Source organism: Phoenix dactylifera, chromosome 5 (assembly GCF_051530095.1).
Source record: "Phoenix dactylifera cultivar Ajwa chromosome 5, Ajwa_hap1_PhDact_Kaust_v1.1, whole genome shotgun sequence".
Taxonomy (NCBI): Eukaryota; Viridiplantae; Streptophyta; class Magnoliopsida; order Arecales; family Arecaceae; genus Phoenix; species Phoenix dactylifera.
In genome coordinates, this window is record NC_143194.1 from 28,326,896 (window position 1) to 28,900,278 (window position 573,383).

At 41.7% G+C, this 573,383-nt stretch overlaps 34 protein-coding genes, 4 long non-coding RNA genes and 7 pseudogenes across 91 annotated transcripts in view; 19 read left to right on the plus strand and 26 right to left on the minus strand.

Annotated features, from left to right (window-relative positions):
• The first annotated feature begins 1,052 nt into the window (after nt 1–1,052).
• Nucleotides 1,053–3,370, plus strand: LOC103699914 (dynamin-related protein 4C-like). Its single transcript, XM_039128987.3, has one exon. It carries the CDS (start codon nt 1,229–1,231, stop codon nt 3,209–3,211), a length of 1,983 nt encoding a protein of 660 aa, XP_038984915.3. The 5' UTR covers nt 1,053–1,228; the 3' UTR covers nt 3,212–3,370.
• Nucleotides 3,371–20,125: 16,755 nt separating this feature from the next.
• On the plus strand, nt 20,126–27,313 carry LOC120111585 (uncharacterized). 4 transcript variants are annotated; one of them, XR_016413271.1, is made up of 3 exons: nt 20,281–22,029; nt 22,270–22,428; nt 22,560–27,313. It is a non-coding gene; the product is annotated as an uncharacterized LOC120111585 (long non-coding RNA). The 4 variants fall into 4 exon arrangements; XR_016413272.1 differs by having other exon boundaries at nt 20,286–20,687; nt 21,961–22,428; XR_016413269.1 differs by having other exon boundaries at nt 20,126–22,428.
• A 5,020-nt stretch (nt 27,314–32,333) lies between these two features.
• On the plus strand, nt 32,334–38,077 carry LOC120111584 (dynamin-related protein 4C-like; annotated as a pseudogene).
• Nucleotides 38,078–40,190: 2,113 nt separating this feature from the next.
• On the plus strand, nt 40,191–59,155 carry LOC103696530 (uncharacterized). 3 transcript variants are annotated; one of them, XR_016413275.1, is made up of 4 exons: nt 40,191–40,666; nt 43,638–43,697; nt 44,046–44,115; nt 58,971–59,155. It is a non-coding gene; the product is annotated as an uncharacterized LOC103696530 (long non-coding RNA). The 3 variants fall into 3 exon arrangements; XR_016413274.1 differs by having other exon boundaries at nt 44,049–44,115; XR_602420.6 differs by lacking the exon at nt 58,971–59,155 and having other exon boundaries at nt 40,192–40,666; nt 44,046–44,159.
• Nucleotides 44,225–68,395, minus strand: LOC103696534 (MADS-box transcription factor 23-like). 3 transcript variants are annotated; one of them, XM_088722137.2, is made up of 9 exons: nt 68,178–68,395; nt 67,818–68,072; nt 61,627–61,702; nt 47,309–47,370; nt 45,378–45,477; nt 45,248–45,289; nt 45,132–45,173; nt 44,442–44,599; nt 44,225–44,360 (listed from the first exon to the last, which is right to left on the minus strand). In XM_088722137.2, exons 2-9 carry the CDS (start codon nt 67,997–67,999, stop codon nt 44,345–44,347), a joined length of 678 nt encoding a protein of 225 aa, XP_088578263.2. In that variant the 5' UTR covers nt 68,000–68,072; nt 68,178–68,395; the 3' UTR covers nt 44,225–44,344. The 3 variants fall into 3 exon arrangements, with proteins under 3 accessions (XP_088578263.2, XP_026656735.3, XP_088578264.2); XM_026800934.4 differs by having other exon boundaries at nt 45,090–45,173; XM_088722138.2 differs by lacking the exons at nt 67,818–68,072; nt 68,178–68,395 and adding an exon at nt 65,613–66,238 and having other exon boundaries at nt 45,090–45,173.
• Nucleotides 68,396–74,233: 5,838 nt separating this feature from the next.
• LOC148703528 (dynamin-related protein 4C pseudogene) lies at nt 74,234–76,431 on the plus strand (annotated as a pseudogene).
• Nucleotides 76,432–80,462: 4,031 nt separating this feature from the next.
• On the plus strand, nt 80,463–82,544 carry LOC149753532 (dynamin-related protein 4C pseudogene; annotated as a pseudogene).
• Nucleotides 82,545–86,801: 4,257 nt separating this feature from the next.
• Nucleotides 86,802–103,312, plus strand: LOC108511190 (uncharacterized). Of its 3 annotated transcripts, XR_001879281.5 has the most exons (5): nt 86,802–87,149; nt 90,545–90,604; nt 90,955–91,026; nt 94,702–94,852; nt 103,141–103,312. It is a non-coding gene; the product is annotated as an uncharacterized LOC108511190 (long non-coding RNA). The 3 variants fall into 3 exon arrangements; XR_005512820.3 differs by lacking the exon at nt 103,141–103,312 and having other exon boundaries at nt 94,702–99,522; XR_005512819.3 differs by lacking the exon at nt 103,141–103,312 and having other exon boundaries at nt 90,958–91,026; nt 94,702–99,522.
• LOC103704411 (MADS-box transcription factor 23-like) lies at nt 91,031–114,796 on the minus strand. 2 transcript variants are annotated; one of them, XM_089930830.1, is made up of 9 exons: nt 114,587–114,796; nt 114,227–114,481; nt 103,389–103,464; nt 94,263–94,324; nt 92,314–92,413; nt 92,185–92,226; nt 92,068–92,109; nt 91,355–91,512; nt 91,031–91,273 (listed from the first exon to the last, which is right to left on the minus strand). In XM_089930830.1, the coding sequence occupies exons 2-9, from the start codon at nt 114,406–114,408 to the stop codon at nt 91,258–91,260; spliced, it is 678 nt and encodes a 225-aa protein (XP_089786956.1). In that variant the 5' UTR covers nt 114,409–114,481; nt 114,587–114,796; the 3' UTR covers nt 91,031–91,257. The 2 variants fall into 2 exon arrangements, with proteins under 2 accessions (XP_089786956.1, XP_089786955.1); XM_089930829.1 differs by having other exon boundaries at nt 92,026–92,109; nt 114,587–114,795.
• A 16,402-nt stretch (nt 114,797–131,198) lies between these two features.
• LOC103704410 (cuscuta receptor 1-like) lies at nt 131,199–133,294 on the plus strand. Its single transcript, XM_039128989.3, has one exon. The coding sequence runs from the start codon at nt 131,305–131,307 to the stop codon at nt 132,589–132,591; it is 1,287 nt and encodes a 428-aa protein (XP_038984917.3). The 5' UTR covers nt 131,199–131,304; the 3' UTR covers nt 132,592–133,294.
• Nucleotides 133,295–140,731: 7,437 nt separating this feature from the next.
• Nucleotides 140,732–142,070, minus strand: LOC103704346 (geranylgeranyl pyrophosphate synthase 7, chloroplastic-like). The gene has a single exon (XM_008787596.6). The coding sequence runs from the start codon at nt 141,972–141,974 to the stop codon at nt 140,925–140,927; it is 1,050 nt and encodes a 349-aa protein (XP_008785818.4). The 5' UTR covers nt 141,975–142,070; the 3' UTR covers nt 140,732–140,924.
• A 3,855-nt stretch (nt 142,071–145,925) lies between these two features.
• On the minus strand, nt 145,926–161,889 carry MSH2 (MUTS homolog 2). The gene is made up of 13 exons (XM_008787595.6): nt 161,585–161,889; nt 161,431–161,480; nt 161,312–161,344; nt 158,789–159,862; nt 157,926–158,480; nt 157,731–157,841; nt 157,559–157,648; nt 157,401–157,472; nt 156,145–156,255; nt 153,394–153,520; nt 150,504–150,703; nt 148,087–148,239; nt 145,926–146,290 (listed from the first exon to the last, which is right to left on the minus strand). The coding sequence occupies exons 1-13, from the start codon at nt 161,634–161,636 to the stop codon at nt 146,090–146,092; spliced, it is 2,829 nt and encodes a 942-aa protein (XP_008785817.3). The 5' UTR covers nt 161,637–161,889; the 3' UTR covers nt 145,926–146,089.
• Nucleotides 161,890–172,012: 10,123 nt separating this feature from the next.
• On the minus strand, nt 172,013–178,312 carry LOC103704343 (uncharacterized). Its single transcript, XM_008787593.6, has 7 exons — nt 178,142–178,312; nt 177,413–177,475; nt 177,228–177,307; nt 174,651–174,759; nt 173,160–173,319; nt 172,863–173,026; nt 172,013–172,756 (listed from the first exon to the last, which is right to left on the minus strand). Exons 1-7 carry the CDS (start codon nt 178,142–178,144, stop codon nt 172,397–172,399), a joined length of 939 nt encoding a protein of 312 aa, XP_008785815.4. The 5' UTR covers nt 178,145–178,312; the 3' UTR covers nt 172,013–172,396.
• An 858-nt stretch (nt 178,313–179,170) lies between these two features.
• LOC120111587 (proteinase inhibitor PSI-1.2) lies at nt 179,171–179,783 on the minus strand. Its single transcript, XM_039128991.3, has 2 exons — nt 179,659–179,783; nt 179,171–179,541 (listed from the first exon to the last, which is right to left on the minus strand). The coding sequence occupies exons 1-2, from the start codon at nt 179,702–179,704 to the stop codon at nt 179,351–179,353; spliced, it is 237 nt and encodes a 78-aa protein (XP_038984919.1). The 5' UTR covers nt 179,705–179,783; the 3' UTR covers nt 179,171–179,350.
• A 1,625-nt stretch (nt 179,784–181,408) lies between these two features.
• LOC103704409 (pentatricopeptide repeat-containing protein DOT4, chloroplastic pseudogene) lies at nt 181,409–183,214 on the minus strand (annotated as a pseudogene). The gene has a single exon (XR_015987250.2). The product of XR_015987250.2 is annotated as a pentatricopeptide repeat-containing protein DOT4, chloroplastic pseudogene (transcript).
• A 1,795-nt stretch (nt 183,215–185,009) lies between these two features.
• On the minus strand, nt 185,010–188,538 carry RTL1 (RNAse II-like 1). The gene is made up of 3 exons (XM_008787591.6): nt 187,570–188,538; nt 185,709–185,855; nt 185,010–185,626 (listed from the first exon to the last, which is right to left on the minus strand). The coding sequence occupies exons 1-3, from the start codon at nt 187,972–187,974 to the stop codon at nt 185,339–185,341; spliced, it is 840 nt and encodes a 279-aa protein (XP_008785813.3). The 5' UTR covers nt 187,975–188,538; the 3' UTR covers nt 185,010–185,338.
• Nucleotides 188,539–202,943: 14,405 nt separating this feature from the next.
• On the plus strand, nt 202,944–218,354 carry LOC103704339 (condensin complex subunit 2-like). 3 transcript variants are annotated; one of them, XM_008787585.5, is made up of 13 exons: nt 202,944–203,374; nt 203,494–203,595; nt 203,689–203,806; nt 206,517–206,587; nt 206,662–206,722; nt 206,812–207,012; nt 207,116–207,399; nt 207,466–207,610; nt 207,695–207,948; nt 208,047–208,077; nt 211,649–211,788; nt 216,021–216,131; nt 217,937–218,354. In XM_008787585.5, the coding sequence occupies exons 1-13, from the start codon at nt 203,066–203,068 to the stop codon at nt 218,135–218,137; spliced, it is 2,028 nt and encodes a 675-aa protein (XP_008785807.3). In that variant the 5' UTR covers nt 202,944–203,065; the 3' UTR covers nt 218,138–218,354. The 3 variants fall into 3 exon arrangements, with proteins under 3 accessions (XP_008785807.3, XP_008785809.3, XP_088578265.2); XM_008787587.5 differs by lacking the exon at nt 216,021–216,131 and having other exon boundaries at nt 202,953–203,374; XM_088722139.2 differs by lacking the exons at nt 207,695–207,948; nt 208,047–208,077 and having other exon boundaries at nt 202,953–203,374.
• A 543-nt stretch (nt 218,355–218,897) lies between these two features.
• LOC103704340 (pathogen-related protein-like) lies at nt 218,898–226,038 on the minus strand. The gene is made up of 4 exons (XM_008787589.5): nt 225,840–226,038; nt 225,598–225,730; nt 219,407–219,708; nt 218,898–219,286 (listed from the first exon to the last, which is right to left on the minus strand). The coding sequence occupies exons 1-4, from the start codon at nt 225,975–225,977 to the stop codon at nt 219,149–219,151; spliced, it is 711 nt and encodes a 236-aa protein (XP_008785811.3). The 5' UTR covers nt 225,978–226,038; the 3' UTR covers nt 218,898–219,148.
• Nucleotides 226,039–228,862: 2,824 nt separating this feature from the next.
• On the minus strand, nt 228,863–233,360 carry LOC103704341 (pathogen-related protein-like). Of its 4 annotated transcripts, none has more exons than XM_089930832.1 (4): nt 232,837–233,280; nt 232,596–232,692; nt 231,612–231,913; nt 228,863–229,063 (listed from the first exon to the last, which is right to left on the minus strand). In XM_089930832.1, the coding sequence occupies exons 1-4, from the start codon at nt 232,972–232,974 to the stop codon at nt 228,878–228,880; spliced, it is 723 nt and encodes a 240-aa protein (XP_089786958.1). In that variant the 5' UTR covers nt 232,975–233,280; the 3' UTR covers nt 228,863–228,877. The 4 variants fall into 4 exon arrangements, with proteins under 4 accessions (XP_089786958.1, XP_089786957.1, XP_088578268.1 ...); XM_089930831.1 differs by having other exon boundaries at nt 232,596–232,728; nt 232,837–233,276; XM_088722142.2 differs by lacking the exon at nt 228,863–229,063 and adding an exon at nt 231,111–231,481 and having other exon boundaries at nt 232,596–232,728; nt 232,837–233,360.
• Nucleotides 233,361–238,885: 5,525 nt separating this feature from the next.
• LOC103704408 (alpha-1,3-arabinosyltransferase XAT3-like) lies at nt 238,886–244,584 on the minus strand. Its single transcript, XM_008787676.6, has 3 exons — nt 243,795–244,584; nt 243,465–243,578; nt 238,886–240,237 (listed from the first exon to the last, which is right to left on the minus strand). Exons 1-3 carry the CDS (start codon nt 243,889–243,891, stop codon nt 239,039–239,041), a joined length of 1,410 nt encoding a protein of 469 aa, XP_008785898.5. The 5' UTR covers nt 243,892–244,584; the 3' UTR covers nt 238,886–239,038.
• Nucleotides 244,585–248,077: 3,493 nt separating this feature from the next.
• Nucleotides 248,078–253,230, plus strand: LOC149753533 (uncharacterized). The gene is made up of 7 exons (XM_089923548.1): nt 248,078–248,277; nt 250,470–250,646; nt 250,727–250,971; nt 251,088–251,291; nt 251,394–251,486; nt 251,576–251,677; nt 253,144–253,230. The coding sequence occupies exons 2-7, from the start codon at nt 250,478–250,480 to the stop codon at nt 253,228–253,230; spliced, it is 900 nt and encodes a 299-aa protein (XP_089779674.1). The 5' UTR covers nt 248,078–248,277; nt 250,470–250,477.
• A 284-nt stretch (nt 253,231–253,514) lies between these two features.
• LOC120111716 (uncharacterized) lies at nt 253,515–257,971 on the minus strand. The gene is made up of 9 exons (XM_089923549.1): nt 257,961–257,971; nt 255,938–256,619; nt 255,750–255,773; nt 255,402–255,473; nt 255,252–255,296; nt 254,565–254,799; nt 254,210–254,349; nt 254,063–254,120; nt 253,515–253,833 (listed from the first exon to the last, which is right to left on the minus strand). The coding sequence occupies exons 1-9, from the start codon at nt 257,969–257,971 to the stop codon at nt 253,784–253,786; spliced, it is 1,317 nt and encodes a 438-aa protein (XP_089779675.1). The 3' UTR covers nt 253,515–253,783.
• A 6,928-nt stretch (nt 257,972–264,899) lies between these two features.
• On the minus strand, nt 264,900–266,861 carry LOC148703595 (hAT family dimerization domain-containing protein). Its single transcript, XM_089923550.1, has 3 exons — nt 266,160–266,861; nt 265,793–265,952; nt 264,900–265,570 (listed from the first exon to the last, which is right to left on the minus strand). Exons 1-3 carry the CDS (start codon nt 266,859–266,861, stop codon nt 264,906–264,908), a joined length of 1,527 nt encoding a protein of 508 aa, XP_089779676.1. The 3' UTR covers nt 264,900–264,905.
• Nucleotides 266,862–298,088: 31,227 nt separating this feature from the next.
• Nucleotides 298,089–300,308, minus strand: LOC103696953 (putative pectate lyase 2). Its single transcript, XM_008778688.5, has 4 exons — nt 299,549–300,308; nt 299,347–299,450; nt 299,046–299,184; nt 298,089–298,489 (listed from the first exon to the last, which is right to left on the minus strand). Exons 1-4 carry the CDS (start codon nt 300,254–300,256, stop codon nt 298,271–298,273), a joined length of 1,170 nt encoding a protein of 389 aa, XP_008776910.1. The 5' UTR covers nt 300,257–300,308; the 3' UTR covers nt 298,089–298,270.
• Nucleotides 300,309–309,900: 9,592 nt separating this feature from the next.
• On the minus strand, nt 309,901–312,483 carry LOC103696951 (wall-associated receptor kinase galacturonan-binding protein). The gene is made up of 3 exons (XM_039128995.3): nt 311,594–312,483; nt 310,338–310,382; nt 309,901–310,248 (listed from the first exon to the last, which is right to left on the minus strand). Exons 1-3 carry the CDS (start codon nt 312,447–312,449, stop codon nt 310,127–310,129), a joined length of 1,023 nt encoding a protein of 340 aa, XP_038984923.3. The 5' UTR covers nt 312,450–312,483; the 3' UTR covers nt 309,901–310,126.
• A 4,520-nt stretch (nt 312,484–317,003) lies between these two features.
• LOC103696952 (ABC transporter B family member 9-like) lies at nt 317,004–325,198 on the plus strand. Of its 3 annotated transcripts, XM_008778682.5 has the most exons (13): nt 317,004–317,247; nt 317,347–317,637; nt 318,334–318,388; nt 319,059–319,234; nt 319,753–319,974; nt 320,074–320,312; nt 320,454–320,979; nt 321,092–321,365; nt 321,520–322,195; nt 322,331–322,559; nt 322,662–322,928; nt 323,018–323,281; nt 324,263–325,198. In XM_008778682.5, exons 2-13 carry the CDS (start codon nt 317,413–317,415, stop codon nt 324,905–324,907), a joined length of 3,798 nt encoding a protein of 1,265 aa, XP_008776904.3. In that variant the 5' UTR covers nt 317,004–317,247; nt 317,347–317,412; the 3' UTR covers nt 324,908–325,198. The 3 variants fall into 3 exon arrangements, with proteins under 3 accessions (XP_008776904.3, XP_026656870.3, XP_088578275.2); XM_026801069.4 differs by having other exon boundaries at nt 317,008–317,247; nt 321,520–322,559; XM_088722149.2 differs by lacking the exon at nt 317,004–317,247 and having other exon boundaries at nt 317,272–317,637; nt 321,520–322,559.
• A 1,023-nt stretch (nt 325,199–326,221) lies between these two features.
• Nucleotides 326,222–331,444, plus strand: LOC103696954 (uncharacterized). Of its 5 annotated transcripts, none has more exons than XM_088722151.2 (6): nt 326,227–326,345; nt 326,689–326,755; nt 327,849–328,182; nt 328,289–328,881; nt 329,993–330,508; nt 331,164–331,444. In XM_088722151.2, exons 3-6 carry the CDS (start codon nt 327,960–327,962, stop codon nt 331,314–331,316), a joined length of 1,485 nt encoding a protein of 494 aa, XP_088578277.2. In that variant the 5' UTR covers nt 326,227–326,345; nt 326,689–326,755; nt 327,849–327,959; the 3' UTR covers nt 331,317–331,444. The 5 variants fall into 5 exon arrangements, with proteins under 5 accessions (XP_088578278.2, XP_088578277.2, XP_038984924.3 ...); XM_039128996.3 differs by having other exon boundaries at nt 326,229–326,345; nt 327,365–328,182; XM_039128997.3 differs by having other exon boundaries at nt 326,229–326,345; nt 327,924–328,182.
• Nucleotides 331,445–333,162: 1,718 nt separating this feature from the next.
• On the minus strand, nt 333,163–374,531 carry LOC103696949 (putative phosphoinositide phosphatase SAC9). 3 transcript variants are annotated; one of them, XM_039128998.3, is made up of 14 exons: nt 374,221–374,531; nt 373,324–373,435; nt 371,097–371,695; nt 370,259–370,391; nt 366,800–368,028; nt 363,095–363,202; nt 362,794–362,964; nt 348,125–348,361; nt 346,465–346,944; nt 342,326–343,153; nt 339,327–339,524; nt 337,560–338,021; nt 337,234–337,467; nt 333,163–333,607 (listed from the first exon to the last, which is right to left on the minus strand). In XM_039128998.3, the coding sequence occupies exons 2-14, from the start codon at nt 373,334–373,336 to the stop codon at nt 333,326–333,328; spliced, it is 4,974 nt and encodes a 1,657-aa protein (XP_038984926.3). In that variant the 5' UTR covers nt 373,337–373,435; nt 374,221–374,531; the 3' UTR covers nt 333,163–333,325. The 3 variants fall into 3 exon arrangements, with proteins under 3 accessions (XP_038984926.3, XP_088578270.2, XP_088578271.2); XM_088722144.2 differs by having other exon boundaries at nt 373,920–374,240; XM_088722145.2 differs by lacking the exon at nt 339,327–339,524 and having other exon boundaries at nt 374,221–374,522.
• A 5,934-nt stretch (nt 374,532–380,465) lies between these two features.
• Nucleotides 380,466–388,501, plus strand: LOC148703530 (ABC transporter B family member 9-like). Its single transcript, XM_089923551.1, has 4 exons — nt 380,466–380,527; nt 380,825–380,895; nt 385,555–385,604; nt 386,135–388,501. The coding sequence occupies exons 1-4, from the start codon at nt 380,466–380,468 to the stop codon at nt 386,777–386,779; spliced, it is 828 nt and encodes a 275-aa protein (XP_089779677.1). The 3' UTR covers nt 386,780–388,501.
• A 6,996-nt stretch (nt 388,502–395,497) lies between these two features.
• LOC149753534 (uncharacterized) lies at nt 395,498–396,836 on the minus strand (annotated as a pseudogene).
• A 4,029-nt stretch (nt 396,837–400,865) lies between these two features.
• Nucleotides 400,866–403,168, minus strand: LOC148703533 (uncharacterized). The gene is made up of 3 exons (XR_015987254.2): nt 403,030–403,168; nt 402,157–402,247; nt 400,866–401,000 (listed from the first exon to the last, which is right to left on the minus strand). It is a non-coding gene; the product is annotated as an uncharacterized LOC148703533 (long non-coding RNA).
• Nucleotides 403,169–404,505: 1,337 nt separating this feature from the next.
• On the minus strand, nt 404,506–445,901 carry LOC148703534 (putative phosphoinositide phosphatase SAC9). Of its 3 annotated transcripts, none has more exons than XM_088722146.2 (14): nt 445,591–445,901; nt 444,694–444,805; nt 442,466–443,064; nt 441,628–441,760; nt 438,123–439,351; nt 434,424–434,531; nt 434,123–434,293; nt 429,467–429,703; nt 427,805–428,284; nt 423,656–424,483; nt 420,710–420,907; nt 418,936–419,397; nt 418,610–418,843; nt 404,506–404,950 (listed from the first exon to the last, which is right to left on the minus strand). In XM_088722146.2, the coding sequence occupies exons 2-14, from the start codon at nt 444,704–444,706 to the stop codon at nt 404,669–404,671; spliced, it is 4,974 nt and encodes a 1,657-aa protein (XP_088578272.2). In that variant the 5' UTR covers nt 444,707–444,805; nt 445,591–445,901; the 3' UTR covers nt 404,506–404,668. The 3 variants fall into 3 exon arrangements, with proteins under 3 accessions (XP_088578272.2, XP_088578273.2, XP_088578274.2); XM_088722147.2 differs by having other exon boundaries at nt 445,290–445,591; XM_088722148.2 differs by lacking the exon at nt 420,710–420,907 and having other exon boundaries at nt 445,591–445,853.
• Nucleotides 445,902–451,455: 5,554 nt separating this feature from the next.
• LOC103703415 (uncharacterized) lies at nt 451,456–463,522 on the plus strand. 9 transcript variants are annotated; one of them, XM_089930833.1, is made up of 9 exons: nt 451,638–451,772; nt 451,887–451,943; nt 452,060–452,160; nt 456,225–456,290; nt 461,003–461,052; nt 461,174–461,238; nt 462,745–462,876; nt 463,004–463,075; nt 463,251–463,522. In XM_089930833.1, exons 4-9 carry the CDS (start codon nt 456,283–456,285, stop codon nt 463,287–463,289), a joined length of 366 nt encoding a protein of 121 aa, XP_089786959.1. In that variant the 5' UTR covers nt 451,638–451,772; nt 451,887–451,943; nt 452,060–452,160; nt 456,225–456,282; the 3' UTR covers nt 463,290–463,522. The 9 variants fall into 9 exon arrangements, 8 of the variants coding, with proteins under 8 accessions (XP_088578280.2, XP_088578281.2, XP_088578284.2 ...); XM_088722160.2 differs by lacking the exon at nt 452,060–452,160 and having other exon boundaries at nt 451,630–451,772; nt 462,785–462,876; XM_088722159.2 differs by lacking the exon at nt 452,060–452,160.
• Nucleotides 463,523–467,402: 3,880 nt separating this feature from the next.
• Nucleotides 467,403–469,617, minus strand: LOC103703416 (mitogen-activated protein kinase kinase kinase 18 pseudogene; annotated as a pseudogene). The gene has a single exon (XR_016413280.1). The product of XR_016413280.1 is annotated as a mitogen-activated protein kinase kinase kinase 18 pseudogene (transcript).
• A 7,214-nt stretch (nt 469,618–476,831) lies between these two features.
• Nucleotides 476,832–481,701, minus strand: LOC103703332 (uncharacterized). The gene is made up of 2 exons (XM_008786148.6): nt 481,172–481,701; nt 476,832–477,670 (listed from the first exon to the last, which is right to left on the minus strand). The coding sequence occupies exons 1-2, from the start codon at nt 481,452–481,454 to the stop codon at nt 477,288–477,290; spliced, it is 666 nt and encodes a 221-aa protein (XP_008784370.3). The 5' UTR covers nt 481,455–481,701; the 3' UTR covers nt 476,832–477,287.
• Nucleotides 481,702–483,159: 1,458 nt separating this feature from the next.
• LOC103703418 (membrane protein PM19L-like) lies at nt 483,160–484,264 on the plus strand (annotated as a pseudogene).
• A 2,227-nt stretch (nt 484,265–486,491) lies between these two features.
• Nucleotides 486,492–494,193, plus strand: LOC103703333 (uncharacterized). Its single transcript, XM_008786149.6, has 4 exons — nt 486,492–487,162; nt 487,276–487,820; nt 487,950–488,041; nt 493,775–494,193. Exons 1-4 carry the CDS (start codon nt 487,072–487,074, stop codon nt 493,779–493,781), a joined length of 735 nt encoding a protein of 244 aa, XP_008784371.4. The 5' UTR covers nt 486,492–487,071; the 3' UTR covers nt 493,782–494,193.
• Nucleotides 493,779–504,623, plus strand: LOC103703334 (bidirectional sugar transporter SWEET2a-like). 10 transcript variants are annotated; one of them, XM_088722162.2, is made up of 11 exons: nt 493,779–493,844; nt 494,369–494,508; nt 494,654–495,093; nt 495,178–495,384; nt 497,934–498,127; nt 498,387–498,423; nt 498,531–498,747; nt 498,848–499,006; nt 499,109–499,228; nt 499,388–499,517; nt 501,914–502,428. In XM_088722162.2, the coding sequence occupies exons 5-10, from the start codon at nt 498,064–498,066 to the stop codon at nt 499,499–499,501; spliced, it is 711 nt and encodes a 236-aa protein (XP_088578288.2). In that variant the 5' UTR covers nt 493,779–493,844; nt 494,369–494,508; nt 494,654–495,093; nt 495,178–495,384; nt 497,934–498,063; the 3' UTR covers nt 499,502–499,517; nt 501,914–502,428. The 10 variants fall into 10 exon arrangements, 8 of the variants coding, with proteins under 8 accessions (XP_088578288.2, XP_088578289.2, XP_088578290.2 ...); XM_088722163.2 differs by lacking the exon at nt 493,779–493,844 and having other exon boundaries at nt 494,649–495,093; XM_088722166.2 differs by lacking the exons at nt 493,779–493,844; nt 494,369–494,508 and adding an exon at nt 497,657–497,730 and having other exon boundaries at nt 494,953–495,093; nt 495,322–495,384.
• A 92-nt stretch (nt 504,624–504,715) lies between these two features.
• On the minus strand, nt 504,716–505,589 carry LOC103703419 (uncharacterized). Its single transcript, XM_088722169.2, has one exon. It carries the CDS (start codon nt 505,438–505,440, stop codon nt 504,748–504,750), a length of 693 nt encoding a protein of 230 aa, XP_088578295.2. The 5' UTR covers nt 505,441–505,589; the 3' UTR covers nt 504,716–504,747.
• A 14,470-nt stretch (nt 505,590–520,059) lies between these two features.
• LOC103703420 (S-type anion channel SLAH1-like) lies at nt 520,060–522,194 on the plus strand. Its single transcript, XM_008786259.6, has 2 exons — nt 520,060–521,030; nt 521,729–522,194. The coding sequence occupies exons 1-2, from the start codon at nt 520,167–520,169 to the stop codon at nt 521,993–521,995; spliced, it is 1,131 nt and encodes a 376-aa protein (XP_008784481.1). The 5' UTR covers nt 520,060–520,166; the 3' UTR covers nt 521,996–522,194.
• Nucleotides 522,195–526,989: 4,795 nt separating this feature from the next.
• Nucleotides 526,990–539,858, minus strand: LOC149753535 (uncharacterized). The gene is made up of 3 exons (XM_089923552.1): nt 539,478–539,858; nt 538,892–539,395; nt 526,990–527,094 (listed from the first exon to the last, which is right to left on the minus strand). Exons 1-3 carry the CDS (start codon nt 539,655–539,657, stop codon nt 526,990–526,992), a joined length of 789 nt encoding a protein of 262 aa, XP_089779678.1. The 5' UTR covers nt 539,658–539,858.
• Nucleotides 539,859–543,678: 3,820 nt separating this feature from the next.
• Nucleotides 543,679–552,581, minus strand: FAP3 (Chalcone-flavanone isomerase family protein). Of its 5 annotated transcripts, none has more exons than XM_008786157.6 (6): nt 552,291–552,581; nt 551,884–551,985; nt 550,902–551,057; nt 550,618–550,832; nt 550,320–550,490; nt 543,679–544,482 (listed from the first exon to the last, which is right to left on the minus strand). In XM_008786157.6, the coding sequence occupies exons 1-5, from the start codon at nt 552,454–552,456 to the stop codon at nt 550,332–550,334; spliced, it is 798 nt and encodes a 265-aa protein (XP_008784379.4). In that variant the 5' UTR covers nt 552,457–552,581; the 3' UTR covers nt 543,679–544,482; nt 550,320–550,331. The 5 variants fall into 5 exon arrangements, with proteins under 5 accessions (XP_008784379.4, XP_026658884.4, XP_008784378.4 ...); XM_026803083.4 differs by having other exon boundaries at nt 543,679–544,486; nt 550,618–550,787; nt 552,291–552,574; XM_008786156.6 differs by having other exon boundaries at nt 543,679–544,486; nt 552,291–552,570.
• LOC103703335 (Protein kinase superfamily protein) lies at nt 544,796–547,647 on the plus strand. 3 transcript variants are annotated; one of them, XM_088722170.2, is made up of 6 exons: nt 544,796–544,847; nt 544,956–545,157; nt 545,241–545,579; nt 545,661–545,915; nt 546,016–546,149; nt 547,315–547,647. In XM_088722170.2, exons 2-6 carry the CDS (start codon nt 545,022–545,024, stop codon nt 547,501–547,503), a joined length of 1,053 nt encoding a protein of 350 aa, XP_088578296.1. In that variant the 5' UTR covers nt 544,796–544,847; nt 544,956–545,021; the 3' UTR covers nt 547,504–547,647. The 3 variants fall into 3 exon arrangements, with proteins under 3 accessions (XP_088578296.1, XP_089786961.1, XP_089786960.1); XM_089930835.1 differs by lacking the exon at nt 544,796–544,847 and having other exon boundaries at nt 544,933–545,157; XM_089930834.1 differs by lacking the exon at nt 544,796–544,847 and having other exon boundaries at nt 544,933–545,157; nt 545,241–545,915.
• A 5,776-nt stretch (nt 552,582–558,357) lies between the features above and the next one.
• On the minus strand, nt 558,358–560,932 carry LOC103703339 (putative WRKY transcription factor 31). Its single transcript, XM_008786163.6, has 6 exons — nt 560,506–560,932; nt 560,312–560,410; nt 560,031–560,195; nt 559,574–559,942; nt 559,344–559,457; nt 558,358–559,252 (listed from the first exon to the last, which is right to left on the minus strand). Exons 1-6 carry the CDS (start codon nt 560,803–560,805, stop codon nt 558,584–558,586), a joined length of 1,716 nt encoding a protein of 571 aa, XP_008784385.3. The 5' UTR covers nt 560,806–560,932; the 3' UTR covers nt 558,358–558,583.
• Nucleotides 560,933–571,690: 10,758 nt separating this feature from the next.
• LOC103703338 (aspartic proteinase oryzasin-1-like) overlaps nt 571,691–573,383 on the minus strand; it is a 10,545-nt gene continuing 8,852 nt past the window's right edge. For all 4 annotated transcript variants that reach the window (XM_026803085.4, XM_008786162.5, XM_026803084.4 and 1 more), the window contains exons 13-14: nt 572,096–572,178; nt 571,691–572,009 (exon numbers count right to left, since the gene is read on the minus strand). In XM_026803085.4, the coding sequence (XP_026658886.1) occupies nt 571,919–572,009; nt 572,096–572,178 (174 nt within the window). In that variant the 3' untranslated portion in view covers nt 571,691–571,918. The remainder of the gene's footprint in view (nt 572,010–572,095; nt 572,179–573,383) is intronic.

The following is a 573,383-nucleotide window of genomic DNA, read 5'->3' on the forward strand; positions in this document are numbered from 1 at the left end:
GAGAAGATACATGCATCTCGTGTCTGGACCCTTTTGTGCTTCGTGGCCTCAAACTAGAGATAGAATTCAGTTTTTTTTTCAAGTTGGTTGCTTGAACCGCTTGAGCTGGGCTAGTCCATCGACAATTAAGTGGTTCCCGGTACCTTCCTGGTTGGCTTACCATTATGCTTCGTCTGCAAGTTAGCCGATTAAAGCAATGTCTAAAAAGTTTGCAGGATGGTGGGTTTCCTCACATATTCCTCCAACTCAGGTGGCCGCATACACGGCCAATCGCGGTTGCTGATTTCTGTGGTGATGCATTAAGATGCGCATTTGATAAATGAGGTTTATAGGAAACGACGGGGTCGCATGTCCCTATGTCATTGGAAGCGGACGAGTCTCCACGTCAGACCTATCACCTTCAGCCACCGGCCCTAGCTCCCGTACAGCTTCAGTTCTCTTCCTTGCCCCTCAAGTCGGCTGTCTTCTTCTTTTTGAGGAGACCTGAGTCAGCGGTCTCTTCCCTTATACACTTTTTCGGGTACGAGGGCACTGTTTCTTCCTTGCCTCCCAAGTCGGCCGTCTTGTTCTTTTTCAGGAGACTTGAGTCAGCGGTCTCTTTCTTTATACACTTTTTTTTTTTTTTTTTGGTCAAAAATAGGAGGGGAGGGGGAGGGACCAGCCCACCCGCGTAGCAGCCCCATTACTGGGCCCCCCTTCCACCAGGGAATGTTCGATGCAGGTCGCAGGTTTCGCGTGCCTTCCCCGATCCGTGGGCTCACCCCACTGGGTTCACCGCCTCACGTGTGGGTACGTCACCCCAGCGCCACCTTGGTACAAGTGGAAGGAAAGCATAACCGCCAACAAGCCAACCGGACGTGGGGCATCCGGTCCCCTAATTTAATCGACGCCCGCGCGTTTCAAACCCGGGCACTTTTTCGGGTACGAGGACATCCTTCTCTTTCGTTTTTAAAATTTCTTTCGGAAAGCATTCTCATTTATGATTCCCTCACCTTTTTTTATTTTTCTTCTCTCTTTTTAAAGTTCCCTTCCCATTGGCAGCGCCAGTCCGCTTTTTTCATCACTCTTTCACTATAACCAGGGCACGTGCAACACTCGTGCAAAATACTAGTCACTTATATATATATATATATATATATGCTACTGGTCTGCAACGGAGAGAACTTGCTTTTCCCTTCATAGTCTTGCCTACTCTCCCTCTCGTCCTGCGTTCGCTCTGTAACAAGAGATGGCCAATTGTACCAAAATAGCAGGAGATATGGTGAAAACTGAAGCCAAGAAATCGACTGCCCTCGCCTCTTCCTTCGACGACCACATCCGCCCCATCCTCGACGCCGTCGACCGCCTTCGCCAGCTCAAGGTGATGCAGGAGGGCATCGAGCTCCCGACCATCGTCGTCGTCGGCGACCAATCCAGCGGCAAATCCAGCGTCCTCGAGTCTCTCGCCGGCATCAGCCTCCCTCGTGGCCAGGGCATCTGCACCCGGGTCCCTCTCATCATGCGCCTCCAAGACGATCCTTCCCTTTCCCAGCCTCAGCTGCAGCTCGAGTACAAAGATAAGGCAATCCACACCTCGGAAGACGGCATCGCCGACGCCATCAATTCAGCCACTGACGATATTGCCGGCAGCGGCAAAGGCATATCCAACGCACCGCTCACTCTTGTCGTCAGGAAGAGAGGCGTTCCCGACCTCACTATGGTGGACTTGCCCGGAATCACCCGTGTCCCCGTCCATGGGCAGCCCGACAACATCTACGAGCAGATATCGAACATAATCATGGAGTACATCGCCCCCAAAGCAAGCATCATTCTGAATGTTTTGTCGGCCACCGTGGACTTCCCGACCTGCGAATCGATCCGGATGTCGCAGAGCGTCGACCGGACTGGCGAGCGGACCCTGGCCGTCGTCACCAAAGCTGACAAGGCCCCCGAGGGATTGCTCGAGAAGGTGACCGCCGACGATGTCAACATAGGCCTCGGGTACGTGTGCGTCCGCAACCGCATCGGTGACGAGTCCTACGAGGAGGCCCGAGCCGAGGAGAGGAACCTGTTCAAGAGGCACCCTCTCCTTTCGAGGATCGACAAGTCCATCGTGGGGATCCCTGTTCTGGCTCAGAGGCTGATGCAGATCCAGGCAGCCAGCATTGCAAAAAGCCTGCCCGACATAGTGAAGAAGATCAACGACAAGCTCAGCCAGCACATCTCGGAGCTCGATGAAATGCCCGAAAATCTCCGCAGCATAGGGGACGCCACGAGGGTTTTGCTCCACATGTTAAGCACGTCGAAGGAGTCCCTGAGAAGACTGCTCATCAGAGGGGAGTTTGATGACTTCCCCGATGATGCCAGCATGCATGCCACTGCTCGGATGGCCGAGATGCTCGCCAAATTCTTTAAGGAGCTGCCCTCCGATTGCCCGAGCGCCGACGAAAGATTTCTGATGGAAGAGATTGCTGTTCTGGAGGAGGCTAAGGGGATTAATGGACTCCCCAATTTCCTACCTCGGCACGCTTTCCTCAACCTCCTCAGGAGGAAGGTGAGGGATATATCTCACGCTCCCGGTGAGTTTGTTCGGAAGGTTTGGGCCTACATTGAGGAGGTTGTGATCAGGGTGCTGCTGCACCACTCCGAGAACTATCCCCAGATTCAACCTATGGTTCGAAGGGCAGCACAGAATCTGGCAGGGATTATGAGAAACCAGTCTTGCCATTTTATGAGTGAGGCCATCGAGATGGAAATGGTAGCCGACTACACTTCCTCTCCAGACTACATGAAAAAATGGACTCAGCTGATGGACGGTCGCGATGGCTTCATAGCAGCCATCGAGAATTACTATGGGCCAAACAGCATTGAATTGAAAGGTCTTGGAGTCGTAGAAGTTGGGCATCTGAGACAGTACGCGGCCATGGCGGAGCAGGCGTTCGACATGAGAATGAGGATCCTAGCGTATTGGAAGATCGTGGTGCTTCGGCTTGTGGATTCCCTGGCCCTGCACATCATATACAGCGTAAATTGCTTGGTGGAGAGACATATGGAGAAGGAAATTGTGGACGATCTGGTGGGGCCACGAATGACCGGCTTGGAGAGGATGCTTGAAGAATCTCCAGCAACTGCAGCGAAGCGTGAACGACTCCGGAAGAGTATTGAGCTGATGAAGGAATCCAAGGAGGTCGTGGCAGAGATCATGGATCGTGTAGTGACCACCGTTAACTGACGTTCCTTTCTCTTTTTTTTTGCTTCTGATGGTCGGTACTTGGTGGGGGCGTTTGATATTTGGAGTCACCTTTTCGTGTCTTTCCCTTGCTCTGGTATTTAATACTTGCTATGTATCTGTCAGTGATGGTTTGATAAGTAAAATATAAAATTTAGCTTACTATCGGCGTTTGATCACTGCTGAGTAGTAACTTTTCTTTTGACATATGTTTTAATGTCGCATGGTAGACATATGTTTCAAGTACTTGGTGGGAATCTAGCGGCTGCATGTGTCTCCGTTCCCTGAACAAGGATGGGCTAAGAAAGCCATGCTAATATGAATGAATATATGCAAGTAGCCAAAAAGCATATGTGAAGTCCCTCGCAAGCCAATTTCTGGATAAAAGATGCATCTTTTAAAGCCTTATTAGTGCTTCCAGCGCGTTCGCCCATAAGCTGATGAATGGAATCCAAATGTAAGCTAGCTGAAGCAAGATATCCTGTTGCATCATGCTACACCTTAGCCAACGAAAAGGTCGACTCCGCCGCCGGTTGCGCCCATGTCTCGCCGTCTTTTCTCCTGCTTACGCCGACCCGGTTTCTTGGGAGTCACTCGATGATAGCAGCAGAAAAACCATCGGAAATTAAGGGGCTAAACGGGGAGGAGTGAGAGAGAGCCGCGTCAATAGTCGTGCGGTCTTGGGGGGTTTTCCTCAAACGGGTGTTGGGTGTGGGTGATGGCCGACAGTAGGGCTAAGGAGAGGGAGATGGGGGAGCGTGGGAGGCCCGGGGGGTTGGGGCGCCAGCCCCTGGGGGCCGACTCGAAGGGTGTGTCATGGGCGGAGGTGGCTAGGGACTCGGCGAATCAAGGCCGATGGACACGCCACCAGATCTCGGAGCGGGAGCTGGGAGCCCTGAAGACTTGCTTCACGGAAGTTCTGGAGATCCCGGAGGAGAGGTTAGAGATGACCAGGAAGGAGTGGAGGAGTACCTCTGTTTTTATGCAGAGTGTGGGGCGGAAGGTTCCGGCGGAGTGGGTTGGGCGGGAGCTGAGAAGGATGGGGAACCTAGACTATAACGTCGAGGTCGTTACAATGGTCGACGACGTCCTGGCGGTCCGCTTCGCCTGTGAGGAGGATCGGGAGGCCATGCTGGTGAGGGAGCCATGTTTAGTGGCCGGCCAGCTTCTCACGATGGAACGGTGGAAGCCAAACTTCATCACTGGCTCCGGTGGTGCTGGACGGGTGGTAGCTTGGCTCCGCCTCCCACGGCTGCTGCTGGATTTCTGGGCTAAGGAGACATTGATCCAGATTGCAGCGACGGCGGGGAGACCTTTGGCTTTGGACGCAGCCACCGATCGAGGGAGGAAGAGGGGGTTTGCACAGGTTAAAGTGGAGCTTGACATAAGAGCTCCTCTGAAGCCGGGAATATTCATGAAGGGAGCTAAGGAGGGATTAGAGAGGAAGATCTGGCAGGAGTTTGTGTACGAGAACTTACCCGCCTACTGTTACAGGTGCGGCCGAATCGGTCATGGGGAGGCGGCTTGTGAGTTCTCTTCCCCGGTGACGGTTGGAATGGAGGCTGAAACTGGTAGTAATGCTCGATGTCCAGATACTGGGAAGATGTCAAGGGAAGCGGGAGATCCTCTGATCTACGGCCCTTGGCTCTCCATGAGTTGGAACGAGGGCATCGGAGCGCCGAAAGGGGGGAAAGGGAAAATGATGCAGACAGGGGCGAGCACCAGTGCGGGCTCGGCTCCGGCGATGTCTGCGGTGAGTCCGAGCGAGGGAGATGGGGGGGCGCGACTGCCCATTTCACCGCAGGATCTGGAAGGTTGGCAAAAGCCAACCAAGGTGGCCAGACGGAAGTCGCCGGAGAAGCTAGCTCAAGGCGGCTCGTCTGTGGAGATGGACGGAGGCCTGAGTCAACCAGGTGAGCAGGGTGAACCCAGCTGTGACTCGGTGAGGGGACTCGGTGGGGGGACTCGGCCGCCCTCGTTGGGCCAGGTGGATCTAGGAGGGGCTGGGCCGGGCCCAAGTCCGCTCAAAAGGGCCCGGACTCCGTCTAAGGTCCACCGGGCGCTGCCATCACGTGGGCCGAATTCGGCAGCCGGGACGCCACCTGTGACCGGCCCGTATGCTGCACCGAGACGGGATTTTTCCCCCCGGGGAGATGGGTTCCGCTCGGCCGGAGGTGGCCGCCGGCGGAGCAAGAGTTCGCCGCCACCCCTTGTGGCGGCGGACATGGTTACGATGAGGCATGCGGAGGAAGGAGGGGGCCGACGGCATGGGGAGAGCATACCTTCGCGGCAGGGGCTGGCCCGAGCGGCGTCGGTAGTGGCGGAATTGCTGGCGGCGGTGATCGGTGAGCCGGCGGGAGTGGTAGCTGGACCGTCAGTTCAGGTGGGAGCTGGGGAAGTCAGTGAACAGGAGGAGGTCACTCTTCCCGGTGTGGTACGACCCATGGCCATGGGGGTTTCAGCGGAAAGGGAGGGAGACAACTTGTGCCGTTTGGTACACCAACAAGGCGATAAGAAGGGTGCTGGGAGCTCCCTTTCCTGCGACGCCCTGGTGGGAAGCAGGGTCTGCGGCCCAAGATTGGAGGAGAAGGCATACTGCGGTGCTGGTAATGGGGAAGAATTTAACTTGATGTCGGTGGAATCCGTGTGCCAAATGGCACAGGTGCAGAGGGGGTCACACCATCAAACTGTTCAGCAGCTGCTGGCCACTGCTAAGGGTGTGATGCACAGTGACTTGGAGCAGGGAGGAGCTGTGCTGTGTAGCAAGGAAATGGAGTTGGAACCTAGAAGCGGTAGCGGCCCGGGGGAGGTGGGCTGTGCCGACGCACCAGGTGCACCATGAGAACCCTCCTTTGGAATTGTCGGGGTGCAGGTAAGCCCTCCTTTGCCCCGGATTTCCGCAGGTTGGTGCAACAGCACAAACCTGAAATTTGTGTTTTGTTCGAGACCCAGCTCTCCGGGCAAAGCCTTCAGAAGGCCCGTGCGGCGATACCGAGGTCTTGGGATTTTTATGCAGTGGAATCTCAAGGACTGTCGGGAGGCATTATAGTGACTTGGGCACATGGTGACTACCAAATTGATGTTTTCAATGTTTGTAAACAGGAGGTCATCTTAGTGATATCAGAGGATAATCGGAGCCCGTGGGTTCTAGCAGCTGTGTATGCCAATACAGATTATAGAGTGCGGAGGCGGTTGTGGGCGGAGGCGTCTCAGCTTATCACTTAGGGTTATCCCATATTGGTGGCTGGTGACTTCAACTGTATCACGGATCCCCAGGAGAAGATGGGGGGGAGGGCCTTCACTTATAAGAGGGAAATCCGAGAGTTCCAAGATTTTATAGCGTCAAATGGACTGATAGACTTGGGATTTTCGGGACCAACATTCACATGGTGCAATAATCAGCAGGGGCAGGCCCGGGTTTGGGAGAGATTGGACAGAGTCTACGCCATAGCGGGGTGGGCCCAGTGTTTTTCTGACTACCATGTCCGTCACTTGCCGAGGATTGCGTCCGACCACTGCCCCTTACTGGTTAGTACCGATGCAGCTGTCTCTTTTCATTCCCCTTTTAGGTTTGAGAAGTTCTAGACATGTTATCCTCGGTCCTGGGAGATTGTGAGGGAGGCATGGGATGTACCGGTGAGAGGGGATGCTATGTATCGTGTGTCTCGCCGGTTGGAGCTGACAAAAAGAAGGTTGAGAAGGTGGAACCGTGAGGAGGTAGGGAATATCTTCAGGAGGTTTGAGGAGTCTGAGGAGGCTATTGCTGGATTACAGGCTCAGGAGGCCTTGGGGGGGGGGAGTTTGGCAGAGGAGGAGATGGGGGAGCTTAGATCTCTACTATCCTTACATGATTCTCTCTTGAGACAGCAGGAGATCTTTTGGAGACAGAAATCGAGGGTGCAGTGGATCCAGGAGGGGGATCGGAATACTAGGTTTTTCCACCAGTCGGCAGTGATCAGGAGGCATCGGAACAGGATCAGGGTAATTAGGGATGAGGATGGGCAGTTAGTGGAGGATCCAGATTTGATTCGGAGGGTGCTGGAGGGTTTCTTCAGGGTCAGATGGTCTGAGCAGATGGGTACTGGGAGCTCAGGGAGTATCGTATCGCCAGTGGCACGGGTGGCAGAGGAGGATATGGTCGCACTGATTAGGCCGGTATCGGAGAGTGAGATTAGGGAGGTGATGTGGTCCCTTGAGGGGGACAAGGTGCCGGGTCCGGACGGCTTTCCACCGTTATTCTTCCGGAGGTACTGGATGATTGTTGGTCAGGGGGTGACGGCGGCCATACAGTAGTTTTTCAGCACAACAGTGATGTCTACAGATTGGCAGAGGACCCTAGTCACTCTGATACCGAAGCGTCAGGATGCTTCGGAGCTTAGTCACTTTCGCCCGATCAGTCTCTGTACTACCTTGTACAAAGCGACGGCGAAGTTACTAGCTGTCAGATTGAGGGACATACTTCCGAGATTGATCAGTCCGGAGCAGGGGGCTTTTGTGGGAGGACGGAGTATCACAGATAATGTTCTTATTGCCCAGGAGTTCATGTATGATCTTGGCAGGGCGTCGAGTAGGAGGAGTCTGATGGGGGTCAAGCTTGACATGGAGAGGGCATACGATAGGATGAGATCGGATTTTGTACAGCAATCCTTGCAGGGGTTTGGATTTCCCGAGGCATGGATCAGATGGGTCATGGGGTGTATCAGAGGCCCTTCCTTTGCCATTTTGGTAAATGGAACGCCATCACGATATTTTGTGTCCTCTGGTGGGCTGCGTCAGGGCTATCCCCTCTCCCCATTACTGTTTATTATATGTGCAGATGCGCTTTCTAGGACCTTGCGGCATGCAGTGACCACCCAGGAGCTGGAGGTTTATAGGCCCGTGCCGGATGCCTCACCGATTTCTCATCTACTATTTGCCGATGATTGTCTTCTGTTAGTCCGTGCGACTAGACAGGCAGCAGGGATCATTTGGACGATCTTGCGGGATTATTGTTCTATGTCTGGTCAACGGGTTAATTCATCTAAATCAGCAATTTGTTTTAGCCCGAAGACCAAACCAGATGTGAAGACCGCTATACTGGAGATTTTGGGGGTGGGAGAGCAGGAGGGCACGTTAAGGTATTTGGGAGTCCCGATCTCTGGTCAGCGTCTGCGCAGCAGTGATTGCACCTCTCTTGAGATCAGTATCCGGCACAGGCTGGAGGGGTGGCAGATACATTCTCTTTCCATGATGGGCAGGATTATACTGGTACGGTCAGTTCTTTCCTCGATCTCGATTTACCTATTATCTAACTCTCTTATACCGGTAGCGACAGTTAGGAATATTGAGCAGATCTTCAGGGATTTTATTTGGGGAAGGACTGGAGGCAGAGGGGGTATCCATCTTATGGCTTGGGAGGTTGTATGTCAGCCGACGAGATATGGTGGTTTGGGTGTGCAGTCTTTGGTGGCGAGGCGTGAGGTTCTAGCTGCACGACACGCTGCTAGAGTGGTGTTGGAGCCTGATGGCATGTGGTCTTCACTTATGAGGGCCGAGTATGGCGATCTAGTGCCGGGTGCCTGGTCGGGGCGGCGCCACTCACCGATCTGGAGGGAGATTTGTGCTAGAGCAGGGTTGGTGTTTCCGGCGATTAGATGGGCCATTGGTGATGGTCAATCTATTGATGTGTTGGAGGACCGGTGGGTGACGGAGCAGCCTATGAGTAGACTTCCGATTACAGTGGACACATCGAGGTTAGCCGGTCTCAGGGTCAGTGACTTGTTGGAGCCGGAGGGGGCCCGTTGGAGGGTGGAGCTGATTAGGGAGGCTTTCGGGGAGCAGTTGGCGGAGAGGATCCTGGCCCTACCTACTTTTGCCCAGGGAGGGGCGGATAGATTAGTCTGGATGTCGACAGGCGATCGCAGGTGCGAGCCAGGGATATCCACACATTATTGAGTCGAGAGCCAGCACGACAGATAGAGGGAGGATGGATCTGGAGGATGCGGATTCACCCGCGTGTGGCGCTCTTCATCTGGAAGGTAGCGTGGGGTTGCCTACCGACCAGGAGCTTATTGGCACGGCGAGGGGTGAGGATCACTCAGTGTTGTGATGAGTGTACGGAGACTGAGGAGACGATGGATCATGTTCTTTTGCAGTGCCCCAGAGCTAGGGGCATTTGGAGCCGATCGCCCACATTGCTACCCCATTCAGTCGAGTCGACACAGGATTTGATTCATTGGTTGAGAGTGGCTATGCGGCGGCCTAGCACGGCTGAGGCCGGGATCCGGGGGGCATATTTGGCTCATTCTATCTGGCTGGATTGGAACGCCGGCATTTTTGAGGGCAGGCGGTTGCCACTGCGGACGGTGGTGGACAGAGCCATGCGTCGTGCTAGGGAGGTTTCTACCACTGCTATTACTTTCTCTTCTGAGATGGCCAGGGACACCTGGGGTACTCTTTCTGCTGTCACAGCGCCCAGGTTCGCCCTAGTCTCTTGGGTACCCCCACCCCTTGGTAATCTCAAAGTGAATTTTGATGGTAGCAGGTCGGCAGACGGGGTGTCAGGAGGAGTTGGCTTTGTTATCAGGGACCATCTCGGCAGTTTGATAGCAGCCGGTGGCTGCCGCGCGCCGGGATTTACTGTAGTTGGTGCGGAGCTGCGGGCAGCCTGGGAGGGGATATCCTACGCGAGGCGGGTACTGCGTGCTGAGTACATTTGCCTTGAGGGAGACTCCTCTGTGGTGATAGAGTGGATTAGGGGAGTGGACAGATATGGAGATGATCATCCCCTCATCCGTGAGATTCGGAGATTGGCTCAGGAGTCGAGCGTCTTCCAGGCTTCATATGTTTTTCGGGAGGCGAACAGTGCAGCAGACTGGGTCGCCTCTTTTGCCGCTCGGCATTCTGGAGAGGTCATTTGGACATCTTTAGGAGATATTCCTTCTACGTTGCACTCTTTACTTTATTTTGATATGGCTGGATGTACTCAACTTAGAGCTATATGAATTGCCGTTTTCATTAAAAAAAAAAAAAAAAAAATTAAGGGGTTGAGAGGGAAGGTCCAGCCTCCCAGGAGATGGTTTAATCCACCATCTACTTAATTATTTTATTATTTCAATCCCTTTTTCGCCTGTGGCCAGATGGCATCAGCTGCAATTGTACTACAAAAGCTATTCGGGCTTAAAAATTCTAGGCCTGGCTCTGTCTGATAGGCCTGGCCCTATCAATAGCTTGCATTGTTACGGCACAGGTACTTTGGAAAGTGCCGACGAGCACCTGTCGGTAGATTTAAAAGAAAGTTGATGTTAATGATGTGAGCTCAAGTTCTGATCTTACCCCAATCCTATTGACGCCATGCGAGTTCAGGTGCCGTCCTCACCGAATGGTTTGGCCGGGTTTAACATGTAGTTGGTGAGCACAATACGAGCCACATGATGCATGATTTGCGGGTACCGTGATGGCGGGCTTTGTTGCTGCTGCACCACCACTCCTCGGAGAGTTTATGAGATCGACGCGTGGACCTCGCGAAGCCAAATTATGTTCGTTTGATGCTCGCATATATACGTTAAGCCATTTCATGAAGCTCTGCATCTCTACGTTTTCACGGCCAAATGCATCATTTATGCCATAATTTAACAGCTCAAAAACTCTTCTTAGTTCCCGCTGACTCTTTATTGATTCCTGTTGCTGGGGTCCAAACCGAGAACGATTGGCACAGCGGTGTGAACGGGGTTCCCTTTGAGTTGCTTTGGTTGCGCTCCGCCCTCCGCCGTGAAACCTGCAAGCAAGCCTCGCACCACCACCGGGGTAGTGGGGGCCCTCCGACGATCAAGTCAGAGGAGATCGAAGGAGAAGGAGAAGGAGAAGGTAGCAGGTGAGATGATACTCTGGAAGATATATCTTGCTTTCCCCCTTCCCCCCAGCCTCATATATATCAGGCTGGGGGGTTTTTCCGGGGATTCGTCATCGTGTGGCACGATGGGGCTGCCACTGACATGGCCGTTACAGGGCGTCGTGGGGCAGCGCTGGGTACAGCCATGGCAGGGCATAGTGGAGCTCCGCTTTGTACGGCTGTTACAGGGGATCGTGGGGCAGCGCCGGATACGGCCGTTGCAGGGAGTAGTGGAGCAGGGGGCCGCGGCGTGCCTCAGAGGAACAGTCTGTTGTTGTCGAGAGATTGCCGACTCGGGGTCGGATTGCTGGATCAAGGGGCAGCCGACTCGGGGTCGGGCTGCGGAGCCGAAGATATCCGACCCGAGGTCGGATTGCTGGATCAAGGAGCAGCCGACTCGGGGTCGGGCTGCGGAGCCGAAGATATCCGACCCGAGGTCGGATTGCTGGATCAAGGGGCAGCCGTAGTCTTCCTGGGCGCGCGTGCCGGTCACGTGGGGCATGGTGGCTAAGTTCCCCCGTAACAGTAGCCCCCCACTCCCGAGCCTGGAACCAGGAGGGGAACGGGTGAAGGGAGTGATGCTTCGAGATTGCCGCCATCCCTCGGAAAGGCGCGCGCGCTCCGAGCTTCCCGCCTTCTTTATGGCGTATGGCAGTTGTCGCTGATCTGGCGGTCTGCGGATTTCGGCGGACATCCTTCCTTAATGGCGTCGATTCGCCTTTGGGGCGCGAACAAACTTTCGGCAGCCAGGCGTCCTCTGGCGTCACCGAGGCGTCACCCGCTTTTCCGCCTATTTAACCGGGGGCCCTCCCCAATCCCCCTCTGGGAATTCTTTGTAATCACACGGACACGCCATTGTAACCAGGAATTATTGAAATGAAAAGAATTGTACATTTTTCGAACTGTCTTCCTGGCTTCGTCGTTTTACTGGTAATACGCCCGCAGGTTAGCGGAATTCCAGCTCCTCGGAATTTCTCGACCATCTAGGGCCTCCAACTGGTAGGAGCCAGGTCGGTTTACCCAGCGAACCCTATACGGGCCTTCCCAATTTGGCGCCAGCTTTCCACCTTCCGCGGGTTGAGATGCTTTGGCTCACCTTAGCACCAGATCTCCGATTCTGAAAAGTTTTGGTCGGACCTTGGAGTTATAATATCGGGCCACCCTCCGCTGATACATCGCCATCCGAACCTGCGCCATTTCTCTTGCTTCTTTCAAGAGGTCCAGGTTCCCTCGGAGTTGCTCCGAATTGGCCTCGGGTCGGTGCGCGGCCACCCGGGGCGAGGGGAGTCCGAGCTCCACGGGAACAACCGCTTCTGTGCCATAGGTTAGGCTGAAAGGTGTCTCCCCGGTAGGGGTCCGATGCGTGGTCCGATACGCCCAAAGGACATTCTCGAGTTCTTCGACCCAAGCTTGCCCCGTCCGACCGATTCGCGCCTTAATTCCTTGGAGGATTGTCCGATTTGTGACCTCGGCCTCACCGTTGGTTTGGGGATGCGACACAGATGTGAACCGATGCTCGATCCCGAACTCCTCGCAGAAATCACGGAAATGCTTGTTGTCGAACTGTCGACCATTATCCGAGATGAGGACTCGGGGTACCCCAAATCGGACAATGATGTTTTTCTTCACGAACTTCCGGACTTGCGCCTCCGTGATAGTGGCCAGCGGCTCTGCCTCCACCCACTTGGTGAAGTAGTCGATTGCAACAATCAAGAATTTCCGCTGGGCTGAAGCGACGGGGAATGGTCCGAGGATATCCATTCCCCACTGTGCGAAGGGCCAGGGTGCGGTGATTGGTGCCAAGGGGACAGAAGGGACTCTCTGGACGTTGGCGTGGCGCTGGCAGGCGTCGCATTTCCGTACATGATCCTTTGAGTCCTCCAACAAGGTAGGCCAATAATAGCCTTGCCTCATGATCTTGTGCGCCAAGGACCTAGCCCCCAAGTGCGATCCGCAAACGCCCTCGTGGACTTCGCCGAGGACGTAGGCCGCCTCCGAGGGGCGGAGGCACCTTAAGAGGGGGGCGGTAAACGAGGTCCGATACAGCCTCCCTTCATAGAGTATGTAGTGGGCGGACTTCTTGACAAGTCGCCGAGCTTGATCTTCGTCTTCAGGGAGGATCCCTTCGGCGAGGTAGGCGACGAGCGGGTCCATCCAAGACGGCTCCGGATCAATCGCCATCACCGCTCCAGCCTCGCCGATGCTCGGGGCCTCCAGGGTCTCCAGGTAGATTGCCCTCGACAAGTTGTGCGCCTCTGCGCTCACCAAGCGGGACAACCTGTCGGCCCTAGCATTTTCGCTTCTGGGGACCTGCTGGATGTCGACACTGCCGAGATCGGGAATGAGTGCTTGCACCTTCCGGACGTAGTTCTGCATGGTCGGGCTCCGGGCCTCGAACTCCCCACGGACCTGCCCGACCACCAGCTGGGAGTCGGTGAAGACCTTCAAACGCCGGATGCCGAGCTCCCTGGTGAGTTTGAGTCCCGTGACTAGGGCCTCATACTCCGCCTCGTTGTTGGTCACTGGAAATCCAAATCTCAAGGCATACTCGGCTATCACTCCATCAGGACTGGTAAGGACCAGCCCGGCTCCTCCACCCTCGGGGTTCGACGACCCATCGATGTGAAGCGTCCAGGTCGGGAGGTCGAGGCTGGGCGTTTCCGGCGGTCTAGGTTCCGCCTCCTGCACCGTGCACTCAGCGAGGAAGTCCGCGAGCACCTGGGCCTTGATGGCGGGTCGAGGCTGGTAGCGGATGTCGAACTCACCGAGTTCTATTGCCCACTTCACCAGCCGTCCCGCATTCCCGGGGTTGCTGAGGATCTGTCGTAGTGGTTGATCAGTTAAGAGGGTGACAGAATGGGCCTGAAAATAGGGGCGGAGTCTCCTGGTCGCGGTCAGCAGCGCGAAGGCGATCTTCTCAGCCTTCGTATACCGCGTCTCGGCATCCCGTAGGACCCGGCTGATGTAGTACACGGGCTTCTGGAGCTTTGCCTCTTCCCGAACCAGCACCACACTGACCGCGGTTGGGGAGACCGCCAGATAGAGGTAGAGCATCTCCCCTTCTTGCGGCTTGGACAGTAGGGGAGGAGACGCCAGGTATTCCTTGAGCTGGTCGAATGCTGCTTGACATTCGGCCGTCCAGAGAAAGTCTTTCGGGCGTTTTAACACCTTGAAGAATGGTTGGCAGCGTTCGGCCGATTTTGCCACAAAGCGTCCAAGCGCGGCGACCCTTCCAGCGAGCTCCTGAACCTCCTTTACTTTGGTCGGAGGGGACATACCTTGGATGGCCTTGATTTTGTCCGGGTTGGCTTCGATACCCCGCTGGTTGACAATGAAACCGAGGAACCTCCCGGCCGAAGCGCCGAAGGCGCACTTCGCTGGGTTCAGCTTCATGCGAAACTTCCGCAAGGTGGTGAAAGTCTCCTCCAAATCCGCGATGTGCTGGTCTGCATGGCGGCTCTTCACCAGCATATCGTCCACGTACACCTCCATGTTCCGGCCGATTTGCTCTTTGAAGATTTTGTTGACGAGGCGCTGGTAAGTGGCGCCAGCATTCTTCAGACCGAAGGGCATTACCTTGTAGCAGTACAGCCCCCGGTCTGTTATAAAGGCAGTTTTCTCCTCGTCCTGTGGGGCCATCATTATCTGGTTGTAACCGGAGAAGGCGTCCATGAAAGACAGCAGCTGATATCCGGAAGTCGCGTCGACCAGTTGGTCTATCCGCGGAAGCGGGAAGCTATCCTTAGGGCACGCCTTGTTTAGGTCGGTATAGTCGACGCACATCCTCCACTTCCCGCTCGCCTTCCGGACAAGTACAACATTTGCCAGCCACTCGGGGTAACTCACCTCCCTTATGAATCCTGCCTCCAAGAGTTTGTCTACCTCCTGGTCAACCACCCGGATCCGATCCGGGGCACAGTGTCTCTTCTTCTGCTTCACTGGCCGGTGGGTCGGGTCGACGTTGAGGGCGTGAGAAATGACCTCCGGGTCGATCCCAGGTACATCGGCCGCCGACCAGGCAAATACATCGGCATTGGCTCGGAGGAATTCCACCAACCGGGCCCGAGCTCCCGGGTCGAGATTGGTGCCGACCCAGACCACCCGGTCCCGGCGGCCTTCCTCGAGGGGAACTTCGACCACACCCTCGGCCGGCTCCCCCTGCCGCAAAGCCACCTCGTCTCTGGCATCAAGGGACTCGACGCTTAGGGCTTCTGCGGGCTTCTTCCCTTTGAGGGTCGCTAGGAAACATTGCCGTGTGGTCGGTTGGTCGCCTCGGACCTCCCCGATCCCGACCGCCGTGGGGAACCGCATGAGCAAGTGGTACGTAGAGACCACCGCGCGAAGGGCGTTCAGTCCGGGTCGTCCGAGGATAGCGTTGTAGGCCGAGGGAACACGGACGACCAAGAACCCGAGTCGCACCGTGGCTTCTGCGGGTGCGACGCCCGCAGTCACAGGCAGCTCAACGACACCTTCCGCCGGGACAGCATCACCGGTGAATTCTATGAGGGGGGGTGGATATTTTGTGCAACAATTGTCTGGACAAGCCCATCTTTTGGAAGGCCTCGTAAAACAAGATATCAGCTGAGCTTCCACTATCCACAAGAACACGCCTTACATCATAGTTTGCCATAGTGAGGGAGATCACCATGGCGTCATCGTGGGGGGTCTGAACCCCCTTTACATCCTCATCACAAAAGGTGATTACATTGCCGACCCTCTGCCTCTTTACGACGACCGTCCCTGACGCTTCCGTCGAGCCCCCTGCGTTCCTCACGGGCCGAGAGCAGCCCCCAGTGATAGTGTGGATCACGCCCGCAACGGGTCGATTCTGCTCCCGAGGCTCCGGAGGAGCCGGGTCGGTCGGACGCGGGTCTGCGGGGGGACGTCGGTCGCTCACATATCGACCGAGACGCCCCCGACGGATAAGAGCCTCGATCTCGTCCCGAAGCTGGAAGCAGTCCTCTGTGTCGTGGCCGAGGTCTCGGTGGTACTCACAGTACGCCCGGGAGGGCCTCTTTCCAGGGATCCTTCGTATCTGTCTCGGGGCCGGGAGGTCCTCCCGCCCCTTGATCTCCATAAGGATCTGGGCCCGGGGAGTCAGGAGAGGGGTGTACCGGTTGAAACGTCGGGGCGGAGAACGAGGGCGTGGGGCGCCGTGGTTCTTCGCCGGCGACGGGTTTCTGCGCCGACGCTGGGGCGTCGGGCTCCTCCTCTGGCGTGCCTCTTTCCGCCTTTTCTTCCCAAGCTTTGGAGGGATCTCGGCAGCCTCCTTGCTCCGGTGGGCGGCCGCCTCCTCGGCGTCCGCATACTGGTTCGCCCGAGACAACAGCTCTGGGAAGCTCCGCGGCAGGCGTTTGTCCAGGGAGAAAGTGAGCCTGCCCTTCCGGAAGCCACGCTTCAGGGCTGAAAGAGCTACCTCCTGACTCAGGTTCCGGACCTCTAGCGTAGCCCTGTTGAAGCGGGTAAGATAATCCCGCAGGCTTTCTCCCTCGTTTTGCCGGACGTCAAAGAGGGAGTCGGAGACCAGTCGCCGCCGGCTACTGACGGCGAAATGAGTGATGAAGAGGCGAGTGAACTGGTCGAAAGACCGGATTGAGTCAGCCTCCAGCCCGGCGAACCACGCCCTCGCCGGGCCACGGAGGGTTGCCGGGAAGGCCTTGCAGAGAAGGAGATCTGATGCTCCGTGGAGGAGCATAAGGGTCCTGAAACTCTCGACGTGATCCCGCGGGTCTGCCGCCCCGTCATAGGGCTCGATCGCCGGCATTTTGAACCCCGGGGGATTCGGGGTCCGCAGGATCCTCGAGGCAAGCGCCGGCTGGGAGGAGATCTCTAAGTCGGCGAAGGGATCTTTGGAATGGCCCTTCAGGACCTGGAGTTGTCGGTGGAGATCGTCCACCCGCCGGTCCAGGGAGCGCGACCGGTGGGTGGGAGACAAGGAGCGGCGAGTGGGGGACCGACTGGAGCGCGGGTTCCTCGAGGACTGGGGGGTCTGGGAACGCGCCCGGGCCCGCCTCTCGTACCCCGCGCAGCTCCGATGGGAAGGTCCCGGCAGAATAGACCGTGCTCGAGAATCCTCCTCGCGCCGGCGCTCCTCCCCATGGGAGAGGAAGGAGCGCGGGTTGAGGAGGACAGGCGAGCGCTCAGGGAGCAGTGGCTCCTGAGCCCGCTGCGGCGCCCGGGACATCGCGCCCTGCAGATTCTGCACCGCCTCCGCGAGGGTGCGAACCTGCTGGGTTAGCTGGTCGAACTGGGCGGCTTCGACCATCTGAATGGGCGGTGGGGCGGTGGAGTGTTGCTGAGAGCGTGTTGGAGATGTAGCGGCCTCCCGGTCAGTGGCGCGAGAGGCCCCGCGACCGGAAGCATTGGAAGCTCCACGACCACCTCGCCGTGCCATTACGATCGCTCTGAGATCCGTGCCCTTTCTCTAGCGCCAACTGTTGCTGGGGGTCCAAACCGAGAACGATTGGCACAGCGGTGTGAACGGGGTTCCCTTTGAGTTGTTTTGGTTGCGCTCCGCCCTCCGCCGTGAAACCTGCAAGCAAGCCTCGCACCACCACCGGGGTAGTGGGGGCCCTCCGACGATCAAGTCAGAGGAGATCGAAGGAGAAGGAGAAGGAGAAGGTAGCAGGTGAGATGATACTCTGGAAGATATATCTTGCTTTCCCCCTTCCCCCCCAGCCTCATATATATCAGGCTGGGCGGTTTTTCCGGGGATTCGTCATCGTGTGGCACGATGGGGCTGCCACTGACATGGCCGTTACAGGGCGTCGTGGGGCAGCGCTGGGTACAGCCATGGCAGGGCATAGTGGAGCTCCGCTTTGTACGGCTGTTACAGGGGATCGTGGGGCAGCGCCGGATACGGCCGTTGCGGGGAGTAGTGGAGCAGGGGGCCACGGCGTGCCTCAGAGGAACAGTCTGTTGTTGTCGAGAGATTGCCGACTCGGGGTCGGATTGCTGGATCAAGGGGCAGCCGACTCGGGATCGGGCTGCGGAGCCGAAGATATCCGACCCGAGGTCGGATTGCTGGATCAAGGGGCAACCGACTCGGGGTCGGGCGGCGGAGCCGAAGATATCCGACCCGAGGTCGGATTGCTGGATCAAGGGGCAGCCGTAGTCTTCCTGGGCGCGCGTGCCGGTCACGTGGGGCATGGTGGCTAAGTTCCCCCGTAACAATTCCCATCTCCTATGTTCCTCTCCTTGCCCTTGATAAGGCTCGTGGTGTGCTCGGCAGAAAAAAACAAGTCAAAATTAAAGTGGTAGGATGCTTCCACTATTTGTATACACGTAGTCCGCATGTTGTAAGGTATTAATTTACATTTAGATTCCATCGGATAAGAAATAGTGTGGTTTTGATGATTAGAGGACCAGATGTTGATACAAATAACAATGGAAAGCCGTGCTCCGAGGCTAATATTGGCTGTGGCCTTATTGAGGAGGTCCACTCCAGCCCTTAGTGAATGAATGGCTTTAAGCTGGCTCTGGTGGCCTTAATATGGGGAAGGGGACGGAGATAACAATAGCAAGGGCGAGGGCATCTGGTTGCTGTCAAGGTATTGCCTTTAAGCAGGCCGAGTTTGGTAAATGGTAATAGCAATTGGTGATCAGATTTGATGTGGGTGAACTTGTAGCCTGTCCGGCCTCTGTTGAGAGCTCTACTCTACTCTAATGTTCTGCATTGCTCAGCAAATGGGCATAAAGCTAAGGAAGAAGATAAATTAGAATTTATTTTTCTTTTTTTTTGATTGGGTAACATTAGAAATTGGTTTACCTTCAGCGGGGTGCAAATTAATGCTCAATGTTCGTTCATATTTTTTTCAACATAAAGGTTCACTTACTATATGAGAGAGAGATTTGAGCTAAAGCTGAACTTTTATAGATTTATTGTTCAAGCTTGGATTTTTTCTTCGTCGAATAAATTTGTTACCAAGTTGAGTTGATATTTTACTTAATTTTGAAGGTCAAAAGAATTTTGAGTTCCCTTTGTTTACAAGTTTGAGCCTAAAGTGATACTTGAACTCAACCCATCATTTCTTAATCAAACAATGTCGAGTTTGTCATCAAGCTCAATCTTAAGCTAAACATATTACCTGTGGGAATGGCCGAGGTCTATCCTCTAGGTAGATCGGCATTTGATATTCAATTTTTATCCTCCAACCTTTTTATTTTCAATTCTTGATTTTGACGGCCATTTAATGCTAAGTCCCATTCATGCGTATAAGTGCATTTAGGAATAGTCATTCACAAGTAACATGCATTAATTTGTACAGAATAAAAAAAAATATGAACGAAAAAGAAAAATAGGACTGGTCATGCAGGAAGACTGAATGTAAATATTAGCTGTATATAGCTTGCGATGCGAGAGAAACTTCTTGCTTTATAGGCAATCTTGTAAAACAAGGTTAGCCCGTGCTAGGTTTTTGCTTCATATTTTCCCCCGCTGTCCCTTCTCCAAAAATGTTAGGAGAACAATAAAATATGCCTCAATTTCTCCTCACCAAATTGTCGTAATGAGGACGACTTCTTTTACAAATCTCTTGATGATGTTGATGGAGAGAAACAACCGAATCTTCTAAAATATGAAGCAAGATGCCAACGCCTTAATCTCTACCATCTTAGAAATCTTTAACTAATCCACTCGACTATTACTTTGGGTGCCTGCATCTACAAATTGTAACTCAGATTCCATGCTTATTTTGCTACCACCTTTTTCCTTTTTTTTTCCCGATTTTCTTTGTCTTCTCTTAATCTTCCTGCTTTGTAATCTTCTGATTTCACCTTCTTAATGAAATCACTGGGCAGCTGTGTCATAAAAAAAAACAAAAATAATTAAAAACAGAGTGGGCTATGTATGACTCTATTAGGTTTTCTCTACCTACTGTAAAGGAAATAGTTGCGCTGGTTGGCTTGCCAACTATGCTGCAAATCATGACCGTCAGGATGTGGGATAATACTTGGGGACTAATATTTGAGAATTTAGTTTGCCGATAGGAGTAAGCTTTTTTATCTGACAATCATATTATTCTTACTTCTTATTATTCTAATTAGAGCCCATTGTAGATTGGGCTTGGCCATAAAAAAATATCAATCAAATTTTATTAAAAATAAATGTAACGTAAGCCCGAGGTCCGGCCCACGATCCTAACCCTCCGGATCCCCAATGGCCCCTATTTAACGTCAATAAATATTTTGCCGCCAGTATCTGCGCGTGGGACCTACGCTTACCCCCAAACGGATCGCTTTAAAAGAATTGAAGATTTCTTTCGATCTTCCGTCCCCGTCGTCTGCAAATCTATTCTCTTCGGACTCCTCGTTTCTTCCCCGCCCTATCATCACCCAACGGCGGTCGCGATTGCTGTCTCCGCCGATCTCCGCCGCCCGTCTCGGCCCGGGTGGGGGTTCGATGGTGGAGCTCGCCCAAAGAAACGTCGAACGGGTGCAGACGACTCCAACGTGCATCCGTACGTTCGTATATCTCGCTCTCGAGCACCGAACGGTTGATGGATAAAGAAGCGAAGGGACGGAAGGCGAAAAGAAATTGTCAGAGGAAAGAGAGAGAGAGGCAGTTACGTGCAGGTGGTTTGAGACGTGCGGATTTTGAGGTAGAGAAAGGTCTTTCCTTTGAGAACCCTAGATCCCTATTTTTCTTGAATCCTTAAATCTCGAAGATTTGGCTAAAGTTTTATCATATCTTTAAAAAAAGACTGGCCTGTTAAGATGACGACATAGTTAACTGGATCTGGTAGCAAAAGAAAGGAAATCTGATATGCCTTGATATTGTACAATGTTTGTTGTTTTTAGCTCTTAGTCTCTGTGCGACAATTTTACTCTTAGAACTGCTCACCGCGTCACAAGATTTGTAGCAGTTTAATTGAAAGAGCTTCCTTGAGTAGATACCGGAAGAATTCAGTTTTTTACTGCTGTTTAACATGTTCGATGACGTATAAAGAATAAAGATCCTGCATGCATGATAGGCGCCTTTTGTCAGTTAAAGATGTGCCAGTATAATTCAAGGCTGTTGTTAATTTAATACTCTCCATGATTTACTTGTCTTTTATCATTGGTCATTGGTGCTTCCCTGCACATGCTTCAAGGCTGCCTCACCTTTGGAGATGTGAGGGGAAATGTTTTTTTCGGTTGTTAACTGCCGGACATGTGTTCTTGTCACTCCACTGGAAGAATAAAGAAGTGCCTCTTTCATGGCTGAGAAAAACTTCTGCATTTTTCTTTTGTGTTTCCTCCAGTAGCACTTATTTCTTGTGGTTGTTACATGCATTTGTAGAATGTTTGAGTTCCCCTATCTGAGGTTTGAGTATTTCCTGATAACATCAAGGTACCCTCTTAATTTTTTTGGGTTTTTGTTCTATAAGTTCCACACTCTTAAGATTGAAGTCACTACGTTTTTCATAACAGGTTGTTTCCAGCTTAGTGGATGCAGATGTTACTACTAGGATTTCATGCATCTGAAGTGTTATATCATGTCAGATCTTAATTTTTGCAAGGATCCATATCTTTGTTTACCAATTTTTATAATGATATCTAATGGCATACTAATGTGTGTATGCATGTCTAGTTTCTCAGCTTTGACGCAAATGTTGCAAGTTATTCAATACAATCCATAGTATGTATCTGCATGTTTAGATTCTCAGCTTTGATGCAAATGTTGCAAGTTATTCAATACAATCCATAGGATAGTTGCTGAGGTTGCATTACTATCTTGGAACACAAAATATGCAACTTGATATTTGGGGGAACAAATCTGTCACATTTTTATATACCTCTTGCTGCTAGTTACTGAGCCGTAGTCAGAAGATAGTGAGTCATGCTTTGTGGATTTTCTATCCACTTCAGTTGCTGTTAACCCCTTGTAACTTTAACTTAGTAGGTGATTTTCCTGTAGCTGTCATCAGCAACTACTCGGATGCTATGAGAAGACATGTCTCCACATATGCAAGTAATGTTCTTAAACAGACATACCTGTCATATTATTATTAGTCCTAGTTGGAAGTTTGCTTTACAAAGTAACTGTTCTTTGGATCATGTCACACCACATATAAGCGACTGCTGAATATTGTTCTTTCTCTTGCTCATACATTGATGTTATTGCTGATAACAAGCCATAGAAGCCTTGGCAACTAGGCTGATGGTCTCTAAAGATGATGCATATTGATCACTTGTCATCTTCTTAATGCAGTTGAAATCTGTTGCAAGCATTGATTATGTTCAAATCAAAGTAATAAATATTGTAAAGGTTTGATATTTGAAAATAATTACCCTTGCTTGTGTCCCATCCGTTTGCTGTTGAGGTTGGCATAACTCGAGATGAATCGGTACATTTGAGTTCTCAGTCATAGTAAGCCCATATGGAAAAATTGTCTCCTTACTAGCTCCTCCATTTAACTCATTTGTTGCATGCACCTGCAATGCAAATTCCATGCATAGCATGTTATAATAATAATCCATTTTTTTTCATGGATTGAACAGGATCTTAAATGTCATTGCCCTGGGGCGTGCTGGCTAGTGGCTAGCATATTACATGCTGTGTTGATCCACATGTCATGCGCCAGAACAAAAAAATATTAAGAAAGGACTTAAAATGCTATGATCTTCTAGAAGTATATGGAGAATTGAAGCTATGATCTTGTAAGAACCTTTCTGCTCATTTGGTTTGAGTTTGTGACATGGCCGTGATTATTGGGATTCTCTTAAGATGGCTAGAGGCACTGAAATCTATAGTTTAGATTGCAAGAAATGCACTGCATCTTTTATTTTTTGAGTTGGTTATATGTCATACTTATCTTAAAAATTCCTTTGTCCTTTCTAGGGCTCTTTAATATGTGTCAATATCTCATGGCTTGGGGCCATTACAAGTTTTTCCATGGAATAGGATGCGCCACCATCCCAGTCAGTCCCAATACTTGGGATGGTGCCTCATCGGAATGTCCCGTACTAATGTATCACTGGATGGTTTGGTTACTGGACTATCCTGCATTTATTCATCCAGTCACTCTCAGATATTCTGCTAATGATCAAAGTTATTTTACTTAGCATATTATTATTAATAATTTTACTATTATGTTGACCCCTTTTTTTACTGTATTTAGATAGTTAGACACCCTTGTTTTCTCTGTTGAGTAGCTACTGATGCCTTGAGTTTGTGTTTCCTTGATTTGTTTGCATATGTTGGATTTTAAATTGTCACCTCAATTTTAATGGTTGACCTTTTATGTTGATCTTTTAATAAGATATTTGACGTGGAGTTTTTTATGAATATGTTTATGGTCTGCAGGTATTATAGATTATGATGGTACTGATATTTTTGCTTTCTTGGCAGTCAGGGAAGTTGCATTATATCAGGTTCGAGATAGATTATACATTTTCAAACAACCTGACTGATGGTAAATTAGATGATGCCATGATATTGTTGGTCAGCTGTTTCCCTACTTCACTGTGTGATTTGCTTACTCTTTTAGATGATTCTTTTTGCAATTGATGTCAGTGGATAATGTTGTTAACTCCCCCCCCCCCAAAAGAAAAAAAAAATCTGGTCTGGATTGTGGCAGCATTTGGTCTACCCACCCTTTGCATCTCTAAAATTTGCCATGATCTGTTTTCGCCCCTTTAAAAATCTGGTAGGAATCTTGTACTTAACAAGTTAGTCTGTAACCGCTCGCTCTTTGCCTCCTAAAATTTGGGATTATCAGTTATTATGTAAGATTAAATGAATTAATGGATTTCAAGGTCTATTTTTGCATTTGTTTCTTTTTTTCCTTTTCTTAACACCTAAGCAGAACCTATTTTAAATTAAGATGGAGGTACTGTTGGAAAGCTAATACCTAAATTACGGGTGCCTTATCATCTATGCTGTACTTGCTTCACGGCTAAATAATTTCTAGAAAAAGCACTAGCCAACTACACCATCTTGTATTGGAGATCCAATTTTTCATACTTTAGTGGCATGATCTGTATCCAGAAAGGAGTTTATAGAAGTAGTCTTTTTTGGACTGACAAAGATATCTTAATATATTATAACAGAAACTCTTCCATTTCGGCTCCACTTATTTCAATATTTTCTTGATACTGAGTCTCATTGTACACACTTTTTCTCGATATCATTTGACTAATATCTTAGTCTAGGTAGATATGGTTTCCTTTTTCATTGGGCACTCTCTTTCTCTTGTTAAAAAAAACACTCTTGATTGGCTGATGCCATGTGTGGTTTACCTTTCCAAAGGATTCTCTCTTTCAAAGAGGAAAAAAATTCCTTGCTTTATTTGCTAGAGGTCTTGGATTTCATCTTTACCATTGCCCTTGATCTTCACAATCACTTCTGTAGCAGGTGCAAAGGTGACTTGGGAGTTTTTTTGCCGGTTTCTGACACCTGATTAGTCTCAGTAACAATGTATGGTTTCACATACTTATGTTACTTCTCTTCGAGAGGTTATGTCTATACAAATGAACCAAATTGCTTTGAAGTAACTTTTTAGTACTCTATTCTAGTCACCCCCTCGCAATCTCTGCCACTGGGAAGTAAAGTTTTCAATTTACAGCTTTGTCTTTGGTAACTAGTTCATTTTGTTTGACTTTAGTCTCTATTACATGTAGCCTTTAAAGTTTGTAGTTCTTGAAACTTTTTCGTCGCCAAAGACCTAATTCTAGTAAAGTAGTCTATGTAATTTTGTAGTATATCTAGCTTTTATGATCCAAATCTGATGATGCTAATCGAATTTCTTTCTAGAACATGACTATTTCTGCATGTTAGGCTACTGATGACTTTGCTGCTTTGCCTTTCATATTCTTCCAAATATTAATGATGCTTGCTTGCAGGTCACAGCAAAGTTCAACCTTTAAGGAGAGTTCCTTCTTTATAATCTTAGTTGGCGATTGGAGTCTTACCATGATACTTTTTGTGTTTTAGACTCTATTTACTTTTAGCTTGGTTACTTTCTTGTAATCATGATTCATATAAATTCTAATAGGTTGAAGCAGCTAACATCTTGCTACAAGATATAGGTAATTGAAATTATTAAATATTGTACGAATCATCTAATTCATTTCATTGAAATGTAAATGACATTAATTTTTGTCTCGTAGGATACTCTAAGATGGCTAGAGAGAACTAAATGTACAACCTTTGAAAGTATTTATATGCTTGGTTCCTTTGAAGCAATTACATGCGGAACTTGTTTGGTCATTTTGTATTGGGTTTTCTAGGATGAACTTCAGGCAGACAATTAAGTTTCTTGTCCTGTGAGAATTGACCTTTTGTTTTTTTGGTTTTCGCTTGTAGTCACATGGCATTTGAATTTTCTTGCAGGGATTTCTAAAATGGATAGAGGCTCTTTAAGCTATGAGCTAATTTGCAGCACAAGTAGTTCTCATGTCTTGTGATCTTTCCTTCTAGGATATTCTCTCGCAGATATTCTTTTGATTATCTAAGTCCTTTTCACCATCATCTTGATTTGTCTTTCTTGTTTTTGGCATGATAGAAATGTTTTTTTTTCTTCTTTGTAGAGTTGCAACTGCGGTTGTTGAAAGGGGGATTTCTTATTTGAGGTCTTCATATGTTGAATTTTTATCTTGTCTTTTTTAGTAACTGATTTGTTGGAGCCAGGGTTAGCGGAACCGTCCCGAATTGGACGTTCCGGTCGTATCGAGCTGACCCAACGGCGGACTAGAACAGTTCCGGCAACGAAAACGAAACCTATTGCTGGAGGGGGAGAAGGAGAAGGAAAGAGAAGAAAAGAGAGGTTGCGGGGGAGGGAGAGGGAGGCCGATGGAGGGCCAGCTCTCGGGCAGCAGACGGAGGTTGCAGTTGTTCCCCTATTTCGTTTGCCGACTCCACTTAAAAGTTTTGAAATTTTTTAGTGGTCGGGTCCTTGTTTCAAACAAAATAGGGGAACGGTCGCGACCTCCGCATGTTTCCCGAGAGCCGGCCTTCGCTACCATGTGCCGGCCTCCCTCCCTTTTTCCGCTTCTTCCTTTTACTCTCTGCTATTCGCCCTCTCTCCCGCCTCCTTTACTGTTTCAGTATAGGCCCAACACGGCACGGCGCGAGCCCGTACCGAACCATGCCGCGGGGCAACCGGTCCGGTCCCTAGTACCCATATAGTAGACCATGATTAGAGCAATCTTTTTGCAGGGTCTCTTTTAGCAGTGTGTTTCTTTATTGATGTGTTTGAACTTATTTATTTTTTGGTCATCTTTCTTACTACATAATGGCTGATTTGTTGGAGCAAATTTTGGCAGAGCTTCTTTGGATTCTTTTGGTTCAAGTTGGGGTGGAATCTATAGATATTGTGGTAGAGAGGTATTATCTTGCTTTCTTAGCAGGGAAGTGGTTCAAATCCAATGCTCATCGGATCATCTAACAGTTTGACACAATGTGAAGTGTGATGATGTTTGATACACGTGAGCATAAAAGCTATAGACTACACTTTCACGTATCTCAAAATGTGGCCCAAGGGTCCAAGCTGCATCAGAACATCAGATGGTCCAGTGAGGGGGTTGGGCCCTGTCATGTGGTATTGAAACCTAGTTGCAGTGATTTCATTGTCTTAGGATGGTTCTGCAAGATTTGAATCTATGATCTGTTGTTGATATTCTTTTGATGATCATAGTCATTTTCACTGTCATCTTGATCTGATTTTCATTCAATACATCACATCAGAAACACAAAAAGACTTTCATTCAATATTTGATTTTTTTGCCACTCTGCAAAGTCACAGCTGATGCTCGTGAGAGGAGATTTCCTATTTGTTGTTCTCACACTTGAATTTTGATCATCTTTTCTTTTATAGTAGCTAAGCTATTGGAGCAATTTCTTGGCAGTGCTGTTTTTGCCCAGTGAAGATGGATATGGGATGTGTACATGTATTTGGCGATCTCTATGGATTATGGAGGATAGTCTCTCTTTTCTTTGCTGGCAGTTTGTATTTTTGTTTATGATATTCTTTTCGGAGACACGATTAGTGGCAGTTTTCAAATCTCATGACAAGTTTACCTCCAAGCAGAGATTATGGAGTATGATGTTATCTCTTTCACATGCCTTGCAGTTTGTTACTCTGTGATTTGTCGATATGTGATATATATGATTAAAAAAGTTGCAGAATCCCTTTCAACTTGCAAGAGTTGCATTCCATTTTCTGTATCTTGGGACAAATTTGGTTGTTGATGAAAATGAAGTTTTGCAATGCATAAGTTCTTGCAGAGAGCTTTTGCTATTGTTATTACATGTATATGCAGAATTCTGTTGTTGTTGTCTACATGTTTTCATGGGTCTTCCCTAGCCGAGCAAATCTTTTTCTTTTTGGATCCATTTACTCTGCCCATTCTACTACAAAAACTTTTAGTATACATGTTCATATGTGTTGCTATCTCAAAATTTTCATGTAGTGCTAATTGTCTCTCTACTGTTATTCGTCTATCATCATGGTTTGGCAAGGTAATTTCTCGGAGTGGTTTTGGAAGTTCTGGTCCCCGGTTCCTACCTGGTTGCCTTGCCATTATGCTTCGTCTGCAAGTTAGCAGGAACCTACGAATAAAGTGATGTCTAAAATGTTGCTGATTTCTGTGGTGGGGCATTGAGATGCACATTTGATAAATGAGTGTATAGGATTCAATAGTCGTTATTGGCCGCATTCCTCAAGTGGACATGTTTTTATTGAAGATTTAATTTTAAAAAAATATATTTTTTTTATTTTTAGTTGTTTTAAATATTTAAAAATATTTTTTTGTGAGATGTTTTATTTTTTGGAAGGGTTGTGATTTTTGGAAGAGAATATTGGTTTTTTAAAAGATATGGTATTTTTGAAATATTACATATTTTTAGAACTATTACATTCCTACGGTCTTTTATAATTCATTTCATGCCATTAGTATTCTCTCTTTCGAAATTTTTTTAACTTTTTATTTTTTATATTTTTTTATTTTTTTATTTAATGAGCATTTGAAGGAGCCGATCAAGTCAAGTCTTTTTAGTATTCGTACTCGTTAGAAGAGGATCAAACTAAGCTGGGTTGTTGTATTTTGGGGATGAGATCATTGTAAATCTGTATTATATTCTTAGGACTTTATATGTAAGTTTTTTTTAATTTTCTGAATTTATTTCACTGAATTATTTTTTTATAAAATAATAATATAGCAATTTTTAGGTAATAATTTTTTGAACGGCCTATAAACATGACAATATAGGGATGCACACAATTGATTGCATAAATAATATCACCTTACCTTCTCAAAGTGATGCTATTATGTTTTGAATGATTATAATCACAGCATTATTCTTTGGGATGTTTGGTATTTCTGATGGTCTATATCAATTGCTACTTCAGATTTCAGATGATTCATGAATGACTTTGCTTTTTAAATATCAAGAATGACATAATATTTGATCTAGCTTGCTCTGAGAATTCTTCATGCACCCATGCAGAAGTGTATTCTTGTGTGTTTGATTATCTATTGAATTACGTAAAAAGTATTTGAAATTACATAAGATTCTCTGTCATGTTAAAGTTGTATGGCTTTAATTCAATTGCATGCAACTAAATTTACTTTTAATTATATAGAATTAGAAAGCTATAATTTTTTTTCTTTCTTTTTACAAAAATCAGTTCTTTTATAATGTTATATTGCTCTAAAAAATTGATGCAAATAGATATTTTGCAACTTTAAAAACTATATAGAATTTTTTGTAGATTTAAAATATTTGTAAATATTTTCTGCAACTTTAAAGTCTGTGCAGAATTTTCTGTAGAATTCATGTAGAAAATTATTACAGATTTAAAATCCGTGCAGATTTTCTACGGCATTAAATTCTATGTAATCTATTTTCTGCCATGTTTAATTTTTGTGCAGAATTTTCTACATTTTTAAAATCGATGCAGAAAAGTCTTGTACTTTTAAAATTGTGTAGAAATTACTGTTGTTTTAAAAAATATGTATATATTCAAAATATATATTGGCTTTGAAAAATATGCAGAAATTACAAAATTACATTAGTTGTTATATTTCTTAATGTAGTTATTTAATTTTATTGGTATTATTGATCTTTATTGCATTTATTTCAAAACCTAAAATCTAACTCAAAACCTTATGAATCAAAATAATACTAACTAAAAGATGAATTAGCATATCTGGATTCGTCATAAATTCGTAAGAGATCTCAAAAAGAGTAATGTTATAGATGGGGGACAAAATGGATCATCATGCTCAAGATAGGGGACCATCTCGTTTCGGTCATGCAGGCCTCAACACCAACCAGGTTAGACCTCAGACCCACTGAGAGCTAGTCCTATCTCGAACCTGACCGAAGGCTAAGCAGATCTCGGCCAGATCTCTTTACCGTTATGACCTGTAGCAGGCGCCTCTGGAGTCTAGAACGATGATGCGCCTCGGCCAAGTTCGCGGCATCCTATACGATGACGCGCCTCGGCCCGAGCTTGAGGCGTTCTGCTGTTCAGACCTCAAAGTCAAAGAGGCTAGGCTAATCTCAGGGCCCGCCAAGCCGACCTCGTCAAACATATTATGGCTCCCAAGTCGGTCCAACCTCAACGCCTACTAAGCCGACCTCATCGAATATTTGTTGTGGCCTTCCATGTCGGCACGACCTCAGCACCCTGCCAAGCAGGCAAGGCCGACCTTGGCCCCCGCCAAAGGTCGAGCTAATCTTGCCTAGTACACACCACGACCATGCCCTGCAGCAACCTCACCGCGCTATGCTTCGCTTGACGGCCACTCCAAGACACGTCAACAAAGGACTACACTTTGCTGTCCCAGCCATGCCTGTTGACAAGGGCTATGTCCTGCAGCGCATGCTAGCCCTATACCGTGTGCAGGGACAACTCAAATCGTGTGCCTGAAGCAAGGCTTGTTCGCGCGCCATCTGGCCAACGCCATATCCTCCCATGATGAGGGCAGGCCATACCTCTACCACCTAGGCACCTCCTCGGGGATATAGCCTCCTCAAGTAATGCATAAAGGACTTTTGGCCGACAAATACTCCACGCTAACTTAAGCATCGGAGGTCTCTCACCGAAAACACCGGTAAGGCTTTATGCAGGTACGCCGACGCATGAGAGGTGGCGTCCTTTCTCCGCCTCGATCGGCAACTCCCCCAACTCCTCCGGCGTGGTCACCCTCGGGCCAAATTTGAACCACAACAGTTATTTTCTTGAAATTTGTCAAGTCTGAAAAATACTTGACAGATCATTTAACCAAAGGTTTATCTAAGAGTGAAGTTATAAATTCATCAAGGGAGATGGGGCTTAAGCCTACTATTTGGTCACCGACAATAGATACCCAATCTCTATGATTGGAGATTTCATGAAGGAGGTTCAATGTGGTAGAAATGAAGCTGATTGAGTAATCGTGTCAGAGCACATTTTTCAGAGTATATCTCCTCCAATCCCGATGATGAGTGCTCTTATCAGTGACAAAAATGTATTGGAAAGATTGAGTTATACTCTTAATAAGTCTAAGATAGAAAATTTATAGAGTATTAGGTCACAAATACCTTTAGAAGACTTACCTATGTGAGAAATGGCGTATAGGCCGTGACTCGAGGTTTCAGCTAATTCTAATAAACTTTTGTTGAAAAATCAAGGTACCAAGCGCAAGGCCTTTTAATGGTGCTAATCACATAAAGACCCAATTGATCCATACTGTGTATGTGATAAACAGAAGTCTGAATCAAAGGACTTAATTAAAGGTCTAATCTGCTATGGTTCTTTCAGATAGATGCTATCAACACTAATTGAGGTTCAAGTTCATGGGACTACTCACCTGTTGCACAGTATAAGTTGCCTAGATATTTTACTATATGATTTTCAAAAAAATTAATTCTTTTGTGGAAGATGGTTGGATTTTTAATTTAAAAAATTTAATTTCTTTTTATCCCTTGACCTTTAGTTGTTTTAAATATTTTTAAATATTCTTTTATGACATGTCTCTTTCAGAGGAGTTGTGACTCTTCGGAAGAAAATATTAGCTTTCGGAAAGATACGGTGTTTTTCAAACATTACGTGTCTTCAATACCATCGCATCTTTTCGGTCTTCTAAATAAATTCTTCCGGCATTAATTCTAATCCAATCCAATCTCTTTCTTTTTCACTGTTACTCTGTTTCTCAAGAGTTTTTCCACATGCAGAGTTATTTCTACTCTTTAACTTTTTTGTTTCTATTTTTTTCTTTTTTTTTTGGGGATATATGAAGGAGTCGATAGGATCAAATCTCCTGAGTAATCGTCCTCGTTAGAGGTGGATCAGGCTGAGCCGGATTATTGTACCTTGGGGACGAGATCACTGTAAACCCATACGTAAGGGGCAAAACATATTTTTAGGATAGTGTATATCACATTCTCGATTCGGACAAGCTCTTTTTAATTATCTAAATTTATTTTAATAAACTATTTTTTTTATAAATTAAAAATATAGTAATTTTTAGTGAATAATTTTTTCAACGACCTCTAAGTCAGACCTATCACCTTCAGCTACCGGCCCTACCTCCCGCAGAGCTTCAGCTATCTCTTCGTTGCCTCCCAAGTTGGCTGTCTTCTTCTTTCCGTGGAGACCTGAATCAGCGGTCTCTTTCTTTCTATACTTTTTCGGGTACGAGGGCATCCTTCTGTTTCGTTTTCCAAATTTCTTGCGTAAAGCAAACCCATTTACGATTCCATCCTCTACCTTTTCTTTATTTCGCTTCTCTCTTTTTAAAATACCTTTACCATGGCAACGCTAGTCTGCTTTTTTCATCGCTCTTTCACAATAACCAGGCCACGTGTAACCCTCGTGCAAAATAGTAGTCACCTACATATACATGTATATCCAACCATCGCCCATCCCCCCATTCCCCATGCAACCGGCTACTAGTCTGCATTAGAGATAACAGACTCCTGACCATGGAATGCCGTACCGGCCCGTACCGGCCGGTACGGGCCGGTACGTATCGGTCCGGCCGTGGACCGGTACCGGAACGGATAAAAAACCGGTATTTTCCGATTTTTTATCCGAACCGGCCGGTACGGATGCGTACCGGCCGGTTCGGGCCCGTACCGGCCGGTTCGGAGCCCGTACCGGCCGGTACCGGCCTCGTACCGATTTTTTTTTTTTTAAAAAACTACAGCGCTGCGCGCTGTGATTTTTGAAACCACCGCGTACCGGCCGGTACGGGACCGGTACCAGCCGGTACGTACCGGACCGGACCGGTACCGTCCGGCCACCGGTACGCCGACCGGTACCGGTATGGCGGACCTTGCTCCTGACTATTCCCTTCACAGCCTTGACTACTCTCCCTCTCGTCCTGCGTTCACTCTGAAACAGGAGATGGCCAATTCTACGAAAATAGCGGTAGATATGGTCGAAGCTGAAGCCAAGAGCTCGACTGCCCTCGCCTCCTCCTTCAACGACCACATCCGCCCCATCCTCGACGCCGTCGACCGCCTTCGCCAGCTCAATGTGATGCAGGAGGGCATAGAGCTCCCGACCATCGTCGTCGTTGGCGACCAATCCAGCGGCAAATCCAGCGTCCTCGAGTCTCTCGCCGGCATCAGCCTCCCTCGTGGCCAGGGCATCTGCACCCGGGTCCCTCTCATCATGCGCCTCCAAGACGATCCTTCCCTTTCCCAGCCTCAGCTGCAGCTCGAGTACAAAGACAAGGCCATCCCCACCTCGGAAGACGGCATCGCCGACGCCATCATTTCAGCCACCGACGATATTGCCGGCAAAGGCAAAGGCATATCCAACACGCCGCTCACTCTTGTCGTCAGGAAGAGAGGCGTGCCCGACCTCACTATGGTGGACTTGCCCGGAATCACCCGTGTCCCCGTCCATGGGCAGCCCGACAACATCTACGAGCAGATATCGAACATAATCATGGAGTACATCGCCCCCAAAGCAAGCATCATTCTGAATGTTTTGTCGGCCACCGTGGACTTCCCGACCTGCGAATCGATCCGGATGTCGCAGAGCGTCGACCGGACCGGCGAGCGGACCCTGGCCGTCGTCACCAAAGTTGACAAGGCCCCCGAGGGATTGCTCGAGAAGGTGTCCGCCGACGATGTCAACATAGGCCTTGGGTACGTGTGCGTCCGCAACCGCATCGGTGACGAGTCCTACGAGCAGGCCCGAGCCGAGGAGAGGAACCTGTTCGAGAGTCACCCTCTTCTTTCGAGGATCGACAAGTCCATCGTGGGGATCCCTGTTCTGGCTCAGAGGCTGATGCAAAGAGGCTCAGAGGCTGATGCATTGCAAAGAGCCTGCCCGACATAGTGAAGAAGATCAACGAGAAGCTCAGCCAGCACATCTCGGAGCTCGATGAAATGCCCGAGAATCTCCACAGCATAGGGGATGCCATGAGGGTTTTGCTCCACATGTTAAGCACGTCGAAGGAGTCCCTTAGGAGACTGCTCATCAGAGGGGAGTTTGATGAGTTCCCTGACGATGCCAGCATGCATGCCACTGCTCGGATGGCCGAGATGCTCGCCAAATTCTTTAAGGAGCTGCCCTCCGATTGCCCGAGCGCCGACGAAAGATTTCTGATGGAAGAGATTGCTGTTCTGGAGGAGGCTAAGGGGATTAATGGACTCCCCAATTTCCTACCTCGGCACGCTTTCCTCAACCTCCTCAGGAGGAAGGTGAGGATATATCTCACGCTCCCGGTGAGTTTGTTCGGAAGGTTTGGGCCTACATTGAGGAGGTTGTGATCAGGGTGCTGCTGCACCACTCCGAGAACTATCCCCAGATTCAACCTATGGTTCGAAGGGCAGCACAGAATCTGGTAGGGAATATGAGAAACCAGTCTTGCCATTTTATGAGTGAGGCCATCGAGATGGAAATGGTAGCCGACTACACTTCCTCTCCAGACTACATGAAAAAATGGACTGAGCTGATGGACGGTCGCGATGGCTTCATAGCAGCCATCGAGAATTACTATGGGCCAAACAGCATTGAATTGAAAGGTCTTGGAGTAGTCGAAGTTGGGCATATGAGACAGTACGCGGCCATGGCTGTAATGTCCGGGCCCACAACCTACTAGGCCCAATAAGAAATAGGCCCAGTCAGGGGTTTGGGCCCAAATTTTTACTGTGGGCAGTATTATTATAATGGCAACCAGGAAGAGGTTGCCACCTCCTGTTAAGAAACGAAAGGATAAGACCGACAGGGGAGAGGTAGCTAGGGTCACCTCACGCCCCAAGTGGTAAGCCAGGCACCATGGCAGAACATCACCTCACGCCCCAAGTGGTAAGCCAGGCACCATGGCAGAGCAGGGAGAGGCGGCTAGGGTCACCTCACGCCCCAAGTGGTGAGCCAGGCACCATGGCAGAGCAGGGGGCAGCTGTTAGTCCCGGAGCCAGAGGGTAGGGGGGATGGAACTTCACAGAAGGAAATCCCCAGCCATGCAAACCCTGGGACGGTGACCTCACCCCCTGCTGGCAGCCGATTCCGGCGCGCCTGAGACAGGGGGGCGGCTGACAGTCCCGGAGCAAGGAGGAAAGGAGAGGATGGGACCTCTTAGACCGGTTATTTAAGCCTCTGCCGGGAACCCCAAGTCACAGACCCCCTAGAACACTGAACGAGAGAGAGAGAGAGCCGAAGCCCTGGAGCCGAAGGCGAAGGAGCCCTGAAGCTCCAAGAGGAAAGAGGGACTACAAGGGGGGAGGTACTGCCCGACTGAAACCGACTAAAACCAGGTATGGACCCCTGTTAATAAAATTTTAAAGCATGGAGAAACCCTCTGTGGAGGATTCTCCCCTCTGTTTCAACCATGAAACAGAGAGGAGGAGACCGGCAGAAGGGAGAAGGGTCACGGGCCGGACCCATAGACCCCGGACCGGCCTGAGAATGGCCGCGGCCCAAGACCAGGCCCGATGACCACTCGGGCCGAGCCGCCTGCAGGGCACCGCAGCCTCGGCTGCGGCTACCCTAGGGCTCGGGGGGCAACCCGGGCCGCCAGATCTGGCCGGGATGACAACAGAGGCGACCACAGGGCCGCCAGCCCCAGCCGGACCACCACCTCTTCTCCGGCAAGGGGTGGTGGTGCCGGAAGGAAAAACAAAAAAAAAAAAATTTAGAATGAACTCACCGGACCGAAGAGGCTTCATCCTTGGACCCCGGCCTTACCTCACCGTGGTCGGAGCAGGGGGAGATCTCCCGGAGGAGATCCAGCCGCGACCCTACTCCCCGGCACTCCTCCTCTTCTCCGGCATCGCTTCGGAGAAGAGGAAGGGGGGGCCGGCCTTTCTTCCGCCGGTGCTCCGGGGGGAAGCTCCGCCTCGGTCGGTGGATCGGAGGGGAGCCTCGTCTCCCCGGTCGCCTGCGAGAGAAGAAAGGGAGGAGACGGAGGGTTCGGTGGGGACGAAAGGCCGAAAGGGCTAGGGCTTTCGGTCGGAAACGAGGAGAAAGAGAGAAAAGGAGAGGAAAAGAGTGGAAGAGAGAAAAGAAGAGGGAGTGCCCGAGAGAGAGAGGAGGCCGTAGGAGAAGAAGAGGGCCGGAGGACCGGCCGGAGGCATGGGTTCGGCGGAGACGAAGGAGAAAGAGAGGAGAGAGTGGAGAGCGGGAGATGAGGAGGCGGAAGCCTCTGGAAGGGGGGAGAAAAACCCTGATAACGGGTTTGCGGGTCGGATCCGAATCCGAACCCGCAACCCGTTAAGCCCAAAGAAAAAAGAAAAAGAAAAAGAAAAAGGAAAAGGGTTTAGCCAATTTGACTAAACCCGAGCCCAATCAAATTGGGCTAAGCCTGGACAAGCCAGACTATAAAGTTAACCAAAATTAAGCCCAAATGGAATGAGGCCCAAACCCAATTCGGCTGGGATTGGTCCTAACAAACCAAATTAGTGGAAATAAGCCCAATTCAAGCCCAATGTGACTAATTTGGGGCCAAATTGACCCCAGATTAATCCTAACTCAGGCCCAAATAAACCACGGTGACCCTAAACTCGGAATTAAACCCAATTAAGTTGGGGATTAAGCTTATTGACCAATTAGCAGGCCAATTAACCCATATGGACCCAATTAAGGTTCCAATACGGATGCATTAGACTTGGGCTATAGTTTGGGTAGGATCCAAACAAGTAAAAAGGAAATAATATGCTTACTATGATGTGATTTTAGGTGACTCAGGATCCGTCACCAGGACGTGAGAAATTTGGGAGAAAGCGAATCACTGTAAGTAACTTGTTTTAATCTTGTTGTGAATCATGTATGTAAGTGGCCTGTCCTAATCTTTTATGGATCATACATGAAATTTAACATGTTATGCATGTACTGTAGGCTAAGAACGATATGGGTATCTGACATGCTCTAGTTACACAAGATATGATGATATATGCTTTATATTCCGTTATGCCTACAAAATACTGGGATTACATTACATGCTAAGATATGAGTTATGAAATATGAACATGAGTGGTACATGTCAGTCACATAATTCATAGTTGTGCACATATTATGTTTTCATAGCTCTTGTGATACATGCAAAATGAATTGAATTCCATATTATGATTTTTATTAGCATGAGTTTAAAGAATGATAATGATTTGCTCTAGCTGCATATTGCTTGTAAAGGGGTACCTAAGAACTCCTAATGCTACGGGCCGAATGCAACTGAGCCGGCCTTGCCAGTGGCCGATAATGACTGAGCCAGCCCCGCCAGTGGCCGACTAATAACTGAGCAGGCCCCGCCAGTGACCAATAATGAATTCGCCGTAGCATCTATGAGGTACTACCTATACGAAGCATTATTTACGAACTCTTAAGAGCTACTGACCCAATGTAACTGAGCCGGCCTTGCCAGTGGCCGAGAATGACTGAGCCAGCTCCGCCAGTGGCCGCCTAATAACTGAGCCGGTCCCGCCAGTGGCCAAGAATGACTTCGCAGTAACATTTAAGAGCATGACCACGGCATGCCGGTGGCACGATTTTTCCTACATGTGCATATTACATGATTTCTTGATATTGTAGAATACTGTTTTATTTACTCAGCATGGATATTTTATTATGATGATTTATTAGATAACGTACATGTCAGCTTCTCAAACCCTGATAAGCATGGTTAGCATTTTTAGTTGATTCGACAAGATTATGCAGGATTACTTACTGAGCCGTGTAGCTCATGCCTGTTCATTTACGTTTTTTTTTTCAGATCACCACCAGTGACAGCTGCTAGAAGCATTTTTTCTTTTGCAACAGGGCTTCCTTATTTTTGGGATGATATGAATAAACTTTTGTGTATATAAACTATGTAGAAGCTCTGTACTTTATATGAACCAGTCTGTTGTAATACCTTCTTTTGATATATGCAAGTTTGACTGCTTTTGACTACCTGTTGACCATGTACGAGGCTGCGTGCTATTGTGGGCAGTAGTCGGCAATAGCACGGCCGTGTCACGAATCCGGATCCGGGGCGTGACAATGGCGGAGCAGGCGTTTGACATGAGAATGAGGATCCTAGCGTATTGGAAGATCGTGGTGCTTCGGCTTGTGGATACCCTGGCCCTGCGCATCATATACAGGGTACATTGCTTGGTGGAGAGAGAAATGGAGAAGGAAATTGTAGGCGATCTGGTGGGGCCACGAATGGCTGGCTTGGAGAGGATGCTTGACGAATCTCCAGCAACTGCAGCGAAGCGTGAACGACTCCGGAAGAGTATTGAGCTGATGAAGGAATCCAAGGAGGTCGTGACAGAGATCATGGATCGTGTGGTGACTACAGTTAACTGAGGTTCTTTTTTTTTATCTTGTTTGCTTCTGATGGACGGTACTTGGTGGGGACGTTTGATATTTGGAGTCACTTTTTCGTGTCTTTCCCTTGCTCGGGTCTTTAATACTTGCTTTGTATCTGTGTTTAATTAGTAAAATATAAAATACTTACTACATTCTTTAAACTTTCAAACCTCATAAAAAAAAAAGTGTCTATAGTTGGCCTTTTCTTTTTTTGGCCAGATTCTTCAAATTAGGTGCAACTGAGATCATGAGTAGAAGATTTGGAGCGGACATCTCGGTTAGCCTTTAATTCTTTGGCCAGATCCTTCAAATAAGGTGCGACTGAGATTGTGGATAAAAGATTTGGAGTGGACGCCTGCATCACGTTCTCTAAACAAGGACGGGCTAAGCCATGTAAATATGAATGAATAGATCAAGTAGGCAAAAAGCATATGTGAAATCCCTCGCAACCCAATTCCTCGATAAAAGATGCCATCTCTTAAAGCCTTATTACTGCGTCCAGCGCATTCGCTCATAAGCTGATGAATGGAATCCAAAGGTAAGCTAGCTGAAGCAAGATATCTTGCTGCATCATGCTTCACCTCAGCCAACGAAAAGGTCGACTCCGCCGCCTGTTGCGCCCAAGTCTCTCTCTGTCTTTTCTCCTGCTTACGCCGACCCGGTTTCTTGGGAGTCACTCGACGTTAGCAGCAGAAAAACCATCGGAAATTAAGGGGCACAGAGGGAAGGTCCCGGACATTGTTTAATCCAGCATCTACTTATTTGTTTTATTATTCCAATTATTTTTTCTCTGTGGCCAGATGGCAGCTGCTGCAAGCGTACTGCAAAAGTTACATATATTTGTTGAGCCATTTCATTTGTGACAGAAGTCGCCTTGATATTGATATAACAGAAAATAATATCCATTTTACGCTACAAACTTTGGCCTGAGGTGCACTCTATGTTTTCACGGCCATATGCATCATTTATGCCATAATTTAACAGGGTGCAGGGTGCCAATTGATGCTCAATGTTCATTCATATCTATCTCAACATAAAGGTTCAGTTATTATATGACAGAGAGATTCGAGCTAAAGCTGAACTTTTTTAAATTTATTGTCCAAGCTTGGCTCCTTTCTTGATTGAATGAACTTGTTATCAAGTTGACTTGATTTTCTATTTAATTTTGAAGGTCAAAAGAATTTTGATTTCCGCTTGTTTACAAGTTGAGCCTAAAGCGATACGGCTCATTTCCTAATCAAACAAAGTTCAGTCGAATTTGTCATCAAGTCAAGCTCAATCTTAGGCTAAACTCATTACCTGTGGGGATGGTTGAGGTCTATCCTCTAGATAGATCGACATTGATATTCAATTTGTATCGTCCAAAATTTTTATTTTCCATTCTTGATTTCGATGGCCATTTAATGCTAATTCCCATTCATGCGTATAAGTGCATTTAGGAATAGGCATTCGTATGTAACATGCATTAATTTGTACAGAATAAATAAAATTTGAAGGAAAAAGAAAAATAGGACTAGTTATGCATGAAGACCAAATGTAAAATATTACCTCTATATAGCTTGCTATGCGAGAGAAACTTCTTGCTTTATACACTGTTGCAAAACAAGGTTAGCCCATGCTAGGTTTTTGCGTTCTCTGCGACGAGTGAGAGACACAATCACATTTTCCTCAGCTGTCCCTTCTCCAAAACTGTAAGGAGAACAATAAAAAAAATGCCTCAATTTCTTCCCACCAAATTGTCGTAATGAGGACGACTGCTTTTATAAGTCTCTGGATGCTGCGGATGGAGAGAAACAACCGAATCTTCTAAAATATGAAGCAAGAAGCCCACGCCTTAATCTATGCCATCTTAGAAATCTTTAACAACTGATCCACTCGGCTATTGCTTTGGGTGTCTGCATCTACAAATTGTAACTCAGATTCCTTGCTTATTTTGCTACCACCTTTTTTTTTTTTCCTGATTTTCCTTGTTTTCTCTTAATCTTCCTACTTTGTAATCTTCTGATTTCACCTTTTAGTGAAATCACTGGGCAGCTATCCTTAAAAAACAACAATAATTAAAAATAGAACTGGATGGCTCTATTAGGGTTTCCCTACCTACTGTAAAGGAAATAGCTGTGCTGATTGGCTTGCCAACTATGCTGCAGATCATAATCATAAGGGTGTGGGATGATACCTGGGACTGATATTTGAGGATTGAGTTTGCCGATAGGAGTAGGCTTCCTTATCTCACAACCACGTTATCCTTGCTTCTTATTACCCTAACTAGAGCTGATGGTGGGTTGGGCATGGGCATAAAAAAAGATGAAATTTTGAATACGTCTGGGCCAAAATCCTTTTAGGCCCGAGGCCCGGCCCACGATCCCAACCCTCGGGAGAAAAAAGGGGGAAAAAAAGAGACATTCGGCAGTCGGCACTGCATCACTGCTACGATACCCTCCCTGTGTGCTCTTGCCGCGCTTCTTTGAGGAAGTGGTCTCGGATCCCCCATCGCCCCTATTTAAAGTCAGTAATATATTGCCGCCTTTATCTGTGCGTGGGACGTACGCTTACCCCCAAACGGCTCGCTTTAAAGAATTGAAGATTTCTCTGGATCTTTCGTCCCCGTCGTCTGGAAATCTCTCCTCCTCGGACTCCGCCGATCTCCGCCTCCCGTCGGGGTTCGCTGGCGGAGCTCGACTCCAAGAAACGTCGAACGGGTACAGACGACTCCAACGTGCACCCGTACGTTCGTATATCTCGCTCTCGGGCACCGAACGGTTGATGGATAAAGAAGCGAAGGGACGGAAGGCGAAAAGAAAATGTCACAGGAAAGAGAGAGAGAGACAGTTGCGTGCAGGTGGTTTGGGACGTGCGGATTTGAGGTAGAGAAAGGTCTTTCCTTGAGAACCCTAGAACCCTAATTTTCTTGAATCATTAATCTCGAATCTATAATTCTTTTCTCTTTCGTCATGGCTTAGTATTGTAGAAACGGAAAAATAAATAAAAAAGAAAAAGATTTGGCTAGAATTTTGTCATATCTTTAAAATAAGACCGGCCTGATAAGATGACGCGCGACAGAGTTAACTGGATCTGGTCGCAAAAGAAAGGAAATCTGATATGCCTTGATATTGTACAATGCTTGTTGTTTTTAGCTCTTAGTCTCCATGCGACAATTTTACTCTTAGAACTGCTCGCCGCGTCACAAGATTTGTGGCAGTTTAATTGAAAGTTCCATGACGTATAAAGAATAAAGATCCTGCATGCAGGATAGGCGCCTTTTGTCAGTTCAAGATGTGCCAGTATAATTCTAGGCTGTTGTTAATTTGATACTCTCGATGATTTACTTGTCTTTGGTCATTGGTGCTTCCCTGCACATGCTTCAAGGCTGCCTTGCCTTTGGAGATGTGATAGGGGAAATGTTTTTTTCGGCTGTTAACTGCCGGACATGTGTTCTTATCACTCCACTGGTTGAATAAAGAAGTGCCTCTTTCATGGCTGAGAGAAACTTCTGCATTTTTCTTTTGTGTTTACTCCAGTAGCATTTATTTCTTGTGGTTGTTACATGCATTTGTAGAATGTTTGAGTTCCCCTATCTGAGGTTTGAGTATTTCCTGATAGCATCAGGGTACCCCCTTTTTTTTGGTTCTTGTTCTATAAGTTCCACACTCTTAAGATTGAAGTCGCTACATTTTTCATAACAGGTGGTCTCCAGTTTAGTGGATACAGATGTCACTAATAGGATTTCATGCATCTGAAGTGATATATCATGTCGGATCTTAATTTATGCAAGAATCCATATCTATGTTGACCAATTTTTATAATGATATCTAATGGCATACTAATGTGTGTGTGCATGTCTACATTCTCAGATTAGACGCAAATGTTGCATGTTATTCGATACAATCCATAGTATGTAAGTATGCATGTATGTATCTGCATGTTTAGATTCTCAGCTTTGACGCAAATGTTGCAAGTTATTCAATACAATCCATAGGATAGTTGCTGAGGTTGCATTACTAGCTTGGAACACAAAATATGCAGCTTGATATTTGGGGCTCCCCTGGTTGCTTTATACCAAGTTTTCATTTTCTCTTGCTTTTTGTTGATGATGCAGCCATCGTTTCCCAACATCCATCAAATGGAGTTGCCTTATATTGTGTTTGAAGCAATATGCTTTCTGATAAATGTTTGACTTCTTATGATGGTTTCTGCAAATAGAATTCTAGTAATGAATGTTCGGTGCAGTACAAAGTGTAACTGCATATTCTGTCTTCATATATTAGTATTCTTAGCAGTACAATGTTTGAATCTTTTTAGTGATAGTCCCTGCTTCCAAATTTTCTTGAATCTGAATGTGCTTGCCTAGCTTATCAAGTTGGTAGTATTCTTGGCCGTTGGATCAAGTAACTTGGGATATAATATTGCCTTCATCAGGGTTTTGTATGGGGCAGTAATTTACTTTGTCCCATCGGATACCCGACCCAACCCAACCTGACCTGCAACGGATCTAGGATGGGTATGGACAATGATAAACCCCACCCGGATATGTATAACTCTTCACAAATCCCCTTCCCAAGGCAAAAAAAAAAATGATTTTTGTAGTTTTACCTGATCCGATCTATCCAACCCACTCTTGTCTCACTCTACTCACCTAGTCCTGCCTCACCTCGCCCCGAGGCAAGTGCAGGCTGGGTATGAGTAATGGCCTACCCAACTTATACCCGGCTTGTTGCCATCCTAAGTGTTTTAGGGGTTAGGAGTATTTTGGAGAGGGCTACCCCCATTGTGTAGCTCATTGCCTACAGGTCCTTCTATCGAAAAAAGGTTTCTTGAATCTAAATTGTTGTCCTTAAGGCATTTCAGTAGCATATTCTTTAAATGATTTAAGAATGATCCTTCATTCTTTATGTTTGAAGGAGTAAAAGAATTGGTTCATGACATCGTGGCTAAGATCAACATTAATGTTTGGCAACCTCAATCTTTCTCATGTGTTGCTTTCATTGGAATGACTTTGCATATCATGAGATCTTTATACTTCTTGATGAAAAAAGAGAAGACATTATTTTATCATTAGGAATCTATTCTGTTTAATCATCCTTACTAGCACGTAGAAGACTTGGTTTTCACCTTGAACTCTTCAAGTTATGATTGTCACCTTTGGGAATATAGGGTTCTTAACTGTTCAACATGGTGCAAAGACTTCTTCCTTGGGTTACCACATTCTAAAGATGTCATTGCACCTCGATTTGAATCTGCTGTTGGCATTTCCTTTTGATTTTTTATCCTCATTCAGTACTGGAGCTATGAGACTTCCATAAACCTTGAGGCAAGAAGATCAAGTACTTTCAGATCTAGAAGTAGATCAATATTTTTTTTAAAAAAATATTTCATTGCCTCAAGCCTGCTATTTTTAAAAATATAGGAATTCTCTCCTCATTCGATATGTTATAGCTTTTGTCTTCTCTATAGTCTGAGTTTGCAGTTAATATTCATGATTTTGTATCTTGATTCAGTCACTGTTTAATCCTATAGTCAATATATTATTCAGCATACTCTTTCAGCCATTTATCGAGGCGACAGTAACTGTTTACAAATAAAGAGAACTGCCCATAGAAGGAATTTGTATCTGTTTACTGCTATCGATTATATCTCTTGCATCTATGTGAAATGTGTATATGGAAGACCATGTCTTTTTAAGACAAATACCTGCAAGAAGGAGGTTTCAGTTTAAAGTATGTCCTATCTTTGCTCATGAATCAAATAGTCTATCAGTTCTTAAATTTGTCTTTGTAAAAGTGAATTTTCATTGCACATTTTTATTGCTTTTCCTTTACATTTCTAAAGAGAATTATGATGGATATAGGTGTGGCTGAATGGATCTGAATGCATGTTACTGACGCTTTCATGTTGCTTGAAAGATCAGGTTTGTATTTTTTATCCATTATATAGTTAATAGAATGGGATCTGCCGTGCCTCTTTGTTATTTCTTTGTAGGCAAACTTCCCTTGTCCAGTTGTGCTTGCACACAATTTATAGTGCTGCAGTGTTCCTATGTAAAACGCAAAATAGTTGCTTCATTCTAGTTTAGTAAGCTAGCTTAAGCTACATGCTGTCATTACCATTCTACAGTAGTTTTTGGGGAACAAATCTGCCACATTTTTATATACCTCTTGCTGCTAGTTACTGAGCAGTAGTCAGAAGATGGTGAGTCATGCTTTGTGCAGTTTTTTTCCACTTCAGTTGCTGTTAACCCCTTGTAACTTTAATTTAGTAGGTGAGTTTCGCGTAGCTGTCATCAGCAACTATTCAGATGCTATGAGAAGACGTCTCCACATATGCAAGTAATGTTCTCAAACCGACATACCTGTCATATTATTATTCGTCCTAGTTGGAAGTTTGCTTTACAAAGTAACAGTTCCTTGGATCATGTCACACCACATTATAAGCGATTGCTGAATATTGTTCTCTCTTGCTCATACATTGATGTTATTGCTGATAACAAGCCATAGAAGCCTTGGCAACTAGGTCGATGGTCTCTAAAGATGATGCATACTGATCACTGTCATCTTCTTAATGCAGTTGAAATCTGTTGCAAGCATTGATTATGTTCAAATCAAAGTAATAAATATTGAAAATATGTAAAGGTTTGATATTTCAAAATAATTACCCTAGCTTCAGAGCCCTTGCTTGTGTCCCATCCGTTTGCTGTTGAGGTTGGCATAACTCGAGATGAATCGATACATTTGAGTTCTCAGTCAGAGTAAGACCATATGGAATAATTGTATCCTTACTAGCTCCTCCAATTAACTCATTTGTTGCACACACCTGCAATGCAAATTCCATGCATAGCATGTTATAATAATAATCTATTGTTTTTTCAAGGACTGAACAGGATCTTAAATGTCATTGGTCTGGGGCGTGCTGGCTAGTGGCTAGCATATTACATGCTGTGTTGATCCACATGTCATGTGCCAGAACAAAAAAATATATTAAGAAAGGACTTAAAAATCAAAAACTCCTTTTCTAAACATGTCAAAACAAAAGTATTAAAAAAGGATTCAATGGGTCTTGTTTTCATGTAGTGCTAGCGTTGATGTTGGCTCGGCATGGTGACCAAACCAACATAGGCTAGCACTAAAAATCTTGTGATTGAATTAATCTAGTTTTATACCAAATCGATACATATTTTATATAGAGCATGGCATATGCGAAGCATGTGGCTGTGGAAACATGGAGATTATAAGCTTCATGAGTGCTCTACTTTGGAGTTTGGATTATAGAGCAAAGTAGATATCTTGTGTCTCAAACTCAATACCTTCTCACGTAACTCCATGTTTTCTTGATGTGTGAGGTTTACCTGCTTGTAGAGTTCAATGTTTTCATTGTGAATGAGGTGACCCTGTAACAAATTCTGGAAATTTAGGCACTTGTTAACATTAAAAATGATTTAATAACTATTATTCATTAATAAACCTTTCGGTTCAATTCTTGAATTTCATTGGTCAGAATTTGTTCCTACAACAGAGAAAAGAAACACATCAAATAGAGAATAGGTGGATAAGAATTAATGAACAACATTTTGTGAGAGAAAAGTTCTTAAAACCTTTTTCTTTCGGACAGAACGTAGACTCATTTCAAGCTGGTTCTCTAGATTTTGTAGATCTTTGACACTTAAGCGTGACAATTCTTCTCCCATCATTTGCCTGCAACCATTGATTAAAATTTTGAATATGCTATATCTTCAATTTATTTAATAGGGTAATAATCTACATTGTTGCACCCTTGTTCACCAGTATGATTTATTCTTTTTTTTTTTGTGGACTTTCAAATGGATTTCGGAATAGTGTAAGAGCTAGTTTGATGGCATTGAGCAAATGTAGGCTAAAGATCTATTATGAAAAATTATAAAAACCTGGTTTACTTGTATGGCCGTAGGACTCGTTAGTTTATGTTTATAGTAACTATAATTATGCATAGTCTAGGCACTTATTTTGTTTTTTTTTTTATGAGCTAAGGTAGAAGTTTAATGGTTTCGTGGCTATGATAATAAATGATGCTATTGTTCTAAAACATGTTTGACAGCAAGATCTGTAATATTAGTATCAGAGCATATATTGGTACCTTATTGGTACGATGTTGGTAAACACAGTGTGGGGGTTGATCCGGTGTACTAATACTCGATACGCTTTCAGTACTAAATATCAGTTCGATACAGATATAATATGATACAGTACAGGTCCAATACGAGGTAGTATTCACTTGTATGGTGAATCTTTGTTTGACCCATACATGTTTGCATGTCTTGTCACCTATTAGCATGTATAGGTCAGTTTCATGGTAGGATTGGGATTTCCCCATTTTAGTTGTTTAAAAACCATCAAAACTACTAAATTTGTTCTAGTCCAATGGCTAGCCACTGGCCACAAGATATTAAAATATACAAAACTCTCAAGCTTTGATTTCTTAGTTCTTCTTTATTCTATCATGCTTCTCTTACTCCCATCTCTTTCATGGCCATCCTGCATTGCCTTAGCAGTCTTTTCATCATCCCCTCTCTCTCTCACTTTGATTTCTTGTCGCTTCCCCCATCCTTCCCACTCTGCAACGATTTTGAGTATTGACTAACACTGGTTGGTGTGGGGCGTATATTATGAATTTTCTAACAATATTAGTACAATACAAATACTCGATATGCCCCTATACTGTTACGTGCTACAATTTTGTGCTAACTCCAATATCATATAATGTGTTGATGCATGGACGTACCATACTGATCTAACCATAACGGTAATGTTTCGATATGGGGTCCAATATCGAGACTTAAAAATGTGGTGCGAAGCTTGTGATTAATGCTATAATTGGGTCGGATTAACCCATGACTAGAGATGATCATGGGTCGGGCCTTGAGCTTAAACTATATTTATTTTTAGTCGGGCTTTGGGTCGAGCCTATTAAAATTTGACATTTTTTGTGCTTAAGCCTGACCAGGTATTAAATTGAGAGACCAAGTCTTTAGATGCACTGGCGTTAGTTTTATGTTGTCTAATTATTGACAGACTATTAGAAGTTCTGTAACCTGCTCTTTTGTCAAATGGCATCATTAATGATTTGGTCAATGCATTGCAATAAGGTAAACTGCAAAATCCTGGTTTATATGATTAATCTTAAGAAATACGTTTTACTTTCAGGATATGGGCAGCTAGGGAACTAATGATTTTATAGTTCATTTCTAATCAATTGTAGAAATTTGATGTTTTTGCTAGTTTATATATTATTTTTCTTATGGTGATCTTGACACTCTAGATTCCTGGTAAATAAGTGAATATTCGTAAAATGTTACCATGAGGGGATTTGTTATATGTGAACGGGCTTGAAATTTTTAGACATGTTGAATAACGCAAACCTTTTTTACGACAAAAATATATGGTTATTTAGTTAAATCTTCTTTGTGGTATAACATATAATGGAATATTTCCAATGGCTAGTTGGGCGTAGGAACAATCTTTAGAGGTAAACCAGGTTAAGAGATGGTACCGGTGATTTTCTTGTAAGTTCTGCAATTGTTGCCTCAAGCTTGCTGCCTCCCATTGCAAAAACTAGTAAGAACAAAGAACATAATTTAGTTCTTACGATATCTTTTTAGATAATGGTAAGTAACAATGTAGAAAAAGAGCAAAAGCTAAAATTTACAAGAAATATTCCTTCAAGCCAACATACAAATGTGGTATGAACAATGCATAATTCTTTGAAGAAAATCTCCAATGAATTTATTAATGTTTTGGAGTATAAATTAGAGTTGATGTATTATTTTTTTTTATTTTTTTGGTAAACCGGCGTCTCACTACCGAGTATGCCTCGAGCAAACAGTACAAAATGCGGGCTAGGCTCTGCGGAATGGGGGTAGTGCCCTCCCATACAAAATCTTCAGTGTGATGCGTTGCAAAGGAGGCGACCCAGTCAACCGCATTGTTCACCTCTTGAAATACATGTGTGACCCCAAAAGAGTCGAGCCCCTCTAAAAGGTGGCATACGTCATGGGCAAGAGGATGTAGATTTGGCCTGGTGCATCTACTCCTGATCCAGTCAATCAGTACAGACGAATTGCCCTCCAAAAGTATCCGTCGAGCTTCTAGGTGCACTCTAGCATGAACGAGGCCCTCCCACGCCGTGGGCAGCTCTACTACTGGGATCGACTCGTCAAATATGCGCTGCCTCCCTGCCGCAATCATCCGGAGGTCGTGATCTCTGATAACAAAGCCCACACCATGCCTACTGCCACTTGCTGAAATGCTAACGTCAAAGTTCACTTTGAGGAAGCTAGAGGGTGGAGGCTTCCAGGATACCATAGGTACCGTCGCATGCCTGGTCGTTGCAAGAGCCAAATGGGGGCTCCAGACGTCCCTGTCCTCCCTAGGTGAAGTCTCAGCAGCTACACTCGCTAGCTCAGCTGCATGTCCAAATGCTCTATTCACCACTGACCTCGGATAGAATTTTCTGCCCTCGAATATTCTTGTATTCCTGTCCAACCATATGTGGTATGCCACGTAAGCCAATACAACTGCCCTCTGTGCCCATCCAGGTCTCCGCCCTGAATCCCTCAACTGTCTCAGGAATGTCTTTGTGGAAGTGAAGGTGTGTCGGTGGGTCAGGACAAGGCTCCAAACCTGCAGCGCCCGCGGACATGTGAACAGTACATGGCTGATGGTCTCCTCTCCCGGGCAACTCTCACAATCAGTGGAGATCCAAACTTCTCTCCTAGCCAGGATCTCTCTGGTCGGTAGGATGCCCCAAACCACTCTCCACAGAAAAAGGGCCACCCATGGGTGGATCTGTAGCTGCCACATCCAACGCCTCTCCACACGGCGAGCAGGCCTCGAGTCCATTAGAGCCTGAAGTTCACTAGCTGTGACTCTAGCCCTCCCTGACATGCTCCAAATCCTCTTGCTTGCTGTCCCCACGGCTAGTAGTGATGTAGCCAGCACTCTCTCTGCTAGAGCATCATCGAAGATGCTGTGAATCTGGTCAGCATCTCATCTGCTCTCCCTTGGAGTGAGGAGATCACTCACTTTGCTCCTAGCCAGCGCTACTAGGTCAAAGAAGGTAGGTCATCTGGCTAACGACAATCCTATGAGCCATCTATCCTCCACTACATCAATGCAACGACCGTCCCCAATTGCCCGATGGATCCATGGGATCACAAGTGGGGCCCACGCACACATCTCCCTCTAGATGTAGGAACACTGTCGTCCAGGTCTGAATACATCTTTGTCGACCCGCTCCCCATACTTGGCTCTCATCAATCAGCTCCACAGTCCATCTGGCACCAAAAGGTATTTGGCCACATGCTTGGTCGCCAGTGTCTCCAGCCTGGTAACGAGGGAGTGTATACTCGGTCCTTCACTGCTCGTCGGCTGACAAAGAACCTCCGACACGAGCAAGTGGGTGCCTCCATCCCGAGCTCGCCCACCCCAAACAAAGTTCTGTATCAATTGCTCCAATGACCTCAGCATGGTAATGGGAACCATAGTATTTGAGAGCAGGTATATAGGTATGGAGCTCAGTACAGACCTGACTAGGGTGACCTGGCCCATCATGGACAAGGTGCTCGCTTGCCACCCCTCCAACCACTGTCGGAAGCTCAACTTTACCTCCATACAGTCTTCTCTGCGCAACCGCCGGCCAGTGATGGGAACCTCGAGATATCGCAAGGTTCCCTCATACTCGCCAATCCCTAAGATCGCTAAGATGGCATCTTTCGCCTACTGCTCAATCTTCGAACTGAAGCATATTGCCGATTTGGCCAGGTTCACCCACTGACCAAATGCCCTGCAATACTCCTCAATGACCCTGCAAAGTGCCTGTGTCGACCTTGTACTCGCCCTCGCCATCAGTAGACAATCACCAGCAAACAATAAATGAGAAATCTAGAATGTACCTATCATTGGCCGGCAGGGCTTCACCACCCGGGCCTCAGAGGCACTGCATAGAGCTCTGGATAGGGCGTCCGAGCCGAGGATGAACAACAGGAGCGATAGCAAGCAGCCTTGCTGCAGGCCCACTGAAGACTCGAAGAAGTGCGTGGGCATGCCATTCACTAAAATGGAAAAGGAAGGTGCCAGGATATGGCTCAACACCCATCTAATCCACTGCTGATAAAAGTCAAAGAGCTCTAAGGACTGTGTCAGGAACTGTCAATCATTCTATCATATGCTCTCTCCATATCCAACTTGATACCCATCAGACCCCGTCTACCTGGAGCACGCCTGAGATCATATATAAACTCCTGAGCTATCAATACATTATCAGAAATGCTCTGCGCTCCAATGAAAGCATCCTGCTCAGGGCTAATTAGTTCAGCCAGTACCCCTCTAACTCTCCTCACTAGAATCTTAGCAACTATCTTATAGAGGGTGGTGCACAGGCTAATTGGTTGGTAATGACTAAGCTCAGTGGCATTCTACCTCTTTGGAATTAGGGTGATGAAAGTTCGTTTCCACTCACTAGGTATCCTGGCCGACCTGAAGCACTATAGGATGGCCTTGGTCACATTTGACCTAACTATGTGCCAATACCTCCTGAAGAAGATGGGGGAGAATCCATTCAGGCCTGGAGCCTTGTTCTCAGCTAGGGACCAAAGGTTCTCCTGAATCTCTGCTACTGATACTGGCCTGATCAGCTCCATATTCTCCACATCAGTGATTCTCCTAACTGGGGTAGGCTGGGTGGGTGGCCCCCTGTCGCAAGTCTGCTCTGTCCACCTCGATCTTAAAAAACCCTCCAAAATTCCCCTAATCAATCTTGGATCATCGGTCATCTGGCTACTGCTCTCCCTGATGTTGTGGACTCTATTCCTCTGCCTGCGGATGATGGTGGCTTGGTGAAAAAATCTTGTATTGTGGTCGCCCTCTAAGATCCACTGAATTTTCGGCTTTTGTCTCCACAAGGTCTCCTATTGCCGCAGAAGGGGATGATGCATGGCAAGCTGGGCCTGAAGTTTCCCCTGCTCATCGTCAGTCAAGCCCCCTCTCAGGTTCTCTCTAGCCTGAATGGCTTCAATAGATACTTCAGTCGCTTCAATCTTCCTGAAAATGTCCCCCACCTCAACCCTGTTCCATTTCCTCAGCCGTTGTTTGGTATCTCTATCTTGCGGGTGACCCGATACATGGCATCCCTTCGCACCGGCACCTGCCAAGCCTCCCTCACCACCTTCCAAGGACGAGGGTAAGACAGCCAAAACTTCTCAAAATGAAATGGGCCACTGATCTGAATAGAGGGGGAGGTACATACTAGCATAGGGCAATGATCCGACGCAATACGTGGTAGATGGCTAATCTTGAATCCAATTCTGAACCCATCCCACCGTAGCAAAGATCCGGTCAATTCGCTCCCATACCCTAGCTTGACCCAGTCTATTGTTGCACCATATAAACCCTAGTATAGTATGACCCGGTCAATCTGCTCCCATACCCTAGCTTGGCCCAGTCTATTGTTGCCTCGATATTGGACCCATATCGAAACATTACCCCGAAAATCCCAAGTCCACCAGTCCGTTTCTCAATATAAAGTCCTGAAACTTCCTCACTTCCAGCTTGTGAGTAAATGGTTTAACCCCTCTTTTTTAGGGGGCTGTCTACGCAGTTAAAGTCACCGGCCACAACTGTAGGGTATCCTTATTGGATCAGACAATTCACCTCATCCCACAACCATCTCCTCTCTCGGAAGTTTGTACTTGCATAGACAGCTGAAAGGACCCATGGCTGCCCACTATCATCGGATATAACCATCACCATATTCTGATTGCATTCATTGAAAACATCAATTTTGTAATTGTCCAACTTCATATAACAATAATACCACCAGACAACCCCCAAGATTCGATTACATAGAATCCCCATGATCGGGGCAGCCTCCTTCTTGCTTGTTGTAAGCTCCTTCCTAAAAGTCTGGTTTCCAAGAGCACACAGATAGATGGATCGTGCAGGTGAACTAATCTCCGAAAAGCCGGGTTGAAGGATGGTTTCCCTGCGCCCCGGCAATTCCATAATAAAATCTTTATATCTGTGGAGTTGAGAGGAAGCTACCGCCCTCCCCTGGCTTGGATACCCCTGAACTTGAATCCTCTTCCCAGTCTTGGATAGCCTGTTTCAGTTTGGCCACCATGCGTTCATGGGCCTCAGCGATGGGAATTCGGCATGGCACCCCATCCTCTTCCCTTCCCGGTCTGAGAGTCACCTTGCCCCCTTCTTGCAAGCCCGCCCGTGAACCCTCTCCAGATAGCCGCCCCCCATTCTACCTAGGGCTCTGCCGCCCCCCTTCTTTCCTCATTTGGGCTCTCTAATGTCGCCGCAATAGACCTGTTGGGGCACCTGATTCCTGTCCAGCCGGATCTCTGGCACCTGGCACTTGTCCCCGTTCCTCCGCTGCCACGACCTCAGTCCCACGTCGAGCTCGGCCTGGCCTGCCGCCCGCCTTAGCTGCACTCACAATGGGGGTTGCATCCCTTGGCTTGCAACCACTAACCGCCGGTTCCCCATCTTCAGCAGCTATGACATTACGCATCGGTTTCTCATGGCCCCGTGTCACAGTTAGCTGGCTCTCGATCTCCGGTAGTGAGGAAGGGGGAGAAGAGGGAGCTCCCGGCAACTGGGTACTCACTGGGGACGACTGTGGCCTGTGACGGAGACAGCTCGGACCGCCTCCACCATTTGGGTCTCGGATGAAGAGCCACTGTCCAACGAGCTCGTGACCCCACTTTCGAGTTCCCTCCGGTCCTTCGAGCCCGTAAGCCCATTCTTCCCTCGAGCTCTCAGTGGGCTTCGGTCTCGTTTGGATGGCCCAGGCTCGCTGGAGGCCTCACCCTGGTTTAAGGAGATCTGGGATGCCTTAATTGGGCTCGTTGGGGCTTCCGAAGGCCCATCATCCTTCTCGCCGAGTTGGATCGGCCCCGATTCAGAATTGAACACCAGGTCAAAGTAGCTTACCTCACCTGGGATGCCCGAGTCGCTGCCATTGTTGGCCACCGCCGGCGCTTTCCCCCAAGCGATCTTTGTGGCCTTCCTCTATTCGCGTAGCTCCGCCGCCTGCTCGCCCACTCTCAAGCTGAACCTTGGTGAGTTGGGCCCCCGGTTGTCGACTGGTGCACCTCGGGTTAACTCAATCTCCACCTCGGCAGTCTTGTTCTTCCCCGTCACCATGCTCGCCGGCCTCGGTGTCCAGATCCGATTGATTGTCATCCAGGGGCCAAAGGCCGGCTACAGGTCTTGGTCGGGGCCTGCCGCTGCCGGCCCCAGTGGGCCTTCCTCCACCATGGCTTCCACGCTTCCGATCTTCCCCTCGGCCGGTATCTTGGGTGGGGTTTCGCACCTACCCTTGCCGTGGTCGATGCAGCCGCAGGAGTAGCAAAGCCCAGGCAGGTTTTCATCAGTGAAATCCTACCATATCTTCTCCATGGCGCCCTGAAGGTAGATTTCGGGCTGCAGGGGTTTTAGGGCATCGATCTCAATCTTTGCCCTAGCAAACCCTAGCCGTCGCATGTTGTCTGTCGTTGCGTCTAGAGCCAGATGATGTTTTATGATGAGATGCTTTCTCCATCTTTTGAATATTCTATATGTCTATTATTATGCATCATTTATATTTCTTTACTGGTCAAAAGTCTCGTGTCCTTGCATGCTTATATATTTGAATCTAATAATCATTTGTTAACAACAAATTAATAGCTCTTTTCTATAGACCAATACATTTTGATATTGGTAGTGTCCTGACACATAGCACAACTGCTATCTCGCCTCCAAAAATGTATCATGTGCCAATATAGGGATGTATTGCAATGAACTCACATATACCGCGGCAAGCTACTAGTATGGTATCCGGTGTCGAGGCTGAAATTCTTGGAGAAGTTAATTTAGATGTGATGTTATTTGCTGTTCTTCTACTTTCTTTGTTAAATTTTAGCTATCATATGTAGTATGTGGAGTATTGCATAATACAATTGATTTAGAGCCATATTTCAAATCATCAATAATGATTTTACAACTTATTGACATAAGTATTGTCATTTGATTTCAATGACTTAAGTCCATCCATATATGATTATTTAGGTAGGGACAAGTTCAATCTCATGAATCAAGCCATATGTTCAGAAGCTTGGACTTTGTAAATGTGATGTGTTGCATCAAGTATTGAGACATTTATGATCCTTTTTTGGAAATGACTGAATGGTCCTTGCTGGTAGGAACGTTCTTGACAGATTGGATCATATATGCCAATCAATAAGTGTCTTAATAAACACATGCATTCATTTCTTAAATTCAACCATCCATATTTGTTAGAAAGGTTTGGCAATTTTATTGGCTTGATCCATTTAGCATGCTGATGTATTAGAAAATGAGGAAAATGCTTGTGACTACTTTATACATAAGAAAGATTTTGCTTTTTTTATATGCATAAGCATCAACTTGCTTCAATTAATGAATGCTACTAATTCTACTTCTCTACTATGTATAAATGCTATGCCTGAAATTTATACTCCCTCTTTTTGACTAATACTTCAAAGAGACGCAATAAATGTGAAATATATTTATCAATTCACAAATATAAAATTTGATGGTGGAATGTCTAATCTAAAATATTTCATTGGCTGATGGAATGGTAACTATCCATCAAATACTCCCTGAGTCGGGCGTATAAAGTTTCTTGCTGCATTAAATAAAGATATTTTAAGGCTTGGTGCCACTTCATCCCTAATCCCAACCTATCCCACCTATGATGGAAACTAGGCTTGTGGGCATATTGAGATTGTGCTTGCAGAATTAGGACTTTTAGATAGATGGGGGCTACAATGAGCATAAATGCTGCACAGAATCGAATAAGGGTGGCAATCGGATCAGGTTGGATATGGCTCGTCTCAAATATGGATGGGTCAAAAATTCATCATCTCGAAACCGACTTATTTATTAAATAAGTCAAAAATTCGTATTTGAGCTTGATCTATTTATTAAACAGGTAACCTAATTTGATCTGCATGATTCGTTTATCAAATGTGTCAAGTCAGGATGAATGGGTTAAACAAGTTAAGTGGATTTTTTAACGGGTTAAATCGATTTAAATGGGTTAAACTAGTTAAGCAGGCCGGGTTAAACAAAATAGAAATAGGTTAAGCAAGTTTTAAATAGGCTAAATAGGTCTTAAACGGGCTAGATGGGTTAAACAGTTTACTTGATCTAACTCGATCAGAATATTAAATGGGTTAAATGGGTCAGATGTCTGAAACTTGAACCCAATTCGAATGTTGATCATGTTAAACAAGTCGGCCTATTTACGATCCGAACTTATTTAGCCCAAATCAAAACTTGCTTATGGCAGGTCGATCATGGGTTGAATTGATAAGTTGGGTCACATTTTGCCAGCCCTAGAATCGAACCCTTGATCTCTTGTCTAAGAGGTGAGAGGTGATACTATCCATGCTAACACTCGATGGTGCATTAAATAAAGATCTTATGTAAATGAATCCTAAACCCAAAATAAATTACCGATTGATTGGTTCATTGCTACCAATGTTGTACGATGGAAAGGGTCACTACATTCTCTTGTATTCATTTCTTAAAATTAGGTGCATACATCATACATGTCAATTGTCAAATGATAATTCTTGATATGTTGCATTGCTGAATCAAATTTCATGGATTAAAGATCTATTATGCTTGTGTTGTTGAGGGGCTATCATGATACCATGCTTGTTGGGTACCAGCATTGAAAGGTTCCATGTCCTTCAAAAGATCAATGAATAACATACTAAAGTGTGCTTTTTTATTTAATGCTCTTCACAGCTAACCATTTTCAATTGATTTTTGCTATTGTTCAAACAAAAGTAATAACTAATATATAATTATCTCTCATCCTTGTGCTTTGTGTTCGTTGGACACTTGTGTCTGGCTCTAGAAAATTGTGTTGGAAACGTATCTGAGTCAATACTTACCAGGCATTTGGATACTTATGAAGTTTTATGGTTACAACTTTTAAGGCTCGACAAAGAGTCGAACTCTTCCAATAATGAATTTGACCCTCCATGTTTGTGTTGGAAGTGAGCATTCTTTCTTTTCATTGATTGGCCAAGGATGTAGATATCGAAATAATTTTATAAAATGTTATCTTTCTTATATTCTTATAGGTTATTGGGAGGTTCGAATGACAAACATGTACTAAAGAATCATAACGAACAATATATTTTTAATGTTTATTTTTGATATTTAAACAAAAAATATTGGAGATATATATTTCAGTCAAATATATAATATATACTACGTATGTTTGACCTTTTTTTTTTTCTCTCTTGCCATTTTAGACACTTGGATATACATTCGAATCCAATTCTCAGATTCGTGTCCATGCATTGCTGGATTTACGTTTTTTTCAAGTAGTTTATCATACAAGCTAATGTTAGAAGCTTAGAACTAAGTACATATTAAAAATTAAGAACATAATTCATGGTGATGGTTGTGGCTGGACATAAATATTTTCATGCATTGATAATATGTTGGAAGTGTTGTATACGTACCGTTGATACTATAAGAAACTCATGTATAGATGGTGCAACTGCATGTCCATCATCCGTAGTCCATATATAATTGTTATGGATATGATGCACTATGGTGGACCCCTACCGTTACTAACAACAAATTTGGTATTCGAGTCAATGGGCTTTTGATATTGATTTTGGCTGGGACATCCCTATTCCTAGATCTTGCATCTGCATTAGTTAGAGGCCTTGATGGATCTAGCGCTTATCTTTAGGCTGGCAACCTAAATTGTCTATCACTTCCTTGCTCCCTATACTCCATTCCACTTTCCTTTGACCTAAAACAAAAAAATGACTTTTGGCTAGCATCATGATGATATACAGACACGGCATGCCAAAGCATACTGAATTGGTGATATTTCAGGGTTTGGTTTTTTTTTATCTTAATTACTTTTGGGTTTTTAGTGTTGATTAGAGGTTTGAAAACTTGGAATTGGGGTTTTATTTTTTCTTCATTTGCTATGTTTTTCAAAAATTTTGTTTTATAGTGGTCCTGAAGCACCATGAGTCATGTGCTTTGCGAAACGTTTATAAATTAAAAAATAGATAATCTATAAAATTTAGCTTGAAGTGCATATTACTAGTCCATTGTTGAGTATTTGCAGCTTGCAAACATCGAGATTTCCTTCATAATTTGGGCTGGGACTTTGACTCCAATATAAGTTATATATTAATGATCAATGTACTAGAAATTTCACATCTAGTGAGTCAGTTAAGAAGCTTGACCTGGAGATTGAAGATCTGTGAGATTAGGCCCAGAATTGGCTATTGGACTGAAGTCGGCAGGCCCAAGTGACTTCAGTTTAATGCCGAAGGAAGAATTAGAGAGAATTGCAATAGCGATCCTTTGCTTTGTCTTCTTCGGAAAGATAAGGCCGTAGAGTCATGGCCGACTCTGTGGGGAGGTAGAACGGCCGCTAGCTGTTCGATCGAGCTTCTCTTCGGAAGCCTTCCCTATAAATCTCTACTTACCTTTTCGATTGATCCTCTACTGAGCCCCCATCTCTCCTCTCTTGCCTCTAGCAACTGACACATCACCATCTTTGAGTTCTGCCGAGCCTTATCCCCTCTTTCTTATGCTTCTCCGGCGGCCGATGTGCTACCCCAACCGAACTCCACCTCTCCATGTGCCCTATTTTTTCCTTGTATCGAGTGTCATCGTTGCTAGCTACCGGATAGGCTACCTTCGGTTGAGATCCACCACCTCCATCAACACCGGTGAGCTCCCTTTCCTCTGTTAATCTATCCTTCCTTAGCCAAACCAAGCCCGATTTTTCTTTCTCTGTTTCGTGCTAAACCGAGAACGTTCTCGGTTTCTCCTCCTTGTCGGTCATCGCCTGCTATTGATGGCTAGCCATCGACCATCCAGGCCCAATTGCCGACCACCTAGGCTTGGCTGTTGTCGGGCCTTCTTCCTCAGTCTCTTCCTTCTCTTCCCTCTCTTCTTCCTCGGCATTCTTCTTCTTCTTATTTCTTCTATTTTTCTTGCCATTTTCTCCTATTGTAATTAATTAAAAAAAGAGAGAAATATTTTTCTTTACTTGACTCGTGGACCAGATATATTGATGATCCTAAATGGCCCATGCTATCGACGGATAAAATCCAGAGCCCTAACTGAACTCGAGTCAAGATTCTCTCTCCTCTCTCTTTTGTCTCTCTAGACAGACACAAGGATCCTAGTGTAAGCCCTGCTTTTTTTGTTGCTTAGATCTAAGCTGACCTAGTTTGGAGACTCTAAACTATCTTGGTACTCGGGTGGTAGACTGCCTTATTACTTCAACCCTAGTTAGATTTGGCCACTTTCGATTTTCATCGGACTTATTGAATCCTCCTTGCTCAGGCCGACCTGGGCAGTTGGGCACTGTCATTTGACCGACTTGATTTGGGGGCATGAGGCCATTCTCCAATGGTGTTTAATTTTAACTTCGTTTGACTTCTGGAATGATGATGAAATTTATAATATTTTAATTATATTAAAACGGGTGCACCTGACCTGTCTAATTGAAGTGAAATTTTTGAAGCGAGAAAATATAAGTAACCTAATGATTCAAAATATATTTTTCAAAATTTTTGGTAAAACAATAATTAGTTGATTAAATTATAATTATGATATCTGTTTTATACTTAGTTAAAGAGGTCAGGCATGTTAATGTTATGATTATTTTAAAATATATTATGGGCTATATTGTGAAATCTGAAAAATGTGACCGGATAAGTCATAAAAAATCTGTTTTATAAGTATGTATTCTCAGCACAGCTACGATCTGATCTGGCCCTGTCAGCACCATCGGTGACTAGAATAGTGGTATTTGAGACACCGTGCCACCAGTGGTTAATAATTAGTGGTTTTTGGCACTTTGTGCATTCTGATCCATGCCACTGGGTTACATGACCATAGCTCGATATTTGGTTTCTGGTATTTCTTGTGAAAACTATAGTATACTTTAAAAAGAGATATTCATTATTCGAGAAATGATTTATTTTTCAGTCAATATTTTGTACTTTTAATTAATTATTTGGTATGCTTTGATTCCACTTTGAGATATTATGTTGCTTACTGTGCTAGTGTAGCTCATCATTATGGTTTCTCTATTTTTCATATCTGAATGCATAATTGCTCAGGACTTGGGGAAGTGCGCTAGATCTTTGGAAGATACTTTCAGTCATTGGAGTTTTAGTCAGTCTACTTAAAATATTTTACTTGATTTATGTTAGTAGTTAGCAATTGTTGACTTATGTCACTTTGGAACTATTGTAAGAACTACTTGGATAAGTATTTGATTGAATAAATTTTCAGAAATTATTATTACTTTGATATGATCTGTAACCTTGCATACTTGTATGGTCTGCTATACGAATATGCGGTGTCTATTATGCTTTCTATTCGAGGTGTGACAAGATCATTCTATGCTTTATTGTAAATGTATTAGTTGGATGGCACTGTTGTTCAAGCGAGCAAGATTTTTTTTTTAATAATTTATAACTTAAGTGTAAAGGTCACCTTGAAGAAGTGTGGTGTGACATTGTGACGGTCAAATTCTTCTAGGTTAAATATGGAACTCGGAAGGATAAAATACTTATATTAATTAAGATAACACCTATTTTTGTATTGCTAGCAGACTAAAGATCACTCTTGATTTTTAGTGGGATACCAACCAAACGTGAACAAGAATATGCAAGAGAGGATGACAAGAAGCTGACTCCCTACTCCTAGTCGAGTGAAGGTTTACATCAAATTTTGCCCTCTTGAAGGGAATAAAACAGCTCAAGAATCTATAGAAAATCTGTATATTTACGAAATCATGTTGAAATCTTGTGGTAAAGAAGGCTCAAATCCAAAAGATCATGAGAGAAGGACAAGAAAGCAATCAAATGCATGAAAGCTGATGATACTGCAGTGATTGACACGAGCATATTTGAAGACGATGATATCCTATTCCACCGCAATTCACTGGGAGATGAATTTTGAAGCTAGGGGGTAGGATGTGGGTGAATGGTCTTTACATGCTACTATTCCATGCTAGAAATGAAGCTATAACCATTTTGCACACCATTATGTTTAAGTGCACAGGACAGCGAAAGGCTTGATATCACCGTCGATTCTCTTTTCTTCAGGCCAGGGATTAAACATTAAATGACCATTGAAAAATCAAGGGCCAGAAATAAAACTTTCAGTCAACAGGAACAGATTGTAAAATGACAGTACTCAAGCTTGTACTGTTTGCTTGTTCTTGAGCCAAGCTCGAACTTCCAAGCCCAATGTTGAGGCTCGGCTGTTTTATGAGTTAAGCTTTAAATGATGTTAAGCTTAGCTCATTTAGTTGAACAAGTTCCACAGAGCTTATTAGCTAGCGTAGCAAACTCGTTCATGAATAGTTGGCTTCCTCTGCGTCTACTTGTAAACCATTTTGACGTGGAGGCTATCTTTGTGATTGCGTTTGTTTTTAAAAAAGAAAACGAAAAATAGCAGTTAAAGGAGATTATCTCTTTTGGAATTCAGTATGCTACTTGAATATGAAAATTTTTGCAACAATAACCAGAATTGCAAACATTTATCACCGCATTTCTGATTGATATATGAATCATACTCACTATTGACTCTTAGAAGGATTTTGTTTTGGTGCTTCTCAAATTCCATACTCTCTCTCTCTCTCTCTCTCTCTCTCTCTCTCTCTCTCTCTCTCTCTATATATATATATATATATATATATATATATATATATATATATATATAGTTTTACTTCAGCAACCTAGCTGTCCACTATAAAGTAAATTGCCAAGATAGCTCAATCTTTAACCTGATATCACCGGTTGCACCAACCCAAAGTATTTATTGTAAATATCATAAATTCTTAAGTCTCATTCGTTTTTTTTTTTTTAACGGGTGCAATCGAGCCGAGCCAAGCTGAGTCAAGTGGCTCGAGCTCGACCCAATTCAAAATACTCGTGCTCGAGCCACAACTAGTATCTGCTGCAGTCCTAGCAAATTTTTATGATTGACAGATTTTAAGATGACCCTGATTGTTGGCCTGCCACAGTATAGCATCTACCCCTCAGCACCACTGTCGATTCCATCGTAAATACCTTTATCAAAAGTTATCTTATTTGGTTATTCACTTTCACATGAATCTTAATCCTTCAGTGTGCATTTGTAAGCCAACATAAACCATATGTAAATCCTTTCCCGCTGACTTTATTCGTTAGCCTTACTGATGTCAGTTTGGCATGCATTCACCTTCGAATCTCGTCATCAAAAAAATTTAATCAGCCAACTTTTCTCCAGCACTTCTATGATGCTATGCTTTTCCGGATGTCTAACACCGATAATCATATATTTGTAACGAGCCTACCCATTTTATTCTATTTATATTCCATCATTTATTGGTAATCCACCTTTTACCAACTATGTACTACTATACATTTTAAAGCTTTTATAGTTATGTTACTTCAACTTGAACTGGGATATGCCTGATCCATTCTTGTGCAGTTTCTTTTTTTTTTTCCCCTACTTTTCTGTTTCAGGGAATATATGCTGCAAAACAAGTGTCACAAATTATTCGCATGTTAAGGTACATAATTTAAGAGAACGTTCTACAGCATCTTGGTAATTTGCATATGTTTACAAAAAGAAGGATGTTCTTGTCCTACTCAGTAATTTGTGAATGCCATACATTTGCATTAAAAAGGTTGACTTTTACCCAAGAAGAGATGGCAAAACTTATTTAAGTTTAGTAAATTATACATCTGTATAGTAATGTTGCATAAGAAATGAACATACCTCAACTGAAGTTGCATTTAAAACCTGATGGTGCTCCTCCTTTGTCCTGTTGTAGCGCTCAATTGTTGATTTCATGCTGATATGATGAGGGACTTTATGTTAGTTTTTCTTCGTTGCACTATCAGAGTAGATGTTGATACATTTTGTGGCTTATAGGAGCAGGAATTGATAATCAAATGAGATAATGAACATGAATAAATATGAGTGCTGCCTCTCTAATACACAGCTTAAGTTTCTTGTATCCTCTTATACAAAGCGGGGACCTAAATATTTAAGTAGGCACACACATGGTCTCAATCTGGTCTTGTTATGTAGCATTTGTCCATTGCTATTCTACCATCTAACATCTAACTGGTTAAACGTCTCCCCCTGTATACCTAGAATATGAACTAGAATTGACAATGCTTCTCCCAACTGTGCGGCGTTGCTTCATGATTTCTTTATTAGTTTCGTTTCTCAGTGTAAATTTCTTCAGATTCTCTCATGACTTAGTATCAAATTGTTTAGCATTGTCAGTTGTTTACATCCAAAATATTTTTGTTTCACTTATTTGCTCGAAAGATGATGGGGTCCATGCAATCCTTGAGTGAATCTTGTCTTATCCTCTTTCGTTTCATCTTTTTGAAAAAGCTGAAATGAAAGGCATTCTCGGGTCATGGAATAGGGAGGCTATTGGCGACTTGTTTCAGCACATTATGCCGACTCAAATCTTGAGACGAGGAAAGCAAGCTAGAGTTGAACTTACTGGTAAGAGTTTGGCTCCAATATCCCACCATGTCCATCATATTCACATCGAAAGACTTGTACGAGAGCAATGCTACGGTAACTCCAAAAAATCACTTAAAAAAAGTCACTCAGGTGTCTTACACCAAGCACTTCGTTTCATTCAATGGCGCACTTCATGGTACCAATTCAGAGGGAGCGATGAGATTACACCAGACCAACTTGGCGACTTTTTGAGTGATTTATTTGAGTTGCTTAAGCATTTCTACGGGTGCTATTGGATCACGTTAGGACAAGCAACCATGCAGCCTTGACGCTATGGATCAGGCCTAAATTTTCTCCAATTCTACCTGTCCAAGAATCAGGTTAGGTAGTGTAGAGGCTGGTTTGAAATTGGAAGACTTGTTTAGGTCCATGGACTGGTCATGAGAAGCGTGCAAGCTCATAAACTGGATAGAAATGTTATGACAGAGCAGAGGGAACGAGGCAAAGAAAAGCTGATGCTAATATATGTTGGCTGCGCAAGGGACGAAGACAAGATGGTGGAAGACATTTCTTTTTTAACACTGACAAGAAATACAAAGATGGGTGAGATATGTTTTTGCTACAAGTGGACTTTGATCCAAAATCTTTTACGGATCTAATTTTGGACTAAAGTTCTCTAATCTAGGTAGAGTAGGAGTTAAAGCAAAGCTTGAGTGATAGACTTGGTGCTTCGTGTTTTTTTTCTCTTTTCTTCAGATTAAGATGGACCAGGTCCCATCCATAAAACTTACCTAGGTCTAGGACATGAACCCAAAATTTTCAGTGGATAAAATCTCTAAAAGGAATTAACCAGGATTGAAAACTTGAGGTATAACATCACTCAAGACTTGAATTCCCGATCCCCGCTTGTTGGTTGGGGGTGGGGATGGGGAGCAAAACCAATTAGGCTATTTAGATATTGGTTTAGTGGTCGGTAAGGGAGAGTTATTTGCTTAACTAGCCAAGCACCACCAAAAAAGTTGGGAATGTCTCCATCCAACCGAAGACTCAAGGTACTTACCTAAATAATTTTATTTAGGGGCCGGAGAGAAATAAAGCTAACTATCCATAGTTTTCTATCTATTTCTTCACTTTTCTATAGCTTACTACTAATCATGGAAACACCAACCAAACACCCGATAACCTTATTTGCAAGTTAGCTGGTCAGGGGCTGGATGCCCATGGTTAAATCTATTCACGGATGGTTAGATATTAGGTATCCAAAACAAAACCTTAGAAAAGTGGCAGTCCTAGTTGAACCAACTACAAGTATTTTTTCCTAAAAAAGAAAATAAATCAAACAGGATAATATATAATATAACATTCTTATCCATATTATATAAAATGACAATTTCGAAATCAAGAATTTTGATTCCGTTTATCATTTTTCATACCCAACATGCTCTCTTTCTTTTTCTATAATATATAACTTATTCCCTCTTATTAATTCTAGTTGTTAAAAAATATAAAAATATTTTGAATTACTTTTGAAATGCAATCTAATAATGATATTCTTTCAAATCAAATCAGATTTGGGTATAACTAGCTTAAAACTAACTTGGAAAAATGGTCCAACAAAAATATGACAAATTAATTCTGAATTGTTTCTGGAAATGTAATTTGATAAATAGAAAAATATATATTCAAATCATATACTACTATTAATATTTCTTTTAAATATAATAATATTTTTATTTACATATTTTTAATAATTTATAGACAATATTATTTGAAATTTTATTTTATTCTTTTCCTTAAGCATATATTACATGTGTGACTGCCAGTGTAAAAAAAAAAAAAAATAGCATCCTTGTCCTATTTACATCAACATCTAGATGGTGTACGATACAAGCGCTGCCCATTTCCAATTGCATAATTTTTGTTATACTACTTTATGAAAATGTCATAATATTCAAATTATCGATGTCATATGGCTTGAATTTAGATTTTATGGAGCAAAGCTAATCCTAGCTCATAATGAGAAACTTTATATAAGAATATGGACAGCTGATTATATGAACATGCAAGAAGTACTTTATGAAATCCTATAGTATGGAAAACATTTACATGACCAAGAAGAGAGTGCAAGAAACATTAGTTATTTATTTCCCATTAAATTTTAGCTTTTAAATTTAGAAAATACCAATAATCTATTGTAAACATCAAATCATGAAATTTTTAGATTATAGAGTTTGGCACTCAAGCAACTAAGATATAGCAAACAATTTAGTGGCCATCTATTCTAATTATATGAACAATATATGCAACATCATTAATTTAAGGTCTATATAGTATGCATCTGATTATGAAGCTTTTGTCAAGCATCCACAATTTTCTTGGAAGATAAGAATTTTGCCATGCATATTGCTTATTTAGCACATTAAATTAGTAATGCAAATTTAAGTAAATAATCAAAACCATACTTAAATAAGTGTTCAATATTATTTCCTTTATTATTTGATTTATTTTGTTAAACATCAAAAGATACCCAAGCTAGAATCTTATCAAGTGCCAACTATTGCCCTCATATAGTTATAATTGTCATCTATGGAAAACATTCATTCTTAAATTGTTTGCATTTATCTTGTACTTCCTTATCCAAATGAAGTAGATAGCAATTCACCTTTCGCTTTTTCTCCAAAAGGAGTACTCTTTCACCAAGAATTGTTGATTCCATCCTACTCAAATGACTATTTACTCATTCAGTACCTCAAACTATGCTTCTTTGCCTCCATATAAACTTTTTAGTAAGTCTTTGGACTATGAATTTTTCAGAAGCCATCCTATTTAAACAAAAGTAACCAGTACACGGCAGCAAAGATGTCCTACGACTCAAAGTCTAGAGATGTTATATAGTACAAACTCCATTCTAAGGGCTTATTTGGATAATTTTGTTTAATTCAATAGGATTAACAAGAACACAACCCAGGATAGATCCATATTCACGGTATTCAAAGGATTTTTTTCAGAGTAAGCCAACCCAAATTCCATAAGGAGAAAAAAATGAAATTACCAGGCCTTTTTTCCATCATGCAGAAATGGATTAGAAGAGATGTAATTGATATGGGTTGGGTCAAGCCTCATATTCTATAATACAAAACATAATATGTGCACATAGTTTAGAAGATATGTGCTGGCCGAACTAGGTCTGATTCTTGTAGGATTTTCATCCTAATTCTGCAGAAATATCCAAATAGACCCTAAGTATATTAGTAATTCAAAAAAAAACCTTTTCCAACCTAATGTTGTATGTTTCTTGTCCATCCATTCATCATCCTCCTTGCATGCTTTAGATACTACTTTCAAGGCTTGGAAACAAGAATCAAATGAATCACGTAAAATGTAGGAAATTATAACTACAACACAATGGGCAAGTGTGAGTTATATAAGGATAATCACATGAAAAAATGTAATCTAAACAAAATAAATCTGGTTATCTTGTAAAAATCTAGCAAGACAACTTAAAGATGGAAGACTCAAATAAGAAAGAGAAGACATATGTTGGCCATATCAACATTGATTCTCAACAACACATCTTTTATGATTGTTTTCTTTCACCAATGATGATGAAGATATAATATAATTGAACTTCATGTCTACATAAGAAGAAACATGGAAACAGTCACAGTTATTTTAAAACAATTCAAGCTTTATATATTTTTTGTTAGGAAATATCTGCACTTTAGTGTAATATATGCATATCAATGCATGAAATGTAATTCACATGTTGTTATTCAATACTCAAAATTTAGCTTGATTTCCTTTATACTTCTGCAAGTAACATCAAAGACAGCGGTATATACAGTTGCCACATGTATTTTTGCAGAACTCTCTCATTTCCTATGTAGAGCCAAACTTCTTTGTTATCATAAAAGAATAAAGATGGAGAATAATATATATATATATATATATATATATATATATATATATATATATATAAGCAATTTAAAATTCGACGTACTTGTCGGAAATTCTAATATTTCCTAGGTATGTGATGGTTTAAGAAGGTAAATATAATGAAAAGAACGTCCAATGCCATTCCTTCAACCAATTAGAACTATCAATCAAGTACTCAAGCTGGAGGAAATTCCTACAAATTAAGAAAGGATCTACTGGTAGTTCTACACCATAAATGTTGATTCAAATCATCAATTATTCAACAAGAAAACATGTCGATTCACTACGGGGTTGGGCTAGATATAAATCACAACGTACCAACGGTCATCATGTTGGAAAATAAAGGGGATGAAGTTTAAAAAATCTTGATGCACAAGATTATATGCTCACTAAACTCCTGGATGTCACAGCAATTAATAGTGGTAGCATGTGTCTGCCCTTTCTCTTGTAATTTTCATTTCAGTGAAATTATGATGATACCACTTACTAAAACATATATCCATTTAGATAATTGTGTGAAGAAGCTTTTGAAATGCTCCAAATCTGATCAAGTTCGACGAGTCGATGGTAATGGTCTTAAAATCTTCAATTATTGACTCAGCCAGTGCGAACTATATATGCTTTATTTTTTCAGGCATGCGTATATATTCTTGCATCCCTTTCTTTCTGATTCATGAGTTTGACTGATATTGATTCTTGTCAAAATCATCATCGCCACATCATAGCACTCCCATCGGCTGGTCCAAGGGAATGGAGGATAAACCAGACATTTGACTGATGAACCAAGTGTTATAGCTCTTAATCATGATTTATTTCTGATATTCAAGATAAGCTTCATTGAATCCCTTATACGGTACTCTCAGAAGCCGTCATCAACTTCAGGTTCAGAATAATCTCTTAGCCCGCTATAGCCCTACCAAAGATTATAAGAAGCCCACCTTAATTTTTCTCCCCTTTTGGAACCAAAAAAAAAAAAAAACACAAACTAACCAATCACAAAATTACTTTTCCATCCTTAGGTGTAAAATTAAAATCTACAATACAAGTCTCTCACAAGACTTCTGTCACACCTTCTTCAGAAAAAACAAGATGAAACAACGAAGGGAGCCTCCGCCAAACCTTTAATGTCGTTATTTCTTCGCAAGACTTTTCAATTAAAGAATTACTTCTGCGCCTGTGAGGGGATGTTATTCCTTATCACCACACTTGATAGAAGAAAAATCCGAGAAACCAAGCGAGGGAAGAGCATGATGGTAATTAACCCAGAAGGGGGATAAAGGGGATAAATAAAAATATCCCACTTCCTTCGTTCGCCTTCAAAATGGATTTCTACTTTAAGTAATTATTAAATGACTCGTTCAGCTTCCCTTGTTTCATTCTTCTTGTCCATACCATTAAAACTACCGAACTTGTGAGCTTCTAAGATTGCACATATATGTCATACCATGCAATAATAGAAAATTTTGCATATATAGGATGCGAAGAGAAAGCGTCTTGTAGAGAAAGAGAGAGAGGGAGGTGGAGAGAGAGAGAGAGGGGGGAGTGACCTGGAGCTGGCGAAATCATAGAGCCTGCCGGTGCTGGAGAAGATGAAAAGGGCGATCTCAGCATCGCAGAGGATGGAAAGCTCCTTGGCCTTCTTTAACAGACCGCTTCGCCGCTTGCAGAAGGTCACCTGCCGGCTGGTCGAGCTATCAATCCTTCGGATCGCGATCTTCCCTCTCCCCATCTCTCCCTTCCCCTCGCAGCAGCCGATAATTCGGTGGATCCTCTACCGATCTGATAATAGAATGCACACAAGGCTTGTGAAGGGAAATAAAACCAGATGGCGAACAAGGAAAAAAGAGGAAGAAGCCAGGATGATAGTGATCTGGGAAGGAAGGAAGGGAATAGAGTGGAATACCTACCAAACAGTGGTCGGAAATGGATCTCCGCTAAGGACACCAGTCTGTTTAGGACGCGTCTATAAGGGCAGGAGGTTTCCGGTCTGCAATGGCTGGAGGCCTTCCATTTTCTGCAAAGAACTAGATGCACCTAATTCCACAGAACACCCAATCTTGCACCCTTTCAGTGCACGCGGAATTATGTCGTCTGGACCAAGCCTAAAGATGAGAGGGTGTGGCGTAGGCTCTACAAATTTATATTTTTTTGGTCCCGACGCATTTTGTTGCATTACTGTGGGGTACGAGGATTGGGCAGTCAAGTAGACCGCTCGGCGTTGGTTTGCTCAAATCGAATCCCTTTCGGCCGTCTGTTGTATGGATCGGCAACACGTGGTGCGACAGAGTGGATTCCGTACGTCCGACGATCCCCATCGGGCCGCTGTCGGCCCCTCTCCGGGATTGATCATTTGATTGAGCTGACGGCCTCTGCCAAGTTGACCATTTTGCCCTCCTTTCCATCATCCTGCCCTATTCAAATTTAGGGCGTGGGATGGATGGACCAACCATGGCACTTGCCAGCTTGGATGCATATGGTGGTGCGAATATGTGCTACGAAAAATTTGATGATATCTCGTAAAATGTGCATTTCTTATCTGGCACACGTTAAACAAGAGTATGATCTATAAGAATTGTTTATAAAGAGCGACAATCTTTTCTCTTGGCTTTGTGATGGATAGATCAACCATCGCAAGCATGGATGCACATCATAGCGCGAATGCATGTGGTAGAAAATATGATGATCTCTCGTAAATTGTGCGCTTCTTAGCTGGCACACACTAGACAAGAACATGATACATAAAAATTGTTTATAAAGATGACAACATCAGCAGACATCTCTTTTTTCTGCTTAATGTACCATATATTTTGTTATAGCTATGATTTGTCTTTGTTTTTAACTTTTGAAGGAATAAAGATGAAGAATGGAGAGAAAAGCTAATTGTGGCATTAGTTCCACCGAGACAGTTATTATATTGCATATTTCATATTGACTAATAATCTCTAGCTGATGTATGGTCAAAATCTAGCATTATATGCTAGCTACTATGGCATAAAAAATCCTAATATAGGCTAGTTTGCATTTAAATGATTTTGATCTAGCCTAATCAATTCTAGATTTAAAATTTTCTTCAAATTATTGTTCAACATATCCTACCTCTATTTTTTTCTATATGGTATTCTTGTTGTTGCTTAATACAATAGCCTTAATGCTAGAACTTGTCAAATTTGGCTCTTAGAGAACTACATGGAGGAGGCTCCTCTTTGGTGTTGACCTTTTAAAAGACCAAGGAGTTAATATTGGAAAAGCTTCATCTCTCTCATTTTCGGAATTATTAGTGATTTTGTTATTAGATTCCTTATTTGGTGCCTACACGAATAGTAATCAAGATATCTTTAGGAAAGTAATATGTGTAACAACCATTACCAAAGGTTAATGGAGCATGATTGAATATAAGAGGCTAAAATTTGCTTGAAAAACTACTCAACCTTCAAATAATCCATAATTCATTAGTTCTACTTTACCGTATTAAGTTATTAGCATCTCTACCCATATCTCATAATAAGTCTGAAAATTGTAGATCTTTAGATCTTCTATTAGAAAATTTCCCTGAGATTGATTTTGTGAGCATGTTCTGGTTCTACCTCAAATTAGTACCACCTAAGCAATAGAAAGAAATACACACGAAAAAAATAATAGTTAAATAGTTTTTTGGAGTTTCTATGGTTGAGTATGATACGATATGATCTCCAACTAGCTATACATATACACAAAAAAGATTTAGTAAAATTATAATTTTATCATTTTAAGAAAATATTTGAAGATAGATTCACATAATCGCATTATACTTATGAGAGGATAGAGTTCTAGTTTTATTACTTTGGACTTTATTTTAAATGAATAAGTCATCCATTTAAATTCTAAAAATAAGTAGCCAATGGGGCTCAGATTAGTCAATCTGCACCTTATTCTAGATTTGAATTTAGACGATAGCGTTCCAGCCATATTTTTTAAAACAAAACTATTTAATAAAATTACTTTTTTTTTGGCCAATTAGAGAGTTTCGCACATAAGAATTAGCCCTCTTTCTTATTACAACTGGTCACAGTTGATGCTCAGGGAACTTTATTCGAGCACAAATTTTATTCGAGCACATATAATGGTGGAGTTCGATCTCTCCTCATTTCTTTTATCAAAGAAAAATAGAAAAAAAATAAGAGAAATATTGTCAAACAAATTTAAAAGGTCCAATTGTTGCATTTGAGAACTGCATGTTAAACAAACAAAAAATGATAATTACCAAAACACCCAAGTGTATCTGGTGTAATCCTTGTAAAGTGCATCTTTGTTGCCTTCCATTATATTGGTGTTCATTGGGTGGCTTAGCCTCCCCTTCAAAAGAACAGAGAGATAGAGGGAGAGAGAGATCAGAATCTACTTCAGGCCACCATACACGCCTTGTTTGGAAAGAAATGATAAGAGAGCCAAGGTTAGGGAATTATTTGACCATTAACGCTGGGAAAAGCCAACGCTTGGGATTGGCCCAACATGAGAAGCCGGGGAAATAAGTCTTTTCATTTTGTTTCTCTCTCCCCTTAGAAAAATAGTAGTGTATGGCCAAAACTCAAAAGCTTATTATTATGGATGGTGCTGGAAAGTGGTCTGCTTTCTCGATGGAACTACAAATCCTTATTGTCTCCGAAAAGAAATTGCTGTCCAAATCACCCGGGGATAGCAAGAAATTCGGGTATTTGCCCTCCGGAAGCACAACTCCTTAGAAGAAGTAAGAAATTCGGCCCTCCAAAGGTTTCCGCTCCGGCCTCAGCCTTGAGCAACGTGGATATCCCCTCCATCCGGCATTCCAGGGCAGTCCTCGCACGCGTACATCGTGCTCAACACAGTGTTATATGGTCCCATCAGACAGATGGCTCCCACTGGGGATCTTTAAAAGATCATGGCACATAAAAAAACCAGGTGAAGAGCGCTCCGTTTGTACTAATAGTCGTATCAAGTTCCCTCGAAACTTGAAGTGCTTGAGAGCTGTCCAAGTCTCTTAGAGAGAGATATTATATCCTGAGTACGATATTGGTACCATCCCACGTGGGCACGATTCCTTATGTCACTAACTAGGTTACTCGTCGCCTGAATGAGTTCCTTCTCCGACCCCTCGGGCAAAGCCAAGAGCTCGGATCTCTATTCCAATGGGCTGCTGATAAAATTATACTACATGCTTGGTGTCGCATGCACCAGACCTGGAAAAATTAAGCGTGCACTGCATGCACCAGACCCACCCGAATACGCCTCGCTCATTGGTGGCGTGCACGGCCGACGTGGTGCACGCTGTAGGCAATAATTTCTCGTGGACGTGTCATCCAAAGGGGCAGCATATCTTGGATTGTCGTCCAACGCATGGGCATGGCTTGGCAATCAAGTGTACTTCCTGCGGGTACTTCTAAATACCGATTTCGTGCGCCGTTCCCTTCCCCTCTTCCAAATGGTGCTGACATGGCATAAATATTTTGATGCAATGACTAAATGCGATGCATGAGATAAAAGCTAGGTAACGTAGGATTCTCGTACCAGAAAAAGTGACAGGGTTGTTGTGGAAGCCATGGGGTTTCATTCGTTGCCAAAACTTTCACACTAGAAAGTTGCGCGTCATCCACGTAGCTTTATCATTAGGTCAGTTATTGCAATTTTTTCTCCATAATATTTGCCTATAGCTGTCAACCAATCACATACCTACTTCTTGTAGATTGAAAGGGACTCAAGTAACACGTCCAGCTAGTGATATTTTGGGCAATGTTCGGCAACTAAAGTTCAGTTATATTGTGAAGGCCTAGTTTGGGCCCAATCCACTCGATTGATCGATCTGAGGCCTAGCCCATAGAGTGACCAAACGTGGAAGACTCCATGTGAGAGTCGTTTTCTTCTTCGACGGCTCCAATTAGGAGTTAAGAGTTCTGAAGTTGCTGGGACCCAAAGCTAGAGCATGCATAACATCTTTTACCAAGAGAAAGTCATGAATAATGCATCTTTTATGTCTCATTCTTCATCATTTTTAGACTATCAGCAAATAGATTTTAGAAATTTTTGAATGAGCCATTTTAAATCTCACTTATACTAAAATTTGAATAAGAAAAACTTATGTTCAGTTTCCAAAGGAAATTTTCTCCTCAGTTTTCAAAGGTCCATAATTCCGGGATACTAAACTTGGTGCTATTACGCAGGTGCACCACTTGATGCACTCATCGCGAGAGAATGGATGGGGACAGATTTCATTCTTTAAAAATTCCTATCTGGGGGAGAGAACGGGGAGAAATCGATAATACGAACTTTCCTTCTTCTTCTTTTTTTGTTCACAGCCTTTTGATATAATAAACTAATAAAGTTTTTTTTTTTTCATAACTTTTTATGTAATAATATATCTTGTTCATCTCTCCCCCCCCCCCCCCCCCCCCCCCCCCCCCCCCAACACAGAGATAGCTGCAGGTTGCTTGACCTCACCGAAAAATTAGATGACTGGGATTGAATTGATTGCGTCACCGTTACTATTGTCATTTTCGTTCCCATTTTTTGACTCTCCTCTTGCTTTGACTTCGTCCTCGTCATTCTAGTATTGTTTTGAAGATTTTGTTGTGATGATTGGTGTCACAACTCAAGACCTCATCCAAAATGGATAGTCAAAAAGTATTATTTGGTTTTCTTAATTCTGTACAAGTATCCAAGATATATCCAACGAATAACCGATGTGGAACTAAACATATGCCTGCATGGATCCTCACAAACTTTCTCCATTTAAGCCTTGATGTCCTCATCAGGCTAAGAGTTCAAATCCATTCAAATCTAATCACAAATACCATAATCAGCCCATGGTCAGCTCCAATGGATCTGTACTGCAGTGTTCCCTAACCCACATATGTTATGTGCCGGGCCCGTTCTGATACTATTTGTTATAATTCAGAACCTCACCTAAAATGATTAGTTAGAAACTATTATTTGGATTTCTTGATCTTGTATAAGTACTCAAGATCTATCCAGCGAATAACTGATGCGGAACTAAAAACACACTCGCATGGGTCTTCACAATTGGAGTCGTCCGATCATAGGGGAATAGCCAATTGAGTTTTCATCACAATGGCAAGTGGAGTCCCTTCTTTTGAGGCTCTGCTGCACCGCTATCGCAAATGATGGCGCCAATCTCCTGCAACCAGTCCTCCTTTTTGATGAAAATGGACGACAGGGATTGCGGCATCTTCGCGACTGTGTGATCTTTGACGTCCATTGGAAGTTCGCATATACCAAGCTCTCCTACCCCAACCTAACGCCATGAATCGATTAAACGGAGAAAACGAGTAAAAGGTGAACGGCTATTTGGATCAAAATCTATCCACATGAGAAAAAGGGACATCTGACTTTATTATGTGAAAAGCAGTTTAAAATTATTTTTTCATATCGAAAGTTTCGGAAGATGAAAAATGTCGTGTTTTATAAAAAAAACCGGGGATGCCGATTTCTCAGATTTCCCCTCCTAGACTTTGTTTTAGAATATTTTCTCTAATATAGAAAAATGTGTCACGTTGCCTGTTCCAATGGTGAGTGCGCCGTATCGTGCACTCGCGCTGATGTATTAAATTTTCATCTTAATTTCTTGTTGCATCATATCCTACGCACTTGGGAAGCTCAAAGGGATAGGGCGTTCTTATTGAATAGTGCAACAGACGAGCTTGTCACGCCGCCAGCGCATGCTTTGCCCACACATGACATCAAAATAAGATTAACCATCCCAAAGATTAATTAATGCGGGCAAAGTTAATTAGAAGCCGGACTAGATTCCAGACCCCTCAGTTTCCCCTCCAACGTCCAACTCCCTCTCATCACCCTATAAATGCAGCCGTATAACCCTTTCAGAGAGTACACCATAACCAATACGGAGTCATCTCCCTGCTCGATCCTCACTCGCCTTTCTCTCTGACTTTTCCTCGAAAAAAAAGAGAAAAGAATCCTTCCTTTGTTGACCAAAATGGGCGACAGAAAGGAAGGGATCGCGAAAGCTGAGGCTGAGAACACGACCGCCCTAGCCGCCTCCTACGACAGCCGCATCCGTCCCCTCCTCGACACCATCGACCGCCTGCGCCACCTCAAGGTGATGCAGGAGGGCATCGAGCTCCCCAGCATCGTCGTCGTCGGGGATCAGTCGAGCGGCAAATCTAGCGTCCTTGAGTCCCTCGCCGGCATCAATCTCCCCCGCGGACAGGGCATCTGCACCCGCGTCCCCCTTATTATGCGCCTCCAAGGCCACCCTTTCCTTTCCAAGCCTCAACTGCAGCTCGAGTACAAAGACAAGGTCATCCCCACATCTGAGGCCGGCATCTCTAACGCCATCAGTTCAGCCACCGACGAGATTGCCGGCAATGGCAAGGGAATCTCCAACACGCCCGTCACTCTCGTGGTCAAGAAGAGAGGTGTCCCTGACCTCACCATGGTGGACTTGCCCGGGATCACCCGTGTCCCGGTCCATGGACAGCCGGCCAACATCTACGAGCAGATATCGAAAATCATAATGGAGTATATCACTCCAAAGGACAGCATCATCGTCAACGTTTTGTCGGCAACGGTTGACTTCCCGACTTGCGAGTCGATCCGAATGTCGCAGCTAGTGGACCGGACCGGAGAGAGGACCTTGGCCGTCGTCACGGAAGCTGACAAGGCTCCCGAGGAATTGCTTGAGAAGGTGGCCACCGATGATGTCAACATAGGGCTCGGATACGTCTGCGTCCGCAACCGCGTTGGTGATGAATCCTCTGAGCAAGCCCGAGATGCGGAGAAGAGGCTCTTTGAAACGCATCCTCTTCTTTCGAGGATCGACAAGTCCATTGTGGGAATCCCTGTTCTGGCTCAGAGGCTGATGGAGATCCAGGCAGCTAGCATTGCAAAATGTCTGCCTGATATAGTGAAAAAGATCAATGAGAAGCTTAGTCGGAATGCTTTGGAGCTCAAGCAGATGCCAAGTAATCTCTCGAGCATGGCTGATGCTATGAGGGCATTCATGCACATGATAAGCATGGCGAAGGAGTCTCTGAGGAAAATACTCATTAGAGAGGAGTTTGATGATGAGTTCCGATGATATGGGCATGCATGTTACCTCTAGGATGTCGGAAATAGTGTCCAAGTACTCCAAGAAACTACGTCCTTTCGAGTGCCCGAGTGCTGATGAAAGGTTTCTGATGGAGGAGATTGCCGTTCTGGAAGAGGCTAAGGGAATTGATGGACTTCCAAATTTCCTGCCTTCCTCTGCTTTCTCCACTCTTCTCAGGAGGAAGGTGAAGGAAATTTCTCAGATTCCAAGTGAGTTTTTTGGGGAGATGTGGGCTTACATTGAAAATGTTGTGGTTAGGGTGCTGCTGCACCACTCTGAGAACTATCCCCAGCTTCAGTCTTTGACTAGAAGGGCAGCAGAGAATCTGGTTGAGAAGATGAGGAACCGATCTTTCCAGGAGATGAAAGAGATCATTGAGATGGAGATGGTCGCCGACTATACTTCGAATTCAGATTACATGGAGACATGGACTATGCTGATGAACAACCATGATGAGTTCATGAATGCCATCGAGGACCATACAAAGCCAACCAAGTTGTCACTGGAAGGTTTCGGAGAGGTGGAAGTCTGCCATCTCTGGCAGTACGGGGCCATGGCCGAGCAGGCGTTTGACATGAGGATGAGGATCACCGCATATTGGAGGAGCGTGGTGCCTCGAGTGCTGAATAACCTGGCCCTTCTTATCCTTCATATCTCATGCAGCGTGAATTGCTTGGTGAAGGTGATGGAAATGGAACTTGTTGATGAGCTGGCGGGGCCACGGATGTCCGGCTTGGAAAGGATGCTGAGGAATCTCCATCGACTGCCGGGAAGCGCGAACGACTCGGGAAAAGTATCGAGCTGCTGAAGGAAGCCAAGGAAGTTGTTGCGAAGATTATGGATCGTATAGACGCTTATGGTGATTAAGCTTTTTGGTCTTGTTTTGTTTTGACATATGCCTGTCACAGGTTGTTTTGTTCGGATTCACTGCCTTGCTTGGGCTTTCTTTTTGTGCCTGTGATCAGTCATTTAATAGTAAGAAAAAGCTTAATCTTGCTGTTGGTAACAATTTTCTTTGATGATTACTGATTAACTCTATTATTTGGACCTAATCACACTATAACATCATACAGTAAAGAGCAGTACATCCCTGGTCTGCCCGTTGAAACTCAGAAAAGGTTATGTTTCCATTAATTGTATTATATGAACCAATCGCCCTGTGGTTACTTTCCAAGCAAAAATCAGTCTACTGTCCATTGGCACTCTGCATGGGCAGTAAAGCTGGCCCGGTTCAGGATGGGAGCCAACCTAACCAGGATCCTTTGAGTGGTGTTTTGCCACAGTTTATTTGTTTGTTTTTTCTTTTGAAAAATAAAAGTTAATGGAATGAAAAAGGAGAGGGATCGATGACAGCAGCTAGGATTTTTAAGGCATTTTTTTTTCTAAATACACTTTTGGTTTATTAATTTATTTATTATTTATTTTTCTTCTTTTCGTGTGTCTGGCCTGATTCAAGTAGTTTGGATAAATTCAAGTGCAGGCTAAAACTTATCTTGGTTTAGAAGTCTAGGCCTGGCTTGGTCTGATGGGCACCAAATGAATGTGCATGAAGCAGTCCATGCACGTACGTATATTCATGTCGCACGAGTCCCATTACTACCATATAAGTTTATTGAGCTGCCTATCTTTTAGTCATGCTATAAACACAATTAGTGTTCAAGGAGTTCTCTCCTAGCTAGGTTTAAAGTTACCCTCACTTGAAAGCTTGCAGTATCTTGTAAAAAGATCAAACAAGGAATGGCTTCTAATGGGAGCTAGTGTTGCTGCCGCTAATCCTCTACTTTGTTTCTGAGCTAGGTTACAACACTACACTACAAGAAAAAAAGTTTTTCCCGACATTTTTTATAGCCTTTACTGACGCTAATTAGCGTAGGAAAAAACCCAGCTGACGCAACAGAAAGCGTCGCAAAAGCGTCGGCGATACCTGAGTGCTTTACCGACGCTTAACGAAGCGTCGACGTACGTTGTTTTGCGACGCAATAAAGCGTCGGCTTAAACTGCTATATTGGGGGTGCAGGTTGAGTTTTTACCGATGCTTAGAGAGCGTCGCCTAAAGCCTGTTTTTACCGACACTTTGAAAGCGTCGGCGATGGCGTGCCAGCCCGTGCCAAAAGGGGTTTTTAACGACGCTTTAAAGCGTCGGGAGTGGATTTTTTTTTTAAAAAAAAAGAAAAACAAATGCATATTAAGAAACATATTATAGCAATATAAACCTGCATTACATTTGCATCAAGACAAACATTCAAATCATTCAAAACATTCATATTGTCATATAAGATTAAATTTACATAATAAGTTTAGAATTACAATGTATTTTGAAAAATATAAGAAAAATCCATATAAAACTCCTTAGATAACAGTCTAAAAAATATCAAGGACCGGATCAGCCCCACCATCATCTCTACGAGCTGTTGAAGTATCAGAAATCTACAAAAAAAAAAAAACTTTAGAAGCTAGGAATATGAAAATCATTAACTCATGCAAAATAATAATTATGTAAAGTCATCAAATACATATAGTTATTTACCTGAGGAGGGAGAAATCGCTGTAATATAGATGAAATATGTTCAAGCTGAGACTGCAAAGTTTGTTGGTTCTGTTTCAGCTCCGCTAACTCTGCCTGATGGCGATCCTTCATATCTTCAATTGTTGTCCAAAGTTTACTAACTTCTGCATTGCTACTATCTTCTCCAATATTTCTTGTATACATGCCTACTGCAGACAACTGAGTGGGGGTAACTCCAACGCCATAATCCCTCACTCGACCATAACGCTTTGGGCCTAATAATTCAGCGAGCACCTGAGATTCGACATGATTGATCGCGTCGGATGATGATGATTCTCCAACGCGCTCTGAAATAAGAGTTGTTGCCCTATCCTATATCTCTCAAAAGAAAAAGTCAAATTAATGTATGCCAATAATAGAACTAATAATAATATTGTTGAAAGATTCAAAGATGAATACATACAACTATATCTCTTGACTCCTTCCGAACAAAACTGCTATCTCGGTGGGTGTGAGTTATCTTATAAAACTCCACCTTACCAGGCTCCCTTCCATTATCATCCATCTACAACAAAAAATATATTGGCAAGCTAGTTATCTTGATACATGTTATATGATAGAATAGTTTAAAATATACATTAATTAAAACATTAAAAGCAAATTATCCTGAATATGCACGTCATCCATGTCTGGACAATCAGCAGGTGACATGTGCTCAGACTGAGACTCATGCTGAGTATGGAACTCGTACTGAGAATGGAACTCATGCTACTGGGGCTCGTCGGGCTGCTAGGACCGCAGGGATTGATCAGAAGAAGATCCCACGGATGTATGCTGAAACTCAACATCTCTGAATCGTTTTCCTCGCGACATATTGTTATCTAGTATGCACAGAACGAATCAAGAATTTTCATCAAAAGAAGAATAAAGAAAAAAGATTGAAAGTCTGTTGAGCTGGCATCTGAAAAACTACACCTGGACAATATAATCAGATACAATTGGCCCAACGTATAGAGAGCGTGCAATGTGAAGCTCGGATTGCAATGTAGACAATGCTCTGAGGATGGCTAGAATTTGCAATTGAAAACTACTTTGTACTGCCCAAATCCTCTCAAAAAGTTTATTTGAATTCATTTTTTCACTAAATCACAAAAGTGTTAGATGTATGCCTTAGAAGCCAATCTGGCTGACACATTGTTAATTCTAAGACATAATTTTTTACTTGATTATTTATTATTGAATAAATAAAAGGCATCTTTTTCATTCATATTGTTTATGTGTCTATGAATTGTCCAAGAATTAATAAGATGATGATGCATATTCTTTAGAGTTAAGAATTTGAGTCATATATCATTGGTGATTAATTTCTAAATACTCTTGATCGATGGATCATCACGAGGACGGTGATCGATCCGATGAGATCAGTGCACACATTATTTTTCTTGTGGATGGACGAGACTCGAGTCCACGGTGTGGCGACATTGAAGTAATAGTGCTGGTGTTTGTTAAAGAACAAGAGTACTGAGCGTGACCAAGACAAAAAGTCACTTGGATATCTATCCACTCGTCAGTGACTTGCTTGATGTTGCAGTAGTATGACTGATCCTTTGACCTGCGGTGCTTCGGCTACTCACAGTGAGGTTATTGTAGTTTGACTGCACGTATACATAGTCTCTAGACATACGGATCCATGCAGTATAGATTGGCTGCAATAGGTTCCCTATAGGAGTAGGGTATGCACCTATATGAAATCTATCGACCTTGGTAGATAAGGAGAGATCCTATGTGATTTATAAGACTGAGTTCGTAAGGCCTCGGCCGGGGCAGTATACACAGTGGAGAAAGAGTTTTCCACTCTCGAACTTAAGTCGAATACATACGATGGGGTTTGACGAGTTGTCCATGACCTTCGTCCTGTAGGGATCTACGATAGAAGAATTGTATCATACGATAACTGCACCTAGAGGTTCATCATTCCATTCTGCTGGGTAGCCACTACATGCTGCTAGGTGTCACTGGTAGATGGTGAGACTCACAGAAAATATCTTGATGATCGATAAACCCCGATGAGTTGAGTTGGAACTATTCCAACCCATTGAAGTAAGTTTTCAATGATATTGTGATAGAGATCGCAATATATCTCACTACCAGTCAGAATAGAATCTATGGGGTCACACACACTAGAGGTATTGACCGATCCGATGGTTGAAATGTGATTATGAATCACGAGTAATCAATTCGATTGATAATCAGTTGAAGAAGGAACAATGAGAATTGATTAATTGGACTTAAAACACGAATCCTACTTGGAGTAGGATTGGAAATCCTACTTGGACTAGGAGTCCTACTTAGAGTAGGATTCCTACAATCTTTATTAGATTAGAATTTTGAATTCAATATGGATTCCTACTTAGAATAGGATTTCTAGAAGTCTTAATTAGATTAGAACTTCCGATTCAAATAAAAGTCCTAATTGGATTAGAACTAAAATTGAATAAATCCTTATTGAATTAGGATTTCTTAAGTCCTAATTAATTATTAATCTAATGAATTATGATGACTCCTAATTATCCAACCATCCCCCATGCCTCCATTCCCGATCCAACCGGCTACTGGTCTGCAACGGAGAGAACTGACTCCTTGCTATTCCCTTCACAGTCTTGACTACTCTCCCTCTCGTCCTGCGTTCGCTCTGGAACAAGAGATGACCAATTGCACCAAAATAGCAGGAGATATGGTGAAAACTGAAGCCAAGAAATCGACTGCCCTCGCCTCTTCCTTCGACGACCACATCCGCCCCATCCTCGACGCCGTTGACCGCCTTCACCAGCTCAAAGTGATGCAGGAGGGCATCGAGCTCCCGACCATCGTCGTCGTCGGCGACCAATCCAGCGGCAAATCCAGCGTCCTCGAGTCTCTCGCCGGCATCAGCCTCCCTCGTGGCCAGGGCATCTGCACCCGGGTCCCTCTCATCATGCGCCTCCAGGACGATCCTTCCCTTTCCCAGCCTCAGCTGCAGCTCGAGTACAAAGACAAGGCCATCCAAACCTCGGAAGACGGCATCGCCGACGCCATCAATTCAGCCACCGACGATATTGCCGGCAGCGGCAAAGGCATATCCAACGCACCGCTCACTCTTGTCGTCAGGAAGAGAGGCGTTCCCGACCTCACTATGGTGGACTTGCCCGGAATCACCCGTGTCCCCGTCCATGGGCAGCCCGACAACATCTACGAGCAGATATCGAACATAATCATGGAGTACATCGCCCCCAAAGCAAGCATCATTCTGAATGTTTTGTCGGCCACCGTGGACTTCCCGACCTGCGAATCGATCCGGATGTCGCAGAGCGTCGACCGGACCGGCGAGCGGACCCTGGCCGTCGTCACCAAAGCCGACAAGGCCCCCGAGGGATTGCTCGAGAAGGTGACCGCCGACGATGTCAACATAGGCCTCGGGTACGTGTGCGTCCGCAACCGCATCGGTGACGAGTCCTACGAGGAGGCCCGAGCCGAGGAGAGGAACCTGTTCGAGAGTCACCCTCTTCTTTCGAGGATCGACAAGTCCATCGTGGGGATCCCTGTTCTGGCTCAGAGGCTGATGCAAATCCAGGCGGCCATCATTGCAAAGAGCCTGCCCGACATAGTGAAGAAGATCAACGACAAGCTCAGCCAGCACATCTCGGAGCTCGATGAAATGCCCGAAAAAATCTCCGCAGCATAGGGGACGCCACGAGGGTTTTGCTCCACATGTTAAGCACGTCGAAGGAGTCCCTGAGAAGACTGCTCATCAGAGGGGAGTTTGATGACTTCCCCGATGATGCCAGCATGCATGCCACTGCTCGGATGGCCGAGATGCTCGCCAAATTCTTTAGGGAGCTGCCCTCCGATTGCCCGAGCGCCGACGAAAGATTTCTGATGGAAGAGATTGCTGTTCTGGAGGAGGCTAGGGGGATTAATGGACTCCCCAATTTCCTACCTCGGCACGCTTTCCTCAACCTCCTCAGGAGGAAGGTGAGGGATATATATCACGCTCCCGGTGAGTTTGTTCGGAAGGTTTGGGCCTACATTGAGGAGGTTGTGATCAGGGTGCTGCTGCACCACTCCGAGAACTATCCCCAGATTCAACATTTGGTTCGAAGGGCAGCACAGAATCTGGTAGGGATTATGAGAAACCAGTCTTGCCATTTTATGAGAGAGACCATCGAGGTGGAAATGGTAGCCGACTACACTTCCTCTCCGGACTACATGAAAAAATGGAGAGAGCTGATGGACGGTCGCGATGACTTCATAGTAACCATCGAGAATTACTTTGGAGCAAGCAGCATTGAATTGAAAGGTCTTGGAGTTGTAGAAGTTGGGCATCTGAGACAGTACGCGGCCATGGCGGAGCAGGCGTTCGACATGAGAATGAGGATCCTAGCGTATTGGAAGATCGTGGTGCTTCGGCTTGTGGACACCCTGGGGCTGCACATCATATACAGCGTAAATTGCTTGGTGGAGAGACAAATGGAGAAGGAAATTGTAGGCGATCTGGTGGGGCCACGAGTGACCAGCTTGGAGAGGATGCTTGAAGAATCTCCAGCAACTGCAGCGAAGCGTGAACGACTCCGGAAGAGTATTGAGCTGATGAAGGAATCCAAGGAGGTCGTGGCAGAGATCATGGATCGTGTGGTGACTACAGTTAACTAGAGGTGATCACGGGCCTTCTGGCCCGCCCAGCCCGCCCGGCCCGGCCCGAAATTTTTCGGGCTTGGGCATTGAAAAAGGGCCCGTTGGTCGGGCCTGGGCAGGAAAAGCGGCCCGACCAAAAAAATCGGGCCGGGCCTGGACACTTAAAAAAAAAGCCCGATTCGGCCCGGCCCGACTATAAAATACTGATAATATTTAAAAAAAAAGAAACCCTAAAACTAAAACTAAATCCTAAACCCTCCCCTCCCCTCGCTGAGAGCCGCCGCGACCAACCCCCCCCCCTTCCGTCGCTGAGAGCCGCCGCCGCCCCCCTTCCTTCGCTGAGAGCCGGCGCCCCCCCTTCCTTCGCCGAGAGCCGGCGCCCCCCCTTCCCTTCGCGGAGAGCCGCCGCCCCCCTTCCCTTCGCCGAGAGCCGCCGCCCCCCTTCCCTTCGTCGAGAGCCGCCGCCCCCCCTTCCCTTCGCCGAGAGCCGCCACCCCCCCTTCCCGTCGCTGAGAGCCGCCGCCCCCCCTTCCCTCGCTGAGAGCCGCCGCCCCCCTTCCTTCGCCGAGAGCCGCCGCCCCCCTTCCTTCGCTGAGAGCCGCCGCCCCCCTTCCTTCGCTGAGAGCCGCCGCCCCCCCTTCCTTCGCCGAGAGCCGGCGCCCCCCCTTCCCTTCGCTGAGAGCCGGCGCCCCCCCTTCCTTCGCCGAGAGCCGGCGCCCCCCCTTCCCTTCGCTGAGAGCCGGCGCCCCCCCTTCCTTCGCCGAGAGCCGCCGCCCCCCCTTCCCTCGCCGAGAGCCGCCCCCCCTTCCTTCGCCGAGAGCCGCCGCCCCCCCTTCCCTCGCCGAGAGCCGCCCCCCCTTCCTTCGCCGAGAGCCCGACTCGGAGAGGGAGAGGTGGGGGGGGGAGCGGGAGAGCTCGGAAGTTCCGAGTCGGAACTCGGAGAGGGAGAGGTGGGGGGGGGGAGCGGGAGAGAGGGAGGGAGGTCGGGTCGGGCCTGTCGGGTCGGGCCTATCAGGTCGGGCCTGTCGGGTCGGGCCTATCAGGTCGGGCCTGTCGGGTCGGGCCTGGGACCAGATTTATGAGGTCGGGTCGGGCCTGGACAAAAATTTAAGCCCGACAGTCGGGCCGGGTCTGGGCATAGCCATCGGGCCTAATTTCTGCTGTGGAGCCCGGCCCGAGCCCGGCCCGACCCGGGTTTTGATCACCTCTACAGTTAACTGAGGTTCCTTTCTGTTTTATCTTGTTTGCTTCTGATGGTCGGTCCTCGGTGGGGGCATTTGATATTTGGAGTCACTTTTTCGTGTCGCTCCCTTGCTCTGGTCTTTAGTACTTGCTATGTATCTGTCAGTGATGGTGTGATAAGTAAAGTATAAAATTTAGCTTTACTATAGCCGATTGATCATTGCTGAGCGAACGTTTCCTTAAACTTTCAAACCTAACAAAAAAATTATAATGTCGCATGGTAGACATACGTTTTAGGTGGCTATATAGGTCGTACTTGTTGGGAATCTAGAGGCTGTATGTGTTTCTGTTCCTTAAACAAGGACGATACTCCCTTTCTATTCAGGCAACTTTCTCATATGATATTTTTCACCTAGAAGCTTCCACCTTCGAGTTTTCCTCAAGGTCAATTTCGACGGAACCTACACTCCAAAGTGGTAGTAGCGGACGGCTGCCAGTTGTTCGACATATATCGATTTTCGAGGCAGAGTTACGAACTGCCTAGGCGGATTTTCGGCATGCGCGGCAGGTGCTGCAAGCCAGTTCGGTTATCTTGGAGAGCGATTCGGCCACGGTGATCAGGTGGATGCAGGAGGGTCCGAGGGGCGAGAGCACGGACCACCTCTTGATCCGGGATATATGGATGATGGCAAGGGATGAGGTGATCTTCTAGGCCAAGCATGCATTTAGAGAGGCTAACGGGACAGCCGACTTGGTGGCTGCCTATACGGCTTATCACTCAGGGTACATTCTGTGGTCAAAAAAGAGGAGCTGTCACGGGCACTCCGCGAACTTGTATTTTTTAATTTTATTGGATGTATTCATACAGGACAGCATAAAGCACCCGCCAAAAAAAAAAAAAAAGAAAAAGAAGAAGAAAAAGAGAACGGGCTAAGAAAGCCATGCTAATATGATGGAATAGATGCAAGTAGGCAAAAAGCACATGTGAAGTCCCTCGCAACCCAATTCCTGAATGAATGATGCCATCTCTTAAAGCCATATTAGTGCGTCCAGCGCATTCGCTCATAAGCTGATGAATGGAATCCAAAGATAAGCTAGCTGAAGCAAGATATCTTGTTGCATCATGCTTCACCTCAGCCAACGAAAAGGTCGACTCCGCCGCCTGTTGCGCCCAAGTCTCTCTCTGTCTTTTCTCCTGCTTAAGCCGACCCGGTTTCTTGGGAGTCACTCGACGTTAGCAGCCGAAAAACCATCGGAAATTAAGGGACACAGAGGGAAGGTCCAGGAGATTGTTTAATCCAGCATCTACTTATTTGTTTTATTATTCCAATTATTTTTTCCCTGTGGCCAGATGGCGGCAGCTGCAAGCGTACTGCAAAAGTTACATATATTTGTTGAGCCATTTCATTTGTGACAGAAGTCGCCTTGATATTGATATAACAGAAAATAATATCCATTTTACGCTACAAACTTTGGCCTGAGGTGCACTCTCATGAAGCTCTGCATCTCTATGTTCACGGCCATATGCATCATTTATGCCATAATTGAACAGCACAAAAACTCTTCTTAGTTCCCGCTGACTCTTTATTGACTCCCATCTCCTATGTTCCTCTCCTTGCCCTTCATAAGGCTCGTGTTGTGCTCGACAGAAAAACAAGTCAAAATTAAAGTGGTAGGATGCTTCCACTATCTGTATACACGTAGTCCGCATGTTATAAGATATTAGTTTACATATAGATTCCATCGGATGAGAAATAGTGTGGTTTTGATGATTAGAGGACCAGATGTAGATAGAAATAACAATGGAAAGCCGTGCTTCGAGGCTAATATTGGCTGTGGCCTTATTGAGGAGGTCCAATCCAGCCCTTAGTGAATGAATGACTTTAAGCTGGCTCTGGTGGCCTTAATATGGGGAAGGGGACGGAGATAACAATAGCAAGGGCGAGGGCATCTGGTTGCTGTCAAGGTATTGCCTTTAAGTTGGCCGAGTTTGGTAAATGGTAATAGCAACTGGTGATTAGATTTGATGAGGGTGAACTTGTAGCCCTTCCAGCCTTTGTTGAGAGCTCTATTCTAACGTTCTGCATTGCTCGACAAATAGGCATAAAGCTAAGAAAGAAGATAAATTAGAATTTTGTTTTCTTTTTTTCCGATTGGGTAACATTGGAAATTGGTTTACCTTCAGCAGGGTGCAAATCGATGTTCAATGTTCGTTCATATTTTTCTCAACATAAAGGTTCACTTACTATATGAGAGAGAGATCCGAGCTAAAGGTAAACTTTTTTAAATTTATTGTTCAAGCTTGGCTCCTTTCTTGATCGAATGAACTTGTTATCAAGTTGAGTTGGTATTCTACTTAATTTTGAAGGCCAAAAAAATTTTGAGTTCTGCTTGTTTACAAGTTGAGCCTAAAGTGCTACTTGAACTCGGCTCATTTCCTAATCAAACAAAGTCCAGTCAAGTTTGTCATCAAGTCAAGCTCAATCTTAAGCTAAACTCATTATCTGTGGGGATGGTTGAGGTCTATCCTCTAGATAGATCAACATTGATATTCAATTTTTATCATCCAAAATTTTTATTTTCCATTCTTGATTTCGATGGCCATTTAATGCTAATTCCCAATCATGCGTATAAGTTCATTTAGGAATAGGCTTTCGCATTTCGATGGCCAACTATGCCGGAGATTATGACCATCAGGATGTGGGATGATACCTCGGACTGATATTTGAGGATTTAGTTTGGTAGGAGTAGGCTTCCTTATCCGACAAGCCACATTATCCTGACTTCTTATCACCCCAACTAGAGTTGACCGTCGGTTGGCTTGCACACAAAAAAAGTATTAAATTTAAATAAGTCTGGGCTAAAATCATCGTCAAGATGAATGTAATATAGGCCCGGGCCCGGGCCCGGCCCATGATCCCAGCCCTCCGGGAAAGACGAAAAAAGAGACATCCGGCGCTGCATCGCCGTTATGACACCCACTTTGATACCGGATCCCCAATCGCCCCGATTTAAAGTCAGTAAATATATTACCGCCTTTATCTGTGCGTGGGACCTACGCTTACCCCCAAACGGCTCGCTTTAAAAGAACAGAAGATTTCTCTGGAACTTCCATCCCCGTCGTCTGGAAATCTCTCCTCCTCGGACTCCTCGTTTCTTCCCCGCCCCATCACCCTAAGGCGGTCGCGATTGTTGGCTCCGCCGATCTCCGCCGCCCGTCTCCGCCCGGTGTGTGTGTGTGTTGGGGGGGGGGGGGGGGGGGGGGGGTGCAGACGACTCCAACGTGCATCCGGACGTTCGTATATCTCGATCTCGAGCACCGAACGGTTGATGGAATAAGAAGCGAAGGGGACGGAAGGCGAAAAGAAAATGTCAGAGGAAAGAGAGAGAGGCAGTTGCGTGCAGGTGGTTTGGGACGTGCGGATTTTGAGGTAGAGAAAGGTCTTTCCTTGAGAACCCTAGAACCCTAATTTTCTTGAATCATTAATCTCGAATCTATTATGCTTTTCTCTTTCGTCATGGCTTAGTACTGTAGAAATACTGTAGAAAGGGAAAAATAAATAAAAAAGAAAAAGATTTGGCTAAAGTTTTGTCATATCTTTAAAATAAGACCGGCCTGATAAGATGACGAGCGAGTTAACTGGATCTGGTAGCAAAACAAAGGAAATCTGATATGCCTTGATATTGTACAATGTTTGTTGTTTTTAGCTCTTAGTCTCCGTGCGACAATTTTACTCTTAGAACTGCTAACCGCGTCACAAGATTTGTAGCAGTTTAATTGCAAGTTCCATGACGTATAAAGAATAAAGATCCTGCATGCATGATAGGCGCCTTTTGTCAGTTCAAGATGTGCTAGTATAATTCAAGGCTGTTGTTAATTTAATACTCTCGATGATTTACTTGTATTTTATCATTGATTCTTCCCTGCACATGCTTCAAGGCTGCCTCACCTTTGGAGATGTGATAGGGGAAATGTTTTTTTCGGTTGTTAACTGCGGGACATGTGTTCTTGTCACTCCACTGGATGAAACTTCTGCATTTATTGTCACTCCAGTAGCACTTATTTCTTGTGGTTGTTACATGCATTTGTAGAATGTTTGAGTTCCCCTATCTGAGGTTTGAGTATTTCCTGATAGCATCAAGGTACCCTCTTTTTTTTTTTTGGTTTTTGTTCTATAAGTTCCACACTCTTAAGATTGAAATCCCTACATTTTTCATAACAGGTTGTCTCCAGCTTAGTGGATGCAGATGTCACTACTAGGATTTCATGCATCTGAAGTGTTATATCATGTCAGATCTTAATTTATGCAAGAATCCATATCTTTGTTTACCAATTTTTATAATGATATCTAATGGCATACTAATGTGTATATGCATGCCTAGATTCTCAGCTTTGACACAAATGTTGCATGTTATTCAATGCAATCCATAGTATGTATGTATGTATCTGCATGTTTAGATTCTCAACTTTGACGCAAATGTTGCAAGTTATTCAATACAATCCATAGGATGGTTGCTGAGGTTGCATTACTATCTTGGAACACAGAATATGCAACTTGATATTGGGGCTCTCCTGGTTGCTTTATACCAAGTTTTCATTTTCTCTTGCTTTTTGTTGATAATGCAGCCATTGTTTTGGAACATCCGTCAAATGGAGTTGTTTTATATTGTGTTTGAAGCAATATGCTTTCTGATAACTTCTTATGATGGTTTCTGCAAATAGAATTCTAGTAATGAATGTCCTGTGCGGTACAAAGTGTAACTACATATTCTGTCTTCATATATTAGTAAAACCTAAATGCTTCTTTATAAGAACTGTAAATCTACTAAAAGGATTTTAAAATAATAATGAGTTTAAAAATAACGTATGCCTAATGAGAATAAACCTAAATTTGGACCATTTTATTCATAAGCTATACCTTAAACTTATGGTCACTTTTTAGCTTGCAAACCTTTGATTTTGACTACAGTCATAGAGTTGACATTTATAGATCCCAACAAAGATGCTTTCAATGAATTTAAGAGCAAAAATTTGATGTTTGGATGTTTATTTTTTAGAAAAGCCTCTGTGTGTTGGTGGTATATATAAAATTTGAACCTTTCAATTTTGTATATATGTGTGTGTGTGTGTATTAATCTGAACCTTTTGATCTAAGAATCTTGGATGCATCATATGCTAGACTTTGCAATATGAGAACAACTCGCCTTTGATTTTCTTGGAAAAAAGTTAAAAAAAAATACTTTTGCTTTCCTAAAGCATACTAGATGTGGTTTGAATTTTTTTAGTGATAGTCCGTGCTTTTTTTGAATTTGAATGTGCTTGCTTAGCTTATCAAGTTGGTAGTGTTCTTGGCCGTTGGATCAAGTAACTTGGGATGGAATACTGCCTTCATCAGGGTTTTGTATGGGACGGCAATTTACTTTGTCCAATCGAATACCCGACCCAACCCAATCTAACCTACAGCGGATCTAGAATGGGTATGGACAATGGTAAACCCCACCCGTATATATATAACTCTTCACAAATTCCCTCGTTGAGGCAAAAAAAAAAAATTGTATGCAAAAAAAAAAAATGATTTTTGTAGTTTTACCTGATCCACTCTTGTCTCACTCTACTCACCTAGTTCCGCCGCACCTCGCCCCGAGGCAAGTGTAGGGTGGGTATGGGTAATGGCCTACCCAACTCATACCCGGCTTGTTGCCATCCTAAGTATTTTGGGGGTTAGGAGTATTTTGGAGAGGGCTGCCCCCATTGTGTAGCTCATTGCCTACAGACCCTTCTATCGAAAAAAGGTTTCTTGAATCTAAATTGTTGTCCTTAAGGCATTTTCAGTAGCATACTCTTTAAATGGTTTAAGAATGATCCTTCGTTCTTTATGTTTAAAGGAGTAAAAGAATTGGTTCATGACATCGTGGCTAAGATCAAGATTAATGTTTAGCAACCTCAATGTTTCTCATGTGTTGCTTTCATTGGAACGACTTTGCATATCATGAGATCTTTATACTTCTTGATGAAAAAAGAGAAGACATTATTTTATCATCAGCAACCTATTTTGTTTAATCATCCTTACTAGCATGTAGAAGACTTGGTTTTCACCTTGAACTCTTCAAGTTATGATTGTCACCTTTGGGAATATATGGTTGTCAACTGTTCAACATGTTGCAAAGACTTCTTCCTTGGGTTACCACATTCTAAAGATGTCATTGCACCTCGATTTGAATCTGCTGTTGGCATTTCCTTTTGATTTTTTATCCTCATTCAGTACTGGAGTTATGAGACTTCCATAAACCTAGAGGCAAGAAGATCAAGTACTTTCAGATCTAGAGGTAGATCAAGATTTTTTTTAAAAAAAATATTTCATTGCCTCAAGCCTGCTACTTTTAAAAATATAGGAATTCTCTCCTCATTCGATATGTTATAGCTTTTGTCTTCTCTATAATCTGAGTTTGCAGTTAATATTCATGATTTTGTATCTTGATTCAGTCACTGTTTAATCCTATAGTCAATATATTATTCAGCATACTCTTTCAGCTGTTTATGGAAGCGACAGTAACTGTTTACAAATAAAGAGAACTGCCCATAGAAGGAATTTGTATCCGTTTACCGCTTTCGATTATATCTCTTGCATCTATGTGAACTATGTGTATACGAAAGACCATGTTTTTTTAAGACAAATACCTGCAAGAAGGAGGTTTCAGTTTAAAGTATGTCCTATCTTTGCTCATGAATCAAATAGTCTTTCAGTTCTTAAATTTGTCTTTGTAAAAGTGAATTTCGATTGCACATTTTTATTGCTTTTCCTTTACATTTCTAAAGAGAATTATGATGGTTATAGGTGTGGCTGAATGGATCTGAATGCATGTTACTGACGCTTTCATGTTGCTTGAAAGATCAGGTCCGTATTTTTATCCATTATATAGTTAATAGAATGGGATCTGCCTTGCCTCTTTGTTATTTCTTTGTAGGCAAACTTCCCTTGTCCAATTATGTGCTAGCACACAATTTATAGTGTTGCAGTGTTCCTATGTAAAACTCAAAATAGTTGGTTCATTCTAGTTTAGTAAGCTAGCTTAAGCTACATGCTGTCATTACCATTCTACAGTGGTTTTTGGGGAACAAATCTGTCACATTTTTATATATCTTTTGCTGCTAGTTACTGAGCAGTAGTCAGAAGATAGTGAGTCATGCTTTGTGCAGTTTTTTTCCCACTTCAGTTTCTGTTAACCCCTTGTAACTTTAATTTAGTAGGTGAGTTTCCTGTAGCTGTCATCCGCAACTACTCGGATGCTATGAGGAGACATGTCTCTACATATGCAAGTAATGTTCTTAAACAGACATACCTGTCATATTATTATTAGTCCTAGTTGGAAGTTTGCTTTACAAAGTAACTGTTCTTTGGATCATGTCACACCACACATAAGCGACTGCTGAATATTGTTCTCTCTCTTGCTCATACATTGATGTTATTGCTGATAACAAGCCATAGAAGCCTTGGCAACTAGGCTGATGGTCTCTAAAGATGATGCATATTGATCACTTGTCATCTTCTTAATGCAGTTGAAATCTGTTGCAAGCATTGATTATGTTCAAATCAAAGTAATCAATATTGAAAATATGTAAAGGTTTGATATTTCAAAATAATTACCCTAGCTTCAGAACCCTTGCTTGCGTCCCATCCGTTTGCTGTTGAGGTTGGCATAACTCAAGATGAATCGGTGCATTTGAGTTCTCAGTCATAGTAAGACCATATGGAATAATTGTATCCTTACTAGCTCCTCCATTTAACTCATTTGTTGCACACACCTGCGATGCAAAATCCATGCATAGCATGTTATAATAATAATCTATTATTTTTTCAAGGATTGAACAGGATCTTAAATGTCATTCGCCTGGGGCGTGCTGGCTAGTGGCTAGCATATTACATGCTTTGTTGATCCACATGTCATGTGCCAGAACAAAAAAAATATTAAGAAAGGACTTAAAAATCAAAAACTCCTTTTCTAAACATGTCAAAACAAAAGTATTGAAAAAGGATCCAATGGGTCTTGTTTTCACCTAGTGCTAGTGTTGATATTGGCTCGGTATGGTGACCAAACCAACATAGGCTAGCACTAAAAATCTTGTGATTGAATTAATCTAGTTTTATACCAAATCGATACATATTTTATATAGAGCATGGCATATGCGAAGCATGTGGCTGTGGATTTATGGAGATTATAAGTTGTGGAAACATGGAGATTATAAGTTTCATGAGTGCTCTACTTTGGAGTTTGGATTATAGAGCAAAGTAGATATCTTTTGTCTTAAACTCAATACCTTCTCACGTAACTCCATGTTTTCTTGATGTGTGAGGTTTACCTGCTTGTAGAGTTCAATGTTTTCATTGTGAATGAGGTGACCCTGTAACAAATTCTGGAAATTTAGGCACTTGTTAACATTAAAAAATGAGTTAATAACTATTATTCATTAATAAACCTTTCGGTTCAATTCTTGAATTTCATTGGTCAGAATTTGTTCCTACAACAGAGAAAAGAAACACATCAAATAGGGAAGAGTGGATAAGGATTAATGAACAACATTTGGTGAGGGAAAGGTTCTTAAAACCTTTTTCTTTCGGACAGAACGTAGACTCATTTCAAGCTGGTTCTCTAGATTTTGTAGATCTTTGACACTTAAGCCAGACAACTCTTCTCCCATCAAGTGCCTGCAACCATTGATTAAAATTTTGAATATGCTATATCTTCAATTTATTTAATAGTGTAATAATCAACATTGTTGCGCCCTTGTTCACCAGTATGATTTATTCTTTTTTTTTTTGTGGACTTTCAAATGGATTTCGAAATAGCATTGGCATTGAGCAAATGTAGGCTAAAAATCTATTTTGAAAAATTATAAAAATTTTGTTTACTTGTATGACCGCCGGACTAGTTAGTTTGTCTATAGTAACTATAATTATGCATAGTCTAGGCACTTATTTTGTTTTTTTTTTAGCTAAGGTAGAAGTTTAATGGTTTCGTGGCTAAGATAATAAATGATGCTATTGTTCTAAAACATGTTTCACACTAAGGTCTGCAATATTAGTATCAGAGCATGTACCGGTACCATGTTGGTACAATATTGGTACACACAGTATGGGTGTTGATCCGCTGTACTGATACTCGATACACTTCTAGTACTAAGCGTCAATCTGATACGGATACAATATGATACATCCAGTATGGGGTCCAGTATGGGGCAGTTTGCACTTGTATAGCAAATCTTTGTTTTACCCATACATGTATATAGGTCAGTTTCATGGTAGGATTGGGATTTCTCATTTTTAGTTGTTTAAAAACCATCAAAACTGCTAAATTTGTTCTAGTCCAATGGCTAGCCACTGGCCACATGATATTAAAATATGCAAAACCCTCAAGCTTTGATATCTTATTTCTTCTTTATTCTATCATGCTTCTCTTACTCCCATCTCTTTTATGGCCATCTTACATTCCCTTAGCAGTCTTTTCATCATCCCCTCTCTCTCTCACTTTGATTTCTTGCCGCTTCCCCCATCCTTCCCACTCTGCAACGATTTTGAGTACTGACTAACACTAGTTGGCATGGGGCGTAACGATTTTGAGTATTGACTAACACTAGTTGTGTATAGTATGAATTTCCTAACAATATTGGTATGGTTCAAATGCTTGATATGCCCCTATGTAGTTACATGGTACAATTTTGTGCTAACTCCAATATCATACAATGTGTTGATGCATGGATGTACCGTACTGATCTAACCATACCGATAATATTTTGATATGGGGTCCAGTATTGAGATTTGAAAATGTGATGCGAAGCTTGTGATTAATGCTATAATTGGGTCGGGTTAACCCGTGACTAGAGTTGATCATGGGCCGGGTCTTGAGCTTAAACTATATTCATTTTTAGTTAGGCTTTAGGCCAAGCCTATTAAAATTTCACATTTTTTCTTCCCAAGCCTGGCTAGGTATTAAAGTGAGAGACCTAGTCTTTAGATGCACTGGCGTTAGTTTTATGCTATCTAATTATTGACAGACTATTAGAAGTTCTGTAACCTGCTCTTTTGTCAAATGGCATCATTAATGATTTGGTCAATGCATTGCAATAAGGTAAACTGCAAAAACAAGGTGCTGTATCAGCAAGAAAATCCTGGTTTATATGATTAATCTTAAGAAATCTATTTTACTTTCAGGATATGGGCTGCTAGGGAACTAATGATTTTATGGCTCATTTCTAATCAATTGTAGAAATTTGATGTTTTTGCTAGTTTATATATTATTTTCCTTATAGTGATCTTGACACTCTAGATTCCTGGGAAATAAGTGAATATTCGTAAAATGTTACCATGAGGGGATTTGTTATATGTGAACGGGCTTGAAATTTTTAGACATGTTGAATAACGCAAACCTTTTTTACGACAAAAATATATGGTTATTTAGTTAAATCTTCTTTGTGGTATAACATATAATGGAATATTTCCAATGGCTAGTTGGGCGTAGGAACAATCTTTAGATGTAAACAAGGTTAAGAGATGGTACCGATGATTTTCTTGTAAGTTCTGCAATTGTTGCCTCAAGCTTGCTGCCTCCCATTGCCAAAACTAGCAAGGACAAAGAACATAATTTAGTTCATACAATATCTTTTTAGATAATGGTAAGTAACAATGTAGAAAAAGAGCAAAAGCTAAAATTTATGAGAAATATTCCTTCAAGCCAGCTTACAAATGTAGTATGAACAATGCATAGTTCTTTGAAGAAAATCTCCAATGAATTTATTAATGTTTTGGAGTATATAAATTAGAGTTGCTATTTTATGATGAGATGCTTTCTCAATCTTTTGAATATTCTACATATCTATTATTATGCATCATTTATATTTTTTTACTGGTCAAAAGTCTCGTGCCCTTGCATGCTTATATATTTGAATCTAATAATCATTTGTTAACAAAAAAATTAATAGCTCTTTTCTATGGACCAGTACATTTTGGTATTGGGTGTACTATGCTGACCCGATAAGGTACCATTACAATAATGGGGCTCGAGATGTTAGTATCCTGACACATGGTACAACTGCTATCTAGCCTCCAACAATGTATCATGTGCCGACATATACCACGGCAAGCTACTAAGTATGTTATCCGGTGCCGAGGCTGAAAATCTTGGAGAAGTTAATTTAGATGTGATGTTCTTTTCTGCTCTTCTACTTGCTTTGTTAATTTTTAGCTATCATATGTATTATGTGGAGTATTGCATAATAAAATTGATTTAGAGCCAAAATTAAAATCATCAATAATGATTTTACAACTTATTGACATAAGTATTATCATTTGATTTCAATGACTTAAGTCCATCTATATATGATTATTTAGGTAGAGACAAGTTCAATCTCATGAATCAAGCCATATGTTCACAAGCTTGGACTTTGTAAATGTGATGTGTTGCATCAAGTATTGAGACATTTATGATCCTTTTTTGGAAATGACTGAATGGTCCTTGCTGGTAGGAACGTTCTTTACAGATTGGATGATATATGCCAATCAATAAGTGTCTTAATAAACACATGCATTCATTTCTTAAATTCAACCATCCATATCTGTTAAAAAGGTTTGGCAATTTTATTGGCTTGATCCACTAAGCATGCTGATGTATTAGAAAATGAGGAAAATGCTTGTGACTACTTTATACATAAGAAAGATTTTGCTTTATTTATTTGCATAAGCATCAACTTGCTTCAATTAATGAATGCTACTAATTCTTCTTATCTACTATGTATAAATGCTATGCCTGAAATTGTCACACGTCTGCAATGCTCTATAAATCACTCCCTTTTTTGTAAATAACCTCTCTTGATTCTATCCCTCTTTTTGACTAATACTTCTAAGAGACACAATAAATGTGAAATATATTTATCAATTCACAAATATAAAATTTGATGGTAGAATGGCTAATCTAAAATATTTCATTAGCTGATGGAATGGTAACCATCCATCAAATACTCCCAAGTCTTGTGCATAAAGTTTCTTGCTGCATTAAATAAAGCTCTTTTGAGGCTTAGTGCCACCTCATCCCTAATCCCAACCATTCTCACCTATGATGAAAACTAGGCTTTTGGGCACATCGAGATTGTGCTCCTAGAATTAGGACTTTTAGATGGGGGCTACAATGACTATAAGTGCTGCTCGATGGGTGGCAAGTGGGTCAGGTTGGATATGGCTCGTGTTAGATGTGGATCAGGTAAAAAATTTATCATCATCTTGAAACTGGCTTATTTATTAAATAAATCAAAAATTTAAATTTAAACGTTCATTCATTAAATAGGTTGGGTCAAGTTAGGTTAGCATATTTGAAGACTGTGATATCCTATTCCACTGTAATTCATTAAGAGATGAATTTTGAAGCTAGGGGGTAAGATGTGGGTGAACGGTCTTTGCATGCTACTATTCCATGCTAGAATGAAGTTAGGAGAATGCTCCAATGTCCAAAAAGAGGCCCAAATGTCATAATTGAAGATAAAGATAATTTTCATGAGTCTACTTAATATTAGGTCATTTGGTTGACTACCATTTTTTGTTTAGCCCTTGCATAGTGTTATATGTTTGGTCTTGCGCACAATGTTATGCACAAACTCCTCTTTTGCATCCACCAATTTCTGTGCATGGCTATAACTATTTTGCACGCCATTATGTTTAAAGGGCCATGGATTAAACATTAAATGACCATGGAAAAATCAAGGGCTAGAAATAAAACTTTCAGTCAACAGGAACAGATTGTAAGATGACATCCTAACAAAGGACTGCTTATCAAGTACCCCAATTGTCATAGCAATACAAACCAATATTGACATGAATCATGCAAACAAGCATATGGGAGCTTTTTTGCATTCAATGTTAGGACCTGCTTTTAGGATTTTTCAGTAGTGTACTACTTTAATGACTGTAGAAACATCTCGAACTAGAAGGTTTGGGACGTATAGAATCGAACCAGAGCGGAACCAAGATGGTTCCTGCTATTGATTTGAGGCAGTAGAATTGGTCCGAACCAAATGGAGCTACCTGGTTCAGCTTGGTTCAGCTAAATTATAACCAGTACATACTGGTCCTGGGTCAAAAATTGAGTCAAAAGAGGAGAGAGCCAAGGAAGAGCCTTCCTGACTCTTTCTCCTCTTGATTGAATACAGTGAGGACATGGGAGAGGTGGGGAGTCTGGGAAAGCATTGAGAGGGGGGATTTGCAGCCATTGGCGAGTTTGTTACCTCGATCTTCCCTGAGGTAGGATGGCCAGCCTAATGTCAACAGAGGATGTGTATTTGGGTAGCTATCCAGGTTAGAGCGATTAGCGGACGTAAGTGGGGGCACAGCAACCATGTTGGAGTCAAAGTCCAAAGCCCAAATTATGAAGGAGATCTCGATGTTTGCAAGCTGTAAATACTCCAGAATGGACTAGTAATATGCATTTTCTAGCTAAATTTTATAGATTATCTATTTTTTAATTTATAAACTTTTCACAAAGCACATGACTTATCGTGCTCCAGGACCACTATAAAACAATTTTTTTTTGAAAAACATAGAAAATGAAGAAAAAATAAAACCCTAATTCCAAGTTTTCAAACCTCTAATCAACACTAAAAACAAAAAATAATGAAGATAAAAAAATAAAACTCTGAAATATCACCAATTCAGTATGCTTTTGTATGTAGTATCCGTATCATACCATACCATACCGATCTGACTTTTGACTAGTATGGCACCCAGCATCACTACAGGAAATCTTGGAGGATATCATCATGATGCTAGCCAAAAGTCATTTTTTTGTTTTAGGTCAAAGGAAAGTGGAATGGAGTATAGGGAGCATGGAAGTGATGGACAATTTAGGTTGCTAGCCTCAATCAGAAGCACTAGATCCATCAAGGCCTCTAACTAATCCAGATGCAAGATCTAGGAATAGGGATGTTCCAGCCAAAATGAATATCAAAAGCACATTGACTCGAATACCAAATTTGTTGCTAGTAACAGTAGGGGTCCACCATGGTGCATCATATCAATGACAATTATATATGGAGTACGTATGATGGACATGCAGTTGCACCATCAATACATGAGTTTCTTATATATCAATGGTACGTATACAACACTTGAAACATATTATCAATGCATGAAAATATTTATGTCCAGCCACAACCATCACCATGAATTATGATCTTAATTTTTAATATGTACTTAGTTCTAAGCTTCGAACATTAGCTTGTATGATGAACTACTTGAAAAAAAACGTAAAACGAGTGATGCATGGAAACGAATATGAGAATCGGATTCGAGCGTACATCCAAGTGTCTAAAATAGCAAGAGAGAAAAAGAAGGTGCAAAAACATACATAGTATAAATTATATATTTGACTGAAATATATATATATATCCAATATTCTTTGTTTAAATATAAAAAATAAATTTTAAAAATATATTATTTGTTAAGATCCTTTAGTACATGTTTGTCATTCGAACCTCCCAATTAACCTATAAGAATATAAGAAATATAACATTTTATAAAATTATTTCGATATCTACATCCTTGGCCAATCATTGAAAGGAAAGAATAGTCACTTCCAACACGTATATGGAGGGTCAAATTCATTACTGGAAGAGTTCAACTCTTTGTCAAGTCTTAAAAGTTGCAACCATAAAACTTCATAAGTATACAAATGCCTGATAAGTATTGACTCAGATATGTTTCCAACACAATTTTCTATAGACAGACACAAGTGTCCCGAAACACAAAGCACAATGATGAAGGATAATTATATATTAGTTATTACATTTATTTGAACAATAACAAAAATCAATCGAAAATGATTAGCTGTGAAAAGCATTTAATTAAAAAAGCACACTTTAGTATCTTTTTCATTGATCTTTTGAAGGACATGGTACCTTTCCATGCTGGTACTCAACAAGCATGGTATCATGATAACCCCTCAGCAACACAAGCATAATAGATGATGCTTTAATACATGAAATTTGATTCAGCATTGCAACATATTAAGAATTAGCATTTGACAATTGACATGTATGATGTATGCACCTAATTTTAATGAATACAAGAGAATGTAACGACCCCTTCCGGTGCGTGCATCCTATGACATTGGTAGGACTATTCAATGAACCAATCAATCGGTAATTTATTTTGGGTTTAGGATTCATTTACATGAGATCTTTATTTAATGCACCAACAGGTGGTAGCATGGATGGTATCACCTCCCACCTCCCACCTCTTAGACAAGAGATGAAGGGTTCGATTCTAGGTTGGCAAAATATGACCGAGCCTGTCAACTCATCCCATATTCGATCTGCCATAAATATATTTGGATTTAGGCTAAATAAGTTCGGGTCATAAATAGATCAATTTGTTTAACATGTTTAACATTCGAATTGGGTTCAGATTTCAGACATCTGACCCATTTAACCCATTTAATATTCTGATCGAGTTAGATCAAGTAATCTATTTAACACATCTAGCCCGTTTAAGACCTATTTAGCCTGGTTAAAACTTACTTAACCTATTTCTATTCTGTACTAACTCAGTTTTTGCAATTAGTCTATTCACACATGATGATTACTCCCAGTTCTACAAAACATGTTGGCCATGCTTTGGCGTGTATTCTTACAAATAGGCCTGCAAACAAGCCAAGTACTAAGCTGCTCAGATGCAGCTAATTTATGAAAGGCTATTGAAGCTCGAACAATCTGTACTCAAGCTTGCCCTGTTTGCTTGTTCTTGAGCCAAGCTCGAACTTCCAAGCCCAATGTTGAGGCTCGGCTTTTTTATGAGTTAAGTTTTAAATGATGTTTAAGCTTAACTCATTTAGTTGAACAAGATCCCTAGAGCTTATTAGCTAGCCTAGCAAAGTCGTTCATGAATAGTTTGCTTGCTCTGCGTCTACTTGTAAACCATTTTGACGGTTTTGGAGGCCATCTTTGTGATTGCGTTTGTTTTGAAAAGAGAAAACAAAAAATACCAGTTAAAGGAGACTATCTCTTTTGGAATTCAGTTTGCTACTTGAATACGAAAATTTTTGCAACAATAACCATAATTGCAAAAAATTAACACTGCATTTCTGATAGATTTATGAATCATACTTGCTATTGATTCTTACAAAGATTTTGTTTCGGTGCTTCTCAAATTCCATACTCTTAGTTTTACCTGAGCAACCCTAGCTATCCACTCTAAAGTAAATTGCCAAGATAGCTCAATCTTTAACCTGATACCACTGGTTGCACCAACTCAAAGTGTGAATTGTAAGTACCATAAATTCCCAACCCAAAGTATGAATGGTAAGTACCATAAATTCTTAATCTTCATTGGTTATTTTTTTACGGGTGCAATCGAGCCGAGCTGAGTCGAGTGGCTGGAGGCTCGGGCTCGACTCGATTCAAAATACTCAAGCTCAAAAGTCGACTTGAGATTAATCAAGCTTTAATGTCCTAGCCTGAACTCAATTCGATTAAAAAAAACAATACTCAAGATCGACTCAACTTGACTCGAATATCAACCGAGTTATACTCGAGTTCGAGTTCGAGCTTTAGTCATAATTAAAAAATATAGTTAAAAGCTAAGAGTTAGATAGATTAAAAAATTAAATATTATATTTAAAATATTAAATTAAGAGTATATTATAAATAAAATATAATATTATTGAAAATATATATATTCGATTAAGATTGCAATCCTTCGAGTCGAGTATTTTGCTACTCGAGCTCAATTCGAAAAACTATTCAAATTCCTCGAGCTCAACTCAAGCTCGTTAATAGTCCAATCGAGTCGAGCTCAAATATGAATTAAGCTCGAATTCGAGTCGAGCACGAGCAGCTCAAGAGCTGCTTTGCTTATTTATGTTTTTTTTTTTTTTTAATTAAGTGTAACCCACAAAGTCGAGGAAAAGAAGATGACATAAAGGTGGAGGGGCGGCGACAAAACATATCCAAAGAACCTCTCCCATATAGTGAGCAACGATGGAGGCAACCCAGTCTGCAGCTCTGTTTGCCTTCCAATACACATGAGCAATCTAAAATGAGTCACGGTCTCTCGCTGTCTGTCCTGTGGATATTTTTGAGCAGTGGGTAGACATTGCCCCTCTGCTCCTCATTCCGAATCCACTCGACCATCACCGCTGAGTCTCCTTCCAGAATCATGTCAACCCCTAGAATATACTTCATACCCTTCTAAGCTCCACCCCATTGGCTGTCATATGACATGTGTAACACCTCGTCATCTCTTTTTTTTTTGCTTAAAGCTTTTTCTTTTTTTTTTCGAATGGAGTGATTACCGTTATCTTTCTCGTGCCAGTTCGGGATGGTGATAGCAGCAATGCAGGCGACCGGTTTTGAATGCCGCCAGTGATGCCGATTGCAATGGAGAAGGGGTCGCGGACGACTGGATCCTTGCTAAGTACCTCGAGAGCTCCCCCAAAATCCTCGACCTCACCCTATCGGAGTCCCGCTTTCTGACAAGTGCCCCCGTCAAGGCCCTACTGGAGGTGGACCTGGTGGTGGTCCTTGCTGATAGGGAGGCCATGGATTTCTGGGTGCTCGCCGCCGACAGAGATCAATGCAATTCCGATTGGCGATGGCGGCGAGGTGGCGGCGGTAGGGGAAGTCCAAGAGGCGATCAAGGTCCACGATGTGGTGTTTGGGGTTTTCGGCAAGGGGAGGGAGATGGGGAGGTGGTTGGGGTGGGATCGGAGTGGACTGTTATGGGAGCCGGCAACTAATGAACCTAAGAGGACGAGAGGGTTTTTGGGACGAAGATGAGTTTCCGGATTAAAAAAAGGAACGAAAAGGGGTAATGGATGCCAACCATTTGCCTATTATTTCACTTTTAAACCCCTTGCAAACCAATGGCCACAATCTATTCTGACTTTTCTAAAATAAATTAAAAAACTATAGTAGCAAAACCTTCTTATAAATATGTGGCTACTTCCTCCAGTCAAATACTTATTAAATTCATTCTATTGACTTTGAACCGTGTTTTTAGGCCTTCTCATCCTCTTTTGGACCCATTAGTGAAAGCCGGCACTTTCTAATTGTATATTGCCCCTTTTAGTCATGGCATGTCCTTGCCATGCCAACAGAACAACAATTACTAATTGCAGCTGTATTTAGCTTCCTGTGATTGTGTCCATTTCTGACTCTCTCTGTTTTACCACGTCCCAACCTAGCATGCTTATTCTTGCAATATTCATCTCATGCGCTATGGGCTTTCTTTCTGTTTGAAACAATTCATATCATGTCTCCTCTATAACACGGCAATCGTGCAAGACCCCAGAAAGACATCCTTGTGTCATTTTCTTCTTCAAGTTTGTTCGACGTAATAGAGCTGAACTTAAGTAATCTTTTGTATCCTTTTGCCATCAACCACCAAAGCATCATCATTATTCAGCCGACAGCAGCTGCGTTCTGTCGTCTGTTTTGGTTAGATCTTTTGTTCATGCATGACCTGTGTAGCAGGAATCTTCTACTTGGGGTGCTACATCCGCTTTGCAATCTTCCTTCGCAATCTCCATGGAAACTTGTTTCTGCTCCCCTTTTTTTTTTCTCATCAAAAAAGTTTTAAGAGAAGTGCTTCCCCACACCCGCATCCGAATCTGGTCCACTCCTCTTTCTAGTAACTAGGCTTGTCACCACGACTCAAGCTTCTTCCATAATGCCAATATAGCATTTCTCCTTGTTTTCATCAGACAGTCATGATGTTTTTATTTGCAGATGATCTAGATAGTTGATTCTCCACCCAAGCAGAAAGAATCAGGACTTCTTAGCACTTGTTTGCAAGTGATGACAGACTAGGATGACCATGATTGGCCCTGCCACAACTAGTATCTGCTGCAGTCCTTCTAGCAAATGTTTTTGATCGACAAATTTTAAGATGCCCCTGATTGCTGGCCTGCCACAGTATAGCATCTACGCCTCAGCACCACTGTCGATTCCATCGTAAATACCTTTGTCAAAAATTATCTTCTTTCGCTATTCACTTTCACATGAATCTTAATCCTTCAGTGTGTATTTGTAAGCCAACATAAACCATATGTAAATGATTTCCCGCTGACTTTGTTCGTTAACCTCACTGATGTCACTTTGGCATGCATTCACCTTCGAATCTCGTCATCAAAACAATTTAATCAGCCAACTTTTCTCTAGCACTTCTATGATGCTATGCTTTTCCGGATGTCTAACACCGATAATCATATGTTTGTAACGAGTCTACCCCTTTTATTCTACATGTATTCCATCATTTATTGGTAATCCACCTTTTACCAACTATGTACTACTATACATTTTAAAGCTTTTATAGTTATGTTACTTCAAATTGAACTGGGATATGCCTGATCTATTCCTGTGCAGTTTCTAATTTTTTTCCCTACTTTTCTGGTACAGGGAATCTATGCTGGAAAAGAAGTGTCACAAATTATTCGTATGTTAAGGTACAATAAGAGTATGCAGCATCTTGGTAATTTGCATATGTTCAGCAAAAAGAAGGGTGTTCTTTTCCTACTCAGTAATTTGTGGTTACCATACGTTTGAATTAAAAAGGTTGACTTTTACCCAAGAAGAGATGGCAAAACTTATTTAAATTTAGTAAATTGTACATCTGTATGGTAATGCTGCATAAGAAATGAACATACCTTAACTGAAGTTGCATTTAAAACCTGATGATGCTCCTCCTTTGTCCTGTCGTAGCGCTCAATTATTGATTTCATGCTGATATGAGGAGGGACTTTATGTTAGTTTTTCTTCAGTGCACTATCGGAGTAGATGTTGATACATGATATGGCTTATAGGAGCAGGAATTGATAAATAAATAAGATAATGAACATGAATAAATATGAGTGCTGCCTCTCTAATAAGTAATACATAGCTTGAGTTTCTTGTATCCTCTTATACAAAGTGGCGACCTAAATATTTAAGTCGCCACGCACATGGTCTCAATCTGGTCTTGTTATGTAGCATTTGTCCATCCATTGCTATTCTACCATCTAACATCTAATTGATCAAACGTTTCCCCCCTGTTACCTAGAATATGAACTAGAATTAACAATGCTTCTCCCAACTGTGTGGCATTGCTTCATGATTTCTTTCTACTAGTTTCGTTTCTAAGTGTAAATTTCTTCAGATTCTCTCATGACTTCGTTCCAAATTGTTTAGCATCGTCAGTTGTTTCCATCCAAAATATTTTTGTTTCACTTATTTGCTCGAAAGATGATGGGGTTCAGAAAATAGTGTATTTTCTTTACTCAGAGATATTAAGCTGGATTAGCCTAAATAAAATGTTGAATATGCTTAGTGGATTCATTGCATCTCATAGCAAGGGTACTAGATATTCAAATGTACAAGGGCATAAGGACTCTCTCTAGCTCAGCTTGCATTCTAAGGCTAGCAACAATAGGTTTATAGAATACCATGCAGTAAATATAGAGCAGGAAGTTAGCAATAGTTTCTCAAAACGTTAGCAATTACTTCGCTTCTTTTCTACAGCTTTACCCTTAGTTTCTTGCTAGAAACCCATAGATTTTGTCAAAACTGAATCATCCTTGACCATGTTCTTTCATGTAAAAATGCACTCCTATCAACGCAAGGAGCATCACAAGCTTGTGTAGGGCAGGATCCAAGTAAATGAGAGGATTTTTCTTTTGTTTCTTTGTCCTTGTCTATGCTTCTCCCAGTGTAATAGCATTGCATTAATGTTGATGACGGGGAGTTTATCCCCACAAATTATCTTCTATCAAGAGCTTAAAACAATAAAGTTCTTGTCCTCATCTATACTATATTACAATTAAATCACAGCTATAAGCTGGATCAATGGCTAGGGAGGCTAGGAATTTGGGCATCCCAGGAAGATTAAATGTCCACTAGCTGTCTTGAATGATTATTCTATCATATATTAATTTAGAGAGGGCAACCATAAGCTGGATCCACAGCTTCCGTCAAAGGTGATGCCAGTTCTAGTGTTCTACTAATTTCATGCGTTCCTAATCAAGGTAGCACTATATTTCATTGGAAAAAAAAGAAAAAGAAAAAATATTGAATAGTTCCAATCTATCAAATTTACTAACCAAAATATATTACTAATGTCATTTTATTAAATACTTGAAGTAATATATTTTAGTTTTATCGTTCTGCTTGTCAGCTAGACTAATTATTTTCTCTTCAAGATGACTGATCCTCCATTAATTTCAGACTAGAACTGTTAGTGAGTTCTCCATCTCCAACCTTAACTCATCCTCTCCATTAATTTTCAAATTTTAATGTCTTGAAAATACGCTCTCCCACCACTCCATCCAGTCCATGTCTCTCAACTTCCCCGAACTTTGATTTTTCACAATCAAATTATCAATATCTTTTTTTATATTTATATTCTATTTAATAATATAATTATTGCTTTTAATGCTCTATTGTTCTAATTTTTCTATACGTGCATGCCCTAGTTCAATAAAGATGTGACAATTCTCAGCCCGGGCCCTTCAACCTTTTTATTCATTCTAAAATAAATCAGTTTGGATAAGAGATTTTAATACGTCCAGTCAGGGATTATCCTAGTGGCCATAGTCAGTGCTTCTAGGTTCCAGTCTTGCGGTGCATCTCCAATTGACCAATCCTGGGTAATTATAATGTGGGTAGTTCTTCTTTTCTTTTTCTCAAAAATAATCTAGTTGGGTATATATTATGGGAATCCAGTGCCTTAAAATGGTGGCAATAGTATATTAACCTTGAGCTAGTTTAGAATTGGTTTAGATGATAGAAAGACTTATGAGAGCCAAAAACATCAACTGTTTCTCTCACACACAGTCTCTCTCCCCTGGTCTAACTATAGGTTCTCTTTTTGGCCCTATTTTGCTTTTATTTATCAATAAATATAACTAGAAAATGAAGTTTTAATTGGACTCTTAGTTCATTATGTGTCCATGTAAAATAAATGAATTAGATATTGATCGGCCTATTATAAAATGGATCAAGTTTGCATCAACGATCCTTAGACCAGCAACTCATATTTAATCCGACCCAAACCCAAACCCAACACATTGCCACCCATAAACTAATTGTATTACAATATTTTAGTTTAAATATAGTGTCAAGGTTTCAACACCCGTAATGCAACCATATTGTAACAACCCAGGACCTCACTCAAAATAGCTAGCCGAAAGATATTTTTTTGAGTTCCTTAGTCTGTATAAGCACCCAAGTTCTCCTCGGTGAATAACCGATGTGAGACTAAACACACGTTCGCACGAGTCATTACATACTCCTCCAGTTCAAGCCCTAATGTCGTTCAAATCTATTTAAATCTGATCACAACCACCACGATCAGCTCATGGTCAGCATTCATGAACCTATGTTGCACTATCGCCTAGTTCACATAGGCTATGGGCCGAGTTCGTTCTAATACCATTTGTAACAACCCACTACCTCACCAAAAAAGGCTAGTCGAAAAGTATTTTTTGGATTTTTTAGTTCTGTATAACTATTCAAAATCTTTTCGACGAATAACGAATGTGAGACGGGTCCCACACAAGTACTTTGAATGCCTTCAGGTAACACATCAACTTGATTTTTATATATGTTTCCATACTACCTTCCTACGTTTTAAGCATTCTTAAGGGGCTCAAGACCGTTTCTAAGAGAAACATTGTTTGAGGTGTGGATTAGCTTCCTAGTAAGGGTTTTTGGGTGATTGTAATATAGACCTGAATTTAATCTTATTCTTTTTTGTTATAACCCAGCCCATTTTATTGCATAGATAAAAGTATGACAAGTATATAAAGTGAAATAATTAGAAAAAGGGAAAAACCTAAAATAGGTTTCTGATGAAGGATATGCCTATCGTTTGTTTGCCATGCCCGTCCAATGGAGGAAGAGTTAACAGTGACAAGCTTGATAGTATGTCATGGAGGCTTGGTTTGTTGACTGAAGATTCAACTGTACGTTGTTTTCTTTCAAAAGCATCCAGAAGATGATAATGGTAAAAGAGAGGGAACTTATCAGGAAGGCAAAAAATAACAGCGAACTGATGGATTCGATATTATCATGCTTAAATTGTTAGCCTAAGTGTTATAGGAATGCCATCTTTTTCATGTCTGGGAGATCCAAAGATTCTCGGACAGGCTATACCTCAAGCGATAGATTTCAATAAACCGAAATGCCAACATGGAATCACCATGTTTGCCTTAATGTGTAGTAGATCTGTCCGTGCAATCCTTGAGTGAATCTTGTCTCATCCTCTTTCGTTTCATCTTTTTGAAAAAGCTGAAATGAAAGGCATTCTCGGGTCATGGAATAGGGAGGCTATTGGCGACTTGTTTCAGTACATTATGCCGACTCAAATCTTGAGACGAGGAAAGCAAGCTAGAGTTGAACTTACTGGTAAGAGTTTGGCTCCAATATCCCACCATGTCCATCATATTCACATCGAAAGACTTGTACAAGAGCAATGCTACGGTAACTCCAAAAAATCACTTAAAAAAAGTCACTCAGGTGTCTTGCACCAATCACTTCGCTTCATTCAATGGCACACTTCATGGGACCAATTCAGAGGGAGCGATGAGATTACACCAGACCAACTTGGTGACTTTTTGAGTGATTTATTTGAGTTGCTTAAGCATTTCTACGGGTGCCATTGGATCAGGTTAGGACAAGTAACCATGCAGCCTAGACGCTATGGATCAGGCCTAAATTTTCTCCAATTCTACCTGTCCAAGAATCAGGTTAGGTAGTGTAGAGGCTGGTTTGAAAGTGGAAGACTTGTTTAAGTCCATGGACTGGTCATGAGAAGCGTGCAAGCTCATAAACTGGATAGAAATGTTATGACAGAGCAGAGGGAACGAGGAAAAGAAAAGCTGATGCTAATATATGTTGGCTGCGCAAGGGACGAAGACAAGATGGTGGAAGACATTTCTTTTTTAACACTGACAAGAAATACAAAGATGGTGAAATATGTTTTTGCTACTAGTGGACTTTGATCCAAAATCTTTTACGAATCTAATTTTGGACTAAAGTTCTCTAATCTAGGTAGCGTAGGAGTTAAAGCAAAGCTTGAATGATAGACTTGGTGCTTCGTGTTTTTTTTTTTTCTTTCTTTTCTTCAGATTAAGATGGACCAGGTCCCATCCATGAAAGTTACCTAGGTCTTGGACATGAACCCAAAATTTTCTGTGGACAAAGTCTCTAAAAGGAATTAACTAGGATTGAAAAGTTGAGGTATAACATCACTCGAGACTTGAATTCCCGATCCCCGCTTGTTGGTTGGGGGTGGGGATGGGGAGCAAAACCAATTAGGCTATTTAGATACTGGTTTAGTGGTGGGTAAGGGAGAGTTATTCGCTTCACTAGCCAAACACCACCAAAAAAGTTGTGAATGTCTCTATCCAATCGAGGACTCAAGGTACTTAACCTAAATAATTTTTTTCAGGGACCGGAGTGAAATAGAACTAACTATCCATAGCTTTCTATCTATTTTTTCACTTTTCTATAGCTTTATCCACTAATCATGGGAACGCCAACCAAACACCCAATAACCTTATTTACTAGTTGGCTGGTCAGGGGATAGATGCCCATGGTTAAATCTATTCTGGGATGGTTGGATATTAGGTATCCAAAACAAAACCTTAGAAAAGTGGCAGTCCTAGTTGATCCAACTACAAGTATTTTTTCCCAAAAAAGAAAATAAATCAAACAGGATAATGAAAGATATATCAATCTTATCCATATTATATAAAATGACAATTTCGAAATCAAGAATTTTGATTCCGTTTATCATTTTTCATATATAATATATAACTTATTCCCTCTTATTAATTCTAGTTGTTAAAAAATATAAAAATATTTTGAATTACTTTTGAAATGCAATCTAATAATGATATTCTTTCGAATCAAATCAGATTTGGGTATAACTAGCTTAAAACTAACTTGGAAAAATGGTCCAACAAAAATATGACAAATTAATTCTGAATTGCTTCTGAAAATGTAATTTGATAAATAGAAAAATATTTATTCAAATCATATTCTACTATTAATATTTCTTTTAAATATAATAATATTTTTATTTACATATTTTTAATAATTTATAGAAATATAATTTGAATTTTTTTTTATTCTTTTCCTTAAGCATATATTACACATGTGTGACTGCCAGTGTAAAAAAAAAATAGCATCCATGTCCTATTTACATCAACATCTAGATGGTGTACGATACAAGCGCTGCCCTTTTCCAATTGCATAATTTTTGTTTTACTACTTTATGAAAATGTCATAATATTCAAATTATCGATGTCATATGGCTTGAATTTAGATTTTATAGAGCAAAGTTAATCCTAACTCATAATGAGAAACTTTATATAAGAATATAGACAACTAATTATATGAACATGCACGAAGTACTTTATGAAATCCTATAGTATGCAAAACATTTACATGACCAAGAAGAGAGTGCAAGAAACATTAGTTAGTTATTTTCCATTAAATTTTAGCTTTTAAATTTAGAAAATATCAATAATCTATTGTAAACATCAAATCATGAAATTTTCAGACTATAGAGTTTGACACTCAAGCAACTAAGATATAGCAAACAATTTAGTGGCCATCTATTCTAATTATATGAACAATATATGCAACATCATTAATTTAAGGTGTATATAGTATGCATCTGATTGTGAAGCTTTTGTCAAGCATCCACAATTTTCTTGGAAGATAAGAATTTTGCCATGCATATTGCTTATTTAGCACATTAAATTAGTAATGCAAATTTAAGTAAATAATCAAAACCATACTTAAATAAGTGTTCAATATTATTTCCTTTATTATTTGATTTATTTTGTTAAACATCAAAGGATACCCAAGCCAGAATCTTATCAAGTGCCAACTATTGCCCTCATATACTTATAATTGTCATCCATGGAAAACATTCATTCTTAAGTTGTTTGCATTTATCTTATACTTCCTTATCCAAATGAAGTAGATAGGAATTCACCTTTCGCTTTCTCCAAAAGGAGTACTCTTTCACCAAGAATTGTTGATTCCATCTTGCTCAAATGACTATTTACTTATTCAGTACCTCAAACTATGCTTCTTTGCCTCCTTATAAACTTTTTAGTAAGTCTTTGGACTATGAATTTTTCAGAAGCCAGCCTATTTAAACAAAAGTAACCAGTACACGCCAGCAAAGATGTCGTACGACTCAAAGTCTAGAGATGTTATATAGTATAAACTCCATCCTAAGGGCTTATTTGGATAATTTTGTTTAATTTAACAGGATTAACAAGAACACAAGCAAGGATAGATCCATATTCACAGTATTCAAAGGATTTTTTTCAGAGTAAGCCAACCCAAATTCCATGAGGAGAAAAAAAAAAATGAAATTACCAGGCCATTTTTCCATCATGCAGAAATGGATTAGAAGAGATGTAATTGATATGGGTTGGATCAAGCCTCATATTCTATAATACTAAACATAATACTTGCACATAGTTTAGAAGATATGTGCTGGCCGGACCAGGTCTAATTCTTGTAGGATTTTCAGCCTAATTCTGCAGGAATATCCAAATAGACCTTAAGTGTATTAGTAATTCAAAAAAAAACCTTTTCCAACCTAAAGTTGTATATTTCTTGTCCATCCATTCATTATCCTCCTTGCATGCTTTAGATACTACTTTCAAGGCTTGGAAATTAGAATCACATGAATCACGTAAAATGTAGGAAATTATAACTACAACACAATGGGCAAGTGTGAGTTATATAAGGATAATCACATGAAAAAATGTAATCTAAATAAAATAAATCTGGTTATCTTGTAAAAATCTAGCAAGACAACTTAAAGACAGAAGACCCAAATAAGAAAGAGAAGACATATGTTGGACATATCAACATTGATTCTAAACAACACATCTTTTATGATTAATGTTTTCTTTCACGAAGATATAATATAACTGAACTTCATGTCCGCATAAGAAGAAACATAGAAAAAATCATAGTTATTTTAAAATAATTCAAGCTCTATATATTTTTTGTTAGAAAATATCTGCACTTCGGTGTAATATATGCATATCAATGCATGAAACATAATTCACATGTTGTCATTCAATACTCAAAATTTAGCTTGATTTCCTTTATACTTCTGCAAGTAACATCAAAGATAGCGATATATACAGTTGCCACATGTATTTTTGCGGAACTTTCTCCTTTCCTATGCAGAGCTAAACTTCTATTGAAAATTTATTTCCCATTAAATTTTGGCTTTTAAATTTACAAAATACCAATAATATATTGTAAACATCAAATCATGAAATTTCCAGATTATAGAGTTTGACACTAAAGCAACTAAGATATAGCAAACAAATTAGTGGCCATCTATTCCAATTATATGAACAATATATGCAACATCATTAATTTAAGGTGTATATAATATGCATCCGATTATGAACCTTTTGCCAAGCATCCCCAATTTTCTTGGAAGATAAGAATTTTGCCATTACATTAAAGTAGAAATGCAAATTTAAGTAAATAATCAAAACCATTCTTAAATAAGTGTTCAATATTATTTCCTTTATTATTTGACTTATTTTGTTAAACAACAATGGATACCCAAGCAAGAATCTTATCAAGTGCAAACTATTGCCTTCATATAGTTATAATTGTCATCCATGGGAAACATTCATTCTTAAGTTGTTTGTATTTATCTTGTACTTCCTTATCCAAATGAAGTAGATAGGAATTCACCTTTCACTTTTTCTCCAAAGAAGTACTCTTTCACCAAGAATTGTTGATTCCATCCTACTCAAATGACTATTTACTCATTCAGTACCTCAAACTATGCTTCTTTGCCTCCTTATAACTTTTTAGTAAGTCTCTAGACTATGAATTTTTTAGAAGCCAACCTATTTAAAGAAAAGTAACGAGTACACGCCAGCAAAGATGTCCTACGACTCAAAGTCTAGAGATGTTATATAGTATAAAGTCTTGTTTAATTCAATAGGATTAACAAGAACACAAGCCAGTATAGATCCATATTCACAATATTTAAAGGATTTTTTTCAAAGTAAGCCAACGCAAATTCCATAAGGAGAAAAAAATGAAATTATCGGGCCTTTTTTCATCCTGCAGAAATAGATTAGAAGAGATGTAATTGATATGGGTTGGGTCAAGCCTATTTCTCTGTAATACTAAACATAATTCATACACATAGTTTAGAAGATATGTACTGGCTAGGCCAGATTGTAGGATTTTCAGCCTAATCCTGCAGGGAATATCCAAATAGACCTTAAGTGTATTAGTAATTCAAAAAAATCCTTTTCCAACCTAATGTTGTATGTTTCTTGTCCATCCATTCATTATCCTCCTTGTATGCTTTAGATACTACTTTCAAGGTTTGGAAACAAGAATCACATGAATCACGTAGAATGTAGGAAATTATAACTACAATGCAATGGGCAAGTGTAAGTTATATAAGGATAATCACATGAAAATCTAGCAAGACAACTTAAAGACCGAAGGCTCAAATACTCAAATAAGAAAGAGAAGACATATGTTGGACATATCAACATTAATTGATTCTAAACAACACATCTTTTATGGTTGTTTTCTTTCACCAATGATGATGAAGATATAATATAATTGAACTTCATGTCTCCATAAGAAGAAATATGGAAACAATTACAGTTATTTAAAACAATTCAAGCTCTATATATTTTTTTGTTAGAAAATATATGCACTTCAGTGTAATATATGCATATCAATGCATGAAATGTAATTCACATATTGTCATTCAAAACTCAAAATTTAGCTTGATTTCCTTTATACTTCTGCAAGTAACATCAAAGACAGCGGTATATACAGTTGCCACATGTACTTTTGCAGAACTCTCTCCTTTCCTGTGTAGAGCCAAACTTCTTTGTTATCATAAAAGAATAAAGATGGAGAATAATATATATATATATATATATATATATATATATATATATATAAGCAATTTAAAACTCGACGTAGTTGTCGGAAATTCTAATATTTCCTAGGTATGTGAAGGTTAAAGAAGGTAAATATAATGAAAAGAACATCCAATGCCATTCCTTCAACCAATTAGAACTATCAATCATGTACTCAAGATGTAGGAAATTCCTACAAATTAAGAAAGGATCTACTGGTAGTTCTACACCATAAATGTTGATTCAAATCATCAATTATTCAACAAGAAAACATGTTGATTCACTACGGGGTTGGGCTAGATATAGATCACGACGTACCAACGGTCATCATGTTGGAAAATAAAGGGGATGAAGTTTAAAAAATCTTGATGCACAAGATTATATTCTCACTAAACTCCTGGATGTCACAGCAATTAATAGTGGTAGCATGTGTCTGCCCTTTCTCTTGTACATTTCATATCAGTGAAATTATGATGATACCACTTACTAAAACATATATCCATTTAGATAACTGTGTGAAGAAGCTTTTGAAATGCTCCAAATCTGATCAAGTTCGACGAGTCGATCGTAATGGTCTTAAAATCTTCAATTATCGACTCAGCCAGTGCGAACTATATATGCTTTATTTTTTCAGGCATGCGTATATATTCTTGCATCCCTTTCTTTCTGATTCATGAGTTTGACTGATATTGATTCTTGTCAAAATCATCATCGCCACATCATAGCACTCCCATCGGCTGGTCCCAAGGAATGGAGGATAAACCAGACATATGACTGATGAACCAAGTGTTATAGCTCTTCATCATGATTTAATTCTGATATTCAAGATAAGCTTCATTGAATCCCTTATACGTTACTCTCAGAAGCCGTCATCAACTTCAGGCTCAGAATAATCCCTTAGCCCGCTAAAGCCCTACCAAAGATTATAAGAAGCCCACCTTAATTTTTCTCCCCTTTTGGAACACAAAAAAAAAAGAAGCACAAACTAACCAATCACAAAATTACTTTTCCATCCTTAGGTGTAAAATTAAAATCTACAATACAAGTCTCTCACGAGACTTCTGTCACACCTTCTTCAGAACAAACAAGATGAAACAACGAAGGGAGCCTCCGCCAAACCTTTAATGTCGTTATTGCTTCACAAGACTTTTCAATTAAAGAATTACTTCTGCGCCTGTGAGGGGATGTTTTCCCTTATCACCACACTTGATAGAAGAAAAATCCGAGAAACCAAGCGAGGGAAGAGAATGATGGTAATTAACCCAGAAGGGGGATAAAGGGGATCAATAAAAATATCCCACTTCCTTCGTTCGCCTTCAAAATGGATTTCTTCTTTAAGTAATTTTTAAAGGACTCGTTCAGCTTCCCTTGTTTCATTCTTCTTTGTCCATACCATTAAAACTACCGAACTTGTGAGCTTCTAAGATTGCACATAAATGTTATATATACCATGCAATAATAAAAAATTTTGCATATATATATAGGATGCGAAGAGAAAGCGTCTTGTAGAGAAAGAGAGAGAGGGAGGTGGAGAGAGAGAGAGAGAGGGGAGTGACCTGGAGCTGGCGAAATCATAGAGCCTGCCGGTGCTGGAGAAGATGAAAAGGGCGATCTCAGCATCGCAGAGGATGGAGAGCTCCTTGGCCTTCTTTAACAGACCGCTTCGCCGCTTGCAGAAGGTCACCTGCCGGCTGGTCGAGCTATCAATCCTTCGGATCGCGATCTTCCCTCTCCCCATCTCTCCCTTCCCCTCGCAGCAGCCGATAATTCGGTGGATCCTCTACCGATCTGATAATAGAATGCACACAAGGCTTGTGAAGGGAAATAAAACCGGATGGAGAACAAGGAAACAAGAGGAAGAAGCTAAGATGATAGTGATCTGGGAAGGAAGGAAGGGAATAGAGTGGATGACCTACCAAACAGTGGTCGGAAATGGATCTCCGCTAAGGACACCAGTCTGTTTAGGACGCGTCTATAAGGGCAGGAGGTTTCCGGTCTGCAATGGCTGGAGGCCTTCCATTTTCTGCAAAGAACTAGATGCACCTAATTCCACAGAACACCCAATCTTGCACCCTTCAGTGCACGCGGAATTATGTCGTCTGGACCAAGCCTAAAGATGAGAGGGTGTGGCGTAGGCTCTACAAATTTATATTTTTTTGGTCCGGACGCAATTTGTTGCATTACTGTGGGGTACGAGGATTGGGCAGTCAAGTAGACCGCTCGGCGTTGGTTTACTCAAATCAAATCCCTTTCGGCCGTCTGTTGTATGGATCGCCAACACGTGGTACGACAGAGTCTGTTCCGTACATCCGACGATCCCCGTCGGACTTCCGTGAGGCGAGATATCGCTGTCGGCCCCTGTCCGGGATTGATCATTTGATTGAGCTGCCGACGGCCTATGCCAAGTTGACCATTTTGCCCTCCTTTCCATCAACCTGCCCCATTCAAATTTGGGGTGTGCAATGGATGGACCAACCATGGCACCTGCTGGTTTGGATGCACATCGTGGTGCGGATGTATGTTAAGAAAAATTTGATGATTTTTCGTAAAATGTGCATTTCTTAGCTGGCACATGCTAAACAAAAATATGATCCATAAGAATTATTTATAAAAAGCGACAATATTTTCTTTTGGCTTTGTGATGGATGGATCAACCATGGCAAGCATGGATGCACATCATGGTGCGAATGCGTGCTGTACGAAATTTGATGATCCCCCATAAATTGTGCGCTTCTTAGCTGGCACACACTAGACAAGAGCATGATCCATAAGAATTGTTTATAAATATGATAACATTGGCAGACATCTTTTTTTTTCAACTTTAGCAGTAATGTATCATATATTTTGTTATAGCAATGATTTGTCTTTGTTTTTAATTTTTGACGGAATAAAGATGAAGAATGGAGAGAACAATTAATTGTGGCATTAGTTCCAACGACACAAAGCTATCATATTGCATATTTCATATTGACTAATAATCTCTAGCTGATGTATGGGTGACATCTAGCATTATATGCTAACTACTATAGCATAAAAAACCCTAATATAGGATAGTTTGCATTTAAATGATTTTATCTAGCCCAATCATTGCTAGGTTTAAAATTTGCTTCAATTTATATTTCAACATATCCTACCTCTATTTTTTTCTATATAGTGTTCTTGTTGCTGCTTAATACAGTAGCCTTAATGTCAGAACTTGTCAAATTTGCCTCCTAGAGAACTACATGGAGGAGGCTCCTCTATGGTGTTAGGCTTTTAAAAGTCCTGCAGTTAATATTGGAAAAGCTTCATCCCTCTCATTGTTGGCATCATTAGTGATTTTGTCATTAGATTTCTTCTTTTGTGCCTACACGTATAGTAGTCGAGGTATCTTTAGGAAAGTAATATGTATAACAACCATTACCATAGGTGAATGGAGCATGTTTGAATATAAGAGGCTAAAATTTGCTTGTAAAACTACTCAACCTTCGAATAATCCATAATTCATTAGTTCTACTTTACCATATTAAGTTATTAGCATCTCTACCCAAATCTTATAATGAAGGTTTAAGTCTAAAAATTGTAGATCTTTAGATCTATTAGAGAATTTCTCTGAGATTGATTTTGTGAGCATATTCTGGTTCTACCTTAAATTAGCACCATCTAAGCAATGGAAAGAAATCCACATGAAAAAAATAATACTTACATAGTTTTTTGAAGTTTCTATGATCATTTTAAGAAAATATTTGAAGACAGATTCACATAATCGCATTATACCTATGAGAGGATAGAGTTCTAGTTTAATTAATTTGGACTTTATTTTAAATGAATAAGTCATCCATTTAAATTCTTAAAAAAACTAGCCAATGGGGCTCAAATTAGTTAATCTGCACCTTATTCAAGATTTGAACTTAGATGATGGCATTCTAGCCATATTTTTTAAACAAAACTATTTAATAAAATAATTTTTTTCTAGCCAACTAGAGAGTTTCGTACATAAGAATTAACCCTCTTCCTTATTCGAGTGTAAATTTTATTCGAGCACATGTAATGGTGGAGTTTGATCTCTCCTCCTTTCTCTTGTCAAAGAAAAATAGAAAAAAAAATAAGAGGAAAATTGTCAAACAAATTAAAAGGTCCAATTGCTGCATTTGAGAGCTGCATGTTAAACAAACAAAAGTGGTAATTACCAAAACACGCAAGTGTATTTGGTGTAATCCTTGTAAAGTGTATCTTTGCTGCCTTCCATTATATTGGTGTTCATTGGGTGGCTTAGCCTCCCCTTCAAGAGAGAGAGAGAGAGAGAGAGAGAGAGAGAGAGAGAGAGAGAGATTAGAATCTACTTCAGGCCATCATATACGCCTTGTTTAGAAAGAAATGATAAGTCATAAGAGAGCCAACGCTAGGGAATTATTTGACCATTAACGCTGGAAAAAGCCAACGCTTGGGATTGGCCCAACATGAGAAGCAGGAGAAATAAGTCTTTTCATTTTGTTTCTCTCTCCCCTTAGACAAGTAGTAGTACATGGCCAAAAGCTTATTATTATGGATGGTGCTGAAAGCGGTCTGCTTTCTCGATGGAACTACATATCCTTATTGTCTCCGAAAAGAAATTGCTGTCCAAATCACCCGGGGATAGCAAGAAATTCGGGTATTTGCCCTCAGGAAGCACAACTTCTTAGAAGCAGGAAATTCGCCCCCCCCAAAGGTTTCCTCTCCGGCCTCAGCCTTGATCCGGCATTCCAGGCCAGTCCTCGCACGCGTACATCGAGCTCAGCACAGTATTACATTGTCCCCTGAGACAGATGGCTCCCACTAGGGATGTTTAAAAGATCATGGCACATAAAAAACCAGGTGGAGAGCTCTCCATCTGTACTAATAATCGTATCAAGTTCTCTCGAAACTTGAAGTGCTTGAGAACTGTCCAAATCTCTTAAGAGAGATATTATATCCGGAGTACGATATTGGTCCCATCCCACGTGGGCACGATTCCTTATGTCACTAACTAGGTGGCTCGTCGCCTGAATGAGTTCCTTCAGACCCCTCGGGCAAAGCCAAGAGCTCGGATCTCTATTCCAAAGTGGTTGCCGATAAAATTATATATACTGCATGCTTGGTGCCCCGAATTAGGAGTTTGGCCAAGTGTCAATCATCGACGTATCATTCAACACCTCGGCCCTGGAAGAATGGTGGCCTTTGTTATATTTTTCTGGTGGGGAAAGGTGTTTTTGTTGTTAAAAAGTGACAACGCTCTGCCCACCCGCGTAGGAGACCCAAGCCTGTCGTCCACCAAAGAATGGTGCTGCAAAGGCCGGGAGCTTTTCCTCATGTGAGCCATCCAAACGGCGGACCCACCCGAATACGCCTCGCTCATTGGTGGCGTCCACGGCCGACGTGGTGCACGCTGTAGGCAATAATTTCTCGTGGACGTGACATCCAAATGGTGCTGACATGGCATACATATTTTGATGCAATTTGCATGAATAAATGTGATACATGAGAAGTAAAGCTAGGTAACGCAGGATTCCCGTACCAGAAAAAGTTACACGGTCGTCGTGGAAGCTATGGGGTTCATTCGTTGCCAAAACTTTCACACTAGAAAGTTGCACAGCATCCACTTAGCTTTATTATATTAAATTTTTATGTCAGTTTTTGCAATTTTTTGTCCATAATGTTTGACTATAGTTGTCGACCAATTACATACCGGCTTTTGTAGACAAAAAGAGACTTGAGTAATACCATCCAGCTAGTATTTTTGGATAAAATCTTAGGTTGTTAAAAATAGTATTAAAATAGATCCAATCAAAACCTAAACAAGGAGAAAATATGAGGATATTCGTGCTAAGTATGCGAAAGACTCATGTCTCAACCTTTCATACTTCTCATGTCTATCTGAAGAATAACCAAGTTGTGGACCTTCTTAAAAACTAAATGATGTGGTTCTATTTATGGCATCAAACAGACCACGCTAGCTTTAAAGGGAAAGTATTTTAGGTATCAATTTCTCACATCACCAAACCTTCCTTGGCTTTAGGAACAGCTGGAAATAGATTATATTTGGGTTGAATATTGACATGTCTATTTTTATTAGCGGCTATAAATAGAAACACAAAATAGTGCAACAATAATAAACTTTAGGTTTATATTTGCTCTAGATGAATGCTAAAAGGAAGTACATGCTAGTTATTACCATATTAGTCATAAATTTAGTCATACCCATATTTGTTTTAAAGTGGGCATGTATTATATGAAAAGGTTATTTAGCTTCATAGGTAAATTAGATATTTTGAGATATGTTCGGCAACTAAAATCCAGTGATATATAATCATGAAATATGAAGGAAAAATAAATGAACCCTCGTTTAATTATTGGAATATAGTTGGTGAAAGGTTGTGCATGAGTGCATTTAAAAATATAGGTATATGAAAATTAATACAAATAAAAAGCATAAGGATGAGAACCATTTTTTCAGCTTTGATCTTGAGTGCTAATTTAACAACACTTTGGAAAGGTCAAAAACAGTCCTGAATCTCTATTTGGAAAGCAAACGTAAACTCAGGTATTTAAATATGCATACATATATTAAATATTTATCAAAATAGCTTCACCTAAACTAGGAAAACGCAAACAAAAATATAGAGAAAAAAATTAAGGCTAAAAGATACTTGAAATTTTTTTATGAACTAAAAATTAGTTTATAGCAAAAAATTACATATCAATAAACATCTCCCAAGGACAGCATGGGATGTTTTGGTCCTAAGCATCATACCCTCTATTCAATCTTAGTTTAACAATTTATACATTCCTGCTTTTCTCTTTTTCTCAGCATAGTATTTTTTTATAGCAATATCCAAAGTTAGAATCCTTCTATCGAACAGCAAGCCCTTGGGTTTGAGATGTCACCCAACTCGAATAGCAGTTGTTGGCTTATTGTTCATTGGGTGAAAATAAAGTCTCATCTCTTTTACCAATAGCAAATTAAGGGAAAAAAAAAAAAGATGTTTAGGTGGCTCAGTTTAGGATTGATGCACGGGTGTAATGAGCATGGGGAGAGATCGATGTATCCAGTCCCAACTTACATCTTAGAGAAGGATAATAATTCAAGAAGATAAAGTTTGGTGAGAAGGATTAAACACTATCGCGGCGAGAAAACATATTAAGCCACATAGAGAGAGGGATTTTTATATCAGTTCAGAGATATCTATACGTCAAGAAAGAGGTAGCTAGAGATGGGCACGCTTGTACTCAGGGAGAGATCTGATTTTCTTTGAATTAAAATAAGGTAATTTTTAAATTTGACTGGATTATTCTTCGTCAAGTTTATTTCAACTGCATCGTTGGATATAATCAATATCATACAAACATTTATTAAATAAATTTGTACTCTTTCAATGTGGATTGTTTTGATAGTGTCAAAATTCAAAAGCCTGAGTCACTTTTTTTAATAAGTTACAGATTTACAAAGACCGGCCTAGACAGCCCAAACACTTGGGTCCAATTCTTTTACCAGAAAAACACTTGGGTCAAATGTTGATCCAAATCCAATCACTTATAAGCAATAGGGTTGGCATCGGGTTAGATCGAGGTTAAAATTCTATCAACCTAAATCTAATTTATTTATTGAATGGTAAAAAATAAAGGCCCGAACCTGACATTTTGTTATGTGGGTACCTTAACCTGCATAACCGGTGTCAAATTACGTTAAACAGGCTATGCAGGTCCTAAATAAGTTAAATTGTTTTTGAAACAAGTTAAGCAAATCTTGAACAGCTCAATTAAGTTGGTTCACTGTGAACCTTAACTATTAATTAAACAAGTCAGGTTAAATAGATCCAAACTTTAAACTTGAATCTAACCTATTTGAAAAAAAGGGTTAAACCGAGTTGATCCATTTATGACTTGTGGAATTGTTTATAACCGAATCCAGATTTGCTCAAAGGAAGCCGGCTGCAGGTTGGGGTCATAGACCTCTAATAAATACAAATTTGATGCCAACCTCACCAATGGACAACTCAAGATTGTTCGGGTAATTAGACCTACTCGAGCTAAAACCTCCATAACGGGTGTCCACGCGACCTAATAATGTGTAGTTGCTTTGAAGGTGATGCTTACGGAATCTCATCGTTTGGTTCAAGCTCCAGAGCAACTCCCGCTGCAAACCTGTATACGGAGCTTCGTGCAAGATCTTTCTTGAAGAACACCTAAAGATTTGGCTTGCTTATTCTATGTAGTCTGGTTTTGACCAAAATATTTTGGGCCTCTCTTTGCACTCCAAGGCATCGAACGTTGGCGCCATACGTTCTGCTCAAAAGGAAGAACGAGGACAGATGATCATCTAAAGACCCATCAGTATCTCTCATTTCACCTATATATTAGTTCTCTTGGATAAAGGTCTGATGAAGAACTTTGGTTACAATATATATATATATATATATATATATATATATATATATATATATATATATATATATATATATATATATATATATATATATATATATATATATATATATATATATATAATCTCACAGCATTTAACAACAATGGGAGACAAGTATCCACTGAGTCGTCATGTTTAGGTTGTTCAAGACCCGGTGCTAACGTTTTCTGAGGTTCAAGTACTCCTTTCGTTGATCATCCAACATGAAAAATAGATGTCAAAGCTAGCTTCCTTTTTGATGCTTAGAAGAATATTAGACTGAAGTTTTCCTAGACTATACTCTGTGGAATCCATATGATTGCGATGCTTAACCTCTCTTGTAGCTTTGAATACTATTTTAGGTGCAGGAGTATATCATTCTCCCATGGTTTGTCTTGAAGCTTATCGCCAGGCCATTGCACACTATCATTGTGCATGTACTCTTTAATAATTTATCATTGCTTATTTGTACTGAAAATTCTGTAGTTTCCTTAGTGGTTGAGAATAGTATGCAGTTTCATGTTTGGGTATTGAAATGAGGTAGTCCTCTATGCTTGAGGAAACATCTGAGGCTTTTTGCATTTGACACTAGCATACTGACCTATGAATTACTATGGCCCCTTCTATAGTGTTACAGGAATGCAATGTACCCTGCTTATATTTTTTTTAACTTGATAAGCAGCATAAGCATCTTATTGTGATGATCTCTTTGTCTGCATCTCGACAATGACACAACTTGTTGGCTTCTTCTTTAGGTGCTAAACTTCTAGACAATTTCTTTTTGTCGTCGACAGCTGTGTGACCCATCATGAGTTTCAAGAAGATTGGGAGAGGAAACTAGGATTCTTGGCTCTGTGTGTGTGTGTGTGTGTATGCCATTTTATATCATAGATGCATTTTTTCACATACTGGACTAATGCTCCTCACAATGGTTGATACTCGATATAGTATGCACTGTTGCACTATCCAAATTTTTTTTTTTTCTTTCAAATCAAATTCAGATATGCACCAAAACATACTGATGTACTTCGGATTTGGTGCAACTAATTATATATGTTTACTCGCACATTTAAAAATATATTCATGGTGGCATCTAAAATATGCATTAGATTCTTTGGAACATAGGCATCAGAATCTTAATTTTTTCTTTCTTCTAGTAGTTGATGAGCACCTGATTTCCTAACATGTCTGCCATCACAAAACAGAATTGCTGCTGAACATCTCTATATTTTTGTACGTAGTATTCAGAATCGTGCAGTCTTTTTCTGATTTCTGATAAACCTGACGACGTAAGCATGCTTGGAAGTTGGCAATCGAATAATACGTATGTTGTGAATAGGGAAAAACTCAATTGTTCAGTGTGGTCAGTTTCAAGGTGATATCATAGAAGGGGAAAATGAGGAATTACATCTACCATCATTGGAGAAAGAAGCCACTGAAAATGAAAAACATAATCTGAATATGAAGATCAATGCTTCACAAAAACTCTACAAAAGATTTTATTGAAAAGATTCCGGAAGAATTCCATAATTCCATTGCTGGTAACACAATTATATTGCTTTCTTCATGTTAAAAAACTATACTTTGAAAGTCATTTGATGTCATCCTTTGATTTGTTTTGCTGTTTTGTGTTTACTGTTGTTGATAGTTACGTCTCTTTATGATTCCACTTCATTTTGAATGCTCTATGCTATCACTCTACGCAAGAATTCCTTGGCAGCATCAGAATATCTGCTCTGTTGTTCCTTTGCACTTATTTATACATTTCTTTTTTGGCTTTTTAGCTTTCTGATATTTGAACTTCAAAAATTCTTAATTCCTCCATGCAATAGATTGTTATTTAGTACAACCAAAATTTTTAGTTGATGGAACATCATTTGTGCTATCACATCAATGAAATCATAACTATCGTGTCGCCGGGGCACTTCTCACATCAAAACTGGGACAGTTGCAGAGCAAGACTCCGCGGTGGAATTCAGCAGATTTTATGACCAGCTGTCAACCTGATGTCTATCTCTTAAGATCAATACTGGGCTAAAGCAACTGTAACCAAGTGAGGGTGCTGCCACAAAACTGGGGAGCAACCCTGAAAAATTCCGCCATTCTCGGAAAAAATCTGAATGAAGAGGGAAGATTACAAGTTTTAGTATAGAAATTAGATTTATCTTTTGTACCTTGAGGTACAATTTATAACCCAAACAGTTTAAATTTGGAATAGAATATAGAACAGCATGCTACATGGAGTAGATTGACTTTGCCAGCCTAAGATGCAGAATAAACACCAAACAAAAAACAGAAAAAAGATGCTAAAAGAAAAATAATTAGGAAAAAAATATATATATTTTACAAAAAAATTGAGCCACACAAAAAAAAAAGCTCTCTCTCACTCCTCACCAAAAAGGACAACTCTCACTCTCTTCCTCTCTCTTTCTTTTCTTATGCCACAATAAAGGAGACACCAAACATCCCTTAAATAGAACATGATATGGGTAGGATATTTGATTCCTACTTAAACTCAAAAACTAATACCCGCTAAAAGATAAGACTTGATAATCACTAAAAAATAAAGATAACTATTTTAGAAAGAATAATTAAATAGAATAAAACTAGGAATAAAATTCTAGCATAAGTAAAACAAGCAATGATTATCAATACTCTCCCTCATTGGGAAGTCCATGCTGACAACGTTGGACCTGTCGATGTCGTGAAATGCCACAACAGCTATTACTAATATTGCCATAGTAATAACAATATATAATAACTTGTCGAACCAATAATTAAATTGTAAAACTTCTTCATTAGCTCGAGCGATAACTCCTTTGCTAGCTCGTCCAATTTTATGCATATATCGAAATCGACGATATTCTGCAACACTTTTTCTTAGCATTGACTCTAACATCATAATATTGAGATTCCATAGAATGTCCAGCTTACATCAACGAACATCAAGTTGCCAGTTGCAATCAATGTGAGCATCGATCATCACTTCTATTTGAGCAGCTTGAAGTATCTGTATATAGTTTATTCCTACATGCAAAATCAAATCCTCAAACATAGAGTCTTCTAACAACTTAAACTTTGGAGTAGCTTCAAAATTAATTAATATACCAAAAATCTTATCGAATACCAAGGTATAACATCAATTATCTCCACCAAGCATGTTTTCTTTCTGCTTGATCTCTGAAACTACTTCAAAATTAATCAGATTTTCAACCTTATGGCTAACTAAAACTCCATAAAAAATCTCCCTAAAACTACTTCAAAATTAATTAGATTTTTAAGACCCATTTGCATTATTTGATTCCTTGGTATGGATCTCTACGGACGGATCAATTGTAACAACCTTTGACTCTTCTTGAGCAACTTTAGAATCAATTGTTTCTTCAATCATTATTTTTTTAAAACTTGATATAATATCCACTTGATCAAGCTCTGTTTGCTTTAGATTTTTTTTGGATCTAGTTGATTTTTGTACCAATCAATTTTTCTATGCCCTGAGTCTTCCAAACATGAACCAATATCTAACCGATCAAGCTTCCTCTGGTTCAACTCTTGAAGTCTGTTATGATTCACATGAGCCAGCATAGCATTCGGACTATCAAGACAACTAGAATCAATAAAGTAGTGGTGTGAGTCTAACTACTAGTTTCTTCCTCTTCCTCATACTATGAAGTAGAGCATGCCACATAAGATTATTTGAGCTTCGCCCTACAATCTTGAATTTTGTGACCAAATTTTCCACACTTATGAAAACTCCTCTTGAATTTGTAATCTTTTTTCTAATTAGAATTTTTATCCTTCTCAAATTCTCCGGCTAGCCTTTTTTCTAAATTTTTAAATTTGTTATTCCACTTCTTATTTTTATTTTTACTACCAAAAAATAAGACTTCTTCTTTTTGAGGGGATATAGTCAAACTACGCATCTAAGTATTAAGTGCTTCTTAATTAACAAGTATATTTTCTAACTCTACTAATATAGGTTGTTAAGCCCATCCAGAAATAGCCAGCATATAAGCACGATCCTTATTCAAACCACGAACTAATAGGCCACATCGTTTATTTTCATCACAATAAAAATTTGTATCAAGCATACCAAGCTCATCAAATAATTTCTTTCTCTTAAGAAAATATTAGGAGATTGCAAAATTACCTTGTTTGAGAGCACCAATCTCATTCTCTAAAAATTGAAGTAAAGCCTCATTAGACTTCGAGTGGAGAGCAGCAAAAATATCATATGCTATTTTCAGCTCCTCTATATCTTGAATGTGTTGATGATTTTTTTCATCCATATTAGTCATGAGAATATACAAACGTTTCCAGCTTTGATCTCATATTTTTCCTCACTTCTGCATTGTCAGGAGTTTCTAGTGGTTTCACCGTATCTGCCTCATTCACAATCTCCCATAAATCTTGCCTGATCAAATAAGATTTGATACAAGCCTTCCAATACGCATAATTGGTGTTGTTCAATTTTTTAATTGTAATGCTAGAGATGGTAGTAGCTTCAGACATGATTATTCCCCTCTTGAATCACCAAATTAGAGTGCACATGCTTGCCCCACTGCACAGCGAATTACTGAGAACACTTCAATCATGCCAACTACAAACACATAAACAACAGATCTCCAAGCGTATAGCTCTAATACCATGTAGAACGGAATGTTACGCGGAGTAGATCGACCGTGCCACCCAAGATCTAAGACAAACATCAAACAAAAAATAGAAAAGAGATGCTGGAAAAAAATAATTAGGAGAGAAAAATATATTTTACTATTAAAATTGAGCTACACAAAAAAAAAGGCTCTCTCTCATTCCTCACCAAGAAGGACAACTCTCACACACACACTCTCTCTTTTCTCATACCACACTAAAGGACATACCAAAGATCCTTTTAAATAGAGCATCATATGGGTGGGATGTTTGATTCGAACCCAAATTCAAAAACTAATACCGACTAAATGATAAAACTTGATAATCACTTAAAGAAAAAGAAAACTATTTTAGAAAAAATAACTTAGAATATAACTAGGAATAGAATCCTAGCATAAGTAGGACAAGCAATGATTCTCAGCAAAGAGTCCCTAGATGAAACACAAGAAATTTAGGAAAGAAAAAGTTTGAAACTTCCATACCTTCTTGTAAAAGAATCTTCTCATATTTAATTTGATATCATTTTAGCCTACAAGTGTAAGCTTCTTGAGGGTTGTATGGATCTGTTCTGTAGTCAAGACTCCTTCAATATATACACTTGGCCTCACATCAATCTTGATGCCAACAATGGTGCTCAGGTTTTCACTTGATGGTGCAATTTGATCTTGCTTTTTGCATGAAATCTTGTCTAATTCATCAAACAAGGAGTTTTTCCTTTTTTTTATGATGGGGCAAGCTCATTTGCATGTTTGAGACATATGGATCGATCAGCCTAGGATGGAATCATCTGGACAGATGTTTAGCTGGATGTGAGCGATCGATATCTTGCTAAAAGGGCTTCTAATTTAATTTTCTCCATGATAAAGAGACTTAGCTATTTAAGAAAATATGGGACAGTTCCAGTATTGACACACTATGCTCTGAAGCCTTGAGCTCTCTGCATAATTAAAGTAACAGAGACTATAAAGTTAACAGCAAATACTGTGCATAACCTGACCTAACCTGCATGAGTTGCAGCTGTTAGAAGGACTTGAACTGTAAAATAACATATTCATGTATCTGCAGATTCTTCATCAAGTTAGCATGCATGCTGGCCAGTTAAGTGTCATGTTGGCATACATTGTCTAAAATGTTGGCCCTGTGACTTTTTATATATTTTCAGCCGAGATCCACCTGTAAAAGTTCCAAAAGGTAGCACTGGGCTTACTTAGCTGGTATCTCTTATTACTAATTCAAATATAGCTTATTTTTATGATATCATTATGTTGTTAGGTTTGTTCGATATTGTAGTGGAACAAAAAGAATGAAACTGCTTCATGCTTTGTTAGTACAGGTGATTTTAGTGTATTTTGTAACGCCTAATGAAACAAAAGGTGTCGTTGTAATTTAAGAATGCCAAAGATCTTAGGTTGTGTAATAATGCACATCAACTGAAGGAATTCATTATGCTTCATCTAAGTTGATTCTTCTTCTGGTTCTGCTCAAAACAAAATTGATCTCTTGCAACCGGTTCGGGAATCTTCATTGATGTAAGCATGATAAGACAATAATTGTCCTCAGGAGCATATTTTAGAAGTTGATGTTAACTTTCTACATTTGTCTAGATTTCTGCAGAGTTCTTTCATTTATTTCTGTGATCAAATTATGTCGTAGTTTCTACTTTCTATAGTGATAATTAAATATGTTTCGCCACCCACGACGTTTTGTTAATCCACCGATTTTACTATAGGAACCCATGACTTTCGGTGGCAATGTTTCTTTCTTTCATTTAAGAAATTCTTGATTAAAATTCAGTCTTAGAGGTTGAATTATGAAATAGGAATTCAAAGTATATTGAAATTTTCAAGGACATAAGCGACGTGAAGAATCTATTTTCCTTGAGTCCATTCGGAAATTCTTCCCTGTAATTTGCCTGATAGATTCTCAAAAATTTGCGAGTGTAATTGTACTTGGGTTTTCCTTCTCCTTCATTCTGAATGCTTCTTTGGAACGAATACATATGTTATGCTGCAAAGTTTTTTTTTTCCCCTTTAAGGTTGTTTTCCATTGAACAGTAAATTCAGAAGGAAAGTGCGAGTTTCTTTCTGCTTACAACTAGTTCTTCTGCGAAGGCTAGCACAGCAAGCATGTCCTTAGAAACAAATACAATTCCTGCTTACTTGTACTTCTCAACAGACTGCACTATGACTTGCTCCTTCATCTACCATGAAAAAATAAAAGATAGGACTCACATTTTCATAATTTGACTGGTCTATGTTTACCAAGTGAAAATATTGATCCCACCACCTGTCCTAAACTAGTTTCTCTCCTATAACTATATAAATGTTCCACTATTTGTGGTAGATTTTATTATGGTTTCTTCAGGTTTTCTAATCTGTCATATAGTTGGCATTTTTGTTATTCAGGTACTTTCTTGGACCTTATTGATTTCTCTTTATTTGAACCTTCTATTCGTTTCCTTTTCTATCTTTTTAATATGGCTTAGAATTTTGATTCCATAATTTTTCTCAGAAAAACTAAATCGAGTGTGTAATATGTTGTTCCAGTTATTCGCAATCTCTGTAATTAATGAAGCTTTTTTTTTTCCATCATACACCTAACTTTTTTTTATTACAGAAATTTCTTTAACCTAGCTTTTACTTTGTCAAGATTTTAATTAACCATATCAGTAGGATCTCCTTTTTATTAAAAGAAGAAACGTTAAGGATGCGTTTGACTGATTTAGTGCAGCCGATGGCTTCAACGGTCAAAAGTGGAACTGGCGAACCGGAATTGGTCGTAAGAGCTTAGAATCACTTGGTCTCACTTTTTTCAGTGATGATGTCCAATAAGTTCGAGGGATATGGGCTGATTGAAACGGTGGCACGGACAAGGTGCCAACTGGGAGCATAAATGCGATCTCCTCAATTGGGCCAAGGGACACCGTGGATGGATGGGTGCCTTACGAATGAGTAGGGAAATCTTCTGGTCCTCCTCTATCCCTGCTCTATTAATGGAGGGCAGAAGGGATACGCGAGGGGGACATCATGACCTCCACATCATGATGAATCCTGCCTGCACCCCACATGCAGTCATGTGGGACTGCATGCATGTGATGGGAGAACCAATGGTTGTCTTCATTCACTTACTAGGGTGAAAATGAGAGCAGTGGGCCCAGTGAAACTTCATATGCTGCTGTCACATCTAAGCCCAAAATAAAAGCCCAAAAAGTTATGATGAAACCGCTCGTCACCCTCGACTTCAAACGGCCATAAAGGACATCATTTATCAGCTAACGTTCGACTGGCCTCCTCCTCCTCTGTCTCTTGCATGATGCCATGTGCTTTCCGATATGAGCGGAGAGCTGGGATTGGTCGCCTAGGTCTGCAAGCGAGGGTCAACTTAGGCTTAGGTACGTTTTGATATGAACCCAAGACGACCGACACTGCGTCTAAAATTTATGCAGGTATTCGGTGGGTCTAGGTCTATTTTTGAGCCAGTCCCAAATTTTTAGACTGATTCTTCTTGAGGTGAAATTGCTCCTGCATTACAGGTAAGATTGAGTTGCATCCAGTTCTGTGAGATTCATGCTTGACACAATAGGAATCTTAATCTCATGGACCTTTACTTCAGAACTTTGCATTACTAAGAGTCAACTCTGATCTTTCATCTTGTTTTTTTAAGTGTTTCAGCTGCTTCAGGTTCAAAGAGTTTTTCTACGTAAGAAACACTACAATTTAGCTAAGCCATAACAACCCAACCAAGGATTATTTTACAATTAGAGCTGAAATTAAATCAAATACAGATCGGATACTAACATATCCATATCTATATTTATTTTGTTTGACGAATATAGATAAGGATACGGATATTATTCGAATATAAAAATTTATATCTATATTTGTTTTAAACGAGTATAGATATAAATAGGATAATTAAACTTTATGACCATAGAGTCAAAGATATTATTAAGTGGATGATCAATCAAGCTAACAACATGCTAATGTGGTAAATTTTATTTTTCTTAAAATTTTATGAGCGCTAAATAGAGTTATAAATGAAATTGGATATTTGGATACGGATCGAATAGTTATTTGGATATCTATTTTTTTTTATGGATATAGATATAGATAAATATATTAGTCGGATGCTCTAATTTTTATCTATATTTGGATAAATTCAGATACGAAAACGGTTGCATATAGATATTATCCGATCCGCTTTCAGCTCTACTTGCAATGGTCATTTTCCCAACTTAAGCAAGCATGGGCCAATGCGAGGATTTAGAAAAATTATCATACCATTTTGTGTTAGCATCTTGTTACCCATATAAAATGTTTTGGGGTGCCCATTATATGCAGATGAATGGTTCTTCGGGTCCACAATCACCAACTTGGCAACTCCATAATCAACCAGCCCCATGGTTGGCACCCAATCCACAAGTTGCGCTAATCTCCTCTAGTTATATGTTTAGAAAATTGAGACTCCTCGCGCATAATGGGAACCACTGCATAAATTGCTCTTAGCCATAATACTCTTTTTTAAAAGCATAATTAATTGGATCTGTTTCTAAATATTCGGCAATCTGTTTACTTGTGGCTCGTCCGTGCAATCGGCAGGGTGAATTGAGGTCTTCCTAATTTATGAATGGGAGCAACGAGGGAGCCCAACTGCGAAGCTTTATCTTCTGGCGCTGGAGTGGGTGAGGACATGTGGAAGTTGACACTCTTTACGGTACGTACTACAGCCAACTCATTATACTAACAGCCAACACCTGTTTGTCTCCCAAATTTTCATTGATAAAAGAAGCTTCAGGTGGTGAAAGAGAGAAAAAAAAAATCTTTCAGGCCATTCTCGTCCACTGCACAAAGGTATTTCTATAAATGTAATAATCAAAAATCTCATCTAGAAAGATTATTTGAAAACTATTATTTAAGTATCTTAATTTAGGGTTGTTACAAATAGATCGTCACAGTAACACTTCTTAGAAGCAAAAACAACCGACTTCTCCGTTTGTAGCTATGGATGCCTTGAAAATTCCAATAACCTTCACGTGTAACATGTCCTTCCTCCTCTCCATCCCTCTCTAGCACTGTGAAACTCAGCAACCACGGAAAGTTATCTTAACTATTGCTTGTAAATATTAAATGAGAAAAAAAAAGAAGGGATTAATATTTATTCATATCCCCTCTCCTTCCTCTACCAAACACAGTACTTGTAGCCTTCTGCCGAGTCACTCTATAACTAAAACCCCAGCCCACCAACCGACCGGAAATTATCGACTCACAGATCCCCTCACCCTTCCTTGCTGCTTCCTAACTATAGTCTGTCCCACTGGTGTTTCCGCTTTCACCGCTCGCTTGTACGCACGAATGTGAAAAAGAATCAATAAATTAAGAGTTTGAAACACCACGCACGCTTTCATCCCTTCCTCTGACTTCTTTGCCAGTTAGCCCTCCCTTTGCTTCCACCGACCATAATTCCACCCTCAGGTAGTGGAAAAGAAGGAAAAGTTTCCCTCCTTCCTTCTCCTTACTCCATTATCATAATTCATACACTACATTTTAGCTATATCCATTCCATTCACTCAAATAGCAGTGAGTACTCATGGCTTCAACAACCTCCTCTCTCCTCCTCCTCCTCCTCCTCCTCCTAAGCCATCCATCCGAGCAGCAACAGACCCGTTCTCTCAGTCCCTTAGACAAGGCTGCGCTCTTTGACGTTAGAAGCGACCTCCGAGACCTCCACGGCTCCAACTTCTTCTCCACTTGGGACTTCGCCGGCGACCCCTGCGCTACCTTCGCTGGCGTCATTTGCTCCCCTGACGACAAGCAGGGCACCCAATTCCTCCGGGTCTCGGTCCTCACTCTCGGCACCGGCCTCGCCGACTCCCCCGGCCTCGCCGGCACCCTCTCTCCCTCCCTCGCCAACCTCACCGCCCTCACCGACCTCGTCGTCTATGCCGGCCGCATTTCCGGCCCGATCCCCCGGGATATCGGCATCCGCCTTCGCCGCCTCCGCCTCGTCTCCATCTCCAACAATCTCATTTCCGGTCCAATTCCGGTCTCCCTCGCCGGCCTCCCCGACCTCCACACCCTCGACCTCGGCCACAACGAGCTCCAGGGCCCAATCCCAACTCTTCTTCTCCTCCCCTCCTCTCCAAGCCTCAAAGTGCTGATCCTCGCCTCCAATGGCGGGCTTTCCGGCGAGCTCCCGAGGGGGATCTCCGCCGCCCAGCTCCTCCACCTCGACCTCCGTGGCAACTCACTCACCGGCTCCCTCCCCCGGCTCCCTTCCACACTCCGCTACTTCTCCGCCTCCGACAACGCCTTGTCCGGAAAGCTCGACGACGCCTTCGCCGCCCCACTCCCGGACCTCGCCTTCCTCGACCTCTCCATGAACGCCTTCACCAGCTCGGTCCCCCCGGCGCTCTTCGCTCTGCCCCGCCTATCCTCGCTCCTCCTCCAGCGCAACAACCTCTCCGGCCCGCTCGCCGTCCCTCCGCCAGGCGGGGAGGCGCCGCCGTCCTGGTCGGTGGTGGATCTGAGCCACAACATGTTAACTGGGGAAGTGCCGGCGGCGCTCGCGGCAGCAGGGAGCCTGTACCTGAACAACAACCGGCTGACGGGGCCGGTGCCGAAGGAGGTAGCGAGGAGCGTGTACCTGGGGAGCATGACCACCCTCTACGCCCAGCACAACTACCTCACCTCCTTCCCGGCGCCGTCCCTTCCCCTGCCGGACTCCGTCGCTCTCTGCCTCTCCTACAACTGCATGTCCCTCCCCTCCACCGCCGCCGCCGCCGGGTGCCCAACCAGCGCCGGCCCCCAGCCGTCCCGACCGCCGTACCAGTGCTCCAACAACACCGCCGCCGCGACCGACGGCCGCGACGGCTGAGAGAGGGGACCAGCAGAATCAATTCAAAACATTGATTTTAGTTTCCTCCGTTATTTGTTTGTTCAGATCCGATTTGAATTTGGGATCCTTTTTTTGTGCTTTGTTTGTTTTTTGTTTTTTTTTTTTTGTAAGCAAACGGTCGGATTGGATTGGATTGGATTGGATTGGATTGAAGGGGATTGGGTGATTGGTATATAATACAACACAGCAGGGTGGGCGGCAGAAACCAGAAAGCCTAATTCTGCCTTTCCGTGCTCATTCATGCTGCCTTATATTTTTCAGATCAATCTATTGGACTTTTTTTTCGTCTTGCGTGCCGCGAAATAATTATGATGAAGGAGTATCGTAGTCGGCAAGTACTCTCGTGGAGCCATACTCTGTTCGCCGTCTGAGAGCGTTGATGATTGGTCCGCCGGTAGCAAAACCGGAGTGAGCGACATCTTCATGCCTGCGGTGGGAAAAGCCCTCGGAAAACAATGCATGAGATCTTCTAGCTCCCAACACTCGAGCTGTTTCAACGGAGTTGTTTTCTTGTCTCGCTTTCGCCTGACATTGCCGAAGCCAGCCTTGTCGGCGTTCTCATTTTGCTGGAAACTCCCGCTGGAGAGTTGGCATTGATCACAGCGAGGCTCTTTTAAGTTGTATTTGACTGTGTAAAAAGTATAAATGTAATTCCGAAACAGATAAAAATGTGTTCTCTTTAGCATTGTAATGAAAACCTGGGGCTCCACTGCCAGGTTTGTAATGAGTTCCCAAAAATGTGATGGTAAATTTAGCAATGATGGAGAACATTGGGTGTTGGTAGTTGGAATTATCGATTTCAACAACCTTCCAGCGGCATCAGAACAAAGTTGGTCAAGATTCAAGATTATAAATAAAGTTCTCTTTTAAGTAGGAGCTCTGTATGAGTATTACCAACTTTGTCAGTTTAAATAAGGGAGAGTTTGACTCCTGAGGGCATCAACCCTCGCTTTAAGCCCTGGTTATACTAAACCCTGGTTTAACGAGTTGAGGTTGGGTTTGCCACTTTGCCCAAGAGCTGGGCTCTGATCTGGGTGAAGTATAGGACAACGGATGGGAAGTAGCCCCTGGGAGGAAGGGGGACAACATGAGTATTGGGGTCTATCACACAACTATTATAAGTGTCACATATGGAAGGCCAATCTTAGAGCCGAAACCTGAATCAGGCCCATGACAAGCCTATGTTATGTCCAAGTTTGGCTTACTCGGTCACATAGGCTCTGCCTAGACCAGCTCCCACCGATTGTATTGCCCTTTACCTGGACAAAAGATTATTCTATCCTACAAAATTGGGTAAATTTTAGCATATAAGTTGTTGCAGGGTTTCACCCCGGCAGCAGCCCACACACCAGCCGAGCAGGAAAAGCATCTGCGTCCCTCCCGAGGTATTGTCCGCTCTGGGATTGCCGCTTCGGGTCTCCGGGAGGTCACCCAGGGTCTTTGCCCAATGATAGTCCCGAGCCCTAACGGCGCGGGGGTCCGCGGAGGTACTACCCCTACCCTCACGGTTTTGTCCTACAAAAGGGCCCTCGCTAAGGAGAGGTTATTAAGCCCCCCATTTAACGCACAGACCTTTCTGCTGATTAGCCGATGTAGGACTAAACTGGGAACCCCATCCCACAACACAGCCCCCCCAGCGGGAAGGTCTGTGCGTGGCCGGGGCCCTTCCTCTAGCGCCAACTGTTGCGGGGTTTCACCCCGGCAGCAGCCCACACACCAGCCGAGCAGGAAAAGCATCTGCGTCCCTCCCGAGGTATTGTCCGCTCTGGAATTGCCGCTTCGGGTCTCCGGGAGGTCGCCTAGGGTCTTTGCCCAATGACAGTCCCGAGCCCTAACGGCGCGGGGGTCCGCCGAGGTACTACCCCTACCCTCACGGTTTTGTCCTACAAAAGGGCCCTCGGTAAGGAGAGGTTATTGAGCCCGCCATTTAAGGCACAGACCTTTCCGCTGATTAGCCGATGTGGGACTAAACTGGGAACCCCATCCCACAACATAAGTAATTGTTAAATCAACCTAAAATTTAACAAAATGATGATATCATAGTCATCATAACCAAAAAAACAAACCTCGAAATAGTAACAAATTATTAATAATTATAGTAATAGTGGTTTTATGAATATATTGAATCTTGCATGGTCTATGCCCAAACTACGAAACCACAGCCCATGGGCTGACATCACTTGCCCCAGACAGATATTAAGCTGGCTGCGCCACTTGGCTGTGAGAGAGGAAGACGGCCTATTTAATATCTCGATTTTTATCCAAAAAAAAATCAAAATCTATTCTCTTCTAATGTTCCAGCACTTCTGTGACTATTTCTTGCTCTAAAAGGTTGTAAGAAAAGGTCTAGTTCCTATCATGTTACGTACATATGACGAAAAAATTTAATTCAAAGATGAGCTACGTAACTACAGTCTGCTACCTTTTATGCATGCCTACATGTTGATGTTGAAACCACAACCATCTGAGACGCTCCACCATGATCATTTATGTGCTCTCCCAGGTACTGCTTATAATTCAAGATGATTGTTTTAATTCTAGAGAACCTCGATTCAATTTCTCGCACGAGGCAGGCATCCGGACCTGATAGTCTCAAACACGATATTCCGCATAGTTCTTTGTATGCGGATTTACGTCCGCATAGATATTATGTACGTTCATCCGTACCGTATGAGAATACCAGCATATTTCTATGCAATTTACATTCGCATAAATATTTTATGCGATAGCTGCAACGTAAACACTCGCGTCCGCATTTACTTTCTATGCGGGTTCACGTCCGCACAGAAATTCTACGCATGCGTCACACCATTTCCCGCATAGGCTTCTCTATGCGGACCTTACGTGTGGACGTCCGCGCATATTTTGTTATGCGGGTATGGAATCCGCGGGAAATTTGACGGCTTGTTCCTCGTCGAGGTTGCCGTCGGAGGTACTATGATTTTGGGGAAAGTTCTCCTCTCCCAACCCCCCCGGGTCATTAGATCGCCTTCCAAACATGGCATCCTATTTTTCGGAAGATAACTATGGTTGAAGCATATTTGATTACCTTCCTATCATGGTTGCAATTACCTTCCTATTATAATGATTTTATATTGTCATTATATGATTTTTCCATAATTGTTGTAACTTTTTCTTGTTATTGAGATTTGATTCTTTGACAACTTGCATATAAACACAGCATTTCAAATAATATGGTGAGAGATTATAGCTGAAATTTCTCTCGTATAAAATGGGGCAGCGAAACGTACATTTCGCAAATATCGACATATAGTTGTGATGGGTTTAGCCTTGCTTGCTGGATCAAATGTTCCTCTCTCTCTTTTTTTGTGATGTTTCTTTCAAAACTTGTGTTTTTCTTATCAATAGGCTACCCACACACACGATTGCTTCAAAATAAATTTGATTGGGAAATATTATTTGGAAAACAAACTATCTATTTTTTTAATCCGAGTCTTTGGTTGTTTGTGCTATCCCAATCTCCGCCTTACAATGCTCGGTTGCTCGACTTTCGTCCCCCACCCTATACTTTTCTTGGCTCTCTGTCTTTTTATCATGGATATAAATGCTAATCTCCATCTACTGGCCCTACCTACCTATCCCAGAAATTTATTTTTAAGGAAGAACACTTTCCATATCAAGCAGCCAGCGGGCAATCCAATTTTTGCGTAGTTAATAGCTTATCTTCACCGTCCATTACAGGCTTATTGGCTTTATTTCATTTATCCGATCCAACTCTATCCAATTTTCCATCTTTTTCCACCATCTTAATCCCCATCCATCCGCCCCCATCCCAACACCTGGTCTACTCCTCAACCCCATTCCAAGATGATAGAAATCGTAATTCTAATGGCAATTTCTGCAATCCCTCATTCATTCAGGACAACCGTACAGTTGGGCCATGTTGCCTAGTTGCGTGGCCCATCTATTCCTGTTAACTCAAACTTTGCCGCTGGCTTTTAATCAAGCCCAGCAACATATAACATTTGGGAACACCAATCTGCACACTGCAAAGATGCACATGTAGCCCTTTCACTCCGCCCACCAGGAAGATGGCAGATCATAACATGCCCACATTCACTATTCAAGGCTCGATCTCTCACAACAGTTATTCAATTGTGACTCGGATGGCACACTAAAGCCTCCTAGGTGCAGCATTAAACATCCTGTTGCTTTTATTGCACATGCTGGTTTGGTTGAGCCCAGTTGATATACATAGGCCCATAAAGATGCCACTTGGCGTAAAGCTATGGCTAAAGAGTATAATGCTCTAAATGCTAAAGGCATTTGGGAATTGATCCCCCTTCACTACATCGATATACAATAGGGCTCAAATGGGTTTATAAAATCAAATGCAAATCCTACGATTCGATTGATTGTTACAAGGCCTGACTTGTGGCCAAATGCTTCAGCCAACAAGAAGGTGTTGATTGCAACGAAACCTTTAGCCTATGGTAAAACCGGTCAATGTCCATACATTACTCCCTTTGCTAGTTTATGAGGGATGGTTGATTCGCTAATTGGATGTTAAGAATGCTTTCCTTCATAGATACCTTAATGAAGAAGTCTTCATGTAATAGTCCCTAGGTTTTTCCAACCCAGATCATCCGCATTATGTTTATTGTCTCCGACCTCTCCATATGGGCTTAAACATACTCCGTATGCTTGGATTCAAACTCTTTCAGAAATTTAATTCATTTTATCGATCCTCAGCTATGACCACATCATCTTCTGGCAGGGTCATAATACCGACTAATCTTATTGCAGTAAGTTGCGCATCATCTTACAGCAAAGTCTTTCAGGATTGCTGGTCTGCTAACGGTATTTCACTAATCATCTTGGACACAACTTTCAAGATAAATCATGTGCCAATATATTAGCCTCCATTGGCGAGGTCCTTAACATAGCCAAGTCAAAATTCAAATAATTCTAGATTTATATTTCAGTTTTAAAATCATGCGGTGTCAAAATCAATCAATCATATCCATAATAAGATCATATATCATCATAATATTCTAAAATAATATTTTTCGTAATAATATACTATCCATCAAATTTATGCATCATGAATAATTTTTTAATTGCTGATAAATTTAGAAAAAGTGAAACACTATTTAAGTTAAATTCAATTTTTCTAAACATTCAAATGTCGTTCATAAAATAATTTTTTTCAAATCATCAGATTCTACTCGACCGCCAAGAACTATGACCACATCTTTTTTGTGGCAGGGTCATAGCACCGACTAATTTTCTTACGGTGAGCTGCACATTAACTTGTAACAAAATCATTCAAGACCACTAGTCTGCTGGCGATATGTCACTAAACATATTGGACACAACTTTTAAGACAAATCATGTGCCAATGTATTAGCCCCATTAGCGGGGTCCTCAATATAGTCCAACTACGAGTCCAAATCTGTTTCAATTCAAAAAAAAATTTCTCAAGACATGTTTAGTATTCCAAATCGGAAAATGCGATATCGAAATCAATCAAATATAATTCATAGCACAACCAATATGTTCAATTAAGAATCATACAATATTTTAGGAAAAGGCATATAACACAATGCATCAAATTCATAAATCAATAAAAATTCGACTCAAAAAAAATTTATAATTTGTCGATAAATCTAAAAAAATGTTATATTACTTACCTTGCAAATGCAATTCAACTAATAGGTCCAATTAATCCCAAAAATCTTTCTCAAAGCCTAATATTCCAAAATTATACTTTTCATTAGAATTTCATCGTAATATTATAAAAACAAAAATTCTAAATTTCAGCACTCTCATAAGGCTGACCAAGCAGGAGTGCCCAACATCCGGGTCGTTCCAATCAAGATGATTTCATCAAATCATATTCGAACTAAAGCACATATAGTTCAACAGAGATTAGAGGTGAACAAATTTAACAGTATTTGGTAGGAACTAGGGTGGGGGCTGACATACCACTCGACAACTATGGATCAATGCCATTCATCATGGTCAATCCAAAATCACTGTAAAGTATCCCTACTAAATCCAATTACTTTAGAGAGCGTAAAGAGAGAAAGTCTAGGTGGAGAAAGAAATAAGAGAGAGAAAGAATGGAAAAGAGAGAGACTCTTAGTCCGATTTAATCAAGAGTCTAGGTTTGGTTATCAATGGCATAGGTCAACTTGGATCAATCAACATGTCTAGCATGAGTCAAGAGAGAAAAATTTTACAGAGAGAGAAACAAGAGAGAAAAAGATTGAGAAGAGAGAGGGAAGAGAAAGTTTTCTTCTCTCTCTAACCAAGGAAGGAAGAAAAGGAGTGGCTGCAAGTGATGCCTGGGGTCAGGGACCCACGGCCATCTACTGTGGACAGCGGCCGACGATGAAAAACGTTCCTAAAACAAAGGTTCGGCCCCCTTAACCCATGGAATAGAAGCATCCCAACGGCAGGGACTCCGGCCATGGCTTTCAACCACTACAAGGAACTGAAGAAGGCCCCAGCAACAAGCGCCGACGGCGGAGGCAACCGAACTCGGAAGAAAACAGGGTCGGTTTTCGAAAATATGGAAAGCAAAGCACCCCTTTTTGCCCAAAATCCGGTGATCACCAACTGGCATCAAGGCTCCAAAGAATCCAAAAGAAAGAGAGAGAAGATGGTTAAAGGGGGACCAGATCTTAACATGTTTTCCGGCGACATTGGTTGTCGCAACACTGCAAAAGGCAGCTGGGGATCAAAGAGAAAAAAGAATGGAGATTCCAGCAACAACTCCGATCGAGGAACCCAGGCTCTCTGGTGAGATCAAAGAGAGGATCGGAGGGCTCTAAATACGGTCGAGGAGTACTGGAATCCGGCCCTTGGTCGGATTCCTTCCGATGAGGTCGAAAGGAAAAAGCCTCCCATGTCGCACGTGCTGAACACATGCGGCCCCTTTTTTCCCGAGGGGGGGGATACTTCTAGGCCAGTCAGATGGACTTGACCCAATTCGGTTTCAGGCTTTAAAAAACTTGGATATTACACATAGGCATGGCATTATTGCTGTTTATTGTTAGAAAGACAATATTGCCAGAAACAAGCTTGATTGCTTTTCAAATATGGCATCCCATTTTTGGTAAATAACTATGGTTGAAACAAATTTGATTACCTTCACATCATGGCTATAATTATTTTCTTGGATTGTCATTATGTGATTCCATATTGTCATTATATGATTCCTATATATGGAAGGTAATCCCGGACATGATAGGTACGTAATTGAAGTTGTTTCAACCATAGAGATTTTCCAAGAATGGGATGCCACGATTGGAAAGTGATCAAGCTTGTTTCCCACTATATTGTCCATCTAAGAATAAATAGCAATAATGCTATGATTGCCTCCTATTACAGCTTGACAATTGCTGGGCATGTGTTGACCGCGCATTGATTACGAAAATATCACAACTAGATTAATAGATTAAATCAATATTTTATAATTTTTTATTATATTTTTATAATTATGATCTTACTTAAAAATGAAAGTACAACCACTAATAATTATTTAAATATCTTCTAAATATAATATTTTTTATTTCTTATTACATGTAAATTGAATCATGTTCTTATTATTTTATAATAATATATTTTTCTATATTAATATATATAAATAGATTAGTAATAGTTAATATGGTGACAGTATATCATAATATTAATATTAAAATTTTATTTTATTTTAAAATTAATTAGATTCTTATATCTATTGTATTATATTTTATTTTATCATCTATTTTTTTATATTTATTAGATTCTTATATCTATTGTATTGTATTATATTTTTTATTGCATTTTACGAACGGCTTGGAAAAATGAATGAGAACAGGCGCACCGCAAGCATCGCGTTTGTATACGCTAGTCAGAGTCCAACTTATGCGTTGAAGGAGCGCTGAGAAATAAATGCTGAGTTATATAAATAAACACAAAAACTAGAAAGAATATAGATATAAATGCGACAGCGGTGCAAACCAGAGGGGCAGAATTCTAATGAACTGGTCACCTGTCAAATACAAAATACCGAAGCAAAGACTATCACAAGAAGGAAATATGGATTTAATCAGATATTGCTTCTTTCTAACTGAAACGGCACAAAGAGCTCAGGAAGAATGCCGAGAAATTGTGAAGAATAGGCAACATGGATGTATAAGGCTCGGGTCATACATCTAATGAGTGCTGGGATTCGCATGAGGCCCATTTCTGGATCAGTCAGTGTATGTGTTGTATCAAAGAAAATCAAATTATATCCATACAAATTATATTCCTGGTCTTCCCCGACTACGCATAACCCATAGATTACTTCGCCAGTTAGCTTAATTCTGCCGGTAGGCGATGTAGTGCGCTAGATGGTGGAGCGGCGCCGCCCTCGCTCCGTCGAACCCCGACAGCTCCTCCTCGGCCTTTAACACCAGCGTCCGCGCGAGCTCCCGGGCCTTGTCGAGTCCCATGAGCTTAGGATACGTGGCCTTGTCGCTCGCCAGGTCCTTCCCCGCCGTCTTCCCGAGCTCGTCCGACGTCTTCGTCACGTCGAGTATATCGTCGACCACCTGGAACAGCAGCCCAACACATCTGGCATACCTCCTCACTCTCTCCACCTCGCCATCTTCTCCTCCCCCGACGATCGCTCCACACACCGCCGCCGCCTCCAGCAATCTTGCCGTCTTGTGTATGTGGATGTATTCCAGGTCGTTGAGGTCCACCGCCTGCCCCTCGCTGGCGATGTCGACGATCTGGCCGGCCACCAGCCCGTCCGACCCCACGGCCGAGCCGAGCTCGGCCAGCGCCCGGACCACCCGCTCGGCCGCCACGCCGGCGGTGCGGACCGCGACGTGCTCGAAGGCGAGGGAGAGGAGGGCGTCGCCGGCGAGGATGGCGGTGTCCTCCCCGAAGGCGCGGTGGTTGGTGGGCTGGCCGCGGCGGAGGTCGTCGTTGTCCATGCAGGGGAGGTCGTCGTGGATGAGGGACATGGTATGGATCATCTCGGTGGCGCAGGCGACGGGCATGGCGGCGGCCTCGTCGCCGCCCACGAGCTCGCAGGAGGCGAGGGCGAGGACGGGGCGGACGCGCTTGCCGCCGGCGAGGAGGGAGTAGCGCATGGACTCGTGGATCTTGACCGGGTGGCGGAGGGAGACGGCCTGGTCCAGGGCCTCGTTCACCCGCCGGGCCTTGGCGATCATGTACTCGTTCAAGTTGAACTCTACCAGTCCGAGTCCGGCGTTCTTGGACTCGAGATCTTTGAATCCGGCTGCCGCCTGGTTCATCGTGCACCTCAAGGAAGACCTGCGCGCCACCGGAATCCTTTTTCTGCCAAGTATGGGCCTTGGAAGTGGGCTTCCATGGAAGCTAACTGCAACGTAGGCCATGAGAGAGATCTAGAGAGGAGTTGGGGGAGGAGGGGGATCAGAGAACGGGTTTTGAGGGGGTTTTGAGTTTGCTGTTCTGGGCAATGGGGAGGGAGGTACGTGGACTTATAAAGAGTAACCTTTGGGGATTGGCGATAGGACAGCACATGGTAGGTCAAAGACTTAAAAAAAGGAGCAAGGTAAGATGCCGTTTCTAATGGAATTTCATGGGGCGTGTTTATTCCATTGAGGCGGCTTTTGGAGCCAAGTGGTTTGATTTCAGCGTCGCCCCATTTGGCTGGAATTTCCATTCCGTCATTAATTAGCATTACGTTGCTGTTCTGTGTCTATATCACGGTTCCTTGGCTACTTGAAATGACTACGGCAAAAAGATTTTTTTTTTTAACAAGGGACATCAGGTCAATGACACCTCCAATGGCTGTCCTGGTCATCGGCACAACAAGATTACTTAGACCAGACAAAAGATAAATAAATGTAATATGCTGGTTTCTTCAACAAAATAAGGTCATTTCTATCATAAATAAATAAATAAAAAGACGTGCTCGTGGACTAGTTGGAACACGGGGATCGGGGATACGGAGATATTTTAACAGCAAAAATATATATATATTGCACACGAGGACAATCAGGTGCACCTAAAATCTAAAATATATATATATATATATTTATAAAAAATGACTCTTACACGATACAGTAAGCCAAGTAAAAAAAATATAATAAAATGATAAAAAAAAAATCTCGGAGGCACTAGTTCAAAAAAATCAATCCTAGACTGCCCGTCACCTATGGCCCATCTGATCGTCGAGAGCACCCGCGGGGCTCTGGCATAAATCTTCCTCCATATCGGTGAATAGTGGCGCCGCGCCCTGGTGCTCTCCACCACCAAGATAGCCCCATACTTGGCTCTTACCAGTGAGGACAACATACTGTCAGACTCCAACAAAAATCTGACTGCATGTCTTGCACCAACGGCCTCCCGCAGAGCTACTAAAATCTATTTTTTTTTTAGTAAAATATTTTTTTAAAGAATAACAGACCTCTCTAGCATAAATATCAAGGAGAGGTGTTTTTATGTCCTGTTGATAAACTAATCATTCTTTTGAATCATTTTTGAAGTTGTATGATGAAATTCAAAGTGCCCCACCGAGGGAGCTCCACTTTTGGTGGCTTTAGTTCGCAGCCATAGCAGCATGCGGACGACGCCCGCGTGCAGCATGCGTAAGGCGCGCGCCATCCTTTTATGAAATCACGCATGGCCACAAGTCAAAAAGAAAGAGGTGGACATAAAGATCGGTTGGACTGAAATTGTGTCTCAAAGTATCACCCTGCTAGCCGATCTGTAGGTTGATCAGCTCCACCATATATGTGATGCTTTGAAGCAAGGAAGATGATATTTGAATTAATATGTGACTAAAAGCTAGGAACTGTATAGATTTAATGTTATATGTCATGTCTATATTGAATATGCATCAATTACTGAGATTTATCAAATATTTCTCAGATGCATGTTTAATGCTTGTATAAAGTATCATGTTTTCAAAATTAGAAAAATATTGGTTTCTCAAAAAAAACTCCAAATACTTTTCTAATATACTCAAAATACTTCCAATACTTCCAAAAAGCAAGGAACACGTTTTTTTTTAATATTAACATTTTAAAAATGAATGGTAAATTTTGTAGTTGGTAATACTATATAAAAAAAAGGGTCAGGATTTGAAGGATAACTAAATGATGAATTGGTAAAAGTTAACATTGTATTGTAAAGTACCGGCTACATTATTTTGAAAGCCCACTATACTTTGGAGATGCTTTTTTACATGTATATATACATTTGCATGAGTGCTTAATTAGAACCCTATCCTTCATGTATTCTACTTTAATCTCTTCTATATATATGAAGAAACCCTTGGAGTTGGCCACGCAGAGCCCAATGGCCCCAATTCCACGAGCGAAGTCTTCAGAAAACTAAATGACCATTATGAGGGAAGAAGAAGAAAAAAGGGGGAACAGGGGGGGGGGGGACAAAGTCTTACGAGCATACTGCCATATAGGAGTCTTGCAATAACTTTTTTTTTTTTCTTGTTACTTTTGCCCAGCTCGCCCCTACTGCACCTCGTTTTTACTATAAAAAGCACTTGAATTTTACCACTAGTAAGATGAAGTTAGGGCTTGTTCTTATGCTTTATAAAAGGTGTTTTAGTGTAAACAACTAGCATTTAACAAATGCAATGCATGTGAGAGATTTTTTGACTCAGGATATTATGGAATTTTTCATGAACAATATGCAAGAGATTAGAACACAATAACGCATAAAAATAATCTAGAAAAGATTCAGACGATATCTTTGAGAAATCAGTGATAATTGCTAGGTAGAATCCCTAGTGAAGAAGGAAACATAAGAACAGGTAGATCCTCCTCTCCTTCTCTTCATTGATGTTTGCCTCCTCAAGGGCAACCACAAATATAAAAGTAATTAATACTGGGTCTTCTGACAACTCACAATTCAACCTGTATCTTAGGAACTATCTTGGGGAATTGACGCCTAGGCATATTGCCCTATTGTTCCTGAGTACAGATGCTACCTTGGTTTGACTTTCAATGGTTGATGTGAGTTTAGCATTTTTCCCTAGACAACTTAGAAAGGATAAAAGTCTCCATAGTCTTGGTCTAACTCAGAGATCAAAAAACAAATGTATGGATATTAATTTTCTGCCTTGCGTGTAGGCTGGATGAAAAAGTTCAAACTTCAACAGCATGCTGCACTTTGACCAGGAAGAAATTTTAGCATGAAAGGCACTAAATATAATTGGTATTATGGTATAAATTAATGGCCACGTGAAGCCGCTAACTTTGAAATATCAACAGAAAGCAGGTCTGCGTTCCGTAGTATACTGGTCTGAGTCGGGACTTGCGAGCGAAGACCTGTTCATCCACCATGAATTGGGGAAGGAGCCCCGTAGGCAAGGTCAGATTTTCAAATTTTGGCAAGCATGTGGAAACTAGGAATGCTCATTTTGTCTACTTACTTGTCGTGTCTAGTCAAATCAGATCCTTATTTAACGTGAGTAGGCCTGGATTAGGCAGGTTAGGGTGAAGCGAGCGAAGCTGGAACAAAAGATTTTGTTTAGTGAAGTTGCGCTCAATCCCTGTCCGAGTGTCGGATCAAATCTATAGGTGATCCATTGGTCTTAGTTGAAGCTGGATCAATCTGACACCCTTGGCGAGGAGGCAACAAACGAACGAACAAACAAATTTTAAGGGCTGATCCCTATTAAAGAGATAGCCCCGTGGTAAGCAAGTTTATTGAATATTACTTCCATGCGAATTTGGTCAAGACGTGAAACGTGGGATTGACAAGGGTGCCGCCGGAATAATATTCTTGCCGATCGGTGAGGACATCAGCAGCAGCGGGCGGGTTACATAGGCTGTGGTAAAGGAAGGATGAGGGTTCCACCGGCCAGTAGAGAACTCACCATTCTCGCCCCTGGCCATCGGAACCACCGGAGAGGAGGCGGAAGATGGAGAGAAGGTAACGGTGTGGTGGGAGGGGCAGCCCGCGGAGAGCACATTCAGGACCGGTGCAGTCTAACCACAGCCCTAAGTTACTCAACATAATGGCTGCAATGTTTATGAAAGCAGTACTACCTCATTTGGTCTCAAGGTAACATGAATAGATTCTACTGAAAATAAATAATAATATTTATTTATTTATTTATTTATTTTTTATTATATCAAGACTTCAAGGTCAAACTCGAGTAAACTAGCAAATACTTCGACTTAACTTCGTAAAGTGGCTGTTGTATCCGGCTCCTCTCGGTCCAGTCCAGTCTAATAGATATAGGTTTTATCATCCAGATTTTTTCTCACCTCAGGATATCAGCGTCCCGAAAAGAATTAAGTCAAGCTGGTAGGTTTGCAGATTGGAATCCCTATCAAGGAGTCACAGTATCATTTAAGCAAAATTGGCTCTGGCCAGTAATAACTTGAACCTGTTGGATACTATACAATTTACATATATCATTTAAGCAATCTTTCCCCCAGAATATTTCTAGAGAAACAAAAAGGCAGAGGGAGAGAACAGCCAAGATACTAGTCGACAGGATACACAATTGATTTCAGAAAAATTGCTGGAGCCAAGGATAGCTGGCTGCATCTTTCTCCAGCTCAGACCTCAGTTTTTTAACTTGTTCCACGGCCTGTTCCAAGTCCATCTGGTCTAGCGGCAAAGCAGAAAACCCCTGCAAGAATTGATGAGCCCGAGCTGCACCTTTAGCAATGTCATCAGGACTACATGCTTGCTTGCGCTTGGATCCTACCTGTAAGGCAAGCCAGTAATAAAAATCAGTTTGAAGGTGACTCTTGGAAGATGTTTGGATTTGGATTCTTTTCTTAAAATAACTGAACAAAGGATTAGATGATCAATCCCGGTTATGCCATGTATTTCTGAAAAACTGCCTTTGTCAAGAACATGAATTTCAAAGCATATATGATAACACTGAATTAGAAACAAAAATATATAATTGATCTCTGGTGGCTCCAAGAAAAGCATTGCTTGGATACTGAAGAAAGGTGCTCCCATTTGGGTATGACAATTACATATTATGTACGTGCTTGTCCCAGGAGCATCAAAAGGCTGAAGCACTCGCACCTCGAGACAAAAGCAAGATCAGATTGCCAAGAAACAATCAATCTCCATGGACCTTCCCCCTACCATGGACAACAATATCTTCAACAATGCTCTCTACCACCATCCTAGTTGCAGCTGCCTTGGGAATGTCTTTCATTTTCCCTCCTTGATAAGCACTGAGTTTTGTGATTACAATAGGGATAGCGCTGGATAGGGAGAAAACAGGGAGATATGGAAGCATGTTGTAGGAGAGAAGAAAGAAATTGGACATTCTGTCAGCAGTAAACCTTTCCCTGGGAGAATCAAAAGGTCTGGTAGAATGGTGCAAGGTGGGGAACTCAAAATCCAGGAAGCAGGCCAAGGGTATTTCAGAAAACTTGGTCTGAAGCTAAGCTTGTTAGCTGTGACCAATAGGAACAATGGATAGTTAACTGATCCTTGGTCTCTTGCTCTTATCTCTTGTATCCTTGTGACTATTCATTTCCTTTGTGAATTTTGACCAGGCATTCCATGCCTCATCCTTCCCCGAAAAGAGAGAGAGAGAGAGAGAGAGAGAGAGAGAGAGAGAGAGAGAAGGAAAAGAAGAATACATTGGGGGAGAGTTTTCTTGATATATATATATATATATATACATATATATATATATATATATATATATATATATATATATATATACATATATATATATATACATATATATATATATATATATATACATATATACATATATACATATACATATACATATATACATATATACATATACATATATACATATACATATACATATATACATATATACATAGATACATATATACATACATATATACATATATACATACATATACATACATATACATATACATATATATACATATATATACATATACATATATATATACATATATCTATATATACATATATATATACATATATATATATATATATATGCATATATTACACTTTGTCCTTCACTACCAAATTGGGTCTTCTGACAAAAATGTTTTGAAGAGGAAGAGAGTGCCAATCCTCATCCCAGCTATCAAGGCAGCACGGTAATCATTCAACATTTGGTAGTGAAGGACAAAGTGTTATATATATATGCATATATAACGCTTTGTCCTTCACTACCAAATCGGGTCTTCTGACAAAACTGTTTTGAAGAGGAAGAGGGTGCCAATCCTCATATGTTTGACAAGATTATCAAGAGGGAAAGGCCCCAGCTATCAAGGCAGCATGGTAATCATTCAACATGGTTGCTACAAGAATGTAATCAATTTTTGAGGGCGGGACATAAAGTGGAGCCACTAGAGCAGTTTCTCCTAAGGATTTTGAGATGCAAAAAGGATTTTGAGATGCAAAATGTAAAGAAAAACACACTGAAAATTCACTATGAGCAACAATCATATAAATCACTACAACTTCATCATGTAGCAAATTAAAATCAAATATGCTGAAGTAAAGGTGAGTTTTTTTGTCATATACCTCTTCTTTCAGATCATTGTTAAAGCCAAATGTCTCAGAAAAATTTTCCAACTCCTCAGCTTTACTTCTAGCAAGAGTAACAACAGCTTCAGGAAAGTTTGCAAACTCTGCCACGTGAATACCAAAACTTTGATCACAGGCACCGGGTTCAACCTGGAAAATAAACAAATGTGATGAACAAAGGATAGAAAAAATGCATTATAGACAATGTGAAACTATTAATGCATGCAAAATAACAACCACAAGAAAGTGTAACTTGCTGACATGTCAAGACCATGATAAGCTAGTGATGCAACAGGAAAAAAAAAAAATTAACTACACCAACCATTTGAAAGTTATACAGAGTGCCACTAACACTAGTACTATGCTGATCTTTCTTTCTAATAAAATTACTGATTCTAAAAGAAAACAGTAGCAAATATGAAAAGCCAAGGTTCACAGACCTTAAATGAGAGTTTGTTCTATAGTCAATGCAATGACCACATCAGTAGTGTTCATAGTTACAACCATGCAATTCCAATATTATGTAATATGTTTGAATGGTTTTGGCATAGTTAGTGATGCGAAAGAAACAAAGGAATCCAAAAAATGGATAGACCAAGGCTGGAACCCTTATAAAAAAAAAAAAAACTTGGCCAAAATGAGCAGCAAAAGAACTTCTCTACGTTCATTTTCAATTTTCAATATATCTTGTATGTTGCTCCACAGTAACCTCCTTGTCATGGGTGGGTACAAAGTAAAGAAACAGCCTCTGCATATGGAGGTAAGGCAGTGTAAGGCAGTGTACATCTGACCCTTCCTAGATCCCCTAATGTCGGGAGCCTTGTGCATTGGGATACCCTTTTTAGTATACTTGCATGATATGAAATTGTATAGGATTCTGATATAAGACTTTTTTTGTAACTTCCAAATCCTTGAGATACATTCTATCAATGTGCAGTAAGCAATATAATTATAACTGGTGGGAACAGAGTGTTGACTAGTCCTAGTCTCTCCTTTAATGAACTTCCATAAATTTGATCATCCATGAGACCTTTATATATATGGCATCTTTAATTCTTTATTCAGAGTGGTAAAAAATCTGAACCTAGCTTTAGCATTCGGAAGGGCATCCGTTCAAGCAAGCTCGAGTAACTATTTTGAACAACAGAATTCCATACAAATTACATGATGTCCTAAACATTGTCTGATATTCAAAAACTCAAGCCTGCTCTCATGATTTTATAGCAACATGATCAGGTAAAGGTAGAAGTAAAAGATGTAGTTTACATAAAAAACTATTTTTCCTTTCTTTTGTTGAAGTATATGAACACTTTGATTTAAATGATGGTTTAATATCAAGATTCCAACACAGTAAAGCAAATACAAGGAATTATAGGATGCTGCTCAGCCATCTTATATTTAGAACAATATTTGGAGGTGCAATGCAGCGCTTTGATATTTAATAATATGAATTCTAAGGTTACCATCAACATTGGCACCAAAAAACAACATTCATGTGGAACATGTATTTAAAGACCTGTTTTAAAGAAGGATGACTGAGAAATATCCACAAAATGACATGTTGTCTATGTTAGTTTCTTTTTGAAGTACTAATCTGATTAAGTGAGCATAGGCATGATGGTCCTTGTCCACTGAATAACATCTTATTATCTTTTCATGTCCATGCGTGCCAAAGTGCTGGCACAGCAGAAAACAAGCACTATATGACCTATTGATGTGATACATCATTCATGATACTTCCAAAAATGCTAGATGGTTATTACAGAAGGAAATTGTTCGCAATTGAGATATGAGATTAAAACTTGGATATCAGCCCATGTGACTGTTGAATCAAAGCTTAACATCCGCATTTTGTATTACTGATAAGAGTCTCCAGTGATATTCAACATTTATGAAAAACAGGAAATTAGATCATGAGAGTCTGAAATGTCATCTCGATGGAAGTTTTCAAAATATATCTGGCTAACATCCATTATTTTACTGCTAAGGGAGCATAATTTCCAAAATCTCGGAAAAAAACATTGTAAATCATATGAATTCACACCGGTATAACTTTTCTTGTTTCATGGTTTTTCTTGTAAATTATAAGGTGTTTGAAAATGTCTGACATTAAATAATTTGAAGGAAAAAGGCTATGAAAATAAATATTGATATGCTCAATCTACCAAGTAAATCTAAGAAGATTCAACCCATCATTAGTTTCTCCAAATTGTTGAATGGCATGCAATATAAATCATGACCAAGGCAAACTCAAAGCACAGAACAGCTAATGAACACTGAACCAGATAGTTTACACACCCACCCACCCCCAAAATCCAGAAAGAAGATGGTCAAAATATACAAAAAGAACAGAACATTTATCAAAGGAAAACATGCATTGATTTATATCAAATTATTGCGAGCTATATGTTCACCTTATAAAGCATTGTTAATTTACGACTTGGTGGATCTATATGTGCTCCAACATGATAATTTGCCACTCCAAGATTGGGCGAACTATGGGGCTCATGACCATCAACATGAGCTAATGCAGTCAGCTCATGAAAGTGAGTTGCAAATAAAGTTGGTGCTCTGGTCACCTGCACAAGGTGCTCGCAAATAGCCCAAGCCAAACCTGGATAATGAATTGAACAAGATTAAAGCCAGAAAATAAATTCAATGGTCAAACATTTCAATTCGAGAAATTTGAGAATGGACATTTAAAGTATGAGTAAATCTTCAGTTAAAATACAAAAGACACAGCAAACATACCTAAGGGAGTACTTCCATGACAATCACAATTAATAATCAAGCCATAATAATCACAATCACCAAAAATGATGAAGATCTAAATGTGCATGGAGTGCAATAAGCAACATTTAACAAAACAACTGACCGCATCAATACACCTTTTTATTCAGCAAATATCACATATGCAAATCATACAATAATAGATGACCGATCTAAAATATGCTGACTTATATAGTGCATTAAAGTTGCACGTCCTAAAGCATCATTTTGGACACTAATTTTTCGTTGAAAGTTTTTACACACATACATTTACCATTTCGGAATATAAGTTAACGGTCATATGCATTACACATCAGGCCCTAGATATAACTTAAAACATCCATAGGTTGCACATTCATGGAAGAATCTAGCAGTTTGTGATTAGACAAATGCATATGTGAGGACCCGTGTGGATGTGTGTTTAGTCCCACATCAATTGTGAGATAGGGGCAACTAGGGTACTTAAATGGGATCACGGAACCTAAAAATACCTTCTGGTTAGTTTTTTTTTGAACGAGGTCCTGGGTCCTTACAAATGGTATGACCCATGGCTCATGTATAGACTAGAAGACATTGCAATATGGGCCCTTTTATGGCTAACCATGGGCTGGTCGTGGTATTTATGATTGGATTTGATATAATTGGATCTTTGTGATTGGACCCTAAGATTAACGAGGATGGCAGGCCTTAAAAGGAGGGAGTACATGAGGGCTAGGGAAGCCAAAAAGACCTTCAATGTAGTCTTTTTGGTAAGGTCGTGGGTCGTTATAACACGTGGAGGATTGGATTCTACTCACAATTGAGATCATGCTGACTAATTAATGGGTATGCTTGGGCATCGACTTTTCACAGCTCCAATAGTGGGAGATTTAGGCTCATTAGATGGAAATTTTTTCAGTCCATGAATGGCGGTAGCTTACCCTAACATGTGAATATGAGTTTCGGTTTGATTGGTTCAGAAACTGAGAGTTTAGACTACCTTCAAAATGGCTTGAGACACATGACTCAGCACTCCACATTTATTTGTGTATCCTTATCCTGATGGAACTAGTACTTCTGTTCCTGATATAGTCACTTTGGGCAAAAAAAAAAAAAAATGTAATGAGTGCTTATTATATGGAGCTTTCCAGGTGATTCTAAGTCATGAGTAAGAACTGGCCTTTCAACATGGAATCGTCAGCGCATGCATCCCCTATTAGGGAAAGTTATGATCAAAAAGAAAATCTCGGATATGTCTCATTGTTGTTGTCATGCTGAATGAGAAACTATCACATTTCTGTAAGTTACCTCTGCAAAATGGTTGTAAGTGATTTTATGTGTTTGATCATGTTTAGGATCAAAATGTTGCATCCGCAAACTAGCTATGGTTTGATGTTATAACATAGAACAGTCTACGGGCATAAGAGTCATGAACTGTAATTATTTTTATGCACACAACAGATATTCCCTTTGAGTCATCAAAATCCATGTAAAATCCACAAGAAAAAGGATAAGCAATGTTAAAAAGAGGGGGCACCCTGGAAATTATTTGCCAAGATTTAGGAGGGCAAGAATCAATTAGGCATGTTTATATTTAGCTGGGAAATTGAATCGAGATGTTGGTGGCTCTTAAAGAAGCGGAAAAGTCAAATTTAGAGAAAAAAAAAAAACTGAACTAAGCAAATGAAAGTTTGTTAGAGAAGAAGCTACAGTACTAACATTTTTTGTTATTCTTCACAAATGAAAGATGAATCAAAACATTTAAATTAGCCATCTTCTAATGACCCGGCATGTTTACAACGGTCAAATCCATATGAGCCAAAATGCTGCGAATATTTCTAGATTTCAACTCCTCCAGCAAATATTGTTGACCAATTCAAGTTTTGACACCAACTAAGCAAAAGTTTGCAATGATAAGAATGGTATTTAAATCTCAAAATTCAAAGATTTGATATTTAATTTTTTTCTTTAAAAAGAGACTACAAGGATATTGTCAATAGTATGTATCTTAAGAAGCATGTCTTGGAAAGCTGATACAATGCAATGAAGCCACACGAGGAAGAAGCGATATATAATAAAAGTACAATTGGATTCTGCATCTCCCGTACAAAACACGACCCTATGGTTTATTAAGAAATATTGTCGATCATATGTAATACATAACTCTAGCATTTATGGAAATATATTTTGTTGGAAGAAATGATGTTAATAATTTCTGTTCAGCTAATTCAAGTAACTAACTTCATGGGAATTCTTCAAACTCCAGTAGATGGGACTAAACTCTCATTCATCCGTTTAGTGCCAAGTTTATAGTGGTGATATCAATTCTACTAAGTTATTTAGTAATTCTTTTTGAGTATGAGAAATTTGTATGAATATATCCACAAATGTGAAGGAACAGAAAAAAAGGAAGAAAAAGAGCAAAAGGTAAAAATGACATAAATTATATTCCCTTACACGTGATAGAATGCATTTTCTCAGAGCTTTATGATATCAATAAACACTAGCTGATTTTAATTCCAAGTAATAAAAATGAAAAAAGATGATAAAACAGACCAAATCCATCATAAGTAGAAGTGCCACGGCCCAACTCATCAATAATTATCAGCGACTTCTCAGAGGCACCTTTCAAGATGGATGCAGTTTCAAGCATTTCCTGCATAAAGGTGGAAACTCCACGAAGCTGCAAAAACAGCACAGGTATATAAATTAAAACAAAGTGTAGAAAGTGATGTTTTTTTAATATTAAAAAAGAAAACACAGGTCATAAGTTCAAACATGAGATGAATACCTACAAATGCACTACCTAAAGCTAAAAGCCAGCTTCAAATCTCCGTCTGAGCTGATGGTGAATGGGAGAGTTAGGCGTGCTTTTATAACAAATACTATAGAAGGGTCTAAGAATTTTGAAGCTCGGAGGGGGCATGGAACTTTGCATGAGTGAATTTGAAGACAAAAGATGTTGAAAAAAAAAAAAAGAAAGACAAAGCTAAAATATCAGGTTACACTTAATAAGCAGGGACATGGAATAATATTTTCAGAACCTGTTCAGACTCAATCAAAGTCTTTTGGAAGTTTCCCGAAATTACCAAATTTTTAAGTTTCATATACAAAGACACCCCAAGCAATGATTTCTAGAGGCCTCTTGGCAATCAATTTCAACTAGCCTTACAAAAAGCACATATCTCTGCATACCCAAACACTGATATGCATGAGTTTTTTCTTCCAAACGATGGATGGACATGATTATTGCTAGCGAAACAACAAGAATACAGGCGACAAGCACAACCTAGCATCCTTTTTATCTAAAGGTTCGGAAATTCATTCTGGTTTTCATCTTGGATCAAATCAAATGAGTTATGATTTCAGCAGTTTCATTGAAAATTACTATAAAAAACAATAAAAAAAGACAAGGTCAATAAGAAAAACAAATTAGAAATCATTTATAAACATATTGCACTGTCAACAACTTTTAGATGTATGTTTTCAGTAGTTTCACATTGAACAATAAACAAGCTTTTTTTTTTTAAACAAAATGTTTAAAAAGTCATGTTTAGACAGCACCGTGTAATTCACAATGTAACTTATGATAACAAAAGTATTAAAAGAATTTGAGATCTTGGATTGACAAATCTGTTAAAAAACTTACTTTTCCTCCAAATCACTTTCGAATCTGACATCACAGTGCTTATGAATGCTTTCAACCCTTGCAAAATTCAAGTTTCATCTAGAGAAAACACCTTCCAGTACATTAAAAAAATGGAAGATATAAATGATTACAATAAAAAACTTATGTATACATTAAAGTTTGCCCTATGAATTAATTTCAGCAGAAACTCTGAAACAGACCCCAGTATTGGTCACGTTCTAGATGAAATTGAAAATTTCAGTTTTAATTTCAGAGTTTCAGATGAAAGTTCAAGCCAGTTTTATTATTTTTTAACATATATGATAATCTCGAAATTTAGAGGGGGGAAAGGTAAACCATATGGGTTGACCAAGGCTAGATGCAAGCTATCTCATGTCATAAAAGTATCGGCATAAATTACAGGGATTGATTAGGTCATGATGGTGATCACCCATTGGCACATGCATGGGGCTCCATACTGGCATGTATCAACTATAGATTATTTGGTCTATATTAGTGAATATAGTAACAAAGGCATTGTCCAAAAATCACCAATACTGCTCTAACAGTAGTTTTATTGGCAACTAAGGTTGCTTTGTTGCTTTAAAATGAAACTGATTGTGAAATCATCTGCTCTTTCACACAGTAAAATTTATGTTGACAATATTGTGCCGTAAATATGTTACCTCAAAGTTCTAAAACTGAAACCAAATCAATCAAATTTCTCATCAATCATCATAGAGGCTGATAGATGTCATGCTTATGAATGATTTACAAAAACATATCTATAGTTAATGTTATAAATATAAACATTTAACAAAATATGAAAGAAATAGAGAAAAATCACAAATTTTTAATTTTTATTTAATTTGGCTCAATTTATTGTACATGTCAGGCCTAACAGTTTCTTAGACAAAGTTGTCAAGGTTAAAAAGCTAGCTGTCAAAAAAAAAGTGTGAACTTGAGAAACTTGTAATATTTGTATACAAAAATTACTTACTAATGCATGGAAAATTGAATATAGCAGCAGTGATAAATATAATTCAAGTATCTATGATTAGGAAGAAGGAAAGAACCAATTAACCTATGTGAAAGACTTACTTGAAGTTAAATGTTTGAAGAACAAAACCTAAGAATTGGATTCTAAAGAAAATGTGAATCTGTTCCAAGGAGATATAGACTTTTTCTCATAAACACATTTACTGCAGAAGAAAAACGGAATATATAGATACTTCTTTCAGAAAGTGTCGCCATATGAAAGAGTCAAATTCATTAACTCTTCTACGATGGAAAAAGAATCAACGAAGAGGTGCATGTATGGTCAATAACAAAAGCAAGGTGCCCACTTGGGATACTAAATGCCTACAATATATACATCTGCTGTCATTGCATGGTTATTTATAATAGGTAAGAGGTAATAAAGCTGCTGATTTGTTAGCTAAAATTTTTCCACAATGAGATCGTTTATGGCACCTACTTATCTTCAAACTTGTGAAACAGTAGGATCTCCAAAATAGTTAATGGAGTCTACATGTTGCTAAAGAAGGGCAGTCCAATGCATGAGGCTCCCACCACTAAAGGATCTGGGAAGGGTCAAATGTACACAGCCTCACCCTCACATATGGAGAGGCTATTTCCTAAAAAAAGAAAAACAATAGTACAGTAGAGTGAATACTAACTTGGCAATCACCAGCCCCAACACGAGCAAAAATGCAATCGCGTACGCTAACACTTGCTCTATCGCATGGAACAAAGCAGCCAACTTGCGCCATTAATATGTTTACGCCAACCTGCCAACACTGATATGTAAGATAAAAAGGCATTTGATACAAATAAGGTATGTCCTGCAAAACAGTATGCAGCAATTTTGATGGAACCTTTATTTAACAGTTATGAAGGAGCATAAATATGTAAGACTGTCCCTCAACTTTTCAATTTCTGATATAGTAAAGAAATTGATGTTGGAAATTCGCAGATCTCCTCCACAACCCCCCCCCCCCCCCCTCCACTCCCACCAAAAAAAGGGGAAAACAACTTGTAAACAGATTTCCTTCTAATTAAAATTTTATACAATAACAGCTTCATCATCAATAGATTGGGGCATCATAAATAGTATAGGTTTGACCAAGATCTCAAACTAGCTGTGACTTTTTGTACAAATGACACAACAATATTGGAAAACTCAATTCATCAAGTTTTGATTTTCAAGACTAATTTTGTTAAACAGAAGGTGATAATGAACAAAAGAATACATATACTACCTTTAGACTAAATCTTGAAGCTAAAAAACTTTGCACTAATTTATCAAGCTTTATCACAATTTGTTTGCAATAAGGGCCTTAATGGTGGACTTTCTGCAATCAGACAGTCGATGTGTCTACTTGGCTTCACCTTAGCTGAATAAGCTACTATTCCCCAACTAGTGTTAAAAGAATGGTTCCACTAAGGTCTTCAAGTTAGTCTAGTGCATTGCTTCTTTTATCTGAATCATTGAATCTCTCAACCGATATTCCATTCCGTTCAATTAGCTGTTCGCTACAGAAATAGGCTCAAATAAATATTTTAATGCCAGACAAAAAAAAAAGTACTATTGATATAAAACAAGGACAAAATTCTGATGTCGGGTAATACCTAAATGCTTGCGCATCAAGTAGCCTGAATATCATAGACTGGTCTTTCTTACACACACAGCTTCCAAATGGCATATTAGTTGATGCAAATTAGTTAAGACAGATGTAGCCTCAAAAGAATTTGTTAAAACAGATGTAGCCTCAAAAGTAACTTATAATATATGGTTGCAATAATTATGAGATAATGCTTGTCTAGAAGCTCAACTAGTTTTATGTTCTAGGGTAAAATAAAAAACACAAAGATGCTCCACCTTGTTTATGGTATGAATGAGAAAAATTAATAGTATCACCAAGAGAAATCAGACCTGTCGTATAAATGTGGATTTACCACCCATGTTAGGTCCGGTAATGATCTGGAACCAACTCTTTCCACGTTCCTGTTTCGTAACATAAACCAAAGGAAACAAACCTTAGAACTATTGTCCTGGAGTTCACAGAAAAGATACTCTGCCCATATACTTACAAGAGTACAATCATTAGGTATAAAATTCACACCATCCTGAGCCTCCACACATGGATGCCGACTCCCTTCTAGTACAATATCTCCTTTATCCTATAAAAATAAATTAGAATTAGCAAAACCATCTCTTAATTAAGGAAAGCAATTCAACAAATTAATAAAAGATTTATCTTACCGAGGGTGTAAGGTCTGGTCTTACGTATGGAATTGGACAACTGGTTGCCAAGTCAGCAAAACTTAGTAAAACATCAAGCTCAGAAAGAATCACGGAAAGTGTTTCAAATACCTGGAGATCAGGTTTTAAAAAACTTAAGACTGATACTTGTTACAAAAAAATGGAAAGAGCCTTTATCATTTTGATTTTGTATACCTCAGAAAATGAAGCTGTAGCATCAACTACTTGAGCAACAATCACTTTCTGACAACTTGTATATTCACTGAGTACCTTTTGGTATTGATCTCCTAACTTTTTAAGTTTGGAGTTTGTGAATTTTACTCCATCCTTCCGAGTTTCCAGAACAATATAATGGGTACTTAGCTTTTTCCTCACTTTTTGCTCCTCTTTCTTCGTGATCCTAAAAACATGTCCAAACTGTGTCCCTTTTTCCAACTTCAATGTCTTATCAAGAGAAAGATCAAGTTCATTTGCTGTTTGTTTGTGCAAACTGTGAATTTGCCGCTCTGCTGCATTTAGTTGTTCCTTCAGTGCAGCTAAGTTTGGATTATATTTCGGCGATATCATATACTCACCATTCTCAAGTTGATCAAGGTCAATAGCAACTTCAACTAGAGCGGTAAACTTATTTAGTCGATGCTCATCCATCCAATATTCTAATGGTTCCAGATATTTCTTTCTTATCAGTGGTGAAAATTTCCCTTCATAACGCTCAAGAACATCTTTGATGTGTGGAAGTCTAATGCTTGACTGCACAATAACATAAAATACAATATAAATAAACACATCGATTAACTAAAAACAGGAAACAGCCAATTATACAAATAAATATGAATACTTGAATGTACATCCATACAAAATATGAGTAAATGGTTCAGAGGGCCAGTACAATTTTCCCTGTTCAGGAACCTACAAGCTCTTGTAGAAGTTGCAATTGTACATTTAAGTTGTACAGGTTCACAGAATCAGATCTTAGAGAGCAAACTTCTGTGAAATTCTAGTCAAATCAAATAACAAACTTTAGAAGAATAAGAAGAAGAAGGCAAGATGGATGTCACCTGATAGAGTTTTATGACTGGCTGCAAGTTAGCTGTCTTCTTCTTCACATTATGTGTCAATCTCTCAATATCTGAAATTCTTTTTAAATGTAACCTCAGTCCTTGGCGAAGTTCTGCATCCTCCACAAATGCCTGAACCAGATCCAGTCTACAACTAATTTCACCCACATCTAAGAGAGGTTGTTTGAGCCACCTGTTTAGCAACCGTTTACCCATGCCGGCAGTGCAGGTTCTATTCATTAGACCAAACAAACTAAAATTTTTGTTTAAATCTGTTTTGTTCTCTAGAACATTCAATGCTCTCATGGCAGCAGAATCTAATCTCATGTAACTATCTAGATTGTACTTTTCAATGGTATAACGCCCATAATTGCCATCATCTGCAAGTAACTCGGCATATGATATTAAAGCCCCTAGAGCACACAAAGCAAATTCAAAGTCAGAAAGTAAATCCCGAACAGGTTCAATAGAACCTCTGATGATCCTACCAAGGTCCTGTACCAGATCTCTTGACTTGAACTCAGATTTCTTTCTCTCAGTTAAAAGGACATTACATTTAGTCAGTACACCATGAAGAGCTTTCAATTCCACTGATTTCCCACATTCCATGGGTAGAAGACACTCCTTGCAACCAAGAGCGACCATAACTGCTTCAACATTTGTGAACTGGCTATCATCAAGGAACTCTGCCAAACCAAGTTTTTGCTTGGTTATATCGACAAAACTTAGTCCCACAGTGTACTGGTTTTCGCGGAAGATAGGAAACAATGAAATGGTAACTGGAGTATCCTGCATGTCATTGTTGGCAAACAAAACATCTTCAAAACTACCAATGTTACCAGGTGTTCCAGTTTTTGTCAGCCTCCAGTTTGATCCACTTCCCTCATAAAGCTCCAGGGTATGATCTGTTCTCTCCAGTAAAAGGTCACGAGCAATAGTTTCAAACATGGTTTTACTTACACTAACACTGGAAATACCATCAGGACCACTACCCAGTTGTCTCAAAGCAGTAGTAGTGTGGTAATATGTCCTTGCAATGAAAGCAGCATTATCACCATGAACAGTATAATAATCCTGGTTAAACAGAACAGCAGAAATTAATAGATAGACATAAGATAATTTTAAAAGTTCCGTAATGCAAGTTCCAGAAAAAGCTATGTAATTTGAAAAAGTACTCTAGAAAATTATTGAACCAACTATCAAAAGGTAATGGCCAATGCAGTAAAATGGAAAGAGCACCTACCTTGAGTACTGTATAGTACAATAAAGAACAAGGATTTAAGTACCGGTGCATACAAGTCATGCCAGTCATGCCTAATTGTACCTAGAACGTACGAATACTGGTACATCTCCCAAAATAGTATGAGGCCAAAACATGATTTTTCACCTCTATTCTACTGTTCCAGCATCAAGAGGCACACCATGTGTAGATACAATACCGTACTAGTAAGAAGGCATTGATATGGGTACCAATACTCGGTACTTTAATCCTCAGCGTAGAATGCCACACCATTAAAAACGTGATAATGAACGAAATTAACCAAATTACACCACCAACAACCACCACCACCCAACTCCGAAGGAAAAAGAAGAAGAAGAAGAGGAAGACAAGAAACAGGATAGATACATTAAGGTAACAATAAAACAGCATTCAGGACAAATTCTAAAGAATAAAATACAAAAATACAGCAAGTACAAGAACAAAAATTCTCTTACACACTAGCTATCCACTACTTGCACAACAACCCCTTGCATTAATCATCCCGCGCCTCTTAGCTCTGACCTTTCGTTATCTTTCCATGAGTTCCTTCATGAAAATACTCATTTTATGCTTAATATGTATTATGCATTTCATAAGACTCAAGGTTGAGGCAGTAGCCATACTGCGACCAATCAAATAATGCAACCACTCTATCTTCAATCCTTTTCAAGCATTCCTCTTTGCACTGACACCATACAGGTTATTGATGAAGGTGAGGTGCACAAAATCAGATTTCAGAACAAGTGACATCTATTAGTAACATTTTCACGTCAAAATAATAAATAACTAAAAATAATCACCTCTCTAGCCAAAACTACATATATGAGCATTTTCAGCCAGAAGAAATCAATTATGTAGTTAAAAAAAAGGGTGTGGATGAACTAGTACTCGATATAATTATGATGTATCCATTTAATAATTCACACATTTCCGGTAAATTTATCCAACAACAACTGTTAATTTGAGACACATGCATATCATTTTCTGCATTCCCACTTCTTTTTTCTCCTAATATGTGAGAAACAAAATGATAATTTGCTTGGAAAGACATGCTGTGAAGCATCAGGATATTGGGGGGAATCATTAACATTTTTTTAACTTTTTATTAACAAGTTCATAATAACGAAAAACAACATCCATTATCAATGGTTTGGACTTCAGAAAGAATACTATCGGCTAAAGATCCGGGATTTGAAACCACCGGCCTCCAAATGTACAACCATCTATGGGTAACAAATGAAAAACAAAGAAGATCAACTTACTCGGCGATCGAAGAAGCGCACAGCCCGCGGATCCTACAAAAACAAATTCAAATATTTCTTGTTCAATTTTCTTGTTAGGGTTTAAGAAATTAGATAGAGATGGAGGGCAGGAGGCTTACACGGGGGAGGGTTTTGAAGAAGGAAATAAACCCCTGGGCTTGGCGGGCATCTGAGGAAGACGAGTTGCCACAAACTAATTAATAAATAAACAAATAAAACCAACAAATGGTACAAGAAAACCCAGTAGAGGGAGTTTAATAGATTTTAGAATACCTAATTTGAGCTCGGGAAGCTTGTTGGGTTCCGGTGAATAATCTTCTCCCATTTTTGTTTTCCCCTTTTTCTCTTTTCTTCTCCCGCAAGGAGAGAGCAAGGGAGTCGGTTTGGGGGAGGAAGAGGGGTTTGAGGTTTATGGGGGTATTAGCGATAAATAATAGAATAGACGATGATGGATGGGATGTACCGGGTGGCGGGAAAGCACAGCGACGGAAAGGGGTGCGCGCGCCGACGTGCGCGGCGCGGGCGTTGGGATTCGTGACCCTGGCACTCCATCGAGCGCTCGGATTGGTATCAAACCTGCGGGCCCCAGCGGGAGACGGACCAGGATATAAACATGACCACAGTTATGGTAGGTCCACATAAACCTGAAATCTTTTCCGTAACCGATAATAATCGATTTGGTTTCCATTTCGGTTTCGGTTCCGGTTCCAGTTACAGAACAGCCGATTTCGATTCTACTTATAGACGATCCTGATTTCGATTTCGATTCTAAATGATTCCGATTTTGATTTTTCAATATAAATTATAAAATTTTAAAAAAAAATAAATTATATAATTAATTTTAAAAAAATTATAAATATAAATTGATTGTATAATTAATACAAAATGATAATTTGTACCTCATTTTATTATTTACTATCAAAATAAATTTTAATAATACAACTAGATAACATTATAAAAAAATAATAAGTTACATTAAATAAATTTAGAACTAATTTATTTTATTATTAAAAAAAAGAAAAAATTAGGCTCCAGTTCCGGTTCAGTTCCATCAAATCTGAAATCTTAAAAGAACCGTATTCCTCAAGATTCCGGTTCGGTTAAAAACTGTGACACACGGTTCCAGTTCCGGTCTAATTCTTCCCGATGCAGTTCCAGTCCGATTTCCTGGTTATAATCGGATCGTGGTCAGGTCTACCAGGATGGTCGGTCGATCCCAGTACTCCACTGAGAATCACAGTAGGAAAAAGAAAAAAAAAATGTAATTAGATCATTAGCTATAATTATGTGGAATTTGTATGAAATTTATTTAGTTATTAATCTCTGAAGAAATTTTTTTCCTAATTTTGCCCGTCTGTGGAAGCACAAGGTGGGCAGAGATCTATACAAAGGTATATTAGACGTGCAAGGTTGCAGAAATTTCAAGGTATGCTATTATGATCACATTTTTAGGATCATTGAGATAATAGTAAGATAAGCACCAAATATGTGAGTGGCAACTTGGTGTGGTTGAGTTTTCGGATACGTTGTGTTCACGCTCGCCTTTCATTAAAACGTTCTCAAATATAAAAATACCAACTCTCCATGATCTGTGTTTACAGTCTATGAATGTATAAAAATGGCCCAAGCATAACCATGGTTTCGCATGATATGGCAGTAACATCTAGTACTGAAAGTCTGGAGAATGTTTTCTTTCAGTGCTTGCCTCGGCCTTTTTAGCATGGGAAACCCACTCTTTTATATATATATATATATATATAATACACGAATAGATTACACAACTCTAATATAGATATATCCACAAGAGTAAAAAATATGTGAGGATTGTCTTGTATTTGTCCTATAAATAATCTTCAAAGTACTGGGCCACATAAAAAGCGTCCCAATCAGCTTCCTATTCACATTTTGGTACATATGGTTGATCCCGAAGGCAACACAACCCATCATCTGCTTGCAGATATCCTAATTTGTTATAAATCGTATAAGAGCAGATTTAGTCCATAATTTATGTGGACTACATGTTATCTTAGAATAGATTTTTGGGCTTGTTATTTTCTTGTGGGGCTGGATTCTGCTTCCTAGTGTGGACCCGTGGCTTTGTCGATGTCATGGGAGAGTTGTTACCCAAGGTGGCTCCAGTGTATGTGGGCTTCAGGGAGAAGGGCCTCATTTGCTCAGTTACCTACTGTGGTCGTTGTTTTAATAGCCCACAAAATTAAAAAAAAAAACAGATGACCGGATTAAAATAATTCGTCAAATTAAGCAGGACGTTCTCGGAGAGAGAGAGATATAAACCAAGCGAACATTCGTTTGCAGTAGTTTTCTCTTCTTAGTTCTATGATATGAAGATTTTTGTTGTATTAAAGAAAATGAACAATCTTTATTTGCAGGGTCAAGTCATCTACAATTTTTTAAATAATATACAACAAGCATCCAAGAATGTATTATTGATTGTTACACCATCAAAGTGGATGTTAAGTTATTTCATTATGTCATTTTATTTGCTTATGTGATTGTTCATAGGATTGGCACAAAGAATTGAAATTAAATATTATAACTTATTTTAATCACATGATGACAAATTTTGTAGAAAAATATTATTAGATTCAACATTTGCAACTTTGATAACTTTTTTGCGGTTATGAATAGGGCATTTTTTTACTATTAAATGAAAATGCCCTTGGCCCTATCGCTCTAGCTTACCCATCCATGCTTCAACCCCAAAATCTGAAAATTATATATGAGATGCATTTATGTTACATGACTATTTTGGTAAAACTATATAGTAATATTTGTTTTTCTACTTTTTTTTTTGGACATCATGGGGTCAATTTTTGCAAATTGGTACAATTCTTCAGAATAATATGATCTTCGTAATAAAACTATGTTACATCATATGCTAGCATAATAGAAGACAAGGGCTTTCCCGTATAACTGAGAAAAATACATGTTCAATGATGGAAAAAAAATACTAAAGATTAGCGCTCCATTCCCTATCATTGATGTGGTAGTCAGCAAGCAATGATGTGGTACTCCATGAGTGGCCCAATCTCAAATGAACTTATCAATCTCTCATGTATCACACTTATTCCAAATTGACACAGAGGATGGACCAAAACAAAAAATTGAAACATACATTTTTTTTCTCTTTTGCAAAAATAGTTTACTTATATTTGTTCAAAAAAGATACTAAACTTATATTCATACTCAAAGTTTGAGGAGTAGTAAATCATAACCATACATTTAGGTACCATGAAAATCTTCTCCAGTGCATTTTGTCATAAAGCAAAGTTGGCAGACTCATCAAATTTACATGAGCTTGTAAGCAAGAGAGTTTTCAAACATATGTTTTTTTTTTGTACATTATAATTAGCATTTCAGATCGAATTTAAGCTTTTTATTTTTGAACCACCGACCTTTGATGATGCAATGGGTGTAAATTCGTCCCTTTATCCTGTGTATTCTATATTCACCAACTCTGTGTTTTGCATTGGGAATTTTTGCAACCTGTTAGATAGAAAGCTTGATTTCCCTTAACAAAGGAAGAAGAAGAGTAGCCACCAAAGTGGTAGCCTAGTGGTACTGGGCAGCAATTCTAACCATAAGATTCCAAGTTCGAATCGCTGCGGCGACGATTAAATTGTGGACCGAAGCTCATTACTTTGGCCGCTGCTTGGACTTGTGGTATAGGACCGCTCTTGAACCGCTAGTAGCCGGGATGGTACCGGATGTGACGTACTCATACGTGGGACTCGAGCCAGAGCTCAGAGGAGTAGCTGAGCCGGGCCTATGGGTGGGGAGGGTATGAGTAAAACCGGTCGGGGTGCCCAACACACGGCCATTTCTGCCTGCATCGAACATTCTCCTGGCCCAGTGAGGGTTGCTACGCGTGGGTGAGCTTGTCCTTTCCTCCCCCCTACCCCTTTTTTTCAGCACAAAAAAAAAAAGAAAAAAAAAAAAGGAAGAAGAAGAGTAGACTAAACTTGATAGTTACCTTGATATATATATATATATATATATATATATATATATATATACATATATATATATATATATATACATATATATATATATATACATATATGTATATATGTATGTAGAAATTGTGAATTGGCGGTACTGAATTTTCATAAAATTTTCAACTCAATCCTACAAGATATCCAAACAAGCTCTAAACATAGTCGTTCCAATCCTGCTCACAGCACCAGAGCATGGTAATTAGTGGGTTGGCAGATGAGACTCGCTTGGAACCCACGTGTAACACTGTAACCCCCATGGCTGCCATAGAAGATTTGTTTTGTGAGCAGGGAAATGAATGGTGTTGGCAGGCAGCGCTGTACCAAAAAATCTGCTGATTCCTAAACTACAAGGAATAATTCCGTGATATTTGAGTTTGGCAGGGTGCTGTTTGTAATATGTTCATGTTGAATGAACTAATCTCGTGCAGTTTCTAGTTCAGATTTGTGATCACTTATAACGATAGCAGATATTTTTGTAATATATAAACTGTGAAAGTTGTAATTTGTAATAATAACCATACCATCTCCGAACACGGCCTGCCCTGTCGAGACTTGTTCAAGCCCTGCCGCAAGGAATTATTACATTCAGTCCCTGCAAAGTGGCACGATCACTTTCTAAACCCGATCAAATAATTGGTAGACTCCATCCGTTGGGTCCAGATCCTCTCTTTTTTTCTTTTTTTTCTTTTTTTTTTTTTTTTTTTTTTTTTTTGCTTAGAAAAAAAAGGAGGTAGGGGGGAGGGGACAAGCCCACCCCGCGTAGCAACCCCAACCGGGCCCCGCCCCCGCCAGGACTATGTTCGATTCGGGCAGAATGGCCGTTTGGTATAGGCCCAGCTCACCAGACCCCAGCCATATATTACTCATACCCTCCCCACCCGTGACCCCGGCTCGGTTACCCCTCTGGGCTCCGGCTCGGGAACCACGTGTGAGTACGTCACACCTGGCACCACCAAGGCTACCAGCCGACCAGTAGCACTTCTAGACCCCGTGTCCAGGCTAGGGGCATCCGGTCCCCACATTTAATTGACGCCCGCGCGTTTCGAACCTGGAACCACTTGGTTAGAAGCCGAGCTCCGTTCCAACTGAGCTACCGCCTTGGCGGCCCAGATCCTCTTTTGCCAATTTCCTGAAAAAATTATACCGTACACCATGTCCACCACATCAAGCAGTGCACCAGACCAATCCCATTTCGACATGTCGCGCCTTAATGCCACCTCAGCATAAATGAGAAAAAGGGACGTCGGTACCAGCCGCAACAGCATGCACGAGGCCACTCCCTCCCTCTCCAACCTCGTACACACCTTCCTCCTCCAGAGCACAGCCAACCCCACCTCTACCGCCGCTCCCAATAGCTACGCCTCCGATAAAGGTGACACTTCCGACGACGATGACACCAGCAATCGCATGGCAGTTGCCGTGGAGACTACGGGATTTACTCGACTCGCCGGTGGAGAGGGACCCATTCCGAGTTTGGCTGGTTTCCGATGTTCTTGCAGTGGTGCAGGCTTTCATCGAGGCAAGAAAAAATGGATCGGCATTCCTACGGGCGGTGATGGCATCGCTGAGAGTGGCGGGATACAATGCCGGCCGGGATCTGCAAGGTGAGGTGGGATACCTCCGGGATGGTCATCACTAGAACCTACGAGTACGTCGATGTGGTGGTGGCGATGGCGAGGGCGGAGGAGGGCAGGTGGTGGAAGACACTACCCGATGATCCCTTCGAAGCCAGGGGCTCTACTTGCTCAAAGAGGGCGAAGCTAGTGAACAAGATAAAGGAGCAGAGGGGCCCAGAACCAAAATCAGGTCCATTCGCTCGGAGGAGAGGGGTGGCAAGTAGGGGTGGCAATCGGATCGGGTCAGGCATAAACAGGTCGGGTCAAATACAGGTCGGGTCAGAAAACTATAAATCTGAATCCGACCTGTTTATTAAACGGGTCAGGAATTGCAAACCTGAACCTGACCTGTTTATTAAACAGGTAACCCGACCCGACCTGTTTAACCTGTTTAATAAACTGGTAACCTGTTTACCCAACCCGACCCGACCTGTTTAACATGTTTGCCCAACCTGACTCGTTTAACCTGTTTAGACCTGTTTAATCTGTCCAACCCAACCTGTTTAACCTGCCCAACCCGACCTGTTTAGACCTGTTTAGACCCGTTTAACCTGTTTAGACCTGTTTAACCTGTTTAACCCGTGTAACCTGTTTAACCCGTTTAACCTGTTTAGACCTGTTTAACCTGCCCAACAGTTAAACGGGTTAAACGATTTAAATGGGTCAGACATCTAAAACCCGTATCCGACCTAATTAATAAACAGGTTAAACGGGTCGACCTGTTTACGACCCGAACCTGTTTAGGCCAAATCCAAACCTGTTTATGGCGGGTCGAACACGGGTCGAGTTGGCGGGTCGGGTCATATTTTGCCACCCCTAGTGGCAAGGGTTCCATTCGCTCGGAAGAGAGAGCGGAGCGTTTTTCTTCTCCTTTTTTTTTTTTTTTTTTTTTTACGCTGAGGTGGATTAAGGCATGATGCGTCGAGATGGGATTGGTGTCGACCAACAATAGGGGAGGCGTAACATAGAGGATGATTCGCACCTACGTACCCTATTCGTTATTTCACCCACTCCAGGCACTTGGGGCGCAGGGACTCGTTCGAGCTTGAAGCTGGCAGTTCGTGCATTAAACTCCAATAAAGAAGTGGCTACATTATATTCAAGTCTTAAAACAATTTGCATAAAACATAGCTAGTATACAGGTTAATGGATTTTTATAAACGCATGTTCGACGCAGTTCACCAAGGCAATTGGATCTAATTAATTAATCATATCCGGTTGGTGTGCATGACATGTACCTATTGTCACAAGTAGGTCTGAATTCTGAATCGAGCAACTCCCTTTCCGTCTATTTTGACCGGCTTCACCTAATGAACGACAATATAGCATTGAGAATAAGTAAGCCAGAGGCATGTTATGAAGCAATAGTGGGATATCTCAATGTCATACTAATTATAATGCCAAGTGCATGCGTTTCTTGCACCTTATGTGCTCAATATTGATCATCTTCTCATGAAAGGTTGTCAATTTTCATATTGTACAAACTTGGCGCGACGCCTTGGTTCGAGTTGGATGGTGCATCTCCAACTATTCATTCACACGCAGAGAAGGTCACTTGCCCATGTAGGTCAACTAACTGTAGATCCCCATTCCAGTGCTTATGATTTTTTAGATTGCCTGATGAATCACCTTACGTTTAGATAACATTCTGCCAAATAATGAACATAGCCAGAGTAATTACTTGAGAGGGGGGAAATTAAAAATAAGGATCTCCACCATCAAATAGTGCTGTTATCTTAGTCGGCCAGACATCCCAGTCGGCACCGGCCGGGTGGTAGGTGAATTAATTCCCTTCCCTTTTCTCGACCACATGACTTCGTATCCTATAAAATCTAGCAAGCTGGCTCATGAAGTGGTTTGCCACCCAGGAACATACCTCCGAAAGTCAACGGTGCAAAGCCGACCACCGAAACGCCATCATCACTACTCCATCCCCACCATAAATTAGCATAGTCAACTCCCCCACTCATACCCGCTAGTTACAACATCTAATCCCGAGAAATTAACACACCTCAGCATCCTGCTAAGTTTTCAAACACTAATGCTAGTAACAATGATAATGATGATTGATGATCAGAAGATGTTTTGGACAATTAAGAATTCGCCGAGGTGTTTGACCACAACGCGATATCACGTTGCGCTAGTTTGCACCGAATAGCTGATCTGGGGTCCTTTCTTGTGGACCCTACTACTCGAAGTCAACAACTAGTTTAATGGGGCCATGTATTCCTCACAGCCATTATTATCATGTTAAATTCCAAATGGAGTGGTGGTGATTTGTGCCGCACCGTGCCGTCCCCGTTACTCATTTGTTAGGCTGCAAATAATGTAACGTAAAATATAAATGACAGCTGACACATTTCCCTCAGCAAGCAAGCAAGCCAATACCATATAATCACAAACCATATATATGCTTGATTAAACTTTTTTTTGGTCTCTTTTCTAAGAAAGTCTCTTTCTTTTTTTCTTTTTTTTTTAACTTCTTGCTTCTATGTTTTCTTTGAGACGTACAGACTTTGGCAAGAACAGAGGTGAATTCTACATTACTTTGATAGTACATATATGGTTCATACGACAAATACTCAGCCAAGATACGTACACACCGCAACAGATTATTGAGATGAATCGAGCTTCCTTCCAACTATAAAGAATCTGATTTAGCAAATACTTTATGAGCTGTCTCCCTGCAGCCATCTCTATCTCCCTCGCCTCCACCTTCCATGCAAAGATGATGGCTACGAGAACATTATTTAGTGGTGCAATGGATTCGGGCCCGTCGGGACTCTACGCTTCTCGACGCCATACCGTGGATCGATCTCGTCACCTTCATCGGGACTCGGTTTAACCTCTACGACGGTGGAACGCGGTGCATGCACATGTCGATGGTGGTGGTCTTGAGAACGTCTCGTGTAGTGGAATGCGGAGAAATCGAGCTTGGCTCCCAGCACCTTGCGAGGGGCCGCCGAGGGGGCGGCGGTCCGAGGCTTTAGATGGTTCCACCCGTGGAACAAGAGCAAGAGGACGAGACAGAAGAGGAGAGAAGTGAGAAGAGGTCTGCTCGAAGCCATGGAGGGGTTGAAGAAGGGTGGTGGATTGAGGGGGGAGTACTCATGTGGTGGCGAGATCTAAGAGAGAGGGTTTAGTGGTATGCCAGCTTGAGCTGAATGGTCCAACATTAGAAATATGATGGGGGGTGGAGCGGCGTGTTGAGAGGAGAGGTGGATTAGCTTACTTGCGACTCCATTTATTGGGTTTCTTTATTTGGGGTGGAGTTTTTTTGGGCCCTTTTTATGCGGAGGGAGGAGCAGAGCTCCGCATTGGACGAGCTCTTTCCAATGGGAGTTTCTTCCTTGACGTTCAAGGAAGAAGGGCGCACTCAATTGTCAAACGCTCCAGACATACTTACTAATGGGGCAATAATGATCTCTTTAGATCTTGAGGGAGACCCGGGGGTCGGTCACGATGGAGTGGAAGGATATATTAGGTTGGATAGTGTCACATGTCATTCTACCGGGGGTGGAGGTGGACCTTTTCGTGTGGGACTGGGAGATAATCACCGGGGCTGGCCGTAGCTTGATAACAAGTGCCCTACGGTTTTCTAACCAGAGAAAAAAATATTTTCTCATTAGATTTTTTTTTTTTTTTTTTTTTTTTTTGGGGAGAAAGCTGATGATGCTTGAGTATATGCAGTCTAAAAAATTAGTTTTTGCATATTTAGTTGTCCATAGAAAAATAAGGCATTACAGAATGACTTATGTTTAGTTGGGCATCTAGTTTTCTGAAAAAGTTATGAAAAATATCTGTTATACCTTTAATAAAGAAAAAGATCTTATCCTATGCTCCATAAAAGCTTAAAAATATTTTTAAAAAAATATAATTATGCCAATTTTCCACCATAAAAATATGACTTTCTTATGTCCCACGTAAGTTTTGCTTTTCGTAAAATTGAGAAACCTTATTTTTCTTTTAAAAAAAGCTACTTTTTCATCTCTCTATTTTGAAAACTCTAAAATATAAAATATTTTTTTATTTTTTTATTGGCCATACTTTCTCTCCTTCTCTTCCCACGAATCAAATAAGTTCTTAGGAAATCATTTATATATTTAAAAAGTCGACGGATGAGGATAGTTTTAATTCAAAGATCATTTTTACAAGTATACTTGATGCACCTCATGTGGATGGAGTGCAAGTAACATCAAATAAAATTTTTCATATATGGTTGATGAACTTATGCTGAAAGCTGCAACATTTTTATAATTCATGAGAAAGACTATGCGTTGCATGGAGTTGCCATAATGAATATGACTAGAACAACAAAAACAACATCGACTCAGCTGTCCGCAGTGTCGTACTCACATATTTAAGATAATCAGCCTGCGGACTGGTTTGCAAGTAAGTTAGGCAATGATGACAGTGATTTCGATCGGCGAGATATTTTTATAATCTCAGCTGTCGAATCTTATCAGTGCTGATGCTTCTCGTTACGCTTCCTTTAAATACAATTATGAGGGAATGGTCCTTAAATACAAGAAGAAGAAGAAGAGGAGGATTGACTCGTGCATGTAAAGATCGACTTGAGACAGCTGAATTTAGAGCGATTCAGCCTTGTGAGAGAGGCAAGGTGCTGCGGTAGGAACAGGACACGGCATATTTTTGCTTTATATTTTTACGCCATAATTTGGCTGGTATTGCAAGCAAAATGAGCTCAACCTGTGGAGTTTAGTTTCACCCATCATGTTTGGAGACATCGCTTATGACATCTTTGGACCCTACAATACTTGTTGACAACATCCGTACAAAACCACATTGAATTCAATTGACACCTTTGGAGTGCTGCAGCTTTGGTTCCCCAAGGAAGAAGGCTTTCAATAACCAATTAATCAGAACCAGAGAGCGCCAACCTAACATGTAATTTCTATACAAAAGCAAATAAAATCTAGGGTATCGCTTCCTCAACCACAATTGGCATACATCATCTTGCCTCCCTACTAATGACTGTTGTACTAAACTATGCAGTCTTCAGCATGCGGAGACTCTTGGCAGCAATTGTGTGCAAAAAATGAGAATAAATGAAACTCCAGATCAATGTCACCTTCCTCACCATATGCATACAAATATACAATGTTACAGTAGTCCTTACCAAAGGAACACAAATGTATTGAAGAGGATTCATGGCTACAAACTGTAAGCAATACAGTATTTCAGCATTTATGCCAGAACGAATCGTCCTTGCAAATAACTGGGAATTGCCAGAACCGATCATCCAGTATTTCAGCGTTCATGCCACCCCTTCCAACTCCAGCTCTACTTACGGACCATGCAGCTCTGCTTGAAATTGTATCAAATTCCTCAAGATGATTGTAGGACGATTGTGCAGATCAGAGCCACTGATCTCCAACCTTACTTCTTATCATGCAGCTCTGCTTGAAACTGGAATTACATGCATATAACTATTTGCATATTGAAGCCACTGATATTCCATTCTGTCCACTCACAGATCTTTGGCTCAGCTGCCATGATGATGGCTTGAACCTACCTGACAATAAAGCAGATGCAGTAGCTGCTTTTATTCTCCTCCTTTTCAACTCCAGTCCCACGCGTTTATTTCCTGATACAGAGCTTGATGACTCTGGAAAAATGGAGGAAGCCTTAATTGCTGCCCGCTTTTCCCTCCTATTTCTATCAAACTTTGAAGAGAATTTTACAGCAGCTGCATCTGCTGCATCTTCTTTGGATGGGGGAAGAAGTCGTATTCCAAGGCCAAGCTCTCTTGCATGTTCCTCCTCTTCAGCAACCTTTCTCTTCTGACTCTAAAATGGTCAAGAATAAATTATAGAAATAAGAATCCAAAAGCAGAATGCTAAATGCTAATATAATAGAAAAGAAATTTGGTAATAAATTAATCAGATAACTCACTCTGAGACGAGCACGGAGAGCTCTGTTAAGGTTATAGTCATCAGAGTGCTTGCTGTCTGAGACTCTCTGAAGGCGGACTAGCAATGGCTCAGCTTCTTTCTTCTTCCGCAGATCTTCTTCCTGATGCTCAAGACGGTAGAAGGGATCTGCAAGCTTGCCTCTTTCTGCAACATATTTTTTTCGTGAGAAACATAACCAAGATAAATTTAAAAAACAAAAAAACAGGGAAAAAACCTGCAACAGAGAAAGAGTAGGAACAGCTTATACTTTTTTTTTAAAAAAAAAAGGGTTGCAGACCTTCATCTGCTGGAAGAGCAAATGTCTCTGCATCCTCAATGTCAAAGTCCTCAGTCTTGCGCTGGGCCCCACCAATGATGACATATTCACAGTTTTTTGGATCTGTCTGAATGACTATTTCATGCCTACAGCATGCTGATTTCATGGTAAAGCTCCATATCTGATACAAACATAGATACCACATTACAAATCTAGGAGAGTTCAAACAAGAATATACAAACCAACGATTACCACACCAAATCACCATTTAAAGAACAAAATAAAATTTGAAAAACATGTGAAATAAGGTGAAAAAGGTTTCCAATACCCTCAATACTCATGACTTGCTTTTCAGAAAAACATAATCACATGCTACTTGGTAATTAGTGAATTACAATGCAGATGGTGCAGATTGGAGGAAAACCTGAAGACGCTCAGCATCTATTTAAAATTTTTAACCAATGCCAGCCCTAAGCAGATTCCTAGTGGTTCTCCTCCCATTCCTCTATGTTACATATTAATCTTAGATGAATTCTAATTATAGTTAGCTGCCCTTGACACAAAAAGAAAAAAAAAACTTCCTCATAAAAGGAGGAGTACTAAACTGACGGAAAAAAAAGAGATGATATACCCATATCAGTACAATGAGAGAACAACTTCCATGCATGCTAAAAGCTGCATATCCAAGTAAAGAAAAGATGCATATATCATCAAACAGTGAAAGCGTGATTTCCCAGACCAATGTAACAGCTATCCAAGCTATCCCAAAAAAATGAACAATTTTTATCATGTCTAGGTTAACTAAATTTCTCGATCTCATAATTATGAAAACCAAAACCATTCTATCTATTGCCATCTGCAGAATGCCTTAAGAATATGCAGATCAAACAGCAGGTCAATCATGTAGGCAAAGGATAAGAGTGCCAAACTCCAAGAACAAATTAAAAACAATAATATGAATAACATTGCCAACTATTAGTACGATATTCAAATTGCATTGTTTTAAAGTTTATCAAGTCATGGTACTCTGATTTTCCATTCTTAGTTTCCTATAAGACTATAATTGAAGATATGAACAAGTGGGCCAAGCTGCTGGACTTGAAAATGGTGAGCCAACTTGAATGAATTGTACCAGGTAAAATGCCTGGCACTGATTAAATCCTTGAGTCACACCCTGAAACTAAATCAAGATTGGAGCACCTGACTTTTACAGAACTTGTAAATAACAGTATTTCAGTATGGCATAAATATATTAGTGTAAATATAATTGTTGTGTGTTTTTCAATAAGGGATGAATAACGTGATGTTGTATAAATTGAATTATTTTATTTTGTTACATACACTAAAAACAATCTAATTAAATAATCTTTGATTGTAAAAAATGATCAACACTTGATAAGGTCTCAATTTGACATAACCAAGTACAACAACGAGACAAGGTAAGTTATCTTGTTTTGGAACTCAGCATATTTGGATGATTGATTGATATCTTAAAGTAGTTCGGCAAGGTACCTTTGTTGAATAATAGTTTCCCACTTGCTTTTTCTCAGCATTGAACCTTACACCCTTGGCAATCATTGAATTGCATCCACCGCACCAGACGTTGAATGGCATCTCAAATCTAAAAAATAAAAGATTATAGTTGAACAGATGGATATGGGCTTAGAAGATGTAGAAACTATTAAAACTGGTGCACATAAAGCAGTCAAATATTAAAGTTTAACTATGTCAAACCAGGTCAAAGTGCTCAAGACCAATTGAACTTGCATCTTCATTAATCTGTTTGCCTTTGTTCATTAAAAAGAAAAAACAATCATGACACAGAAGTTTATCCTACTTAAATTCTAAAACAGACAAGGGCAGACAGGTAAACTCAGTTACATGCGAAAATCGCATCTTTTAACACCAATACCTCATTTGAGAAAGTAAAACTTTAATAATTGATACCTTTATTTTAAATATAATATATACATCAATACATATCATTGAAAATGCTCATTTTTCATTTTTTCAGAAAATGCCGTTTTCATGGATAGAAGAATCATACAATCACCAATTTCTATAATATGCACTAATCAACTTCACAGCTAAGAATAACCAATTGACCAATCGCAAAGAAGCATTAGTGTGTGTGTGTGTGTGTATAATATGTATATATCCTAGCAAAACACATAGAAGTCCACGGTATCAGTCAACGTGACCATGAAAAGGGTGTAAATGAATATAAAGAAAATCCAAGATACAGAAAGAAGACAAAACTATATATCAGAAACAGGATCATTGATGTAAACAAGCCTTATGCTATGAACAAAAGTCAGCTAAACTGATTTTACTGCATTCAGGGTTTCTTAATCTCCTGTTCTCCAAAATGTAATGTCTCCAAATCATGTCCCCAGCCCTAATGAAAACACAAAATAGAACTTCTTCAAACCCCCTTCGCTTAATTGTTGTTACAAGTTGTCACCTGGACGCTTGGGTGATACACAGGCTTCAAGACATCCAGGCAACCCATGTCGTGATCAATTGAATATGAGTATTCATGTGTATTTCGTGTGGTCTATGTATGTATGCGGATTTGTATAGGTATTAAAAAAAAACAAAAAACTAAGGGCTGCCACGTGGGAATAACTTAAGTGTGCTGATGTGGCAACTAAGGTCTGAACACCAACTGTCATGTTTCATTTTCTCCACAAATGTGTGCCCCTTCCATGCCTCTCTTACTTGTCTTGGATCTCTTACTCAAGGCCTCTCTCTTCCACTATCATTCCTTTCCCATATCGTTCCAGCATCTAGCACCCTTTTTCCTTTATATCTTGGAGCGTCTTGCTAGTAATGAGGGGCTTAAATCAACTAAAGTTATTTAGGGCTGTATATGAAGCACATTTTTGGTTGTTTAATTGATATCAGAGGTTAAATGCCCTAATATTCATTCCTCTTCCACTCTTGCTGCTCCCTTTTCAGTTGGTGGTGTTGGATTTGAGCACACGAATATTCAAATCAACCTTTCTCTGCAAGGCACAGAAGGCTAAGCAAGAGTGAGTTTCAGCTAGCTTCTGATTGTTAACATTTCATCTCTAAACTTCCTTTTTTCTTTTTATCTTGCATCTTTCTTCCCATCTTTTACATTACTCGTAACTACATCTGTGATTTTCAGGTCTTTTCCATCTTTATGCGTCCTATACTCTTCGATTACTCCATTGTATTTGTCTTTTTCCCTTGCAATTCTTAATTATGCTCTCTTTGGCACTCCTTTCTATCCGAGAAAATATGCCTTGATGATTTGTCCTCAGTATATCTAGAGCTCTTAAATTTGAAAAATAATTAGGTCCTTTAACTAGAGGATGTAATAATGTGCTTAATATCTAAATAACTTCCCTATCATGGTTTGGATAAACCTAACCTTACTGTGAGTCAGCTGATTTGCTGCTCTGAACCTTATTTTCAGTTCCCCAAGATTATTTAGCTCTCCAAGCTTGAAATTTGACACCTCGAAATCCTATAAATCCCTTACAGAGTCAGGTCTAAGGCTTTACATACATATTGCTTCTAGTCCTCAAATATCATTCCTCTTTAGTGCAAAAAAAATACCGTTTGTCTTTTTTTGACTTTAGTCATCTCTCAGTCATTCATTGCATCAATATATAACAATTACCATAGGAAATTTTATTGCATGGAGCATCCCCTACTCTTCCCGTTCGATAACTTCATTTCTCTCGAATCTATAAAAATCAAAGAAATACTAACATCATTATTTGATTTTTTCCATTTTCATATACAAAATTACACAGCAAACTTCAACACCCTACAGACCTAACAATCTTCATCCATTAAAACGGTAGTTTTAAGCCGGTTTAGATCCAACATGGTGGAATCCTTAAGTTTGCACTGATTACCTTAAGAATGACAGTTCTGTTTTTATCTATACATGAGAGGCAGTACTATTGACCCTTGACCCTTCACCAAAATACAATTACCCAAACTTGAACATCACCAGGAAGAGTTCAACCATCGCATTAGCTCACAAAAGAAGCACCAGTCAGACATGATGCTTGAGATTTTTTTCCCTTTTGCGACTTCAAAATATCTTACCGTATAATTAGAATGCCCTGGTCTATCTTTCTTGCTCTCTCCCTCAGGGCATGTTGGCCATGAAACTTGTTCAACGAACCCTGGAAGTGACGAGGGGAAAAAAATGTTTAATAACCAATATTCCGGTAAAGATAAATAAATAAATAAATAGAGGAAAGCTATCAAATTTATAATGACGAACATACCTGTTTGGGGGTCCATTCTGGTGGATAGTAAAAATTATCTGCTCTGGCAGCTGCGAGAGAAGACTGGATAACAGAAAAGAAATATAAGTTAGGGTATATTACACGAAAAAAGAAAAAGCTCACGATATTCAAGTAGATCATGCAACCAATGACAAGTAGCTACAAAACAATTTATACTTCAGGAATACAAAATTGGAAAAAACTGTTATAGATTCTGAATCAATTTCTTTATTTGAAAAAAAAAAATCAAACGATCAAAACAATTAGCACTTTAAATCACTCACGATTCTCTCTCCCTTTTCAATTTGTTCGCCTATGTAAATAGTATCTAGGAACTCAGAGGAAAACTTTTGAACCCGGTGTTTGATTAGGAACACGATAAGAAGGCGTTATAGCATGAACATCATATTATCAAAAACCTTCCAAAAGAAACGAAATAATACCACTCTTTATAGGAAGTCAAAGAACCAATAGCCATCAAGAAACAACGAATGATTCGTCAGAGAAAACAGAATAAATCAAAGGACTGCAGGGACATACATCAAATCAGCAAAGATTCTCGAGAAAACTTTGATTAAAAAATAAATCTCTCCAAGAAACCGAAAAATTCTAATTAGATTGATGGAAACCCTAGAGCTAATCGTTCCCACAAGATTAGGGTTCTAACGCTCAAACGTTTACAAAGTCCCTAGTTTTCATCTAAAATCAGGCAAAAGGATTACTACATACCATGATTGATCACCGGATTCGGATCGGATTGGCGGCGCACGATGAGTGATTTGATCGTCGGAGCTCTCGGTGGCCTTCGAGGGGGGAAATCGAGAGAAAGGAGGGAGCACTTTTACTCTCGCGGAGAGAAATCGGTATGCTGTTTCGCGGGGCAACAACCGACACTCCTTATTCTGAAACTATGTGGTCGTTAGCACGACGGATTTGCGGACGGAGGCGTGGGAAAAGAAACCCCTATCCACCGTCCGCTGTTTTATTGACGGATGGATGGAAGGCTTTCGTCTTTTTATACTAAGTCCCGCGCTCTTGTCCAGCGGCGATCGGATGAACTAGCTTGGATCAATCTAAACCGTTCCGTAAAGGAAATCAGAGAGCGAGGATAAGATTGTTGCTCGACGACTCATTTGATTCGCAGAAAGAGGAGCAAGATCAGAGACCATTTTGGTAGATTAATTGCAGCCAGGAGCCGGCGTACCTCGAGTCTGATCGTTGTGAATATCCGATTAGGCAGTCTGAAAACCGAAGTTGAGGTGTCAACTCTATGATTACCAGACCTAGCCATCTACTGATGACTCAGTTTAGAATTTGGGCATTGGTATTGGATTAGAACCAGAAAGGAGATTTGCGGCAGCCTTGTTTGTCTCCATTATTGGCTTCAATATATTAGCATGTTCTGCTAAGATGTGTAAAACTTTCAGTTTCTTAAGTAAAAGCTCGCTCAGTAATAATTCACATGTAAAACGTATACAGTTATAATATAGTAATAGTAGACAGATAAGCATCCATAGAGCACTTCACTTACGTTTCCTAAATTGAACAAAGTGGCCAACCAGAGCCTGATCTGCACCCTGGGGTTCACTGATTGCACTGGGAAGAGGTTCCTTGTTCGAACCGGACCAAGCTTAAGTTTAAGTTAATCAAGTTTCACTGGTCCTGACTTAGAGATAACACTAAGCCCACCTGACAAACTGTTGATAAATCAATGATTTTGATGGCAATATTATGCCCAGGAGCTTTCCTAGGAAAAACTTAGAAAAGGAAGAGGAAAAGGAAAGCTTTATATAAGGCCACAAGGGGTACATAACAAAGAAACATTTCTACACCCCTAAACTGGTGTGTATTGAACGATGATCATAGCATAAGATCTGTAGTTCATCCCTTACATAAAAAAGTTGAACTGGTGTCATGCATAAGCTAGTAAAGGCCATCTCACGAGCAGTGCAATTCAGTCCCATCAGAGAGGTGAAGGGTGCAGCCCTTGGGAGCAAGGCAGCAGTTGCACTTTGAAGGCAGCTTCTTGTTGCCAGAAGATGTGCAGGTCATATAGTCAACATCAAGGCAATATTGAGGGCAGAGCACAGCTCCAATGCTGCTTTGCAGCTCCCCAAACAAGACTGTGCCTTTTAGCATCAAAAAACAACAATGAAAAGAAATAAACTGTTATAATTTCTTAGCTCAGAGTCAGTTCATGTACATCAGAATATAAGTAACCAAGATATGGGAGGAGGGATCAATACCAGTGAGTAGGAGAAGCATTACCACAGGGAGTCTAGTGCAGGCCATCTCTTCCGAACTAGTTTGTAGGACTTGAGAGATGGAGGTTTAACTAATATCTATATAGCCAGCCTTCACAAATCCACAGACTTTCTGACACAAGTGAACTCAAGCTTGTCATGTTCAGGTGTGAAACATTTGACAATTCATCATCTTAAGTTGGTAATGATAGAGATGAAGTATAGCATCGTGTGCAGGAAGAAACTTTGCACCAAAGCAGTATGACTATGATAATTTGACTGTATATTATTATTTTATAAAAAATTCCTATATCATCTTAGATTATCTTTCAAAAGCAAAGCTCAACCTTGTCTTTATTCTTCGACTGAAGCACTTATAGTGCACTACGGTGGAGGATTTCCATGGTCTGAAGATTGAATCAGGATGCTGGCTCTTGATATAGATAAGGATATTTGACTTTGAATTAACAGTTTGACTACAATTTTTCATAGAAAAAAATCCAAACTATCCACTACAGATTTTTATTAGAAGAAGTACATAGATCTCTCTCTCTCTCTCTCTCTCTCTCTCTGTGTGTGTGTCTGTGTGCGTGTGTAAAAGATGAGGAAACCTGTCAAACATTTCATAGATATACTTCTTGCCAAAAGCTTTCAATATCTAAAACATCACATTTGCAGGAGTAAATTATGTTTTGTGAAACATGCAACTCTATGTAAGTCCAAGTCAGAAAACTCATTGAATCAAGTGTGTACATAGAACAATTCATACTTCTCTACAAATTTCAGAGAAATATTAGGTTTTGCTTTGAGATTGTGACATGTTCTCCTTGATAGTAATCTTCTATCACATTTTTCTCTTTCCTTTAGATTCCACAAATAAACCACAAACCATTGATTAAACCCCGCCACAGAAATGACATAAGATTTTTTTTTTTAATTTGTTCTTTTATTTGTGTGTGTAAAATGACACAACAACTTTATAATCAACGGTATATACAAATATAAGGACAGAACAACTGGAAGTGTATCCATAGCTATGAAACAAAAATCTTCTTATTTAAAATCTTCAGTAGTTTTGGTAATGGAACAACATGGAGTAAAATCATGTGCAATCATTTCATACCTGTCAACCATATTGACATCACAGCCACAATTTGTATCAAAGTAAAATCACCATGGTATTTGCATGTCATGTACTCAAGATATGCAAAGGCACATGACAGAAGGGCATACATTGGATCCTCTACCTTGGATCGAACAATGCTTCATATTACCTTCATGTCAATTTGAGAAGACAAATAAGGATCAACTGCCCCTCAAATTCAGGAAAAGGAAAAAAAGATTAAGAAACAAAGGAGGAAATATGAATACCAGAAAGTAGAATTTGTGGGAAGACTTGATGGAAGACATGCTTTCTGGATAAAGTTTGAGAACTTGAAGTGGTTCTAAAACTCGTCACATATTTCTTTATTTTGTTTTCAACCATTTTATGATGGAGAAGCTTGCACTTCAACTTCTAGTCAAATAACCATTATGTGCAATGACTTCAGAAATCTTGTAAACCCTCTTCTTCTTGAGAAAAAAGAAAACAATCCACAGGACATACTGGTTCATAATCAAATCATGATGCTTCAAGATCTTTAATTGCTCACTTTTGACTGTTGATGAAGTTCGGTTTATGATATTAGAAAGAGGAGAATGTTAGAGTAAGGTGCTCATATAAATAAAGCAATTGTGTAAACAATCGATACATTCAGCTATTTAACTCAATCCTACTCCATCCAGGTTCCTTGATCAATCCTCTCCTGTTTATTAAATTTCTAAGCCCTATAACCTCCTTCCACTTCCCTGAAGAAGCATAAACATTAGACATTAATACATAATTGCCAGTGTTCTGAGGCTCCAGTTTAAACAGTTGTTCTGATACCAACTCTCCAAACTGATTGTCATGATGAGTTCTGCAGGCACTAAGTAAGGGAGCCAACACCTGATTCCTTGCTTGAATGGGCACACTATTAATAAATCTAAAGGCAGAACTGAAATGACCTGCTCTAGCAAGAAGATCCACTATGCACAAATAATGCTCTATGTTAGGCTCAACACCATAATCCTTCTGCATGCTAATGAAACATTGCAATCCTTCCTCTACTAACCCAGAATGGCTACATGCCAATAGGACGTCGGTAAAAAGAATGGCATCCGGCTTAATAGCTTCTTTCCTTTGCATCTCCTCAAAGAGGGTGAGAGCTTCTCTTCCTTTCCCGTGGCAGGCATAACCTTTTATCATGGTGCTCCACATAGTAATATCCTTAGCAGAAACCCCATCAAAAATATCTTTCGCTCTTTCTATTTTTCCACACTTGCAATACATGTAAATCAATGCAGTCTGAACTCGTAAATCTGATTGAAACCCATTCTCCATTACATACTCTTCAATCTTTTCCCCAAAACTAAGTGATCCAGAATCAGCACAAGCTGAAAGTACTGTGGCAATGGTAACTTTGTTTGGTTTAGTATTTGAACTTAACAAGTTCTCAAATAGCACTAATGCTTCACTTGAATGCCCACCTTGAACATACCCACTGATCATGGAAGTCCACAAAAAGACATCCTTACCCCGCATAGAATCAAAAACATTTCGAGCTGATGTTAATTCTCCACATTTTGAATATAAGGTAACTAATAAAGGGGCAATGTCTAACTTTTGATCAAATCCACTATTAATCAATACAGAATGGATTGCACGGGCTATCGATGATTTCCCCGTAAGGATGCCAGCATAGATAAGATTAATGAATGCAGCAGAGTCTGGAATGATATCTGCACTACGCATTTGGTTGAAGAGATCAAACACCTTCATACTATCTCCAACCCTCACAAAGCCACCGGCCATTGCGGTCCAAGTGACTATGGATTTTTCCTCCATAGAATCAAACAAGGAACGGGCATCATCAACATGGCCAAACCAGACATACATACTCAAAATTGAATTAGAAAACCGTAAATCTGAATGAAACCCAACTTTAATCCCATAACAGTGGACCGAAAGACCACACATTATGGCTGCAACAGGGCACGCACAACCCGATACAAGGCTTACACAAGTACCAGAGGTGGGCCTGAGACCAAGCGCACGCAGCTCGTTCAAGAGTTCAAACGACTTGTTAATTTGAAAGTCATGACTGTAGGCGGAGATCATGGAATTCCAGGCGACCACGCCTCTGCGGGGCATTTCATCAAACAATTGGCGTGCGTCGGATAGATTATAGCATTTAGAGTACATATCCATTAGTGAGGTCTGTACGAAGTGATTCCCCTGAAAGCCCATCAAAAGAGCATGGGCGTGGAGCTTCCCGCCCTCTCTTGTGGAGCGCAGCTTCGCGCAGGCTTTTGCGACGAAGGGGAAGGTGAAGGCATCGCCATGAACGCCGGATCTCACCATGGAGGAGTAGAGATGGAGAGTTTCCAGGTACGATCCATTTCGCGTGGAGGCCCGAATCATTCGGTTCCAGGTTTGTAAAGGAAGGGCTTTGGTAAGGTATTGGAGATGGGATTGCATTTGTCTTGGACTCGCCGATGCTTTTCCCTCGTTTCACTCTATCTTGACGCTTTTCCCATGCTGTTAGAAAACCCTCGTTTCAGCTACTGGGGCTTCCAAAGACGAAGCTTTCATCTTTAGCAACAGGATGCGCACCCTGTAGTTTTGAAGCAGGGGTGGATACTTTTTTTCTCTAGAGATAAAGGTTTATGATTAGTCCATCCAATGGTTATGGTGAAGCTTTTCTTAAGCTTATGACTGGTCTCATCTATGGTGAAGCTTATCTTAAGCTTGGAGCAACCTAAAGCTATACTTGGCTCATCTCTTGCGCAGCTTATGGAGAAGTAATTGTGTCTTTTATGCAAGGCGAGTTTTGGAGGCTTGGTGCATCTTTTTGAGAGGAGACTCAGTAAAGATGGTTGAGCGGATTCTATAGAAGAGGTCGGAAGTTTTCGACCATCTGCTTTTAAAAAACGTCTGACGGCTACTACAAAATGTGACGTCTTCCAAACTGGGCATGTATTCCGAAAGTTAAATAGAGCTGCCGATAAAGTCACTTCCTTTATTGTTCATCATTCTGGAGAGATTTTTTGGACTCATTTTGTACCTATCCCTCCACCGCGTGGAGTTTTTTATCTCTCAACTCAATAGGCAGCGCTCACGTAAGATTAGTGTGAGCTGCTGGTGTATAAAAAAAAGAAAAACAAAGAAAGAGAAGTAATTACAAAAACAACCGTTAACGTAAAATAATAGTATAGTCAATAATCCTCAAACATTGTGTTCTAGTATACAAAAGCTTTTATCACTAACTTATTCTTTTGGAGAGAAAGGGATGGAGACCCACCATTATGCAAGAATTATGTGGATTTCGTAAAAAAACAAAGAAGGAGAAGTAATTACAAAAACAACCGTCAACGTAAAATAATAGTATAGTCGATAATCCTTAAACATTGTATTCTAGTATATAAAAGTTTTTATCACTAACTTATTCTTTTTGAGAGAAAGGGGTGGAGACCCACCATTATGCAAGAATTATGCAGATTTCGGTACTTGGGATGCACCATCAAAAAGCCTCTTCTCCTTGAGAAGGGCGTGATTGCTATAGCAATCTCCAATTCAAAATGGAATATCTTGCTGTGATTAATTTAATGCAATATTGCAAAGCTTTTCCCCGTTGTTGCCTGGTCCCTAACGTTGTTAACTAGAAGGAACAATCAAAGTGCATTGCCTGTGCCGTGATTCCATTTGAACAGCAAGAGAAGGAACCTAGCTGAACTTCCAATTCCTTTCTACTAAATTCGGATTGCCTTCCACTGGTGCTGTTTCTGAGTGACTAATCTTTCTCGGACCAATTAGACAAATTAGCAAAGTAATTCCAGCACAGTATTTCTTGACTACATAGAATTAGTTTGTTGTGCTAGCCAAATAGGTGCGTGACGTTAGTAGGAGGCTTTTGTTACCGTGGTGTTCATGTCGAATTTGGTCATATGACAATCGCTAGGATGATAGGCCAAAGCTAAGACAAGCACCGTATTTTGTCAAAACATAACTCTTCAAGCATGTCATTCATGCAAATGTCCGAGCGAAGCTAAGGCAAAAAGCAAAGGCTTAGCAAATTTCAACTCTAGACTCAAGTCAACCGGAAAAGGCCTTAGACATCATGCATCCTATAGTTTGCTTTTCGTGATTGCAAATTTAAGACTTTCAATAAACAAAATGAGAACTGATCTCATACAAAACATGAAAAGAAAACTTAAGAGAATTCCAAATTTCAAAACAATTGTAGATAATTTAGAGAATACATTGACCATGATTCGGTATAAAGATGTAACGAAGCTGAATAGTTTCTGGAGTAACATTCACATCCCCAACACTACTTTGGTCAGCTGCACACATGCAAACATTTATTTTTATAAATTGCAGTTCTTCTCCTACCAAACAGAACATTTTGTTGGTTGAACTTTACACTATGGAGATACAAGCTCAAGGAGCACATTGCTCGTATCTTGAAGCCAGCAAGAATTATATACATTTAAACGTAGGGGTCAGGCAACATCATCTCAATCTTGGTATCATGATAAGAGGACATTCAAACGTAGAGGTCATGCGAGCTCATCTTAATCCTGGTGATGATAAGGAGACATCTTAGTCGGGATGGTCGAGCGTTGTTGAGTCCAAGTCGCCTAAGGTCTCTTTGAGTCTGTCCAACGCAGCCTTCGCGGCACGATTTTGAGCAATTTCCTTCTTCTGGCCATTCCCACTCCCGACCAATTTGCCATCAACCAAGACCTCAATCTTTGGATCTTCAGGCCACACGCCCTTCAAGAAGGTCACATCCATCTTTAGCTTTTGGCAGAGTTCATAGAGCTCGCTCATTGGGTGTTTTCCTAAAGTCTCTGGATTGATCAGTGGCGCAGCTAGCCTCCTAAATATCTGTTCCAAGTCATACATTCATATTTCGCGTTGGTACTTGGCAAACACACACACAGAGGCAGAGGGAGAGAAAGAGAGAGACCTCACAAACAGTTTCCAAAGAGCTGTTGGTGTCTAAAAAAACGGCTCCAAGGAGGGATTCAACAATGTCCGCCAGGACTTTAGGTGGGTCAACAAGGCCGTTGGAATGGATCGGATGTTCCATCATGGCTTGCATAAAATCTTGAATCTAGAAAAGTCAACAACCAAAGAAAGACTTAGCGGCATTCCGGAAACTACCAGAAAAGAATGGCACTTGCAATAGCTGCAATCTTTCTTAAAAAAATTATGATATTCTATTGTAGAATAAATAACATACATTAACAAGCCATCAGATCAATAGGGGTCTTCAATACTTGGCATCTAAACAATAATAGACAGTAGTTGTGGTGCATGAAACATGTTTCATTATGATATTATTAGGAAAGAACCCACAAACCATATTATTAGGAAATATCCTTTTCCATCATAGCAAGCATCTTCCGTAGCTGCAAATAGATTAGCTACAAGGAATAACGACGTGAACAGGCCGGCCTGATAGCCAACTTTCCGGTCAGGTCTTTTCCTCGGTCAGTGCCAAAGATGTTCTTGCGCTACACTAATAAGTTCGTCTCGTGAGTTACCGAAACCACGATTTATTGAATGCGTTCGTTGATCCCATATTTGCATGCACGGTCATCTGATTTGGAAAAGGCACACCCAAAAGGCTACATTGCCTCAACAAAGCTCACAATCCTTCTACTCTACTTTTATATAATGACAACTCCCAGTGAAAATGATGGACCGATAAAGATTAAGCCTCTAAGAATTATTATTATTATTATTTTTTTTGGAAAGCACATTCTGCTCTCTCTCCTTCTGAACGCATCTCGAAATTTGATATTTTTATCCATTTCTTATGAAAGAGCTTACTCTCAAAAAAGAAAAAAATATATAGAATTTTTTTTAATAAGAGACATCTTTCTATTCATGGGAAATCTACAATCTAAAGTATCATCAAAATCATATAAAAAATAAAATAATAGAACTTTTGGAAAATCGAACCTCCTTCGAAGGGGTGAGAAAGGATATCCCAGTTCTCAATCATCGCCGTCCTCCTTTATAAAAGGTCTCCCATCTGGGAAAGAAGCGTATGAATGATTAACCTTCCTTCATGCGACACTGCTCGCTTTGATAGCGTTTTGGGATTTGTTCGGCAGGTGATTCAATGATGTTTTCGCACGGAGGAAGGTTAATCATCTTTTCGTGCGAAAGATACAACCCAGTCCCATCCATCAATCAGGCGCATCCATTCTTAGGGCATGTTAATATTATACTCTACAACATAAATTCCCAGCCCTAATTTTACAATATATAAAGAACTTTGGTTGATGTAATTGGATTGACCAGGAGTATGCGAGAAGCGCGCAGGTCAAAGTAACAGGTGAATTGGTTTGCACGGCTCGGTAAATCGCACCAACTCGCCGTGGCCACGTAATACCGGGAGGCGAAGGAAGCAAAAACTCCCGTTAACCTACCTAACCCACAGTTAGGTCTCCTGGAACCTAAACTCTCACCCCATTCAAGTGACCCGTGTCGGTACCTAACCGACGTCGGGCCGGGTCATAAAACCCAATCCAATTCCAGGGGTTCTGGTGATCCGAGTCCGTCCCCCGCCTCATCCCCTCTCAGGAGGAAGAGCAGTAGAGCTCCAAGGAACCATTCTGGTAATGGAAAGCCAAAAAAAAAAAAAAAGATCACCCAAAAAGCTCAGGAGACGCAGCTCCATTCCCCAGATCCAGCTGCCAATTTGCCCTAACGGAAGCGAGGTATATAATTCAATCTAAGGAGGCCAAAAAAAAAGAAATCAAGGCTTCCACAAAATTTAATTCAAAAATTAAACTGTGATGAGTAAAGATATTTACCTGGGCTTGGAGCTGGGGGGCCTTGTGGCGGAGATAGCGATGGAGGCCATGCTCCACGGCGACGCGGGCGAGCTTTTCGGTGTCGACGTTGGCGGCGCGGAGACGGGTGAGGGGGCCGGGGGAGAGATCTGGGTACGAGGAGAACACCTCCCTCGCCACGATGCAGGTGAGGACAGCGTCCCCCATGAACTCCAGCCTCTCATACGACTTCGCCGGTTTGTACGGCAAATAGAAGGAGCTGTGAGTCAAAGCCTCCTCCACCAGATCTTTGTTACTAAATCTATAACCCAGTATCTCCTCCACCATACGCACCTCCTCCTCTCCCATCTCTGGTGCTGTGCCTATGACGTTGAATTCCTCTCGCTTCTCTCGCTTCCCCATCGCTTCCTCCTCTGCTGCTCCCATCCGCGAGGGGAAGAATACGAAGCCGGCCGACCGAAGAACTTGGGGTTGGATTTAGGGGAAAGACGAGGCGGGGGAAGACAAAATAGAGGGAGGAAGGTCAAGAAAAGAAGAAATTGTGATCGAGGGCAAATGGGGAAGTGGATCTTTTATATTACAATTCGGGAGATATCACCTAGCTCAAGTCAAAACAAACGGTACTACGGAACTGCCTTCCCTTCGTTTCCGCCGAAGGCTTTTCTGGCTGCTGGGGCGAGGAAAGAAGAAAGCCTGGTTCAATAGCGAGGGCCAAGTTCGGGACCGCCTTATATTGGTGGAGGAGCCACCGTCGAGATGGTCCGTCAGAAAGGTGTCTTCTGGCTTTCTTTCTTTTGTTTGCGGCGTTGTTCCTAGAGTCGGGCCCAGGAGATGGTTTGGTGGAAAGATTGGGCGGCAGGAAACGTTACGGACGGGGCAGTTGAGCTCATTAAAAGGATAACGACGTAAAGGCTGGACAGAGCCGGACGGTGGGCGCAAGTGGCATCGCTCCATAGTAATTACGATACCAAGAGATTGGGTCGAGGTCAGGCCGACCTCATGCGGAACCGGTGAAGCCACCGCGCCTGAGGTACGGACACACGACCCACGCGCAGGCTACCTACAGGGAAGGGGAAGGGTTCACTGCACTGGCACTGCGACGTTTTTAAAAAGTATGCAGCAAATTAAAGAATAGTACTTCTCCTTCAGGAAATACTTTGGAACGGGTCCGGCATGTGGTTCATTAAGGTATGAATCAAGCTGTACCATTTGAATACACTTTTCTGCCAGCTGGGCTGATGGCTTAAGTCAACAGGTGGATTAAAGAAAATCTTTATATACTTAGATTTTATTTTTTTTTGCCTTCACTAGAAACGATACATATCCAAGTGCACATGGATCTTTGCTACCAGAATGCAAAACTTTATATATATATATATATATATATATATAGATAGATAGATAGAGAGAGAGAGAGAGAGAGAGAGAGAGAGAGAGAGAGAGAGAGAGACTAATAGGGGGTACTAAATAGCTTAAGCCCTATTTGGCAGCAACATGTATTTTAGTTTTTCAATTATCATTCTCAAAGATATAGAAATCAAGATGGTACTGGCGTTCTTAACCTAGTTTTCATGTTCAGTCTTTTAATCATTTTTTAAATTTCTAGAAAGTATGGAAACTTAAAAAACTAAAAAAAAACAAAATTATGTATGATCACCACCACATCCTTGGTTGCTACCACCTCCCACTACAATCCAAGTAACTGTGAAAAAAGTTTTATTTTTTGGTTTTAATGAAAAATTAAAAATTGAAAATTGGAGATAATACCGCATGCAATCTTAGTTGATAAATTTAGAACCATGATGTGAAGAAGTGGGGTTGTAATTGGATGGGGGCGATGGGAAGAAGTCACAAAACAAGTTTGCCTTTACGAGTTGAGTAAACAAATAAAAAAAAGTCTTCTCTTTGGATAAATCCTATCTCTCGTCACATAAGAGCCCACTAAATAAAAAGGAGAAGCAGAAACAGATGCTGTTTTTCGCGATAAGCAAGACAAGGTTAGTATACAAATATTAAGAAACACTAGTTCAAAAACAATTGTTTTTGTGACCGTTGCTAGAAAGGACGCCAATTTAGATCTTTTCATACCAAGATGAGTGATGGGAGGCAAAATGGATCGTCATACTCCGGCATAGGGTCACTCAATTTCGGCCGAGCAGACCTCAGAGCCGAGCAGGCCGAAGAGGCTCCCTCGATCGCAGGTATAATGACGTTCCGGTCCGAGCTCCGGGGTGCCCTGCAGCGTCGACTGCGAGCCGAAGAGGCTCCCTCCACCGCAGGTAACGACGCCTCGCCAAGAACCGGGCCGACCTCGAATCTTCCGAAGGCCGAGTCGACCTCAGCCGACCAAAGGCCGAGCTGACCTTGCCAAGCACATGCTGTGGCCTCCAAGCCTGCCCAACCTCACCCACAGCCGTACCTGCGCGCACGCCCACGCCCGCTCATGTGGCCGAACATCCCAGCCTGGCTAACCCCCTTCTACAAATCATTGCTTGCTAGCCACTCCTTGACGTGCCAACCAAGGACCATGCCTTGTTGCCCCAACCATGCTTGTTGTCAAGGGCCATACCTTGCCACGCCTGTCAAGGGCCATTTCCTGCCACATCTGCCAACACACGCCGTCTCCAGCTAATTAGCTAGCTGATCACAGCTTAGTCCGAAATTTCAAGTAACGGCCGTGATCCTCACCCTATAAAAAGGAGATAGAAAAAGGCCCTCGGTAAGCTTTTACAAGTATTCTTAAGCTTTGATAAGCCATTACAAGCTGTTTTGAGCTACAAGAAGCCATGAAAGGCATTCAAAAAGCTCTCCTCCAAAAAAAAAAGCCCGGCTAACTTAGCCATTGGAGGATCTTCGCTGGAATCTCCGGCCAAGGCTTTATGCAGGTACCCCGGAGTGCAGGAGGTGGCCCTCTTTCTCCGTTCTGGCCAGCGTCTTCTCAGAGGTACCCCGGAGCACCGGAGGTGGTCCTCTTTCTCCAACCCCAGCCGGCACCTCCTCGGCTTCCTCTGTCGTGGTCACCCTCGGGCCCCATTTCAACTACAACAATGAGCATATGGAAATCCCCAAATATAAGGGAAAGGAGATCCTTATAATGATCATTAACCTATATAAATAGAAAGGATATTTAATGGAAAGAACATCTTTTCAGATATATCATTCCCAAATTTGGTCACGCAGACCATTGCCGCTTATATCTAGATGCATCATTAATTGCATGTTTATATGCATGCATCAATAGAGAGGTGAATTCAGGGTAAAAAAAAATAATCTAAGACTATATTCGGTTAAGACTAAATACAACATTTTAAACCTATTTATTCCACCTTATTTAGTCAAACATTCACTTCAACGCCTGGGTTAAATAACCATTTCGATTAGATAGAATAAACACTAAAAAAAAAGCCTCCTATCGGTACAAAGTAAATACTTTACTTTTTCTTCTCCTAATTCAATTATGCCATTTGACCTGGAAATATACTCTACTCCTGATAAAAGATTGAATGGTTTAACACTGCTAATTCTGCTCCAACTTATATGATTTGACCAAGGTAAGTAGGGGTTTTTGTAATTCTCGAACCAAATACATCCTAAGAGAGATAAATAGCAAATGGAAAGTATCTATAAAACCTTTCCTTAAGAAAAAAAATCTATGAAGACCAAACATTTATAGGCTTAGTTAGAATGGATACTGATAAGGTTCTATGCAGGCTAATATAATATAAGCACGTGGATCACTGTATCATCCATCTAAACAAAGGAAAGCCTTATGCCAGCTTTTTTTTATTATTTTGCAATTGTCAACAATTAAATCCAATACAATGCTCCATTCTTATGACTCTTAGGCTAAATAGTACTGAGAAGACATCTATTATTTTACATTCTGGAAGCCAAAATGATCTTATTGTCACACTTGATGAGCATCACCAAAACTCTCTAGACAAGACATACTACTTGATTGATGGAAACTACCAACCAATAAAAACATCCTGGCAAAAATTTTCTATGAGCTTCAAAATATTAATTCTTGATTTATATAACAAGCTTTTTTTGCGGCTTTTTAACAAATATATACTGTGCATTTATCTTTTCTTGGACTGCTGGGGATTAAGCCCTGCGGCTCTCACCACCGATATTAGGTTCTTACCAAAATCCATTCATGGATTGTGTTTTGTTTTTTTTGCTTCTTTTCTTTTTTTGCCAACCAATTCTTCACAATATGATCAGATATATGACTTCTTATCGAGGTTGGTTTCTTGTGTCATCTACGTGTCTTTGGGAAGACTATCCGGATACAGATTTAGAGCGACTAGATAGAACATCTTTGAAATGCAATGGATCAAAATAAAAAAAAAAGAAGGATTTATAGCATCATTTAATAAATCACGAAATTTTTTTTTTTGATGGAATGCTAAATTATGAAAGTTGTGCCAACTTTCTTACAATAAATAAGGTTTATTTAGACGGGAGGTGTTGGGGGAATATGGTTTTCCCCAGCGACATAATCACCCCTAAGGAGTCGAGCAACCGCCGACCTTGGACAACCGAAGTCGGCGTCCGACCTTGGAACGTCCGACCTCAGGACCTCCGACCCGGAAAACTCCCGACACCCGAGGTCTGTTTCTACCGACCACCTACTACGGCCGTACCCCCCGAGGTCCGGCCGAGGGCCATACCCTGCCACTGCCCCGGCATTTATTGCGCATGACCCCTGCAAACCCCCAGTTCACTCAACAGTTAATGCGGATCTCCGGCTTACTTCACAATTAATGCGGATCTCCGGCTTACTTCACAATTAATGCGGATCTCCGGCTTACTCCACAATTAATGCGGATCTCCGGCTTACTCCACAATTAATGCGCGTGGCTCCTGTTATCTACGGACTCGCAGCTCTCCACGGCAAGTCAGCCCAGCAGAGTCCAATCAACTATGATAAGTCTCTGATCTCGGCCTTACCTCCGACATCAATGCAATGATTCGTCCGATTGCGCATCAATGCGATGATTCACCAGATCGTGAGCCGACCCGAGCAACATGCCGAGCCGTACAACGGCCTCGCCCCATCACATCACAGGTAAACCGACCTTCCTATAAAAGGGAGCCTTCGCTTCTCAGATGGGGGTTGGAGACTCGGCACTCTACAAATACTATTCTTCTTCTTCTCTTACACGATTTGTCCCCCTCTGACTTAAGCATCGGAGGGCCGGCGCCGGAAGACCCGGCCACCGGTTTTTCTGCAGGCACCCGGACGGAGGACGCCGCCCGCCGACGGACCGCCGTTCCCCTGTGAGCACCTGCCGCTCCCTCTCTTCGACCGACGATCGCCCCCGGGTTCAATTTCCAGCAACAGTTGGCGCTAGAGGAAGGGACCGAGTAGCGATCATGAAGTTGAGAAGCAAGGGAGCCTCCAATATCTCCCGGCGTCCCCCACAGAGTCCTGGACATTCCGTCCAGAATTCACCTACTCCGGCAGACCCAGCTCCCCAGGTCCAGCCGGAGCAATTCAATGCTCTAGTACAGCAAGTCCAGGTCCTGGCCGCCGCCGTTCAAGGCCTGCGGCGCGAGGAGGCCCTACCCACGCTCCCCCCGCAGGCCTAGGTCCTGCCGGAATTTCCTCCCAATGGCTCGGTTCTCCCAGGCCAGAATTTGCATGGCTCCTCCAGAGCCAACAACGAAGGGCGGACCAGTTGTCCAAACTGGCGACCTCCCGCATGAGCGAGCTTCCCACGGGAACAACGCTCGAGTATCTTCGGACTCCCAGCACGGAGGAACCAGAACCCACCATGTGCATCGAGTTCGAACCGAGCTGGATCGACGGGTTCGTCTGCTACCTCCAGGACGGAACCCTACCCTATGACGAGACGGAGGCTCGTCGAATCAAGCGCCAAGCTCCCCGGTATGTCTTGTATGAAAACAGACTCTATCGTCGATCATTTACTTCTCCTCTTCTCAGATGCCTCCGCCCCTCTGAGGCGGACTATGCCCTCCGGGAGGTCCACGAAGGAATCTGCGGCAATCACCTGGGAGGTCGGGCATTAGCCCATGAGATCCTGCGGTAAGGATATTACTGGCCCACGCTCCAGAAGGATGCGACAGACTTTGTTCGGAAATGTGACCGGTGCCAACGGAATGCTAACATCCAACGCCGACCTTCGGCCCTGCTGACTTCAATCATCACCCCCTGACCGTTTGCCCAATGGGGGATTGACATTCTGGGGCCCTTTCCTCTGGCCACCGGGCAAAGAAAATTTCTGGTCGTCTCCATCGACTACTTCATCAAATGGGTCGAAGCCGAGCCTGTAACCCGGATCACCGAGCAAAAGATGCGGGACTTCGTGTGGAAGTCCATAATTTGCAGATTCGGATTTCCCCGTATCCTTATATCCGACAACGGCCGGCAGTTTGACAATGCCCACTTCAGGAAATTTTGCTCTGAGCTCGGCATTGACCACCGCTTCACCTCGGTCGCCCATCCCCAGACAAACGGAAAAACTGAGGTAACTAATCGTACCATTTTGCAGGGACTCAAGGCTAAGCTTGATCGGTCCAAAGGACAATGGGTCGAGGACTTGTACAACGTCCTCTGGGCGTACCGAACTACGTTCCGACTGCCCACGGGAGAGACCCCCTTCAACCTAGCATATGGCACTGAGGCTGTTATCCCATTGGAAATCGGCCTCCCTTCTTCAAGAGTGGAGCATTACGACCCCGACACCAACTCTTCCCGGCTCAGAAGCAACCTGGACCTCATCGAAGAGACACGAGAGGTCGCCCGGGTCCGTATGGCGAGATATCAACAAAGAACGGCCCAATACTACAACTCCAGAGTCAAGCCCAAGCTCTTCAAAGTAGGGGACCTCGTCCTCAGGAGAGCCGAGGCTTCTCAACCGACCGAGCAGGGAAAGCTCGCCCCAAATTGGGAAGGGCCGTATCAAATCGCCCGAGTACAACGACCCGGAGCATACAAATTGAAGTCCCTAGAGGGGACTCTGATTCCGCGAAGCTGGAACTCCGAGAATCTACGAATGTACTACCAATGAAACCCCTAGGGGTTCGAGACGATCAGGAATATAAACTCAGTCTCTTTTCTACAAAAAATTCGCCCATTTCAGTGATTATGATTCTCTTCTAATGTCGGGTCGTCTGTGATCCTCAGATTCCTCGACTAAAATCGGGATGCCTCGAGGCTCGACCGTAGAGTCCCCAAACTCCATCAACCTCGGGAAGTATCGCAGGACGATGAAATATCAACTTGACGCAAGATTCCTCGGCTAAGGTCGGGATGCCCCGAGGGTCGACCGTAGAGTCCCAAACTCCCTCGACCTCGGGAAGCGTCGCAGGTCGATAGAGCGTGCCCAGACCCATCGACCTGACGAACGATTCCTCGACTAAGGTCGGGATGCCCCGAGGGTCGACCGTAGAGTCCCAAACTCCCTCGACCTCGGAAAGCGTCGCAGGTCGATAGAGCATGCCCAGACCCATCGACCTGACGAACGATTCCTCGACTAAGGTCGGGATGCCCCGAGGGTCGACCGTAGAGTCCCAAACTCCCTCGACCTCGGGAAGCGTCGCAGGTCGATAGAGCGTGCCCAGACCCATCGACCTGACGAACGATTCCTCGACTAAGGTCGGGATGCCCCGAGGGTCGACCGTAGAGTCCCAAACTCCCTCGACCTCGGGAAGCGTCGCAGGTCGATAGAGCGTGCCCAGACCCATCGACCTGACGAACGATTCCTCGACTAAGGTCGGGATGCCCCGAGGGTCGACCGTAGAGTCCCAAACTCCCTCGACCTCGGGAAGCGTCGCAGGTCGATAGAGCGTGCCCAGACCCATCGACCTGACGAACGATTCCTCGACTAAGGTCGGGATGCCCCGAGGGTCGACCGTAGAGTCCCAAACTCCCTCGACTTCGGGAAGCGTCGCAGGCCGATAGAGCGTGCCCAGACCCATCGACCTGACGGACGATTCCTCGACTAAGGTCGGGATGCCCCGAGGGTCAACCGTAGAGCCCCAAACTCCCTCGAGCTCGGAACGTATCGCAGGTCGGCAGAGCGTCCCCAGACCCACCGACCTGATGTAAGACCCCTCGACCAAGGTCGGGATGCCCCGAGGTTCGACCGTAGAGTCTCAAACTCCCTCGACCTCGGGAAGAGTCGCGGATCAACGAAGCCTTCCCAGACCCTCTCAACTTCGGCGGGCGTCATCGGGTCCGTGAGAAGCCCGAGCCCCCTAACAAGTCAAAGAATGACTCCGAAAGTCGACGAGAAAATGGAACAACCCACTCCGCTATGTGGAGCACAACTCTGGGAATGCAAAAGGTACATCCAACTCGACACTCTCCTTGTCATATTTTATCTACGCGCTGCTAGCGAAATCTTGGTCAAAGTCGAGACCTTATTTTGGCCAAGGTCGGACTACTCCTATGAGTCGGTTTAAGACTGACCTCCCACCAACATTATGCATACTCCGTCTGTTGAATCTCCACAACTTATGCAAGTCCTCGTAAATTGGGGCTCAACTCGGCCCCCATACGTAGACTCCGATGTCGAGCTATGAAAATAACCTCGACCGCGGGCGTACCGATCGAGTTCAAAGATGCCGAGGTATTCTTTAAAAGTCCCGACCCTGCCCACTGGAACCTCGGCAAAGCCCGAGGACGAAAGTTGCGAAAACCCTGGCGACAACTCGATTATTAGCTCATGCTCACCCATGCGGGATAGCGTCAACCCTTTCTATGGTCCTACCATCTGGGAACCGAGTTCGGAAGATCGACTAAACTCCCCAGATAGTGGCCAGCGCAAATCTAGCACGGCCCCGCTTGGAGGACCAAGGCCCAAGTTCGGTGCCTTACAAACCTAAAAGCCAAATACGGCAACTCTTGCGACCTTAGAGTCCGAGCTGTAAGATTTAGAAAAATTTCCTAAAAACCTAAGCTCGGAGCTTCTTCCGGTTAGCGCGATCGGAACTAGCGGAAGCAGGGGTATATCCGATGAAGAGACGCGCCTCTATTGAGCAACTCGAAAGCTAAGGTATGAAGCGGACCGCTGGTAAGACGATGGGTTGAGATCCCAGCCTCGTTTGCAACAAAAGAAGAAAGAAAGGCAAAGTGACAAAAGGGATTTTTCATTAGCAAAATGCCGAAAGGCTAAGTACAAAATTGGAGGTCGGTCGTTTAACGAATTTGAAGGCCGACCTCATTTACAGTAAAGAGAAGATAAAAGCCTAAGCCCTAAGAGGCGGCAGCAGCGTACGCGTCACCCTCGGGGTCGTCCACGGAGATGACCTGGGGGTCTTCAGCGGGCACGGGCTCGGGGTCTGCAGCAGGGGCCTCAGCAGGTGCCTCCGGAACGCTTTCCGACTCGGCCACCGCCGTCGCAGGCTCGGCGGCGTCACACTCATACAACCCCGCCTCGGATGTCAGGATGGCGGGGATGTCGTCCGTATCAGACCCGTAACCCAGGTTCATCCTCGGACGAATTGTTGAGAGGTCGAACTGGGGGCAGATCCGAGCCATCTGCTTCCGGAAGTTGTCGAAGCCCCGGAGGAACCCGTCAACGGTTTCCTCCTCTAACATGTCGCGGAACTCCTCCGACTCCTTGAAGAGCTCCACGGCATTCTCGGCTCGCTCGAATGCCCTCTTTTTCCGAGCCTCAAGCTGCTCGATTTTGAGGCGGAAGACCCCGCACTCGTACTTGAGGCCCGAGATCTCGGATTGGGCCTCCCCCAATCGCACCTCCGAGGCGCGCAGAGCCGACTTGGCCAGCGAATGGGCGGCCCTTTCCTCCTCGAGCACCTCGACCATAGCTAGGCGCTCGGCCTCAGTGGCCTCCCTCCGTGCCTCGGCCTCGGCCAGTGCCGCCTCCAACTCGGCAATTCTTTTCTTAGCCGGCTCCAATTGCCGGCCGAGCCGCCGAGCCTCTTCTTGACACCCTTGGGCGATGAACACCAAGGTGTCGACTTCATGGATATGCTGCAAGAGGAAAAGAATAAAGCAATTACGAGTTGAAAAGCATAACATATTCACCAGTAGCCTATGGAAAATTGGGAAAGTAGCTTACCCGAACGGTATTGCGATAGGTACCGTCGACAATCTCTTCCAACGGCAAGTTCCGGAACTCGGCCCGGTCCGCTGGAAGCATCGCACGCCGAAATACGGAGCGTGCGACCTCGGCGTCGTGGAAAGCCGAGCTCCCCTCGAGAATAGGGGAGTCCGGTTCGGCCGCTCCTCCCGGAAGGCCCTTGAAGAGCTCGGCTCATCCGAGCTTGGGATCTCGGGGCCGCTTACTTCGGGGCCTCTGGTCGGCTCAGGCCCCGGGCGCTGTGAACGGATCGTGGCTGGACCCTCCCGCTGGGCGATGGGGGCAGGGCAAGGAGGGATCGTTGGGCCCGCGTCGCCGGCGGCCCGTGTTCGCCCCTGGTCGGCTGAGGAGGCCCCCGCCTCCGGGCCTCTCGTCCCGGCCGATGTGGAAGCACCGGCCGACCTCGACTTTTTCCGAGGCTGGGGAATGGCCCCCCCGGCCTCGGCCTCTCGCCTCTTTATTCGCGAGAAAAGAGACGTGTTGCTAGTCGGCATGTGGGGAATATCTGAAATCAAAAATTCTCCTAAGTGTCAGACCAATGATAGTAAAAAGAAAGAACAGACAAAAAAAGAAGGTAATGAAACTACTCTTACCCTCGGGGCGCGCCGAACTCAGACCCACGCTCGCCAGGGCGTCCTCCCGTAGGAGCTCGGTCAGGTCGTACCCCTTTCCGAGGGCCCGCAAGGAGTCCAAGACCCTCAGCTCCCTCCCCGAGGGCTCGGAGAGCCTGTTGAGGGCCTTCAACCGAGGGTGCCCCCACCTCGGGTTGAACCCCCACGGCGCCTCGGATGCAAGAAAGAAAAATTTCCCCTTCCACTCATGAATAGAGGAAGGGGCACCATGAAAGAGTGACATACCGCCCTGAAAGGCGAAGTACAGCCACTCTGCGTCCGTCGGGTTTTTCTTTAATAAAAAACACCGACGGAAAATGCTCACCGAGATCGGGATCTCATGCCCGAGGCATAAAGATAGAAACCCGATAATGGTCCTCCACGAGGTTGGAGCAAGCTGTGCTGGGACGAGTTGGTACTCGACCAGCAAGTTGTTCACGAACTCGTGAACAGGGAACCGCAGGCCGGCCTAAAGCATCTCGCGATGAACCGCGATCCGACCTGGGGGCGGCCGCGTCGCCCTGTCCTCCGGTCCCGCAGTTTCAAGACGAAACCCGGGCTGGAAGAAGAACCGGGAGCGGATTAACTCCAACTCCTCCCCCGATAGACTCGACCCTACTTCCTCAGGACCGAGACCCATTTTTACAGAAAAATGAAATGAAACTAAAGATAGAAGAGGGAGGAGGAAAGGGAGCCCTAGCTAGCACAGGGTGGGAACCTACGGGGGGTTGCCGGAAAACGCTCCGGGTACCGTCGGCAAAGTTCGGTTGAGAAGTGGAGCAAAGGAGAAGACGGCAAAACGAGAGGCAACCAAATGGAATTCTTAGGGCAGATTTGTGGGGTTTATATAGACCCCCCTGACGGCCTAGATCAACCGGATCGGTTCCCATCCCCCGGCCGGATCGCGCCGCGTGTCGGCCTCAGAAGCCGAGGCACCACATTCACTCCGGATCAATAAATTGGGTACAAAATCGAAATGCTGTCCCATCGGATCTCACGGCCTCATCATGGGTCCGCAAGAACGGATCACCTTGAAAGACGAGCGGACGTCACCCCCGCTCCCCTCATTTAATAAGGCTCCGGGACACGTGGAGCACCGATGTAGCCTCCACCTCCCCAGATCAGTGATCCGTTAATACGAAGTCGGAAACGTCCGACCTCAGATCACGCCGCGTGTTCATTTTGAAGCACGAAACGACATACTCATTGATAAGGAGGGGGGCCTCGACCACGAGATCGAGGCGCCGCCTCATCGGGCCCGGGGACCCTCATCATGAGTTCGCCGCACGAAGCGATCTCGGAGATCCAAAAGGCGCCATCCCTGTCGCAGCAACTTCGGGAAACGTAAGGACGCAGACCCCATCATAAGCTCACCGATTAAAGCGACCTCGAAGCGCCAAAGGGCGCAGGTTCCATTATAACAGCTCCGAGAAGCGTAAGAGTGCGGACGTGATTCCCTCCAACTTTGATAATCTCTACTTCTCGCGTCCGAGCCCGCAAGCTGCTCGAACTCGGAAGTCGGGGGGTAGTGTTGGGGGAATATGGTTTTCCCCAGCGACATAATCACCCCTAAGGAGTCGAGCAACCGCCGACCTTGGACAACCGAAGTCGGCGTCCGACCTTGGAACGTCCGACCTCAGGACCTCCGACCCGGAAAACTCCCGACACCCGAGGTCTGTTTCTACCGACCACCTACTACGGCCGTACCCTCCGAGGTCCGGCCGAGGGCCATACCCTGCCACTGCCCCGGCATTTATTGCGCATGACCCCTGCAAACCCCCAGTTCACTCAACAGTTAATGCGGATCTCCGGCTTACTTCACAATTAATGCGGATCTCCGGCTTACTTCACAATTAATGCGGATCTCCGGCTTACTCCACAATTAATGCGGATCTCCGGCTTACTCCACAATTAATGCGGATCTCCGGCTTACTCCACAATTAATGCGCGTGGCTCCTGTTATCTACGGACTCGCAGCTCTCCACGGCAAGTCAGCCCAGCAGAGTCCAATCAACTATGATAAGTCTCTGATCTCGGCCTTACCTCCGACATCAATGCAATGATTCGCCCGATTGCGTACCGGCTCGGGTCGTACGACGACCTCACCTCCGACATCAATGCGATGATTCACCAGATCGTGAGCCGACCCGAGCAACATGCCGAGCCGTACAATGGCCTCCCCCCATCACATCATAGGTAAACCGACCCCCCTATAAAAGGGAGCCTTCGCTTCTCAGATGGGGGTTGGAGACTCGGCACTCTACAAATACTATTCTTCTTCTTCTCTTACACGATTTGCCCCCCTCTGACTTAAGCATCGGAGGGCCGGTGCCGGAAGACCCGGCCACCGGCTTTTCTGCAGGCACCCGGACGGAGGACGCCGCCCGCCGACGGACCGCCGTTCCCCTGTGAGCACCTGCCGCTCCCTCTCTTCGACCGACGATCGCCCCCGGGTCCAATTTCCAGCAACAGGAGGAATACCTTGAAGAAGACACAGCACTTGGAGAGGCAATCGCGGCCGCACCCCTCTCCTCCATGCTCCTCGTTGTTACCTTCTTGGCCCTCTTGGTTGCCAGGCATCACCGTCGAAATTCTTGATGCTCTGTTTCTAGATCTCTCTTGGTGCGTGCCGCTCGGAGTCGGACTCTCTGACCCCCTTCCTCAATTCCGATCCATCGTTTTACTTGCGCACGCAACCGGCTTGCACACGGTTTGCGACCGTTCTTTCATTGTCGTGATATAAGATGTGTCGGAAAACTTATCGAACAGGTTACTACAGACTCTCTGACCCCCTTCCTCAATTCCGATCCATCGTTTTACTTGCGCACGCAACCGGCTTGCACACGGTTTGCGACCGTTCTTTCATTGTCGTGATATAAGATGTGTCGGAAAACTTATCGAACAGGTTACTACAGACTGCAAGTAGAATTGACTTCCAAAACTTCAAACTCGTTTGACCCTTGCAAATCAAGTTCCACATTCTATCCTTTCTTTAACCGGATTAGGCATGGATTTGAGGGTGTCCCTAAGCCTTGTGATAACGAAGCATGCAGGTTTATCCTCAAATCTTGTTTTAGTATAATTTTTAGTACATCCATATATCTTCTACCTCTTTGATAATATTCGATCATTCATTGTTTTATGGACGTCATTTATTATGAAATTTGACGCATAAGGACTAGAGTGTTGCAGCCATCGACTAGTTGGTTTCTAGCTTGCTTCATCTCGCTACCTACATTTTGATTAGAGCATTGTAATAACTTCTTGTAATAATGGAGATTGGTGCTCCACATGCTGAAAGTGAACGACTCTTAAAAAAGGAATCCTAGATAATCGTTGTATTAATTAATGCAACTTATGGGATCCAATTTTCGCCATGAGAGCCCTTCCCTTAACTCTTATTTGGATCTTTATCTTAAATGCATCCCCAATGTAAAAGTATGGATACAAAATTTTATGATCGCCTTCAGATGGTAAGCGAAAAATGGATGCAATACCAACAGCAACTCATGATATATGCCAATCTGTCATTCCTTTGATTTTTTTTGGTAAAATAGACCATTCTTTTTACAGCAACGCTAACTATCATAGGAACAAACAAATCAACCCTTTGAATTTGGCTCCAAGCATTAAGCCTTCGCACTATTCTTAATTGGTCCTCACACACTCCCCTCATTAAGCCTGGTTAATTTTAATCACTCTAATACCATTTGCAACAATTCTGATTTAGGATTAGCGAAAATGTATTATCTAAGTTTCTTGGTCATATATATATATCTCCAGATCTACTCAGCACATAACCAATAAGGGACTAAACACCTGCTTGTATGGGTCCTCCCAACTTCTCTCTCCATTAATCTTGTTATTATACTTATTTCTCATGATCCAAGTATTTCAACTTAAATTTAATGATATTTCTAAATGAAAATTTACTATGTTTATGATATTTAAAATAGACGTATCCATCAGATTATATAACCACAATGGGATGTAGTGGAGTTGCTATATCTTTTTACTCTATGCGGCGGTTGTTATCTTAAAACCTCATTAGGAGTAGCAAATTAAAGATCCGCCTTCTTATCTTAATGTTTAAGAAAATTTCAACATACAATTTTAAGTTCAAATTATGTCCACGTCTTACCATTTCTACACTCAAACTTGTTTTTAACCAACATAGTAATAGATAATTGTTGCGAAATAACACCCTTATGTGTTGATAGGTAATTTATAGCTGGCACGAAATATTGCTTGTATCTCGAGGTCCCGTAGATGAGCAAATTCATGTACCACTTCACTGGTATGCCTTTTTTTTTTTCCTTTCACCCTATAAAGAATTCCAGAATGATGAAATGTAAAAAAGTTGCAACATATCAATATTTAAGAAAGTACTCATATGTAATATAAGTTACTTGCAAAAAATTTTGTGCATGAAAAATATATACAAAACTGTAAAGATCATGGAAGAAACTCCTTAAATAGCGATATAATTATTAATTAAAATTAAAATCCGAAACTGTGAAAACCGGCAAAACTTGGCTCAACTCCATCAAATCACCAGTCCCCTGGAAAAGGTTCCATAACACCTGATGAAAGTCTTTTTTGTTTTTTGTTAGATAAGCGGCAGTGATCAAACAGTATACTTACGTGGCAAGATCCAAATATACCTCACAACTTTTATAGCTGGTTGCGCTTGGCCTCACGCAGGCTTATCCTTGTCGGTTGCGTGTTGTTCAAGCAGCCAGCGAAAGGAGGGAAAATTCTCTCTCTTTTAAAGCACCAGGGCAGCCAATCCAACGTAGACCCCTGGTGGTGGTTCCAGTAACGGAAATGGGGGAGGAGACGGAAGAGGAGGAGTTATATCGCTCGCAGGTGGCGTCGATTCCGCCGCAGCGCGGGGCTCCTCCGATGGCTTCCCGGCTTCAGTACCCCACGCCTCACCCCCATTTCTTTCTCGGATCCAACGACGACCAGCTCGAGCGCGCTCAGTCCCGCGCCGCCCGCTCCGCCGCCATCCGCCTGAAATCCTCCGCCCTCCACCCCCCTCCGCCGTTCTCCTCCTCCGACCGCCCCGGCTTCTTCGACACGGAGCAGATCATGGAGCTCTACCACAACTGCCTCCGGCTCGCCAGCGAGAACGTGGGTCTTGCCCGGCCACAAACCCTCGAACCCTCGAACCCTCGAACCCTTCGTTTCTTTTTCTTTCTTGATTCGTGGCCGTTGTTCAAACCCTAGTTCTTTCTCTGGATTCTTTGCAGAAGATAAACCAGAAGAACACATGGGAGCTGGGCCTCATAGATCATCTCAGTGAGATCATCCGAGTCGAGGCCCAAGATGATAATGAGACAAATTTTCAAAAGGTTTCCTTGTCTTTTCGTTTCTTTCTTTTTTTATGTTCTACCGACTACCGGTTGCTTCAAACTGATAATGATCCTTCCCATCTTCTGATGAAGGCTAGCTGCACTTTGGAGGCCGGGGTGAAGATATACTCGTTGAGGGTTGATTCAGTGCATTCCGAGGCTTATAAGGTGCTCGGAGGGATCAATCGGGCAAGTCAAGAAGATGACAACGGTTAGTGGGATTTTCTTCTGTGGTGGTTTTCCGGAAGCAAAGATGACCTTTTCCATTTATGTTCTTGACATGGGTTTCTTTCCGAGCGTTTCTTTGGTAGTTCTATTCAAGTCTTGTCAAGATTCTAAGTATTGATAGTATTTCTTTAGTAGTTTGATTGGAGCACCATCGAACTTTCAAGCTAAATTTAATATCGGTGCTTCACATGAATTCTATCAAGCTTATTGGCATGAAAGGTAATTAAAAAAATCAGTTCTCTGGTATGAATGGCAAGCAATTAAGATCGATGCTCTTAAGTTTGGCACGCACGGTTACAATCTAGGGTGAGATTTGATGCTACTACTGCTCTACCAGAATATTGATAAATCACAACATATCTACTGCGTTGTGGTTTAGCCTCTATGTGAGATTTGATGCTACTACTGCTCTACCAGAATATTGATAAATCACAACATATCTACTGCATTGTGGTTTAGCCTCTGTGCTTTGGCAACCGAGGCCTCGAGGCTTCTCCATTTTACGAGAGGAATTAGTGAAGTTTGGTGCTTTGAGGTTTAATCTGATTTAACGCAACGTTTTTAGATATGTCCCAAGACCTTTTGTTTTGGGAGGAAGTAAATTAAAGAGATTGAGGATTCAGAGTTTACTCAGATATGGGTGGTAGTTTTAGATGCATCCCTTTTCAGTTATCATGCAGCGGTTCATATAAAATGTTAATCTTGGTCTTATTAATTGCATTATGCTGTGTCTTGGGGTTCCTAGCCTACTTGAAGTTATTGAATATGACACTCAGGAAATGGTATAGATAAATTTTCTATCCAGGGAATTAGTATCCTGAATGAAGGCAGACTGCAAATTATAAAAAATTCAGTAGTACACATTCTAGTTAATGCACTTCCATATTTTGTATCTTTCATTTGATTTGTGGAAAGCTAGCTGTTTTCCCATACCCAAGCTATTGCCAATTAGGAAATTGAGTACTCGAACTAAGGCAGAATAACAGGAGAATCAAACTACTCCCTCTCCTTTTTCTTTGCACAATGCATTTCATATCTTTGTTTAAGAGCATGGCTAGAGTCAGATATCTACATTGGGAAGTGCTTCTTGAGTGAGTCCATATTCACTTCTTTTCATGCCTGAAAGAATGGAAGAAAGAAGCTGCTTTTTTTCTTCACACATGCACACAACAAAAGCTGCTTCCATTAGACATTTCCATAGCTCAAGATTCTATTGGGCTATTCGTCCAACCCATGGCTACAAATTTATCTAGCCACAAAATCAGGGGTCAGATTGTTTGTGCCGGAAAAGCTCTCAATACTTGGTCAGGCCACCATGAACTATTGGAGATAGATTAAAAATACAGCGGCTGGGGGCTGCACTGGCACTATTGCATTCTATTTTGGAGCGTTTCCCTGAATCCGGTCCGAAGGATGATGCTATACCTGTTACGGTAACTGTCGCTGGTTTGACTAGTATGATTTGGTTATTCTTCCTTCGCTTTTGAAGATTCCTGGTTGAAAGGTACATGAGTGAAACATCTTGGTGATTGCTCAACTGCTTCCTTTTCCCCATACTTTGGCTTGGCTTATACACCTTCGATGCCATCTTGTCTTTCTACTTTGTTCTTTGGATGCTTTCACGGGTACTATTGAGTTGGTGGGGCGACCAGCGATTACCTTTGACATTTTATATCACAATTATTACATTCCAAATAAGTTTTGAGAAACTCAGTTTTTTGGTGTTTCAATGGTCTCAGATTTATTTTTCAAGTTTCTGTAAAAATAATAACAAAAATCTTAAAAATAAAATTAAGTAAAATTATATAAATAAAGAAGATCGGCCAATAATTCTAATTAGTCATATTGTTAAAAATATTGGTTTAGTTGATGATTTTGAATTTATTTTTTTGGTGCATTCATGCCGAGATAACATTTCTATTGGTTGACTGGATTTTCTCTTCCTTTCTTTTCATTTTGTCATGGAGTAATGTGGGAAGACCTGACTTGAACCTTTTGCAAAGACTGGCAGACCTGCCTTTTGTTTCAGATATGAGTTTTGGAGTCCCTTGTTGACAATTCGGACAAGAAGTAAACAAAGGGATGTTTTGGAGGTTGTTCAGCAAATGATTAAAAAAGAGGCCTGTAGTGCCCTAGACGGCCTCCTCTCATTTCCAGATTTCAAAAAGCCAGGTCTTCAAAATGGATTGATCACAAAACCAAGATTTTAGGGAGGCTGCCTGTGAGTATGCACAAAATTTTAGAAGGTGAAGGGGTTGTCAGACGGTTGTCATGAGATTATGTAGGGGGCTACTTCTATCAGAAATGAAGGGGTCCCAAAAATGTGGGAAAATAGTAAACAGGAAAAAAAGTAAATTTTATTTTTTAGTCTGGAATTGGTCAATTCCGTGATATTAATTAACCGTAGAATTATTATTCAAACACTTGCACAGGAAAAACTTTATTTTTTAAGTTTCTTTCGGAATAATTTCATATAATACTCCATGGGATTTTAATGCATCTTTTTACCTCAAAGTTATCTCTGCATCTACCACGTTGGCCATTGAAGAGGCCTGCATTTCCTTTTTGATCCATAAAGACTTGATAATATTATCTTTGCATGACTCTGCAACCCTTTTTGTGGGAATGTAATCAATGATTTTTGATGTTAGTATCTTGCTTGACAAGGTGTATATTGTGTCGTATCATGGCAGAAAATTTAACAGAGCGCAACGTTATCAGGACTGAACAAGAGGGGCATATTTCTAAAGACTTAGATAAGAAGGTCAATATATATGTTCTATTTTGATTTTGTATATCCATGTTGTGTCTTTGTCTTGCAGTATTTAGTTTGTGCAGGTGTCACCTTTGTCAACATTGGAATCTTCATACGAGGCTCTTAATGTAAAGAAGTTTGGTGGTAATATCACATGCCATGTCAATTTCTCCAGGAATTTATTTATTGGTTTTTAATAATAAATTTTCATTTATGTCGCATGTATATTCTAGTGGCATTTACTGTGGATCCTCTATATCATCAAACATCTGCTCAGTTTGATGAAGGTGGGGCCAAAGGTCTCCTACTGAACAACCTTGGAGTGTATGGTAGCTGTCGTATACATTTTGCTTCATCTGAAGCACCGGAAATGAGTATAATGTTTACAGCGCAGACTGAAAATTCTGAACTGATTGACCTTTCATTTGCTAAAGGTATATATACCACTCTCAGAATTTGATTATAGTATTATAATGCAAACTTTTTTATTGTCAAATTTGCTGTTGATTTTTTTCTGTGTTAATGTTCTTTGTGCAGAATTTGTTGAGCAAATGATGGTCCACATGCCTGCAAAACATGACATTTCACCAACTCTGAGAGAAATTGTGAATCAGTTTGATCAACATAATGGCAGGCCATCAGATGTATGTTCTGTAGGACAAAGGGCAGTGTTGGAAGATGTAGTGGACAATTTCCAAATAGATTTGGAAAGCAATGCATTTGAGAATAATGGTCCATGGAGCTTTGAGTATGATGATCACACAAGTGTTATTGATGACACCTGCATCAGTACAGATCAGAATTGTAGTAGTGATCAAGAGGTATAACTTATGCACCACATGTTGAAATTGTTGCCTTATGATCAATGACATGTATGCTTATTGCAGGAAAATAGTGATCATACATTCCAGGAATGTGATATTGATGAAAAACTTGGGAATCTAGCTGATTTGTTGCCTCTAGGCTTAGGATTTTCTTCGAAACATAATGCCTGGGCGGGTCCTGATCATTGGAAGTATCAGAAAACCAAAGGTAAATTTATATGCTGATATTTCATTCTCACTGGTCCTGATATTACATGCGTATTTTGGTTATGTGAGGTTGAAATTATTTCAGGTCAGGAACAGAAGGTTTCAACTAATAATTCAGAACTGGCAACAAAAAGGTCAAAAAACTCTAAGAAATGTGATTCCAATATTAGTTTTGCAAATTATGTGGAGGACAAGATTCCAGATATCTTTTATCCTCCCAAAAATCCAAGGTTGATTTCTCTGCCAGGGAGTAGGGTTGCCTGCAATATCATGCTTCCAGAAGACCGCCACTACAAACCTGAGAATCTTGTTAGATTATTTATTTGTCCCAATGTTTTGGTAAGACTAATTAGTTCACAATTTTGTAACGATTTATTACTGATACTTCATAAGGGCAATTATGATGACGAAATGTTTTTTTTTTTTTTGCTTTTTAGTGCCTTGGAAAGAAAAGGAGAAAACCCTTTGGTAAGATATGGTTTTCTTTTTAATATCCTTTTTACTTCTCTTCTCTCTGGTTTTGATTGTAGAGTGTAGACTCTCTATATGCAAAAAATTTCCACAATGGAGTTTATCTTGGTTTACTGTAGGATCCTAGGTTCTTATCATGCAAATCATGTTTGTTGGTATTCCATGTTTTAGTGTCATCAGTTTCTTTCCCTGCTATTAAATTTTTAACTGCATACTATCATTCTCATTGATTTGCATACATGGTTGGAAATGTTTATCAACTGATGTACAAGAATTGCCTAAACACTTTAGCCTTTATGTAGCAGTGAATTCTGCAATATTTTTGTCTCTTTTCTGTCTCTAATTCTCATTCTTTCTTTCTGCTAATTGTTACTCACATATTATTCATTAAAAAAAAATGGAATCTATTTTGAAGCAAATGGTTGTAAACAAGGTTCGCCGGACCGACCGTACCGGCGTACCGGTGAGCACCGGCACCGGCACCGGTACCGAACCGGAGCCGCGTGCGGGACCGCGCGCGCGGACATAAAAAAAAACAAAAAAAAAAACAGCGCGCCCGCTGGCGCGCGCGGACGTGTCAATGCCACTCTGTGGCATTACATGGCCCACGCGGGCTGCTAGCTCGCGTGGGCACGGTGCCTCGCGCGGGGAACCGCTCGCGGGCGCGCGTTCTCCGCTCGCGCGTCCGCGCGCGATTCCCAAAAGAAAAAAATCACCGCGTCCGCGTGGACGCGTCAAATGCTACAGAGTGGCATTTAATGCCACTCTATGGTATTAAATGGTCCACGTGGGCTGCCAGCCCGCGTGGGCACGGTGCCCCGCGTGGGGAACCGCGCGTGAGCGCGATTCCCTGCTGGGGAATCGCGAGCGGGCGTGGTTCCTGCGCAGGGAATCGCGCGCGTTCTCCGCTCGCGCATCTGCGCGCGATTCTCAAAAAAAAAAAATCACTGCGTCCGCGCGGACGCGTTAAATGCCACTGAGTGGCTTTAAATACCACTTTATGGCATTAAGAGGCCCACGCGGGCTCCAGCCGCGTGGGCGCTCTTCCTCGCGTGCGGGGCGCGCTGCCCCGCACACGGGCGCTCTTCCTCGCGTGCCCACGCGCGGGGAAAATGTGCTTGGACCGGTGCGAACCGGGCCGGTTCGCACCGGTACAAGTACGGAACCAATCGATTCCGACCCAGTTGGGATCGGAACCGTTTTTATACGCTGTACCGTACCGGTGTCCGTCTGCAGCATACCTTGGTTGTAAATTATATAATCAGACTTAAGGTTGATGCAGGCGTAGCATTGCCATCATCTCTTGGTTTTCGTGGCATGGATGTAATACAGTGACAATGGAGTACAAAACGAACATGGATGATTATAAGTTTAGGAGTAAGTGCTCAAACATTGCAAACTGCACATGGCAATAACCTAATACACATGCAGGCTGAAATCCTGGAAACATCACACTTATGTAAATACATGGAACTGGTGTAGGTGCCTGCACTAAAATGTGCCTGCACTAAAATGCTATGTTTAATGTATTTACCCTTAGGAGAACCATAATGGGTACAGAGGTGATAGGGCAAAAGTTGCATAAATGTAAGAACTCTTGGTGGAAGCAACCTCTAAAATGAACATGATGATACTCAATTAACCATAAGTTTGCACTAGCAAATAAAAGCATGGAGGCAAAAGCTGTCATGGGTATGCTAGGATACTAGGAGATTTCATGTTGACTGCTGTACATAGCTTGCCTTGAAGAAGAGCATTCTTCCCAGTCATCTAATGTAGATGCCAATAAGATAAGTAACAACTTATTGCCAACCAAATGCTGTAACTAAAACTAATCTTGATTTAATGGATTAAATATGAAATGCTCAACGTTTGGAATTCACCATGTCATGCCAAAATAATACTGAATCAGGTGGAGACAGAGGACATTTGATCAAGTTGGACATCATTTAAGAGTGGATTTAGACAAGAGACAATGCAATATTCTAAAAGCTTGCCAGAACCATTACCAGATCCATCAACCTCCTCCAAACAGTATGGAGTCCGTTTTGTGAGTACTAGACATGTCTTAGTATTAGTCATATGTTCCTAGATTGCAACTGAATGGTCCTTACAGCTGACACTAAGTCTGAACTAGTCAGTTAGGTCTCAACTTTGGCCTTGGTTGAATGGCCTGCAAAAGTGGAATAGCATTGTCATTAGTCGGCCAAGGTTGGCTTGGGAATACCATCTATTTCATAAATAGCATGTCTCCATATTTTTTGTGGGATAGCCTAGTTATTGATTGCCGAAAACTGCCTTTTGGTTAGTTCATACTTATAGAGTGGTTAATGCTCTATTCGACTGGTTAGCAAATGGTTGTTCCCTAGGAATTTTCATCACCTTGAGGCTAGATTGAGTAGTAATAGATTGAGTAGTAATAGATTGGTACCACCCATTCTTTGCTGCTGCTACTGCCATGCTAAGTTTTCAATGAAACTTGACATTTGAAATTATATTGATAAAGTGTGGTAAGAATAGTAGCACCAAGGTCTGCTAAACCAGTACCAGAACTGTTCAGCACCAGAACTCATACTAGTTGGCGATTAGTTCGGTACGATACTCTAAACTATGCTGTTCTGGGGTGTACAGAAAAAGGGGAGAGGGAGAGGGAGGAAAGGAGGGGGAGGCTCCTCTTGATGGCTTTTTCGAATCTCCACCATGTTGTCCTCCCTCCGCTGTAGGCCTTCCTCCGCATCCACCGCCACTTTGTACCCACTTTGATGGATCTCTGCCCACTTGCTCGGCCTTAGTGGCATGGCACCTGATGCTTGAAAAAGAGAGATATAGAAGAGAAGAACACTGGATGAAGAACTGGAGGGCCGAGAGCTAATTACTAACCCTAGTGGAGAGGGAGAGAAGAGGGGGGGGGGGGGGGGGGGGGAGAAAGAAGGAGGGATGCTTACCGGTGACGACTAGGTCGAAGAGAGGGGAGCCAATAGCATTCGGCGGCAGAGCGAACGATAGAGCCTCGAAGTCTCTTGAACCATCAAACGAGGGGGTGGGGGCAGTTGAACCTCGAAGATTCTTGAACCATCGAATGAGAGTGCCTCGGGAAGTGAGGATTTTATAAACGAGCACTTGAACCATCTTGGGCTGACGTCGGTATAGTTCTGTACGGGCCGAACCGTCCGGTTCGGGTTGGTTCAGTGATAACTGATCAGCAACAATATCAAATTTTATGTAGCAGTAATTGAAAATATGCTAGGTTTATGTGGTTTTCCACCATAACTTATTGCCAGACTGATGGTCCATTGTCATTATATTGGTTCATTTTTTTGTGGGTATACTCGTCCTTGCTTGCAACAAATATTTTTTGGACTACGTGTATCAGAATTTTCATGAACTGCTCAGTTTTTTTTTTTTATTTCAAGACCATTTTGTGTTTCTACATCTTATAAATATGTTGTAATTTAAGAACTAGTTCTTTTACCCTTTCAACGGAATTAATTATCGATCATCCTTGCTTACATTCACCTCAAATTCGTGAGGATAATTCATTTATTATCACAATCTGTTCTTTTGTTAGATGTTTCAAGACAAGAAAACCACTCTTTCAATCCAATGCCATCTTGGGACTGTGAAAGTATGACAAATGATCGGTCTAATGACAGGCATGTCTATAGTGATGAAGATGATCCTGATACTCTTGTTTGCCAACCTCGTCAGGTTTGCTTGCTTACTTGTATGCTTCTTGTTGAAATTTTAGCTACTTCTATCTTCTATTGGAGATGACATATTTTGCATCAAACAATTGAAATGGTGAATATCATTGGCTAACCTTGGAAAGATGATTCATGGGAAAAAAACCTGTCTCTACATGAATGGGGAACATGCATCTTCATAACTTGCACGATGCACATGATTTTTCTTAATTTCTTGTTTGGTGAGTTGCTTAGGACTAAGATATACTTACATGTATTTACATTTGGTTTTGTTGGATTGTTTGTTGCATGTGAAGCAACCATTGTTCTGCGTACATCTTAAATTGTTGGTCTGGTTGACTAATATAGTAACTTCAAACAAAAAAGGAATTTGCATTTGTGAAAAGTTGACTTATCTGGAAAGATACCACCCCCCCCAATTTTGCTAGGAAATAGATGAGTGGGCATGCCATTATTGGACCCTACTTTTCTGCTCTCCATAATTTGATAGGGTGTTGCCGCTATAATTGATATTTAGATCTCTGCTCTTGATTTGGCTGATGAGTAAATCCCCTGATTGCCAAATGCCTTTTTTGATACCCTTTGATATATTGATACCAGGTAGGATCTACCTTATTGGCCGACATGAGAACATGGAAGCATCGATAATCTCATATCCTCCCTTATTGGATTAGGGCATGCCCTCCCCAAGTGTCCTTCGTTTGAAATAACCTAAAAGAGTAGAGAAGAAAGTAGAAACAAAAGACTAATGCAATATCTGTGCTATGATTAAGCATGAACTGCAGCAGCAATAGTTGACCTGTTTGGTCGATGAATGAGGAAGAAGAGGATCTCGCTTCTTCCTTCCTCAAATTAATCCCTTGAATAGATAACTAGTTAATTTGGGTAAGATAAAATATGAAGTTTATTTAAATGCATACTGTGAATGAGCATGCATTTATAGAAAAAAAGAAACAAAGATCTAAAAGTGAAGAAAAAAAAAAGAGAACAATGGACACTTTTTTGATGAAAGGAAGCTACAGTAAATTGGTGCTACCACATATATCTTTGCTCCATTAGGAACTTAAAACAAAAGTCTTAGAAGTTGGCGTTTCATTAGACATGCCAACCTTGACTTGGATTAGAATACTAAGCCTTTGTCTATTTTTTTTTGGATATTTTTTTTTAATTTTTGTACAGTGGGAGGGGGTTGCTATTTTATAGGTGCTGGCGGGTTGTCAGACTTTGTTCACTTCAGATATGGGACTTAGAAATATAGTATACTATGTAAAGGTAGTTTTTTTGATTTATAAGAAAGCTTAGTAAGGTCGGTAACTATGGTACGTCGTATCAGTCCGAATTATGTGGTACAGGGCGTACCGTACTAGTTCGGTAGTGGTATCCGGTACGGATGACGTGTTGACACTCGATACGTCAAAAAAATTTTGCACCATACTGTACCGACACTGTGCTAATGTGTCACCGGTACGGGGTCTGGTATTGAGACGGTGAACTTTGTCGGTAACCCGGTATAAACCTAATCCAGTATAAACCAGCCGACATGAGAACATGGATGCACCAATAATCTCATAACCCTGTATAAACCAATCTAAATCTATCTGTAGCATTCCTTATTCAAGATTTGCTTCAGCAAAATACCCCTGCATCCCATCATAATTATGGATTCTATGTTATTTTTGGTAAATCAGCGAGTAAACTCTCATACATACTTAAAACTGAGTTTTGTAAAGCTTGAACTCCTGACATCTCAAAGTGCATACCGGTAATCGATGAGAAAAGAAAAGGATTAATTGATGTATTGGAATGATGGAGAAAATAAAAGAGAATTGGAGTACAAAATCAATATAATTTTATGGTTTAAGTGTAAGCAATATAGTCTCAGTGGAAATGGAAATGAAACCAAGGTCTTAATGAAAATTGATGGTTGAGTGGTACTACCATGTGATTGGTCTTGTTATCTTGAATTTATTATACAATAGAATGAACTGATAGACATATATTTTTTTGTGTTCATCTTACTGAATTAAATCTGTATGGATATGTTAGAAAGGTGCTTTTTAAGTGTTTTTGTGATTGAGACATGCCTTGGAAACTTGTGGGAAAAATTCATAAAATGCTGGATATACATGTAATATAGGTTCCTTGAAACTTTGTTGCTACAAAAAATTGGAGACAAAAAATGATATATGAATAGGAGAGAAGGAAGGATGGTAATAATGTGGAAATCGTATTCCGAAAGAAATTTCTTTATTGAGTCTATTAAACTAAAAGAAAATGCCGAACTTTAAACCTCTCAAATATCCTTGTCCAGATCAACTATCAAATATGTGGTTGGCTATCTCTAAAATAAAGCAATCAAAGCTCTCATATAAATTTAATAAAGTCATTGATTCTAGGTCTTTAAGGAACTCCATAATCTAAGCCATTGGTCTAGAGCTAATCCATAATATGTAATAATCGACTACCCCCCAGAAAAAGAAAAACAAAAATGGACTCAGAAACTGATTATTCATGTCAATCCTGCATCAGTGGAAGAACCATGATCTCCAGGCAATATGACAACCTTAGAGCAAGGGCCATATCTTCCTCATGCAAACTCTAAGTTTGATGATCTATTCTTTTTTTATTGGATAGAAGGGCCTGTATGCAACGGCCTACACTACCCCCAAATACCCTCAACCCCCACAAGCCCTAGTGAAGGCAGGATTCAATCCCAGGCCAGTCGGTCCAATTGCCAAGGATTTTTTTTACCAACTTGATAGGCTGGCATCTTTGATTTTTGAAATCTTATTCAATGTACCTTCTTTATTCTAATAAATACTAGGCTAATTCTAAAACAAGAAATAGTGCTTTCTTTGGGAATCAATCTTTTCTTGAAGCTTCTCTGTAAGAACATTGCGACCTCCTTGCCTGGACTGCAATTTCAACAATTTGTCATCTTGTAGAAATCTTATTTGACATATTTTCCAACAGTACATGGTTTATTCTCAAAAATTTTCTACGTGAAACAATCTTTATAACTGTAGTCATCCAAGGATGGAATGCAACCCAGGATGCTGGCCTACATTGTAGCCAATTTGCATCTTGAATGTGGCCAATAAATAGATCCCAAGCAAACAAGAATGCTGAGATGATTACATGTTGAGTTTAGAAACGACAAAGTAAAGAATCATTATATTATAAAAGCTGTAAAAGCTGTTGGAGTTGCACTACTTAAACTACTTAAAGACAATGTGACATAATTTTTAGAGATGGAATCCAAACATGCAATGAAGATTTTAGAAAGCCCTAGAAAGGACAGAATCTAAAGGTGGACAGGACCTATGTGAACCTCAGAGATTCATAGGGATTACTATTTACTAGACATGAACAGTAGATAAACTAACTCTATAGCTAGAACAAGGTTGATGGCTATGGATGGATATTGGTATTATTTTTCATTCCTAAGCTAATAGATCTAATCATCATTTGAGTTCATGCATTTTATAAAACTGGATTTATATCTACGATGTAACATAATAAGTAAAAGAACTTTTATTTTGTATCAGTCATTTTCAATATAATTTATATTATCATGTGACATGTGTGCCCCTTTGCTACGATTTTTAAGAATGCCTTTTTGCTGTTTCACATAGCTCTACTTGATTTTCACTTCTAAGGTCTTTTTTTCAATGGAAACTTCAAACATCTTATGAACAAATTATACTCATCAGACATGTGACTTGTTTAATCAGATATTAGTGTAATTAAAGCTAACAATATAGTGAATATTAAAATAAAAAATAGCGCATAGGATTTGTTTCTATATATTATGTCTGATAATGTATTTGGCTCTTTTATTATTTATATATTTTACAATTTTCTCGTTCGAGTAGAATATTTGAATTTACCATGCTGAATATAAAATTAAAGAAACCATGAAGCCTTATGTTATGCTTATTCATGCAATACTTTTATCTTCTGCTTTATATATTGAACCATGAGGCCATGAGCTTTAGTGCTTGAAGTTCTTAAGTAGCAATATTGCTTGGGTTTATCACAATTTCCGGCTTTCATTTCCTCGTCAGAGAAAGATAAGACTTTAGGTGCCTTCATGAGATTGATCATGGTGTCCAGCATTTCGGCCTCAACCTCTTTGGAAACATGAACCTTATTCAATATGAAGCTAATAGTAATCAGTAAAAGTATCATCTTTATTTTAACCAGTTTTTCTTTTTCTTTTTGAATAAATATTAGGTAAATAAAGTTGACATTCAATATGACAAGGTTGCAAAACAAGTTGATGTACAATTACTAAAGGAAGAAATATGGAATCAGATGCAAAACTCAATAGAGAAGTCTGAAACGGTGAGCCTACTATATTTTTTCCAATTACATGGAAATGCCAATTTCTTTATTTTATATTTTTCCATCAATTTAAATGAGTGGAAAATGTGTTCTGTAGTTTCAATTCATATTGTATGGAACATTACTATCTAATACATCTTGTTCTTCTACTGATTACATAACGTTCTAGAACGGGCTTAGCAATAATACCTGAATTACGGTTTTTTTTCTCATGCAAACAGACTGGAACTACAGAAATAAGATTGTTGCATAATCTTTGATGTCTTCAATTCATTTTGAAAAAATATATGATAAACAAAGATGAAGATATAATGCAGTCATTTAGTTAAACTCAACTATCATTTGTAGAAACATTTACTTGCAACAAGAACAGAACCATAATATGGCATGAGGTAAAACATGGTTTAAGCTTTTCATTTTCTTAATGGATGTTTATTTAGACAACTAATGAGGAAGATTGTGGGGATTGAAACCTCTGCCCAATTTGTATAAGAAAGAGTGGTGCAAGCTCATTATTTAGCCTTTCTCTCGGCTGAGACTATGCCTCAGCATAGGATAGCATGAAAACTAGGTTGTTGTAGCTATGTGCTTGGGTTACGTCCACCTTGCTGTAGGTGTGTATACTCCATGCACCTAGTTAGGTGAATACAAGCCTTTACAAAGCTAGTTAGGGCCACAAGTTGGATCCATTTCCTTATGATTTTAGAACTAACACTGAATTCAATTCGATCACCTTCATTGTAATTCATGTTTTAGATGTTGGACTATTAGAAGTTCCATACCAGATTGTTTGATACAAGTTTAGTCACTCTTGCACATATGCCTTTGGTGTCTCCACATTAAAGCAAGGGTACAACTTATATTCATCCGCAGTGATTATTGATCTTTCACTGTCTGTTACCGAAAAAGAAAGTGGACTGTTAGCTATATATTAAGGCTGCAACTGCAAAACTTCATATCGACAATCTCTTGGTCCATCATTGACAGGGAAGACGAATTTGAATCGACTATACTGAATCTTCCATCGCCTTCTAAAGCATACATGAAACATGTGCATGTATTGACATGATAATGGAAGATGTTTATCATAGTTACCATATACAACTATGTTTTGCCATCTTTTCTCCAGGCAAGATTGATTTCTTGATGACAATTGATCAATCAGGTAGTGTTCTGGTTCTTTGTTGGATCTTTTATAACGATAATGATTGTGCCAGATAAGGTTTAAAAGTTATTCTGCGATGTAATCAAATTGAATCATAAAGCTTAAAATAGTAAATCATTTCATCCAAATTAAATTGTAAGTTCAGTCCAGATATCATATGATTCTCGTAATAATGTTGTATTAGAACCGTTTCATCTTTTAAACCTTTAAGAAATATTTTCAGTAAGAAGCCTTACCGTGATTGTAATGCTCCAAATGGATAAATATTCCTGTAATGTTACTATTAATTTGTTGGTGGAAGTCAATGCATTCTTTTTTGATTCCAGAAACTTTAAATTGATCTTTTCTGTAACAAAAGCAAATGGCTAAAATACTTCTAATAAACCCTTTTTTGGGTAAGAGAAAATGGGAAGACACCCGTTATATTCTCAGGAATACACAACCTGTAGCATTCAATTGAATTTGGTGTATCAGTCTAATCATGTCCTTGACCTGAAATCATTTGCTATGAGTAAATTCCAAATCATACCATTCCAAATCATGTCCTTGACCTGAAATCATTTGCTATGAGTAAATTCTTTCATCATCATCATTTTACTGCAAAGAGTATTGGTTATTGAATATTTATCTTCATCTACAGGAATGTGAGGCTATAGTTTCCTTCAGACAAATCTTGCAGCAGTTTCCGCATGACAGCCCCGCCGCTCCACCTAATAAAATATCCCCACATCTGGTTTTCATTTGCCTCTTGCATTTGGCTAATGAGCACTGCCTAAACATCCAAGATCGAACTAGCCTGGATGAGCTTGACATAAAAATTCCCCTTTCCGCACTTGTGTAAGTAATGTTCATATTGTCATATAAAATATTTATCTGGAGCAGCTCGAAAGTCACAACGCCAGGCCGCTACCTTGTTGATTGTGGAGCTGTCAAATCCCATGTGTATTGCACAATTTTTTCCCCCGCTCTGTATACAGAAGATATAGTATCACTAACTTGTTATCATGTTTGTTTTCTTCCTTGCTCAAATGCAACGACCATATGGTTGGTTACTGAAATTCTATTTTGTTTGCTGGCATCCAGGATATCAACCTAAAATTGATCATTTAGAATTCCATAATCTTTGTTCTCAAATCTTCTTAGATCACCAAGGTTGCAGATATACTATTCACATGATATCATCCCCTCTCGTGGACTCTAATGTGCAGTGAGGTGAGCACAGATCTGGTTGCCAGCTGCATCGAACGTGCTGCTTAAAATTAAAGTTGAGATTTGAGTCAGCTCAAAGCCTCTTTTACATAACTGCAGTTTTTCTTTTTAAATTTGAGGGAACTATGGGCACGGTCCAGCTCGAAATTGGTTTTTTACATGACTTCATTCCTAACGTCAGCAATGATAATCGAATGGAAGATGAGAATGAGTCGACCCTGTTTTGCGTATCGTAAGTTATTCGACAATCTTTTTTTAGGAAAAATATTTCCTGGTCCAGCCTGTGTTTTATTATGGACAAGCTCCATCACAGATCAGACAGTTCACCGAGCTAGTATTTAGTATCTTTGAACAAGCCGTGTATGTCGACCAAAGACAAAGCTCAAGATATTTTTAAGTCACTCCATACGACTGACCTTTTCAATAAAAATATCAAGAACAACGATAACCGCAACCACGCGCAACCAGGGACAATACCCACAAGACGCTTAATATGGTTACGGTGGGGTGGATGGCCTCACCGCTTACGACACTTCCAGACCGTGGCACAAGAAAGCAAGAAGAAAGAAATATACGATCGAAGCTATCCGGCTTGAGCTTGCTATTTTATTCTGTTTTTATTTATTTATTTTGCTATGCCAATTTATTTATTTGCCATGAAAGGGCAGCGGGAAGAAGTTGCCTGCGCGCCGTCCGTTGGTGCACCTTTGAGGAAGGCGGCGAGAAAGTCCCCGCGCTCGTAAAAGAACTCCACCTTCTCAATCCTCATCTCCTCATCAACCTATTGAAGGATTAGTAATTGGGGTGAGTATATGAATGAACAACAGAGTACTCGATTTTGCAACGTGGTCGATGCTAATGTAGATGAAAGAACTATGGAATAGAGGGAAATGATTTGTACGTGGAAAATGGCCATTCCGAAGAATTCGGCCTTCTCCCCAGTTGGGGCGTGCCCTTTGAATGGCCCCTCCATGTAACCCCAGTGCCGGAACTTGTACACGATCGTGGGGGGGCCACTGTAGACTTGGAGTACTTCCAAGGCGAACCCACGAGGAAGTGCCGTGGTGAAGGCCTTCTGCGACGACTCCGCCGTCTCTTGTGCTGGGTTGTAGATCCGGAGATCTTCAGGCAAGTTGGTTTGCAAGAAGGCATTGTAGCTCCCTCCGATTTCAACAATATCTTGATGTGTTATTGGTTTTCTTCCTGCAGCATTGCATCACGTAAGCTTGAATATACTACCTCTCATTGCCGATCTTCTTTTAATCGGTGTTTCAAGGAAAATATCGAGCACGCAAGGCGTGTGGCTGGGACCCATTGACAAACAGGTTCCATGTGAAGTCCAAGAGGGGCCTAATTTAAAAGAGTGGAGTTTCGTGGCTCATCCTGCAGGTCTAATACTTCTCGTGATACAATATCAATTCGGTGGATTCGTAAAAAACCAAACTATTTAAATCACGATCATGAACAAATGTGTAAATATACTCCTTAAAGAGAAGCGAATATAGAAAGTGTTGTTGCCGAGATCTATCTTTTTCTAAATATCCTTGTAATTCTTCCATTTACATTTCTATTTTAATTTCTATGAAAATATTAGTCAAAAAAAAAGAATCAACATAAATCAAAATAATAAAAAAAATCTTCAGATATCATCTAATCAAAAAGAATACTTAAATTAGAAAATTCCAACCAAGAAAAAACGAACAATAGGACAAGAAAATCTTGGATCAGATCTACGAAAACAAAACAAAAAAAAAATGTTGAAGGCAATTACACGGGATCAGACATTAAAAAAGGTAAAAAGAAAAAAACAATCCAAGCAAAAGAAGGAAGCAGAATTAGATTTCTTCCTGAAAAAATATTTCTTTTTTCAATTCAGATGGGATGACTCCTTGAATTAAAGAATGATCAATAATATTGGCGCAGGACGGAAGTACGGATTGAAATACAGAGAGAAAGAGGAGAGGAAGAGGGGAAGAAGAAGGAAAAGAGGAGAAGAGGAGGAGGAAGAAGAAGACCAATTTTCATTCATTAATTCATTAAAACCCTAAACATGAGGATGGACCCATATATATAGGGTCACAAAATAACAAATAAACCCCTACCAATAAAATAATTCCAAAAAGCTCCTAAAATGACAATATGCAAATAAACCCAAATGACAATATGCAAATAAACCCAATCAACATAAAATAAATCAATCTAAAATAAAATCAGGCTGGCTGAATCGGCTGGAACCCGCTGAGCTGGCTGGATCCTGTGGCGACCGGCTGACCTGGCACTGGTGTCCGCACCAACTCTCCTCGGGTGGAAAGAAGTCGACCTCGACGAAAGCGGCTCGGTAAAGCCCCGGTAGTACTCCAACAAGTCCGGGTCAATCGGCGGTATCTCCTCGCGCTGGATCCAAGTGTAGCCGGACCTTGGTCGTCCTCGCCAACGAACCAGAAAATGTTGGATGCCTCCATCACTGGTAAAAACTATTTGCTCGGCTAAAATAGAATCAATATACTCTTTTTGTGCTCGATGGAGGGTAAAAGAAAACGAAGATGGCATGGAATCAATAATAGGATAAACATCAGGCGCAGGAGAGTGTGCAGCAAAAGAGTCATCAGGGATTGCAACCAAATCTTTAATATTAATAGTAAGGCTATGACCGAAATCAAATGGAAAGTCAATGGCATAGGCGTCAGTGCCATCCTTGTGCAACACCCTGAATGGTCCAATACTAAGAGACTGCAATTCCTTAAGATGGATCATTACGTAACCCCAAGTTTGAAATTCTTTAGCACGGAAATCAGCTTGCATCGTATACTGAGCAGTACATGCATGAATGCCTTTATGGATTTCCTGATACAATTTATGAATGTGTTGTGTAAATGCATATGCAGGCTCAGAAATCCTAACATCAGTTTCGATGGGTTGTGCGGGGGCATAACCAACTACACTCATGGTAGACTGGTCAAACTCGTTATCTGACTGTGCAAGCGAGCTAGGTGGAGTGTGGGTGCATCCTAGGGTTTCAGGTTTGTCATCACACTCTTCCTCAATGTCCTGAATGTCATCGAGGTTTGGTTCATAGATTTGCTCCTCTAAGTCATCTATGTCACCTCCCTGCTCTAGCTGAGCAATAACGAAAAATTTGTTCGCACATTGGGAGGTAACATGACCAAAACCTTGGCATTTGTAACACCGAATTTTGGAATGTGGTTTGGGAGGCTCACCAAGCATTCCCTTGCCATTAGTGTCTCGGCCTGTGACATGGGCAATAGGAGGGGGCCTATGAATAGTGGACCCTACAGAAGGTTTGGACCCTAAGGAATTAAGGCCGGTGGGAGTGCTCCGTGTGTCAGGGCGCCTTACAAATGTGGACTTAGTGTTCCATCGGTTTAGGAGATCGTCTTGGTAGTTAAGGGGCAGGTATTTTTCTTTAAGTCTCTCTTTCATCTCTACCCAATCAGTTATTTCATGTTGATGTCTCCTAGCTAATAGTTGTTCAGTGTTTTGCCAAAACAGCTTAGCTCGACCAAGGAGTTTCATTCTAGCGAATCGAACTTTTTTGTTCTCAGACAGATTGTACCACTCAAAGAAGTGGTCCATTTCGTGTAACCAATCGGAGAAGACTTTCGGGTCAAGACGACCGTCAAAAGTGGGGGCTTCCACCCTAATGCCTCTCATTACGTCTTCATCAGGGTCACGAAGAGCTCTGGGTTCTACGTTATGTCGGTAACCTCTATTCATATTAGGAAAGGGACCTGGTCCTCTAGGGCGAGGGTAGGCATAATGGTGACCTGGAACATGCCTATTATCAAAGTTGTTTGCTTGGACTTGGGCATTGGTATTTTGGACTTGAGCATTAGTTTTTTGGACTTGGGCATTAGTGTTTTGGACTTGAGCATTAGTGTCTTGGATAGCTTTTAATAGGGCTTCGATTTTGGAATCCATGCCTAATTGGGACTCAGGATGAGATGCGTCACGACCACTACATAGATGCATAAAATGAATGTCAAAATGTATGATCCGACCAACTATAAATGTTCCTAAGTAGACCTAATGCATGAAATGAATTCAAAATTGCAAAGTAGATACTCAATATAATCGGAAGCTAACTCAAGCAATTGAAATTGGCTTTGAATTACGTAACAAATTCAGATAAGTAGTTGCAGTCAAATAGTACTAGTTTTCAGTGTGTTGCAGGGTTGCACAGAGCCTCAAAGAACTCCCAAAGATTAGGTAGCCCTACAATTAATAACAAAGATAGGCTACTACTAGGATTTTGGTGTTGTTTGGAGTGGATGTGTTGAATTTTCAGGAAGCAATATCAATAGAGCACTTAAGAGTTAATTAATTCTAAATTTAGACAAACAAATAAAATTTGTAGTAAGGGAAGAAACCTGACCTAGGTTGGGGTGACGACCAGAAACGCTGCAAAGCAAGTAGGCTCGTCAAACGACTCCAGTTGGGGTTGATCTCAGCAACACGGCAGGTCGAAATGGGCTCTGCAGTGGCGTTGCAGGCCGACGGGCTTGGGCCTGTGAGGAGGAAATCGGATTGGGCCCGGTGTTTAGGGCCTGAGAGTCGGGACGGTGGATTCTTTGGGGGTGCGGGCGCGGGCCCGATGAGAGAATCAGCTCGAGAGAGAAAATGAAGGTGGGGTGGGAGGTGAGGTGGTTTCGGCCGTGAAGGAGGAAGAAAGGGGAGGAGAGATGGAGATACCCTTGATCCCACAGAGGGGAAGGGGGGGAAGGCGGTGAAGTGGTGGTGGAGGCGGTGGTTTTGCGGCGTGCGAACAGAGGGGGGGGCAGCGGTGAAGCAAGGAGGGGAAGGAGGCAGCGGTGGTGGCAATCGAGCGGTTGCGGGAGCGGCGGGGACGGCGACAGCAAGGCGGCGCGGCTCGGTGGGTGGGAGGGAGAAGATGGGGCTCAGGCGATGGCGGATCTCGGCGGCGGCAGGAGGCGGCACGGGCGGAGGCGGTGAAGGCGGAGCGGCACGGGCGGAGGCGGCGAAGGCGGAGCGGCACGGGCGGAGGCGGCGAAGGCGGAGCGGCACGGGCGGAGGAGCTCGGGTGGGATGCTCGGCGGCGGTGTTCGTCGGCGGGGAGGCGTCGCTGCGGTGGAGCTCTCGGGGAAGAAAGGTGAATAGTTTTTTTTTTTTTTTTTTGCTCTCTCTTTTCCTTTTTTTTTTTCTCTCTCTCTGTTTTTTTTTTTTTTTTTTATTAATAACAGAGATCCGGTAGTGTTCGGGTTAACGGGCACAACTCGCTCCGCTAACCCGTTTCACGCCCGATACCATTTTTTTTTTTGAAACCCAAAAGGATTCGGGTTAACGGGCAGGATCCGACCCGATAACCTGTTACGTACCCATTGGCGTGTTCCTCTTCGTGGGTTGTTGCAGGTGGTTACGCCAGCGTCCGTGGCGATCGGCGCGTGGGGTACGGCAGCGGTTGAAGACGGTGGGGGCTCGGGAAGGAGGGGCGGCGCTCTTCTCCGTGGAGCGGAGGTGGGCTTCGTCGTGGAGGATGATCTCGAAGTAGGGGATACGGCGGCCGGCGTCGTGCTGGATGGGCCGCACGCGGGGGCTCTGCAACTTCTTCCGGAGCTTCTTCCGCCTGTGGTGGCGACCGGACTTCGCGGCGACGGCTGCAAGGAAGGAGTTGCGGCGGCAGATGAAGGGCGGCTGAAAACAGTAGCCACTGGTGGTGTCGACAGGCACGGGAACTCGGGCAGCGACGTTTCCGTGGGGATATGGCTCCTCCGACGGCGGGCTCGGGCCCTCACTGGGCGGTGGCGGCGGCGAGGGCGAGGACGTCCGACGGTGGCGGGGACTGGTGGCGGCGGTAGGCGCGGATGAGACGACGGGTGGGGTAGACCTGGCGAAGGGGTTTGCCCCTGTTCCTTGTGCGAGAACCGAGAGAGGGAAGAAAGGATTTCCTTTTTTTTTTTTTTTTTCTCCTTTCTCCTCTGGTGAGACTCGAGAGGGAGGACTCGCACACACGGAAGCAGGGTGCGGGAGTGCTGCTTCGAAAGAAGAAAGGATCGGAACCCTTTCTCGGATGGCAGGAAGTCTGACAGGTCAAGATATTTTGTTGCTCCAATAAACTGGATCGGGGCTTTGGCAACAGGGGCAAAGCCGAGGCTCTGATACCAAAGCTGACGTAGGACGGAAGTACGGATTGAAATACAGAGAGAAAGAGGAGAGGAAGAGGGGAAGAAGAAGGGAAAGAGGAGAAGAGGAGGAGGAAGAAGAAGACCAATTTTCATTCATTAATTCATTAAAACCCTAAACATGAGGATGGACCCATATATATAGGGTCACAAAATAACAAATAAACCCCTACCAATAAAATAATTCCAAAAAGCTCCTAAAATGACAATATGCAAATAAACCCAAATGACAATATGCAAATAAACCCAATCAACATAAAATAAATCAATCTAAAATAAAATCAGGCTGGCTGAATCGGCTGGAACCCGCTGAGCTGGGTGGATCCTGTGGCGACCGGCTGACCTGGCACTGGTGTCCGCACCAAATATCAAGGTATATTATCTCTTACTTAGATCGATAAATCCAAAAAAAATTGCTATATCCTCGATTCAAAGAAGAGAGATGCATCTGGATGTAATGTTTAGGATTTTGTCTTTCGCAATCCCAATGTTCCTGGTAATTTCACTCACGTTATTGCGATCCAACATGATAAATATTTTAGATACAGAAAATGAAAATCAATAGTCCATCAATGTTAGATATAATTAATAAAATGACATGTTAGTCTTTTTCTTTTTTTTTTCTCCTCCCCTTCTCTCTCGATAAACTCTTAACTCTCGTTGGAAAAATCCTATAGTTGGTATATGTGGCCGATTTTTATGGGCTGCACGATTTTGGACCTCATCCTAGCCGGACGGAGGGGTTTAAATTTAATTTTTTTGGGTGGGGGATGGGGGGTTTAAGTTCGTGATATCTAGACGTGCCTTTGTACTCGTCGTAAGAAATCCCCGCAAACTAAGTTGTAATAGATCAGCTGCGAGTTAAATATATGTATGCAGCTCTATGCGAATGTATGTGCAGCTATGGCTTTGGTGGCTTAGCATATAGGCTTACCATTTACGCTGAAAATAAACTTCTCGGGGTTGACGCTTTTGCGGTCTTCAGGCCGTATCTTGTGGACTATCTCCATTTCCCATGTCTTCACCAACCGCTCTACCTTTTCTTCAATCGATCCCAGCGGCCATACCTAACCACACGAGGTTCGAGAGAACCTTTCCATGAGACCGGAATCCAAAAAGATGAAAGAGGAACGGGACAGAATAGCGGAAGAGGAGGAGGTAATCTAATCTAGTTACCTGAGTTCGGCCTTCTTCAAAGAGCTTGTCCACAACATCATAGTTGGGAGGAGCACCAAACCTCCATTGGGTGTTCTTCTCACCTTCTCCATACATAAAAGAGCGATACTTATCTCCCTCAACAGCGGAAGAGGCCATGGTTTTCCCAATAAACGAAAAGAGCAGGAGCTAATGCAGCAATAACTGAGAGGAGGTGGCCTCTTATAATGACAATCCCAGGTTGGTTGGTACTCGCGTGCAATTGACGAGTTTAGATTAGGTTTTTGAAATGAATAGCCAGGTCAAAGCCCAAATATCGAGCAGATTATTTACACTCTCCACGTGCTAGGTTCCGAAAATTACGTTGGTTGCCGGGGAATCGTTTGTAAATTTAGGAATTATCTTTTGGCCTGACGCACAAGCCACTAAGAACCAAGATCTTAATTAATAAAAGGGAAGAAAAGGAGAAAGAATCTAAGATTTTAGCTGTTCGTCAATGACTAGTGTCCAAGCTTCTTTGAAAACTATGTCCGCTCGCCAAGAGAAGAGGAAACTTGAGGCTTCAGCTTTCCATCCTCCACTATTCTCCAAACTAAGCTGAGTCGTAGCCATCCATCTTAGAGATGGATGGCATGATGGTTATCTATTACTGTACAGCACTTCACAATGTAAAACATATAGAGAATCAAAAATAACACGTGCTAGCATGCAGTATCGCTTGCAAATTAAAAATTTTCTTCTCGGATAGTCTCATTTAACATGTGGCATGAGGCCTGCTATAAAATTTTGGATGGATGCACGGTATATGTTTCCGATAAAATGTTGGAGCTTACCCATGAGAACACATGCATGCCCTTTTTAGCATCAAATTATCCGTCTGCTGGAATTCAATGTATCCTATAGTTCTTTTTCCTAATACACTAGATTTATCACCAAAAAAAAAGAAAAAAAAGAGGCCCAACATATTCTACTAAAGTTTTGACGGTGGTGGGACAAAAATAACCTTTCAACTACTCTTCGAAGAAAACTCTTGAAAAATATTAAAAAAATCCTACTATTAGACAAAGTCAGTTAATTGATGATGATTAAATGATGATGATTAATTGCTGATAATGATGGTAGCGATGATGGTTATATTTTTCTATTGTTGCTACTACTATTATTAGCACTTTATTATTATTTTTATTATTAACTATTGTTTTAAAGAGGTTTCTAGATAATTGATTATACAACGTACCCTCCAAAATATGCTTTGTTGAAGATCCGAAGGTTTTTACCAGAAAACCAAAAAATATTTGAAGGTGACTTAGACTAGGATCTTTATGACATCCTCCAGTTGAGGTATGACTTGATTTGGATAATTGGATACATTTAAAACACTACTGAGTTGCTAGATTCATGGCAATGATCCACCATAAAATTCAAAGATTTCTCTCGCTAATTTGATTGAGTTCTCATGTGGATTAGTCGTTCAAAATTGATCAATTTTCGAGAATTTCCTCTACAAAAATTTTAGTGACATATGAATTTGCCTGTAGTTATAAACTTAAGCTAATCTCTAGGTATGTGCACATTTAGCATAAAAGGAAACAAAATAATGAACATTTTAAGTTTTGCTTTAGAAAAGGTAAGAAAGAAAGAAACGACTAGATTGTAGATTTGGATAAGGGTCGCGTGTGTGTGTGTGTGTGTGTGTGTGTGTGTGTGTGTGTGTGTGTGTGTGTGTGTGTGTGTGTGTGTGTGTGTGTGTGTGTGTGTGTGAGAGAGAGAGAGAGAGAGAGAAATTGCAATTGGAAGGATTGAAATAATAAATCTTTTAATAAGATTTTTTTTCCAATTTTGCATGTGTCAGTCTAATACAGCGTCCAAAGTTTCATTATTAGTTTGAACTAATGAAAATAAAAGGGGAGGACAAAAGTTTGTATCCATCCCTAGAAAAATATGGCACATCAAAGTTGCAAGCAGCTAGCCCAACTGTTTTTAAATTTTGCTCATAATCCCTTTTAATATTTATTTTCTTTATCCAGATATTGAAAATCCAAGTTAATTTTAGAAGTACTATTTCATCCCATGGTAATATTTTATTCTATAGAAAGCGAGGCAAAACAAAGATGATTTTTTAAAGATTTTTTGCATGAGTACCCTTTCGAAAATTTAAATTTTTGTGAATATCCTTTTAAAATTTATATTTATTTTTATACCCTCATCAAACACTGTTTTTGCATAAATGCCTCTAATATGATAATTCTTATAACACCATTAATAAAAATCATATTTATTTTAATTAAAAATAAAATATAACTTTGAAATTACTTTTTGTCTCCTATCGCAATCGGCTTATACATTTTTTTTTTGCACATACACCCATTAAGGGTATTTTAGTTATTTTAATTTAAGATCATTAATTTTTTAACGGCGTTAAATGGCACAGGTATATATGCAAAAACAAGAATAAAAAAAATGGTAGAATAGCGAAACAAGTGTTTTACGAGGGTATATATGCAAATATCAATTTTGGAAGGATATTCATGCAAAATTCGATATTTAAGAGATTATTCATGCCAAAAAAAATATTTTTTAAAATACAACTAACATGATTATTTTATATTTGTTATTTGTTATCAGGTAATGGTGGCATTATTATGGCCGTTTCTCTGTACCTACATAGTGGGTACCCATTTTTATTCTAACGGCAATCCCAACATTATGTCAATATGAATTATTTTATTGGATTTTGTAATGTTCAGATTCCCTCGCCACGTTCGGATCATCAAGTTTGACGATTGTCTGTTCGCATACGGTAATTAAGCCGACTCCATCGTTGAGAACGCTGCCACGTCGCGATGCAAGCAAGAGATACATGGCAGAAGACTTGGGCTGGTTATTTTTTTGGGGTAATTAATTCTCCACCCAGGCTCCAAGAGACCGCACTATAACAAAAAGTTGTCGTGGTCTTAAAATCTTCCGTCCAATATCTCCACCAAGTTTAATTTCCGGTCCCTAAACCTTTTTTATATTTTCAAAAATTCTCCACCAAGTTTAATTCCCATCAATTACCCCTATTTTTTTTTCTGCTTTTGTTTTCTTCGCTGTAGCTCTCTTTCTCTTAATTTGCTGCGAAAGGGCAGCGCGAGGTGGTTGCTGATGCGCACGTCGTCCATTGGTGCACCTTCGAGGAAGCCAGCGAGAAAGTCGCCACGCTCGTAAAAGAACTCCGCCTTGTCAACCCTCATCTCTTCATCAACCTATTGAATTCGGATTTTTTTTTTTTTGAAAAGAAGATGGAATGATGGCGACTGTATTGATGTACTACTAGGATGCCATTAAAGAGGAAGGAACTAAGGAAGAGAGGGAAGGTTGTGTACGTGAAAAATGGCCATTCCTTGCAATTCTACTTTCTCCCAAGTTGGGGCGTGCCCCTTGAATGGGACTCCCATGTAACCCCAGTGCCGGAACTTGAACGCAATCGTGGGAGGGCCGCTATAGAATGGGAAGAGTAAATGCCGTTGTGAAGGCCTTGTGAGATGACTCTACGTACTGTTTCTTGAGCCGGATCGTAGATCCGGAGACCTTCGGGCAAACCGGCTTGCAAGAAGGCGTTGTAGCTTCCTTCAATTTCACGAATATCTTGATGTGTTATTCCTTTCCTTCCTGTAGCACTACATCACAGAAGCCTGAACTAATATGCCTTCGATTGCCAAAGGAAAAATATTCAGCATGCAATCTAGGTGACAGGTGGCCCATACTACCCGGAATCAAACGTAATGCATAATGAGACATTATAGATAATTAAAGAAAACAAATTAAATTGTATTCTTTTCTGATTTCCTCACTTCTTACACGTTCCTCCCAACTTTGCAAAATACCATGTTAAGACCCAACCCCAGAGCTTAATTAAGATGGCATATAAGCACCACTAGAGTTCTTAATCAATGTGGGACTATTCCTCACCAATGATATTGGACAAATGAACAGCTAATTGCCAGATTTTGGTCCATCTTATATCTAGAACTAGTCTCCATTATTGATGATGATGATGAAGCCATCGAACTTTGAGGTTGATTAGCTATAGGTCCTTTCTGTAACAAAAGCAAATGACTAAAACACTTCTAATAAACCCTTTTTTGGGTAAGAGAAAGTGGGAAGACACCGTTATATTCTTGGGAATACATAACCTGTAGCATTCAATTGGATTGGGTGTATCAGTCTAATAAACCATTCCAAATCATGCATGTCCTTGACCTGAAAATCATTTGCTATGAGTAAATTCTTTCATCATCATCAATTTACTGTAAAGAGTATTGGTTATTGAATATTTATCTTCATCTACAGGAATGCGAGGCTATAGTTTCCTTCAGACAAATCTTGCAGCAGTTTCCACATGACAGCCCCGCTGCTCCACCTAATAAAATCTCCCCACATCTGGTTTTCATTTGTCTCTTGCATCTGGCTAATGAGCACCGCCTAAACATCCAAGATCGAACTAGCCTTGATGGGCTTGAAATAAAAATTCCCCTTCCTGCACTTGTGTAAGTAATATTCATATTCTGGAGCAGCTCGGAAGTCGCAACACCAGGCTACTGCCTTGTTGATTGTGGAGCTGTCAAATCCCACGTGTTTTGCACAATTTTTTTTTTTTACCCCCGCTTTGTGTACAGAAGATATAGTATTACTAACTTGTTATCGTGTTTATTTTCTTCCTTGCTCAAATGCAACGACAATATGGTTGGTTACTGAAATTGTATTTTGTTTGCTGGCATACAGGGTATCAACCTAAAATTGGTCATTTAGAATTCCATAATCTTCATAATCTTTTTCTCATACCTTGTTAGATCACCAAGGTTGCAGATATACTAATCACATGATATCATCCCCTCTCGTGGACTCTAATGTGCAGTGAGGTGATCACAGATCTGGTTGCCGCCAGCTGCAACTAAAGTGCTGCTTAAAATGAAAGTTGAGATTTGAGTCAGCTCAAAGCCTGTTTTACATAACTGCAGTTTTTCTTTTTAAATTTGAGGGAACCATGGGCACGGTCCAGCTCGAAGTTGGTTTTTTACATGACTTCATTCCTAACGTCAGCAGTGATAATCGAATGGAAGATGAGAATGAGTCGACCCTGTTTTGCGTATCGTACGTTATTCGACAATCTTTTTTTAGGAGAAATATTTCATTGTCCAGCCTGTTTTTTATTATGGACAAGCTCCATCACAGATTAGACAGTTCACCGAGCTAGTATTTATTAGTCTCTTTGAGCAAGCCGTGTATGTCGACCAAAGACAAAGCTCAAGATATTTAAGTCGCTCCACGCGACTGACCTTTTCAATAAAAATATCAAGTACAACGATAACCGCAACCACGCGCAACCAGGGACAATACCCACAAGACGCTTAATGTGGTTACGGTGGGGTGGATGGCCTCACCGCTTACAACACTTCCAGACCGTGGTACCAGAAAGCAAGAAGAAAGAAATATACGATCGAAGCTATCCGGCTTGAGCTTGCTATTTTATTCTGTTTTTATTTATTTATTTATTTATTTATTTGCCATGAAAGGGCAGCGGGAAGAAGTTGCCTGCGCGCCGTCCGTTGGTGCACCTTTGAGGAAGGCGGCGAGAAAGTCCCCGCGCTCGTAAAAGAACTCCACCTTCTCAAGCCTCATCTCTGCATCAACCTATTGAAGGATTAGTAATTGGGGTGAGTATATGAATGAACTACAGAGTACTCGATTTTGGAACGTGATCGATGTTAATGTAGATGAAAGGACTAAAAAAAAGAGGGAAATGATTTGTACGTGGAAAATGGCCATTCCGAAGAATTCTGCCTTCTCCCCAGTTGGGGCGTGCCCTTTGAATGGCCCCTCCATGTAACCCCAGTGCCGGAACTTGTACACGATCGTGGGGGGGCCACTGTAGACTTGGAGAACTTCCAAGGCGAAGCCACGAGGAAGTGCCGTGGTGAAGGCCTTCTGCGACGACTCTGCCGTCTCTTGTGCCGGGTTGTAGATCCGGAGATCTTCAGGCAAGCTGGTTTGCAAGAAGGCATTGTAGCTCCCTCCGATTTGGCGGATGTCTTTCAGTGTTAGTGGTTTTCTTCCTGCAGCATTGCATCACGTAAGCTTGAATATACTTCTCATTGCCGATCTTCTTTTAGTTGGTGTTTCGAGGAAAATATCGAGCTCACAAGGCGCGTGGCTGGGACCCATTAACAAACAGGTCCCATGTGAATTCCAAGAGGGGCCTAATTTAAAAGAGCGGAGTTCGTGGCTCATAGTGCAGCTCTAATAATTCTCGTGATACAACATCATTAGGATTTTGTCTTTCGCAGTCCCAATGTTCCTGGTAATTTCACTCACGTTATTGCGATCCAACATGATAAATATTTTAGATAGAAAATGAAATTCATTAATCCAACTATGTTAGATAGAATTAATAAAATGAAATATTTGTTTTTTGTACCTCTCGATAAACTCTTACCTCTCGATAAATCCCTTCTTTCTCGATAAAATGAAATCCTATAGTTGGTATATGTGGCCGATTTTTATGGGCTGCACGATTTTGGCCCTCATCCAATTCGGAAGGAGTATAAATTTAATATTTTGGGGTGGGCGATGGGGGGTTTAAGTTGGCGTGATATCTAGACGTGCCTTTATACTCATGTCGTAAGAAAATCCCGCAAACTAAGTTGTAATAGATCAGGTACGAGTTAAATATATGTATGCAGCTTTATGCGCATGTATGTGCAGCTATGGCTTTGGCGGCTTAGCACATAGGATTACCATTTACGATGAAAAGAAACTTCTCGGGGTTGACGCATTTGTAGTCTTCAGGCCGTATCTTGTGGGCTATCTCCATTTCAAATGTCTTCACCAACCGCTGCACCTTTTCCTCAATCGATCCCAGTGGCCATACCTAACCAGACGACGTTCCAAAGAACCTTTCCATGAGACCGGAATTCGAAAAGATGCAAGAGGAACGGGACAGAATAGCGAAGAGGAGGAGGTAGTCTAATCTAGTTACCTGAGTTCGGCCTTCTTCAAAGAGCTTGTCCACAACATCAAAGTTGGGAGGAGCACCAGACCTCCATTGGGTGTTCTTCTCACCTTCTCCATACATAAAAGAGCGATACTTATCTCCCTCAACAGCGGAAGAGGCCATGGTTTTCCCAATAAACGAAAAGAGCAGGAGCTAATTAATGCTGCAACAACTGAGAGGAGGGTGGCCTCTTATAATGACAATCCCAGGTTGGTTGGTGCTTGCGTGCAATTGACGAGTTTAGATTAGGTTTCTGAAATGAATAGCCAGGTCAAAGCCCAAATATCGAGCAGATTGTTTACGTTGGTTGCCGGGAATCGTCCATAAATTTAGGACTATCTTTCGGCCTGACGCACAAGCCACTAAGAACCAAGATCTTAATTAATAAAAGGGAAGGAAAAGAGAGAGAAGCTGAGATTTTAGCTGTTCATCGATGACTAATCTCCAAGCTTTTTTGAGAACTATGTCCACTCGCCAAGAGAAGAGGAAACTTGAGGCTTCAGCTTTCCATTCTCGATTATTCTCCGAACTAAGCTGGGTCGTAGCCATCCATCTTAGAGATGGATGACACGATGGTTATATATTATTGTATAACGTTTTACGATGCAAAACATTTAGAGGATCCAAAATAATAAGTGCTAGCGTGCGGTATCACCTGCAAATCAAAATTTTTCTTCTCGAACAGTTTTATTTAACATGTGGCATGGGGCCTGCTATAGAACTTTGGATAGATGCGCAGTATATGTTTCCGATAAAATGTTGAAGCTAACCCATGAGAACACATGCATGCCCTTTTTACCATCAAATTATCCGTTTAATGTAACCTATGGTTTGTTTTCCTCATACACTAGGTTTATCATCAAAAAAAGAAAAAGAAAAAATTTGGCCCAACATATTCTACTAAAGTTTTGACGGTGACGGGACAAAAATAACGTTTCAACTACTCTTAGAAGAAAACTCTCGAAAATAATAAAAAAACCCTACTATTAGACAAAGTCAATTAATCGATGATGATAAAATGATGATGATTAATTGCTGATAAAGATGGTAGCGATGATGGTTATATTTGTTATTGTTATTAGTTTATTATTAATTGTTGTTTTAAAGAGGTTTCTAGATAATTGATTACACAACGTACCCTCCAACTATGCTTTGTTGAAGATCCGAAGGTTTTTACTAGAACATCAAAAAATATTTGAAGATAACTTAGAACAGGATCTTTATTGCATCCTCCAGTTGAGGTATGACTTGATTTGGATTATTGGATACATTTATAACACTATTGAGTTGCTAGATTCATGGCAGTGATCCACTATAAAATCTAAAGATTTTTCTTGCTAATTTGATTGAGTTCTCATGTGGATTAGTGGTTCAAAATTGATCAATTTTCAAGAATTTTCTTTACAAAAATTTTAGTGACATATGAATTTGCCTGTAGTTATAAACTTAAGCTAATCTCTTGGTATGTCCACATTTAACATAAAGGGAAATAAAATAATGAACATTTTAAGTTTTGCTTCAGAATGGGTAAGAAAGAAAGAGAGATGAGTAGATTGTAGATTTGGATAAGGGTCCATGAGAGAGAGAGAGAAATAGCGATTGGAGGGATTGAAATAATAAATCTTTTAATAAGATTTTTTTTTTCCCAATTTTGCTTGTGTCTTTCTAATACAATGTCCAAAGTTTCATTATTAGTTTAAACTAATGAAAATAAAAGGGAGGACAAAAGTTTATATCCATCCCTAGAAAAATAAGACACATTAAAGTTGCAAGCAGCTAGCCCAATTGTTTCTAAATTTTGCGCATAATCCCTTTCAATATTTATTTTCTTTATCCAAATATTGAAAATCCAAGTTAATTTAGAAGTACTATTTCATCCTATGGTAATATTTTATTCTATAGAAAGTAAGGCAAAACAAAGATGATTTTTTTAAATTTTTTTTGCCTAAGTACCCTTCTAAAAATTTAAATTTACGTGAATATCCCCTTAAAATTTATATTTATTTCTATACCCTCATAAAACACTGTTTTTGCACAAACGCCTCAAATATGACGATTCTTCTAGCACCATTAATAAAAATCATATTTATTTTAATTAAAAATAAAATATAATTTTGAAATTATTTTTTTGTCTTTCATCGCGATCTGCTTATAAATGTTTCTTTTTGCACATACCCATTAAGAATATTTTAGTTATTTTAATTTAAAATCATTAATTTTTTAACGGCATTAAATAACATAGGTATGTATATACAAAAACAAAGATAAAAAAATGGTAGAATAGCAAAACAAGTATTTTACTAGAGATATTGATAAAAAAATATTTTTTAAATACAACTAACATGACTTAGCTATTTTATATTTATTATTTGCTATCAGGTAATGCCGTAATGGTTGCAGTATTATGGGCGTTTTTCTGTACCTACATGGTGGGCACCAAAATTTTTATTCTAAAGGCAATCCCAACATTATATCAATATGAATTATTTTATTGGATTTTGTAATGTTCAGATTCCCTCGCCACGTTCGGATCATCAAGTTTGACGATTGACCGTTCGCATACGGTAATTAAGGCGACTCCACCGCTGAGAACGCTACCACGTCACGATGCAAGCAAGAGATACATGGCAGAAGACTTGGGCTTATATCTAGAACTAGTCTCCATAATTGATGATGATGAAGCCACCGAACTTTGAGGTTGATTTGCTATAGGTCCACAATGACTTCGGCATTAGGAAATTCCTATACAGATCATGGCCATGGAAGATTTTTATATGCTACAAGTTCTGCACCTCAACTAATACCGGAGGCTAGTTTGTTTTAAGTGAAAAGATGATATATATCATAGATTTATCAGCTTCCAGTTAGATGAATGTGTGCGAAGCTTTTTGCCTAAAAATAACAGCTATAACTGTGTGGCCTCTTCAAAATTGGAAGAGGCCATAATCCGTGGATGAGCTGAGGCAGAAGTTAGTGCAGCATCATTTGGTCGGAAGGAGGTGGCTTCCTATAATGACAACCTCCATTAGTAAATATTTCTCTTCTTAATAATATAACATGGGGGGAAGCTTCCGGCTACCTCCATTTTCGCTCAAAAATATATAATAACAATCCGAAGTTGGGTTGGTAACTACGTACGATGGATAAGCTATTTCATATTTTTGAAACAAGTTCTAAAGTCAAAGTCATTCATAATATGCAAGGATTGTTTATATTCCTGCTCCATCGACTCATTAAGAAAAGTAAGAGTGATCTTGCCGGAGAATCATTAACCAATTTAAAATGCATTGTCCTTGGCGTAGTGGAATCATTAACCACAAACTGACTTAGTTATCTACTGGACATGTAATGTGACTCAACAAATGTAACATATTTTGAGGGTGCCTAGTTTGGAGGTTGGCACCAAGGATGTAGGTTCAAGTACGTCCTTTACCTGGATTATAGCCAAGATTTCTGATCTTAATTCCGAAAAAACACATGTAACATGTTTCGGGGCTATTTGGTTATGCATGGCATCCTCAAAATAAATGATCATAAAGCTTTATTTTTTGCAAACAAAACTTTCTAAAAAACACAAGAAGACAATGTTTTATCGAACTTGAGCTTCATGACCTAGTCAATTTTGGTGAAGCAAACTTTATCAAGAACAATCAAACAAGTATTTTTTTTAAAATAAAACTCATTCAAAGTCTGCTATACACCTAATTTAGTACAACTTATCAATCACTTTCTTAATAAACTAGTTATGTACGGTCGAATCTAATATAATGCATTTGATTCAAAATAATATGCTTACTTGTAACCTCACACGAACCAAACATATTATGACTATTGCAAACACGACATAGATAGCTTGTCAACACATGTGATCATAGCAACCAACAGTTCAACAAGGCGTAAGCGCAGCACACTCGCACGAACAGAGTCTTTATGCTAACCTCCTTAACTTTCCAATGACTCAACAAAATTGAGTCAACTAAATCATGTTCTTGCCAAAATATGAGTTATTCTTAGGTGTTTTAAATTATTCTTTCAAATCTCTAAATTGAAATTGAAGAATGGATTAATTGAATTTAAATATTTTATGAGAGTAAAGGAGAGACCCACAAGCTTTATAAATTACCGAGATCCAAATTACTGAAAATACATTATCCAAGAATCGAATATAGAATATTTGATTGCCAAGTAAACAAGTATAAGCAATGGAGCAAGCCCCAATTTGTAAGCAAACTTAATTGAAGTACAGATGGCCCAAGGTCTCAAATCCAAGTCTTCCCAATAACAACCAGCCAACTTCGTGTCCCTGCAAAGATCATAAACCAATCTCAAGGCGACATACCGTAGTTTGACAGAACATGGATTGAAGAACGCAAATAGGAACAAGGATCATGACCAGCTTAGCTCATCAGAGCATTATCATATCGTTAGAGGCAAGTAAGTTCTGGGGTTGAAGGCCCGGCAACGTTTGAAGGTAGAGGGCCGTATGGTTTACATGTAGCCCATAAAGTTTGAAGGCATGGGGAATGCTTTGGAGTGGCCCATGCATAGGATCAAGCCTCTCTTGACGCCACGTCGGGCGTCTGTCCGGAGTTTCCACTGGCCATCTGTTCCTCGTCTTTGTCAGATTTTCTTGGCAATCCTCCAACCAAAATGGGTTTGTTTGTTTTCCTGGAATTTTATCCTTCATAGAAAAATGGACAGAAAAGGAAGATTACGAACCTATTTCTCATAGAAAAATGGTTAAGGAAGCAACCATAGATTTGTTACATGGCTTGGCCTTCATTGTTGAGTGGCAACCGAGCGAGGGGCTGTGAATCAACTATGTTTTTCTTCTTTCTTTCCTTTTTACCTGTCTTTCTTGATTTATAATCGAAAATCTCTGTGATGTGAAATTTGCACCGCAGAGTGCTGTACAATAATCGATGATTGTTGGACCAATGTTGGATACATATATGTATCAAGCCACTATAATGGTTTGATTGTTGGATCTACTCATAAAAGTGAATATGTTTGGCGGCATCTCTTGCATTTTTCCTTAACGCCTCTTTTGAGTCCTAAAATTTTGATTTACGTGCATTAAGAATTTTTATTTCTGATATTGCAATCTGGAGCAGCAAGTTATATTGGACGGGTTAAATGAGTAATCTAGGAAATTATTTCAACGAGCTGCTTCTTAGTTCAGGTAGCCAGTGGCCATGGATTGACCATCGAGATGGAGTTGCTCGTAGCCGCCTCCCAGTGGAGATCCAGATCGTCCTCCGCCACGGACGAAAAGGGGAAATGAAGCTCGGACTCGAAAAGAGGGACAGGAGATGGAAAGACGGCGAGCGCATGGCTGTTGGAGACGGCTGTGCGGCGGCTGAGGAAGATGACCTCCAACTCCAAGATAGATTCACCTCCCAGTAAAGGTCCAGATCATCCTCCGCCATGAATGAAAAGGGGAGAGAGGAGCTCGGACTCGAAAAGAGGGATAGGAAATAGAAATATGCGTTGAGAATACGCCATTAGGAGCTTGGACGTAGTTGTTTTCATCGGAGTCATTGGATCCAAATGGTTACGTGTTCTACATTGCCAACTTCTACTTCTTAGCGAACAATAATAGTTCTCTATATCCTTGTCATGATGAATTTTCTAATATGACATAAAAAAAGAAGTTTGCATGCTTGAAATCTGCTTCGATTGAGACTTAGACCACCAATTTCTCACAAGGACTCACTCTTGCTTGCTAAAGAAGATTTTTTTAAAATAAAAAAAAAGGGGCCAAACTGGCCACTTGATACATCTCCTGTAACCCGCCGAGAACTGTTCCAGCAAAGCTGGTGCATGCGAAGTAGACAGTAACTACATTTTGTTCCGTGAAGATACACCAATCACATAATCCACCACTACTACATTAACGATTCGGTGGACACACTTGCACGGGCAACTATTAGCGAAAGGGATTTCGTGGCAACCTTCGCTCAGTTATTAAAAACTGCGATCATACCATTACTCAATGATCGATTCTGGCCAGAATCTTGGTCGGTTTCATTCCGCGAACACAGGCTTTGAATTGTTATACTTTATCCATGTCAAATCGGAAATAATTGCTTTCCTTTAGCTAATACGTAATGATTCATAATTACAAGAAATAAATGTGGTTGGTACTTGGTAATCCCTTTTGTTAATCCGTCGTCGCCGTCCAGCTTCACCAAGGACGGGTGGGCCGGGGGAGCAGCTGCAACGCTTGCGACAGCGTCTCCCTGAACCTCGCCAGGTCCAGCGTCAAGTTCTGGCCATCAGTATAAATCGGCCGGCTTACATTGTATCCTTGCCGGTTTATCGACCACGGATCGACGAGCACCGGATTATCCTTGGGATATTTATCATACAACGTGCTCTCCTCCACCGCCGCGTGGTACTCAACGTAGTGCAGCCCCATCCTCCTGGCCGGACGCGCGTAGTATTCCGCCGCCGCCCAGTCCAGCCCCCACGGCACCACCTGCACCACCACGGCCCCTGCCGGCAGGAACACCATGTTGGTCAGCCCAGCCCCGTGCACCCCCATCAGCACCCCGCACCCGTTCACCACCCCGGCGAACTCCCCCACGCTCGACATCCTCGCCGGCGCCGTCACCTCCACCTCGAACCCCACCTTCTTCGCCAGTGCCACCACCCCGTCTTCGTTGAGCAGCGCCCGCGACCTCCGCCGCGAGATGAGCACCAGCACCGGCCTCATCGCCCCTGCCGCACGCTCTCCCTTGAGGCCGAGGGCGTCGTGGAGGAAGCGCCGGAAGTCGAGGGAGGAGACGCCGCCGGGGGAGTCGGAGGTGTTGCAGAGGAGGTTGCCGTGGTACTTGAGGCCCACCACGGCCGCCGGGAAGCAGTGGACTTTCGGCTCGACGGGGGTCGAGGGGGAGGAGGCGACGGCGAGGCTCGCGGCGGAGGAGAGGTGGAGGAGGACGCGGCGGTACTTCTGGGTCCACCAAGGTTCGAAGTCGGCGACGAGAAGTTGGGCGCGGGAGCGGAGGTGGCCGGCGGTGAGGAAGAGGGGGATGAGGACGTCGTTGACGTCGTGGAAGAAGTTGCCGGCGAAGCCGCCGGTGGAGAAGAGGATCGCAGGGAATGGGTGGGTTGAGTCGCAGGGTGGGGGTTTGGAGTGGGCGGCGAGGAGGTGGACGGGGGCCGTGCGCTGCATGGCGAAGGAGTCGGTCTTCCGGGGATAGGGACGGAGGACGAAAGGGTTGAACCCGGGGCGAAGTTGCTGGCCGGCGGTGAGGTAGACGGTGGCGGGGGAGGAGGAGGTGGCCGTGGATATCCTGACGGCGTCTGTAGTGACGCATAGGTCGGACTCGGGATCGGCTATGCAGGATATGCCATTCTGGCTCAGCTCTCTTCGGGCTTTTCCTGCGTCAACATTACCAAAATTTAGCTGTCTTGGCATGTGAAAGTGAAAGGCTGAAGTGAAACATTTTTTTCATCTTTTATCTTTAGCTCATGGACACAGAGGAAATGATTGTGTTTTTTGCCTTATTTTGTGGAGGCTTGAAATTGATTACTAACAAAATCTTTGACATGCCACAACAACTTGAATTATTATGGAAGGTGGCTTACTTTATTTAGGTGAGTGGCATATTTGACACAGATGTTCATGGCTTTTAACTTATAGATTCCCCGTGCATTCCAACAAAATATTTATTCTCAATACTAAGCCGCATAATAATTAGGTAGCTATGACGTTTCAATCTATAACTTCATTTTTTTGATGAAATCCTAGGCATGATAGGCATCTCTATAAAAGGTGAGAATTAAGCGATCTCATCGGATAGGCAGAAATGTCATGTTTATTACAATTACGAATACTTTGATTGTCATAACATTATCATTTTGATATACATTTTTTTCATATATGATACTGGTAAAATTCTAGCTAGGTATCCATTTGAAGGAGCTGATTAAACTAAATGAATTATATTGAGCAGTGATAAAATATATATGATGAATTGTTATGCAACCCTCATCTGACAAGCAGTCTTAGGTCAAAAATATAATTGAAAAAAAAATACAAGGATGAATACATCATATGTAGATATACAAAAATTTATTTGGTTGGTTTGACATGTCAACATGGATACGAGCACATCTCGTTAGCCGCCTAATATGCTATCATAGAAAATAGATACATGGCATTTCTTGCGAGCTACTCGATTTCTATATATATATATATATATATTTCGTTAAGAAGTTTGTGTAGAATAATACTGCTCATATAATGAAGGAGGAGGTTCGTATACATGAAAGGAATCATGAATTTCTTACTAGAATTCTTTGAAGCTAAAAGTATTGTCATATGTGATAGTAATGATAGATCTCTAGGGTGAAGTCTTGCATGGTACAAATCTCCAAGTTATAGGACAAAAAGTGATACATTACCACTTTAGAGGATTTGTTCGAGTCAAATGCAGGTGACCATAATTCACCTACTTGCATCTATGGAGTGAAAAGCAACAGTTTACTAGTACATCCACCTTGGGACAAAATGGGGTGCTTAGGCAAACGTCATTTCTAAGTTTGAGCAGGCAACACGTGCCAAGGAGCTTATCCATGCAGGCTCTCGCACGCGAGACATGTCTAGGCCGGCGTACACCACGTTTTGTCCAGACGAAATCGCACGTAACCACCAAAGAGCGATGATTGTGTTGAATGTTGGCTAGCCAGGAAACATCACGAGACCCACCAGTTGCAAGGTGGTCCGGTTTGGGAATTTATTAGCCATTAACGCTACGATGCCGATCACAAACAAGTATCCGCCACAAATTCCCACATTGAACGGCCAGGATTACATAAATTCCCTTATGGCAACTTTGCGCACTTTAGGCCTATCGCGTGGTCCTGAACACTGCGAGTCGGCACCGCTTCTTTTATGAACGGATTCTATTCCGAGTTCTTTTATACGTCAAGTCAGCTACTCACACGACAAGCCAAACGCCACCACAGCTGAGATAGTTTGCCGCTCCAACTCGTAGCCCGTACTTTACGCACCAAAAGTTTATTCCTTGAGATGACGGCCCTTGAAGGATTGATATTAGCGTAACAATGAAGCACCCGGGTCCATTAATTTTAAGTTGGACGGTTAGTGAGGTTATTCCAATTGAGGCTTAAATGCTGGAAAGCCTGGAATTTTGCTATACACCTACATAAAATTTCAGTTGTTAATTTTAAGTATATAATAATTCAAGATCTCACTAAAATAGTCGAAAGATATTATTTATGTTCCTTAATTCTGTATAAAAATCTATAATTTATTCAACGAACAACTGATGTGAAATTAAACGCACGTCCACACGGATCCTCATAAAATGGCACGCTTTACCGAATATGTTTGCAATTAGTGCTGACACATGCTAAGTTGGCAACATCAAACATAACAACAGTACCATCTAGTGCTGCTACTCGGCCCCATGTAACCAATTCCAAGCTCGCATATACAGTGATTTCAACAATAAATCATTTTCATTTGTATCAAGATCATCTTGTCCTCTAGCTCAAGGACCTTTAGCTTGGCTCTCAAAATGATCTGGTTCTGTTTGTCGTCTTGGCTGACATTGGATGGTATATATATATACATATATATGTGATTATGGGAACAGGTTGGTGTTTGATGGTTACGCTTTGTGGGCCGACTTGTTGTGCAAGACGTTGTGGTGGTAGAATTTATTCTAGACTGTATATGGACTCCAGCTGTGTGGATATGCAGAGAGAGCCATAGGGAACGACACAAAATATTTGCCAAAAGGTATATATTTTTCTGCTTGGAGGAATTATAAGGGCGTGGATTACTTTTTGGTAGCACCAACATGACTTAGCGATCACGCTTGCTTGGCCAAGTTTTCAACTGCAAATGATTTCCTCCTCAAATAGTTGCCCCCACTTTTCAGCACGCGACCTTCCCAAGTTATAAAAGTGTTTGCTAATCCTAGTTATCGAGAATGGGGAGCTCTATTGTTCAGAAGCCATCAATGCCCACACTTTTATTGGAGTCAAGGGTCAGTCTTGATCATGGTGGGAGTGCTTTAATCACCCAAAGCTGTGATGGAATGGTGGAGGCCGTCGATCATGAAACTTGGTTTTGTAAGCAAAGATTTGGATTCAAGCTAGGTACATGATCGTGCTTCAGCTGTGGAATGGCAGCCTGCGTACTTGTCTAGCAGAACAAATTGGAGGGTCGAATGATTCTGGATGTCGAATGCAGCGCAGAGAATATATATGAATTCTCAGTTGAGGCGAGGGAATATATGAATTCTGACCCACAATTACACGGTCTTGGCTAATGTTACTACGTGCAAGGTGACTATGCGGCGTTAATGAACAAATTAACAAAGCTTTTCAGCATTTCGAAAAAGCTGACATAGTTGCTCCCTTGCTTCCTAAAAGATTGCTTTCTTGTAGAAATTTGTTTATCGGTTCTCGAGTCGACTTAGAGAGTCGGGTGAAATCTTCCTCACCTTTTTCCTATACAACGTTTTTTTTTTTTTTTTGAGAAACTAGCTAGTCTTAGATAATGTTAAAGCAATCAGTCGACATCTAATGTATCTTATTTGATCATAGGAAGAGAGAGCAGTTTGAAGGAAAACCTGGTACTAGTCTCCGCAGAAGAAACCGTGTGAGCTCCACATCGTCAACATTTGTACCGTCGCTTCTTCCGGTCGGTATGAGATTATCGGACCAATGGGGTAATTGCAACTTCCCTTCAGAACCAAAAAAAAAAAAAAAAACAAGCAAATCAGAAAAACACTCTTATCAGCTCAATCAACTTCTCATTCAGCAACATTCAAAGAGATTCTTAACGCAGCCTATTCCAAACCCCATCATGCAAACTAATGACTAGTTGCACCTGCGTACTAAATCACAGCTAGCACTAGAAAGAAAGAAAGAATTTGATAGAAGAGTTTAGAGAGGATTACCGAGATGAAGAGATGCAATATTGGAACGCAGGAAGGTGGCATAGAGCAGAAGCAGAAGCAGGAACCCCAGCACCAGCCTTCTAGATCCCTTGGCCATCTTCCACTAAAGAAAGCCACGGCACTCATTGCGCACTCCTGATAAATACGCATACTGGCTGGGGACAAGAAGACCCCACGAATGATCTCTTGTTGTGGAAGTCTTACTCCAGCCAAGATAAACCCCTAGCTGCAGGTCGTGCCCCTCCCCACCTATCCGTATCCTTGCTATCCTTTTCTCTTTGGACGTCTAGATATGGAGAACCACAGCCAAAGAGGATCGATGCGTGGGCTCACTATTTGTATTTGGTGCATGACAGGGACTCACTAACGATGCCATTTATTCTACGTGCGCTGCCTTTCTCCCCTTAAGTATTATTATTATCGCAACCACTTTTCCTTAAAAGGATGCCATCGACCTCACTTGCGTCCCATTTCTCTTGCAAAACGTCCCTGGCGACGGTGACTCAGCTGAATTTGTTCCAGGACTAGTTTATGTGTTAATGTCCCAAGGAAGTTTGGGCTGGGATTAAATAAGGTAGAGGACGATCTTCCATGTTTAAAGATACAAGGATGGTAAGGTGATATTATTTTGAACTAATCTGGATTTGGAAAGGTACCCCAAAACATGTCGCTAGGTTGGGGTTCAGACTTGTGTAGGTGTGCATATTTTATGTGCTAATGCACCAAGGAATGAAAAGGCAGGGAATAAAAAAAGTAGGGGCCGGGCTACTTCTAGCGAGAAGGTGCAGAGATGGTGAGCTGATCTTATGAATTTTTCCTACGTTGGGTTGGAAGTGGATGCAGAGAAGGTACCGTGAAAGATGTGTATCGTAAAATGGCCACCGACGGTGTCTCCTCTCCTTTTCGAGCTTTCGACGGTGGACGTTGGATGGTTTGAGGAGGCCTGGCCCCGTGCTTTTCCGTGATTGTTCGTATCGTCACGGAAGCATCACAAGACAGGCACTCCCTACCAACACGATTCCAAAGGGTTCGCGTCCTATCTTTCGCACCAAGAAAAATAGTTGATTCCTCTTTTGTGACGTCGACTGTTAAGGATGGAACTCTATACATATCTCAAAGCAGTCTGAAAATCTTTTTTTCCCCTCCTGTATGCACAGATCTCGAAGCAGTGATCGTATGATTTAACCGAAGATCCATGCAAAGGATGAAATTTTTTTCTTCCATACGAAAGATACAATCCCCATCCAACTAAAAATCATCCAGAGCCGGTCAGCTCTACCGCTCGATCCCCACTGGGAGGGACTAACTGTTGTCTATGTTCATGCAACAGGCAAGCTTTGTAGTTTAAGCACAAATGAGAAGCCAAGTCAGGCCATATAATTTAGATGGACCATGTATCCTAAGACTTGATTAGGTCATATCTAGATCTATCTTGACCAGAATCTGATCCGAATTGGACTAGCCTTTGCTTGCAAGGTCAAATTTAAGGAGACTAAATCCAGCATTAATTTTGGACAATTTTCATCGGGAATATCACTTCTATTTGGATATCAATTAAATTGGGCCGGGTTTAATTTTGTCGATGCTATATGGTACCTGCTGTGTTGACGTTTTGAACTGGGACCCAAGCGGGACGCATGCATGGATCTGAACTTCGAATAAGGGGGCAGGTTTGGATCCGGTTGGACTTGCATGGTTCATGGTTCATTGGATTTGAGTCTACCCACTGGAACCATATATAAAATGGTGGCCTAGATCTCATTCGATCTGTCAATGATGATCTGATACATCAGCTCACAAAGATAGCGAAAACAAACCTATTCTCTTTCAATTCCTAGTACCCATCATACCATAGGCGTGGAACCAGTTTGAGAGGCCAATCATCCAATGCTAGTAATTTGGTGCTGATTTTGACTCTGCACGGTGGCTCAATCAAATGGAAGGTGGATATGCAACATATATATGCATGCATTTATACTTTTTTTTTCTCTTGTTTATGAGGAACTCATGCATGCATGTGATACTCATTTAGTTTAGATAAATAGATTATAAATCAGATCTTTTTGGTATCTGTGAGTGCATAACAAAATGATTCAGATATCACAGGTATGATGATAGATAAATAACATTCATTGAAAATTTAACCTTTATAAATATATCATAGATGTACATATAACTTTCATATCTAGCAATTTTCAAAAATGAAAATAGGTGCAGTTAATTGGATTATGTCCAGCTTGTTTTAGTCCTTTATAGATATCCTGTTATCGAGTTCATCATGCCCCTTAGCATCCCGTTTAAGTTGAGGTCTTTCTTTCTTTCTATTCCAAATTATCAAAAAAATGAATTTGGTTACCGACCCCATATCAAGCTACATATCATGGACCCTTGATATGTAGTATGATATAAGGCTGAGATGAAGAAATTGTATTTTTGTTTTTTTCCGTATTGTCTAGTATGCGAGTCTGATCAATGGTTTCCTAAAATTTAAAGTTTAATGTTGTGTGAGCCCATTGGTCCAGGCAAAACCACCATCAAGATCTAGGCAACAAAATCAAAATTTTGCATGGCTTGTTGTAGTATCACATCACACATTAATTAGTAATTTATAGAGGATTTAAGTCGTTGATTTTCTACAAAAGCAAGACTAGCCCATATAAATTAAATCTTGAGTTAGGCCATCCTTAACTCGGTCTTAGTTTCGGAAAGTCCAATTGCGCTTGGGTTAAAAGGATGTGCGGGCCGAATAAAATAGGGTGATGCCGTACGCCAATGGTTTGTCATCTAAAGACTATGGGGCTGTTTGGTTATTAAATTTTACTAAATCCAGTTTATAAGAAGCGAATAAAATGGACGAGTTTTATGAAGTTTTTGTTTCGTAGTTTTTTGTAAAAAATATTTTGCCAAACTGATAGTTTATAAAATCTAAAAAAAATGAGTTTTACGAAAAAAGGCCTCCTTATTTTTTTCTCCATAAAACTTTGTTTTTTTTGGGTGAAAAAATAGGAGGGAACACTACAGGAAACTGGACCTTTCCCGACGCATTTTTACCGACGCTAGGATGAAGCGTCGGTAAAAATTCCACAGCTCATACATTTGCCGACGCTTACATTTAGCGTCGGCAATTCTTAGGAATAGACGACGCTTATTAGCGTCGTCGTATTTTCCGGCCTAATACGACGCTTATAAGCGTCGCCGACGCCCCCTTAAACCCAGCGGCCGAACCCGAGCCCCCATACTTGCCCTAGCTTCTCCCGAGCCCCCCATTCTCCTCTCCGGCGCTGCCCTATAGCCTTCGTCTTCCTCGTCTCCGGCGCTGCCTTAGCCCCCATCTTCCTCCTCTCCGGCGCTGCCTTAGCCCCCATCTTCCTCCTCTCCGGCGCGGACCGTCCGACTTCTACCTCCCTCCTCTCCGGTGTCGACTGACCGACCCCAAGGTAGTTTTCTCCTCCTCTCTCCTCTCATTTCGTCTCGCTTGTTCTCCTCCTTCTCCTCCTCCTGTTGTTCGGGTGTTCGTGGGTTTTTCTCCTTCTTTAATTTGTTCGAGGTAGTCCCGATCGATCCAGGCCCGCCACCGCCCCGCCTCCGCCCGAGGTATTTTCTAAAACTAGTCTGTCATGTTTCTATTGCAATTTAATATTGTGATTCTGCTCTTCAGTGTGTGTATACCTCAGTCTGATTGAACCAAGTGAGCTTGTTACTGCTATAAAATTTTAGAAATTCATCAAGGCAGGATGTTTAGAAGGCTTCAAGACCTACTTCATCTTCCCTTGAAGCAAATGAGTTCATCATGGATACTGCTCCATTTTTGTTGGTAAGATTTCTGTGCAAAAGACTAGCTCCATAAGCAAGAATGCTATATACTGCTTTACTACCCAAATTCGTGATCACACTAATTGGAGCCTTAACCTTACCAGATTAATTCACTGAAAATCTACCAACAGAATCTCCCAAATATGAGGGACTCCCATCCATATAATCTCTAAAAGAAATAATACCAGCGAATTAGGCCAAGCTTTATTAATCCTGGACAGCTACACATACAAATGAAGTCAGTAATGTGACACCAAATTGCCTCTACAAGTAACTGACAGACCCAACGTGTAAATAGAACCACAAATGGTAAATTTTCTTTCCTTTGAAGTTTGAACTGTAATGCTATCATGGGAAGATGAAGCCGGCATCTGCCCTGGTGTCTGGAGAAAAGGGTTCAATGTCTGGAGAACATCCCTTGAGTTAACATTTCTAAACCAAGTGAGCTTATTTCTGGTGGTAGTTTTCCTGTTAAGGATGCTTTTTCAAATCATAGAGTGGAAAAGTTTGACTTGTCTAACTTAGAATGTATTGAGAAGATCCCAGAGTGCCCTGTATTCTCCTCCTCCTCCCTCCTCTCCGGCGCCGTCCGAGCAGGCCTCAAGACTCGATCGAGCGGTATCCCTCCTGTCCGGAGACCTGCGTCGACCGACCGGCCTGAAGCAACGAGGTAATGCATTATGCTCTTGTATTGTTCTTTCTACGTGTGTTTCTGTTGGATTTAAATTTTGTTATTTGAGAAAGGATTGGACATCCATATTAGAATGGTTTTAAGCATATCTGTTCTCAGTGCAATTTGACTATACCTATCTTGCAATATATATGTTAGTTGATAATAGAATGGTTTCAAGCATATCTGTTCTCAGTGCATGTCTTGGTCCTCATAATCTCTACAGAAAAATAATAATATATGGGAAAAGGAAACATATGTTAGCTAAGTGCTTGCAGAGCTCTTTGTTGAATTTAGAGGATCTTCTTGTGCAGCTATGAAGTGACAATTTTAGTACTCTTAATGTTGTAGTTTGTACTAGATTCTGCTCCAGTGGGGTCATATATTTTTTTTTTGTTGTATTTTTTTATTCCACCTTTTGCAGTATATGTGGCAACTGGCCCTGATTTTCTTTTCCAGATAAATGTTAAAATAATTGCCCATGTTAAAATAATTCCATCATTAAGAAAATCTGCAAGGATCTGGAAGTGCTAATGCAATTCTCCACTAATTAGGAGATAGGTCATGTCTAAATCTATGGAAACATCTACAGTTAACTATACCAGGGTCTAGGGAAGGCCACAATTAACACAAAATGATGTATGCATTATACATATAAGTGATCTGTTAGAATTTAAATCCACATGGACCATATCTAGATGTCGTCTATGTGTTATAGCTATGTCCCTAGATTTTCTTATGCATGGTATGCTTTCAAGATATTGATGTCTATTGTGATAGAAGCAGCAACAGTATGTAAGAAGCTTTTGGATTCTTATGCATTTTGTTGGGACAAGTCTGAGATGTGTTCTCTCTTTATTTTCCTTTACAACTATTATTTACTATGTTATTCAGTATTTTCTGTTTTAGCCTCTTATATCTTCCTATTATCTGTCTCTCTGTCTCTGTCTCTGTCTCTCTCTCTCTCTCTTCTGTGTGTGGGTGAGGGGTTGTTCTGATCTGTTGTATAGGAGCAAGTACTTCTACCCCCATCATCTTTATCCTTGTTGAAGCTTTAATTGGCATATTCATCTAGATATTTGAATTCTGTATCAGTTTCTTCTCAACCATTGCATTATCTATGGGGTGAATATCTATCTGTCTATTGTTTGACTAACTAGGCCATTGTCATTTGGTGTCCCATTAATGAAATGTCGTTCTTCATTGTTGTCATTGGGTGACCACTTAATGGATCACTTTTAGCCCTGTGGAAAATGCATCTCCCCATCAAGTTCATCAGATCCCCTATAGAAGATGTGATTTTTGCAGTTATATTCAATGATAGGGAAAAGTTATCCGAGAGATATTGGTTGTTTTAAGGGAAATGCTTGTATTATATTTTTTAAAGATGGTTGTCTTTTTTACTTTGGGGTCAGGGGCTTGTAGACAATAACCTCGGTGGTCTAGGGGTTGAAAGTTGTCTAGGGGTGGTCTAGGAGTTAACTCCAGGTTCTTTCTTTTTGTGGCCCTGGTTTCTCAAACAAATGCTTGGAATGGTACTGTTTTGATGGTTTGTTTTGCTCAAATATAATGTATGGGTTAGAAACAGCATATGCTTACGTGCCAAATAGAAAAAATAACTTTTGTAGCACCTTTTTAAATAGTACTATCAAGTATGCTGATGTAAATGTATAGTTCAGTGATATGTAAGGTGTTGATCAAATTTAAGCCATCCGGGTGTTGATTGCTAATTCAAAATATAGAAGCTACTCGCTTGGTTATATTTCTATTATAGTTTCAATGGACCGAACAATGGTGAATTTCAGATGGGGTATTTAGAATGGTACTCTCATGACCGATGATCCACTCCTTTACTCATAATAGAAGGTTGTCAACGATTTCTGAAGCACCAGTCATGCAATTCACTGCCTGTCAGCAGGTGAAAAACATGGTTAGAGCAACCTATTATTGCAGGTCAGTGGAGTAGATTGTCGTATAGTGGCAGTGGTAATATAGCTATATTTTCTGATAATTATGATTTATAATTCATGAATACATGACACCTGCCATTAGTTTACTTCTCTTCTGAGTTCCTTTTTTTCCTTTGATATAATTTATCTAGATAATATGTTTACGACCATGAAAGCAATGGAACTTTATTTAGTATAAATTTATCATTTAACCAAATATTGATTCTTTTTTGTGCATACCAGGTAACAATATGCCCCGAGGGAGACGATTTAGAGATGTGGAGTTCCAGCATTCTCAGGTGGGATCTACTTCTGAGCAGTCCCAGCAGTCCCAGCAGCCATGTGAGCATCAGCAGCACGAGTCAGGATCTCAGCGCGAGCCTCCTGCTGATTGCCCGGAGGATGAGCTCCGGATCCAGGGTAATTCAATAAAATATTTCATATTTTATGTTCATATTTGTCTTCAACTTTTTAAGACATATTTTATTTAATTTTAATAGATGGACAAGGGACGGTGAGGACGAGACGGGGACCCACTCAAGCAAAGGATGTGTGGAAGCTTCCTCCGGGTGAGAAGATCATCATCCGATGCAACGAATTGGGGCAGCCCATCAATAGAGCTGGAAGTCTTCTATCAAGCTTTTTAGGATCGGTTGCACGCAAGGGTCAGCTGTGTCCGCTCAACTATACGAAGTGGAATGACATGCTTCCTTCGTATAAGGTTGAGCTTCTTAAACTTATAGAGGTAATGAATTGAATTTATTCTTTTTAATTCGACACCTTCTGTATGTTAATTTGTTTTGTACCATAATTTTATTTTAGAGGTTTAATATTATTATAACATTCTGTACCTTGTTGTAGGGTAAGTTTGTACTTCCTCCAGAGAGCCATGATTGGGTGCTAAAGTCCCTCAACCGCAAATGGAAAGAATATAAAGCAAAATTGAAGACGGACTTCAAGCGCGAGGGTATGACAGAGGAGGAGGTTGCTCGTGTGACTCCTCCTGATGTATACCCTCAGCAGTGGAAGGAGCTTGTTCACTACTGGTTTTCTGAAAGAGGACAGGTCATGTATATTGTTTCAATATCTTCTATTATCTTTATTACTAATATAGATTGCAAATATATACATTGAATCATATTATACTGTGTGCTTTTATTTTGGCAGACATATTCTAATATTGGTAGAGCTGCACGAGCATCTCAAGCAGTTCCTCATACTTCAGGCTCGAAGAGTTATGCGAGACGTAGAAATGAATTCGTAAGTTCTTTTGAAACTATTTGAAACTCTACTAACATATAGCACGTATCATGATATATAGTTTACCAATATACTTTTCGTATGTGTAGATAGTAGAGCATGGAAGAGAGCCTGGTGAGGTAGAGTTTTATAAGATGACCCACACTCACCGAGATGGCAGCTTTGTCCGGGATGAGTCAAGAGATATAGTTGTATGTATTCATTTTTTATTTGATCATAATTTTTTTATTAATTTTACTTCTTTTAAATTATTAATGTGACTGTTTATTTCTTTGAGAGAGATATAGGAAAGAGCTACAAATCTTATTTCAGAGCGCGTCGGGGAGTCATCATCATCCGACGCGGCCAGTCGCGTCGAGGCTCAGGTCTATGCAGAATTGATGGGCCCAGAACGTTATGGACGCGTGAGGGGTTACGGTATCGGAGTTACCCCTACTCAGCTGTCTGCAGTGAGCCGATATACCCAAGATGCCAGACAAGGTACTAGCACTGCAGAGGTTTGTAGTTTGAAGACAGAGATGGCACAGATAAAGCAGTCATATGAGACAAGGATAGAGGAGATGAGGCAGAGTCATATGACTGATATGGCGGAGTTGAAGCAGAGCCAAGAGTTGAAGATACAATCTTTGCAGGATCAGCTTGACCATATTTCATCTTTTTTGCAGAGATTTGCTCCTCCGGTACATAACTAAATATATTTGAATATTTTATATAATTATAATGTATTCTTGTATGAGCGTGCACTGCAAAAGAAAGGATATCTCCCGACGCTTTTTTTGGTCTCTCCCGACGCTTTTAAGCGTCGGCGAATTTCCAGCCCACGCATCGCAAAGCGTGGGTCAGGCGTCGGGCAGGTGGGAGTGGGTCGGGTTTAACCCGACGCGTCAAAAAAGCGTCGGCGCTCTATGCCGACGCTTTTAAGCGTCGTTCAGTTTATACAAACCCGACGCTTAAAAGCGTCAGGAAAGCCCAAAGAATGCCCAGTTTAAAGAAATCAAAAGGTTTTCACCGACGCTTTAAAGCGTCGGTAAATCCATTTTTGCCGACGCTTTTTAGCGTCGGCGTAGGCATATAGTTTACCGACGCTTTAAAGCGTCGGCGAAGGCGTGCAACCACTTTTTTTACCAACGCTTTAAAGCGTCGGAATTTCCATTTTTTAAAAAAAATAAAAATACGAAAAAATGGCACCAGCAAAATGGCACCAGCAAAAAATGGCAATTGAGAGGTACTCTCAGCATCACTGGGTTCTGAACTTGTTACAGGACAATACTTAACATCAATATTTAAGGAAGCATACAAGCATTTCTCACCCAGAACTGTTCGTGGGGAAGCAACAGCATCTACCTTTTTCCAATGACTGGGAGGAATGAACCACCCATCGTGGGGAAGCTCTGCCAATCAAGGGAATCAAAAATGCTAACGTTTGAAGTAGATTGTCATTAACAGTTATTGTTAGAGTTACAATGATTTTTTTAGGGTGTCAAAGTACAAAACAGTACTTATCAAATTTTGGATTCTTAACCTTGAGCTGTGAACATTTATTTGATCAACATTAGGTATGATAGGTTTGCTATTGTGCTGACAGAAAACGTACTGTGACAGCAAAATGTAGGGCCATCAAGTTTCCCTTCTTTTGGTGCTATGTTCTGTTATGTAGCATCAAAATGTCCAAAACCAATTGCACTCGCTTCCTTGGATAGGGAATGAAACTGCAGACTGCTTAAAAAGTGCTTCCAATTTCTGACACTCAATATATAAAATATGTAATTGACATTTCTCTGGACATTTCCATCTTCTGAGCAAATGCATTACTATCTCATAAATATATAGTCCTTTAACCATCCATGATAGCTCCAACACTCTGGCTATCTATGACTTGTTAAGACGCAAGCAAAGGCTCCAAAACAAGCCTCATAATCAGAAACTAGGAGTGCCATAAACTAGATTATCCGATGTTTAACTGCAGTAACTAGATGTCCAATTGGTGGTAAAGGCGCTCTTGTCAACAAGAATTACAACATCTCAACCTGAGAGAACAAGAGAATTGTCATGTTATTAGCATCAGTCATTCCCACAAATTTTCATCATCTTTCCAATTCATGCTTCAAGAAAATGATAAACATCACAAATCCACACTGCTAGCTTCCAAAGAATTCATCCAACCATCAAACCTACGTATTTTGTCTAAAATCAAAATCCCTGTCTACATCAAACATCATTTGGACACATTAAAATTCCTGCCTTTCTACGGTACATAGAAGCCAACTCCAAAACTAATAACTCCTTTTGTTTGACTTTCACAACCAGATTCCAATCCCAAAATTATTCAAAGTCAGATCACTATTTCCTGCATAAGACAAAGAATATTATATGTTTATTGGGGAGAAAAAGAACAGCATGAAAATCAGCTAGATATATTCCTACAAAACAATTAATTGTTGGTCCCAGGCATTTCTTACTTTCAAGATAGAAAAACACTGAGAAAATATGATTTTCCTCCTTGTAATTAAAATTAAAAGCAATAAATTGAATTTTATATAGCTTAGAGGTGGTTTATGAGAAAGTTGATAACATACCCCTCCAAATCCCGTCCGGAAAGGTCCATGAGATGCAACAATATATGGCTGGAAGTAACTGGGCACGGATGAGTTTGCATTAGGAACAAGACCGTATTGCTGAAAGTAAGCAGGTATAGATAAGGAGAAAAACAATGAGAGCCCAACTATGATATTATTTCTGGAGCTTCCTGTCTCACTGTAACGGAGGTTTGACAGGCCCAGAGCAGCAAGCATGGCCCACATAAAGCAAAGAAGAGCAGCAACCATTACATCAGGGATAGAAGCAATAAATCCTCCAACTTTACCTGTATGCATTAGAGACAATCGAGCAACGCATAAGGGCATACATAATTTGTTAAGAAGATAACATTAAAAAAGCAGGAAGAGAGACTATAATAAATTGAAAGAAATATAATACAGTAAGATCACTCCCATCTCAGTTAATTTTCATTCTTCATGAGCAATTTGGTCAGTCAACTGTTGAAAATATAAACTGAAAGATAACAGAACCACTGCTTACCAACAAATGATAACAGTATCAGAATGACGGCACCCAACTCAACTGCTCTCCGGCTACCCATTTTGGTTACAGCAATGGTGTGCACATTTTCTGTAAGTGTTGTCGACCCAACTCCTGTTCCCCAGACACCAGCTAAGACACTAGAGACACCTTCCATACCAATTCCCCTGCTGAGTACCCCAGCTGTTGGGGGTCTTGATGCCACCAATAGAGATGATGCATGGTATGAACCAACCTTGAAAAAGAAATGACATGATATTGTTAGAAAAGATGAAAGAAGTTTCTATGTTTCTCTTTTCAAAATTAACATGGTAAGTAGGAGTGGCTTTTATTATCCTAATGCATCAAAATACAACTCCAAACAGAAAAAAGTGGCAAGGCAATAGTCTAACCTCAAGACTCTGAATGGTTCTCATGAAACTCTCTGGTGTTGTATTGGCTATGCTATTATGTTATTGGTGCAAATGTTGAAAGAAAACAGATGAGTTGCTTACACAACAAAGACCCTCAAATGTTGCATTAGGCAATACAAATTAGAGTAGCCAAGAGCTCTTCTGCTTCTGGGATAGCAGCAGAGCTTGGAATCCCACTGACCCACCGAGGTGTTGCAAATAATATTTAAATTCAGATGTAGCCAAGAGCTGAAACTGGAAGGAATCAATATGTAAATGAGAACCTAGTGAGTACCTTCAGCTTACGCAGAGACCCAGAGATTTCCTCTGTCAAAAGAACCTGAAGATGATCAAAGCACATATTAGAGGTTCTAAGCAAAACAGAGGGAAGGACCACAATACATAAGAGTTCCATATGTTTGGAGAACTTAAGAAGCTTCATTACCTTAGGCATTTCAAAGCCAAGTAGCTCAATTTCCCACTGAACATAAGCTCCTCTATGTCTTCCCCATGTTTCCTAGCCCAAAATTTTCAACAAAGTTTCAGTACAGCAAAATGTTATTTGGACGCTAATTTAATATTAACCCTACAATCCATTCTCCTAATTTCAAAACCCTAGCCTTAGGTTTACCTCGTTGAACCCATGATTCAGTAGAAACATAATCGGAACACATTGCCCATCATAACCAACAAATCCAGAATACGAATCAGTACCAAAAGCATTTCCACCAAAACATGGCATGAATTCAGAAAATCAAATAACCCACAGTCCAACGGACAGAGACCAGGCTACCTGTATTCGCCGGTGCAAAACTGCCTGCCAGAAAAGAAAGATAAATCATCCATCAGTCCATGATCAAACAAGAATCTTGGCTAGGGTCTCTATCTCTTCGCTCTAAGTTCAGTTCATCAGGGTCAGGATTCCTCTTTTCTCTGAGGGAGAGAGAGGGAGAGAGAGGAAAAAGAGAGTAGGGACCGGACCTGAAGTTCTCGGCGGTCTTGGGGGCGATGTCGGCGAAGAGCTCCATCTTGATGCGGCCGGCCGGGATGGTGCCGATGGTGACGTCGAAGAAGACGATGGGGTTCTTGGGGTTGGGTGGCCGCTGGTGCCACTCCACCGCCACTAGAAGGCCTGTTCATGAAAGCGGCGGCGAGGGCGAGGAGGCAGGGGAGGGCCTCCGCGACATCGGAGGAGTTGGTGGTGGTGTTGGGGGTGAAGTCGGGGTTGGGAAGGCAGCAGGTGGCGAGGGAGGTGTTGGAGGGGGCAGCGGGGGAGGGGCAGGAGAAGGCAGGGTCGGCCAGGGAGAGGGAGGAGGGGAGGGGGGCGGCGGGGGGAGGGGAGCCGAAGAAGGTGCCGCCGATGGAGATCTGGGAGGGATCGCCGGCGACCTCGATGGGGTACTTGAGGTCGGGGTTGGGGGAGCCGGAGAAGGAGGTGGCGGAGTCGTTGGGGGTGGAGTAGGGAAAGGAGGAGCCGTCGGTGAGGATGGCCGAGGAGGCGGAGACGAGGATCTCGCGGTGGCGGAAGCCGATGAGGAGCTCCCAGGCCTTGAGGTTGGTGGTGCCGGAGTTGAGGATGGTAGCGGTGGCGTTGAAGGCCCAGGCCTGGTCGTTGGGGTCGCGGACGAAGGGCCGGAGCCGCTGCCCCCGCTGCTTCTTGAATCTGGAGGGGGTTAGGGAGGGGGGGCGATGATGATGAGAGAGAGAGAGAGAAGACGAGGAATGGACGAGGAATGGGAAGGGGGTTCCGTTTTCTCTTCGATCTCTGGAATGGGTTGAGGGTGGAGGGCGGTGGCCGGGAAAACGGAAAGAGAGAGGGCTCGTTGGGATTCAGGGTGATGGTGGGAATGTTGGCTTTTGACGACGCTTTTTAGCGTCGTCTTAGGCCCAAGACTACACCGACGCTTACTAGCGTCGTCTTTTGCCGACGCTTTTTACAAGCGTCGGCAAATTTTGACGCTATACCAAAAATTGCCGACGCTTGTGAAAAGTGTCGGCAAAAAAGCGTCGGTAAAACCGACTTTTCCTGTAGTGGTGATGACTTTCGTATTTTTAGTTTCTAAAGTATTTTTTTTCTTGTAGGTTGATGATACTTCATCTACTCGTAGAGATGATGATGCCGTCGATCCTTGATACATATCGTAGATTGTGTACTTAGGAATTTGAGATGTATATTTTTAGAATGTTTTTGAAGTACAATGTAATCAAATATTATAATATGAATGTAATCAAAGTTCTTGTTTGTGACGTGTATTTTGTTATATATGTGATTTAGTGTATTTGTTTTGTTAGAATTTAATGTGTACAGGGTATTAAAAATTACTTTTATAAATTTTTTTTTAAAAAAAAATTCATTTGCCGACGCTTTTAAGCGTCGGCAAAAGCCACCGGCACAATACCGGCAAAAAATGGCATGCCTTTAACGACGCTTTAAAGCGTCTGTGTAGTCCTACAGTGCCGATGTTGGTCCAAGTTTGCCGACGCTTAAAAGCGTCGGCTTAGTTAACGACGCTTAAAAACGTCGGCATAGGCCACCTTCGCCGACGCTTTAAAGCGTCTGTATAGTCCAACAGTGCCGAGGTTGGTCGAAGTTTGCCGACGCTTAAAAGCGTCGGCTAAGGGAAAATAGTTAACGACGCTTAAAAACGTCGGCATAGGCCACATTCGCCGACGCTTAAAAGCGTCGGCATAGACCGCCGACGCTTTCTTCACGCGTCGGCCTAAACCGGCTCCACGCCCACCTGCCCGACGTCGGAGCCACGCTTTGGGGAGCGTGGGTGAGAAACTCGCCGACGCTTAGAAGCGTCGGTATAGACGAAATATAGCGCCGGGAGATATCAATTATTTTGTACTGGAAGGGGAAGGGGCAGAACCCCACCCGTGTAGCAGCCCCCACTGGGCCCCCCTTTCCACCAGAAAATATTTGATGCGGGTCGCAAGTTTCCGCGTGCCTTCTCTAACCCATGAGAAACTCCACTGGGCTATCCACGTGTGAGTACGTTACCCCAGCGCCATCTCAGTACTGATGGAAGGAAAGCATATCTACACAGAGCCATCCAGGCATGGGGCATACGGTCCCCTAATTTAATCGACGTCTGAGCGTTTCGAACCCGAACAACTTGAATGGAGTCCAAGCCCCTTTACCACCAAGGATGGCAAACTTTGTTTTTTTTAAGGCGGCAACAAATTCAAGCGTCATGATGTGAGGATATGCATGGCTGTGGTGAAGGTGGGCAACTCGTCCATATTGGTGTTCGCCACCATCTATACACTCTTATACGCTGCAACTTCCGCATCATCGATGAAAGCGAGATCTCATTTTTAAGTATTGATCTCTTGATCAAATTTTCGAGTTCACAAAGTCAATAATGAGAGAGAGGTAGGAAGACTTTAGAGGGCTGCCCTATGGGAGCAGCGTGAAAGCTCCCAAAGTGCCCGCCAATATTGTCAAGCCCATCGTTGTTGTAGTCTACGTCGATTGCAATTTAGGCCTCGAATTGCAGCGAAGGGTAAATTCTTAAGTCCAGATTTCGCTTCGCTTATTCCTTTGTTGTTTTCTTTTTTGATCTTGGAGTGTTTTAACAATTGACTTGGGAGCAGGCTATTAGGGGTTCCTAGAGCCAATAATTACAACAGAAAATTTGGATGAATAGTTAATTGGTGACAACACTCTATGAGTTCTTTAGAAGTACAGAAAGGGTGACAACAGGATAGAAGAGGGGACAAATGAATGTTATGAATATGTTTGTCGGGGGCAAGCTCGTGAAATTGCATCATAAGCAGTTGAACATTAATAAATTTGCCATGTTATTTTTAAAATTTGAGTTGACCTTTGTGCAACATTTGTGGCTTCTCTGATTGTTGCAACGGGCAATTGTTAAAATCATGGCAATCAATTGCTTTGACAGACTGAATGTCATTGGCTTTGTTAATCATTATCTACTTTGTACCTTATATTTTCACTCTACTTATTTGATTTTAGAATAAATTATAAAAATCTTCTAGAGATGAGGAGTAAATTATATTTACACTCAATAGTGTAAAAAACCGACACTTCTCTTCCGAGATTTATTTTTATTCAATACTTTAATCTATAACTTAACAGAATATTAGTCAAACTGTTAATTTTTAATAGGACTAAAATGTTACGTCATTTTTTTTAAATGATCAAAATAAACTTACAAAAATCCTTCTAAGGTTTATGTTTATTATATTTATACGCAATATTTTGTAAAACCTACACGTATACTAGGGGTGGCAATTTATGACTCCACCCGTCAACCTGACCTACGAACAACACGCTTTAAGAAGGTTTGTATTTGACATAAACAAATTTGGGTCGTAAATGGGTCAACTCGTCTAAATCTGTTTATTAAATGGGTTGGGTTCATGTTTAAACTTTTGACCCATTTAATAATTGGGAAGAATTGTGACCCGACTCGTTTAACCTATTTAACCTATTTTTGAGTTGTTTAATCTGACCCACTCAACCTGTTTAACCTGTTTAAATCCATTTAACCTGACTTGATTTAAAAATCTGTCTTAACCCGTTTAATCCATTTAACCTGACTTGATTTGTTTAATGAATGGGTTATGTAGGTCGGGTCGGATTACCTGTTTAATAAATAAGTCGGATTTAGATTTGAAATGTTGACCTGTTTAATAAATAGAGAGGATTTGGGTTGATGAATTTTTGACCCGACCTGCATCCAACTTGATTTTTATCTGACTCGGCCCAATCCGATTGCCACCCCTAAGTTACAGCTAGTTAAATTGACAGCATTAGTAAAACCGTTTATCTATTATAAAAAGTCAGAATATCTCTATAAGAAATTAAGGCTTTTCTTCAATTGAAGTTTTCTATCTTTAAAAGTCTTCTTCTCTTCGAGATTAAGTAACTAGGGTTTCTTTCTCGCTTCACCATCCCACTATGAGTGTCCTTCCTTAAAGAGCGACTGACGATAAGCTTCTTTCCCAACCGACTTCCGGCGACGAGCATTCTTAATTCTCGACCAGCAACCGACAACGAGCGTCCTTCCTGATCAGATTTTTTTCTCGCTTCCCTGCCCACCATGTTATAAAGATTGGAGATACTCGTATATCATTTGCTGATTTCGAGTTCTACTTATCCAATATCGTGGACATGATTTCTTAATATTGTTACGTGTGTGAGAACTCTTCTTTTTAGAGGGTGCATCAGTTGTGGTTTCATATCCTGGCTTGGATCCTGAATAGGCTGGCTCAAGCGACAAATCTTGATACTAGTTTCCTACAGCAGAAAATTTTGGAGGCATCCACTTATCTGAGAGATCTAAATTGTTTTTTTTGACACATGACTCTTTTATGATGATTCATCAAGATCAAGCTCCAGACCTATGCGCCTCACGGCTATTCTCTGCCTCAGGTGGATATTACATCACTTAAGGCTAGTTTGGTCATTTTTAAAATTTTTTCTGATATGGCATTTAAGTGTCATTTAAGTTAACGATTTGGCTAACATTATGTTAAGTTATGAGTTAAAGTGTTGGATAAAAATAAATCTCAGAAGGTATAATTTATTCCTAATCTTAGGATTTTTTTTTGTAATTTATTCATTATTTAAGGATAATTTTGACTTTTTATATGAGGTAAACGAATTCATTAATGCCATTAATTTAACTGGATGTAAGTGTAGATTTTACAAACTATTGAGTATAAGTATAATAAATATAAATCTTAAGGAAATTTTTGTAGTTTACTCTTGATTTTAAGTTTTCAAACTTGTTTGCTTGGACACTATTAATACACTTTTGCTATTAGTACACACTTGATTTCAAAAAGCATAGAAAGGCTATTACCAGCAATTCAAGATCCTGAAAAATGCAGACCATAGATAAACCTAATCTTTGACTTTTTTTCTTTTTTTTGCACAAAGTAGCTGTTTCAGAACTTGAACCCATGCCATTATGTTTACTAACCTAATTCTTTTACCATGGCACCAAGCAATAGCCTTTTTTTTTTTTTTTTGCTAAACAATATCCTTTTAGAGTAGAAACAGCTATCATAAATTCTAAAATTGACAACTGATTATTGATTTCTTGATATATTTCATCTGCAGGGATCTGGTTTCTCAATTGATATACGATCGTCGATCAATCAAATTTATACTTGATTTCAAATAGTTGGAAAGGCTGCAATCTTTATCTGGAGTACTCTTAAAAGCCAAAATAAGTTGGCCACACTTTCTTTTATCCACTGTGTGGATACTACTAAATCACCCACACACAAATTGCTTAGTGTTTTCCACTCCTATATCATTTTACAAAGCTTTGTCATTGAAACAAGGAATTCCCAACTGAATTTCCATTGAATATGTTTATATGTACATAAACTCTTATAACTGTTATGCACAATAATGAAGAACAGATTAAATAAAAAGAGGGGAGCTTGTTGGATACTTGGATGTGTAGTTTGCTCAGAGAACCGAGAAACTGCATCAATTTATGGCATCATCATGTAAAGTGGTAATCCTCTGCATAATTCCACGTGATGTAGCTTGTTCAAAGCTCTGAAAAACCTTGGAAAACAAACATCACTGCAGCTTCTTAACGTGCACTATAGATCCAGAGGCTTTGAAAGCACCCAAAATTGTTAAACCCCACACAAATTTCCATTAGCAACTCAAATATGTAAATCGAACTTTTGCAAGCGGCAGCAGCATTCACATTCTCAAATTCACATCAGTTTGTATATCTGCTCATATGTGTTAGTTAGCAAAACTATAATCATACTGTATTGCAACTATTTCAAAAATTAAAATTTCTTCTACATGTCTTTTTGATGATTGAAAACATTTTTTCTACATGTTACAGCCTACCTGAGCACTTCTACGAGGCAATGCCACCTCCAAGGAGTTTCAATAACCATCCCTCCTGCAGAAATATTCAAAAAACAGACCAGAAACGGTCAAAATTATTTTCTTAAACACAATGATATGTCAACACGAAATACATTGAAATATCTCAATCTGGAAAGTCACAAATGGAAGAGCAGCTTTTGGTAGTTGGTACTGGTTCTTCACAGTTACTGATCACTCTTTAGCTCACCATGTCCACCATAGTTGATTTCATCCGTGTTAAATATTATCTGTGCCAAATTCACTTACCTCTAAATATAACCTATATAACCAAAGCCAACCTATTTGGATTTTTTGTTAGAATCTAGGTCTATAATGCTGTGCATGTAATGAAAGAACAGGCATGAGAAAACAAGAAAAGATATATCTGATGAAAAACACGACTAGAAGGATGAATATTCCCAGCTTCTTCGACCCCAACACGATTTGTTTCATACGAGATACCCGGATGAAAGTTGAAGATGAATAGGAGTGGTCCTCTGTCATAGGATGTAACCTGCATAGAAACTATATAATTTAGATTCATTTAGTATCTTTAATATAAAAATAGTCAAACTAGTTGTACATAGGAGTGGACTTTAAAACAATATAAAAATTTAGCTTTCTCTGATTGTTTATTGTAGATATACTTGCTCTGTTAAAAAAAGGTAAATGTCATAGCCCTTAGAATTATATTAGGGCTGAAAATGGTTCGGATAAAAGCCAACCATATACGGTCCACGTCCGAATTGGATCAGATTTAGAAAGAAATTTTTTTTTCCAATCAGGTCGGGTTAAACATGTCAGAAATAGATTAAGCAAGTTTCCAACAGGTTAAACATATAGAGTCATAACCCAACCTAATTATTAAATAGGTCAAAATGGATTAAACGAGTCAAAGGTTTAAAACTGAACCTAATCCATTTAATAAAAAAGTTTAGACAGGTTGACCCATTTATAACCCAAGCCCATTTATATCAAACCCAAATCTGCTTAAAGTGGATCATTCGTGGGTCGGATTGATGGGTCGGATCATAAACTGCCACCCTTTAAATATAACTAAGAAATGAGATATATGATTCAAGTGTGCTGTGTGCTTCTATTTATTTTGGTGCCTCTATCTATCATTTGTATAGTTTTTCTAGGCATCCTAAACTAATAAGATTCTTTTTTATAAAAAAAAAAACTTTACCTATCTCTCGTCCATATACCCAATTATTAATTGGACTTTTCTGAAAGTTAAAACAAATAAAAATATGGATATTTTTCTATAACACACATCTTGTCTCTCTTATGCTCTAATTCCTTGAATATTTTTACTAATTTACTTTTTATGTGCATTGTAGCTGCCAGTAGAGCCAAATACGTCAAGATCTATAGGTTGGCAAGCTATGTCATAGGAAGACTTTGAAATGCTTTAGGATGCGAACAAGGAAATGATAACAAATCTATATTTTGGTTGATTTTGGTTAACCTATATGATAGATGTTATGTACGTATATAGGTCTCAAATAGGAATCAATATGCAACAATATTATGTATACACCCATAACTAACTTTCTACAATTATACTCATGTACACCTACTTAATGCTTTCTTATACTTTATGCTTCAAGCTTTTCAGTTCTACCTATGACATCTCTTTTATTATCATTCGTGACTGGCATGTTTATGGTCTTCTAATTTTTACTACAATGTTTTAAAGATATTGTCAAAATATTTACTAGAAGGTGCATAAGTTTGACTCGTATTGTTTATTGGTCCAAATATGCTTAATTTCTTTCTAGTTTTTCCTTCATATTTGCACATTAATAATTAAGTTTCCTATGAACATCCATCAGCATTGAGCAAAGCATCAAGCACATTTCCATCTGAAATATGAAAATGTTGAATTAGCTTTCTTATATATATATATATATATATATATATATATATATATATATATATATTAGACAAATATTTCTAGAAATTCTTTTTCTCATTAGAACATTCGTATCTATATGCATGGATGTCTCAGTTCGAGAAATAAGAGGATCAAACTATTTCTTCTGACCCTTTTTCAAATGGATAAATATTAGTTGATCGTATATTTTATTATAGTTATATAATTCAAAGTATCATTTCCTATTCGATCCCTTTGAATTCTATATTCGAGATTGCGATCGTATTTATTCATTAAAAAATACATTTTTTATGTACCCGTAGGTGCTATGTTGGATTTGAAGTAGATTTTGGAACAATCTATATTGATTGACTGCCTCCATCATGTTGTTGCTAACAAATACCATTGTTTTTTGTTTTGGAACTTCTAAATCATTCCCGCATTAGATCCGGATTGGGGGACAGAGAAAGCTAAGTTAGCTGAAAGATGGGTACCAGTTCAAGGACGCAAGGTGACTCTATTTTTTCAGGGTAAGAAAGAGTAGAAAAAATGCTTCAAGCCAATGCCTAAGTATCAAGAGCTATGTGTCATGCCCCCACCTTCGCAGAGCACGTGCGGCACGCAGTGCCGACGTGGGGGCCACATGAGGAGGAAACACGGGGCTCCCCTGCCAAATATTGTCCGGTTCCAAGGCCCGCACGTGCCCCGGGAGGCGAGAGCGTGACATTTGGTATCAGAGCTGAGGACTACTCTTGTCCGATGGTGAGAAGGGTGTGAGGCCCAATAGCCCCACATCGGAAAAACTCGTTCCAAAGCCTGGGCATATGAGGCGGGTTTCTTCAAATCCTGCAGACGTATTTTGGGTGGAAAACAAAACCGGAGAGGGATCTGAGCGGTACGTGTGGCGCGCATGCGGGCCCTGGAGCCGGACAATATCTGGCAGGGGAGCTCCGTGTTCCCCCCTCATGTGGTCCCCACGTGGGTACTGAATGCTGCACGTGCCCCATGGAGGCGGAGGCGTGACATTTGGTATCAGAGCCGAGGACGGCTCTTGTCTGATGGTGGGAAGGGTGTGAGCAGGGGCGGCCCAATACATTTGGAGGCCTTAGGCGAACTTACTAAGAGAGGCCTTTTTTAAAAATAATAATAATAATAATAATAATTTTTTAATAAGTGTAAAATACTTTAAAAATTTATTTAAAAATAATCCGTCTAGCTTTTTGAGATGCAAAATTGCTAATCAAACTTTTGTACTCAAGATTCATTAAAATACTATTTTCAATCGATAATATAGCTAATCCATTTAATCTTTCTTGTGACATAGTTGACCGCAAATAAGATTTTATCAACTTTAATTTTGAAAAACTTCTTTCCGCAGAAGCAACTGTTACAGGTATTGTTAACAATATCCTGTAAGCAATGCATGCATTTGGAAAAGAATCTATTTTTTTAATAAAACTTAAAGTATCAATAGGGGTACTAGTTTCTATTTGTAAAACTTCTTTTAAAACGTTTAACTCCGAAAACAGATCAAGACCATCAATATCAGAATATTCACCGTGCTTTAAAAAGTTTTCAAGATTAAAACAACACCTTTTCAAATTTTCTTCATTCAAAGATTTTAACTTTCTAAAATTAAACAAAAAACCAAAAACATCTTCATATATGGTGAATTGTTCAAACCTATTTTGAATTGAAGAAATAGCTTGATCTACTATATATAAAAAGTAATCAATTCTAAAAGATTCATCAGCTGATCTTGTTGTCTCATCATCAGTATTTTCGTCAAATTGTTTTTTTCTACGGATCACACGTTTTTTACGAAATGTAGGTTCTATTTCCATTTCATTTGCAATTTCTTTAGATGAATTCAAAGCATTCAAAAATCCATTTTCTCTATAACTTTTCAAATAAGAAAGAAGACCTTTTAATTGATCTATAGCAACATCAATATGCATGTCTTCAGATTGTAAGTTCTTACTAACTGAGTTAACAGCAAACAATATATCGTACCAAATATTCATGCCTAATAAGAATTCAAAATTTTCAATCTCATATGTAGCTAAGCATATGGCTTCACTCTTTATTTTAGGATCTTCACTAGTTTCTGCTAATTGAACTAAGGCATCTCTTATTTTAGGAGCTTGATGTTTAATTGCTTTGACACTTTCAATACGACTTTCCCAACGTGTCTGTGACAAAGGTTTAAGAGTTAATGTAGATACATTATCTTGTAAAATTTTCTATCGTTTTGTAGAAGAAGAAAATAAGGTATAAATTCGTTGTATCACTCCAAAAAAAGATATAGCCTTAGGACACGAGTTAGCAGTATCACATAATACTAAATTCAAGTTATGACATCCACATGGTGTGTAAAATGCTCTAGGATTTATATCTAATAATCTTCTTTGTACACCTTGATGTTTTTCTTTCATATTAGATCCGTTGTCATACCCTTGTCCTCTTATATCATTAATCTCAAGTTTATGTTTTTCTATTATATTTATAAGTTCATTAAAAAGGCCCTTTCCAGAGGTATCATCTACTTCTAAAAATTCTAAAAAATATTCTTCTACTTTTACTGGACTTGTTGAAGTATCTACACATCTTAGAACTAGGGTCATTTGTTCCTGATGGCTTGCATCAGGAGTGCAATCAAGTATTACAGAAAAGTATTTTGCTTCTTTAATCTTTTTAATTATTATAGCTTTAATTTCAGATGCTAATATTTGAATCAATTCATTTTGAATATTATGACCTAAATAATGATTGTGAATTTCACCATGTTGAATGCGTCGAACATGTTCTTGCATTATTGGATCAAATTCTGCAATCGTTTCAATAAAACTTAGAAAATTTCCGTTATTGTTTTGATAGATCTTTTCATTCTTTCCTCGAAATGCTAAATTATTTTTTGCAATATTTTTTACGACAGCAATAATTCTTAATAGAACTTTTTTCCAATGATCTTTTTCTTGGTTTATTTGTTCTTGGAGACTTTTATTAATTGTCTTATTTTTTAGCAATCTCACTTCTAAATCAATCCACCTATTCATGCTAATGATATGTTCATTAGTTGTTTCATGACTTTTAAGCTTAATACCTAGATTTTTCCAATCCCTACTTCCTTCATTGACTAATTGACTCATGCTAGGCTTTGAATCAAATAATTTACAACAAAAACAATATACCCTATCCAAATCCTGCGAATACACTAACCATCTTCTATCATATTTTTCACCATTAGGTAACTTACGAATGTAATGTATAGTAGAAAAGTGTCTATTATTTTCATCTCTAGGAAAATAAAGATCATAATCTCTAATTGGACCTCTTTCCACTAATAGATCTTTCAACTTTGTATCAATATTTTTTCATTGACCAGGATCATATATATTTATAGAAATAGAACTAGTTTCATTAAATTCTATACTATCCTTGTTTATCCTATCTCCATCTAATTTCTTATTGTGTTCTTCACTAGATATTGTTTCAGTAGATATTTGAATACCACTATAAATCTGGTTGTCAATCTCATTTTGGTTCGTTCTTTTTTTGTCATCTTCCAACTCTATTTCGTTCTGAGTTGAACTTGATGTAATGTTTTGTTTATTTGTGACAATAAATCTATCTAAAGCACCTTTTTGAGATTGAATGAGTTTTTCGATTTTTCTTTTCTTTTTGAGTTTTTCATACCCACATTCAAATTTTCTATTAGACATTTGATCTAAAAATAATATTATCAAACAAAACAATTAAAGCAATCACTACAAACAAATCAAAATAGAATAGAGTTGAAAATGATAAAACCCGAAATATCAATAGAAGCGGTGCCGGACTCGACGACGAACTCAAATCCCGACAAGCGGTGCCGAACTCAACGGTGGGAAGGCGTGCCGAAGCTACTGTCAATTTTAATGGAGACCCTAAACATGAAAAGCTATTGTCAATTTTTAAGAATAAATATAAAAATTTATTTTCTTAAAACAATAGCTTGAACAAGAATCCGACAATAAAAATTTTGATGGCATTGAAATGAAAATAGTAAAGTGGAACTGTGGTTATGGATGCAAAATGGAGCTCTGTAACAGAGAGTACATCATGACATTAAGCTCTGTAACAGAGAGGCCCTTTAGGGTGTTATTTGTCTCTAAAAAGGCCGAGGTACATCAAATTACAGGCTACTAAAGAGCTCCAAGGGTGTGTACTGTGTAAAAAAATAGAGGAAGAGAACCAAATTAGAGTCATTACATCACTTTCTATCAACACTACCAATAAAAAATAAAAATAAAAACAGAGCAAAACAGAGGAAGAGAACCTAATCAGTATTATTCAGTATTCACTATACAGAAACATGATTATGAAAAAATAATCAGAGCAAAACAGAGCAAAGAGAACCTGATTATGATTTATGAGTATATAATAACAAAAATAAATAACTAATAACCCATTACCCAGTAACCCAACAGAGATTAACACCCTAAAGGGCCTAAACCCGTTCTCGGAAGGCGGAAGCTCACCTGAGTCACCTCTGGGCTCCGGCGACGGCGGCGAGGACGGAGGGCTGGGCCGAGAAGCCGAGAAGGAGAAGAGATGGGCGAAGGACGGAACTCGGAAGAACCGAGCCGAGGACGGCGAACGCGATTACGCGAAGCCGCGAAGGACGGAGAACTTGGAAGATTAGAAGAACCGAAGATTGAACTAGGGCTAGGGATTAACGATTAGGGAAGGAACTGGGAAGGACTTCGACTCTCTCTGGTTATCTACTTATCAGGGAGACTGAGATTCTGAGTGGTGACAACGGCAGGCGGATGGAGAAGACGGGCTATGAAGGCCCTGGATTGTACTTCGTAGGTAGCCATACGCGGATACGCCGATGCCCTGTTGTCCGTTGGGCGTTGGCCATGCCTGGAGGCCCTGGATCGTACTTCATAGGCAGGCAGGGCAGCACCGCAGCAGCCAGCTATGAATCCTACCTATGATGGGCAGCTGGAGGCTTGGAGCAGCTCGTAGGCAGTAGGCTTCCTTCCGACTTCTTCTTCGGCGGCGAATGGCGATCCCAAATTCCTAATTCCCATCATAGCGATGCACTGGAGAGTCGAGGGCCGGAGGCCTTCCGATGGGCCGAGGCCTTAGGCGACCGCCTCGGTCGCCTAACGCTTGGGCCGCCCCTGGGTGTGAGCCCCAATAGTCCTACATCGGAAAGACTCATTCCAGAGCCGGGTGTCTCCAAATCCTGCAGACACATTTTGGGTGGAAAACAAAACCGAGAAGGAGCCTGAGTGGTGCGTGCGGCCTCCGAAACCAGATAATATCTGGCAGGGGAGCCCCGTTTTCCCCCTCATGTGGCCCCCACGTAGGCACTGGGTGCCGCACGTGCCCCGCGGAGGCGGGGGCATGACATTTCGGGCTCCGAAATCGGACAATATCTGGCAGGAGAGTCCCGTATTCCCTCCTTATGTGGCCCCCACGTGGGCACTGGGTGCCACACGTACCCCGCGCAGGCGAGGGTATGACACTATGACGCTAAAGTAACTCATGCCAAACTCCGAGAAAAAGCTCGAATTAATAACCTTCAACAATAAGGTACCTATATTCAAAACCGATACATGTGGGTAGGTAGAGAATACTTAGGGGCATGAGATAACCCTCTCTATGAAACTCGGCAAAATAGCTCTCTAACTTTGGGAGAAGGGTTGCCTCCTCACAAAGCGAGTTGGATTGTGTGTGTGGAATATATATATATATATTTGTAATGCGAAGCAAAGGGTGAACGGGGTGATATTTGAAGCGAAAAGGGAGCAAAAGGGCAAATTCTATGGTGTCCACAACACGTGAATTGAGAAATGACATTGGGTACCGAACATGCCTAATTCGGTCGTTGGTGGCCAGATTTACTAAATGTTTCAGCGAGAACGAGATCCCAGATACGTGGCCACCCCATACAAGCTAGGACTAAACAATTATGTTTATTTCCCTTTTTCCCCTTCACGAATCAATCTCATGTATCCTACTTCCTCATTTGACTGCTAAACTTCCTCTCTTTCTAATCAATCTTCCATTTTTCTTTGAACATCATCGTTGACTTACTTTTAAGTAACCATGAATTAAAACGAGGGCAAGTTCTAGTACTATATATCAATTTTCTAACTTGGATTCAAATAAAATAATATAAAAACTAGAAAATCCCATTCCACTTGCAAAAGCAAATCGCTGGAAACAACCAAACCCATTTGTACCCAAGAAAAGCTGGCCAGCACCCATGATCCCCTTCTTAATTTTCTAAAGCAATCCAATATGTTCCCAACTTATAACTTGCTGGCTAATTTACTAAATTTATCGTCTTGGTAAGATCTAAGTTTGATCCTCCAGGATTCCTCTGTTCAATTCTCACAAATATATGAAGTTAAAACGTTTTCCTAGGAAACGTTTGCCTGCATTGGAATCACATTCCGCCACCATGACCTTAGTAACGATACGCGTTTTAAGCGTGCATGCATGTGAGCTGCCCCTCCCCCTACGTAGCCGTCTGACTGGAGGTAGCTAACTTGCAATTAAAATGCTTCAAAGCTACACTTCCTCCCTTGTACGTAGCCTTAACTTTTGTCATAGCACTCAACTGTGCGCATCATCTGACTTTTAGTCAATTCTCAAATGAGGTCCCCATGCCTCCTTCCAAGCTTTTTTTCTTATATAAAACCCAGATTGAGCCCTCACCACCCCCAACCCGTCTGCCCCATCCCGGAGTGCTCACCTTTCTGGCCGCCATGAGTCCCGTCTTCGTCTTCCTCATGGCAGTAGCCTTAGGTTCGGCCGGTTCCATCGAAGCCATGGGAGACATGGTGGGGGTGGCGATCATGGCAAATGAAGAGTTTACGGCGGCTGCACCGAGGAGAAGCCGTTTCCTGGCGGCGAGGGATCCCAAGGGAAGGAAATGCGACATCGATCCAAGCGTCTGCTTGAGTGCCGAGAACCCAGGATCAACCTGCTGCAACACCCAATGCGTCGATACGGACACCGACATCTCCAACTGCGGCAAGTGCGGAAAGGTTTGCAAGTTCACACAATCATGCTGCGGTGGGAAGTGCGTGGACTTGGCCTTCGACAAGAGGCACTGCGGAAAATGCTTCAACAGGTGCCAGAGGCGCTGCTTCTACGGGTTATGCGATTACGCTTAGAAATTAATAGTACCCGAAATATTCGTTCTTAAAGCAAAAAAAAGAAGGAAAAAAATGTTTGTACTATCGCTTCTTCGTTGAGCTCCATATAAAGTGGAAAAACTCTTGTATATACACGTAATACGTATGTATTGTTTCACCATCTCGATGTACCTGAGATTATCTAATAAAGTGTAATAAGTACAGAGGTAATTATCATTTCTGTTAAGAAGATCCTATCTAAAAATTCATGCATTTAAAATTTGTATGGATGATCGGCCGAAAGTTCAATTTAATTTATGGATTGACTTAGTACAACCAGCAAGATCATATAATTGCTAAATTAGGTCTATATTCATAAGTATCCAAAAATAACTTTGGAGTAAAAAAAATGTAAATAATTTTTTTTTTCTCTCCATGAGAGGCTCACTCCAAATTCATTCATGACCATTGATGAATTTAGGTCCAGCCACTGACTCAACCTATAAATTTCATAGAATTTTCAGTTCAACCATCCAAATAAATTTTCAGATGGATAGCTTTAAAAATATGCCAGCATCATAGAAGTTCTTTTAACTTATCCCACGTGAAACTCTTATTTCTTCAAAGCATGATTTTTATGATTCGGCCATCTGCGCTTGTTTGCAATCCGGTGGGTAACCGCTTGCTTTCCACCCAATTCAGGCTATAGGAAGTTTTAATGCTTGTATATAAACTCGAAGAACTAGAGACAGTCAGTAACTTGACATGATGGATTCTGATGGATTATGTGGAGATTACTTTCTATGATAATTCAAACAACTGCAGTTAGTCATGAGTAATTAACTTGGCCGGCCGGATACCAACGAGAAGTAGTTATTTCAATAACGAGGGATGCCATGACGCAAAATAAAAAAAATAACAAAATCACACGAAAAGGTCACGAAGGTCCCTTGGGCCAATCACTTTGCTTAATTTAGTGGCATATGTATGCCTGTTCAAAGAGACCGATGACAATACACGACACCAGCTGAGTATCTTTTTGAGTTACATTTTCAAGTTAATGTAAGCCGCGTCCTTATAACCAAAATGGTAGTAGATGCCACGCAATTTCAGTAATTTAACGTCACTTCTAATGATGTCGCCTTACCAAGCCAGGACGGGTTTTTTCGCAGTTGTCGAGGCTTTGGCTGAACCCTCAGGGGTATACTGCCCATTTTGCAGTTCATTCAATTGCTTATTTGCTTATGGACCTTTTTTATCAAAAATTTTCATATTATCATTAGCATTAAGAATAAAATTTTCATATATGTTTTGACAAAAATATAATCCTAGATTTTCGAATCAACATATTTCTGTTAAAGCCTTGAAAAATAAGGAGCTAGCATCCGCCATATATATTAATGTTCTGCATATATGTATGATGCATGTGTCATGATTAGAGAATTTTTTGTAATTTTTTATCATAAAAATATTTATATTTTAATTTTATTTGTTTATCTTCTCATAAGGATTTGATTTATTAAGGACCTATTTAGCATCGCTTTTATTTCTTATTTTTATTTTAAAGATAAAATAATAAAAATTAGAGCAAATATGTTTGATGATATTGTATTTATTTTTTCAAATTTTATTTTTGTTATTTTAAGAACAAATGAAAGTTAAATTCTTATTTTCACTAATTTTAAAAATTAAGAAAATCATGTCTTCTAGTACTAATTGTTGCTGGAAATTGGACCCGGGGGCAATCTTCGGTCGAGGAGAGGGAACGATTGTTAGTCCTCACGGCGGGGCGGCGGTCTGTCGGCGGGCGGCGTCCTCCGTCCGGGGCGGTCGGAGGGAAGGAACAGCAGGTCCTCGCAGCGGGGCGGCGATCCGTTGGCTGGCGGCGTCCTCCGTCTGGGGCGGTCGGAGAGAAGGAACAGCTGGTCCTCGCAGCGGGGCGGCGATCCGTTGGCTGGCGGCGTCCTCCGTCCGGGTGCGTGCACACGAACCGGTGGCCGGGTTCTCCGGCGCCGGCCCTCCGACGCTCAAGTCAGGGAGGGGGCAAATAGTGGAGAGAAGGAGATAAACAGTGATTTTCGGGTGTATGAATGTTCCAATCCCCTCTTGAGAGGCCAAGGCTCCCTTTTATATGCGGGGGTCGGTTTACCTGTGATGTAACAGGGCGAGGCCGTAGTACGGCTTGGCATGTTGTTCAGGTCGGCGCTCGGTCAGGCGAATCATTGCACTGATGTCGGCGGTATGGCCGAGATCAGAGACTTATCATAGTCGACTAGACCCTGCTGGGTCGATTTGCCGTGGAGAGCTGGGGATCCGTAGATGTCAGGAGCCATGCGCATTTATTGTGGAGTAAGTCGGAGATCCGCATTTATTATGGAGTAAGCCGGAGATCCGCATTATTGGTGGAGTAAGCCGGAGATCCGCATTTATTATGGAGTAAGCCGGAGATCCGCATTTATTGTTGAGTGTGCCGGAAGATTACAGCGGCCATGCGCAATAAATGCCGGAGGGGTGTTAGAGTACGGTCCTCGGACATCGGGGTTTCTCTTAGGTTGGAGGTTTCGGGGTCGGTCGTCTTGTGGCCGAGCGTTCTGAGGTCGGACGCTGACTTCGGCTGTCCGGGGTCGGAGGTTGTACGGCTTCTTAGGGGCATTTATGTCATTTGGGGGGAAACTTTATTCCCCCCAACACTACCCCCCGACTTCCGAGTTCGAGCGGCTTGTGGGGCTCGGACGTGGGAAGTAAAGTCTGTCACTAAGGTTGGGGGGAAGGTCTCACCCGCCCCCTTGTGCTTTCCGGAGCTTTCATGGTGAGATATGCGCCCTTTGGCGTCTCGAGGCTGCTTTATTCGGTGAGCTAATGATGGAGCTCGTATCATCATGCTTCTTGAATCGCCAGAATCATTTTACGGCGGATTAATGATGGGGGACCTCGAGCTCGTCGAGGCGGTGTCTCGATTCCGTAATCGACGTTTCTGGCTCATTAATGAGAGTGCCGTTACGGGGTTTGAAACGGACACGCGGCGCGACCCGAGGTCGGACGCTTTCGATTTCATGTTACTGGATCATAATTCCGAAGAAGTGGAGGCCTCATCGGGGCTCCAAGTGTCCCAGATCTTATTAAACGAGGGGAGCGGGGGTTACGTCCGCTCGTTCCTCAAGACGATTTGATTCTGTGGACCCATGATGAGGCCCCGAGATCCGATGGGACAACGCTTCGATTTCGTATCCGATTTATTAAACCGGAGTGAATACGGTGCCTCGGCTTCCGAGGTCGACACGTGGCGCAACCCGGTCGGGGGGATGGGAACCGACCCCGTCGATCTGGGCCGTCAGGGGGGTCTATATAAACCCCACGAGTCTGCCCTAAAGGTCTTGTTTGGCTGCCTCTTATTTTCGTCGTCTTTCCCCCTGCTTCCTCCCTCAGTTGAATCTTGCTGGTGGTGCCCGGAGCGATTTCCGGCAATGTCCAGTAGGTTTTCTTCCTGTTTTCACTAGGGTTTCCTCTTTTCTTCTCCTCGTCAACTTCCATTTTCTACTCTTAACTTTTGCTCCACTCTTCCGTGAGAATGGGTTCCGGTCCCGAAGAGGTTGGGTCGAGTCTGTCGGAAGAGGAGCTGGAGTTAATCCGCTCCCGTTTCTTCTTCCAGCCCGGGTTTCGCCTTGAAACTGCAGGGCCGGAAGACAGGGTGACGCAGCCGCCCCCAGGTCGGATCGCGGTTTACCGCGAGACACTTTGGGCGGGCCTGCGTTTTCCCGCCCATGAGTTCGTGAGCAACTTGCTGGCCGAGTACCAACTCGTCCCGGCGCAGTTGGCTCCGAACTCATGGAGGACCATAATCGGGTTTTTATCCCTGTGCCTCGGGCACGGAATCCCGATTTCGGTAGGCCTTTTTCGCCGGTGTTTTCTGTTAAAGAAAAACCCGGCGGACGTAGGGTGGTTATATTTCACCTTTCGGGGCGGTATGTCACTCTTCCGGGGCGCCCCTTCCTCGATTCACGAGTGGAAGAGGAAGTTTTTCTTTCTGGCGTCTGCGGCGCCTTGGGGGTTCGAGCCAAGGTGGGGACACCCTCGGCTGAAGGCCCTCAACAAACTCTCCGAGCCCACGGGGAGGGAGCTGAGGACCCTGAACTCTTTGCGAGCCCTCGGGAGGGGCAACGACCTGACCGAGCTCCTGCGGGAGGACGCCCTGGCGAGCGTGGGTCTGAGCTCGGCGCGCCCCGAGGGTAAGGGCGGTTGCATTATTCTATTTATTTATTTCTTGTTCTCCGTCTTTACGGTCACTGGTCTGACTCTTAACAAAATTCTTGATTTCAGATATTCCACGCATGCCGACCAGCAACACATCACTTTTCTCTCGCCTGAGGAGGCGAGAGGCCGAGGCCGGGGGTGCTGTGCCCCAGCCTCGGAAGAGGGCGAGGACGGACGGCGCTTCTTCGTCGGCCGGGACGAGTGGCCCCAAGGCGGGGGCCCCTGCAGCCGACCCGAGGCGGGAGCGGGTTGTTGGTGATGCGGGCCCGTCGGCCCCTCCTTGCCCTACCCCCCTTTCCCAGCGGGGGGAGCCGTCCGTGGTCCGGCCGCAGCAGCCAGGACCCGGGCTTACCCGAGGCACCGAGGCGAGCGGCTCCGGGACCTCGGGTTCGATCGTGCCGAGCTCTTCTCGGGCTTTCCGAGAAGAGTCGGCCGAGCCGGACTCTTCTATTCCCGAGGGGCGCTCGGCCTTTCAAGATGCCGAGGTCGCACGCTCCATGTTGCGGCGTGCGGTGCTTCCAGCGGACCGGGCCGTGTTCCGGGGTATTTCGCTGGAGGAGGTCGTCGGCAGTGCTTACTGCAACACTGCCCGGGTAAGCTTTCTTCTTAATTTCCCCGAGTTTTTAGCGTACATATGTGCTTTTCAACTCACAATACCCTCGTTTCTTTCTTTTCAGCATATTCTCGAGCTCGACACCATGGCGTTCATCGCCCATGGGTATCGGGAAGAAGTTCAACAGCTCGGCCAGCAACTGGAGCCGGCCAAGAAAAGAGTCGCCGAGCTGGAGGCGGCGTTGACCGCGGCCGAGGCTCGGTGGACAGCCACCGAGGCTGAGCGCCTTGCCATGGTGGGGGCGCTCGAGGAGGAGAAGGCGGCTCATGCCCTGACCAGGGCAACCATGCGCGGCACGGAGGCGCGCTTAGGGGAGGTCCAGGCCAGGGTCGCGGCCCTCGAGTATGAGGAGGGGGTCTTGCGCCTCCGACTCGGGCAACTTGAGGCCCGGGAGAGGAGGGCCCTCGAACGAGCCGAGCATGCTGTGGAACTCTTCAAAGAGTCGCAAGAGTTCCGTGACATGTTGGAGGAGGAGACGGTCGACGGTTTCCTTCGAGGCTTCGAGAACTTCCGGGAGCAGGTGCGCCGGTACTGCCCTCAGTACGACTTCTCGACGGTCCGTCCGAGGGAGGACCGGGGCTGGGGGTCCGACGCGCAAGCCCTTCCTGCCATCCTGACGTCCGAGGCGGGAATATACGAGCAGGACCCCGCCGAGCCTTCGACGGGGGTAGCCGAGGCGGACGGTGTCATGGAGGCGGCTCCAGCGGCCGAGATCGATGCTGTCCCGGAGGCGGCGCCCGAAGCTCCTGCTCCCGGCCCCGAGCCTGTTCCGGAGGAAGATCATGAGGTCATCAATGTGCCGGATGACCCCCCGGATGTGGCTCCCGCCGCTTAGGACTTAAGCATATTTTTCTTTTTTTTTTCATTGTATCCGGGGTCGGCCCTTGAGTGGCCGACTTCCAATTTTGTAATTGGCCTTCCGGCCCTTTGTTAATGAAGAAATGTTTTTGTCATTCTGTGTTCATCTTTCCCTCTGTTGTCGTGGGTGAGGCTAGAACCTTAGCTAACCGCCTCGACGACCTCTAACTCCGAATTTTAATCTTTGGGCTGCTTAACGAAGCTGCCCTTTTTCCTGGCTATATCTTAGCCTTCTCGGATTCCAGTCGTCTCGACCAAAGGGAGCTCCGAGCTTAGGTTTCTAGAAAATTTCTCTAAGTCCTATAACTCGGATCTTAGAGTCGTGGGAGTTGCCACGTTTGGCTTTTAGGAAAATCTTAAGGTACCGAGGTCGGGCCTTAGCCCTTCAAGTGGGACCGGAATAGGTCTATTCGTGCCGCTATTCGGGGAGTTTAGTCGGGTTTCCGAACTCAACTCCGAACCTCTCATAGGGAGCGCGGGCTAATAAACAAGTTATTGCCGAAGGTTTTCATAGTTATCGTCCTCGGACCCTGCCGAGATTTCGGTGAACAAGGCTGGGATTCCCAAAGATCGCCTTGGTACCTGTGCTTGGCTGGTACATTCGTGGCCGGGACCACTTTCCCAGCTGGACGTCGGAGTTTACTTAGAAGAGCCGAGTTGGGCCCTACTTTATGAAGCCTTAGTACGGATTGCGGAGACTTGACGAACAGAGCAGGCATAATGAGGTTGGGAGGTCGGTCTTAAGCCGACCCATCGAAGAAGCCCGGCTTTGGGGCAAAATAAGACTCCAACATTGGACGAGATCCCGCTCGGCAATATGTAGATAAAATTTGACAAGGAGGGCGTCTAGTTGGGTGTACCTCTTGCATTCTCGGGGTCATGCTTCGCATGGTGGAGTAGGTCGCTTCCCTTCCTCGTCGACCTCCGGAGTCATTTTTGACTTGTAAAAGGGGCTCGGGCTTCCCATGGACCCGGCGACTCCTGCCGGAGTTGAGAGGATCTGGGGAGGCTCTGTTGATTTGTAGCCCTTTTTGAGATCGAGGGGGCTTAAGACCCTATGGTCGGACCTCGGAGCGCCTCAACCTTGGTTGAGGGATCTCACATCAGGTCGGCGGGTTCGTGGACGCTTTGCTGACCTGTGATACCTCCCGAGGTCGAGTGAGTCTGGTTCTCTACGGTCGACCCTCGGGGCATCCCGACCTTAGTCGAGGGATCGTTCGTCAGGTCGGCTGGTCTGGGCACGCTCTACCGACCGGCGACGCTTCCCGAGGTCGAGGGAGTCTGGTTCTCTACGGTCGACCCTCGGGGCATCCCGACCTTAGTCGAGGGGTCGCTCGCTTCGGGGATCGGGGATCGTCGACCGCTCCCGGGGGTCCACTTTGTGGCGCCCCGGGTGGAGCCACCCTTTCCACCCCTCACGGCGCCTTCCCGAGGTCGAGGGAGTCTGGTTCTCTACGGTCGACCCTCGGGGCATCCCGACCTTAGTCGAGGGATCGTTCGTCAGGTCGGCTGGTCTGGGCACGCTCTACCGACCGGCGACGCTTCCCGAGGTCGAGGGAGTCTGGTTCTCTACGGTCGACCCTCGGGGCATCCCGACCTTAGTCGAGGGATCGCTCGCTTCGGGGATCGGGGATCGTCGACCGCTCCCGGGGGTCCACTTTGTGGCGCCCCGGGTGGAGCCACCCTTTCCACCCCTCACGGCGCCTTCCCGAGGTCGAGGGTGTCTGGTTCTCTACGGTCGACCCTCGGGGCATCCCGACCTTAGTCGAGGGATCGTTCGTCAGGTCGGCTGGTCTGGGCACGCTCTACCGACCGGCGACACTTCCCGAGGTCGAGGGAGTCTGGTTCTCTACGGTCGACCCTCGGGGCATCCCGACCTTAGTCGAGGGATCGCTCGCTTCGGGGATCGGGGATCGTCGACCGCTCCCGGGGGTCCACTTTGTGGCGCCCCGGGTGGAGCCACCCTTTCCACCCCTCACGGCGCCTTCCTGAGGTCGAGGGAGTCTGGTTCTCTACGGTCGACCCTCGGGGCATCCCGACCTTAGTCGAGGGATCGCTCGCTTCGGGGATCGGGGATCGTCGACCGCTCCCGGGGGTCCACTTTGTGGCGCCCCGGGTGGAGCCACCCTTTCCACCCCTCACGGCGCCTTCCCGAGGTCGAGGGAGTCTGGTTCTCTACGGTCGACCCTCGGGGCATCCCGACCTTAGTCGAGGAGGCGCTATGGGGGGCCGCGAAGGTACTACCCCGTTGTTGGTGTCGAGCGCCACGGGGGATTGCGAAGGTACTACCCCTTCTTCCCGAAGTGTCGAGGGGTCTGGGCACGCACTGTCGACACTCGGGGCATCTCGACCTTAGTCGAGGAATCTTGCACCAGTCGACGTTTCACCGTCCTGCGATTCTTCCCGAGGTCGAGGGAGTTTGGGACTCTACGGTCGAGCCTCGAGGCATCCCGATTTTGGCCGGGGGATCTGAGGATCACAGACGACCCAATATTAGAAGAGGATTACAGTCATCAAAATGAGAGAAATATTTGCAGAAAAAGGAGCTGAGTCCATTATCCTGATTATCTTGAACCCCTTGGGGTTTCACTGGTAGTACATTCGTAAATTCTCGGAGTTCCAGCTTCGTGGGATCAGAGTCCCTTCCAGGGACTTCAATTTGTACGCCCCTGGCCGTTGTACCCGGGCGATTTGATACGGTCCTTCCCAGTTTGGGGCGAGCTTTCCTTGCTCGGTTGGTTGAGAAGCCTCGGCTTTCCTGAGGACGAGGTCCCCTACTTTGAAGAGCTTGGGCTTAACTCTGGAGTTGTAGTATTTGGCCGTTCGCTGTTGATATCTCGCCATGCGCACCCGGGCGACCTCTCTTGTCTCTTCGACGAGGTCCAAATTGCTCCTGAGCTGGGAGGAATTGGTATCGGGGTCGTAATGCTCCACCCTCAGAGAAGGCAAGCCGATCTCCAATGGGATGACGGCCTCAGTGTCGTATGCTAGGTTGAAGGGGGTCTCTCCCGTGGGTAGTCGGAACGTGGTCCGGTACGCCCAAAGGACATTGTACAAGTCCTCGACCCACTGTCCTTTGGACCGATCAAGCCTAGCTGAGAGTCCCTGCAAAATAGTTCGGTTAGTTATCTCAGTTTCTCCGTTTGTCTGGGGATGGGCAACCGAGGTGAAGCGATGATCAATGCCGAGCTCAGAGCAAAACTCCCTGAAATGAACATTGTCAAATTGTCGACCATTGTCAGATATAAGGATACGGGGTAGTCCGAATCGGCAGATTATAGACTTCCACACGAAGTCCCGCATCTTTTGCTCGGTGATCCGGGCAACAGGTTCGGCCTCGACCCATTTGGTGAAGTAGTCGATGGAGACGACCAGGAACTTTCTCTGTCCGGTGGCCAGGGGAAAGGGCCCCAGGATGTCGATCCCCCATTGGGCAAACGGCCAGGGGGCGATGATGGAGGTCAGCAGAGCTGAAGGTCGGCGCTGGATATTGGCGTTTCGTTGGCACCGATCGCACTTGCGGACGAAATCCGTTGCGTCCTTCTGGAGTGTGGGCCAGTAGTATCCCTGCCGCAGGATCTTATGGGCCAAGGCTCGACCCTCCAGGTGATTTCCGCAGATCCCTTCATGGACCTCTCGGAGGGCGTTATCCGCCTCGGAGGGGCGGAGACATCTGAGAAGGGGAGAAGTAAATGATTGTCGAAAGAGTTTATTCTCGTACAAGACATACCGGGGAGCCTGGCGCTTGATTCGGCGAGCCTCCGTCTCGTCATGAGGTAGAGTTCCGTCCTGAAGATAGCAGACGAGCCCGTCGATCCAGCTTGGCTCGGAGTCGATGCACATAGTGGGCTCGGGTTCCTCCGTGCTGGGGACCCGAAGATACTCGAGCGCTGTTCCCTTGGGAAGCTCGCTCATGCGGGAGGTGGCCAGTTTGGATAGCTGGTCTGCCCTGAGGTTTTCCGCTCTGGGAATATACTGAATATTGAAAGAATTCAGGGCAGATGTGAGTTCCCGCACCTTTTGGAGATACTTTTGCATGGATGGCTCTTTAGCTTCAAAATCTCCTTGGACCTGGTTCACCACCAGCTGGGAGTCGCTAAAGGCCGTCAGGTCTCCCACTTTTAGTTCTTTCGCCAGCTTGAGCCCGGCGATGAGAGCCTCATACTCGGCCTCATTGTTCGAGGCTGGGAACTCGAGGCGCAGAGCTTGCTCGGCCACCACTCCATCTGGACTGGTGAGGATAAGTCCGGCCCCGCTGCCCCCCGGGGTCGAAGACCCATCCGAGTGCAGGACCCATGGCTGCTTCGGGGTCTCCTCCACGGACTCAGATGGCGGCTCGGGGTCGTCCGGAAGGGTGCACTCCATGATGAAGTCGGCGAGTATCTGAGCTTTGATAGCCGGCCTGGGCCGATATTCTAGGTCGAATTCCTCGAGCTCGACTGCCCATTTGGCGATCCTCCCCGCACGATCCGACCTCTGCAATATCTGCTTCATAGGCTGGTCGGTTAATATAGCTATCGTGTGGGCTTGGAAGTAAGGCCTGAGTCTCCGAGCCGAGATGATGAGAGCGAAGATGGTCTTCTCAAGTTTAGAATATCGGGTCTCAGCATCCCTGAGAACCCGGCTGGTGTAATAGACCGGCTTTTGGAGCTTGTCTTCTTCCCGGACGAGGACCGAGCTTACTGCAGCTGGGGAGACGGCCAGATATAAGTAAAGAATTTCGCCCTTCTGGGGCTTGGTGAGCAGCGGGGGAGAGGCCAGAAGGCTCCGAAGCTCTTCAAAGGCTTGCTGGCATTCTTCTGTCCACCGGAAGTCTTTCGGCCGTTTGAGGCTCTTGAAGAAGGGGAGGCAACGCTCGGCTGATCGAGAAACAAACCTTCCCAGGGCGGCTACCCGCCCCGCGAGCCGCTGCACCTCCTTAACTGTCTTTGGAGGCGACATCTCTTGCAGTGCTCGGATTTTCTCCGGGTTGGCTTCAATTCCGCGTTGGGTCACTATGAAACCCAGGAACTTGCCCGAGGTGACTCCGAACGCGCACTTCGCCGGATTGAGTTTCATTTGGTATTTTCTGAGCTTGGCGAATGTCTCGCTGAGATCGGCTATGTGGTGTTCTGCCGCTTGGCTCTTTACCAGCATGTCGTCCACATAGACTTCCATGTTCCGGCCGATCTGGTCTTTAAAGATTTGGCTGACCAGTCTCTGATAGGTGGCCCCAGCATTTTTCAGGCCAAAGGGCATCACCTTGTAGCAGTAGGTGCCCTTGTCGGTGATGAAGGCCGTCTTCTCCTCGTCTTCTGGCGCCATTCGGATTTGGTTGTATCCTGAAAAGGCGTCCATAAAAGTTAGCAGTCGGTGTCCTGAAGTGGAGTCGACGAGCTGGTCGATGCTCGGGAGAGGGAAGCTGTCTTTTGGGCAGGCCTTGTTCAGGTCGGTGTAGTCCACGCACATACGCCATTTTCCGTTGGCCTTCTTTACGAGGACTACATTGGCGAGCCAATCCGGGTAGGAGACCTCCCGGATGAAGCCGGCTCCGAGGAGTTTGTCCACCTCCTCGGCCGCAGCTCGTTGTCGCTCAGGGGCGGAGCCTCTTTTCTTCTGCTTTACAGGCCTGCTGGTTGGCCTCACCTGGAGTCGGTGGACCATGACCTCGGGGTCAATTCCTGGCACGTCCGCGGGCGACCAGGCGAAGACGTCAGCGTTGTCCCGCAGGAAGCTGACGAGGCGATTCCTCTCATGGGCGCCGAGGCCGGAGCCAACCTGCACGGTTAGCTCGGGAAAATTTTCTTGTAGTGGGATTTGAATAAGGAGCTCACCGGGCTCTACTTGCTTCTTCCAGAGGGTGTCCCTCGCATCGAGGGTTTCTATGGGCAGTGAAGGGCCCATCGGGCGGTCTGGTGCCTCGGCTGGTTGCTTTACTGTGTGGGCCGCCATGTAGCATTGCTTGGCGACCAGTTGGTCTCCGCGGACCTCGCCCACTCTTTGGCCGGTGGGGAACCGCATGAGCAAATGGCGAGTTGAAACCACGGCTCGAAGGGCGTTTAACCCTGGGCGCCCAAGGATGGCGTTGTAGACCGAGGGCAGACGGACCACCAGGAAGTCCGTCCTCACAGTGCTCTTCCGGGGGGCGAGGCCAACTGTGACAAGGAAGCTAGCCTCATCTTCAACCGGGACCGCATCTCCGGTAAACCCGACCAGCGGGGCATTGATTCTCCGGAGGTGTCCTTCTGTCAACCCCATTTTTTGGTAGGCATGGTAGTACAAAATGTTGGCTGAGCTTCCATTGTCAACTAGGACACGCTTTACATCAAACCTATTTACAATCATTGAGATGACCACAGCGTCATCGTGAGGGGTCTCGACCCCTTCTAAGTCCTCGTCCGAGAACGAGATGACTTCATCAGTGCGTGGGCGCTTCGGGGGTGCTCCCTGGGCGGCTGTTCCTGCCGAGGTCCGCCCAATCATGTTGATGGTGCCGGCGATAGGCCTGTTGCCGCCAGGATTTTCGGTTGGTGCGACATTCTCCGCCGGCCTCCTTTCCTCATGTCGGTTCCTCACGAACCGGTTGAGTACTCCCCGTCTGATGAGCGCTTCTATCTCGTCCCGGAGTTGGAAGCAGTCCTCCGTGTCGTGCCCGCGATCTCGGTGGAAGCGGCAGTACTTCCTGGAATTTCGGGGAAATCCCGTGTCTCGCATAGGAGGCGGGGGTCAGAAGAAGTCCCGACCCTCAATTTCCATCAGGATCTTGGCCCGAGGAGCATTGACGGGTGTATAGTTCTCGTACCTCGCCTGGTACGTCCGGGGCCGTGGTGGAGACCTCGGACGAGGAGGTGTCCTCTGCTGAGGTCGCCCCTGCTGACGGGGCGGGCTCCTCAGTCTGGGAGATTCTTCTCTCGGCGGGGAGACCGGCTCCTTTGTCGACCGCGCTCCTCGCGGCGCTTCTTCCGCTTCTTCGAGGTGGGCTCGATTGCCCCCCGCCTGGAGGCGACTGCCTCCTCGGCCTTGGCGTACTTCCGGGCTCGGGCCAGCATTTCGGTGAAGTCGGCCGGGAAGCTCTTCTCGATGGAGAAGAGGAATCGGTAGGAGCGGACCCCAGTCTTCAGAGCCGACATGGCTATCGACTGGTCTAGCTCGCGAACCTCCCATGTGGCGGCGGTAAAGCGGTCCAGGTACTCTTTGAGGGACTCCCCCTCCTTCTGCTTGATGTCCAGGAGGGAGTCTGATGTCCGTCGCTGGCGCCGGCTGGCAGCAAAGTTGGTGACGAACTGCCTGCCGAGCTGCTCAAAAGAGGACACCGTGTTCGGCTTCAGACCAGAGAACCAAAGCCGAGCGGTCCCTCGGAGGGTTGCTGGGAAGGCCTTGCAGAGTATGGCCTCCGAGGACCCTTGTAGGGCCATGAGGGCCCGATAACTCTCCAAGTGGTCGAGGGGGTCGGTGATTCCGCTGTAGGGCTCCATCTGAGGCATTTTGAACCTCGCGGGAACTGGCTCGTCCTCGATCTGGCGGGAGAAGGGGGACTTGGTAGTGAACTCAAAGTTCCCTTCCTGTCTTGCCTTCTTGCTGTGGAGTGCCGCAATCTGGCGCTCCAGATGCTCGACTTTTCGGTCGAGCTCCCCCACCCGTGGGATTGTCGCTGTGGTTTGCGCCAGCTCACGGTGATCCGGGGCTGACTCCGCCTCAGAAAGTTGGGGTCTCCGGTCGAAACCTTCTCCCGGTAACTCTCTCCGGGGAGAAGCTCGTTCTCCATTGTTGGCTCTGGAGGAGCTATGCAAATTTTGGCTGGGGAGAACCGGGCTGTTGGGGAGACACTCCGGCGGGGCCTGGGCCTGCGGGGGAAGTGCCGGTAAAGCCTCCACGCGCCGCAGGCCCTGAACGGCGGCGGCCAGGGCCTGGACTTGCTGTGCCAGGGCATTGAACTGTTCCGGCTGGACCTGAGGAGCTGGGTCAGCCGGAGTTGGAGAATTCTGGACGGAGTGTCCAGGACTTTGCGGGGGACGCCGGGAGACGTTAGAGGTTCCCTTACTTCTCAACTTCATGACTGCTACTCGGTCCCTTCCTCTAGCGCCAACTGTTGCTGGAAATTGGACCCGGGGGCAATCTTCGGTCGAGGAGAGGGAACGACTGTTAGTCCTCACGGCGGGGCGGCGGTCTGTCGGCGGGCGGCGTCCTCCGTCCGGGGCGGTCGGAGGGAAGGAACAGCAGGTCCTCGCAGCGGGGCGGCGATCCGTTGGCTGGCGGCGTCCTCCGTCCGGGGCGGTCGGAGAGAAGGAACAGCTGGTCCTCGCAGCGGGGCGGCGATCCGTTGGCTGGCGGCGTCCTCCGTCCGGGTGCCTGCACACGAATCGGTGGCCGGGTTCTCCGGCGCCGGCCCTCCGACGCTCAAGTCAGGGAGGGGGCAAATAGTGGGGAGAAGGAGATAAACAGTGATTTTCGGGTGTATGAATGTTCCAATCCCCTCTTGAGAGGCCAAGGCTCCCTTTTATATGCGGGGGTCGGTTTACCTGTGATGTAACAGGGCGAGGCCGTAGTACGGCTTGGCATGTTGTTCAGGTCGGCGCTCGGTCAGGCGAATCATTGCACTGATGTCGGCGGTATGGCCGAGATCAGAGACTTATCATAGTCGACTAGACCCTGCTGGGTCGATTTGCCGTGGAGAGCTGGGGATCCGTAGATGTCAGGAGCCATGCGCATTTATTGTGGAGTAAGTCGGAGATCCGCATTTATTATGGAGTAAGCCGGAGATCCGCATTATTGGTGGAGTAAGCCGGAGATCCGCATTTATTATGGAGTAAGCCGGAGATCCGCATTTATTGTTGAGTGTGCCGGAAGATTACAGCGGCCATGCGCAATAAATGCCGGAGGGGTGTTAGAGTACGGTCCTCGGACATCGGGGTTTCTCTTAGGTTGGAGGTTTCGGGGTCGGTCGTCTTGTGGCCGAGCGTTCCGAGGTCGGACGCTGACTTCGGCTGTCCGGGGTCGGAGGTTGTACGGCTTCTTAGGGGCATTTATGTCATTTGGGGGGAAACTTTATTCCCCCCAACACTAATAGTGACACCATCCCTACCATTACCACCACCGTCATTACTGTCGTTGTCTCTACCACCATCATCATCACTACCATCACTATCATTCTAACCAATACCATGGCGACTACTATTAACGTCTTTCTCCATAATTGCTGCTACTATTGCCACCACCTCCATAACTTTCGCCTCCATGACCATTAGCATCACTTTTTTGACACCACCATTACCACCATGGCCTCTGCTACGTACATCCCTAGCACTATCATCCCCCCCACCACCGCATCTTTGGTACCTCCATAATCATTGTTGCTGCTACCACGTTGCTACCATTCAGCCGTTGCCATCACCACTACAACTACGACATGACGGTCTTTACCACCATTATCACGACCTCAGCCATCATCATCGTATTTATATTTTTAAAAAAATTGAATATAGCAAATTTATTTAAGTGAAAGCACCTAATACTTCTCTTTTTTTTTCCCCAATTGCATTATGATTTTATTTAAAGTATTGGTTATATCTTTTCAATTAAGAAAATCTGGCTATGAAGAATATTTAGATTATAAAAGTTTCTCTTGTTATAGTTGTAGCGATGAAGAATGCTTCGAGTTGGCCATTCGAGGCCGAACTCCAGGGAATTGCAGCCATCACCTGAGTAACTTATTTTAATAGAAGAGTCTAGGAAAAGTCACGCAAGCCCTAAGCTATTAATAAGAGACGGACAAAAACATATTTGCTTGCTTCCAGTTTAGGAGTTCTTCACAAATAATCCATCTTTCAGGTGATGCGACAGAAACTGGTTGAAGGAAAAGGAAGACATTTTGTAGCGATTCAATAACATAAACAGAGATATGCCACGGTGCATGGGGGAACTACAAAATTCCGAGTACGGAATGTGCTATGCCCATGAATGTAGGCAGGCTGAGAGGATAATGCTTAAAGACTCAATGGTGCACGAGCCGTGTTCATAGGCGGATCCCGAAAAGTAGAAATCCATGAATCACCTTGCCGATCTCCATCTGTCATTTGTGGGAAAAGTGGAGCTCAATCTACGGCCGTGCAACGTTGCTTTCAGTAGTGGGAATATGGGAGAAGCCTGGAAATTGGCTTAATTTATATGGAACGGAACGAAATGTCCATGTGCCGATGCCGGCACAGGAGCTTGCTTCCCGTACGATGCTTTGCGCCTATCCGCATTCCCTTCCCCTACACCGTCGCGATTGCTTCCTAAGTTCCATTCCAAGATATTTATTTTTCTACCACTAGAGGCCAAGAAAGTTATAGGTGAAAAAAGACTATGTCGTGAGTTTGGACCACTTTGTATGTAGACTGGATAGCTAAAGCTAAGGAGGTTCGAGGCACTTCAAGCTCAGGTGAATTGTGGTGTCGCCTGATGGAAGTTCGGCGGCCCTACGGAGAGGGGTCCCCATTGGAAGCGGATGCGAGAGTCTGTTATAATCTCACAACAGCAATACTTCTTCCCTGAAGGCCTGAAATAATCTGGCCCTTTAGTCCGAGCCAGGGAAAAAGAGGCGAAGAACAAAAATTGGTATAAGGTCTTAAGTCGCTCCTATTTTCAGTTCTTCATGCTTCTCTCCTGGCTTTAGAGATGAACTAGCCAGAGTTGTTTGTTTCTTGGCCACTCTTCATCAATAATCCACGCTCTAGCCTCTAGATATATTCATGTTAAAACTACACATTCATTGCATGAGCAGTAATTGCTTGCATTTTGGAAAGGGCATTAACTATGAGGACCCATGCGGGTGTTTGTTTAGTCCCACATCCATTATTCGCCGGAAAGATCTTGGATATTTATATAGAACTAAAGAACTCAAAAAATGCCTTCTAACTATCCTTTTTGGACAAAATCATGGGTTGTGATACTAACTTTGGTCCTCTTTCGTTGGTGATGTTTTGGACCATGGAGACAAAATCTGTAAGGTAATCCGGTCAAGCGTGCTCCCAATTTTTTGTTCTTCTGCATACTTTAGAAGAATACCAAATGCAACATGTGTATAGAGAGGCAAATGTGATCACGATGAGACTCACCAATCTCGGGAGAGAGCAACAACCCAATGTCGATGGGTCCCCAGCTTTTCCTATTGATCTACGATTGTTCATGTACAAGAACATGCAGCATGCATGTATGGGCTTATTGGGCAATAAGGATTACCAGATACATGGTTCTCCAACAAAACAACTAAGTGTGCCAGAATCTGCAGTCAATGATGGCACCGTTGATCCCGTAGCAACCTTAAACTCTTGTGATGGAGAATAACCTAGAGCAGAACTCCCTGATCCTGATTGAACAAAGTATGCACCATTTAAGAAATAATCTTTTGAAGATCTCCGATTCCAATTTTTCGATCCACCTTCCACCTGCTGAGTGACCTAAAATAGGTGTACACATACGAACATCGATCAATCCAAATTGAATGATATGTTGCATCAGTACTTAACTAATCAATATGGGTACATGATGATGCAAATCTTAATTTATTGATGAACACCATTACAGTTTCTATATATATATATATTAGCTAGTATGTAGGTATACAATTATTAGCCATCTAGATAAGTGCTTGTTTCAGAATACATGCAGCAATAGCTGATATGCACTTAATCGGCTATCAATGAATCATGCAAATTTATAAATTGCAGATTAGCGAGCATACCTTGTGCCATGAAATTAAACATTTTTACGGCCTACTCAGGGCCGGAGGATGATCTAGTCGTCTCTCTACTCACACTTTAACTGTCATGAGAGGATTGACGGGATCCATTTCTTAAGGCTATCTTTTGATGAGGGGATAGAGGAGCCAGAATCCTATATTTATAGCTGCTATGGATCCTGTCATCGTAAGTCCTGATTCTAACAGGATCCTTGTTTCCTTCTCTATGTAAAATTAATAGTACATGAATTTGGTTGGAAAAATTTTTAAGGGTGGCCTAGGAGATCATATGTGACGATAATTTAGGATATATTAAGAAACAATGCTAACGCTTTGATTCACACCTTCTAAGATCTGTAGATTGTAGAATGATGGCCTGACCAGTTTTCAGGTCCCAAACATCCATAGTGGTGGATTTAGTGCGACTACAAAATGATAGCTACAAATATATGTCATAACCTAAATTGTTGTCTTTTTTTTTCCTACCCTATATGTCCTAACCTACTAGACTGGTAGAGGCTAATCTCCTTTTTCTCTACCCTATACCTCTAGCTCATTGACAAAAGGCTTGGGCAAGTGGTGATAACATTCAAGCAAGATGTTTCTTATGCTAGACTAAGAGCAGTTACATGTTACATAAAGAATTAATACAAGTTGAGATAAAACTTTAACTCCACAAGTAACGACTAGTAACTCCATGTAGGTTTAAGTGTGAAGAATGCCAAACTTATTGTCTTATTTATATCTCTAACTCTTGATATAATTTAGCTAAACTCTAACTAATTATGATCCAAATTTTGTGTAGGTTTCTGACTTTAATTCTAGATGTAACTCCTACGGATGGCTATGGATGATGTAGTGTCTTATGTCAAGTTTATAGGGATCAGACGTCAACTTGACCTGGGGTCAACTAGGTTGACTCAAACTCAACATATTACTTGTTTACAGCAACCCATGATAGAAATGCTAGATTTTGTGGTAGGGTTATAAAAAGGATTAGAGGGGAGAGGAGGGGAGAGAGAGGACGGATGGAGAAGGAAAGGTGAGAAGAGAGAGGAGAGGAGAGGAGAAAGTGGAGAACCAAAGGAGAGGAGCGGGTGAGGAGAGAGTAGGAGGAGAGGATAAAAGATGGGTTTGGGTTGTATCTTTCATATAAAAGAATGATTGATCTTCTTTCATGATGTCAACCATTGGATCATGCCTTGCATAGCTTTGAAAGCACTTCAAACTTTTTCTTCCATCTATTCCACGGATCTCGAAGTGCCATTGTAGGATTCAATGGTTGATGTTGTGCAAGAAAGTGAATCATTCTTTTTTGTGAAAGATTCAACTCCGAACCCATAGAAGATACATATGAGCTACGAAAGGGAGAGTGGTCGGGCATGGTTGGGTTAGGCTAGGTCAAGATTTTCTTATTGGCCTTGATTTTTCGAATAAAAAACTTTCAAATTGAGTTACGCCTAAAACCGACTTGATTAGCCCATGATTCAGGTTCAATGGACCCACAGCCAAACTATGGATCAAGACATGGTTTGGTTATGGCCAATAGTTAGTTCCAGATTCAAATAGCAATTCTATTAACTTCCACAAGTTATTCAACTCCACATATGGCGAAACACATTGGAATATTAGCATGGCATTTGAAAGATTAATTTGTTTATTGAAAAATAATATTTTTTTTCATAAAACAACAACATTCTCTGGTTTTGGATATGCATCGTTTTGTAATTGCTTCAAACATATCCTTTTCTTGATTGGATGATTTTGCTAAACACAAGGCATTAGTAGCTGTTGTTGATTTTGGCTAGAAGATCTTTTATTGCATCGTGCTAAATAATGTCTTTGCCTCCGGGTTCTCGGCATCGTCGGAGGGGTCGGTGACCGTATAGATTGCTCCATTTTTGCCTCCCAACGCACCCTTGCCGAAGCCCACAGCGCAGTCGGCCAAGCGTTTACGATTGGCTGCCCATCCCGGCTTGGAACACCAACAAGCATCGATCTGGTTCATGTTCTTCTCGGAGAGATGGGGTGGCGAGTCGCCGGTGGTGGTGTTGTCGCATGCCGCGGAGAAAAGAGGGACGAGAGCCGAGCAAAAGAATAGATATGAAGCCAAGGTGTAAAGAAGGGCCATGTCGCGAGGGTGGAATAACACGCCTGAGGCTGGGGAATGGAGAGGATCCGAACTTACGGTGAGGATTTCCAGATCATGCACGTACCTTCACATACATACCGATTCATGATCCAACAGCCAATGCAACCCAAGGCCATCAAAAATGGTCCAACAAACATCAGAACTCACTCAACTCCTTGGTTATGATACTCGTATAAAAAATCACAAAAAACCTAAATTTTAGTTCAAAGAGTTTGCCCCCGTCATCAATTTAACGAGCACAACTACAGTGAAATGGTGATATTGGGAGTGCACATGCGACGCGTGCCCTCCGTTTATTGTGCTCTCGCTTATGATAAATATCACAACGCACTCCCACATCATATCCCATTCGGGGCGAGACTTGCCCCAACTGGCGATGCAATTCTTCTCTGCTCTTAATTTACTTTCCCAGACTGCGGTATCATTCTTATCCTTCTCTGGAGAATATCAACAGCCTAGAAGAAGCTTTTCCTGATGCCGGACCTAAGATATTTCGACTCGAAGAACTGAATTTGGAGGATATTGTGAAGGTTTGTTGGAAAAGTATGCGAGGCAGTTTTTGCGAGGGTGCAAGCGGACGTATATTTAGTCTTAGATTGGCTATATATAAAGAACAAGAAATCTAAATAATATCTTCCGATTAGTTTTTTTGGATGAGGTCTTAGGATGTGACAATCTTTAACTCTGTTGTGGCATGGGTTGAAAATCTCTGCTCTCAAGGTATGACCAGCCCCCAAATAAATTTCAAACAAGGCTTTGAGAGAGAAACTATTGCATGATATATGGAGGTGCTCCACAAAAAGGAGGAATCAGTTGATCTCTCACCTACATAATTCAACGTTAGGAGGATTTTTCGGCAATCACTGGATGTCCTGTATCATCAGAAAGAAAAAATCTATTGGGGGCAAAGGTAAAGATCACTTGACTCAAAGAGGGAGACAGAGATACAGCAAGTGGCTTCGGGGAGGAAAAGGAAAAACTATTATATTGCTTCTCTCTTGGATAATGACACACAATTCACATGGGAGGAAGACATTGCCTTCAAGTTGCATGCTTCAAGAGCCTCTTTGGCAATGCTTTTGCCTCAAAAATCTCTATCAACAAGGACCTTCTTTATGGCTCAGGTCAATCGAGCTTGTCTTGGAGTTTTCTATGGAGGAAATCAAACAGGCTGCAGTCACTTTTGATGGCATGAAGCCTCCAGACCTTGGTGGCTTTACTTTCTCCTGCTTCCAAAAGTTCTGGGAGCTCGTTAAGGATGATCTCGTTATCCTACTTGAGGACTTCCATGAAGGTACTCTCGATCTCACTAGATTGAATTTTGCCTACATCTCCTTGATTCCCAGGAAAGAAGGCTTTCTCACCGCCCAGTATCTTCACCCAATCAGCTTCCTAAATAGTCTATACAAGATAACTCAAAAGGTTTGTCCTTCTCCTTATTGATGATTTATGATCTGCATTTGTTAAAGATCGCTATGTTCTTGAGAATTACTTGAGTGCAGAGGTCTGGTTTGGAAGGCATAACATGCAAGTTGGGTTGTGAAAAAGCTTTTGATAGGATAAATTAGGATTTTCTCCTTAATGTGCTGCAGGCTAGAGGTTTCCCTTGTAGATGGATTAATTGGATCCGTACCTATTGTCCTCAACCAAGGACTTCGTCAAGATGACCCTCTATTGCCTGCCCTTTTCATTTTGGCTGCTGATGCTCTTTCTAGACTCCTTAAGCATGCAGCATTCATCTGTTTGATTGAAGGTATTGGCAACAAAGTGGAATTTAGTGGATTAACTAGCCTCCAGTTTGCAGATGACACATTGTTGTTGGAAGATGTTGCTGAAAATTGGACCCGGGGGCGATCGTCGGCTGAGGGGGGAGGAGCTCCGCTGCTGGAACGGTGGGTGGCGGTACGTCGGCTGGTGGCGTCCTCCGGAGGACCTGCAAGAAGCCGGTGGCCGGGCTTTCCGGCGCCGGCCCTCCGATGCTTAAGTCAGAGGGGACAATATAAGAGTGGAGATAGCAGTCAGAAGTTAGAGTTTTTCCTGTCTCCCCCCTCAAATGGAGGGATTCTCCTTTTATAGAGGGAGTTGGGTTACCTGTGATGTGACAGGGCAGATTGTCCTCTTTGTGATAATTAAGCACGATCATGTTCATTAATGGCGTCGTGGGGGATGAGACCGGATCAGACCGGAGTCAGCGAATTGTCGTGGTTGATCGGACCTGGTGGAGTGGTTCAACTGCCCGCTGTGGAGGGCCTGGGGTCCGTAGATAACAAGCGCATTAATTGTTGAGTGAACCGGTGATCAGGGAAGACCATACGCTTTGATGGTCGAGTGATCCGGAGATCATCTTGAGCCGCGTTCATTAATGGTTGAGTGCACTGGAGGCCTGCAGAGGCCACGCGCATTAATGGCTTGACGACAGTAGCAGAGTACGGCGGCGTTGGATATCTAGGGTCAGGTTTCCTCAATGAACAGGCCGGGGTCAAATATTTGGACAAGGCATTTTAGGGCTCGGCACCGAGTCGAGCCGGTTGCCCAATTGGGCGCCTTCAACTTGAGCGTCGCGAGGTCGGCGCATTCTGGTCGGCGTACTCTGGTCGGCGCTCCCTGGTCGGGCGCCTTCTGGTCGGCGCTCCCTGGTCGGGCGCCTCCGTTCCGGGATGACTTGGGTTTTCCCCCAACAGAAGACACAGAGCGTTGTGGCAGCCAAAGCAATACTTCTTGCTTTCGAAGGTGTTTGGGGTTTAAAAATTAATTTTCATAAGAGCTCCATATATTGCTTGAACATGGAAGATAGGGAAGCGGTTCTATTTGCCTCCTGGATGAACAGTAAAAAAGGCTGTCGCACCCCGGACCCGAGATCGCACATCGGGGTCGCAGCAACCGCCGCACGCTCATAGAAAGCTCTCCCTGCCAGCATGCAAAGCATCTCAATATAATGTTCTCAATATGCAGCGGAATAATTTAAACTAATAATATGCAATTTTTATTTTATTAACTAACTCAACTTATAATGTCTCACAATTTTGACATTAGTCTAAAGTAATACATCAATTTAATTCAATTCTAATCTAAGGTAACTTGAGTCACAGTTTTTCTAGTTACTCTTCCATATTGGAACACCTTAGGTTGAGCTAATTCTTCGAATCTGTAAAAATAGCAAGAAATTGTATGATGTGCTAGCTAGACAGCCTAATAAGTACTAAATATCTTAATTAGACAATCCATATAATAATATAAAATATAAATATAAATTACGGTAAACCAATTTAAAGATATAATAAATTCCGTTTCAAAACATAAAACTATTAAAATCTGTATTTTTCAAATATCTGTATATATAATCATAAATATAATTCGAAATAAATTACATTTAACTCAACAGCTTTTAATTATATCCACCCTTATACCCCTGAGGCTAGGCCAGAAACAGCCTTTAACTAGGGAAGCAGATCTATTTGCCTCCTGGATGAACCGTAAGAAAAGCTCTCTTCCATGACTTACTTACGTGGGCTTGCCCCCCCCCCCCCCTCCCTTTTTTTTTTTGCTTTGACAAAAGGGGAAGGGGGGAGGAAGAGACAAGCCCACCCCCGTATAGCAGCCCCCACTGGGCCCCTACCTCGCCAGGAGAATATTCGATGCGGGCAAAAATGATCGTGTGTTGGGCACGCCAGCCGGTTTTACTCATACCCTTCCCATCCGTGGGCCCGGAACGTTATCCCTCTAGGCTCCGGCACGGTTACCCTCCGTGTGAGTACGTCACACCTAACACCATCGAGGCTACCGGCGGACCAATAAACCCTTCTAGACCCCGCGTCCGAGCAGGAAGTATCCGGTCTTCACAATTTAATTGACGCCCGCTTGTTTCGAACTCGAAATCGCTTAGTTGGAAGTAAGGCCCAGTTCCACTGAGGTACCACCTCAGTGGCGGGCTTGCCCCTTTGTGACAAGCTTCCTAAGTACTACCGGTTGCCTCTCAAAGAAAGATCATCTCAAGGCTTGCAACCTGGAAATGATGGCTTCTCTCATGGAAAAGTAGACACAATTTAATTAACTGTGTCTTGACAGCATTACCCTCTTTTTTTCATTACAAGGTCACTTGAGGAACAAGCTTTAGGTTGTTAAGGTTGGCATTGACATTGAGAAAGTGAAAGTGTTCTTAAGGTTGGCATTGAGGAACAAGCTTTATAACGGGGAGATTCTCAGTTAGAAAAGGGTGGAGCGTGAGCTCAAGTCATGTTCTTTGTGGAGGCAGAGTTGAATCCGTCGATCATTGGTTGGTAAGATGCCCCTTAACAAGAAGCATTTGGCATTCTATCAACGTCCAACTAAAATTGAGGAGCTCGCCGACAAATCTTCACCATTTATGAACTGATTGGAGATTCAACAACCGTCTATTGACGAAGAAGAAAGCTGGGAATCAATTGTTTGCAACCATTTGTTGGGAAATATGGTATGAGCCAAATGCTAGAATCTTCACCAGAAAGAGTTGCTCTATCTATACCATTCTCCAAAAGATTCTTTACACTTTTCACTTCTGGGAGAATCCTTGTTCCCCGAGAGTGAAGGATGGCCACCGACAGCTTTGGAGCGACCCTGCATCTCTGTACTTATCTTCATCTTCTTAATATATCCCTCTCCTTCAAGCACAGAAAAAAGGCACTGGTCCGTCCCTAAGTCCACATGTCGATCGCAGAGCCAACATTTCGCTATCTAACTTGTATTCTTGTTTGTTCTTCCTGTTCTTTACTCCTGCATTGTAAATAATTCTTATCTTAATAAATAAGGGAAAGCTCGTTGGTTCCTCTGTTTTCCATCCAAAACAAGCACATTTCTGAGAGTTGGAAATGCTGTGAATACTCCCGTAACACCGTCAATTTACCTCCGCTCATCCTCTCCAAGTATCCCTTGCTATGATTCCAAGCTTATGGTTGTTACATTGCACAAAGTCGCAGTTTATAGTGTTCATGCGGTGGGTGGGAATTTGAGCAAGGGTAAATTGGTAAACTTCGCTAACCCATCCTTGGTGCAAACCTTGGCCATAACAGAGGATGAGGATGTTCATATGTTAAAAGACTCAATGGTGCACAAACCATATTCATAGGCGGGGCCCGAAAAGTAGGACAACCTATTAACGCAATCTACTATGATTTTAGAGATCAGCAAGCACTCACAAGAGTAACTTAAAATTTAATGGTTGCTAATTTTTACTTTTGTTATTCGGGGTTAAGGTATGAGATTAATCAATTTAAGAGATTAGGTTGCAAACAAGTATTATGGTTGTTTTGGTCCTAAAGTATTATGTTGAGAAACTTTTTTTTGCTAGGGTGTGCTAATTTAAAAACAAAAATTTTAAAAGAGTTGGTAGGATGGGTGTGCAAATGAATGAATCTAAGTTCTGAAATTTCATCAGCAAAGTAAGTTTTCAACGATATAGATTTCATGCAAGCAAACATAGAACATAAATTAGTAAGCAAATCCAGAAGAAGGAGGAACCTATTACTTGTAGGAAAGAAGAGGATTAGAACCCTTCGTTGGTGGACCCTCAAGCGATGACGAAGATGAAGGTTGCTGCGCAAAAAAAATCAGCAAGTTGATTTGCTAAATCTAGATCGTTGCGCGTTGGGAATGAATGCTAATGAGATGATGGATGGCTGGATGATGCCCCGCGGAGGAAGGGCTACTCCTGATGCACGGGCTGATGTTAGATCTGAAGGTGGAAGGCTCAGATTTGAAGGAAGAAAGGATCATGTGCGGACCGATAAAGGAGGAATCCTTTGGAGACTAGGACTCCTAGTTTGAAGTAGATTGGGTTGGCGTGATGTGGTGGCGTGAGGGGGTGGGCGTGAGGACTTCCTCGTTGAACAAAGGGTCCTTCTTAGATAGTTCATGGGATGAAACCAAGGGGAAGGTGTGTGGGAGAATGAAGTCCTTGTTGGTCAAAGAAAACCTCTTTGTGGTTGGAGGCGCTTGGAGGAAGATCCTTTTCCTATTTGGATTAGGATACTTGTTGATGGGACGCCTTTGATGTAGAAAATCTGATTCCTTGTTGGAGTAGGAAGACACCAAAATAGGAAAGGAGGTTGAGAGGCGCGGGAGAAGAGAAGAAAGAGGGGATCACCGCACGGCGTGAAGAGAAGAAGGGAGAAGAGAAGCCGCGCACGGCGCGGAGAAGGGAGAAGAGAAGAGAGGAGGCGGGGGCCAAAGAGAAAGGAGTTTTCATTCAATCATCAATTGTCCTAATTCATGAGGAATTGGCCTTTATATAGGTCTTACGTCAAATCAAATAATTGACCAACAAAACAATAATTGAGCCCTAACACATTGGGCCATACATCAAATCAATTAATCCTACTAACACTAGACCATTAAACCAATTGATCACACCCAACATTGAACCTTTATAATTTAGGCCTTATATTGATCAATTGATCTAATCACTTGACTCAACAATCAAATCAACTCAAATAAAAGTAACTAATAATGAAATAGAACAAAAATAACACAGACTCAAATGGACCCAATCCAGGGCCCGACTCAAATTAGTAGCTCCAGGTCATCTTCTAGCCACAATTATGTCGATCTCAGGTGCGAACGGTAGCGAGGGGCTTCGATGGATGGCTCTATCATTTGAAGGAATGGCTCTGATATTCCCATCAATCACCTTGCCGATCTCCATCTATCATTTGTGGGAAAAGTTGAGCTCAATCTATGGCGTGGAACGTTGCTTTCAGCAGTGGGAATGGGTGGAGCCTAGAAATTGGTTTAATTTATATGGAACGGAACGAAATGTCCATGTGCCGATGCTGGCACAAGAGCTTGCTTCCCGTGCGATGCTTTGCGCCTATCCGCATGCCCTTCCCCTACGCTGTCGCGATTGCTTCCTATGTTCCATTCCAAGATATTTATTTTTCTACCACTAGAGGCCAAGAAAGTTATAGGTGAAAAAAGACTGTCGTGAGTTTGGACCACTTTGTATGTAGACTGGATAGCTAAAGCTAAGGAGGTTCGAGGCACTTCAAGCCCAGGTGAATTGTGGCATCACCTGATAGAAGTTCGGCATTCCTACGGATAGGGGTTCCCATTGGAAACGGATGCGAGTCTGTTATAATCTCACAACGGCAATACTTCTTCACTGAAGGCCTGAAATAATTTGGCACTTTGGTCCGAGCCAGAGACAAAGAGGCGAAGAACAAAAATTGGTATAAGGTCTTAAGTCACTCCTATTTCCAGTTCTCCGTGCTTCTCTCCTGGCTTTGGAGATGAACTAGCCAGAGTTGTTTGTTTCTTGGCCACTCTTCATCAATAATCCACGCTCTAGCCTCTGTATATTCATGTTAAAACTACACATTCATTGCATGAGCAGTAATTTCTTGCATTTTGGAAAGGGCACTAACTGTGAGAATCCATGCGGGTGTTTATTTAGTCCCACATTGGTTATTCGCTAAAGAGATCTTGGGTATTTATATAGAATTGAAGACTCAAAAAATGCCTTTTTACTAGCCTTTTTGAATAACATCATGAGCTGTGAAACTAACTTTGGTCTTCTTTCATTGCCGATATTTTAGACCATGGAGACAAAATCTGTAGGGTAATCCGGTCGATCATGCTCCCAATTTTTTGTTCTTCTCTGCATACTTTAGAAGAATACCAAACACAACAAGTGCATAAAGAGGCAAATGCGATCACAATTTGTTCTTCTGCGTACTTTAGAAGAATACCAAATACAACATATGTATAGAGAGGCAAATGCGATCACAATGAGACCTAGCTTTTCCTATTGATCTACGATTGTTCATTTACAAGAACGTGCAGTATGCATATATGGGCTTATTGGACAACAAGGATTACTAGATACATGGTTTTCCAACAAAACAACTGAGTGTGCCAGAATCTGCAGTCAATGATGGCACCGTTGATCCCTTGGCAACCTTAAACTTTTGTGATGGAGAATAACCTGGAGCAGAACTCCCTGATCCTGATTGAACAAAGTATGCACCATTTAAGAAATAATCTTTTGAAGATCTCCAATTCCATTTCTTCGATCCACCTTTCACCCGCCGAGTGACCTAAAATAGGCGTGCACATACAAACATTTATCAATTCAAATTGAACGATATGTTGCATCAGTACTTTTCTAATCAATATGGGGACATGATGATGCAAATCTTTATTGATGAAATACTGTTACAGTTTCAATATATATATATATATATTAGCTAGTATGTAGGTATACAATCATTAGCCATCTAGATGGGCGCTTGTTTCAGAATACATGCAAGCTGCTATGCATTTAATCGGCTATCAACGAATCATGCAAATTAAAAAATTGCAGATTAGCGAGCATACCTTGTAATTGCTTCAAACTTATCCTTTCCTTGATTGAATAATTTTGTTAAACACAAGGCATTAGTAGCTGTTGTTGACTTTGGCTATAAGATCTTTTATTGCATCGTTGCTAAATATTGTCTTTATCCTATCTGAGATGATTCAAATTTTTGCCTCAGTTCACCAATGACCTTCCATATGGCGAAGATTCTTTTTTTTTCCCCTTTTAGCAAATTAACTTATATGATGAGGAGCGATGCACAGAGATCTAGCGAGAGACAGAGAAAAAGATCTTACTTCCTTGAGCTTGGGATTATCCGGAGCACGGTAGTAGTTTCCCTCGCTAAGGATGGTGGGATTGGAACTCCCTCCTACAGCATATATCCCCCATCCGTCGTATCTGTTGTTCGCTATATGAGCATATCCTGTCCTGACCCTACTCATGCATACGTCCACCAGGAGAGTCATTAATTAACAAGTAAAGAGGCATTTTCCTTAAGAAAAAATGCAAATAGTCATGTAATCGTAGCTAATAGATTTAACGTTGGCACGTCGAGCTGAAGTACCATGGAGACTACAGCATGTCTCCCTCAATTACCTCGGCATCCTCTGGACCAAGTGCGGTCCAAAACGGTTGAAGACTACCGTCACCTTCATCACCTTGTCCGCATCAAACCCGTCCTGATGCCCAAGCAACAACACCTGCACCAGTTTGTAAAGATTATTCCGATATACATTAATCCACCTGCAAACTTCTAAACAATTTCTCTTATAGCTTTTCTGAACATCAGTTTCGATACTTTATTATGATCTGAGAAGAAGTTGTTGGAGATGGTGACTGCAGTAGAACCATGAACTACATCGATGAGTCCATCCGTGGAATGAGACAGCTTGCAGTGGTCGATCCACACGTGCGACGAAGCAAATATGGTGATGGCATCCCCATCCTGGCCTCCCCGGTGCTCCACATGCGTCGGGGACCTACGGACCATGCCCGGCTTCCCACGAGTGCAGTGATGGATGCGTAGCCCGTGGATTATGACATGGTTCGCTTCATGTATCCTGATGCATGGCCCCTTCGCGATCGCCACCTTGGCCCCCCTCCCGTCGATAGTCTTGAAGCTGTTCATGAAGAGCTCGTTCTCAAGTTTAATGACCATGTCCTTCTTAAAGACTATCCACAGAGGCTTCGTCAGGATGGCACCGTAGCGGAGGGTGCCCGGCTTCGGGTTCTCGGCATCGTCGGAGGGGTCGGTGACCGTATAGATTGCTCCATTTTTTCCTCCCAACGCACCCTTGCCGAAGCCCACAGCGCAGTCGGCCAAGCGTTTACGGTTGGATGCCCATCCCGGATTGGAACGCCAACAAGCATCGATCTGGTTCTTGTTCTTCTTGGAGAGATGGGGTGGCGAGTGGCCGGTGGTGGTGGTGTGGCTTGCCGCGGAGAAAAGAGGGACGAGAGCCGAGCAAAAGAATAGATATGAAGCCAAGGTGTAAAGAAGGGCCATGTCGCGAGGGTGGAATAACACGCCCGAGGCTGGGGAATGGAGAGGATCCGAACTTACGGGGAGGATTTATAAATAAGGTAATCAAGTCTGACGTTGGCAATGATAAAAGTTGGTTTAAGGAGATAGGATGATCTATTACGCATTCGTAGCTTCCGTTTCCAGCCCTGCTTACTCTGTTAAGAGATGCGTCTAAGTTACTCAAATGTGGCACGACCATCGGATCATGCAAAGAGATGCGTGAAAATGCATGATAAATTATGCAGTTTTGTCTATATGTATTATGATTCAGATCTGGAGCATGATTTGTCCCATCTTGGTGTCTATATGTGTCACGATTCAGATCCGAAGCATGACAAGTTGCACTCTAGATCCGGAGCGTGATATGGTCGTGCTACCGAGAGGTACAACCCAAAATAACACGAAACCATTATTATATTTAGCTTTTAACTTTATCTCAAATATAATAAAATAAATAGAAATCTAATTTTATTATTTATTAAATAAAAATTGGTTCAGAGCATTTAAATTTAAACTTAAATACCAAACCCATAATTCTCACTATTCAGAAAAATCGTTAATTACAAATTCATAATCAACTAAAGAACTTAAGTTCTGCCCTGCTATATAGATCGTCAAGCTTGCTAGCGCGAACTTGAAGTCTCGACAATCTTTTGTTCCTATTGACCTTATTTGTCTGGAGAGAGAAAAAGAAAAATAGTGGTATATAAGAGATACAGCTCATAAACCTTCCACTATTTTTGGAAGTTATCATCAGATTGATCATATTTTATGGATTCTTTTTATAGGTTCATCAATCATAGAGGAATTAAATATCCCTATTATAAGGTCACTTGGAATGCGGAGATGCTGGAGAAAGTGAAAGTGTTCTTATGGTTGGCATTTAGGAATAAGCTTTATAGGGGAAATTCTCGGTTGGAAGAGGGTGGAACGTGAGCTCAAGTCGTGTTTTTTATGGAGGTAGAGTTGAATCCATCGATCATTGTTTTTTGTTTTTTTTTGTTAGGACGGATGTATCACATAATACAGGTGCGATTTTTTTGCTAGGATGAATGCATCATATAATGCGGGTGCGAATACATTCAAAAAAACGGAAAAATAACAAGTTTTGGAGCGCAGCGGATAATTCCTTCTCCTCCACCCAAAGAGTATTGCCAAAATAGTTGGCCACATAATGTCGCGAATACTCCCGTAACACTATCGATTTACCTCCGCTCATCCTCTGCAAGCATCCCCTGCTATGATTCCAAGCTTATGGTTGTTATATTTTACAAAGTTGCAGTTTATAGTGTTCATCCGGTGGGTGGGAATTTGGGCAAGAGTAAATTTGGAAACTTCGCTACGCCTCCCTTAGTGTAAGGTGGGGACGTGCGAACCTAGGCCGTATGAGGTTTACCAAAATAGAGGATGATGATGTTCTCGGTAGATCAAGCGGAGATGTTCGAACCTATGTTTATCATGCAGATGGGAGTTTGGGCAAGGGTAAATCCATGAAGTAGAATTCTCTCTCCCACTTTCTCCCGGCCCTCACATGCGAACACATGTACAAACAATTCAAATGTCTCGTTACGCTTGTGTAATCCAGAAAGATCATCTGATCCTCCATGAACTCATATTGCTACTCGAGCAGAACTGAACAAACTTTGGAAACAAAATATACAACATCTAGAACTTCAATCGAGCATTGAAATTTCGAGAAACTATAACCAACGATTTATAAAGAATTTGATGATATGACTACAGTTGAAATTAGTATAGCAGTCAAGATTTAGCTTTTGCCAAATTTTAAAAAAATTTAAATTCATAATTTTTTTTTGTAATTTGTATCCTCTTTTTATTTAGAAAAAAAGAATCCAACTAGATTTGGGTTTAACTTTACTAATATCTTATGACTAGAAGAGAATTACAACTTAATTGAAAAGAGTGAACCTTTATAAATAGTAAAAAACTTACAACTTCTTCTTCTTTTCTTTTTTTTAGTTAGATGAAGAATCCGACTCAAATAACAAGAACCTCACTAGCACAAAGAGAGAGTATATGCTGCGGTTTTGAGGGGGAATAGAAGAAGTAAAGAGCATAAGCTCTATTCTACATCTATTAGAACCTGGGAAGAAAAAAGTGAAAGCAAAAGATATAGACCAACATATATATTTTATCCCCATATATGTTAAAAGAAATATAGACTATCATTTTGAGGGTTAGGGCACATATAGCCTATCATTGATTAAACTTTCCCATCAATTTAGTAAATAAATTATTTATCTTGTTATTAAAAAGCCTCCAATGTCTTCTTAATGCCCCCAAAATTTTGTTGAAATACTGGAGCGTCACTTCTGTTACATCAGCAAAACACGACGCACAAGCGAAGGCACGGCTTTACAAGAGCAAGTTGAACCAACACAAATAGATCACAACGGGAACTGGTTTCAGATTGAAAATTTTCTTGGGTTATCTTCCAAGCTGAAAGCTATGAAAGTTTATTAGTTTGCTCAACTTGTAGGTTAGAACGGGTTACACAATATTGAAAGTTTATCCTCCTAGAAACAAGCCATGCATGCATGTACGCCGAGCAGAAAACAGCAAGATACAACACATCCACTTTCCTCTCCGTGCATCCATGATCTGACATGGATTACTCAAGCCATTTGCATCCACCGAAACGCTATAACCTATAGCGCCTTTTCCAAAAGTTATCGGAGACATCCCCTTATCCCACTGGTAAAAAAGATTTTATTTGGACTGGCTTAGGACAAGAGAATACATTAATTGAATGGCTTAATATATTTATTCCAAAAGTAAATAATGGCATTTGCATTATTGTTTCCACACTTAACAAGTATCACCACTTATTCTCCACTAATTTTAGACAAAAACGAAATGAAAGAAAGAAATGCAGCCATAACAAATATGAATCTCAGCTATATCCTTACATAATCAACATAAAAGAAACTTCTGATTAAGCATAGTTGCACATCCCATATGAGCAGAAGCTTCCCTTCTTGCATCTATTCTTGCAACTCCCACAGTTGCTGCGGTCGAACATCACATAAACGCATCTTCCGCCACAGCATGTTGTCCCATAACGGCACCTCAGCCCACATCGCCCGCAATTGAGGTTGTCCTTCATCACGTTCACACACTTCTTCTTGCAGCAGTCCGGGCCAGAGCTTTCCTTATCACGGCAAATCCTGGGATACCTGTCGCATGTCATGGTGGCTCTCGGCTTGTACCGGGCGAGGATACGGCTCATGCCTCTAACGGGGGATGATTCATCTTCTGAAGAGACTTCGTCAGAAGACGAAGCCGTGGTCAGAGTTTCTTCATTTTTATCAGTCGTTGCGAAGGCAAGAGTGGTGGCCAGAGCCATGGCTAATGCCATAATGAGGAAGAACCTTGCCATCATTTCTATAGGTGGATGAAGATGTGCAAGTATCCAGAGGATGGGGAGAAAGAGAGAGGAAGGCTATATGTTAATGGACTTTAGAGGAGAAATGAGAAGGCTTGGATGAGTGGAGAGGATGGTGCATGGTGGCCTTTTATAGGGAAGATCTGGCTGAAGCTGACAAAAAGGTTGGTTGGGAATTCAACGCCATGGCTGCATTATTTTAATACTTTCGGAATTCATTTCATTCAAGTAATGCGAAAGTTAGGCCTCCTGATGGAATATTATGGACTAGCCAGTCTACCGCTCGGGATTCTTTTGATTGACGCATGGGTGGGTCGTAATGTTGATTACAAACTCGTAATGGTGCACGGCCGACAAAGTTTGTTGTTTGCTTGGGGCCTTAGCAGGCAAACTTGGACGTGCATTGTACCTTCCGCTCGTGGTTCCAGTTTCCTTTATTTCTTGCATCGAGTCTTCTCTACTGTGAATAATATTTTTTGGCCGATGCGAGGCCGGAGCCGGTTGAGAAGTCAAAAGCCGGGTGCATGTATTGCCATATCACTTGCAATATAGTCCTAAAGATTTGGCTTCTTTCTCATAATTTTAGGCCTGAAAACTAAATTACAGACAATAATGTTACGTGCATTGCTGTACAAATTTGGTAGCTTCTTGTTGATATATTTGTAAAAGAGTGATGCTCTGCTACAAGATTTGTCGTCTCGATATCAGACCCCGTACCAGTACCATATTAGCACAGTATCGGTATGGTAGAGTACGAAATTTTTTTAGCGTACCAAATGTTAGTACACCATCCATTTCGAACACCGGTACCGAACCGGTACGATATGGTACGCTCCGTATCATCTGATTCAGACCGGTATGCCATACCATGATTTGCTGTTTATATTATATAACATGTAATTTGGAAGGTTAAGAGATTTGCTGGTGTGAAAGGCATCACAACTTCTACCTGTAGAACGTGCTGTCAATTGTATTCTAGGTACATGCCAGATTGGTGAGACTCACCGGAGAAGCCTGGATAACCATAGAATTTTGTCCTTGTGAATCTTGAAGAGGATGGCTAACTAGCTTCGATGTATTCATTAGTTAATGCCTACATGCTTACAAAAAAGATAGCTGAAAAAATAAATCCTTGCTGCTGAATGTGATATTATCTGGTTAAAGTTGTAGGGCTACTTTCTGCAAATTCTAGTTTTACTTGATGACTAATATAGGACCGAAAATAAATTGAGTTATCCATGAATGTCTTGGATTCGGCTTCATAACAAGCTTGATTGAGCAAGGTTCAACCAGAAAAATGTTGCAGCATGAATTTTTTTTATTTTTTTCTTTGAAACTAGGAGGGCTAACCCCCACCCGCTAAGCCACACTTACACCATCCCTTAATGGCAGATTCCAGTCTGAATCAAACCCCCATTTATTGTTCAAGTGCCAAGAGATTATACCATTTAAGCAAGTTATTGACAGGGAAGCATGAGTACTTTTTAAACTTGACTCATAGAAGAGCTGAGTTTTAAATATACGGCAGCATTCAGCAGGTAGTTTGCTAGTTTCTTGGCCAATTAAATGCATTATCATGAAGAATAAATATATGCATCTGCAGAATAGGAATTTATATTCATAGAATTGATAAATATACGGTCATTTTTTATGGTATCCTCTTCTTATTTTTCCTCCCCCCCCCCCCCCCCCCCCCCCCCCCCCCCCCCCTCTCCTTCCTTTTGTCAAAGAAAAATAGTATAATTTGAGTCAAGAGGAGAATATTAATGATAAAATGAAAAAAAAATGTTGGTAGGATGAAGAGGACTGAGATGTTGATGGTTGTAATCTCCATTTGATTAAAGAATATGGTTCTTAATAACTATATATACTAGACCTTAGCAAACTGTGGAAGGCTGTAAAATTGAAAAATGATTTTTGTCAATTGTACTAGGATCAAACATTGAAGGCTTATAGCCTTTGGTTTTAGCATTCTCTAACCTTTAGCATCATAAATGGAGGTAAATATATAATTTAACAAGTTGTCCTCCCAATTTTATCTGAGCACTTTCTTTAATTGAGAATTGTATGCTAACAAGAATTTATTTATAGTAGTATGGAGCACTAGTATCTAGCAGATATAATGCATACATTTTACTCAAGAGAGAGAAGAATTCTGGGGATGATCATCATGATACTGCCTCTTCGCTTCCTGCATGTACCACTTAGATCTAGTTATTTTTTGGATGCATAATGGTGATAACTAAGGTGGGCTGATGACACATACATGATACATCCCATCTTATTTAAACCTTGCCCGATGACTAGCTGCACCAAATGCAAAGATGGCTGATAAATGATGGCTAGACCTATCGAATTCAAGAATCCTGCAGAGGATCTGAACTTATCATCAATTTATTTTGAATTAATTTTATAAATATGTGGACCCAAAAAATATAGCTTTCTTTTTCATGTCATTGAGGCTTTCATTCTACTAATATATAGCTAAATTTGATGCATATTTAATATAAAAAGAATAAAAATTAAGAAAATAGCAAATAAATATCATGATTTTGAGTAAATAATGAAATAGCCAATAAAATTATTGAATAAGTAAAATGGAATTAAAAATAAAAACTAAACTATAATAACAAAATCGAATATTTTAAATAAATATAATTAAAATACAAGACAATTAAAATAAAATAAATCATCAGAGTAAAATTTTAGAATAACATATAACAAAATATAACAAAATATAGAATAAAACTAAAAATTAAATATAAGCACAACTCAAAGCATATTTCTATTAGTTGTCCCATGCACAAATTAAGCTAAATATAAATAAAATTATATTAAAAATAAAAAATGAGTTTTATATACATAAGAAAAAGATGAAACTGGTAAAGTATTAAAACTGCAAAAATATAGATTAAACAAATAGTCAAGGAGAAGTGTAAAAAAAAAAAAAATAGAGAAAGTTTCACATATAAAATTGTATACATATAACTGGAAAAAATCAAACACCTTTTTTTTATTAATAATAAATATTAAAATGAATATACGACTCGAGTAGTTTCTTTAAAAAGAAATAAATTTTATAAAAGAGAAAGGCAAATAAGAGGATCCAAACTCCACGGCAGCTTCCTCCCCCGTTTCCGGCTGCCTACGTGGCAAGTTTCTCAATCCTAGCATCCTCCGGTATTTTAATGTTTGAATACGTAAAAGGGAGTCAGTAATTCGGTACCGTTCCGTTGGAAACCCACCATCATGCATGTCGCTCTTTCTTCGTTAACTTTGACCTTTGCCTGACTTCAACGATCGCGTTTTGACTTTCTGATCAAGAACCAAGGAATCAGCTGTTCATCTATCATGCATCTGCGGCTACGTAACAGATGATGATTCCGTTTTGCCATCAGATTTTCTGTAAAGAGTAATTGCGTACCGCTTGATTGGTGGGCTTTTTCTTTGGGAACCACGCGACCATGCGGATTTAGGTGCGCGCCGGCGCAGAGAAAACAACTTCGAATTTTTCATTACACTTGTGGGAAGATGTACATGGGACGTGTCGTTGGTTTCCACAATCGTAAACTCTAACATGCTAGTGCTCCTCTACCAAATTGGATCACTCGTCGTCTGGTCCACGTAACCCAAGCCTGTGAGATGGATTGCTGAGTTTCCTGGCTAAATTATTGACCTGAAAGTGAGCGATGTGGACATGTCGTCATCTAAGTTTGATCACCAAAACCTTTTTAAATCGCTTGATTCTGACTTCTTAACGCTGATTAGTATAATTTGAAATGAAGACGGCTACACCATGGGCGCCAAGAATATAACATCTCTCTCTCTCTCTCTCTCTCTCTCTCTCTCTCTCTCTCTATATATATATATATATATATATATATATATATATATATATATATATATAAATAACAAGTATCTAATCAACAATTTGTATTTAGCTATGACATCAGTATTCCTTTCAGTTCTCTTCTATGTATTGACTATGCATTTCTAAACTACATAAATCGAAAAAGATGCAACTCATCATTACACAGCCCTATAAGGCAGACATCATTGTCATCGAATGAAAAAATTTTGAATAAAAAAGAAAGCGTATAGCAAGTCACATACAAAAGAATAAAAAGAAGATAAACAAGTATATCGAGATGAGGTCGATTAAGATATTGGCCGACCGACGAGCATTCCTTCATCAATCGCCTATATGCATGCAAGAAAATGAGGATATTTTGATTTGCTGTGAAAGGGAGAGAGCATTAAATTGGGCAGTTATACAATCGTGTGAACCAGAAGGGTTTTTGTAAATGAAAATTATAGCCATTACTTGATTTTCTCACTACTTACGAAACATGAATATTTATTACGCCAATTTGTTAAATATACAGGCGTACTAATCCTAAATATAATGACAATTGCCGATTGACTTTGTGAAATTACTCTTAATTTTCTCCAAAGGTTACACTGTTATTTTCTCAAAAGAAATCACATTATTCTACTAGTACTCTTTCTTGTTCCCATTATAATTACCGAAAATTAATGCTATTTTGATGTCCTGATGACTGACAGCTAAAGGTTACATTTTAGCTGGTATCATACTTTGATGTGGAAAAGGTATTGGAAGGATATCTCTTTGTATCTATTTATCTTAGAAAATATTCTTGATTGTTTCCTTTTCTTTTTCATGGCAGGGGGGACTTAAAGAGAGGTCCCCAAATATTCTTGAATTTCACATTGAATATTTTCACTGGATTTAATTTAATTTTACTTTTTTCAAAGAAAAATGATGAGGATGCCATCGGACATCGTTTGTATATCCAAAACCTCTCTCAATCGCATGCACAGATGAGAACAGGGCCTAGCACTATATAAACCAAAGATCAACTTCATAGTTTTTTATCTTAAAGTTGTATTCATGCTTACTTTTATGCAAGTATGTGCGTGCATGCGTGCAAGCATACAAGCTTGCATGAATGTATACATGTGTTCCACGTACAAATTAGCTCCCTGGACAAGCGCAATACATGTGTGCCACCGTTGATTAATTGACATAAAATTGATCGTGCTTCACAAATGAAAGGTGCTACAAATCAACGAATCCATGCACTGCATGCCATAATAGTGATCCAAAAGACGATAGAACCGTCGTTTAAGCTACATTAAATCAACGCTAGCTGTCTCTCTTATCCAACATCAGTCCATGAAGACACCTAATGTTGGCAGCCACCCACCACAAGCAGGTCGCGACTGCTTCATGATCTATATCTACCAGAGAAATCCACAGGCAAGCAGCTGATAGATCAAACGGCGGAACGCCATCATCTTACCTTTCCGATTATTGTTGCACCCATCCATTGTTGGTGAAATTGGCTTTTCTCACCTCATTCCATTGGCAGGCCTAACTTCCCTATTTCTTGAATGAATTCAATTGCCGAAAAGTCTTAATTGGAGAAAAAGCAGCCACCGTTTTGAACCTCGGACCAACCATCGCGTTTTAACTCTCCCTCCCAAGTAATTCCCTACTATAAATACTCATCACCTTCCTCTAACGTTTGCCTCACCAACTCTTTCTTCTCTCAATATTATTTCCACGTCCAACACGCTTACTCCCTTGTTCACCTTACAAACTTGCCTTCCAATGAAAATGACTGCCAGGGTTTTAGTCATCATGGCATTAGCCATGGCCTTGGCCACTTCCCTTGCCTCACCAATTGCTCCCAGTGAAGTGGAGGAGCACTTAACCAATGAAGAGGTCTCTCCGTCGTTGAGGGGAGTGAGTCGTTTGCTAGCCCAATCCAATCCAAAAGCCTCCATGACATGCGATAAATACCCGAGGATTTGCTACGCCAGAGGAAGCCCGGGCCGGGAGTGCTGCAAGAAGAAATGCGTGAACGTGATGAAAGACAACCAGAACTGCGGATGGTGCGGGAGGAGGTGCGGATATGGGCAGACGTGCTGCAGTGGCCAATGCGTCAATGTGCTGTATGACCTCAGGAACTGCGGGGCGTGCAAGAACAAGTGCAAGCAAGGTGGCTTCTGCAACTACGGGATGTGCAACTATGCTTAGTTGATTGCTTGGCTCGGAGTTTCATACATGTCTATGATGTGCACTTTATATATTTCGTATATATGTACGTAACTATACAAGGCTTGTATTTGTTAATCACCATGTTTGTTATTTCATGCATGTAACCATATATATATAGCAGCCATGTAGGCTGAATGATGGGAATAGATACATATGATAATATTGATATTCAAATAAGAAAGAACACCGTTTCTTTTCGTTTAGCAGAACACCATACGTGTTTATACATCTCTCTTTCCAAAATTATCTTCTTGCGTTTCTTTCAAATATCAAAACACGCTTATGGCCAAGCACCACTTAAGTATTATTTATCACGCAAGATATCTAGCTTTAAGGGGGAAAGAAATCATGAAGTAGCCGATCAAAAGAGCCTATTTTCATTGCTCTGAACCCCACATGTCACGATTTTGTTTTTTCTCATCTTCCTTAGATACCACACAAGAGCTCCAACACCCACCGCACCAATTGAAAATACGGTAGTTCCTGCAGTAATATCAATGTTATCATGCATGTAGGGTGATTAAAAAAATAAAAATGAATATAATGTCTGGGTATATACAAGGAGTTCTTACCGGCTATAACTCCAGCAGATACTTTATGCCTTGAAGAGTCACTATCTGCACGTATGCATATATAGGATTATGAACACGGTTGATACAAAGTAGGCAAATCCAGCGTCCATGTCTTCTTTAGTATTTTTTGGCACAAATCCTCTTAATCTATTTTACTGGCTTACTGATAACCTAACAACTTATATAGAATAATAATTGAAAATTTTCTTTTTTCCTGTGAAAAGAAAATCATCTTCGAGTGGATTGGGATAAAAATGCGACAAGTTACATGTATTATGAATAAGCGGATATAGGCTCTTACCAAAAAAGAACAAAAATAGCTATAGGCTAAAATTATCCATAGTCTTTTTAATTTTGGTCAGAAATTTTGAGGATCTAGAAATTTTAATGCTACATAGAACATTACGATTGAGAATATGACCAACTAAAATTAACCATGACATATCAAATCAACTACATGCTTAAAACAGTGCCCGAACTTAGTATTACATATGTTGGGAGCAACTTATCAAAGGCAGAACCGCGCGCTAGAGAAACACTGTAAAACTAGCGATCGATTTAACTAGATGCCAAAGGATCCAATTAAAATTTTCAATTATAGCCGTCCGCTATCATGTCATACATTGGCGAATTTACTCATAAGCCATCAGGTCGGTTTTAATCACAAAGATGGATTACATGATGATCATCAGGACATTCTCCATAACCTACTTTTTAATGGTGCAACTGGAGCAATTTTTCTCTTCATGCATACAATTCTTCATTATTTTTGGGAATTATTTGGTCACTGAAATGATTCTTTATTCTTATTTAACAAATCCGGGTATCGATAAACCATTACTACATGTGAAATGCAACATATATATATATATATATAAGGTGAACATTTGCTCGATAGTTTGTGTACATCTCGGGATGTCATAAGATTCTAAAATTGTGATAGAAGAGAAAGAAAAAAGGATTGATACCTTCGAAGTACGGCCCAGTTACCACGTCCAAAAGAAGAAGCGCATTTAGCTTTACAGCTTTCTTTCTTCTATATTATATTTTCCTTAGATGCTTCAGAGATCACGAATCTGTGCTTTCCCAGTTCTAATATCATTGGAGTTATTAATGTAATCGTTGAGTGATCTATAATTTATTTCTTTCTCGTAAAACCCTAAAAATCAACATAATCTAGTAGATGTGTGATTATATGACATAATAATATAATGTACGGATCGGGAACATACTGCGAGCAGGAGAGAGGGACTAACCGGTACAGTAAGTAGTGACATTCCCTTCATCACAAAGGCAAAGAAAACTCCGCGATTCGGTATCGAACCCACACGTTCCCCTACCCCTCGCCCTATCGCGGCACTGGAGACACCGAGTGGTGACCGGGATCTCGAAATCCACCCGAATCCCATACTCCGGCACCTGATCATACGGCGGAAAGCTCGCTCCCACGGTCCTCCAGTACACGCTAGTATACGACGCACAGTGCTTCAGCATCAGCCTCAGCGACTCCGAAGCCTTGGGATAGTAAGAGCAGCAGCTGGTCCTGGTCTCCACCAGAGCGTTCGGACACACCGGCAAGTTGCGGCACAGATACCCGGCGCTGTCGCAGGCCGAGTCGCAGCGGTCGGGGAACCGGTCGCAGAAGCTCGGCTTCGGCTGGATGATGACCGAGTCCTCGCTGCAGTTGAAGAAGAGATAGTCGTTCCTGGGGGAGAGAGAGAAGCGAGTGCTGGTGTCGAGGCTGAAGGGAGTGACCGGGCGGCGGAAAACGGCATTCTCCTCCTCCTCGTCGTCGTCGTCGCCGTAGAAGTTGTTGTTGGAGGGGCAGCTCCACATGGAGGGGTCGGTGACGAGGAGGTGGGGGTCGGCGTAGTCGATGGCGGCGACCGGGTAGTTGCCCGACGGGGTGCGGAGGATGAGGCGGGAGGAGTTGGTGCAGACGAGCATTCTGCGGTAGTAGGGGCTGCCGCAGCCGTCGTCGATGCCGAGGGGGTAGCGGATGGGGATGACGCCGCAAGAGGTACGGCAGAGGTGGGACTGGGCGGAGGAGAGAGAGATGAAGATGGAGAGGAGAATGGTGGTGGTGAGGAATGAGGAGGGGAGGGAATCCATTTGGGAAGGAGGTTTTGGTTTAGATGGAAGAATGATGGAGCTAAAGAAGCAAAGGAGGTGATAAACAGTGAGTGAGGTTCTCTACTCTCTTTTGCTTTCGCTTTTGCTTTTGCTTTTGCTTTTGCTTTCGGTTGTTTTGAGTTCGGAGGTGAAATGGGTCGGGCCGGGGGGTGTCGCGTTCACGAGCCAGTACGACACCGACAAAAGAGTTAGCCCAAGTCATATTCGGGCCCAATGGTAGCGCCGGGTCGGGATTTGCGACCCCAGCTTCGAACAAACCCTTACGCGGCCTAACATTGGCCCGGCCCACTAGTATCTATCGGTGCATGCATGTAGAATGCATGGCATATATCATATAGCATAAATAGTGAAATACGGGCTTCTATTTTAATTTCGAGCTGAGCCATGAATAGCTTGTTTGAGAGAGTCAGTGCGAATTGAAATTTTTTTAAAGATTTTATTCATATAATTGAGTAATAACCCCGATGCTATCTTAATTTTGTAGTTATAATGCATTCTATTCTACATAATCTATATTAATTTATAACAAATTTGATTAATATCTTTATTTATAACAGACCCGAATTTTTTCATGGATACCCTTCTAAATATCGGATTTTGCATGAATACCCTTCCAAAATTGATATTTGCATGTATACCCTCATCAAACTCTGTTATTGTACAAATACCCATAATATAACGGTTGTTATAATGGTATTAAGAAAAAGCATATTTATATTAATTAAAAATAAAATAAAATTTTAAAATTACGCTATTGTCTCTGTCTTCTTCCCTGCTATCAGGATCGCGATCTATTTACATGTCTTCCCATTAAGGGTATTTTAATCATTTTAATTTGAAACCGTTAATTTTTTAACGCCGTTAGATAGCATGGGTACACATGTAAAAACAAAAATAAAAAAAAAGCAAAATAGCAAAACAAGTGTTTTACGAGGATATATATGCAAATATAATTTTTGAAAAGATATTCATGCAAAATTCGATATGTAGGAAGGTATTCATGCAAAAAGCCCATAATATAATTATGCACCGTCAGATTTCAAACCGGCTAGAGCCGAGCCTGTTTGGGCCCGGTTCTACTGCCGAATCAAACAGGTTTGAAATAGGCAGGCTGCAGTTGGGTCACGCAGGGCTGGGCCCAGCAAAGTTCCAGCGGGTTGGCTTGGACTAATCTTGTCCCAGCCCATTTGCATCCTGGACTTCTGTGTAGGCTCATGCATCGATTATTATGAGAAGGAGATAACATAACCTTCAATTCCTACTATATTCTCGTGAGAGATAGAATTTTACTTGGTTTTGAAGTCTTAAGTTTCATGACTAAAAATTTTCTCCACCTTTACAAAATATGAAGATTGAGACAGTCATTTGATTCAAGAATATACTACACTAGTGTTTTCACACCTCCAAATTCTTTAGTGCTGATGAGGGTGCCATGATCTTGCTCCTTCTTGCCCAGTCCGAGTCTGAAGTTCTGAACACATGCACTTCTTTATCTGACAGGGACACCCAGATTTTGCAAAATTACTATTTTAATTTCAAGTCTCCGTACTAGATTGGAAAAAAATGTTTATACTACAAATAAAAAGTTCAGAATAATATTCAATTAATAATAGCCACTATTTTGTGAATATGAGCTGCTTGAGTTGATTATTCCATTGTTCCTAATATTTCTTATTATAATAGCTAATAACCTTCAATGCCAAAGATTCAATCAATTATTGACAGAGCATATAATGGCCATTATTTATTACAATGATAAACAATAATCCTACAGGGGGTTATGTTATGCGAGAAGATTGCCATTATTAAGAAGCTTTTTGTATAAATAACACTTACGAGAAAGCATTAAGGACCCAAGCAAGAGGATGAAGGGGGAGCTTTAGAAATGGGATATGGCTTTAAATGTAAGAACCCCAAGTCTCCGAGGAAAATGTAAATCATCTTCTGAATAGCTTATCCCAAATTTTTGGGATTGTTGGTTACTTCAGCCTTTGTTGACCCCTCAACTATCTCTCATTTTGTTTTTGTCTCGTCATGACTTTGTGGGAAATTGTTAGATAATACATTTGGCGTACAAATAATCATACAGAAAAGTTGTCTCTTATTCTCAAGCTTTCTTTAAAAAAAAGGAGAGAGATTGGTAAGTTAGTTTTTTATTGGCAGCATTTATTCATGAAATGAGTGAGACACTTACCCACCTATGGGTAAATTGGTTTTTCATCAGCCAGGTAAAGTAGCACTATTTTTTTGTTCATAAAATACTCTTTCTTATGCTATTTGTATATATAGATTAGTTATCCATGCGTCCAAATATCCTTCAAAGCCCTGTTTAGATGGCAAGAGTTTTTTATCCGGCGACAAGATAAGGATTTGATCTATTTATGGCTAAACAAACAAGAGCTTGATAAGGTATGTAATAAAGAGTGAGAAACCTGGATTTCCAACGATCTAGGGCTCGTTTGGTCCGCGGGAAAAGAAGGGGGGAAAGTGTGGTCAACGGGAAAGTAATGAGATGCCTCTTGTTTGGTTGGAGTTTTCAAAGGAGAGAGAAGGGAAAGTTATATTCCCATGGGAATGTGATTCCCACATTTCATGGGAAAGTCTTTCCCATGAGAAACATGGGAAAGTTGCTTTCCCATGAGGCGGGAATCACTCTATTTTTACTTTTTCCCAAAAAGTCCCTTCAGCATTAAAGAAGCATTAAAGAGGCATTAAAAATCTAATTTTTATTAAGGGCATAATAGGAATTATATATAACTTTCCTAGGAAAGTGGATGGCCAACCAAACATAAGCACCTTGGAAATTTGTCACTTTCCTATGGTCAACCAAACATGCCAAAAATACTTTCCTAGGCATCCTCTTCCTAGGAATTTGTTTCCCAGGAATCATATTCCTAGGAAGGAAAATGCTTCCCGCGAACCAAACGAGCCCCTATAGTATATAGCTTACCCTTTCTTTTGGTAAGTAAAAACTTACCTTTCAAATGAAAGAAATATTCATAATTTTCCAAGGATTGGGAGCTCCGGATAGTCCCAGACCATTCAATTTTTAGCTCTCTCTCCTATTCTTCTCTCTTATTGAATTGGGCCTTATCCAATCAAACGTATGCAACCATCCAAATCGGCCCTAAAGCCTTCGAGAGCCACAGATCTCAATTCAGAAGGTATGCCCTTTGGATTACAATTGCAAGCTTGGGCATGGGCTTGAGCTAAGCGGATGAGATCGAGCCTAATATTTGGTACAGAGTTACGTCAGTTTCCAAGCTTGCCTCGGCAGGTTTGGTTGAGTATTTGGGCACTGTTTGATTGCTTTAACTTGATGGAATCGTGCCGTAAACAACACGCCAGCCTGATGGATAGGTGGTAATGTGAAACGGTTGCAAACATTCCATCCATGGAGCGAGAACCACAAAAGCCATTTCAACTCTCATTCTAACCAGAGTCTCGTGCTTCAAAAAATGATCCTGAGCGCAGGGATTAGGAATTCCGGAAATTGTGAAGTAGCCTATGCTTTCGAATGTTCAAATAATAGAACATAAGAGCATAATATTTTCACTCTTCTCATGACAAAGGCATGCCGGCATTGGCGATTGGAATTTCAGGAGTCTTTCTTAAGTAAGTAATAAGTTTGTATGACAAATTCACCAAAAATCAGAGCAGAAGTTATTGTTGAAAGAATATTTACATTTTTTGTATGTTCTAGATGGCGTGAATCAAAAGCATACCATTTATATAGTCCTCATGATGCATTGCTCAAATTGCTAGAAATTATAGGAGTAAAGTTTGCTCAACAAGAAGCATGTCTTTCACTCTATGCATGCATAAATATACAGCCATGCAAATTTCGAGCTAATATGCGCTATCTAATTACTTCCATCAAACCCTCAAAAATCTATTGTATTATAAAATCAGAATTTGGAAGAGCCATTCTCCTCAGTACTATATTGCATCACGTAAATTACACATTTTTATTGATTTATTTTGAATAAGGACGCTCTCCAATTGGCACAATTTTTTTTTTTTTTTACGCAAGTGGAGGAAGAGATCTTCACTAACAATGAAAGAATTAGGGATGGCAATGCTTAATCATTTAATCGACCTAACTTCATTTAATCTGTCATAAATCAGGTTAGATTACCTATTGAATGAAATGATTAAATTTGGATCTGCAATTTTGACCCGGATCGCATTCCGATTAACAGATTTTAAATTTATCTCATGCATTTGCCACCTCTAGAAAGAATATCCTCTAGGTAAATACGAATAAAATTAACACAGAGCAATAGAAGGGGGGTAGGAGGAACCTAACAAATTGGGGGTAGGAGGAACTTAACTTGTTCTTAAAATAGAGAGATTCCGTCCAAATATAAATGGTGGCCCCCGCTCTATTCCACAGTTCGCAAAGCATCGCACGGAGCATGTTCATTTGCCAAAAGGGCATGTTTGATGATAGGTTAGCTGCCAGCTGGCCGGGTCTTCTAGAAGCAGGGGAGTCGGGGGCTTCCCATGCGTCTCCTCGTATGCGATATCTCCGCGCAGTTACTTCGTCCGCCGGTCCCTCGCGCCTCCTCCTCTGCCCGGCACGATCCCCTCCACGTCTCGAGTATCGACCGCCTCTCCCCGGCCGTATATATGCCACTCGAACCGGCCTCTCCCTCTCCTCCTTCCCTTTCTGCTCGTCATTTCAAAGAAAATCCCACGCCTCTCTCTCTCTCTCTCTTTCTCTCGCTCGCTCGTTGCCATTTCTTTGAGCAAGACAAATATAGAGAGAAAGGAGGTACAAGAAATGGCTTCTTTAATTTCTTTTACCCATCCCTCTTTTTTCTCTCTCTCTTTTCTATTTCTTTATTGCTTTGTCCTTGTGACGATGTCGCAGGAGAAGCGGGAGACCCATGAGTGTGTAATATAACCTGGACGTTGAGGGGAGTCAAGAAGAGAAGGCATGGCGAGAGACGGCAGCGGTGAGAGGAGCAAAGGAGATGAGACGGTGTCGTTCTTCAAGCTCTTGTCTTTTGCGGACAGGAAAGACGTGGCGTTGATGGTGCTCGGCACGATCGGGGCGCTTTTTAACGGGGTGGCGATGCCGATCATGACTATCGTTTTCGGTGAGCTCGTCGATGCGTTCGGCGGAAACAACAGGGCCATGGTCGTCGAGAAGGTGTCCAAGGTTGGTGCCCTGTCCCGCTGTTCTCGCGGCCCTTTTTCCTCAATCCTTCCTTCATAAGTTCTTGATGTATGCATGTATGTATGTGTGTATGATTTGTACAATATTAGAACTATTGGTTATAGTTCTAAAGCGAACAAATTAATCACGTCCTTCTTGATTTTCTGATTGGAAGTTTAGCTCCTTAGGACCAAAAAAAAAATCCTACCAGCGATATGTTTTCGGGATGCTTTGGTGTTGCGAAAGTTCTGAAAAATGACCTTCTGGCTGCTCGGATTTTCGTAGTTATCCTTAGTTTTCATTTGATCGGACATTTCTATGTTACTTGGAGGTGCATCCTGTCTCAATTGTTTTCCCCCTACCAAAAGATTTTAGCCGTAAAAATCGTCGATTCATCTTTTGATCAGTTGGAGAAAATTCATTTCGTTATTTTGATTCATTAAAGATGATATATGCTGGACTGGTGAGTAGCTATCTTTTTCTCTTTCTTTTGGTTTTCTTGCATCTCTACTTCTTAATTGAGTTTTCGAAAGGAACACCTTGATTTTGGTGTGGATATGAAAATATTTGGTATTCTGATGTAACTATTGCTCGATGTTTGGAGTCTTGAGTTGATTATGCCAATATGTTGTCAAGCATGTCGCACTGTCATCGATGAATTTTTTTTCTAATCTGAATTGGGTTGTAATTCTGTTTCAGGTGGTTCTGAAGTTTGTCTATTTAGGTGTTGCGGCTGGTGTTGCTGCCTTTCTACGTAAGTGTATGGTTACTTAGTATTATAAATTAATTGCTGCAATACCATGCACTATTTTTCCTCCTTTTCTGTGCTTTGCCATTTATTTTATCTAGATTGATGTGGTTGTACTCGCACGTTGCAAGAATTATTGGTGTTTGTGTCTCCAACTATGCATGCGTGGGGCGTGGTTGTGCAATAAATTGATAGACAGAAACACAGATAGATGTATAGATAGATATTGCCATATCATTTTGAGCAGCAAAAATCTCCATTCTGGTGCCACTGTGAGCAGCCAGATGCCAGATTTTGAGTATTGTTGCTAGGATAGTTTTACCACTCGGGTATTCTTTTTTGCATTTTGTAGCCCATCTCCGATTATCAAACTATTCTGTTCTAAACAGATACATGTGACATCATTAATCATGTGCCAGTTAGTAGTCTTAGATATTCGAGCAAGCGAATTGCAGGTAGTCTAACTAATATCTATTGATTCCTTTTCTCGTAGTCAGCTTGTAAACATAGTTTCCTCAAAAGAGATGCTGCCTTATGGGCTTGTGGCTATGATGATAAATGTGCTGCAGATTGACTAATCATTTTTTTAAAATCGTTATATATTCTGCCTCAAAATAGTTGTATAAAACCGTGTTTTCATACTATGGGCCTCAACAATGGGAACTTTTCATGGCAGAGGTGTCATGTTGGACAGTGTCTGGAGAAAGACAGGCGGCACGAATTCGTGGTTTATACCTCAAAACCATATTGAGACAGGATATTGCGTTCTTTGATAACGAGACGGCAACTGGGGAAGTCATTGGAAGAATGTCAGGGGACACCATACTTATCCAAGAAGCTATTGGTGAAAAGGTGAGATATTATTGACATAGTGAAAATTTACTAAAATTTACATATAAGCAACTCCAAATGTATCTTTTTTAATTCTTAAATGAAATATGTTCTGACTTACATTCTTCATGGCATGGGAGAGTTGGGTGCATGTTACCTTTTTCTTGTCTTTTAGTAAAGATTCCTGAATGAAAAAGAAGATACCCAAATTTTTATGCGTGATAAATTACTTCTGAACAGTTCTTACTGAAATTTAGCCAGAGCAGTCTTTAAAACCAAAATTTCTTTTCCCATTCTTGAATGACCATCAAAAACAATTCAAACTAGATGTAGAACTAAATTTTCCTAAAACTTATTTAAAATATGCATTAATACAGTTGCTATGTAGATTAATTGGTAGGTTTCTCATAAAAACACTTAAATCTCTAGGCCTATGCAAAATCTGTCTTGTTAATATCATGAGAACTTCTCTGTTCGCTAGATATGAGATGAATCCCTTGAAATCTTCCTTTACCGATTTTTTTTGTTTCTAATTGCAGGTTGGGAAGTTCTTACAACTAGTTGCAACTTTCTTTGGTGGCTTTATTGTAGCGTTCACTTCTGGCTGGCTTCTGGCACTTGTATTGCTGTCAGGTATACCTCCTATTGTCATTGCTGTCGCAGCCTTGTCAATGACGATGGCCAAAATCTCAAGCCGAGCACAAGCGGCATATTCTGAAGCAGGAACTGTAGTTGAACAAACAGTTGGATCCATCAGGACTGTAAGTGTACATATATGTCACATGTCACGTATGTCCAAAAAAGAAATCTTTCAGTCTATGAATGTTTTCTTAATTCCTTTTCCTCCACACATATTCTAGGTTGTTTCCTTCACCGGTGAGAAGCATGCCATTGACAAGTACAACGAGCTCATAAGAAATGCATACAAATCTACTGTTCAAGAAGGAATTGCTTCTGGCCTAGGAATTGGTTTTGTTCTGTTGATTGTGTTCTGCATGTATGGGTTAGCTATATGGTATGGTTCCAAGTTGATAATTGGGCATGGCTATGTTGGTGGATCTGTCATCAATGTTATAATGTCTATTATGACTGGTGGAATGTAAGTCACAATTCACTGATTATAGTTTCAGAATCGTGTGTCTGTTCAATCCTTTCGACAGCCAAATTTCTAATTATAATGATCTCATCTTTTAAATTGATGTCGATACTTATCTCATCTTTTAAACTGGTGTTGCAACAGAGCCCTAGGCCAGGCATCCCCATCTGTGAGTGCATTTGCAGCAGGGAAAGCCGCCGCATATAAAATGTTCGAGACAATCAATCGAAAACCAGAGATTGATGCCTCTGACATGAGCTGTGTTGTGTTAGAAGATATCAAGGGTGACATTGACCTGAAGGATGTTTACTTCAGCTACCCAGCAAGGCCTGATCAGCTGATATTTGATGGCTTCTCATTGCATGTACCAAGTGGCACAACTATGGCTCTAGTTGGAGAGAGTGGCAGTGGAAAGTCAACTGTGATTAGTTTGGTAGAGAGATTCTATGATCCTCAAGCTGGTGAAGTGCTGATAGATGGTGTCAACCTAAAGAAACTGAGGCTCGGGTGGATAAGGGAAAAAATTGGACTTGTTAGCCAAGAACCGATCTTGTTTACGACCACCATTAAAGAGAATATTTCCTATGGAAAGGAAGGTGCGACAGAGGAAGAAATTAGCAGAGCAATTGAACTTGCTAACGCTGCCAAGTTCATTGATAAGATGCCTGATGTAAAAAGACATGGCTTCACGTTCTATTACATAATTGTTTTTCTTTTATCATTGCTGTTTTCATTTTAGTTTGAAAAGGTTAATTATTTTGATACATGGTCATCTCCTGCAGGGACTTGATACAATGGTTGGTGAGCATGGAACCCAACTCTCTGGTGGACAGAAGCAGAGGATTGCAATCGCTAGAGCAATTCTGAAAAACCCCAAGATCTTGCTTCTAGATGAAGCAACAAGCGCATTGGATGCTGAATCTGAGAAAATAGTTCAAGATGCATTGGTGAGAATCATGGTAGATAGGACCACCATAGTTGTTGCCCATCGCTTGACCACTGTGAACAATGCTGATACCATATCAGTTGTGCATCGGGGAAAATTAGTAGAGCAAGGTAAGTGCTAAGCCAGTCTCTTTTGATTTTCTCTGTTCTTTTTTCCCCACTGATTCATATCCACTATTATAAGTGAAGGTCAAACAGAAAAAAGAATGACACAGCTAAGCACACTTAACTAACTTCAATACTAAATGCATGTTATGCGAAACAGGTTCGCATGCAGAGTTGATCAAACACCCTGATGGGGCTTATTCTCAACTCATACGCCTGCAAGAGACTAATAAAGAAGCTGAAAGAGCATCTTTAGAGGATTCGGGAAGGTTACTTTCAAGTTCTGATGCAGCAAAGTCTCCATTCATATCTGGGAGTCGTCAGTTTTCCTTCAAGAGATCCATCAGTAGAGCTTCCTCACATGGCGGAAGCGGGAGGCATTCTTTCACTGTATCCCTTGGTTTGATTGGTTCTTTGGAATTCCAGGAGGATGGCCCTTTAGAAGATGAACTCAAGGTAAAAGAGGACGATGTTGATAAAGTGGGCAAGCAAGTATCTTTCAGACGGCTGGCCTATCTGAACAAGCCAGAGATACCGGTTCTTTTAGGAGGATCCATTGCTGCAGCCGGTAATGGAGTGCTTTTACCGGTGTTTGGACTGTTAATCTCAGTTGCCATCGAGATATTCTATAAACCGCCAGAAAAACTTCGTAAAGAAGCTGTATTTTGGACACTGATGTTTGTACTTTTGGGAGGCATTTCACTTCTTATAGTGCCTGTACAACACTTTTTGTTTGGAGTGGCAGGTGGGAAGTTGATCGAGCGTATACGCTCCTTGTCATTTGAGAGGGTGGTGCACCAAGAGATCAGCTGGTTTGATGAGCCTCAAAATTCCAGGTTCTTGGCATTTTCTTTTAAAGATTTCTCTTTGTCATATTTAAATGTCAGATTTCTTTCCCACTCAAATGTTGCACTTTGCCTCAATCTTTGGTATCCCTACATAATCATTTGCAATCTTCTTTTTTTCCTCAGTGGGGCAATAGGGGCAAGGCTATCAGCGGATGCTTCAACAATCCGAAGTCTTGTAGGGGATTCCTTGTCACTGATCATTCAGAACTTAGCGACTATTATCGCGGGGTTTATGATAGCGATGGTTGCAAACTGGAAACTTTCACTCATAGTTTTAGTCTTGATACCTTTCTTGAGTTTGCAAGGATATGCTCAGGTTAAGTTACTTCAGGGTGTCAGTGCAGATGCCAAGGTATTGCCTGACTCTATTTGTGTGCTTCCATGACTATTTGTAAAAGAAGTGCAATTGGATTTTAAGGGGAAACCGATTAAGTGAATGTAAGATTTCTTGCAGGTAATGTATGAAGAAGCAAGTCAAGTGGCAAATGATGCAGTCAGCAGTATTCGGACAGTTGCTTCTTACTGTGCAGAAAACAGAATCATGGATACTTATGAAAAGAAATGTGAAACTCCTTTGAAAAGTGGAATCCGACGAGGAATTATAAGCGGCTTAGGTTTAGGTTTCTCATTCTTTGTGCTCTATTGCACATATGCTATTTGTTTCTATGTTGGAGCACTTTTTGTGCGTAACGGGAATGCATCCTTTACCGGTGTATTCAGGGTCAGTCAGCTGCATGGTTTTTCTTCTTGTTGTCTTTAATTCTCTTTAAGAATTTACCTAGCGCTCACATGCTTCTTTGTAAATGGCAGGTCTTCTTCGCTTTAACAATGGCAGCCCAAGGAGTTTCACAGTCAAGTGCCCTTGGTCCAGATACCAATAAAGCTAAGGATTCAGCTGCTTCTATTTTTGCAATTCTTGATCGTAAGTCCAAGATTGATTCAAGCGCCAGTGAGGGGACATTGTTAGCAAATGTTAAGGGACAAATTGAGTTCCAACATGTCAGATTCAACTATCCTACTCGTCCACATGTCCAGATCTTCAGAGACTTGTGCTTGAAAATTCCCTCTGGAAAGGTATCCGATCAAGTTTAAAATTTATTAAACCACCATAATTCTCCAATGGAGAAGAGAGTTTTGAATCAGAAAAAATCAGAATATTTACATTATTCTTTATTAAAATATGCCCTAATGTTTTTAAAATATGCCCTAATCTTGATTAGATTTCCAGATCTTGCCCAAAACTTTCCCCCTAATTTCTTATCTTCTATATTTGATCCTCCTTATATATATTGTTGTAATTTATTACATTCTTCAAATCATCATGAGTCAGTCCACTAGCAAGATATGATATTGTGCATGGCAAGCTAGCAAGCAAAATTTCTACTCCCCACGCCCCTTTTTTTTCCTCTGAAATAGTTAGACAATAGGTGTAACCCATTTTTATCAAGATAATGAAAATCATACAGCAGGGAACCCTAGCCCAAGGCAAGGGGTGGTTCAGGATCCAAACGACCAGCTAGAAAGACCAAAAAGATCATAATGTTCTGAACAGTCCTCAGTGGTTCTTTTCCTCTCTTTTTTCTGCAAAGTGCCTCAATGGCTTTTTGTGCCTAACTGGTTTGCTTTTCTTCAGAAAAGAGCATACTTTTTTTCTACTTAAAATCTCTCCTCGAGCAACCTCTTCCCCGTGGGATGAATAATTTGAAAACTGATGTGCCTCTCTCCACCGAGCATCCTTGCATTCCTGTCCAGCCAGATTCCCTGAAACATCTGCCACCACCAGGCCCACCACCATATGATTTTGCCCCCACTTCACCTCTAAGTTTTGTGCATTGCAAAAACCAAACCAAACCAGGTGCACTAGTAACTTAGGTTGCTATGAGCAAAAATAATAACCGATCCTGTAAGAACCCAACAGGATTTCTGAAAAACACTCGTATGGGTTCATGTCATATGTCGATTGCTCATAGTAAATTCCTGCTGCTGTTTTTCACTGTCATTATTGTTCGTTGATATCGTTATCTTGATGCTTACACTCTTAAGTTTCTTGCACAGAGTGTTGCACTCGTTGGAGAAAGCGGCAGCGGAAAATCCACGGTTATCTGCCTGCTGGAAAGGTTCTATGACCCTGATTCTGGTAGGATCTTGGTAGACGGAGTCGAGATTCAAAAGTTCAATATTAATTGGCTGAGACAGCAGATGGGATTGGTAGGCCAAGAGCCTGTATTATTCAATGGCACAATTCGTGCCAACATAGCTTATGGGAAGCAAGGGGAAGTGCCTGAAGAGGAGATCATTGCAGTTGCTGAAGCAGCAAACGCGCATAAGTTCATATCGAGTCTTCCTGAAGGATATGAGACCAATGTTGGGGAAAGAGGGGTGCAGCTATCAGGCGGGCAGAAGCAGCGCATAGCAATTGCAAGGGCAATCCTCAAGGACCCTAGAATTCTTCTACTTGATGAAGCAACGAGCGCTTTGGATGCAGAATCCGAGCGAGTTGTCCAAGAAGCTCTGGACAGAGTGATGTTTGGAAGGACAACTGTTGTTGTAGCTCATCGGTTATCAACAATTAAGGGAGCTGATATAATTTCTGTCGTGAAGAATGGTGTGATTGCCGAGAAAGGACGGCATGAGACGCTGATGGACATACCTGGTGGAGCATATGCTTCACTTGTTGCACTTCATTCGAATTCTTCATGATAGGATAGGGCTGTGCTAGGTTGAAAAACAATGCAAGACACCTTTTTTCTCGATTCTATTCTTAAAGTAGCTTCTGTCAAACAGCATCCACATCGGTCTTGTTCTGTTACCTACCCATTTTATTAGAAGGTAACGACAGCTTTCAAAGAACTGCAGAATATCAAGTCTAGGAGTAGATGAAAGTTCTTTAAAAGTTGTCTAGTAGCTAAATTGTTAGTTCTGAGAGAGGATAAACTGAATTTGTTTCGAATTCTTCTTTTTACTATGAGATTCAGATGATATTTGTCGCAAGTATAATGATCCACTGGCCGGTTGGCTTTGATTGTGTGTGTTGCTATTAATTGAAATGGGTATAGTTGGGCAGGTTGGCAAGAATTGAGTTAAAAGAGGTAAGGCCTTCTACGATCCCGGCAATTCAGGTCCAAGGATGGACAAACTAGGGTTAGATCAAAATGTCGGATGTTTTTTTTTTTTTTGCATAAAATTGCTGTCCGATCTCAAACTCGTATCATTGTGCTTGTTAACCAAGGCTTTTACCATTTGAAAAATTGAACTTTCGCAGGGCCTCGAAGGAAATTAGTTATTCAGTGGCAGGAAATTGATTCGAAGCTGTCGTATGTTGGATTTTAGGAATATGTTTTTTGGTTGGCATGCCAAACATATGCTCTGTTAGGTTTTGGGTTATTTTTTTTACATTTTTGGAAGATTTCTCAGTTTCACAAATATGCTTGAAACCAACAGAGAATGAACTTCTAGCCAGGAACACTACCTCCAAACCTGAGAATGAATTACAACAGTTGGTTTCCTGTATCCTTCAGAAAGTACTCAGATGTGTGATGTGTTATGTATGCTACACAGCTGTATAATCTCTTCATTCATATAACATTAGATTTAAATGATCCTCCTGAAGTTTGAAACTCCAAATGTTCTCTGCTCTGCTCTTCTCACAGATCGTCCGTCTCCTTGAAGCTGGTTCTTTAGTTTCTATTTTGGCCTCAGCACCTTTCCAGCTCTCGGCACCCTGCAAAGTTTTACACGACTGCTCCAGGAAATACTGGCCAAGTGATTAGCCCAAGTTAAAGCGCTTTGGCAAAACAACTAGCGGAGTATCTCTGCCCCTGTCCTCTTTGTCGCGGCGCTCTTGGAGTTCAAATGGATCGCAGCGTTTCACGTGCAAAAGAGTGAAATGATACTGCTGTCCATGAGGGGAAACAGAGCAGGGGAAGAATCAATATAATATAAGTTCTAGTGGGCCCTGATCAAGGAGTCCAATGATGGAGGGCAACGACACTATGGAATTATCCCTTGTTCGGTGCGATACACGCTCCCTCCCCTTTTACTGTGCGCTCTCTCTCTCTCTCTCTCCCACGCTCTCCCTCTCTTCTTCTTCTTCATCCTCTTCTCTCTCTCCTTTCTCCCACTTTTCTCGTCGACTCAGGTAAGCCCCAAACTTAACTTCTCTCTCTTTCTTTCTTATGAATTCTCAGGGAGGTCGAAGCCCCTCCTTGCTTCTCGCTGCCGATTAGAGGATGGCATGGTCATCCCTTGCTCCACCGGGAGAGGAACGACCCTCTCCCCTCTCCTTCTCTCTCGGGTTGAGCCCCTCCGCTCGCTTGCTATTTTCCCCTTTTTTTGGTTAAGGATGGAGCAATTCCTACGCTCTCTCTTTCTCTCCTCTTTCTCTCTCTTGGGTCAAGCCAAACCCACCGATTCCAGTGGAAAAGTAATCTCCACTTTATTCGCTCTCCTAATTTTCTAATCTAAGATTGGTTTAAATATAGGTGGGCAGCAGTTTGAGTCCATTAATATAGGATCAGCACAATGACTCTGTCCGGCCTACTAATTGAGGTAAAATCTAATCTATTAATTTTTTAAATTAATTAATTATTATCATGATTTAAATTAATTCTTTAAATCTTAAGTATGTTCTCGCCATGAGCAGGAATGTGGTATAAATCTAGGTATGGCCTTACTATGGGCAGAAACATGGTATCCAACATTAAGTAGGCTAGTCACTGAACAATTCAAATGACTTTTGATTGCCAAAAAGCCAGATATGATACAGAATAATCACATTATGACAATAATACTAATAATGATAACAATAGTTAAAATAATGATAATACTAACAGTAATAGTAAGTTCAATGAAAATTCTGACTAATTGGAACCGTTGATCTAGTAATGTACGAAAAGCATATCAAAAATTGTTATTTTAATGATATGTTGTGTACATTTGAGTTGTTAAGTTTACAGAGCTTAATGTACATACAAGTATTATTGTTGGGATAGTCACATAAATGCTTAATCAGTAATTGTGAATATATGAATTATTATTTTCTCACTGGTTATATATTTATTAAAGAACTGATGTCATATTCATGTAAGCGTATGTGCTTAGAAAATGTTTACTGAGTTGTCAGCTCACATTATAACTTTCTTCTTTTTTTTTTTCCAGAGCCACAGAATATCTAGCTAAATGGAGTCGTTTCTGGACTTTTGACAAGAGAATAATAGTTAAACTTTTGCATCTGATGCCAGAGATAGGACAACTTTAATTACCAATGAATGATACAGTATTTTATTTGCCTTAGTTGTTTATCCCTCGGCATTAATTGTTCTAATTTTGAAAATAAAAAAACTATTGTTTACAAGAAATGTATACCAGAATTTCTATAATCATGAAAAAATGTGATTTGCTTTGACATCCTACAATCATGGGTAATAGGGAGGATATTGTGCCTTGACTGAGCATGCTTTAAGTGAATCCAAATCAGGAGAATTTTGAATTTTGAATTTGATCCTCATGGAGGAGATCATGCCTTGACCGAGAATGCCTTAATTGAATCCAAATCTAAATCCAAATCTAGAGAATTTTAAATTTTGAATTTGATCCGAAGATTGTGTCTTGATGGAGGATGTCTTAATTGAATCCAATTCAGGGGAATTTTTGATTTTGATCCTTATCACACGCTGACCCAAAGTCCCAGCGTATAAATGAGCCTCGTTCCTCTTAGTCCTTCTAGGAAGAGAATTTTGCTACCGTGCTTCCGATGGGGAGATTGGATGGGGCCTCTTTTCTTCTATGGCTGCTGGCCGCTACCTGCTGTCTTTTTCTTGTGAAAGCCGGAGAGGAATATGTATCAGCGGTGGGAGATCCAGGGATGAGGAGAGATGGACTGAGGGTAGCTTTGGAGGCCTGGAATTTCTGCAACGAGGTTGGAATGGAAGCTCCCCACATGGGCAGCCCCCGAGTCGCCGATTGCTTCGACCTGAGTCCGTCTCTCTTTTCTTCTTCTTCTTCTTTTGGTCAATAACTCCTCTTCCTTTGCTATCCATTGGATTATCTGCCCATTGTTATATTTTTCTTTTGGGTTGGTAGATGAAAGTGGCGATGCAGCACACAAGGTAAGCGAACTCGATAACAAGCTCAGCGTGGGGGATCCATTCCCGGGAGCGCAGCCAGGGAATACTTCAAACGTGGATCTCTACGCCGTGGAGAAGGAGCTCTACTTGGGGAAGAAATGCGAGGTGGATGACCAGCCAGGTCCATGGCAATTCTGGATGATCATGCTCAAGAATGGCAATCTAGACACGACCGCCGCGCTTTGCCCGAAGAACGGCAGGCCGGTCGGGCCGTTTCCAAGGGACCCGAGCAGGTTCCCGTGCTTTGGGGACGGGTGCATGAACCAGCCATTGGTGTTCCACAACTATACGGCCTTGGACGGGAATACTCTGAGGGGGAGGTTCTTTGGGTCGTACGAGCTCGATGCTGATCTTGCTGAATCTAGTAGTTATAACATTTCCTACTACTCTGTGACGTGGGAGAAGAAGGTGGGAGAGGGTGGATGGGCGTTCCACCATGTACTCCAGACCTCCGAGAAGTATCCCTGGCTCATGCTCTACTTGAGATCCGATGCTACTACGGGGTTCTCTGGGGGTTATCACTATCCCACCAGGGGAATGACCAAGATCGTAAGCAATCTATAATCTTGCTCTTGTTTTCTTCTATGCATCCATAAATCTGTGATCGCATATTTTCTGAATTATGGAGACCATCACTCCGTCGGTCATTTGTGGCCCTTGGTGGCGGCGGTGTCGTTGTTGTTGAGGAAAAGGATTAGATTCCTGCCAACTCGTCTCTTGACATAGTTAAATGAGTGGTTGGTTGGTATGTTAATATCAAGGGAAACGCATCTTGTGTTCTGAAAATGCCCACGGAGGCTTGGGAAAAGAATGGGACTTCTTTGACTAAGCGCGCAACTCCACCAGATAAAGCATGAAAGGTTCCCCTGTTTCTTTTCATATAGTTTTTCCCGAGTCATTGCTTGCAACTTGCATTCAAGATATGAATTCTTCTTTCCTCTCTGTTTTCTTTTCCAGTATTTCCAACAGGCTAGCATGGATTTCAGCCACCTTTTTTACCTGTAGTCTATTTTTAAAATGGGACCGAACCACTTTAGTGATTAAATTGACATCCACTTAAATCTCCTTCTGATGCTAGCTAGGGAACGGTTTCTGTCAATTCTGGAGCTCTAATGACTACGTTGCTGCCAAAATCAAGGAATTAATTTGACCTGAAAAATTTTCCTCTGAGGTCCTTCTGTATATAATTGTGTCAGAAAAAGTTGTAGCAATAAGATAACCATCAGCTATAATATTTCGAAGCACTCTCCTCCTGAAAATTCCTTCTTAGAGAACTGCCTGTTTTACATTGGCCAGGCAATTCACTATTAGACCACCTCAAGATTAGTCATGGACTATTCATATAACTTATTCGTAGAATCCATAAATTATTGATTAATTCTGCAATGTTATGCCTTCTGTCATTGATGAATTGCTATTTTATTATCCTAGTGCCCTCTCAAGCTCATCTTCAAATAAACTACTGTACAGATGCAGCTATTTTTTTTAATTTTTTTAAAAATAAAAATTTACAGATACATTCCATGATCTTTTGACAACTTCCCCTCCAAAAAGAAAAAAAAAGTTCAAACTCAATATAATTCATGTTTATCTCAAACGAAATGGAACAATATCAATTGGACATGATTAATGTAAGCACTCAAAATCAACATGAATGTAGATACCAGAGTCTCCAAACTTCAAGGTGAGGATCACACTGGACATCAAGAAAGGTGGGGGTCCAAAGAGCCAGTTCTACTTGATGGACATGGGCAGCTGTTGGAAGAACAACGGCGACCCCTGCGACGGCGACGTGACGACGGACGTCACCCGGTACAGCGAGATGATCCTGAACCCAGAGACAGAAGCATGGTGCAAGCCGGAGGCCATCCACGAGTGCCCCCCTTACCACACCTTTCCCAACGGCACCCGAGTGCACCGGACCAACACCGCCAGCTTCCCCTACGCCGCCTACCACGTATACTGCTCGCCGGGGAATGCGAAGCACGCCGAGCAGCCCACCACCTACTGCGATCCCTACAGCAACCCCCAGCCTCAGGAGATCCTCCAGATACTGCCCCACCCGGTCTGGGGGGCCTACGGGTATCCCACCACGAAGGGGGAGGGATGGGTTGGTGATCCCAGGACCTGGGAGCTCGACGTGGGGAGGATGTCTCACTCGCTCTACTTCTACCAGGCCAGTTTATTCCCCCTCCGCTTCTTTTTATTTGCCTCTGCCATTTTTGAACTTTAAAATAGCAACCGTTGTTGCCATGGTTATATAGCTGGACTCCTCGCACCTTAATTAAGGAGTAAGATGACTGGTTATGATCTCTGAATCCCTGAAACAGAGGGAAGACAGAGCTCTCTAAATCAACATCATCTAGTCAAAAAAAAAAAAGTTCGTTCGAATATCTTCATTTTTTTTGTATCTAAAAAGAAAACTTCAGAAAAAGTAGGCATGCAGGATTGTCAGGTAACCATGCACAATGGACGTGAAATTTAATTCTGCTTCGTGTGCAATATGTATTGTAAAAGATATATTTGGTAGTTAACCGCTACTGTATGACATAGTTAGAGTTTATTCTAGTGAGAAATTACATATTTGGAGTTGCAACACACATTTAACTCATATGTTTAAAGGCATGTTTCAGTGGGCATGTGCTTTCTAACTTGTGAAAGGTCATGTCCAGATTTTGAAACCATGCAATGTTGCCTCCTGAGCCATCAAAATGAACAGTTAATACATATATATGTTTATATCGAACGAACCTTTTTTTTGTTTTGAGGAAGTTGAAATGAATTAACTAGATGACTGGTATGTTGATTTCTTCTCTATCCTTTGGCTGCAGGATCCAGGCACAGCTCCGGCCAAGAGACGGTGGCCATCGCTTGATGTTGGCACGGAAATCTATATTAGCAACGATGAAGTGGCTGAGTGGACGCTAAGCAACTTCGACATCATAATTCCGAAGGCTCGCAAATTAGTTTCCTCTGAGATGTAATAGAAAGTTGGTACGATAGCTGAGAAGCTACCAACAGAATTTCTTTATCTCCAGTTCTTTTAGTTCTAAAAACAAGGATGGCAGAAGAATATCTATAAAAAAAACTGCTTGTTGGGATTATTTATCAACTTAGTATATATGTCCCCCGTACAGTTTATATATATATATATATAGAGAGAGAGAGAGAGAGAGAGAGAGAGAGAGAGAGGTGAAGGACGTAAACCACATACACATGCAGACACACACCATGTGTCCTCCCATGAGATCAACACAAAAATTAAACATGCGTTTTTATCTATCAACTCTAAACGTCAAGGCAAATTAAACATCTTCTTAGTGCAACAATAAGTGTCATTTTGACACATTACATATGCGAAGTTTTAAGTCTAGAAAGAAAAAAAAGAAAAAGAGGAGAACAATTGCTTTTTCCTTTGCGACACTAGCCTCGTACAATCATGAAGAAGAAACTGAATTTTATCCAACAGAGCACCTTCCCCCATATTGGGGTCGTTGAATATTCGATCATTCCCCTTTAACCATGCACACCAAGTTATGATAACAGCCATTACATCCCATCTTCTTGTCTTCGTAGATCTCCAAGCAATCCAATAGGTAGATAGGAAACTCTTGATATTGTAGTAACCCAACTTTGCCGCAACCACTGATCAAATGCTCCTGGAATACGCACATTGAATTAAGAGATAACAGTAGTTACTTCAGCTGAGCAGCAAAGACAGCAAATAGAAGGTCAAAATCTTATCCTTAAACAGCAAACCATGAGAATATCAAAAACTTTAGGAGATATAGGACACTTGCATAAATTAAGACTTTAAAGTTAGAAACTAGACCTCCATTGTTTGTCATTTTGTAAGCGCAACGAGAAGAACATTTTTCATTTGCTGTCCATCTCCAAGCGATGCAATCTTCTTCATCCGTGAGATTAACCTCTGGACGCATCTCCAGATGATGCCTCATCTACACCACTGCTGCCATCTCCAGATGATGCCCCATCTCCTTCGTAACCGCAGAAGAGAGCAAAGGCTAACTCCGGTACGGCGTCAAGATCCATGGCTTCGTTGGCAACCGGAGTTGGAGATCTGGATTAACATAATCCTTTAAAGCAGAAGCAGCGCAGAGCCGTTCCGGCACTTCGCGTCAAAATGTCCACCACCTCCACGAATGAAGCACCTTACTTTCTTAAAACTCAGAAGTAATGAAGGAAGCTCGTCGGTTGGTAGATTTCGGTGTCATGTTAAGCGTAGAAGCAGAGGAAGAAGTGGAATATGGAGCAGATAGAGTTTTTACTTCCAGGCCCGGACACCTCACTAATAGAAGGCTCAAGCGTAGGGAGAGCTGGGAGCATTTAGCTCTTCTGGAATGCTTCCCATGCCACGTAGATGAACGTGGAGGGCATGGCGGGAAATCTTCCCTTCCTACGGTCGAAAGGTGTCGAGACCCAGAACCATGAAGAGCGCCATCGGACCCTGGAGACCCGGACGCAACCATCTTCCGGGCGGGGAAGGGGCTTTACTTCACCTGGGACACAGGATTTGGGCAAAGAGCGGATCTATGGATTACGAGGGATAACCGGCGAGAGGGCCGTCAGAGAGGGCGAGTGAACGGAAAAAGATTTCCGAGCTTTCATGGGCTGCAACTCTTCCCTCCTGGCCGATTACATAACTGGAAAGTGTTCAGATAGTTTAGGCAATAGGGATTTGACTTTCAGGGAAAAGATATCGGAGAGGCAAACATGACAAAGCCTGAAGGAAAACTGTGAAGAATATTTTGGAAGCAGTTTGTGGTCCTCGTGTGAATCTTCACACAAGCATAAACAATGTGAAGCAGCTTGAGGTCCTCGTGGATCTTCACACGAGCAGAAACTATGTATACAATAAAATGCTATTGATAGTGTTTATAAATTACATACGATGCTCTACATAAAGAGAGAGCTTAATCAAGATGGATTCCAATGCAAAGAATATTCTTCAGGCTTTTTAAACAGTGTACGATCAAACTGCAGACAGACTGGCCAATTTACCAAGCTCAAACGGGTCCGCGTAATAGTATAGTTTCACTCTGTTTGACAAAGACAAGCCCGAAGCCAAAGGAAGAGTTCTAAAATTTGGGTTAACCTGTTCAGCAATATCATCTGCAAATGCAGCAACATCTCCAAGTAGTCTGAAAATAACCATTCGGGCCTGTATTGGTCGTGGAAAATCAAAGTAAAGAGCTGTCCCTGCTTTCACTTCTGGTAACCGGTATTCCCCAACCGTAACATAATTTCTTGGTTCCTGTATTAAAAAAATAAAAAAGCGGTTAAACTGTATTGCCTAAAAATCTAAGCAAAAAAGGATGCCACCTAACATCATTGCAGTCAATAATAATAAATCCTCCAGCAGCTGAAAAATTGTTAACAAATCACTGACTTTATAAAGCCCGTAAAATAAGTAGCCGAACATGTCTAGTCTCAGAGAAAGTAATTGAACATGCACGCAGACTCTTCAGGCGCTTGTTAATTCTTACATCTTATTCTGGATATTAACTTCAGTTTCAAGTCCACTTCAGCTTTGTGGTGTATTATGTTCATCAAAACAAAAGAATGAAACCAAGGTTGGTGGAACCATCCGAACCGGACGGTTTCGGCCGATCCGAGTTGTACCGGTGGCTCACCGGTACGGTTCCGACAACGAAAACGAGATCCGTGGCCGGAGCCGAAGAAGGAAAAGAAAAGAGAGAGCAAGTGGAAGAGGGAGGGCCAAAGGAGGGTGGCGGACGTCCTCTCTCCTACAATGTCGTGCCCTCTCTCGGTACAGGCACGGCACAGCTCGTACCATATCATCCCGCCGGAGAACCGGTACGGTGCCCGGTACCAGTTTCTCCGACCTTGAATGAAACTGATTCATCAGAATAAGCTACAATTTCTTCTTTTATGACATAAAACAAAGTAGATGGTAAGATACCACTACCTGTCTATAACCTGTTAAGAGAATCTAGGCTTCACAGGTCTCTACAGATCATAATTAAATAAGTAATCATATATTATTACTACCTTAGACATAAGAAACTTCTCCTAGTTTCATCATATTTTATCTCTGGGAAAGTCTGACAGGCACATCCCATTTTGTTTCCTTCTACAAGAGCAAGAATGATTAAAGTTTTCATTATGCTGTCCTCAATTAGCAGCCTACATGTTGTCTCACTTGGTGTATATACCGTAGATTGCTGGAAGATACAAGTCGTCACACTGTCATCACAATTATAAACATTTCCGATCATATGATATCCATGCCTTAATTTATTCAGCTTTTTTTTTGAGGGGTACATAGGTTATTCAGTTCATTTAATCCCACTACGCACATAGATCTTATTCTGTGCATCTAAATTTTCTTTCTTTAGCCTTGCAGTTGCATTAACCTCAGTTTTCTAGATGACAAATATATAGTTTGATAGGTTTCAGCCCATATTCATCCATCATAAAGACTGGTAGCGCAATTTTCAACAATAAGAGAGCTGCTCTAAGGTGGAATGCAGAAGAGGAACAAGATGCACAGCAGGCAATGATTTCAATTTAATCAACTTGGTTTGCATATTATGGCGATCAGATATCCAGAGTGAGCCTCCTAAGACTTCTATTTTGCTCAACAAGGAGCTAAAGTATTGCATACCTACATAGTTCTGCAATTAAGTGAAAAGCAGTCAAAAGAAATTCCTGATATCCACGTCACAATGTGCCAAAGAAGAAAAAAAGGTGGAGGTGTTTGTGCAGAACTCTACCAACTTGTGCCAAGCCACACAGGCCAAAACAATATGCAGCCATTGCAGCACACCTGTGCTAGTGCTGGCACTAATCCAACATGGCACAATAGGCATTAACTGGCAGTTGAATCCTCATACAAGTTATGAGATATGAAAGGGCATCATAACAAAAAATTTTTAGCTAGTATCGAGATAATGACTTCATTGCATTGCAAGTCATTTACCTAATTTCTTGAGTGGTTTGGAATAAACATTATTTGTTTAACTTCATTATACAACAATCAGTTATGCTCTTAATTGTATTATCTCTGATTGAAGCAAAAGAAACATTTAATCAAGAACTAGAATCAAATCGGCAATTATGATACGGGCAAAGTCTATTGAACCGGGCCGAACCGCCTGATTCAGCCAGTACCGAACCGACCCGGTTGTAAACCGGGTCGATTCACTAATAGAAAACGGTTTCGGCTACGGGCCGGAACCATAATAGGACCGGCCGAAATCAGTCCTTTTCGGGCCAGAATCGACCATTCGATGCCGACTTGGTGCGCACCGATTCACGTAGCACTGTGGCATTATTGCCACTGTGCGGCCACTGTGGCAACAATGCTACAGTGTGGGGCTGTTGTGGCATTATTGCCACAACAGCACTAAGAAAATAACAAAAAATCAAAATCATAGAAACATCAACAAAACATCAAATTAGACTTAAATTCATAGAAAAAGTTCGAAAAGAGTGATTACCAATTAAATTTTTTGAGAACTGCAAAAAAAAAAAAAAAATTGGGCAAGCTAGTCCGTGAACCAGCACGCCCTACCGTTTCAGTTCAGCATCGAACTGTACCGGGCGCCGACCGGTGCGGATCCCAGTACCGATTCGGCGGACCTTAGATACAGGTATTGCCTGTTACAGATAAATGAAGATTTTAAGACTTTATTCTTCTTTTTTTGGTAGGAGAAAAGCCAAAAGCCAAAAGCCCAAATACATCATTTCTTTATGCTACTATGCTTGGGTAATTTCCACACCTATCCATCGCCTCCTCCATAGGGAAATCAAATGTCTAAAACATGTTTAAAACCTAGACCAATTCACTGAACCAGAAAAGTAACTGTGTCAAGGGACACCAGTTCAATCTTCAGGTCACTCAGCAATGGACCATGATGTCATCATGACATCAGATCCACAAATTGTCAAATATTTTAATAAAAATAAATTAAAATTACATATTTTTGCAAATAATACCAAAAAAACCAAATTTTTATCATTTTCTAACAATTTTTAGTACTTTCTCATAATCAGAACTTTTATGATAATTCCCAACCTTCCCCATTGTCCTTTGAAGCTACCCAAACTCCAAAACACAAAATCATCTTTTCCACCAGAGTAACATTTGAAAATGTATAAATGCTCCATCAAAAAATTGCTCAAAATAGTTTGGAAAAATCTCAAGAGATGAGAAGCATTCTTTATGCAAAAGATAAAAAAAATAAATAAATAAACCAAAACTCCATATAAACAAGTAAATAGAGGTACCCAAGAAAAAATGCAGCATAAGAATTTTTTAAATCAAAAATAGAAATTGGCTCAAATGAGTTTGGGGAGGCAGGAGAGGAGATAAGGGATGGAGGGATGAAGAGAGAGAGAGAGAGAGAGAGAGAGGGAAGAAGGGAGGGAGGGAGGGAGGGAGGGAGAAGGATTTGGCACTACCACTGGACCTTGAGGGTGGAGGTTGTGGATGCCATGGCTGGAGAAAATGAATTATTTCGATTTGGAGGCTCGAAGCATCAAGAAAGAGTTAAGCTAGATTCCATCATCCCAATACCAACCACAATTCACAACCAAATTTTTTATGTCAAATAAGACCATCTTGTTAGAGAACTGGAAAAGGTTCAAACGAATCCATGGTTTAACTGGCCTGGTTCAGGTGAAAAAAAGGCTGGTTTTTTAATCAAAACTAGTTTAGGGGGTTCATCCAAATGCTTGGTCAATAAACTTATGATATATCAAAATTATCTAATAGTATAAAATAGTAACTTAAAGTTCTGATATGGGAGGAAGTTTAACTTGGGAATTTATAGCAAAAACAAAGCAAAGGAAGATATTTAGAGAACATAACAAAATGCAATAATTGTATTGATACAATTATTAGCTACCAGGTACCTGAATAGCAGAAACTTGGATATATAAAACTGCTGGTGTTATGTGTCTATCTTCTAAACAGGTCAATGAGGCATCCCATAAATCCACATCCAAAGAAGAAGGTGAATGAGTAATTCGTGGTTTTATCACATTTAAAGCATCCAGACGGAATCCTGCTAATCCAGGTACAGTAGGTGATAAAAACTGCTCAAGGACAAGATCATTATCTGTTAACCTTTCAGCTTCAACCGGAACCTGGAAAGGATTAGGAGACGCAATCAGCAAAGTTTACCAAATTTAACAAACAGAAAAGCACATTCTTGTTGTCAAAAGCAGCAGGAGTTTACTCTAAATCGACTCAATTGTGGAGATCTCTCCAAGAAACTTTTCATTTGTATCATTTCAGGCACTTGTGGTGATGCATCCTGGCCCAACTCTTTTCTCACAGACTTGCCAAAGACCACAATCCGTTTTGCATGGATGCATGGAGCATTTTTGTCCGTTCCACCGAAAGCAGCAGGGGGATCAGGTTTTGCAAAGGGATTTTCATCCAAAGAAAGAAGATTACACTCTTCTTCCAAATTCATTGAACTAGAAGCATGCTGCGGAAGAGTCAATGTCATCCAAATAATGCGGCATTGAACAGGATTGCGGAAGTGAAATTTCATGTGCCTTGGGATATCATTTTCTGTACCAGATTTTTCTGGCCCACAAAGTTGTTGGGACGATGATATGAGTGATTTTACATCCCATTTTCCTATGAATGAGCGCTCATCTCTGTGTATTGTATTGCTTGCCCATATTTGGACCTGTACCAGCAACAAATTCATTAGCAGGCAATGCAAAGACATTAAGAGGGGGGAAAATGGCAGGTACCTAAAAAAAGATGAAAATTGCCCAACAAAGGAAATTGTTAAAAGAGTGATGGATTATAGAAGGAAAATTAAATTTCTTGTAAAAGAAAAATCAACATTTATGGAGGTCAAATGCAAGCATAACTTTAAGAGTAGTACTGCTGGTAAATGCAGCTGTAACAGCAAAAGGTCTATATTGGACTAATATTTATCCATGACTAGCTCAAGACATTTGTCTGCACATCAAAGGTTCTATAAGCCTTCAGAACTTGCGTGTATACACTTTATGCTTAAAAATGTATACATTAAAAAAATGGTTGTCAAAGCATAGCATATATAAGCAAAGCAAACAAATATTGAGCATGGTCAACGGGGTCTTTGTCAAATATGAACAATTTTAGTAAAATTTTTACTAAATCCTTGGTACACTCTTGGAGTTGGCCAGATCAATATGCTACACTGCAGGTACAGTTATTACTTAAAACATATGGAATAGCCATGCAAAGTTGCAAACAAAAAAGAGCATAAGAAACCTTGACATGGTATAGCCTATTCCAAGTCTATGCCCAGTTTGCAAAAAATATTTGGCTGGAATAAGAGCCAATTCCAAGACTTATGCTCTTAACAAACAACCCCCCACAGATTTGCACTCTCCTCTTTCCAGATTATCTATTTTGATGTGGTACAGGTAACTATGGAAGAAAGAGTGAAGCATCCTCATAAAGGATAAATCTTATTAAGCATAGAAAAAGGGGTAATTTTTGTGGCACTGATACAAAAGCATTACTGACAGTGACTAGTATTAAATAACTCACTAATCGTTAATGGGTAAAACTTCAATTAGTTTTTCTTTTTCTTTTGTTCCTGTAAGAAGTTGTTTGTTATTTACATCTGCTGAAGTTATACGATTACAAGGTGAAAATGATATTTGAATTTATCAGAGCCAAGTTCCATATATTAATTTTTAGTGAATGAAAATTCAATCCTAGTTCGATCCTTTATATTACTTTAGAATATTATACTTCAAAGCTAATAGCCAAAAGTATGCTTGTAATAAAACTTAACAAAGATGATGGTGTTTTAAGAGAAGGATGCTCAAATTTCGCAGCTGGTCAAATTTTTTGTTCAACATGATTTTTTTTTTTCCAAACGATATCCTAGAAGAACTAGTTTATGTTTGTAAATATCATCGAAAGCATTGCAGGAAATAAAAAACAATCATGTAAAACAATCGAGAAGAGCATTCAATTAGGATCTTACAACAGGGCTGTCAGATGTTGAATAACCACATGAACTGACAAGAATGGCAACCCCAAAAACATCAGATAGACTTCCAAGAACAATTGAAAATTCTACAATGGAGATACTAGAGGGAGCTCTCCAATAACAATGTTGTTCTCCTATGCCAAGTGGTGCAAGTAATGAATATAATGGTTCGGAGCCCACAGCTGTTTCCACCTGCAAAGCACAGACTACTAAGTAATGCTTATAAAGGATAAAACAATAAAATAGTTTTGATTTTTGGACATAGTCATAATTCAGGATGAAATTGTCCACTGTTTGTCCTGACATTTAATCAAATCCTATATTACACAAACCACATAATAAGTATAGAAATGACATTCTTAAAAGAAGAAAAAGAAGACATAATCTTGTCCCTTTTTTTAATGATCATATAAGCTGATAATACACAAATGAAGGGGAGAAAAGATATTAGATAAACATTTTTCACTGCTTTAAATGAACATTAAAATTTAACTTACATACCATTTTCATCTAGTTGATTACAAAATAGAGGGAGGAGAGCTAAGCTGTTATGCTTAACTTTCCCACACTATGTTTTGCCACCTCAAGCCAGTTAATTGTGAGAGTAAACTATTCTCTTTGCTCCCCCCCTAGTGAGGAAAGAAATATAGTTCAACCCTTCTCATTTCCCTTTTCTTTCCTGTGTCCCTATCTCATCATTCCCTTTCTCCCTTCTCTCTGGTCACTGCTCCCAAACCTCCCCCTATGCATGTTTACCATCTCTAAAGACTAGCTACTTGACCATCACTTTCTCTCCTTCCTAGTGTCTTAAGCAATATTGTTCGGATATTTTCAAGAAAGGCCACTGGAGGGGAAAGAAAAGAGCAAAAACTGTTCTAGTTTTTCTACTACAGCTACTGCAAACCATGCTGTAGAGAGGAGATGAGAGAGAGAGAGAGAGTGAAGAGATCATAGATTCCATAACCACCTTCCGATCTCCTCAAGATCCCCAGAGTCCAAGCATCATTTGAAACAGTGGTGCAGGTAGGCTTAGTGTTTGAATATGGGAAGTCAATAAAGTGTGTACTGGGATGGAAAGTTGTTTATGTCGACCGTAGAGAAGGGGATGATTGCGAAAGAGAAGAAGGGGCAGAGTTAGAGGAGAGTAGGGAAACTATATAAATTGTGAAGGGATCGAAAAGGCTAGCCAGTCTTTGTGAAGCCAGTGTAGACAATTGGCAATTTTTATTTGGTGGGGGGAGAGAGAGAGCATTGGTTGTAAGGCTTATATCTGCAAAAAGAAAAAAAAACATTAGGAAACAGAAAGGCCTTTTCTTTTAGGTGTGAGAAACCTAGGTGTGGCTTCCTAGCCTTGAAATCTTTTTTCATTTCAGTTTGTATTCCAGCAGAATGGAACCCACAGACCAGAAACCTTAAATCTAAGGTGGGCCTAAAAATTTAAAACCAGATCAACTCAGAGCTTGCAATCTGACCAACCTCATCTCAGGCAAAACAAGTGACATATATTACCGCCAAACCCTCTCTTTTTTTTTTTGGTGGCGGAAAGAAGAAGGGGTGTGGGGGATGGGGATGGGATCCTTGTATTACAAATGAACAAGTTGTGGACATTCTAGATACACTTTCATGTTTTAGCATAAATATTTAACTTTAGAGGTAACAATAGGTTACATTTTCATATGTTCCCAAAAGTTTGAGAAATAGTCATGATGATCAAAACTACATCATACAGGGCCCAAGTTACCACATTACTTTGATTCACAATCAAAGTTCTTCAAAAGGTACATGCTTTGGTTTCCAAATAGTGAAACAATGGGACGAGCAAACTTGCCATCTTTGGCCTTGGATTGCCAGCTTTTCCAATAGAAAATGTTAAACTCTCACTAGGAGATTTTGCTCTGAGAAAAGGAAAGAAAGAACAAAAGCATCTTCCTGCTATAAACTTATTTTAGCAATTATACGTCATTAGCATCTTATATGAAAGAGGAAATTTCATATAAAGGTAAGGCCCTAAATATTTTCTTTCCTAGTCCTTACTATAATATCTTCAAATTCATCATTTTCTCAACTTGTAACCGCTTTTTATTAACTTATGTGTTTCTTTGTATTATATTATTGCTTAACTGCTAAAATAGAGTTCATGATGGTTCTTGCCAAATCTACAAAGTAATTCAAACTCTGGGCTGGTGAAAGCCTGGTTTTAGGCCAAAAAAAATCTTGCATTAAGTTCAGAGTAACACCTATTTACATCAGTAGATTATGTTTTGCAAAGGACTCCAGGTCTAAGTATCGCAAATTCACAAACCTTAAACATCCTTTAACACTTTAATCAGCACCTTCCACTCGGCACAAATTTGATAAGGTCTCAATCAGCCCATAGAGTCATAATGCACATATGTTGCTGGAGAATACCTTGTGTGTTGCACACATCAACCGAAAACAAGATTAGTAGTTCCATTCATAAGAATAAGAACCATCAAAGACACGAATAGAACAGGACATTAAGAAGGTGAGTTGACAAAGAAACATCATTGCTTTGTTCATCAAACAATTGTTCTCCTTCTAGGAAATTTTGGGACCGCAGCAAATATGCCCTGCATTCCCCCGAATCCAAGATCTACTCCTTAATAGCTAACTAATCATGGTTTAGTAACACAACAATGAAACTCTTCACAAACGTGTCACTATGACCTTCTACCCACAGCTGCCCATGTGATTCCAAAGAAGAGAGACTTCAAGAAAATAAGAGTGACAAATTACCAATTTTTTGAAAATTATATAAATCCAGACTGCACAAATCTTAGCAATTTCACCAAAGCATAATAATAGATGATGAAATTAAGATGATAAGAATCCCTGAATTTATATTTGGAAACCACAACCATGACATCCTTATATGTGGTGGAGTTGAGCTATCATGAATCATAGTTAACAAAAAATTGAGAAAATCCACATTAATAATTAACATCTATAGAAATCAGATATTGAGGGATTACCGAATGTAATAAGCTTGCATAAGGGAATTCAGCAAGGGATTCAGCTCCCTTAAGTAGCTTCTTTAACTGCTTCTTGCCCATATCTACACCTCTCCAGGAATTAGATATTCTGTCAACTTCGTGTCCAACAGCTTGATCCAGGGCCTTCCGTGCTGCATCATCTGCACGGGCTCTTCTCCTCAAGCTACTCAAAACCCTGACATAGTCCACGTACAAAGCATGAAGGATAACTTCATTGCAGCATAGTTTACAGATAACTCCATCCACAAGAGTTGATCGACTACTGCAAGTCCCTTCATTCTGCCCTCCCTGATTAGAACCACTCTGGCTTGATAAACTGCTGTAGATTCTCATATCTTTATAACTATTGCTAATTAGTAAATTAGCTCCCTTCCCAGCACAGCAAACACTGCAAGTTTTTCTTCCACATTGAGAACAAGTCAGAAGCAGTGGTGAGCTTCCAGTAGAAGAAATACTGGAAGAAGCTTTTGAAGACGGTTGTTTTTCAGCACGAACTTCACACATGGCACCGCAGCAGGTTTCTCCAAATTCATTAATATTCCAAAAATCTATTTTTTTATCTGTAGTTTCAAGCCCAATGGAAGCATTAATTTGATCTTCATGTGCAGCCTGCCCCCATGATGCTAGGCTATCGACATAGTTGCATAATTTTACCATGTAGGAATCATCAAGCAAGCGATTTGGATCTATTGTTGCAGGATCAATGCTGATTGATAATAAAGCTCTGTCTCTTTCTGCAGCAGAAAGATTCAGGCGGAGGCGCTGAATTTCAAGCTTCATGGCTTGCACAAAGTCAAATTCCCTCCCCTAAAAATGGTGCATTAAGATGTAATTGGATTATAAATTAGAAATTGGCAGCAGATCTACCAAAAATATATTTTACATAAATAGTTATACTAATAAAATCTTACAAATTAAACTTTTTAACTAAAAACCATAGAGTGCACATCTCAGTAATGTTTTTCCAGAGACTAAAGCAGGACATAATTAATATATATCAGTGCATGTATGCACATAGCTATAAACAAAAAAGACAGATTGTCCAATCTACACGAAATGTCTTTTATGATTTTTTCACTTTATTTATAGAATGTACCTTTGGTGTTTGCTCCTATAAAACAAGATGCATCTCCATAGTCCCCGATCATTCTAGGCCATTTGATCTCCTTAAGAATCTTAAATCAGAAAGGTGTAAAAAATAGAGGTAAGAGGCTGCACAGATCATTGGCCAATATGGTAGGTACAACATACCAATATATGGTACCAGCTGACACAGCTTTAAGCAGAAAAGAAAAGTGTTAAAAATAACAAAAACCGCCTTGAGGTACACTGACACCCCATAGTTTGTAAAAGCTACACTTACACCCAATTAAATTAATGGCGTTAGTAAAACAGTTTACCTCATGTGAAAAGTTGAAATTGCCCTTGGGAAGGAGGAGGATGCATGCATTTTCTTCTGTCCTTGAATGGTTGTTATGTCGCTTAAGATTATTTTGGTCATTTCTCAAAATTTTTCTGATGTGGTACTTGGTCCTATTTAAGGTTAATGGTTTGACTAACTTTCTGTTAAATTATGGATTAAAATGTTAGATATAAATAAACCTTAAGGGGGTAAGCGTAAGTTTTTCAAACTATTAGGTGTAAGAGAAATTTACCCCTAATCTCAGAAAGATTTTTGTAATTTTCTCAAACATCTTTAAGCTTAGTACCAGATAGTATGTGTTTAGTTAGGGCTGGTTATCCCTCAAATTGGACTCAAGGAGGTGCCAAGTACTGATTTCTGGCTATTGAGTACACACTAGCCAATACGCCCAGAATTTAAATCCTTGATCTTCAGCGATCCTAGAAGAAGCAGGAAACTTCAGACAACAAAAAAGAGGAAAAAAAAGAGAAAAGGAACAAGAAAATAAAGAAAGAAGAAGCATGGTTACCTACAGTGCATCTGCCTATAAAGTTGTACCAAATATTATTAAAGCAATAAAGTATTTAATAATAAAGTATAATTTGTTGTTGTACACAATTCTAAAATAGAATGGTGCTTTTTGAGTCTTAGAAGACAATGATACATAGATCCTAAAAGGAAAAATTTTAAAGAACAAAAGAAGTTTTTTATGAAATATGGAAGTGATCAATGATGCTTACATGAAAGTGGGTTAGAAACATAAGGAAGCGAGTCCAAGCATAGTCACAAGTTCAACATTCAGGAACAATTTGACAAGGTCAAATATATCATAATTCGGGAAAAATGGTCAAATTCAACAAGAGTTCAAAAGAAACTCAGAAAATTATATAAAAACAAATTTCTAATCATTTTTTCATATATGTAATATGTAAAAATCACTTGTAGTTGGATATGAAATAGAGAGCACAAAGGAGAACAGGAAAAAGGTTCTGTGATTTCTCTTTTCTATCAATGGTAGTTCACTGTTGGCCGTTCGTGAGATTTTTATGGATTAGTCTCTTTTCTATAATGGTCCTCTTTTTACATGAAACACTAATTAGGACTGTAGTTTATTATAAATGGGACAGAGTAATCCTTGTTGTTCAATTAAAGAATAACTCCCTTCATATCTTTGTGTTATATAATACAATGTAACTTTTTTATGTTAAAAAAATACAAACTCCAATGATCCACATATCCACACTCCATGTCATAATGATAGAATACGTTAACAGTATAATTACCATTTAAATATAAAGAATCAACAAAATTAGTTACTAACTAGACAACAAGGACTACTTTGTCTCATTTATAAATAAGTAGGTCATAAAAATACAATTTTATAAAAAAGAGGGCTGCGTTGGGATTGGACTGAGAAAGGACCAATATGTCAAAATCCCATGACTTCATTGCTGAATTACTGAGAGAATCCAAGGCCTTTTGGCTTCTATTATTTAAAAAAAAATCGAGCTTTTCAAACAAAAAACAGAGGAATATGAAATTCCCGCTATTTCAAGATATTGGGAGATGATGTTTGCCTTGTGTGGTGATTGAACGTGGGGTCCACAAACTTATATAATTTCTTTCCCAGTTTCCCCAAGACCCAAACACCTTCTGCTCCCCCCCCCCCACCCTCTCTACACCCGCCCGCCTGCCCCCCGCCCCTACGCCGCCATCTCAATGCATCCCCAACACCAAAAGCCTTCAAACAACTTTGGATCATTTTATATGCCTACTCCATGAATATGCATCCCAATAGACCCTGAATGATTTGGGAATTCATGATTTATTCACGATCTTGCGAATTATTTGCCAACCGCTAATGATGAAGTGAATCAATCGCAGAATAGTTCGCTTGACTTGCAGATGACAAATAAGTCTAAGAATTTTGAAATATACAATGAATAATGCTATTATGGGTCCAAGAGCAAAAGCAAGATTCTTATCTATTCCTTGTGCTACTACTAAGCTTTTTAAGAATATACATATAACATTTGGAGCATGTTCTTTTTTATGCAAGTCTAGGAAGCACCATAAGTTCAGTTTGATGAATTGCAGTCCAGTGAACTGCAGATTCATTCTATAGAGCTTCTTTTAACACAAGTCATTGGAACTAAAAAATACAGTTCTATAGCATTTGGATTTCATTTCAAAGTGTGAACGTCACATCAGGTGGTTCTGGACAAGTCAAGGCTGAGCTGGGTTAGACTGACCATGATTGAGTTCAATATGCTCGAGTTGGGTCAGGTCCAGATAGGTTGCAACAGGTCAAGTTAAGACAGGTGCAATCATGTTGGTTTGGAGGAAGTGGGCCAGGTTGAATCAGTTCGAGTCTATTTAGGCTGAATACAATCACCATATAAATTATATAGTTCAATATTTCCAACATGCAAATGACGGACCAGCTGAGCTGGATACCAAGACCTAAAAGAATGATTCAAGGTTTAAAGTAGACAAATGAATGAAGTAGATTGGACAAATTACATGAATGAAGATAAGTCACTTAAACAACATGACATAATATATATACTCAGAATGAAGACAAGTCACTTAAACAACACAACAACACGATGTATAATATATAGTCGGAATGGAAATGACATTAAATCTAGGAATAGACAGAAAATGCAAGGATAATGGCCACATGAGATAGGAAAAGTTGTTAAAGTAACCGTACCTTATTAGATCCAATAAGGGATTTGTAAAAATTTATGTATTGTTGAGTGCCACTGTACTCTCTAACACTTTCATTTTGTGACTGAGTGTGCACAGCAGAAGCAGCCGGAGAATAGTTATCATCACCAGAACTGTCAAAGAAATCTAAAGGGCCCCCATCACCCAATCCAGTATTTTCTGTAACATTTGAAACCTCTGGTTGAGAAGTAGATGCAAGATCACCAGTAAGAAGGTCCATGATGTTGTTGATAGCACTCGGTTTAGCTAGTGGATGACCGCCTCCATTGATTGAAGATGCATTCTGATTATAATTGGGGTATGGGTCACATAGGAAAGGATTTATGGAATCATTTGCATCTAAACCATGTTGAGACGTGTTATTCTGCTTATGTCTTTCTTGGAGAAGCTCAATGAATTTAGCACCATATCCTTTATTAGTAAATATATTTATCCAAGGAAGAGAAACACCAAGTACTTCAATCTGTAAAAGATTCATGATTAGACATTTACTTAAAGTAGACCAACTAACTAGAAAGCCATGTATAGATAAAATGATTAAGAAAACATATATTCCATCATCATGCCAATGATTCATCCGAGAAAATAGAATATAAATTTAAAAAAACAATGAAAGCAAACAAACCAGACTCTACTTATATTATGTTCCTAATGACATCAACTCATCATCTTAGCAGGAAATCATTTTTAGAAGTAATGATCATTTGCTGAAGAGAACAAAGTAGTGAAAAGGAAAAATTCAGAGCAGTACCTTAACTTAAAAGCATTGTGTCATCTATATGGTTGGCTTAGATCAAGGTTCGATCCATCAAACATTCAAAACATTTTGTGACTATCAACATGTTGTGAATCCTGTGATTTGGTGCCAGGATCCTGCCAAGGCAACTTTGGGAAAGAGAAAGTGTTGCCATGAAACCAGGAAAGTTATCTATTGAGAAAGTGCCCTACATTTTCAGCTACATATTTTAAGTTCCCGCAATCAGATAGCAGCAGTCCAAGTTTTGTCTAGACTTTAAAAGAACCGAAAAAAAGAATATCAAACCATGATCTTGAAACTCAAGTTTTGCGGATAAAACAATTTATGCTAACAATAAGTGAAAAAAACAAAACAATGTTGAAAGTGTCAATGGACATCAAGAAACAAAATCCAGAACTCAAAGGATAGTTTTGTCATCAACTAAGGTTGCCCTCTCAAACTATAAACTAGAGCAAGTATTCATTGGTGAGAACACGACAAATGACAGTTGCCAGTAAAAGGTACCACTGCATTCTTAAAATTTTATAACAAATAAGATGGCAAGCATAACATTTACCAAAATTAGTCAAAAGTTGAATGAAACAACGCTAATAAGTTCACCATCATACTGCATCATATTATGTCGCCAATTATAGTTACTAATTTAATCCTTCAATAAAGTGAAGATTAAGAATAATTAAAAGAAAAGGAAACCATTATATATTTCATTCCACTGAAATAAGTACCCAACAACCAACCATCTATAAGAATGAGAAATACCCAGGATTATGTAGCATTTCAATAAAGGTCAATGTAATCAAAGACAAAAATTTAAAGAACTAATAAATATTCAGTTTTCACAGACTGCAACTACCCGATGCTACAGGTTTCAATATCAACATTGTACCTCACCAAGAGTAAGAGGCGTTCTTCCAGAAGGATAGAAAGTAAGTGCAACGACACGAGTGAGAAAGTTCAATTCTCCCTCCAATTCCTCAAAGTCATACAGCAAAGGAAGATAGGAACTTTCTTGAGGATGCAAGAGAGCACTTTTACCAGTGACAGCCAAATCCTCAGGATCGATTCTTCCTGTTAGGGGAATTGAAAGATTTGTCCCATTTGAGCACTGTGGTATACACGCACCCTACAACAACACAAGAGTTATGTGTTCAGGTTGGTTGTAACATAGAAAACTCATTGCCATCAGTTCTATGGCACCCTTTTCATGATAGAAAACATTCATAGAGAGCACTATAATTCACATCCAATGAAAAAGGAACAAGGTATTAGATAACAGAACAAATTGAAGCTAGGAAAAAATCTCAACCATGTATAAAATGTTTAATGATAAAAAAAATAATAATTGTTGCATGGCACAATATTGAATCCAGATTCAATCAACATATATTGCCACCAAAATATTGCGTGGCATAATATTGAATCCAAGTTCAATCATTATAAATTGCCAAAAAAAGAAACACATATACTAAACTTGATTATGTGACTGGCTAGAGGTCAATCAGTAAAATTCTTTATTACACATAATAGGAAATTGCTATTGACATCTAAGTTGAATGTGGAACACAGGTGTAAAAAGGAAGAGTTATGACGAAACAATTACAAAGGAGGATTGGAACTTGTAAGTTGCAATGATGAAGGATAAAATGCCTACTCAGGTAATATAGCCATTCACAAAAAAGATCAAGGAGGCTTAATAAAGACTTGGATAGCAGTGATAGCCATGTAAATCTGGAAGAAATTTGAGATAATTCTAACTCATGTTTGAAATATCCATGCACATGTAGAATGATCATCCACAAATAAAATAATAAAATGTGAGTGGATTTGGGAATTCAAACAGTCCCAGCACATTAGAGAGCTAATTTCTGAGAAGCACTCTGTAACACTCCTCTTTTGGCGAAAATGTTGCTCTGTGATGCTTTCCAAACTCACAACCTCGCAAAGAACTTGCAACAAACAATCTCAGGAACTATATGGTCACACATAGATGCTTTAGCCTGCAATGCACACAAAGCACTGGTGAAAGGACTGCCAGTCAAATGACATGAAGATAAACCATCTCTTTTTCTACCTAATGACCTTCATCTTCTTTCTCATATGCAGATCCCGAGATACGGAGTGAGTAGGAAATAAGTGAATAAACAATTTGACAACTTGGTTAACTTACAGACGGTAAGCTTGCCGAGAACTTGAGAATTTACAAAGATGAAGGGAGTGACAGTAGAGCAATCTTAATTGCATCCACTTTATGGATAGACCATCAGCTGAAGTAATTGTGCTGCATAAAAAGAGAAGAATAAGAGAGATGAAATTTGTTGCTCGTCAGTCATGAGGTCTGATGCTAGCTTCAGGTCAATGTCACAGTAAGCTAATAGACACATAGTTGTCTGTAGGAGCCTAATCACTAGCCCACTGGAGCAAAACCAATTAGACCCATGGGGTGACCCTACCCAAAGGATTAATACAAACAGAGATGGGTGAGGTAACGGAAAGAAAAGTTGATGCTGTCACAGATGGAGCAACAAGAATAAGCTTAAGAGTTCTAACCCTTGAGAAGCAACATAAAGTGCACATAGCAACAAAGGATGGTCGTAATTTAATACTAACTAGGGTCAGCTTATAAACAAAGCTCAAGATCTGTTATAATCCTTGAACATTTGATGAAACATCTGATATTGTACTACATTATCCTTAATATATTGTGTATATTTTGTTGATGACTTGATGTTGGTTTTCCAGTCAGATTCCATTTTCCACAATGTCAATTAGCAAACAGTTGTGCATACTTCCCTGTATGACCATGGTCACAACATCATAATGGGACACATCCGCCACTTCTTTGGCTCATGTAAATGTTCAACTCTAGGTGATGGTTCGTTGTACCAGTACCTTATAAACAACACTAATACAGTATAGTACGGCCAGTATGGCATGGTATAGCTCCTATATCATACAAGGTCAGGAAATTCTCTTTTCACACCCAGCCATGGTAATCATCCACAACTGAGCAGTATGGTTCGTACACGAAACAAGCAGAACCGGTCAGTTCCATCAATATAGGCTGGTTTGACTCTTGTGCTATATCAAACCTTGGTACTGTATCAGCACCTTACTAATACGGTATTGTATGCTCGATACAGGGCAATATGGGTCGGTACAAGAAACCATGTCTTTAGTAGCTCTTCTAGATGTCTTCACCAGATTATGAATGGAAATGCAGACCAATTTCCCATATAAATGGCCAAGTCTACTACATGCAAGTTGAATCTATAGAATAGACATCACAAAGCGAGGAAAACTCGATAACTAGTAAGAAGAATTGCTCAAAAACTTTGATTTCCAAATTTACAGCAAATATGAATTTTGCAACTCAATAAATCCTATGGTTTCTTCTATAAAGTTTCCAGGTCATCGGTAAGAAGGGGCATCACAAATGAACATTATTTAGTAATAGGCCTTCAAATAGGGGCATCACAAATGAACATTATTTAGTAATAGATTAATAATCCTACTGAATTAAGAGGATCTTGGAGATCAGTGAATCATGTTATACTTTTTTCAAACAAGTACATTGAGTGCACCCTGTATCAATCATTGCAATTTCATAGTATATAATTTTGGAGCTTAAGTGGGTCTCCAATTTATTCCACAAACATTTTGTTATTTGGGAATCTAACCCTTGTTTATCTATTTTCACATGATCACGTATAAGTGAAGAACATCTAGATAATTTATCTACAAAAACATCTTTATGCTAGTTAACTATTGGAGACAATATGTCCAGGTTAAAGTACCAAAAGTAATTGGCACGTGTGAAATATTTTTATAATCCATTTCAAAACATTATCCTAGCAACAATTCACACACCTATTTGTTGAGACAATGAAACTAATCTTGCATAACCATGCACTAACTTTCCAGAGATGGAAGACACACAATTTAATGATCAGAACCTCTTCTTGCACTTATCATATTGAATGCAACAAGTAGGTCTTGGATGTGTAGGAATCATTAAAGGAGTTAAAGTAAGAAACAACCGAAAAACCCAGAAAGAAAAGATAGCAGAGAGAGAGAGAGAGGTGCAAAGATGGAGCTTATCATGTCACGCCCCGGATCCGGTTCCGTGACACGGCCGTGCTATTGCCGACTACCGCCCACAATAGCACGCAGCCTCATACTTGGGTAATAGGGTAGTCAAACCAACCGAATCTTTTCATATGAAAGCATTCTTAGTACAACATGCTGGTCAGTACCCAAATACAGAGCTTCTACATAATTTATGTACACAAAAGTATGCTTGCTTTACCCCAGAAGCCCTGATACCAAATTAACGTGTCTCTGGCAGCTATCAGTGGTGAGGGTCTGAAAGAAAACGAAACATAAACAGATGTGAGCTACACGGCTCAGTAAGTAATCCTGCATAATCCTACCGGATCAACCAGTAGACTAAACATGTAAATCAGGGTTTTGAGAAGCTGACATGCATGTTTATCTAATAATCATCACGGCATAATATGTATGCAATTTAAAGAAGATAGCGGTTATAGCAAAATACAACATTTCATAAGGATATATTCAAAAATCCGTTGTAATACAATGTATGCTTTGGCCAGGCACGTTCATAAATGTCACGGCCCGCCTGCGCAGGGCACGTGACTATTGGGCCCACATGAGGGGGAAACACGGGGCTCCCCTGCCAGATGTTGGCCGGTTCCGGGGCTTCACGCAAGCGTCCTTCACCCCTCACCGATTTTGCTTCTCCCCAAAAACACATCTGCAGGATTTGGAAGCACCCGCCTCATATACCCAATCTCTGAAACGAGCCTCATGATCATGCTTCAAATACCATTTTCATAAAATATGCAATTTAAACAAAACAGTATTGTAAATCACAAAATTTTCATAAAACATGCACATGAAACCGTGCCCCCGGCATACCGTGGTCATGCTCTTAAATACTACTAAATCAATAAAATATCCATGCTGAGTAAATAAAACAGTATCCTACAATGTCAAGAAATCATGTAATATGCACATGTAGGAAAAATCGTGCCACCGGCATACCGTGGTCCTTTTTCTCTTGGATGCTACTGCGAAGTCAGACTCGACCACTGGCGGGGCCAGCTCAGTTACTATTCAGCCACTGGCGGGGCAGGCTCAGTTACTATTCAGCCACTGGCGGGGCAAGCTCAGTTACTATTCAGCCACTGGCGGGGCAGGCCCAATTCCAATTCAGCCACTGGCGGGGCAGGCTCAGTTACTATTCAGCCACTGGCGGGGCAGCTCAGTTACTATTCAGCCACTGGCGGCTCAGTCATTCACAGTAGCATCTTTGAGCCTATTATAGTGCCTCTGGGCTAGCTAAGGCTTTACAAACTTACATGCATGATTAAAATATCAGTATCATCATGTCACATACATAGCCATAGCTTCTGGGATCATGCAAGTTACTTATGCATTGTAACATATCATGCATGAAACATATATACTTAAAATAAATGCTTAGGAAAACATTAATAACATGACATGGTCCATAACAGGGTTAGGACAGGTTACTTACTTTCTTCACAAATCATGTATACAATTCAAATTGTATGAAAAACACTGGTTTATCTTATAAAACGTAATACAAGATCTACGATAAGATTAAGACAGATTACTTACAGTGATTCGTTTTCTCCCAAGTTTCTTACGTCCTGGTGACGGATCCTGAGTCACCTAAAATCACATTATAATGAGCATATTATTTCCTTTTACTTGCTTGGATTCTATCCGAAATTTAGCCCAAGTCTAATGTGTTCATATTGGAGCCTTGATTGGGTCCATATGGTTTAATTGGCCTTCTAATTGGTCATTAGGCTTAATCCCAAGTTTAATTGGGTCCAATTGGGTTCAGATCCCACTCAATCCCTCATCCGGGTTCACCCAACTAGATTGGGTCCGGTTTAATTGGGTTTACTTAACCCATTTCAATTTTATATATACACACACATATATACATATATATATATATTTATTTATTTAAGCTTAACGGGTTGCGGGTTCGGATCCGACCCGCAAACCCGTTACTATTTTCCTTTCTCCCCCCTTCTAGAGGCTTCCGCCTCTTCATCTCCGTTGCCTCCCTCTCTCCTCCGGCTCTCTTTCTCCCTCTTCTCTCCTTCGTTCTCACCGGAACCCACGCCTCCGGCCGGTCCTCCGGCCCCCTCCTTCTCCTCCGGCCAGATCTGTGGCCTTCTCCCTCTCGGTCACTCCCTCTCCTTCTCTCTCTCTTTCTCTTTCTTTCTTCTTTGTTTTCGCCGAGACCCTAGCCTCCGACCCCTTTTGTCCCCCCTCCGAAACCCACTGTCTCCTCCCCTTCTTCTCCCGCAGGCAACCGGGGAGACGAGGCTCCCCCCGATCCACCGACCGAGGCGGGGGGTTTCCCCCCGGTGCACCGGCGGAAGGGAAGGCCAGCCCTTCCTCCCTCCGAAGTGATGCCGGAGAGGGGAAGGGCTCGGAGGTGGGTCGGGATCCGGCTTTACTCGAAAGCCTCCACCCGCTCCGTCCACGGCAAGGCATGGCCGGAGGGGATGAAGCCTTAAGGTCCGGTGAGTTCATTTTATATTATTATTATTATTTTTTTTTTTCTTTTCTTCTGTTTCCTTCTCCCCCTCTTTCCTTTTTCTTGTGGGAGTCTCGCCACCACCTCTCGGCCGGCGGAGAGGTGGGGCTCGGCTGGGGCTGGCGGCCTTGAGGCCGCGTTGGTCGCCGGCACGGCAGACCCGGCGGCCCTTGGCTGCCCCTCAGCCCTAGGGCAGCCATGGCCGGGGCCTGTCACCCGCAGGCCGAGTCCGGCTGGGCTCGGCCCGGGTGGCGTGGGCTCGGCTTGGGCCGTTCTCAGGCCGGCCCGCGGCCTGTTGGTCCGGCCCGCAGCCTGTGGGTCCGGCCCACGGCCCTCCTCCTGTTCTTCTCTCCCGTGCCGGTCTCCTCCTCTCTGTGCCAGTCTCCTCCATTCTGTGCCAGTCTCCTCCCCTCTGTTTCATCAGTGAAACAGAGGGGAGAATACCCCACAGAGGGGTTTCTCCTTGCTTTATGATTTTATTAACAGGGAGTCCATACCTGGTTTTAGTCGGGTGTAGTCGGGTGTAGTCGGGCAGTGCTTCCTCCCTGGTAGTCCCCCCTTCTTCAGAGCTTCAGGGCTCCTTGGCCTTAGGCTCCAGGGCTTCGGCTCCTTCTCTCTTTCTCTCGTTCGGTGTTTAGGGGGGTCCGTGACTTGGGGTTGCCGGCAGAGGCTTAAATAACTGATTAGAGGATGAAACCCTCCTCTGAGACGTCCCATCCTCTCCTTTTCTCCATACTCCGGGACTGGCCGCCGCCCCCCCTTGTCTCCGGCGCGCCGGCATCGGCTGCCAGCAGGGGTGAGGGTCACCCTTCCCTGTCAGTCTTATCCCTTCGTATTTTAATATCTTCCCTGCCGGTCTTATCCCTCATAAGTATTATAATTATACTGCCTACAGTGACATTTGGGCCCAACCCTTAGCTGGGCCCACTTCTTATTGGGCCTAGTAGGTTGTGGGCCCGGACATTACATCCTTCCCCCCTTAAATAAATTTCGTCCTCGAAATTAAACATACCTCAGGTGGACCGATGTAGTGAGGACTCATTTTGCCGTATCACCCGAATCGGGTAACACTCCTCGAAAAGAACATTTTTTTTTTTTTTTTTTTTTTTTTAGGTAGACAAAGTTTCCCTCCAAAAATTTCAGTTAACAAGAATCGCCCGGTAGGGGGCCTTGATGATGGGTCCCTCTCCTAAGATCGATGGTGAATTCGATTTCTCAACCAGGGGTAATTCCGGTAATTCATCAGGGTAAATGTCTGAGTATTCCCTATTTCTTATAGCTACCTAGCTTCTTTCTTTTTGTTGCTCATTATCACCTATCAAAATATTTGTGTCAAGCAATTTTTGTGACTGACCGATGATGCAACCAATAAAATCTTTTCTTTCTTTCCAATTATACGAAATTTCACTAAATGAGATTTAACTACCCCTGCCCTTATTAAAATTTAAAATTTTTTTTACTCATGGTTAACCTATTGCTCTGATACCACTAGATGTCACGCCCCGGATCCGGTTCCGTGACACGGCCGTGCTATTGCCGACTACCGCCCACAATAGCACGCAGCCTCATACTTGGGTAATAGGGTAGTCAAACCAACCGAATCTTTTCATATGAAAGCATTCTTAGTACAACATGCTGGTCAGTACCCAAATACAGAGCTTCTACATAATTTATGTACACAAAAGTATGCTTGCTTTACCCCAGAAGCCCTGATACCAAATTAACGTGTCTCTGGCAGCTATCAGTGGTGAGGGTCTGAAAGAAAACGAAACATAAACAGATGTGAGCTACACGGCTCAGTAAGTAATCCTGCATAATCCTACCGGATCAACCAGTAGACTAAACATGTAAATCAGGGTTTTGAGAAGCTGACATGCATGTTTATCTAATAATCATCACGGCATAATATGTATGCAATTTAAAGAAGATAGCGGTTATAGCAAAATACAACATTTCATAAGGATATATTCAAAAATCCGTTGTAATACAATGTATGCTTTGGCCAGGCACGTTCATAAATGTCACGGCCCGCCTGCGCAGGGCACGTGACTATTGGGCCCACATGAGGGGGAAACACGGGGCTCCCCTGCCAGATGTTGGCCGGTTCCGGGGCTTCACGCAAGCGTCCTTCACCCCTCACCGATTTTGCTTCTCCCCAAAAACACATCTGCAGGATTTGGAAGCACCCGCCTCATATACCCAATCTCTGAAACGAGCCTCATGATCATGCTTCAAATACCATTTTCATAAAATATGCAATTTAAACAAAACAGTATTGTAAATCACAAAATTTTCATAAAACATGCACATGAAACCGTGCCCCCGGCATACCGTGGTCATGCTCTTAAATACTACTAAATCAATAAAATATCCATGCTGAGTAAATAAAACAGTATCCTACAATGTCAAGAAATCATGTAATATGCACATGTAGGAAAAATCGTGCCACCGGCATACCGTGGTCCTTTTTCTCTTGGATGCTACTGCGAAGTCAGACTCGACCACTGGCGGGGCCAGCTCAGTTACTATTCAGCCACTGGCGGGGCAGGCTCAGTTACTATTCAGCCACTGGCGGGGCAAGCTCAGTTACTATTCAGCCACTGGCGGGGCAGGCCCAATTCCAATTCAGCCACTGGCGGGGCAGGCTCAGTTACTATTCAGCCACTGGCGGGGCAGCTCAGTTACTATTCAGCCACTGGCGGCTCAGTCATTCACAGTAGCATCTTTGAGCCTATTATAGTGCCTCTGGGCTAGCTAAGGCTTTACAAACTTACATGCATGATTAAAATATCAGTATCATCATGTCACATACATAGCCATAGCTTCTGGGATCATGCAAGTTACTTATGCATTGTAACATATCATGCATGAAACATATATACTTAAAATAAATGCTTAGGAAAACATTAATAACATGACATGGTCCATAACAGGGTTAGGACAGGTTACTTACTTTCTTCACAAATCATGTATACAATTCAAATTGTATGAAAAACACTGGTTTATCTTATAAAACGTAATACAAGATCTACGATAAGATTAAGACAGATTACTTACAGTGATTCGTTTTCTCCCAAGTTTCTTACGTCCTGGTGACGGATCCTGAGTCACCTAAAATCACATTATAATGAGCATATTATTTCCTTTTACTTGCTTGGATTCTATCCGAAATTTAGCCCAAGTCTAATGTGTTCATATTGGAGCCTTGATTGGGTCCATATGGTTTAATTGGCCTTCTAATTGGTCATTAGGCTTAATCCCAAGTTTAATTGGGTCCAATTGGGTTCAGATCCCACTCAATCCCTCATCCGGGTTCACCCAACTAGATTGGGTCCGGTTTAATTGGGTTTACTTAACCCATTTCAATTTTATATATACACACACATATATACATATATATATATATTTATTTATTTAAGCTTAACGGGTTGCGGGTTCGGATCCGACCCGCAAACCCGTTACTATTTTCCTTTCTCCCCCCTTCTAGAGGCTTCCGCCTCTTCATCTCCGTTGCCTCCCTCTCTCCTCCGGCTCTCTTTCTCCCTCTTCTCTCCTTCGTTCTCACCGGAACCCACGCCTCCGGCCGGTCCTCCGGCCCCCTCCTTCTCCTCCGGCCAGATCTGTGGCCTTCTCCCTCTCGGTCACTCCCTCTCCTTCTCTCTCTCTTTCTCTTTCTTTCTTCTTTGTTTTCGCCGAGACCCTAGCCTCCGACCCCTTTTGTCCCCCCTCCGAAACCCACTGTCTCCTCCCCTTCTTCTCCCGCAGGCAACCGGGGAGACGAGGCTCCCCCCGATCCACCGACCGAGGCGGGGGGTTTCCCCCCGGTGCACCGGCGGAAGGGAAGGCCAGCCCTTCCTCCCTCCGAAGTGATGCCGGAGAGGGGAAGGGCTCGGAGGTGGGTCGGGATCCGGCTTTACTCGAAAGCCTCCACCCGCTCCGTCCACGGCAAGGCATGGCCGGAGGGGATGAAGCCTTAAGGTCCGGTGAGTTCATTTTATATTATTATTATTATTTTTTTTTTTCTTTTCTTCTGTTTCCTTCTCCCCCTCTTTCCTTTTTCTTGTGGGAGTCTCGCCACCACCTCTCGGCCGGCGGAGAGGTGGGGCTCGGCTGGGGCTGGCGGCCTTGAGGCCGCGTTGGTCGCCGGCACGGCAGACCCGGCGGCCCTTGGCTGCCCCTCAGCCCTAGGGCAGCCATGGCCGGGGCCTGTCACCCGCAGGCCGAGTCCGGCTGGGCTCGGCCCGGGTGGCGTGGGCTCGGCTTGGGCCGTTCTCAGGCCGGCCCGCGGCCTGTTGGTCCGGCCCGCAGCCTGTGGGTCCGGCCCACGGCCCTCCTCCTGTTCTTCTCTCCCGTGCCGGTCTCCTCCTCTCTGTGCCAGTCTCCTCCATTCTGTGCCAGTCTCCTCCCCTCTGTTTCATCAGTGAAACAGAGGGGAGAATACCCCACAGAGGGGTTTCTCCTTGCTTTATGATTTTATTAACAGGGAGTCCATACCTGGTTTTAGTCGGGTGTAGTCGGGTGTAGTCGGGCAGTGCTTCCTCCCTGGTAGTCCCCCCTTCTTCAGAGCTTCAGGGCTCCTTGGCCTTAGGCTCCAGGGCTTCGGCTCCTTCTCTCTTTCTCTCGTTCGGTGTTTAGGGGGGTCCGTGACTTGGGGTTGCCGGCAGAGGCTTAAATAACTGATTAGAGGATGAAACCCTCCTCTGAGACGTCCCATCCTCTCCTTTTCTCCATACTCCGGGACTGGCCGCCGCCCCCCCTTGTCTCCGGCGCGCCGGCATCGGCTGCCAGCAGGGGTGAGGGTCACCCTTCCCTGTCAGTCTTATCCCTTCGTATTTTAATATCTTCCCTGCCGGTCTTATCCCTCATAAGTATTATAATTATACTGCCTACAGTGACATTTGGGCCCAACCCTTAGCTGGGCCCACTTCTTATTGGGCCTAGTAGGTTGTGGGCCCGGACATTACATATCAAGCATGCATATCCTTTATCTACACCTATTAGAGATAGGAGAGAAACAACCCATCCCAAAATACAAGGGAAAGACAAAGGAATTAGGAGAGAACACCGTCATTCCTCCAACTCGATCCTAAGTTCCGCCATTCCTTTGCTTAATACTAGCTATCAAAAAATAAAAGATAAACAAAATAAAATAGGAGAAAGTTTATTCTTCCTCTTATCCTAGCCTCTCATTAATAAGGAATTGACTTGAAGTTGTTTGGGTTAGATCTGACCAAGCATAACCCGACCAAGAAAATATAAAATCTCAGTCTAACCTAATGGGACAATTAATTTAAGTAACAAAATATAAATTCAATTCAATCAAATGGATAGCAAAGAGACAACCCATCCCAAAATTTGAGCAAAAGGAAAAAGAATAAGGAGAAAAAATTGTAATTTCTTCAACTCGAACCTAAGTTTCTCCATTCCTTTGCCTAATACTAGCTATCAAAAATTTAATGATAAACAGAAAAAATAGAAGAAAACTTATTCATCCTCTTATTCCAAACCTAGCCTCTCTTCATTGAGGAATTGACTTGAAGTTGTTTGGCTTAGATCTAACCAAACCTAACCTAAGCCACAAAATATTCAAACCCAGTCCAACCTAACCTGATAATTAATCTGATTAACAAAATTTAAACTAAATTCAAATAAGAAATCTTTGTATATGTGAGCATATTTAGTTCAAACCATGGTATGCCGAACCGGCCCGTACTGGCCGGTACGGGCCCGTACGAACCGGTCCGGCCAGCTACCGGTACGCCGAAGTCGTGGAAACAAATACAGGCTGGTTTTGTGCTGGAGACAAAGAGAAGAAGAGAGCGCAGGGAAGAGAGGGAGGGAGGAGACCTGTGGCCGCCATCGGAGAGCTACGGACAGGCGGCGGAGGTCGGGGGGCGGAGCCGCGGGGGCGCAGTGGAGGCCACGGGTTTTTATTTGGGGGGTTTTAAATGAAGTCGGCAAATCGGGGACGCGGCCCCCACTTCACTTAAAACCCCCAAATTAAAAATCCGCAGCTGCGGCCTCGACCTCCGCCGCGCCCCTGCGGGTTCCCCCGCCCCCCACCGGGCTCCGCCGCCCCCCTGGCCTCCGCCGCCCCTCCGCGGCTCTCCGATGGCGGCCACAGGTCTCCTCCCTCTCTCTCTTTCCCGCGCTCTCTCGTTCTCTTCTTCTTTCCCGGCTTCGGTGGGGAAGAGCTGGCTGGTTCGTACTGTCCGGTTCCAGTATAAATCGGAACTGTACCAATCCGGTTGGAGACCATTACGCCTACCAGACCCGGTACGGCAGAGCTTGGTTCAAACCAACCAAATATACCATAATTATCTAACTTAACCTCACGATTGATCTCAACAATTTTAAATTTAACAAAATACACATGTAACAACCTAAATCTAATCTGACATCACAATTAATCTGCTTTGGAAAAGCATGGGGTAACATTTTTGTCGCTTTTATATAAAGTTCTATTTACTTTAATTTAGCAAGAATTTTTCTTATATGTCAATAATATAAAACACGCACTTTTTTGTTTTGTACGTTAGTACTTATTTCTCCCATTTATCTCCCACATTGTGGGGGTGTTTTGCTTGTTCTGATTTATACAGATGGGATGTCTTATCTCTAATAACCAAAAAAAGAAAAATACCACTAGAGAAGGATGCCAGTTCAATCACTCATGCTTTGCCCATGTTAAATAATAGGTTGAGAACTTGTAATTACTTCCTAAGTACGTACAATCTAGATTCTAGAGCAATAAACAAAATACATCCTTTTATAAAAATATGATGATTTCTGAAATATCTACAAATTGATCTCAAAAATTTTAACATCTTGGCTGAATTCATGAGTTATGATTTAAGTGATGAATACAATAAAGATAATTCTGCATTATTAATGTCACATTACTAATGATGGAGGTGATTCATACCAGCAGACTCACAAAGTAAATACAAGGAGTATAGATTAAAAAAAAACTAATTCAACTAGCATCAGCCATGGTATGATTGCAGTGAATATGGTGCGCCTCTGAAACAATATAAAAAAACTCAAAAGGCGTAGGTCTTGCCGATAGAATTGCCCAAGAAATCTTCTGAAGGTACGTATAGAAGTAATTAGATATGGGAGAAGAAACATTTGGACTTTATTCAACTGACATCTTAAATTAAAGTCGGCAGAACTGTTCCGAACCAGACAGTTCCGGCCGATCCGAGCCGTACCGGTGGCTCACCGATACGGTTTTGGCAACAGAAACGAGACCCATTGCCAGAGCTGGAGAAGGAAAGAGAGAACAAGCGAGGAAGGGAGGGAGAGGGAGAGGTCGGGATGTCGGCGAAGGGCCAGCGGAGGCCGTAGGGGGCCGAATGAAGCCGCGGCAGGTGAGGTTGCGGCCGGTTTTTCTGTTTCAAACAAAACATGAGTCTAATCGCGGCCTTGCTTCCTACAGACTCGGCCGGCCTCCACCACCCTCCTCCAACCTCCCTCCTCTCCCCCTTCTCTTTCTCTCCTTTTCTCTCTCCCACTGTACCGTGCCCTCTGTTGGGTACAGGCCTGGCACGGCCCGTACCGAGTAGTGCTGCCAGAAAACCAGTACGGTGCCCGAAACCGGTTCTTCCGACCTTGTCTTAAATGAAACCCGTACTAGTCTTCTACTAAGGAAAATCTAAAATCCTACCTAGTAATGAAGAGTGTAAGTCAAAAGTAATTAAATCTCAACTTAGTTTAGATGATATGAAGAGTCCATTATCACACAAGAAGGGAAAGATATAAATACATTGATATGATGTTATATACACAATATCCACTCAGTCACCCTCTCCCTCTAACCAAGATAAAGAAGATCCAAGCAACAACCCTAATGAACTCAACTAAAATACTAACCACTATAGTAGGCGATATCTCAGTTGCCATCAATTGTGAACGTTAGAAGGAAGCAACATAATGAAAGGAGTTTTGGAATCTGCCCGAGAGCAAGCAACACCAAAAATTGTTTGTGCCATCCTCAGTGTAAGGTACGTGGCCCATCAACATTGCTCCTCACTTGTCAATAATTTAGTACAAGACTATAGTATTCAGTTTCAAAACTATGCTTACAAGTGTCAATCTTTCACTTGATCTTCTGATTAACTAGGTCCTCGCATGAATAGTGTACCCATGAATACTCAGAAACAGAAAGACTAGTTAAGAAATGAGTATATAGTGAAGAAACCAAGCAACCATATCAATATAGGAGATGATTTAGTTGTGTAGAATGAGGACTAGGCCTCACTAGGAAAGAAGACCTTGGATTTGAGCGAAGGCCACAAAAAACAAGGTGAAGATAACCAAAAAGCTATAAGATATATATCAATATCTGAAAAAAAAACAAGGTGAAGATCACCAAAAAGCTATAAGATATATCAATATCTGGAAAAGGTCGCACTGGCAAATGAATGTATTCCTTGACAAAATAACTGAATGGGGTGAGGGTTGTTTGTCTTAGGCAGTTTATTTTCATAGATCTTTTATATCATTCCAATCTTTATTCAGTTTTCAGTAAATTATCTGATTATGAGAAACGTGTCGAGTAAAATTCCCAGAAAACAACCAATAATATCATATTGCAGCCTCAGTGGATACGTAAATTCATATAATTACCAAGCCTCGAGCATGGGTTGATCATATGATAAAGTAAAGTAAGCATGATTTTAAGTTTCAAATTCTGCAATGTCAAAGTTTCTAGGATGCTACAATCTATAAAAGTACTAGACCAAGGAAGCAGTTACTAATTTTTTTTTTGTAGAAAAAAAGTAATGGGAATCAAAGTTACAAAGAAATAAAAAACAAAATAAATTGACTAAAGTTTATTTCAACAGATCTGTTTTGAATGAAGGATATCCTAGAGAAAATATGTAGGAGGTATTATTGATACTCCTGTAGCATGGGAGTTGAAAAGTCATGTTGAAGAGAGATCAAACCTCAAGAACAAGCTTGAGACCATCTAAACTGCATCCAGTCCTAACATCTACAGTTGCCGGGTATGCCGAATCTTCTGCACCATGTGACACTGTCAGAAGAAGCTGACAAACATGGCAAGGCTCTTGAAGATAAATAAATAGTTCAACAACATCTGCAGCTGGTGGGCAGACCTGCGAAAAGAACTCTTCACCTTAAGTAGGAGCCTATAATAGTGAATATTGCATCAAATTAATAAAGCAACAGAAAGAAAATTTCTGCAATAGGAAGTTTTCTGGATTGTTACAGGTGAAAATATCATACCCATACTAGCTCTTTTTTCTTAAAACTAAGAAGGCCCGAATCACCATTAGCAATTGGGATCATACTCGGAATTGGTTTCAGGAAGCACCCCGAAGGTCGTGATAATACCTGTATGCAACCACCAAGCACATTTAAAATCTAGACATATAACTTCAGAATCCCAGTAAAGCCAGGCCTCAATAACATGCCGATAAATAAAGAGATGCAAATGGAAGTAACCAGTCCACAGATTGCAGAATCATTTTCAGTATACATATTGCAATCATTTCATGGATGAATAAGGCATGTTGTAGTTGATTGTTACTCCTAGAAGCTAGCAGAAGAATTGCCTGACTCCTTATATTGGAACTTGGAAGAAGAGAGAAATAAAATCTTATACACAACATTAAACTATGTACTCTAGCTAGACAAGCAATGAAATTCCTATGTTAGATCAGTAGTTGTTCAACGACGAGTACAATCAATCAATCTATCATATATGGAACTTTTGACTGAGGATAATATATAATGACATTAATCAATTGCTAGATTCATGTAACAACCTTGTCAAAAATGGTGATGTCATTCTACATCAAAGCAACAATAAATGTTTGGATCTGTACATTGACTAAGAACAAAAACTAATCAGCATTTTTGTGATGCAATTAAAAGTGAGAACGCAAGTGTTAAATAGAGTGATCAATTTTAAATCAGTGATAGCAGATTATTTGGGTTTCCATATATGCTTCTAGGAAGAGTATACAAGATACAAGGAATACTTTTAAGGTTGAATATGTAATGCATAATGGACACAAATAGTAGTTCTAAGGAGGAATGCCGGCCAACCCACCCAACCCCCAACCCTCTCAAATATAAACCTTGTCCCAGGGAGGGGAAAAAAAGACCATTCCTGCCCCAAATATTTTATTGGACTCCTCACACTCTGATCGTTGGCTCAAGGAAGTTACAGATCAAAAGTTCCACTTCTCATGTTATCTTTTGAATATTAACAAAATTATCCAGTGGGAAGTCCCCCAGCAGTTTTCTATATCGATCAGTAAAACCGTCCCTTCTAAAATATTTTTATGTTAGCAAATCACAAAAACAAGACCATAACAGATTTTGATAATATATTACTAGAAATTGAAACTTGAAAGTGTAAGACTATAATCTATAAGGTTGAGTAGTTTAGTCAAAGTGACTCGGGCTAGCTAGTTTTATCAGCACTGGCAACAATATGAATACATATAGGTTACTTGTTTTGACTGGATTGATCAAATCTAACAACATTGCATTTTTTTCCTTATGCATCAACTAGGCTGACCAAAATGATATGAGTTTGCTCGGTACCATACCTAGCAACTTTGTAACTGTCTAATTAAAGGTAAGCTTACCTCAATCTCAAGGGGCCAATGTGCCATTCGTGGTGCCATCAAAACAATTAGACAAGCACTAGAAACATCACAACTGTAGCCTAGACCAAAAGCATTATGTCCAAGCAAATATCCAAACTACTATATAAGGGTTAAAGCACCGATAATCATACGCATAACAGTTCTACCAGAATGATGTCATAATGCACATGACACGTCTATTAGCGCTAGCACCGCAGTGACTAGGTGTATACCATATGGGCATACAGTACCATATGGAGAGGCAAGCTACCAGTACTTTACCGGCCGATATGGTACAGCCATTATGCCCCAATATGCATCAATACTTAGAATTCTTGCTACAAGTGCTTAATTTTAGGGCCACCTAATTTTCAAATTCAGCAAACTCAAATTTTGTTGCATGTACATCGACCCAACTAGACCTTTACAGAACAAAGTAGTTGTAACTAGAGGACACTATCAAAATGCCCCATCTCATTTAGTTACAGTAGAAAGCATCATTCTACTTCTACTCCGATATTTGTATGAGAGCAAGCAATATTTATTGCCAAAGTGCCCTAAAGATGCATCACTTATGAAACACTATAAAAGCATCTCTTAACTTTATCAGAACCCAAAGCTTATCAAATTATATCTATCCATCACTTTGTATTACTTATTTTAAAAAAAAAAGAAAGAAAAAATTATATTGTCTTCGGCAAGATATATCGACTATACACTAATATGTAGTTTTCATTTTCGCTTGCATGTATTTTATTATATTTTGATCCTATTAAATTTAAGCCATGATCCGAGGAAGCTTTGCCTCCATGTTCCACTTTAGCCTTCAACCCTACCAGTACTTTGGGTGTGCATTAAGAAAAGTAGGAAAATGGGGGAAGATAGGGAGAGAATGAATTTGAGACTGCAAGAGAGATGGGGTTCACTTAGATTATCTAAAAGAAGAAAAAGATACTGCATCATAGTTAAGAGAGAGAGATGGGCATTTTTTTCAAAGAAGGAAAAATATCATATTTATGGAACCACGTGTATTTACAATATGGATCCCACAGGGCTTCACTTTTGGAGTCCAACCTCACATGGCCAACTCCAGGAGTTCCCATTATAATATGGTAGATTTTCATCTATTTAAGTAGCATTTTGATATTCAGAAGCTGCATATGCCACGGTACCTCCTACATCAACAATAAGTTCATCAATCAAAAGTGTTAACAGATACTAAGTATCATCATTGCTTTAGAACAACAATGACTAGAAATCTATTTTTCACAATAAATACTTAATCTATATTTGATAAATTTTAATTAATTTTTTAAGCACAATTTTTCTTCTCAATGTCCAACAAGTTGCATTTCGTAGTACATTTTTTAAGCTGCTTCCAAACCAGTAAAACAATGTGTGGATTATCTCTCCTCTTCATCACCCACCAATTGCCTAGGAAAGAAATGGCTTCCATTTTTGACCATCCTGGCATTAGCCAAATTGGTTCTCTAGAATGCTGTTCGTTTTCTTAATCTTCAATAAATATGATCACAACTGTATTACCTGGACACTTATATCCAGCTTCAAAAAAATCTGAGTCAGGTATTGTATCAAACACTTGGATACTTATGAAGCTATGATTGTCACTTTTAAAGATTGGAAAGAATGAACTCCTCCAACAATGAGTTTTGGTCCTTCATTTTCGTTTTAGAAATGAGTATTAATTCTTTTGAATGATTGGTCAAGGATATATGTATTCAAATAACTTGAAAAATATTATTTTCATTTTATCCACAAGTTAAGCTGAAAGTTTGAATGAGAAATATGTATATTGAAAGACCTTAACAAACAATATCTTTTTAATATATACTTTTAATATTTAATCAAACAATATTAAAGGTATAAATATATATAATTTAGTTAATATTGTAAGTTATTCTACAGATCCCCATCTCTTTTTTCCCTCTAGCCAAGTCAAACACTTGGGTACGTATCAGAATCTAATTCTCATATCCGTGTCCATGCAACACTAGATAAATAACACATTAAAATTTGTTAAATTTTAGGGGCTAAGCATAGCAACAAATACTCAAACCGAAGAAAAGAGTTTTGATGGTGGTCCCATATGCAATTAGTAAGAATACTTTCAATAGTCTACTAATTTCTTTATGCAACAGTTAGTTATTTGAGTTCTACTATGAATGTGATAGTAATTAGCATTAGTAATAATATACCCCATACATAACACATTCATTTAATTAGTATATAAGACAAAAGGGCATCTGAAAACAAACATATCAGATGAATGAAATAAAATGTGAAAAACTACAGCAAATTTAGTTATACCTACTTTCAGAGGATAAATAGGGGCAGAAGGAAGATGCTTGAAGAGCCTTAATCCAAGAAACATTTCCAGCTGCTTTTGACGAGAACTGTCAATAAGAACATTTTGATATCTTCTCTGAAGAGTGATCTTAACATTCTGTGCCGCTGAGAACTTACTAAACTTTCCACCCTCATCACTAAATATATTGAGAATATGACTATGCATGGCTTTTGAGCCGGTATAGAGAGTTGCATGGATGTCACCTGCTAGCAGGAAAAGATCAGCCAGTTGATTTATCGGAGTTAACATTGTTGAACTCTTGAATTGATCAAATGACATATCAAATCTCTTCCAAGGTTTATCCTGGCGTGGAGGCTCCCAGGTGGTAGTCCGTGTGTTATGATCAATGTAATAAGGCTTTCCTGTAACAGAATCAAAACGTTCCTCCCACCCTGGAGGCAAAGTATCTGTACTTCCACCATAATTACCAAAATCTGCATATCTATTCATTGAAGGAAATCCATAAACTGCATCTCTATCAAGAGAGATGCCTAACCGCCTACACTGTTCAACAAAAACTTGAAGAGCCCCAAAAAAGCTGGCAGCATTTGTTCTATCCAAGGAATCTGCGCAATTGAAACGTATGACCCCATTCGGGAGAGATGTTAGGCAAAATCCACCCTCAAAGTCATCATTACTGACAACTAATCCTTTGCATTCCTTGAGCTGCTGCCAAGAAGGAAAATAATTTCCTTCACAAAATCCAATGGTCATTGTGGGTGCCTTGAGATGTTTCCAGAGCCCCTCAATTGTCTGTTGCTCACCTTTTGATTTTACAGAGGCATGCCAGTCATAATTTATCAACTGAATCCAAGTATGAGGAAGCTTGCCAGTTGATCTAATATACTTTAGGGAATCTTTAAAATGTTCAACCAAAATAGTTTCTGGCTTTCCTTCCCCATTCCTAAGTAAGTTAATGCATACAATAGGAACCAAAGGAGTTTTCTTTTGCCTGACAGCAGTTAGTTCAGAACTTTGAGCACCATATCTCCTACTTAATCTCTCGTAGTACTGGGAACTTCCTTTGTAAGGATCCTGACCTGAAACATAAATTTCAGCTTCCACAGCCAACTTTAACTCCGCACCCCACCAGATTGGAATAGTTCCCCGTCGCCAGATATATGAGCTAAATGGGATGTTTTGTCCAGCCCTCTGGGCAACCCATACAAGCTGCTCACACTCCACTTCATTACCTGTTGTATATACCGTAAGAACCCAACAGGAAAGCCTTCTAACGTAAGATCAACTGCTACAAATTATTAGCATGAAGACTGATTTCGATAAAGAAAACAAATTGTGACAACAAAAAAAGAAGAAAAAGTATACCTCACAACCAGATGGCATGCCTTGCACACACACAGGCAATTCAACTACAGCTTTGGTAAATGAGACATCAACCCATCAAGGAAGAAAAATAATTTCCACTCATTTGGACATTAGCCTTGATTATTAGAGTATATAGCCATCATTCAACAAATCGACTTAAAAGCCAAAAGTTGTAATATTAATAATGGGCAGTTTTTTTGCCGAAAACAGCTGAGATCATTAAAAAGCCTAATGATAAACTAATCACATCACATACTACAAGGTAAGCAAGAGATCAAAGAAATGAAATTTTTGTACATAACCTACAGAGGTAGTTTAACTAATTAAGAGCTTAAAAAGGCACATAAATTATATTAAAATGCACCAATACTTGTATATAATTACAAAGTATTCATATGTAGCTTTGTAATATAATAACCAAAGTCATTCTAAAAGTGTGTATGGCATCATCCTATGATACTAAATTTGTTCTATTTATTATTTTTGATTTCATATAAAAATCACAAGTCATACCAAGAAGATTGCGTAATCTATTCTCAAACAGCAGATCTTGGGATGAGAATTCATAAACAAATGTCATTTGTTATAGGATAACCCTAAAACATGCTATTCAGTGCCATTGAGACTCTGGTGCCGTGAAGCTAGTTAATCTTCACAATCAGTTTCAATCTCCTAGTTCAACTGCCGGATCATCTTTGAGCATTATTTTCATGCAACTAACCTGGTATATGCACAGCAAAAGATATAAACCAGGAAGTAAAATAGAGCAGAAGTAGTTCCAAAGTTGAAGGAAATAGAGCAGAAGTAGTTTCAAAGTTGAAGGAATATTTCTGAAATCCTTACAATGCATCTTAATAACTGCTTCAGAAACCCTTTTTTAACCAACCTTTGACAAAGCACAAATCCACATTAAGAAAGGTCTCCCATATAGAGAGTTCACTCTATATTCATTCTCTTAAAGTCGCCTAGTTGTGGAATATGGTTTCAGATGAATCTTATGAGTCATGAATAGACTTGAGCTCTAGTTTTCAAATATTCCAAAACAATCTGGCTAGAGCTTGATTAGAAGGAGAGCTAAATAGGAGTGATGGGCGAATTTTGTTTGGGGTAAAATTACTATCCTCTCACAAGCTTTTGCTATTTGGAGTGTTGTGGATGATAAATAGCCAATTTGAAATTTTTGCAATAGTGAGGCCAATGCATGTACTATGTATGAATGGTGAATATAGCATGGAATGGTTGTGGCTTAATTGGTCTTTCCTCTTAGAGGCTAATGGGAATTGCCTCCTTAAATGTGGCACTGTTTTCCCGCCAACTGGGCAGCTAAATGCAAATATGGAAACACTCAAAAGAATTCTTTGGAAGTAATGTCATCAAAAGAATTAACATAGGTTTCAATTCACAAAAGATTATGTCAAATAGAATAGTAATAAAATGCAGAATAGAAAGATCCAATACACAATTTAGCAAGCACTACTGTAAATAGATGGATTTAAGAACAGGGTTTTGTATTGCTGTGGAAGTAATTTGGTAAGAGCGGTCTTCTAGTGTGGGTTTTTAACCCTCATCTTGCTTTCTCAGGTTATTATGGAAAGAGGCATGGTTCGATATAGATGACACGAACGTATATTGTATAGTGTATAGTTAGTGTATAGTTGGATAATGAAGTATGAAGCTTTACAAGCCTTTCATCCAATAACAAAAGGCCATGGCTTCCCCTAAAAATAAATATTGTAATATTGTGAAAATCATCATAATAGTTGTAATATCGTAAAATAAATGTTTTCGTACATACATGGATGGGTGTTGCCATTCTTAACAGACTAGCATAACCACATTAAATACTTTTAGGATGTACCAACCATGCATACCAAAAGAACTGAGGAGCTCAATACTCCTAACTTTTATGTCTTGAAGCAGATCAGTAGTTTGAAAAAGCAGATATTTTACAGCAGCAAGATATGTGCTGCTACTTCATTGAAGATTTATGAGCAATTGGCATGTATGGTGTCAGATCATTTTAATACTTAAGTTTGGCATCCAAGTCTGAGAAGTTATTCCAAACAATAGATAATCTGGCAATAAAGGTGGCATCACCTGTGCTAGAACATGCATTCAATCCTCGGGCCAAATAACGAGTACCAGGATGCAATCTACTACGGCGTGCAATTAGAGCAACTGTTCCACCTTGCTGGCCTGTGCCTCCAATATTTCTGCATTCAGCAAATCCCTGAAAGTAGCACATCTCTGAGATCATTCATATAAAAACAGTAGATAGATTATAAAGAGAATAGTGCAAGTTGAGCACATAAACAACTAGTCGAGGAAGTGCCACCAGCAACCAGTGTGGTTCAGCACTGGCAGGGTAAGTTCCTGATTTGCCAACTTTGGGCACACACTAGCACACATTGGCATGGACTGGCAGGCATTCAGCAGCATGGTATATGTGATGCCTAGTGGTGCTATACCCTTGGTACTAATTGGACTGTACAACTTTAGTTCATTGAAACCACCTCATGTTACTTTTTTCTGTTTTGCGCAAAATTTGCATACATTACATTATCTTGGGTGATAGTCAGGAAGTTTGTTTGTAAAATTTCAACAAGTTTTATGATGACAACCAGCATCAATGCAGCTAAATGGCACCCATGCTTTTGAATGATCCATCACGCCACATGTAAGCAGCATAGCGTTGTAGGTCTCATCTATTCATGTTAATCAGTAGCCGGTGTAAGCAGCATAGGGTTGTAGCCTTGTAGGTCTCATCTATTCATGTTAATCAGCAGCCGATTTAAGAGGGAGAAAACATGTAGCAGGCAAAAATTGTGGCTCTCACCATTAGTTTAACAATGAGTGATGACAGTGGTTTTAACATAGTTATTTACTTATTTCAACAGATATAGTCAAATATATAACAAAGTAAAGATTCATATACCTGCAGAAGAATGACACAATGTTTTGGCAGCCCAATATCTTTAAATGGCTTAGAAAACCAACCATTCCAGACAAACTCATCATCTGGAGTCTGGAAAGTCATACGGCTTGGAAAGGGCCGCGTAATATCCTTTGTTTCACAGAAGTAGTGTTTTCCATCAATATCAAGCTCAGCCAATTCCTGGATGTTCTTCAGTTCCCCTTTACCTTGGGGTTGAGGATTTTGAAGTTGAATCTTGATCCACTGACTTTCTGTCACTGTATATACACACCCACCACCAGGAAGATTAGGAATCGTCGCACTCAGCCTTGTTGCAACTAGAAGTAATCCAACAGTTCCCAGTGCTGCGTAACCGAGTATAGCTCTGGCATATGCAGTACTCTTACACAGAAACTTTGATCCATTTGTGACATAGTTTAAGGCCTCTTCCTCTGAGTTAAAAAGATCGTCTCCAATCCTCCCGCTATAACACAATGAACCAGTAGTTGGATCAACATAAATTACTTGGGTGTCCTGCCTTGTTGACAAGCTGATAATGATATATACTTCACTAGTTTCTAGCACAACAACAAGAACAGAGGTATCCCTTGAACAACAACCTGAAATAAAAATCAGAAATCACATGCCTTGAGAATAAAATATATTCAAAATTAGATTGAGTCTCCCATAAGATAAGAAATTAAAAGATAGCATGGGATTTAAGGTTATCCATGTGAAATAATGGGGAACACATTCATCATTCATTTCATCAAATTACAAGTCCATGCATATGAATCACATTTGAGGTTACACACTTCGAAGAAGTTTGTTTCATCTTGATGGCAGTTTATATTACATCAGCCATCTTTCTAACCTCCTGGAAGCTGGGCAGTGTATACAAGTGAATCAGGTATGCAAGAAGATGCAGGGTTTGAAGCTCCCTTTCAAATTCATAAAAGTGAACCCTTGGATTACCTTTCTAGGCACCAGTATAAGTTCACGATACTAAACTCTTACTTAAAATACAATACAAAATACCACATATTTTCACAAATTGCTTGTTTGCACGCTTGAGGACTCATCACTGTTTGTTTGGTGGGCATTGTATGAAAGTGCCCTCAAAACAAGGATTCTAGTATTGCACAAGTTGATTGTGCTGTTACTAGGGAGAATGGAGAACAATCTGAAGTCTTTCGTCATGACAATGTCATGGCACATAACAGATTTCTTTGCTTGAATAGGATTAAGGTGCTTCTTGAGATCTACCATCCCACTTAATTGTAGAATGCATATGGTATACTGTGTATATGTCTACATGAACAAATTGAAAATGAAGGTTATATCACAAAGGCATGATCATCGAAAAAAAAAAAGGCTTTTTTTACTCTACTCTTCTGTTCATATAACTTGTCAAATATTTTGTCAAAAATCATGATCTCTATCTGAACTTGTAAGCAACATATATTAGTTTTGATACTTATTCATAAAAAATGAATGGTGGCTGCAAAAGAGCAAAGTGGGATGTCCGATAAGCTGGTGGCCTTAATTGAGTTTTTAAGAGGATACTGCTTAGTCGAGAAGATCAAGTTTACTATTCTTGATTCTTTTAGTTCAGCCTTTTTTTTCTGGGTTTCTTCTGACATGGCAAAATAGCATCAGTTCTAAGTGAAAAATCCTTGTCTGAATCAACTTGAGCCATTGCTTGAGGCGCTAGAATCAGGCTACAAGTGGCATAAACAAAGATGCTATCTTCTGAAGGAATATGGAAGTTAGTAAACAAGGATTGGTGTTACTGGATTCTTGGTGGGTCGTGAAATAAAGCAGTCTTAATTTAGTCTACATGACAAGTAATCATTTTGTGGAATCACACTAGGGATTTGCTTCTAGATGGCATAGGTATTGTGTTACTTGTGTATGATCAGAACATGACATAGGTCAGTGAGCTCCTTCAACACAAAGTTACAATAAAATGTGCTAAGACTAAAGAAAGACTGTATGATGATGGACCAAATCATTAGTTATTTTTGCTCTCTTACAAATATTTCATGCAGTCGATCCTAAATCTTCTTCTTCTTCCATCATACTCACCACATCAACAAAGAATCCAGGCGACTGAGATCTAATAAGAGTTAGCATGGATTGGCCCTAAATGGGCAACATACACTTCCAAATCTGCAACTACACATATAGAACACATGTGGATGGCAGGCAGCGTGAAATTTATAAAGTTCATTTCAGAAAGACTTACTAGGTATATCCATATCTGCCAGTAGCCACCGGCGAGTAGACCTCAGGCTACAGAATTACCCACTTGGAGTTTGATAACCACTAACTTCTAGGATCAATCAGAGGCATGGAATCTGCATTAAAGAAAAGACATTGAATTCTAAAATTATATGCCTGTAAAATTCCAATCGCAGTGTCTAAATCTGTAGTTATTACAAAATTAATAAACGGGATAAAATAGCAAAAACAAAAAAGGTGGAGTTCATATCAAAGCAAGGAAGACTAATATAGAACAAAATCAGGCAAGAAAGAACTACACCAATTGCACCAACAAACAGGAGAATATGAGAAGTTAATCAGATCTCCTGCAAGACGCTTTCTTGATGACACCAAGATTGTGTCGGATTGGTGGATATCGAAGAAATTGTTTTTTAAGGATGATTTCAGATAAGTTTGGCTGCAAGACTGTTTCTTGATGACACCAAGATTGTATTTGATCGGTGAACGTCGAAGGAATTGTTTTTTAAAGATGATTTTCACAGAAGTTTAGCTGCTACGAGGTGGCATCAGAGTGGATCTTGCGCGAATCTTGCTTGATACGAGCCCTTGTGATGGTACCTAGAGACAACAGGATCCGGACGAGTCCGTCGACCCGATTCAGGTTGAGAATGGAAGGAGAAGGGTATACTTTCATCCTTAAATCTCACCACCACCTCCGATCTATCTGCCGGCAGCCCTAGGATCCGCCAAGGTACACCGATCGCCGCCGCCGCCGCGGCAAGCCCGAGATCCGGGATGGTAGGAGGAGGCGGTGCCGGGCGGCGGAAAGACAGGGAAGAGAGGAAAGGATGGAGGTGGGAAGGGGTTCAAGAATAGGATTTCAAGAAAGGAAAAAGGAGGAGAAGAAAGCGAGGAGTACCGTCTTCGTTGGTGGTGCCCAGGCTTCAACCTAACCGCCGGTCTCGGCTCCACCGCGCACCCGGCTACCCTCCGCTGGATAGCTGTTTATTGGCCTTTTGGACGCTCCTTCACGATCTCGCCAAGATTTTTTTTTTTTTTTTTTTTTGGCACATCACGATCGCGCCTCTTTGATTTCCATCTCTAGCGGATCGCCGTGGAATTAACCTGGTTTCCTCTCCTAGTTATGCTTTGACATGTCAACAGAATTCTTCTCGCGGTTGCGAGTTTGGGACCCGTGAGACGCGCAGTTTGGATAAAAACGCGCTCGTTAAGTAATATTCCGTTCTTATTGTACTCTTACCTCCGTGGAGTCTAGCTTACCAGCGGCTGTATGATTCGTGCTACCCATGTACCATCCAACATACTTTTTTTTTTTTGCTAAACATCCAACATACTTCGGGGGCATGATTCACCCTCACCGGTCTCATCGGTTCTTTGCTGCTGGGACGATTGATTTGGAAACACGAGCACCCGTTAATATATATATATATATATATATATATATATATATATATATATATATATATATATATATATATATATATGCATCTTATTGGTGTTTAAATTTTTAAAAAAAATTAATTTTTCTTATCTTATGACCTTTAGTTATTTTAAATATTTTAAAATATTTTTTTGAGACCTATTCCAGAAGAGTTGTAATTCTTCGAAAAAAAAACATCGGCTTTCGAAAAATACCGTGTTTCCGAATGTATCATCGCAACCATAGCATCTCTGATAGAGTCCATAAATAGACTCTTCCGGAATAAATCCTAATCCAATCCAATCTCTCTCTCTCTTTCTCATTGGTACTTTGTCTTCTGAAGAGTTTCTTCCACAGCTAGAGTTCTTTCCCCCTTCACTTTTCTGCTTTCTATATTTTCTTCTTTTTTATCTTTTCTTCTTTTTTGGACATCTGAAGGAGTCGGTCGAGTCAAGCCTCTCCAGCGATCATACTCGTTAGAGAAGGATCGGGCTAAACTGGATTGTTGTACCTTGGGGACGAGATCACTGCAAATCCGCACGTAGGGGGCGAATAACATTCTTAAGGCAGTATATATCACACGCCTTGATCTAGACAAGCTCTTTTCAATCTTCTGAATTTATTTTAGTAAATATTCTTTTATAAAATAATGATATAGCAATTTGTAGACAATAATTTTCCAACAATCTAAAAATGTGACTCCAGTAGAGAACCGTTGCAGTAATATTAGTATTGAAAGCTTGCTTGATATAAAGTATTTTTCTTTTTTAATAAGATGATCTCGTGGCCTATGACATTAGATGGTCGTAACTATCATCATCATCATTGCCATCACGTAAATATTTCAATAGTTTTTGAAAGGAGGGACATCCAAGCATGAATGCAATAGTATTGGACACTATAGTATGTTGTTGTTCTCACATTCTAACTTGGTAGGATATCGTTGAAAATAATTTTGAATTTATTTGAATTTTCAACGAGAAATGCTTAGGGGCACCTGTCCTGTTCAATTAACCAGCCCTACGTGGCAACTATTTTTAGTATTGGCTCCAATCACATGATACCATATTAACTTGACAATATACAATCAAATAAGGTATATGATACTACCCATATTGTAGAATATGAGGCAATCAATTGGATGCATCATGGCCTGTGCTTACATGAGAGTCAAGAAGAGCATCATTCAAGAATGTTGTTGGGTTCCCATAATCATTAAGGGCTATATGGTGCTTCATCATATGCAAAAATCCGTGGTAAAAAAGAGCACATCGAACTACCTTTAGATAAGATTATAATCATTTAGATAGTCTTTGGATATCTGTAACTGAGAAATGCATTTTAAATAAGATTATATCTGGTTATAGTTGTTGCATTTACAACTATAATTTTAATGCTTGATGTAGTGGTTTTGTAGTTGCAGAAAAATAACATTGCATATTTGTTTGCTTGTATATGATAACTGTAGATGTATTTAGTTGTATTACAAAATTGATATTAATTATGTCTGCACCAGCCGATAACCTTGTAGGATCTAAACCCGTCATAAAGTGCTTCCAAAGATTTTTCTAGTCGTAGTAGTTTGTCCTACAAAAAATTTGGCTATAAAACAAAATACTGCAAATAGACCTCCAAATATAGTTTGACCCACAAGAAAATCATATTGTGCTGAAAATTGTGCAAACATATTTTTTTTGCAACTTTCAAAACCATACAGAAAAATTTCTACATATTTAAAATTCTTGCAGAATTTTCTACATCTTTGAAAGTGGTGCAGAAATTTTCTGCAGATTAAAATCTACGTAAAATATTACTGCAGCTTTAAAAGCCGTGCAGATTTTCTACAGAATTAAAATTTGTACAATCTATTTTCTACAATCGTTAATTTCTATGCAGAATTACTGCATCTTTAAATCCATGCAGAAAACTCCTACATTTTTAATAGCTATGCAGAAATTACTGTTGCTTTAAAACTGTGCATATTATTAGTTATTCACAAAATATATAAGTACAAAAATTACAAAGTTACATTACTTGTTATATTTCTTAGTCTAGTTATTTAATTTTATTAATATTATTGCTCTTTATTATATTATTTCAAAATCTTACGAATCAAAATAGTACTAACAAAAAGATGAACCGGCATATCCAGATTCATCATTAATTTGTAAGATAACTCAAAAAGGGTAATGACATTTTCTTGGAATTTGTAAAGCCTGAGAAAAATTTGACAGATCATTTAGCCAAAAGGTTTGTCTAAGAGTGGAATCCTAGATTCATCGAGGGGGATAGGTTTTAAGCCCACTATTTGGTCATCGACAGTGGATTCCCAACCTCTATTATTGGAGATCCCATGAAAGAGGTTCAATATGGTAGAAACGAAATTGATCGAGTAATCATGTCAGAGCACATTTTGTGGAGTATATCTCATCCCATTCCTATGATGAGTGCTCTTATCAGTGACAAAAAATATATATTGGAAAGGTTGAGTTATACTCTTAATAAGTTTAAGATAGAAAATTTATAGAGTATTAGGTCACAAATACTCTTGGAGGGCTTACCTATGTGAGAAGTGTCGTATAAGCCGCGACTAGAAATTTGGGCTAACCCTAATAAACTTCTCATGAAAAATCAAGATACAAAGCGCAAGGCCTTTGAATGGCGCTGACCGTATAAAGACCTAATTGATTCGTACTACGTGTGTGATAAGTAAAAGTCTGAGTCAAATGATCTAGTTCAAAGTCGATCCACTATGGTTCATTCAGATAGATACTACCAATACTAAGTGAGATTCAAGTCCACGGGACACTTCATCTATTGAATAATATAAGTTGCCTAGATATTTTACTATATAATTTTCAAAAAAATAAATCTTTTTGTTAGGGATTGTTCAAGTTTTAGTTTTTAAAAAATATTTATTTTTTTTATCCCCTGATCTTTAATTATTTTAAATATTTTAAAATATCTTTTTTGAGATACCTCTTTTAAAAGAGTTGTGACTCTTTGAAAGAGAACGTTGGCTTCTGAAAAGATACAGTGCTTTTGAAACGTTACGTATCTTGGGAACAATCGCATCTCTTCGATCTTCGGATAGAGTCTATAAATAGACTCCTCCGAGATTAATCCTAATCTAATCTAATCTCTCTCTCTCTTTCTCACTGGTACTTTGTCTCTCAAAGAGTTTCTTCTACGGATGAATTCTTTGACTCTTTAACTTTTTGCTTTCTATTTTTTCTTTTTTTTTATCTTTTCTTCTTTTTTATCTTTTCTTCTTTTCTGGGCATCTGAGGAAGTCGGTCGGGTCAAGCTTCTTCAGCGATTGTGCTCGTTAGGGAAGAATCAGGCTGAGCCGGATTGTTGTACCTTGAGGGCGAGATCACCACAAACCCGCATGTAGAGGGCGAATCACATTCTTATGATAGTGTATATTACACGTCTCGATCCAGACAAGCTCTTTTCAATCTTCTAAATTTATTTTAATGAATTATTCTTTTATAAAATAACAATATAGCAATTCCTAGATAATAGTTTTCCAACATATATAACAACTAGCATCAGATAATAAAAGATCACGTATCATAAGATGTATCAGCATCGCTGACTTCCAAATCACTAAGTCATAAGAATCACAATATATTAGAAGACCATCTAGTCTACTGCATTATTAGCTTCATTGTAAACATGAACTACCTTGAACAATCATAACATAGAAGTCATCTTGTTAAATCTCTCAAGATAGGATGGGAATCATCGTGGAGAGAGAACGGCTCAAATATCCAACTAATCATAGTCTTTGAGTTCTACACAACTTCTACAGTATTAATTAACAACTAACTTTAAGCTTCTCTAGAGATTCATCATTTAAGTGCTCATTCATCCAAGTTGATTGCATGCATAAGAGATGTTTGGATACCCCCGATTATTTTTCACTTATAGTTGCAACTAAAAATAGTGGAGATCATCAATAAACTAATGGGTTGTTGTTGTGCCCCTTGAGGTTACACTACGCTGCCATACACTACTTGAGATAAAAAATGAAAATTTCTGCACATTAACCAATCATGATACATAATAAATTAACAATTCAAGGTTTCCACAATCTAAGTGCTCCCAAGTCCTGACATCTCTAGGGGCTCGTTTGGTTCACAGGAAAGGGAGGGGGAAAAGTGTGGTCAACGGGAAAGTAATGAAATGCCTCTTGTTTGGTTGGAGTTTTCAAAGGAGAGAGATGGAAAAGTTGTATTCCCATGGGAATATGATTCCCACATTTCATGGGAAAGTCTTTCCCATGAGGAACTTCCCATGAGGTGGGAATCACTCTTTTTTTATTTTTTCCCAAAAAGACCCTTCAGCATTAAAGAAGCATTAAAGAGGCATTAAAGACCTAATTTTTATTAAGGGCATAATAGGAATTATACATAACTTTCCTAGGAAAGTGGATGGTCAACCAAACATAAGCACTTTGGAAATTTGTCACTTTCCCATGGTTAACCAAACATGCCAAAAGTGCTTTCCTAGGTATCCTCTTCCTAGGAATCTGATTTCCAGGAATCATATTCCTAGAAGGAAAAATACTTTCCGCGAACCAAACGAGCCCTAGGAGTTTGGGCTATAGATTGTGGAGCAGAGATGCCAAAATTGACCTAATCAAAAAAAATCTAACCTAAGGTAATTCCATTTGGATCAGGTTTGAGTCAAGAGTTTACTAGTTAGGGTTGATTAGGGGCCAAGACTATTGACCCAAATTTTAATTGTCTAAGTATAAGTTAAAATTTTGATATGAGTTGGATCATAAAGGTAGATTTCTATTTTGGTTGAAATAGTTTAAGTTTTGTTAAGCCATGATCTTGGATAAGAATTTTTTGAGTAATTGATTTTTTTCTCAATACTAGTTATTTATATTATTTTAAAAATCCTGCAGAAACTGAAAATATTAAATTTGATAGGTTAACTTAGATTTTTTAAGAATTAAGTTTTACAAAATAGATCAAGGTCAAATAAGTGATTCCAAATAACTCGTGAATGGTTATGGCCCGATATTAGATCAAATTAGGCATTGGATTGAGATTTTGTTTGTTGGTGTTGTTGTCGCTAGATTCTGCATTGAGGTCGAACTCCGTCTGCAGTGTGCTGAGATCAGTCGGAATCGAAGTACGCTGAGATTAGATAGGACCAAGGTACTTTGAGGTCGATTGAGAGCAAGGTGTAAGGCGGGATCAACCTGCAAAGAAGTTTACTTGCCGAAAGATTTCTGGCGGGGGATCCTCCAATGCTTAAGTCAGAGATCTAGAGCCACGATGGGAGAAAGAGAACGAGTAGAGAGTAGTAGATTGCTTACTCATGGTTTTCGAATCATTTCTATATATATGATGAAATTAGTGTCTGTTATCTAGTTTATCAGGCAATGCTATAACTGCATGATAACAATCGATCGTGCATTAACCACACAATAACGCCTCGCCATAGTTAATACTTGGCGATAACTGTACCGATTGTGCGTCAACCGCTATACTGACGTAGCTATTATTGCCATTCATATAATGATCTTTGACGTTATTCTTGTGCCAGACCAAACAGAGTGGAAGGTCGGTCCATACCAGACCTATTTATCTTGGTTAAGGAGGTCGGGTTAACCCGAAGTTGAGATGATCAATATTCTCCCCATCATGTGTTCTTGTATGACCAATTCTGAACCTAATTTGATCCGACCCATCGTGACACCAATGGCAGTGGATGCCCCTTCGCAAGTGCATGGAGATGGCATAGTTATGCAATCTGTTACAGGGTGATTAATCCATGTACCAAGTCCTAAATCTAATTTTTTCCCCTCTATATAAGTTAACCCGATAGCCGTTTTGACATTCCCATCACGCTCCACACAAACAAACACGCACTAAAGGAAGATATCCAGCGAAAATTTCCCCACAAAAAAAACGGAAAATATTCAGCAAAAGCAAAAGGAGGCTCCTTTTCGGGGTTTTTGAAGGAAACAGGGGGCCCTGGGACTCGCGGACAAATCACGCGGTTATATGTAAGAAACAGCCAGGCCACGGTGATACCCTCGCTGCTCCGATCCGTGAAGGCAAATAAGGTCCGGACCGAAGCCCTCCGGAGTTCGGAGAAGTCGAATCAGCAGCGGCACGACGCGCCATGGTACTCTCTCTCTCTGGTCTTGATCCTTCCCACGCTAGCGTATATTTTCCAGATGTCTATTTTCTCACTGTCGACTCACGACGCCTTACAAGCTTACTTCTTTGAATCGATTAGGTTTCTTTCAGGATAACTTTGATATTTCTGGCTTAATAGGCGATCGAATTTGATTCGGTAAATATCAGCAAGAACTCCTTTCCCCTTTTGGTTCTCGTTAAATTTGACGACTGGCGTGCGAATCGTGAATATGTTGACTTCCTGATAATAAGCTGTGATTTCTAATTCTCCAGAATAATGGATCTGAGTGGTCGTAACGGATAATGAATTAAGAAAGAAAAGTAATGGAGACAAGGTCCCCCAAATAGAGTTGGGACAAGGGTTAGTTCTCGTGGTTAGTACAAGATGAGGAATTTCATGCTTCTTGACCCTAATGGGGAACTGCATAGCATGGAGATGTCTGAGTATTTATGACACCGATGTTTTTGATGCCTCGTTATGTTTGGCTTGTGAAATTGAAGTTTTGTGCAAATAATATCGTGGCAGTATCTCCTGATGACACTTTGGACCATGTTGCATAATTGTTAGGTTAGAAAAGGATCTGGAAGGAATGGTGAACCCAGGGAGGGTCCTCATCATGTGAGACTTTGCTACATTGTATTATCTTTAGAAGCTATATTTCATTCTACCTACTACATTTATATATCAGCGCTGGAAGGTGCAAAATACAGCTCAAAACTGAAGTTTAATACATCAGTTATGAAGACACACACCAGGGCAGGATGAGTAACTACTTGCTGCTGGGACAGTATATGTTGCACGCATAAGGTACCACTATGCCCCTCTCAAAGAGATAAGGAATATGCTATCCTATCAAATTTTTAGCCTCAAAGCTCTATAAAAAATTTTTGCGCATGGATGGATTGAAGCAATAGAAGAATATATTGTCTTGAAGCTTCAAGGCAAATGGAGAGCTGGTTGGGGGTGAGGGTTAGCATGAAATTTGGTGCCCACAAGGGGGTAATTTTGTAGAGGGATGGATTATAGGTCGTTAGGTAAAAGATTTTGATTCCAATACTCTACATTTATAGATTCAACAAGCAGAACACAGTCCAGCTCTCTCAATATAAATAAATGTATCTTTGCATATGAGATGTTGAGGCAAAGTTGATAAACAAATTCTGGCTTCTTTTGATAAGATAAGAAACCATGTACTGACATAAGTCATGGTAATGAAATCAGCATATAACTTAACAACATCTTGAATATATTAATTTTGTTTTCGACTGATCGTTAAAAGGCTTAAAAGATGGACATACTCTTTGTTGTTTCTATTTTAATAAATGTCTCCATAGAACATGTATAGCTAGCTAGTATTCGTGCTAGAAACACTTAGGCGAAATGCTCTGGGCATTCTTTATCTCATCCAAATTATATCATGTACGCTGTCCAGAAACAGGAACTTTTGGCAACTTGTTTTGGGTAGGAATTTTTTTTTATTCATGTACAATTATTTGTGAGCTCATTACCGGAGTCTTTAGATCCATCATATTGTACATACCCATAGTAATTGAATATGTTTAAGCAAATAGTCAACCTAAGTTTTTGCTTCCCTCTTTGGGATAGTCGTCTCTTTGTGCATGTGTGCTTGCCCACTCATGCATATTACTGTGTTCGATTTAGTTACTGCATGAAGCTTTAGCCAAGTGCCTTGATTTAACCCTATTATTCCACTTTGTATCTTAAGGAACACGTTTAAGGACAAGAAGATGGAGAGATGACCAAAAAGAAAATACTAGTAAAGCTAACGGAGTTTTGAAGCTTTTCTAGTTATATTGCTCAATCCAAATCCATGTACAAGGAATGCAGCATAGATGCTTTCAAAATCCTATTTTAGTTTTTTTTTCCCGTACTCCTAAAAATTTTCTTTAGGTTTGTTATGCATGCTCAGTGGCAGGAATGTCATCACAGGACTATTTTCTATTTTTTAGGATTCAAGTAAAACAAGAAAAGAGTGGTTCTGTAATGGAATGATAATTGCCTTTTGCTAAGTGTGAAAAATATGGCGACATTCTTCAGGAGTTGAGATCCATGAATAATCGAAAGAGGAATTAAATTATCTATGACGCTGGGATTGCTGATTTGAAAATTAATTAGAAAATTTCGAAAGAACTGACAAATTTAGGTTTTCTTGCATTCGTTGAGCAATGCTATTATCAATGACACGTGGCATGCTGCTATGAAGACAGACCACATAAGGTTCCTTTACTGTGCCTGTGGCCTGGGAGGGGACTGATAACAGCAGTGCTCCTATTGACTAGAGGCTCTATGCTGCTTTCTGTCCTTGTCCCCAATGATGTTGTTGCTTAAGGGAACAATACTTTGTTCTTGCTGCTAAATCAATATTGAGTGGCCATTATTCTGCTTGAGTAACTACTTGCTGCTGGGACAGTATATGTTGCACGCATAAGGTACCACTATGCTTCTCTCAAAGAGATAAGGAATATGCTATCCTATCAAATTTTTAGCCTCAAAGCTCTATAAAAAATTTTTGCGCATGGATGGATTGATGCAATAGAAGAATATATTATCTTGAAGCTTCAAGGCGAATGGAGAGCTGGTTGGGGGTGAGGGTTAGCATGAAATTTGGTGCCTACAAGGGGGTAATTTTGTAGAGGGATGGATTATAGGTCATTAGGTAACAGATTTTGATTCCAATACTCTACATTCATAGATTCAACAAACAGAACACAGTCCAGCTCTCTCAATATAAATAAATGTATCTTTGCATATGAGATGTTAAGGCAAAGTTGATAAACAAATTCTGGCTTCTTTTGATTAGATAAGAAACCATGTACTGACATAAGTAATGGTAATGAAATCAGCATATAACTTAACAACATCTTGAATATATTAATTTTGTTTTCGACTGAACGTTAAAAGGCTTAAAAGATGGAAATACCCTTTGTTGTTTCTATTTTAATAAATGTCTCCATAGAACATGTATAGCTAGCTAGCATTCGTGCAAGAAACACTTAGGTGAAATGCTCTGGACATTCTTTATCTCATCCAAATTATATCATGTATGCTGTCCAGAAACAGGAACTTTTAGCAACTTGTTTTGGGTAGGATTTTTTTTTTATTCATGTACAATTATTTGTGAGCTCATTACCGGAGTCTTTATATCCATCATATTGTACGTACCCATAGTAATTGAATATGTTTAAGCAAATAGTTGACCTAAGTTTTAGCTTCCCTCTTTGGGATAGTCGTCTCTTTGTGCATGTGTGCTTGCCCACTCATGCATATTGCTGTGTTCGATTTAGTTACTGCATGAAGCTTTAGCCAAGTGCCTTGATTTAACCCTATTATTCCACATTGGATCTTAAGGAACACGTTTAAGGACAAGAAGATGGAGAGATGACCAAAAACAAAATACTAGTAAAGCTAACGGAGTTTTGAAGCTTTTCTAGTTATATTGCTCAATCCAAATCCATTTGCATGGAATGCAGCATAGATGTTTTCAAAATCCTAGTTTAGTTTTTTTTTCCCGTACTCCTAAAAATTTTCTTTAGGTTTGTTATGCATTCTCAGTGGCAGGAATGTCATCACAGGACTATTTTCTATTTTTTAGGATTCATGTAAAACAAGAAAAGAGTGGTTCTGTAATGGAATGATAATTGCCTTTTGCTAAGTGTGAAAAATATGGCGACATTCTTCAGGAGTTGAGATCCATGAATAATCGAAAGAGGAGTTAAATTATCTATGACCCTGGGATTGCTGATTTGAAAATTAATTAGAAAGTTTCAAAAGAACTGACCAATTTAGGTTTTCTTGCATTCGTTGAGCAATGCTATTATCAACGACACGTGGCATGCTGCTATGAAGGCAGACCACATAAGGTTCCTTTACTGCGCCTGTGGTCTGGGAGGGGACTGATAACAGCAGTGCTCCTATTGGCTAGAGGCTCTATGCTGCTTTCTGTCCTTGTCCCCAATGATATTGTTGCTTAATGGAACAATACTTTGTTCTTACTGCTAAATCAATATTGAGTGGCCATTATTCTGGTTCAGTGAAGGGTTTGGTCTCCTGGTCAGGTATCAGGTATGCTTGAATTTTTGCCCTGCACTCAGATATTCCACTCATACTTCTAGTGATTCATGGCTCCATTATTGTCATAATATCATTTGCAACTCTTTCTTTGTGGGTTAGATATGACTTTAGATAGGACTGCATGAATAAGATACTGAAAGAAGCTAAACACATAACAATTAGTCAATGCAACAAGGAGTCAAAAAACAAGCAAGTCAATGTATTTGTATTTTTGTTTAACTCTTCGCATGTGTTACTATCAGTGGAATTGGATTTTATCGTTGCTTTCAGAAGTTTTATCTGGGTTTCAAACTTGTATTTACTGGGTCCAATGCTTAGAAATTTTGTATGCATAGAATGTTTGGTTTGGAGTGTCTTCTAATTTTTAAATTGTATTGGTGTATCTTTTTAGGATGACCCAGAGCTAGCAACCATTAGGGAAAGAAGAATGCAGGAGTTAATGGCACAACATGGCATTGTAAGTCATGCCATTGTCAGTAACTAAAATCTATTAGAACATTTCATTGTCCTCATACTTTTGATAATTTATGAGGTATCCTATTTTTGAATCAGGGAAATCAACAGAATGCAGATCAGCAGAAAGCACAGGAAGATGCCAAAAGGTACAATTGTGTCCTTAATTCTGTATGCTAATGGTCCCCAATGCTTAAAAGCTTGCAATATTGTGTTATCACCTTAAGCGGTTGAGCCTAACTGGTTTGCTTTCTTCAGAAAAGAGCATACTTTTTTTCTACTTAAAATCTCTCCTCGCGCAACCTCTTCCCTGTGTGATGAATAATTTGAAAACTGATGTGCCTCTGTCCACCGAGCATCCTTGCATTCCTGTCCAGCCAGATTCCCTGAAACATCTGCCACCACCAGGCCCACCACCATATGATTTTGTTCCCACTTCACCTTTAAGTTTTGTGCATTGCAAAAACCAAACCAAACCAGGTGCACCAATAACTTGGGTTTCTATGAGCAAAAATAATAACCGATCCTGTAAGAACCCAACAGTATTTTTGAAAAACACTCGTATGGGTTCATGTCATATGTCGATTGCTCATAGTAAATTCCTGCTGCTGTTTTTCACAGTCATATTGTTCATAGATATCGTTATCTTGATGCTTACACTCTTAAGTTTCTTGCACAGAGTGTTGCACTCGTTGGAGAAAGCGGCAGCGGAAAATCCACGGTTATCTGCCTACTAGAAAGGTTCTATGACCCTGATTCTGGTAGGATCTTGCTAGACGGAGTCGAGATTCAAAAGTTCAATATTAATTGGCTGAGACAGCTGATGGGATTGGTAGGCCAAGAGCCTGTATTATTCAATGGCACAATTCGTGCCAACATAGCTTATGGGAAGCAAGGGGAAGTGCCTGAAGAGGAGATCATTGCAGTTGCTGAAGCAGCAAACGCGCATAAGTTCATATCGAGTCTTCCTGAAGGATATGAGGCCAATGTTGGGGAAAGAGGGGTGCAGCTATCAGGCGGGCAGAAGCAGCGCATAGCAATTGCAAGGGCAATCCTCAAGGACCCTAGAATTCTTCTACTTGATGAAGCAACGAGCGCTTTGGATGCAGAATCCGAGCGAGTTGTCCAAGAAGCTCTGGACAGAGTGATGTTTGGAAGGACAACTGTTGTTGTAGCTCATCGGTTATCAACAATTAAGGGAGCTGATATAATTTCTGTCGTGAAGAATGGTGTGATTGCCGAGAAAGGACGGCATGAGACACTGATGGACATACCTGGTGGAGCATATGCTTCACTTGTTGCACTTCATTCGAATTCTTCATGATAGGATAGGGCTGTGCTAGGTAGAAAAACAATGCAAGACACCTTTTTTCTCGATTCTATTCTTAAAGTAGCTTCTGTCAAACAGCATCCGCATCGGTCTTGTTCTGTTACCTACCATTTTATTAGAAGGTAACGACAGCTTTCAAAGGACTGCAGAATATCAAGTTTAGGAGTAGATGAAAGTTCTTTAAAAGTTGTCAAGTAGTTAAATTGTTAGTTCTGAGAGAGGATAAACTGAATATGTTTGGAATTCTTCTTTTTACTATGAGATTCACATGATATTTGTCGCAAGTATAATGATCCACTGGCCGGTTGGATTTGATTGTGTGTTTCTATTAATTGAAATGGGTATACTTGGGCAGGTTAGCAAGAATTGAGTTAAAAGAGGTAAGGCCTTCTACGATCCCGGCAATTCAGGTCCAAGGATGGACAAACTAGGGTAGATCAAAATGTTGGTTTTTTTTTTTTTTTGCATAAAATGGCTGTCCGATCTCACTCGTATCATTGTGCTTGTCAACCAAGGCTTTTACCATTTGAAAAATTGAACTTTCGCAGGGCCTCGAAGGAAATTAGTTATTCAGTGGCAGGAAATTGATTCGAAGCTGTCGTATGTTGGATTTTAGGAATATGTTTTTTGGTTGGCATGCCAAACATATGCTCTGTTAGGTTTTGGGTTATTTTTTTTACATTTTTGGAAGATTTCTCAGTTTCACAAATATGCTTGAAACCAACAGAGAATGAACTTCTAGCCAGGAACACTCCCTCCCAACCTGAGAATGAATTACGACAGTTGGTTTCCTGTATCCTTCAGAAAGTACTCAGATGTGTGATGTGTTATGTATGCTACACAGCTGTATTTTTCCTTGTCATTGATAATCTCTTCATTCATGTAACATTAGATTTAAATATTTGGCCTTAATCTCAGCATTCTTGTATATCCCTGCTGTTCGTTTTTTTTTTTTTTAAAAATGATCCTCCTGAAGTTTGAAACTCCAAATGTTCTCTGCTCTGCTCTTCTCACAGATCGTCCGTCTCCTTGAAGCTGGTTCTTTAGTTTCCTTCCCAGCTCTCAGCACCTTCCCAGCTCTCAGCACCCTGCAAAGTTTTACACGACTGCTCCAGGAAATACTGGCCAAGTGATTAGCCCAAGTTAAAGCGCTTGGCAAAACAACTAACGGAGTATCTCTGCCCCTGTCCTCTTTGTCGTGGCGCTCTTGGAGTTCAAATGGATCGCAGCGTTTCACGTGCAAAAGAGTGAAATGATACTGTTGTCCATGAGGGGAAACAGAGCAGGGGAAGAATCAATATAATACAAGTTCTAGTGGGCCCTGATCAAGGAGTCCAATGATGGAGGGCAACGACACTATGGAAGTATCCCTTGTTCGGTGCGATACACGCTCCCTCCCCTTTTACCGTGCGCGCTCTCTCTCTATATTTTACGGACCCCAATCAGCGAACCCATGCACGTGACTTCCGTGGGAAGTTGTTGTGAGTAGGATGATTTGGAGCTTGTCAGATCTCGGCCTTTGAGGCGCCACCGTATTCTTGCTGCCGTTGTTTTGTTTTGGTTCTTGTTGATATTGTTACGTTTCTGTTTTGAGCCTTGGGCTGGCAAATAATGTATGGATAGGATTGGATTCTTAAAATCTAATCTATCCGTTAGTTTTCTTCTATTTATATCAGAAATCTAATGAAAGAAGGTGGCCAATTTGAAAACCCAAAATTTTGTTGTCAACAAAAGAGGACGAGCTCCCTCGAAGAACCTCAAACCAACCCACACATCCTCTATACGAGCTTTCCATCCTGAGGTTCGTTTCATTGGTATCAGAGCACCGATCTTGGCATGGCGGACTCAACACGAGGTGCAGCAAAGATTGATGAGATCGTGAACAAGTTCGAAGCTCAAGCAAAGCTATTGTAAGAAATGATGAAGAACATGGCTCTTATGAATGGCCGTATCGAGAGCATTGCCCAAAGCCAACTTGAACAAGGAGAAACATCTCGCTCTAAAAGGACTGAATCAATGGTATCCGGGGCGGGAGGAGATGCCGACCGAGTTTCCTTTACCCGCACCGCTCGATTGGACTTCCCCCGTCTCGATGGGGATGATCCTTTGGGATGGCTATATCGAGCCGAGCAGTTCTTCGCTCACCAACAAACACCAGCATCACAGAAGTTACTGCTGGCATCTTTTCATTTGGAAGGGCGTGCTTTACAATGGTTCCGTTGGATGGAGAGGTCGGGGCCCATCTCTAGTTGGGACGAGTTCGTCAAGGCGTTACTTGTTCGCTTTGGTCCTTCTCAATATGAGGATCCAACAGCATTGCTGTCCAAACTTTGGCAAAGCTCCACCATTGAACACTACCAGACTTAGTTCGAGGAGTTAGCCAACAGAACCTGTGGACTCAATGAGTCCTTCATGGTGAGCTGCTTCGTGGGGGGTCTTCGGGAAGACATACGGCTTAGTGTGCAAATGCTAAGGCCGACCTCCCTTTCTGATGCTGTCAGCCTCGCCCGGTTGCAAGAAGAAAAGGTAAATACTCGAAGAAGGGACTCATGATCCGACTTCAAAAGGTCTACCCCAAACCTCAAACCTTCTAGTTCTAAAATTTCATCTCCAATCATTTAGAGGCTAATTCCAACTGAGATGAAGGCAAGGAGAGATAAGGGATTATGTTACTTTTGTGATGATAAATAGTCGAAAGAACATATATGTCGTGGAAAACAAAATCTCTTCTTAATAGATGGAAGCTTGCCGGAGGAAGGAGATGAGGAGCATGAAGAACCTATTGAAACCGAGGAGGAGGAAGTCCAATCCCCCTCTCTCGAAATCTCTCTACATGCTATTACCGGTAGCCAAACACCGCAAACGATGGGGGTGCAAGGGGAGTTGAATCGAGTACCACTCATGGTGCTCATTGACTCCGGCAACACCCACAATTTCCTCAATCCCACCATTGCACGGAAGGTTGGGCTGTCCATTGAGAAGGATGTGCCGTTTAAAGTGGCAGTAGCTAATGGAGACCAGGTACCATGCATGGGCAAGTGTTCGGGTGTCAAGATCAAAATCCAAGGAGTGACTTTAGAGGTTGACTTCTACCTCTTAGTCCTTGGAGGCAATGAGGCTGTCTTGGGCGCTCAATGGCTGCAAGTGTTGGGCCCGATCACATGGGACTTCACCAATCTTACAATGAAGTTTATAGTAGGGGGAAAAGCTTGTATCTTCAAGGGAGCAGCACCAAAGGAGTTGGGTTTTCTCAATAACAAAAAGGTAAGAAAGCAAGATCCCAACCGAAATTATGGATTATTGCTACAAGTTTTTTGCCTCACCACAATTACAGAAAAAGAAAAAGTACAAATACGAAAGAAGGATGTGCCCATTCAGATCCAAGAGCTTCTTGACACTTATGCCGATGTCTTTAAAGAGCCACGTGGGCTCCCTCCACCTAGAGCACAAGACTATCAGATTCCTCTCTTGCCCAATGCCAAACCCGTTAACCAGAGGCCCTACAGGTACCCACACTTCCAGAAATCAGAGATTGAAAAATTAGTGAAAGAACTCTTGCACCAGAGAGTCATCCGGCCTAGCCAAAGTCCCTACGCCTCACCTGTACTGCTTGTACGCAAGAGTGATGGTTTATGGCGGCTATGTGTTGACTACCGTGCCCTCAATCAGCAGACGATCAAGGATAAGTTTCCTATTCCAATCATTGAAGAACTCCTCGATGAATTGCATGGAGCGCAGTACTTTTCCAAGCTGGACCTACGAAGTGGTTACCATCAGATATGGGTGAAGCCGGAAGATATACATAAGACTGCCTTCCGAACTCACGACGGCCATTACGAATTTCTCGTAATGCCGTTCGGTCTTACAAACGCTCCTTCAACATTTCAGGGCCTTATGAACGAGATCTTTCGTCCATTCTTAAGGAGGTTTGTTCTCGTCTTCTTCGACGATATTTTGATCTATAGCTTATCATGGACTGACCACATACACCATCTGAAACTTGTACTTGATGTGTTGAAAACTAACACCTTGTATGCTAAGATGAGCAAATGCACATTTGGTTGCACGTCAGTCGAGTACCTAGGTCACATCATCTCGGAAGGAGGTGTGGCAGCAGACACAAAGAAGATACAAAGCATGCTAGAGTGGCCCGTACCCAAGACCGTCAAGGCCTTGCGTGGATTTCTTGGACTTACAGGCTACTATCGCCGATTTGTCAAAGACTATGGGAAAATTGCTCACCCACTGACAGAGATGCTGAAAAAGAACTCCTTTGAGTGGTCATTCGAGTCGACAACGGCCTTCGAAAAACTGAAGGAAGCCATGACCAAACCGCCGGTCTTGGTCCTTCCGGATTTCCAAAAAACTTTCTATGTTGAGTGCGACGCTTCCGGCACATGAGTGGGAGCAGTGTTGACACAACATGGGCGGCCACTAGCCTTCTTCAGCAAGGCCCTCAAAGGGAAGTCATTATATTTATCTGCTTATGAAAAGGAACTTTTCGCTTTGGTTCTTGCAGTAAGGAAGTGGAGGCCATATTTGTTCAGAAGAAAGTTCATTGTGAAGACCGACCAACAAAGCTTGAAGTTCTTATTAGAGCAGAAGATGGGAACCCCGATCCAACAACAATGGGCTTCAAAGTTGTTTGGATACGATTTCACCGTGGAGTATCGCAGTGGGTCCTTAAATACGGTAGCAGATGCCCTCTCTAGGAAAGAGCCAAAAGTGAAGGTTCATGCAATATCTATGCCAAAGCCTGCTTGGGTTGAAGAGTTACGTAAAGAACATGCAGAGGACACCCACATTCAAAATATCATCACGTAACTCGAGGGAGGGGAGGTGGACCCAACGAAGTATTCTCATGAAGGAGGTATTTTATTTTACAAAGGAAGGTTCTTTATTGCACAAAACTCTCCTTTTAAAAGTCAGATCTTATCACATCTGCATGGTAGTCCTCTTGGTGGTCATGCCGGGTTCCACAAGACATATCATAGGGTGAAGACTGACTTCTATTGGCCAGGGATGAAAAAAGAAGTGAAGACTTATGTTAAGGAGTGCGACACTTGCCAAAGGAACAAGGTGGAGAATGTGCATCCTGCAGATCTTCTACAGCCCTTAAAGATTCCTTCACGAATATGGACTTCTATCTCGATGGACTTTATTGAAGGATTGCCGACTTCGCAAGGTAAAAAGGTGACCATGGTGGTGGTCGATCGCCTTTCTAAGGACTCCCATTTTATTGCACTTTCTCACCCCTTTTTAGCAACCATGGTTGCAAGCCTATTCATCAACCATGTCTTCAAGTTGCATGGGATGCCTACCTCCATTGTCAGTGATCGTGATCCGGTGTTCATCTCCAACTTTTGGAAAGAATTTTTTAAACTACAAGGGACTGTGCTCAACATGAGTTCTTCCTACCATCCACAATCTGACGGACAAACGGAGATCGTTAACAAATGTCTCGAACAGTACCTCCGTTGCTTCTGCAGCCTACAACCCAAGGAATGGTGCAAATAGTTATCTTTAGCTGAGTTTTGGTATAACACAAATCTACATTCATCGGCTGGGATGACGCCATATGAAGTTGTTTATGGTGTTCCTCCACCTCGATTGATCTCTCATGTGAAGGGAACTACTATGGTAGAAGCAGTCGACCAGGCTTTAAAGAGTCGGGAGGAGATCCTACACCTCCTTAAGGAAAACCTACAACAAGCTCAACACCGCATGAAGATGATGGCTGACAAAAAAAGGTCTAAGAGGGTCTTTGATGTGAGTGATATGGTGTTCTTGAAGCTTCGGCCATATAGACAGCAGTCCTTAAACCTACGTTCCAACATGAAGCTCTCCTCAAAATATTATGGTCCATTCAAAGTGCTGGAGAAGATCAACGAGGTTGCTTACAAACTAGAACTTCCCTCTCACTCGAAGATCCATCCTGTATTCCATGTCTCTTGTTTGAAGAAAAAGTTGGGAGTTCGAGTGGAAATCCAAACTCAGCTGCCAGAGACAGATCAAGAAGGGGTCATTCTCACCGAACCTGAACCCAGCTGTATCATTGACCGCAGGATGGTGAAGTTGGGTAATCGAGCAGTCACCAAGGTCTTAGTCCAGTGGAAGGGTATGCCAAAAAATGATGCAACCTGAGTGTACTATCACAAACTGCGGGAACAGTTCCCAAATTTCCACCTCGAGGACGAGGCGAATTCTGAGAAGGGGAGGATGTTACGGACCCCAATCAGCGAACCCATGCATGTGACTTCCGTGAGAAGTTGTTGCGAGTAGGATGATTTGGAGCTTGTCAGATCTCGGCCTTCAAGGCGCCACCGTAATTCTTGCTGCCGTTGTTTTGTTTTGTTTTGATTCTTGTTGATGTTGTTACGTTTCTGTTTTGAGCCTTGGGCTGACAAATAATGTATGGATAGGATTGGATTCTTAAAATCTAATCTATCCGTTAGTTTTCTTCTATTTATATCAGAAATCTAATGAAAGAAGGTGGCCAATTTGAAAACTCAAAATTTTGTTGTCAACAAAGGAGGACGAGCTCCCTCGAAGAAGCTCAAACCAACCTACACATCCTCTATACGAGCTTTCCATCCTGAGGTTCGTTTCACTTTCTCCCATGCTCTCCCTCTCTTCTTCTTCATCCTCTTCTCTCGCTCCTTTCTCCCACTTTTCTCGTCGACTCAGGTAAGCCCCAAACTTAACTTCTCTCTCTTTCTTTCTTATGACTTCTCAGGGAGGTCGAAGCCCCTCCTTGCTTCTCGCTGCCGATTAGAGGATGGCATATACATCCCTTGCTCCACCGGGAGAGGAACGACCCTCTCCCCTCTCCTTCTCTCTCGGGTTGAGCCCCTCCGCTCGCTTGCTTTTTTCCCCTTTTTTTGGTTAAGGATGGAGCGAATCCTACGCTCTCTCTCTCTCTCCTCTTTCTCTCTCTTGGGTCAAGCCAAACCCACCGATTCCAGTGGAAAAGTAATCTCCACTTTATTCGGTCTCCTAATTTTCTAATCTAAGATTGGTTTAAATATAGGTGGGCAGCAGTTTGAGTCCATTAATATAGGATCAGCACAATGACTCTCTCCGGACTACTAATTGAGGTAAAATCTAACCTATTAATTTTTTAAATTAATTAATTATTATCATGATAGGAATCGGGTTAAGAAATTAGATTTTAGAAAATTTGAAAAAATTAGAGCATAATTCTTTAAATCTTAAGTATGTTCTCGCCATGAGCAGGAATGTAGTATAAATCTAGGTATGGCCTTACTATGGGCAGAAACATGGTATCCAACATTAAGTAGGCTAGTCACAAATAGGAGCGTGATCGTGAACAATTCAAATGACTTTTGATTGCCAAAAAGTCAGATATGATACAGAATAATCACATTATGACAATAATACTAATAATGATAACAATAGTTAAAATAATGATAATACTAACGGTAATAGTAAGTTCAATGGAAATTCTGACTAATTGGAACCGTTGATCTAGTAATGTACGAGAAGCATATCAAAAATTATTATTTTAATGATATGTTGTCTACATTTGAGTTGTTAAGTTTACAGAGCTTAATGTACATACAAGTATTATTGTTGGAATAGTCACATAAATGCTTAATCAGTGATTGTTGATATATGAATTATTATTTTCTCACTGGTTATATATTTATTAAAAAACTGATGTCATATTCATGTTAGCGTATGTGCTTAGAAAATGTTTACTGGGTTGTCGGCTCACATTATAACTTTCTTTTTTTTTTTCCAGAGCCACAGAATATCTAGCTAAATGGAGTCATTTCTGGACTTTTGACAAGAGAATAATAGTTAAACTTTTCCATCTGATGCCGGAGATAGGACAACTTTAATTACCAGTGAACAATACAGTATTTTATTTGCCTTAGTTGTTTATCCCTCGGCATTAATTGTTCTAATTTTGAAAATAGAAAAACTATTGTTTACAAGGAATGTATACCAGAATTTCTATAATCATAGAAAAAATATGATTTGCTTTGACATCCTACAATCATGGGTAATAGGAAGAAGATTGTGCCTTGACTGAGCATGCTTTAAGTGAATCCAAATCAGGAGAATTTTGAATTTTGAATTTGATCCTCATGGAGGAGATCGTGCCTTGACCGAGAATGCCTTAATTGAATCCAAATCTAAATCTAAATCTAGAGGATTTTGAATTTTAAATTTGATCCTCATTAAAGAGATTGTGTCTTGATCGAGGATGTCCTAATTGAATCCAAATCTGGAGGATTTTGAATTTGATCCTTATCACACGCGAACCCAAAGTCCCAACGTATAAATAAGCTTCGTTCCTCTTCGTCCTTCTAGGAAGAGAATTTTGCTACCGTGCTTCCGATGGGGAGATTGGATGGGGCCTCTTTTCTTCTATGGCTGCTGGCCGCTACCTGCTGTCTTTTTCTTGTGAAAGCCGGAGAGGAATATGTATCAGCGGTGGGAGATCCAGGGATGAGGAGAGATGGACTGAGGGTAGCTTTGGAGGCCTGGAATTTCTGCAACGAGGTTGGAATGGAAGCTCCCCACATGGGCAGCCCCCGAGTCGCCGATTGCTTCGACCTGAGTCCGTCTCTCTTTTCTTCTTCTTCTTTCGGTCAATAACTCCTCTTCCTTTGCTATCCATTGGATTATCTGCCCATTTTTATATTTTTTTTTGGGTTGGTAGATGAAAGTGGTGATGCAGTACACAAGGTAAGCGAACTCGATAACAAGCTCAGCGTGGGGGATCCATTCCCGGGAGCGCAGCCAGGGAATACTTCAAACGTGGATCTCTACGCCGTGGAGAAGGAGCTCTACTTGGGGAAGAAATGCGAGGTGGATGACCAGCCAGGTCCATGGCAATTCTGGATGATCATGCTCAAGAATGGCAATCTAGACACGACCGCCGCGCTTTGCCCGGAGAACGGCAGGCCGGTCGGGCCGTTTCCAAGGGACCCGAGCAGGTTCCCGTGCTTTGGGGATGGGTGCATGAACCAGCCGTTGGTGTTCCACAACTATACCGCCTTGGACGGGAATACTCTGCGGGGGAGGTTCTTTGGGTCGTACGAGCTCGATGCTGATCTTGCTATATCTAGTAGTTATAACATCTCCTACTACTCTGTGACGTGGGAGAAGAAGCTGGGAGAGGGTGGATGGGGCTTCCACCTAGGGGCGGCCCAATACATTTAGGGTATAAGGCGAACTCATTAGAAGAGGCCTTTTTATTATTATTTAAATAATAAATTTTTTTTAATAAGTATAAAAATATTTTAAAATTTTTATTTAAAAATAATTCGTCTAGCTTTTTGAGAAGCAAAATTACTAATTAAACTTTTATACTCAAGATCCATTAAAATACTATTTTCAATTGATAATATAGCTAATCCATTTAATCTTTCTTATGACATAGTTGATCGCAAATAAGATTTTATCAACTTTAATTTTGAAAAACTTCTTTCAATAGAAGCAACTATTACAGGTATTGTTAATAATATCCTATATGCAATGCATGCATTTGGAAAAGAATCTATTTTTTTTATAAAACTTAAAATATCAATAGGGGTACTAGTTTCTGTTTGTAAAAATTCTTTTAAAATTTTTAACTCTGAAAATAGATCATTACCATCAATATCAGAATATTCACCATGCTTTAAAAAGTTTTCAAGGTTAAGACAACACTTTTTCAAATCATCTTCATTCAAAGATTTTAACTTTCTAAAATTAAACAAAAAACCAAAAACATTTTCATATATGGTAAATTGTTCAAACCTATTTTGAATTGAAGAAATAGCTTGATCTACTATATATAAAAAGTAATCAATTCTAAAAGATTCTTCAGCTGATCTTGTTATCTCATCATCATTATTTTCATCAAAATATTTTTTTTTCTACGGATCACACGTTTTTCACGAAATATAGGTTCTATTTCCATTTCATTTGCAATTTCTTTAGATAAATTCAAAGCATTCATGAATCCATTTTTCCTATAACTTTTCAAATAAGAAAGAAGACCTTTTAATTGATCTATAGCAACATCAATATGCATGTCTTTAGATTGTAAAATCTTACTAATTGAGTTAACAGCAAACAATATATCGTGCCAAATATTCATGCCTAATAAAAATTCAAAATTTTCAATCTCATATGTAGCTAAACATGTGGCTTCACTCTTTGTTTTAGGATCTTCACTAGTTTCTGCTAATTGAACTAAAGCATCTCTTATTTTAGAAGCTTGGTTTTTAATTGCTTTGACACTTTCAATACGACTTTCCCAACGTGTTTGTGACAAGGGTTTAAGAGTTAATGTGGATATATTATTTTGTAAAATTTTCCATCATTTTGTAGAAGAAGAAAATAAGGTATAAATTCATTGTATCACTCCAAAAAAAGATATAGCCTTAGGACATGAGTTAGCAATATCATATAATACTAAATTCAAGTTATGACATCCACATGGTGTGTAAAACGCTCTAAGATTTATATCTAATAATCTCCTTTGTACACCTTGATGTTTTCCTTTCATATTAGATCCGTTGTCATACCCTTGTCCTCTTATATCATTAACCTCAAGTTTATGTTTTTCTATTATATTTATAAGTTCATTAAAAAAGCCCTTTCTAGATGTATCATCTACTTCTAAAAATTCTAAAAAATATTCTTCTACTTTTACTAGATTTGTTGAAGTATCTACACAACTTAAAACTAGGGTCATTTGTTCCTGATGGCTTGCATCAGGAGTGCAATCAAGTATTACAGAAAAGTATTTTGCTTCTTTAATTTTTTTAATTATTATAGCTTTAATTTCAGATGCTAATATTTGAATCAATTCATTTTGAACATTATGACTTAAATAATGATTTTGAATTTCACCATGTTGAATGCGTCGAATATGTTCTTGCATTACTCGATCAAATTCTGCAATTGTTTCAATAAAACTTAGAAAATTTTCGTTATTTCTTTGATAGATCTTTTCATTCTTTCCTCGAAATGCTAAATTATTTTTTGCAAGATTTTTTACAACAACAATAATTCTCAATAGAACTTTTTTCCAATGATCCTTCTCTTGGTTTATTTGTTCTTGGAGACTTTTATCAATTGTCTTATTTTTTAGCAATCTCACTTTTAAATCAATCCACCTATTCATGCTAATGATATGTTCATTAGTTATTTCATGACTTTTAAGCTTGATACCTAGATTTTTCCAATCCCTACTTCCTTCATTGACTAATTGACTCGTGCTCGGCTTTGAATTAAATAATTTACAACAAAAATAATATACTCTATCCAAATCTTTCGAATACACTAACCATCTTCTATCATATTTTTCACTATTAGGTAACTTACGAATGTAATATATCGTAGAGAAGTGTCTATTATTTTCATCCTTAGAAAAATGAAAATCATAATCTCTAATTGGACCTCTTTCCACCATTAGATCTCTAAATTTTGTATCAATATTTTTTCATTGACCAGGATCATAAAAATTTGTAGAAATAGAACTAGTTTCACAATCTTTTTTCTTATTTATCTTATCTCCATCTGATTCTTCATTGTGCTCTTCACTAGATATTGTTTCACTAGCAATCTCATTTTTTAACTCTATTTCGGGTGTCTGTTCTGTTGCTAATTTCTGAGTTGAATTTGATGTGGTGTTTTGTTTGTTTGTAACAACAAATCTATCTAGAGCTCCTTTTTGAGATTGAATGAGTTTATCGATTTTTTTTTTTTTTTTTTTAAGTTTTTCATACCCACAGTCATATTTTCTATCAGACATTTTAATCTATAAATAATATTATCAAACTAAGCAATTAAAAAAACACCACAAATAAATCAAAATATAAAAAACTTGATTGTGTCAAGAAAAACAAACTCGGGTCCCGACAAGTAGTGCCGAACTTAATTGTGTCGAGAAGAGGCCGAATAGTGCCAAACTCGACGACGAGAAGAAGCCGAACAGCCGAAGTCACAACCAACCTACATTTGGACCCAAAAAAAAAAAACAATTATAGTGTCTCTAACTTGACTAAATAAAAATTAATTGGACCAAAATATTAATTAGTAAACTAGCCTAGAAGCTAACAGAGGAGAGACGGTGGATTAGATTCTCACGTCTCACCGGTCACCACTGCCTGGGAATTGGGAATTTGGGATCAATGATTCAGTGGGATGCTCACGGCCCAAGTGTCCAATGGAGGACGGTGGACTTTGGTCCTTGGAGTGAGCCGAGCTGCCGAGTGCCGAGGAGCACTGGAGAGGACTCCTCTCAGAGGAGATCCGGCCGGCGGCTCGCCACTCGCCGAGTCTTCCGTCGGCCGGAGCCCGGAGGTTGGAGGATAGGAGGAGCCGAGGACGGCGACGTCGGCTAGGAGAGGAGATCCGACCGACGGTCCAAGAGCTGGAGAGGAGATCCGGCCGGCGGCTCGCCACTCGCCGGGTTCTGCCTTCTTGGAGCCGGAGGAGGAGGACCGAGCCACCGAGGACGGTGGACTTTAGAGCGGAGCCGACTAGCCGAGGAGGCCGGAGCCCGGAGGTCAGAGGCTCGGAGCCTCGGAGGAGCCGAGGACGGCGACTCGACGAGGAGAGATGGAGCGGTGCTGCGAGTCTGCCGAGAACCGGAGAACGGGAGATTGGGATTTGGGAGAAGGTTCACTGGTTCAGCAATAAAAAAGAAAGCACCAGCGGCAGAGAACTGAGAAGGGGGGAGAGAAGGAGGGAGAAAATGCCCGTTGCTTGTCATTTGTCAACTGTCGTAGCTGTTGCCCAGCCGGTCTGTCATTGGGGAGACGCCGAAGGGCCGAAGGGGATGCTGGATGCACTGTAGCGGCGTAGCAGCCCGGTACTGGCAGCCGTCGCCCAGTGCCTAGTGCCCAGCTACGAGCCTACGACTCCAGCTATCGGATGGGAAATGGCCTTTCCGAAAGGCTGAAGGCTATCTGGCTATGGATTAAATAAATAAAAAAAAAACTGTGCGATGGGGAGTGGAGACCGTGGGGTGGGGGCCTTCCGTGGGTCGAAGGCCTTAGGCGACCGCCTCAGTCGCCTAAGGCCCGAGCCGGCCCTGCTAGGAGAGGAGATCCGACCGACGGTCCAAGTGCTGGAGAGGAGATCCGGCCGGCGGCTCGCCACTCGCCGGGTTCTGCCTTCTTAGAGCCGGAGGAGGAGGACCGAGCCACCGAGGACGGTAGACTTTAGAGCGGAGCCGACTAGCCGAGGAGGCCGGAGCCCGGAGGTCGGAGGCTCGGAGCCTCGGAGGAGCCGAGGACGGCGACTCGACGAGGAGAGATGGAGCGGTGCTGCGAGTCTGCCGAGAATCGGAGAACGGGATATTGGGATTTGGGAGAAGGTTCACTGGTTCAGCAATAAAAAAGAAAGCACCGGCGGTAGAGAACTGAGAAGAGGGGAGAGAAGGAGAGAGGAAATGCCCGTTGCTTGTCATTTGTCAACTGTCATAGCCGTTGCCCAGCAGGTCTGTCGTTGGGGAGATGCCGAAGGGCCGAAGGGGATGCTGGATGCACTGTAGCGGCGTAGCAGCCTGGTCCTGGTAGCCGTCGCCCACTGCCCAGTGCCCAACTACGAGCCTACGACTCCAGCTATCGGATGGGAAAGGGCCTTTCCGAAAGGCTGAAGGCTATCTGGCTATGGATTAAATAAATAAAAAAAAATTGTGCGGTGGGGAGTGGGGACCGTGGGGTGGGGGCCTTCCGTGTGTCGGGGGCCTTCCGTGTCACGACCCCCGCCCTGATCCGGCGGGCCGCCGCGACGGTCTTAGGGTACGGGTAGGCATAAGGCCACCAGCCAACGCGTAGAATCCTACTAACCTAACACAAACATCCTTAACCTCCGAAACATTTTGGCATGATATATGCACAAAATGAGCACTTTTGATCTATGTTAACCTATCAGGATATATCAAAACATACAACCACTCTACCTGTCAGAGCAGCAAACACATAACCTGTCACATAATAAACCTGGACAATATATAGCAATACATTATCACAGGCACACAACTGATCTGTATAAAACCTGGTTCCCAATCCATCCATGACCAACCCATATCCACAACAGGATCTATGACTGTAACTATACACTATGTACAACAGAAGGTTTATATTACACCAAAATGTATAAACCTCTATTTACATTAACTATGGAGCGGTACAACTAGCATGCAATCTCTAACCCTGCTCCTCTCTAAACGACATCTGCCCTGCAACAAAAATATCAAACTGGAGAGTGAGTATATAAATACTCAATGAGTGGAGTAGAGAGTAATATGCACATGAGACAAGATATAATCATAGCTCGAGGTGAAATCTCAAGAGCATATGAGCAGTCATCGATAACAGGGTGCACAAAACTCAACATAAGAAATATGGAGTAAATCATTACAGTATCACCACAATCACAATCAACTCATCTGGAGCATATATAGAATAATCAAATAAACATGAATGATACATCATGAATATGCTCAACAGATTATAACACTGAAATATGCAAATCAGGGTGTCAATATGCGAAGTCATCACTAGACAACTGTCGGGAGGTGGGTCTTATGCCCCAGGCGAACCACAACAACTTCCTACTGTCACATGCATATGCAGGATAAGACACCATACTGATAATGTAAATGCTGGTCAGTATCTAGAACAGAAATTCATAGAAATCCGTGAGAATCACCTCACAACTGAATACTATCGGCACCTCGCGGGAACGCTACATCCGCGGAAAGCCATACTGCACCTTGCGGGGTCTTACTATGCCCGGCGGCAAGCAGAATATAAGTCGTAGGACCGGCCGATCCTACGCCTAGGGCCGTGTCCTCCCTAGGAAGGGACTGGGCTCCGCCCACCCAAAAGGCTACTATGTGCACACAGACCGATGTCTAACCCCATCGACTATAGGTGTCCTGTAGATACTGCCAAGCCATGTATAAATGACATAATGCACCTTCCCAATGCTCAACTATAAAGGAGTATAATCAAGACTACTACTCACTCGACCACAACCCAATCATAAACTAACATCATGGTTGGGAGTGAGGAGTCAAGGGAGTGTAATGCAACTCAATATACCACTGAAAAGGGCTCTACAAGTCTTTGAAATAGAGAAAATAAAATCAATTTACAAAAAAAGTCATTTCACAACTCGGAACCAATTTAACTACTCTTTTACCCCTTGTAATTCCTCTCAATGTTCCCTCAAATGCATGTACAAAATAATCAAGCATGGAGAAACAAGATTATAGAGGAATCTACTACAATATCAATCAATATGCTCAAGTGGAATCAATTCACACTTGGAGGCATTCATGAAAATGAATTAAGAATGCTCATGGTGCAAAGTACATGATTCCCACTCACCTGTCAATCTGGCACAGCCCTGATACGCCTCCAAAAATCTACAGTAGGCAGTAGGGGACTTCCTCCTCTTGTTCCCTAGCTTCTTGCCCAACTGATACATGCATTTACAATATATTTAGTCTCGTATCAAGGGCCATAATCTACGTGCCAATCATAAATATAGAAAACTTTAATTGACTCAACTCCCCCCTTTTCTAAATCTCTCCCTTTTTTCCTTTTTTCCTATCAATTAATCCTCCATTTACATGTATTATGATGCAGGAGCATCACACACACACCTTAGGCCATTGCTATAAGGTCAAGGTGCGAGAGAATCAAATTCCTCCTTCATCTAAAAATTTTACTGAGTCGTGAGTCGACCCCAACTTTCTTGAGTCGACCCCGACCATTGAGCCACAAACTTCACTTTCTGGACTCCCTGAGAGAGTCGACCCCTACCTTGTGAGTCGATCCCTAATTCCATGAGTTCACCCTACCCACAGAGCAGAAAGTTCCATTTTTTGAAACTTTCAGAGAGAGTCGACCCCCATCATTTTTTTTCACCTTCTTCATCTCAGATGAACAGTAACCCGGACTGACAGCGGGTTACTTCATCCCGGTTTTGATCCACTTTCCAAACTCCAAATTTTATGAAATTTTTACCTAACATTCTATACTCATAGTGGTTTCCAGAGAGGTAACATGCATCACCATCGGAGGCCGATTGACCTCCGAAACATGTCACTGAAGTCAGGACATCGACACAGGTTTTCTGCAGTCCTGGAAAAACCTTGTCGAAATCCGACTCCTTCTCTTTTAACCTCCTCTAAAACTGTCATCTACCCTTTCTATAGCCTAAATTCTTTAGAATACTAAGTAGGGACAGGTATTTACCTTTTTCTTTTCAGAAAATTGAGATCTTTGCGTAGAGGGGAAGGAGACCTACGCTTTTTTCTTTGCGACACTAGCCTCGTACAATCATGAAGAAGAAACTGAATTTTATCCAACAGAGCACCTTCCCCCATATTGGGGTCGTTGAATATTCGATCATTCCCCTTTAACCATGCACACCAAGTTATGATAACAGCCATTACATCCCATGTTCTTGTCTTCGTAGATCTCCAAGCAATCCAATAGGTAGATAGGAAGCTCTTGATATTGTAGTAACCTAACTTTGCCGCAACCACTGATCAAATGCTCCTGGAATACGCACATTGAATTAAGAGATAACAGTAGTTACTTCAGCTGAGCAGCAAAGACAGCAAATAGAAGGTCAAAATCTTATCCTTAAACAGCAATCCATGAGAATATCAAAAACTTTAGGAGATATAGGACACTTGCATAAATTAAGACTTTAAAGTTAGAAACTAGACCTCCATTGTTTGTCATTTTGTAAGCGCAACGAGAAGAACATTTTTCATTTGCTGTCCATCTCCAAGCGATGCAATCTTCTTCATCCGTGAGATTAACCTCTGGACGCATCTCCAGATGATGCCTCATCTACACCACTGCTGCCATCTCCAGATGATGCCCCATCTCCTTCGTAACCGCAGAAGAGAGCAAAGGCTAACTCCGGTACGGCGTCAAGATCCATGGCTTCGTTGGCAACCGGAGTTGGAGATCTGGATTAACATAATCCTTTAAAGCAGAAGCAGCGCAAAGCCGTTCCGGCACTTCGCGTCAAAATGTCCACCACCTCCACGAATGAAGCACCTTACTTTCTTAAAACTCAGAAGTAATGAAGGAAGCTCGTCGGTTGGTAGATTTCGGTGTCATGTTAAGCGTAGAAGCAGAGGAAGAAGTGGAATATGGGGCAGATAGAGTTTTTACTTCCAGGCCCGGACACCTCACTAATAGAAGGCTCAAGCGTAGGGAGAGCTGGGAGCATTAGCTCTTCTGGAATGCTTCCCATGCCACGTAGATGAACGTGGAGGGCATGGCGGGAAATCTTCCCTTCCTACGGTCGAAAGGTGTCGAGACCCAGAACCATGAAGAGCGCCATCGGACCCTGGAGACCCGGACGCAACCATCTTCCGGGCGGGGAAGGGGCTTTACTTCACTTGGGACACAGGATTTGGGCAAAGAGCGGATCTATGGATTACGAGGGATAACCGGCGAGAGGGCCGTCAGAGAGGGCGAGTGAACGGAAAAAGATTTCCGAGCTTTCATGGGCTGCAACTCTTCCCTCCTGGCCGATTACATAGCTGGAAAGTGTTCAGATAGTTTAGGCAATAGGGATTTGACTTTCAGGGAAAAGATATCGGAGAGGCAAACATGACAAAGCCTGAAGGAAAACTGTGAAGAATATTTTGGAAGCAGTTTGTGGTCCTCGTGTGAATCTTCACACAAGCAGAAACAATGTGAAGCAGCTTGAGGTCCTCGTGGATCTTCACACGAGCAGAAACTATGTATACAATAAAATGCTATTGATAGTGTTTATAAATTACATACGATGCTCTACATAAAGAGAGAGCTTAATCAAGATGGATTCCAATGCAAAGAATATTCTTCAGGCTTTTTAAACAGTGTACGATCAAACTGCAGACAGACTGGCCAATTTACCAAGCTCAAACGGGTCCGCGTAATAGTATAGTTTCACTCTGTTTGACAAAGACAAGCCCGAAGCCAAAGGAAGAGTTCTAAAATTTGGGTTAACCTGTTCAGCAATATCATCTGCAAATGCAGCAACATCTCCAAGTAGTCTGAAAATAACCATTCGGGCCTGTATTGGTCGTGGAAAATCAAAGTAAAGAGCTGTCCCTGCTTTCACTTCTGGTAACCGGTATTCCCCAACCGTAACATAATTTCTTGGTTCCTGTATTAAAAAAATAAAAAAGCGGTTAAACTGTATTGCCTAAAAATCTAAGCAAAAAAGGATGCCACCTAACATCATTGCAGTCAATAATAATAAATCCTCCAGCAGCTGAAAAATTGTTAACAAATCACTGACTTTATAAAGCCCGTAAAATAAGTAGTCGAACATGTCTAGTCTCAGAGAAAGTAATTGAACATGCATGCAGACTCTTCAGGCGCTTGTTAATTCTTACATCTTATTCTGGATATTAACTTCAGTTTCAAGTCCACTTCAGCTTTGTGGTGTATTATGTTCATCAAAACAAAAGAATGAAACCAAGGTTGGTGGAACCATCCGAACCGGACGGTTTCGGCCGATCCGAGTTGTACCGGTGGCTCACCGGTACGGTTCCGACAACGAAAACGAGATCCGTGGCCGGAGCCGAAGAAGGAAAAGAAAAGAGAGAGCAAGTGGAAGAGGGAGGGCCAAAAGAGGGTGGCGGACGTCCTCTCTCCTACAATGTCGTGCCCTCTCTCGGTACAGGCACGGCACAGCTCGTACCATATCATCCCGCCGGAGAACCGGTACGGTGCCCGGTACCAGTTTCTCCGACCTTGAATGAAACTGATTCATCAGAATAAGCTACAATTTCTTCTTTTATGACATAAAACAAAGTAGATGGTAAGATACCACTACCTGTCTATAACCTGTTAAGAGAATCTAGGCTTCACAGGTCTCTACAGATCATAATTAAATAAGTAATCATATATTATTACTACCTTAGACATAAGAAACTTCTCCTAGTTTCATCATATTTTATCTCTGGGAAAGTCTGACAGGCACATCCCATTTTGTTTCCTTCTACAAGAGCAAGAATGATTAAAGTTTTCATTATGCTGTCCTCAATTAGCAGCCTACATGTTGTCTCACTTGGTGTATATACCGTAGATTGCTGGAAGATACAAGTCGTCACACTGTCATCACAATTATAAACATTTCCGATCATATGATATCCATGCCTTAATTTATTCAGCTTTTTTTTGAGGGGTACATAGGTTATTCAGTTCATTTAATCCCACTACGCACATAGATCTTATTCTGTGCATCTAAATTTTCTTTCTTTAGCCTTGCAGTTGCATTAACCTCAGTTTTCTAGATGACAAATATATAGTTTGATAGGTTTCAGCCCATATTCATCCATCATAAAGACTGGTAGCGCAATTTTCAACAATAAGAGAGCTGCTCTAAGGTGGAATGCAGAAGAGGAACAAGATGCACAGCAGGCAATGATTTCAATTTAATCAACTTGGTTTGCATATTCTGGCGATCAGATATCCAGAGTGAGCCTCCTAAGACTTCTATTTTGCTCAACAAGGAGCTAAAGTATTGCATACCTACATAGTTCTGCAATTAAGTGAAAAGCAGTCAAAAGAAATTCCTGATATCCACGTCACAATGTGCCAAAGAAGAAAAAAAGGTGGAGGTGTTTGTGCAGAACTCTACCAACTTGTGCCAAGCCACACAGGCCAAAACAATATGCAGCCATTGCAGCACACCTGTGCTAGTGCTGGCACTAATCCAACATGGCACAATAGGCATTAACTGGCAGTTGAATCCTCATACAAGTTATGAGATATGAAAGGGCATCATAACAAAAAAATTTTAGCTAGTATCGAGATAATGACTTCATTGCATTGCAAGTCATTTACCTAATTTCTTGAGTGGTTTGGAATAAACATTATTTGTTTAACTTCATTATACAACAATCAGTTATGCTCTTAAATGTATTATCTCTGATTGAAGCAAAAGAAACATTTAATCAAGAACTAGAATCAAATCGGCAATTATGATACGGGCAAAGTCTATTGAACCGGGCCGAACCGCCTGATTCAGCCAGTACCGAACCGACCCGGTTGTAAACCGGGTCGATTCACTAATAGAAAACGGTTTCAGCTACGGGCCGGAACCATAATAGGACCGGCCGAAATCAGTCCTTTTCGGGCCAGAATCGACCGTTCGATGCCGACTTGGTGCGCACCGATTCACGTAGCACTGTGGCATTATTGCCACAGTGCGGCCACTGTGGCAACAATGCTACAGTGTGGGGCTGTTGTGGCATTATTGCCACAACAGCACTAAGAAAATATCAAAAAATCAAAATCATAGAAACATCAACAAAACATCAAATTAGACTTAAATTCATAGAAAAAGTTCGAAAAGAGTGATTAACAATTAAATTTTTTGAGAACTGCCAAAAAAAAAAAAAATTGGGCAAGCTAGTCCGTGAACCAGCACGCCCTACCGTTTCAGTTCAGCATCGAACTGTACCGGGCGCCGACCGGTGCGGATCCCAGTATCGATTCGGCGGACCTTAGATACAGGTATTGCCTGTTACAGATAAATGAAGATTTTAAGACTTTATTCTTCTTTTTTTGGTAGGAGAAAAGCCAAAAGCCAAAAGCCCAAATACATCATTTCTTTATGCTACTATGCTTGGGTAATTTCCACACCTATCCATCGCCTCCTCCATAGGGAAATCTGTTGCTGGGGGTCCAAACCGAGAACGATTGGCACAGCGGTGTGAACGGGGTTCCCTTGGAATTGCTTCGGTTGCGCTCCACCTTCCGCTGGGAAACCTGCAAGCAAGCCTCGCACCACCACCGGGGTGGTGGGGGCCCTCCGACGATCAAGTTAGGGAAGATCGAAGGAGAAGGAGAGGTAGCAGGTAAGATGATACTCTGGAAAATCTTTCTTACCCTCCCCTTCCCCCCCAGCCGCATATATATCAGGCTGGGGGGTTTTTTTGGGGATTGGTCATCGTGTGGCACGATGGGGTTGCCACTGACATGGTCGTTACAGGGCGTCGTGGGGCAGCGCCGGGTACGGCCATGGCAGGGCGTAGTGGAGCTCCGCTTTGTACGGCTGTTACAGGGGATCGTGGGGCAGCGCCGGATACGGCCGTTGCAGGGAGTAGTGGAGCAGGGGGCCGCGGCGTGCCTCAGTGGAACAGTCTGTTGTTGTCAAGAGATTGCCGACTTGGGGTCGGATTGCTGGATCAAGGGGCACCCGACTCGGGGTCGGGCTGCGGAGCCGAAGATATCCGATCCGAGGTCGGATTGCTGGATCAAGGGGCACCCGACTCGGGGTCGGGCTGCGGAGCCGAAGATATTCGACCCGAGGTCGGATTGCTGGATCAAGGGGCAGCCGACCCGGGGTCGGGCTGCGGAGCCGAAGATATCCGACACGAGGTCGGATTGCTGGATCAAGGGGCAGCCGTAGTCTTCCTGGGCGCGCGTGCCGGTCACGTGGGGCATGGTGGCTAAGTTCCCCCGTAACAGTAGCCCCCCACTTCCGAGCCTGGAACCAGGAGGGGAACGGGTGAAGGGAGTGATGCTTCGAGATTGCCGCCATTCCTCGGAAAGGCGCGCGCGCTCCGAGCTCCCCGCCTTCTTTATGGCGTATGGCGGTTGTCGCTGATCTGGCAGTCTGCGGATTTCGGCGGACATCCTTCCTTAATGGCGTCGATTCGCCTTTGGGGCGCGAACGATCCTTCGGCAGCCAGGCGTCCTCTGGCGTCACCGAGGCGTCACCCGCCTTTCCGCCTATTTAACCGGGGGCCCTCCCCGTCCGCCTTTCTCTCCACAGGCATCCTCGAGTTTCTCCCTTGTGCTGCTGCCGTTGCTGTCGGACTGTTCGTTCGCTCCTCTTTTTAACTCTTGGTAGCGTCTCGCCGACTCCTGACTCTTGAAGAAATTCCGCTCATTGGTCGGCCAAGGCTGGCGCAAGCCGAGGCGACCGGTCGGGGCTTCAGGCTAGTCTGCTCCCGGGATGATCATCGGGTTAGCCTGGCATCCGAGGACCGAGCCTCGGGGAATTCCGCTCGTTGGTCGGCCAAGGCTGGCGCAAGCCGAGGCGACCGGTCGGGGCTTCAGGCTAGTCTGCTCCCGGGATGATCATCGGGTTAGCCTGGCATCCGAGGGCCGAGCCTCGGGGAATTCCGCTCGTTGGTCGGCCAAGGCTGGCGCAAGCCGAGGCGACCGATCGGGGCTTCAGGCTAGTCTGCTCCCGGGATGATCATCGGGTTAGCCTGGCATCCGAGGGCCGAGCCTCGGGGAATTCCGCTCGTTGGTCGGCCAAGGCTGGCGCAAGCCGAGGCGACCGGTCGGGGCTTCAGGCTAGTCTGCTCCCGGGATGGTCATCGGGTTAGCCTGGCATCCGAGGACCGAGCCTCGGGGAATTCCGCTCGTTGGTCGGCCAAGGCTGGCGCAAGCCGAGGCGACCGGTCGGGGCTTCAGGCTAGTCTGCTCCCGGGATGATCATCGGGTTAGCCTGGCATCCGAGGGCCGAGCCTCGGGGAATTCCGCTCGTTGGTCGGCCAAGGCTGGCGCAAGCCGAGGCGACCGGTCGGGGCTTCAGGCTAGTCTGCTCCCGGGATGATCATCGGGTTAGCCTGGCATCCGAGGGCCGAGCCTCGGGGAATTCCGCTCGTTGGTCGGCCAAGGCTGTCGCAAGCCGAGGCGACCGGTCGGGGCTTCAGGCTAGTCTGCTCCCGGGATGGTCATCGGGTTAGCCTGGCATCCGAGGGCCGAGCCTCGGAGAATTCCGCTCGTTGGTCGGCCAAGGCTGGCGCAAGCCGAGGCGACCGGTCGGGGCTTCAGGCTAGTCTGCTCCCGGGATGATCATCGGGTTAGCCTGGCATCCGAGGACCGAGCCTCGGGGAATTCCGCTCGTTGGTCGGCCAAGGCTGGCGCAAGCCGAGGCGACCGGTCGGAGCTTCAGGCTAGTTTGCTCCCGGGATGGTCATCGGGTTAGCCTGGCATCCGAGGACCAAGCCTCGGGGAATTCCGCTCGTTGGTCGGCCAAGGCTGGCGCAAGCCGAGGCGACCGGTCGGGGCTTCAGGCTAGTCTGCTCCCGGGATGATCATCGGGTTAGCCTCGCATCCGAGGGCCAAGCCTCGGGGAATTCCGCTCGTTGGTCGCGCCCCTATCACTTGCCGCTCGACGGGGTTTCTCCGTGGCCAGCTGCGATCGTGTTTCTCCTCCTCTCGAAGCGTCGCCTGGGGAACACCAGAAGGCCATTAAATGCTAATTGAGGCGTTACCTGGAAAATCGGACCGGCCAGTTGCTGTTTGCGAGGAGTGCCAGTTAAGCGGCCGCGATACGCGCGTTCTTCGAGGCGGATGCGGCCTGGACGCGTGCGGAGATATGTGGGCCGCGGGATACACGCCGCCCGGAGTGTCCTGCACGAAGAATGCAATTAAGGAGAACGACGCTTAGGAGATCGTGGGGGGATAAACCTCGAGAGCCGGAACGGCTCCTGATTCGATGTGCCCGCATTTATTGGAGCCACCCGCATCGGAACGACCAGGGGGCCACAGTTTGGCTATAAATATAAGCGCAGGTGCGGTGGAGCCTGCCAAGCCGGAGCTGTTCAGGTTGCCATGGATCGTGGACCTCCTCTCCGGCGCGTGGCTGGGAAACCCCCGCCGGAGGAACGGGAGGCGCGCCCCTCGCAACTTCCGCCAACTAGTCGTTTCATCTGGGATCAACAGGGAGATTCTCTCCGGTGGAACTCCGCTCTAGGCGTTTCATCCGGGATCACATCCCCCTCTTTTCAGTCCTACCTCCCGATTGAGCTCTGCGCTAGACGCTTCATCCGGGATCGCGCCTCCTCGCGCTCTTCTCCCTTGTATTCCTTTCCTCCCCTTCTCCTGGGGAGGACCGGAATATCCCTTGGATGTGGCGTTCCTCTAGAAGCAGTGCGAACTTCTTCGTCCGCGCCGGCTCTTCGTCTTTTGCGTGAGGCATCGATGGCGCCTCCGGGGGGAAGCACCCACGTCCGGTGGGATTGCAGCTGCTTCGGATGGAGGGTTCGGGATCCCGGATCTTCAGCTCCACGGAGTCCCCACCTCTTCCTTACTTTCTTTACTCCCCAATTCCCCTCCGGAAATTCTTTGTAATCACACGAACACGCCATTGTAACCAGGAATTATTGAGATGAATTTTTGAACTGTCTTTCTGGCTGTCTTTCTACTGGCAATATACCCGCAGGTTAGCGGAATTCCAGCTCCTTGGAATTTCTCGACCATCTAGGGCCTCCAACTGGTAGGAGCCAGGTCGGTTTACCCAGCGAACCCTATACGGGCCTTCCCAATTTGGCGCCAGCTTCCCACCTTCCGTGGGTTGAGATGCTTTGGCTCGCCTTAGCACCAGATCTCCGATTCTGAAAAGTTTTGGTCGGACCTTGGAGTTATAATATCGGGCCACCCTCCGCTGATACATCGCCATCCGGACCTGCGCCATTTCCCTCGCTTCTTCCAAGAGGTCCAGGTTCTCTCGGAGTTGCTCCGAATTGGCCTCGGGTCGGTGCGCAGCCACCCGGGGCGAGGGGAGTCCGAGCTCCACGGGGACAACCGCTTCCGTGCCATAGGTTAGGCTGAAAGGCGTCTCCCCGGTAGGGGTCCGATGCGTGGTCCGATACGCCCAAAGGACGTTCTCGAGTTCTTCGACCCAAGCTTGCCCCGTCCGACCGATTCGCGCCTTAATTCCTTGGAGGATTGTCCGGTTTGTCACCTCGGCCTCACCGTTGGTTTGGGGATGCGACACAGATGTGAACCGATGCTCGATCCCGAACTCCTCGCAGAAGTCACGGAAATGCTTGTTGTCGAACTGTCGACCATTATCCGAGATGAGGACCCGGGGTACCCCAAATCGGACAATGATGTTTCTCTTCACGAACTTCCGGACTTGCGCCTCCGTGATAGTGGCCAGCGGCTCTGCCTCCACCCACTTGGTGAAGTAGTCGATTGCAACAATCAAGAATTTCCGCTGGGCTGAAGCGACGGGGAATGGTCCGAGGATATCCATTCCCCACTGTGCGAAGGGCCAGGGTGCGGTGATTGGTGCCAAGGGGACAGAAGGGACTCTCTGGACGTTGGCGTGGCGCTGGCAGGCGTCGCATTTCCGTACATAATCCTTTGAGTCCTCCAACAAGGTAGGCCAATAATAGCCTTGCCTCATGATCTTGTGCGCCAAGGACCTAGCCCCCGAGTGGGATCCGCAGACGCCCTCGTGGACTTCGCCGAGGACGTAGGCCGCCTCCGAGGGGCGGAGGCACCTTAAGAGGGGGGCGGTAAACGAGGTCCGATACAGCCTCCCTTCATAGAGTACGTAGTGGGCGGACTTCTTGACAAGTCGCCGAGCTTGATCTTCGTCTTCAGGGAGGATCCCTTCGGCGAGGTAGGCGACGAGCGGGTCCATCCAAGACGGCTCCGGATCAATCGCCATCACCGCTCCAGCCTCGCCGATGCTCGGGGCATCCAGGGTCTCCAGGTAGATTGCCCTCGACAAGTTGTGCGCCTCTGCGCCCACCAAGCGGGACAACCTGTCGGCCCTGGCATTTTCGCTTCTGGGGACCTGCTGGATGTCGACACTGCCGAGGTCGGGAATGAGTGCTTGCACCTTCCGGACGTAGTTCTGCATGGTCAGGCTCCGGGCCTCGAACTCCCCACGGACCTGCCCGACCACCAGCTGGGAGTCGGTGAAGACCTTCAAACGCCGGATGCCGAGCTCCCCGGTGAGTTTGAGTCCCGCGACTAGGGCCTCGTATTCCGCCTCGTTGTTGGTAACTGGAAATCCAAACCTCAAGGCATACTCGGCTATCACTCCATCAGGACTGGTAAGGACCAGCCCGGCCCCTCCACCCTCGGGGTTCGACGACCCATCGATGTGAAGCGTCCAGGTCGGGAGGTCGAGGCTGGGCATTTCCGGCGGTCTAGGTTCCGCCTCCTGCACCGTGCACTCAGCGAGGAAGTCCGCGAGCACCTGGGCCTTGATGGCGGGTCGAGGCTGGTAGCGGATGTCGAACTCACCGAGTTCTACTGCCCACTTCACCAGCCGTCCCGCATTCTCGGGGTTGCTGAGGATCTGTCGTAACGGTTGATCAGTTAAGAGGGTGACAGAATGGGCCTGGAAATAGGGGCGGAGCCTCCTGGTCGCGGTCAGCAGCGCGAAGGCGATCTTTTCAGCCTTCGTATACCGCGTCTCGGCGTCCCGTAGGACCCGGCTGATGTAGTACACAGGCTTCTGGAGCTTTGCCTCTTCCCGAACCAGCACCGCACTGACCGCGGTTGGGGAGACCGCCAGATAGAGGTAGAGCATCTCCCCTTCTTGCGGCTTGGACAGCAGGGGAGGAGACGCCAGGTATTCCTTGAGCTGGTCGAATGCTGCTTGACATTCGGCCGTCCAGAGGAAGTCTTTCGGGCGTTTTAACACCTTGAAGAATGGTTGGCAGCGTTCGGCCGATTTCGCCACAAATCGTCCGAGCGCGGCGACCCTTCCAGCGAGCTCCTGAACCTCCTTCACTTTGGTCGGAGGGGACATACCTTGGATGGCCTCGATTTTGTCCGGGTTGGCTTCGATACCCCGCTGGTTGACAATGAAACCGAGGAACCTCCCGGCCGAAGCGCCAAAGGCGCACTTCGCTGGGTTCAGCTTCATGCGAAACTTCCGCAAGGTGGTGAAAGTCTCCTCCAGATCCACGATGTGCTGGTCTGCCTGGCGGCTCTTCACCAGCATATCATCCACGTACACCTCCATATTCCGGCCGATTTGCTCTTTGAAGATTTTGTTGACGAGGCGCTGGTAAGTGGCGCCAGCATTCTTCAGACCGAAGGGCATTACCTTGTAGCAGTACAGCCCCCGGTCCGTTATAAAGGCAGTTTTCTCCTCGTCCTGTGGGGCCATCATTATCTGGTTGTAACCGGAGAAGGCGTCCATGAAAGACAGCAGCTGATATCCGGAAGTCGCGTCGCCCAGTTGGTCTATCCGCGGAAGCGGGAAGCTATCCTTAGGGCACGCCTTGTTCAGGTCGGTATAGTCGACGCACATCCTCCACTTCCCGCTCGCCTTCCGGACAAGTACAACATTTGCCAGCCACTCGGGGTAACTCACCTCCCTTATGAATCCTGCCTCCAAGAGCTTGTCTACCTCCTGGTCGACCACCCGGATCCGATCCGGGGCACAGTGTCTCTTCTTCTGTTTCACTGGCCGGTGGGTCGGGTCGACGTTGAGGGCGTGAGAAATGACCTCCGGGTCGATCCCAGGTACATCGGCCGCCGACCAGGCAAATACATCGGCATTGGCTCGGAGGAATTCCACCAACCGGGCCCGAGCTCCCGGGTCGAGATTGGCGCCGACCCGGACCGCCCGGTCCGGGCGGCCTTCCTCGAGGGGAACTTCGACCACCCCCTCGGCCGGCTCCCCCTGCCGCAAGGCCACCTCGTCTCTGGCATCAAGGGACTCGACGCTTAGGGCTTCTGCGGGCTTCTTCCCTTTGAGGGTCGCTAAGAAACATTGCCGTGCGGTCGGTTGGTCACCTCGGACCTCTCCGATCCCGACCGTCGTGGGGAACCGCATGAGCAAGTGGTACGTGGAGACCACCGCACGAAGGGCGTTCAGTCCGGGTCGTCCGAGGATAGCGTTGTAAGCCGAGGGAACACGGACGACCAAGAACCCGAGTCGCACCGTGGCTTCTGCGGGTGCGACGCCCGCAGTCACAGGCAGCTCAACGACACCTTCCACCGAGACAGCGTCACCGGTGAATCCTACGAGAGGGGTGGACATTTTGTGCAACAATTGTCTGGACAAGCCCAGCTTTTGGAAGGCCTCGTAAAACAAGATATCAGCTGAGCTTCCACTATCCACAAGAACACGCCTTACATCATAGTTTGCCATGGTGAGGGAGATCACCATGGCGTCATCGTGGGGGGTCTGAACCCCCTTTACATCCTCATCACAAAAAGTGATTACGTTGCCGACCCTCTGCCTCTTTGCGACGGCCGCCCCCGACGCCTCCGTCGAGCCCCCTGCATTCCTCGCGGGCCGGGGGCAGCCCCCAGTGATAGTGTGGATCACGCCCGCAACGGGTCGATTCTGCTCCCGAGGCCCCGGAGGAGCCGGGTCGGCCGGACGCGGGTCTGCGGGGGGACGTCGGTCGCCCACATATCGACCGAGACGCCCCCGGCGGATGAGTGCCTCGATCTCGTCCCGAAGCTGGAAGCAGTCTTCTGTGTCGTGGCCGTGGTCTCGGTGGTACTCACAGTACGCCCGGGAGGGCCTCTTCCCAGGGATCTTCCGCATCTGTCTCGGGGCCGGGAGGTCCTCCCGCCCCTTGATCTCCATAAGGATCTTGGCCCGGGGAGTCAGGAGAGGGGTGTACCGGTTGAAACGTCGGGGCGGAGAACGAGGGCGTGGGGCGCCGTGGTTCTTCGCCGGCGACGGGCTTCTGCGCCGACGCTGAGGCGTCGGGCTCCTCTGGCGTGCCTCTTTCCGCCTTTTCTTCCCAAGCTTTTGAGGGATCTCGGCGGCCTCCTTGCTCCGGTAGGCGGCCGCCTCCTCGGCGTCCGCATACTGGTTCGCCCGGGACAACAGCTCTGGGAAGCTCCGCGGCAGGCGTTTGTCCAGGGAGAAGGTGAGTCTGCCCTTCCGGAAGCCACGCTTCAGGGCTGAAAGAGCTACCTCCTGACTCAGGTTCCGGACCTCCAGCGTAGCCCTGTTGAAGCGGGTAAGATAATCCCGCAGGCTTTCTCCCTCGTTTTGCCGGACATCAAAGAGGGAGTCAGAGACCAGTCGCCGCCGGCTACTGACGGCGAAATGAGTGATGAAGAGGCGAGTGAACTGGTCGAAGGACCGGATTGAGTCAGCCTCCAGCCCGACGAACCACGCCCTCGCCGGGCCACGGAGGGTTGCCGGGAAAGCCTTGCAGAGAAGGGGATCTGATGCTCCGTGGAGGAGCATAAGGGTCCTGAAACTCTCGACGTGATCCCGCGGGTCCGCCGCCCCGTCATAGGGCTCGATCGCCGGCATTTTAAACCCCGGCGGATTCGGGGTCCGCAGGATCCTCGAGGCAAGCGCCGGCTGGGAGGAGATCTCTAAGTCGGCGAAGGGATCTTTGGAATGGCCCTTCAAGACCTGGAGTTGTCGGTGGAGATCGTCCACCCGCCGGTCCAGGGAGCGCGACCGGTGGGTGGGAGACAAGGAGCGGCGAGAGGGGGACCGACTGGAGCGCGGGTTCCTCGAGGACTGGGGGGTCTGGGAACGCGCCCGGGCCCGCCTCTCGTACCCCGCGCAGCTCCGGTGGGAAGGTCCCGGCAGAATGGAGCGTGCTCGAGAATCCTCCTCGCGCCGGCGCTCCTCCCCATGGGAGAGGAAGGAGCGCGGGTTGAGGAGGACAGGCGAACGCTCAGGCAGCGGCGGCTCCTGAGCCCGCTGCGGCGTCCGGGACATCGCACCCTGCAGATTCTGCACCGCCTCCGCGAGGGTGCGAACCTGCTGGGTTAGCTGGTCGAACTGGGCGGCTTCGACCGTCTGAATGGGCGGTGGGGCGGTGGAGTGTTGCTGAGAGTGTGTTGGAGATGCAGCGGCCTCTCGGCCAGAGGCGCGAGAGGCCCCGCGACCGGGAGCATTGGAAGCTCCACGACCACCTCGCCGTGCCATTACGATCGCTCTGAGATCCGGGCCCTTCCTCTAGCGCCAACTGTTGCTGGGGGTCCAAACCGAGAACGATTGGCACAGCGGTGTGAACGGGGTTCCCTTGGAATTGCTTCGGTTGCGCTCCACCTTCCGCTGGGAAACCTGCAAGCAAGCCTCGCACCACCACCGGGGTGGTGGGGGCCCTCCGACGATCAAGTTAGGGAAGATCGAAGGAGAAGGAGAGGTAGCAGGTAAGATGATACTCTGGAAAATCTTTCTTACCCTCCCCTTCCCCCCCAGCCGCATATATATCAGGCTGGGAGGTTTTTTTGGGGATTGGTCATCGTGTGGCACGATGGGGTTGCCACTGACATGGTCGTTACAGGGCGTCGTGGGGCAGCGCCGGGTACGGCCATGGCAGGGCGTAGTGGAGCTCCGCTTTGTACGGCTGTTACAGGGGATCGTGGGGCAGCGCCGGATACGGCCGTTGCAGGGAGTAGTGGAGCAGGGGGCCGCGGCGTGCCTCAGGGGAACAGTCTGTTGTTGTCAAGAGATTGCCGACTTGGGGTCGGATTGCTGGATCAAGGGGCACCCGACTCGGGGTCGGGCTGCGGAGCCGAAGATATCCGATCCGAGGTCGGATTGCTGGATCAAGGGGCACCCGACTCGGGGTCGGGCTGCGGAGCCGAAGATATCCGACCCGAGGTCGGATTGCTGGATCAAGGGGCAGCCGACCCGGGGTCGGGCTGCGGAGCCGAAGATATCCGACCCGAGGTCGGATTGCTGGATCAAGGGGCAGCCGTAGTCTTCCTGGGCGCGCGTGCCGGTCACGTGGGGCATGGTGGCTAAGTTCCCCCGTAACAGCACGCCCTACCGTTTCAGTTCAGCATCGAACTGTACCGGGCGCCGACCGGTGCGGATCCCAGTACCGATTCGGCGGACCTTAGATACAGGTATTGCCTGTTACAGATAAATGAAGATTTTAAGACTTTATTCTTCTTTTTTTGGTAGGAGAAAAGCCAAAAGCCAAAAGCCCAAATACATCATTTCTTTATGCTACTATGCTTGGGTAATTTCCACACCTATCCATCGCCTCCTCCATAGGGAAATCAAATGTCTAAAACATGTTTAAAACCTAGACCAATTCACTGAACCAGAAAAGTAACTGTGTCAAGGGACACCAGTTCAATCTTCAGGTCACTCAGCAATGGACCATGATGTCATCATGACATCAGATCCACAAATTGTCAATTATTTTAATAAAAATAAATTAAAATTACATATTTTTGCAAATAATACCAAAAAAAACCAAATTTTTATCATTTTCTAACAATTTTTAGTACTTTCTCATAATCAGAACTTTTATGATAATTCCCAACCTTCCCCATTGTCCTTTGAAGCTACCCAAACTCCAAAACACAAAATCATCTTTTCCACCAGAGGAACATTTGAAAATGTATAAATGCTCCATCAAAAAATTGCTCAAAATAGTTTGGAAAAATCTCAAGAGATGAGAAGCATTCTTTATGCAAAAGATAAAAAAAATAAATAAATAAACCAAAACTCCATATAAACAAGTAAATAGAGGTACCCAAGAAAAAAATGCAGCATAAGAATTTTTTAAATCAAAAATAGAAATTGGCTCAAATGAGTTTGGGGAGGCAGGAGAGGAGATAAGGGATGGAGGGATGGAGAGAGAGAGAGAGAGAGAGGGAAGAAGGGAGGGAGGGAGGGAGGGAGAAGGATTTGGCACTACCACTGGACCTTGAGGGTGGAGGTTGTGGATGCCATGGCTGGAGAAAATTATTATTTCGATTTGGAGGCTCGAAGCATCAAGAAAGAGTTAAGCTAGATTCCATCATCCCAATACCAACAACAATTCACAACCAAATTTTTTATGTCAAATAAGACCATCTTGTTAGAGAACTGGAAAAGGTTCAAACGAATCCATGGTTTAACTGGCCTGGTTCAGGTGAAAAAAAGGCTGGTTTTTTAATCAAAACTAGTTTAGGGGGTTCATCCAAATGCTTGGTCAATAAACTTATGATATATCAAAATTATCTAATAGTATAAAATAGTAACTTAAAGTTCTGATATGGGAGGAAGTTTAACTTGGGAATTTATAGCAAAAACAAAGCAAAGGAAGATATTTAGAGAACATAACAAAATGCAATAATTGTATTGATACAATTATTAGCTACCAGGTACCTGAATAGCAGAAACTTGGATATATAAAACTGCTGGTGTTATGTGTCTATCTTCTAAACAGGTCAATGAGGCATCCCATAAATCCACATCCAAAGAAGAAGGTGAATGAGTAATTCGTGGTTTTATCACATTTAAAGCATCCAGACGGAATCCTGCTAATCCAGGTACAGTAGGTGATAAAAACTGCTCAAGGACAAGATCATTATCTGTTAACCTTTCAGCTTCAACCGGAACCTGGAAAGGATTAGGAGACGCAATCAGCAAAGTTTACCAAATTTAACAAACAGAAAAGCACATTCTTGTTGTCAAAAGCAGCAGGAGTTTACTCTAAATCGACTCAATTGTGGAGATCTCTCCAAGAAACTTTTCATTTGTATCATTTCAGGCACTTGTGGTGATGCATCCTGGCCCAACTCTTTTCTCACAGACTTGCCAAAGACCACAATCCGTTTTGCATGGATGCATGGAGCATTTTTGTCCGTTCCACCGAAAGCAGCAGGGGGATCAGGTTTTGCAAAGGGATTTTCATCCAAAGAAAGAAGATTACACTCTTCTTCCAAATTCATTGAACTAGAAGCATGCTGCGGAAGAGTCAATGCCATCCAAATAATGCGGCATTGAACAGGATTGCGGAAGTGAAATTTCATGTGCCTTGGGATATCATTTTCTGTACCAGATTTTTCTGGCCCACAAAGTTGTTGGGACGATGATATGAGTGATTTTACATCCCATTTTCCTATGAATGAGCGCTCATCTCTGTGTATTGTATTGCTTGCCCATATTTGGACCTGTACCAGCAACAAATTCATTAGCAGGCAATGCAAAGACATTAAGAGGGGGGGAAATGGCAGGTACCTAAAAAAAGATGAAAATTGCCCAACAAAGGAAATTGTTAAAAGAGTGATGGATTATAGAAGGAAATTAAATTCCTTGTAAAAGAAAAATCAACATTTATGGAGGTCAAATGCAAGCATAACTTTAAGAGTAGTACTGCTGGTAAATGCAGCTGTAACAGCAAAAGGTCTATATTGGACTAATATTTATCCATGACTAGCTCAAGACATTTGTCTGCACATCAAAGGTTCTATAAGCCTTCAGAACTTGCGTGTATACACTTTATGCTTAAAAATGTATACATTAAAAAAATGGTTGTCAAAGCATAGCATATATAAGCAAAGCAAACAAATACTGAGCATGGTCAACTGGGTCTTTGTCAAATATGAACAATTTTAGTAAAATTTTTACTAAATCCTTGGTACACTCTTGGAGTTTGGCCAGATCAATATGCTACACTGCACCAGGTGGTACAGTTATTACTTAAAACATATGGAATAGCCATGCAAAGTTGCAAACAAAAAAGAGCATAAGAAACCTTGACATGGTATAGCCTATTCCAAGTCTATGCCCAGTTTGCAAAAAATATTTGGCTGGAATAAGAGCCAATTCCAAGACTTATGCTCTTAACAAACAACCCCCCACAGATTTGCACTCTCCTCTTTCCAGATTATCTATTTTGATGTGGTACAGGTAACTATGGAAGAAAGAGTGAAGCATCCTCATAAAGGATAAATCTTATTAAGCATAGAAAAAGGGGTAATTTTTGTGGCACTGATACAAAAGCATTACTGACAGTGACTAGTATTAAATAACTCACTAATCATTAATGGGTAAAACTTCAATTAGTTTTTCTTTTTCTTTTGTTCCTGTAAGAAGTTGTTTGTTATTTACATCTGCTGAAGTTATACGATTACAAGGTGAAAATGATATTTGAATTTATCAGAGCCAAGTTCCATATATTAATTTTTAGTGAATGAAAATTCAATCCTAGTTCGATCCTTTATATTACTTTAGAATATTATACTTCAAAGCTAATAGCCAAAAGTATGCTTGTAATAAAACTTAACAAAGATGATGGTGTTTTAAGAGAAGGATGCTCAAATTCCGCAGCTGGTCAAATTTTTTGTTCAACTTGATTTTTTTTTTTTCCAAACGATACCCTAGAAGAACTAGTTTATGTTTGTAAATATCATCCAAAGCATTGCAGGAAATAAAAAACAATCATGTAAAACAATCGAGAAGAGCATTCAATTAGGATCTTACAACAGGGCTGTCAGATGTTGAATAACCACATGAACTGACAAGAATGGCAACCCCAAAAACATCAGATAGACTTCCAAGAACAATTGAAAATTCTACAATGGAGATACTAGGTGGAGCTCTCCAATAACAATGTTGTTCTCCTATGCCAAGTGGTGCAAGTAATGAATATAATGGTTCGGAGCCCACAGCTGTTTCCACCTGCAAAGCACAGACTACTAAGTAATGCTTATAAAAGAATAAAACAATAAAATAGTTTTGATTTTTGAACATAGTCATAATTATGGATTAAATTGTCCACTGTTTGTCCTGACATTTAATCAAATCCTATATTACACAAACCACATAATAAGTATAGAAATGACATTCTTAAAAGAAGAAAAAGAAGACATAATCTTGTCCCTTTTTTTATGATCATATAAGCTGATAATACACAAATGAAGGGGAGAAAAGATATTAGATAAACATTTTTCACTGCTTTAAATGAACATTAAAATTTAACTTACATACCATTTTCATCTAGTTGATTACAAAATAGAGGGAGGAGAGCTAAGCTGTTATGCTTAACTTTCCCACACTATGTTTTGCCACCTCAAGCCAGTTAATTGTGAGAGTAAACTATTCTCTTTGCTCCCCCCTAGTGAGGAAAGAAATATAGTTCAACCCTTCTCATTTCCCTTTTCTTTCCTGTGTCCCTATCTCATCATTCCCTTTCTCCCTTCTCTCTGGTCACTGCTCCCAAACCTCCCCCTATGCATGTTTACCATCTCTAAAGACTAGCTACTTGACCATCACTTTCTCTCCTTCCTAGTGTCTTAAGCAATATTGTTCGGATATTTTCAAGAAAGGCCACTGGAGGGGAAAGAAAAGAGCAAAAACTGTTCTAGTTTTTCTACTACAGCTACTGCAAACCATGCTGTAGAGAGGAGATGAGAGAGAGAGAGAGAGAGTGAAGAGATCATAGATTCCATAACCACCTTCCGATCTCCTCAAGATCCCCAGAGTCCAAGCATCATTTGAAACAGCGGTGCAGGTAGGCTTAGTGTTTGAATATGGGAAGTCAATAAAGTGTGTACTGGGATGGAAAGTTGTTTATGTCGACCGTAGAGAAGGGGATGATTGCGAAAGAGAAGAAGGGGCAGAGTTAGAGGAGAGTAGGGAAACTATATAAATTGTGAAGGGATCGAAAAGGCTAGCCAGTCTTTGTGAAGCCAGTGTAGACAATTGGCAATTTTTATTTGGTGGGGGGAGAGAGAGAGCATTGGTTGTAAGGCTTATATCTGCAAAAAGAAAAAAAAACATTAGGAAACAGAAAGGCCTTTTCTTTTAGGTGTGAGAAACCTAGGTGTGGCTTCCTAGCCTTGAAATCTTTTTTCATTTCAGTTTGTATTCCAGCAGAATGGAACCCACAGACCAGAAACCTTAAATCTAAGGTGGGCCCCACAATTTTTTTTTTTTGGTGGCGGAAAGAAGACCGGCGCGGGGGGGGGGGGGGGGGGGGGGGGGGGGGGGGGGGTGGCGGGGGGATGGGATCCTTGTATTACAAATGAACAAGTTGTGGACATTCTAGATATACTTTCATGTTTTAGCATAGATATTTAACTTTAGAGGTAACAATAGGTTACATTTTCATATGTTCCCAAAAGTTTGAGAAATAGTCATGATGATCAAAACTACATCATACAGGGTCCAAGTTACCACATTACTTTGATTCACAATCAAAGTTCTTCAAAAGGTACATGCTTTGGTTTCCAAATAGTGAAACAATGGGACGAGCAAACTTGCCATCTTTGGCCTTGGATTGCTAGCTTTTCCAATTGAAAATGTTAAACTCTCACTAGGAGATTTTGCTCGGAGAAAAGGAAAGAAAGAACAAAAGCATCTTCCTGCTATAAACTTATTTTAGCAATTATACGTCATTAGCATCTTATATGAAAGAGGAAATTTCATATAAAGGTAAGGCCCTAAATATTTTCTTTCCTAGTCCTTACTATAATATCTTCAAATTCATCATTTTCTCAACTTGTAACCGCTTTTTATTAACTTATGTGTTTCTTTGTATTATATTATTGCTTAACTGCTAAAATAGAGTTCATGATGGTTCTTGCCAAATCTACAAAGTAATTCAAACTCTGGGCTGGTGAAAGCCTGGTTTTAGGCCAAAAAAAATCTTGCATTAAGTTCAGAGTAACACCTATTTACATCAGTAGATTATGTTTTGCAAAGGACTCCAGGTCTAAGTATCGCAAATTCACAAACCTTAAATATCTTTTAACACTTTAATCAGGACCTTCCACTCGGCACAAATTTGATAAGGTCTCAATCAGCCCATAGAGTCATCATGCACATATGTTGCTGGAGAATACCTTGCGTGTTGCACACATCAACCGAAAACAAGATTAGTAGTTCCATTCATAAGAATAAGAACCATCAAAGACACGAATAGAACAGGACATTAAGAAGGTGAGTTGACAAAGAAACATCATTGCTTTGTTCATCAAACAATTGTTCTCCTTCTAGGAAATTTTGGGACCGCAGCAAATATGCCCTGCATTCCCCTGAATCCAAGATCTACTCCTTAATAGCAAACTAATCATGGTTTAGTAACACAACAATGAAACTCTTCACAAATGCGTCAATATGACCTTCTACCACAGCTGCCCATGTGATTCCAAAGAAGAGAGACTTCAAGAAAATAAGAGTGACAAATTACCAATTTTTTGAAAATTATATAAATCCAGACTGCACAAATCTTAGCAATTTCACCAAAGCATAATAATAGATGATGAAATTAAGATAATAAGAATCCCTGAATTTATATTTGGAAACCACAACCATGACATCCTTATATGTGGTAAAGTTGAGCTATCATGAATCATAGTTAACAAAAAATTGAGAAAAACCACATTAATAATTAACATCTATAGAAATCAGATATTGAGGGATTACCGAATGTAATAAGCTTGCATAAGGGAATTCAGCAAGGGATTCAGCTCCCTTAAGTAGCTTCTTTAACTGCTTCTTGCCCATATCTACACCTCTCCAGGAATTAGATATTCTGTCAACTTCGTGTCCAACAGCTTGATCCAGGGCCTTCCGTGCTGCATCATCTGCACGGGCTCTTCTCCTCAAGCTACTCAAAACCCTGACATAGTCCACGTACAAAACATGAAGGAAAACTTCATTGCAGCATAGTTTACAGATAACTCCATCCACAAGAGTTGATCGACTACTGCAAGTCCCTTCATTCTGCCCTCCCTGATTAGAACCACTCTGGCTTGATAAACTGCTGTAGATTCTCATATCTTTATAACTATTGCTAATTAGTAAATTAGCTCCCTTCCCAGCACAGCAAACACTGCAAGTTTTTCTTCCACATTGAGAACAAGTCAGAAGCAGTGGTGAGCTTCCAGTAGAAGAAATACTGGAAGAAGCTTTTGAAGACGGTTGTTTTTCAGCACGAACTTCACACATGGCACCGCAGCAGGTTTCTCCAAATTCATTAATATTCCAAAAATCTATTTTTTTATCTGTAGTTTCAAGCCCAATGGAAGCATTAATTTGATCTGCATGTGCAGCCTGCCCCCATGATGCTAGGCTATCGACATAGTTGCATAATTTTACCATGTAGGAATCATCAAGCAAGCGATTTGGATCTATTGTTGCAGAATCAATGCTGATTGATAATAAAGCTCTGTCTCTTTCTGCAGCAGAAAGATTCAGGCGGAGGCGCTGAATTTCAAGCTTCATGGCTTGCACAAAGTCAAATTCCCTCCCCTAAAAATGGTGCATTAAGATGTAATTGGATTATAAATTAGAAATTGGCAGCAGATCTACCAAAAATATATTTTACATAAATAGTTATACTAATTAAATCTTACAAATTTAACTTTTTAACTAAAAACCATAGAGTGCACATCTCAGTAATGTTTTTCCAGAGCCTAAAGCAGGACATAATTAATATATATCAGTGCATGTATGCACATAGCTATAAACAAAAAAGACAGATTGTCCAATCTACACGAAATGTCTTTTATGATTTTTTCACTTTATTTATAGAAGGTACCTTAGGTGTGTGCTCCTATAAAACAAGATGCATCTCCATAGTCCCCGATCATTCTAGGCCATTTGATCTCCTTAAGAATCTTAAATCAGAAAGGTGTAACAAATAGAGGTAAGAGGCTGCACGGATCATTGGCCAATATGGTAGGTACAACATACCAATATATGGTACCAGCTGACACAGCTTTAAGCAGAAAAGAAAAGTGTAAAAAATTACAAAAACCCCCTTGAGGTACACTGACACCCCATAGTTTGTAAAAGCTACACTTACACCCAATTAAATTAATGGCGTTAGTAAAACAGTTTACCTCATGTGAAAAGTTGAAATTGCCCTTGGGAAGGAGGAGGATGCATGCATTTTCTTCTGTCCTTGAATGGTTGTTATGTCGCTTAAGATTATTTTGGTCATTTCTCAAAATTTTTCTGATGTGGTATTTGGTCCTATTTAAGGTTAATGGTTTGACTAACTTTCTGTCAAATTATGGATTAAAATGTTAGATATAAATAAACCTCAAGGGGGTAAGCGTAAGTTTTTCAAACTATTAGGTGTAAGAGAAATTTACCCCTAATCTCAGAAAGATTTTTGTAATTTTCTCAAACATCTTTAAGCTTAGTACCAGATAGTATGTGTTTAGTTAGGGCTGGTTACCCTCAAATTGGACTCAAGGAGGTGCCAAGTACTGATTTCTGGCTATTGAGTACACACTAGCCAATACGCCCAGAATTTAAATCCTTGATCTTCAGCGATCCTAGAAGAAGCAGGAAACTTCAGACAACAAAAAAGAGAAAAAAAAAAAAGAAAAGGAACAAGAAAATAAAGAATGAAGAAGCATGGTTACCTACAGTGCATCTGCCTATAAAGTTGTACCAAATATTATTAAAGCAATAAAGTATTTAATAATAAAGTATAATTTGTTGTTGTACACAATACTAAAATAGAATGGTGCTTTTTGAGTCTTAGAAGACAATGATACATAGATCCTAAAAGGAAAAATTTTAAAGAACAAAAGAAGTTTTTTATGAAATATGGAAGTGATCGATGATGCTTACATGAAAGTGGGTTAGAAACATAAGGAAGCGAGTCCAAGCATAGTCACAAGTTCAACATTCAGGAACAATTTGACAAGGTCAAATATATCATAATTCAGGAAAAATGGTCAAATTCAACAAGAGTTCAAAAGAAACTCAGAAAATTATATAAAAACAAATTTCTAATCATTTTTTCATATATGTAATATGTAAAAATCACTTGTAGTTGGATATGAAATAGAGAGCACAAAGGAGAACAGGAAAAAGGTTCTGTGATTTCTCTTTTCTATCAATGGTAGTTCACTGTTGGCCGTTCGTGAGATTTTTATGGATTAGTCTCTTTTCTATAATGGTCCTCTTTTTACATGAAACACTAATTAGGACTGTAGTTTATTATAAATGGGACAGAGTAATCCTTGTTGTTCAATTAAAGAATAACTCCCTTCATATCTTTGTGTTATATAATACAATGTAACTTTTTTATGTTAAAAAATACAAACTCCAATGATCCACATATCCACACTCCGTGTCATAATGATAGAATACGTTAACAGTATAATTACCATTTAAATATAAAGAATCAACAAAATTAGTTACTAACTAGACAACAAGGACTACTTTGTCTCATTTATAAATAAGTAGGTCATAAAAATATAATTTTATAAAAAAGAGGGCTGCGTTGGGATTGGACTGAGAAAGGACCAATATGTCAAAATCCCATGACTTCATTGCTGAATTACTGAGAGAATCCAAGGCCTTTTGGCTTCTATTATTTAAAAAAAAATCGAGCTTTTCAAACAAAAAACAGAGGAATATGAAATTCCCTCTATTTCAAGATATTGGGAGATGATGTTTGCCTTGTGGGGTGATTGAATGTGGGGTCCACAAACTTATATAATTTCTTTCCCAGTTTCCCCAAGATCCAAACACCTTCTGCTCCCCCCCCCCCCCCCTCACCCGCCCGCCTGCCCCCCGCCCCTACGCCGCCATCTCAATGCATCCCCAACACCAAAAGCCTCCAAACAACTTTGGATCATTTTATATGTCTACTCCATGAATATGCATCCCAATAGATCCTGAATAATTTGGGAATTCATGATTTATTCATGATCTTGCGAATTATTTGCCAACCGCTAATGATGAAGTGAATCAATCGCAGAATAGTTCGCTTGACTTGCAGAGGACAAATAAGTCTAAGAATTTTGAAATATACAATGAATAATGTTATTATGGGTCCAAGAGCAAAAGCAAGATTCTTATCTATTCCTTGTGCTACTCCTAAGCTTTTTAAGAATATACATATAACAATTGGAGCATGTTCTTTTTTATGCAAGTCTAGGAAGCACCATAAGTTCAGTTTGATGAATTGCAGTTCAGTGAACTGCAGATTCATTCTATAGAGCTTCTATTAACACAAGTCATTGGAACTAAATCTACAGTTCTATAGCATTTGGATTTCATTTCAAAGTGTGAACGTCACATCAGGTGGTTCTGAACAAGTCAAGGCTGAGCTGGGTTAGACTGACTATGATTGAGTCCAATATGTTCGAGTTGGGTCAGGTCCAGATAGGTTGCATCAGGTCAAGTTAAGACAGGTGCAATCATGTTGGTTTGGAGGAAGTGGGCCAGGTTGAATCAGTTCAAGTCTATTTAGGCTGGGTTGAGAAATACAATCACCATATAAATTATATAGTTCAATATTTCCAACATGCAAATGACGGACCAGCTGAGCTGGATACCAAGACCTAAAAGAATGATTCAAGGTTTAAAGTAGACAAATGAATGAAGTAGATTGGACAAATTACATGAATGAACATAAGTCACTTAAACAACATGACATAATATATATACTCAGAATGAAGACAAGTCACTTAAACAACACAACAACATGACGTATAATATATAGTCGGAATGGAAAAATAGGTAATGACATTAAATCTAGGAATAGACAGGAAATGCAAGGATAATGGCCACATGAGATAGGAAAAGTTGTTAAAGTAACCGTACCTTATTAGATCCACTAAGGGATTTGTAAAAATTTATGTATTGTTGAGTGCCACTGTACTCTCTAACACTTTCATTTTGTGACTGAGTGTGCACAGCAGAAGCAGCCGGAGAATAGTTATCATCACCAGAACTGTCAAAGAAATCTATAGGGCCCCCATCACCCAATCCAGTATTTTCTGTAACATTTGAAACCTCTAGTTGAGAAGTAGATGCAAGATCACCAGTAAGAAGGTCCATGACGTTGTTGATAGCACTCGGTTTAGCTAGTGGATGACCACCTCCATTGATTGAAGATGCATTCTGATTATAATTGGGGTATGGGTCACATAGAAAAGGATTTATGGAATCATTTGCATCTAAACCATGTTGAGACGTGTTATTCTGCTTATGTCTTTCTTGGAGAAGCTCAATGAATTTAGCACCATATCCTTTATTAGTAAATATATTGATCCAAGGAAGAGAAACACCAAGTACTTCAATCTGTAAAAGACTCATGATTAGACATTTACTTAAAGTAGACCAACTAACTAGAAAGCCATGTATAGATAAAATGACTAAGAAAACATATATTCCATCATCATGCCAATGATTCATCTGAGAAAATAGAATATAAATTTAAAAAAACAATGAAAGCAAACAAACCAGACTCTACTTATATTATGTTCCTAATGGCATCAACTCATCATCTTAGCAGGAAATCATTTTTAGAAGTAATGATCATTTGCTGAAGAGAACAAAGTAGTGGAAAGGAAAAATTCAGAGCAGTACCTTAACTAAAAAGCATTGTGTCATCTATATGGTTGGCTTAGATCAAGGTTCGATCCATCAAACATTCAAAACATTTTGTGACTATCAACATGTTGTGAATCCTGTGATTTGGTGCCAGGATCCTGCCAAGGCAACTTTGGGAAAGAGAAGGTGTTGCCATGAAACCAGGAAAGTTATCTATTGAGAAAGTACCCTACATTTTCAGCTACATATTTTAAGTTCCCGCAATCAGATAGCAGCAGTCCAAGTTTTGTCTAGACTTTAAAAGAACCGAAAAAAAGAATATCAAACCATGATCTTGAAACTCAAGTTTTGCAGATAAAACAATTTATGCTAACAATAAGTGGAAAAAAACAAAACAATGTTGAAAGTGTCAATGGACATCAAGAAACAAAATCCAGAACTCAAAGGATAGTTTTGTCATCAACTAAGGTTGCCCTCTCAAACTATAAACTAGAGCAAGTATTCATTGGTGAGAACACGACAAATGACAGTTGCCAGTAAAAGGTACCACTGCATTCTTAAAATTTTATAACAAATAAGATGGCAAGCATAACATTTACCAAAATTAGCCAAAAGTTGAATGAAAACAACGCTAATAAGTTCACCATCATACTGCATCATATTATGTCGCCAATTATAGTTACTAATTTAATCCTTCAATAAAGTGAAGATTAAGAATAATTAAAAGAAAAGGAAACCATTATATATTTCATTCCACTGAAATAAGTACCCAACAACCAACCATCTATAAGAATGAGAAATACCCAGGATGATGTAGCATTTCAATAAAGGTCAGTGTAATCAAAGACAAAAATTTAAAGAACTAATAAATATTCAGTTTTCACAGACTGCAACTACCCGATGCTACAGGTTTCAATATCAACATTGTACCTCACCAAGAGTAAGAGGCGTTCTTCCAGAAGGATAGAAAGTAAGTGCAACGACACGAGTGAGAAAGTTCAATTCTCCCTCCAATTCCTCAAAGTCATACAGCAAAGGAAGATAGGAACTTTCTTGAGGATGCAAGAGAGCACTTTTACCAGTGACAGCCAAATCCTCTGGATCGATTCTTCCTGTTAGGGGAATTGAAAGATTTGTCCCATTTGAGCACTGTGGTATACACGCACCCTACAACAACACAAGAGTTATGTGTTCAGGTTGGTTGTAACATAGAAAACTCATTGCCATCAGTTCTAGGGCACCCTTTTCATGATAGAAAACATTCATAGAGAGCACTATAATTCACATCCAATGAAAAAGGAACAAGGTATTAGATAACAGAACAAATTGAAGCTAGGAAAAAATCTCAACCATGTATAAAATGTTTAATGATAAAAATAATAATAATTGTTGCATGGCACAATATTGAATCCAGATTCAATCAACATATATTGCCACCAAAATATTGCATGGCATAATATTGAATCCAAGTTCAATCATTATAAATTGCCAAAAAAAAGAAACACATATACTAAACTTGATTATGTGACTGGCTAGAGGTCAATCAGCAAAATTCTTTATTACACATAATAGGAAATTGCTATTGACATCTAAGTTGAATGTGGAACACAGGTGTAAAGAGGAAGAGTTATGACGAAACAATTACAAAGGAGGAGGATTGGAACTTGCAAGTTGCAAGTTGCAATGATGAAGGATAAAATGCCTACTCAGGTAATATAGCCATTCACAAAAAAGATCAAGGAGGCTTAATAAAGACTTGGATAGCAGTGATAGCCATGTAAATCTGGAAGAAATTTGAGATAATTCTAACTCATGTTTGAAATATCCATGCACATGTAGAATGATCATCCACAAATAAAATAATAAAAAGTGAGTGGATTTGGGAATTCAAACAGTCCCAGCACATTAGAGAGCTAATTTCTGAGAAGCACTCTGTAACACTTCTCTTTTGGCGAAAATGTTGCTCTATGATGCTTTCCAAACTCACAACCTCGCAAAGAACTTGCAACAAACAATCTCAGGAACTATATGGTCACACATAGATGCTTTAGCCTGCAATGCACACAAAGCACTGGTGAAAGGACTGCCAGTCAAATGACATGAAGATAAACCATCTCTTTTTCTACCTAATGACCTTCATCTTCTTTCTCATATGCAGATCCCGAGATACGGAGTGAGTAGGAAATAAGTGAATAAACAATTTGACAACTTGGTTAACTTACAGACGGTAAGCTCGCCGAGAACTTGAGAATTTACAAAGATGAAGGGAGTGACAGTAGAGCAATCTTAATTGCATCCACTTTATGGATAGACCATCAGCTGAAGTAATTGTGCTGCATAAAAAGAGAAGAATAAGAGAGATGAAATTTGTTGCTCGTCAGTCATGAGGTCTGATGCTAGCTTCAGGTCAATGTCACAGTAAGCTAATAGACACATAGTTGTCTGTAAAAGCCTAATCACTAGCCCACTGGAGCAAAACCAATTAGACCCATGGGGTGACCCTACCCAAAGGATTAATACAAACAGAGATGGGTGAGGTAACAGAGGCCGCGGGTTTTTATTTTGGGGGTTTTAAATGAAGTCGACAAATCGGGGATGCGGCCCCCACTTCACTTAAAACCCCCAAATTAAAAATCCGCGGCTGCGGCCTCGACCTCCGCCGCGCCCCTGCGGGTTCCCCCGCCCCCCACCGGGCTCCGCCGCCCCCCCGGCCTCCGCCGCCCCTCCGCGGCTCTCCGATGGCGGCCACAGGTCTCCTCCCTCTCTCTCTTTCCTTCCCGCGCTCTCTCGTTCTCTTCTTCTTCCCCGGCTCCGGTGGGGAAGAGCTGGCTGGTTCGTACTATCCGATTCCAGTACAAACCGGAACCGTACTAGTCCGGTTGAGACCAGTACGCCTACCGGACCCGGTACGACGGAGCTTGGTTCAAACCAACCAAATATACCATAATTATCTAACTTAACCTCACGATTGATCTCAATAATTTTAAACTTAACAAAATACACAAGTAACAACCTAAATCTAATCTGACATCACAATTAATCTGCTTGGGGAAAGCATGGGGTAACATTTTTGTCGCTTTTATTTAAAGTTCTATTTACTTTAATTTAGCAAGAATTTTTCTTATATGTCAATAATATAAAACACGCACTTTTTTGTTTTGTACATTAGTACTTATTTTTCCCATTTATCTCCCACATTGTGGGAGTGTTTTGCTTGTTCTGATTTATACAGATGGGATGTCTCATCTCTAATAACCAAAAAAAGAAAAATACCACTAGAGAAGGATGCCAGTTCAATCACTCATGCTTTGCCCATGTTAAATAATAGGTTGAGAACTTGTAATTATTTCCTAAGTACGTACAATCTAGATTCTAGAGCAATAAACAAAATACATCCTTTTGTAAAAATATGATGATTTCTGAAATATCTACAAATTGATCTCAAAAATTTTAACATCTTGGCTGAATTCATGAGTTATGATTTAAGTGATGAATGCAATAAAGATAATTCTGCATTATTAATGTCACATTACTAATGATGGAGGTGATTCATACCAGCAGACTCACAAAGTAAATACAAGGAGTATAGATTAAAAAAAAAACTAATTCAACTAGCATCAGCCATGGTATGATTGCAGTGAATATGGTGCGCCTCTGAAACAATATTAAAAAACTCAAAAGGCGTAGGTCTTGCCAATTGAATTGTCCAAGAAATCTTCTGAAGGTACGTATAGAAGTATTTAGATATGGGAGAAGAAACATTTGGACTTTATTCAACTGACATCTTAAATTAAGGTCGGCAGAACCGTTCCGAACCAGACAGTTCCGGCCGATCCGAGCCGTACCGGTGGCTCACCGATACGGTTTTGGCAACAGAAACGAGACCCATTGCCAGAGCCGGAGAAAGAAAGAGAGAACGAGCGAGGAAGGGAGGGAGAGGGAAAGGTCGGGATGTCGGCGAAGGGCCAACGAAGGCCGTAGGGGGCCGAATGAAGCCGCGGCAGGCGAGGTTGCGGCCGGTTTTTCTGTTTCAAACGAAACATGAGTCTGATCGCGGCCTTGCTTCCTACAGACTCGGTCGGCCTCCACCGGCGTCCGCCACCCTCCTCCAACCTCCCTCCTCTCCCCCTTCTCTCTCTCTCCTTTTCTCTCTCCCACTGTACCGTGCCCTGTGTTGGGTACAGGCCCAGCACGGCCCGTACCGAGTAGTGCTGCCAGGAAACCAATACGGTGCCCGAAACCGGTTCCTCCGACCTTGTCTTAAATGAAACCCGTACTAGTCTTCTACTAAGGAAAATCTAAAATCCTTACCTAGTAATGAAGAGTGTAAGTCAAAAGTAATTAAATCTCAACTTAGTTTAGATGATATGAAGAGTCCATTATCACACAAGATGGGAAAGATATAAATACATTGATATGATGTTATATACACAATATCCACTCAGTCTCCCTCTCCCTCTAACCAAGATAAAGAAGATCCAAGCAACAACCCTAATGAACTCAACTAAAATACTAACCACTATAGCAGGCGATATCTCAGTTGCCATCAATTGTGAACGTTAGAAGGAAGCAACATAATGAAAGGAGTTTTGGAATCTGCCCGAGAGCAAGCAACACCAAAAATTGTTTGTGCCATCCTCAGTGTAAGGTACGTGGCCCATCAACATTGCTCCTCACTTGTCAATAATTTAGTACAAGACTATAGTATTCAGTTTCAAAACTATGCTTACAAGTGTCAATCTTTCACTTGATCTTCTGATTAACTAGGTCCTCGCATGAATAGTGTACCCATGAATACCCAGAAACAGAAAGACTAGTTATGAAATGAGTATATCAGAAGAAACCAAGCAACCATATCGATATAGGAGATGATTTAGTTGTGTAGAATGAGGACTAGGCCTCACTAGGAAAGAAGACCTTGGATTTGAGCGAAGCCCACAAAAAACAAGGTGAAGATAACCAAAAAGCTATAAGATATATCAATATCTGGAAAAAAACAAGGTGAAGATCACCAAAAAGCTATAAGATATATCAATATCTGGAAAAGGTCGCACTGGCAAATGTATTCCTTGACAAAATAACTGAATGGGGTGAGGGTTGTTTGTCTTAGGCAGTTTATTTTCATAGATCTTTTATATCATTCCAATCTTTATTCAGTTTTCAGTAAATTATCTGATTATGAGAAACGTGTCGAGTAAAATTCCCAGAAAACAACCAATAATATCATATTGCAGCCTCAGTGGATACGTAAATTCATATAATTACCAAGCCTCGAGCATGGGTTGATCATATGATAAAGTAAAGTAAGCATGATTTTAAGTTTCAAATTCTGCAATGTCAAAGTTTCTAGGATGCTACAATCTATAAAAGTACTAGACCAAGGAAGCAGTTACTATTTTTTTTTTTTGTCGAAAAAAAGTAATGGGAATCAAAGTTACAAAGAAATAAAAAACAAAATAAATTGACTAAAGTTTCTTTCAACAGATCTGTTTTGAATGAAGGATATCCTAGAGAAAATATATAGGAGGTATTATTGATACTCCTGTAGCATGGGAGTTGAAAAGTCATGTTGAAGAGAGATCAAACCTCAAGAACAAGCTTGAGACCATCTAAACTGCATCCAGTCCTAACATCTACAGTTGCCGGGTATGCCGAATCTTCTGCACCATGCGACACTGTCAGAAGAAGCTGACAAACGTGGCAAGGCTCTTGAAGATAAATAAATAGTTCAACAACATCTGCAGCTGGTGGGCAGACCTGCGAAAAGAACTCTTCACCTTAAGTAGGAGCCTATAATAGTGAATATTGCATCAAATTAAAAAAGCAACAGAAAGAAAATTTCTGCAATAGGAAGTTTTCCGGATTGTTACAGGTGAAAATATCATACCCATACTAGCTCTTTTTTCTTAAAACTAAGAAGGCCTGAATCACCATTAGCAATTGGGATCATACTCGGAATTGGTTTCAGGAAGCACCCTGAAGGTCGTGATAATACCTGTATGCAACCACCAAGCACATTTAAAATCTAGACATATAACTTCAGAATCCCAGTAAAGCCAGGCCTCAATAACATGCCGATAAATAAAGAGATGCAAATGGAAGTAACCAGTACACAGATTGCAGAATCATTTTCAATATACATATTGCAATCATTTCATGGATGAATAAGGCATGTTGTAGTTGATTGTTACTCCTAGAAGCTAGCAAAAGAATTGCCTGACTCCTTATATTGGAACTTGGAAGAAGAGAGAAATAAAATCTTATACACAACATTAAACTATGTACTCTAGCTAGACAAGCAATGAAATTCCTATGTTAGATCAGTAGTTGTTCAACGACGAGTACAATCAATCAATCTATCATATATGGAACTTTTGACTGAGGATAATATATAATGACATTAATCAATTGCTAGATTCATGTAACAACCTTGTCAAAAATGGTGATGTCATTCTACATCAAAGCAACAAGAAATGTTTGGATCTGTACATTGACTAAGAACAAAAACTAATCAGCATTTTTGTGATGCAATTAAAAGTGAGAACGTAAGTGTTAAATAGAGTGATCAATTTAAATCAGTGATAGCAGATTATTTGGGTTTCCATATATGCTTCTAGGAAGAGTATACAAGATACAAGGAATACTTTTAAGGTTGAATATGTAATGTATAATGGACACAAATGGTAGTTCTAAGGAGGAATGCCGGCCAACCCACCCAACCCCCAACCCTCTCAAATATAAACCTTGTCCCAGGGAGGGGAAAAAAAGACCATTCCTGCCCCAAATATTTTATTGGACTCCTCACGCTCCGATCGTTGGCTCAAGGAAGTTACAGATCAAAAGTTCCACTTCTCATGTTATCTTTTGAATATTAACAAAATTATCCAGTGGGAAGTCCCCCAGCAGTTTTCTATATCGATCAGTAAAACCGTCCCTTCTAAAATATTTTTATGTTAGCAAATCACAAAAACAAGACCATAACAGATTTTGATAATATATTACTAGAAATTGAAAGTGTAAGACTATAATCTATAAGGTTGAGTAGTTTAGTCAAAGTGACTCGGGCTAGTTAGTTTTATCAGCACTGGCAACAATATGAATACATATAGGTTACTTGTTTTGACTGGATTGATCAAATCTAACAACATTGCAATTTTTTTCCTTATGCATCAACTAGGCTGACCAAAATGATATGAGTTTGCTCGGTACCATACCTAGCAACTTTGTAACTGTCTAATTAAAGGTAAGCTTACCTCAATCTCAAGGGGTCAATGTGCCATTCGTGGTGCCATCAAAACAATTAGACAAGCACTAGAAACATCACAACTGTAGCCTAGACCAAAAGCATTATTGCCAAGCAAATATCCAAACTACTATATAAGGGTTAAAGCACCGATAATCATACGCATAACAGTTCTACCAGAATGATGTCATAATGCACATGACACATCTATTAGCGCTAGCACCGCAGTGACAAGGTGTATACCATATGTGCATACAGTACCATATGGAGAGGCAAGCTACCAGTACTTTACCGGCCGATATGCTACAGCCATTATGCCCCGATATGCATCAATACTTAAAATTCTTGCTACTAGTGCTCAATTTTAGGGCCACCTAATTTTCAAATTCAGCAAACTCAGATTTTGTTGCATGTACATCGACCCAACTAGACCTTTACAGAACAAAGTAGTTGCAACTAGAGGACACTATCAAAATGCCCCATCTCATTTAGTTACAGTAGAAAGCATCATTCTACTTCTACTCCGATATTTGTATGAGAGCAAGCAATATTTATTGCCAAAGTGCCCTAAAGATGCATCACTTATGAAACACTATAAAAGCATCTCTTAACTTTATCAGAACCCAAAGCTTATCAAATTATCTCTATCCATCACTTTGTATTACTTATTTTTAAAAAAAAGAAAGAAAAAATTATATTGTCTTCGGCAAGATATATCGACTATACACTAATATGTAGTTTTCATTTTCGCTTGCATGTATTTTATTATATTTTGATCCTATTAAATTTAAGCCATGATCCGAGGAAGCTTTGCCTCCATGTTCCACTTTAGCCTTCAACCCTACCAGTACTTTGGGTGTGCATTAAGAAAAGTAGGAAAATGGGGGAAGATAGGGAGAGAATGAATTTGAGACTGCAAGAGAGATGGGGTTCACTTAGATTATCTAAAAGAAGAAAAAGATACTGCATCATAGTTAAGAGAGAGAGATGGGCATTTTTTTCAAAGAAGGAAAAATATCATATTTATGGAACCACGTGTATTTACAATATGGATCCCACAGGGCTTCACTTTTGGAGTCCAACCTCACATGGCCAACTCCAGGAGTTCCCATTATAATATGGTAGATTTTCATCTATTTAAGTAGCATTTTGATATTCAGAAGCTGCATATGCCACGGTACCTCCTACATCAACAATAAGTTCATCAATAAAAAGTGTTAACAGATACTAAGTATCATCATTGCTTTAGAACAACAATGACTAGAAATCTATTTTTCACAATAAATACTTAATCTATATTTGATAAATTTTAATTAAATTTTTAAGCACAATTTTGCTTCTCAATGTCCAACAAGTTGCATTTCGTAGTACATTTTTTAAGCTGCTTCCAAACCAGTAAAACAATGTGTGGATTATCTCTCCTCTTCATCACCCACCAATTGCCTAGGAAAGAAATGGCTTCTATTTTTGACCATCCTGGCATTAGCCAAATTGGTTCTCTAGAATGCTGTTCATTTTCTTAATCTTCAAGAAATATGATCACAACTGTATTACCTGGACACTTATATCCAGCTTCAAAAAAATCTGAGTCAGGTATTGTATCAAACACTTGGATACTTATGAAGCTATGATTGTCACTTTTAAAGATTGGAAAGAATGAACTCCTCCAACAATGAGTTTTGGTCCTTCATTTTCGTTTTAGAAATGAGTATTAATTCTTTTGAATGATTGGTCAAGGATATATGTATTCAAATAACTTGAAAAATATTATTTTCATTTTATCCACAAGTTAAGCTGAAAGTTTGAATGAGAAATATGTATATTGAAAGACCTTAACAAACAATATCTTTTTAATATATACTTTTAATATTTAATCAAATAATATTAAAGGTATAAATATATATAATTTAGTTAATATTGTAAGTTATTCTACAGATCCCCATCTCTTTTTTCCCTCTAGCCAAGTCAAACACTTGGGTACGTATCAGAATCTAATTCTCATATCCGTGTCCATGCAACACTAGATAAAAAACACATTAAAATTTGTTAAATTTTAGGGGCTAAGCATAGCAACAAATACTCAAACCGAAGAAAAGAGTTTTGATGGTGGTCCCATATGCAACTATTTACGAATACTTTCAATAGTCTACTAATTTCTTTATGCAACAGTTAGTTATTTGAGTTCTACTATGAATGTGATAGTACTTAGCATTAGTAATAATATACCCCATACATAACACATTCATTTAATTAGTATATAAGACAAAAGGGCATCTGAAAACAAACATATCAGATGAATGAAATAAAATGTGAAAAACTACAAGAAAATTTAGTTATACCTACTTTCAGAGGATGAATAGGGGCAGAAGGAAGATGTTTGAAGAGCCTTAATCCAAGAAACATTTCCAGCTGCTTTTGACGAGAACTGTCAATAAGAACATTTTGATATCTTCTCTGAAGAGTGATCTTAGCATTCTGTGCTGCTGAGAACTTACTAAACTTTCCACCCTTATCACTAAATATATTGAGAATATGACTATGCATGGCTTTTGAGCCAGTATAGAGAGTTGCATGGATGTCACCTGCTAGCAGGAAAAGATCAGCCAGTTGATTTATCGGAGTTAACATTGTTGAACTCTTGAATTGATCAAATGACATATCAAATCTCTTCCAAGGTTTATCCTGGCGTGGAGGCTCCCAGGTGGTAGTCCGTGTGCTATGATCCATGTGATAAGGCTTTCCTGTAACAGAATCAAAACGTTCCTCCCACCCTGGAGGCAAAGTATCTGTACTTCCACCATAATTACCAAAATCTGCATATCCATTCATTGAAGGAAATCCATAAACTGCATCTCTATCAAGAGAGATCCCTAACCGCCTACACTGTTCAACAAAAACATGAAGAGCCCCAAAAAAGCTGGCAGCATTCGTTCTATCCAAGGAATCTGCGCAATTGAAACGTATGACCCCATTCTGGAGAGATGTTAGGCAAAATCCACCCTCAAAGTCATCATTACTGACAACTAATCCTTTGCATTCCTTGAGCTGCTGCCAAGAAGGAAAATAATTTCCTTCACAAAATCCAATGGTCATTGTGGGTGCCTTGAGATGTTTCCAGAGCCCCTCAATTGTCTGTTGCTCACCTTTTGATTTTACAGAGGAATGCCAGTCATAATTTATCAACTGAATCCGAGTATGAGGAAGCTTGCCAGTTAATCCAATATACTTTAGGGAATCTTTAAAATGTTCAACCAAAATAGTTTCTGGCATTCCTTCCCCATTCCTAAGTAAGTTAATGCATACAATAGGAACCAAAGGAGTTTTCTTTTGCCTGACTGCAGTTAGTTCAGAACTTTGAGCACCATATCTCCTACTTAATCTCTCGTAGTACTGGGAACTTCCTTTGTAAGGATCCTGACCTGAAACATAAATTTCAGCTTCCACAGCAAACTTTAACTCTGCACCCCACCAGATTGGAATAGTTCCCCGTCGCCAGATATATGAGCTAAATGGGATGTTTTGTCCAGCCCTCTGGGCAACCCATACGAGCTGCTCACACTCCACTTCATTACCTGTTGTACATACCGTAAGAACCCAACAGGAAAGCCTTCTAACATAAGATCAACTGCTACAAATTATTAGCATGAAGACTGATTTCGATAAAGAAAACAAATTGTGACAAGAAAAAAAGAAGAAAAAGTATACCTCACAACCAGATGGCATGCCTTGCGCACACACAGGCAATTCAACTACAACTTTGGTAAATGAGATATCAACCCATCAAGGAAGAAAAATAATTTCCATTCATTTGGACATTAGCCTTGATTATTAGAGTATATAGCCATCATTCAACAAATTGACTTAAAAGCCAAAAGTTGTAATATTGATAATGGGCAGTTTTTTTGCCGAAAACAGCTGAGATCATTAAAAAGCCTAATGATAAACTAATCACATCACATACTACAAGGTAAGCAAGAGATCAAAGAAATGAAATTTTTGTACATAACCTACAGAGGTAGTTTAACTAATTAAGAGCTTAAAAAGGCACATAAATTATATTAAAATGCACCAATACTTGTATATAATTACAAGTATTCATATGTAGCTTTGTAATATAATAACCAAAGTCATTCTAAAAGTGTGTATGGCATCATCCTATGATACTAAATTTGTTCTATTTATTATTTTTGATTTCATATAAAAATCACAAGTCATACCAAGAATATTGCGTAATCTATTCTCAAACAGCAGATCTTGGGATGAGAATTCATAAACAAATGTCATTTGTTATAGGATAACCCTAAAACATGCTATTCAGTGCCATTGAGACTCTGGTGCCGTGAAGCTAGTTAATCTTCACAATCAGTTTCAATCTCCTAGTTCAACTGCCGGATCATCTTTGAGCATTATTTTCATGCAACTAACCTGGTATATGCACAGCAAAAGATATAAACCAGGAAGTAAAATAGAGCAGAAGTAGTTCCAAAGTTGAAGGAAATAGAGCAGAAGTAGTTTCAAAGTTGAAGGAATATTTCTGAAATCCTTACAATGCATCTTAATAACTGCTTCAGAAACCCTTTTTTAACCAGAAACTACCCTAATTTTACAGCTGGCTCATTCTCTACCACATTCCCAACCTTTGACAAAGCACAAATCCACATTAAGAAAGGTCTCCCATATAGAGAGTTCACTCTATATTCATTCTCTTAAAGTCGCCTAGTTGTGGAATACGGTTTCAGATGAATCTTATGAGTCATGAATAGACTTGAGCTCTAGTTTGCAAATATTCCAAAACAATCTGGCTAGAGCTTGATTAGAAGGAGAGCTAAATAGGAGTGATGGACCAATTTTGTTTGGGGTAAAATTACTATCCTCTCACAAGCTTTTGCTATTTGGAGTGTTGTGGATGATAAATAGCCAATTTGAAATTTTTGCAATAGTGAGGCCAATGCATGTACTATGTATGAATGGTGAATATAGCATGGAATGGTTGTGGCTCAAATGGTCTTTCCTCTTAGAGGCTAATGGGAATTGCCTCCTTAAATGTGGCATTGTTTTCCCGCCAACTGGGCAGCTAAATGCAAATACGGAAACACTCAAAAGAATTCTTTGGAAGTAATGTCATCAAAAGAATCAACATAGGTTTCAATTCACAAAAGATTATGTCAAATAGAATAGTAATAAAATGCAGAATAGAAAGATCCAATACACAATTTAGCAAGCACTACTGTAAATAGATGGATTTAAGAACAGGGTTTTGTATTGCTGTGGAAGTAATTTGGTAAGAGCGGTCTTCTAGTGTGGGTTTTTAACCCTCATCTTGCTTTCTCAGGTTATTATGGAAAGAGGCATGGTTCGATATAGATGACACGAACGTATATTGTATAGTGTATAGTTAGTGTATAGTTGGATAATGAAGTATGAAGCTTTACAAGCCTTTCATCCAATAACAAAAGGCCATGGCTTCCCCTAAAAATAAATATTGTAATATTGTGAAAATCATCATAATAGTTGTAATATCGTAAAATAAATGTTTTCGTACATACATGGATGGGTGTTGCCATTCTTAACAGACTAGCATAACCACATTAAATACTTTTAGGATGTACCAACCATGCATACCAAAAGAACTGAGGAGCTCAATACTCCTAACTTTTATGTCTTGAAGCAGATCAGTAGTTTGAAAAAGCAGATATTTTACAGCAGCAAGATATGTGCTGCTACTTCATTGAAGATTTATGAGCAATTGGCATGTATGGTGTCAGATCATTTTAATACTTAAGTTTGGCATCCAAGTCTGAGAAGTTATTCCAAACAATAGATAATCTGGCAATAAAGGTGGCATCACCTGTGCTAGAACATGCATTCAATCCTCGGGCCAAATAACGAGTACCAGGATGCAATCTACTACGGCGTGCAATTAGAGCAACTGTTCCACCTTGCTGGCCTGTGCCTCCAATATTTCTGCATTCAGCAAATCCCTGAAAGTAGCACATCTCTGAGATCATTCATATAAAAACAGTAAATAGATTATAAAGAGAATAGTGCAAGTTGAGCACATAAACAACTAGTCGAGGAAGTGCCACCAGCAACCAGTGTGGTTCAGCACTGGCAGGGTAAGTTCCTGATGTGCCAACTTTGGGCACACACTAGCACACATTGGCATGGACTGGCAGGCATTCAGCAGCATGGTATATGTGATGCCTAGTGGTGCTATACCCTTGGTACTAATTGGACTGTACAACTTTAGTTCATTGAAACCACCTCATGTTACTTTTTTCTGTTTTGCGCAAAATTTGCATACATTACATTATCTTGGGTGATAGTCAGGAAGTTTGTTTGTAAAATTTCAACAAGTTTTATGATGACAACCAGCATCAATGCAGCTAAATGGCACCCATGCTTTTGAATGATCCATCACGCCACATGTAAGCAGCATAGCGTTGTAGGTCTCATCTATTCATGTTAATCAGTAGCCGGTGTAAGCAGCATAGGGTTGTAGCCTTGTAGGTCTCATCTATTCATGTTAATCAGTAGCCGATTTAAGAGGGAGAAAACATGTAGCAGGCAAAAATTGTGGCTCTCACCATTAGTTTAACAATGAGTGATGACAGTGGTTTTTACATAGTTATTTACTTATTTCAACAGATATAGTCAAATATATAACAAAGTAAAGATTCATATACCTGCAGAAGAATGACACAATGTTTTGGCAGCCCAATATCTTTAAATGGCTTAGAAAACCAACCATTCCAGACAAACTCATCATCTGGAGTCTGGAAAGTCATACGGCTTGGAAAGGGCCGCGTAATATCCTTTGTTTCACAGAAGTAGTGTTTTCCATCAATATCAAGCTCAGCCAATTCCTGGATGTTCTTCAGTTCCCCTTTACCTTGGGGTTGAGGATTTTGAAGTTGAATCTTGATCCACTGACTTTCTGTCACTGTATATACACACCCACCACCAGGAAGATTAGGAATCGTCGCACTCAGCCTTGTTGCAACTAGAAGTAATCCAACAGTTCCCAGTGCTGCGTAACCGAGTATAGCTCTGGCATATGCAGTACTCTTACACAGAAACTTTGATCCATTTGTGACATAGTTTAAGGCCTCTTCCTCTGAGTTAAAAAGATCGTCTCCAATCCTCCCGCTATAACACAATGAACCAGTAGTTGGATCAACATAAATTACTTGGGTGTCCTGCCTTGTTGACAAGCTGATAATGATATATACTTCACTAGTTTCTAGCACAACAACAAGAACAGAGGTATCCCTTGAACAACAACCTGAAATAAAAATCAGAAATCACATGCCTTGAGAATAAAATATATTCAAAATTAGATTGAGTCTCCCATAAGATAAGAAATTAAAAGATAGCATGGGATTTAAGGTTATCCATGTGAAATAATGGGGAACACATTCATCATTCATTTCATCAAATTACAAGTCCATGCATATGAATCACATTTGAGGTTACACACTTCGAAGAAGTTTGTTTCATCTTGATGGCAGTTTATATTACATTAGCCATCTTTCTAACCTCCTGGAAGCTGGGCAGTGTATACAAGTGAATCAGGTATGCAAGAAGATGCAGGGTTTGAAGCTCCCTTTCAAATTCATAAAAGTGAACCCTTGGATTACCTTTCTAGGCACCAGTATAAGTTCACGATACTAAACTCTTACTTAAAATACGATACAAAATACCACATATTTTCACAAATTGCTTGTTTGCACGCTTGAGGACTCATCACTGTTTGTTTGGTGGGCATTGTATGAAAGTGCCCTCAAAACAAGGATTCTAGTATTGCACAAGTTGATTGTGCTGTTACTAGGGAGAATGGAGAACAATCTGAAGTCTTTCGTCATGACAATGTCATGGCACATAACAGATTTCTTTGCTTGAATAGGATTAAGGTGCTTCTTGAGATCTACCATCCCACTTAATTGTAGAATGCATATGGTATACTGTGTATATGTCTACATGAACAAATTGAAAATGAAGGTTATATCACAAAGGCATGATCATCGAAAAAAAAAAAGGCTTTTTTTACTCTACTCTTCTGTTCATATGACTTGTCAAATATTTTGTCAAAAATCATGATCTCTATCTGAACTTGTAAGCAACATATATTAGTTTTGATACTTACTCATAAAAAATGAATGGTGGCTGCAAAAGAGCAAAGTGGGATGTCCGATAAGCTGGTGGCCTTAATTGAGTTTTTAAGAGGATACTGCTTAGTCGAGAAGATCAAGTTTACTGTTCTTGATTCTTTTAGTTCAGCCTTTTTTTTCTGGGTTTCTTCTGACATGGCAAAATAGCATCAGTTCTAAGTGAAAAATCCTTGTCTGAATCCACTTGAGCCATTGCTTGAGGCGCTAGAATCAGGCTACAAGTGGCATAAACAAAGATGCTATCTTCTGAAGGAATATGGAAGTTAGTAAACAAGGATTGGTGTTACTGGATTCTTGGTGGGTCGTGAAATAAAGCTGTCTTAATTTAGTCTACATGACAAGTAATCATTTTGTGGAATCACACTAGGGATTTGCTTCTAGATGGCATAGGTATTGTGTTACTTGTGTATGATCAGAACATGACATAGGTCAGTGAGCTCCTTCAACACAAAGTTACAATAAAATGTGCTAAGACTAAAAGAAAGACTGTATGATGATGGACCAAATCATTAGTTATTTTTGCTCTCTTACAAATATTTCATGCAGTCGATCCTAAATCTTCTTCTTCTTCCATCATACTCACCACATCAACAAAGAATCCAGGCGACTGAGATCTAATAAGAGTTAGCATGGATTGGCCCTAAATGGGCAACATACACTTCCAAATCTGCAACTACACATATAGAACACATGTGGATGGCAGGCAGCGTGAAATTTATAAAGTTCATTTCAGAAAGACTTACTAGGTATATCCATATCTGCCAGTAGCCACCGGCGAGTAGACCTCAGGCTACAGAATTACCCACTTGGAGTTTGATAACCACTAACTTCTAGGATCAATCAGAGGCATGGAATCTGCATTAAAGAAAAGACATTGAATTCTAAAATTATATGCCTGTAAAATTCCAATCGCAGTGTCTAAATCTGTAGTTATTACAAAATTAATAAACGGGATAAAATAGCAAAAACAAAAAAGGTGGAGTTCATATCAAAGCAAGGAAGACTAATATAGAACAAAATCAGGCAAGAAAGAACTACACCAATTGCACCAACAAACAGGAGAATATGAGAAGTTAATCAGATCTCCTGCAAGACGCTTTCTTGATGACACCAAGATTGTGTCGGATTGGTGGATATCGAAGAAATTGTTTTTTAAGGATGATTTCAGATAAGTTTGGCTGCAAGACTGTTTCTTGATGACACCAAGATTGTATTTGATCGGTGAACGTCGAAGGAATTGTTTTTTAAAGATGATTTTCACAGAAGTTTAGCTGCTACGAGGTGGCATCAGAGTGGATCTTGCGCGAATCTTGCTTGATACGAGCCCTTGTGATGGTACCTAGAGACAACAGGATCCGGACGAGTCCGTCGACCCGATTCAGGTTGAGAATGGAAGGAGAAGGGTATACTTTCATCCTTAAATCTCACCACCACCTCCGATCTATCTGCCGGCAGCCCTAGGATCCGCCAAGGTACACCGATCGCCGCCGCCGCCGCGGCAAGCCCGAGATCCGGGATGGTAGGAGGAGGCGGTGCCGGGCGGCGGAAAGACAGGGAAGAGAGGAAAGGATGGAGGTGGGAAGGGGTTCAAGAATAGGATTTCAAGAAAGGAAAAAGGAGGAGAAGAAAGCGAGGAGTACCGTCTTCGTTGGTGGTGCCCAGGCTTCAACCTAACCGCCGGTCTCGGCTCCACCGCGCACCCGGCTACCCTCCGCTGGATAGCTGTTTATTGGCCTTTTGGACGCTCCTTCACGATCTCGCCAAGATTTTTTTTTTTTTTTTTTTTTGGCACATCACGATCGCGCCTCTTTGATTTCCATCTCTAGCGGATCGCCGTGGAATTAACCTGGTTTCCTCTCCTAGTTATGCTTTGACATGTCAACAGAATTCTTCTCGCGGTTGCGAGTTTGGGACCCGTGAGACGCGCAGTTTGGATAAAAACGCGCTCGTTAAGTAATATTCCGTTCTTATTGTACTCTTACCTCCGTGGAGTCTAGCTTACCAGCGGCTGTATGATTCGTGCTACCCATGTACCATCCAACATACTTTTTTTTTTTTGCTAAACATCCAACATACTTCGGGGGCATGATTCACCCTCACCGGTCTCATCGGTTCTTTGCTGCTGGGACGATTGATTTGGAAACACGAGCACCCGTTAATATATATATATATATATATATATATATATATATATATATATATATATATATATATATATATATGCATCTTATTGGTGTTTAAATTTTTAAAAAAAATTAATTTTTCTTATCTTATGACCTTTAGTTATTTTAAATATTTTAAAATATTTTTTTGAGACCTATTCCAGAAGAGTTGTAATTCTTCGAAAAAAAAACATCGGCTTTCGAAAAATACCGTGTTTCCGAATGTATCATCGCAACCATAGCATCTCTGATAGAGTCCATAAATAGACTCTTCCGGAATAAATCCTAATCCAATCCAATCTCTCTCTCTCTTTCTCATTGGTACTTTGTCTTCTGAAGAGTTTCTTCCACAGCTAGAGTTCTTTCCCCCTTCACTTTTCTGCTTTCTATATTTTCTTCTTTTTTATCTTTTCTTCTTTTTTGGACATCTGAAGGAGTCGGTCGAGTCAAGCCTCTCCAGCGATCATACTCGTTAGAGAAGGATCGGGCTAAACTGGATTGTTGTACCTTGGGGACGAGATCACTGCAAATCCGCACGTAGGGGGCGAATAACATTCTTAAGGCAGTATATATCACACGCCTTGATCTAGACAAGCTCTTTTCAATCTTCTGAATTTATTTTAGTAAATATTCTTTTATAAAATAATGATATAGCAATTTGTAGACAATAATTTTCCAACAATCTAAAAATGTGACTCCAGTAGAGAACCGTTGCAGTAATATTAGTATTGAAAGCTTGCTTGATATAAAGTATTTTTCTTTTTTAATAAGATGATCTCGTGGCCTATGACATTAGATGGTCGTAACTATCATCATCATCATTGCCATCACGTAAATATTTCAATAGTTTTTGAAAGGAGGGACATCCAAGCATGAATGCAATAGTATTGGACACTATAGTATGTTGTTGTTCTCACATTCTAACTTGGTAGGATATCGTTGAAAATAATTTTGAATTTATTTGAATTTTCAACGAGAAATGCTTAGGGGCACCTGTCCTGTTCAATTAACCAGCCCTACGTGGCAACTATTTTTAGTATTGGCTCCAATCACATGATACCATATTAACTTGACAATATACAATCAAATAAGGTATATGATACTACCCATATTGTAGAATATGAGGCAATCAATTGGATGCATCATGGCCTGTGCTTACATGAGAGTCAAGAAGAGCATCATTCAAGAATGTTGTTGGGTTCCCATAATCATTAAGGGCTATATGGTGCTTCATCATATGCAAAAATCCGTGATAAAAAAGAGCACATCGAACTACCTTTAGATAAGATTATAATCATTTAGATAGTCTTTGGATATCTGTAACTGAGAAATGCATTTTAAATAAGATTATATCTGGTTATAGTTGTTGCATTTACAACTATAATTTTAATGCTTGATGTAGTGGTTTTGTAGTTGCAGAAAAATAACATTGCATATTTGTTTGCTTGTATATGATAACTGTAGATGTATTTAGTTGTATTACAAAATTGATATTAATTATGTCTGCACCAGCCGATAACCTTGTAGGATCTAAACCCGTCATAAAGTGCTTCCAAAGATTTTTCTAGCCGTAGTAGTTTGTCCTACAAAAAATTTGGCTATAAAACAAAATACTGCAAATAGACCTCCAAATATAGTTTGACCCACAAGAAAATCATATTGCGCTGAAAATTGTGCAAACATATTTTTTTTGCAACTTTCAAAACCATACAGAAAAATTTCTACATATTTAAAATTCTTGCAGAATTTTCTACATCTTTGAAAGTGGTGCAGAAATTTTCTGCAGATTAAAATCTACGTAAAATATTACTGCAGCTTTAAAAGCCGTGCAGATTTTCTACAGAATTAAAATTTGTACAATCTATTTTCTACAATCGTTAATTTCTATGCAGAATTACTGCATCTTTAAATCCATGCAGAAAACTCCTACATTTTTAATAGCTATGCAGAAATTACTGTTGCTTTAAAACTGTGCATATTATTAGTTATTCACAAAATATATAAGTACAAAAATTACAAAGTTACATTACTTGTTATATTTCTTAGTCTAGTTATTTAATTTTATTAATATTATTGCTCTTTATTATATTATTTCAAAATCTTACGAATCAAAATAGTACTAACAAAAAGATGAACCGGCATATCCAGATTCATCATTAATTTGTAAGATAACTCAAAAAGGGTAATGACATTTTCTTGGAATTTGTAAAGCCTGAGAAAAATTTGACAGATCATTTAGCCAAAAGGTTTGTCTAAGAGTGGAATCCTAGATTCATCGAGGGGGATAGGTTTTAAGCCCACTATTTGGTCATCGACAGTGGATTCCCAACCTCTATTATTGGAGATCCCATGAAAAAGGTTCAATATGGTAGAAACGAAATTGATCAAGTAATCATGTCAGAGCACATTTTGTGGAGTATATCTCATCCCATTCCTATGATGAGTGCTCTTATCAGTGACAAAAAATATATATTGGAAAGGTTGAGTTATACTCTTAATAAGTTTAAGATAGAAAATTTATAGAGTATTAGGTCACAAATACTCTTGGAGGGCTTACCTATGTGAGAAGTGTCGTATAAGCCGCGACTAGAAATTTGGGCTAACCCTAATAAACTTCTCATGAAAAATCAAGATACAAAGCGCAAGGCCTTTGAATGGCGCTGACCGTATAAAGACCTAATTGATTCGTACTACGTGTGTGATAAGTAAAAGTCTGAGTCAAATGATCTAGTTCAAAGTCGATCCACTATGGTTCATTCAGATAGATACTACCAATACTAAGTGAGATTCAAGTCCACGGGACACTTCATCTATTGAATAATATAAGTTGCCTAGATATTTTACTATATAATTTTCAAAAAAATAAATCTTTTTGTTAGGGATTGTTCGAGTTTTAGTTTTTAAAAAATATTTATTTTTTTTATCCCCTGATCTTTAATTATTTTAAATATTTTAAAATATCTTTTTGAGATACCTCTTTTAAAAGAGTTGTGACTCTTTGAAAGAGAACGTTGGCTTCTGAAAAGATACAGTGTTTTTGAAACGTTACGTATCTTGGGAACAATCGCATCTCTTCAATCTTCGGATAGAGTCTTTAAATAGACTCCTCCGAGATTAATCCTAATCTAATCTAATCTCTCTCTCTCTTTCTCACTGGTACTTTGTCTCTCAAAGAGTTTCTTCTACGGATGAATTCTTTGACTCTTTAACTTTTTGCTTTCTATCTTTTCTTCTTTTTTATCTTTTCTTCTTTTCTGGGCATCTGAGGAAGTCGGTCGGGTCAAGCTTCTTCAGCGATTGTGCTCGTTAGGGAAGAATCAGGCTGAGCCGGATTGTTGTACCTTGAGGGCGAGATCACCACAGACCCGCATGTAGAGGGCGAATCACATTCTTATGATAGTGTATATTACACGTCTCGATCCAGACAAGCTCTTTTCAATCTTCTAAATTTATTTTAATGAATTATTCTTTTATAAAATAACTATATAGCAATTCCTAGATAATAGTTTTCCAACATATATAACAACTAGCATCAGATAATAAAAGATCACGTATCATAAGATGTATCAGCATCGCTGACTTCCAAATCACTAAGTCATAAGAATCACAATATATTAGAAGACCATCTAGTCTACTGCATTATTAGCTTCATTGTAAACATGAACTACCTTGAACAATCATAACATAGAAGTCATCTTGTTAAATCTCTCAAGATAGGATGGGAATCATCGTGGAGAGAGAACGGCTCAAATATCCAACTAATCATAGTCTTTGAGTTCTACACAACTTCTACAGTATTAATTAACAACTAACTTTAAGCTTCTCTAGAGATTCATCATTTAAGTGCTCATTCATCCAAGTTGATTGCATGCATAAGAGATGTTTGGATACCCCCGATTATTTTTCACTTATAGTTGCAACTAAAAATAGTGGAGATCATCAATAAACTAATGGGTTGTTGTTGTGCCCCTTGAGGTTACACTACGCTGCCATACACTACTTAAGATAAAAAATGAAAATTTCTGCACATTAACCAATCATGATACATAATAAATTAACAATTCAAGGTTTCCACAATCTAAGTGCTCCCAAGTCCTGACATCTCTAGGAGTTTGGGCTATAGATTGTGGAGCAGAGATGCCAAAATTGACCTAATCAAAAAAAATCTAACCTAAGGTAATTCCATTTGGATCAGGTTTGAGTCAAGAGTTTACTAGTTAGGGTTGATTAGGGGCCAAGACTATTGACCCAAATTTTAATTGTCTAAGTATAAGTTAAAATTTTGATATGAGTTGGATCATAAAGGTAGATTTCTATTTTGGTTGAAATAGTTTAAGTTTTGTTAAGCCATGATTTTGGATAAGAATTTTTTGAGTAATTGATTTTTTTCTCAATACTAGTTATTTATATTATTTTAAAAATCCTGCAGAAACTGAAAATATTAAATTTGATAGGTTAACTTAGATTTTTTAAGAATTAAGTTTTACAAAATAGATCAAGGTCAAATAAGTGATTCCAAATAACTCGTGAATGGTTATGGCCCGATATTAGATCAAATTAGGCATTGGATTGAGATTTTGTTTGTTGGTGTTGTTGTCGCTAGATTCTGCATTGAGGTCGAACTCCGTCTGCAGTGTGCTGAGATCAGTCGGAACAGAAGTACGCTGAGATTAGATAGGACCAAGGTACTTTGAGGTCGATTGAGAGCAAGGTGTAAGGCGGGATCAACCTACAAAGAAGTTTACTTGCCGAAAGATTTCTGGCGGGGGATCCTCCAATGCTTAAGTCAGAGATCTAGAGCCACGATGGGAGAAAGAGAACGAGTAGAGAGTAGTAGATTGCTTACTCATGGTTTTCGAATCATTTCTATATATATGATGAAACTAGTGTATGTTATCTAGTTTATCAGGCAATGCTATAACTGCATGATAACAATCGATCGTGCATTAACCACACAATAACGCCTCGCCATAGTTAATACTTGGCGATAACTGTACCGATTGTGCGTCAACCGCTATACTGACGTAGCTATTATTGCCATTCATATAATGATCTTTGACGTTATTCTTGTGCCAGACCGACCAGAGTGGAAGGTCGGTCCATACCGGACCTATTTATTTTGGTTAAGGAGGTCGGGTTAACCCGAAGTTGAGATGATCAATATTCTCCCCATCATGTGTTCTTGTATGACCAATTCTGAACCTAATTTGATCCGACCCATCGTGACACCAATGGCAGTGGATGCCCCTTCGCAAGTGCATGGACATGGCATAGTTATGCAATCTGTTACAGGGTGATTAATCCATGTACCAAGTCCTAAATCTAATTTTTCCCCTCTATATAAGTTAACCCGATAGCCGTTTTGACATTCCCATCATGCTCCACACAAGCAAACACGCACTAAAGGAAGATATCCAGCGAAAATTTCCCCACAAAAAAAACGGAAAATATTCAGCAAAAGCAAAAGGAGGCTCCTTTTCGGGGTTTTTGAAGGAAACAGGGGGCCCTGGGACTCGCGGACAAATCACGCGGTTATATGTAAGAAACAGCCAGGCCACGGTGATACCCTCGCTGCTCCGATCCGTGAAGGCAAATAAGGTCCGGACCGAAGCCCTCCGGAGTTCGGAGAAGTCGAATCAGCAGCAGCACGACGCGCCATGGTACTCTCTCTCTCTGGTCTTGATCCTTCCCACGCTAGCGTATATTTTCCAGATGTCTATTTTCTCACAGTCGACTCACGACGCCTTACAAGCTTACTTCTTTCAATCGATTAGGTTTCTTTCAGGATAACTTTGATATTTCTGGCTTAATAGGCGATCGAATTTGATTCGGTAAATATCAGCAAGAACTCCTTTCCCCTTTTGGTTCTCGTTAAATTTGACGACTGGCGTGCGAATCGTGAATATGTTGACTTCCTGATAATAAGCTGTGATTTCTAATTCTCCAGAATAATGGATCTGAGTGGTCGCAACGGATCATGAATTAAGAAAGAAAAGTAATGGAGACAAGGTCCCCCAAATAGAGTTGGGACAAGGGTTAGTTCTCGTGGTTAGTACAAGATGAGGAATTTCATGCTTCTTGACCCTAATGGGGAACTGCATAGCATGGAGATGTCTGAGTATTTATGACACCGATGTTTTTGATGCCTCGTTATGTTTGGCTTGTGAAATTGAAGTTTTGTGCAAATAATATCGTGGCAGTATCTCCTGATGACACTTTGGACCATGTTGCATAATTGTTAGGTTAGAAAAGGATCTGGAAGGAATGGTGAACCCAGGGAGGGTCCTCATCATGTGAGACTTTGCTACATTGTATTATCTTTAGAAGCTATATTTCATTCTACCTACTACATTTATATATCAGCGCTGGAAGGTGCAAAATACAGCTCAAAACTGAAGTTTAATACATCAGTTATGAAGACACACACCAGGGCAGGATGAGTAACTACTTGCTGCTGGGACAGTATATGTTGCACGCATAAGGTACCACTATGCCCCTCTCAAAGAGATAAGGAATATGCTATCCTATCAAATTTTTAGCCTCAAAGCTCTATAAAAAATTTTTGCGCATGGATGGATTGAAGCAATAGAAGAATATATTGTCTTGAAGCTTCAAGGCAAATGGAGAGCTGGTTGGGGGTGAGGGTTAGCATGAAATTTGGTGCCCACAAGGGGGTAATTTTGTAGAGGGATGGATTATAGGTCGTTAGGTAAAAGATTTTGATTCCAATACTCTACATTTATAGATTCAACAAGCAGAACACAGTCCAGCTCTCTCAATATAAATAAATATATCTTTGCATATGAGATGTTGAGGCAAAGTTGATAAACAAATTCTGGCTTCTTTTGATAAGATAAGAAACCATGTACTGACATAAGTCATGGTAATGAAATCAGCATATAACTTAACAACATCTTGAATATATTAATTTTGTTTTCGACTGATCGTTAAAAGGCTTAAAAGATGGAAATACTCTTTGTTGTTTCTATTTTAATAAATGTCTCCATAGAACATGTATAGCTAGCTAGTATTCGTGCTAGAAACACTTAGGCGAAATGCTCTGGACATTCTTTATCTCATCCAAATTATATCATGTACGCTGTCCAGAAACAGGAACTTTTGGCAACTTGTTTTGGGTAGGATTTTTTTTTTATTCATGTACAATTATTTGTGAGCTCATTACCGGAGTCTTTAGATCCATCATATTGTACATACCCATAGTAATTGAATATGTTTAAGCAAATAGTCAACCTAAGTTTTTGCTTCCCTCTTTGGGATAGTCGTCTCTTTGTGCATGTGTGCTTGCCCACTCATGCATATTACTGTGTTCGATTTAGTTACTGCATGAAGCTTTAGCCAAGTGCCTTGATTTAACCCTATTATTCCACTTTGTATCTTAAGGAACACGTTTAAGGACAAGAAGATGGAGAGATGACCAAAAAGAAAATAGTAGTAAAGCTAACGGAGTTTTGAAGCTTTTCTAGTTATATTGCTCAATCCAAATCCATTTACAAGGAATGCAGCATAGATGCTTTCAAAATCCTATTTTAGTTTTTTTTTTCCTGTACTCCTAAAAATTTTCTTTAGGTTTGTTATGCATGCTCAGTGGCAGGAATGTCATCACAGGACTATTTTCTATTTTTTAGGATTCAAGTAAAACAAGAAAAGAGTGGTTCTGTAATGGAATGATAATTGCCTTTTGCTAAGTGTGAAAAATATGGCGACATTCTTCAGGAGTTGAGATCCATGAATAATCGAAAGAGGAATTAAATTATCTATGACGCTGGGATTGCTGATTTGAAAATTAATTAGAAAATTTCGAAAGAACTGACAAATTTAGGTTTTCTTGCATTCGTTGAGCAATGCTATTATCAATGACACGTGGCATGCTGCTATGAAGACAGACCACATAAGGTTCCTTTACTGTGCCTGTGGCCTGGGAGGGGACTGATAACAGCAGTGCTCCTATTGACTAGAGGCTCTATGCTGCTTTCTGTCCTTGTCCCCAATGATGTTGTTGCTTAAGGGAACAATACTTTGTTCTTGCTGCTAAATCAATATTGAGTGGCCATTATTCTGCTTGAGTAACTACTTGCTGCTGGGACAGTATATGTTGCACGCATAAGGTACCACTATGCTTCTCTCAAAGAGATAAGGAATATGCTATCCTATCAAATTTTTAGCCTCAAAGCTCTATAAAAAATTTTTGCGCATGGATGGATTGATGCAATAGAAGAATATATTATCTTGAAGCTTCAAGGCGAATGGAGAGCTGGTTGGGGGTGAGGGTTAGCATGAAATTTGGTGCCTACAAGGGGGTAATTTTGTAGAGGGATGGATTATAGGTCATTAGGTAACAGATTTTGATTCCAATACTCTACATTCATAGATTCAACAAACAGAACACAGTCCAGCTCTCTCAATATAAATAAATGTATCTTTGCATATGAGATGTTAAGGCAAAGTTGATAAACAAATTCTGGCTTCTTTTGATTAGATAAGAAACCATGTACTGACATAAGTAATGGTAATGAAATCAGCATATAACTTAACAACATCTTGAATATATTAATTTTGTTTTCGACTGAACGTTAAAAGGCTTAAAAGATGGAAATACTCTTTGTTGTTTCTATTTTAATAAATGTCTCCATAGAACATGTATAGCTAGCTAGCATTCGTGCAAGAAACACTTAGGTGAAATGCTCTGGACATTCTTTATCTCATCCAAATTATATCATGTATGCTGTCCAGAAACAGGAACTTTTAGCAACTTGTTTTGGGTAGGATTTTTTTTTTATTCATGTACAATTATTTGTGAGCTCATTACCGGAGTCTTTATATCCATCATATTGTACGTACCCATAGTAATTGAATATGTTTAAGCAAATAGTTGACCTAAGTTTTAGCTTCCCTCTTTGGGATAGTCGTCTCTTTGTGCATGTGTGCTTGCCCACTCATGCATATTACTGTGGTCGATTTAGTTACTGCATGAAGCTTTAGCCAAGTGCCTTGATTTAACCCTATTATTCCACTTTGTATCTTAAGGAACACGTTTAAGGACAAGAAGATGGAGAGATGACCAAAAACAAAATACTAGTAAAGCTAACGGAGTCTTGAAGCTTTTCTAGTTATATTGCTCAATCCAAATCCATTTACAAGGAATGCAGCATAGATGCTTTCAAAATCCTATTTTAGTTTTTTTTTTCCCGTACTCCTAAAAATTTTCTTTAGGTTTGTTATGCATGCTCAGTGGCAGGAATGTCATCACAGGACTATTTTCTATTTTTTAGGATTCAAGTAAAACAAGAAAAGAGTGGTTCTGTAATGGAATGATAATTGCCTTTTGCTAAGTGTGAAAAATATGGCGACATTCTTCAGGAGTTGAGATCCATGAATAATCGAAAGAGGAATTAAATTATCTATGACGCTGGGATTGCTGATTTGAAAATTAATTAGAAAATTTCGAAAGAACTGACAAATTTAGGTTTTCTTGCATTCGTTGAGCAATGCTATTATCAACGACACGTGGCATGCTGCTATGAAGACAGACCACATAAGGTTCCTTTACTGTGCCTGTGGCCTGGGAGGGGACTGATAACAGCAGTGCTCCTATTGACTAGAGGCTCTATGCTGCTTTCTGTCCTTGTCCCCAATGATGTTGTTGCTTAAGGGAACAATACTTTGTTCTTGCTGCTAAATCAATATTGAGTGGCCATTATTCTGCTTGAGTGAAGGGTTTGGATATTCCACTCATACTTCTAGTGATTGATGGCTCCATTATTGTCATAATATCATTTGCAACTCTTTCCTTGTGTGTTAGATATGCCTTTAGATAGGACTGCATGAATAAGATACTGAAAGAAACTAAACACATAACAATTAGTCAATGCAACAAGGAGTCAAAAAACAAACAAGTCAGTGTATTGGTATTTTTGTTTAACTCTTCGCATGTGTTACTATCAGTGGAATTGGATTTTATCATTGCTTTCTGAAGTTTTATCTGGGTTTCAAACTTGAATTTACTGGGTCCAATGCTTAGAAATTTTGCATGCATAGAATGTTTGGTTTGGAGTGTCTTCTAATTTTTAAATTGTATTGGTGTATCTTTTTAGGATGACCCAGAGCTAGCAACCATTAGGCAAAGAAGAATGCAGGAGTTAATGGCACAACATGGCATTGTAAGTGATCCCATTGTCGGTAACTAAAATCTATTAGTGTTAAGAAATATAGATTGAAGAATTTGCACAGATAGGATATTGGAGGAAATCGTCTTCAATAATATTGAATAACAAACTTGGCTGTTAAATAGCCTTACAGAAAACTGAAAATAAAACTGAAAGCAATAACATAGCCCACGTTTCATAACTGCTATAACGTGGTAGGAAGACTAAATTAATAAGTAACAGACATCCACAAACACATACGTGGTAATAACTGACCACTTAAAACAATACATTAAACATAAATCAACATTTCCTCCCTTAAACTGAATGCTGCAAGCTTCAGTTTACATCAGTTTCCAAACAGATTCCCAGATGTTCTCGCAGCTTGACAAAAGTGTTTCGCTTGAGTGGCTTCGTCATTATGTCAGCTAACTGATCTTGTGTATCACAATGTACCAATTCCACAGTTCCATCCTTGGTAAGATCTCGAAGAAAATGGAAACGCACATCAATGTGTTTGCTTCGACCATGCATCACTGGATTCTTTGAGAGCTTGATAGCAGAGCTGCTATCACACTGAATAATACATGTCTTGTCTTGATTTTGATCCAACTTTCTTAACACCCTTTTTAACCAAACTGCCTGACATGCACATGAGGTTGCAGCAATGAATTCTGCTTCTGTGGTGGATAAACTCACGACAGGTTGTTTTTTTGATGACCAAGAAATTGCTCCTGAACTTAATAAAAACACATAACCTGAAGTACTCTTTCGATCTTCTAAATCTCCAGCATAATCACTGTCAGTATAAGCAATAAGTTCATCATCTCCTCCCTTCCTATAGAAAATCCCAAAATCAAAAGTTCCTTTCAAATATCGCATCACTCTTTTTGCTGCCTGCATGTGTAACTCAGTAGGATTCTCCATATACCTACTAATCATACTTACTATAAACATTAAGTCTGGTCGTGTAGCAGTAAGATACATGAGACTCCCTATAATCTGCTTATAGTAAGTCTTATCAACTTTAACTCCTTCTTCATCTTTCCCAAGTTTAAAGCCAGGAACAATAGGATTGAAAACAGAGTTGCTCTTATCCATTCCAAACCTATGCAGTACTTCCAAAGCATATTTCTTTTGACTAATAAAAATACCATCAGACTTTTGCAACACCTCAAGACCAAGAAAGTATCTCATCTTGCCAAGATCAGTCATATCAAACTCATGCTTCATTGAATGTTTAAACTCTTCAAACATTGATTCATCATTTCCTGTAAAGATTAGATCATCCACATACAAACTTACAATCAAGACTTTACCTTCCTTGTTATTCTTGATGAACAAAGTGTGCTCATAATCACATTTCTCAAAGACTTCTTTCATGAAATAGGCTTCTATACGACTGTACCAAGCACGGGGTGCTTGTTTAAGTCCATAAAGTGCCTTCTTTAGCTTGTAAACTTTTTGCTCACTTTCTTTCTGTACATAACCGCAAGGCTGTTCTACAAAAACTTCTTCATTCAATTCACCATGCAAAAAGGCAGATTTTACATCTAGTTGATAAATGGACCACCCTCTTTGAGCTGCAAGTGCTACTACCAAACGAATTGTCTCCATTCGTGCCACAGGTGCAAACACTTCAGTATAGTCTACTCCATATTGCTGTGCATAGCCCTTTGCTACAAGCCGAGCTTTGTGCTTTTCTATTTCTCCATTTTCATTCAACTTAGTCTTATACACCCACTTTACTCTAATTGTCTTTCCTCCCTTAGGTAATTCTGTTAATTCCCAAGTCCCATTTCTGTTTATTGCTTCCATTTCCACATCCATGGCTGTTCTCCATTTTTCACTTTTTACAGCTTCTTCAAAATGAATGGGATCAGCAGCTGTAAACATGGCAAGTTCCCTTCCATTTTCTTCATCCCCTCTCCTGTTTCATAATTTCTCATCCAAACAGGTGCCCTTCGATTTCTGGTTGCACTCGAGTGTTGAGGGTTATCCGTGTTCTGAATTAAAGATCATGTCCCAGTATCTTCAATATTAACTTCAACTGTACTGTCTGCTGCATTGTCTTCTAAATTAGGATCAGAATAAGTTTCACTTCTTTCTTCATTCTCAATTGCTTCTTCTTCACAATCACCCCATTCTAAATCACATATAGTAACTTCCTCATACTTCTTATCCCAGTCCCAGTGCTTGTCTTCCTCAAATACAACATCCCTACTAATTATGATCTTTTGTGAAATAGGATCATACAATCTATAAGCCTTTGATTCTTCACTAACTCCCAATAAAACACAACTGAAACTCTTATCATCGAGTTTAGTTCTTTTATTGTCAGGCACATGGACATGAGAAATACATCCAAATACTCTAAAATAATCAACTGAAGGCTTAATTTTACTCCAAGCTTCTTCTGGAGTCTTGTTTAACACTGCAAAAGTGGGACTTCGATTCAAAACATGTACAGTCCAGTTAACTGCTTCAGGCCAGAAGGACTTCGGAATTCTCTTTGCTGCAAGCATACTTCGAGCCATGTTCATAATTGTTCTATTCTTCCATTCCGCAACTCCATTCTGTTGTGCAGCCGTTAATTGTCGCCGTATACCATTTTTATGACAGAAATTAACAAATTCCTAGGATGTAAACTCGCCTCCTCGATCAGTGCGTAGACTTCTCAAAAAACAATTTGTTTCCTTCTCAACATGAGTCTTAAAACTTTTGAAACAAACAAAAGCTTCTGATTTTTCCACCAAAAAATAAACCCATGTTTTTCTACTAAAATCATCAGTGAAAGTGAGCAGGTACCTTTTCTTGCTGTTAGAGATGGGCCTAATTGGTCCACAAATATCTGCATGCACCAATTGAAGAATTTCTGCAGCTCTCCAGGTGGTCTTCTTAGGAAATGAGTTCCTGTGTTGTTTCCCTGTCAAACAATCTTTGCACATCTTCGAAGGAGGTTTGAGATTCGGCAAGCCATTCACCATTTCTTTTTGTTGAAGAGTCTTCAATCCTGTAAAACTCAAGTGTCCATATCGACAATGCCAAAGCTGTTCAATGTCTTCAGTGTTTGTATTAAAACAAGTAGATGCTATAGGCTGGGATATAGCATGCAGAACAAACACTCTATTGGAAGTCATTTTCGTATCCATAATCAAACCTTTCTGAGAATGAAACACTTTACATTTGCCATGCTGAAACAAAATAGTAAGTCCCTTTTCTTGCAACTGTCCAATACTTAGCAAATTATTCTTCAATTCAGGTACATAAAACACACCTGTAATGATCTGTATCAGACCATTTACTTGCAACCTGACATTTCCCTTTCCCAACACAGCCATGCTTGTGTTGTTGCCAAGCTTCACAGAGTCTCGAAAAATACCATCAAAGTCTGAGAAATAATTTTTGTTGCCACACATGTGATTGCTGCAACCAGAATCAAGAAACCACATGTCTTCTCGACTGACTTTGTTGGTATCCACATATGCCATCAGCAACATTTCTTCCTGATTCTCTGCATAATTTGCTTCTGTGTTCTTGTTTGGACATTCCCATGCAAAGTGTCCTAGCTTGTGACAATTGTAACACTCGATTGTGGCCTTATCAAAGAACCTGTTGCTGCGTCCTCTTCCTCTTCCTCTATAGTTTCCACGACCACGACCTCTTCCTCCCGAGAAATCTCCATGAGTGATCTTCAGAGCATGCTCTTCTTCAACATGTGAACTCATGCGTTGTTCATGTACAATCAGACTGCTCTGCAACTCATCAATAGTTAAAGTATCGATATCTTTAGACTCCTCAATAGAGCAGACAACATAATCAAATTTTGAAGTCATGGATCTTAAAATTTTTTCAACAATAGCAGTACTTCCCTTATCTTCTCCATTTGCTTTCATCTTGTTGGCTATGGTAAGAGTGCGAGCGAAATAGTCATTCACAGTTTCTCCATCCTTCATGTGAAGAACTTCAAATTCCTTTCTAAGAACTTGCAAGTTTCCACGTTTCACTCGTGTGGTGCCTTGATATTTCTGCTTCATGGAGTCCCAGATATCCTTTGCTGATTTCTTGTTGAGAATTGTCTCCAGAATAGAACGATCTAATGCCTGAAATAGATAGTTCTTAGCTTTCAAATCTTTCAACTGCTGGTCATCAATATGCTTCCTCTGTGCATCAGTGAGAACAACACCTTCTGCTGCTGCAGGAACTCCATTTTCCACCAGCCCCCAATACTCCTTTGATCGCAAAAAGTTCTCCATGAGCATCGCCCAATGATCATAATACCCATCAAACTTTGGAACGGCTGGCTGTACAAACGAACTCTCTGTCGTCATCCTTCAACTTAAAATCACTCGTAGAAGACTGCTGCTTCTAATAATCAGGCCCCTATGATGGGGCTCTGATACCAATTGTTAAGAAATATAGATTGAAGAATTTGCACAGATAGGATATTGGAGGAAATCGTCTTCAATAATATTGAATAACAAACTTGGCTGTTAAATAGCCTTACAGAAAACTGAAAATAAAACTGAAAGCAATAACATAGCCCACGTTTCATAACTGCTATAACGTGGTAGGAAGACTAAATTAATAAGTAACAGACATCCACAAACACATACGTGGTAATAACTGACCACTTAAAACAATACATTAAACATAAATCAACAATTAGAACATTTAATTGTCCTCATACTTTTGATAATTTATGAGGTATCCTATTTTTGAATCAGGGAAATCAACAGAATGCAGATCAGCATAAAGCACAGGAAGATGCCAAAAGGTACAATTGTGTCCTTAATTCTGTTTGCTAATGGTCTCCAATGCTTAAAAGCTTGCAATTTACACTATCACCTTAAGCGGTCTCATTTTTAGAGCTAAATGTGATTAAATTACTAATTTAGGGAAGCAGAGGAACGAAGGCAACTTATGCTTAGTCAGCTTTTGTCTGCCCAAGCAAGAGAAAGACGTAAGTTGTTTAACCAGAAACATATTCTTTTTGGATGTGGTCATTTACTATTCAAGAAAAATTGCAATCTACTCAGTAATTTTACTTTACATGTCCACTGAGCCCTACTTCTGTCATTCTGGTATGATTTTTATTATTCTACTGGGTTATAAATTCTCATGCATTCACTGTGATGTTGGTGTGAAAAACAGTTGGTTCAGAAAATAATTCTTTCTGGTAAGAAAAATGGATTATGAATAATGCTATGATCACAACCCTTGTGACAGACAGCCCTCACAAATCACAATTTATCCCTTTTGGGATGAAGCATCACATTCCTGGTGGTCTTCCCCTGGCAAAGCAAAATTCATGTACCGCCGAACTGTAGTTAGGATGATACTACCTTTGTAGGCAAGGGGCAGAGTTCGATTCAGAAGGTCATCGACCTTCCTTTTGGAATCCTGTTCTCACTACTCCAGTTTCACAAGCATTAGGCTTTTTTCCTGGGGATAGGGGACCTGGGTTTTGGCCTAGATGGAGGGAGAGTACGGGTATAGGGTAGGGTTTGGGGTTAGAGCCCTTTTCTGTTCTTACAAAAAACGAACGAAAGAAAAAAAGCAACAAAATTCATGCAATCTTCAGTCCCTGGAGGGGGACTTGTGAGAGTAGTCATCATAGCATTGCACATTAAGTAACATCATGTATGCAGGGATGCATATTTAGTAGTACAATGTGGGTGTTGAGTATTAAAAAATCAAATTAAGCAGCATATATTATGCTATTATAAAAGTTAATATAGATGCACTTTGTTTGCTATCTACTTATGTAATCTTTCAGTTATGTATGAGTGACATCAGTTTGTAGGAGCTTAACCGCAGGATGATGATAAAGACCATAGAGGAGGAATAGAAAACAAATCCACATGCCTGAAAGCATATCCGAAATTCTGGACACCTACCAGCAATGGGTTTTAGGGAGAGAGAATGGACAGGATTAGGAAGATGATCCAAACCTGTAATCCCAAAATTTTTGAATACCATCATCTCTTTATGGAGAGATTTCGGGTATTCTGAAAAACATCAGGACTGTGGGACTGGATTGCCCCAATTCCTGGCCAATTTTTCCTTAGTAAGCTCAACTCTTCTCAGCCTTAGGCACCATGTAAGGGAGATAATACTGATGGGACATTCGAGCTTCTAAATAACTCATAACTGCTATTATTTATTTTGCTGCATTTTCATTGTGATGGTGTTGCATGTCGGGAGGCTAAAGTCTATGTTATTACTGTTGTGGATTGAGGTGCCTGGGGCAATGAAACCAAATCCAAATGGTCCAATATGTACATACATGCTAATAAAAGATGTTTCCTGCTGAAGAGATCTTTTTTTTTTGGTATGTCTTTTTTGGCCCCACAACCCATTGTAGTGGATGTTGAACCATACCATGAATGCTTTAGATGTTTCAATTTATCATCGCAATGTATTCTGCAGCTTGATCTTCGGCTAACTATATTGTTTAAGCTTTTAGGATGATGATGATGATGGTGGCGGTGATTTCATGTTAACAGTTGCTCGAATTGCTTTGGTTAAACCTGAAAAGGCAAGAAGTGTAGAGGATGTTCTCCTACGAGCTGCTCAAATGGGACAGATGACTGAAAAGGTAAAGGAAAACATAGGTATCATATCTAAGCGACTTGGAATGATACAATTCAAACTAAGCCTGCTGTTTTAATATTTATTTATTACATTTGATACTGGAAAGACTCTGGGTTTTATGTCATCCATAGGTATCTGAAGAGAGGCTCATATCACTTCTGGAGCAGATCAACGTCCAAACAAGCAAACAGACCAAAGTGACAGTGCGTACCTTGCCTTTCTTTTAACACATACATCTTACTTCTCAAGCCTTTTATCTGACCTTTCAGCGTTAATATGAAATTTTCAGTTTAGATATAAAACAAGCATCGGCAGCAAAATTCATCTATACCATACGAGTCATATTTATTGATTCTTAACTTTTCTTTGATTCTTCAGATTCAGAGGCGTCGCAGTGTTCTTGAAGATGATGACTAACGGGCATGGATGGTTTTTGAACATTGCAATAAACATATGGCCTTAAATCCTTGGATTATTTATACTATATTTGATAGCTTAACGAGTGATTGAATTATTTCAAATAGGCAAACATTAAGAGTGTAAACTTGTGTGGAGGATGGGAATTTTCTTTGTATGTTGTTAATTTGTTGTTTCTCTGTTTACTTGTTATGGCATTACTTTGTGCTTAATCAGTGATGTGCATTGGATTAGCTGTGGACTTGGATATCAGACTGCCATTGGTTACCAGCCTTCCCCATTCTACGAGTAGGGCTTTGGTCAACAAAGAATTCTTTTTAATGATTTTGTTAATTGATTGCCTCATTATATTCCTTTCAAATTGAAGCTGCATTCTGAACTTGTATTAGATGGACCTGATCCATCTGATAATTTCGTGATCATCGAGTGCAGGTCGACTCTCTGGCTGTAGTTTTGTTATCGTCGGCGTGGCAGGGACCATGCAAGGGTCCAGTTCTCGTTTTCTATAGGTGTCAACAAGTCTTTGATGTCAGCCTACACTGTACTGCAGAGAACGTATTTTGGTCGTTGGCTATTGCTGATCTTGTCCATGAGGGCACCGTGTGTATGATAAGCCTTAGCTATTTACTCTACTGGTCTTTATGCTAAATAAATAAATACCACCTTACTTAGCAAAAAAAGGGAAAAGTATCACCTGCAAGCCTTGATTTGCAATCCATCTGATCGGATCTGACCCAATTGACTTGTAGCTTACTTCTCATCACTTGATCTTGATCTGGCCTGAGCCTACAATATTATTAATATAATGCAGGTTAGGTGGGGAAAAAAAAGGAAAGAAATTCTATCTTGCTGGTCTATTTTAGTTGTAATTGAACGTGACCTATTGAACCCTACATGACCCCTAGGTACTTAACCCTCACAAGTTTGGTTTGGGTCAAATCTCTCACTCGTCCAAGATCGTTACAAGTCTAGATCAAAATATCTAATCCCAAGCACTAACGAACCCTGAACTTCACTTGATCGGAGCCAGGCCATTCGGTCGGCCAGTTTTTGCCTCGTCTATTCCCTTTCTTCACAGTCCGGGACAGGATGTTATTAATTAGACATCAACCAACCTCAAAGGAGAACCAGTCACCAACCACACAAATAGATCCATATTTTTTTCTTTTTTTTCGGGATTCTTCATGGGCGACTTTTCTGAAAAGAGTTTTAGAGAAGATAAAAAAGATGAATCGTGCCAATTCCGGGTTCGTTCAGGAATTCAGATCGCGTTTCTTCTCAAAGGGTTCATGTGGACCTAGATAGGCTGCTTTGGATTCTCCCACGTGCTTGTCTTGGCACTAGAATCCAACATGTTGCTGTCTGTCTGCCAACCAGCCTCTCCAAGAAAAGAAAGTTGACACACATGTCGCTCGATAAAAAAAACAAACCGAATTTATGAGGTTCATGTGCACCTAATTATTAGACTGAAAAATAAATGGCTCTCGTTCAGCCTTTTTGGCCGGAAGTTTCCCATTTGTATTTTAATTCTAAGAGAAAAAGAAATACCCCATTTAAATTTCATTTCAATTCTGGTTTCGACTCCAATGGAGCCAAACACATGAAAATATGATCATTCCAATGACCAAACGCACCTTCAAAGTTTTCGACGACCCTTTCTATATAATGGTCCAAAAATTTATGCCAGAACTAACAAACTGGACAACCTAATAAGTTGTGGTAAATCTTCCCACAAGAAACTTAGGTGTCCACCAGCAAACTTATGAGTTCAGACGTCTACGTCTATTCATCCAAACAAGCAGGCTATCTAGCGGACAGCCCATATGACGAACGTGCCTTTCCTCATATGTGGAGGAGAGATTGGTCACAAAGGAAGCACCGATTGTTGTTCTGCCAATAATAAATGTGGCTCATGTTGTTTTGAAATACGTTTCCACCACCACAACCAAGAAGTTTTGCCACAGCTGTTCCCACCCAAGTCCCAACATTCAAGCCCATGCTACGAGTTGGAAGCTTCTAATTTCGTAAGCCAGCCAGGGCTATACATCCGTCAGTGTGAACGTCATCGATCGGACTTTGCATGGGAAGTTGGTTAACGGCCCGACTATAGACTTGAAGGCTTTTTAGTCCAAGTCCATTACTTCAGTTTAGAAATTACTTCCAAGTCTCTAGTTGCAAACACCTAATTGATATAGTCTAAAGGAAGATTCTGGGTCAGAGGGTTACCGCATTAGTTGCGGTACAGCTAGCTCCGTGATTTAAGATACACGGCCACCTCGCTTGAAATGATTCAAATAGTATGGTGTTTTCATTTGACTTGGTGGAAATTCCTGGATTAGCTCAATTACTGAAGAGAAACCGAGATTTCTAGTGATCACAGTCCTTTGTTTAGCAACTCAAATTTTGAGTCAAATTCAGATATAGTATCAGACTAATACTAAAATATTACCAGGCCAGTTTTTCCATTAAAGCTTCTATCCAAATCAATGATCACCAAGTAGATTTATGAGCCTAGACTCTTATGTTTGGTATTCCTAAAAGGCAGCTTATCTGTGGGACCGTCCAAATGAACGAACATACCTTTTCTTCGAGTGGAGGTAGGATGGATACAAGCGAAGGAACGAACCACACGTAATCTCTTTGACAACTAAAACAAGCAAGAGTAGTCCGTGCCATATGTTTCATACCAACGTTGAAGTTTACGGCAGATGACCCAAGTTCTTACGGCTAATAGGAAGTTCTTGGGGACGTGTGAACTGACGTCCCCATGCGAGATGGGGTCTTGTTTTCTTCGCACGACATGGAAAGTTTTATGAGGGCCCAATAGTTGACTTGAAGCCTTGAAGGCTCGGTCAGCTTTCATGCATGCCTTGGGAAGACTTGCAAAGGTCAAGTTACTAGCATCTCGGTTTAAGAAGAATCATGTTCGAAGGCACATGTAGTTGGCTGCTCAGCTGATCAAGATGAGTTGGTGAACCCATGCCCTTATGGAGGGTTATTTTTTTAGGTGGCCAGCTAGCACCATTAAGGTTACGTGGCCCTACATGGTTTAAGTAGGGTTTGACATGTGAGAATTATACTTAATCTCCCCTTCGTTTGGTAACGTAGGCAAGGAAGCACCAGCCTGCTAAAACCTCGTGCCATGTACAAGGAATAAGTCCTACAGCCTGGAGACATGGAATTTTTTCATTCTGGGTTGGAATGTTATATTATGGACAACCTTAAATCACGGACATCTGAGATAAAATAGAAGTTCCATGAAGTCCATCTGTAAATAGGAATTAGGTAAATTTTGTTTTACATCCTAGTAATTTCTTGGATCAACATTTTGTCTATTGCGTGAAATCCAGATGACATTTAACGATTGCTTCTCTTTTGTCTATTGCATATTCCTTCCCGCAACAACCTAATGACCTCTCAACAGTATTTCATGAGCCATGTAAACAGCAACCTTTCCTTCGATAAAGCAAATCCCTTATATGTGTCTAGGAAATAACATTCATATTCATGGGTTTAACTTTCTTAGTCCATATTAAGTACTCATGCAAGATAATTAGCCAGCTCTCTCCTAGAATTAATGTTACATTGCAACTCACGTAATAGTGCCGAAATGAATTAGCGAATGGTCTCCAAACCAAAACTTTTTTCTGGCAGATATAGTTAGGCTAAACCTAACCCATTCTTGAACCACCACTTCATTCTTATCAAGATTAACACAGCCAAGTCAATGCCACTAATTATGTGATGAACTTTTAAAGAGATAATTAAATCCTCTTCCCTCATGAGTCACCCCCAAGCTCGAGAAATTTAATCAATCCACGATGCACGCACGAATTGTTAAAGAGGACCTAAAGTAGCCAACCTGCCACCCCTGTAGGACACCTCAATTGTCCGACAGTGTAAGCTCATCTACGGATCTGATCTCCCGAGTCCCAACGGAGGGGAAGTTCGGTACCACTTTCTCCCATTGTGCGAGATATATATATATATTTTTTTTCTCTAATGGGAGCTAGAACGGTAGGTGAAGGCCCACCTCCAGGGGCATTACACAAAAAAAACCCCAACCAAAATTTTCCCCTCATCCAAGTATCCAACCCTTTGCCTACACATGATTAGCATTCCAGCCCCGTATTACTTTTATTCCCCAAGCGCCGGTGCCTCAAGGACATGGCTGGCATTAGGGTGGCAAGCCGCTTTAAAAATTTGGTCTACCACTCTAGAGTCTGGATCAGATCATTAGATCCACGCCATCCTCACAACTTCCGTCCATCTCTCAATACTTGGTACTAAAGCTTCTCTTGAGGAGGAACAAAAAGATAAAGACAAAAGCAAAGAGCCAACTGGATGCAAAGGAAAGCACCAATTTAAAAACGCAAACAGGATGTCTTTGCTTCTGATTCACTGAATTACAATTACCATCACAAAATATAGCAGCATCTTTTCTACAGCTAAGTAGCACCCTCTCATTTCCCTCCTCTGCCTGTACAAGACTTGGATTATTACAATTATAATCGTCGACGAACGCATAATTATTATCTGAATCGGAGAAGTAATCCTCCTCTCCGCCCATGTGATTAGTGCTTAACATGAATTCTTCGCTGCTGCTTCCACCGCTGCCGCTCGTCGTGAGAATTTCGCCGCTCCTGCCGACCGACGAATAAGTCGGCGGGCTGCCGCCAGTGGTCGGCCCGTCTACCGGAGACGGGGTTTTATCTTCCTCGACCCGTGGAATGATCTCGCATTCCCTGCCGTCTGTTCTGATGGTCATCCAGCTGTCGTCCCATGTCCAGTCGGGAACGCCGACGCCGGCGGCGGCGGTGGCGAGATGCTGAATTCTCTGTGATGGATCATTGGATGAGGTTTCGACTTTGTCGACCTCTTCTTCTTCGTCTGATATTGATTCCCAGAAGGCCTGATCGAGAGTGCTCTTGGGGGAGATCCATTTGGGAGTTGAATTCGAGCTCGGGAGGCAATTCGCCGACGATGCCACGAATGGATGCTTGAGAAGCTGCTCCGCCGTCCACCGCTCGTTGGGATCTCTTCTTAGGCATCTGTCCAAGAAGTCCTTCCCCTCGTCGGAGATCCAGCTGGGTAGCTCCGGCACGTCGGTGGAGAAGGCAATCCGGTGGAGGGCGGCGATCGGATCGGAGAATTCCGGCCAAGGCGCGCGCCCGGTGGCCATCTCCACGACGGTGCACCCCAACGCCCAGACGTCGGCCGGCGTCCCCTGTTCCTCTCCTCGCGCCGCCTCCGGCGCCATGTACATCGGCGTCCCCCTCAATTGGAGGCAGCCTCTGCCATCCTCATCAGCCATCCACCGTGCGCAGCCCAAGTCGGCGATCATTGCGCGGCCGTCGGATCCGATCAGGACGTTCCGGCCCTTGACGTCGCAATGGGCGATGCTGTTGGAGTGGAGGTAGGCCAGCCCGCGGAGAATTTGGCAGCTGTAGGACCGAATCGTCGGCTCGTCGAGGCGGCCGCCCTGCTTCTCGATCTCGTCGGAGAGCGAGCCCCTGGCGGCGTACTCCATGAAGAGATTGTAGTATACACCGTTTGTTTCGGAGGTGATGTCAAAGCCAAGGTAGGAGACGACGTGAGGATAACTCAGATTCGCGAGGATCCTCTGCTCCCTCCGAAGCAGCCCGGCGCGAGAGAGCTCCGCCGACTTGACCGCGAAGACCTCGCCGGAGGCGGTGATCGTGGCGAGGGAGACGGTGGCGGAGGACCCGCGGCCGATAGTCCGGCCTCTGTACCACTCGCCCTTGCCCATTGGTAGGAGAAGAAACGAAAGAAGTGAAGGGAAGAGGAGGACTTTTGAGTCTGTTCTGGTTTGCTTGGGGATAAATATATATATATACGAGGGCTGGGGAGGAGCTTAGAAGGGATCTTTGGGGTTTGTTGGTGTGGGTTTTCCTTGGGGATTTGGCAGTCCAAATAAAATATTAAATAAAAGTGGGAAGAGTCCACGCTGGCTCGGGGCGGCCTTCCACGCCCGGATCGGGGCTTCGATCGCGTGCCGACTCCACGTGTCAAATAAGAAAGAGAAGAGACTTCAAGAAGCGCCTCGCGAGACCCTGGCCGCCCGGCCGAGCAAAGGATTACCTAACAACCTGATTCAACGTATCCTAACGTCATCCTTGCGACGGCATACAAGGTCCGGTTCAGCGCATGCTTCTTGGATTTTCCTTAGGGGTCCAAATATAATTTAAGTTTTTGTTTATTATTTAGTGGAGGATATAATGTTCCGGTATCTATCTATCACTGAATCCGTTGCCACCACGCACATGCTTTCTTGTACCACTATTAATAAAGTTTTGTTTTATTTTCTCTCTCTCTCCTCTCTCTCACCACCTTTTTTTTTTCTATCATTGAGCTTCTTATCTATAATTTTCCGTTATGCCGACGCGTAACAAATTGGCAGGGGGGTTGGGATGGGAGGGGGTGTACTTTGCAAGAATAGACAGCTTTGGCGTGGGGATTCTGCAAGGGGACGCCGTAACGGTAGGAGCATCCCAGCCGAAAGGGATGATATCTAAGCATTGCTTGGCTCTCGAGAGAGCCCAAGGGGCTGGATTCTAGTCCACGTGGCCGCCCACAGACCTTGGAAGGTTTGGGTGGTCCATGGATAGGAAAGAGAATATGGTAGCCTTATTAAATTCGCAAAGAGTGCAGGTTTGGCGATGCCGTTATACCAAATTTGCACCGTTGGGTTTGGTGGTACCTTGCTGCTGCTGCTGTTTATGACCACACTAAACCCCTCCGCTATTGGTGAGCTAACACAAACACACCTTTATAGTGCTTTACAATCTCGATTTTGACATTGATCCAACTGTTAGCAAGTTTGAAAGCTTTTTAATTTGATGCATACGAGTTAATTTGTTCCCATTGGAGACAAAGGGAAAAAGGGACATGGGAGATCTAGACACGGGGGGGTTGCAATGATGGGTGCAGTTGGCTGGAAGGTGGAGTTGGAAAGTTGGAATTAGTTAGGACGAAGCAAAGTTGAGAGGTGGGTGGGACCGCGGAGGACGCTGGAGAGGGACGTTATAGCAAACCATCCATTAGGCTCCAGATACTTTCTTGTGCAGCTCCTTCGGTTTATAAAAATAACAAATTATTATTCACATATATATTTTTTTAAACCTGATGTTTGAATATATGATATAAAAAAATAATTTTTATATTTTTAGTTAACTATAAAAATAGTATGTTACAAAAAAAACTTATATTTGGTTGAGCATTTATTTTTTTAAAAAATATATATATAATATCTGATATTTTTATTCTATCTAAAAATTTAAAGATATTTTTCGAAAAAAATAAATATGAAAGTTTTATTTATATATATTTTTTAAAAAAATTTCAATTGAATTTGAGTTTTTTTTTCCCATGAATCCTAAGTGCTTTAATTGATTACGAAAAGTGAATGAGAAGAAGACAGGTGGAAATCGTGGAGAGAGAGAATGAGAATGGACAACTGGCAGTAATCCAGCGGGTTATATGAGCCGTTGCAAGGTCTACTCGCTTTTCCAGCAAATCCAACTCACAACTCACGTGCATTTCGCACAAAATACACGTGCTCCGAGCGCTCCACTTTTTCAGCTGCCAACCCCCGGTGCCGGTGCTAATTAATCACTGTTTTACTGGCTTCACCTTCACTCAAAATAGCAAACAAGTTGTGAGGTATAAAACAAAACAAAACAAAACAAAAAGCTGGAGGAAAAAAAAAAGTGAAACAAAAAAATATTTTCCAATGCATAAACCTTAGTCTGTTTTCAACTATATACCACATGATAAAATTAATAAATAATTCACCACGAATGACACATCGTCGTCGATAGGAATCCCATGCATCGAAGATATATATTTTTTTCAAACCAAACATCGTTGCATCGCACAATAATTGAATTTGCAGCATCATGCCATTATATTACTAAATCAAGCTGGTTCACATGCATGAGATGTGCCTACAAACTGACGTACAAGCTGCATAATAACATAAAAACAAAGAAATATATGTTCGTCTCAATAAACATCATGTACTTAATTGAAATCCATCACATTACGCTATGATCCCAATCAAATATTTGTAGATCCCATCACATGAAAAATGCCATCTTAGCTTGTTAACAACGCCTTCCAGTGGTTGTATCAAAGATAGGGCCTAGATTTAGAGTTTCCTTTACAATGTGGGGGCCAACCAGCTAATTATCAGACAGCAGAAGGCCAGAAGAGCACATAGAACAGCCGTCCCTTGCAAGCCAATCATCATCTCCACCCTTTGCCTTCTCTCTTGTCCCAAGTTACTCCCAACCAACTAAATGAGGCAAAAGAACAAAAAACAAAGAAGGAAAAAAAAAAAAAGAAGAAGAAAATCCGATGCCTTAGATCGCGGCTTCGCTCTCACGCTACCGCCGGGTCCTTCCCCTACTCTTTTTATCCACCACTTTCGTCGCTGTCGCTCCCACAGTAATCGTCGGTGGCGTAACGTAGGACGGGAGGATTGGGTCCGTGTTGGGCCCCAAATTGGCACCGGAAGTAGCCGCGATTAAATGAGTGAAACACGTTTTGGGCGTGTAGTGGTGGGAGGGATGGTTCAAAGTCGGTCCTTTTAAGGTTCTCGGCACTTGGGCGGGGAATGGATGAAGACGAGATAAGTGAAGAGGAGAGGTGGAAAAGTTGAGATAAGACCAGGAATTCGGTTCGAAGTATTTTGGCTGGATACTAGGATGTGTTTCAGGCGGCTTGGACTCTGACCTCTGCAAGCTCAGAAGTCTGGGTTCCAATTTTCCAATTTACTACTTGATGTAACCAAGATATGTTATTTATGTAATTCTTAAGGCTGGGTGTCGCTTTTATCAAGTGCCAAGATTCCGATAGTCTCCACTAAGATGGGAGTGAGCTGTTACAAGCTTGCTTGCCTTTAGCTAGATTACTCAAACAATTTGAAGAATGAAAATGAGCTTATGTTATATTGTGCAGTTTATTTATAAATAAAATAAATTTGAGTTTTCAATTATTTGGAAATACTAATAAATCCTATATGCAGAAAAAAAAGCAATGAAATTGAGATTTGACTATGAAAATTAGTCTCAAGAACATATGTTAAGACGTCAGGCTCTCACTACTCCTTGCGAAAAGTTGTTCGTCAACAACATAGATTCGGTCACCTGGTCTCTACTTATCGATGCCACTAGATGAGAGTTCCTGCAATTGTCTGGTGATTTCTTGGGTTCAAGGCAATCGTTGGCTGGAAATAATCAGTTTTTTCATGTCCCTTGTAGATTATACCGCCTAAAGATATGACATTGTTTGTAGGTGTGGATTGCCAGGAGCTGTATAAAACTAGCATTGGCAAGAGAACTGTATAATATGATAAATATCTGCCTTCAGGCGTATCAAAACAATCTTTCATGGGTCCATTGATGTTGACTGCCACAAGCGAACCTGGCCGCTCAGCGAGAAGATGCAATGTCTCAAAAGAGGCCTGTTGGATTTGCGGCTACATGAGGATCCTATTTCTAAAGTGGCAAAGGGGACTGTCAAAGAGAAGTACGATGTGTCGAGCCCGGTTTGGTTCGAGTCGAGATATGTTACGTCGCTGAGGTCATACCGAAAGAAACTACCGTGTGTCGAAAAAAAGCCTATTCGCGCCCTCCGGCAGCCAATTCAGTGGACTACTTCGTTTCTTCAAGAGGTCGAATATATTATTGATGAGCATCTTGATCTTTTAATCTTTGTACATTATTTGGTCAACTTCAGACTTAAATTTAGCAATCTCATCTTGTCAAGATAAACTATTTTTTACTGTTCTATGTGTACCCAACATCAAATTTAACTGGCAAAAATTCTAGATCTTGTGTCGGACTATCGCAATTAGTGTGACGATTGGTTGGTTGAAGATGCTAAGATATCCAATCAACGTGAAGCTCAAAAGTCAGCCATCTCCCACATTTAATTGAAAGGTGATTAAAAGCTACTGATCATTACCATATAAACGTGCTGTATCACTCGTTTTTTTTATCCATAGATCCATGTAGGTTTAACAATGACCAACCTGAGCTCAGCAACTTCATTCACGTAGCTTTTCTACTCTAATTACATTCAAAAACTATAATATTAGAAAAGTTCCATAAGCAATGGCATTATTTTTTAATTTACAAACTGAATAATTGGATGATTGAATTAAATGCTGAAAAATGGTCAAAGCATCAATTAGACAATTCATGATCAATGTTACAGAATTTGCAAAGAGGAAAACAGTTCGTTGATTAGGTTCCATGGACTGGACTTTACCGTCTGGACTATCAAGCTCCTAAGGTCAACCGATATGCAGTGGCTCAACTTTGAAGCATCCATCATTTTCTTTTCTAGAACAGTTTGTGATTTAGAGGCTCAGTCTAAGTTTCTAGACAAATCAAAATTTTTTAAATAGTTGGGACAGATAAGATGATTTTGTTTGTGGGCTGCATTAATTAGAGCATCCAACTTTTGGGTGTGTACAAATGTGGAGAGGAAGACCCAAACATGGACACTGATTTTATATCAATATCAATTAACGTGGCCTATGGCACCCTTTATCACATGGATCAGCTATGAGTTGCAATGTGACTTTAATCATTCGGAGACTTGATTTTTTTTTTTCTAGAGTCTCTTTTGTCCGTATAGCGGTATGTAACATTATACCTTCATATATATATATATATATATATATATATATATATATATATATATATATATGTATGTATGTATATATATATGTATATGTATGTATGTATATATATATGTATATGTATGTATGTATATATATATGTGTATATATATATATATATATATATGTATATATATATATATATATATATATATATATATATATATGTATGTATATATATATGTATATGTATGTATATATATATATGTATGTATGTACGCACATGTATAAAATACAGCTATTATTTAATATTTATTACATCACTACAGCCATCATCTAACAACTTTCACTTTCATTTGATTAAAATATTTTAGATCATTGATGATTTAGTATTATGTGAATAGTAATATGATCAAGTAATATCGTCATTGTACACTATTTCTTGCCATAATGGCTAATAATGACCATTATAACTGCACATATGATGATTGCTACTTGTTAATAATGACAAAAAACAATTTATAAGTGGATCCAATTTAAATTTTGTTTTTTAGTTTTGAATCCAGACCTTCTAATTGATAGGTAAAGTGCCATGATCATCGGGGCAAGCCCTAGTACACAGCCAATTCGTTGCAAAGTAAATCACAAAAATTTAACAAGTACGTCGCATAGCAAATGTTAAAAGTCCAAAATAATTCAGGCAAGTTGTCTCTTCCATTTCAATCCAACTAGTCCAAATGATTTGGCATAGTCAAGGAAATCCCCCATCTAAGTGGCTGTAAGTTTTTAATTTTTTTCTTTTTCTTTTGCAATTAAGGCTTACTAGCTGAATCACGCTTGCCTAGACTTCAGGCATTTGGGCCTGTCTTTCTTTCTTTCTTGTTTTACTTTTTTACTTTTATTTTTTCACTGGGAAGGAAGGGGCACATTGTAATTGACTCTAGCCGAGTAATTAACTCTCCCAGCCAGACTTGAGAGCTGGCCGTGGGTCTGGGTCTTCGCCTCTTCTGGAAGGTGGTTTAAACGGTCGGAATTCCACGCCGAGTCGGCTGCCGCTGACGCCCGTCTTCTACGGCAGAAGGTAAACTCGTTTCGATGGTCAAACCTCGCCAACTTGCATGGGATTACACTAAACTAAAATAAAAGCGATGTTCATTTCCAGCACCAATTCCTGATTTTTAGTCAATCCCAGCGGGCATGCCATGCTTGCCATCTAATACAAAACGGGAAGCGGGAAATGGTGGATAGATGAATAAAAATTAGTAAAAAAAGTTATAGATATAGATGAACAATTAGAACTAAATCGAAGGCAAATCATTAAAAGGTTAGCTGGTAAGTAAGTAATTTATTGTAATGAAGGACTCTCTGTCTCACACTTCCCTCCACCCGCCGGCTCCTATGCATCCAACTACGTTTTTCTCTTCTCTCTCTCTTACAAATTTCATACATTAAAAAACTCCTTCCTCATCTTCTTCCCATCTGATTTGATTTAGTTCCAATGAAAAGGAAATCTTATTTGGTTTGAAATCTATCTCCTTATCTTTCCAATCTTATCTGATTTAATTCTAATCAAAAGATGCCCTCTTCTAGAAAGTCCATTCCCGGAAGGAGTCTCAAGTTGTTGACGACAGTCTAACCACGGAAGCAAAATACGGTATTACTTTCTCGAATCGTGCTCGCCTTAAATTCGTTTTCAATTGGTTTTCCAATCGCTTTCCCAAGAAACCCCGCTGCGGTGGGAGACTCATTTGTTTTTTTCCCCTTTCGTTGGAAGCCGAGGAAGTAAGAAACTTCCCCCACGCATCTCCTCGTATCTATCGTTAACGTAGAGATAAAAGGTTGGGTGGTCACTCGATCTACAAACACTCATTAATTAATACAAGTGCAGAAAGTCTCTTCCCCGTTACTTGCGAAAACGCACGTTCACTTGGCGCACATTTATGCCCCCGTCGCTTTTTATTCCAACTCGTCGCCCATTTATGCCCTCTCATGGCCCTCTTTCTACGGAACTAAATCAAAGGATGCAAATTAGCTGGCCTAGCTTGAAAGCTATGTACCAACCACACATCTACCCTGGTTGCAAATGAGCTGAGCTGCTCGGAGTCAACTGATATTCAAACTCTACTTGCCTCAATTATTACAATAACCAAGTCAAACTCGAGTAGCTCAAACAATTTTTCAAATTAAATTGCAATAGCAAAATACTTGATTTGAATGCTCACGAGTCTATTCTAATATATATATATATATACTATTAATTTAATATTTTAAAAATATAATATAATATTATATTATTTTTTAATTATTTTTTTTAAATTATGATCAAGACTCGAATTCGAGCTTGAGCAAAGCTTGCTTAATATTCAAGTTGATCAAAAGTATTACTTCTTTTTTTTTCTTTTTTTTTTTTTTTTTGCATTAGGCCAAGTTCGAGCTTGGATAGTAAAGCACGATGGATCTTGAATCAAATTTCGAGTATGAGTATTTTGAATCGAATCGAACCTCCATCTCTCGACTCGACTAGGCTCGATTGCACCTCCACCGTCCACTCGTAAGATGCTGAAAGATATGTACGTTTGTGTCTTGGTGCCATCTCTTCCATGCAGCTAAGAAATCTACCGATCACCATTACCAAAGAAATCTTTACGTAACATCCAGGAATAAAAAAGGGGAAAAAAAGGAAATAGTCATGTTTGTTAAACAAGAGGATAAAGAGAATCTAAAACACAAATAATTCTGAATCACGTTTAAGAAATTCAGAAAATTATCTAGTAAGTTGCAACAAGGTAACACAAATTGTCAGCTATATACCAAGTGAATCAGCTAAGTAAGAAAATCAAATATTTGTGCTTTTTAAGCACAACCATCGCAGCAGTTGAACAAGCAGGGTCTAATAAGAGGAGCAACACAATATTGCAGGTATTTTTCATAGTTAGGACTCAAGTTCGTAATAAATTTTGGGCCCACATAAATTCTTGTAGGAATCAGAAAATATAAAACAACACAAAAGAGAATGCACTCTAAAAGAGGGCAGACTACTGTTTACACACATTAGAACCTAAAAAACACCACATCAATAGGTAATCCATTGAAGGCTAGTTTAGAACTATTTTTGTATAGAACCTCGCTGTACCCATTTTTGACACCCTACCCATACATGTTGATTACTCGATCAGAACTACCGTGATGTTTATCTAAGAACAAACAACCAGACCATGCATTATTTTTGTGCGACTGCTTTTGTGGCCCATCAAAGGATCAAAACATATCCAATTGAAAATGTAAAAGGATTATTCTATCGGACAGATCAAGTTTTCGAGTCGACAGCGAAGCATTTTGCAATGGTCTCAAGGGTTCTTCTTGCTATCGGAATGTGATAGCCTCTGGTCCAGTGACTGCAATTGATTTCGAAGATTCTGGTTGTCCTCCAACAGGCGGTCATATTCAAGAAGAAACCCTTCGGATTGTTTTCTGAGTGCTGTTGTATTGGCTTCTGCTGCCTTAGCCTCCTTGGTCCTTGCCTCTAACTCCAGTTTCAGATGTTTTATCTCTTCATTCAAATTGGTGACCTCTTTGTCTTGCGATTTTAGCTCATCTGAACCCCCACCTTTTGTTTCTTCCAAGGCCCTGTTTTGTTTCATCACAGCCTCCATGTTCTTTCTCAAGCCACGTAGCTCTCTGATATAATGGTGCAGTCGGTCAATTATCAGCGCAAGGAAAAGAGAATATCCTGCAAAATTTCAATTACAGAATATTCAGATCAAGCAGGTAAAGAAAAGAGCAGACAACTTAAACAGAATGGAGAAAACCTGTTGATTTTACAAGTTGTGGATCATCCCATAAAGTAGCACCAACTCATTATTCCTAAATTCACCTTTTTCTAGCTCAAAGGCCTGTGTGACACAACCCTCTAATTGTCTATGACCGTGTGTAGGAGAGATACCTATGAAATATCTCAAGATAATATATTCAATATGCCAAGTGGCTTTTAAGGCACACCTTATTTCCAACAGATTTACCTTCCACAAAGTCCATGTCAACTTTTTATTCTTTAGACCAAATGATTATAGGGCACTTAATTCAACATTAACCTACAAAACATTACCAAAGAATGATATGAGACTGCTCTAAATATTAAATTGTAGAAATTAGTGAATATCTGCATTCCATGCCCGTGAAACTGCAAAGAACAAACTATCGACACTGTAGCAGCTTGAATTCTTGGAAATGAAATATAGTAATCAATAAAAGGACCATTCGTATTAGTTGGACTACATACTAAATGTTCATTGTTTAGTAAAGATTTTTAATGATTCATTTTGGAGATTCACACCATTGTCCATGATACTAAAATTTCCCAGCAACCCAAAATCAAAAGCTTTTAGGTCTCAAACACATATGTCAGGTGGCTTTAGTGACATGATACATTATAATCTAACACCAAAACCTATTGAATTCCTATCCATACAAGTCTTAAGATGCACAGATCATGATCAACAAGGCTGATCTCAATTTTAAATTGCTCAACAGGACCATGGCATTGCACATACCAGCTCTACAAAGCCACCATGCTTATTACATGATAGCTTATCATGTACAGTTAAGTACTCTGTGAGATAGATTTCCATCAGAATGTTTAAAGTCAACAAGTAGACACCAGGCATATGAGATACCACAAATGTCCAACCTACATTCATACATTTAATAGATTACATGCTAAAACATAGAGGTTTCAATTACTAATATCGGAGAAACCTTAACAAGGGAATCCAAATACCAAAAATCAATTTTTGGAGAATAAAGTCTGCCACATGTGCACTGCAACTCTCTCTCTCTCTCTCTCTCTTTCTCTCTCTCTGTGTGTGTGTGTGTGTGTGACACCAGCCATCCTTGCTTCCATCATCCATCATGCTCAATAGTTCTGAAGACATGGCTATATTATTCCCCCCAGAGGAGGGGGGTGGGTGTGGGCGGGCAGCAGCTGGTCTCAAATGGGGGAAGAACGAGGTGTTGTGGGGTGGCTGAAGTTGATATGAGAGGGGGAGAGGAGGGCGGAGGGGGTGGGGAAGGAATAGGACTGACACGGGGGCTTCATCCGTTGTTACACTTACCAAGTGGGTTTCCAAGTCATGGTTCCACAAAAGCACCACACAAGCATGTGGTTCAGTTGAGTGATTTTTTGCATTGCCTAGAATTATTGATAAGTATTAAGACTTATTACAAATAATAAATCAACTAATTACAATTGACTAAATCCCAATAAAACATGACATGAGTAGGATCCAATTTGAGGGACAATAAGTTTCCAACAACCCCTAGGAAAATAACACAAATTAATACAAAACAGAAAATAAATTCAGCCATTTGAATGCTTATATTTCAACTTCATTAGCAAACCACACTAAACCTACACATAACACACTGAAAATTTCTAGGCAATACAACAAACTTGAAAACATTATGTTACACACTTTGACATCGCTAAAATCAAAATTGAGAAAACAAATTTTAAAGCTTCCCTCTCCCTTTTAACAAATTTATTACTTTCACAGGCTTCTAGATCTACATGGATGATTTAAACATTAGATGTATATTTTCCAAGCCTCGAAGGTTGACAATGAGAATATGAGTGATAATTATTTATGTAATCTTTTTATTTCTTAACAAGTACGACTAATTTTCCTCAAAAACAATCATGACTAATTTAAAAGAACATTTGAAAATTTCAGAATAAAAGGAAATGGATATGTTTAAAAAAAAATTCCGATTCATCTTTTTTTTTCTTAAGCAATAAATGTAGACAACAAAGATATATGAATAAGAATCAATTTTTGGAGACTGATGCAAACCCAATCTATAATAGATACACAAAATGCAAAATTGTCACATTACATGTCTATGAGGCTGTTTTATGAGATTTCTTGAAGAGAAGGATCAACTGTTCAAGGTTCCCAAGAGTTTGTGGAAGGTGTATTTTATCGCTTATTCAGGATAGAGATTTTAAGCACCTATGCCACTTTATGATAACTTGATTCTTAGAAAAATTAGGTTCCTACAGCTTCAGCAAAACAGTACGCAAACTTTTTCTGCATTGTTGACCATTAACCCTTCTCTAAATAGCCAATCCTAACCTCATGGGTCTCCTAGATGCCCAACTTAACTAGATTGCTCCTAGTTTAACTCTTAAAGACCTAGCCAAAATGACAGTCCTCATGCACAATGCAAAAGTGTATAAAAGAATCTAAAAAGAAATTGGGCTGCATTTGGTTTACATGTAATCGTAAGTGACAATAACTATTCTAGAATCCAAATCATCAAAATTCCATCGGGAACCATTATTGATCCCCTTCATCATCATAAGGCATTACATTGACCAAAAAAATCAAACGTAAATTTCTTCTTAGTGGCTTACATGTGCTTGATTTGGAACAATGTTGGTAACAGAAAAGAAATAAAGGCAAAAAGAATTTCTCTAATGCCTTCAGGGTCCAACTGCACATAACTCTATTCTTCAATATAAAGGAACCATCAAGAAAACATTGAAGGGCTACATGATCCCAAACATAGTGAAAAGCCTTAATTGGACAAACCAATCATGCATCCATCAATAAAAAAACACAGACGTTCACAACATCCCGTCCATTAAAAAAGAATAATGCATAATAAGTTTCACAAATTAATCATTCTCATAATATCATATAACCAGTCTTGGATAATCCATATTGACTCAACCAGCATGCCTGTACGAGGGGTTAATTCATAAATCTAGGTAGCATCAGGGGAAAAAATGAAAGTAGAATCAAACTGCTCCTGAAAGCTACATTGCCAGTCAGATCGGAGGTTGATATAGCAGATTGATTCTAAGAAATTGCTTACCAACAATACCCATGAATACACAAGCTACAAGAAACCAAAAGGAATTAAAGATAAGCAGCGAAGATCAACTCCCACAGCCTCCTTTTTTTTCTTTTCTCTTCTCTCTCTGAGAGAAAGCACTAGTTCCCGAAGCAGTTTCACAAATCAAGCAATATTACTCCGAACAGCGCACCAGCAATTTAGTATATTGGAGAGTTTCGGCGACAAGAACGAAATCGAATCAGAAACCATAAGAGCAAGAACAGAAATTTTCGATCGAATGAGAGCGAGATCATAAGAGAAGAAGAACGGGCTCCAAGATTCTAAAGGAAGCGAGAGGGAGATTAGATTCGATTAGACAGGATAGAGCGGGTACCCATGAGGGAAGCCTCGAGGAGGTGGCGGCTCATGAGGACCTGATCGGTGGGCGTGAGGGAGCCGATCTCGGTGGAGTGGCTGCGGATCTTGGCTATGCTGTAGACGCTGGAGGCGAGGACGATGAGGAGGGTGGCGGCCACGGTCTTGACCATGACGGGGCCGCGCCCGCGCTTGAGGCGGTCCAGCCCCAGGATGGCCAGCTTCCGCAGCGGCGTCTTGAACAGCAGCACCACCACCACCCCCACCTCCGCCGACAGCAGCGTAAACAACAGCCGGATCATCTTGCTCTCCTCGACCGATCACAGATCGATGGATCGAAACAATGGGAAGGAGGAGGGAGAGCGTTATTGATGATACTATGGGGAAGGAGAATAGCTACAGTAACGAATTTATTTACGGGAGTCAGAGAGAAGAACAGATGGAGGGCGGCAGGAGAAAGCGGAAATATCAGGGCACGGAGGTGGGGCGTGGATCGCCAGGCCTTCCCTTGCCTCTCCTTTTTTTTATTTTCTCCGTCCCTTCCTTACGGGCCCATTTCTGACCTTCGTAACCCAAACCGGGTAATTAATTAAGAAAAAGAAATGATCCATAGGCACAACCTCAATTCATCGGCACGTGTCACGACGAGCCTTCGGGTGCAAGTGAACGGCTCCACTCTCCCAGCGACATGGGCATAGAGCAATGTTTTGTTCCATGGGTTGGGCTCAGGTGTGAAATCTTTGACCAGAATATCGGACTCGATGCGTCACTCGCAGGGCCACAAGCTGTAACCCTTCAGTAATCTACTACTGGAATTTAATGCGAGTTTGTCGATCGATTTATTGCCGAATCTTTGTAATCTACTTGCCAATAGTATTGAACTTCTCCGCAAGGTCTTTCTTATATTAGTTATATAAGGTTTCAGAGTACTTCGGGTTGCTCTTAAAGTGAATGTTTAAAAAGGCACTCGAAACCCGTCTCAATGTTTAATAGAAGGCATATCTAATGGAAGAAATAGGAATCAACCATAAGAATGAACTTATGAAAGCTAAACAAAGGGCTGCAAGCCTTGACCCTTCAAGATATTTGGTCAAGGTTTCTATCATGCAAGACCAAAAATTGAGGAGGTGTGGATGCATGCGATTCTTAGACTTATTTATAAAAATAGAGATTACGTTTACCGGTTTGAAGTAGCTTTTTAGCGGCAAATACGCGAATGGTTTCAAAAATACATCAGCATTTTCTCTTAAATAGATGCACACCTATTTGTGATTATCTGGTTAAAATTGACAAAGTTAAAAGTGGATTCCAAAAAAAAAAAGGGATGAAAATGGAAAAGGAAAAGGACTTACGGTTCGGGAGTTATGCAAGGGTTTGGTGGAAAATTTAATAGAGATAAAGAGGATAAAGCCCATACCAATGAATAATTGAGTACATTAAAGAATTTGGTGCCTACTTAATGATTTTGGATCCATCAGCTCGCAGCAAAGCTCTTGGCAGCTGCCAAGGGACATGTTAAACAAAGCAAAGGAAACAAGAATACAAAGCTACAGATCAAGGGAGATCGCCAGGCAGGAAGTGGATCGGTTATCTACTCATTTTTACGTAACATGGAACACTGATCTGTTTCATTTTGTTCATGGAACAATTGACAAACATAAGGAATGGAGTTGTGCACCACATAATTGTCAAATTTTCCCCAAGTCTACATTCAGTGTTTCAGACATGGCATTAAGAATTCTTGGCATAGTTAAAAGCAAAGAAGATATTGATTTTTCAGCAAGGTTAGCTCCTTTCCTTGACTTGGAAGGTTTGTACCCCTTTGCAGCGCCCACAGACATACAATGCTTCTGAATTTTCAGCAAGCAAAGAGCAAAACCTTGTTCGAAGCTGCATGTATATAAGAAAGAAGTCCCTATCACCTTCCATCCACCTCATCTTCATTCTACTTCAGATACCTCTCATTATCAGAACCAGAACTCAAATGTTAGCACTATGCCACTATCCATGGCTAATGAGCAGTTGAGGCCCATCGTTTCGTATTCCTTAACTTCTGCATGTATGCCATTGTGGCAGCCATCGGAGGCTGGGCCGTCGGCAAAGCCATCGATCGAGGATTCATCATAGGTATGACGCCGGTATCATTTTGATCTGCATTTGGATAACTTGCAGAGAGCCTTAATCGAGATGGCAGTCCACATGTTTGGTGTCTGCCATGTAATAATAATATTGCTCGTGTAGAGCAGGTCCAGAGCTACGACTCCCAGCTCATTTCACACCAATGTTCTTTCCGATCGAGAATGCAGCCACCGGGTTCTTTGTAATGTTTGCATTGATAGCTGGAGTCGTAGGTGCTGCTTCTGCTATTGCTGGCTTTAACCACATTCGCTTTTGGAATTATGACAGCTTGCAGCCTGCCACATCATCTGGTATCATTGCATTGGCACTCACTCTCATTGCAATGGGGTAAGCCTATGACTGCAAAGTTAAATTAACACTATTCATCTCAGTTGCAAAGTTTAAGTCTAAGCCTTAATTTGAAATGGCAGCTTGGCTTGCAAAGAGATTAATTTAGAGGGAAGGAATGTGCGCCTGGCAAGACGGAATATGTTCTTGTTTAGCTTTCAAGGATCTGCTGGATCTTTTATTTCCTTTTGGTTTATGTTCTTGAGAGAGGAGTATCTATGTCTTCTGGTCATAAAGTCAAGAATTGGGACCCTGGGATTTTGCAGAGAACAATGGAGGCTTTTTCGATTATTCTCTCAGCTACACAGCTTGTCTATATTCTTGCTATTCGTGGGGCATCACCTGCTCATCAGGCAATATCAAGGAGATGATCAGCTTGGAGACTTTTAACTTGGCTGAAGAGTTTCCGAGGAAAAAAAGAGAGAAAGAAGAGCAGAACTGGAGAATGGAGTGCACTTTCAGTTGTTTGTTTGATCTTTCTTCTACCATGTTTGTGCTCCTGGAGTGAGATTGCGAGAATCAGAAGGGTTCATCAGCGACGGTGTATTTAGTAAATCCAGAGATATGAGATCGATTGAGATAAATGGATGTTAAACATCATCCCCTTTGAACAACACAAATGAAATATGTCGAAAAATTATAAATGCCAAGGCAATACCATTGTGAAAATTCCTGCATCAAAACTAGCCATAGCTCAACTAGTTTCTATAGAAAATAATAAACAAAATCCCTGCTGCAATAATGTGAAACTATAATCAAAGATCCTATCAACCCCAGTAAGAACCTTCAAAAAATGGTTAGAATACAAGAGTTTGGATTCTCTTAAGTTTGGGCTGCGAACTTGAGAATCAAGTTCAGCAATATTAGCCATCTGTGTTTTGCATGACGGCCGTGATGTAGCAGGGCCTGCAACGAGGATTCAAACTCATAGAGTACAAAGATCAACATGAAGGACTTCTACACATCTGTGACTAGGCTGTGAACAACATGGAATGGTTGTGTTCTCTGCATCAACTAAGGATCTCAAGGCACCATTGTTTGAACCTGATATAGCAGCGTAATACAGAGTCAATAAATATAGGGAAAGGCATTAAAGAGAATTAAGCATCAAGAAAGTACACTAAGGCAAACAAAGACTAATTTTACGAGGGATCAAGAACGGGGACAACCATTGCTCAAACTCACCAAGAAGCTTCTACCAAAGCATGATATGCTCAAAGCTAACATGTCCTTTCCAAGCTCCACATGGATGGAAATGATATGCTCCTGGCAAGCAAAAGCTTCGAGCACATGATGTTTTCCAGCAAATGGACATTATTGAGGACATGTTTCTTCTTCTTTTTTATAATTTTTTTTTTTCCTTTAAAGACAACCAGACATACAGGAACAGGATATCACGTTCAAACAAGCTCTGTATACTCATTTAAAACGTACAGAAGCCAGAATCTAAGTAAACAATGGAGAAAAGCTAACAGGAAAAGTGCATATCTTCAGGAAAACTTAATATGGTACCATGACCGAAATATCTACTAATTCATGAGTAAATTAGAATAAACCTGAATGAAACGGACTTATCAGTTTTAATTTAACAAAAAAAAAAAAGTTTCTAGTACTCGAATAGAGTGGGTTATACAAGTTTACACAATTATTCGTCTTTAATTGGACAGTATTATAATTTATATGACTAAAGCAGTCCAAAATTTTATTCAGATTAATTCAGTTTTAAGTCCCCATTTCTGCCATCAAATTATTGTTCATATTCAAGTATTTCAATAACCTATGTTGAGACCAAATAAGAGCTCCAAACTCTGGTTCCATGAGGAGTTTGCTAAGTTTGCTAGCTCATAAAATGCACAAAGATTCAATCATCGCTATGAATCACCCTTCATATCATCGCTTAGTTGGGCTGTTATGACAGTTGGAGGTTGGTTGGTGTGATATATGGATGGGTCCCGGTCTTAATCTACTGCCCAAAGCAGTCACTAAACGGTAATTTAGTGGGCCATCTCTAGCTTTTTCCTGAATATATGGGTTGTGTTGTTGGTTTGGATAATTCTGGCCAAGCTGCACAATTTTTGGAAGCTCCATCTAAAAAATAGCTTTTTAAGTCTTTGATACATGCAAACAGATCTTGTGAAAAAATAGCTATAAAGTCTTTGGCTTGGGCATGGACACTTTGGTGCATGAAGCACAGCATCTGAATCATGACTAACATAAATAAATTATAAAAAATGTTAGAATCCGGCCTTGGGACACCTCATGTGTATTTATTGCATCTCAAAGTTAACATCAATGGTAACATATCAGCGGATGAAGCATATGGAAGAGTGGGATTTGTGATCAGATACCACCATGGCAGGTTGGTTGGGGCAGAAGATCGGCGCTTCTCTGGCTTGACTGTCATTGAGGCAGAGCTTCGGGCAGCATAAGAGGATATCTCTTATGCGAGGAGGGTACTTGATGTAGACAGGATATACCTCTAGAAAAATTTCTCCATAATGATCGATTGGATACTGAGAGGTGATTGATATGAGAATGGTCATCCACTGATTCGTGAGACTCATAGACTGGTTAGAAGGTTGGCCTCTTTTCGGACAGCATGCGTGTATCGGCATACGAACAAAGTTGCAGACTATATCGTCTTCTATATTGCTCGATATTTTGGAAAGTTTTTTTGGACTACTGCCACTGAAATTTTCTCCCTTTTGTATTATTTTATTATTTTTGATTTGGCATGATGTGCATATATAAGAGTTATATGAATCCCGTTTTTTGTTTTAAAAAAAATAATAGTGTTGACCCTTTGAATAATGTCACGCCGTGTTAGCATCGTGTCCACTTTACAACCTTGTGAATCTGTCACGCTGGTGCTTGTAAGCAATATTTTATCAGGACATTTGCCGACTACAGCTAGATTAGTGACCACACGACGAGTACTTGTAACTAAATTGAATGGTGATTGACGTCGTCCGCAGATGCACCGCGCGATGACCTTGAAACGTAGGTAAGCCTGCATGCCATTCATGAAGAGAGCAGAACTGCGGGAAGAGGGGCACCATAGACAAATCCTCTCATCTACTTCTTCGAGGCTTCGGCCCCCACCGTTTCCAGCCCTTCCATCTTCCCTCCCCCACCTTCCATTCCCCCCCCCTCGTCTCCTCTCAAATAACTCATCGAAAAGACCGGCCGACATGAAAGGCGAAAAAAATTCACAGAATCTTTCCCCTTCCATCTCTTTCATTCCAGACGCCTCCCCTTCCCAGTAACGGCTGCTTTATCTTCTCGCTCGCTACGCAACCAAATCCTATCTTTTAGACTGGTTTCGTGATTGGCCGGAAATAAAGGGTGCGGTGGCCCCCCTCGACAGTAGCAGCCCCCATAAGCGCTGTCTTCTCCCCGCTCCCTCTCCTTCGCTGGCACGTTCTCGCCAGCTATCAATCCAATCACCCCATCATGCCGTCAGGTGCGAAGAAGAGGAAAGCCGCCCGGCGGAAGAAGGAGATGGGCATCCACCTACCAGATTCTCCTACCAACCCTTCTCCTGGTCGCTCTCACCTTTCCTCTTCGCCCCCCCCCCCCCAGCTTTTTCTCTTATTTAGCCTACTTTTTGGATGAAATGAGAACCTCCCTCTTTCTTGCGTTCTTTACTTGAGCCAGGCAACGGCGAGAGCCACGACTCCAAGGGCGAGACCAGCGACGAGGGCGAGGAGAGGAAGGGCGAATCTCCGAGATCGGAATCCATCGTTACCGCGATGGATAGCTCGGAGAACGGCCAAGAGAAGCCTGGTGAGGAGACCGCCAAGGTGACCGAGAATCCTTCAAAGGAGGAGAAGGAAAAGGAAAAGGTGGTCGAGGAGGAGACGGTGGCGATACCTGTTTCCAGGGAGGCTGAGGATGTGAGTGTCGAGCTGGCCCCGTCCGAGAAGGAGGAGGTGGGTGGCGGCGGCGGCGAGGGGTCCACTGAGGTTGCGGAAGAAAAGACGGCGGCGGCGGCGGCGTCGGTTGTTCCTGTTAATGAACCCGTTTTTGTAACCGAGGAGGTCGTAGAAGCTGCCGAAGCTGCGGCGGTGACTTCGGAGGCTCTAGCACATGAGAGTGAAGTGAAGCCGGTGCCTATTTTCGACGCTCCGGTGGATCCGGCTATCGAACAGCCTCAGCCTCGTGAGAGTGGCGAACTCTGCCATGAGAGTGAGAGATTTGAGGTAACTATCGAGATGTTAAAGCAAGCGTATCGGATTGACTGTTTCTATTATGCCTGCTTTATGCTCCACTACGGATTGACTGACAAGAATGTGCTGATTTTATTTGGGATTGATTCGAAACCCCCTTAGGCTTCCCCGGCCCCACCGGTGGAGCATCGCGCAACATGGTGGAACTGCTGTGGATTGTTTGATGTTTTTACAAGCTCCAGAGATGCTACCAGGTTAGAAAACTGCTAGAAACTCGTTATTTCTTATCCTTTATTAGAAGCAGCCAGTCTCCTAGACATGAAATTCAGAGTGCCTTATTGTCATTTTCTTCAAAAGTTAATTTAGATGTTTGCAGAGCTTATTCATCACTAGTTATGTGCATAGTTTGGTGAGTTTATCAATGAATTTGTTTATCTTTGGTTTTCCTTTTCAAAATTGATGATAGTGTAATGAGAGAACACTGTCATTGATGAAATAAAGGCTGAAACATGAAAGGATAAAACTTGTAGAGCCAAATAAGTGACATAACTATGAAGGATAAAATTACAAATGGATCCATCAAATTAAGTGTGAAGAGCACCAGTAGACTATTTGATGCCATATAAGGTCTTTGGGGTGTTCACTGTGGACCAGAGATAGCACAAGCAAGGAGGAGGTCAAAGATATAGGAGTCTTATGGCTGAGTAGATCAAAGAATGCTATGGTGTAAGGCTGGGAGCAGCATTGAATTTTTTTGAAGATATTTTACATTTGAGTTGAACTGTTTTGGATGGGAACCAACGAGTGAGAAGGATTCTCAAAGCAAATCCATAGTAAAAGGTTCTTGGCGTTTGAACTCTATGTTAACTGTTTGGTGTTAATAAATTGATTTTATTTGTTGAAATGAGTTTGGCACACTCATCTCTGTCCTTGACCATGCACCTGTTTTCTTTTAACCTACAAATTAAAAAGGACAGTATTATGACAATGCTCATTATGTGTTGTTATATTACATATTTTCTGTGGTATTATGATAATACTCGGATAAAGTTGATATGAGAAGTAAAAGCCTATGTTAAAAGATCCACAATTGGCATGCTACAATGTACTAGCAAAACCTGCTACAGTTCTTTTACCTTTAGAATACTGTAGTTGCTTTCTTCAGGGAAGTACAATATTTTACATCTTAAAACATACATACATATGTATGTGTGTATGTATCTATATATGACCTTCAAGATAAACCTAGCAACTTCAGCTATGCTACAACATGTGACCTTTTTGGATATTACTACTATCAAATATAGGAACCACAAAAGCTTAAGAAGTTTAACACAAACTAATATGGAAGTTAGACGCAAAACATGAGGCACCTTGTAAGTATTAAATTAGTAACATTCATTAAGAATGGGGAATACGAGGGGGTAATCTAATGTATAAATGACACGATTGATGGACTTACTATACAGAGAAGTTGAGCACAACAGCGTGTGGATATACTGCATTAAGTCCCATATCTCATTGTCATGCAGCAAAATTATGCAACTTGTGCACAGCCTCCTAATGATATTCATCTTTTCATTTTTATTTGGAGATTAGTCAGACAAAAAAAAATCTTGCTAGCACTTATTGGAGTGTCTCATGTGAAGCAGGGGTCACCTGCCTTTTGGCCTAACCTGGAACTTAGCCTTTTTGGGTTAGGTAGACTCAGAGGCATAGATTTTCATTAATATGAATGGGTACTGGATGTGGTTTCCATTACAAGGAGCAAACCCTGCAACAAAGATTCATTTGTTTGAGTGATTTGTCCTGTTACTTCAGGGTGCAGTGCTTGCTAACGAGGGGGTGTTTTCTCTTTCTTTGAATTAGGAGATCTGTAAGTGCACTGGGTATTAGATCAAGCCATTGTTTTTGTTCCAATGATTATTTCATGTTAGATTCTAATTGTGCCCCAATTTATTAGCTTTGAGCACAACATAATGTGCAGTGCCCATGTTGTATTTAGCATTGTTGGTGCAGTGACATGCATTGAAATGGAAAGATATGCAATAGTGCTTAGTCTGTGGAGAAGAGGTAACCACACTCTCTTGATTCTTGGAAGCGCTTAGTCTTCATCAATGAAATCAGGTTTCCAACATTACTGGCCGAGTAGCTAAAGTAACCTCTTCTTCATGGTCTACCAGTAATAGTTTGTCACGTGAAGAATATGTTTGAAAACCTATTAGTTGAGGCCCATTTGTTATGATTCCTTGCCTATTAACAACCATTATATAGAATTAGTGTTTAGCACATGCTATGCACGTGGCTTGAGGAGAGTGAACAATGTGAGAAGGAAGAAAAAGGCAGATAAATAGAATGAATAAAAAAAGTTGGCTGCGATAAATTTGGGATTTGAAAGATCATGTTCAGATATGTGGACCTCGAGTATTTTTTACTTTCTAGAATTGGACTTTAGTGGTTTTCTATATTTTTTCGAAGCTTTAAATGCTTTTTAAAATAATTTCCTTTTCTGATTGTATTTGAACTCTAAGAAGGGTAACTTAGTCATCAAATAATGCTACTACATAGAGGTATTTGGTCACAAAGAAAAGTATGCTCACAAAACCTTATCTCTTTATAATAGTAGAGATGGTAATTATACTAATTGGATGTTACCAAATCAAAATATTCCAACATTTCCTCTCTGTTGAAGAATTGATGTCAAAGCATCCAAGCTTGAATTTGAACTATACTGTTAATTGTGATTCTATGCTTTTGCGAGCATGTCTGCCATATGTTCTTTATAATTAACTTTTAGGATTAAGCAACTTTGTCAGTTCTTTCATTTTCAGATAAGAAGTTATAATCAAAGATATTATTGCTACTGAAAAAAGTTCAATGATGTTACTGCTTTGATTACTCATGAGAAACATAATAAGCAGCAATTTCACTAGTAATTGTGATATCACAATGTAACTTTGTAGTCTTTGACTTGGCACTTCATTTTAGCCGAAGTGACTTCAACGACCAGATCTCACATGTTGTATAAGACATTATGTAGTGGGGATCTTTCACTAGGGTTCCTTGCATAAATGTCAAAAGCTCTTTACAAGCTCACATTCATGAATGATCCTGATAAAACAAGCATAATATTGCCAGCTCTTAGAAATGGAACAAAATACCATTTCATACCATAGTTATGTACTATATCTACCATTCCAGTAGGCTATCAACACGTTGTTGGGGTTCATACCTGTTAAGCCATCCGTCTGGATCCATATAACTGAGTATTGACTTGTGCAAGTTCATGCCATTTTGGTACATACTGTACAAGCCAATACATGGCGGCATGGGCATGAACCATGCTGCTCATTTCAAACACATAATCAACATCCTGAAGAATCTTGTTTCTGTAAAAGACATTTCAAAGCTCTTCCTTTTATTTTTATTTTTTCTGACCTTCTCTTTTGAATAATTCAAGGCTTTGTTTGTATACCAGATGTAGTGACCATGCAACATTATCAGTCTATACTGGACGAAAGGACAGAAATCAAGATAACCCATTCTTAGAATTATCCTTTTTGATTCAATTTGAAAACTCAAATTTAGATTATGTTAGTTTCCTTAATATCCAGTCAAACTGCAATAAAAGAAGATAGTGCATAAGAGGCATCACACATCTCCCTGGTGTATGCTAATGACATCCAGATGGTTTAGATGGGGATTTGATTCATTGATTACGATAGATAAAGGGGAGTTCTTTGATGTCTCTATTCCCCTGACAACATGGGTTTCAATTTGCAGCTTTGATACTTAATTCCACGTGATTTATTGTCATATGTATTTGGTAATGAAATGTTTAACATCATAGCAATTTCATATATGACTAATAGTTGTATGGGTAGATAGTATATTGCCAGGGAATGCCAAGTAGATATACATAAATCGGAGATTGTGAACATGTAGTTTGGTTTTCTCACTCTTAAGTTAGCATATGAAGAGTCCTCACCATCCATATATGTTGCAAGAATGATGAAGGAAAACCAAATCAGAGGGATCTGCCTTCTAATTATAAAGAATATCGTAATCGAAAGTTGAAGATGCATGGTTGTTAATAGAGAATTACAAGCGATACACCCTTACCCCACCATGGGCTTATCCACATATCTGACTTGGTGGACTCTCGATTTGAGTGCGTCTCACATGCATAAGGTGGTGTCCTGTCAGGGAATAGTTGGGAAACCAAGATCATGCGCTATGAAATTGATGTGATGTTTCCTTGCACAAGTAGAAAGCTTTGTATCATTTTTTTTTCCCACTATAAATGTTCTTTATTTATTCTAGGGAGTTAAATCCCTTTCGTTGTATCCATAATGCCTATATGGTGAAGAGTGATGTCTCTCTTTCTATTCTCACTTGAGAGTGACAAATTCAAGCATACATCTTTTACAGTATTACATCGTATCTGTAAACGTTGTATAAGAATGAGCAACAGAGGTCCATTAAGTGGGTTTTACCTGTCAATGTTAATGCACAGACTCAATTTACGTTTCAAGCATAAGAATATTGCCATGAAAAGTCCACGATGCATGGCTATGTACATGTGAAAGCAAGTGTCATCACATCAATTTTGTCGGTTTTGAACAGAGGCCTGTATACAGGGTATGGACTGTCCACCTTGTGCATCTGAGATCACGGGAATCTTGATTCTCTCGAGTTGGGTGTGTTGATTTATCAATGGACTCACATACCTCAACTTTTACAATATATACTAAATCCTGCTCCCGCCGCTACCCCTTTCATACCAGCGTCATGCTGTAGGTGTTGAGATAGCTATTTTAGTGGTGGTATTTAATGTTCACACTTGACAACGATATTGTAGTGCACGTGAAATACATGACATTCTACCTAGATGTGATTCTACTAATATATGATATTCCCAGTTACCAGCATTTCATGTACAAAAGTAAAGTGGTGAAATACTGTGGTGATTAGATGGCTTGTTTGGACCTGTGCACACTATCTGTTTGATTAAAGGCTGAAGTCGTGGTCGGGTTGGGCCATCTTGGTGACCAACAGCTTCTTTATATGTATACTGAAAGAGGGGGAGTGGTGGGAGCCAGATACAATCATAAAAACACGGGAACACCTGACCCTTATATGTGTGTCCAATTAAAAACTTAGAGAAGAGGCATGAATTGTTGTGAAAACGCCACAGAACTTTCTTCTCTTCAAAATTTAAGTATCTATTCATCATTTGATGCCTTTGACAAATAAATATCAGATTTTATAGTGAGTGTCTGTTTGGAATTTCTATTTAATACAATATACTGTCTTCTGTCAGTTGAAAATTATGACACATGGCTATTTTCTGTTGCTTATGCTAAAACAGCTTCTTTTTCATAATACACGAGTTCTCTAAATTTTCTTATGTGGCTTATGTGTTGTAGTTTAAACCAAGTTCCTTTGAGATGCATTTCCTACTCAGATTTCCTGGTAGGGGGTTCTAAGAAATGGACAACTTGGCTTCTCTAGAACTGAGAACTTTGTGGGAATGCAGCGGGAACTCTATTAATTACTCGCAGAAAACTGGAAACTATTTCTTAACGGTTTCCTTTTGTACTTATGATGATTTCCATGCATTTCTCACATGTTAACACCCATTCCATCTAAACTGCTTGTATTGTAACCACTCTAAATAACTTCTACTTGTATTTAAATCTGTATTTTAAATCTAAATTAATTTTCGTAATAATTTGAAGTTGTTCCTTGAACTGCCAGTGCGAGAAAAGACATATTTGCTTTTATGGCTTTCTGCCGCCACAAATACATATAATGGCTATCTGGCCATTGATGTTGTGAAACTGATGATTCTGCTTTCTTAATTTTTCTGTTCACTGCATGTGCTGCTATGTGCCATTGCTTACATGTATTTCACTGTATGTACTTTTTCTTTATACACTATTATGCCCACTTTAACATGTTTTTCTACCATGTCATTCAAGCAGAACTTAAAGATGCATCAAGAAAGAGCAATTCATGAAGATCTCTATATCAAAGCTAGGATGCTTTTTTTAGGTGGGTAATGAACGTAGACGACAAAGGTAATTGGATGGTCATCTGATGTGTGCTCTTATGGTTCATGGTTAGGATGCCAACATCATTGGCTCGTCAACTATTTCTGGTTTCTTTGTGCTGATGTCTGTATGATTTTTGATTGGTTTTCTGATGTAAAGTCTTGCACCATGCCAAAGTATGTCCATGCCTTTATTGCTGGAAAACCTTTCTGCTGCAAGGTGTGGATTTTGATCGGTTGCTCTTGTTGGCTTGATGTGCTTGTGAATGTGTACAATATCCATAAAACATATTCTTTTGGCATCTCTTGTCCAATTTTATCAGATGTCCCTTGAGTGACATCTTTTGTTTATTTCATGAGTGGTTTTTATATGAAAGTGTGATAATGTGACATCTGATTCTGTAATGTCAATAGACCACAGTAACCCCAATTAAGTTAGATTAATTGATTTACTGGAAAGCAACTCATGAAGCACAAAACCACATTTCTTCTAGATCAGTTGACGTGGGAAAGCTAATGACTGCAGAAAACAAGATGCTGTTCCCGCTGCATGCCTGCATTCCACCTTATACTGCTTGTTTTACTTGGAGAAGCACTTCAAGCTTAAATTGCTATTCCTTCTAGCAATAGATGCTACTGATTTTATTACATGCAGTTGCTCTCCAGGTAAGCATTCAAGCCATCTTTGCATGAACTGCATGAAGTGGATTAGTGAACTTAGCATGTATGGCCTACTTAGGCTACTTAACGTCGAGTGCTTCACCTTTCTGAGAATATGATCTTCTCGACCTGTAATTCATGGTCAGTGCAGAATTCACTGTCCTTGATGACAACCATTGCCATGGCTCACCATTTCCCAGTCCAGCTTCAGCAGGTATGGTAGTACTAATAACAGAAGGAGGGAAAATCTGCACAGGTACTTGCTTTATCAATTTAGGTTCTGAATACTAACTTCTAGCAATAGATGCTACTGATTTTATTACATGCAGTTGCTCTCCAGGTAAGCATTCAAGCCATCTTTGCATGAACTGCATGAAGTGGATTAGTGAACTTAGCATGTATGGCCTACTTAGGCTACTTAACGTCGAGTGCTTCACCTTTCTGAGAAATCCGATCTTCTCGACCTGTAATTCATGGTCAGTGCAGAATTCACTGTCCTTGATGACAACCATTGCCATGGCTCACCATTTCCCAGTCCAGCTTCAGCAGGTATGGGAGTACTGATAACAGAAGGAGGGAAAATCTGCACAGGTACTTGCTTTATCAATTTAGGTTCTGAATACTAACTTCTAGCAATAGATGCTACTGATTTTATTACATGCAATTGCTCTCCAGGTAAGCATTCAAGCCATTGGCATGAACTGCATGAAGTGGATTAGTGAACTTAGCATGTATGGCCTACTTAGGCTACTTAACGTCGAGTGCTTCACCTTTCTGAGAAATCCGATCTTCTCGACCTGTAATTCATGGTCGGTGCAGAATTCACTGTCCTTGATGACAAACATTGCCATGGCTCACCATTTCCCAGTCCAGCTTCAGCAGGTATGGTAGTACTAATAACAGAAGAAGGGAAAATCTGCACAGGTACTTGCTTTATCAATTTAGGTTCTGAATGCTAACTTATAATATGGTTGGAGGTCGAAGTGCCTTTTTTATTGAGTCTAAAATTTTGATTCGGATATCATTGGCAAAGGACAGAATCTGGCCGTTCCACCTTGCACTTTTATTAGATACCTAATGTCGGTTTACCTAGGTGCGGATTAAGGCTTAGATTCTTTCAGTCTGTGCCTCGGGATATTGAATCTCTCCAATCATATATGTCTTGTGAAATTTTAGACAATTGTTGTTTGATCTATGATGTTATAAAGAACATAGTTCACAAGAGTGGATGGTAGCTAACCTGATATTCTGTCCGCTTGAATCGAACAATCTAAGACTGGAAAAAACTAATCCTCAGGACTCGTAGGTCGATAAAAATATATCCCTTTTTATTGATCTTGTCATATGCATTTCACAAGATAGGATCATAGTCATCACCGTCCAGATTCAAACATAAAGCCTCCCCCACGCAGAAGCTGAGGAGCACTCATGTCCGGCTCTTTAGATTAATAAAAGCAATTGATGCAAAAGGAATTTATATTTCACAAATTTTATTGGGGATCATTGCTACGTAGGAATATCATGGGCCACATTAGACGTAATCTGAAATCCAGGCCCATGACACTCCTACTTTACCCTGGCGATGGGCTAAAAATTGGTCCTGTTCAATTTTATCAAATTTCCAGTCCAGGCCTGTTCTGGCAAATATTTTAGCCCAGCCTGTTCAATTTCATCATATTCTTCCTCGAAAAAAATCGGCCCGTTGTTTACTACCAAAAAAGAAAAAGGAGAAAAAAAAGATAATAAAGCTAAAGTGCACAAACTTTTCAACTTGCCAAATTCTAGTGGCTCTCACGGTGCTGTAAGCACGGGGGGCCAATTGTGACCACATATGGTCTTCGGGACCATCTCCGGCACGAGCTAAGAGATTTTCTTTTTTTTTGTAAAAATAGCAATTTATATAGCTCTATTATGAGTATATCCTGCCAAGTCACAAGAAACACGCGCTAAGATCTTTCGATCAATGTATTAAGGGTGAGCATAGGCAAGCTGTGCCCTGTCAATCAATTTAAGCCACTAGCATGCTAACTTCTAAGACCAGCAGTGTTGATCCATCATTATCTGTCTCATTGCTTGAATAGACGCAACCATTTTATAATTTGGCTGCTCTGCATAAATGCTGTTAGTCCAATTTATCTCTTGCGAGCTTGGACTGAATTCACACAGCGACACCTCGATCTAATATCAACCTTGTGTTTTGACATTGCTGTGGGGCTGGCTGCATGGCTTAGTTGTCCATAGAGAAGCGTGACTGTTAATGAGAGCGAGATCTTTTTTTAAAAAAAATTGGATTGAAAAAAGAGATGCCTAATTTTTAAAAACAAGGATATCGTAAATCACATTTTCAAATAAATCACTAACTCATGTTTTTTCTTTCGTGATATTATGATTAGAGGTGCTAGCAAATCGTGTTCTAGTCAGGTTTGGTCATACTCATATCTCGATCCAAAATGTGCAAGCTCGAACCCAATTAACACTCCACACCATGCCGAACATATGGGGCTTACCATCCATAGCAAGTCCACTGAAACTAGGACAAAGTTTGAAACCGGATCAGAGTTGTCATTGATCAAAAATGCTCTCCTCCCTCATCCAATCTTAACGGTAGGGAAGGGAGAGAAACTGCGAAATTTAGCCACTGAAGTAACGTCCTTTTCGTGGTGAGGGTGGTGTTGTTGCTGCCATAGTGCAGAGGCTTATAGCCATTTTGGATTCTGACGCTTTTTTTTATTATTATTATAAATCTTATTCGGATGGGGAAAGAGGTACATCGGCTTAGTTTTCTAAGATCAACAAAACAAAGCCCTTCATGTTTAAAAGAGGCTGGTATAGTAGAAAGTGTTGGCTTGGAAATTTTTGTGAAATTACTTAGAACTTTTAGACAATGAATGCTCCTACTTGTAGATCTGGATGAGGTTTTTTTTCTTCATTGTTTTTTCTTACGAGTATCAACATTTTCGATCCTAATCATCAGACATTTGGTTTGGAGCCACTTAGCTTTTTTTTTTTTTTCTCGCATTTGTTTCTCTTCCCTCTGAACAATGTAACTCCTTTTTATCTCTCATTTCTATTGTAAATATAATTAATCTTCAATAAAAGCTTATCCGTTAAAATATTATTTTTTTTTATTTTGTGGTACAATTTTGAATGTTAGATTTGGTCAAATGTTCGAGATATGGACGAGAGAATGTGGTCCGGAGAAACGACGGGGACTCCCGACAAGGAGCCGTACGGGAAACAATCATTCATTTTGATTTTTTTTTTTCTTTTTTCCGATGGAAAAGGCGACAGAGAAGCCACCCAAATTTTATTATAGATTTGATTTTTCTAAACACGGCAAAATAGAGAGAAGCTGGGTGCCCTTCAGATTTTGGGTGGGACCCCAACAAAGTAAGGGCACGCTTCTCACGTTTAATTTTCCTCCTCCGCAGACCTTATCATCCGCGATAAGCATCCTTCCCAACTTGCGTGGCGGAGAGCAGTTCACATACAAATAATAGGGAAGAGAGAGAGGGGGGTTTTTGTTTGACTTGCCTCTGTTAATTTGCTACCGACGAATTGATGATTCCTCCGGTTTCAACATCCGCTTTCTATGCCATCTGCAGCGAGGCTGCTGGAGTTGCTGGTATGCATTAATCTCTCTCTCTCTTTCTCTGTGTGTGATGCCAAGTGTGATCTGATGTAGTTCTGCTATTTTGGTGCATAAGATTCTCTTCTTCTAGAGAAAAATGGTGGCACCAACTCTTCAACCGTGACATTTAAAGGTTGATGGGATTTCATGCAACAATTTAGGAATTTTCCACACACATAAATGATGAACGACATGGCGACCAACAGGCTAACTGAGAACCCACTTAACTCTTCTCTCTTTCGCATGCTTGCAGGTAATCTTTTTGCGTTAGGGTTGTTCATCTCACCGATGTGAGTCCAAACTCCGCACCGCGGCTTCCCCTCCTGTTCCGGTTGTTGCATTGCAGAGTTCAATAATCTCGCTCTCATGTCATGTTTTGCATCATGTTTTTTTTCAGACCAACCTTCAAAAGGATCGCCAAGAATCGATCCACCGAGCAGTTCTCAGGGCTGCCGTACGTATATTCCCTCCTCAATTGCTTGATCTGCTTCTGGTACGGACTACCCTGTGTCGCCCACGGCGTCATCTTGATTGCTACCGTCAATTCCATTGGGGCTATCTTCCAGTTGGTGTATGTTGTTCTCTTTATTAAATATGCCGACAAGACAAACAAGGTACAACTTCTTACTTTCTTTCTTTCTTTCTCTCTCTTTGGAATTCCATTTGTCATGTTTATTGCTGTGATTAATTAATTTACTCCGTTATTGTGCGCAGCTGAAGATGGCTGGACTTCTGATATTGGTCTTCTGTGCCTTCGTTCTTATCATATGTGTTAGCCTCGAGTTGTTTGACAACGGGAGACGGCAGATGTTTGTTGGATATCTGAACGTCGCCTCTCTCATTTCCATGTTTGCATCCCCATTATTCATCATTGTACGTTCTGTTTCCAGTCGATCTATTGGCTGCTTGCTTTCCATTAGTATAGTGTTTGTTTTCATTCATTGGAGCATTTCTTTTGGTATTTTTGTTTGTCAGAATTTGGTGATCCGGACGAGGAGCGTCGAGTTCATGCCTTTCTATCTTTCTCTATCGACCTTCCTGATGAGCATCTCATTCTTTGCATATGGAATGTTGAAGCATGACTTTTTCATATATGTAAGAGTTTTGATGTATATTTCTTCATTTCTTGTTATATTCTTTTACAGCACATTGGAACTTAATTACTACAGCAATGATAGCACGGACAACTTGCAAATAGATTTTGCTTCTTCAACTAATTCTTGCTTTCTTTTTTTTTTTGCTCTTGAATTTTAGATGCCGAATGGGATTGGAACGATCCTAGGGGTCATACAGTTGTTGCTCTATGCCTATTACAGCAGGAAATCGAGAGAGGATTGTAGATTACCGCTGCTAGTGTCATGTGAATGATGCATTTGGCAAAGAGGTTAGATTGGCAACATGTATTCACTTCTTCTCTTTTCTGGAGTCCAAACATTCCCACAATCTTGGGACATCTCTATGCTAAACTTTTTCCAGTTATGCATCAGATATTGTTAAATCGGAACAAGAACCAATCACACTAGATAGAGTAGATCTACAAGTTGTAGCATGTTTTTAAATTATGAAACTAGGGAGACCATCTAATTTAGCTTGAGTGTGGTTTTACCATTAACTTATTTGGAAAACAAGACCGATGACTTTTCCTGATGGGGAGATTGAACTGCATGCTTTCGATACATAACGTATTCTTCCTCAAGGGGCATGTGGATTTCTACTACCAGAAAGTTATGCTGTTTCAGTTTGTATTCAGAGCATGTCATATCATAAATGATAAAAAAAAAAATGTTACTAGCAGTAAACATTTCAAGGATTGAATTCACTATCCCACAGTTGTCAAGTGTGTCCATTGTGGGTTGATCAGAACAAGGGCATTCATGGATGCATACACCTTTTAGTTGATAAACCTCTTCTGCCTAACTGTCCATATCCATGTTCAACAGAGAGAAAAAATATACAGGGTTTATCTTTCAAAAATCAGGATTTATGTACCGTACAACAGATTGCCTTAAAATACTAAGATTATTTAATATATGATTTTTTCTGAATTGTGCTACCAGAAGAATATATATGCTTCACAAATGCACTTTTGACTTGATTCAATAGAAGAAGATGTATTCTTATTCCAGAGATGTATACAGTATTGCGGAAATGGTATGATATTCATTTAACAGATTAGACACTATCTTTATATAGTGAAAACATAGCCTATTCTGATTTTCAGTTTATTGATTTAAAACTTAAGTGCTTATTTATGTTTAAGTAAGGTTATTTTAGTCTCTAATTCCAGAAAAACTTTGATCCCTGCTTCATTCAGACTTGTCGAACATGGATTAAGTTTTGAGTTGATTGTATGCCTATCTACCATTCTCCAAGTAGTAAGCTTCTCTTCTTAATTTTTTGAAATATCAAGCACATTTTCTATTTTTTGAGAAGGTCTTCAGGTTTCTTACTTTCTGGGCTGGTTTATTATCAGGTTTTACTTGTAAGTTTCTGATCAGTCACTTGCTGTGGTAGCTCAGAGCGCTTTATCAAGAATCAAAAGATTGAATAACAACTAAAACTTTACATGGAAGCTTCATAATTGTCACCTCTAAGTACTTAACATAAGCAAAAGTATGGAAACAAATTCATAACTATATAGTAATGAATGCATCAATTGATATAATGTCCCTAGCACTGCTATATGTTAACCATGCATAGGTATGGGCAGATGGATTTTGTTGCATGAGAGCATCTGAATAACACATTTAAGGTGAATTAGGATAAATATAGGAGAAAAGGGGACACTCTTACATCAATTACAAGTGATAAATTGCTGCTTGCTGGTAAGGACATGGATCAAAAACGAGTTAGATCCATAGACTTGCCATTCTTAGATGTCAAAAAGGACAGATGCCTAATAAGTAAAGCTGCAACTTGCACTATGATGCACCATGAAGCAATATCTTATATCTGGCTATAAAATCCAGCACATTTAGGATTTCCAAGAGTACATATTATAGCAGAAGAATCTCTGCTAATTTGGTCATGATCTATCTGATTGTTTACATTGTTAGGCTTTCATTTGTGGGCGTAGCTAAAGCTATGGCATGAAAATCCTATATTCCTTGGAGAACTCATGAAAATCGAAACCGCAACATATTCATTGACATCCAGTTAAAAGGCAGATATAAGGGTGAACTCATTATGGTAATATGAAATATCCCCTGAATTAATGCAAAATTTTGGACATAAATGGCATTTACATTAGATGAATGATTATTTACCATTCTTGAACAACTGGAAAGTTCAAGTTTTTATCACAAATTGTTCAATACTTACTCATGACTTATATATGAAATGCCCGTGAATTACAGACTGATGCTGTTATTTCTTGTTAAGTGGTAATGGTGCTAGTACCTTGATTCTGATATTGTTATTTTACCTTTCCTGTGCTTGCTATTGCATTTTCTATTTTTCTGGGAACCAAATTTTTTCTGCACTTCTGGCATATACTTTGAATTTCTTCCAAGCCAAGAATTTTCCCAACTGGCAGGAATATTCTTGAATGCTGAACTTCGGATTCTGGATAAAATTCATTTTGCTTCCATCAGGGCTACTCTTTGTTTCTCCGATGAGTAGAATGCATCATGACATTGTTTTGCCTATAGTTACCTTCATGAATATATTTTTGAATATTATTAAATTGTTCAATATTTTTTTTTTTTCATCCTTTTCGAACATCAGTTCACATTCATATTTTTATGATGCACTGAAGCAGTTCTTTTCTCCTTGGATCAGATATATGTGTTGTACCTGAACTGAGAAGTCAGCCAACTACGACCTCTGTATGAAGACCATTGTGTGGTGAAGTTTGACTCCTCGTTTTCATATATTGGGAGTAGTCCCAGGTAATACCCTGGAAAAGTTTATTTTAAGTGACTTATGGAAGACTATAGCGAGCATTTCTGCTGGTTCAGAATTTTCCTGGCCAAGGCCTGATGATGATGTCTGGTTTGCCTTTGTATGTACTGGTGTGTTTTGTTCTGTGTAGCCAGTCAAGCCAGTATTGTATTTGCATCTGTGATATTGAATTTTCATGCTGTTTTTTTTCGTTTTGAAGTGTCTTTCGACATGAGAAAACATTGCCTGTGAATTCTACATTTATTTATGTTTAATTATTTGCTTAATTTTAATTTAAAAAAAAGTCTTGTTGGTGTTTGAAGTGTCCCTACATGGAGGGCGTCTTTGGAAATTTTGTTAATCACATCTTACAAGCTTCCAATATAAATAGATCTTCAGATATTTTCTTTAAATTGAACCTTATAAAAATGAATACCAGTACAAAGGCCCTATGGGAAGCTTGTGTTCTTATGAGTGGATAGCTTTATGTATTTTTACCGACAGAATAACTTTTATTCATAAGCTGAAGATGCTCATCATGGTACTCCTAAGTCCTAAACCACCTATTTCTGTGATCTTGCATATTTTTGAAATGCAAGCCATGCAAAATTAGGTCTTAGATTGAAATTTCAAGAAATTCTGATTCATAGGATTGAAAAATTCTTTTCTTGAAGCACATGGTTATCTCTTACCTTATTATCTGTTTATTAGAATTTTGTTTTGTTTCTTTAAAGATCCAACATCTATAAGAATTCTCAATACTCAGTTCAAATATTCTAGACACACAAAGAAAAACAATTTTCAATCTAAAACGTGCACAATCACATCTTACTACTTTTGATCATCTGATTTTAATGGCTGAAGGATGTATTATTAAAAGAAAAGTTCTACAAAGGTGAATGTTAACCATATTGATAAAGTATTGTGCAATCATCGTAATCTCGTCAAGAGTTCTTGTTCTTACAGGGCGAAGAACAAAAAGGAAGAAGTCTTGTTTAATTGTTTCATGATGCACTGCAAGGTCATCACCTAACATTACCTATCTTAGGATCCTTGCTAGGTGATTTTAGATTCAAAAGTTAGTAGAACAAGGACTCTTGAATGCAAGTTTGTGATGGTAACTTGTCATCATTCTCTTCCACATAAAGGAAGAGAAGACATAAAGTTGATCTGGCTGATTCTAACAAATTAAACATTTTTGCTGTGTTTTGATTTCTTAACCCCAAGCTGTCCAACCTATTTAAGAATATGATTGTGAAATTATCTATGTTTTATGATCTCGGTGGATGGATTATTTATTGAAGATGGAGACATCATGCGATGCTCAATAAAACCGACAGAATTTCATAACATTCAATTGTTTTCCATGTGTTCTTATTTATCATTGTAATCGGTGATCTACTGAGCTAGCCACATATGGAAACTGAATCAACAGCTGAATTTTATGTCACTATGCTGAATTTAGAGTAACATCCTGTTTGTCGTGCCGAGTCAAAAATTTAGGGCCTGCTTGATATTGCTTTTATTTTCAAAAGTCCAGGAAGAAAAGGAACTAGACTGAATAAGTTGTATGATTAAACATTTTGTTTTTTCAAAATTGTTTGTAAAATCTTCATAGCTTTTGATAGCAAAGATTTATTGCTTTCAGAAAAGAATGAAAAAAAAATCAAAGGATAGCAGAAATTTTGTGCAAATGCTATCTTTAATATTAATATCCTTATGGTATTTCACTAAATCGTAGAGAAACAATAACACAAAAACAATAATGGTGCCAAACAGGCCCCTTTGTTGCTTGCTCAGCCATTCTAATTAGTTACCCAAAAGTTCTTTAATCACAATTTGCATCGAACTTTCTCAATCTAAACATTGACAGCAACCTAGATGCTTCTAATCCTTTATGTGATATCAATAGAAAAAGCAAAAATGATAAAATGAACAATGATTTCACATGTCTTAAACTCTTACATGCTTGCATATACCATTTATGTCTCTCCTCATCCAACTGTTTTTGTAGTGATGCTTGTATTACAAATATAAAATTAATAAGAAATTCCATGAAAGCAGCAGTCAATTTCCACTCGAGCACAAATGGAAGAAATAGCATATGTGCTAATTACTGCAAATGGATGTACTCATCTTCTACAGCTCAACAACTTTATTCTTCTTCTGCAACTCAACGATAATGATAAGGTATAGAGCATTTATAGCAAATCCTTAAGACTAGTCCCAACTGGTGTTTGTTTTGCCTGCGGATACACGAGAGAAATAATCACTGAGAATGGAAGTTATTTCTGGTCTGTTTGCTCTGTTCTAATCCCAGCATGACATGCAGTACTATTTTAGTTACATTTAATTTGCAAACAGATGCAAGGCATCAAACAAAAATGTGCAAGCCACTGGTATATTGAAGAAACATCCCTCACAATTTCAGAATTAGAGAACAGAGCCTCTACAAGGCAAAAAAAGAAAAAGAAAAAAAAAAGAAAAAAAAAAACTTCTGTTTTCATGCTGGTGAATTCACTAGTTATTAGAACTACTTGCCTACTTCCTTGTTTAATCTCAGAAGACTGCATGCTTCCCACATATATAGAATTATACGTTTCTGTGTTTATTTTCCATCCCTTGTGAACTTGGTATGGTAATGGACATCAGTACATATTCCAAGTACGTTGTATGGTATATTTATCATTCCCCTGAGGAAGAAGAACAGCAATGGACCCTAACTACAACGATCAGGGGGAAAAGAATTTGCTCACCTGATGCAGTGCGTCTTTGTTGGAGCTGTTGTGGAGGCGACGCCCGTGTTCATCATAGAGGATGAGACCGCTGAATCTTGGCAGCTCACATCTCTCCCCCATCAGTATCCTCCTCTGCCAAACGGGCAACCCCGTCGTGTTCTCACATCCTTCTGGTCCTCCTTGGTCATCCATCATCTCCATTCCTTCCTGCGACTTCTTACCATTCTCCAACTCCGCCTGCTCTGCCCCTTCGTTCCCATGCAATGAGCTTGTCAGAACTTTCTTGATCACTCCCCAACTGGATGCCGGCTGTTCATCTGCCGGCTTACCGTTGGGTTCCTTCTTGTTGGTAACTTCAGCAACTCCCCCTGCTTGCTCCGCAGTTTTCTCAGTGAGAATCCTCTTCTTTCGGAGGGTTGCTGATGCACAGAGTCCCACCATGGCTGTAGCAGCCAAGATGAAAAGAAGCAGAGCTTCTTGTGCTGAAGAAAGCTTCCATTGGTGTGTGGGATCGCTATGAGTGCCCATTGTTGCTTGCTTGCTTGCTTGATGCTCGGCAGTAGTAGTTCGTTTCTTGAACTGAGGGAGGAAAGTAGGTTTTAAATGGGTGTCAAGGCTGGTATGCTGGTGCTCTCTTCGGCTGGGTTCTTCTGAAGTAATGCTAAGAATAAATGGGCTTTCCTTCATGTGCGGGGTTCGCGTGAGCGTCGCGGCGGACCTGAATGCATACTCGGCATTTGCCTTGTTAATACTTAGCCGTTGGGGCTGCACCGTTTTGGAAGCGTTGGTTCGCTCACGGGAGTTTGTTTCTCTGGGTTACAAGTCGCATGAGAAGTTGTTTGCCTCCCAATCTTTCCTTTCACATGTCTCCAGGCAGTACCAGGAGCAAACCTAAGGTTCGGCTCTACCGTCTTATTATTTTACCCAAACTGGGTACAACCCTGGGGGTTGCAATCTGTGCTCGAATCTTGAAAAATGTTTCCCCGATCACTTTTTTGATGTGGCATGACGCCATCTGTGATGCATCGCTCCCATTAGCCTGCAAGCTTGGCTAGGCAGTTGCCGCGATGAGGGGCATAACAAACAATCAGCCACAAGGAAACCATCCTTTGGTCTTTGATATAGGTGATTCTTGAACCAGTTCTTTGTGACAGACTGGGGGCACCTCCACTCTAGTTTTCCATAAATGGAAAAAAGAAAAAGAAAATAAATGCTTTGGAGATCCTTTCTGCTCCAACAAAAAGGATGCTTTTTTTCATTTTCCAAATGAAATTTTCTAGATATGCTGCTGGAATGGCCAATAGTTAGCTCAGCTGCTTGGCACCACTCTTCTAAAGATAATTATCATCATATAATAAAAAAATAAATAAAAAAATTAATTTAATGTATGGTATCTTTTTAGTAAAAGCACAGAAGAATTGAGTCCACTAATCCCAAATTCCAAGTTAAGATATAAGAAAATCTAATTTAGATATATTTTTTAAAAAAATAGGTTGCCGAATATTTTCTCAAGTTTGGGCTTCATATGCAATACCCCACATTCTTTTTGAAAAGACTAGTTAGAATATATTATTTAAAATTTTTGGTATTGTATAAGTATTCAAGATCTGCCTGATGCATAGTTAATATAAAACCAAATATTCTTATATATATATATATATATATATATATATATATACACCTGCATGATTTCTATTTTCTCCAGGCTAAATGTGATGGACCAAATTGTATGGGCCCGGTGTTGGCTGGACCGGCCCTTTGGACCATTACTGCGTGCATTGCGCGTGCGAGGGGAGAAAGACTCTCGATGGGAGTCTATTTTCTCCTCCCGTGATTCAATGAAAGAGAGAGTTCTACAGCATGCTAGACTTCGGAAAAACCTAGAAAAATCCATATAAATCATCTTTTGGTCCTCTCTAGACACTCCACCATCGAAAAATACCCTTCCAATGTGGCCGATTTTGAGCTTTTCGCTGAGAATCCCTTGAGTTTCTGTTGAGATATTTTGTCTGACCACCATTGATACCTCACCGAAGACGAGGTAAGGACCGCTGCCCTTCTTCTTCTCTCTTTTCTGGTTCCTAGGCCATCATCACTATTGCTCGGATTCAAGCCGGCAAGTCACCGGATTTTCTTTGAAACAAGGTCTCCCCTGTTTTGACCGTTCGTTCCTTTGTTTGCCATCCACCCTCGGGCATGCCTCGTCTTCCGGATCGCCGTCGCTGTCTTGCCACCGGAAACCACCGTGAATCGCCGCTCACCGGCTACTACAACCATCTGAGATGGCTCTCCACCTTCCTCTGTTTTGAGAAGGAGAGAGAGAGAGAGCCTTCACGGTTCTCCTGCCCCTCTCTCTTTCCTCTCTCCAATTTGATGGGGAGGGCTTTTGTACGTGCACCGTATATAGTCAGTCGATCAAGGTGGGCCCGTGCGGGCTGGTACATATTGTGTGTGAGTGTTGAGATAAAAAAATTTCAACACAATCACCTAATTGTGGATAAATTGGTACAGAGATGTATCACTTACTAATGATTAAATTAAATAAATTACATTATCGTCTATATGATTGCGAATGTTTATATATGTTGGTATTTGTATTATGCACTGAAGATTTGATGTTGCTTAGATTATGATGTTATTTATTCTAGCCTTGTATGAAACTTATTAATTTGTGCTTAAGTATAGTAATCATGTAGAGTGTGTATGATTTAAAGAAAATCATGATTGTATGAAGGGACATGGATGGCATCTGCATTGATTGGCCATGCAAAAAATATGATGTATGTGTTGTATGAGGCTTGAGCTGAGATGCGACATTGTGTTTGACCTACTATAGGCTAGAGTATGGTTGTAACTAGTTTAATACTGAAAAGTCAATTCCAATAAATGAACCGCACTTAATCATAGTTGTGATATAATTAAATTGAATTTTGTATAATTATAAGAGTAGGGAAAAGGAAGCATCTGAATTAGCCGGCCATGTGTGGAACGTAGTGTATCGGTCGGGAGTTAATATATGATATTATGGTTGTCAGCCATGAACGGAAGCATGTCATATGTTTGGCCTGCTACGAGCTGAAGCATGGAAATGACTATCAAATCAAGATGGTAAATTGTGTTTAGTCAAATTTTGTATAACTATAAGATCGAAGAAAAGATGGTATCTGGGCTAAGATGCGATATGATGGTTGCCGGCCATAGGCAAAAGCATGGTGTGTGTTTGGCCTACCACAAGTTGGAGTATTGGCAGGATTAGTCTAGTGCCGGAATGATAATATTGTGACGATCCGACTTGTGTCAACCATATAATGATAAGAAATCTCACTGAATTACTATTAAATAGAATTGTTGATTGGGTAATATATGATGTGTATAATAGAACTATGGCAATACATGACATACATCTCAAGACTTCTATTATGGTGATATATATATATATATATATATAACTGAGTTGTTATATGGTTAAAACTTGATGTGCGTGCTGGCATGGCTTATATGTATGTTATATAAATACATGCATTAGATTCGTTAAGCATTTATTCAAGTATCAAATTGTTGATGTGAATCTTGCTATTTTTCTATTAGTTATATAGTTGTTAAAAGCTATTTTTCATCTTCATGTTGGTATACATGCATGGAGGATTTGTACTAGGCTGTAAAGCTCATATATCTTATTGCATTTTTTTTTCTTTTTTTAGAGTCGCAGGATGCCTAGTTTCGGATGAGTTTGGGCATAGAGTTCAAACAATGGAGCCGTTGGTTAGATAGTTGATTTTCTGATATCATATAAACATTTAAAATTTTGTAATTGAATAAACTTTGCTATTTGCTAATGGTGGATTTAATTAGTTGGATTATTATGGTTAAATTTCATGATTTAATTTGATTTTTCTTGTGTTATTACAATTGTACTGGTCATATAGGCCTTGCATGATCTGTAGGGCATTGCTTGAGGGTTCATATGGCTGTGTCACATGGTAACCTGAGTGATGGGTTGAGGATGTGATACTAAGGATCTAAATCTAATCACAAACATTATGATCTGTCCATGGTCAACCCAAACAGGCCATGTTGCAGTGTCTCTTAGTGCACATGGGCCATCGGTCGAATCCATTCCAATACTGTTTGCAACAATTCAGGACCTCACCCAAGAAAGCTAGCCGAATAATATTTTTAGGGTTGCTTGGTTCTGTATAAATACCTAAGACTATATAGTGCATACCCGTCTTGAGATTAAACACAAGTCCACATAGGTCCTCACATCTTGTGTCATACCCACCGGGAAGCCACTTGAGCTGTGAACTGGTCAGTGAGACATGCTATGAAAATTTTCATAGCATCAGATTTTAATTGGAGTTCTAATTCTAGTAACCATTAGGATCCAAAATATTAAGCTTTTGGAATCTTAGTAGTTAGTTAGCGTGGTATCAACATCTCGAGTTTAAAGATATTGATATTCTTTCAAACCATAAAGAGTTCGTTTTTTTTCTACTCTAAAAACAAAATATCCCACTTTTGGTTAGGGCTGTTTGAAATCTGCCCCAAATGCACTTCTCCGATTTCGTAAGAGCGTCAAGGCTGTGGGTGGGTGTAAATGCTCTATGTCGAAATCCTCCCATCAAACTCTTCCTTTATTTCCTCGCTTTGGCATTTCCGTGCCAATGCTGAATTTCCTTATGAAAATGATGCATCACAAATGCCCCGCCAAATCTCAATCCTGATCTTGCAAACGTTGATGATATTTTCTCCAAAGCATTCCGCCCAGCTATTCTTATTAACGGCGCTCTCATTTTTCTTTTCCCACTGGCCAATATCAATAATAATTCAATAACATTCTTATTCATTAGAGATCGTGGAACAAAGGATTTCAATATTAGAATCATTAGATAGTAGATGTATATATACATATAAAGATCTTCAATAAACACTGTTCTGCAGAAGGCACTCCAATAATCATTCATAAGCTGGGGAACTCGTTGATACCAAGGCGGATCATTGGAGACTGACTCTGTCCTAATTTTGTGTTTTTCCTGTGTCTTGGATCAAACAGAGTATGGATTCGCTTCGTTTTGTTTTGTTGTGAGCTCTTTAGCAGGGCGCCGAGCCTATTGTTATCCTGCAAATAGCCCATTTTTTAATGAAGAGAGGAGAAGCACATCGCTTCCTCCCATTCCCCTTAAAAAAAAATGGTGAGCAAAATTTTTAACTTAGGATAATGAGAACTTGGATTCAAAATTCACTAGCTCTTCATAGTGTTTATAACTCAACAACTATCTGGCCTACATGTCAAAAAAAGAAAAAGAAAGGAAATAAAATAAACACTATGAAGAGCTAGTGAATTTTGAATCCAAGTTCTCATTATCCCAAGTTAAAAATTTTGCTCAATGTCTCAACGAAACGTGTCGTGTCTCCGACGTAATTCATGGGTTCATATTACCACTCCAAAAGAACGCAGAAACTTAGTGAAGCCCACAAGAGAAGTTCACCTACGTCATTGAATCCATTGAAATGACAGCTGTTACACTGTTGTAGTAGGATTTTATAATTAATTTAGAGTACCTTTGCCATGTTATAAACAATATATATGTTACACTTTTGTTTTTGTTTGAAAATAAGCATTACACCTTAATTTTCAAATTAGACTTGCCCACGTCATCACGAGTAAAGAGAAAAGCCAATCTCCTCCAATGCAAGAACTTCCATAGATCTTTCTTTCAACCAATAACCCTGCTCATACATGCAACTTTGGTGCTGCAACTGATATATATATAATATATATTTCTTAGATCTTGATTCTTAAATCTGAAGTGATGCAAGATACAGCAAGAAAAGGAATTAGTGATCTAAAGTTGTGCCCGCTTTATGGCAGATGATGAGTTGCAGTTACGCCAAAAATCTCTGAAATCTGCTTCTAGAGAAGCTAAGCTCATTACAGTTACCAAACAACTATCAAGATCTATGGAACCCATGGAGGCAGATCCTACCAAGGAAGGAGAAAACACCAACCGTCAGTGTATTTGGAAAGAAGTGAAGCGAGATATGGCCTTTGTCATATTTCGAATTAAGGAGGGATATTGCCTGGTGTCCAATCGTAACAAGAAATGATGGTACACTTTCTTGTGTGTGTCCCATCACCAATCATTTGGGAGCTTCACGTAAAAAATGTAATATATATATTGCCACCTTAATTCCTTGTCGAGCATTACTTGTGATTCGCCCCTCGTCCACTTCCTAAATCTCAAACATCTAACTTTATATACGTCCTTATCCGACGAAACGATGAAAGAGAGAATCACGTAAGAGATTCATTTGCTCCAAATTTCTGCGAGCCACCTACCAACCAACACGCGAAGGATACCATACGAACTCGTGTTTGACGGCTGCACCGGCATACAAGAATCCTGATCATTAATTAAGATGCATGCATTGTTTGAATAGAATGGTGGTGGGAAATGTTAAGGATTACACCCCACAAGTTTTTGAGCGAAGATTAGACTTCATATTTAATCTAGTGCCAAGGAAAAGAACGAAACGATAAGGGAAAGGGTTTCTATCTGACCTAATGTTACCTAACTAACGCAACGAAGATATTGGAAATTGATGATAACTGGAAGCTTATAAGTTGTGCTGCCTCCACTTCGTAGAAGTGATGAAGAGATGGAGGAATGAAGTGAAAGTGGACAGCACGAGGTGTGGATTAGTTAAGGAAAGCTGAGCCGGTTGTTGATTTCGGACGAGGATACCACGTCGAGCTTTTTTCTGCGACCCTCCCTAGTCCTGTACGAACGCAGTTTCAAGTGCGGAGATTCTCTGGATGCATGCTTCTTTATCTGCAGAAATCTCTCAGCCGGCCTCGACAACGATGTCTTCGTCAAACCTGAATTAGCTTTGTGACCGCAATTTGGGACCAGCGGGGTGATCCATCCACCTGGTCGATGGATAAGTAGTGCTCATTCTTTGAACAGATTAGGTGGGCTTTAAAGAAAATGCTTCAGGATATATCCTTGTTATTTGCACAAAAAAAGCTTATCAAGTCGATAGCTGCTAACTTGGTAACTCCATGATTAATTAACTTGCAGTGCTTAACAACAAAGATGCAAAGTTCCACTCGTGACATATGTCAAGAGAACTGATAGTGTATACATAATGGTAGCCACATGAGAGTACACTTGAAGAATTCGAGTAAACTTTTCTCAGCTCTGACGCCTATCAGATGCTTAGCTCTGATAGGGTGCGATCCAATTATAATATGCCAATGTTTCCTTGTCTAATTAGATGGAGTTTGGGTCTTTATTTGGGACTTGATTTATATATCAATTTCACGATAAATGGGCCCTCAATAGACGAAGAAGTGAACAAATGGAGTCAAATAGCAAACAAGAAAGTGGGCCTCGTTTGAAGGCTAGGATTATTGTCGGGGCCAGGAGATGGCGAACATGGCACGACATATCCACCCCAACCATGCAATGAGGGGGCTCCCATCACTGCGGCACTCTTTCTTCACCATTACTTTTGCTTGCTATCTAAAGTGCCTTTTTGCTAGAGGCCGGGATATTTAACTATTTAATCTATTTAACTTGTTTCAATTTATTATAGATCAAGTTAGCTTACCTCTTTAATAAAATAGTCAGTGGATTTTTGATCCGCTTAATAAATAGTTAGGTTTAGATTGACAAAGTTTTGGTTTATCCAGCATCCGACTCGACTCATATTTAGTCCGATCCGACCCAATTGCCATCCCTACTCTTTGTCCGATAAAAAAAATAAAAAATATTAGGCCATCCACATCATAGGAGGATATGTGTAGATTTTCTATAGAGAAAAATCCTGATATTGCAGTCTTTTTGAATTATCTAAGCGAGGATTACAACTAGAGAATCCTAGTCCAAAGGGCCACCAAGAGTTAATAAATTCATCAAATAACTGATCAAGAGTTATCCCTTTAATGGCTGGTATACTCATCAAATTGTTTGATAAGTAATATTTTAGCATATAGGACATGCTTTATGTCTTCAATGTGGAACAACATTCTACTCGGAATAGATCGACTGTGCCGGCCCAAGATCTAGAACAAACACCAAATACAAAAAAAATACTTACAGAGAATTGCAAGAAGAAAATAACAATAAAAAAAAAAGAAAGAGAAATAAATTTATTCAAGAGAAAATAAAAGTTGAATAGTTGGACTCCTCTTGCAAAGAAGCCTCACGTCTCTCACCTCATAAAAAAAATTCTCTCCAACTCTTTAAGTAACTTCTATTTATAAAACCATACTCTTCCCCCCACTATAAGACAAAAACATCAACATCTCTTACTAAAAGATAAAAATATTAAAATCCCACTCTAAGCAAATAAAATAAAGTCAAGTATATTAAGTTTAAGACTCAATCTAATTAAAATAGGCTGACAAACTATTCCAACAAGAAGTTGAATAAGAAACAAAGTTAAACTTGAAATAGAATCCTAAAACAAATAGGACAAACAATGAACTTCTAACATTCTTTCTTATTGTGAAGTCCATACGACAACATTAAACTTGCTGCACAAATCTTCAAATGCTCGACCACCAATCCTTTGTGGAAATCTCTCTTTTCTTCTAACCTTATAAATCCACTTACAAGAGATAAGAAAAACACCACTAGGTAAAGAAACCAAATCACATGTCTTATTCTTCTTAAAAACTGAAATTTCTTCTATCATGGAATCCTCCTAAGCACCTATGCCTTTGGCCTCATTATATGAAGTGGGTTCTAGTTAATCAACAACAGTAGAAGTATAACAATAAGCAATAGAAGAATAATCTCAATCTCCATACTTGTCACCTAGTTTGTTCTTTTTCTTATTTTTCTGCAAAGGTAATCAATCCTTAGGAGCTTCAAGTTCACCTTCAAATAACTTCATGTCTTTTTCTTCTCTAACGACGTATAGAATTTAAGACGCGTATACCAGTTTTCCATGGACTTTATAAGTACCAGAAGCAGATAAAGATGAAGAAGATTTTGATTGTTGAGTTGAACAAGATAAGAAGTTGGACAACGAAAACAAGATTCACCAATTTTTGTGGGAGCAATATCTTTCTGAGATCCACGATCCTTATCAAAAACTGGTCTAAAATCACAAATGGGGAAATAAGATCTATCAAGAGATCACCAAGAAGAGCTCTCATAAAAAAAAAAAAAAAAACATGTTTTTAGATATAAATCTTCATTATTTTAGGATTAATACATCTCCAACCTTTTCTAATCTCATTATAGTCAAGAAACATACATTTGGCAGACTTCTTATCTAGCTTATTAGAGAATATATTATAATCATGCACAAAGCAAATACATAACATACGAAGATGAGAAATATTACGATACTTTCCAAACATTTTTTTATAGAAAGTTGTATTGTCAATACTTCTCAAAAGTCATAATGTCTACATCCTACATAATTTTCTCGACATCGAACTAAATACAATTTTCTTTATATTATATAACTTGAAATGCTTTGACATTATTTTCTTTTTCTTTTATCCGGGTCAAGACACCATGCCATTAATAAAGAAGAAGGTTTTTTTTTTGAGAAACCCACACGAGTGCTCCCCTATTTTGCGGTACACTATTCTTTTGTTTGTCTTATAAGCTTAGCATACCAAATACTAGGGGGCACCTAGAATATTGTTGTACAATGGACCGCATCTCTACATCAATATATATATATATATATATATAAGTACTAACCTCTGACTTTTTTTGTTTATAATATACCAACCTTCCCAATCACTAATAAAAAAAAATTTGTTAAAAAAAAGGCTTCGTCTATGATTTTCTATATATATAATATATATATGGTATGGAAGTCTTCCCAGTTTTGGGTTATATCTAGACGTGACATTAAGGACAGAGTAGAAAAGGGTAATTTTTTATTTAGAATTACGGTATCCCCATCAATGTATGGCAAAATGGGATTAGTAAAATCCAATGGTGACATTAGAGTTACATTAACGTGGAGTTGCCGGAGAGAATTGTGTGAAGAATTACCATTAGGATTTGAAAATACCGAGTGTCCTAATTATGTACAAGGGTTTCCACACCTCTTGCCCCATGATAGAAGGAAATGTTGATACTTGTATTTAACAAGGGAATTGTCCGTTTATTATCAATGATATGTTCCATTTTTCTTGGTTAATGAACCAACTGTAACCTAACTTACTATTTAAGTGATCAATTATATTTCTAAATTTTCTCTCCAAAATTTCAATAAATCTCTATCTCAATTATTCTTTTTTCTCATCATAGTTTTTGTTAAGATTCATTTCAATAAAACATAAATGATATATTTGGAGTTGTTAATATTGGAAGATAGGATTGAGCTTAGGTTCACAATCAATTGGATGTGACATTACTTAAGATAATAAAAAAAGGAATATTTTTGTTGCAAATCTTATTAGATTCAATGGTCACATTAATCTTTGAACAAACTGATATTAAATAAATTTTTTATTGTGCACTTGCGACTTGTCACATGACTAGCGCAATTCTTTCAAAAGGTGCATGCCACTAAAAGTTTGTGGAAGAAAATTCGATATCCACCATAGTATTTGATGGGTGGTTGTAATTTCAATAATCACAATTATTTTTAGCCAATAATTAATATATCGTTATTACATTCTTCTTTTTATCTTAAAATAATTATTAGTTCATTTAGAACAAAAGCGGAATGGTGCTTCAAGTAGGTCAAGTTGGACCCAAGTCCACTTGGTGGAGACTTGGTCCGTATTGGCCATAGGTCAAAGATTTAAACATAGATCCAATGCATCATTTGCTAAATTCTTGTTGGTCCTAACCATACCAAGTCCTCCTATTCATAAGATCAATACCTAGCTGGTCTGAAGTTGGCTCCTATTCACCAAATCATGCCCAACAATACACCTTTAACTTCTGGTACGAGTGGGTCCAAATCAGATCAGGTTCGAGTTATACTCAGGCCTACCTGAAACACATGATGAACATTAATTTCAATAATTTGAAGGATGTTGATATTTATCATAAAGGGGGACAAAAAAGATTGTTGGCGGAGGCCTGAAGGGCCGAGTCAGTCCTGCCACCTGCCAGCGTGGATGCCTAGTATTTCTGGCGTGTGGGTCACACGTGGCGGAGGCTGGCTGGGTGTCGGTCGAGTCGACTCGAGGTGCTTTGCGCTACAAGGGCCCCTGGATGGTTTCGGTATTAGAGTAGCGCCTTCACTAACAGCAATTGCTTTTGGTGTAACGGTAAGCGTTTGGTCCTATAATTGGTATCAGAGCCATGAGGTCTCGAGTTCGAGACCCAGGCATCGCGCTGGGGGGATTGTTGGCGGAGGCCTGAAGGGCCGAGTCAGTCTTGCCGCCTGTCAGCGTGGATGCCTGATGTCTCTGGCGTGTGGGTCACACATGGCGGAGGCCGGCTGGGTGTCGGTTGAGTCGACTCGAGGCGCTTTGCGCTACAAGGGCCCCTGGACGGTTGAGGTATTAGAGTAGCGCCTTCACTAATAGCAATTGCTTTTGGTGTAATGGTAAACACTCGGTCCTATAAAGATATTATAGATGGAACAAGCCCTTGCAAACTCTCTTGATCTTCAATCTTTAATAAAAACCCGGTAGCTTCACCTTCCTTATCATCAAATATATATATATATATATATATAGAGAGAGAGAGAGAGAGAGAGAGAGAGAAGTAAAAGTACGTAATTTGTGAAGATTAGAAGCATGCATGGAGCATTATATTCCTGACCGATATTGGACTACAACTGTCCAAGGCGACCAGTTTTGGGTTGCTTTCCAAGATTTTTCGTGGTGCAACGCCGGAAGACGACTAGGTGAGAGTATATCTGTATATCCAAACAGAGAAACCAACAGCTGTATCCAATTCTAACATAGCTATTACGGCGATGGTTCTTTAAACTTGCAACTTGCTAGCCCACCACTGCTGTCAATTTTCGGCTCGAGCAACCTACTAGAGACTTCTAGTCCGACTCATGGCTAATGAGCCGCCATGATCACGTCCACTTGGGCCCCCCCACTTTACCTAATTCTACCATTTTATTAGTGGATCATGGTAATCCAATTCCCAGGAAGCCATGCATTCTGGCGGGCCTCACTCTAAGATACATGGGACCCACAGGTTAAATTTTTCCTCTTAAATTGGAACTGTAGTGCCATCCAAGCGATACCCACATGAGATTTTTATCCCCTCTATAAAGTTTAAGCTAATGGTTACTTAAATCACGACAAACTACCCTTTGATAGTCTACTAGGGATCCATTGGCCGCCACTTGCTGCGTTGCTTCTGAGACCATGACCTATGGTGAACCAGGATCGCCCGCTGTGTCTCATCCAACTTGGAGAAGACGTAGTACGGAATAGTCTAAAAAAAACTGGAAGGCGCGGACCGGAACGTATAATAATGACACTTGGGATCGTGGCATGGGTGCACTGCACTTGTTTGCGGTCGCCCTCAGCTTGGCTACAGGGAAAAGGATGGCGAGCTGGGTGGAGACACAGTCGGCCGCGCACTTAATTCAGCTTCTTGCAAGTTGCCTCGCTAGCTTATGAGCACTCTGGAGATTAAAAGCACGACGTTCTCCACGCTTTCCTGTCCGAGGAGGACTTCTTGCTTTGAAGTAGCTATATCTAGACGACCTGGCGATCGAGTTGGCTTGGACCTGGGTGTTCTTTTTTTTTTTTTTGGTGGATCTTAAGGAACTCTTTATGCTCCCCTTTAAGTATTCTTCTTTGCAGTCATATTTTCTCCTTGTGTCTCTGAGTACTCCAGAAAGAGTTCTAAACGTCATTCCAGTAAGTCTAATTAGTTCATGGCTTGTGCCGCAAAGAAAAAATTTTAGTTCGTGGTTATCCTATGTCTCATTGTTCTGTCGAGGAAAATACTGAGGAGGTGGAAATCTTCTAGTGATGGATGAGGTATCTGTGTAAATGTGTTCGTGCAGGTGGAAGAGAAGAAAAGGCATGACTGTTCAAAAACAAAACTATTTTTTTTCAAAAAAGATAATAATACTGTATCATCACAACATAAAATCTATTAGTTGGAGTTCTTTTTAGTTGGGTATTTAAAAATAAATTCATTTTTGTAAAAAATATTAATATCTTTTTTCACAGTACAAATACAATTGTTTACGAATAAAATAAAAATAGCATTGTTATGAAGTTATTAAAATTGTAATTGCTACATTTTTCCATCTGTCAGTGCTCTTATATTTTGTACCAACAGGATTTTCTACGTAGAATTGCCATTATATCACTCATGCATGCATAAAAAAAACAAATCAGCTCTATTAAATATTAAAAAATAGTCAGTACCTTCTATACAATCTCACGTTCTTAGATTAGATCATTTATCATATATATGTCCAACAACTTGCCTAAAAGCAACTAATGCTAACAGTATTTCTTAAACAACTTATCTGCAACTTATGAATTTACTCATTGACACTCGAGAGCAAAGTGGCCAGAAAGTGCAGCAAGTAACAGCAAAAATAAATCTAGCTATAGAAAAATACATATCAATTTGGTGAATATTTAACTTTCATATGAAATTTATGTCTACCAGAGCGTAATAAACTATATCTGATAAAACTACATATTATCAGCATTTTATATGCACATGCCCTGCCATTCTTATTTTATATCAGCTTGATTCAATATCAGAATATCATATGGAACGCTTCTTATCTTGTTAATAGCTATCCCATGGAAGATTTTGAAAGAAAGGATGGTAGAATCTTTGGAAAAAGGCTTCCAGCCTGGCTTCAGTTCCCATTGAGACATCTAATCCAGGGCAGAGATGGAATCCTTCTGTAGACCTTTTTCCTGTCCCCCTTATTTATTTATTTATTTGGCCCCGTCTCTCTGCGACCCTCAATCTCTAGTTGAAGGCTACCTATCTCTAGGGCCTTTATTTACGAATGGAGCAGGTGGACTTTTGTTTCTCTTTTCTTTTTTTTTCCAAAAAGAAATTTATATCGAAGGGTCTGGGATTCTGGACCACTCATGGTGCAATGCAAATGCTCAGCCCTTTACACAGGCGGACTATACCCATGTCAGCCCTACGTAGATATTAACGGTAGCAGCTTAACTTCCAAGGAAAAAAAGAAAGGGTTGCACACCTCATGCATACGATGCAGTCATCTCCCTTCAACGTGCGCTATAACACGTATCGGGGAACCAAATTAAATCACTGGAAAAGATTTAAGACCCTAGCCAGTAAGCCTACATTGGAACAAATAAGAGAGTAATTACTTAATCCCATGTTTCTTGACACTTGTTGAGCTCGACATCAGATAAATTAAGCTAATCCGATTGAGAAGAAGAAAGATTTTCTTCAACCTGCTCAAAATTAGAAAAAATGGAGGAATTTCGAAAGTAGGACTTTAAGTTCCTTTTTTTTCATTGATCCTCAAAAAAGCGAGTTACCTAGACTTTATTTATAATGTGAAGTCCATCCTAACACAATTTGGATTGGATTCATCTTTCTAATGTTAGTAGAATTGTTTTTCCTTAAATAAGCATCTTTATTAGAAGAAAGCTAAAAATATCGAGGAGGTAGATTTCGATTTCTCCATTAACTCTGCTCATTTCACCTTATTTTTCTTGGATAGAGAGCTACGTCATATCAAAGTCTTGCTCGAAAATAAAACTTTCGATTTGACCAGTCTGTTTCCGGACCTAAACAATAGAATTTGGGCTCGATTCAACCTCTTAGGAGGTTAGCCCAAAGTTGTAGATCTCGAAAAGATACCTAATTTCAAAAAAAAAAAAAAGATCATCTCGCATTATATGACCAAATTATGACCTCCAGAAATTTGGTATGCGATTCGATTTTCTGATTTAGCAAATCTCGCTTCTGAACCCTATACAATCCCACTCATAGTGGCTAAAGTGATCCACATCGAGTTTGGTGATTCTCCCGAATACTCGTAGCGGGTAAAGTGCTTTATATCGAGTTTGATGTTTTTCTTAGATACTCGTAATGGCCAAAGTGATGCATATTGAGTTTGGTGATTCTTTTGAATACTTATCGTGGTCAAAATGGTTTACATCGAGTTTGATAATCCTACTGAATTATAAATTTTTCCACTTAGATGGACCCTACCATTCATCTAACCTTTACTGCGGGTTAAACCCCGCCAACCTCCTTTTGAGTCCAAAGTCCAACGGAGACGTGCCTCGTCCAGTCAGCCAAACCCCACCGTTCCTACCCTCCCCAACTCGGATCCAAATCAGCATATACCCTAATTTCCCTTCTTTCCCTCTTTATATATACCATGGCCATGCCCAAATGTCACCCACCGAGAAAATAAGAGGGGGGGAGAGAGAGAGAGAGAGAGAGAGAGAGAGAGAGAGAGAGAGAGGAAGAAATTAAGAGCGAGTGATGGAAGAGAGAGAGCTCCAAAACCCCCACCACCCCCAGCTCCAAATCATCACCACCATCTCCTCCCCGCCAAACCTGGACGCGACCGCCGAGGAGGACCCGTCCAAGCTTTCCATATTAACGAGATTCCACGCCGGCTACTTCCGCATCAGCCTCTCCCTCTGCGGGCAGGCCTTGCTGTGGAAGACGCTGAGCGAGCCGACGACGGACGCCCACGCCCTGCGGCCCGTCGTCCGCATGCTCCCTTCCGCTGCCTTCGTCATGCTGTGGTCCCTCGCACTCTTCACCCTCGTCGCGCTCTGCCTCCTCTACGCCGTCCGCTGCCTCTTCCGCTTCCGCAGCGTCCGTGCCGAGTTCGCCCACCACGTCGGCGTGAACTACCTCTTCGCTCCATGGATCTCCTGGCTCCTCCTCCTCCAGTCCACCCCATTTCTCCGCCCCCACACGAAGTCCTACCTCCTCCTCTGCTGGTTCTTCTCCCTCCCCATCCTCGCCCTCGACATCAAAATCTACGGCCAGTGGTTCACCAAGGGCAAGAAGTTCTTGTCCATGGTGGCCAACCCCACCAGCCAGATCACCGTCATCGGCAACCTCGTCGGCGCACGCGCCGCCGCCCAGATGGGCTGGCGGGAGAGCGCCGTCTGCATGTTCTCCCTCGGCATCGCCCACTATCTCGTCCTCTTCGTCACTCTCTACCAGCGGTTCCTCGGCAGCGACTCGCTCCCCGCAATGCTGCGTCCCGTCTTCTTCCTCTTCTTCGCCGCCCCTAGCATGGCCAGCCTCGCCTGGGACTCCATCTCCTCCTCCTTCGACACCTCCTGCAAGATGCTCTTCTTCCTCTCCCTCTTCCTCTTCGCCTCCGTGGTAAGTACTAACCAACCATCCAACCAACCATTTATTATTACTATTATTATTATTATTACCTCGATTTGTTTTAGTCGTTTCCATAACGTTATCATCATCATCATCAATTTTTTTCTTCGTCAAGGATTAAAGCCAACGATACTAAGAGCACTAGAAAAAGCGAATTTATCTACTCTTTCTTCCACGCCCACATACCACTACCACTAATGAAAACAACATCATAAATTTATATATATATAACAGTGATATTTTCTAACGCTTTTTGTTGGATGGTATTGGTTATCAACCTATCATAAAAGGGAAAAGAAGTCATGAAAAGATAGGAAGATGCCAAATTCCCGGAATCGGATAGAACTTAGCTTAACAATACTGACTACCAGTCGTTCTGTGCCCATACTTACCACTTTCCCCCCTCTTTCTGTGAGCTGTTTTCACGCCGTGGAAAAACAGAGAAAGAAGGGAAAAGGACGGCGCGGGTGCCGCAATACACGTTATCGTATTGCATGGCCGCTCACGCCACCACGTCACGGCCCAGTGGCTTATTAAAATATCCACTCGGCCCTTGGCTGTAAAGCTTCAACTAAATTCGTAGGACACAAATCCAAATAACTATTCGACGAAGTAGCTCGCAGATTTCTTTGGGTCTAATCCTCCATGGACTAATTTGTGTTTATTTTCATCCTGGAACTTTAATTTAGGTCTCACGGCCGGCGTTGTTTAAGAGATCCATGAGACGGTTCAGTGTCGCTTGGTGGGCTTATTCGTTCCCGCTGTCCATTCTGGCTCTCGCTGCCACGGAATATGCCCAGGAGGTGAAGGCACAGACGGCAAACTTGCTGATGCTCGTGTTATCCCTGCTCTCGGTGGCGGTCACACTGATCCTGATGGTATTCACGGCGTTAAGACCCAACGATCTATTGCCTCATGATGATCCATTTCTGTGCTCCAATCTCATACGACATTGACCACTTTAGGGTCGGGTGCGGTTTGATGCGGATCAATTGGATATCCCAAAGATGAGAACCCAAACTGGTGTAGCTTTTGCGTGTACATTATTACTGTAAGATATTGAATTGAATACATGTCAATTGCACCATGGGTGCCCAAAAATGGAATCTTGTAACTTTAATTTACTTGATACCTAATGCGACCATTCTTTGGTTACGACAAAAGGAAAGACAACGGGTCTCTATTTCAGTGTCTAAAGGCAGGGACGTTCGCTGCAATATACTTCTGTTATTATACTCACTTATCAAGTGGATCTAGCATTTGATCTCTGACTAATGTATTTATTAGTGTTTGATGCGTATTCTTTTGCGTCGTTTCTTTTTTCTACCATGTCCTATTGACTTATAGCAGCTTGACAACGAGTGCAGTTTCTCTCATTAAAGATCAACGGGATGGGAGAGTTCCACTAAATAAATGAATACAAGAAAGCTGAAGATTAACCGTATCTAACTCCATCCGAAAGAGAGCGATAGAAATAAAAAAAATTAAAAAATAAAAAGAAGGTTGGGAATCTTCTCAGTATAGCAGATGTAGGAAACACCTCTCTCTCTCTCTCTCGACAGAGATCGACTTAAATAAAATGCTTCGTACAAATTGAGGCAAAGGCCCAAGCAAGTCAACCAGAGCCAACTCCAGGCCCAAACCACTTATAGGCTTAACTCAGCACAACATTGCTCCGACCCCAGAAATACGAAACAAAGGATTCCAGAATTCGTATACGATTCGTGCTCAAGAATGCTCCATGTCTAAGACGGAGATAAACAAAAAATATAAAACAAGCATCTTATAGAGGAAAAATAAAGAACAACAAAATTTCAATCACCAACAAGGGAACACATGGCCGTCACATACACTATAGTTACAAATCTGGGTCCTGGGGCTTTGGTTGCTCTTACTTTTTTTTCTGTTTGCTCCGCTCTAGTACTAGGGGATATAGACTTTGTTTTTTTTTTTAATATATATATATATACTTCTAAAACCAAATGAAATGAATCTTTTGACATTCTTGCATAAAAGAGTAATGAAAAATTGACAGCCATATTTTCTTACGCATCATTTATTTCTTTTATATTTGAAAGGTCAAGATTAAGTAAGATGGGACATTAGATATTGAATCTTGCAGACAAATTCAGAGCTACGCATTGCCGATCTTAGACATTAGTAACGTGAGCTCCTCGAGTGTTCGGTCCACGTGCATCCTGTGTCATTCACCAGCTAAAATATATCATCAAGAAACGTAATGGAAACAAGTTATTGCCATCAAGACTAACCTCTCCCAATGGACGAGAGTATCCGTCACGTTAGCCCTAGTTGCTTCAACATTACCTTACTGATGGCAGCCTTGCTACTAAAGAAAGTCAAATGGATACAGCCTACGAAAGGATAGATCGTCTCATATAAATAAACAAATGTGTCGAATAACCCTCCACCGAACTAGAAGGTTCTGTTTAGCTTAAGGCCTTGTACTTTTCTGTTCGGATCGAGGGAAGTGGAGATTTGGTGGAGGGATTTTGAGATGTTCATCTCTGTACCTTCAATCCAGGACGAGTAATGCCACCATGCAGGACGTTCCAGCCGTAATGTCAAACTCGTGTGGGTCCGTTGCTGCTGGACAAGAAAAGAGATCTCAACCGAGGGGGACACCAACTCTTGATCATAATCTAGATTGTCAAAAATAACTCCATGTCCTTCCTAATGTCGTGATAGACTTGGACTCTTAAAGTCAAATTTGTTGTATCAAATGGAGTTTTTAGGGGTGACACCGACATTGACAGGGACTCAACTAGGGTTGTGTAAGAGATCCGGCCAAACTGTAAAATCAGTCTGAATTAATCAGTCATTTCGGTTCGATTTAGACAGAAAATTTTTTATGCCTAACCGACCCAAGTGTGTGTGTGTGTGTGTGTAGACACACACACACATACATACATACATACATACATACATATATAGATACACATACATACATACACACATACATACACACATACATACATACACACATACACACAGACATACATACATACACTATACACATACATACATACACTATACACATACATACATACACATATACGCATACATACATACACATATACGCATACATACATACACATATACGCATACATACATACACATATACGCATACATACATACATATACATACGTATACATACATACATATACATACGTACATATATATACGTGTGTGTGTGTGTGTGTGTGTGTGTGTATATATATATATATATATATATATGTATATATGTGTGTGTGTGTGTGTGTCTATATATACACACATGCATACGTACGTATTTATTCATTCATACATATATTACATATATGTATATGTATGTATGTATTTATGTATGTATGTTTGTTCTGGTTCAGAGCTGGTTCAGCATTTAGCAACCCTACTCACCAACCTCAGCATTCAGCATTTAAAGATCTTCTTGGAGAATATCATCTACGATACTATCACATACACACAAGTTTGCTGGAAGACTATGACTGCCATGGGATATTATTTATGCCCTCAAGCGCTACGGCCACACCCTCTATGGCTTCTAGGGTTTCGATTCTTTCTCAACTTTTTTTCTTTTTTTTTTGGCTGTTTTTGCATTTCCTTAAATTTACATTTATGTTTCTAAGCTTTCTTCATGGAATCTAAAGATTCAATGTGTTTTGGATTACATAAAAAGAATGAAGGAGCAATTGCCAAGGGGATCAACATGAATTAAGCATTGGCAGCGAAATAGAAGAGCAAAGAAGTGGGGCAATCATCACCCAACAACATTGCTTCTAGCATTAGTGGGATGCACCGCGATGTAAAGGAGGGGGTCTAGATCCTACATTGATGGCATGCGGCTGAGGCGATATAGTAGAACCTTCAGGAAGGAGGGTGGTGGGTTCATCTTGGTGGATCTCAACCACATGCCCTACACCCACTACCTCAACTACTCAACCCGATAGTCCTTACAAAACCCAACCAAATTTTGTGGGTCGATTGGAATCAGTTTTCTCATATGGTCTTTTCAGTTTTGATTTTGGTTTTTGGAAACCGACTTAGACCGGTTTTGTGTTAAAAAGAACCAACACAATGAAACATGCCAGTGAAACTAGGTGCAGATCGAAGCTTGGCATTATGGAGAAGAACAAATAATTGAATTGGCATGGGATATTGTCAAATAAATGATGACAACAATGGTGATTATGATGATTAATAGGTCAATCTTGTAATGCAGGAAACTTTGGAGATTCTAGTGGAAATTTGGTTCCAGGCGGAAATAAGGGGGGAAATGGACAAATAGGCTACCCAAGGAGGACTATGTTGAAGTGGGGAAGCACCTTAAAAGCATGGTGTAGGGGGGAAAAAATTTGGAAGGCATGGGTCAGCCGTGGAGAGTGAAGATACGGAGTACTTTCCGACCCATTAGTCAGCAGAGAGACATTTTATTTTTCGAAGCAACTGCTGCCGACGTGATGCCCGAGCGAAGACTTTAGCAGGGGAAACATGGGTGGTGTCCCATGGGGAATGCCCCGAGGATATTCAGTCACCAGATCCAAGAATTTGGTCCGATAAATTACTTATCCGTAATCTCGAAAAGATCAAACTGACATCACAAGTGACGTGCCAGTCTAAGGTTGGTCCTCCTCCCAGTATGTATGAGATGCATGCAAGAGCCAAGACGATCGTTTCCAATCTCATCATCCTCTTGATATCCTGAAGACACTAAATGTGCATAGGTGGCGGATGGGATACGACAGTGGCCTACTCCGCTTCAAATAGTGTGGGAATCTTTTCGAGAAAAAAAAGGATGGCTGGAAGCTAGGACTATTTAACAAAAATTTTATCATAGATTGTTGACAAGGAGGTCTGATGAATACAATGAGAGCAAGTTGAGTAAGAAAGAAGCATGAGCTCAATTGACTTGTGAATTCTATCGAACAAATGATATCCTCTCGGAACGAGGGAACATGACTCCATCCTTAAGTCAATGCAGCAATTAATGCAACGTCTTATATCCCTACCCTACCATGCATGGGTGCAGGTGCAAGTGGGCCGAGTACTAGCTAGTAACACAGCCTGTTACTAGTTAGGGCCAAAAGTTTTGATCTTTAATCCGAGGGCGGAAGTCTCAAAACGAACAGCCCAAGCTCTGTGGCCCAAGTTTTCCTTGCCTGAACATTGTCAGGGAATGTGAGGTCCTAAGATTTGATATAGACGGCCCATGAAGTAATTCTTGGCAGCCACTTCATAAACTCGTGGAATTTTTATGGCATATCGTATATCATGTATCCGGGTGGAATTAAGTTACGTAAGGTGGCTAGGTAACTTGCAGCCTGTGCTGCTCTTCGGCTCAAAACTTTGCATAAGCTTTTGATCCAACCCAATCTTATCCTCACCCAGCCCACTTCAAGTGGAAGGTGGATTGGTGGAGTGAAACTCGTATCTATCCTTGCCCAACATGCATCATCACCACACGAGTGCCCGGATGATTAACGCCCAAGAGAGAATCTAGAAAAAGATTGAATTGTTTACCTTCTTAAAACATAAAGAAAGATGCATGCCAGCGAGATAAATTGCATGGCAAGCTTGAGGTCAGCTGTAAGCATCATCCTTTTAAAACTATTCAAGGAAAGCAGGCGCTGTATATGGGAGTGTGGGATGTCTAGGCTCTGTTTAGATGCATGAATAAGTTATACGTACGGGCATAACTTACCCATGGGCCAGGGAGTTAGCTAGTGAAATAATGAGAGAAATTGGATAGACGGGGACAAGCAGCCTTTGGCGCTCATTATCTCTAAATTTTAAGGATAAATCAAGTAGATTTATTCTAGATTTAGAGATAGAGAGTGTCTGCAAATGGTCCTTTAGATATCTCGCAGTTCCTCGATCAGTCATGGTGTCATGGTTGCGCATGAACAATCTACCCATGCATCTAAACAAGGCCTAAAGAACAATGATGTTATAATCCAATGCATACTCAGGGATTTCTATATCGGCAATAACAAGATTACATTGCTCGGCCAGCAGCATGGTGCCCAGTCCTAGCAGCTATATAATACTTTCACAACGAGAGAGTGACAGAGCAGTTGAGCTCTGGAGAGACTAGTAAGCTATATAAAGATTTCCATTACTTGGAAACAATATTTAAAGTTTTGTAGGATTATTCTTTTTTCTGAAATTGCAAAAAAGTCTCTATCTTTTAGATTATTACAACATAATTCTTGTATTTCTTAGAAAGTATCCAAATAAATTTCTTTTTGTTATTCAAGTTCTATATATGGAGTAATACTAGCTCTATATATACCAATTGCGGCATCATGTGTGCTAACACTAGGGGTGGCAAAATATGATCCAACCTGCCAATCCGATCCATGTTCGACCCGCCATAAATAGGTTTGGGTTTGGCCTAAACAGGTTCAGATCGTAAACAAGTTGATCCGTTTAACCAGTTTCTTAATTAGGTCGGATACATATTTTAATTGTTTGACCTGTTTAACCCGTTTAACCTATAAATATTAAATAATTTCCTAATCCGTATCCGGTATCCCTTATGAATCACGGCCACAGTTTTCCCCTTTCGGCTTTTTCTCTGTTCATCATCACCTGCAAACCAGTCTATACCCTGCACGGGAATCCTAGCCCCCCGATCCTTCCAAAGAGGCGATTGAATCGTTTTTTTATCATCGAATCTTCGATTAGAACCCATCACGGCTCTCGATCAGTGCTCTTATCGTCGTTGCTCGAGTCTCTCCAAATTTCTTTTCTTCCTCGTTGGCAAGATAGGGTTTGGAGAATCCAAAAAAATATAGGATTTTTCCGGCATGAGGTTGAATGGATGAAGGATGACAGAGCTCCGTAGCAGAAGGGGTGAGCGCAGGCGAACCCGATAGTCCAGGTTGAGAGGCCGACCGCCGCTAGGAGGAGGAGGGTGCCGAGGAACAAGGACGAGAGTCTCTCCGGATTTCTTCTCTTCCTCGTCTGCCGAGCCGAGGGAGGAGATCAGGTTTTTAGAGGGCGGGGGCGAGGTTGGAGGGTTGGTTGGGGATGAGATCAAGGAAGGGGCCGGCAAAAGAAAGATGGATGACGGCGATAGTGGGGCGAGGAGCGCCGATAAGCTTCCTGGTGGGGAGGACGAGAGAAGCACAGCGACGGCGCCAATTCCGCAAAAGGTCGGCCTCTTTTTTTTTCCGGTTATTTACTTATTTACAGTAATATTTGGTTAAACGGGTAAGAAAGCATCAACCTGAACCCAACCGACTTGTTTATTAAACAGGTTAAACGGGTCAGATCGGATTACCTGTTTATTAAACAGGTCGGGTTCAGATTGTAATTTCTGACTCATTTATTAAACAGGTCGGGTTCATGTCTATGTTTTGCTGACCCGATCTGTACCTGACCCAACCCGTTTATGTCCGACCCAACCCGACCTGATTGCCACCCCTAACTAACACTGTCAAAATATAAATATGCATCGGTTTTGACATTATGAATTAGCTCAAGGATCTAACTTATGCAACATAACTTGCTAAATAAATTGATTATATTTGAAAAGCATAAGTTGAGAAAACCTAAATAAGCTACTAGAAGCTAGGATTTGCTTCAATATTAATATCCTTTTTGTTATGGGGGAATTGAGCCGCCATGCCCCACGTGATCGGCACGCGTATCCAGGAAAGCTACGGCTGCCCTATGATCCAGCATTCCGACCCCGAGTCGGACCTCCTCGGCTCCGCAGCCCGACCCCGGGTCGGCTGCCCTATGATCCAGCACTCCGACCCCGAGTCGGACCTCCTCGGCTCCGCAGCCCGACCCCGGGTCGGCTGCCCTATGATCCAGCACTCCGACCCCGAGTCGGACCTCCTCGGCTCCGCAGCCCGACCCCGGGTCGGCTGCCCTATGATCCAGCATTCCGACCCCGAGTCGGAGATCTTTTGATAACGACAGGCTATTCTCCAGAGGCACGCCGCGGCCTCCTGCTCCACTACTCCCTGCAACGGCTGTACCCGATGCTGCCCACGATCTCCTGTATCGACCGTACAAAGCGGAGCTCCACTACGCCCTGCCATGACCGTACCCGGCGCTGCTCCACGACGCCCCGTAACGGCCATGTCAGTGGCCATTCTATCGTGCCCCACGACGACAAACCCCCCGGAGAGACCTCCCAGCCAGGTATATATGCGGCTGGGGGGAGAAGGGGGGGGTAAGCAATACCTCCCAGAGCACTCTCCCCCACTTGTGATTATCATCTCTCCTCCTCCAATCTCCTCTGACTTGACCGTCGGAGGGCCATCACCACCCTGGTGGTGGTGCAAGGCTTGTTTGCAGGTTTCTTGGCGGAAGGTGGAGCGCAACCAGCACCAACCAAGATAACTCAGGCGGAACCCCGTTCACACCGTCGTGTCAATCGTTCTCGGTTTGGACCACCAGCAACAGTTGGCGCTAGAGGAAGGGCACGAATCTCAGAACGATCGTAATGGCACGGCGAGGTGGTCGCGGAGCTTCCAATGCTTCCGGTCGCGGAGCCTCTCGCGCCTCTGGCCGGGAGGCTGCTGCGTCCCCAACACACTCTCAGCAGCATTCCACCGCTTCTCCTCCCATTCAGACGGTCGAACCTACTCAGTTCGACCAGCTAGCCCAGCAGGTTCGCACCCTCGCGGAGGCAGTGCAGAATCTGCAGGGTGTGATCTCTCGGGTGCCGCAGCGGGCTCAGGAGCCGCTGCTCCCCGAGCACTCGCCTCTTCCTCACAACCCGCGCTCCTTCCTCTCCCATGGAGAGGAGCGCCGGCGCGGGGAGGATTCTCGAGTGCGGTCCATTCTGCCAGGACCTTCTCATCGGAGCTGCGCGGGGTACGAGAGGCGGACCCGGGCGCGTTCTCAGACACCCCAGTCCTCGAGGGGCCCGCACTCCAGTCGGTCCCCCTCGCGCCGCTCCTTGTCTCCCACCCACCGGTCGCGCTCCCTGGACCGGCGGGTGGACGATCTCCACAGACAGCTCCAGGTCCTGAAGGGCCACTCCAAAGATCCCTTCGCCGACTTGGAAATCTCCTCCCAGCCGGCGCTTGCCTCAAGGATCCTGCGAACCCTAAACCCGCCGGGGTTCAAAATGCCGGCGATCGAACCCTACGACGGGGCGGCGGACCCACGGGACCACGTGGAGAGTTTCAGGACTCTTATGCTCCTCCATGGAGCATCGGATCCTCTCCTCTGCAAGGCCTTCCCGGCGACCCTCCGCGGCCCGGCAAGGGCGTGGTTCGCCGGCCTGGAGGCTAATTCCATCCAGTCCTTCCACCAGTTCACCCGTCTCTTCATCAGCCATTTCGCCGTCAGTAGCCGGCGAAGACTGGTCTCCGACTCCCTCTTCGATGTCCGGCAGAACGAGGGAGAGAGCCTGCGGGATTATCTCACCCGCTTCAACAAGGCAACACTGGAGGTCCGGAATTTGAGCCAGGAGGTGGCTCTCTCAGCCCTGAAGCGAGGCTTCCGGAAGGGCAGACTCACCTTCTCCCTGGACAAACGTCTGCCGCGGAGCTTCCCGGAGCTGTTGTCTCGGGCAAACCAGTATGCAGACGCCGAGGAGGCAGCCTCCCACCGGAACAAGGAGGCCGCCGAAGCCCCTCTAAAGCCCGGGAAGAAAAGGCGAAAAGAGGCACCCCAGAGGAGGAGCCCGACGCCTCAACGCCGGCGCAGAAGCCCGTCACCAGCAAGGAACCACGGCGCCACACGCCCTCGTTCTCCGCACCGACGCTTCAACCGGTACACCCCACTCCTGGCCCCCCGGGCCCAGATCCTCATGGAGGTCAAGGGGCGGGAGGACCTCCCGGTCCCGAGGCAGATGAAGAAGATCCCTGGGAGGAAGCCTTCTCGGGCGTACTGTGAGTACCACCGAGACCACGGCCACGATACCGAAGACTGCTTCCAGCTTCGGGACGAGATCGAGGCTCTCATTCGCCGAGGGCGTCTCGGTCGATATGTAAACGACCGACGTCCCCCCGCAGACCCGCGTCCAGCCGACCCGGCCCCTCAGGAGCCTCGGGAGCAGAATCGACCCGTTGCGGGAGTGATCCACACCATCACTGGGGGCTGCTCTCGGCCCGTGAGGAACGCAGGGGGCTCGGCGGAAGTATCAGGAGTGGCCGTCGCGAAGAGGCAGCGGGTCGGAAATGTAATCACTTTTTGTGATGAAGATGTAAAGGGGGTTCAGACTCCCCACGATGACGCCATGGTGATCTCTCTCACTATGGCGGACTATGATGTAAGGCGTGTTCTTGTGGATAGTGGAAGCTCAGCTGATATTTTGTATTACGAGGCCTTCCAAAAGATGGGCTTTTCCCGACAATTGTTGCACAAAACATCCACCCCCCTCATAGGATTCACTGGAGACGCTATCTCGGCCGAAGGTGTCATCGAGCTGCCTGTGACTGCGGGCATTGCACCCGCAGAAGCCACGGTGCGGCTCGGGTTCTTGGTCGTCCGTGTCCCCTCGGCCTACAACGCTATCCTCGGACGACCCGGACTGAACGCCCTTCGCGCGGTGGTTTCTACCTACCATTTGCTCATGCGGTTCCCCACAGCGGCCGGGATTGGAGAGGTCCGAGGTGACCAGCCGACCGCACGGCAGTGTTTCCTAGCAACTCTCAAAGGGAAGAAGCCCATGGAGGCCCTAAGCGTCGAGTCACTTGACGCCAGAGACGAAGTGGCCTTGCGGCACGGGGAGCCGGCCGAGGGCGTAATCGAAGTTCCCCTCGAAGAAGACCGCCCGGACCGCACGGTCCGGGTCGGTGCCAACCTCGACTTGGAAGCTCGGCTCCGGTTAGTGGAATTCCTCCGAGCCAATGCAGATGTGTTTGCCTGGTCGGCGGCCGATGTACCTGGGATCGACCCGGAGGTCGTTTCTCACGCCCTCAACGTCGACCCGACCCACCGACCAGTAAAGCAAAAGAAGAGACACTGTGCCCCGGATCGGATCCGGGTGGTCGACCAGGAGGTAGACAAACTCTTGGAGGCAGGTTTCATAAGAGAGGTGAGCTACCCCGAGTGGCTGGCAAACGTCGTACTTGTCCGGAAGGCGAGCGGGAAGTGGAGGATGTGCGTCGACTACACCGACCTGAACAAGGCGTGCCCCAAGGATAGCTTTCCGCTTCCACGGATAGACCAACTGGTCGACGCGACTTCCGGATATCAGCTACTGTCTTTTATGGACGCCTTCTCCGGCTACAACCAAATAATGATGGCTCCACAGGACGAGGAGAAAACTGCCTTCATAACAGACCGGGGGCTGTACTGTTACAAGGTAATGCCCTTCGGTCTGAAGAACGCTGGCGCCACTTACCAGCGCCTCGTCAATAAAATCTTCAAGGAGCAGATCGGCCGGAATATGGAGGTGTACGTGGACGATATGCTGGTAAAAAGCCGCCATGCAGACCAGCACATTGCAGATCTGGAGGAGACTTTCACCACCTTGCGAAAGTTTCGCATGAAGCTAAACCCAGCGAAGTGCGCTTTTGGTGCTTCGGCCGGGAGGTTCCTCGGTTTCATTGTCAACCAGCGCGGGATCGAGGCCAACCCGGACAAGATCAAAGCCATCCAAGATATGTCCCCTCCGACCAAAGTGAAGGAGGTTCAGGAGCTCGCTGGAAGGGTCGCCGCGCTCGGACGATTTGTGGCAAAGTCGGCCGAACGCTGCCAACCATTCTTCAAGGTGTTGAAGCGCCCAAAAGACTTCCTCTGGACGGCCGAATGCCATGCGGCGTTCGACCAGCTCAAGGAGTACATGGCGTCTCCTCCCCTGCTGTCCAAGCCGCAAGAGGGGGAGATGCTCTACCTTTACCTGGCGGTCTCCCCAACCGCAGTCAGCGCAGTACTGGTTCGGGAAGAGGCAAGACTTCAGAAGCCTGTATACTACATCAGCCGAGTCCTCCGGGATGCCGAGACGCGGTACACGAAGGCTGAGAAGATCGCCTTCGCGCTGCTGACTGCGACCAGGAGGCTTCGCCCCTATTTCCAGGCTCATTCTGTCACCCTTTTGACCGATCAACCACTGCGGCAGATTCTCAGCAATCCAGAGAATGCGGGACGGCTGGTGAAGTGGGCAGTAGAACTTGGTGAGTTCGACATCCGCTACCAACCCCGACCAGCCATCAAGGCCCAGGTACTCGCGGACTTTCTCGCTGAGTGCACTGTGCAGGAGGCGGAACCTAAGCCGCCGGAGACACCCAGCCTCGATCTCCCGATCTGGACGCTCCACATTGACGGGTCGTCGAACCCTGAAGGTGGAGGGGCTGGGCTGGTCCTCACCAATCCCGATGGAGTGATAGCCGAGTATGCCTTGAGGTTCGGATTTCCAGTGACCAACAATGAGGCGGAGTACGAGGCCCTAGTCGCGGGACTCAAACTCGCCAAGGAGCTCGGCATCCGGCGTCTGAAAGTCTTCACCGACTCCCAGCTGGTGGTCGGGCAGGTTCGAGGGGAGTTCGAGGCGCGGAGCCCGACCATGCAGAGCTACGTCCGGAAGGTGCAAACACTCATTCCCGACCTCGGCAGTGTTGACATTCAGCAGGTCCCGAGGAGCGAAAATGCCAGGGCCGACAGGTTGTCCCGCCTAGTGGACGCAGACGCGCACAACTTGTCGAGGGCAATCTACCTGGAGACCCTGGATGCCCCGAGCATTGACGGGGCTGGAGCGGTGATGGCAATTGATCCGGAGCCGTCTTGGATGGACCCGCTCGTCGCCTACCTCGCCGAAGGAATCCTCCCTGAAGACGAAGATCAGGCCCGGCGGCTTGTAAAGAAGTCCGCCCACTACGTACTTTATGAAGGGAGGCTGTATCGGACCTCGTTTACCGCCCCCCTCTTAAGGTGCCTCCGCCCCGCGGAAGCGGCCTACGCCCTCGGCGAAGTCCACGAAGGCATCTGCGGATCGCACTTGGGGGCTAGGTCCTTGGCGCATAAGATCATGAGGCAAGGCTACTATTGGCCGACCTTGATGGAGGACTCGAAGGACCACGTGCGGAAATGCGACGCCTGCCAGCGCCACGCCAACGTCCAGAGAGTCCCCTCTGTCCCCTTGGCGCCAATCACCGCGCCCTGGCCCTTCGCACAATGGGGAATAGATATCCTCGGACCATTCCCCGTCGCTTCGGCCCAGCGGAAATTTTTGATTGTCGCCATCGACTACTTCACCAAGTGGGTGGAGGCAGAGCCACTGGCCACCATCACGGAGGCACAAGTCCGGAAGTTCGTGAAGAAGAACATCATTGTCCGATTTGGAGTACCTCGGGTCCTCATCTCGGATAACGGTCGACAGTTTGATAACAAGCACTTCCGGGACTTCTGCGAGGAATTCGGGATCGAGCATCGGTTCACATCCGTGTCGCATCCCCAAACCAACGGCGAGGCCGAGGTCACAAATCGGACAATCCTCCAAGGTATCAAAGCGCGGATCGGCCGGACGGGGCAAGCTTGGGTCGAGGAACTCGAGAATGTCCTTTGGGCGTATCGGACCACACAACGGACTCCTACTGGAGAGACGCCTTTCAGCCTAACCTATGGCACGGAAGCCGTTGCCCCCGTGAAGCTCGGACTCCCCTCGCCTCGGGTGGCCGCGCACCGACCCGAGGCCAATTCAGAGCAACTCCGAGGGAACTTGGATCTCTTGGAAGAGGCAAGGGAAATGGCTCAGGTACGGATGGCAATGTATCAGCAGAGGGTGGCCCGATATTACAACTCCAAAGTCCGACCGAAGCTTTTCAGAATTGGAGATCTGGTGCTGAGGCGAGCTAAGGCATCTCAACCTACGGAAGGTGGGAAGCTAGCGCCAAATTGGGAAGGCCCGTATAAAGTTCGTTGGGTAAACCGACCTGGCTCCTACCAGTTGGAAGCCCTAGATGGCCGAGAAATTCCAAGGGGCTGGAATTCCGCTAACCTGCGGATGTATTACCAGTAGAACAACAAGGCCAGAAAGACAATTTAAAAAGGTGCAATACTTTTCATTTCAATAATTTCTGGTTACAGTGGCGTGCTCGTGTGATTACAAGGAATTCCCAGAGGGGAATTAGGGAGTAAAGAAAGTAAAGAAGAGGTGGGGACCCAAACCCTCAACCCAGGGCGGCTGCAGTCCCACCAGAAGTGGGTGCTTCTAACCGGAGGCGCCATCCAGCACCTCACCAAAAAGAGGAGGAGCCGCCGCAGAAGAAGCTCCCGCTGCCCCCAGGGGAACGCCGCCTCCAAAGGATATTCCCATCTTCCCCAGTGGTAGGGAAGAGAAGGGATTCGAGGGGGAAGAGTATACGGAGGCGCGGTCCCGGATTGAGCGTCCGGCGCAGAGCTCAACCGGGAGGCTGAACTTCAAGGAGGGGAGATGTGATCCCGGATGAAACGCCTAGAGCGGAGTTCCGCCGGGGAGACCCTCCTTGTTGATCCCAGATGAAACGGCTAGTTGGCTGAAGTTGTAAGGGGAGCGCCTCCCCTTTCCTTCGACAGGAGTCTCTCAGTCATATGCCAAGGAGGAGGTCCGCGATCCATGGCAACCTGCAGCTCCGGCTTGGCAAATTCCATCGTACCTGCACCTGTATTTATAGCCAAGCTGCGGCCCCCTGGTAGTTCCGATACGGGTGGCTCCAATAAATGCAGGCGCACTGAATCCGGAGCCGTTCCGGCTCCCGAGGCGTATCTCCCCGCGATTTCCTAAGCGTCATCCTCCTTAAATCGCATTCTTTGTGCAGGACGATCCGGGTGACGTATACCCCTAGGTCCACGTGTCTCCGCTCGCGCCCAGGCCGCATCCTCCTCGAAGAACCCGCGTATCGCGGCCGCTCAACTAACACTCCTCACCAGCAGCAACTGGCGATCCGATTTCCCAGGTAACGCATTAATTAGCGTTTAATACCCTTCTCGTGTTCCCCCCAGGCAACGCTTGGAGGAGAGGAGAAACACGGTCGCGGCTGGGCACAGAGAAACCCCGATGGGCGGCGAGCGACAAGTGGCCGACCAACGAGCGGAATTTCCCTGAGGCTTGACAACCCTCAGATGCCTGGCTAACCCGATGATCATCCCGGGAGCAGACTAGCCGGAAGCCCCGACCGGTCGCCTCGGCTTGCGCCAGCCTAGGCCGACCAACGAGTGGAATCTCCCGAGGCTCGACCCTCAGATGCCTGGCTAACCCGATGATCATCCCGGGAGCAGACTAGCCGGAAGCCCCGACCGGTCGCCTCGGCTTGCGCCAGCCTTGGCCGACCAACGAGCGGAATTTCCCTGAGGCTTGACAACCCTCAGATGCCTGGCTAACCCGATGATCATCCCGGGAGCAGACTAGCCGGAAGCCCCGACCGGTCGCCTCGGCTTGCGCCAGCCTAGGCCGACCAACGAGTGGAATCTCCCGAGGCTCGGCCCTCGGATGCCTGGCTAACCCGATGATCATCCCGGGAGCAGACTAGCCGGAAGCCCCGACCGGTCGCCTCGGCTTGCGCCAGCCTTGGCCGACCAACGAGCGGAATTTCCCTGAGGCTTGACAACCCTCAGATGCCTGGCTAACCCGATGATCATCCCGGGAGCAGACTAGCCGGAAGCCCCGACCGGTCGCCTCGGCTTGCGCCAGCCTTGGCCGACCAACGAGCGGAATTTCCCTGAGGCTTGACAACCCTCAGATGCCTGGCTAACCCGATGATCATCCCGGGAGCAGACTAGCCGGAAGCCCCGACCGGTCGCCTCGGCTTGCGCCAGCCTTGGCCGACCAACGAGCAGAATTTTCCTGAGGCTTGACAACCCTCAGATGCCTGGCTAACCCGATGATCATCCCGGGAGCAGACTAGCCGGAAGCCCCGACCGGTCGCCTCGGCTTGCGCCAGCCTTGGCCGACCAACGAGCGGAATTTCCCTGAGGCTTGACAACCCTCAGATGCCTGGCTAACCCGATGATCATCCCGGGAGCAGACTAGCCGGAAGCCCCGACCGGTCGCCTCGGCTTGCGCCAGCCTTGGCCGACCAACGAGCGGAATTTCCCTGAGGCTTGACAACCCTCAGATGCCTGGCTAACCCGATGATCATCCCGGGAGCAGACTAGCCGGAAGCCCCGACCGGTCGCCTCGGCTTGCGCCAGCCTAGGCCGACCAACGAGTGGAATCTCCCGAGGCTCGGCCCTCGGATGCCTGGCTAACCCGATGATCATCCCGGGAGCAGACTAGCCGGAAGCCCCGACCGGTCGCCTCGGCTTGCGCCAGCCTTGGCCGACCAACGAGCGGAATTTTCCTGAGGCTTGACAACCCTCAGATGCCTGGCTAACCCGATGATCATCCCGGGAGCAGACTAGCCGGAAGCCCCGACCGGTCGCCTCGGCTTGCGCCAGCCTAGGCCGACCAACGAGTGGAATCTCCCGAGGCTCGGCCCTCGGATGCCTGGCTAACCCGATGATCATCCCGGGAGCAGACTAGCCGGAAGCCCCGACCGGTCGCCTCGGCTTGCGCCAGCCTTGGCCGACCAACGAGCGGAATTTCCCTGAGGCTTGACAACCCTCAGATGCCTGGCTAACCCGATGATCATCCCGGGAGCAGACTAGCCGGAAGCCCCGACCGGTCGCTTCGGCTTGCGCCAGCCTTGGCCGACCAGCGAGCGGAAGAATTTCCTGAGGCCTAACCCTCGGATGCCTGGCTTAGCGCCGGAAGAATGTCCTGAGGCCTAACCCTCGGATGCCTGGCTCAGCGCCGGAAGAGTTTCCTGAGGCCTAACCCTCGGATGCCTGGCTTAGCGCCGGAAGAATTTCCTGAGGCCTAACCCTCGGATGCCTGGCTCAGCGCCGGAAGAGTTTCCTGAGGCCTAACCCTCGGATGCCTGGCTTAGCGCCGGAAGAATTTCCTGAGGCCTAACCCTCGGATGCCTGGCTCAGCGCCGGAAGAGTTTCCTGAGGCCTAACCCTCGGATGCCTGGCTTAGCGCCGGAAGAATTTCCTGAGGCCTAACCCTCAGATGCCTGGCTTAGCGCCGGAAGAGTTTCCTGAGGCCTAACCCTCGGATGCCTGGCCTAGCGCCGGAAGAGTTTCCTGAGGCCTAACCCTCGGATGCCTGGCTCAGCGCCGGAAGAGTTTCCTGAGGCCTAACCCTCGGATGCCTGGCTTAGCGCCGGAAGAATTTCCTGAGGCCTAACCCTCGGATGCCTGGCTTAGCGCCGGAAGAATTTCCTGAGGCCTAACCCTCGGATGCCTGGCTTAGCGCCGGAAGAGTTTCCTGAGGTTTAACCCTCGGATGCCTGGCCTAGCGCCGGAAGAACTTCGGGAATCAAAAGTCAGCAAGAAGCAACCAAGAGCTAAAAAAAAAAAAAAAAAAAAAAGAGGACGAGGGCGAGATGAAGAAATATTCGACGTGCATTAATTTTCAGGGCCGAGGCCCATACAATTGGGCAAAACGCCGACATACAAAAATAAAAAAGACAATGAAAGGTACAAGAGGTCAGCTTGGAGGAACTCCCGGGTCGGGAACGCCGGGCTCGTCCGCGGGAGGCAGGGAAGCAGCAGGAGAACCAGCAGGCGATGGCGCCGGAGAGGAGTCCAGGAGGGAGATCTCGCTCAGGTCAACTTCGGGATACTTAGCCGACACCCTTGCCAGGCCCTCCTCGAAGCCCAAGGTGAAGGCTTCGGCCCCCGCGTCCGACGCGTCATGGACAAACTCGTCAGACTGGCGATAGGTCCGCACTGCCTCCGACATATCATGGGCGAACTCGGCGGACTGGCGATAAGCCTCTACCGCCTGACGCCCGATTTCCGCCCTCTTCTCGGCCAGCTCCGCCTCAGCTCGCTCCATAATCTGAGCCTTGGCCTCCAAGACCTTCGCCACAATCCGGCCTTCGGCCTCAGAGGAGACCCTCAGCAGATCAGCCTGAGCCTCTTTATGCTTCGCCTCGGTAGCAACCCGAGCGGCCTCGGCTTCCTTCAGGCGCGAACGGAGCTCTTGGACGTCCGTGCATGACTTCTCCAGGGCCGACTCCAGTTCGCCTAGTTTGGCTTCAAAAGAGCGGATTCGGTCGCAGGCGTTGTCGGCAGACCGCTGGGCCTTCTCCCACCGCTCTCGATAGTCCGCGATCTTCCGGGACTGCTTTTCAGCCCGTTCCTCCGCCTTCTTGACCCTGCTTTCGAGGCCCGAGGCGGCTTTGAGTTGCTCCCGAGCCTCTGACAGTTGCTCCTCCAGGGCGGCGAAGCCGAGTGCCCGCTCTTCGGCCTCCCGGAGCCTCGCCTCGAGGTCCCCGGTCGTCCTGCCTGCCGCAGCCCGGCCTCCCTCTTCCATTGCTTTCAGCCGGTCCTCGGCCTTCGCCAAAAGCCCCGCCTGTTCCTTGTAGCACTCCTCCAGACGGATCATGTACTGGGCGAGCTAAGAAATAGGAAAAATAAGGGAGTCAGGCGGAGAACAACAGAGCCAATAAATGGTGAAAGACGGCCAGAAGAACACTCACCGACATGAGACAGACGCAGCTGGCGGCCCCGACGTCAGAGACATCCAACTCCCGGACCCGCCGACGGTCCTTCTCCAGCAACACTGTTTCGATGAGATTTCGGGCGCCATCGGTAGTGAAGGCAGACCCCGATTTCTCCCCGGAGCCGGATGGTGGTTCTGCAGCCTTACCCTTATCCATCGCCTGGGGAAGAGTCCGGCTGATCACGCTCGGGGCGGGGGTCGCCCCAGGAATTGATAGGGTCCCGCTCGGCCGGGGCCTCGGCGCGTCCCTCCTCGAGTCATCAGGAGCCGACCGAGTCGAAGGCCGGGTTGGGGACCGATCACGTCCGACCCGTCCGTCTTGAGCAGGCTCAGGTGGCACCTCCGGAGTAGCGGCAACCTTACCATCGGAGGGCTGATACAGCGTCAGCTGCCGGTCGGTGCCCACGACATCTTCCTGACCGGTGGGCCCGGACTCGTCGGTCGGCATCGGAGGTATCTCCTTACGGGACTTCTTCGCCGGTGGGGCCCCGCTCGGAAGAGCTCGTTTCCTCCTCCGGACTGCTTCCAGCAGGGACGCCCTACCAACAGCCTTCGACTTCACCGACCGCATGACGTCGTCGACCTCTGCAAGAAGGACGGGATGGTCAGGGACTGAGAAACCGAAAGGAAGAAGGAACGAAAGAGAAGAAAAGAGCTAAAGAAACGATGGCGGACTCACGGTCGGTGGGGACCGAGCTCAAACCGACGTTCACCAAGGTATCCTCAGAAATAAGGCGGCCCACCGGGGGAAGCTGGCCCTCGGCGACCAACCCCTTCAAGGCGGCGACGCCCTCGGATTCCTCCCTCGACAACTTCGACAGGCCAATTGGGGACTTCACCGGCGTCCCCCAGATTGCCCTGATTTCCCAGGAGGGGTCTGCATCAACGAAAAAGAAGCGCTCCTTCCAGTGGTGAATGGAGGTAGGACCCTCCTTGACAAGGCCGCACCCTCGCCGCGCTGCGAAGCACCACCACCCTTTGTCCTGGGGGTGGCCGCTCAGGCCGTAGAGCTCCCAGAAAACGTTCAAGGTGGCGGGAATCGCATGCAAGCGACAGAGAACCTGGAAGACCGTCAGAGCACGCCACGAGTTCGGCACCAGTTGCGTCGGTGCCATTCCTAAACCCCGGAGCACCTGTAAGACTAGGTCTGAAGGGGGAAAGCGGAACCCGGCCTGGAGGATGCCCTCATTGATGGCGATCTTCCCTCGAGGAGGATGAGACATCCTCTCCTCAGGCCCTGGGAGCGTGGCATTGCAGGCCTCGGGAAGGTGGTACCGAGCCACAAATCCGTCTAAGTCCTCGGCGACCAGTTTTGACTTGATGCTATCTGCTCCCACTTCGCCCATCCCTAATGGCCAATCTACGGTCGGGACGGGGTCAAGAAGGAGGGAAAGGCCGGAACGACTGGGGTGCACTAGTACAAAAAGAAAAAGTATGAAGAGCTCAAAGTAGAAGAGTGGGAAACTCACTTGAAGAGGAGGAAGAACGGCTCCGAGAGCGTCAAAGGAAAAGCAAGCGAACGTTTCGGCGGCAACAATGGTAGCGCAAAGGAGAAACTCGAAAATGTCCGTAAAGAAGAAGACGGACGGGGGAGGGCCCCCGATTAAATAGGCGAAAGGGCAAGTGACACCTCGATGACGCCAGAAGACGCCTGGCCGCCGAAGGGTCGCTCACACCCCAAAGGCGAATCGACACCATTAAGGAAGGATGTCCGCCGAAATCCTCAGGTTGCCAGGTCAGCAGCAACCGCCATACGCCATAAAGAAGGCGGGAAGCTTGAAGCGCGCGCGCCTCTCCGAAGGATGGCGGCAATCTCGAAACATCACTCCCTTCACCTGTTCCCCTTCTGGTTCCAGGCTCGGAAGCGGGGGGCTACTGTTATGGGGGAATTGAGCCGCCATGCCCCACGTGATCGGCACGCGTATCCAGGAAAGCTACGGCTGCCCTATGATCCAGCATTCCGACCCCGAGTCGGACCTCCTCGGCTCCGCAGCCCGACCCCGGGTCGGCTGCCCTATGATCCAGCACTCCGACCCCGAGTCGGACCTCCTCGGCTCCACAGCCCGACCCCGGGTCGGCTGCCCTATGATCCAGCACTCCGACCCCGAGTCGGACCTCCTCGGCTCCGCAGCCCGACCCCGGGTCGGCTGCCCTATGATCCAGCACTCCGACCCCGAGTCGGACCTCCTCGGCTCCGCAGCCCGACCCCGGGTCGGCTGCCCTATGATCCAGCATTCCGACCCCGAGTCGGAGATCTTTTGATAACGACAGGCTATTCTCCAGAGGCACGCCGCGGCCTCCTGCTCCACTACTCCCTGCAACGGCTGTACCCGATGCTGCCCACGATCTCCTGTATCGACCGTACAAAGCGGAGCTCCACTACGCCCTGCCATGACCGTACCCGGCGCTGCTCCACGACGCCCCGTAACGGCCATGTCAGTGGCCATTCTATCGTGCCCCACGACGACAAACCCCCCGGAGAGACCTCCCAGCCAGGTATATATGCGGCTGGGGGGAGAAGGGGGGGTAAGCAATACCTCCCAGAGCACTCTCCCCCACTTGTGATTATCATCTCTCCTCCTCCAATCTCCTCTGACTTGACCGTCGGAGGGCCATCACCACCCTGGTGGTGGTGCAAGGCTTGTTTGCAGGTTCCTTGGCGGAAGGTGGAGCGCAACCAGCACCAACCAAGATAACTCAGGCGGAACCCCGTTCACACCGTCGTGTCAATCGTTCTCGGTTTGGACCACCAGCAACACTTTTTATTTAGTAACTAGAGATTTTAGTTTAATTCTAGACATGAAAAATTATATTATAGATTGGTCTCTCTTCTTTTCTAACAAAAAATATTAAGCTAGTAAGAAAAACACAAATTAAAAGAAGCATTACTATAATAGTGAGAGCAAGCTATTCACAAACTAGTTGAGTTCGGCCTGAAATTTGGCTTGCTTGAATAGAGGCGAGCCATGCTAGGATTAAGCTTAGCTCGCTCAACATCAGCTTGAATTAGCATGAAATATGAATATATAAATAATATAAATAATATATATATATATATTATTTAACTGTTATTATCCATATAGTTATTTTTATAATTATTTATCATACATTAATATAGGTCATAACTTAAGATTATTATTATAAATAATATGATAAAAATATAAAAAAATAATTTTATAAAATAATGGTTGATTGTTGACTCGATTATAAAATAAACTAATCTAAAGATAAGCCCAATTCTACTCATGCTCGACTCATTTGCGATCGTGCTGGAATTAGTTTATACATTGACATACATGATGACTTGATAGAGTGGAGGAATTTGCTTTAAATTCGAGGATGGAGATTATGCTTCAATACTATAAGAGATAAGCATATTTTTGTACTCTTAAGAAAACATGGGAACAATAATGACATGGTTCTAGGTTGGAGACTAGCTCGTCTTATATAAAAGTAAAACCATGCGGCTACAGTTGAACGTACAAAACCTATGCACTGCGGTACAGGTTTCGTTTGGACAATTCTCAGCACGTGTCTTGACTAAGGTTGTCAACTTGATATTTTCGCTCATAGATCGTGGCGTTGATGGCCGGCCGCCACGTACACGCGCTTGGGATCCGCCTCCTTTTAATGCGCAAGCGGGGTTCGCTAGCTTCGGTACCGAACCACCGGTGCGTGGGCGAGTGCGGATGGAAAAATTATAGCGCGCACCGTGGGCACCGCCGTGGCCGTGCACGCCACCAATGAGCGAGGCGTATTAGGTCGGCAGACGAGCGCGGGATCGATGAAACCGACGCCAAATGCGTCTCGGTGATTGGCTGCATGCACGGATGACGTGGTGCACGCGGTGTAGGCAATAATTCCTCGCGCGCATGGCGCGCACCTGGTCTCCTAAAACGTGACTCACGAGCGCCCGTGGAGTTGTTATCCTAATTACCGACCATCTCGTTGGTCAAAAATACAATACTCAACTTTTCAGTGCCCCGCAGGTACGCGTCTATTTCAGAGCAACAATGTTTGATGCGTATCTCTGCCTTGAAAGAGTCAACAAACAATGGGTGGATTTGCCCTTCTTGTGCTCATAAATCTTAATCTTTTCCACTCAAGTGATGTACTGGGAATGGTGGCAAAGCATGGGACCATGGAAGAATGGCCGATGCGAGTTGAAGTCAAAAATCTTACTCGAAAAAGTCATTCAGCTAGCGTGTAATTTTACATGGTTCCATTGAAGGATATACTACATAATGCCAAATTAAAACAAGCAATTACAAAAGCTAAAAAAACCAGTTACTTAACTTTTATAAAATACAATTTCGACTTACTAAATTGTCAGAGTAACACTGGATGAAAATTCTTAGAGCAGTAGATGTGACAAATCCTGTGCTCCTAGACTAACTTCTGAATGCACTTGCGGGAAAAAGTTTTGAATCTTGAGACTTCTCACAAGGAGATGAGGGCAGCGACCAGTTGAGCTAACAACTGTCGGTGAGTAAGAGGTCCATTTCTGTTTGACAAATACGCTTTGGATCCTTGCGTGAAATGCTATCCGAAATTCAGTCACATGAAGTACTTAATTCCACTGCTCGCATCCATCTCCGACAAGTTTCTTACGGCGAGGATAGGCCAGAATCATTCAAAAGTATGATACTTGAAAACCAATAATGGGCAAAAAGAGTGCGAGGAGATGAGATCAAAGTTCCAGCACACAACACAAGAGTTTTGGTCAGGTTTTCACATGATTCAACGGTGTTTTTGGTTGGTATTGTTGCCTTTACACCTAATAGATCATCAAAATGGACACATGCCCTTCCTAGATGTTATCACCTGTGCCCATCCGATGGATACTTGGCTGACTTGCCCGACTTTTGTTGGTGTTGAGTCCGTGCTGGAGTTCTTGACCTTTTGCCGAGAAAGCCTTTCATCTTCCAGAGCACCTCAGAAGGATTCGAGAACTCTGCTGCCTCTGCTGAGGTAAGGCCTTCCTGTCTAGAAAATCATAAAGATTACAAGTCTTTGTAGGTTAAGCTCTCTTCAATTTCTAGACACTATATAATCTCAGGTCAGGACTCCAAATTCCATGCACTTTTTGAAAAGATTAAAAAAAGCAATCTTATGTTTGCATAGTTTACTTTAGGAAGAACAGTAATGCTCATTACATATTGGTAGGCCAAAAAAAATAAAAAAATCTGACAACCTTTTACCTTTGCTTCTGAACAGCTGTCCTTTGTAGCTTTCTAAAAAATCTAGTTTAAGCATTTCAGTTTATGCATCTGCTGACAATTATAAATGGCTTCTAACACACACACTTTTTTTTTTATTTCTCAGAGGGTATTAAAAGTTTGCACAGGTATGTTCTGAGGAGCATCATGCTGAAAATGGATCCATGTAAACCAATAAAATTAGCATATGGAAATTTGAATGCATCCATAACAGTAGTTTTTCTATCTTGATGCAGATATTTCTCAGATTGAAGGCTAAAAAATATCAATCAGAAGCATCATACAGTTTTCGATTCAAAAATATGGCCAATTCTGTTGCTTTAGGACTCTATATTACTATTTGTTGCATTGCATTTATCATGTCCAAGATTATAGTTTCATTCCTCCTCTACAAAAGATGGGCACGGAAGCGTAGGATGATGGAAGATACTTTGTCAGGTTACCTTCCACTAGAACAAAACTGCTCTAATTTTAACCACAGGAATTTGCATATGAAGCAGAACACTGATGTCTGGTAACAGGTGGAAAGATGGTGATGTTCCGGTCTCCAACAACACAGTCTCTCACTTCGAAAACTTTTATGAAGATGACCATGAAATTATCAAACAAGGACATCATTGGTTCTGGTGGCTATGGTACTGTTTACAGATTAATAATAGATGATAACAGTGCATTTGCTGTGAAGAGATTGAACAAAGGAAATACAGATAGAGATCGTGGATTTGAAAGAGAGCTGAATGCAATGGGCGACATAAAGCACAGGAACATTGTCACTCTTCATGGATATTACATTGCACCTCAGTTCAATCTTCTAATATATGAACTGATGCCAAATGGAAGTTTGGACGCATTGCTTCATGGTAATAGAGTCCAGACCTTTTTTCAAAACTATGTCATGGTTTCAGTACTCTTTTCAGCTTCTCACAAAAACATTGATACAGGCAAATCAAGTAAAGAGAAACCTCTGGATTGGCCCTCAAGGTGCAAAATAGCAGTAGGTGCAGCACGGGGTTTATCATATCTACATCATGATTGTATTCCACATATAATCCACAGGGACATCAAGTCAAGCAACATTCTGCTGGATCAAAACATGGAGGCAAGGGTCTCTGATTTTGGGTTGGCCACATTAATGGAACCAGATAAGAGTCACGTTACAACAATTGCTGCAGGGACTTTTGGATATTTAGCTCCTGGTATTATGCTGTGTCAGAGAAACTATAAGTTATACATTCTCTTCTACTTCTCTACATGGGTCATAACGAATGAGTGTACTGTTTGAATTGCGTTCAACAGAGTACTTTGATACAGGAAGAGCAACAACAAAAGGAGATGTTTACAGCTTTGGTGTTGTCCTGCTTGAACTTCTAACCGGTAAAAGACCAACAGACGAATCATTTATCGAAGAAGGCACAAAGCTGGTGACATGGGTAACTCTTCCACCCATAAATAAAAGCCCCCAAAATACAAGCTCCATAAAGCTGAGTTCATATAAGTGTCCATTGTGAGTTTTTTCTGATGGAGCTATAAATTTTCTATGACCTTTTTGTAGAATAAATTCCTTAATTTCTTTCTAGATGGAATTAAACAAGCAGAGTATATTAACCATAACAATAATCGTGGAATCTCATCCTAACTATCTGAGACCAGATTTATATTTCTTTCCCACCAATCATTTCTTTAAGTGTTACATCCTGTACTAAAGTTAGTTTTTCCAAAATTTTGAATCAAAGTTTTTATTCAAGTCATGATAGGCCGCCTACTTGCTGAATCTTCCTACAGGTATTCAAGGCAAGCAAATGCTTTTATGATTCGGTCTCTTTCAATTAACACATTGCATGGATTGATATTGTTGCATGAGTACTCCATTTCAAAAATTTATATATTATTGAATGTACTGAAACTGTAAAAGCCTACCAAGTATTCCTGAAACATTCAACATACTCCTGAATATACTGAAACTGTAAAAGCCTACCAAGTATTCCTTAATTTCTTTCTAGATGGAATTAGATAAGCAGAGTATATTAACCATAACAATAATCGTGGAATCTCATCCTAACCATCTGAGACCAGATTTATATTTCTTTTCCCACCAATCATTTCTTTTAGTGTTACATCCTGTACTAAAGTTAGTTTTTCCAAAATTTTGAATCAAAGTTTTTATTCAAGTCATGATAGGCCGCCTACTTGCTGAACCTTCAAACAAATGCTTTTATGATTCGGTCTCTTTCAATTAACACATTGCATGGATTGATATTGCTGCATGAGTATTCCAGTTCAAAAATTTATATATTATTGAATGTACTGAAACTGAAAAAGCCTACCAAGTATTCCTTAAACATTCAACATACTCCTTGATATAGATTTTCAAGTTCTCTACCTATTTAAGCTTAGCGATGAGAAATCGTTCTAATTGCAACCTCGATTACCAATGACTTCCATGAAATCCATGGCTTTCAAGATAGCAACTTATGCATATGCAGTGCCCCAAAATTCATATATACATCTTCCTGATGCATTTCTCTTATTACTTTAAGTTGCTGTTTAATCTGTCTCTGATGACTTCTGACTTTGATGAAATGCATGGGATAATAGGTGAAAGGAGTTGTCAAAGATAAGAGAGAAGAACATGCAATTGACAGTTCCCTAGTATGTTTTCCTATTGAAGAAGTCAAGAAAGTGTTCGCTATTGCAGAAAAATGCCTAGAATCAGATCCCTCCAACAGACCAACCATGGCTGCAGTTCTGAAAATGCTCGAGCAAATAAACCAAACAAACCTATAGCTGGTCTCAATATATTCTAACCTTTGTCCATGCAACAGGCAGATTTCTTGACGATTATGGAATGCCGTTTTTTGATGTCTTATGTACTAATGAGAAAGATCTCAGGTAAATCTCCCAGCAATGATTTTTGCAAATTCCTCAAATAGATTGTTATATGAGACAAATTAAGAAACAAGAACTGACTGATACTAAACTTATGATGATGCCCAAGACGTACACTTTGAAGATGTATGAATAAGCTCAGCCATCGTTCTAGAGGTACTAACTCTGCCAACTTGTTACATGTGTTGCCTCTTCAAGGAACAAGATTCAAATCCCAGAACAAAAGAAAAAAATGAAAGAAAGCAAGGGTCCTCATCTGAGGTGACTGAAGCTTTGTAAAAGAGTATGATGGGACATTTTCTGAAGGAAAGGAGTACCCCTGCAATAGGGACTCTCTAAATGCAATAAAGGAAAGGAAACGAAAAGCTGACGTTTAACTAGTTAAATAACTAGGAAGAGAAACAGAATTTAGGAAGCCCTAGATGGATTAGGATATCTTCCCTAGCTGGATAAACTGTCACTATCTAAATAGCCCTATCTTACATATTGACAAGCAATATTTACATGTTATCATGTCATATCATTACAGTATAACCTCATCACATATTCCATAAGGTATCTTGCATTCTATAGATGTGATATGCCCTCTGTTTAACTTTAAGCACATATTTTCTTCGATCAAGAAATCATATGTGAGAAGTCTTTAAGCTATAATATGAAATCATCCAGCTGTATTGAGTAGCTTTAAGGCCTATAATCTCGGTCTGCTGAATAGTAATTCAGCCTTTAAAGGCCATGAACAATGAATAGAAAGGAGCAAAACAAGATTAATGGAAGAGATTGTTGACAACAGAATTATGGAGAGACTATTAAAAGCAATATCAAAAGGAGAGCAGGGTAAAGTATTTAGGTTTATACTGCAGACCATGGTCTGCCGTACTGGTCCGTACCGGCCGGTATGGGCCGGTACGTATCGGTCCGGCCTGGGACTGGTACCGGATCAGCGTGGAATCCGGTACCGGTGGTTTATTGTTGGAGAACTGGTACGGAGCCGGTTCGGACCGGTACGGGACTGGTACAGGACCGGTCCGGGCCGCCATCGGTACGCCGACCGGTACCGGTACGGCGGACCTTGCTGCAGACAGTATAAGGTGTCTAGGTTATATACTGCAGACTTTGTTGGTTAGTTAAAAAGGAAAAATGACTGTTACCTTATTAAAGGAGTAATGAAACCCCACTTCTGAGTTATGACTGACAAAAAAGGAATGGGGAAAGACTTTGGAGACTTGATATCCATCTATTGCAATGTGACTGTCAGAAAGTATGGGTTGGGTGCATCTGTGTCTAATATATAAACTAGCGTAATAGCATGATAATAATCTACCTTGTACTCCCAAAATAAAAAAATAATTTTGATGTTTACATTACTGTCTAAGTCCTTTGTGCATGATTGTTCTCTCTTAAATTGCACTCTAGTCCATGGTATGCTGTACCGTACTGTACCAGACGGTACTGGACATACCATACTAGTTCGGTACCAATGCCGGTACTGGTAGTGGTGGCATACCGACATTCGGTACTGTACCGACACTAAAATAGTGTGGCACTGGTACGGGGTCCGCTATCGGTACGACGAACCTTGCTCTAGTCAGAAAATAAGAAATTTGCTGTTCAACATCTATAAATGTCAAAAGCCACTTAGTTTATATTAGCTATTGATATTTACTTATATTTTGAGAAGTTTGAGTCTAATCCCTAGTCCTTTTTCAAAATTGTTCGGTTGTTATATATTAAAAATTCACCTACATGCTAGGATTTAATGAGGAATCATCTAAGGCTCTAAACTCTTTGTTGAATTGATTAGATCGAGAGATACATCAAATAAGCATTGTTGAAGGATATTTTCTTCTTCTTTCCCAGCAATACAATGAGGATGCCACCTTCGAGGTCCAAATGTGAAACTTGCTCTAGGCCATGCGCCAAGGAGAGAAGTGCCAACCAACAGATCCAAGTGCCATATGTATTCTAACATTTGCAAAGTTGACAAAGAGTTCTAATTGCGAACTCGGCAATCATGCTCTTACTCCACATTCTTCTAAACTTAAATAACATCCACCTCTTGCTAAATCATCCTCCTATGTCTTCTTACATTCTAGTCAATGTACACTTGCATCAGTTCCAAAAGCAAATAGAATCTCCCTCTCTCTCTCTCTCACTCACAGACACATACACATGCACATGCACAAGACACATATTTGCAATAAAAAGCAAATAAAATTCTATGGTTCCTATCAAAACTCAAGCTTAATTTCCTAATAAATTTAAATTGCCTTGTTTCATCTTTCCTATAATCAGTTTCAGAAGGCATATTCTTTCTTGTTATTTCTATTGTATACAAACCATTGAAAGGACCATAATACGCACGTATGTCAATTTTATTGCACTCATGATAATGATAATAAATCAATATTGCTATCCATTAATATACATAAAGAATCGTAATACTCTCCACTGCAGTTTTGTGTGCCTATAGATGTTAAATCTTGCCATCCGCTTTCTAGTTTGCCGTGATGGTCATTATTTATTACAGAATGTGATTTTGCCTTTACAAAGAATTGGAGTATAATTTATTCTGTAGCCTTCTACCAATAGATAGCCATCAACACTAGCTCACACTCCATAAACTCACAGTTACTGGATGATATAAAGGTTAGGAAAAGCACCTACATGTGATAAACAAAAAACTGATAGTTTGACAATAGAGTTGGACTTACTTGAACCTGCATTTAGCTGAAGATCTCTGTCAGCCCATTGGCCACTGAGGTCTTTAAGGTGGGAGAAACAGGAGATTCTCCGAGAAAGGCATCATAAAGGGCCATGCTGACATTTGCTGATTCAATTTCAGCATCAACTTTTGAAGGAAAGCCACCAGATGAGATAGAAATCTGCATAAATCAGGAGAAGCAAATGAAAACTCAAATCTTGATGCATCCGAGTATTTATTGTTCTAGCATAAATCATATTTTACATGTATTTATAAATCATATTTTTCATGTATTTCTATCTTCATACCAGCATTTTGGATGGTTCCACCCAAGTCAAAAATATAAAAGTTCCCTGTTTAAGATCACGGCTTTGAAAGGTGTTGTGGAAAGTTAATAGTGCAGATTCATCAACAGATGTAGGGTTCTTGATTCTGGGAGAGATAACATCATCTAAGGCATTCCAAAAGGTCTTGCCATCTACATCTCTGACCAGCATAATATTTAGTGATTTCTCCAAGGGTGCTGTAGATTAGAGAACTCATATCAGGACAGAAGTTCTCTTCCTCGTATTGGAAGACTATTAGGTGATACCTTGTAATATTGAGCTGAACAATGAGCAATCGTCTAAAATCTCAGCTGCTGGTTTTCCTTTCCAGGCATCCAATCTCTCTCTGATAGAAGGTTCAGCATAAAATCCTGCAGCATACACCTTGATGCCAATAATTGCAAAGACCTTCTCTCTATAACCTGCAATTGAGAAAATTGAAGTTAGGAAAAAATGATTTATGAGGCGTAAGTATGGTAATATATCTAGGTTGATTTTGTAGTATTATCAACAGATAGAAGACTCAAAACATAAAAATGAATTATGAACCACAACCATAGTCATAACCACAAAATGTTTCTTTGGGCCATAGCTCCATACTAGAGTGCGGCGTATGCAATGCATGTGGCTGTGGAAGCATGCCATCCAGAGCTTCAGGAATGCATCTCCCTGAGTTTGGATTATATATTTGAATTTGGTGATGCATGTAAAGTGGCTTTCCACATGATATTAACCTTACTCCTTTTTGGTAGAGGTTAAACTTACTCCCATTTTAGCAAACGTTTAGAGAGAGAACAGATGAAGAACAAAAGATGATGACATTTATTCTTTAAGAAGCAACCACTATGTAGCATAATACAAACAGACTCCAGGCCAGACAGTGCCATAAGAATCCAAGATCATTAGATAAAATAAGAATCCGTGTCATGGTTTATTATGTCAGCCCCGGGGAGCCCATTTTGATCTTCCAAAAAAATGTTTATTTGTGCTGATACTTAGACAATAAAACCAACTTCTTACAACTAACACAAGAACAGCATCAAGAAGAGTAGAATAAAAAAAAAGAGAGAATGGGACTAATTCCAGCCCTAATTCTGGGTACTGATGCAGGCATACATTTTCTTCACTATAAAGTACAAATCAACCGTATTCTTTGATCCACATTCGCCAGAAAGCTAAAATTGATCGTCGAAATCAAGCAATTCTCCATAGTTATCTAGAAATGAAACAAATGAGACACCACTGCACCTGTGCCGAGTAAAACCAGTGAGCCCGAGCAGCCAGGAACTCTCAGCTCCCTTGGGAATTTTACATTGGTCCCAGGCTCCATTACATACTCCGAGCTCCCAACTGCAGCCAAGAACACGACTCTCATCAAGTTGGCAACATTGCATTCAGATTTCTTCATTCAACTCGACTGCTACGATGCATGAGCTGCCAGAATGTAGCCCAATTTCTTGTTTTTGACTTTTAGACATAGTACGTTCCCATTTCCGAAACATCTATTCGAGGCTTTACACAAGTGACAGGTGGGTACTGATCAAATCCCGCAAGAATTTTCACAGAATTAATGAAGCATAGGAACGAACAGATGGGGGGCATCTGGGGGAAATGAGACAGCATAAGACTGCAAGAGAAGCAGGTGCAGTACAGACCTGAAGCTCTGGGGATGAAAGGGGAGTGGAGACTATTGAGACGAGGGAATGTGGAGAAGGCTCGAAGGAGAGGACGCCTTTCGAGGACGAAGAAGGGGGCTGCCTTGGTTCGGCATCGGGAGACGAGCGAGGGCGGGCGAGCCGGATGTGAGACCGCGCCGAGCATTTCCGGTCGGCCTTTGGGTTTCTTCTTTCGCGTTCTTGCCGACTGCTATGCCCTCAAGGAGAATCAAAGAAACGACGAGCAGCTGCTCTAAGGGAGGCTTGGAAATATCGTCATTTCGACCTTCCCTCGTGGCATCTCTTGGAGCCTTACGCTCGTTCACCCGCATCCTTGCGGGGCCCGTATCTGATGGACAAGAAGAAATAATACAGCCCACCTCTATTGGGCCATCCCAGCCCATATCCTGTAAACGAAATGGACACAGTACTTTCTTTTTATTTCTATTTTTGCCTTATATACAATTAGACTCATGAGTTTGTTTGGTTACAAAATCTGACAAGACTCTCTACTTCTACTTCCTGAAACTTCCTTTCTGTAATTACCAATTCTTTTAATAAAGTCTTCCGTCGCTTTTGCCTTCCTTAGTATCAAAAAAAAAAAAAAAAAAACCCTCATCGTCTGGCTCTCAGCCCTCTACTTCTTCTCTCTATTTCCCTTCCCCCATGTCCTCTCTCTCGAATTTGTACAAGATATTTCTGAGAAATATTCATGAAAACCATATGTACTTAGAGATGAAAAATATTATCCTAATAATTTTAGGGACACTGGGATGCAATAATCAACATGTCACATTCCATGCTATTGTTGCAAATATTTCGGTGGCCAAGCTAATAGATGCAAATAAGGTTTTCTTGATATATATATATATATATATATATATATATATATATATATATATATATATATATATATATATATATATATATTAAGAAAGATACTTTCCGGCAAGAATTGCACAGGCAAACTCAGGAGATGCATGTGTAGACATGGTTCAGGAACTCCGGTGAGTAGGTTTTTTTTTCTCTGATCTAATACTCAAAAAATAGAGTTCTATGAATGACGCAAAACTCAAAGTCTGCCGTGTATTGCAACAATGCAACAGGGCTCAAAGTATTACTGTGGACCCAAGTCATGCCTTGCGACTATAAGATAGGTAATGTTTTGTATTCCCTTGCCTTGGAGACGAGACTGCCAATCCACCGAGGGGTAAAATACGAAACGTCAATATGCATGCCTACTTTTACCCAATCCAATGACTCCGAACCGTCCTTGAAGCCCACCGACTACAGTTCTAGTGAATTACTCTTACCATAATTTGGAATGTGGCTTTTCACGCTACATGCCAGGGTCAAAAGTAGCTTTGCTAATTATGTACATGTTTAACTAAAGTTTCTACCGACATCCGGCCCTTTATTGGACTTCAACGCGAACACTGGATTTGGCATTCAACACGTATCACTTTTGCATTGATCACAGAATACAGATTGTCTCTAGATAACCCAACAACTGTATTTTAAACCATGATTGCACTCCAGCGATGGACTTAAAAAAAAAATGCATATGAATCATATGCCATGTCTAATGCATCCATTCGATCTACTGAGATTGATGCACATGGACCCATCTTTTTATGCCACATGCACCCGGAGCCATCATTTTTGCTGTTTCTTTTGGCTTCCAAGCATTCCATGAGGGCAATTTGCGAAGCTCTTGAGTGGAAGGAACCGTGACCATGCCGATATAGCATGTTGTAATGGCACTAGCTGCCAACAACATGCATGATTGTGTTTTCATATATATTTTCATTATTGCTCGATAAAATTAAAGTGAAGTAACGTGCCTTTATAAGTTTTGAGATTATTCAAGTCCAAACAACAATGATATGCTTTTCTGTGTAGACCAGACATGCCACCGAGGATCCAAGACAAGCACTGATTAAATCAAGCAACAGTAGTAGAAGAAAAAAAATTGGAGAGAAAAAATTACTAAAAAAAATTGGAACAATGAGCTCGACTTTCTCTCTCCTCACCAAAAAAAAAAAAACTCTCCCCTTTACCTCACGTCACTCTCCCCCCTCTAGTAATATCACGCACCCTCCTTCCCACTAAAAACACAAACATCACCATCTTCTATTAAAAAATAAACTCAAGTATGTTGAGCCTAAGGCTCAACCCGACTAATATGGACTAGTACTAAAGGCAAAAATTTATTTTATTAATAGGTTGGAGTTTTTGATGTCTCTAATACAGTTAGCTATCGGAACATCTATGTGACATATCCAGCAAGGATATGAAATGAAAATTTCATAAGTTTCAAGATTATTTTCATTTATTCATAATTTTAATTATTATTGTTCATTAGGAACTTCAATGTGACATATACTATCTGGATATGAATTTTTTATAAGTTTCAAGATTATTTTCACATTTTCATAAGTTTAATCATATTGTTCATTAGGAACATCTACTTGACATACACTATTAGGATTTTTTTCTTTTTTGGCAGAGACATACACTATTAGGATATGAAGATGGAAATTAACACACAGGATGATATGCAATGATGGTAGAGTTTGATATACATAACAAAGCATACCATAAAACATACATTAGGTATATGCCAACAGCAAAAGCATTGTGGAGCCTTTGGATCCTGTTCTAGATTATAGCAATTAGCTCATATTATTCCTTGGATCTCGAAACTTGATTCTCCTATTTTCAAGAGTAAAACCTTTGCACAAATTACAAACATATGTGCTGCCATATGTCACCAAACATTTAGAAGATTCCTCCAGCATGCCTACACATACACTATGAGACTTTCAAGTTATATACACCTAGCAGCTAAAGCAAATTTGGCTCAGCGGCTTTGAACTTTTCCCCGCATGGGAGAGGTCATAGTTTTTCACGTATTAAAGAAAAAAAGAAAAAAATCTTATAGGTACTTGGATATCTACAGATTTATTAATCATTTTAAAGAGAAATCAATAAGTGATTTTTCCCCCCTTTTTTGTGGTTAGAAAGAAAACAAGTAGATGGGTTTTCCAGGTATCAATGAAATTGCGCAAAATTATGGTTTAAATGACACATTTCTTGTCATTTCACCCATTTGATTTCACTAGGGACTTCACCCACCTTGTTGATTATATTTCCGAAATAAGTGCAAAACAAGTGGCATACGCTAGATCGGCTTTCCATATAATGGCTTAATTTTATTCAATATCCTAGCTTCAATGCCGGCTATCATCAATTTTTCTTCCTTCAGTCAACTAGTCGAGAGTTTTGGCCTTCGCTGGTTGCTGTACAAAGGGACAACTATTGAAGATGACTACTTTAAATCCCTCATCTTATTGCAGCTTCCTAGTTTCCTTTTTCAGATTAATGACATTCATGTGGACAAGTACCTACACCATACCATTTTGCCCTTTTCAAGACATAATTTCATTATCACATGGATAATCTAATCTCTTTGGAACTTCTTTTGTTTTGATAATCTTTTTCAAAATTCATCAGTTTAATCTTGCCTCCAATGACACCTACTGAATGATCTTTTCGACCTCAGAATTCGTAAGCAAGCTATTCATCAAGTAGTCTATGCTGTCATGGTGCATTTTAATTGGTTAGTTTATTACTGTTTGTTGTTGTTGTTGTCGTCGTCGTTAAAAGCTAAGGGAGAAGCAAAGATAGAAAAACCATGGGAAAGTATTGGAGGTGTACTGCATTTGTTCCATAACATGGTCTTGGGGAGGTGCGTTACTTGGTCTCATTTGGAAGGTGGAAGCACCGTTAGCCCCCTCAGTTCTTAGAAATTAATCTTAAAGTGGCCTCAAGTTGCACCATCTAATATATGATTTTTCTACCTAGCTCGGTTGGGAGATGGAGATCGGACTATCCTCCCTCACTTTCACATCAAGTGATCTCTATCTCTTTGACCAAACCCTAAATAACCTTTATTGAGGAGGGATACTTGTGACTCCCGTTCCTTCGAACTCAGGCATCATTGATGTGATCCACCCACTAATTCGATACCATTTATCACTGCCATAATTCTTCTTTTCTTTTGTGTGTGTGCAGGGGCGGCCCAATACATTTGGAGGCCCTAGGCGAACTCATTAGAAAAGGCCTTTTTTATTATTATTTAAATAATAATTTTTTTTGTTAATAAACTAAGTAACTGCAGTTACTTACTAACTCACCTGCCTCACACAGTCACACTCACGGTGAACCGCCGATTCGAACCGGGGTCCGGGATCAGTGGGAGCCGCGATCAGTGGCCAGTGGGATTTGGGAAGTGGGAACAGGGGAGGAGGTCGGGAGGTGGGACCGTGGGAGGAGGTCGAGACTCGGGAACCAGGAACCCCGAGGAGCCGAGGAGGCCGGAGCGGCGGAGGAGCTGAGGAGAGGAGTAGAGGATGGGGTCACGGGAGGAGGTCGGAGCAGCGGAGGACTGTGGGTGGGGGCTTCCCTGGGCCGGGACTCGGGAGGAGGTCGGAGACTCGGAAGTCGGAAGACCCGAGGAGCCTGAGGAGGAAGTCGGAACTCGGAAGTCGGGACTCGGAACTCGGAAGGCCTCGCCGCCTCGGTCGCCGCGGAGCCCAGAGGTCGGAGGAGCCGAGGACGGCGACTCGGAGTTGGCGAGGAGAGGACGGGAGGCCGGAGGCCCGGAGTGGAGGCCGGAGCTCGGAGCCGAGGAGGAGGCAGCACGGACTGCACGGAGTCACGGACGCACGGTGGACCAGAGCTCGGAGCCGAGGACGGCGACGTCGGCAAGGAGAGCTAGAGAGGGTTTTGCACTCGCCGCTCTCACTCTGCAAACTGATTCTGCCGAGAACCGGAGAAGGTTCCGGCATTAAAAAGGCAGAGAAGGGGGGAGAGAAGGGGGGAGCCGGGGAGGAAATGCCCGTCGGACTTGGCCGTTGCGTTGCCCGTTGCTTGTCGACGACTCGACGGCTCGACGTTGCCGGTAGACGTCGCCCGTCGCCCGTCGCTAGTCCCCATGACCCTGTCTGCTAGACCACAGACGCCACCGCCCACTCCCCGTCAGCCCGTCTGCAGCCTTTCACGTCGCCGCCCAAACCCACTCCCCGTCTGCAGACCTTTATGGAGGAATAAAAAAAAAAAAAAAACGTGGCTGGGTTGGGGGCCTTCCCTGGGCCGGGGGCCTTAGGCGACCGCCTCAGTCGCCTAAGGCTCGAGCCGGCAGTGTGTGTGTGTGGTTGTAGAGGAAAACTCACTGAGAATAGAAAATCTCCAATCAGACTTAGTATCTAAATTGATAAGCTCGTCAGGAATATCTAATATATATTTTACCTTCAACTTCTTCTAGCTGGTCCCTGGCATCAGGCTTTACGTATCATTGAACTCCATTCGCCACCCGTTCCAACCTTATCTAGTTTTATATTTTTTGTTGGACACTATTAAATTTCAGCTTTCGGGAGTCAGCATAGGCGGAGTAATATATCTTTGCGAGAGACTATTTCATCGCTAGCTCTAGGAGTGATCGAGAAGGACAACGGGAATATCATATTCTTTTGTGCGAACGAAGCCACGGCATCGTGATCTCCAATTCCCGATCGTTTGTCCTCGCCCCGAGTAATTTCAACAAAGTACTTGCGTCAACGCGAATCTTCCTGGAAAAACGTCGTTAACGTACAGCACTAATTTATTCATTCCACTCCCCCCCCCTGGTACTCGGTATTCGGTACTCCGAATTCCGTGATCGAAGGGCATCAACTGCTCCACGTGAAGCACGGAAACGACCACGTCCTCAGCTGCCTAGCTGCCACGTAACCTACTCTCACATGGGTCCCAATCATACCCACGTTGCTCTGATGGTCCCTATTCTTAAACACGGGTCCGTCCGGACCGTCTCGGTCCGTTTCCGGGTCAAACCGGTAACCACTTTTGATCAGCCGTCTCTCGCCTATCCGACTCCCTCCTCTCCCGCGTTGTTCACGTGCATGGGACGCAATCCTTGACTCCCCCACGACGACGTCCGGATCACCGCCAAAGAGACCCACCCACAGAAGAAAGCCAAGAGGATTGGACGCGCGTCGGAAAAATATTTAAGAAACGATGATTTGACCCTTTGGACTTCTCCTTTTTTTTTCTCTTTATTATAATTGTCTACAGTAGACTGCCAACAAGAACCCTCCAAAAATTAACAAGAGGGAAACAGCAAATTACAAGCATGATAGATCCTATTTTTCTCCACAAAACAAAAGAATAATGTTAAAAAAAAAGAAAGAAGAAATCAAGAAACATGGAATTGGCGACGGCAACTGCTACAGTTAGGTGGCCAGAAAATTCGAATTGGCCGGCTTGGCGTTGCCGTTGCCGGTGGTATTATTGGCACTTGTATTGTTGTTGCCGTTTGCCTGATGACCGCCTCCAATGATGGACGTGATGGCGGCCGCGAGGGCTGCCGTGAAGTTGGGGTCTGCCGTTATTGCTGCGGTTGCCGCGCTCACCGTATCGGCCAGTGAGGTGGCTGACGGTGGCTTAGGGTGAGGGAATTGGGCTGCTTCCATGTCGGGCGACATCTGAAGGCCGGAGAATTTTGATTGGTTGGAGAGCGTCTGCCCGAAGACCTGCGGCAGAGAGAGCGGCTGAGCTGGGCTGCCGAAGCTTGGAGAGCCGTTCTGGAAGGGGACTTGGAATGGGATTGGTGGCCTTTGGAATTGGAGAGGATTAGGAGAGCGGGTGAGATCCAAAGTGACAGTCGGGAATGGAGCAGATGCTGATATGGTTGCCATGCTTGAGGAGCAAGGAAGTATCGTTCTCGCTAGGAAGCTAGAGTTCATCATTCCATCGGTGCTCGACATGGATCCAGAGAGGAGCATCGAAGCCGCCGCTGAAGTGGTCGATGCCATTGCCATGGCAGCTGGTGGGAGTGGATGGTTGTGATTCCCCTCATAGGTTGTAATCAAGATGGAGCGATCCTCCGCGCACCTTTGGACCTATTGAGGTTGCCAAGTTATAGATTAGTTGGATTGTAACATCTGATTAATATATGATAGAATTCTATTGATTCTGGGAGATGGACATTACCTGCTTGCGGACTGGGCAGCCGGTCGCCATGGTGCACCGGTAGTAAGCCCGGGGGCATGGGTTTCCTTTGGCCATCTTCTGTCCGTACTTCCTCCATTGACATCCATCAGTGATCTATAATACAATTAGAGCATTGCCTAATTAGTCCCGATGTTAATTATTCTGGTTATCCACAATTAATTAACTTCATGCTAGGGTTGTGTATCGAAGTTTGTCTTGTGTTATCTTACCATAGGTGCTTCGGATCGTGCTCGGACCGATACACGGGCTTTCCTCATGGTGGCTTCTTGGGTCTGTTCTGCAGTTTTGGAAGGGGATAATTTGGGTGCTTTGTTAGGATTCCAGCCTTCAGATGAAGGGCCAGGGCTGTCCTCCCTGTTAGACCTCTCATGGTCAGGTGGAACTATCTCCTTGTTAGTGTTGTTCTCGTGACGGCGGTAGTCCATTGATCCCGCTTCAACATTGTTCGGAGACGATGAGGAGAGATGCCGGCTTCCACCTTCAGTGGAGGACTGGGAAGGCTCATCGGCGTTTGCAGCCGGACCGAGGTCAATGAACTGCCTCGGCACGATCTTCCCATCAGTCTTCTCATCCACAGCCTGAATCATAAATCTCGAAGTCATTTTATCTACTGTAATTGCTTTGAACAAGATGAGCTCAGTTAGGATAATTCTAATTGCTAATTACCTCATGACCTCGTGGGCTTCCAATATTCTTTTGGTTGCGCTGTTGGATTAGAGCAACGAGATGCATCTGGAGGGCGTTGTAGTTGGTGGTCACCTGGTTTAGCATCCCTCTCAGCCGCTGGTTCTCTTCATTCATCCTTGCCACCTCGGCTTGCATCGCCGCTAACTGGATCGAACAAGTAGACAATTCAATTCACCACCATGTACAGAAACCAAACAGATTCTATCAAATATATATATAACAGTGGTTTCGTTCATTCGTTCTCTAAATATATGACCAACCTCGCTCTTGTCTTCTTTATCATCCTCAGTAGGCGACAGCCCTTCATCCACCGTCGACTGGTCGCTGCCGGTATTAGCAGTCCGAAGGTTCAAACCAGTCTACAGATATCACAATTCAATTCATTTAGCACATCTAACAGATCAAACCCAATAAAAAGATGAAAGAAAATAAACCATGACGCTGAATTACTAACGTTGATGGCTAGATCTTCCTTCTTGATACTAGAACTGAGCACCTTGATGTCGAGATCGGGCTCCTCCCGGCTCCTCTTCTTCTTCTCATCAGAGAAGAAATCCATCTCATCCACCCGCTTCTCGCTGGCCCGCGCCACCGGGAATTCGATGGCGGTCGGGAAGTGGTCGCTCGAGTCCATAGAGAGCCTGCGCTTGAGCCCACCGGCGTGGTTCGGACCAAGAAACGACCTGCTCGCCAGGAAACCAACCGACTCCGAGGAGGTGTCCAAACCCAATCCTCCTCCGCCACCTTTGTCCATCAATCTACGTATGATCCGTAACAATGGTAATTGTGAGGGAAGAATCGGAGGGCGAGGGAGAGAGGGGGGGGGGGGGGGGGCGGGAGGGGTGGTGCGAAGTCTGAAGTCTTTTACCGGTGAGATGGGGATGGCAATAAAAAGGGGTGGAGGGGTGGGGAGGGACGAAGACTTGGGGGGTTGGAATGACGTGAGGTGGTGCGTCAGCGGGGACAGCTGGATGAATTAGGGAGGGGTGGCCACACACGGCATGAAGACGGCTGGCTACTTGTTGAGCTAACACGAGACGAGACAAGAGAGAGAAAGAGGTAGAAGAATAGAGAGGAATAGAGAAAGGTTGGTTCCGTGGAGTTTCGGGTGGCGGGGAAGAAAGGGCAAAAAAAAAAAAAGCCGGGGGGGGGGGGGAGTTGGGGAGGGAAGGGAGTGAGTCAAACCGTGATCTGACCGCTTCAAAAAAATCCACCGCCTCCGATTGGGCCGGCGCGTTCCACGTGAGAGAACTCGTCAACAATTTTGACTGGACCCATCTCTCTCAGAGCGGGAGGTGAGCGGACCGGGGGAGGGGGGAGTGAGACGGCGGGGCCCAAAAGGATTGACCGGGGGCCGGGAGCGTCGCGGTGGAGGCCACGTGCGATGGAGCGGTGTGATCGGGAACGGGAGGTGCGGCGGTGCGGGGACTCCGTGGGGCGCCATTTGTTTTATAGCACGTTCGCTTTCTTGACTCTTTCGGGAGGGTAAAAAGAAAAATTTGGAGGCCAACGGACTCCGGGGTAGAGTGAAAGAGAGCGGATCTGGATCAGTTTATTCCGTTCGGACCTGACAGTTGGAAGCTGGGAGTGCAGGGTGTGGGGGAGGGTGTTCTGGAGTCTGACCAGCCATTTGACAATTTGAGCCATGCAAGTGCTCGATGATGGTTGAGCCACATTGATCTGTCCCTATTCATGCGGGAATTTACTTGGACCATGCACTCTTTGTGGTCTGCAACTCTTGGAGTAAACCCTCTTTTTCGACCTCCTCGGGATTCGTGCAATTTAAGATCTGGGCTGTGCAAACAAAGCATTTGAAATTCAGGACAGACAAATAATTCTTTTTTTTTAATTATTTTTGGTTCAAGTCTTAGTATTCTTTTGCGAAGTTGCATATAGAGCACTCTGGCCTACTCTAGATATAAGGCCCTATAACCTTCAAGTGTTATTTCCAACTTTAGTAGTAGCATCATGATTAGCCTCAAAATTATATGCACCATACTATATAATGATTTGAAGGACGATCTATTGAAGGCAACCGGCTTATTAATTTGGCAAAGTTTTTGGTAATTGGACCAAGTGTTCTAGGATTGAATCTCATCTTCACCAGGATTTGGGGGACACTTGTATGGGGGCTACTCTCTATTGTGAAATTCATAGGGATACTTGTATGAGGGCTACTCTCTATTGTGAAATTCATGGCCGACAAGCCCTCCGATTAGATTAAAAAAAAGAAATATATTTGCAAAACTCTCAATATTTAAATGATTAAGTCAAAATTTTAAATGAACTCTCAATATTTGCATTAATTCAACAAGCATCCTTTGATTTTTGTAGTATCTGGTTATATTAATCGCACCTAATGGGTGGTTCTCCTAAAGATCTAGGTCAAATCAATATCAGGTATGTTTTTACTACCTTTCCTTCTTGAGGAAAACATGTGAACTCCTTTTTCACCAATGGTTTCTTGACAAATGCTGCATTGGTTCAATTCACCAAGAACTCTTTTGAGAAATAACTTTCTCACTTGGTTTAGAGTTTTCCATGAGAACATGTTTGACAAGCAAACTGATTTGTTTTTCCTTGAAAAGTAAATAAGACTAGAAACCAGAGAATCACTTTAGAACCACCACTGTAACAAAATCTTTATTAGGAGCATTTGTAAGTGCCTTTATAAGCAAGGAAAAATGCCACAAATGTCTTTACTGGCATTTTTGTGGTATTTTGCTATGTGACATTTTAAGATGGTGTCAGCAATTAATTGCCAGTATTTTTTGGAAATGCCGATAAAAATATTCTTTTTTGCAACATATAAAAGTGCCCTTAAAGATTCCATTTCAGCATTTTTTTCTGATTTTTTACAACCCTTATATATGCCGATAATAAACCATGTAGGACATATTAGGATATGGCGATAGGAGTTTGTACATTAATGGCATTTATATATGCCATTAAATACGTATTTTATTAGGCATTACTTGCACTTTTATATGCTGGTAATAACTGGTAATAACTTTCACCATTTTATTTAAATTGTAACATCTTTCTTTCATTTTTTTTTATATTACCATCATTTATAATAAAATGTCTCTCGTTTCATAGTACTTTTTAATAGTTGGAAGTATTTGAGCCTGAATATTGTGATTTTTTTCTTGTGCAGCTAATGAAAGATGCACTGCGAGCAAGTGCCTTGGGTTTCATGCAGTTTTTCTCTGCTTTTCATGCGCTTTCCGCGTGCTTGGCTGCAGACAAGTTTGTTCCCAAACGGACGGTTTCCCATGAAACAATTGTTTTCTTTACATCCTGTATATAGTTTTTGCAAACATTGTGTGCCAGCTTACCAAATTACATAAAAATTATCATGCGTTGGTGATTGGAACCAGCAAACCCCTCCGAGGTTGACAGCCGATAAGACCAGCCGTATATCCGAGGGTCCCAAAAGTCAGCAAGGCCAACTCATTTTAACTAGACGATATTTCTTGGGATCCCATCTCACCCAATCCCCCGTCCTTCAATTCAATATTAATTTGCATTCAACGATGGCTATCGAGGCACATGAAACCGGACATTGTACGGTTGGAAAGTCTTGAGAAGTGGGATTTGAAATGAAGGATAACCCCTGGAATATGGTATCCCCCAATTGGTGGATCTGGTCATCATGCGGTCATCATGAGCCACAGACTTGTTTGTGTTGCTGAAGTCGTGCAATCAACTTGTCTTGTCAGGAGAGATGGCATGGGATTGAATATAATCTACTCGCTTCCACACAAAAAAAATTTCGGGTGGCGTGCAACGGGATGCAAGGCTGCCGTATGGTCTTCTGGATTGTACTGACCGGTGAGCAAATTAATTAAACAACATTGTTTTACCGTAGTTGAAACTTCTTGGGTCATGGATTGCGGACCGATGGCTGGCGACGTATTAAAGTATATCCTTGGACGGGTTTTATGGGTTGAGATGGTAATGCTTTTGGCTCGTTGCGCTTGTCAAGGGGAAGAAGGCAGCATAGGCCGGACTGGGCTATGCTCATCGAGTTATTACGGGCCAGAGTAGTACTGCTTGAGGATGATTCATCTACGGTTATTGGCTGGATCGAAAGTGACTTCAGCAGTATGGGTAGGTATCACCTCTTGCTTCAAGATATCTGGGCCGCGATGTGACCTTTTAGGCCAAACATATGTACAAAGAGGCTAATATGGCTGTGGATTAGGTGGCCAATATGTGGCCAATCACTCCGAAAATGTCTTTGGGTCGGAAAGATGGAGCTGCCTCGAGTGCTCTGAAATTTGTTGTCTTTTAATCTTTTTTAATGCGTCCATATTAAAATTGTATGAATTATCCATTTCAGTAAAAAAAAAAAGTAAAAGATTTATTTAGAAAACTAATAACCATGTCTGCATATTCACAAGGATACAGAAAAGATGAGCATAAACATGTGAATTTTTTAAAACTTTTTTTCGTCTCCATCTTTTTCAGAGGAAGATTAGGACGCTAATACAACATTTTTCAGAGGGCAGGTAAGATGCTTACGTAGCAAACAAATGTTATTGACCACCAAACTTTATATAGAAAAATTTATAAAAATTTAACGGTGTTTATCATGATGAAATATGATAAAGTACTTCTTGATTCAAGTGTCAATTAATTGATTGTTTTTTTTTAAAAAAAAAGAAATTTATAGTATGAGGTCAGGGTGATTTGTTCTATTGAACAAAATTGACTTAATTGATCTTGCAAGAGAAACTTCAATCCAAGATTTTGTAATCAATTAGGTCTCAATAATCATTTCAGTCTTAGCAAGATTCGTAGTAAGATATTATGAATAGAGTAATGCTACATTTTATGTTTACGGGAGATCAGTTAGAATCTTTAAACATCTGGTGATAATAAATCCTAACTTTCCCTAAAGGTTTTAATTTGCCCACTTAAAGAAAATCAACATGAAACAATTGTTAATTAGGAGGTATAGAACGAGGACATGCACATTCCCCCGCAAGCCAATGGTTATTGCCACTTCTCTGTTTTTTTTTTTTCCTAGATTTATGATTTTGGTGAAGTTCTTTAAATTTCACATAAATATATAATATAATTTCCGAGCTGTTCCTCAGTAACAAAATCAAAGTTCTTTATCTTGCCATTGTTTTTCATATTTAAAATAGTGTAGAGCATATTCTATTACTCACATGAGAGGATTGAAGATGGTTTTGGCTATATGTGAACGTATCCGAGCGAAAATTTTTCATGAGAATTGTCAAATACACTCATATCCTCTTTGTCCACTTCCCTTCGGTCTTCAAAAAATTAAAAAGTCTGCAGCAATATATATCTATATATACGTATAGGTTGATTGAGTTGCTGAATATTTATAGAAGCAATGGTTGAAAAAGATGGAGTTGCGTCGTGAGGGTGTGGACTATCAAATAGAGATAAAGATAAAATATTTTGAAACTTGGTCACCCCATGAGAAGATAATTAGCAAGCAGTCCTTGTCCGTTTAGAATGCGTGACATATATATCAACTGCATCTTTCTCTCCATGGTTCTCCGTTCCGTCCCGTGTGTTCTGGGATCTCTTTGTACAGTGTGAACTCTTTAAATACAATGGCATCTTTCATCTTTCCAATTTCCATCAACTCCTCCGCATGCCTTCATGAGCTGATTTCTTGGACCAGCCCTTGACACCAAACTTTTGAAGAGGAGAAATGGAACGAGAAAAGTCCGCGTGAAGCGAACTTGGGCAATATACTTGGACAATCTCTTACTATTTTATTGTAAATATTATATCTATCCGCTTTCTTTGATCTGAAAACGTGGATGAAGGCTTACTTGATGATAAAAAAGAAAAAGAGAAAGAGAAAGAGATTGATGTGGAAGGTGGGAAGAAACTTCAAGGAAGATTTGGTAGGAGGGGAAGAAAAAGGTTGAGACGGCATGGACCGAGATATCATGCGTTGGTCATCGTTCCACGTGGGTGCTCACACTGCCAACCAACCTACGTGGAAGAAGGCCTCCTCTTCCAGCTCAACTGATGTCAGGCCCGGATTAAGCTGTGGGACTCAAACCACCTTAGGCTCGTCCTTGACCTGCCCTGTTACCCGAAGATAAGTTAGTCTGTGATGTCATATGCTTGTTTGATTGGCATGGAAATTTATCAATATGTCCTTTAATTTGGTAGAGATATTGTCCACACCTGTTACTAATACCTGTGAAGAATAGAGTTCCTACTAAACCCCCTTTTCCCACTTGGATCATTAATTAAAAAAAAAAAATCATCGTGTAATGTGATGTTGTCGGCATCCTAATTTTGTAAATTTGCAAAATAATAAGATATAATGCTTCTAATTAACTGCAATAAATTTTTCCTTATATATTCCTGATATGGTTAAATTTAGGAATTTGTAAGATCTTAGTAATTGGCCACCTTACACTGCTACAATATTTTGTTGATATAATAGTTATTAAAAAATCAATGAAAAATTAAGATATATGGTTATCAGTCATTCACTCAACCAATATCCAGAGAAGGATATTTCAAGGGGAAGATGTTCCTAGCCAAAAAGGAATCTAAGACCTTAACATAGCTACTAGCTTGGTAACTTATGTTGTACATGCAACAACCAAAACCTCATTCAAAAAAATTAGCCGAAAAGTATTATTTAGATTCTTTGGCCCTATATAACTATATAAGATCTACTTAGTGTATAGCCGAGTGGGGCTAAACATATGGCCGCATAAGTCCTCGCATCCTTCTCCTGTTTGAGTTTTGGCATCCTTGCTAGGCTAAGGATCCAAATCCATGTAAATCTGTTTGCAAGCACCACAAATCCAATCGCAGATATTATGATGCGCCCATGGTCAACCCTCAAGTCCTCAACAGATCCCTTGTGCAGCATTTCTTAGTCTACATGGGCCATAAGTAGTGTCTGTCTGCTCTGATACCATTTGTAGCAACCCACAATGTACCCTATTTAAAATGGCTAATTAGAAGGTATTATTTGAGTTTCTTGATTCTATATAAGTATCTAAGATCTATCCAGTACATAGTCGATGTGGGATCAAACACGCCCGTACGGATTCTTGCATACTTTTCGTGTTTAAGTTTTAGTGTTCTCACCAGCCTAAGAGTCCAAATCTGTCTAAATTCAATCACAAATACCATAGTTAGCATGTGGTCAATTCAAATGGACTTATGCTGCAGTATCTCCTAGTCCATATGAGCTATGAACTAGGTCTGCTTGGATACCATTTGTTGCGACCCATATCTCACCCAAAAAAACTAGCTAAAAGGTATTATGAGTATTTTGATACTATATATATATATAAGTATCCGAAATCTATTACGTAACAGATGCGGGACTAAATACTTTTTCTTATGAATCCTCACAGTACATTTTGGGCTTACAAATACTTTTTGCCTATCCCCCTCTCTATTCTCGACAATAGCCACCTCATCCATTATTATGATATCATTATCATTATGGTTGCTTCTAATCACGATTACTACTGGCTAGCATTAGTGTTGTTATATCATTTATGCATGTACAGCATTGCGGGAATACTCCTCCATCACAATTTAAGTTGCGGGCTCTAGCCAGCCAATCCATTATAATCACTATCACTTTCATTATCCTCACTACCACGGTTCCTATTACTACCGGCAGCACTTCTACGGTATCAAATTAAATTATTTTTTTGATGGTGTGTTGTCCTTCTCCTTATTGATATAGCAATGAAGTCATGGCTGCCAATCTTAGTACGCCTGGAGTCAGGCTATCGGGCGACCTTTTTATTTTGCTACCAAAAGCACGCAATACAATGCCCTCCCAGTTTGGCAATGGAATGGAGTTAAAACGACCCACCGTTGTGCCATTGGCTACGAAGTGGGAAACGGACGAAGAGCTGCTTTCCCTTCCACCATTTATTATTCCCCGCTCATGCAGGACTCTTTTCTCACGTTTCCAGCTTCTTCCCTTCTACCTACTATATTTGTTGATATAAATATTATTCCATCCGGTTGTCCAAAGTTTCTTCCTGCAAGCAAGGCATCGATGACCCAAAGTTGTCAACTAGTCGTCTGGAATTTAAAAGATGAGGGACCAGGGGTACCGATACAATTACCCCCCCGCGGCCCCCCTCCCTTTTCTAAACGCTTTCCCCGCGTTTCAAACCGTCCACCCCCACAACTTTATGAAAGCTGGGCACCACTCGAAACTTTTTTCTCCCTTTCGGTCCAGTCTCTTTGAGAGTTGGAGACCAATCAGCTTAGAGATAACCACCGTTTCTCCTCCTACGGTCAGCATAAAGGCACACTTGTCTTGTCCCTTCTCCACGTTGTTAGCAATCTCTCTCTCTCTCTCTCTCTGTGTGTGTCTCGTGGTAAACTAGAGGCTCCTTATTGCGACTCTGGGGACATTGTTTTAGACTATAGCCCATAGAGAGATGGTCTAAGATTTCAGCCGCTAATATATTTGTCTTCTTGCATGCGCGACACTACCACAAAGTTAGGCTCCCACGTACGTAGTTGGTCGCCAAGCTCTGCTGGCTATTTCTTCGTTAGACCAAGGTTCTGATGTTGAATTCTTATCAGGCTTTTTTCCAACTCCAAGCCATGCATGTCGACTGACCATTCCTTTAAGATATTGACCTGGGTCACTTTTCTCTTTATTCACCGATCTTGATACTGGTCCCAGTAAATTCACAGCAATCCGTATAGATACTAGCACTCGCACGTGGTTTATTTAAGAGGAAGTTGCAGCAGGAATTGATGCATGCATCCGGTCTCATCTTTTTGAGATTCCATCCACTTCTCTGTATATATACTATCTTTGTGGACGTAAAAGAGCACCCCAAAGAGATATATTTATTTAAGAATGGAGTGTCCTTGTATCGGGATTCCCAAACAAGCAATTTACAAACATTTGAATTACGATAACAGAGACGTTTAATGGTTTAAGACGCCGCCATGACAACAGGTTTAATTGGTAACAAAAAGAAAGGAGATGATCATGCCCTTCATAGAGGCTTCCTAGAAAAAACACGTAAAGGCATGAAACAAACTATAACGAGCCCACTCTGCCGACTTCTCCTCTTTCGGATTTATCCTTGCATAGAATACTTCCCTTTTGCCTTTTCCTTTTTCTCTTCTTTATTTTTCTTTGGAGAAGGGACCAGACGTGGCTGTTGGCATGACCTCCTTTCCCATTCTCTTTCTTGCCATCGTAGGAGCCTTGTCGTGGTAAACCATCCTGCTTGGTTCATCCGTCTTAGTCAAATGAAAGCCTAAGACACTGTGGGAAGGGTAGGTGTGGTGCTTTAATAGATAGACTCGGGTCCACACCAATGTGGGACCAAGACAGCCTACCAGATTCACCTTGAAGCTAACTGGTATATGAAGGAGGATAAACTGGGTGCTAGTATTTCAATGACTAGACTGTCCTCGTGTTGAGGTCATCAGTTGCCTATTCTGTGCTCTGCATGATCTATGAAGGGTTCAGGTTGTCTCTTTCCCACATGATTGATCTTCTTTCGCGGCATCAACTATTGGGTATCATATTATACAGATCTTAAAGTACTTCATTTTTTTCTTCCATCTACCAGCATTAAGGCTGCAAATGGGTCGGGTCGACCCGTGATCCGACCCGACCCGACCCGCGTAGACCCGACCCGACCCGAATTTTAGGACTCGCGGGTCCGAGTCGGGTCCGAAAATTGGACCCGAATCATTTTCTGGGTCGGATCTGGATTTACCAAACGGACCCGACCCGACCCGAATGGACCCGAAGAGAGAAAGAGAAAAAGCAAAAGAAAGTCTTTTCTTTTTCTTTTTCTTTTTCTTTTTTTTTTTTTTGGCGTGGGTTGTGGTACTGTTGGTCAGTGTGGGAGGATAGCAAGTTAGCAACAAGCATAGGTACACAGAATCCAAAGGAACATCGGCCCGTCAGGATTCTCTCTCGATCTATTACACTGTTGAGACCTCTGGTGTCTCGGTAGCTGCCTTTTTTTTTTTTTTCCTTCTGTTTTTTGGTTTTTGTTTCTTTTAACTTTTGAAGGGAGAAAGTGAGGGAACACTGCAACTGAATATGGGTCATGTGCCAGTTTTCTGTAATGGAATTGGATTTTGGAAGAAGGTCTGAGATTTTTTTTGTCCTCGTGAGAGGGGAGTTGGGAGACACCGAGTTCCGTCCAATCAGTCATATAGATAAAAAATAGTGTGATATGAAATTTGGCTTGTAGACCGACTTAGTTAGTAAGTCATGGGTCATCTGTTCTGACTGGAGCTCAATTGCAAGTCTTTCGAGTCATGGGTCACCCAGCACCTCATAATTATGATATGACGAAATTAGATTTGTCTAAATTTTTTTCCAAAAGCACAAAAAAATTAGACCCGATCAGACCCGAACCCGATCCGAATCAGACCCGGACCCGACCCGAACCCGACTCGGACCCGACCCGACCCAACCCGATCTTCAACCGGGTCGGGTCCGGGTCCAAAATTGGGACCCGAACAAAAAACCGGGTCGGATCGGGGTCACCTAGGACCCGACCCGACCCATTTGCACCCCTAACCAGCATAGCTCTTGAAGCATCCATTACGCTATTCAACGGTTGACATCGCTGAAAAAAAAATAAATCATTCTTTCGTGCCAAAGATACAAGAAAGGACAACAATGTGGCTATCAGCTGCTGGATCTTAGTTGGTGGCCTGTAGAGCGTAGTTAGGCCTAGCACTAGACTTGAGCTTCACACAAGCTAGATACTCAAAGCTTAAACACCACTCAAGATCATGTGATTGTTTTTTGTATTCAAAGGATATCGGACGCTTTGGTTGGATTTCATCCCCAACTTCAACGTGGGAGACTCACTTACCTTCATCAATTCAAGGTCAATTAAGGACATGCAATCGATTGTAAACAGTTGTAGCACCATTTTTTGAGGAAGGGCAATACGAATTTTCTTATCTTGCCATTGATTTTATCTAGAGCATGTCAGTACGAAAAAGAAAAAGATGATGTGCTGCAGATACATGCCAGCACAAATGACGCAAGCACAATTCATATCATAGTCCACAGATACATTTCGGATGGACATTCGCTTTTATCTATGACTAACATGCTGCTTCCATTATAACTAACACAATCAAATTTCTAGTCTGCAAGTAATTGAGTTTTTTTTTAAAAAAAATCAAATACCATCAAACTTTTTGCTAAATTCCTTGTCATTAAGTAATTGGATGTTTTTTAATAGCTCAAATACCATCAAACATTGCATTTCACATCAACTTATCTGAGTTTCATAATTCAGATACTGGAGAAGTAGATTACTGGTGAATTCACTTGATTTGCTAGGCACTAAATTATGATATGGACCATTTATTGAAGACACAACTGGTAGCAAGAAATGTAATATAATTGAACAAGTAGGTAGTAGCTACTCGGCCTTGACAGCTACAAGATGAGGAAGAAACACACAACCCTCTTCAGGGTAGCCACCTCGATCTCTAACTTCCAAAATGAGATTTTCCTTGTGATGAAAATGATCAGCAAGCAAGTTTGAGGAAAAAAGTTTGAGAAGTGAAAAATAGTCTGATGGATGTGGGCGGCTGGGGAGATAAATCCAGAATCCAAAGCAATGCACCATAGTCCATAATCACAAGGAAAATAGATTGACAACCAACATACGCATACTTCCTACTACACATATGCAGGAATATTGCTTTTACATGAGTACCGATCAGTTGACGTAGGATCAAAAGTCTAGGTGCATGTATGATCACAAAGTATATATATCCTAGGTCAGAATATATTTACATTCATGGGATGGTGATGCGATACATAAACAAGACAAAGTTTTATATATGAAAGAGCAAACTGCTCATATCTGTGCTGCTTCAGCAAATCCAACTCTCTGCTGACCATAGTCAAAAACAGTGTGATACGCTCCCATGAAGACATCACCCAATATCCTGCAGCATGTACAGTACTCGCATGAGAAACTTACCGCAACCAACAAGAAATAAAGGACAGTAAAGCAATGGCAGTTTATTTATACCAGAGGGGACCCTGAGGTACATCCAAGGCAGTAAATCCACTGATGCACTGGGCTGAACTTCCATCACCTACTTTCAGAATGTACTGCACCCAATAAGAAAGACCAGAAAAAATGGTGAGGGGACAGATTATTACAAGCCATTCATGGCAGCATTGACCTAAAACATATTGGTCATCATCAAACGTATCTCGAAATGGTGTCCATCAAAGAGACTGCTGTTATAACACAATACATGAATTACCAATCTTTTATTTTTTTTTAAAAAAAAGCACTTGAAGAAAAAGGGGTGTTCTACAAACTACCCTGTTTTTCAGGGCACTGCATGTATTCCCCTTAAAAAACATATAGGCAGCTTGAGGCAAAACAGTCGCAAGATGTCTGAGATTAATTGTGCTTAGATTTTAGAAGGAAGCATCTTCATATATGAAACTAGTCACATGTACAACTAACATGAGGCAATTACTCAGATTGGTCGAATAATATTTTTAAAAAAGGCTTTGGCTTTTCTTTCTCTCGACAATCAAAAATCCAACAACTATTGTTCTTTATAGCTAATATTTGAGCATGACTTAGGCCACGTCATCATGTCATGCATACCACTACTGTAAATCTTCCCAAGCTGCTCTTCAACCTAAATCATGGTCTACGGAACACTCGGGCTATTATTTTCTAACATATACAACATTCACCGTATACATCTTATCTCACCAACTATAGAAGCACTCAAAACAGGTTTTTCCCCATATGACCCCAAAACCTCATTTTTCTGCTCAAGATGGAGGGCATTCAACAGAAAGGGGGTTATAGGGAAAGAACTCCATGTTACGTGGAAACTCCACTTTTTAGGTTTGTGAAAGTGTCTGCAATATTGAACACACTAGACACGGCAGGGCACAAGAACACATGGATGAACACTACAGTTCAATGTGTCATGCCATCGTCAACAAAAAGTGCCAACATCGGCACTTTTTTTTCAAATGTTAAGATACTTGAGTTGACAAATAACTGTAATGACCAAACAGCAACCACAGAATCTTGAGTTGACAAATACTTGAGTTTCCAGCACAAGTAGCTTAAACCTTTCACTAGGAATTGAATCTTGAACCAAACTTTAATTTTTCATTTTTTTCATTGGCTGTAAAGGCTAACAAAGGTCATCCAGATAATTCTCAAAAATCCATGTTGGTATCTGGCTACTGACATGGAAGCTTTGGAACATGTGTCATCCATGGCATTCTTCATAAGGTTCATCTTTTACAATTAAAATGTTGGGTATCAGATAGAGAAG

Bases quoted from the DNA above. Each gene is read 5' to 3' on its own strand.
- LOC148703595 (XM_089923550.1), bottom strand. From the start codon at position 266,861: ATGAGTCAATTAGTCAATGAAGGAAGTAGGGATTGGAAAAATCTAGGT. The intron at 265,953-266,159 runs AACGGATCTAAT...AAACGATAGAAA, and splicing joins TAAGAGGACAAGGGTATGAC to ATTTTACAAGATAATGTATC. The intron at 265,571-265,792 runs GTGAAGCCATAT...ATTCATCTAAAG, and splicing joins TGAAGATCCTAAAATAAAGA to AAATTGCAAATGAAATGGAA.
- LOC103703339 (XM_008786163.6), bottom strand. From the start codon at position 560,805: ATGGACAAAGGTGGCGGAGGAGGATTGGGTTTGGACACCTCCTCGGAG. The intron at 560,411-560,505 runs GTTAGTAATTCA...TGATATCTGTAG, and splicing joins AGGAAGATCTAGCCATCAAC to ACTGGTTTGAACCTTCGGAC. The intron at 559,943-560,030 runs GTAATTAGCAAT...TTTATGATTCAG, and splicing joins GAAGCCCACGAGGTCATGAG to GCTGTGGATGAGAAGACTGA.
- LOC103696534 (XM_026800934.4), bottom strand. From the start codon at position 67,999: ATGGGGAGAGGGAAGATCGCGATCCGAAGGATTGATAGCTCGACCAGC. The intron at 61,703-67,817 runs GTCACTCCCCCC...TCATCATATCAG, and splicing joins TATGATTTCGCCAGCTCCAG to CATGAAATCAACAATTGAGC. The intron at 45,478-47,308 runs GTACCATCTCTT...CAATGGTTGCAG, and splicing joins AACTTACAAGAAAATCACCG to GCAAATGATGGGAGAAGAAT.
- LOC103704411 (XM_089930829.1), bottom strand. From the start codon at position 114,408: ATGGGGAGAGGGAAGATCGCGATCCGAAGGATTGATAGCTCGACCAGC. The intron at 103,465-114,226 runs GTCACTCCCCTC...TCCTCATATCAG, and splicing joins TATGATTTCGCCAGCTCCAG to CATGAAATCAATAATTGAGC. The intron at 92,227-92,313 runs GTTTTAAGAACC...TCTCTGTTGTAG, and splicing joins GTTCTGTCCGAAAGAAAAAG to GAACAAATTCTGACCAATGA.
- LOC103703332 (XM_008786148.6), bottom strand. From the start codon at position 481,454: ATGATCCGGCTGTTGTTTACGCTGCTGTCGGCGGAGGTGGGGGTGGTG. The intron at 477,671-481,171 runs GTACCCGCTCTA...GAAATTTTGCAG, and splicing joins CCTCGAGGCTTCCCTCATGG to GATATTCTCTTTTCCTTGCG.
- LOC103704340 (XM_008787589.5), bottom strand. From the start codon at position 225,977: ATGGCCTCTTCCGCTGTTGAGGGAGATAAGTATCGCTCTTTTATGTAT. The intron at 219,709-225,597 runs GTAAGCCTATAT...GCAATGCTGCAG, and splicing joins GTTTATTTTCAGCGTAAATG to GAAGAAAACCAATAACACAT. The intron at 219,287-219,406 runs GTACAAATCATT...ATCCTTCAATAG, and splicing joins TCGGAATGGCCATTTTCCAC to GTTGATGAGGAGATGAGGAT.
- LOC103703419 (XM_088722169.2), bottom strand. From the start codon at position 505,440: ATGAAGGAAAGCCCATTTATTCTTAGCATTACTTCAGAAGAACCCAGC.
- LOC103704339 (XM_008787585.5), top strand. From the start codon at position 203,066: ATGGGGGAGGAGACGGAAGAGGAGGAGTTATATCGCTCGCAGGTGGCG. The intron at 206,723-206,811 runs GTAATATCACAT...TGTATATTCTAG, and splicing joins TAATGTAAAGAAGTTTGGTG to TGGCATTTACTGTGGATCCT. The intron at 207,400-207,465 runs GTATAACTTATG...TGCTTATTGCAG, and splicing joins ATTGTAGTAGTGATCAAGAG to GAAAATAGTGATCATACATT.
- LOC120111716 (XM_089923549.1), bottom strand. The intron at 255,774-255,937 runs GTCCGGTCCCTA...CTTTTCTGGCAG, and splicing joins AAGACCGCCGAGAACTTCAG to GCAGTTTTGCACCGGCGAAT. The intron at 255,297-255,401 runs GTAATGAAGCTT...GATCATCTTCAG, and splicing joins TTGGCTTTGAAATGCCTAAG to GTTCTTTTGACAGAGGAAAT.
- LOC103703335 (XM_089930834.1), top strand. From the start codon at position 544,950: ATGCAGATATTTCTCAGATTGAAGGCTAAAAAATATCAATCAGAAGCA. The intron at 545,158-545,240 runs GTTACCTTCCAC...GTCTGGTAACAG, and splicing joins GATGGAAGATACTTTGTCAG to GTGGAAAGATGGTGATGTTC. The intron at 546,150-547,314 runs GTAACTCTTCCA...ATGGGATAATAG, and splicing joins GCACAAAGCTGGTGACATGG to GTGAAAGGAGTTGTCAAAGA.
- LOC120111587 (XM_039128991.3), bottom strand. From the start codon at position 179,704: ATGGCCTGCACTAGACTCCCTGTGGTAATGCTTCTCCTACTCACTG. The intron at 179,542-179,658 runs GTATTGATCCCT...TGATGCTAAAAG, and splicing joins AATGCTTCTCCTACTCACTG to GCACAGTCTTGTTTGGGGAG.
- LOC103696953 (XM_008778688.5), bottom strand. From the start codon at position 300,256: ATGGCCCTTCTTTACACCTTGGCTTCATATCTATTCTTTTGCTCGGCT. The intron at 299,185-299,346 runs GTAATTGAGGGA...ATGCATGAGTAG, and splicing joins TTGGTCCAGAGGATGCCGAG to GGTCAGGACAGGATATGCTC. The intron at 298,490-299,045 runs GTAAGATCTTTT...CGCCTATTTTAG, and splicing joins ATAATCCCAAGCTCAAGGAA to GTCACTCGGCGGGTGAAAGG.
- LOC103704408 (XM_008787676.6), bottom strand. From the start codon at position 243,891: ATGGCCAAGGGATCTAGAAGGCTGGTGCTGGGGTTCCTGCTTCTGCTT. The intron at 243,579-243,794 runs GTAATCCTCTCT...TTGGTTCTGAAG, and splicing joins TATTGCATCTCTTCATCTCG to GGAAGTTGCAATTACCCCAT. The intron at 240,238-243,464 runs GTTTTCCTTCAA...ATGTTGACGCAG, and splicing joins TCTGCGGAGACTAGTACCAG to GAAAAGCCCGAAGAGAGCTG.
- LOC148703534 (XM_088722146.2), bottom strand. The intron at 434,532-438,122 runs GTAGGTATAACT...GGTTGCATACAG, and splicing joins CCCCTATTCATCCTCTGAAA to GTATTATCACGACCTTCAGG. The intron at 404,951-418,609 runs GTACCTGGTAGC...TTTTTAATACAG, and splicing joins TCCAAGTTTCTGCTATTCAG to GAACCAAGAAATTATGTTAC.
- MSH2 (XM_008787595.6), bottom strand. From the start codon at position 161,636: ATGGGAGAAGATTATTCACCGGAACCCAACAAGCTTCCCGAGCTCAAA. The intron at 161,481-161,584 runs GTATTCTAAAAT...CGTCTTCCTCAG, and splicing joins GCTTCCCGAGCTCAAATTAG to ATGCCCGCCAAGCCCAGGGG. The intron at 161,345-161,430 runs GTAAGCCTCCTG...TTGTTTTTGTAG, and splicing joins TCTTCAAAACCCTCCCCCGT to GATCCGCGGGCTGTGCGCTT.
- LOC103704341 (XM_089930831.1), bottom strand. From the start codon at position 232,974: ATGGCCTCTTCCGCTGTTGAGGGAGATAAGTATCGCTCTTTTATGTAT. The intron at 232,729-232,836 runs GTAACTAGATTA...TCGTCTGGTTAG, and splicing joins TTGAAGAAGGCCGAACTCAG to GTATGGCCACTGGGATCGAT. The intron at 229,064-231,611 runs GTACAAATCATT...CGAATTCAATAG, and splicing joins TCGGAATGGCCATTTTCCAC to GTTGATGAAGAGATGAGGGT.
- FAP3 (XM_008786157.6), bottom strand. From the start codon at position 552,456: ATGCTCGGCGCGGTCTCACATCCGGCTCGCCCGCCCTCGCTCGTCTCC. The intron at 551,058-551,883 runs GTGCAGTGGTGT...TCTCAATTGCAG, and splicing joins ACTGGTTTTACTCGGCACAG to GTTATAGAGAGAAGGTCTTT. The intron at 550,833-550,901 runs GTATCACCTAAT...TCTAATCTACAG, and splicing joins GTTCAGCTCAATATTACAAG to CACCCTTGGAGAAATCACTA.
- LOC103703415 (XM_088722154.2), top strand. From the start codon at position 451,489: ATGCTCCACACAAGCAAACACGCACTAAAGGAAGATATCCAGCGAAAA. The intron at 451,773-461,002 runs GTACTCTCTCTC...TTTTTGAATCAG, and splicing joins CAGCAGCACGACGCGCCATG to GGAAATCAACAGAATGCAGA. The intron at 461,053-461,173 runs GTACAATTGTGT...TTACTAATTTAG, and splicing joins GCACAGGAAGATGCCAAAAG to GGAAGCAGAGGAACGAAGGC.
- LOC103696951 (XM_039128995.3), bottom strand. From the start codon at position 312,449: ATGGATTCCCTCCCCTCCTCATTCCTCACCACCACCATTCTCCTCTCC. The intron at 310,383-311,593 runs GTTAGTCCCTCT...GCATACGTGCAG, and splicing joins TGTCACTACTTACTGTACCG to ATAGTGACTCTTCAAGGCAT. The intron at 310,249-310,337 runs GTAAGAACTCCT...ATATTACTGCAG, and splicing joins ATCTGCTGGAGTTATAGCCG to GAACTACCGTATTTTCAATT.
- LOC103696949 (XM_039128998.3), bottom strand. The intron at 370,392-371,096 runs GTATATGAATCT...TGCTACTTTCAG, and splicing joins ATTGTGTCATTCTTCTGCAG to GGATTTGCTGAATGCAGAAA. The intron at 363,203-366,799 runs GTAGGTATAACT...GGTTGCATACAG, and splicing joins CCCCTATTTATCCTCTGAAA to GTATTATCACGACCTTCGGG.
- LOC103703333 (XM_008786149.6), top strand. From the start codon at position 487,072: ATGCCGTCAGGTGCGAAGAAGAGGAAAGCCGCCCGGCGGAAGAAGGAG. The intron at 487,163-487,275 runs GTCGCTCTCACC...TACTTGAGCCAG, and splicing joins TCCTACCAACCCTTCTCCTG to GCAACGGCGAGAGCCACGAC. The intron at 487,821-487,949 runs GTAACTATCGAG...AAACCCCCTTAG, and splicing joins ATGAGAGTGAGAGATTTGAG to GCTTCCCCGGCCCCACCGGT.
- LOC103704410 (XM_039128989.3), top strand. From the start codon at position 131,305: ATGGCTTCAACAACCTCCTCTCTCCTCCTCCTCCTCCTCCTCCTCCTA.
- LOC103696954 (XM_088722152.2), top strand. From the start codon at position 327,960: ATGGGGAGATTGGATGGGGCCTCTTTTCTTCTATGGCTGCTGGCCGCT. The intron at 328,183-328,288 runs GTCCGTCTCTCT...TTGGGTTGGTAG, and splicing joins CGCCGATTGCTTCGACCTGA to ATGAAAGTGGCGATGCAGCA. The intron at 330,509-331,163 runs GCCAGTTTATTC...CTTTGGCTGCAG, and splicing joins ACTCGCTCTACTTCTACCAG to GATCCAGGCACAGCTCCGGC.
- LOC103696952 (XM_026801069.4), top strand. From the start codon at position 317,413: ATGGCGAGAGACGGCAGCGGTGAGAGGAGCAAAGGAGATGAGACGGTG. The intron at 321,366-321,519 runs GTAAGTGCTAAG...TATGCGAAACAG, and splicing joins GGGAAAATTAGTAGAGCAAG to GTTCGCATGCAGAGTTGATC. The intron at 322,929-323,017 runs GTCAGTCAGCTG...TGTAAATGGCAG, and splicing joins CCTTTACCGGTGTATTCAGG to GTCTTCTTCGCTTTAACAAT.
- LOC103704346 (XM_008787596.6), bottom strand. From the start codon at position 141,974: ATGGCCTACGTTGCAGTTAGCTTCCATGGAAGCCCACTTCCAAGGCCC.
- LOC103704343 (XM_008787593.6), bottom strand. The intron at 177,308-177,412 runs GTATGTTCGTCA...CGTCACTTCCAG, and splicing joins CAGAATGGACCCCCAAACAG to GGTTCGTTGAACAAGTTTCA. The intron at 173,027-173,159 runs GTCTGCAACCCT...AATATGTTGCAG, and splicing joins TGCTCTTCCAGCAGATGAAG to AAAGAGGCAAGCTTGCAGAT.
- LOC103703334 (XM_039129007.3), top strand. From the start codon at position 498,064: ATGATTCCTCCGGTTTCAACATCCGCTTTCTATGCCATCTGCAGCGAG. The intron at 498,748-498,847 runs GTACAACTTCTT...TATTGTGCGCAG, and splicing joins ATGCCGACAAGACAAACAAG to CTGAAGATGGCTGGACTTCT. The intron at 499,229-499,387 runs GTAAGAGTTTTG...CTTGAATTTTAG, and splicing joins AGCATGACTTTTTCATATAT to ATGCCGAATGGGATTGGAAC.
- LOC103699914 (XM_039128987.3), top strand. From the start codon at position 1,229: ATGGCCAATTGTACCAAAATAGCAGGAGATATGGTGAAAACTGAAGCC.
- LOC148703530 (XM_089923551.1), top strand. From the start codon at position 380,466: ATGGCAGTGGATGCCCCTTCGCAAGTGCATGGAGATGGCATAGTTATG. The intron at 380,528-380,824 runs GTGATTAATCCA...CGATCCGTGAAG, and splicing joins GTTATGCAATCTGTTACAGG to GCAAATAAGGTCCGGACCGA. The intron at 385,605-386,134 runs GTACAATTGTGT...TTTCTTGCACAG, and splicing joins GCACAGGAAGATGCCAAAAG to AGTGTTGCACTCGTTGGAGA.
- LOC149753535 (XM_089923552.1), bottom strand. From the start codon at position 539,657: ATGGATAAGGGTAAGGCTGCAGAACCACCATCCGGCTCCGGGGAGAAA. The intron at 539,396-539,477 runs GTGAGTGTTCTT...CCTATTTCTTAG, and splicing joins GCTGCGTCTGTCTCATGTCG to CTCGCCCAGTACATGATCCG. The intron at 527,095-538,891 runs GTCTCCTCTGAG...AGTATTATATAG, and splicing joins CTCAGGCTGATCTGCTGAGG to CTGCTAGGACTGGGCACCAT.
- RTL1 (XM_008787591.6), bottom strand. From the start codon at position 187,974: ATGGGAGCAGCAGAGGAGGAAGCGATGGGGAAGCGAGAGAAGCGAGAG. The intron at 185,856-187,569 runs GTAAATATCTTT...TGACTTTTCTAG, and splicing joins CCCCCCAGCTCCAAGCCCAG to ATTCAAGATTTTATGCAAGC. The intron at 185,627-185,708 runs GTCTCTCTCTTT...GACTTGGAACAG, and splicing joins CTTTGGAAACTGTTTGTGAG to ATATTTAGGAGGCTAGCTGC.
- LOC103703420 (XM_008786259.6), top strand. From the start codon at position 520,167: ATGGAAGAGAGAGAGCTCCAAAACCCCCACCACCCCCAGCTCCAAATC. The intron at 521,031-521,728 runs GTAAGTACTAAC...ACTTTAATTTAG, and splicing joins TCTTCCTCTTCGCCTCCGTG to GTCTCACGGCCGGCGTTGTT.
- LOC149753533 (XM_089923548.1), top strand. From the start codon at position 250,478: ATGCCCCGAGGGAGACGATTTAGAGATGTGGAGTTCCAGCATTCTCAG. The intron at 251,292-251,393 runs GTCATGTATATT...TTATTTTGGCAG, and splicing joins GGTTTTCTGAAAGAGGACAG to ACATATTCTAATATTGGTAG. The intron at 251,487-251,575 runs GTAAGTTCTTTT...TCGTATGTGTAG, and splicing joins CGAGACGTAGAAATGAATTC to ATAGTAGAGCATGGAAGAGA.